Source organism: Pleurodeles waltl, chromosome 1_2 (genome assembly GCF_031143425.1).
Source record: "Pleurodeles waltl isolate 20211129_DDA chromosome 1_2, aPleWal1.hap1.20221129, whole genome shotgun sequence".
NCBI classification, from domain to species: domain Eukaryota; kingdom Metazoa; phylum Chordata; class Amphibia; order Caudata; family Salamandridae; genus Pleurodeles; species Pleurodeles waltl.
Genome location: NC_090437.1, coordinates 772,881,552 through 773,458,267, shown reverse-complemented (window position 1 = coordinate 773,458,267; position 576,716 = coordinate 772,881,552). Strand labels below are relative to the sequence as shown.

At 45.7% G+C, this 576,716-nt stretch overlaps 1 protein-coding gene across 1 annotated transcript; it reads left to right on the top strand.

Annotated features, from left to right (window-relative positions):
- Positions 1-112,725: 112,725 nt before the first annotated feature.
- NPY5R (neuropeptide Y receptor Y5) lies at positions 112,726-462,634 on the top strand. The gene is made up of 4 exons (XM_069243805.1): positions 112,726-113,090; positions 361,655-361,771; positions 379,982-380,148; positions 461,148-462,634. The coding sequence occupies exon 4, from the start codon at positions 461,157-461,159 to the stop codon at positions 462,504-462,506; it is 1,350 nt and encodes a 449-aa protein (XP_069099906.1). The 5' UTR covers positions 112,726-113,090; positions 361,655-361,771; positions 379,982-380,148; positions 461,148-461,156; the 3' UTR covers positions 462,507-462,634.
- The last annotated feature ends 114,082 nt before the right edge of the window (positions 462,635-576,716 follow it).

The window sequence follows — 576,716 nt, the reverse complement described above, 5'->3', positions numbered from 1 at the left end:
AATAAATAAAGGGATAGTCAGGAATCCAGTTAGGAATAGGATGTACTTATCTGTTCTTTGTTTATGTTTCATTAGGCACCAGTTTCTACCGAAGTCAGAGAGGGCCGCAGATTTGTGCAGCACTTCAACAGTGGAAACGCAAGAACGCTGTTGTCTCTTTATTTTATTTTATCCACTTCCCCCCTTCCCTTGAGCTTCTGTTCTTAGTGCACTGTTTTAAAAACTAGTGTGCTGGAACAAGCAGTTTCAGGGTGGGGTCGGATTGTCTTCAACCTCCATCAGAACTGAACAAGGACTCAGGTGAGCTGGGCTTTGACACCCTCCAACATTGGGAGGCCATCCCCAGCTGAGCCTCCAGCATCTTCTTGCTCCAGCGGTGAATGTCCTCCCATCTTTTCCGGCAGTGGGTGCTCCGTCTGTGGTGGACCCTCAGGGTCCGGACGTCCTTGGGGTTGGCACGCCAAATATCCTTCTTCTGGTGGGCGCTGACCTACATGACATGTACAGGGGAAGAAGAGAAGTCATTACCAACTGCACCGTCAAAGTGAGTGGCCCACATCCCTACCCTTTCCATGTGGCACATGCATTCACAGTCCTTCATGCAGGCAGAACTGTGCCCCCTTCCTTCTTACAACCAGCCCTCTCCACACAGGCATAGCCCATACAACATGCTCCCTGTGTACTTACCTGTTGGTCTGGAGGACCGTAGAGTAGCGTGTACTGGGGGAGGAACCCGTCAATGAGCTTCTCCAACTCCTCTGCAGTGAAGGCAGGGGCCCTTTCCCCAGATGCACGAGCCATTGTCTCTTTCAGACCGAGGTCACAGCAGCACTTGCAGTGTAGGTCCTCTCCTTTCGAAGATCAGGTATCGAGTGATTCAACAGATAGAAAATGGAGGTCACGTCTGCGGCAGAGACATCCGCGGCGGTGCGTACCATCACCGCCGGCGTATATCGTCATTGGCTCCGGGGACCCATAAGGTCCAATGTTAACCAATGCAGCATTGCGCCGTGGTCTTCGACCGCCTACCACGACGGTGTACAATGCCAGCGCAGTTACCTCACATCCCATTGTCCCAGTTTAGAGGTCAGGCAGCCGCCATTTCAGGGGCCAACATGGCCTAATTACCAACTGTGTCACACATACCTAGGCCTTGTCTCACAACACAAACACAGGCTACATTTTGTGTATGAATGGTGTTCTGTGTAGACTGTGGGTACATACCTCTGAGTTGTTTGACTCTGTGGTCGCTGTTGTCCTTCATAGGCACCGTCCGCTGGGACATGTGAGGAGATGGCGGAATTCTCCGGTGTACAGACCGCTGGTGGACCTGTTGACAATGGAGGAAAGAAGTTTGATCATCACCTACAGGTTTGACTGTGCCACAATCCAGGAACTGTGTAGCCAGTTTCAGGCAGACCTGATGTCAGCAATCCGCAATCTCACAGGAATCCCCCCTCAAGTGCAGGTGCTATCAGTGCTCCATTTCCTGGCAAGTGGGTCATTTCAAACAACAGTGGCCATGGCATCAGGGATGTCCAACGTGTTGTCCAGAGTGTTGTCTGCCCTTCTGAAACACATGCGGAGCTATATCGTTTTCCCTCAGGTGGAGGACTTGCCTACAGTGAAAGGTGACTTCTATGCCCTTGGACATATCCCCAACATCATAGGTGCCATTGATGGGACCCATGTAGCTCTGGTCCCCCCCCCACAGGAGTGAACAGGTGTAGAGGAACCGGAAGAGTTATCATTCCATGAATGTATAGATGGTATGTTTGGCAGACAGGTACATCTCCCAGGTAAATGCTATGTTCCCTGGCTCTGTGCATGACGCCTACATCCTGCGGAATAGCAGCATCCCTTATGTGATGGGTCAACTCCAGAGGCACCGGGTGTGGCTATTAGGGGACTCTGGTTACCCAACCTGTCATGGCTACTGACCCCAGTGAGGAATCCCAGGACCAGGGCAGAGGAAAGCTACAATGAGGCCCATGGGCGGACTAGGAGGGTGATCAAACGCACCTTCGGCCTCCTGAAGGCCAGGTTCAGGTGCCTCCATATGACAGGTGGGTCCCTATTCTACTCACCAAAGAAGGTGTGCCAGATTATCGTGGCCTGCTGCATGCTTCACAACTTGGCTTTGCGACGACAGGTGCCTTTTCTGCAGGAGGATGGTCCAGATGGCGGTGCTGTGGCAGCTGTGGATCCTGTGGACAGTGATGAGGAGGAAGCAGAGGAAGAAGACATTGACAACAGGGACTCAGTCATCCAGCAATATTTCCAGTGACACACAGGTGAGAAAACATTCCTGCCTACTACAAGTACTTTAACACTTCTACCTCTATCCTGTCTGTCGATTTCAACCAGTATATGGTCACTGAGTAGTACATTTCCCTTACGGTTTCACAGGTGTGGTTTCCAACGTGTGTCATCTGCTTAGATTCCTCATGGACTTGAGATGTGTGACATAGGTATGTTGACAATAAATTAGAAAAAGCATTTTGTCACTGTCATTGCTAATACACAATTTCGAAAGCACAGACTGACTCCAGATTGTTTTGTGCTTCAAGGGTGTTTATTAAAGTGCTCAATATTGGAGGGGGTTGTAAAATGGTGAGGGGTGATGGTGGAGGAATGTCCATGGCAGAGTCCAGTCTATTAGTCTCACAGGTGCATTGCCCATATGGGCATAGGAAGTGGAGCTGGGGCAGTTCCAATATGGACAGAGTTACAAAGTGGGACAGTGGTTTGACAATCAGGGTGGTCTCATTTCTTGGCGGGGGTCTTGGCATCGTGCTCTGTCTTGTTCCTGGATCTCAGGGACCGCTTCGGGGTGGTTCTCCGTCTGCAGGGGGGGGTGCTTGTGTGGTGGTCCTGTGGCGGTGCCTTCTGTCCACTAGCGCCGGCGGAGGTGGTGGGCAGTTCATCGTCCATGCTAGTGTCAGGGGCCCCTTGGAGTGCCACAGTGTACCTCCTGGTGTTAAGTATTTCCTTCAGCACCCCTATGATGGTGCCCAGGGCGGAGCTGATGGTTCTGAGTTCCTCCCTGAACCCCAAATACTGTTCCTCCTGCAGGCGCTGGGACTCCTGAAACTTGGCCAGGACCGTTGCCATTGTCTCCTGGGAGTGGTGGTATGCTCCCATGATGGAGGAGAGGGCCTTGTGGAGAGTGGGTTCCCTTGGCCTGTCCGCCCCCTGTCGCACGGCAGCCCTCCCAGTTCCCCTGTGTTCCTGTGCCTCCGTCCCCTGGACCGTGTGCCCACTGCCACTGCCCCCAGGTCCCTGTTGTTGTTGGGGTGGTGGGTTATTCTGGGTTCCCTGTAGTGGTGGACACACAGCTGATTGACGTGTCCTGGGTACGGAGGTATGGGCCTGCTGGGTGGGTGCTGTGCTAGTGTTACCAGAGGGTGGAAGGTCTGTGGTGGGCTGTGCCTGTGTGAGGGGAACCGACTGTCCCGAGGCCCACGATGGTCCGGGCTGGTCATCTGGATCCAGTTGGACAGAGCTGCTGTCATCACTGTGGGCCTCTTCTGTGGGTGGGGTGGAGATGTCTGGACCCTCCTGTCTGGTGACGTTGGGTAGTGGTCCTGCAGAGGTGTAAAAGCATGATTATTGCATCTGTGTGTGTCATGGTGTGCAATGGGCGGGTGACCGTGTACCCCAGTGATAGCATTCATGTGTGGGGGCTTGTGTGATGATGGTTGAGGGGGGTGTTATGGGTATGTGCAGTGGGCATGCTTTAGTGATGGGTGTCCATGTTTTGTTGTGTCATGCAGGGCTTGGTGTTGGGATGTGTGGTTTGTGTTATTAGTACATTTGTGAGGAGTTAGAGTGATAGGGGAGGGGGCGAGGGTGGGGGTCTGTGATAGCATGCAAATAGGGTGGGGGATATGATAGTTAAAGGTTTGACTTACCAGAGTCCATTCCTCTACCGACTCCTGCGAGGCCCTCAGGATGCAGAATTGCCAAGACCTGCTCCTCCCATGTGTAGGAGGCTGGCCTGGTTTGTAGTGGTACCAAGGGGTACTTCCACTCTGCACCAGGTCCAGTTATCCCTTATTAGTGTAGAAGAGGTGTCTAGCAGCTTAGGCTGATAGAAAAGGGTAGCTTAGCAGAGCAGCTTAGGCTGAACTAGGAGACGTGTAAAGCTCCTACTATACCACTGGTGTTATATGCACAATATCATAAGAAAACACAATACACAAATATACTAAAAATAAAGGGATTTTTGTTTTTATGACAATATGCCAAAAGTATCTCAGTGAGTACCCTCAGTATGAGGATAGCAAATATACACAAGATATATGTACACAATACCAAAAATATGCAGTAATAGCAATAGAAAGCAATGCAAGAAATGTACAGTCACAATAGATTGCAATGAGAGCACATAGGTATAGGGGCAACACAAACCATATACTCTAGAAGTGGAATGCGAACCACGAATGGACCCCAAACCTATGTGAGCTTGTAGAGGGTCGCTGGGACTGTAAGAAAACAGTGAGGGTTAGAAAAATAGCCCACCCCAAGACCCTGAAAAGTGGGTGCAAAGTGCACATAAGTTCCCCAGAGAGCACAGAAGTCGTGATAGGGGAATTCTGCAAGGAAGACCAACACCAGCAATGCAACAACAATGGATTTCCAGACGAGAGTACCTGTGGAACAAGGGGCCCAAGTCCAAGAGTCACACTCAAGTCGGGAGTGGGCAGATGCCCAGGAAATGCCAGCTGTGGGTGCAAAGAAGCTGCCACCGGATGGTAGAAGCTGTGGATTCTGCAAGAACGAAGAGGACTAGGAACTTCCCCTTTGGAGGATGGATGTCCCAAGTCGTGAAGAAGCTTGCAGAGGTATTTCCATGCAGAAAGACCGCAAACAAGCCTTGCTAGCTGCAAGGGTTGCAGTTAGGGTTTTTGGATGCTGCTGTGGCCCAGGAGGAACCAGGATGTCACCAATTGCGTGAGGAGACAGAGGGAGCATCCAGCAAGACAAAGAGCCACTCAGAAGCAAGCAGCACCCGCAGAAGTGCTGGAACAGGCACTATGAAGAAGAGTAAACCGGAGCTCACCCGAAGTCACAAAAGAAGGTCCCACGATGCCGGAGGACAACTCAGGAGGTCATGCACTGTAGGTTAGAGTGTCAGGGACCCAGGCTTGGCTGTGCACAAAGGAAATCCTGGAAGAGTGCACAGGAGCCGGAGCAGCTGCAAATCACGCGGTACCCAGCAATGCAGTCTAGCGTGGGGAGGCAAGGACTTACCTCCACCAAACTTGAACTGAAGAGTCACTGGACTGTGGGAGTCACTTGGACAGAGTTGCTGAGTTCCAGGGACCACGCTCGTTGTGCTGAGAGGGGACCCAGAGGACCAGTGATGCAGTCTTTTGGTGCCTACGGTTGCAGGGGGAAGATTCCGTCGACCCACGGGAGATTTCTTCTGAGCTTCTAGTGCAGAGAGGAGGCAGACTACCCCCACAGCATGCACCACCAGGAAAGCAGTCGAGAAGGCGGCTGGATCAGCGATACAAGGTTGCAGTAGTCGTCTTTGCTACTTTGTTGCGGTTTTGCAAGCGTCCAGAGCAGTCAGCGGTCAATTCCTTGGCAGAAGGTGAAGAGAGAGATGCAGTGGAACTCTGATGAGCTCTTGCATTCGTTATCTAGAGAATTCCCCAAAGCAGAGACCCTAAATAGCCATAAAAGGAGGTTTGGCTACTTAGGAAGGAGGATAGGCTAGCAACACAGGTAAGAGCCTATCATAAGGAGTCTCTGATGTCACCTGCTGGCCCTGGCCACTCAGAGCAGTCCAGTGTGCCAGCAGCACCTCTGTTTCCAAGATGGCAGAGGTCTGGAGCACACTGGAGGAGCTCTGGGCACCTCCCAGGGGAGGTGCAGGTCAGGGGAGTGGTCACTCCCCTTTCCTTTGTCCAGTTTCGCGCCAGAGCAGGGCTGGGGGATTCCTGAACCGGTGTAGACTGGCTTATGCAGAGATGGGCACCATCTGTGCCCATCAAAGCATTTCCAGAGGCTGGGGGAGGCTACTCCTCCCCAGCCCTGACACCTTTTTCCAAAGGGAGAGGGTGTAACACCCTCTCTCTGAGGAAGTCCTTTGTTCTGCCTTCCTGGGCCAGGCCTGGCTGGACCCCAGGAGGGCAGAAACCTGTCTGAGGGGTTGGCAGCAGCAGCAGCTGCAGTGAAACCCCGGGAAAGGTAGTTTGGCAGTACCCGGGTCTGGGCTAGAGACTCGGGGATCATGGGATTGTCTCCCCAATGCCAGAATGGCATTGGGGTGACAATTCCATGATCTTAGACATGTTACATGGCCATGTTCAGAGTTACCATTGTGACGCTATACATATGTGGTGACATATGTATAGTGCACGCGTGTAATAGTGTCCCCGCACTCACAAAGTCTGGGGAATTTGCCCTGAACAATGTGGGGGCACCTTGGCTAGTGCCAGGGTGCCCACACACTGAGTAACTTAGCACCCAACCTTTACCAGGTAAAGGTTAGACATATAGGTGACTTATAAGTTACTTAAGTGCAGTGGTAAATGGCTGTGAAATAACGTGGACGTTATTTCACTCAGGCTGCAATGGCAGGCCTGTGTAAGAATTGTCAGAGCTCCCTATGGGTGGCAAAAGAAATGCTGCAGCCCATAGGGATCTCCTGGAACCCCAATACCCTGGGTACCTCAGTACCATATACTAGGGAATTATAAGGGTGTTCCAGTATGCCAATGTAAATTGGTGAAATTGGTCACTAGCCTGTTAGTGACAATTTGGAAAGAAATGAGAGAGCATAACCACTGAGGTTCTGGTTAGCAGAGCCTCAGTGAGACAGTTAGTCATCACACAGGTAACACATACAGGGCACACTTATGAGCACTGCGGCCCTGGCTGGCAGGGTCCCAGTGACACATACAACTAAAACAACATATATACAGGGAAATATGGGGGTAACATGCCAGGCAAGATGGTACTTTCCTACACCATGTTGTTAGTTGTGGGTGAGGAGGTGGGGGTCCGCCGCCAGTCCGCTGTACCGCCAAGTGGTGTCTTGAGACCACGGAACACACCTTCCCCCATAGGTTGTTCCACCTCTTCCTGATGTCGTCCCGATTTCTTGGGTGCTGTCCCACTGCGTTGACCCTGTCGACTATTCTTCGCAATAGCTCCATCTTCCTAGCTATGGAGGTGTGCTGCACCTCTGATGCGAATAGTTGTGGCTCTACCCAGACGATTTTCTCCACCATGACCCTGAGTTCCTCCTCCGAGAACCTGGGGTGTCTTTGCCGTGCCATGGGGTGGTGTAGGTGATGTGTGGGGTGGATTGTGTGGTGATAAGTGTGGTGATATGTAGTGGTGTGTGGTGTTTTGTGCGTGCAAGTTGTGTGGGTGATGGTGTTGAGTGCCTGTGGCTGCTAGTTTGTGGATGGTGGTGTCTCTCTCTGGCCTTCTTTCGGAAATGTTTGTTAGTAGGGGTTTGTGGGTGATGTGGGTTTGTGTTTTATATTGTATTGAGTGTGTGAGAGTGGTGTGTGTATGTGTATCAGGTGTGTGTATTTGGAATTGTCCAATGTGGCGGTGTTTTGTATGTGTGTGTGTATTTTGAGCGCAGCAATATGTACCGCCAATGGAATACCGCGGTTGAAAGACCGCCGCGTGGATTCATGGGTCGTGATAATGTGGGCGTATTTCTGTTGGCGTGACGGTGGAGGTTTTGTTTATCACTGACCTTTGGTGTGGCGGAGTTGTGTGGGTGTCTAAATTTTGTCCGATTTCGAGATGTGGGTCGTAATAGCTGTGGCGGAATTCCACGGCCACGGCGGTGTGTTGGCGGTCTTCTGCACGGCGGTAAGCGGCTATTACCATCAATGTTGTAATGACCCCCAAAGTGATGAAAGGAATGTTTGAATAAATCGTTGTTAGTATCAAGTTGAGACTTTGTACACAATGGGTAATGAAGCAGAAATTCCCAAGAATGTACTTTCTTCCCTTGCTGTATTTCATCTGGTGAGACACTGAGCAGTGAGCTCGATGTGTAACCTGACTACCAACAATTTTCTAACTCGGCAAGAGACTTTACTGCAACTGGAGGAAAGAACCCTGGGAAAAGGGGAGATAGAGTGGGCAGAGAAAAAGCAGCTTTCTATGGCAATTTTAAAGTGGCAGGCACCTACCTCGGACAGTGCAGGATTTTACTTAGGTGGAATCCAAGACTTATCAGTGAATAAGATCTCATTTTCTTGTACTGGAATATGATGAACTTGGTAAAAGGTCTGATCCAGTAAACATCCAAAAGTCACTTAAATCAATGAGGGCAAATACAGTGAGCTCTAACTGAGGTAACAGCACATGGATGTTTAAACGGTAATGAGTCTTGGGATTAGGGCCAGATTGTTGATCAGTGAGTTGGCTAGGTCTTTCTCAGTTGATCCAGACAATTGCCACCAAATGTTGCATGTGTTTAACAAAATGGCAAGTATTTCTATAGTAGAGACAAAGTGCAATTCAACGCTTTGAATGTGAAATCAAACGTGACTTGAATATCCTTGTCTTCCAGGTACTCTGATTATTTGCTGGTTATCAATTTGTAATGTGAGATCAGTTAATTCCATAGTATGTATAACGTTATTCCCTGCCTATGCAAAAGAGTTCTTCAACTCTTCTCAAAGGAGCTGATAAAATGCTGCAACTACTACTTCATCTGTCTAGGGTGCTTCAGCAACAAATTTGTGGAATTGACTAATATATATTATTAGTTCCTTGTTTCCTTGTCTCTATATGAGCAGACCCGCATGTGATGTTTGGGTGGTGCGTCGTTTTTCTAGGATGGCTTTAAATTGGTCAAATAATTGCTCAAAATGTGATTGTATTAGACTCTAATGTAGTATCAAAGAGATGGAGAACAAGATAGCATCCTCGGCAAAACATGACAACAAAAAGGCTGCTGTAGCTGTATCATTAGGAAAGGTAATGTAATGGAACAGTGTGAGGAAACACGAAAGGAAAAATGATTACTTTGATTATTTTTCAGGTGGGGCTAAAGCCATGCAGTTGCTAGGTTTTGGAACCCCAGTCAAACCTACACGCAGCACTGGACTAGTGTGGCTCTTCACAGCATCAGCCGAACCTCTTGCTGCATTGGTGGGAGAAACACAAGTAGGTGGGACAGAAAGTACCTGATTTACATGATTCAAGAGAAATGATCTTTATGAAAAGGAGCATCCCAATCTTGAATCGTCTTTATGCAATGGCACAGTCAAATGCACCTTTCTCATGCAGGGCAGAATTTTACTTCAGTGGAATTCAAGTGCTCTCCTTAAAAAATGGGCAATAATACTATTACTATTACTATTACAGTACTAGTGTTTTGTGGAAATATGAACCAGAGATTTAAAATATGACTTACCAGTTTCTGAATGGAGCGGGCTGCAAAATAATGCCAAAAATGCAGAGCCTATTCTGCATCGGTCTAACCAGGGGAGGAGTGTCATCCCCCGGCCAGCAGCAGCTGCAAAACTTTAAAAATAAAGTTACAATAAACCATGTTCATTATCATTTTAATTTTTTAGGGGGTGGGTCATGGAGGATGATAGGCAGAGAGGAGGAGTGATGACACTGCTGTCAGTGCACAGGTGGGTTTGGCCAGCCATCTCAGGAGGGCCAAACCCACATGTGCACTGATCTCTCTCTAACCCGAGCTGTGTTGCTGGAAGGGAGACAGCAGGTACAGGCTCCCAGTGTGTCTGGGAGTGCAAAGTGAGGTCACTCAGGCCAGTCCTGATGCTGCTCTCAGGCTGACAGCAGCATGAGAACAGCACTAGGGTTGAACGCAGAGCAGTCTGGGGGCATGTGCCTTTTGGAGCCAGAAGAACAGTGATGTGGATGTGGTGGGGATTCAGGTAAGTGTATTTTTTTTGTTTGTGTTTTATTCACCCCCACCCCTCTTCTGCTACTTTACCCCGCCACCGCCACCTGTGACTGCGTGGGAGGCTGGCAGCAAGTAGAGGAAGAAATACACAGCAAGAAGAAACCACAGCTCCAAACAACAGCACATGGAGGGAAGATAATGACCTACATGCTGTGGATTCGAGCTGGATGTCCCATAACTATCTCAAACTGAGCGCAAGTAAAACTGTGGTGTTTACTGTTTGGCAGAAATACGTCTTTTTGGTCTCCCAGATGGTGGCCACAGGATTTTGGAGATCTCCCCTCGCTGTCTCCAAAGCTAAAACACATAGGGGTTCTCTTTAATAGTAATCTTTCTTTTGATGGCATATCAATGCTATCACTTCATCATCTTTCTTCATGCTTAAGACACTGAGGAAAATTCTTCCATTCATCCCATGCTATCTACGGAAAACTGTAGTCTCCACTCTAATTATTTCCAAAATAGATTATTATAATGCCTTGCTTACTATCATCAGGACAAGTTGCCAACAAAAAGTGCAAACTCTTCAGAAGGGTGCAGCACGACTACTAGTGGAATTTCCAAGTTCCATTCTGTTTCCAGGGGCCTTTCCTAGCTACCCTGGCTGCTTATTAAAAAGCAAATAGATTTCAAGGGCCTATGCATTGCCTTTAGGGTGCTGCATGATGTGGAGCCTAAGTATTTGAAACAACGCTTCCAATGGTACACCCCCAGTAGATCCCCTAGATCGTTTTCAGCTCGTAATCTAAAAGTAACCGAAGTTAAAAGATCTAACGGGGGGGTGGGGGGGGGGGGGCAGGAGCTTCATCACTTATGCTGCTATGCTTTTAAACTCGACCCCCCACATCTTAAGAAAAAAACAGAACTGGGTTTTCAACAGTTAGAGCAGTTGTTCTTCTCTCATCAGAGAAGATGTCTGTTTTGGACTGTGAGCTGTTTCCAGATCCTTGGTGCCTAGTCACCCCGGGGTAGTAGAGCGCTATATAAGCCTAATTTTCATTTCATTTCAATACCAATGCAGCTACATAACATAATGTCAGGCAGGAAACATGGTGGGATGGCCATTTGTGCTGTAGCTATCTTAAGTACCCAAAGATGCACAACTCAACGTGAAAGCTAATTCTCATCCTGTTAGCAGTCTAGATTCTGATGGGGTAGGTTCTTTTCGATCTCCCAATCCTTTATTCCCACGTCAATACCAGCATGGTATTACCCTTAATAAGAGGAAGATCACACACATAGGGGGGACTGACCCATTCTACATGACATGATATTTAATTCCTGGATTGAAACAGAATCTGCTGATGTATGACTTTGAAAAGCTGAAGTGCGAAATCCCTTATGATCTAATTAAGCAGACTCCTGGTCTGGAGTTTTACTTAAAAAATGTTTTTTCGTACTGAGCACATTTTTATCTGTCTCGCTTGCATTTTTTTGTTGCATTTCCACAACAGTGCTCTTGGTCTACAACTCTCCGGACTTGTCCGTGTGATAATATCTGATTAAAGCAGTGCACACTTTATGCTCTTCTGTGGCCTTTCCTCTCGACATTGCAAACGGTTTCTGGTTCTGAATTTGGGCTCTGCTAACATAAGACAATATAAGTTGGACTGATGTTTTTGCAGCTGATAAGCTATGTTGCGTTTATTTTACAGTCCTGAATAACATCCGGCGTGCTCCGGCCACAAGGAAGAAGTATGGAATTCAGCCTGAAATTTAAACGCCTTGTTATATGTGTATATTTTAGAATTTTATCTGTATTTCTTTTTCATGTGATCTTTTATTTAATCTGAACCCGAATAGTTTATTGCAAGGTCACATAACTGCAAATTAATGTTACATGTATTTTTATATTATGTGCTTTTATGGCTAATATTAGCTGAATGAATAAGTTTTGACTGGTAACTTGCTGATGCACCTATATTCCTCTCTAAAATGTTCCAGTTATTTCTCCAGCAAAATACATTTCTTATATTTGCGGAAACTTTTCCTTAACATATATTTATCATATGCCCTTGTTTGAGAGAAGGGTTCACATGCGATACAGGCTATAAATTGGGTCCCTTAGCATTTCCACAACAATCATGGACAGCCTTTGCCAAATATCTGGCAATACATCCACAGCATAAAGATGCAGCAAGAGACCTGTTAAGAGAAGTGATAGGCATTTACTGGCAATTAGACCCCTACACATGCTCAAGCACCTGCCCTTAGTCCACAAAGTATCAATGCCACAATCCACAAAGTAGCAATTCATTATCCTACTAAGCAGAATGAGATGCTGTTTTAGTTGCTAGGAAAGCATACCAGTTTCACACAGTATGCCCTCATGCAACTTGGGAAGCTAAACACAGGATAATGAATATACGTCTTCCTATGTGGTAGATGCCTAATATTCAACAATGCCCATCATGGGGATTTATATTTGCACATTTGTAAACAACAATACCTGATATTTTAGTAGCTCTAAAAGAGAGTCAAGAGGAACATCACGTCTCTCTGGCAGTAGATCTTTGCATGAAATTATTAGCAAACACTGACACCGCAACTGGAATTATTTTTGTCACTATAAATTGTGACACAGCACTTTTGGCCACATATCTCAAAGGCATGGCACTGTTCTAAAATCAGAAAGATATGGAGTTGCCTAAAGTAAAGCTTCACGTTTATACTGTTCTTGGAATCAAGCCACAAAAACCACAATTAAACTGTAAGCAGAAAATTAGAGATTTGCAGGAGAAGAAACAAGAAATGTGGTTGCGTAGCTTGGACAACCGTCACAGCAGATTTATTGCCTCGCACCAATTAATTATGCTTAATCCTATGTGTTAGTGTTAGACTTTTCATCCATGGGTGGTCTCCCTTAACTTTTTGCCTCTGTTTCCCAGGTTGTTGATGTGTGGTGGGCTCAGTTTTTGCTGTTTTTGTTACTTTGGGCACTTAACCACTGCTAACCAGTGCTAAAGTGCAAGTGTTCCTTTACAAAATATGTATGTAATTGACCTATCCATAATTTGATTTACTAGTAAGTCCCTAGTAAAGTGCACTGTCATGTCCTGTAAATCAAATGCTACTAGTAGGCCTGCAGCACTGGTTGTGCCACCCACATAAGTAGCTCTGTCATCATGTCTCAGCCCTGCCACTGCATTGTTTGCGTGTGCAGTTGTAACTGTCAATTCTACTTGGCAAGTGTACCCACTTGTCAGGCCTTAACCTTCCCTTTTCTGACATGCAAAACACCCCTAAGGTAGGCCCTAGGTAGCCCCAAGGGCAGGGTGCAGTGCATGGTTAAGGTAGGACATATAGGGGGTCATTCTGACCATGGCGGTAATTACCGCCATGGCGGAGGTTGGCGGTAGCACCGCCAACAGGCTGGTGGTGCTCCGCCGGGCATTCTGACCGCGGCGGTACAGCCGCGGCCAGAAGCGGAAAGCCGGCGGTGTACCGCCGACTTTCCGCTGCCCATGGGAATCTGCCATGGCGGCGCAGCTTGCTGCGCCGCCATGGGGATTCTGACAGCCCATACCGCCATCCTGTTCCTGGCGGTTCACCCGCCAGGAACAGGATGGCGGTATGGGGTGTCGTGGGGCCCCTGGGGGCCCCTGCAGGGCCCATGCCAATGGCATGGGCACTGCAGGGGCCCCCGTAACAGGGCCCCACAAAGAATTTCAGTGTCTGCTTTGCAGACACTGAAATTCGCGAAGGGTGCAACTGCACCCGTCGCACCTTCCCACTCCGCCGGCTCCATTCTGAGCCGGCTTCCTCGTGGGAAGGGTGTTTCCCGCTGGGCTGGCGGGCGGACTTTCGGCGGTCGCCCGCCAGCCCAGTGGGAAAGCCAGAATGACCGCCGCGGTCTTTTGACCGCGGAGCGGTCTTTCGGCGGGAACCGCTTGGCGGGCGACGACCGCCGTCCGCCGCGGTCAGAATCACCCCCATAGTAATGTGTTTTATATTTCCTGACAGTGAATTACTGCTGAATTCGCTTTTCACTGCTGCAAGGCCTGTCCCTCTCATATGTTAACGTGGGGGCTACTTTTAAATATGATTAAAGTGTAGATTCCCTGTGGGAGAGGATGGACATGTGGAGTTTGGGGTCTCTGTGCTCACAACTTAAAGATACATCGTTTAGTAAAGTTGATTTTAAGATTGTGTGTTTGAAAATGTTACTTTTAGAAAGTGAGCATTTTCTTGTTTATACCATTTCTGTGACTCTGCCTGTTTGTGGATACCCTGTCTGGGTCAGTTTGACTGTTGGGCTGATTGCCCCTCACACTAGACAGTGATACAAAGGGAGCTGGGGTGTAGTCTGTATTTCCTGATGAGGCATCTGTGCTAGGAGAGAGAGGAGGAGTGGTCACTTACACCTGAAAGGGCTGTGCCTGTCCTCACACAATGCAGTCTCCAACCCCCTGGTGAGTGTCTGGGGCCTGGCCTGGGCAAGGCAGGATTTCACAATCAAGAGAGATTTTGCTTTGAGTAGGCCTACTTCAAATGAGAAAATAGGTATAAGGAGGGCACCTGAAACCACAGACTTTAGAACACTTCTGGAAACCAAGAGGAACCTCTGCCTGGAGAAGAGCTGAAGAGCTGAAGAAGCAGACCTGCCCTGCCTGTGACTGTGCTTTGTGGGGCTATCCTGCAGTTGCTGCTTCTGCCTGTGCTAGAGGACAAAGACTTGACTTTGTGTTGCCTTCCTGCTGGTGAAGATCTCCAAGGGCTTGATTTAGAGCTTGCCTCCTGTTTTTTGAAGTCTCAGGGACAGCAAAGACTTCTCTTTGCCAGCACAACTCCTACTCTGCCAAGTGGTGCCTATCCAGTTCCTGGGACAGAACGCTGTGCGGTGAAAAGATTGATGAGACTCTGATCTGCAGCTGAAACATTGACGCGGTGTCAGTTTCACGGCTAAAAATCGACGCTCACCTGCAACACAACCCGAAGATCGATACTTGGGGCTGGAGAAACGACGCACAACATTGCTGACGGAGGCTGGTAAAATCGCAACCTGTGCTGTGTGGTTTTTGGATCAACGTGCGGCTGGATTTCCGACGCAAACACTGCTGGGCATGTAAAACAACACAAGGCCTGCCCGGATACAAGAGTGCTAACCAGATTGATGCATCGCTCTCCTGCAGAGAGCAGAAACTACACATGCCGACCTGACTAAAGAAGAAACAACACAAGGTCTCACTCATGAGTAAAATCGACGCATCACAAGCCCTTTTTGGTGCACACTCGCCCGTGCAGGGTTATTTTTGACGTACTAAGGTACATTTTCACGCTAACAGCGTTAGCGTTAGCGTTGTGTTTAAAATTACATGAAGACTCTCTTTACATTTTTAGTGATAACTTGACTGGTGTATTGTGGATTTTTGTCGTTTTGGTCTTGTTTTGTTTAGATAAATATTTCCTATTTTTCTAAACCTGTGTTGTGTCATTTTGTAGTGTTTTCATTAAGTTACTGTGTGTGTTTGTACAAGTACTTTACACCTATGACTCTGAAGTTAAGCCTGCTGCTCGTGCCAAGCACCCAAGGGGATGAGCGGGGGTAGCTGAGGGTGATTCTCTTTTACCCTAACTAGAGTGAGGGTCCTTGCTTGGACAGGGTGTAACCTGACTGCCAACCAAAGACCCCATTTCTAACACTACCTTGCAACAGTTTGCAATGGTTATGAAGCCAGGGCGATGCCCACAGATCCCGAGGCCAACACTGAGGGCTCCACACAGCCACTTTATAGATTTACCAAAGTTGAGGGCTGGATATCCAAACTGAAGGATGAAGTTAAAAAGTTGAAATTATCTGAAAAACATGTAACAATGCTGTTAACAAGCAAGGAAGACTAAGTTAAAGTGGCAGAAGGGAGGGCCCAATGGAGCAATCTACAGTTTGTGACCTCTCCAGATAGTTACTTTACACTTGAAATTGCCTCTGTCTATGAATATTAAATTAACCCAGTTTTTATGTATCTTTGTTAAAACCCTATTCTGAAAAAACATGTCTTGTTCCACTACAAATGCCACTTCAAGTGAATGTGGAAAGTGAAAATTAGGTACATAAACTTTTACAAGCAAGAATTGTAAAAAGAAACATTTGCATCACAGTTACTCTGCTTTAGTTGTTCTTGTTTGTGGTTTCACTTTTGTCACTGGGGACACATTGCACTTACCTGTTGTTTTGATGTTTTAACAGTGACCATTTAATCTTTTTGGACAAAGATTACCCTTGCAAAATAAGGGTTGTGTGGTTTGTATGCTTCATTGAGTTATTAGTCATTAAGGCCCTCATTACAATCCTGGCGGTCGGTGATAAAGCGGGGTAAAACCGCCAACATGCCGGCAGGAACAAAAATGGAACCATGACCTCGGCGGAAACTGCTCAGACAGACAGCCACTTTAACACACCGACCGCCAGGGGGAAATCAACAAGCACCATGGTGGTAACCACCAACAACCACACAGAAGACAATGTACCTCCCACTCTATTATGACCGGCCTATCTGCCACCTTTTCCGGGACGGAAACAGACCTCAGAAGTCAAAGGACTCATCTGTGGAGACTCAGGGACAACCACCACGCCATGGAGCCCGAGCTGCAAGTTCTTCCCATGCTCGTCTACCTTCTTCTTCATTATGAACACCAATGCTGGCAAAGACGACCACGGTAAATACTTCCGCCTAGCACACAAGGGAGGGGGAGGAAAAAGAGAGGTACACACACACGCAACACACACACCCCTGCCCCCAACACCATACACACAACCAGAAGCAGCAACATAATATATCTACCATGCACCCCTCAGGAATAATGCAAGGACAAAATGATTTGAAGAAAGTGAGTGTAATATGATAAAATATTATGAATAAGTGCATCAAAATCCAAATGTATATACATATTTACAAATGTAGGGACACTGCCTAGTCCTCAATGTACATGGGACACAGGGCCACAATATATAGGACAAGGCCCCACCTCACTCCTGCAAAAGCACGGAGAGAACACTGCAGGGGCATCAGGTTGAAAATAGACAGGCAGTTCAGGGGGATAGGGAATGGGGGGGCATCTCAGCAGGAAGATGGCACAACACTGCTGGTCCTGGAGGGGGCAACATGCCCTGTGCGCTGTACTGGGGAGTGCAAGGCCACAGTCTCTCAAGTGGGTGGTTTGCCCACTGCATGGTCCTGGGGAGTGCAAGGGCACAGTCTCTCAGGTGGGTAGTTTGCCCACTACTTGGTTCTGGGGAGTGCAAGGCCACAGTCTCTCAAGTGGGTGGTTTGCCCACTGCTTGGTCCTGGGGAGTCAAAGGCCACAGTCTCTCTAGTGGGTGGTTTGCCCACTGCTTGGTCCTGGGGAGTGCAAGGCCACAGTCTCTCTAGTGGATGGCTTCTTCTACTGGTTCTGGTGGGGGCATTGTGCCCAGTGAGCTTCATCCTGTGGAGGATGGAGTGAGTGGATTGCTTCTCCACTGGTTCTGGAGGGGACATACTGCTCAGTGAGCTTCATCCTAGGAAGGGTAGGGAGAGTGGATGGCTTCTTCCACTGGTTCTGGAGGGGGCATTGTGACCAGTGAGCTTCTACCTGGGAAGGATGGAGTGAGTGGATGGCTTCCTCCACTGGTTCTGGAGAGGGCATTGAGCTGTGCTGATGCAGATCTTGGGGAGTGCAAGGTCACAGTCTCTCACCTGAGTGTCAGACCCACAGGATCTGCAAGGTCCAGGACGCACAACAGCCCATGGATGCAGGACTACACACTGTCCACCGGGAGTGACAGCTGCTCAGTGGTGACAGTGGTGCAGTGGTGGTGCTGGCGGTGGTGGGGAGAGGCTCCAGCCCTTCCCCTGCAGCCTCGGACAGCTGCCCAATGGGGCTGCTGCTGCTGGCAGTGGTGCTGGTGGTGGTGCTGGCAGTGGTGGGTGGAGGAACCAGCCATTCCCCTGCAGCCCCGGATGGCTGCTTACTGGGGCTGATGCTGCTGGCAGTGGTGGCTGGCAGTGTTGCTGGTGGCGGTGCTAGCAGTGGTGGGGGGAGGCTCCAGCCCTTCCCCTGCAGCCTCGGATGGCTGCCCACCCGGGATGCTGCTACTGACAGTGGTGCTGGTGGTGGTGCTGGCAGTGGTGGGGGGAGGCTCCAGCCCTTCCCCTGCAGCCTTGGATGGCTGCCCACTGGGGCTGCTGCTGCTGGCAGTGGTGCTGGCAGTGGTGGGGGGAGGCTCCAGCCCTTCCCCTGCAGCCTCGGATGGCTGAACCACTGTGGTTGGTGGTGGGGGCTCTGAATGAGTCCCAGCACCAGGACTCCTGTCCTTCCTGCCTGCTAGTGCAGGCCCCTTGCCGTTCCTGTCAGCAGCTGGGGATTGGTCCTTGCCCTTCCCTGTAGCAATTGGGGGTGCCTCCTTGCCCTTCCCTGTAGCAGCTGGGGGTGCCTCCTTGCCCTTCCTTGAAGCTGCTGGGGTGCCTCCTTGCTCTTCCTTGAAACAGCTGGGGGTGCCTCCTTGGCCTTCCTTGACGCAGCTGGTGGTGCCTCCTTAGCCTTCCTTGCACCACCTGGCGCAGGCACCCTTTCTGTGAGGCTGCCTGGTGCCCAGTATCCTGTCCCACCTGGAGTAGCTGTCGACACTACTGTGGCTGTGGACTGGGTGGTTGAGGTGCTTGCCTGGGTTCTGACCACCCTGGCCCGCCGTGAAGGACGGGGGGAGTGGTAGGGAAGAGGTCAACAGTGGAGAGGAAAAGCTTCTTAGGGACATTGGGGCCGGAAAAGGGTGAAGGTTTGGGAGTGGAGGAAGATGAAGTGGTTGTAGGAGGTGTCTGTCTGCTGATTTTGGGTGAAGGTGCATGGGCTGGATGCCTTTGTGAGGTGGATGGCTGTTGGGTGTCTGAGTGCTTGTATTTGTGTACTTTGGGAGGAGGGGGTACAGGCACAGTGGGAGAGGGCACAAGCGACGTCTGCATGGATGTGGGGGTGGTGACTGCCAGAAAGGGGCATGTAGTGATTGGCGTGATGGTGATGGTGGTAGTGGATGAGGATGTAGTGCATGCAGATGTGAGTGTAGATGCAACTGGGAGGGAGGTGGACGAGGAGAAGGAGGGGGGCACAGTGGAGTCAGTGGATGTTGGTATGTCTGCATCTGGATGGAGAGGGGGATGTGCAATGGGCTGGGTTGATGGTGGAGGAAAGTCCAGGATAGAGTCCAGTCTATGTGGATCACAGGTGAATTGTCCAATGGGGCATAGGGAAGGGAGCAGTTGCAGTTCAAGGTGGGCAGGGTGACAGGGTAGGACACAAGGTTGACATTCAGGAGAGTCTTATTTCCTGGCGAAGGTCTTGGCAATAGTCTCTGGCTTCTGCCTGGATCGCAAGGAACGTTTGTGGGGTGGTTCTCCTTCTGCAGCGGGAGGGGTGCTGGTGGCCTGTTGGTTCTGTGGCGGGTCCTCCTGTCCACTAGCGGCAGCGGAGGTGGATGGCTGTTCATCGGTTTGGCTAGTGGTAGGGGCCCGGTAGTGGGCCACTGCCTCCCTCATAGTATTGGCCATGTCTGCCAGCACCCTTGCAATGGTGACCAGGGTGGTGTTTATGTCCTTTAAGTACTTCCTGATTCCCAGGCACTGTCCCTCCTGCAGCCGCTGGTTCTCCTGCATTTTGTCCAGTATCTGGCCCATTGTCTCCTGGGAATGGTGGTATGCTTCCAGGATCTTGGTGAGTGCCTCCTGGAGAGCCGGTTCCCTGGGCCTGTCCTCCCCCTGTCACACAGTAGTTCTTCCAGTTTCCCTGTTGTCCTGTGCCTCTGTCCGCTGAAATGTGTGCCCACTGCCACTGACCCCAGGTTCCTGATCGTCCTGTGTTTGTGGGGTGGCCTGGGGTCCCTGTAGTGGTGGACACACTGCTGATTGGCATGTCCTGGGGACAGAGTTATGGGCCCGCTGGTTGGGTAGTGTGCTGGTGTTTCCTGAGGGGGGAGGCTCTGTGGTGGTATGGGACTGTGCCTGAGTAACCAACTGTCTGAAGATCCCTGATGGGCCAGGTTGGTCATCCAGATACAGGCATCCAGAGCTGCTGTCATCATTGTGGGCTTCTTTTGGGGGGTCACTGGATGTTGCTGGCACCTCCTCTCTGGTGACATTGGCTGGGGGACCGGTGGGGATGTAAATGCAGTGTTATTGTTTCTGTGTGTGACATCTTGTGCATGGGTGTGTTGCCCTCTAAGGTTGTTTTTGCCCTGGCAGCTTTGTCTTATGTGAGTTGTTATTTGATGGGCTAGCTGTTTCCCTCTAGTGTGCATGCGTTAGTAATAGGTGTCCATGCAGGTCTGTGATGGGTATCAATGCATAGGTGTTGCATGCAGGGCTTGGTATTGGGATCTGTGGGTTGTGATGGTGGGGTGTGTGGGAGGTGGTGGAGTGATGGGAGTGAGGGAAAGGGTAGGGTTGGGGGGCATGCAGGTACAGGGGTTAATAGTAATAGAGGTTTGACTTACCAGAGTGCAGTCCTCCTCCTACTCCTGCCAGGCCCTCAGGGTGCATGATTGCCAAGACTTGCTCCTCCCATGTTGTTAGTTGTGGGGGAGGAGGTGGGGTTCCACCGCCAGTCCTCTGTACAGCTAGTTGATGTCTTGCTGCCATGGAACGCATCTTTCCCCATAGGTCGTTCCACCTCTTCCCGATGTCATCCCTTGTTCAGGGGTGCTCTCCCACGGCGTTGAACCTATCCACGATTCTCCGCCATAGCTCCATCTTCCCAGCAATGGATGTCTGCTGCACCTGTGATCCGAATAGCTATGGCTCCACCCAGATGATTTCCTCCACCATGACCCTTAGCTCCTCCTCTGAGGACCTGGGGTGTCGTTATGGTGCCATGGGTGTAGTGTGAGTGGTGTGGGTAAGGGTGTGTAGGGTGATGTGTTGTGGTGGGTGATGTAAGGTGCGTGGATGGTGTATAGGTGATGGTGGTGTGTGCTGTGGTCTTGTCTGTGGTCTTGCTATCTCTCTTGTGGCACTTGTTTGTATTCATAAAGGGTTGTGGGTAATGTGTGTGTGTGTGTTTTATAGTGGTATGGGGCTGGGGGTGTGGTGTGTGTATGGGTGTCTGGTGTGTGTAGTTTAAATTGTCTAATGTGGTGTTGTTTTGTATGTGTGTGTATTTTGAGCACAGCGGTATGTACCGCCAATGGTTTACTGCCATTGAATGTCCGCCGTGGTGATTCGTGGGTCATAATGTTGTGGGCCTAGTTCTGTTGATGTAACGTTATAGGTTTGGATACCACCAGTTTATCACCGACCTTTGGGCTGGCGGACTTGTGTGTTTGGCTGTATAGTGACAGATTACTATGTGTGTGTCATAATATGGGTAGCAGTCATCTGCCGCAGCGGTATGTTGGCGGCAGTCAGCATGGCAGTAAGCGATACTTACCGCCAATGTCATAATAAGGACCTAACTGCATAAAGGACCTCATTACAACATTGACGGTAAATGCTGCTTACCGCCGTGCAGAAGACCGGCAACACACCGCCACGCCCGTGGAATTCCACCACAGCTAATACAACCCACAGCTCCGAATCCGCCAAAATCTAGACACCCACACAAGACCACCATACCATAGGTCAGTGATAAACTGGGGATAACAAAACCTCCACCGTTACGCCAAACAGGAATACTCCCACACGATCACGACCCGCGAATCCACGCAGCGGTCTTTCAACCGCGGTATTCCATTGGCGGCACACACCGCCGCGCTCAAGATACACACACATTTACAAAACACAACCACATTGGACAAATCGAAATACACACACCTGATACACATACACACACCACTCCCACACACCCAATACAATATAAAACACACACCCACATTACCCACAAACCCTTACTACCAAAACCTTTGAAGAAGGCCAGAGAGACAGCAAAGCAAAGACAACACCAGCATACAGAGGCACACAACACCATCACACATACACATCCACGCACAAAACACCACACACCCCTAAACATCACCCCACACATCACAACACATACCACCTCACACATCACCCACACCACCCCATGGCACCACAAAGGAACCCCAGGTTTTCTGAGGAGGAGCTCAGGGTCATGGTGGAGGAAATCATCCGGGTAGATCCACAGATATTCGGATCACAGGTGCAGCACACCACCATATCTAGGAAGATGGAGCTATGGCGCAGAATCGTGGACAGGGTCAACGCAGTGGGACAGCACCCAAGAACACGGGATGACATCAGGAAGAGGTGGAATGACCCACGGGGGAAGGTGCGTTCCGTGGTCTCAAGACACCACATTGGGGTTCAGAGGACTGGCGGCGGACCCCCATCTCCTCCCCCTCAACTAACAACATGGGAGGAGCAGGTCTTGGCTATACTGTATCCTGAGGGCCTCGCAGGAGTAGCTGGAGGAATGGACTCTGGTAAGTCAAAGCTTTAACTACTTCATCCCCCACCCTACCTGCATGCTATCACATACCCCCACCCTCGCCCTCACCCCTATCACTCCAACTCCTCATATATGTCCCACTATCACAAACCACACATCCCAAGACCAAGCCCTGCATGCAACAACATAGCATGGACACCCATCACCAATGGATGTCCACTACACATACCCACACAGACCCCTAAACAATTATCACACAAGGTCCTACACAGGAATGGAAGCACTGGGGTACAGGGTCACCCACCCATTGCACACCATGGCACACACAGATGCAATAATCATGCCTTTACACCCCTGCAGGACCCCTACCCAACGTCACCGGACAAGAGGTTCCAGACATGTCCACTCCACTCACAGAAGAGGCCCACAGTGATGACAGCAGCTCTGTCCAACTGGATCTAGATGACCAGCCCAGCCCATCTGGGACCTCGGGACAGTCGGTTCCCCTGACACAGTCACAGGCCACCACAGAGCCTCCCCCCTCAGGAAACACCAGCACAGCACCCACCCAGCGGGCTCATACCTCTGACCCCAGGACACGTCAAGCAACAGAGTGTCCACCACTACAGAGAACCCAGGCTAACCCACCACCCCAAGAACAGCAGGGACCTGGGGGCAGTGGTAGTGGGCACACGGTTCAGGGGACAGAGGCCCAGGAAAACCAGGGAACTGGGAGGACTGCTGTGCGACAGGGGGAGGACAAGCCTAGGAAACCCACTCTCCACAAAGCCCTCATCAACATCATGGGAGCCTACTATCATTCCTAGGAGACGATGGCACCGGTACTGGCCAAGTTTCAGGAGACCCAGCGGCTGCAGGAGGAATAGTGTTTGAGGTTCAGGGAGGAACTCAAATCCATCAATACTACCCTGAGCACCATTGTAGGGTTGCTGAAGGACCTTGTGAACACCAGCAGGGACACTGTGGCACAACAAGGGGCCCCTGACACTAGCCTGGACGATGACCTGCCCACCACCTCCGCCGGCGCTAGTGGACAGGAGGCACCGCCACAGGACCACGACACCAGCACCCCACCCCCTGCAGATGGAGAACCACCCCAAAAGCGGTCCCTGAGATCCAGGACATTGATAGAGAACAACCCCCGCCAAGAAATGAGACCACCCTGAATGTCATCCTTCTGTCCCACTTTGTCACCGTGTCCATCCTTAAACTGCCCTAGCTCCACTTCCTATGCCCCTTTGGACAATGCACCTGTGACACTAATAGACTGGACTCTGCCATGGACATTCCTCCACCATCACCCCTGACAATTTTACAACTCCCTCCACTATTTAGCACTTAAATAAACACCCTTAAATCACAAAACAATCTGGAGTCAGTATGCTTTCACAATTGTGTATTTGCAATTACTGAGGGAAATAGCAATGTCCATTGTATTGTCAACATACCTATGTCACGCAGCTCTAATCCATGAGGTAACATAGCAGAGGTCACACAGTGGGACCCACATCTGTGAAATCAAAAGGGGAAGTGAAAAATCATGGTCCATACACTGGGTGAAAGTGACAGACAGATGAGAGGTCGAACAATTTTATCAGATGTAGGAGGCAGTGATGTCTTCTTACCTGTGTCTCACTGGAAGTATTGATGGATCACAGTGTTTCTGTTGTCTACGTCCTCTTCTTCTGCCTCCTCTTCTTCACTGTCCACAGGCTCCACAGCTGCCACATCACCTCCTTCAGGACCATCCTCCTGCAGAAAAGGCACCTGTCATCACAAAGCCATGTTGTGCAGCATACAGCAGGCCACGATGAGCTGGTACACCTTCTTTGGTGAGTAGTATAGGGAACCACCTGTCTTATGGAGGCACCTGAACCTGGCCTTCAGGAGGCCGAAGGTCCTCTCTATAACCCTCCTAGTTCGCCCATGTGCCCCATTGTAGCATTCCTCTGCCCTTGTCCTGGGATTCCTCACTGGGGTCAGTACCCATGACAGGTTGGGGTAGCCAGAGTCACCTCCAAAAGTCGAGGGACAACTGTTAGACACACACTAACCCTTAGGGACAACCCCAGACCCAGACAACTATTCACACTGTATAGGATCCATGTCCTCACCTAATAGCCACACACAGTGCCTCTGGAGTTGCCCCATCACATAAGGGATGCTGCTATTCCTCAGAATGTAAGCGTCATGCATTGAGCCAGGAAACTTGGCGTTCACATGGGAGATGTACTGGTCGGCCAAACATACCATCTGCACATTCATAGAATGGTAACTCTTCTGCTTTCTGTACACATATTCACTCTTGCGGGGGGTTACCAAGGCCACATGTGTCCCACCAATGGCACCTATGATGTTGGGGATATATCCCAGGGCATAGAAGTCAGCTTTCACTGTAGGCAAATCCTCCACCTGAGGGAAAAGGATGTAGCTGCGCATGTGTTTCAGCAGGGCAGACACCACTCTGGACAACACGTTAGAGAACATTGGCTGGGACATGCCTGATGCAATGGCCACTGTTGTTTGAAAGGACCCACTTGCCAGGAAATGGAGTACTGACAGGACCTGCACTAGAGGGGCTATTCCTGTGGGATGGCAGATAGCTGACATCAGGTCTGGCTCCAACTGGGCACACAGTTCCTGGATTGTGGCACGATCAAGTCTGTAGGTGACCATTACATGTCCTCAGGTCCACCAGCGGTCTGTACACCGGAGGATGCCGCCATCTCCTCACCTGTCCCAGCGGTCGTGCTCTATGGATGAGAACAGCGATCAGAGGGTCAGCCAACACTGAGGTACGAAATAAACAACTTTATTGAACACATTTGTCAATCATCTATGTGCCTGTCTTAGTGTGTATGCAAGGGCTATATTAGTGAGACTCATTTAAAATGAATGCCATGTGGCTGCCTGAAATGGCGGCTGCCTGACCTGTAATGTGGGACAAGGGGATATGAGGTAACTGCGCTGGCGTTGTACACTGTTGCGGTAGGCGGTCGAAGACCGCGGCGCAATCCTGCATTGGTTAACATTGGACCCTATGGGTCCCAGGAGCCAATGAAGATGTACGCCGGCGGTGACGGTAACCACTGCCACGGACGTGACCGCCATTTCTGTCTGTTCACTCACTTGATACCTGATCTTCGACAGGAGAGGACCTACACTGCAAGTGCTGCTGTGACCTCAGTCTGGAAGCAACAATGGCTCAAGTGTCTGGGGAAAGGGCCTCTGCCTTCACATCGGAGGAGTTGGAGAAAGTAGTGGATGGAGTCCTCCCCAGTACATGCTACTCTACGGTCCTCCAGACAAACAGGTGAGTACACTGTGAGCATTCTGTATGGGCAATGCCTGTTTGGAGTGGTGTGGATGGGAGATGGGGGGGGAATGAGGCATGCATGAAACGACGGTGAGTGGATGTGCGTCAGGGCAAGGGTGGGAACGTGGGCCAATGACTGTGACGGTCCGGACGGTTATTGTTTTTCCTTTTCCCCTGTACTATTCCTGTAGGTCAGCACCCAGCAGAAGAAGGATATTTGGCGTGCCATCGCCAAGGACGTCCGGGCCTGGGGGTCCACCACAGACGGAGCACCCACTGACGGAAAATACGGGAGGACATTTGCCGCTGGAGCAAGAAGACGGCGGAGGCCCAGCTGGGGATGGCCTCCCAACGTGGGAGGGGGCCCGTCGCACCATGACCCCCCTGAAGTTCTGGATCCTGGCAGTGGCGTATCCGGAGTTGGATGGGCACTTGAGGGCATCACCGCAGCCACAAGGGGGTGAGTACACTCACATCCCTCTGATTCAGCGCGCATTGGAGGTGTCTGGGTGGGGGAGGTGGGCTGTGGTTTCCCCTAGGCTAGGGCGAGCCTTGTAGGCAAGGAGCCTTTGTGAGGCAGGCTCAGTGGCGCCCCATCCCCACCAGTGGTAAGAGCCATCTACACCTAGTCAGGCTCGTGTGACTTGCATGTGTGCAGCAATCGGGCATAGGCCTTGTACCCCATGTCCCTGTGATCAATTAGGGAACTCAAAGTGCATGGCGTAGTGCAGAGGGCTGCTGTGTCTGTAGTGTCTGCCAAAGGTAGCGGTATTGCATGCACTGAACTTGTCTTTCTACTTTCTTTCCCCCCCTCTTTGTGGTGTCCCTGTTCTTGTGTGCATTAGCATCATCAGGCGGAGGAGCTGTGCCACCGGAGCAGGAGGGAGCTGCATCCCACAAGGCCCTGGAGGGTGGGACTACGGACTCAGAATTCACCAGTGGGGCAGAGGGCAAGGGGAGCTCCACAGCGGGGACAGGAGCTGAGACCAGCGACACCGACTCCTCCTCTGATGGGAGCTCCCTTGCAATTCAGAATTCACCAGTGGGACAGAGGGCAAGGGGAGCTCCACAGCGGGGACAGGAGCTGAGACCAGCGACACCAACTCCTCCTCTGATGGGAGCTCCCTTGCAGTGGTGGACCCCTATGTGCGGACCGCATCTACAGGTACAGCCGCCACCCCCCCTACCAGCACAGCCCTCCCAGCAGCCCCTCAGCGTGTGCCCCGTGGCCGCTTACCCAGGAGGGTGGGCATCTCCTTCGCCCAAGGCTCCTCAGGCCCTGCCCCTGTTAGCCCTGCTGCCCTCAGTGAGGAGGCCATGGACCTCCTGAGATCCCTCACTGAATGCCATCCAGGGTGTAGAGAGGCAGTTGCAAGAGACAAATGCAGACCTGGAGGGCATTCATTCTGGCCAGGCAGCCCAACAGTGAGCATTTCAGACTCTGGCTTCAGCACTGATGGCAGCCATTGTCCCTGTGTCCAACCTCCCCCCTCCAACTTCCTCCACCCAGACCCAATCCCCAGTATCTCAGCCTATCCCAAGCACACCATCAGACCAGCCTGCACACACCTCAACACACAAGGGTAGCTCTGGCAAACATAAGCACCACACACCCCACTGGCACTCACACAAGCCTCATACCCATGCACACATACCAACATCCACTGCCTCCACTGTGTCCCCGTCCTCCACGTCTCCCTTCTTCCTCCCTGTCACGTCTCCACTCACACCTGCTTGCGCTACATCTTCAGCCACTACCTCCATTACCAGCACGCCCATCACCACACACCGCACACGTGCACTCCCCACCCCCACTACCATTCACACATCCCCTGTGTCCTCTCCCAGTGTGTCTGTGAGCCCTCCTCCCAAACTACACAAACGCAGTCACACACCCACCCAACAGCCATCCACCTCTTGACAGCCTCCAGCCCATGCACCATCACCCAAAGTCAACACTTCCTACAACCACAACCTCTTCCTCCACTCCCAAACCCCCTCCATCTACCCGTCCCAGTGTGTCTAAAAAACTTTTCCTGGGAAACCTTGACCTCTTCCCTTCACCTCCCCCACCCCTTCCGTCCCCTAGGGCCCGCCTTTCCAGGTCCCAACCCAGCACCTCAGCCACCACATCACCGGGAACAGTGGTGCCAGCAGTAACCGGCTTCTGGAGTGCGCCAAGCAGCAGGGCAGCCAGTGTCCCAAGGAGCGAGGCCAAGGACATTCCCCCACCTCCAAAACAAAAGAAGTTGCCCACAGCTCGGAGGGAGAAGGCCAAAACACCTGCCACCAAGGGCTCAGCCAGGACAACAGTTGGGAGTGGCAAGACAGCTGCGCCACCATCCAAGGTGGGGAAGGGCCAGAGAAGGAAAGGGAAGTCGCCGCCAACCTGCACAGCGGACAAAACTGCCACTGGCACCACCACATGCACCGCCGCCAGCACCCAGGATATTGTGCCCTTCACCTGCACCGCAGACACTGTGCCCTTGAGCAGCAGCAAGCTCAGTGAGGCCGCCACCAGCACCGCCGCTCAGGACACCGCAGCCAGCAGCAAGTTCAGTGAGCCCCCCACTAGCACTGCCGCTCAGGACACCGCCGCCAGCATCAAGCTCAATGAGGCTGTCACCAGTACCGCCGCACAGGACACCGCTGCAAGCAGCAAGCTCAGTGAGCCCCCCACCAGCACCGCCGCTCAGGACACCGCCGCCAGCAGCACGCTCAGTGAGCCCCCCACCAGCACAGCTGCCCAATGAGCTCCGCAAGCACCGGCGCTACTAAGCCCGCCGCCAGCACCGCCAGCGGCCACACCACATCTTGTGCCAGTGGCACCACCGCAGACATGGCTGCCATCCCCAGTGGTCATTCGTACGAGGCTGGTGGTCAGTTCCAGGGGCCTGGACAGCTTCCATGTTGCCCCACCATCAGTGGAGTGTCAGATCCACTACCTCAGTCCTTGGCAGGATGAAGCACTCTGGGCACAAAGCCCCCTCCAGAACCAGTGGAGTATCACATCCACTACCTCTGTCCTTGGCAGGATGAATCATTCTGGGCACAAAGCCCCCTCCAGAACCAGTGGAGAAAGGCATCCACTACCTCAGTCCTTGGCAGGATGAAGCACTCTGGGCACAAAGCCCCTTCCAGAACCAGTGGAGAAAGGCATCCACTACCTCAGTCCTTGGCAGGATGAAGCACTCTGGGCACAAAGACCCCTCCAGAACCAGTGGAGACTGTTATCCCCAGGATAAAGCAGTGGGCAAACCACCCACTGGAGAGACTTGTGAGACTGTGGCTTTGCATTCCCCAGGATAAAGCAGTGGGCAAACCACCCACTGGAGAGACTTGTGAGACTGTGGCTTTGCACTCCCCAGGATAAAACAGTGGGCAAAGCACCCACTGGAGAGACTTGTGAGACTGTGGCTTTGCACTCCCCAGGATAAAGCAGCGGGAAAAGCACCCACTGGAGAGACTTGAGAGATTGTGGCTTTGCACTCCACAGGATAAAGCAGTGGGCAAACCACCCACTGTAGAGACTTGAGAGACTGTGGCTTTGCACTCCCCAGGATACATCAGTGGGCATGGAGCCCCATCGTGGAGCTGGCGTCGTGCACTCATCCGGCTGAGGTGCCCCCCCTTCCCTTCCCCCTGAGGTGCCTGTTTTATTTCGATCTGATGCCCCTGCAGTGTTCTCTCTGTTTGGCTCGGGTATCTTGTGTGGGCCTCGCCCATGCATTTTGGGCCCAGCGGTCCACAGACTATGTAGGTGCAGTACATGGACTTGAATTCTTGGTGTACATATTTGTTAATAGTGTATATATATGTTTGAGTAATGGATTTTTCATGATTACAATCGTTCAACTAATTTCCTTTTGTCCTTGCGTTCTTCCCTGGGGGGTTTGGGGGGGGGAAATGTAACGTTTCAGCATGTATTGGTGTGTGTGTTGTTGTGTGTGAGGGTGGAGGTGTTGCATGTTGCGTGTGTGTGTCACTCTCTTTTCCCTCCCCTCTCCCCTGTGTCATAGGTGCAGTACTCACCATGGTGGTCGCCGCCGTCGGTCGTGCTCCTGGTAGAGGAGCAGGAAGACTATCGCAGGGAGAATCAGGAGTTCCGGCTCCATGGCATCCTGGTTCCTCGCGGGGTGTGTAGAGGTGAGAGTTTTCCCTTCCAAGTCCTGTTTCTGCCGTGTTTTTGTTCGCGGTGAATCCGCCCCCGAAAAGGTGGCCGATTGGCCTCTCATAATGGTGTGGGCGGTACATTGTCTTCCGCCTGTCTGTTGGGGGTGACAGCCATGCTGTTTGTTTGTGCCGTGGATGTTTGTTTAAAGTGGATGTCTACTGTATGTTGGCGGTTTCCGCCGCGGTCGTAATTCAATTTTTTTTACCGCCGGCCTGTTGGCGGTCTTACTGCCACTTTAACACTGACTGCCAGGGTTGTAATGAGGGCCAAAGTGATTTTGCTGAAGAATGAAAAATATGTTTGAATGATACCAATGAAAATGACTGTTCATGAATAATTGCTAGTTACACATGTTCGCCTGAATTTAAGGGTTGTTCTTGTCTTGTAAATAAAGTAACCAAGAGACGTAGCAAAGCAAACAAAGTCAGAGATGGTCCAACTCCTTTGTTGGCTGTTCAAGTGGCCCTTGGCCTACAAGAAATATTATGCTGTTTCCAGCCTCGCAATTGTGAAGACAACTTTTCTACAGAGTGAACGTATCCTTTTTCTTGAATCAAGTATTTCTTTATTTCAATGGCAGAGTTAAGAAAGTAATTGAAACAAATATTTTTTACAGAGCTTTCTCAAATCATTACCCAGTGGGAATGATGTTGGTAGTAGGGAAGGAAACAGCAATGCATGTGATGACTGACAAACACAAATCGCAGAGATGTTCTTCTGAAAGATATAGCCCAGTATCTGTGGTTAACGCGGATTTTGTGGAATCATCACAAATGTTGTGGGAGGCCCTTAAGCCAATAGTGAAAGGCAGAGCTTAAGGCTCTGTTGTGAAAATCAAACATGACCAATAGTCTGAAATATAGAATTGTCAGAAACCATAAACCTTGTTGGGCAGTACAAGGTTGGGCAATATTGAGGCAATGCCATAGAAGATTCCATTGGAGATTAAAACCTTCAAATCATAGTAACCACAAATTCTACTGGACAAGGACCAGAGGATTTTTTTAGTCTCCCAAGGTTGGCTTTATGGCCCAGGTAAGAAAGATGGCAAACTATTATAGTGGCTTAGTAAAAGTTAGGAGAACAATTGCTATATTGAGGCATAGGGAATGTGAAGGGAAAGTAATTTTTGAGCCTGTGGTAATCTCCAGGTAGAATGACTGAATTTATTAGGAACTATGTGGTCCATGGAAAATCTCAAACAAGGAATCAATTGCTGTGTTTATTGTATATTTCTCACAAAAGGGCTTCTCAGACTCCCTTGACCATGCTTTTGTGGTGAATAGGTGTTGGGTTGCTCAGGCAGATGATCATTAAGAATCTTATAGGATTGTAAAAAAAAATATATCATACCAAAATGCAGGCAACAATAGGTAACTCGGACAATTCGAGCCAGAACTCACCTTCAAAAACACAGCAGGGACAGGCGATGGTGTTCAATTGCAGGATTTACCGCCTATCGACCTTTCAGATTCAGTTTTATGCAAGCAGGATGATAGCACAGGGCTGACCAAGTTTGCCTAGCATTGACTACTTCTGCCATGCGTGGAGAGGGGGGATTTTCGGTAACCACATAAGTGAGTCTGAGCCCTTTTTCCATGTGTAGAGGTAATTCTCCTGTTCAGACAAAATTCTCCTTTGAACTTAGTAGTCCAAGGAATTCAAACAAGCAAGTCGATCTAACGGATATAGCATCTGTCCGTCAAGAGCAAATCAACACACCTTTGGCCCCTCCACCATCAGTCAAAGTTAACATCAAGGAGAGAATGTCCGATACACTGGTAACAGGAGAGTCAGGGGCCTCGTGGCGGGCCCTCTTGTCGACCATGGAGGCGATGTCCTCAGCTATTCACCATCAAGCTGACAAGGGGGAAATTCAGGTTGATCTTCTTAATATTTTGCCAGTGCACGTAGTGGGTATCGATAAGAAGCTACAAGCACTCAATGACCTGAAAAGAAGGGCTTAAAACTATTCTTATACCCAGAAAGTCTTGTGTCAGTGTGCTGCCCCAGGGGATAATGCCCAAATGGTTACTGTAATTCTTAACAATCTCCTGACAGAAGTAAGGGCTCAATCTTCCAGATCCCCTGTCAGATCATGTAGTATCCAGGATGAGGTCAATGAAAAAACAGTTGTCAAGAAATATGCTGCCTCCGAAGCCAGACAATTACAAGTGAGTGCTGTTTTAAAGGCTTTTCACTCTCTCCTCTAGGCAATTTAACAGAGTCCAAAAGAAATAGGGACAGGCCCCCTCTCCCAAGATGCGAGCACTGCTGAGTGTGGGATCTCTGGGGAAACTGCCATCGAAACTGCAGAGAATGGGGCATCAATTTCCAAAAGGAAAAAGAAACAGCAAAGGAAAGCATAGAAGAAATGTAAGAAGGTACAGCAAAACAGAATATGGAAATTATTTGCTAAACCCATTGGCACGCTGGGCAGTGACCTCGAAGGGGTAAACAAGGCAGACAGCAACAAACAGGCCACACAACAGAAGGAAGTTCACAACAGTTTACAGTTGTTACCAGCAGAGAAACTGTAAGAAAGTCCTCCTTTTTGCCCTGGTCACCCCCAAATGTTTTGGACAGATACTGGTGGTTACTGACTCTTGGCTGTGCCTTGGGTACTGCTTACCAGTCCCAGGGCCAGTACTCTGTGTTAAGTGGATATGCAAATTAGGCTAATTACAATTGGCAGTATTAACCTACCTATAAATCCTATGGTAGGGCATGTAGGTTTAGGGACCTCAGCATGGGTAGTGTACCCATAGGTGCACTGCTGAGGTACCCAGTGTCAATTTAAAGGCAGGCTTGCTTGCATGCTGCTTTTAAACTAAATGTATATGCAAATTTGACTTTAGAATTAAAAGTACTTCCAAAGTCTTAAACTACCATATTTTTACAGATGTCACCCTAAAGGTCTGCCCTGTGTGCCCCTAGGGTTGGATGCCATATAACTATAAGCAGGGACCTTATAAAAATTGTTTTATAAGCCCTGGTGAGGTAAAATAGCAGAAATTATTTTTTCCTCACAGTAGTGAATGGCCTCAATAGTCTAAAATGGGGAGACTTTGTTTTAATTAACAAAGTCCCTTTAAGTGTTAGGTACCTCAATTTTGGTATCACATTACTCGTTATAATAAATTCCACAACTTACAATTGTTGCATTTAATAAAACTAGTTCAGGTAAAGAGTTTTAAACTCTACCTAAAAAGTTGCCAACTTTAGCTCTGTAGTGCCCTTCTCTGATTGGCCAGCCTCTGGCAGCCTGGCCAGGCTACCTTGATGAGGTGTGCATGGTCTGGGCTGAACACAAAGTATGTGCCTGGGGGAGGACATCTGACTCAGCCGATGAGGAAGCAGGAAGGGGGAGGGCTGCCAAACTGGTCTTAAAAGGCTGGGAAGGACATTTGGAGCAACTAAGCATCTCCCTCACATCCTGCAACCCCATACAATTAGGTGCCCTCTTGGTTAGATTAGGAGAGGGCAGGAGAGGGGTGTGTTTAGGATTTTTAGCCACACCAGTGAGTGGGCTCAGCCAGATCTAACCTCCAAAAATCATTTATCAGCCATGTTGGATTTTTGAAGAATGTTGCTCCTTATGATTGATTTTTGCCATACTTCCCAGGAAGTGGTCATCACAGGGGGAAGCACCCTGCCTCTGATTGGATAGCCAGACCCCCCTGCTATTCACCCAGGAGGAAGGATAAATATGCCAGAGCTGCACCCACACCTCAGATCCCTACAAGGAAGAACATCTGAAGAATGATTTCCCTGCTGGACCCCTGACCTTCACCTGGACACTGCACTTTGAAGGACTGCACCAGCTGCACACTTGGGCTTCATCACAAGAAGAACTTTTCCTGGCTCCAACTGCTTCAGGGAGGGAGTCCCTGTTTGCTACAGGCGATAAATTGCTAACCAGAGTCCCCTGTCTCAGATCCTGAAGAAACTGACCAGCTGACCACTGTCCAGTGGCTGTTTTGGAGTTTAAGCCAGGTGCATTCTGGGAGTTGTAGTCCGCACCCTCAAGGGGCAACTCAGAGCTTATGCAACCTTGGGATGAGCTGTGGACTCCTAAAGTACCTTAAAAGACTTTCTGGAAGAAGAGCCAGAAGTTTGGAGCAGATTGGAGTACTTTTTGGAAACAGCTCCATAGAGGGACCGTCCCACTGTGGTGATTCTAGCCAGCTTGCCTCAATCGTGACCTGGCCTGACTTGCAGGTTCGTCCCGCTGAAGAAAATCTCTGAAAAAGTGACTAAGTCCGAACGTAGAAAGTTGACCGGGACCTTCCGCGCAGTGTATCCGAAGAGGGCTCCAGGGACGTTGGATCAAGATTCAGGTTTGGCCCGGTCAAAGGATTTTCATCTTGAAAAATCACTTAAGTCTGAACGTAGACATTTTCACCGAGGTCTCCTACAACGCGTATCCGAGAAAGTGCTCCAGGGAGGTCGGATCGGACTGGCGACTTCGTCCCGCTCAAGAACATCTTCAAGAAAATGACTAAGTCAGAAGGTAAACTTTTGACCAAGGCCTCAACTTGCTGTAGCCGAGCAGAGCTCCATTGCAGTTGGCCTTAAACTTTGACTTTGCCCTGGTCGAGGTGCGACCAGATGACCAGATTGGCGCTATTTGTTTCTATGCACTAAAAAACATGAATTCTTTAAAAATTCATATATCCGGTTCCCCTTATCCAATTTTATTTGTTTCGGTGTCAAATTAAAGATGAAAATATTTCCTATTTATAAAAGTTGGTTTTGGATTTTGAAACTGTTTCCTGCGTTTTATTTATTTACTGTTTTGTGGTACTTGATGCTTTACACACTTCTCATTATGATCCTGGCGGTGATTACCGCCAAATTATGACCATGGCGGTGATAACTCCCATAGACAGCCAATGTACCACACAAACCGCCAGGGAGGAAACAACACTCACCACGGCAGTAGCCATCAACAGCCAGGCAGAAAACAAAGTACCTCCCACCATATTTAGATGCTTCAATCCGCCACGTTTTCCGGGCCGGTACCAACGGTGAACACATCACAGTAGAGCAAAGACTCACCATCGGAAGAACAACGCCGCCATGGAACCGGAACTGCAAATCTTCCCGATGCTCATCTATGTCATCCTCCACCCGGAACACCAACGTCGACGAAGACAATGAGTACAGCCACCTAGCACACAAGGGAGGGAGGGAGGAAAATGAGAGTGACACATACATGCACGACATACACCCGACACATACACACCATAAACACAACCAGCTGCAGACGAAAAACAATGGCACAGGATACATGGTACAAGAATGCTGTAATGAGAATGTATTGATATAAACAGCTACTAAATAACCCTATTGTATGTGAAACCGATATGTACAAATGTACACAAAGGGCCACTGACCACTCCAATGCACTAAGGGCCCATATGGCCACAGGGCACAGTCCAAGGCCCAACTCGAATCCTGACTTAATCTGGAAAGAACTCTGTAGGGGCATCAGTTTGCAAGTGGGCAGGCACCTCAGGGGGATGGGGTGTGGGGCACCTCAGCCAAAGTCGGGAACAAGCCCACTGCTTCTGGAGGGGGCTCCATGCCCAAACTCTGTGCTGGGGAGTGCAAGGCCACAGTTTCTGGAGTGGGATTCTTTTGCACTGGCTCTGGAGGAGGCTCCATGATCCATTACTATATGCTGGGGAGTGCAAGGCCACAGTCTCTGGAGTGGGTGTCATTCCCACTGGTTCTGGAGGGGGCTCCATGCCTATAAGTCTGTACTGGGGAGTGCAAGGCCACAGTCTCTGGAAAGGGTGTCTTTCACCACTGGTTCTGGAGGGGGCTCCATGCTCATTACTCTATACTGGGGACTGCAAGGCTACAGTCTCTCAGGTGGGGAACATGCCCACTGCTCCTGGAGGGGGCCCCTTGTACAGCAGTCCCTGGAGGGTGGCCTACATGGCTTCCGCTGGTGGTGATGGCTGCACTGTGTCATCTGGGAATGAGGGTCGCAGAGTGTCAGCAGGTGGAGGTGTCGCCTGGGCAGCCTCTGCTGGTGGTGAGGGCTGAACTCTGGTGGCAGGAGAAGGTGCCTCCTGGGCAGCCTCTGCTGGTGGTGATGGATGCACTTCCTCAGCTGGCAGTGGGGTCCCGTGATCACTGGTGGTGGTGGAGGTGTCACCCTGAAAGCCTCTGCTGGAGTCAAGGGCTTCTTCCCCTTCCCGGCAGGAGGCGTGGGATCCTTACTGTAGGAGGCTGGCCTGGTTTGTAGTGGTATCCCTTATTAGTAGAGTATTAGTGTTCTAGCAGCTTAGGCTGATAGAGCTAGCTATATCAGAGCAGATTAGGCTGAACTAGGAGACATGCAAAGCTCCTACCAAACCACTTATATCATGTAGGTACTATATCATAAGAAAGACACTACTCAGGGTTGCTAAAAATAAAGGTACTTTATTTTAGTGACAATGTGCCAAAAATATCTCAGTGGATATACTCCCTTAGGAGGTAAGTAAAATACACAAAATATACACAGACAACTAAAACAGGTAAGTAACACAGCCAGAAAGTAATGCAAACACTGTAGAATACAATAGGATTCAATAGGCCTAGGGACAACACAAACTATATACTAAGAAAGTAGAATGCGAACCACAAATGGACACCTAGGCTAGTATAGTGTGTAGAGGGTCGCTGGGAGGGTAAGAAAACACTAAGGGTGTCCAAGATACCCCACCCCAAGACCCTGAAAAGTAGGAGTAAAGTACTACTATTTCCCCAGAAACGCCCTGAAGTCATGATAAAGGATTTTGCAAAGACTACAACAGACTGCAAAGCACTGAAGATGGATTCCTGGACCTGAGGACCTGCAAAGGAAGGGGACAAAGTCCAAGAGTCGCGAAAGTGTCCGGGGGGGGCAGAAGCCCACTAAACTCCGGCTGAAGGTGCACAATGGCTGCCTCTGGATGGAAGAAGCTGAAGATTCTTCAACAAGGAAAGGTGATAGGAACTTCTCTTTAGTCCAGAAGATGTCCCACGGAGTGCTGGAGGATGCAGAGTTGTTTCCTTGGCAAAATACCACAAACAAGCCTTGTTAGCTGCAAGAGTTGCAATTGGAGAAAAAGGGTGCTGCCCGGGCCCAGGAAGGACCAGGATATCGCCACTTTGAGAGGAGACAGAGGGGGCCCTCAGCAATGTAGAGAGCCCAAGCACAAGAATGTAGCACCCCCAGAAGTCCCTGAACATGGGTTCAAGAAGATCTGAACACGGCAGTCATCTCAACACTGCAAAAGAAGGTCCCACGACACCGGAGATCAACTCAGGGAGCTGAGCATCATAGGACAGAGTACTGGGGACATAGGCTCAGCTGTGCATGCAGGATATCTTGGAAATGTGCACAGAAGCCCTTGTTGCTGCAGTTCACGTGGTGCACAGGATTACTGCCTGGAGAGGGGAGGCAAGGACTTACCTCCTCCAAATTTGGACGGTTGGACCACTGGACAGTCTGGGTCACTTGGGTCCACCACCTGTGTTTCAAGGGCCTGCTCGTCAGGATGAGAGGGGTCCCAGATTACCAGTGACATTGATGTTCACTGCCTGCTGAAGCAGGGGGAAGGTTCTGTCGACCCACAGGAGATTTCTTAGTGGCTTCCAATGCAGGATGAAGGCAGGCAGCCCCCAAAGCATGCAACACCAGGAAACAGTCGAGAAAGCCGTCAGGATTAGGTGCTACAATGTCACTGGTAGTCTTCTTGCTACTTTGTTGTAGTTTTGCAGGCAGTAGTTTTGCAGGCGTCGTGGAGCAGTCAGCGGTGGATCCTTGGCAGAAGTCAAAGAGAGAGGTGCAGAGGAACTTCTTGCAAGTCGTTATCGGAAGAAAAGCCCACTGGAGAGACCCTAAATAGCCCTGAGAGGAGGATTGGCCACCTAGTCAGGTAAGCACCTATCAGGAGGGGTCTCTGACGTCACCAGCTGGCACTGCCCACTCGGAGGCCTCCAGAGTGGCCCCACACCTCTGGATCCAAGATGGCAGAGGTCTGAGACACTCTGGAGGAGCTCTGGGCACCACCCCTGGGGTGGTGATGGACAGGGGAGTGGTCACTCTCCTTTCCTTTGTCCAGTTTTGCACCAGAGCAGGGACTGGGGGTTCCCTAAACTGGTGTAAACTGGCTTATGCAAGGAGGGCACCATCTGTGCCCTTCAAAGCATTTACAGAGGCTGGGAGATGCTACCCCTCCCCAACCTTTAACATCTATTTCCAAAGGGAGAGGGTGTAACACCCTCTCTCAGAGGAAATTCCTGGGACAAGGCTGCCCAGAGCCCAGGAGGGCAGAACCCTGTCTGTGGGGTGGCAGCAGTGGTAGATGCAGAGAAAACCCCAGAGAGCTGGTTTGGCAGTACCCGGGGTCCATAGTGGAGCCCTGGGATGCATGGGATTGGCTCCCCAATACCATATTTGAAATGGGGGGACAATTCAATGATATTAGACAAGGTACATGGCCATATTCAGAGTTACCATTGTGAAGCTACACATAGGTATTGACCTATATGTAGTGCACACGTGTAATGGTGTCCCCGCGTGCACAAATGGCCCTGAACTATGTGGGGGCACCTTTGCTAGTGCAAGTGAAGGTTAGACATGTAGGTGACTTATAAGTTACTTAAGTGCAGTGAAAATGGCTGTGAAATAACATGTGCATTATTTCACTCAGGCTGCAGTGGCAGTCCTGTGTAAAGGTTTGTCTGAGCTCCCTATGGGTGGCAAAAGAAATGCTGCAGCCCATAGGGATTTCCTGGAACCCCAATACCCTTGGTACCAAGGTACCATATGCTAGGGAATTATAAGGGTGTTCCAGTGTGCCAATTGAAATAGGTAAAAGTGGTCACTAGCCTATAGTGACAATTTTAAAAGCAGAGAGAGCAGAAGCACAGAGGTGATACTTAGCAGAGCCTCAGTGACACAGTTAGTCACTACACAGGTAAACACATTCAGGCCACAACTATGAGCACTGGGGTCCTGGCTAGCAGGAGCCCAGTGAGACAGGCAAAAACAAACTGACATACATGTAAAAATGGGAGTAACATGCCATCCAAGATGGTACTTTCCTACACTTACTCTTCCTGGCAGGGGTTGAGAGGTTCTTCCCCTTCATGGCAGGTTGTGCGTGTTCTGTAATCTTCTGGGCAGCAGACGAGGGCTTCTTCCCCTTTATGGCAGGAGGTGAAGGCTACTTCCCCTTCGTGGCAGGAGGTGTCGGATCCTTAAACTTCCTGGCTGGTGAAGTGGGATCCTTCACTGACTTGCCACCACTCTCCGCGTGGACTGCTTGGCAGAGGTGCTGGGCTGGGCCATTGGGACCCTGTTCTAATGGGCAGGAGGAAGGGAGGAGGAGGGAAGAGGTCCGGTTGGGCAAGGAAAAGATTCTTAGGGACGGTGGGCTGGAAGGAGGGATGGAAGTGGAGGTTGAGGGAGTGGTTGTAGGAGGTGTATGTCTGCTGGATGTGGGTGCAGGTGCATGGGCAGTGTGCTGATGTGAGGTAGATGGCTGTTGGGTGTGTGAGTGCTTGCATTTGTGTCCTTCAGGAGGGGGGCTGACAGGGTGGGAGAGGACACAGGGGACGTGTACATGGATGTTGTAGAGGTGTCTGCTAGTGAGGTATGTGTGTTGCTTGGTGAAGTGATGCTGGTGGTGGATGTTGATGCAGTGCAAACAAGTGTGAGTGTGGACGAGATTGTGAGGGAGGTGGAGGAGGAGGATGAGGGGGAGACAGTGGAGGCAGTGGATGTGGTTGTGTCTGCAACTGTATGGTGTTTGTGGGATGAAGTGTGGTGCCTGTGTTTGACTGTGCCACTCTTGGGTGTTTTGTCTTGTGTGCATGCTCGTCTGTATGTGTGCATGAGATGGGTTGGGGTTGAGGAGACTGGGACTGGGAAGTGGTAGTTGGAGGGGGGGGCGGTAGGAACAGGTACAATGACTGCCACAAGAGAGGAGGCCAGAGCTTGAATCGATCTCTGTTGGGCCGCCAATCCACCGTTGATGCCCTTCAGGAATGCATTGTATTGCTGCATCTGGGATGCCAGTCCCCGGATTGCATTCACAATGGTTGACTGCCTTACAGATACAGAGATGGATCTCAGGAGGTCAATAGCCTCCTTACTCAGGGCAACAGGGCTCACTGGAGCAGGGCCTGAGGTTCCTGGGACGAAGGAGATGCCCACACTCCTGGGTGAGCGGGCACGGGCAACTCCCCGAGGGGCTACTGGGAGGGGGGTGCTGGTACGGGGGTTGGCGACTGTACATGCAGCTGGGGTGGTCACAGAGGTGTCCGCCACCACCAGGAAGCTTCCATAGAAGGAGGTATCTGAGTCTGTGTTGTTACCTCCTGTCTCCGCTATAGTGCTCCCCTCGCCCTATGTCCCACTGGTTCCCTCAGCGTAGTGGACTCTGCCTCCTGGGTCCTCTGGGATGCACCTCCCTCTGTCACCAGTGACCCTGTTCCACCGCCAGATGACAGAAGAAAAAAGGAGGGGAGAAAGAAAAAGGAAACACTGGGTCAATTACTGCACGAACACCACAGTTGCCATACACAGCACCGTCACACACAGGGATCTGGCATGAGCACTATGAATTGCACTGCCAGTGATTTGGCTAGAAAGATGAGGGCCACACACCGCTAACTGAACCACTTCTGGGACCCACAAAGCCCTGACTGACATGGAATGCTAACAAGCTAGGTTACCTGCAGTTGCCATACACACATTACCCTAGAGTTGACTCACGCTGCAATGTCTGGCCTGGCCTTAGAAGCACCCACTAACTCACATCCACCACCCGGATTCCATGCCATCTGCCAATTATTTGAATAATGCCCACTGTACTCACCCCCTTGTGGCTGCTGTGATTCCCTCAAGCGCCCATCCAGCTCTGGGTAGGCCACAACCAGCATGTAGGCCATCAGGGGGTCTGGTTTGATGGGCACTCCTTCCTCGTTTGTAGGCCATACCCAGCTGGGCCCATACAGCAGTCCGTACTAGGGTAGGACCCCATCCACCAATCACTCCAACGCCTCCAAAGTGAAGGCAGGGGCCCTTTCCCTGTTCACACGGGCCATGGTAGGTTCCAGACACAGGTCACTGCAGCACACACAGTGCAGGTGTTCCCCGCGAAGGTCAGGAAACAAGTGAGGAATCAGATAGAAAATGGCAATCACGTCTGTGGCTGTGTACACTGTCACCACCGGCGGAGAAACCAATTGGCCACTGTACTCCATAGAGCTCCATATTATCCAATGAGAAATTGCACAGTGGGCAAAGACCACCTTCTGCCACGATGCCCAACATCGGCAAAGTTACCTCACTTCCACCTGTCCCTACATACATGACAGGCGGTCACCATTTAATTGTGGTAGACAACGGTCATATCAACCTTAACTGCGTCTTGCCTAGATTAGGACCTACCTCGCCTATCCCATTGTCCCATCACATAAATGCACTATGTACACTGAAAATGTGGTTCCATTGTTCAAATTGTGACACCCTACTCACACTTGTGTCCCTTAGATACCTACCCCTGCAGATGAATAGGAGGAGGAGACATACCCCTGTGTAAAGACCCCTTGTGAACTTGGCTACACTGCAGGACATCAAAAATTAGTAATACACTGTTCCAACCATGCAAAAACAGAAAGTGGTGGCCGGGGTCCTAAATTCTAGGAGCAAGAGGCCTCACACACCCATAGGGTGTCATGCTTCATCATAGGGACTGCTCCTCGTCAGACCGGCGCTGCAATGTCTGACGGGCACCACCCCTGATGGGGGGGCTCTTTGCCGGAGATCTTATTATATGGTGGTGCCGTGACCCCAAAGGTGACTGAAGTGTCTTCGCGAACCACGGACCGGGGTAGGTTACCGCCTGGCCAGTGCACCTGGACAAAACGTCATTTAGCGCTGGACCATTGGTCTGTGTATTCCTAGGATGCTCGTCTTCAAATTTAGGATGGGCACGAGTTAGGAACTATTGGTTCCTCATTCATGTAAGTGATTGTTACTCCGCCAAACTATTTGCTGGCCTACAGTAACTTGTATACCTTGTTTTGAAATATATGTGGCCCTTATTATTTAGGAGATACACATAGTCACATAAGGTCCTGATGAAGCATCACTGGATCCGTTTGGACCACCAGGATGCGAAACATGTTGACCCATGAGAGGGTAGACTTTGGAGAATTCCCAGACTCCTCTCTTTGATATATATTTTTTCACTATAAGAGTGATTGATCTTAAATTTCTTGATTCACTCTTCTGACTTTATTTTTAACCTTGGCCCTGACCGTCCATCTGGTCCAATAAAATCTACTGTCTCAGTGGCGGTTTTGAGAGTCAATTTTAAACCATATTCTTTTCTGATCTCCACTGACACTTCAGTCACCTTTGGGGTCACGGCACCACCATATAATAAGATCTCCGGCAAAGAGCCCCCCCATCAGGGGTGGTGCCCGTCAGACATTGCAGCGCCGGTCTGACGAGGAGCAGTGCCTATGATGAAGCATGACACCCTATGGGTGTGTGAGGCCTCTTGCTCCTAGAATTTAGGACCCCGGCCACCACTTTCTGTTTTTGCATGGTTGGAACAGTGTATTACTAATTTTTGATGTTTCCATTAGGAGGATATACACTGGACCATAATTCCTCCTGATCCCTCCTTTATTTTGTACACTGCAGGACAGGCACATTATACTCACCTATAGACTGGACAGGGCCACAGTAACTGAGCTTTGTGTCCAATTGTAGCCAGACCTGATATCTGCTATCCCGCCGTCCCACTGGGATCCCCCTCTTGTGCAAGTGCAATCAGTGGTCCATTTCCTGGCAACTGGCTCATTCCAAGAGACAATGGGCTTAGCAGCAGGAATGTCACAGCCAATGTTCTCAATCATGCTGGCAAGACTTTTGTCTACCCTGGTGAAACACATGCACAGCTACATAGCTTTACCCCAGGAGGAAGATTCAGCCACAGTGAAGGCCAGATTCTATGCAATGGGACATATCCCCAATATTATTGGGGCAATTGACGGACCACATATTGCGTTAGTCCTCCCCCTGCAAGAATAAACAGGTGTTCAGGAATCGTAAGAGTTTCCGTTCACAGAATGTGCAAATGTTGTGCCTGGTGGACCAGTACATCTCCCATGTCAATGCTAAGTATCCTGGGTCAGTGCTTGACGCCTTTGTTCTGAGGAATAGCAGCATCCCAAATGTGATGGCCCAAATACAGAGGCACAGGGTGTGGTCAATAGGTGAGCCATGGCCCCCACCCAGTGTATGTTAGTGTATGCCTTCAGGTGTCATACCTATAGCATTGTGTGAGGCTAAATGTTGTCCCTCAATACTTGCAGGTGACTCTGGCTACCCAAACCTATTGTGGCTGCTGACCCCTGTGAGGAATGCCAGACACATGGGTGAACCAGAAGGTTCTTCGAGAGGACCTTCGGCCTCCTGAAGGCCAGTTTCAGATGCCTCTATCTGAAAGGTGGACCCCTGTGCTACTCACCTGGGAAGGTCTGCCAGATAGTAGTGACATGCAGCATGTTGCATAACCTGGCCCTCATACGGAATGTACCATTTCTGCAGGAGAAAGAGACTGTAGATGCCCCTATGGCAGGGTTCTGCAAAGTCGGACCTGGAGAGCCGGGTCCCTGCCAGATTTTTTGCATATCCACATTTAGAAAAAAGATGTTTTAGAAATCTACATTTTCCTAAATGTGGATATGATAAAAATCTAGCATGGACCCGGCTCTCCAGGACCGACTTTGCAGAACCCTGCCCTATGGCAGCAGTAGACCCTGGGGACAGTGAGGATGAAGAGGCTGAGGATGGGGATAAGGACAACAGAACATCAGTTATCCGTCAATACTTCCAAAGACACACAGGTGAGACAGTGCAACTGACCATTCCTCTGACTATTAATGTATTCTGTGTAGCTGTAGCATGATGGCATTAACTTCCTTTGCATCCCAACTTATTGTCACCTATGGCATGTCATTTTACAGATGTTGGTGATATAACAACTGTGTACTGATGTGCTGACTCCAGGCAGCTATAGGTCATTATTTCTATGCTCTCACAGTGTTCAGATCATTTGCATTAGATGATACTGTTTCCATAAATGCACATTTTCAAAACATAAAATACTAGTAGTCAAGTTGTGTTTAAGGGTGTTGATTTTAGTGCTATGAAATTGAGGGAAGAGTGCAATGGAATGGGGTGATAATGGAGGAAGGTCCAGGGTATTGTTCCAGTCTGTTTGTAGCACAGGTCCAGTGTCGAAGGGGCTATAGGAGGGGGAGCAAAGGCAGTTCAGAGTGGACAAGATGACTGTGTGGGACACAAAGGGGACAATCAGGAGAGTATAATTTCCTGGCGGTGGTCTTGGCAGGTGTCTCTGTCTTCTATCTGGGTCGCAGGGAACGTTTGCGGGTGGTTCACCTTCTGCAGGGGGAGGGGTGCTGGTCTCCTGTGGGTCCTGTGGCGTGGCCTCCTGCCCACTAGCTGCAGAGGAGGTCGAGGGATGGTCAATGGACTAGCTAGTGGTAGGGGCCCGCTGCTGTGCTATTGCCTCCCTCATGATGTTGGCCATGTCTGCCAGCACCCCTGCTATGGAGATCAAGCTGGTGTTAATGGCCTGCAAGTCCTCCCAGATCCCATGATACTGTCCCTCCTGGAGCCACCTGTTCTCCTGCACGTTGTCAAGGATCTGGCCCATCACGTCCTGGGAATGTTGGTAGGCTCCCAGGATCTCGGTGAGTGCCTCCTGGAGAGTCGGTTCCCTGGGCCTGTCCTCCCCCTGGCGCAAAGAAGTCCTCCCAGTGTCCCTGTTGGCCTGTGCCTCTGTTCTCTGAATGGTGTGCCTACTGCCACTAGCCCCAGGTCCCTGAGTGTCTTTGGTATGAGTTGTGGCCTGGGGTCCCTGTACAGGTGGGTAGACTGCTGATGGATGAGTCCTGGGACAGAGGTGTGGGTATGCTGGGTGGGTGTTGTGGTGTTGGATACTGATGGGGGAGGCTCTGTGGTTGACTGTGAGTGGGCTTGGGTGACTTTTGTCCAGTGGTCCCTGATGGGCCAGGCTGTTGGTCCAGATCCTGAAGTCCAGAGTTACTGTCATCACTGGGGGCATCTTCTGTTGGAGACTGGATAGTCGTAGCATCTCCTCTCCACTGAGATTGGCTGGGGCGCCTGTGGGGATGTAAGTGATGTATTATGCTTCATGTCTGTGACATATTGTACATCCCTGGCTTCCCCTCTATCATTGGTGTTGCCCTGCCACCTTTTGCTTGTGTATGGTGACGTATTGTGCCATTATTAGTTTTCCTATGCTGTGCGTGCTTTGGTGATGGGTGTCCATGCAGGGCTGGGAGGGGTTTCATATATTGGTATGGCATGCAGGATTTGGCATTGGGGTTAGTCATCTGCGTGGGTGCAGTTTGTGGGTTGAAGTGGAGTGATGGGAGTGAGGGTGAGAGGTGGTGATAGCATGCAGGTATGGGGGTGATAAATGGTAAATGTTTACCACCAGTGTCTAGTCCTTCCGGCTACTCCAGCGAGTCCCTCAGTATGCTTTAGTGCCAAGACTTGCTCCTCCCATGCTGTGAGCTGTGGGGGAGGAGGTGGGGGTCCTCTTTATGGCGAGCTGGTGCTTTGCTGCCACGCAACGCACCTTCCCCTATAGGTCATTCAACCTGTTCCTGATGTCGTCCCTTGTCCGTACGTGCTGTCACAAGGCATTCACCCTGTCCATGATTCTCCGCCATAGCTCCATCTTCTTTGCAATGGATATCTGCTGTACCTGTGCTCCAAACAGCTGTGGCTCTACCCTGACAATTTCCTCCACCATGACCCTTAACTCCTCATCAGCGAAATGGGAGTGCCTTTGTGGAGACATGGGCGTTGTGTGGTGTGTGTTGGTGAGAGTGTTTTGAATAATGTGGTGGTGTGTGTGATGTGGGGTGCGTGAGGGATGTATGGGTGTATGTGGTGTGTGTGACTAGTTGTCTCTGTGCTGTTAGTGTCAATCTCCTGGCAGTAAGTGTTGTTTGTAAAGGGTTGTGGTTAATATGGGTGGGTGGGAGGGTGTGGTGTGTGTATGAATGTCAGGTGGGTGTTTTTAGTATTGGCCAATGTAGTGTTGTTTTGTATGTCGGTGTCCGTTCTGGGCGCTTCGGTATGTACCGCCAATGGTTTACCGCTGTTGAATGTCTCCCGCGGTGATTTGTGGGTCATTGTGTTGTTGGCCTAACAGTATGGGAGTTGGTACTGCCACTTTAACACTGACCTTTGGGCTGGCGGATGTGTGTATGTGGCAGTGTTGGACCTGGCCCCTTTTTCAGGGTCATCCCCAAACTCTTTGCTTCCTTCCTCCTATGTTTCCTGACCTTTTTTGTTGGCTTTAGGACTCCGGGCACTTTACCACTGCATATGCTCTCTGAGTAAATTGTACTGTTGATTGGTTTATCCATGACTGGCATATTTGATTTACTAGTAAGTCCCTAGTAAAGTTTCCTGGAGGTGCCCAGGTCCTGTAAATCAAATGCTTCTAGTGGGCCTGCAGCACTGGTTGTGCCACCGACAGAAGTAACCTTGTAATCATGTCTCAGACCTGCCACTGCAATGTCGGTGTGTGCAGTTTCAAACTGTAAATTCGACTTGGCAAGTGTACCCACTTGCCAGGCCTAACCTTTCCTTTTTCCTACATGTAAGACACCCCTAAGGTAGGCCCTAGGTAGCCTATGGGCAGGGTGAAGTGTGTGGTTAAGGTAGGAAATATATTAATGTGTTTTATATGTCCTGACAGTGAAATACTGCCAAATTCGGTTTTCACTGTTGCAAGGCCTATCCCTCTCATAGGTTAAGCTGGAGTAGATTCCCTTTGGGAGCAAATAGACATGTTGAGTTTGGAATCTCTGAACCCACAATGTAAAAATACATCTTTTAGTAAAGTTAGTTTTGAGACTGTGTGTTTGAAAATGCCACTTTTAGAAAGTAGGCATTTTCTTGCTTAAACCATTCTGTGACTCTGCCTGTTTGTGGATTCCCTGTCTGGGTTAGTTTGACAGTTGGGCTGTTTGCACCTCTCTCTAGACAGTGACACAAAGGGGGCTGGGGTGTAGCCTGCATATCCTGAGGAGCCATCCGTGCTAGAAGGGAGGGGAGGAGTGGTCACTCACACCTGAAAGGGCTGTGCCTGCCATCACACAACCCCCAGGTGTGTGTCTGCGGTGTTGCCTGGGCAAGGAAGGATTTCACAAACAAGTGAGACTTTCCTTTGAAGTAAGCCTACTGCAAAGGTCAAAATGGGTATAAGAAGAGCACCCAAAACCACAGACTTTAGACACTTCTTGTGGTAGACACTCTACCTCACAGACACTTCTGGACAAGAAACCTGCTGGTGAAGAATACCTGAACCAGACCTGCCAAGAGGAACTTCCTGGCTGCCCAAAGGCCTCACCTGGATTGTTTTTCTGAGAGGGACTGCTGCCTTGCTGTTGCCCTGCTGCCTTGCTGCTCTCTGGCTGTTCTGGGAAGTACTCTCCAAGGGCTTGGATAGAGCTTGCCCCCTGTTCGTTGAACTCTCAGGACCAAAAAACTTCACTCCTGCAACTGGACTCCTTGTGCGGCGAAAATTTGACACACAGCCTGCTAAAAATGACACACATGCCAAACCGGAACGAAGAAGCCTGACTTCGCAATGAGAAAATCGATGCAGTGCCAGCATAGCGACTGGAACTTCAACGCAATGTCCACCAGATTGACGCACAGCCAACCTGGGATGACGGAGCGCCTGCCGTCCGGGAGAAATTTCCACGCAACGCCCACCGGATCGACGCAGCCCCTGTGACTTCCCTTTGCAAGCCCAGGATTCCATGCATCATCCCCGGGGCATCCGAAAACCCCACAACCCAAAGAGGATCCAAGTCTGTGTGCCGGAAATCAACACAAAGTCTTCCCCTGCGTGAAAAATAATGACACGAGTCTGTGTGCAAAGGGGCGAAACCGACGCACACCTCCCCGTTTTCCACGCATCGCCTCCTCTGTGGTCCCTTGCATAGATTTTGAACGCAAACCAGGTACTTTGCACTTGCAGGAGACACTTATTGCTTTTAAAGACTAAAGACACTTTGTATCACTTTTACAGTGATATCAAAAACATATACTTATTGCATTTTAATCGTTTTGACCTGCATCTTTTCAGATAAATATTATATATTTTACTAAAAACAGTGTGGTGTATTTTTGTGGTGCTATAATGTGTTATTGCATGAATAATTGCACAAATACTTTACACATTGCATTCTAAGTTAAGCAGGACTGCTCAGTGCCAAGCTACCAGAGGATGGGCACAGGATAATTTGGATTGTGTGTGACTTACGCTGACTAGAGTGAGGGTCCTTGCTTGGACAGGAGGTAACCTGACTGCCAACCAAACACCCCATTTCTAACAGGAACTATTCTGTCAGATTGGTGTGTGTGTGTCATAATATGGCGAATGGATATTCACCACCACGGCGGCATGCTGGCAGCCATCATTGCAGCGGCAAGCAGGATTTGCCGCCCTTGCCATAATGAGGGCCTTTGTCTCCAAAGTTAAGCTTTGTTGCTCAAAAATATTTCCTATTTGTGTAAATTTGTTTTGGATTTTTAAACTGTTTCCTGTGTTTTATTTAAGTACTGTTTTGTGATACTTGAATGCTTTACACATTTTGGCCCTCATTACAACATTGGCGGTATTGACCACCTACCGCCACGAGGACGGCCGCCAACATACCGCCACCATGGCTACCAGCCGCCTATGTGTATCATGACTGCCAATCGTATGGTGCCAGAATGCTGACGGTCATGGTGGCGGACGACAGTAAGGCTGTGGTGCTGACAGCAGCACCGCCACGCCAGTAAAACACCGCCTACCGTATCATGAGCAATGATATGGCCTGGTGGTGTTTTTCTGGCGGGCGCTGCTGCTGACAGCAGTGCTGGGGACTGTCTCCAGCCTGAGGACCCCCTGCAAGCAGGTAAGTCGGGTTCTCCGACCAGAGAGGGGGGTGTTGTGTGTATGTGGGGGGGGTGTGTATGTATGTTTTGGTATGCGTTCATGCAGGTGTGTGTTGCATAGGATGCATGCATGAATGAGTGATTGTGAGTGTTGTGTGCTGTGAATGCATGTGTGTGACAAGGTATGTTGGTGTGTATTACGGTGTGGGTATGCATGTGTGCATGCGTGGGTGGTGGTGGGTATGCGTGTGTGCATGTGTGTATATGGGTGCACATGTGGGTGTGTATATGTGCGGGGGCAGGAGAGGGGGTAGGGTGGAGGAGGACTCTGGGGAGGGGACGGGGGGCTGGGGAGATCCTTATCAGTGCCAGGGAAAGGATTCCCTGGCACTGATAGTGCCTACCGCCATGGTTTTTGTGGCAGTAAGTTTGGCACAAAAACCATGGCGGTAGTCCGGGTCATAATCCCAAGGATGAGATTGTGACCGCTGCCGGGCTGGAGACCGAAGTCTCCAGCCCAGCGGCCGTTACCATCCTGGCAGTCGGTGTGTTAAAGTGGTGGTCTTGGGTGGCGGTAACCGACATGGTCAAAATCCCTTTTTTTTTTACTGCCGGCCTGTTGGCGATATTACCGCCGCTTTAACACCGACCGCCAGGGTTGTAATGAGGGCCTTTGTCTCCTAAATTAAGCCTTGTCGCTGGTTGCCAAGCAACCAAGGGTTGAGCTGGTGTTAATTTATTGAGACCTAACTGGACCTAGTGGGGGTTAGTAGCCTATTGCTAAGTGTAGGTACTTATCTGCCCTTACCAATAATCCACTTCATTTCAATTATTGCATTTTTGTGATTTTTCCTAATTCTTGATTCCAATTTTTGCAAAACGTGTTTTGTTGACACAAACTAGGGAACCATGGAGCTTGATCTGGTTAGCCTATCCTCAATGACAGTGGTCCAGCTTATGGGGTTGTATACTGAGAGTGGGTTGCCTGCAGCCACTAACCTCAGGAAGAATATTTTTATTAAATGCCTGAGAGCCTGGGCTGAGGCCCAAGAACTAGGCACAGAGGAAGCTCCAGGGGAGGAAGAAATAGGGGAGGATGCCAGCTCCAACCACTCAGGGGGGGGAGGGCATCTGAGCCTAGGTGAGGAAGTCCAGTCCTCACTACACACAGTTACAAGGGCCATATCCAAAGCTTTTTGGGGGAAGAGGGCCCTTCAGAAGAAGAGAACCTGTCCCTTATAGAAAGAGAACTGGAGGACCAGCTAGCATATATAGCTTTGGAGGCAGGGAAGCTGGCCCTGGAAAAGAAATAGTGGGAAAGGGAAGAGAAAAGAGATTGTGGCAGCAACAGAGATGCTGAGATGTCCATGAGTGGGGCATTTTGCCCCAGATTACCCAAGGGGGTGTTTCCTGCCTATGTAGAGGGGGATGATATAGACAAATGGCTGGGGGTCTATGAGAGGGCCCTCCAGATGAGGAGAGTTAAGCCTCAGTACTGGTGTTCACTTCTATGGGAGTTGGTCGTCAACTCTGGGAGGGATAGGCTTCTGACCTTAGGTGGGGAGAAGGCAGATTCATACCCTACTATGAAGAAGTACTTAACTAAAAAGTTTGGTCTGACTCCAGAACAATATAGGCTTAAGTCAAGGGACACCCAGAAGACAAGCACCCAGTCCTGGGTTGATTTTGTTGACATCTCAGTTAAGGCACTAGAGGGCTGGATACAGGGCAACAACGTAAGTACCTTTAGGGGCTTTGCAATTTGATTATGAGGGAGCACCTTCTAACTAATTGTGCCCAAGAGAAGTGTTGCCAGTATCTAGTTCACTCTAAGTTGACCAACAGAGATGCGGGAGGCAGCAGATGACTGGTTAAGAACTACGGTTAACCAGAAACCCCTAGGAGGTGCCAGAAAAAGGGAGGACATGGTTCTTCTCAGGATACGCACCAGAGGAAGGATGATAAAAAGTCTCAAGAGTCCTCACAAGAGTCCCCAAAACCTTCTCAGGGTGGGGGAGCCCCGTACCATGCCACTTTTAAGGGGAAGGGCTACCAGGGGAAGCATTATGATCCTGTTAAGGCAGGAAAGTTTCAGGGGCTTGCTAAGGCCGGCAAGTGGTTTGAGTGTCATGAACCTGAACACAAAAGAGGGGATGCTATGTGCACCAAGAAGCCCCCAATGGTTGGCATTCCCATGGTATTGTTAGTGTAAGTGTGGGGGTGGAAGTTGGCCCAGGGCTGGGATCAGGGTACACAGAGGTCACCTTAGTGTCTGTGGGGGTGGGGGCGACATTGCAACTATGGCCACCTTAACTCCCAGCATGGAGAAGTATAGGCAGAGGCCTAAAGTCAATGGGACTGAGGTGGAAGCTCTGAGAGATACAGGAGCCTGTGTAACAATGGTCACAGAGAAGCTGGTTTCTCAAGAGCAGGTCTTACCTGGTGTCTTCCACCAACCAATGCCATATGCAGATGGCAGAACCAAACTCCATCCCATGGCCATGGTGAGCCTGGAAGGGGGAGGGGTGACTGGCCCTAAAGAGGTTGCATTAGCTCCTGCCCTCCCAGTAGAATGTCTGCTGGGAAATGATCTGGAAGCTTCTGAATGGTCAGAGGTGGAAATAATGGTCCATGCACAGATGCTGGTCCTTCCTGAATGAGTGTGTGTTTTGACCAATTCAGTGCAGCACAACAGGGAAGTGCTGGTCACTTGGACCCTGGAACAATGGGCCGAGCCTCCAAGAAAAACAGAAAGGGCACTAGGTCTGGCTTGCCAGCCCCACCAAGTACAGAGAGTCAGGAGGAATCCAAACCTGAGGGGGACGATCTGACCTCTGAGGGAGGGCCTCTTCCCCTGCAAGCTCTGCCTGACTTGGCAGAACTGCAAGGGGCAGGTGGGCCCACTGGAGAAGAATCGTGCCAGGGACAAAGAGAATGTCCCACTGTTGAGGGCCTGAAGCATACTGCTGCCAGGCAAGAACAAGGGGATACCAGTGGGGCCCACAAGATTTATTGGGAGGATGGAGTTCTCTACACTGAGGCAAGGGACCCCAAACCAGGGAAATCAGGGGCAACCAGGAAAGTGGATGTCTCCAAGCCCCAATGCTGTTTAACTTATATGTTGTAGACTTCGCTAGCACGCTTTCACTCAAAAACCGCCATTCGCCCATTGTGGCCTCTGAAGCAATAGCATGGTTATAACATGCAGATGATATTTTATTACTTAGCCAGTCAACAGTTGGCTTGCAGCACAGTATTGATGCTCTTATTAGCTATTTGAACGATCAAGGCCTTGAACTAAATTTGAATAGAACCAAGGTAGTCTGGCTGGTTGATTCGGAATCCAAATCATTTGCATGGCTTATTGAAGAAAATCAGGTGGAGGTAGTTCCTTCATATAAATATTTGCGACTTATAGTGGATCATCAAATGAATTTTAAACCACAGCTTGCTGCTGCTCGAGCAAAAGCATAGTTGCTTTCCGTAATGTTGGTGCGCTTAATGCCACAGTTTAGGGCGAAATCATGCGGGGCAAGAAAATAGCCTCCTTCAACCAAATTCAAATGAAGGTTTATAAAACAGTGTCCCAGATTCCAAACTCAGCTTCACCAGCACAGGTACATTTAGAATTTGGGTTGAAAAACCAAGCCTTCCAGTGTAAGTGTGCTTATATAAAACTTTGCAGGAGACTTCAAGCCGCAGAGGTCGGCTCTATTAGCAATTTAGGAACAACAGTGTAGCAATGTAAAAGGATCATGGTGTCATTTTTTAAATCATGCAATCAAGGAACTAGGGGGCAGATTAATACTTTTTCCTGCAAAACCACGTTAGCGCAGTTTTGCGTGAAAAAGTATAGCACAGACATTTTCAGGTGCACAACGCCCATGGACATGGCTCCTGTCTTGTAAAGACAGGAGCCATGCCCAGCACCCCAGTGGCCATGCCCAGGGGACAAATGGCCATGCGGCCAGCGCTGTGCATGGGGGCCCAAGTCAGGGCCCTCCAGCGGTGTAGGATAAACAAAATATATATACTTACTAGGACCTACCTGGGATGGGTCCCCCATCCTTAGGTGTCCTCCCGGTGTGGGTGTGTTGTAATTTAGTAGCGATTAGATTAAGCATTAGCAGAAGACATCTTGTATTTAGCAACTATTGTGAACATTTCCCGGAATCCATTTTGTATTCATGGCAGCCATTATCTCTGCCACATGTTGCCATGTGCTCGCCATGTGCTCTGTCCTACCTTCCTGTTAACTACTCTTGAAAATGTGTCCAGTGACAAATTATATTTAGCATCTCCCACTTTGCACATGCCCAGTAAAGTCTGCAGCTGTTAGTAATTAGTAACCGACAGTAATGTGTCTACTAGTCCTTGAAAACTGTTAGCCCCTCCTACCTGTAGACTGTGCATTTCCATATGACCTTATATGTATATGTCTTGCTTCTATAATTGTACCACCTTCTTTTAGCCCCTGCGTGGGTATAAAAGGACCATGCTCTCTTAGTTCAGTGTGCTACTTCAAACATTACAGAAGGGTGCTGTTTGAACTGTGGTACCACCTCATGAGGTTTAATAAACATTGTCTTTTATTTCAGTTTCTGTTCCAACTTCTTCCTATATGGTCTGAGGACTTTGTGCAGAGAAGGGCGAACCATTTGCACTAGTAGGCCTTGCTGAGGCTTACTTTGACAAATTGGCGCCCGAACAGGGACTCATCGGCGACTCGGACGCCTAACGGATTGGTCGCGACGAAGGATTGGGATCTCGCTGCGGGCGATCAATGCCTGAGGAGACCCGAGTCTTGGCAACCACAGCGTTTTTCCCTTCTTTCTGATTTGACCATCCAGGTGGCGCCGGTCCTCGACTGAGATCTTTTTTGTTCATTCGTCATGCAGTAACCATTTGGTCGATTTTAGAACTTGGCAGTTGGAACCTGGACGCCCTGTGATTGGTAAGAGCCGTTTTACGGCACTTGCTGTGGGTTTTGATGCCTTTGTTTCACCACTTACTGTGGCTTTCGTGTTTTGGGTGACTAGTCAATTTGTGTCCTTTGAATTGATATATAAATTGCAATTTATATAGGCAGGTAATGAGGAGAATTTTCTCCAATTTAATTTTGATTTTAACGGCACCTTAAGTGCTACTTTGATAATAATACTGCATATTCTGCACTATTTTTGGCATGCCTGTTTTTAGCGCACTTCGTAGGATGTGTTGCTTTTGTAATTGTACCAATTTGAGACTGGAAGAATCGCAACTGCCACCCCCAGAGGGGACACCCAATAGAGATGTGTATGTTAAACATGGTCTTTCTTCTATAATGTACAGCACATTATGGAATAAATACACTCGTGCGGATCCTGAGTTACGTTGGCCTATGCATGGGTCATTTGATTTGCGAAAGATTGAGTATGTGGAACAATGTATGTGTAAGTGAAGGTCTAGGCAAGATATGTTTGACTGTGTACGAATGTGGGAGAAAGAAGTGCATGGACAAGTGAAGCGTGAGCAAGCCTTGCTTGAGAAAGTATATGTGAATGCATTGGAAATGAGAAAGAAAGAAATAAACGATTTAAAGGAGATAGAAGAGAAAGAACGTAAATTACAGGTAACTGGACAATACACTGTCCGGCAACCTCTCTATCCTATCCTTAATAAACCGCACAATGATTTTTTGTTACTAGATCGCCCTCCACCTCCGTATGTCGTTCCTTCTGCCCCTCATGAGTTAGCTCAGGTCTCTGGTACGGAGCAACAGAAGATACGAGACAGTGGCTCTATGTTGCCTGCTGACCGTGCGTCTGAGCTTAGATCTACTGCTCGTAAAACAATTTGTAGCATTGTCTCTGCTTCTGAACTTTTAGACAACATGAAAGGGTGGACGGAAAAGGAGCAGCTATATTTGGCACAGAAGTTATTGAACTATTTTAGAAATATTCTGATGAGTTTGAGCCTGATGATGTAGCAGCTGATCATAAGCAAATGCGTGATGGTCTTTTTGTTTTCTCCCAGGTGGCTGATGCAATCAGACGTTTGGTGAAATTATGTGTTGCGGCAGTCCGTTTGCAAGAGGAGAAAAGGGCCGTGGATGTAGTTGCACGGACATCTCAGACCGGTGGGGTGCAAGCTTCCATCTTCGGAACAGATAAGACTATGATAGTTCACGCGAAACCAATGCGGGAGGCCGTGCCTTTATATGTTCCTCCTAAAGGATCGGGTACAAGTGATGATAAAACTTCTGTTGATACTAAGGGTTATTTTATTTATAATTGGGTGTATACTCCTTGGAATAGGGCAGATGTAATGGCACTTAAAACAGCATTACCTGATCCGTGGACAAATCCAGCCGCCTTTTATGAGGAAGATGAGGGAGCAATTAGTTCTTGTACTATGACTTTGGCTGACATTGATTTATTTTTCGGATTGATATTACCGCCAGATATGTGGAGAACTGTTCGTAAAGTTGATGATCGGGTAGTTTTTGGGGCATCATGGAAAGAATTAGAAAAGATGGACGGGGATAGGGAACCTGGGAAAAAGCCGTATCAGTTGATTCTAGATCTGCCCGCAGCCATATTAATTAAGTTAAAAACGATTATTCCCCCTAAAAAGACAGATTGGACTGTTTTAGCGTCTTGTAAGCAAAAGGCAGATGAATCGGTCTCTGATTTCTTTACATGCTTTGAAGAAGCATTTCATGATTTTAGCGGCCAGTTATTGTCAGATGATACAGGCAGACATTTGTTCATCAATAAATATGTCGCAAATCGTTTACCAGGAATAGCTAGTCGTCTAAAAGCTAGTGAAAGTTCATGGACTACCTCTACTCCGGTTTCTCTTTTGACTATGGCTCAGTATTATGAACGTCAGGAATTAGAAGCAAAAGGTAGCGAGGATAAAAAGATTAAAGAATTAAAGACAAAGGTTTTGTTGGCTCAAGCTTATGGTCTGCCTTTTAGAGGTAGTGATAGAGGTGGATGTGGATCTTATGGTTCTTCTTACACTCGTTCGAATTTGTCTGTTGATCAGTGTGCGTATTGTAAGAAATTTGGGCATTGGGCTGCTGATTGTCCAGCACTACGTGTTCAGCAGTGTTCACGTGGTCAGGGACAAATGAGAAATCACTCAGGATATTAAGGGCCTAGAAGAAGCACAAATGATCATGTTAGGGTTGATGCTAATGTACGAGGGCAGGATGAGTTTAACACTTTTGATAGACAGAACCAATACCAGATGCCTAACTATGTGCAGCCTGATTTCCAAGATTCTGCTTATGCATAGGATTGCCTAGGATGGGGTAAGGAATCAGTTGAAGTTCCAGTAGATCAGAGGGGTCCCTATGTTACAGCACATGTTTTGGGTTCTACTGATCAGTTTCTGTTTGATACAGGAGCTACTCGTAGCGCCTTGTCTAAACAATTGGTTCCAAGGGCTCCCCTGTCTGGCTTAACCATTACATCGATAGGTTTCGATGGAACACCTTTCCCTAGCCCATTGTCACAACCACTTGCATTCCATGTTGATAACTTTACTGCTCCATGTCCGTTTTTGCTTTCTCCAAATACACCAGGCAATATTGTGGGTCTTGATATGCTCAAGTATTTCAGGGCTACAATACGATGCTCTCCTGAAGGAGTGTGTGTTATTTTGAATGATAATCATCCTGTGATGGAAAGAGTTTGTCTTGTTAAAGAGGATATTGCATTAGCTTCACTCCCTAGTACTTTGTGGACTACTTCAGATACTGATGTGGGACAAATGATTATTCCACCGGTACATTTAAGTGTCAAGGAGGGAGCTGTATTACCACGTTTGCCTCAATACAAAATTTTACAGGAGGGCGAGGAAGCACTCACACAAATTGTGCATGATCTTATTGCAGTTGGAGTTGTTGAGGAAGTTCCGTACAATGTGTGTAACAGTCCGATTTTTCCTATTCTGAAAAAGGATACTGATACTAGGATTTAGCGATTCATTATTGACTTACGAGAAGTGAATAAGATTGTGGTACCACAATATCCTGTGGTATCTGACATCATGACACTTCTTACTTTGGTTCCCCCGACAGCAACTACGTTCTCTGTGATAGACTTGAAGAATGCTTATTTTGGGTGCAGGTGCATGGGCTGGATGTTGCTGTGAGGTGGATGGCTGTTGGGTGTCTGAGTGCTTGCGTTTGTGTACTTTAGGAGGGGGCACAGACACAGTGGGAGAGGACACAGGGGATGTGTGCATGGATGTGGTGGAGCTGTCTACCAGTGAGGTGTGTGTTCTGCTTGGGGTGGTGGTGATGCTGGTAGTAGATGATAATGTAGTGCATTCAGGTGTGAGTGTAGATGGAACTGGGAGGGAGGTGGAGGAGGAGGAGAAGAGGAAGACAGTGGAAATACTGGATGATGGTATGTCTGCATCTGGATGGTGTTTGTGTGAGTGCCTGTGAGATGAATTGTAGTGCTTCTGTTTGCCTGAACCACTCTTGTGTGTTGACTTGAATGCATGCTCGTCTGCCTGTGTGCTTGGAATAGGTTGGGGTTGAGGAGAATGGGATTCGGAAGAGGAATTTGGAGGAGGGAGTGTGGAAACAGGGACAATGGCTGCCATCAGAGAGGAGGCCAGAGCCTGGATCGATCTCTGTTGGGCCACCAAGCCAGTGTGAATGTCCTCCAGGAATGCATTAGTCTGTTGCTTCTGGGCTGCCAGCACCTGGATGGCATTCACAATGGTTGACTGCCCTACAGAGATGGATCTCAGGAGGTCAATAGCCTCCTTTCTCAGGGCAGCAGGGCTCGCTGGGGCCGGGCCTGAGGTGCCTGGGGCGAAGGAGATGCCCACCTTCCTGGGTGAGCAGGCACGGGCAACTCGATGAGGGGCTGCTGGGAGGGCGGTGCTGGTATAGGGTGGCTTCTGTAGCTGGGGTGGTCACAGAGGTGTCTGCCACCACCAGGGAGCTTCCATCAGAGGAGGTATCTGTGTCCCCTCCTGTCTCCGCCGTGGTGCTCCCCTCGCCCTCCGTCCCACTGGTGCCCTCAACGTCGGTGAACTCTGCTTCCTGGGTCCAGTGGGATGCAGCTCCCTCCGTCGCCGGTGCCACTGCTCCTCTGCGAGTTGATGCTAATGCACATAAGGACAGGGTGACAAAACAATAAGGGAGGGAAAGATACAAAGGATAAACTTGGTCAAAGGCAGCACCAACACTACTGTTGGCATACACAGCACCCTCACACACAGGGAACAGGCCTACGAACTATGCATTGCACTACCAGGGATATTGCTAGCCACGAAGGCATAGGGAGGGCCACACACTGGCAAATACAGCACACCTGGGACCCACGCAGCCCTGACCAGTAGTGGATGCCAAAGATTTTCCCTTAAGAACTCTAGCCACCAGGGGACCTATGCTGCAATGCCAGGCTTGGCCTAGGGGCACCCACTGACACACATCCCCCACTCGGATACCACCCTACCATGAGTAAGTTGTAATGATGGGCACTGTACTCACCCCCTTGTGGCTGCTGTGATGCCCCCAAGCGCCCATCCAGCTCTGGATAGGCCACAGCCAGTATGCAGGCTATCAGAGGGGTCAGAGTTCGACGGGCACCCCTTCTTCGTTGGGAAGCCATCCCCAGCTGGGCCTCCGCCATCTTCGGTGCCCAGCGTCTCAGGTCCTCCTATTGTTTCCGACAGTGGGTGCTCTGCCTGCTGTAGACCACCAGGGTCCGCACGTCCTTGGCGATGGTACACCATATACCCTTCTTTTGATGGGTGCTGCCCTGCAGAAGAAATACACACAGGAAACTAGAATTAGTCAAACAGACCTGCATGTTACACTTATGGCCACCATACCCCTTCACATCACCATTTGCTCACACATGGCCCTGCACACAACCAATACGCTGCCCAGAGGACATTCCATCCACCCCAGGTGTTCAAAAATCAAAAGAGTTTCCACTATATGAATGTACAGATGGTGTGCTTGGTGGACCAGTACATCTCCTGCGTCAGTGCTAAGAATCCTGGGTCGGTGCATGATGCCTTTGTCCTGAGGAATAGCAGTATCCCAATTGTGATGGCCCAACTACAGAGGCACAGGGTATGGCTAATAGGTGAGCCCTGGTTCCCTCCCAATATATGTTGGTGTATAGGTATGGTGTGGGCCATATGGGATAGTTTGTGACTAAATGTTGCCACTCAATATTTGCAGGTGACTCTGGTTACCCCAACCTATCATGGCTGCTGACCCCTGTGAGGAATGTCAGGAAAAGGGAAGAAGAACTTTATAATGAGGCCCATCGGTGAACCAGAAGGATAATAGAAAGGACCTTTGGCCTCCTGAAGGCCAGGTTCAAGTGCCTCCATCTAACAGGGTGCTATTCACCCAAGAAGGTCTGCCAGATAATAGTGGCATGCTGCATGTTGCACAACCTTGCCCTGAGACACCATCTGCCTTTTCAGCAGGAGGAGGAGACTGGAGATGCCCGTGTGGCAGCAGTGGACCCTGTGGACAGTGAGGATGAGGAGGCACAGGATGAGGATGAGGACAATAGAACATCAGCCATCAGACAATACTTCCAATGACATACAGGTAAGACAGTGTTACTTCATATTTCAATGACATTTTTAGAATTTCTGTGGCACTGTCATGCTGTTATTTTCCACTTCTATGCCCGCTTACTGTACCCTTTGGCCATTCATTTTCCAGATGTTGGTGACCTCACATATGCTCCAGTTGTGATCACTGCAGGCAGCTACATGTCATACACCTAAGCTTATTTTCTGTACAGTTGAATTGCAACGTCTGTACCTGTTGAAATGAATACATACTTTAAAAATTTGACGTAGTCCATAATTTTTCTTCCAAGGGTGTTTATTGAAGTGCTAAAATCTAGAGGAGCAAGTGCAATGGGATGTGTTGATGATGGAGGAAAGTCCAGGGTATTGTTCCAGTCTTTTTGTAGCACAGGTGCATTGTCCATGGGGATATAGGAAGGGGAGCAATGGTAGTTCAAAGTGGACAGGGTTACAGGGTGGGACACAAGGGTGACAATCAGGAGAGTATCATTTCCTGGCGGGGGTCTTGGCAAGTGTCTCTGGCTTCTGTTTGGACTGCAGGGAATGTTTGCGGAGTGGTTCACCTTCTGCAGGTGGAGGGGTGCTGGTGGCCTGTTGGTCCTGTGGCGGGGCCTCCTGGCCACTAGCAGAGGTGGAAGGCTGTTCAGATATCTGGCTAGCGGCAGAGGCCCGCTGGTGTGAGACTGCCTCCCTCATAATGTTGGCCATGTCTGCCAGCACCCCTGCTATGGAGACCAGCGTGTTGTTAATCGCCTGCAAGTCCTCCCTGATCCCCTGGAGGGACACTCCTGCAGCCACCTGTTCTCCTGCACATTGTCCAGGATCTGGCCCATCATGCCCTGGGAATGTTGATATGCTACCAGGATCTCTGCAAGTGCCTCCTGGAGAGCCAGTTCCCTGGGCCTGTCCTCCCACTGGTGAACAGCAGTCCTCCCAGTTTCCCTGTTGGCATGTGCCTCTGTCCCCTGAACCATGTGCCCACTGCCACTGACCCCAGGTCCCTGATTGTCGTGGGTATGAGGTGTTGCCTGCGGTTCCTGTAGCGATGGACACACTGCTGATTGACGTGTCCTGGGGACAGAGGTGTGGGTATGTTAAGTGGGTGCTGTGGTGGTGTTGGGGAGTCTCTGTGGTGTTGTGTGACTGGGCCTGGGTAACCACCTGTCCAGAGGTCCCTAATGGGCCAAGTTGGTCATCCAGATCCTAAAGACCAGAGTTGCTGTCATCACTGTGGGCCTCTTCTGTTGGGGGACTGGATATTGCTGACACCTCCTCTTCGCTGACATTGGCTGGGGTACCTGTGGGGATGTAAATGCTGTGTTATTGTTTCTGTGTCTGACATATTGTGCATCCGTGGCTTGCTCTCTTTGGTTGTAGTTGCCCTGGCAGCTTTCACTTGTGTAAGTTGGTTTATGGTGGGTTAGCTGATTCTCTCTAGTGTGCATGCTTTAGTGATAGGTGTCCATGCAGGTATGTGAGTGGTGCCCATGCATTGGTATGGCATGCAGGGCTTGGCATTGGGATTGGGATAAGTGAGATGTGATGATGGGGTGTGGGGGAAGTGGTGTGGTTGAGTGATGAGAGTGAGGGTGGGGGTAGTAGTAGTAGAGAGTTGACTTACCAGAGTCCAATCCTCCTCCTACTCCAGCCAGGCCCTCAGGATGCATGATTGTAAGACTTGCTCCTCCCATGCTGTTACTTGTGGGGGAGGAGGTGGAGGTCCTCTGTACAGCGAGTTGGCGTCTTGCTGTAATGGAACGTACCTTCCCCCGTAGGTCATTCCACCTTTCCTGATGTCATCCCTAGTTCTTGGGTGCTGTCCCACGGCCTTGACCCTGTCCACGATTCTCCGCCATAGCTCCAGATCGATATCTGCAGCACCTGTGCTCCAAATAGCTCTGGCTCTACCCTGATGATTTCCTCCATCATGACCCTTAGCTCCTCCTCTGTGAATCGGGGGTGTCTTTGTGGTGCCATGGGTGTTGTGTGAGGTGTGTAGGGTGATGTGTGTGTGTAGGGTGATGTGTTGGGGTGTGTGACGTGGGGTGCATGAGTGATGTATAGGTGTAAGTAGTGTGTGGCTCTGGTTTTGTCTGTGGTCTTGGTGTCTGTCTTGTGCCAATGGTTTGTAGTCATAAAGGGTTGTGGGTAATGTGGGTGTGTGTTTTATAGTAGTGTGGGTGTGTGGGTGTGTGGGTGTGGTGTGTGCATGGGTGTCAGGTGTGTGTTACTTAAATTGACCAATGTAGTGTTGTTTTGTATGTGTATGTGTATTTTGAGCGCAGCGGTATGTACCGCCAACGGTTTACCACTGTTGAATGTCCGCTGTGGTGATTCGTGGGTCATAATGTGGTGGGCGTTGTTCTGTTGGCATAACGGTGTGGATTTTGATACCGCCAGTTTATCACTGACCTTTGGTGTAGCAGAATTGTGTATGTGGCTGAATAGTGATGGATTGGTGTATGTGTGTCATAATATGGTGAATGGATATCTGCTGCCGCGGGGGTAAGTTGGCGGCAGTCAGCGTGGCGGTAAGTGGGATTTACCGCCAATGTCATAATGAGAGCCATAATGTTTAGACTCAAATGAATTGTAATTTAAAATCCTATTTAATGGTAAAGATGGATTTTAAGTCACAATTCTGATGATGCTCTTTTGGAAAGTTGGCATTTTCCTTCCCCAACCATTTTCATGTCTCTGACAGTGTGTTGGGCCACATGACTGTGAAGGGCTCTGCTATGTGGGTTTGTGCCAGACAGTGGGTGTAGTCAGGGTGGGCCATTGTGCCAGAATGATTGGGGTGGAGCTGTTCCCTGCCTCACTTATACCTCAAAAGGCTTGCATCCAACACATAGAAAGGAAGTTGTCACTAGTATTTTGTTCCTCCAGATGTCTTAGAAACTTTTCAGAGGGTGGGAAGTTCTTTCCAAAACCAGATGTGCTAGTCATAGAGAGAATCCTTCCACTTCAAAGGCTGGCACTAGGTGTTAATACTAAACCTTCAGAACTACACGTCAGTACATCCCTGAACCTGTGAACTACAGATGAAAGACTGCCTTTTTCCTCAAAGAACTTCCCTGCTACTACTGGAGGACTGCCTTGTTTGCCATAGCATTGCCTTGCTGCTTGAAACCTGCCCCATTCCCCGAAGAGAGAATACTGGACCTTCACCCTTCATCAAAGGCTGTCCTGAGTGACTTCAAGGGTCAGTCACCAAACATCCTGTTCTGAGCTGCAGGGACACAACAAGCTCCAGTGAACCCTGTGCAAGTGCCCAGCTAAGCTGCTGCACCCGGACCTGCCTGAGCCCCTTCTGGCTCTGGAAGAGCGAGTTCCTGATCCCCAAAAGATGCCTCTCAGGTCCGATCCCCTTAGGTGGCATCAGTGGAGCTCCTCCTGTGAAGTAAAGGAGATCTCCTGAAGTTTTGGGCCCCTTTGCACCAAAACTTCACCTCTCAGGATGACCGCCAATGCAAAGTTCTTTGAATCCAATTCTTCAAACCACAGCAACCCCCAGAAAAGCCAAAGCAACCCCCAGAAAAGTGTCAACACCAGAGCAATACGTGCTCTATTGGCGACAAAAATGCTAAAACTCAGCACTCTCAAAACAAAGTAATTTATGCATTGTGCTGATATGTTGTAGTTTAACCTTTTGCATTGCAGAGTTCAATCCTGAAAACTTATTTTTAATATGCTTACAAATACTGTTCCTTTACAATGTATTGCTGCAGGTTTTCAGAGTGTGTTAGGGTGTGGCCCCTTTCCAGGGCCTTCCAGAGACTTTCCCTGCAACATGCCTGGGCGTGGTTCTGGGCTGGGCCAAGACTCTATAAAAGAGAGCCAGCCCAATTCCCAGTGCTCACTATTAAGAGGTCCCGGTGCAGAGCAGCAGCTTCTTCCTGAGCTCCTGTTCCGGCGGCCTATTTGGATCTTCCAGTATTCTGCCCTAAACCTTCATTGGTGATCATTGTTCCAGGCTGTAAGACGGTGGTTGGACTGTCCCAACACCGTTATTTAGAATTTTCACATTCTTGATTTAAATTCTTAAATGAGTAACAGATTACTTGGGCGCTACCATTTCTTGACATTTATATGGTAGTTTACAAATAGGCAAGACGCACAATTTATTTCATAAAGGTTTGACTTTGTTATTCATTGCGCGCTACCATTTCTTGACATTTACATGGTGGCTTAAGAATCGGAAAGACCCGCGATTCGTTTTATGGTGTTTAAATATTGTTGTCCATTGCGCGCTACTATTTCTTGACATTTACATGATGTTTTACGAATTGGCAAGATGCACAACTCGTTTCATGAGCATTTAACTTTGTTGTTCATTGCGCGCTACCATTTCTTGACATTTTACATGGTGGCTTAAGAATCGGCAAAAGAAGCGCGATTCGTTTAATTGAACTTTGATCTTGTTATTTATTGTGAGCTGTTATTCCTTGACATTTACATCGTGTTTTACGAATCGGCAAGACATGCGATTCGATTAATGATGATTTGACTTTGATATTCATTGCGTGCTACCATTTCTTGGTATTTTACATGGTAACACTCGAATTTGGCAAGACGCACAATTCTCTCCTCGAGTTTAATTCATGTTGTTTATTGTATGCTACTATTGTAAGATATTTATTATGTAATATTCGAGTTGACAAGTTATGTGATTTCTTTCCTGAATCCATATTGTGTTATTCATGGTGCGCAGTCCTTTTATGGTGTTTACTATCTATCTATATATATATATATATATATATAGCTGCGATATGCGCAATTTGTGTTGAAACATTTTAAGAGTACACAGAAGGCCAGAGTTTCTAGATGCAATATTGTATGGTCCTAGTATACATTCTCAAAACAGGATTCATATGACTGGTTTAAAATTTAGTCAGAATTTTTTTTCTGATTCTCATGTAAAGGAAAGTACTTGAATAAGAAAGTTTTCATTTAATTCATCTTGATTCCCCTACAGGTATCCGGCCATCTTGAAACATAGTCATTTTAAACTTAACTCTTAGATTGTTCATGTTTTCAGAGTGACTAGGCTTAGAATCATAGTCTATTATTGATTTCAAGAGATATAATTTTCATTTTGTGTGTTCTAACCTTTTTCTTACTACAGGTCTCCTTCCCAGCTGTTCCCTTCCTAATCCCCTCTTCCCCTCTTGGACTCTCTCAGTCTCTGTGATTTATCTATCAGAGACTTGGAGCTGTTCAGTGGTGGACGTGTTGGGAACGTGCACAGACCCTGAGGATCTGCTGACTCTGACAAAAAGACAGGCAATGCGAGATCTGCACTTCATGCTACAGAAGATAAAGCCCACATTGACTGCCAACACAAAGCTCCAACAAGGACTGTCTGTAATGCCTAACAGCTCTTCACACTACAGCAGCGACAGATCGCACCACCCAGCCTGCTCTTTGTGCTACAGCATCGACCATCCACAACACTCTCCCTGTTCCCTGCTTCCTTCTCAACCATGAACTGGACTCTTTCTTCCCAACTTTGAGAAGGTAAATTTTATAATGGGAGCAATCTGATCCATTTATTTGACCCATGCTCCCTCACTGTCAGACAAAACTTTAGACTTTCCTCCAGTCTAGCGCAACCAGATGGCTGCAAGTGGCGCTTTGTGCTTTAATGTGTTATACTTACCAAAAACTTTAAGATGTAATATCTCCTGGTCTACTGATTGGGTTTTTGTCCTTCTGACTCATTTTATTTATTGACATTATTTTATTTTTCCAAACTGATTTTAGATTTTTCTTGTGTTGGGTTTTTTCACTTTATTACTGTTTGTGTGTTGCATAAATACTTTACACTTTGGCTTTAAGTTATGTCTGACTGCATTGTGCAAAGCTACCAGAGGGTTAGGCACATGTTAATTTAGTGCCTTTTGTGGTTTACCCTGACAAGGAGTGTGGTTGTTGCCTGAATGGGGCTTCCAACCAATAACCCAATTTCTTACAGTAAGTATTTCAAATGTTAACTTTTAGACACTATATTAACTTTAAAACATGTTTTACTTTAAAATTGAAATACTTTTTAAAGTAAACTATATTTAATGCTTACAATATAAAACATTTTAAGAACTGTAACTTACAAACATAAAATACAAATATACTTTAAAATAATCACAAAAAACAAACAATATTTTTTCAAGTATTATTTAAAGATAAATAATGGAAAATAGTCATCATAATTACAAACAGTAGGTATTACAAAATGTAGTAAATGTATACAATTACATACAATAAAGAATAAAAACTTTAATAATTAAATAATAAAAAAAGTTCTAAAATAAACTAACTGTTAAAATTAAAACAAAAAAATATGTGTTGAAACAATTTTGAAAAATTAAAATAAAAAAATGTCCACTGCAGCATAAGCAAAAGCAATGAAAATGTTAATCTTCAACAACATCGGAACCAACTTTTCATATCTTAAATTAATACAAAATAAATTACCTATATATACAATACAAAAAAATAAAATACATTTCCATAAACACCTAACACATATTTTTAACATCATATAATTAATATCAACTACGGAAATATTAAAAGAAAAAATGTGCATATAATATTATGCATAAAAGTATATTTATAAAGAATATCTATTATAGTATTCAAAACAGATTTAAAATACTTACCATTCTATTACCCTAACATTCCAACCACAAAAAAACAAATTGAAAACCCAAAAGAATTTTAAAAACTGAGAACAGTATAGATTATTTTTTTAAATGTCATATAGTATAATTATTATCCAAATTATTAAAACGATAAAATAATTGTCACAACCAATCATCTAATTACAAAATTTAAAACAAAATTGTATTTGCCACATTTTCTACTTAACTAATAAATAGCTAAATAATATTTACATAATTAATTATCAAATTAAGACATTATAACTTATAGAAAGTACAATTAATAAACAAATAAAATATTTTAAAAAATCTTATTCTATTTCCCTACAAACTCAACAATCTGCCAAAACTTGACATACAATGAAAACAATCAAATATATTTCAAAGTCCTAAAATAAAACCAAATTAAAGAACAATTAAACATACTTAACATTAAAATATTAACAACCTATAAGACAATAACAAATAAAACTCCACTAAACAATTTAAAATTGATGTTACATACAACTATATTTAAAAACAATATCAAAGATTTTTTTTAAAGCTATTCTTTCAAAATTCTAACATGTCATTTTTGACACTAATTGTTGCTCACAATATTTTTGAAACAATATTTTGGCGACATATATCTTATAGACCAAACTCCCTTATCAATGGGTAGTTGTAAATGATCATAAAATTTTCAAGACCCGACTGATGGTTGTGATTGACTACTTTGTACATTGTGATTAGACTGGTTTAATGCTGCAAGGTTCAGCACAACATAACATCTGACGCCTGCACAATCTATTGGTGTTGGCAGGGTGACTCAACACATCGCGCACATTGCTAGTTATGCTATTATTAAAAAAAATCAACTATATAGATGGGGATTACCTATTTTTTCCCCCTATGTGAATTAATCTGGACCCAGCATTCCTTGTGTGCACTCTCTTCCTTTGTAGTTAACCCAGAGAAAGAGTAGGGGTGAATCATATCCTATCTGGGTCTTTTCCTATTAGACGCGCCAAGGTTGCCTCCTGTCACCACTACTCATTGCGTTTGCAATAAAAATGTTTTGGAAGGATGATCGTGTTACTGGCTTTGGTTAAGCACAAGGACTGGAAGACAGGGCTTTGCTGTTCATGAGGGACCTTCTTTCATACTGTGAACTACAACACTTAGGCACATGAATGACTTTGGGTCAAAACCAGTGTATATCCGGAGTATACATGGGAAGCAGAGCCACCTGAGGCACCGCTGCCATAGGTGAGCTCTGTTCCATAGCAGAATAGGGGTTTGGCACATAATCTGACTCTCACAGGTGAAAAAATAATGTGTCATGGTAGTTTTGGAACATGGCAGCTTCATTATGCAGTTCATTATAATCATGCTAGTTTTTCATCAGCCTCACTAGCTAGGTGTGCACCCTCTGTAAGATCTGGGAACATTGGTGATGGTTACAAACCAAATAGCCACAGAAGGAGCAGTATAGGACCCATGCCACACCATTCTCCATCGCCTTTAGGAGCACTTACCAGTACGGAATCACTCACAGTCAAATAGGCACTATTGTGGCTTTTTCCCCACTCAGAACATGATCATGAGGAGGAGTGTATCGATTTGTAAGGGGCAGAGCCTCTAGTCCCACACCTAATGCCCAATCACAGATGTTGAGGAAGGGCCAAAGAGCTGGCAATCATTCATGGTATAGAAGATCCGAGCAGGGAATTACAGTGGAAGTCTTTATGAAACAGGCTTATCGAGGCACTGGCTGGTGCATTCTTGCTTACAGGTGAGTGGGAAATTTGAGTGAGAAAAAGTGAGAGAGGAGGAGCGGTTTTAATTTTGAGATGTAGCACTAGCTGATCCATGCTTCCTGGAAACATCTACTTGGAAGAGTATGGAGCCTGCTGAACATTGATCCTATCTTGCTAGTAAAAAAAGACATTTAGGAAAAGAGACTTGAAAAGACTAAAATTAATAAAGAACTCTGAACATGGACAACGTACAATCACAAGGGAATGACCAAGACTGCCGTTGAGAATAAAATATTTAAAAAACGATCTTAACAATAACAAAAATTTAGAGTGTATCTTCTTAATTCTCTTTGGCATGATGACAATCCTAAACAAGTGGTAGGAAAGGTCACAGAATGAAACTTTTGCAATTCACAGCTGAAAGTTAAGTTGCAATCCTCCAGGCACCTTTTGATGTTTATATTCAATAGTGAAATATGAGTATGATTCACTACTTAACATGCTTAAAAGAGGTCTCCCTTGCTGGGCCAATCCAAACATTTTTCAGCTGGACTTGTTGTTAAAATCCAATCTTTCACTATGTGGAGAAATATTTGTTTTTAGCCTTCCTGTTCTTGAGTCTGTTGTTTCCCATTGATTGCTTATCTATCCGATCTGTGCCCTTATCTTTTTAGCCTGCCTACCTGTTCTTGTACCTGTGGTTCCCTATTGGTCCCTTATTTTTCCAATCCAGTCACATCTCCTTTTAGAACTGCACCAAAAAGACAGGTGAGATTTTTTAGTGATAATTTATAAATCGGAAGATTAATGGTGATTTTATGGTAGAAAGCAAAACTGACTTCATGTAATATAAGTTGAGGTATAAAAACTGGATTTTTACATTTGTGCACATAATTGAAAATGACACTTTAAGGAACGATGTATTGTCTGCTGAGTTCTGCATTATCATAGCTGCATTCTTGCTCGGGGAGCGAAAGAAAGAGTAAAGTTGCTAACGTTGGTTGACCCACATGAATTTTGAGATGTGTGTTTTAAAATAACAAAGTCTTAAATATTCAGTAATCTCTAGAGTGACATATGTGGATTAATAATAACATATTACTGTCATTATGAGAGGATGAAAAAAAGTATTTTATTCCCACAGTTTTTTACCTCATAAGGAAAGAAACAGACAGTTCGTATTATCATGGGTGAAGAATAATAAAAGAACAGCACCTTCAATGTACATGATATAAAATCCATCAAAGTATTAATGGGTAAGAACAAAGTTATAATTAATTAAAATATGTTATAATAAGTTAAAATGTAAAGGAAGAAACTTAAGGATGTCCCTGATGTTTTTTTATTGGATATTCATGGTGATAATAATAAATTAAATATGTATAAAATTAGACTTGGCTGAGAATAACATATAAAACAAAACACATCTATTGATGTCTGATATATATTAAAAATATACATCATGTTGATAATTATGCCTTTTTGTCGTATGTATAAACGAATTATAGTAAGAACTATATTGAATGCCCAACTATATGTGTTTAGATATCTGTTTAATAACTGTATTTAGAGAGTTTATGTTTTCTCCTAGTTTTAATTCAGTTATTGGTCCTGAAGAAGGTGGGATAAAGGTCAAGAAGCCACTGAAACACTATGTCAACACAATAACTTTTTCTAGTACTTTGATTGTATATAATTGTTTTTATTGTTATTTTTGAGCTAACCGTTTTGGATGATGTATCTAGTCCAATGGATTATGAATAATATTAACAAATGTCAATAGTATTTTATGAAATATTTATGAGATTTTAAATATTGTAGTTGGATCATAATTGGTTACTTTTGAAATTAGTTATATCAGTTGTTCTTAGGTTGATAATTAAGCATCCATAGCGAAACATTGGATTTTAACAACAAGTCCAGGGGAAAAACATTTGTATTGGTTGGCTGAACCCTACCCCTATGCCTTAGTGAAAGCGGTCACTCTATAAATTGTTGATGACTCCCTCACTAGGCATCATGGCCTCCGTTATTGATGGGGAGGGTGACGCTAGTGAAGGTGGTAGAACTCTGTTATGCAAAATATCCCTTACAGATTACTCCCCCCAATTTTCTGCAGTGATATCTTGGTCTGGCAGGCTTTTTGTCCTTTTATCATATTTCTCAACCAGCCTTTGTCAATTTTTGGATTTTTAATGCAGATGAACCCCCAGCATACAGAAGATAAAATGGACAAAAGGCAGATACACATCTCTATATTTCAATGTGGCAGTTCTGAGCACATGGAAAGACTCACAACACATGGTGGGTTGCACAGGAAACCTAATAAGAGAAAACCTTCATTAGTTCAGGGACTTTATTGCCCTAGGCAATGGGTTGGAATGCTTCAAGGGTTGGAATGCCCTTAACATTTTAACTGTGGGTGCTGTAGTCCCACACAACTAGATGAAATATTTTGATTCTGTACAGACAGAATTAGGGCTCCACCAATCCAACGTTTGTTGCTACTCACAGGTTTGTCATGCATTATCACCTTACAAAACCACACTTGAAGAACTTTCAGAACTTAACCCATTAGAGGCAGAATTCTGAAATGGCAGACAAAAAGATCCCATGGATCTACAAAACTCTGGTCATACCATTGAATACATTTCCAGCACTCTGAAGTTTGTGAGGCAGACCACCATTTGATGGAAGAAGGGAAGGTGCCAACAATCAATTATGACTCCTTGAGAAATTATGTTGACCTTCTATAGGCTCACATAGTTTAATTATCTCCAGAACATATAGGTAAGCTCTGCCATATGGTAAGAGTTGTCCATCCACTATATATTTAAGATGCCAGATGGAGGACCTACATTTCCTTCATGATGTGGGGAGTTGTAGTGTCCTGAACAGCTTATGTTGAGCAGTTGTAGGAGGTCTTTCAGTGGTGACACGTCACCCTCCATTAGGCACTTCTTAACGTACTTGATGATCTAGACATAAACAGAGATAATCTGACATTTGTGGGCTGAGGTGTTATTAGAAATTGGGTATCTAGTTGGCAGATGTATGCACCCTGTCCAAGTATGGACTACAATCGTAGTCAGAGTAAGTCAGATACACACCCTAAATTGACCTGTGCTCACTCTGGTAGCTTGGCACAAAGCAGTCAGGCTTAACTTAAGAGGTAATGTGTAAAGTATTTGTGCAATACTTATACTACAGTAAGACAGTGGAAAACACCACAAAACAACCCACATCAATTTAGACAAATAGAGAATATTTAACTGAGTGATTCAGGACCAAAATAAAAACAATCCAACAAGTAGATCCGGAGATATAATTTTTTTTAAAGAATAAACTGCAGTGATAGCGCTAAAGGTTACTTGAGGTCTCACTAGACCAAGGTGAATCCAAAGTTCAGGCTGACCACGATGGACGGCAGGCCAGCTACAGGACTCACACAGAGCCCACTTAAAAAGTACATAACAGAAAGAGTTGATGTCGAGGAACGATGCAAAGGTGTTGCGTTGGTTCCGATATACGCAGTCGGATAGATGTGTCAGTGTTGAGACTTGCAGTTGGGTCCCATGTTCGCCTCAAACTCCACTGAGATGTATGTGGTGCATCATCATGGAGCCACGCAGAGGTGTCCTCAGATCGGCTCTGTGTCATCATCCAACCTTGCAGTAGGGTCCATATTGTCATCGAATTGGCAATACATCGGCATTGGAGGGCATTGCGTCAGTTCTGAGCGGGGCACTGGCTCGAATGCATTGATTTTCACAGGGAAACAGCTGCAAAACCCACTTCCAAGGCCCAGGACTGTATTGGCACATCAGGCAAAGGTAGGGCTCACAGATGGCAGAGCCCAGGAGCAGAGCTGCAAGCAGTCTTTGTTGTCTCTCAGATTGCAGGAACAGGGGGCAAGCCAACAAGCCTTTGGAGTCACTTGGTTCTGTAGAGGGTGCAGAGAGCAAAATCCGGTCCTTCTCACTCCCAGGCAAGAGACAGCAGGCCAACACACCAATGCAGTTGAGCAGAGTGGCAGTTCCTCCTGGCAGCACAGCAGTCCTTCCTGGTAGAATGATTCATTGACGTTTGGGGTCCTGTGCCTATATCTAGTTCAGCCTTTGAAGTGGAGGAGACTTAAATGAGAAGCCTTTGAAGTGCACAAGGTCCCTGCCCTTCCTTCCCTGGCTTCAGACACTCTACAGGGAGTTATACACCCATTCCTGTCAGGGGAGGCACAGCCTTATTTAGGTGCAAGTGTCAGCTCCTCCCTCCCATCCAACCCAGGAAGACTCATCAGTCTGGTGATGGGCAATCAGGGTGTAAATGACACACCCCAGCTCTCTTTGTGAGTGATTGTCAAGGGGAAATGCACAAAGCCCAGCCATTATCCACAACAGATATGTATTCAGAGACTGGCAGATGTACATAATGTTTAAAGTAAGAGAACGCCAACTTATTATAAGTGCCATTTTCAGACGTACAATTTAAAATCTGACTTCTCCATAAGCTGTGATTGTGAGTCCAAAGACACTAAACACAAAATTTCTATATTTTTCCAGTTGGAAGTTACACTTAAAAGGTGCTTCAAGGTAACCCAATGTTCACCTGTGGGAGAGATAGGTCTAGCAGTAGTGAAAAACACATTTAATTGTTTTTCACTACAAGGACATGTTAAACTTTAAAGTACATGTCCAACTTTTTAAATACACTGCACTCTGCCTTTGGAGCTATCCAGGGTCTATCTTAGGGGTGACATGTGTAAACAAGCATTTGCAATGCAATAGGTCTCACATTTGGCTGAGACAGTGATTGGCGTTGTAAATGCTTAACTGGAGGTTTTGGTCAACCCTGCCGCATAATTTGGTCCTTTCCTGCCACATAATTCCAGTGGCCCTGCATATAACTAAAGTACTTCTATTTACCTTCTGCAGAACGTTATCTGGGGTGCCGTGCCACTGCTGAAAAGAAATGTGTTGAGAGCACATATTAGACTATGGCAGACTTTTAACTTCTTCCTCCAGGGCAAAGGTTTACAGCTTTGCTGTTAACCATGGACTGCAGTCTCTCAATGGGACTTCAAATTCATTACCATCCCCCGGCCGTAGAACATGATTTACAGCCTTGTTTACTACAGCGCTCGGAGCAGGTCGGGCTTTTTCATATACAACATTCATGTAGTTAAAAAAAAGTCACTCTCCTTCAGCAAATGCAGCTCGTATTACACAACTGACTTAAGGCTGATTCTGCTATATGTAGTTAGGACATAACCGTTACCATATAAGAGTCAGCAGATCAAACGTTACTCACATTGCCAGAGCAGTGCACGGAAATTGTGAAAGTTCCAAATAATAGGCCTACACCTTCCGCAGAGCGTGTTTTTATGATAATAACAAACAAAAAAAAAAATAAGCCCCCACCCAAAAAAGGCTACATTTGTAAAACACAGGTGAAGCTTTGTCAAACAAAGTTTCTAAGCAATATGGAAATACTCTATCTTACGTGAACTCCAGCCGAGTCTTCGAAGTTCATCAGCAGACCCTACAGATGGAGAAAGGGCTGGGGTTAATTTGCTTTCTCAAGCGCCATGCATCTCCCAGCCCATAACACTGTGGCAGGGGAGGGTTTTCCTGGAGGGATCAGCCTCCTTACAGCTGTTCAAACGCGGCAGACCAAGCTCCCAGAAGCAGTATTTTTATATATATATATATAAAAAGCGGGAACTTAAAATAATTTGCAAACGTGCACACACGATAGGAAATCATTTATTTATAAAATGAATCGCAAGCACAAACTGACTTTTTAAGGAATTAATTTGGAGTAAAGTTTGCATCCATTTTAAAAATTACAAAATAATGACTGTTGGGCTCACCGACTCGCAAACACTTCAGGAAGGCTGCCAGAAGGTTAACCCCTGTGGGCCAAGAAAGCCAGAGAATGTGAACGTAGATTGACATTAACAAGCACGGCCTGGACTGCTCGTGCTCTGGGCTCACGGGAGAGTTCAGGAGTGGGCACTGTGCTGGGGTAAGAGGGCAGCTGCAGGTTTGGCTCAACTCGCAAACACTTCAAGGAGGCGGACTGACAATTATTTTTTGCATATATCTTAAAAGTTTTAGTCACGTCGAAAAAGGAAAACTTTATGAAATTGCTCAAAACCGCAGAAAGCTTCAGCTTAAATGAGCAGTGTAAAAGTTAGCACATGAGGTGGTGGGAGGGCTGGAATGCTGCAATAAAACACAAGCATTTGGAATGCAATAGTCTTGTGTTTGCTCGAGTTAGAGCTCATAGCGTTGTAAATTACTGACTGGACTTTTATTGCCACACAGACTGAAAATAACAAGAGGAAGAGAGCAAGAGCAAGAGCGAGCTGGCCCTGGAAAAGCCCCCCTCTGATGATGGTTTATGTGTACAGAGGGAGCTGGTGGGGAGGAGGGACTGAACACACACCCACAGTGCAAGGCAAACAGGCCAATACTGAAAGAAAAAGTCCCCTTCAGAAGAGATAAACAGGACCTAGCATAATTACACAGTACTTTGTGCTATCCCAAAGTTAAAAAAGGCGGGACAAAGAGGCAGAACTGACCACTAGCAAGCAAGGATTTTTGAAGGACACTGCAACTAACCAATCAAAACGCTGGAACTCACTCTATTGTGTACTTTAGTATACAGCAGACCAAACGCTAACGCTCGACTTAAAAAAGGAAAGTTTGGGCCGGGCAAGGGGGTGTCCTTGCCAGGTCAAATCAGCAGTTAAAACTGCACATACAGGCTTTGCAGTGACAGGCCTAAGGCATGTTTAAAGGACTACTGTATTGGGTGGCACACTCAGTGCTGTAGGCACACCAGTAGCATTTAATTTACAGGCACTCTACACATATAGTCCACTTTACTAGGGACTCACAAGTAAATTAAATGGGCCAATTGTGGAGAAGCCATTATTACAATGCTTTAGAGTACAGAACACCTGCACTTTAGCACTGGTTAGCAGTGGTAAAGTGCACAAAAAACTGCAAAAATTAAATCAGAATCACAGAAGGTCAGAAAGCAAAACGTTAGGGGAAACAACTCCATGGATGCCAGGTCTAACAGGTGTTATAATTGATAGAGGTATACTGCTCAACACTGGAGGGCAGCAGAAGCACTGATTCGAAAAAGGATGCTCATGGGAATACCAGTATATGAAGCCCATGTTCATCTGCAAAAACATGGTTACATTTTGTTAAAAAGATCCATGTTGTATGAACACTATGTTATAATTCTTTTGGAAATCTATTCCAGCTGTTCTTTGTATTACGGGCTATTCAAAAACACTTCAAGTGTATATGTCTATTTGGAAATGTCAGGTTTGCAAGCACGTGTTTTTAATAATATGTTGTTTTCCTTATTACTGTTGAAGTGTCAATCAAATGGATTATACAAAAATACATAAAAGGAGGATTTGTAAATATCATAGGGGAACGGTTCAAAAACCTAAAATTGACTGAAAGACAATGTGTCAACGTCACCTTAGGGACTAAGACCACAGAGTTATGATGTGAAAGATTTAAAGGTTATTAGAGCCCTAGAATAATGTAAATCCTGGGGTTAGCATTGTCGTTCTCTCTGCAAGACTGTGGGGACAGGAGGACTGTCTGATCCATTTAAAGTGCTCATTTATTGCAGGGAGTTTAAGCTTATCTGCAACGAAATCGGGGTTGGGAACAGAGCCTGTGGAGTGCATCTAATTTGTCATTCTTCATGCACGATTACAACCGAGGTTTGAAACAACGGAAAATCAAAGATTGCAGAGGCTCATAAGGGAAATGATAACGGTTAAGCAACTTTATGTGCAGATAGCTGTCTTCAAAAGTCAGATTCCATTGCTGGATGTATAACACAAGATGGACCAGCAGACTGACAATACTTTCACATGGAAATTCCCCTGCTGATTAGACTGCAAAATCTCAGTCATGTAAAGTAGCAGCGATGACTAGGTTGCAAATTAAAAATCAGCCCAGCGATGGCCTTCGCAATACAAATGGTCTGCCTAAAGTCACTATACACTTAGTGAATGATCACAATATGTTAAAGAAAATCTGCCTAATCTGATCTAATTTATTGGTGGTTATCAATGCCACAAGTAACCAAGCATGATTTATTACTGTGTAGGATATGCCAGCTAACTAAACATTCCGTAGCAACTAGACTTTCAAAAACCTCCTCTTACAAATGCAGTTCAACGTTTTGAAATAATTTATCTTGATTATAATTGTCAACTCCAGCTAGTAACTACTTATAAATACACATTGGCAGCAGTCATGCCACACATTCTTCACAGTCATCCAGTGCTGCTGCCATGACAACAGACTGCATCACAGCCAGAAGCTCTCCCCTTGAGTTACAACTCAATAAATGTACAGATCAGTAAGTGATAAACCATCTATTGGTTGAAAATGAAGGAGATCATAAATCACATTTTGCTGTTTATAGTGGTGTCAGCACAACTGGAAGTACATGACATTGAGAAAGAAAATGAACTTAACAAACAATGCACCAGAAAGCCACAAGACTCAGACTCCGAAGTGTGAAAATTATTTTAAAGATAGCAATCCGAACAGTAAGCTTCTAATCATACTGTTATAAATGTATTTCCGTAATTATCCGTAAAACATATATACGCAAAACATCAATAAATGGTGGAGAAACATAATGATGATGTTTTATAATTTCATTGTTATTTAAAAACAGACTTGGTTGTGGTGCAGTGAATCCTCTATACAGTAAACCAAAAATGCGACCTGGTGAAGGTAGTCATGGTAGAAGTATTAGATTGACACCTTCTTTGTTTGTGCTCTTGATTGCCCGCCTCAAAACTTGACGAACTGGGTTGAATAGGTTTTGCATACATGGGACAAGAGGACAGAAAATAGAATTAGATTAACACAAAACAAGGAATTCAAATATGCATCGAATTTTGAATATGAATGGCCAAAAGACAGTAAGTATGGCTGGTGGGAGAATGCCAATAAAAAATGTGCTGTACAGAACTTTCAGTGCGCACTGGGCCCAGGTTTGAACATGCCTATTGCGCAGGGCATCAGCTGCAACAACAACAAGGTGAGGAGTGCTTGGCAGTTGGGGCTGGACAGTTCCCATCAGAGTAGGGTCAAGAACGATTTGGAAATGGCTGGGATCAAACTGAGGTAGCATGGTGGGTGAAAAACTATGGATTGGGATATAACCCAGAACAATTACCAGTAGCTTAGAATAATTCAAGCATCCCAACCATCACATTGTTGTTTTCATCACGTATTGGCACTTGTGCTATTAAAGTTATTTATTTCATTCTACATTTCTATAAGGTTCAGTTTTGAAAATAAACAAATATTATTATTTATAGGTTTTGAAAGAAACATTCAGTCATACAAAAGAGAACAGAGAAAATAAATATTTGCATTTCATTGTACTTTACAGGTACTCAAATCTCACCAAGTACCATGGAATTGTGACTATGACATAATCACATTTCAGCCTAATTGAATGGATTTTTAAACAATAGGCTATAACTAAATGAGACAAAATGCATTCTTTGATCTCAGTCCAAGAGTGTGGGTTATCACATGGTTGCCATAGAAAAGCCTTATATTACGTGGCTCTTGTTTGTGTTCATTTCAAAATTTACAAATAAAACGCTAATTTGAGAAGGGTGTTCAGAAAGAAAGTGGAATAGTAAAATATCCTAGAAAATGTGTATTTTTGATGGCAAACTAAATTGTATCTACTGTTCTTTTGTAGATAACCAGCCTATGTTAACTACAGCAGAATTCAGTAGCCCATTAAGAATTTTGTTGATTTTTAACATATTCAGTATACAATCCAAATTTTTAAACAGCTAACAGGCAAGGAGGGCAGAAACCACTAGGCACCAGGGATATTTTTATTTTTTATTTTTTTACAGATGGGGTGTGACCCCTTAGGCAAGGGTCGCTCCCCTGGGGGGCAATTTTATTTTAGGCCAATCTGCCCCCAAGGGGGAGGGGGTAGAAACCACTAGACACCAAGGATTTGTTTGCGTCAATTTTTATGCAATGGGAGCGACCCCTTAGGGAACCGAACCATGCTGCAAGAAAGGCATCTAGAAATTCTTAGAATAAAGGACCACACCCTGTAGTCCTGCAAACAAGCCTTGCAAATGAACAATGAATCACAAACAGCATTAATGACTTTTCAAGGTAAAAGCTCTGCAATGCAAAAGGTTAACATACTGCATTGAAACATAATGCATGAAATATGCCTTTGCATAAGGACTGGGTTTTTGCATTTACAACGCCCGTAGAGCGCGCACTGTCCTGATGTTGACACTAGCAAGGCAGGCCTGACTTTAAAATGACCCTGGGCACCAAAGCAGTGCACCTATGGGTGCACTACTTATGCTGGGGTCCATAAAGCTAAATGCCCTACCTAGGGATCTAGAGGTAGGGTGACACAACCAATTATAATTAGCCTTATTTGCATGATCCTTTTAATCAGAGCACAGTCCCTGGGACTGGTTAGCAGTGCCCAGGATACCCTCAGAGTCAGAAAAACACCAGCATAAGTAAAAAAAGGGGGGAAAAAAGTCAGGGGGCTTCTACACTCAGACTATTTTCCCCACAATCATTGATTGTTATGCTGTGTTATAATGCTAGCCTTGAACATTGTGAAATATACTATAGACTTGCTATAGACTTGCTATGGCAGAGAGGGTATAAAACACTCTAGCAGACCACGGAGAATAACATTGACCCTAAAGAGAATTTATTATAGTGGTGGTAGTACTGTTCATGTACAGAATACCACAAAATACTCAAAAGGAGTTTTAGCTACAAAACAAAAGAGCTAAAAGGCAGTGATGAGTCTGAGGAAGTTGAGACAACTGTGGGAGACATATTGGAAGGGCAGAGAGGGATGGTGGAGGTATGAGACACTATCCTTAAAACTCTGGACAAGATAGAAAAACTTCTGCAGGGTTGCAGACATGTGTAATGAAGGTGCAAGCCTCTCTGAATGATTTTAACACAACGTAAAAATGGAGAGTAAAGAGGACAGGTAGACAATGGGTTAAGGGCACACTAAGACTACTGTGGCCACATATCAGGGGCATAGATGCCAGGGTGGAAGCTTTAGAAAATTTGGACTGCTCGGGCCACACAAGAATGCTGTATGTCCCAATGATTGCCCTAGGATCAGAAGTGCTGGATGTAATGAAGGCATTCTTCATGAAGCAACTGGCCTCAATTTCATAAAGATGGAAGGCTCATTAAAAGTTTACTTTCCTCCCTCCATTAAGTCGAATGCAAAGAATACACTTGAATAGGAGCAACATCAATGTGGTTTTTAAGGATACCTATTTGTAGGATTTTATTTTTTAAGGCAGCAATCTTAAATGAAAAGCATCAATTGGATTTTAGGTGGTCCCTTCCATTCCTTGAAATCTGTCCTAAAATTAAAACTGAAAGAAAGGAGCAGTAAATGGTGTGACCGGGAGGAACATCAATGTGGCCGTTAAGGATACCTACTTGTCGGATCCTATTTTTTAAGGCAGCGATCTTGAAAGAAAACCGAAATTGTTGTCTTCTGAAGCTTATTTATGTGTTTGATATCTGTCACAGCTGAGAGTGCAAAATGAGGAGAAAGACATTTATCTTTATGCAACTGAAAGGTAGAGTGACACAGGAGCAGGCAACACATTTAGCTGTGCTGCCTGACTTCTTCTATTCAGTGGCAAGTCCTACCAGGGGCCATGGATCTCTTGCTCTTATTTTTGGTCAAGCCATTGGCAATCTAAAGGGAGGCTCTTGCATTTTTATCTTCTCTGGTATCCTCTACATTTTCCCTTCTTCATTCTCACTTTCTTGAATTGTTTTTAGTTTATTCCCTGTTACTGTCTGTTTCCTTACTCTTTTTCTTGCTTGTGTTTTCTTATAGGATGCTACAAATTGGGGCATTTCATCAATAAATGCAAAAGGTGACAGGAGTTTAACCCTTGAAGACTGTGCTAGGCATGCAGAGTAGCTGTGTATTGTAGTTGGGATAATGATGTCGACATAGTAATACTTTCTTGCTGGAATCTGTTGTAATTTCAATCTATTCTCAAACTATGTTGCTAATAAAAGTATTTAAAGCTAAACAACCATAGTGGTTGGGCTGAGAAGCAGAATGGCATGTTACTGAGTAGAAAAGCGGACCCCTATGTGAGGTCCACACTCAAACAGGTATAGGAGTCATTTTATATGACCCAGCAGATATTATGGACTAATACATGAAGCTTTAAGACAACTTAATACAAAGCAGGTAAGGAGTTTTGACTAACTGGTTAGGGATGTGAGGGTAACAATGATTGTATGTATTTACTGTTCAGTTCACTCTAATCCTATTTGTAACTGCTAAGGTATTCATTATTATGATTAGAATACAGAGGATTCTGTAATTCCAGTATAAAAACCTGGCTCTGATTTATTTTTAAAAAGTGACTTGTGTGAGACGGCAGCTCTTATAATGAGAATTAACATGAGATGTTTATGAACTAATGCATAATAATGTTGTATAGAAAATGTATTCATGTATTTTTGCTAAATGTGTGCTCGAAATGTGCCCACGGGGAGTGGCCACCAATGTATACGATGATTAATGAAATTGACTAATAATGAAGAATGAATGTATTAATGTATGATTTTGAACTAGTATTAGAGTTATATGCTAAGGTTTTGCTAATAAATCACTAGGCCTTAGTTAGCCTGAGTTGAGGCCTAGCGGCCCGGGTTTCATATTAATGTGTTTTTCTAACGTATAGTGTGCTGACTTGCTGAAGGACATTTACTCATACTTTTCCAAAGCTAGAGGATGTATGTAATCGTAGTGGATCCATTCTCATGAAATTCAACTTGCTCAAAGAAACATTCTTACTGAATGCAACAGTGTAGACTTGCAACAGGTACAAGGTCGCCTAAACCAGTATAGACAATGGAACTACTGACTGGGCATGCGAGAGGACCACGAGAACATGAAATCATACTGGACATTCTACCCGCTGGAGACGTCAATCACAAGAACCAATAACGACGTGAGAACTGTTATGAGGTGACAATTTTGATAGTACGACAACTAAATTATTGGACGGAGATAATGGTGCGCCAAATCAGACCAATGAGGAATTAGGGGACTGTACAGCAGAAAAGGGATGAAAACCTTTGACACGGGGAGCCATTAGAGATGCCATTGCGAACTATTCTTGCTATTACCCAGCCACTTTATCACTCTGCCTGAAGACTTTGCAGTTTGACTCTTCAAACCATCCTCATCCTTACTTTGCCCGTTCTATACTTTACCTCCTTATGAGGGAAGTACCCCTTTTACCCCGTCTTGCTGAACTTTGCTGTGTTTCCTGACTGATGGCAAATCAACTGATGTCCTGAGGACGAAGATTGACTCTGTATGCTGACCCATTACGAGGGTAACTATATGATGATGAAATTGTAATTGTCTGTTTGCCTTTCCTTTCTAGGTACCAACTGCTTCCTTTTGACAGAGACCTTAGCTAGATGTTTTCTAAATTTGTGTTGCCAAAACTTTTTGCATGAAGCCCAACATGCCAATGCTAATTTGAGGTTAGGTGAGGAATTCACTAGGCAGACGCAAATAGACAAATGACTGAATCAATGCTTCGATGAATAATGCGCTAATGATACTCTGCTGGGATTAATCCATGCTGACGTCGTGCTATATTCTAATGTTTATGATCTTTGCCTTGATGAAATCTTATTCGAGTTGCCATAATATGACAATGTTGATGTGTTTCATGGTTTTGAGAGACTAATAAACTTATTAGTAGAATTGTAATCAATAGGGAATAAACATCATAAAATCGTACTAACTGGTGTGGTTATTTATGACTGAAAGGTCATGGTGGTTTCTGAGTCTTATTAATGTTATTAATTAATCTAATTGATTTGTTATGGTGAAAAATGTATGACGTTATTGACTTATTGAGTGACATGTTGATTAGTTATCTCGTCTTAAGGTGTCTTCAATCAGGGTCAAAAGATTCATTGGCCTAAAACGAGTCCCAGAGTGAAGAAATTATCCAGATTGGGACGCGTTATCAGTTCTGGTAGCAGAGGATGGGTTAGGCCCTTTGGGGGCCCTAGGATGAGGGGCCATTGTTTAAAATTTGTTTTGAGATAATGCAAATTGGAGGTATGATGTGTCTCTAAATTCCCAATGACTTTCCCGGAATCCCGGAGCTTGCCTAAGTGAGTTGGGTATGTTCTCAGTGTTCTAGTGATAGCATATGTGGTGTAGAATTTGTGCTTGCTCAGCTTATGCATATTGCAGGTGATTTGTGAAGTGTGTGAGAATTTAGGCCAGGTAATGTTTTAGTATGAGTGGGCGTACTCCGCGGTATGAGAGTAGGGAAGTTGGCGAACTTCATGTAAGTGTGGCGCTTTGTGCTAAAAAATTGTCCACGTGGTTGTTGGTGATGTACGGACCCGTCGTGATCTGAGACTCCGGAGTATATTGATAAGTTTATGAGGCACTTTGTTTATGTTGTAATTTGTGCGGTTTAATAGGTCAATCGGGTGTGGTTGACGAGTCGAGTTTGAGTCAAATGTGTGAATGCAACCTTCGATGGAGATTTGGCAAGTTCTAAAGTGCACTAGAACGAACCATTGACAAGTTGAGAGTAGGATTTGCGGGTCGAATTCTGCTTGCGAGTGCGGGATCTGAGAAGGAGAGAGTAGCGGCCGAGGCTTCAAGTGAAATCTCTGTAAAGTTCTGAAGCAATTGTGTTACCCTTCCTGTAGTAAACCGGCAAATTTGGGTTTTTATTATTGAGGTGCTCGCAATATATTGCATTAGTGCTCGCAATATATTGCATTAGTTTCTGTGTGAGGAAGACAAGCAGCAAGACTTTGTCAGCTGCAGTGTGTGTGAGTGTGACATCATTGGAGCCGCGCTGGGATAGGTCAGTTGCCGAGAGGGGTCACGCACGGATTGGCAGCCGTCCGTGAGAGGCAATTGGTTGAGAAGGTAGGCGAAGAGTGTTCTGTGAATTAAAGGTCACTTCCTGATTAGATTCTAAACAAAATAAAAGACGCAAAAATGAAGTTTTTCAAAGCTCTAAAGAGTGCTTGGAGGGGAGATACATACATTACCGCAAGTGTGGGGGAACCTCCACTGCCACAGGATACTCTGGCTTATACCGTAATGGAGGAGAAGGGAGTGGCGCCATGTCTTTGGCTAAAGCAATGGTGCAAAATGACAGAAAAAGAGGGATGTTTGGCATTTTCCGGAGTACGGAACGTTCCTTATAAGAATTTTGGAAAATGTGCAGAGGGTGTTAAGTCAGCAAAAGCCATCTCTGAGACCAGCTTAGTTTGAGGCATTGGCAATTTGGGATTTAATGGCCATACAACAGAGGCAGCAGAAATTTGTGAGGAGAATGAGAAAAGCAGAAAAGACTCTAGCGGAGGCTAGATGGGATAGTGAGACCAAGATGTGGAGAACGGGAATAGTAGATGGAGTTAGGATGTTTCCGGCAATAACTCAAGAAGCCGAAACACAGGGAAAGAAGGCCACTTGTAAGACAGACAAGGGATCTAGCAAGCCAAAGGAGACTCAGAAGTCTTGGGCAGATGCAGACGATTCAGATGATGATTAATTTCTTAATCAGTTGTTACATGATCACCTGCCACCATATGCCATGAAGGATAATGGACCAAGTACTAGTACGGGCCTTGAGGATCCGACACAAAATAATGGAATCAAGAATACAGTACAGACAAGTAATACAGTTCCGATAAAGAATGGTGTCAGTGTATCCACTGCACCAGACACGCAGATGCAGTTGCACCCACCACCAATCCAGAGGCTCTACCCTGATGTCCCAGTTTTAGAGACAACTACGAATTTGATGGTGCCGTCTGATCCGGTATATGCGAGATCAAAATTAGTGCAGATCGAGCCAACTCCACAATTGCTGCCTCAGCAACAGGTGGTTCCGAGTTACACTTCGGTCACAGGAACGCCGTTAGCTACAGCACCTGTGATGAATCAAGCTATGGGAGTTAATGCTCCACAGGGTTTGGGAACTGGACAGACACCCGCTGCTATATCATTGCCAATCACTGTTGATCCGCCAGTACCGCTGTATGCGCAAGCTAAGCCTGGTGTATGCGACCAAGGAGTGATGACTCAAGAGGCGATAAGAGGAGGGTTTACACGAAGCTCACAAGGGATGGCACAGGGAGAACAGACAGCCGAGAGGTCTAGATCCTTGCTTGGCTTCAGTCCGATTGGGGTTCCTTTGGAGACAATGAGGCAAGCAGGGCTGGGTACGCTAACCCCACAGGTAATGAGTACAAATACGTCACAGACACCCATGATGCAGTCTGGAAATATCTTGTTGCAAGGCTTGACAGTGCAACAGCTGAACGAGTGGATAGACAAGCTTAACACTCCGCAGACTACCCCTGCAACAGCAGAGCAATCAGAAACAGACGAGTACCTGAATTTTGTGAGGTTGGGTGTGGAAGCAACAGAGTTAGTCAAGAAACTATAGGGGTGAACAGATTAGAATCATACTCTGAAGGAGAATTGAGGTTTCTGTGCCCCAAAATAACCATAGAAGTGAGCAGGCTGCATCAGAGGTTGGCAAACCTAGCGGACTAATACGGCATAGACATAGACAATATTAAGCATTTGAAGAGGAGTTATAGGTTAGACTTTGAACCCAAAGATTTAGATCACATGAGACCCGCTGGAATGAAGACGCACCTCAAGGAGATATTGCAGAGTGCTCAAATTTAGAGAAGTGGGAAGGCAGATGGGCAAAGAAGAGGGATAAAGAGAAAAATAACTGCTCGGAACCAAAGCAGGCGAAAGCTGCACCAGACACGGGGACAATAAAAGTGTTACCAATGAGAGAAATAGCTGAAGGGGTTCTAGTCCATGTACCGTGGTCTAGGGGTCACAAATGATTATCCCAGGTTGAGGGAGAAGCCAATAGAGCGGTATCAGCAGACGGACAGGTTTGTGAAGCTTGCGAAATGTCTTTGGGAAGACTTGAATACATTGTTTGAGATTATATTCCCAGCTGATTTATGGCTTGAGTGCAAGAGGGGTGTGGATTGGTCGACAGAGGAGCCGGCAAGGGATAAGGCTACTGGAGCACCGTCACCTGATGTGATGAGGTACTACCATAAGGTGATTGAGTTTTTGAAGCAGAAGGTGTCGCCGAAACTTACTGATTGGCAGAAAATTAATCGAACGTCACAGGAGGGCAAAGAGTCGATACATGCTTACTATGAGAGGTTGTTGAAGGCATTCAAACACTATAGTGGCACTGAAGTCATAGAACCAAAAGACATGAATCATCTTGTGTTCAGATTTGTTGAAGGGCTGAGACCAGAAATTAGCCAGATGATTAAGAATCATTTGATCTGTTGGCAAGCGAAGCCGATTGATGAGATATTGCAGTATGCGAAATACTGTAGCGATGAGATTGAATTGAAACAGAAAAAGCTGAAAGAGAAGTTGATGCAAATTAAAGCAGCTCAAGCAGGGATGCACGGAAATGGAGTACAGCAGATGGTACAGCAGCAACTGCAAGGAAACAGGATGTTTCAGGCACAACCAAGAGGCCGAGGTCGAGGAGGTTTTGCGAACCGCGGTCCAGATTTAAATACGGTAGTAGTTCAAAATGATGTACAAGGGATGAAAAAGGTGTTACCATGTCACGCGTGCGGGGGCGTGGGACACTGGAAGCGGGAGTGACCAATGATGGTGCAGGATGGTGTTGTACAACAAAGCAATGATGTCGGTATATTTCAAAATGAGAAGGGTCCAAGAGTGAGAGGTCAAAATCCGAACTTCCAGAATAATATGGTGCGGATGCAGGGTCTCCAGCCCATGCAGCAAATACAAATGCCACGTGTTCAACCAGCACAGATGCAACAAGTACAACAGCAGATTCCCATGGTACCTAGACAGAAAATGCAGTTACCATTAGCTCCAATGGGACAGCAACAGGTGATGCTTCCTCAGCAGGTCACAGGCCAAACGATGAGTCAAAATGGTACCGTACAACAGTTCCCATTGCGCGGTGAGGATGGAATAAACGATGAATGGTCGGATGATTGTTCAGATAGTGAGGAGTGCAGGCTTGCAGCGTCCCTAGAAGTAGATCAAAGGGGACCTTACGTGCAAGGGAACGTAATGGGTCACAAGGTTTAGTTCCTAGTTGATACAGGAGCTACACGCTCTACAGTCAGAAGTGCAGAGGTTCCGAAATTGCCACTTTCAGGGCGTACCATAAGGGTGGTACGAGTAGCAAATCAGCTCCTGACAAATCCGATTACAGATCCGGTCCAAATTGAGATTGGTACCTTCCAGGGATTACATAGATTTGTAGTCTGTGACTCAAGTCCCGTATCCCTACTGGGAAGAGACTTAGGCCCGTATTTATACTCCGTTTGCGACGAATTAGCGTTGGGTTTTTTTGACGCAAATTCGGCGCAAAACGAACGCCATATTTATACTTTGGCGTTAGACGCGTCTAGCGCCAAAGTATGGGCAAATAGCGTAATTTTTTTGCGTGAACGCCTTCCTTGCGTTAATGAGATGCAAGGAAGGCGTTCCCGTCTAAAAAATGACGGCGACGCAAATGCGTCGTATTTATACTCCTGGGCAAAAATCACGCCCGGGAGTTGGCGGGTCAAAAAACCCTGCATTTGCGCCACTATTTAACGCCTGGGTCAGGGTAGGTGTTAAGGGGCCTGTGGGCTCAAAATGAGCCCACAGGTGCCCTCCCCTGCCCCCAGGGACCCCCCCTGCCACCCCTGCCCACCCCAGGAGGACACCCAAGGATGGAGGGACCCACCCCAGGGACATTCAGGTAAGTTCAGGTAAGTATCATTTTTTATATTTTTTTATTTTTTTTGGTGGCATAGGGGGGCCTGATTTGTGCCCCCCTACATGCCACTATGCCCAATGACCATGCCCAGGGGACATAAGTCCCCTGGGCATGGCCATTGGGCAAGGGGGCATGACTCCTGTCTTTACTAAGACAGGAGTCATTTAAATGGCGTCTGGGCGTCGAAAATAATGGCGCAAATCGGGTTGAGGCGATTTTTTTGCCTCAACCTGACTTGCCCCAGTTTAAGACGCCCTAACGCCATTTTCCCCCTACGCCGGCGCTGCCTGGTCTACGTGGTTTTTTTCCACGCACACCAGGCAGCGCCGGTCTGCTAGCGCCGGCTAACGCCATTCCATAAATACGGCGCCCGCATGGCGCTTCAGAATGGCGTTAGACGGCGCAAAATTTTTTGACGCTAAACTGCGTTAGCGCAGTTTAGCGTCAAAAAGTATAAATATGGGCCTTACTGTCTAAGACGAGGTGTTTGATTACCTGTTCAAATGAAGGGATTGAGGTGCAGACAAACAGTGATGATGAAGGGGACGATGGTCAAATCTCAGAGTCAGGGACGGAGACCGCCAATGAGGAGTACCCGTTGATAAGCTTCTTCCCGATGTTCACAATGACTGATTTGCCAGCCGAATTACAGGGGACAGTGACAGAGAAAGTGTGGGACTTGACAGGAAAGGAAGTGGGGCTGATAAAAGGAGTAGAACCAGTCAAAGAAGAGGTGAAGCCAAATGTAGTGTTTCCCCAAGTACCACAGTACCACCTGGCACAAGGTGTCCTTATACATGTGACACAGATAATCGCAGACTTTGTGAAGCAAGGGGTTCTAAAAGAAGTGATGAGCAGCCCATGTAATTCACCAATAATGGGTCTGAAAAAGCCTTGTGAGAAAGTTCGAATTGTTCAAGACCTGAGAAAAATTAATGAAATTGTGGTAAAATGTTGCCCTATAGTGCCAAATCCAGCAGTGATTATGTTCCAGGTTCCTTGCGAATCAGAGTGGTTCACGGTTGTGGGCCTGTCACAAGCATTCTTTTCGGTGCCTCTTCATGAGGACAGCCAATTTCTCTTCAGTTTCAGGTTCCTGGATAAGGTTTACAGTTGGTGTTGAATTTCTCAAGGGTTTTCTGAATCACCTTCCATCTTAAATCAGATATTGAAGAAGGACTTGGAATCATTAGAACTGCCTTTTAGTTCAACCCTAGTACAGTACATTGATGATTTGTTGATTGCGTCCAAAATGAAAGATGACTACAGGTCCGATACTATTGCCTTACTGAATCATTTGGGAAAGAACGGACATAAAGGGGGTGATTCTGACCCCGGCGGTACTAGACCGCCGGGGCCAGGGTCGGCGGGAGCACCGCCAACAGGCTGGCGGTGCCCCGCAGAGCATTCTGACCGCGGCGGTTCAGCCGCGGTCAGAAGAGGAAAACCGGCCGTCTCCCGCCGGTTTTCCGCTGCCCTTCTGAATCCTCCATGGCGGTGCAGCTCGCTGCGCCGCCATGGGGATTCAGACACCCCATACCGCCATCCTGTTCCTGGCGGTTCGCCCGCCAGGAACAGGATGGCGGTATGGGGTGTCGTGGGGCCCCCGTAAGCGGGCCCCACTTTGAATTTCACTGTCTGCATTGCAGACAGTGAAATTCGCGACGGGCGCAACTGCACCCGTCTCACCTTCCCACTCCGCCGGCTCAATTCTGAGCCGGCGTCCTCGTGGGAAGGGTTTTTGCACTGGGCTGGCGGGCGGCCTTTTGGCGGTCGCCCGCCAGCCCAGTGCAAAAGCCAAAATACCCTCAGCGGTCTTGCGACCGCGGAGCGGTATTTTGGAGGGGGGAAGTCTCCGCCGCCCGCCAGACTTAGAATGACCCCCAAAGTGTCCCCAAAGAAGCTACAGTACTGTCAGAAAGAGGTGAAATACTTATGCCACCTGATTGAAAGAGGGTCGAGGAAAATATCCAAAGAAAGAGTGACAGCCATATTGCAGATGAATCCCCCGACAACCAAGAGGGACGTTAGGATGTTTTTGGGAATGGTGGGCTACTGCCGCCAGTGGATTCCCAACTTCTCGATTATCTCCAAACCTTTGGTGAGATTGACTGTCAAAGAGATTCAGGATGGTCCGGGTGCCATAACCCTGTCCGAGAAAGAGATGAAGGCATTCATTGAACTGAGGGAAAGCATGTGCAGGGCACCAGCTTTAGGTATACCTGATTACACAAAGCCTTTTGTACTGTTTTGTCATGAACGTGATGCTTGTTCCTTGTCTGCCCCTATACAGGTCCATGGAGGTGCAAACCGCCCAGTAGCATATTTTTCAGCTACTTTTACCCCAGTCGCAGCAGCCTTACCGGGTTGTTTGCATACAGTTGCAGCAGTTGGTCAAAGCCTCACTCAGTGTGAAGGTATAGTAATGGGACATCCCTTAACAGTAATGGTCCCACATTCAGTTGAAATTCTGTTGACCCGAACAAAGACTCAGCATATGACGAATGCTCGCTTGACTAAGTATTAAACAATTATATTGGGGTCACCAAATGTATTTTTGAAGAGATGTACTGTGTTGAACCCGGCAAATTTGCTTTCTAACGAAAATGCAGATATTGATGATGCAGAGGAAGTAGAACATGATTGTCTTGAGGTAACAGATCTGTGCACCAAACCGAGACCTGACATTAAAGATACCTAATTGGAAGAGAATGATTACATTATCTTTGTTGATGGTTCATGCCTGAGAGACTCAGTAGGAGTACTGAGAGCCGGATATGCCGTGTGTACAATCTCTGGTATCCTAGAAGCATCCTGGCTCGAAAGAGTATACTCTGCTCAAGTGGCTGAATTGGTTGCTCTTACCAGGGCATGCCATGCCGCTGAACATTTGAAAGTCACTATCTATACTGACAGCTGATATGAATTTGGAATTGTCCATGATTTTGGCCAGTTGTGGTCCCAGAGGGGTTTCCTGACCTCTTCTGGTTCTCCAGTGAAAAATGGCGAAAGAATTAAGGAATTGTTGCATGCGATTCAGTTACCTCTTGAAATTGCCGTGGTGAAATGCAATGTTCATGTTAAGTCACAAGACTTTGTGTCAATGGGAAATGGATATGCAGATCAAGTCGCAAGATTTTGTGCATTGAACTGTATATCGTTACAAGACCAATGGGAATTGTTACCAGAAACTGAAAATGAAACATGCTCAGGTTATGCATTAAGGGTGGTTGACACACTAGATGAGTTAAGATCATTGCAGTGCAGAGACGTGCCCGCAAAGAGGAGAAACGCTCTTGGCTCAAAATACAATGTGTACAGAGACCTGATGATTTATGGGTTTCAGAGGAGGGGAAGATGGTTTTGCCAAACAGCCTTTTGTCACAATTTGCAAGGTTTTACCATGGTCAAGCGCATGTTGGGAGAGACACAATGATCAGGTTATTCAAAGTCGATTGGTTCAATCCAAAATTCAGACAAGCTGCAGAAGTTATCTGTCACAGGTGCATCATCTGTCAGCAGATGAATGCGGAGAAAGTGACCGTGGTGAATTTGAGCCACGTTGGGAGAGAAGGAGGTCCATTTAGCAGAATGCAGATGGATTTTATTGAGATGCCTGTGTGTGGATGTTTGTGGTACGTGCTGGTGATTGTGTGCGTTTTCAGTCACTGGATTGAAGCTTAACCTACACGTAGGAATGACAGTCTCACAGTAGCAAAGCTGCTCCTTAGGGAATTGATACCACATTTCGGGTTTCCGATCTCTTTAGAATCAGATAGGGGAAGCCACTTCAACAATGAGGTGATTAAGCTCTTGTGTGCTGCACTGAACATTGAACAGAAGTTGCACTGTAGCTATCGTCCCGAAGCATCAGGACTAGTGGAGCAGATGAAAGGTACCTTGAAGTCGAGAATGGCAAAGATGTGCACAGCTACAAATTTGAAATGGCCAGATGCATTGCCCTTAGTGCTGATGTCAATGAGAAACACACATGACAAGAAAACAGGACTGTCTCCTCATAAAATTCTTATGGGCCGAGCTATGAGATTGCCCGCAGAGCCTGCTAATGCTCTTGTAAATATCACAGATGATATGGTGTTGGACTACTGCAAGGGTCTGGCTGACGTGGTCCGCTCTTTCTCTCACCAGGTGGAAGCAACCACATTGCCACCGATAAATGATTCAGGCCACACCCTGAAAGCCGGTGATTGGGTTGCTGTCAAGAAACACGTGAGAAAGTCGTGTTTGGAGCCATGTTGGAAGGGGCCGTATCAAGTGATACTGACAACTACTACTGCTGTGAAATGTGCAGGAATTCCAAATTGGATCCATGCCAGTCACACAAAGAAGGTGACGTGTCCAACTGATGAGGAACTTGAGTTGTCGAAAATAACAGCTGCATGGAAAGGAAGTCTCAGGGCCGGAGAGTAATCAAAGGGTAACTGAGATTGAAGGAGAGCCCGTTGAGGACGGCTTGGTCATTCAAACAGTAAACGGAATCCAGAGGGGTGATGGTGAGCCTATCTCAACTGAGGCACCAGGAGGACCGACCCAAAGAGAGGTGCTCCCAGAAGCAGATGGATACGGGTTAGAAGTTGAGCCTTTGACAGACCCTGAAGGCAAAGGAGGTGAGGTAGAAGGAGGTTAAAGTGTTCTGACTCCTCCTAAGCTGATTGCTGATCCATCAAGAGAAAACACCATAGCACAAGAGGAGGGCACTGTTCAACATCCCGAAAAGCCGAGCGGTAAGAAAACACTTAAAGGAGATAACTGGCCAGAGCCACAAGCTGCAAGGGAGAAAGTGGTCCCTAACGAAACAATAGAGGAAGAAGTTGACACAACCAGGAAGGAAGATCTTAGTGAATGAGAGTTACAGGGTGATCGCAAACTGAAAAGAAAGAGAGTTGCAAACAGGAGGTACGCAGGTCCTGAATGGGCGTGTGCAACATCAGCTGAGTGGCAACAAGAATTCTTGGCATTTTGTTTTGATCGAGAAATACCAGGACAATACTACGGCACCTGAATTCAAACATAGAAAGAGACTGTGTTAAGTTGAAATGAAATAAAGAGAGAAACCTGAGATAAGAGACTGATAAATGACTCAATGTGACACTGTTAGCCTGAATTGACTCTGAAAAAACGATCATGACAAACTGCTAACCTGATTTGACAAATGGTCCTAGGGGTGAGTGAAACGCTGTAAATACTTGCCAAAAGAGAGACTTTGCACGAAAAAAAAAAGAGAGCTTTACATCTTCCTCAGGTTGATTATTTGCTGATATTATTCTGCTCTCTGATTCTTTACAGATCATGAGTAACATTAGAGATAATGATAATAGGGGTAGGATTCGTAGTTGGTTGAGTGTTATTTTGGGTGTTGTGTGTGCAATAATAATTATAGGTGTGATTGTGGAAATGCCATTGGTGGATAAGAGTGCGATTAACAATGCTTCAATTCCTGAGACGACTACACTAACACCATGGGAAAGGTTTGAGCAGGATACTAAATATTTGCATGAGGGAACTAGTACGAAAAGGGAACTATCTACTAATGTATTCTATCACTTGTTGAATGAGTATGTTGAAACAATGGATGCGAAGAATTGCTAAGTACAAGAAGGGGTTACTTATCATAGTCTGCTGCTTACCTACGGGATAAGTTGTAGTTTGCTATGAACAAGGTTGTACGATCAAGAATATATTCAGTACTTCTATTCTAATCTAGATGTAGTGTTTTCTTTTGTGCCTATAATTGAGTTTTTAAGTAAAATAGCTAAGGAACATAACATAAAAATAGTTAGAGGTTTCTTTGAGCCAACACTGACATTTGGGACAGCTTATGCACACCGCAATAATCTAACCTGCTTACTAATGCCTGTAGAGAAGAGCTTCTTAGATCACACTGATGATAGAAGAAAAGCGTTAAAGGAAAAGCTAGAAAAGGGATTAGAAAAACGAACGTTTGCAAATGATTATGCTTATAGTGCAATAAAGACACAGATTAGCTATAGATGCATTACACGTAGGAAAGCTTTGTATATATAGGCCAAAATCTGATCATGACACTTTATTTGTGGGAACTAGTGAGTGCAGACATGTGTTTTTGTTTCAGAGTAAGTGGACGTTCATGTTAAATGGACAGGATCCAGCGATCCCTGGGATCTATTACATATGTGGACTTAATGCTTATTACCGTCTTCCTTAGGGATGGTATGGGACATGTTATTTGGGAATAGTTTTCCCAAAGATCTATCAAATTGATGACTTAAAGAAGTTTCCTAAAATGGCTGAATTACATCATACTAGACAAAAGAGAGAGACAGTGGCTGCTGTCGTAGGTGATATATTTGGAGCCATAATTCCTTCAGTGGGGGTTATCTTAATCTCCATAAAGATTTGAAAGTTGTCCACTATTGTGGATAACATGCTGACAAACTTCACAGGGGCTATACTCCTGATGGATTCTGAACTTGCTGCGGAGAGGGCTACGACTCTTCAAAACCGGCTTGCTTTAGACATTCTTTTAGCGAAGAGTGGCTGAGTCTGTAAGATGCTTAATGAGCGCCACTGTTGTGCATTCATACCTGACAATAGTAATAAGATTAGGAGTATGCTTACTAACCTAACAAGAGATAATACAGATTTGAAGGAACCTGGAATTTGGGAAAAGGTTGAAAAGGGAATTGCTAAAGTAGGGAGTTGGTTTAGTAGTATTTGGAATGGGTTACTTTAAAAAATAATATGGGGTATATTGATTGTTCTAGCTTGTTTATTCGGATTATGGTTATCATGCAAAATTAGTAAAAGAATTAGAGAAAAATTGGCAAAACGCAATAAACGGAAAGAGGAAAAGAAAAAGGAGAAAATATTCAAAGAAGTTTATGAAAAGTCAAAAAGGGGGGAAGAAATTGAAATGTGCGAATTAAGAAAGTGAAAGGTTGTGAAGGGAAAGGTTTTGTGTGATGACAAGTGTCATCAGAGGAGGGATTGTGAGAGCGTAGCTCTTATAATGAGAATTAACATGAGATGTTTATGAACTAATGCATAATAATGTCGTATAGAAAATGTATTAATGTATTTTTGCTAAACATGTGCCCGAAATGTGCCCACAGGCAGTGTTTCAAAATATCATCTACAGATTAAATAGATTTTCCACAAGCAAATAAATCAGTGGCAGAAGTGAGAAACACCGACCAGTTTTTGCTAGTCACAGAAACAGTTACAGTTTGCTTTTGAGGCTTGGGAAATCATCTTGGTGTGACACACACATTACTCTGGTTCTCACAACAGACTCATGGGTAATTGAGATCAGGTGCTGATTAGGTTATGCAGCTGCGTAGTAGTGCCAATAAGGCATATGGCCAATTAACTTCTATGCTGAGTGAGTGAGAAAGAGCCAGTGTGCTGCGTGGACCAAATCATCTCTAGGCGTTGATTGCCTTTATTGCCAGAGCAGGCTGTCCACCGACTACCAGGCAGTGCATTATGGGACCTGAAGTCCATGGAAGCTAAGGGTCTATTGGTGAGTGTTAATGATGATTTGCAGGGTACAGATAGTCCATTTACAGCATCCCCTAGAGATGGGAGGGCAGAGACATAACACATGGCAGTGGCAGGACTTATTTCCAGGGATGGACTGCACAGGGCATGTGTTGTGAACCTTGCTTGCTGGGACACATGCTATCCATTTTCACAAATGATGCCCCCCTTGTCACACAAGCTCCTTTCAGAGATTGCTAGCGTCACACTTACTAATGTCAGGGGTCTGTTCATACATTCCGGTTTCCACTGCTATTTCACATCCACTGTCTCATGTATGAGGCGCTTATTTACCTTATGATTGGAGATGTCATAGTTGTGTGTTATGTGCTACAGTAGACCATGTTGGCAACGTGGATGTGAGTCATATGGTGTGGTCCATTGATTTTGTCCTCTATATGTGAAATTCAAAAGATGTTTTTTTTATATGTTTTTCACATGCATCACATGTGATGTTGCATCATAAGTAGACAGATTTGTCTTTGTAACATGCTCCCTGAGGTAATACTCACATTCCTAAGGAACATGTGATGGAGAATGAAGAAACCAGAGCAGGATTGTGTGATTAAGTTAGGTGTTTATTTACATATCTTAACAAGGTGTGTACAGTGACTAATGAGTGAAACAGATGTGTTCAATTTGCTGTCTGCTGCGCATTCCTGCAGCTGTGTTCTGTTGTTTCCCTTCTTTCCCTGCCACCATCCTCCTCCTCCTCAGGCAGTTCTAGGTCTGGCTCATATAATGGGATGTTCCTGCTCACACAAATGTTGTGCAGGATAGCACAGGTCAGTATAATTTTACACACAATGTGTGGGGTATACAACAGGCTGCCTCCTGTGATGTCCAGGCACCCGAATCTGGACTTCAGGATGGCAAAGGTCCTTTCCACAATGGTGCGTGTCCTCTGATGTGCCTCATTATAGGCACGCTCTGCTGTTGTGCTTGGGTTGGGGAATAGGGTCATGATCCATGGCTGGATCCCGTAACCCTGATCCGCTGCAAAAGATAATAGGAGTGAGTATTTTGTTAGTGCTTGCAACAGGAATGTCATGTAGCATGGTAATTGATATGTTGTGTCATCTGTGACTCATATGTGTTTGTGGTATTGTGTGAGATCCTGGGCTTCTGTGAGGTTTTATCTGCACTGGTTTGTTTAACATGACAACTTGTGTTTCGCTCATTGACCTGGGATCTATGATTTATTTCCCGAACTGTTGGTCAGTATGTATGTACCATGGATTGTGTAGTGTCAAACATGTAGTAATGTGCTTTCACTGGAGGGGACATGATACACCCACACACACAATGGATTCAGATGTGGTGGTGACATGGTTGCACTACAATGGCCAGGACATCCCATCCATTTAGACATAGATCACTGCAGATGAAATGCAACAGTGAGGCCCTTTGATTTGGCTAGGTGACAATGCACAACACATCTCCATAAGTTGGCAGCACTAAGCTGTTCAGTATTGACAATGAACAATTGTCCCATGTGTGACTTATTTCTAGGCAAGCCTTTGTTCTGCCAGTAGCTCACGTGCAACCCTGCATCTACACTACCGAACTTGCTCCAGGGAACCTGGCTAACTGCCTTGAGGAGGTGGATGTATCTGTGCAGGAAGGGCCATCTCCCTGAACATATGTTATTTTGATGGACAATTGGCTCTTTCGGTGTGTGCAGCAGTGTTCAGTTTGCATTAATGCTACGTCAATATGTTTTCAAAGCACAGTCCACTTCCTTATTGCAATCTGAAAACGGCACCCCAGGAGTGATATATGATGTTGGGACTGCCTCAGTATTTCCATGTCACCTACATCTGAATCAGCATCATCATTGTATGCTTCTCATGGTGTTAGACCTGCTGCAACACACATTGCACACCCCTTCCACTCTACACACTGTTTGGGAGGGTGGTCGATTGACTGTGTGGCTTATTGTATTTGTAAATGGTTCATCTTCCAAGTTGTACTTCCAGTGCAGGCCAAGTCATTGTCACTGTGGGCTTTGACATTGGTCCCTTGGTGCTCTAGAGTGGCAGCTAATGTTTGTGTCAGCCATCATTTGTCCAGAGGTGTGTATCCCAGTGTGTCAGGGTGCACAACATAACTACCAGTGTCACACCTCAGTGTCAGCCTGCCCACATGTCAATGCAGTGGTGTATGTTTTATCTCCTGCTGCTTCTGCTGGGTGTTGGGGAAGCTGATGTGGGTGGTGTGAGGGAGATTATGGCATCTAATACTTCGGGCAGGCTTGCCAAGAATGAGGGCTGTGATACCCCAGCAACCAGGACAACCGTTGTCTGGAAGGAGCCAACATATTCAGGACAGCTAGCAGCTTGGTCCCCGGTGGTATGTTGTGAGGTGTCTGTGGGTTAGCTGTTAGTTGTGACTCAATATGGCACAGCAGCTGCTGTATGGCTTGCCAGTTGAGTCAATACCTCCGGATGATGTCCTTTTCCCTGAGGCCATGGAGGGTTGTCCTGTTCCTGAAATGTCTTGCCTGCCTTCTGCGTTGCTTTTTTGGGCCGCGTTGGGGTGGTGGTGGCTTCTGCCATTGGTTCTGTGCTCTAGTTTGTCTTGCAAGCTGCATCAGTAGCACCTCCATGTTGGCCTGTTGGTCAGTAATGTTGGTTGTTTGTGTTTTCCTTAAGTAGTGATGTGTTTGCCTCATTTTAACTTCTGCCTTGACCTACGTGTTAAAATTTGCCGCAAATCGGGTTTAGTGTCATTTTTCGGGTTTACCCTCCCACCCGTGTGTTTTTTTGCCCGGGTGGATAAATATGGCGCTAGGGTGTTTGAGTCATTTGTTGGATGGGAACACTTACCTTGCATCTCATTGCCGCAAGCCGGTTTCACGAGTCCTTAAAATGACATTAACTCCATATTTCTTACACTAGACGGGTCTAGCATCAAAATAAAAATATGGAGTTAGGTTTGCGCTGAATTTGCGTAAAAAAAAGACACAAATCCGACGCAGTCAGAGTATATATATGGGCCGTGGTTTATTGTTGTAATTTGTCCGGTTTAACAGGTCAATCGGGCGTGTTTGACAAACTTGAGCGTGCGTGTTAAAGTGAGGGAAAGGTTTTTTGACTGAGCTCTGGAGAGTCCTATGTGCACCAGGGCAGATCCACTGATCAGTTGAGAGTAAAATTTGCAGGTTGTATTTTGCTTGTGATTTAGGGAAACTGACAAAGAAGGAGTAGCTGGTAGAGCGAAAGGCCGTCAGTGAAAAATCTGTAAGGTTTCTGAAGTGATTGTGTTACCCTACTTGTAGTAAACAGACAAATTGGGTTTTGATTTTGCTTAGTGTACGCAATAATTTTGCATTAGTTTGCGTGAGACTGAGTTTAGGAGGACAAGCCAAAAGACTTTGTCAGCCGCTGTATGTGTGACGTTGCTGGAGCCACACTGGGATAGGTCAGTCAGTGAGAAGCGCCGTGCACGGACTGGCGGACAACCATGAAGCATCATTGGTTGAGAAGGTCGGCTAAAAGGATTTGGGGATTGAAAGTCACTTCCTGTATTGATTGAGAGTGGTGTATAATAACTGAAGATGAGATTTTTCAAAGCTTTACAGAGTGCCCTAAGGTGAGACACGTATATTCCAATGAGAATAGGAGAAATTACACTGCCAGAAGGTACACCCGCCTATATTGTATTTGAGGAGCAGGGTGTTGCACCATGTCTTTGACTGAAACAATGGTGCAAAGTGACAGAGAAATATGGGAGTTTAACGTTTCCTGCCCATGGAGCATTTAATTTGAGGCGCCTAGAGAATTTGAGGAGAGTATTGTGTGATTTGAAACCTCCTCTGAGGCCAGCACAGTTTGAAGCATTAGCAATTTGGGAACTAGTGGCTAGACAGCAATAGCAACTGAAATTCGAGAGAAGAATGATAAAGGCTGAGAAGACACTAGCCCAGGTTAGATGGGATAGTGATCAGAAATTTTGAAGAACTGAGTCTTTACAAGGAATTAAGATGTTTCCTGTACACAGGAGAATAAGAATGAAGCTAGAGAGAGCACTGGAAAGAGGGATTTGCATCCTTCTAGTGCAGAAAGCCACAGAATCTAGAAAGTCTTTGACACACGATGAAGAGTCAAATGATGATTAATTCATTTTACAGTCATTGAGAAATTGTCCCACGCCATATGCCGCACATGAGAGAAGTTCAATCACCAGTATCGATCCTACAGCCCCGTTATCAATTCAAACAACCTAAAGCCAGATAAAGGTTAGTCATAATTCTCCAGTTACTTCAGCAGTTCAAAGGCCTATGCTGCAAATGGATATTCCCAGGATTTACCCTGATGTCCCCATTATAGATACTGCAACAAACGTGATAGTGCTGACAGGACAAGTTTACCAGAAGCCAACATTGGTCCAGATAGAGTCCACCCCGAGTTTGATGCCCCTGATACAGTCACAGACAGTTCCAAGATTCACCCCAGAACAGGATCACAGACAGAAATGTTCACCTTGACAAATCAGAATACAGAATAGTGCACCCATGAGACCCAAATGTCAGATCAAGCCCAGATGCAGTGTCAGTACCATTTACCATAGTTCCAGTCATAACGTTATTCGCCCTGAATAATAAGAACAGTGACCCAAAATATCTTAACCCGAGTATAGAATGGGAGAGATACAACATGAATGCAAGAAAGAATACTCCCATGAGACCGACGTTTGACAGAACAGGTCTGTTAACTGATTTAAGTCCTTTCAGGACTCCTCCAAATAATGAGGTGAGATCATACATGGGTCCAAATCCAAGCATGGTGACACCAGAAACCCCAAATCTAACATTACAGCAAGTCCCAGGTGTGAGTCACAACAATCTTAGGTTACAAGGTTTGACAGCTCAGCAGTTAACTGAATGGTTGGAGAGGTTGGGTAGTACTCAAGGAGATCCTAACGGAAGAAGTGCCCTGAATTTGACCAGGCTTAAGCTAGAGGCAATAGACCTAATTGAGGACACCATGAGGTTAGACAGGATTGACACATTCAAGGAATAAGAGTTGTATTATTTATGCAAGCTGGTTACTGATATCAGAAATAAGCAGACTTAGCAGAGAAATATGACATAGATATTGAGAAAACGAAGCACTTGAAGAGGAGTTAAAGATTAGATTTTGATTTAAAGGATTTTGCGAACATGAGAATACCAGGAATTAAAATTTACCCCAGGGAATTAATACAGAACATTTGAACATGGGGAGCATTATATAAATGGGAAGGCAGATGGCTGAAGAAAAGAGAGCAAAAAGCAAAGTGATTCTGTAAATCTTACTGCAAATGTACAGCAGGCTGAGGACACAGTGAAAATTCTACCCATAAGAGAGATTCCAGGAGGGAATTTTGTCCATGTCCTTTGGAGCAGAAGTGACATTCTGGCATTTACAAATGATTATCCCAGGTTGGGTGATAAGCCAGTAGAATGGTACCAGCAGACAGACAGGTTTGTGAAACTCGCAAAATGCCTGTGGGAGGATTTGAACACCCTATTAGAGATAGTAGTTAATGCAGACTTATGGGTTGAATGCAAGAGGAGCGTAGATTGGCCATTGAGAGACCCTCAGAGAGAGCCAGCAACAGGCACACCATCTCCTGACATAATTAAATATACTATAAGGTGAATTTTTGAAAACAAGAATTTCACCAAAGAATATTGACAGCCCAGGAAGCGAAAGAGTCAGTGCATGCCTACTATGAGAGATTGTTTCAGGCGTTCACATATTATAGTGGTACAGAGACAATTGAGCTGAAGAACATGGTTTATTTCCTGTTCAGATTTGTTGAAGGTTTGAGACCTGGAATTAGCCAAATGATTAAGAGTGATTTGATTTGCTGGCAAGCAAAGCCAATTGAGGTATTGCAGTATGCAAAGTACTGTACTGATGAGATTGATTTGAAGCAGAGAAAATTCAAAGAAAAGGCAATGGTGATGCAGATTAAAGCGGCACAAACAGGAATGCAGGGAACTTTTCTGCAACAACAGCAGCAGGGAAACGTAGGGTTCCAGAATCAAACCAGAGGTAGAGGTCGTGGTGGAATCAGACATGTGAACCATAGTCTTGATTTGAATACTGTGGTGGTTCAGAATGAGGTGCAAGGAATGAAGAGATTATTGCCATGTCATGCTTGTGGAGGGCTCGGACATTGGAAGCAGGAGTGATGTTAGATCAAGAAGGTGTTGTTCAGCAAACAAGCAATATCAATTCTTTTCACAGTATGAGAGGACCAAGAATGAAAGGTCATAATCCAAATGTTCAAAGCAATGTGAATCAGATGCAAGGTTTTCAGCCCATGCAACAGGTGCAACAGGTGCAAATGCCACGTTTGCAGATGCCCCAGTCACAGCCAATGCAACTGCAAGTTCACATGGTACCTAGACAGCAAATTCAAATACCTCAAGTCCCAAAGGAGCAGCAGCATGTGATGCTTCCTCAGCAGGTCACAGGTCAAAAGGTTAACCAGAGTAATAACAGTGCACCAATTCACGTTACACAGTGAGAATGGAATATACAATGAGTGGGTGAGTGAGAGTTCGGGTGAAGAAGAATGTGTGTTGGCAGCTTCCCTAGTAGTAGATCAGAAAGGTGCATATGTAAAGGGAAAGGTAATGGGTCACAAAGTTTCATTTTTGGTTGACGCAGGAGCTACACGCTCTACAGTAAGAACTGCAGAAGTTCTAAACTTGCCCCTTCCAGGAAAAATGGTCAAGATTGCAGGATTTGCGAATCGGTATTTGACCAACCCAATTACAGAACCAGTTCAGGTTAAAATTATCAACTTTAAAGGATTACACAAATTTGTAGTTTGTGACTTGAGTCCAGTATCCTTACTAGGAAGGGACTTGTGTAAAACGAGATGCTCAATTACTTTCTCAAATGATGGAATACATTCAGACAAACAGTGATGATGAAGATGACTCGACCTCGGAAACAGATTGTGAGACAGTAAATGAGGAGCACCCTTTGATTAGTTTCTTTACTGTTTTCACAGTGAGAGAGCTTTCCTCTGATTTACAGGGAACAGTTAAAATGAAAGTGTAGGATCTTACATGATAAGACATTGGTCTACTGAAAGGGGTTGAGCCACTTAAAGTTCCAGTCAAGCCAAATGCGATTTTTCCCCAGATTCCTCAGTATCACATGACACAGGATACCATTGAAGGGATTGCCCCAATAATTGCAGAGTTTGTAAACCAAGGGGTTTTGACAGAAGTGTTGAGCAGTCCATGGAAAATTCCGAATTGTTCAGGATTTGAGGAAAGTAAATGATATTATAATTAAATGTTGTCCCGTAGTGCCAAATCTAGCAGTGATTTATTTTCAGATCCCATGCGATGCTGAATGGTTCACCATAATAGACCTGTCACAAGCATTCTTTTCAGTGCCCCTTCATGAGGATAGTCAATTTCTCTTCTGTTTCAAATCTGTGGATCGAGTCTACTGTTGGTGTAGAATTCCTCAAGGGTTTTCAGAGTCACCTTCTATTTTCAACCAGATCTTGAAGAGTCATTGTAAATGCCTTTCCAGTCAACAATGGTGCAACATTGATGATTTGTTAGTCACATCAAAGACGAGAGAAGCATACAAGTATGATATTATTGCCTTACTGAATCATTTAGGGAAGAATGGTCATAAAGTGTCCCCAGTGAAGTTACAGTACTGTCAGAAAGAAGTTAAATATTTGCGTCACATAATTGAGAAAGGAACTAGGAAAATATCCAGAGAAAGGGTCACAGCCATATTGCAAATGAATCTCCCAGCCACACAGAGAGATGTCAGGATTATTTTTGGGAATGGTAAGCTATTGTTGCATGTGGATTCCCAACTTTTCAGTCATTTCAAAGCCATTACAGAAGCTGACTCCCAAAGAAGTTACTAATCCCTTAGTGTTAGATCGAGCCTGTATGAAAGCATTTTTGGAGTTGAGAGAAAGTCTGTGCAAAGCCCCGGCTTTGGGAATGCCTGACTATACAAAACCCTTAATGTTGTTTTGTCATGAGCGTGATACATGTTCTTTGTCTGTCTTGACACAAGTCAATGGTGGTGTAAGCCACCCGGTAGCATATTTCTCAGCTACTTTGGACCTAGTTGCAGCAGCTTTACCAGGCTGTCTGCGCTTAGTAGCTGCAGTTGAATTGAGCCTCACTCAGAGTGAGAGCATTGTTGTGGAACATCCTTTAACGGTCATGATCCCTCACTCTATTAACGTTTTACTTCCACTAACCAAAATGCAATACCTTACAGGTACCAGGTTGACTCGCTATGAAACAATCATCCCGGGGTCCCCAATTGTGTCACTGAAAAGGTGTACAGTGCTTAACCCAACAACCTTACTCTCAAAAGATAATGTCGAAATTGACAAATTGGAAGAAGTCAAACATGATTGTCTCAAGATAACTGATCTGTGCACAAAACTGAGACCTGATCTTATAGAGATACCCAGTTGGAGGAAAATGACCAAATCATTTTTGTTGATGGTTCCTGTTTAAGAGACAACATGGGAATACAGAGAGCAGGATATGCCGTGTGCACAATTTCTGGTATACTTGAAACGTCTTGGCTTTGAGGCGTATACTCTGCACAAGTGGCAGAACTGGTATCCCTTACTAGAGCATGCCATGTTTCTGCACAACTTAAAATTACCATCTTTATGGACAGCCAATATGGATTTGGAATAGTCCATGATTTTTGGCCAGTTATAGTCACAAAGGGTTTTCTTGACCTCTTCTGGTTCACCAGTCAGAAATGGTGAAAGGATTCATGAATTCCTACAAGCTATTCAATTGCCTGAGAAGATTTCCGTAGTGAAATGCAGTGCACACCTAAATTAACACGTTTTTTTTTGTCAATGGTAAATGGATGTGCGGATCAAGTCTCAAGGTTTTGAGCATTGAACTGAATATCGTTCAATAATAAATGGGAATTGTTATCGGATGAAGACGAGATGTGCCCAAGTTATGCATTACATGTTATAGATACCTTAGAAGAATTGAAAACATTGCAGGATAATGTTGAAGTGATGAGAAAAAGACTTGGGTTAAATCGAAATGTGTTGAACGTGAAGATGATGTGTGGGTTTCAGAGGAAGGAAGGGTAGTCTTGCCTAATAGTGTGCTGACTCAAATGGCTAGATATTATCATGGTCAAGCACATGTTGGGAGGGATGCTATGATACGAATGTTCAAATAGTATTGGTTCAATGCAAGGTTTAAACAGGTTGCTGAAGTAGTTTGCCATCACTGCGTCATATGTCAGCAAATGAACGTGGGTAAAGCGACAGTGGTAATTTTGAGCCACATTAGAAGAGCAGGAGGTCAATTCAGCAGAATGCAGATGGAGTTCTTTGAGATGCCTGTATGTGGAGGATTGTGATATGTGTTGGTGATTGTTTGCATCTTTAGCCATTAGATTGAAGCTTACCCCCACACAAAGAAATGACAGCCTTACAGTAACGAAGGTACTACTTAGGGAATTGATGCCACGTTTTGGGTTTCTGGTCTCTTTAGAATCAGATAGAGGAAGTCACTTCAACAATGAAGTAATTCAATTACTATGTTCAGCTTTAAACATTGAGCACAAGTTGCATTGTAGCTACTGCCCTGAAGAATCAGGACTTGTGGAACAAATTAATGGTACTTTGAAATCAAGAATGGCGAAAATGTGTGAGTCCATGAATCTGAACTGGCCCAACGCACTGCTGTTAGTTCTGATGACAATGAGGAACACACCGGACAGGAAGACAGGACTGTCTCTGCATGAGATCCTCTTGGGCAGAGCAATAAGCCTTCCAGCAGTTCCTGCAAATGCCCTTGTGAACATAACAGATGATATGGTGTTTGACTACTGCAAAGGTCTGGCTGATGTGGTTCACTCTTTCTCTCATCAGGTGGAAGCTACCACACTGCAACCATCTTGTTGTGTAGCCATTTTAGTTATAGCTTCATACACATTATTTTAGCGAACTAGGCCTGCCGCTGTGCACTTCAACCTAGATATATTTTATTCAGCTTTGTTTATTATTTTAACAATAGCCACATTTGCGGTCCTGTTTTATTTCTCTCTATCTAGCTGTTCTTTGCCTAAGTCAGCACTGCGTTCTTAAACAAGACATTTCTTTCACTCTGTGCTTTTCTCAAGGCTGAAGTAAGATAGGTTGCCGCCAAACGTGCTAACACTTTGTTTCTAGTGTTCATAGAAATATACACACTCTTACGTAGGGATCCTTTCTTGGAACATCAGCTGTGTTATTATAAAAACACTACTTTGACCTATGTACCTTAGAGGGAGATTCCAGCCAGATGACCACGACTGTAAGCTGATTGCTGAACGCTTCACTACAGCTGCTTATGTAGACTGCAGGCCTCTTGCTCAGGTATGAGGGATTATGTCTTCCCAGGGAAACCTGGAGGGGAGAACTAGAGCTTAACATGCTGTGCTGTAACATAGACTAGCTAGGAATTATTTTAATGATTCTAGTGACAATATGGCAGCGTTATTTTTAGGCTTTTTTAAATCCTGTCATGCTTCATCATCCTAATTATTGCAGTACATGCTTTATTATCCAAGATGCAGTTGCTTCAATAAAAGCTTATTGAATTTGATTCTGCCTCTGATTGTCCTTGTATATGTGAGACTAATGTAACTGAGAGAAACGGATATGATCTGAGTGACCACGATTTCCCTGAGGAATCAATTGTGTCATGCGCTCGGCTGCCCAATCATCGTTGCTCTTGGGTGGAGATGAGGTACTTCTAGTTACTGGAGCAAAACCTGAATTAGGCCGACAGGTGTCACCTGTAGTGGGTTCAGACTCAGTCCCCCACAGTGCAAGTGATTCTGCCGCCCAAATCCAGTAGTCTCATTAGGATAATGAGAGCCTATGCGACAGTCTCAAGATCAAAGACACAACCTGAGAGCAGGTGATTGGGCTGTGATCAGGAAGCACGTGAGGAAGACATGTTTGAAGCCTCAGTGGAAGGGTTCTTACCAAGTAGTGCTGGTCACTACTACAGCTGTGAAGTGCGCTGGAGTTCCGAAGCCATACGAGGAAAGTGCCATGTACGTTGGACAATGAAGAGGAATTGTTGAGAGTACCAACAAAGTCCAGACCAACTCTAGAATTGAAGAGGGGAGAAGGAGAATTAGAGACTGTATCTGAGCAAACATCATCTGGTACAAACACTCCTGTGAGAGACGAAGGAGTAGATCTACAGGAGAGTCATAGTGAACCAACCTCAATTGAGGTAGCAGGAGAGTCTAGTCGCAGGAGGGCTCTTCCCTGAAGCAGATGGTCTTTAGAGACAAACAGAGCAAACAATAGATCCTGAGGGGGAAGGAGTCGAGGCAGATCAAAGCCAATGTGGTCTGACTCCTCCTGAACCACCTGCATGTCTATCAAGAGAAAATCCTGCAGAACAAAGAGAAATTACAAGTCTGACACTGAAAAGAGAATTAACGAAAGGTCCACTGAAGGGAGATAAGTGGCCGAAGTCACAAGCAAAGAGAAAAGAAGCAACTTCAGAGACAACAATTGAAGAAGAAGTAGACACAACAAGGAAATAAGGTTTGAGTGATGGAGAATTAAATGGAGATCGAAGATTGAAAAGAAAGAGAACTGCAAGTTGAAGGTACGCTGGACCTAAATGGGCATATGCAACGACAAGTGAATGGCAGAGTGCATTTTTGTCTTTTTGTTTTGATTGAGACATTCCAGGTCAATATTTTGGCACCTGAAGGAAATCAATGAACTGAACTGTTGAGAACTGCAAACTGAGAAAGGTGCTAGAAAGAGACTATTGAAAGCAACCGGAAACAGTTTTTGATAACCTGATTTTGACAAGCTGCTAAACCGATTTTGACAAATTACCTGTAAATGATTTCTAAAGAAGACTGAAGATTTATTTTTTATTTTTTCTGCATAGTTTTAATAGTTATAATTTTTCTCTTCTACTTTCTGATTCTTTACAGATCATGAGTAACCTTAGCCAACAGGGTAGGAAGAATAGGTGCAGTAAATATATGAGTATTGGTTTGGCGACTGTGTGCATGATATTGTGCCTGGTATTGATTGTGAGTATGACTGTTCTTGACAAGAGTGTGGCCAACCATACCTTAGCTACAGAAACAACTACTACACTCACAGAAGTAGAGAAGTTTAGGTTAGATGAGAAATATCTGCACGTAGATGGCACACAAGAAGAACTTTCTTCTAACGTTTTCTATTGCTTATTGAGTATGTTGAAATGATGGGTGCAACAGATTGTTATGTCTGTATGCAGATTTCTTCATCGGTCGAGGAAGGAGTTACTTATCATAGTTTGCCCCTTACTAACGGAATAAGTTGTTATCTGTTACTAACAAGATTCTATAACCAGGAATACATTCAGTATTTCTATTCCAAATATGATGTTAAGTTTTTGTTTGTCCCTAAAATTAGGTATCTGAGTAGAGTAGCTAAGGAAAACACCATAGAATGAGAGAGAGGATTCTTAGAACCTGCATTGACATTTGGCACAACTTACGCACATAGAAATAACCTGGCATGCTTACTTACACCTATGGAAAAGAGCTTCTTAGATCAGACAGATGACAGGAGAAAAGCATTAAAAGAGAAATTAGAAAAGGGCTTGGAGAAAAGGACATTTAGAAATGATCATGCATTCAGCAAGATAAAGACACAAGGGAGGTTATGTTTAGTTGTGCAACACGTAGGAAAGCTTTGGGTATAGAGGGCCAGATGTCTGAAAAAAAATTCCACTCGCAAACGGTGCGAATCGCAAAATTCGGCCGTTTGCGAGTGCAAAAAAGTTATCTGCAATGCATGAAAGGCATTCGCAGACCACAAAGCAGAAATCGCTAAAATAGCGATTTCTTGCGTTGCGACCTGGTTTTGCGAATCACAATTTGCGATTCGCAAAATCCACATCGCAGGGCGATGCTGCAAAAAATCGCAAATTGCGATTTTTCACAGAATGGCATTTTGCACATGCAAAATACCATGATATGAAACCAGGTGGTAACCTGGTGCAAAATTAAAAAATGCAGTTAAACTGCATTTTTAAATTGAACATGTAAAGCACACATGCCCTTTTGGCATGTGTGCACCTTACATGTCCCCCAAAACATTTTTGGGGTGCAGCAGAGGGGGCCTTAGGCCCCCAGCACCCTGGGCTTTTGCATTTCCAAAATTGCGATTTCTGGTTCAGAAATCTCAATTTTGGAAATGCTAAAAATTTGCAGCTATGGGCCAAGAGGCCCATAGCTGCGAATGGGGCCGGTATCGCAATTTGTGATTCGGTAATAGCATTTGCGATTTTTAAGAAATCGCTATTACCGAATCGCAAATGTGATACATGGCACTTTGCGAGTAGGAAATAGCGATTTTTTTAAAATCGCAATTTCCGAATCGCAAAGGCCTGTGATGATACATCTGGCCCATAGTCCTAAATTTAGAACTGATACTTTGTTTGTGGGAACGAGTGAATGCAGACTGGTGTTTTTGTTTCAGAGTAAATGGACGTTCATGTTGAATGGACAGGATCCGGCAATTCCAGTATTTTATTATATCTGTGGACCAAATGCGTATTACCATCATCCAAGCAGATGGTATGGCACATGTTACTTGGGGATAGTTTCCCCAAAGATATTTCAAATAGAGAACTTCAGTAAATTACCTAAAATGACTGAAGTACATCTTGTTAGACAAAAGCGAGAATCATATTCTGGCATAGTTGGAGACATATTTGGAGCAATAATTCCTTGAGTAGGAGTTATTTGAATTGTTTGAAAATTCAAATGTTGTCTACTATTGTGGATAAAATGCTGACAAGTTATTCAGGAGCCATGATCCTAATGGATACAGAAATTGCTGTGGTAAGATCTATGACTCTTCGGAACCGCCTTGCGTTAGACATTCTTTTAACAAAAGATAATAGGGTTTGCAAAATGCTGACTTTGATACATTGTTGCTCATATATTCCTGATAATAGTAAAGTATTAGAAGCCTAATTAACAATCAGACTATTGATAGTCCTGATTTGAAAGAGCTGAAAGAACCAGGAGTTTGGGAAAATGTTGGCAAAGGATTTGCTTCTGTGGGAAGTTGTCTTGGCAATCTAGTAAAGGGGATAATATTTAAAATAATGCAAGTGATATTGATTATTGGGATTTACATCACTGGAGCATGATGGATATGTAAATAGTATCACATGATTAAATTAAAGAAAATGAAAAATTATCAGAGGAGGGAAGAAATTAAAATGGAAAAAGTATTCAAGGAAAATTCGAAAAAAGAGAGAGAAGATGAAGGGAGGACAAATTTTTGAGGAGCTGGAAGATATAAGTGTGATGACATAATTAGTCATCAGACGAGGGATTGTGAACGCTGACATTTTACTAATAAATATTTATATTTTCTGAACTTTGAATCTGCATACAATTTGACTTAATATAGAAAAATAATGCACAACTTGGAAAATGTGCCTACTTAAGTGACTGCCAGTAATCACGAAGTGTTCTTATTAATTGCTTATTAAAATTAATTGATGTGCTCATGTTTAGATTTAGGTAGTAGTATGTTACATTAATGATTATGTTTTGTGTATTTGATTTATTAATTGTAGGCCTTAAGTTAGCGAGGTTTTGGGCCTAGTTGCACAGCCTCATGTTAAACTGTACGGTTAAGATAATGCTGTGAGTGTTTGCTTGAAGAAATTAATATGTGAATTGTTCTTTTTCACTGAGCTGACCAAACGTTAGCAAATGTTTTCCTTTCCCATGAGAACTGCTTGTTAGAAAATCACGTAATTGTTACTGATACAATATAAAGTTTAGTGTGTGAGAAAGCAATGTTCACAGGAGCTAACAATGGATGCACTGACTGAAGGACGGAGAGATATAAAATTGTTACCTGACAAGTCCTACGATTGGAACAGGAGGAGAGGAGCCAATCAACGATATGTGAAAGACAGTTTAGTTATTTCTTAGTTTTGAAGGTCTACCTTCATTGGACTAAATGTAAATGTAAGATTCTTTGACCAAAGGCAATGTGGGAAATGTCTTAGATGATTTTAACTTAGCCCGACTGCACAGAGAGGGAGAGGCGCATATTTCCTAAATCGTTTTGCTGAGAATTTCCCATTTTTGCAGTCTTACTTAATTCTCTTACTTAGAGAATTCTATCTTTAACTTTATTGCTTAAACTTCTGATGCTGAATCCTGATCTTTAGACTATGCTTTACAAATGGTTCAGATAGCCTAGAGTCCCCTGTTCTGAACCATTCCCTTTCATGGTCTGACGCTGATGCTGACTGAACAGATGTCAAAGTGATTAAGACAGTTGCTGCTTGCTGATCCACACTGAGGAGAGGTATCAGCAAATGTTATTGTTTTGATAATTTGTCTTTTATTCCTAGGTACCGACCACTATTTTGATAGAGCCATAGCTAGATGTTTTTCCAAATTTATGTTGACTAATTTGTTTTGCATGAAGTCCAAATATGCTATTCTAATCAGAAGGTTAGTGAGGGATGACCCTACATGCTAGTAGGTTTCTATTCATATATAATTGATCTTACTCAGTTGCTGAATCTGATGTATGCTATTTCTATTTCGTAGTTGCTCTTGTTATTTATTTGTACTGTGACTCTAGGGTGCGTAGTAATTCACGCTTTGGTCAAATTGAGATTCTTTAGAAGATTTGGTCAACCAATGTTGTTTTTGTATGTATACCATCTCATTTTGTGACTACGTTACAGGATATTAGAACTATTTTATAGAGGGAAATAAACTTTCGAAATTTTACAAGAAAGGTGTGGGTATTCATGGCATCCATGGTGCGTGAGTTTACTGACTCCAAAGATTATTGATACTGTTGATTGATATTGTTAATGATTTGTATTGAAATGGAATGCTATGGTGGGATTTACTCTAAGCGCAGTCAAAAGGTCCATTGAACCTCTGATGCATCCCCTGATGAATTTAAGATAAGAACCCAAATAAGGTCAGACGTGCTAACACCTGTACTACCTGATCCCAAATCTTTTATCTTAAAAAAATACAATGCACTCATTGAGAGCCCTAAAGGCTAAAGGCAGCCCTGGCAACATTGGAAATGTGTAAACTGTATACAAGAACAACCAATAGTTTTTCACCTTAGATTGCAGAATGAGAGCATTCCTAACAAAAAAGCATTGATCTTCTTCTATACCTTAACCAAAACTATCACCTTTTCTTGTCATCAGCAAGAATGGCCCAACTATGGTATCTTGATGCTAAGTCTGCTAACAAAACCTCTTGGCAGAATCTCTTGCACAAAAAATGCACCAAGACATTTTGCCTTTTGACAAATCTATAACAAGTCTATAACACACTGACAATATTATGAATGGGCAATTGTGCTCTCATGTGTTCTTAAATGAATGAACGTGGGTCTTTGATCAAATGAAATAAGAACCTAACTAGAATCATAATCCTGATGTATGTAGCCTTATATGCCATTAGGCATAATGCACTGTGTTTTTGGAACCTGGAGGGAGAGCATTATAGGAACAAAAATGAAATAGCACCTTCCTAATGGCCATATGTTGCTCCAGATATTTCATGTGGTTATGCAACTTATTCAACAAGTCATTAGCACGTACTTGGAAGCCTCATCCTCTCAATATATTCCGTTCAAATGTAGTACTTGTGTTCGTCACCTTAGCACTGATCTTACTGTTCTGCCAGGATTATTAGGGGAAGTCTGATTTTATGAAAGGCCAGGGCTAAATGAAACCCGGCCTTATGTACAGGTTTAAAGAACTTAAATTAAATTATGGGTCTTACCACTAGCAAGTGTATAGCAAGAAATAATTGCGAGGCGTCTGTTTAGGGAGATTCTCTACAGTTCTAGTGCTGAATACTGTAAGACATTTATGTCACTTTGTTTTGTTCAGAAAAACCCACCACCAACGTATTGCAATAATCAATTTTCATCCTTTTGACTGCTGTTTGTTAAGTCGGTCTCATTTAAAAGTGATTGTGCCCTTTGAAATGTCTGCCGATGGTAATTAGAGGATGACGTGGTTGCATGGGTCTGAATAGTCATTGACATCCTGGCATCATATCAAATGGATCACCTTTCAGCTGCTGATTGTGGTACTCGTGTGCTGAACTAGTGGGAGAAAGCAGGGGGAGAATTGAGCACAATTTGGAACTCTTGTGTGACAACGGCGAAGGGTTTGTTCAAGGCAGTGCTCATTACACGTGAAACATTGTTACCGGGTGTTTTTCAGTTCTTTGTGGACGTATTACTGAAAGGCGAGTGCTCTTGTTTTACACGTACGCATATGAAACGTGTTTGAATATTTCGCGTGAATATGACATTAACACGCTTGGAATAAATATGCACCATTTAGTGCACGTCTCTCCACTACATGCTAATACGCTTAGTGGGTGTATGACGTGCATAGGCTACTCTCGGTTCCCTTCTGCCTACCTATATCTCACACCTCTGCTACAGCTGCTCTGAGCCTGACCGGACTGAAGAGTCTCTAAGGCCCATATTTAGACTTTTTAATTGTATTTTGCAAGTTTGCGCCGCTTTTGCGTCAAATAGCGGGACAAATGCGGGGCTAAAAAAAGTATAAATATGGGCCTAAGGGTCGTGCCTAGCACTGAGTACACGTCCCAGTGGGACATGTGCTCAGAAGCTCTAGGCTCAAAATGTCTGGGAAAGAGCACTGTGGCGACTGCTCTTCGTTCTTTCTGGCCAGGCGCCTTATTTTTGTATATGGACTTATTGATTAGAGATGTCCGCATTCCTGGAAGAAACACACGAAGGGTAATAACATGCTGTCTCTCGGGTGCCTCTTGGTATGTTGTGTTCGGTGGGACTTCCAGTCTGAGGCATGCCTGAGGGCTTCCACAGGCCTGGTACCTGCCGGATATGACATACTCGCAGTTGCCCGGAATTCAGTTCATAATCCGAGCACAACTCGACTCCGTAGAGCTGAGTTATCTCGCATGCTGTGCACGCATAGTTGAAGGACACTAGCAATGAAAAAAGCTCTATCAACTTAGACACTGACATACTCAGAATTCCAGTGTGGCCATTACAAATCAATACGCAAGTGTTTGTCAATACGACGATAGCCAAAAAACCAAGCGCAGGCTAAGATTCGTATCGAAACAGGCCAATCTCATGAGATAAACTTAAAGGAAACAAACTGACGATCAACTGATAAATATAAAGTCAGCAGGAGCAGAGCTTGTAGTTCTTTTTTAGGAAGTAACAGACTCGTGCAACTGACACCTGCCGTTTTACTAAAAAGTATTTTGAACAGCAACCGAGATACAATAATCATAATATACGCCTTCGGCCACAAGATGGCGCTGATCCGCAAACAAAAAACGGAAACCTTCCAACTGAGAGTCGAATGGAGCGGACCTTTCGTTCTAAGCTCTTCTCCGCGCAAAGCATTTTTCCTACGGTTTCTGCTCTTAATTGCATTTCTTTCACGAAATGCTCAATAACCAACCCCCAGATGGATAATTTAAAGGTGATATGTTGCTAGGTTGCTCCGTGGGATCTAATCCCTGGCGCGGCAACGCTGCAGCCACAGGACTGAGTTCTGCCACACTCTCTCCCGAACAACCTCCACCGACATAGACGCAGAAATAGCAAGAATCGATCTTAAAGTCCTTCCCGCCTCCTGCCGCCGTATTCCTGCACTCTATTTGCCCACGCAGTGTGCTTTTGTGTCACACAGTACAGACCACAACCAGAAGTGGCTTCCACAATAACTCCAGGTATGTGCATTTTCTTTTTAATACACTTTGTTCTTCCCATGAAACATTCAGCGCATGGTGTCTGTAGACTTCCATTCTCTTCTACTTGTCCTTACAAATTACGGCCACTAAAGCTTGTTTTCTTAGTGCCTGATTAGCATACTACTACTTGCTATGCATAGAGGTAAACAGTGCGTTTCCCACGCAGTCTTGCGTGTGCAGATGCTCCCAGTCGCCGTACACTGCATTTTTGTATATAACACCTTTAGAGGGCATACTAAAAAGCGTGAATTATTTCTATTTGGCGTTTAACTGTCAATATTATCATGTGTTTTAGTCTACAAGCTACACTTGTTCAAAAAGTTAAATGGGGAATCCTGCGTAATGCACTTTTTATGAAACGTTACCAAGCTCAATGCGATTTTCTTTACACGACGATAGATATGGTAACCATACCCAAAAACTGCTCAGAGATCTGACTACCCATTCTGAAGGAGGACGAGGTCCTAGTTCATTATCTAAATGCACGACTGGAATTCACACCTGTCACTATCTGCTTGTACGACGTCTTCCAGTCGCTAGAGCGGCTCCCATTTTCATTTTTTTGGGGCGGTGGGCGAAAATGAGTGGGGAGTGGGGGGGGGGGGGGGGGGGACCGGACGGGCTGAGTTGTTGGAAGGATTACGTTAGAATTTTGTTTCGGTCAGGTTGGCTGAGTGGACGGCACGGGGACGCCCGTCTGCCACGTTCACTCCAAGAAGCACCTGCCCACAGAACATTTCAGGTTCAAAATTTCCCACTCTTCAAGCCAATCCGTCGCCCAGAAAAATGAAATAACACCGACTTAGTCTAACAAAAATGTATTTGCGGCTCTAAAGGTTTTCGCGAGAGTTGAGCCAAGCGTCCCGTTAACAATTTCTACCCATAAATACAATTACAATACAATACAATACACGCCAACCTCAGAAAGGCGAATCCTTTCGTGAGGAGCATTAAACGTTTTGGTGTATAGATCATGGTATACATTTCCCATCTGCAGTCATGTCGAAGAGCGCGCTCAGCTGACCTACTTTTTTGCATCTTCAACAATAGAGTAATGCTTTTCGGAAAAGCAAAGTTTTACACCAACCAAACAGGGCTTACACCTACTTGCAAAGCTTTCCTTCAGTCCAGTGAGATTTGTAGTTTATTTCTTCAACATGCACAACAGCCTCTCGCATGGCATCCACGTTTCTCGGTGGTTACTGCTGCTTGACTGTTTTCTCAGTTCTCACTTGAAATCCTTCGTGTAATATAAATGAGTGGACATTTGCGAAGCACAGGCAGCACTGTTCATTTATCATAGATTGCCGGGCCAAAAAAGTGAGAAATAACTCCACACTGCTAGCTGAAGATTCTACTGCGGTGCTCTGTATTTTACTGAGCAAGGCTGCCCACAGTATGGGTGTAATAAATGTAAACAGTTCTTACAGTAACGCGAGGGATTTTTTTTCCTTGATCGTGGAGTATAAAGCGTTAATTATGGAGGGCCAATATTCTAAGGCGCAGCAATGCTAAGAGAGTGAACATTAATATTTTCTAATTGTAGACTAGGCAAGTTCTTGTAAGATGTGTACACGTGTGTCTGTCACAAGGTGAATGTGCCTGTGTGAAGATCTGTTGTATGTGTTTGTGCAAATGTGTGTCGATGTGTAATGTGGGTGTGTTTGGTATGTGTTGAAGAATGTTTGTTTATGCATCCATTTGTATTTCTGGATGTGTGCGTGGGCGTGTGTTTTTGCGTGTCAGTATACGTGCCTGTAGGCCTCGTCCGGTGTATATTTGTGTATGTGTCTATCGTTTTGAGCGCACCAAGGGCCATATTGATACTTTTTGACACAAAACTGCGCTAACGCAGTTTTGCGTCAAAAAAATTTGCGCCGGCTAACGCCATTCTGAAGCACCATGCGGGCGCCGTATTTAATCAATGACGTTAGCCGGCGTTAGCCGCCGGCGCTTCCTGGTGTGCGTGGAAAAAAACGACGTACACCAGGCAGCGCCGGCGTAGGGTGATATGGGGCTTGGGCGTCAAGAAATGGGGCAAGTCAGGTTGAGGCAATTTTTTCGCCTCAACCCGATTTGCGCCATTTTTTTTCACTCCCAAGCCCCATAGAAATGACTCCTGTCTTAGCAAAGACAGGAGTCATGCCCCCTTGCCCAATGTCCATGCCCAGGGGACTTCTGTCCCCTGGGCATGGTCATTGGGCATAGTGGCATGTAGGGGGGCACAAATCAGGCCCCCCTATGCCACAAAAAAAAAAAAAAAAAAACACTTACCTGAACTTACCTTCATGTCCCTGGGATGGGTCCCTCCAGCCTTGGGTGTCCTCCTGGGGTGGGCAAGGGTGACAGGGGGTGTCCCTGGGGGCATGGGAGGGCACCTCTGGGCTCCTTCAGAGCCCACTGGTCCCTTAACGCCTGCCTTTTGCAGGCGCTAAAAAAACAGCGCAAAATCGGCCGTACGTCATTTTTTTTGACCTGCCCACTCCCGGGCGTGAATTTTGCCCGGGAGTATAAATCCAACGCACATGCCTCGGAGTCGATTTTTTAGACGGTTACGCCTACCTTGCATATAATTAACGCAAAGTAGGTGTCCACGCAAAAAAATGACGCTAACTCCATGGACTTTGGCGCTAGACGCGTCTAACGCCAAAGTATAAATATGGAGTTAGTTTTGCGTCGAAATTGCGTAAAAAAACACAACGCAATTACGGCGCAAACGGAGTATAAATATGCCCCCAAATATTCCCAAAAACTACGTAGGAATCTTGCCTGAAAAATTTACACAAACCAGGATGCATTAATCAAGGTGACCCGTGAATCGATGACAAAGCAGTAATTCATCTATGACCAAACAATGAAAGAGGCATAAATGAGGATGTGCATGATACTGACATTGAAACGTTGTTATAGCTGATATGAAACATACATTTTCAATCAATCAATCAAAAATTTTTATAGAGCGCGCTGCTCACCCGTGAGGGTCTCAAGGCGCTTGGGTGGGGGGGATTAAAGGGGTGGGGGAGGCAGGGAGGGTCACTGTTTGAACAACCATGTCTTGAGGTTCTTTCTGAGAAGCAGAAGGTCTTTGGTTTTGCGGAGGTTGGTGGGGATGGAGTTCCAGGTTTTGGGGGCGAGGTAGGAGAAGGACCTGCCTCCTGTGGTGGTGCGTTGGATGCAGGGGACTGTGGCTAGGGCGAGGTTGGCTGATCGGAGGTTGCGGGTGGGAGTGTGGAAGTTCCCTCTGGCATTGAGGTAGGTTGGGCCGGTGTTGTGGAGGAATTTGTGTGCGTGGATGAGGATCTTGAATGTGATTCTCTTGTCTATGGGGAGCCAGTGAAGGGATTTGAGGTGTGGTGAGATTCGTTTGTGGCGGGGGAGGCCAAGGACGAGGCGTGCAGCTGTGTTCTGGATTCTCTGGAGTTTGCGTTTGAGTTTAAGTGTGGTGCCGGCGTAGAGGGTGTTACCGTAGTCTAGTCTACTGCTGGTGAGTGCATGGGTGACTGTCTTCCTGGTCTCTGGAGGAATCCATTTGAAGGATTTTTTTAGGGTGCGGAGTGTGTGGAAGCAGGAGGAGGTTAGAGCATTGATTTGCTGTGTCATGGAGAGGGAGGGGTCCAGGATGATGCCTAGGTTGCAGGCGTGGTTTGCGGGGGTGGGTGCAGGGCCTAGGGCAGTGGGCCACCAGGAGTCGTCCCATATGGTTTTGTTGGGGCGGAAGATGATGATCTTGGTTTTGTTGGAGTTAAGCTTGAGGTGGTTAGTTGTCATCCAGTTGGCGGTGTCGAGGAGAGCAGCGTGTAGGTTGGTTTTGGCGGTGGTGGGGTTGCGGGTGAGGGAGAGGATGAGTAAGGTGTTATCTGCGTAGGAGAGGATAGTGATTCCGTGTGATCGGAGGATGTTGGCTAGAGGAATCATGTAAATGTTGAAGAGTGTGGGGCTGAGGGAGGACCCTTGGGGGACTCCACAGATGATCTTGGTAGCGGTGGAGTGGAAAGGTGGAAGGCGGACTCTCTGGGTCTGGTCGGTGAGGAAGGAGGTAAGCCAGTCTAAGGCTTTGTGGCGAATTCCTATGTTGTGGAGGCGTGTGCGGAGTGTGTGGTGGCAGACGAGTAACAAGGGAGGGATGAGAGAATCTTCCACGCTTCCACGCTAAACTAGGTAGTATCAAATGCTATTCTTTTGGAAATGATTGGAAATATGACCAATCCAAGATACTAGGGGGCATATTTAATATTTAATATTTCTTGCGCCTCTTAGCGCCCCCCCCAATGCCACCATGTATGCACCGTATATTTAAAATAGGGCGCGCCATGGTGGTAGTTAGGAGACTAGCGTCAGATTTTTTTGATGCTAGTCCGGGTCTTTGCAGGATTAGTGTAAAAAATTCTGACGCTAATCCTGCAAAGCACCCAGAGGCCAATTGTAAGCAATGGTTCCAGATTTATGGTGGCTAAGCGCCATTCCAACGCCACATTAGCGTAATTTGTTTTTATGCTGATGTGGCATTGGAAGAGCAAAAACGCTGCAACATATTTACAAAGTGGCGCAATGCTTGCATTGCGCCACTTTGTAACCCCTTGTGCCACATTATGCCTGTGCCAGGCATAATGTATGCAAGGAGGATTTTCCGGCACTAGGGGGGGGCCATAAAAAATGGCACAAAGGAATCTATGAGATTTCTTTGCACCATTTTTATCAACAGTTATTAATGCCTGCTAAGTGCAGGTGTTAAAAAGAGTCTCCCTTTGTGTTCAGTGGGCCTCTGGGTGCTTTGCAGGATTAGCATCAACATTTTTGACACTAGTCCTGTAAAGTGCCGGACTAGAATACAAAATAATGACGCTAATCCCCCTGACTACTGCCATGGTGAGCTGTATTTTAAATATGGCACACACATGGTGGCAGTAGGTGGGCACTAAGGGGCACAAGAAAAGTGGTACTGCACAAGGTGCAGCTCCACTTTCAATAAATCTGGGCCTGAGCAGGTTTTAAAGAGTGCTGAAATAAATGGCGCAAGGAAATCTCTTAGATTTCTTTGTGTAATTTTTTAAGCCCCCACTAACAGGGGAATGCACCCTTTGCAAACATTATGCCTTCCGAAGGCATAATGTAGTGCAAAGGGTTGCATGCATGCATTGTGCCACTTTGTAAATATGGTGTGGCGTTTTTGACCTAATGCCACATTAGCATAAAAAACACACTAATGTGGCATTGGAATAGTGCTATGGGCTCTTAAATGTGCCCCTAGGCCTTTTGGCTAACCACTGTAGAAATGGACATTATGGCCCTCATTTTAACCCTGGTGGTCTTTTGACCGCCAGGGTTAATGTGGCGGTATCGTATACCGCTGCATTATGAGATTGGCTGCAGCCAACCCGCCACTTCTCCACTAATACCGCCATGGTGGTATGAGCCACTGGGCCGGAGATATCTATCTCCAGGCGGCGGCCAACTTAGTACCGCCCATGGCATTATGAGCAAGCCTACCACCATAGTACGAAAACCCTGGCGGTATGCCCTACTGGTGACAGGCATAATGAAGCAACAACTTGGGTTATAACAGCATGAAACTGAGATTAGGACCACTTTGCTGAACCATCTGTGTTAGCAGAGTACAGCTGTACCCTAAATGTACAGTGTTATGAAAATTAGGCAGTAGATTACATTTGTAAGCAGTGAATATGTTGGAACTGGTCTGGGGTTGCTTGTGTTCTTGTGAAAAGGGGGCCAAGCTTGTTTCTGTTTTTACTGGAGCAGGGCCTTGGTTCTGTTTCTGTTAGATCAGGAGAAAAACTGATTCTCATGTGGCTGGTCCCTTTCTGCAGTAGCACAGTGAGTGTAAACTGATGGCTTCGAAAGTGACCTTAGTAATTACCAATGGCTGGCATTAATTCTTTCTATCTCTTCTTGTTTTTCTATGAGAACCTAAAAGGTATACTCTTCAAAATAATAGAATATTGCATAGTAGATACTTTTGAAAAAAGACCAGTATGCTCGTTGCACCTTTAAGATACAACTATGTGCATGCATGTTTTTGTGAACAAAAAAGGCTGCAAATCCACAACATACTACCATGATCGCAAAGTAAAACAAATGAGGCACTCAAGGGTAATTGAGTGTGTTTTACAGAGGGCTAAGGCAGCCACACAGCACACACTTGATAAATAAAAAATACATAAACCAATAAATAAAATGATATCTTATCAACTAAGTAAATACATTATAATCACTCATTGGCTCTAAGCTAAAAAAAAGTACTTCTTGTAATACAGAAGGTAGCTTGCCAAGGCCATGACTGTTGACTTAACCTTTGTTTGTTTGTTGTTTTTGCCGACTTTGTTTCACCCTATACTGAGGCCTAGTCACACACTGAATTTGGTAGTACATGCAGTAGTATTATAGTAGTACTACTCATACTACAAAATGCTATTCACAAACTTACATGCAAAGACCTCCACTTCCCCTGTCTTTTATGTGCAAGGGTCTCTGACAAAGTGGCAGAGATTTTCTCACACTTAGGAATGCATATCTACAGCCATTCTGATAGAGACCAGGCGAGTGGATGGAAACTGATGATTACTTGCTACTAAATGGGAGGGTGATGGGGAATGTAAAGATGGGTTGGCGGGGGTGAGGAGGGGTTATGAGACAGACATGCTAACACAAGCATACACCCACAAAAGATTAATACTATTGCTATTAAAGAATTACACTTCTAAAGTTACTACAGTCCCAGAGGTCACAAAACAGGAGAAAACATACTTCTGCCCTGCCTTGTAGTAAGTCTGGCAGCACACATAGACACTTACATGCTTTTACAATATATTCCTAAAGAAAGTAATGGAGAAAGTGATTTAAAATAGTATACCAAAGGAAATAATGTAAGAAATGAATGTTTATATATGTTTATATAGTAGAAGATGAAGGATCACAAGAAAACAACAGCCAACCAGGGCAAAAATAGGACAAAAAGGATACAATGAGTCACAAGAAAATGAAATATCCAAGAAAGAAGTGACTCAAACAGATGACCAAAGAACAAAAATATATTTCCACTACAACGTTTTGGCTTCTACCTTCCTCAGGTAGTACAACATGGTTTTCTCAGCTGTGCAACCACTGAGCAAACCTTCTTGTACTATCCGAGGAAGGCGGAAGCCGAAAGGTGGAGTGTAAATTTAATTTTGCTCGCCAAAGTATAAATCTGGTGTTAGGTTTGTGCCGAATTTGCGTCAAAACTTTTGATGCAAATTCGGCGCAAACAGAGTATAAATATGCCCCTTATACTTTGACGCCCGACCGCGCGAACATCAAAATTCAGCAGTGTGAGTCATTTTATGGATGCGGGAAACCAAATTTGTATATCTGGAGACACGAAGGCTTCGCAAATACTCCTGATCTCGTGCAAAGATCAGATTGTCTGCCAACACTTTAACCAGGAAGTGCTAGCAGCCTTTTTGAAACTTAGCTTCAGCCCAGTCTAAAAAAAAATACAAAAAAATATGAAAAGGAAACAGGGTACTGTTAACCTACCCCTTTAGCCTTGATGCCGGGGTCCCCCAGGCACCCTAAGACCTAAAAGTATTTTTTTTAAACCAGTGTGAAAATCATGGCAAATCTGAAAATTTTAGCATGATTTTAGAAAAATGTAAAAAAAAAACAAGCACAGTCTGCCGCGCTTCTTGTTAATTGCCCCTGGGTGGGCCAGGTCCGGTGGGCTTAGCATAAAAATAGGAGGAGGAGGTGTACGGGCCCTCCTCCCAGCGCTTATGAAAGCTCCATGGACTGCCACCTCCCTGGGCTTTTAGTGTATGCGGGGATACCCATGTAGCACCCCACTCACTGTGGGGCCATTACCTCCCTAAGGCTAAATTGAATGATGTAGAGGGGCAGTGCTGCCCCCATCATGGAGACTTAGATGGCCTTGGGGACAGCCACCGCCCAGGGCTGACTCCTTCTACTGTTCAAGGTGCCCACCCTCTGGAGGTAGCAGTTTGCTTTTACTTGGTGAGAGCTGACAGCTCCCACCAAGCAAAAACAAAAAAAACTTTGCTTTCTGTAAGCAGGAGCTGTCAAACTTTGTGCTGCAAACTACCCCTCTCATTGCATGGCCAGAGGCGGTGCAGGGGTTGGCTTTACATATGGTAAATAAAATATTGCTTTATGTTAAAAGAAGAACTAAAAATTAATGGGAATAAACAAAGGTTTAAGTAACATTATAGTAAGGTGCAATAAAAGATCTGTTTTTGTTTAAAAAAACACAGAATTTCACGCAGAAAATGCAAAAGTTAAGGTAATGTTATAGTTAGACACCACCTAGGTATATCATTATTTTACCCTTTGATTTTTAAGTGGTATATATATATCTGCCATTGGTGTGGTATTCCTCCAACATTTTTGCCTTCACCCAGTTACTTTGCTGAACTTGTTTTTGTTGACCTGAGGACTCTGTGCACTTTACCCCTAGTCACTACCAATAAAGTGCTTGTGATCTCTCCTTATAACATGTTAAAATGTGCCTACAACGTATTGCCGCTATTGGCAATGTAGTTAGTGGGCAGCAGCACTCATTGTGCCACCAACTAAAGTAGGCCTTAAAACATTTCTCATGCCTCCAACTGCCTTTTTGTTCTGGCAAAATAAAACATTTGCCAGACCTTCTTTTTTATTACCTGTAAGGTACCCTTAAGGAAGGCTCTAAAGAGTCATGGTGCATGTATTTTCAAAGTAGGGCATGCAGGTTTAAGTTTTAAATGTCTTAATAGTGATATACTCCTAAAGTTGTTTTTACAATTGTAAGGCCTATCCCAGCAATAGCTAACAGTGAGTTACCATATTTCAGTTAATAAGTGCTAACGTTAGATTTGGAGCAGATAGATCAATGATGTTTACACTCAAATAAATTGTCATTTGAAATCCTCTTTAATTGTAAAGCTGGAACTTCCTGCCCAAAGTTTCTGAGGCCTTTCTATGAGTTTCCAGCTGTTGGGCCTGTTAATGCTTCCACTATCAATAAAGTTTAATGAGTCCAAACATTGATGAATGAGACCTCGGAGAGGATCTTCCTGGCATGATGGTTGGGGAGGAGCTGTGCCATGGCCTGATCCTGCCCTGATTACTTTTCAAAGGACCTTATCCACCGCAGCTACAAGGGAACCTGGCACCAAACCTGTCCTTGCCACCCTAGACTGTTTGGAGCTAAGACCAGGAGAAGGGGAGGAATGGTCAAGAATCGATTTTAGTGGTAGGCCTTGGAATTTCTTCCAAACAATGGATGATAACAATTATAAAAACTAAGAACTACCAGCCAGAACACTCCGGGACCTGTGGAAGATTCAGTAGAAGGACTGATCACCCACAGAAAGGTACTGCTCTACTGCCTGAAGGCCTGCTGTCCTTCATCCCAGGCTACCCAGAGTAACTCCAAGGATCATCTGGCTGACCTGTGTGATCTACAGGTACACTACAATATTCCAGTGCCTTCCCTGCAACTGTCCAGCTTCCTAGCACCAACTTGACCTGTCTGAACCCGCTTGAGCAATGCCTAATCCCCAAAAGGTGACCCCAGGTCGTGGAGCCTTGACTGGCATCAGTAAGAGCTCCTCCAAAAGAAAAAAGTGAAAATCCTGAAGTTTGGGCTGTCTGCAACTATGAACGGTCCCATTTGTGCCAAAACTTTGCCACTCATGACAACAGCAATAGAGCGCTCTGGTGGGACCTCCTCTTTGTGGGGTCAACACTGTACACAATGACAGCACCGTGAGATCTGCACTTTACGCTGACAGCAACAGTCCATGACGATCGTCGAGTGTGAGTGGCGCTTTCTGCTTATTGGAACCATTTTCACTAAAAAACATAAAAAACAATATCTCTAGTTCTACTGATTGGATTTTATTCATTCTGGTGTCGTTTTATTTAATAATATTTACTCTATATTTAGTCTGTCCTAAATTGGTTTGGGGTCTTTCTTGTGGTCTGTTTTCACTTTATTATAGGCAATATGTAATGCTCCATAAATAATTTACAGATTGCCTAAAAACTAAGCCTGACTGCCATGTGCCAAGCTGCCAGAAGGGAAAGCACAGGTTAATTTAGTGAGTTTGAGGTTCACCCTGAAAAACAAAGGTTAAAGTAACTTTATAGCTGAGTGTGATAAAAAGATCTGTTTTTATTTTAAAAAATGCTTTAGCAATTCACTGAAATAAAAGCAAAGGTTAAAGAAACCTTGTGGATGGTTGTTTAGGTGAATAGGTCAGTAATAACATTGATTTGTACTGAACAAAAACACAAAAATTCACCAGTTATAGTTGGCAGTGCTAACTATAACTTGCGCCACTACGTCAATCATAACATGTTCTCTAAATCATTTATGACATCAGTGATGACAGCATCCGAGCTTCTTTTGTACACATTGCTCTATAAACTGGTATAGCATTAGAGCACTGAAACTAAGTTCAAAATACCTCAGAAGAATATGTAGCATGATTAATGCCTTCAGAGAAACAACTCCCTCAGCTGTAGGAATCATGGGTTATCTGCCACATTGACCCTATACCATACACTTCAAGGGTACTGTAGTTCACAATAACAATCAACCACAGATGCATGGGAAACCCTCATTGGATACGGTGTTCATTCTATATACAGCTCTTCAGAGAAAGCCAATTTCCTAAAAATAGGGAACATCTGTTCCGAAACAATACCCTTCTACAGACAGCTTTTATCGGTACCAAAACCCTGATAGTCATCAAACCTACATTGACAAATTAAGTTGATATGTAGAAAAGTGAGTACTGTAAACAATATTCACTTTATGGAGAGAGTTTACTCTGTATCACACTGTCTGCAGACAGTAAAACTCTCATGAGAAATGCACTGCAGTTTCAAAAAGTATCTACTCAGAATAGTGTACACTTTATGCAACACTTGCAAAGAAAGACACTACTCGCTTAAAATAAGAAACATCTGAAGGTGCTAAAGATGATACTACCTGCAGCCTTCTTCAGAAATCAAAACAAGCAGGTCTATTGCTTAATATCTGGGGCAGGCACATTTTTCTGTGTTACGTAGATGTTGTCATGCTGAGACGATTCTGTCTAATAAATCCAAACTGCTTACAACAATGAGTATCTCGTATATAGAATCTTTGCCTTGTTGCAAAAAAATTTCACAGAGCATGAAAACATGTTTGGAACATGTTAAACACAAGTTGTCAACTGTCACCTGCACCTGCAAACTTTTGTAATGTGTTCAATACCTTTACACAGCTGTGATGTACTGGAAGCACATGTGTTTGGTAAACACCCATTAGCTGGACACAGACTCTACAATATTAGATGAAGAAGTACTGTGGTAGATACCCACTACTACATAAACTATAAATCAAATTAACACAAAAATTGCATGATGTCATCAGTGATGTCATCAGTGATGTCATAGAACATGTCATGAGTGATGTAATATGTGGGGTCATAAACAGTGCATGGCAGGGGCACAAGTTCTAGTTTGTTCTGCTAACTATAACTGGTGAATTTCTGGGGTTCTTTTTTAATTCAAAATATGAACGTTATGACTCACATATTCACCTAATTATAATTCTTTTTTCTGTGAATATCGAAAAAAAAAATTAAAGATCTTTTTATCACACCAACTATACCATTACGTTAACCTTAGTTTTTTTTCAGTGAATTTCTAAGGTTTTTTCATGTAAATTAATACTTAATTACCATACGTAAATGCATCCTCAACCATGCACAGACTTTGGCTGTACACAGGGGGTTGGCTAAAGGGCCTGCAGCCCATATGCCTCTTACAGCCAATCCAACTCTGTGCATGGCCTTAGCCTGTAAGCAGTGAAGAGGTGGCCATAGGGATTGGCCCTGGAGACCCAATCCTCCAGGGCCATGTGGTATTTAATTAAAGGGGAGGAGGACCCTTCCCCAAGCCTTGTTAGGCCCTTGGGATCCCATCCGCCAAGGCCATTTCTAAAAAAAGGTAGTAGGGCCATGCAGCCTCCTCCCCAAGTTGTTGTTGGCATAGGGGGGCATGTGCCCCCTCCCCAAGCTTCTTTAGGCCCTGGGAACTCCACCACCCAAGGCATACTGATATCTAGAAAAAGGGTAGGGGTCAGTGCATGTTATCACCCCAGCGGACCCCATCCCCCAGGGCAACATATTTAAATAAAGAGGAGTGGGGCAGAGTGGCCTCCATCTCCAAGCCTTGTTAGGCCCTAGGGACCTCATCCACAAGGACACTCTTTAAATAAAGGAGAAGGGGCATGCATGGCCCCCTTCCTAGGTTGAATTTGGCCCCTGGACCCTATCCACTGAGGCCTGGCATTATTTTCACGGGGAGGGGTGCATGTGACTAAATCTCCCGGTTCTGGCATTATGTTTAGGGGGAGAGGCATGCAGCCCACCACCCAAGGTGAATGTTGGCCCTGGGGATCCCATTCCTGGGGGCCAGGCTTTATTGTTAAAGGGAATTGGGTACAAGGCCCCCCTCCCCAGGCCAATTTTGACCCTGGGGACCTCATCCCCATGGGCCCAGCACCATTAAAGGTGAGTGCACTGGTGCTGTCATTAAGAGCCAGGGGTGAACCCCAAGGCCCCCATGCCCAGCCGGCTTCCCGCATGCAGGGAGCAGCTCCTAATGCTGCTCCCTCTAAACAGGAGCAATGTTTTGATCTGTTTCCCTGCCCACTTCAGTGCTAGCAGTGAAACAAATTAAAAGTCCACTCCAAGTGGGTGGGGACATTTTTGAAGCTCCCTCCTACTGCGAGTGGACTTTCTGTTTGTTCCAGTTTGATAAGAGATTTGAAAATGTTCCTTCCATAATGAGAGCAAAAACATGTTTCCCCGCCCATGCCACTGCGGGCAGGGACACCACAATGTCTAATGGGTGGACTCCTGGGACGTAGCTGCTGAGCCAGCCCTGGGGGATGAGGTTGCGGGAACATTAATGGGTCAGGGAGAGGGGTCATGTGGCCCCCTTTCTTTAAAGTAATCAATCCCAGTGTTGTGCCCCCTAGGGTCTTTTAAGGCTCAGGGAAGGGGCTTTGTGCCACCTCCCCATTTCCTGAAATATTAGCTCTGTGGGTAGGCTCCCCAGGGGCCTTTTGAGGCTTGTGAAGGAGGGCAGTGAGGCCCTCTCTCCCCATATAAGCTAAGAGGTGGGCTCCATGGGGCATCTGGTTTCCAGGGGAGGAGCTCCATGTATCTTCCCCAGATAAATCATTTTCTGCCTTGGGGTGAGCTCCCAGGGGCCTTTGCATGCTCAGTGAAGGGTGCCACACAGCCCCCCTCCCCTTTAGGTAATCAGCCCTGGGGATCCTAGCATTTAAGCTATTCAGATGAGGCCCAGCTGCCATTTTATTTTTTGTTTTTTGATCCTGGAAGAGTCTCATGGGATCACAACATTTTTTGTTGATTTTTTCCTTTTTGTTTCCCCCCGGCGGTCCATCTGGTTCTCCCCTATAGGGATTAGGGGGTCATGGTATTCCTACCATGCCCCCTTATACTATTTATTTTTTTAATCTCAGGACATGGGGCTAAGTGCCCAAGTCCTGTAATGACTGCCAGCAAAATATTTGTTGCTGGCAGCCAATCAGAGCTTTCACAGGAGTCTGAGTCTCCGTTGGCCAATCAGAATGCTCCATTTCTAAATTGGTGCACCTCAAGAGTGTCTCCAGACTCTCCAGACTCTTGAGGACCCAACCATCAAGTTCAAGCTTCTTGCAGAATTGGGTGTAATTTTGTTCTGCTGTTTTTGATGTAGTTAATCTTGAAGAAGATTATGAAAATGCTTGGGGATTTTGTGTTTTGAGGCCTCATTTTTTTCCCAGCCCCTCACTTGACTGATCACCCCAAAACTTTCCAGGAAGTGGTTAAGGTGGACTTTGTTTTCTATTTTTTTTTTAAAGATTTGTCAAACTAGGCCAAAGTTATTAGTTTACACTTTGGAGGATATGTGAATTGGTCAGATCCAGAGGTAGGGTCTGCTTGGTTGCCTTCACAGCAAATATATGAGTGTCCTCTAAATAAAGTGAAAGAAACAAATGGGGAACATGCTATGGATACCCTGCTCACCTAATCCTTGTAGGGGGTCTTATTGAGACCCCCTCCTGTGGCCAAACCATATTTTCCTTAAAAAAATGAATGTTCTATGGCTCTACAGTCTAGGTAAAAAAAAATGGAGGTATGAATTGTGGGCAAATCACCATAAGAAGGCTAAGATGTAGGAAAAATCCAGCATCCAGAAGAAAATAGAACTACACCAAAAATGTAACCCCCCCCTAAAGGTAAAGAACACAACAAAATACACATTCTGAAATGAGATAACTAAAATATAGTTTGCAGGCAGTTGCATGAGAATAAAGTTAGAATGAAAATCAGAACTGACATTTTTCAAAACAAATAGGTGAAGTAATCTTACACGTGACTAGGGGCCTGATTACAACATTGGCGGATGGGATACTCCATCACAAATGTGACGGATATCCTGTCCGCTGTATTACAAGTTCTATTATGTTCTATAGAACTTGTAAAATGGTGAGCTGGATATCTGTCATGTTTGTGATTGAATATCCCATCCACCAAGGTCGTAATCAGGCCCTGGGTGACTGAACTGGCTGTGTCTTTACTCTGTCCGGGGTACTGGTTGAGAAACTTACACTCATTCTGTCTCCCAACTCTTCACTGTTGTACACATTTTGAAATTCACTGTTTCAACCTGAGTTACTCATTGCCTTTGGAACTTTGATATTAGCACCAGGGTAATTAATCTTAACTACTCTCCCTAAGTTCCATATCTTCCCATCTTCTGTTTTATCATCATATCAGCTTTTTTTGGTTCAATGCACCATAAAAGCACAGTAAAACAGATAAACATTGCATAGAACAGTAAACACAGTACTTAGTCCTGTGCAATACAATCAAATAATCAAATAGTCTAATAATAATTTTTAAGTACAACAACACAAATAAAAACAAGAAACCTGATGAAAAGCCTAAATCTAACTCCAAATGTGTGCAACATGCCACCTGGCACAAGAAATGCCAGACGAGGGACTTCTGGTGCTCTGTCTTTCCCTAGAAGGATAAAGAGCATTGTGCATAAAGACCACACTTGAAAGAATACACTTTGGTGGACAAATGCAGATAAAAAGCATTAAAATCCAATTTTTTTAACAACAAGTAGATAGGTAAAACAAAATAAAAACCAGGTGCGAGGCACTCCTACCTTTGGGGAAATAGGGAGTATTGTCTCCATCTTCAGTTTTCCCCTCAGTAGTCAGAAAGGGGTTCTGTTCGTTGTTCGATGTGGTCTAAGACAAAAGCTTCCACCCTCTTAAATATTTCCTTGTTGCACCATATGCTATTAGCATTGGCAAGCTGTATCCCTTCCTTTAATGTCTTAAGTCTGGGGAACATCCTTTTTTACGACTTTTTTTTCTTCGAAAGTCGTGGTTAACGAAAGCGCAACAACGCTTTTTTTAACCACGACTCCGGTTTTTTGTGCCTTAACTACGTATGTTCTGAACAACGAACATGCGTGGTTAAGGTACAAAGAAGTGAGTTGGCGAAGGTAAGTGGTGGGTTTAGGTTTTAGGGAGGGGGTGGGGGGTCAGGGGGTTTTAGGTTTTGGGGTGGGGTTGGGGGGGTGGGGCGTTTTTGGTTTTGGGGTGTGGGTGGGGGGTCAGGGGGTTTTAGGGTGGGGTTGGGGGGTGGGGCGTTTTTGGTTTTGGAGAGTGGGTGGGGGGTCAGGGGGTTTTAGGTTTTAGGGTGAGGTTGGGGGGGTGGGGCGTTTTTGGTTTTGGGGAGTGGGTGGGGGTCAGGGGGTTTTAGGTTTTGGGGTGGGGTTGGGGGGGTGGGGCGTTTTTGGTTTTGGGGAGTGGGTGGGGGTCATGGGGTTTTAGGTTTTGGGGTGGGGTTGGGGGGGTGGGGCATTTTTGGTTTTGGGGAGTGGGTGGGGGGGTCATGACCTTTTCACCATGTTCTAATTTTGTGTTGCCATGTACTAATACATCATCCCAATAGTAAACCAAACTCCCATTATGGAAATCAACATAGCACCATGACTCTTTGAAAAAGTGATGCCACTGATACCAACCCAAAGGGCATGTGCTTGACTTTATATGCACCCATGGGTGTAATGAAGACGGCGAACTCTTATGAGTCCAGGTGCAGAATATATGATAATATGCAGAGGCTTAGTCAAGAGTAGAAAATAGTTTGGCAGTAGCAAGTGTTGTGCACATTTGTGAAAAGTTGGGTAAAGGAACTCTTTCAACAATCAACTTTCTGTTTAGATCCCTCAGGTCCATGCTCAATCAGATCTTTTCTGCTTTGCATGCCACTACTATGGATGCAAGCCATTCAGTGGCTTCAACTGATTCTATTATGTCTTGGTTGCATAAACCTTCTAGTTCTTCTTTTAATGCATCTATTATGTTCAATGTTAATCTCTGACCTCCTAGACTATCAGAACTATGACTCTCTTTAGTTTTATCTGTAGTGTATATGTTTAGAGACCCACAAGTTTCTCACAAAAAGACATCTGAGAACTTACTCACAAAATCTGTGTAATTTTGTACTGTTTGTGCCTGAATTTGGTGGCATGCTTTAAGGTCCAAATACACACCTAAGTCTTTTTGCACAGGCCAGCCTAGAATAATGTCCCCACCCCTTTACTGATAAGTACATTTTTGAGTGTGCCTCTCTAACCCTATATTTAGTTCCGCCATGGAAATATCATTTAATACCAATGGACTGACCTCTGTTAGAAATGGGTTTTTTGGTTGGCAGTCAGGTTACCCCCTGTCCAAGCAAGGACCCTCACTCTAGTCAGGGTAAAGGAGAATCACCCTCAGTTAACCTCTGCTCACCCCCTTGGTAGCTTGGCACAAGCAGGCAGGCTTAACATCAGAGTCTAGGTGTAAAGTATTTGTGCCAACACACACAGTAACTCAGTAAAAACACTACAAAATGACACAACACAGGTTTAGAAAAATAGGTAATATTTATCTAAACAAAACAAAACCAAAACGACAAAAATCCAACATACACAAGTCAAGTTATTAATTTTAAAAGCAAAAGAGTCTGAAAATCCTTTCTAAAAGTGGCATTTTCAAACACACAATCTTAAAATCAACTTTACTAAAATATGTATTTTAAATTACGAGCTCAGAGACCCGAAACTCCACATGTGTATCCGCTTCCAAAGGGAATCAATGCTTTAATCATATTTAAAGGCAGCACCTTGTTAACCTAGGCCTTGCAACAGTGAAAACCGAATTTGGCATTATTTCACTGTTAGGACATATAAAACACATTACTATATGTCCTACCTTAAACATACACTGCACCCTGCCCATGGGGCTACCTAGGGCCTACCTTAGGGGTGTCCTACATGTAAGAAAAGGGAAGGCTTAGGCCTGGCAAGTGGGTACACTCGCCAAGTCGGATTTACAGTTTAAAACTGCACACACAGAAACTGCAGTGGCAGGTCTGAGCCATGCTTACAGGGCTACTAATGTGGGTGGCACAACCAGTGCCACAGGCCCACGAGTAGCATTTTATTTACAGGCCCTGGGTACCTCTAGTGCACTGTACTAGGGACCTACCAGTAAATGAAATAGGCCAATCATGGATAAACCAATTACATACACATTTTATATAGGAGCACTTGCACTTTAGCACTGGATAGCAGTGGTAAAGTGCCCAGAGTAACAAAAACAGCAAAAACAGAGTCCAGCACACATCAACAACCTGGGAAACAGAGGCAAAAAGTTAGGGGAGACCATGCCAAGGATGCCAAGTCTAACAACCTCCATACCTTCCTGGTTGTATATAGGCTTGGGCAGAGTTCTACAAGTGGTGGCGTTCATTTGATCGCAGCATTCACGCTGATTTTTAGCGCCAGTTGTTGTCATGCGCTGAAAAATCATCGTAATCGGCACCACACACAGCACAAAAGGGTCCTTCTTCTTTTCTGCCACTTGAGTAGATTTTGTACTCGAAGGGCAGCTTCCTTAATGTGAACGGAAGGTTTCTCAAAGCAAGCGGTAGCGACCATCCGCGACTCCCCTAGTTGAGAAATCTCTCCGAGAGGTGGTCTGGAGTAAGATTTTTCTTGCTCGCAGTCACCAACTTAACGTTGGCGAGTGCAAATAAGGACAAAAACTATGCTCTCTAATCGGAGCAAGAAGTAGGAAAATCTCAGCAAACTTCATGAGTGGAGCAGAGTTTACCGCCCACCCCTAGTTGTATATCCATTTGATATAGAGGAGGTTTCCCTTGAAGCTTTCATAAAAAATCTCTTCAGATATTATCATCAACCTGGAGCATGAATCAAACAAGGCTTCAGTTTCCATAACATCAATTCTTATGACATTTTTGGGATTACCTACATAGGAGTTGGTCAACTGTAGTGCTATCTCATCACACACATCCGAGACTTTTTGACTGTTATTTCACCACTTTTACAACATGCTCTTAAATTTACCTGTATCCCAGTAACTATTGCATGTGGCTTTCTGTGATTGAGAATCCTTTCAATTGGCATTGTGTCCAGTCATGCCCCACCTAGAGCATTGTCCTTTAAGTGTTGCTTGACTTAAAGTAATCCCATTTTATTCCTTGACCACATTCACTCCTCCATTTTCTTCTCTTGTTTTACACATAGATTTATTCTTTATCTCTTACACACAACAACATATGCTCTACTGTGTCTGCCACAATAAGAACATCATTCAAGGAAGGAGTCATCCTTCAACCACAGTTCTTCCTTAATTCTGTCTACATTGCAGGTCAATAAGAATTGATTAAAATGCGTTTGTCTGATGCTGCACTGAATTTATATGTAGCAGCTTATTTCCTCAGAGCTGAGACAGATTTTTCTACCTTCTCCCCATCCATCTGAATACTCTTCCCAAAATGGCATTTTTCTATCATTGTACTTAATTGTTGTAAAACAAAGTGAATATCTAGTTTATTTATATAATTTCAAATGCATTGAACCTTTTAAAGTCATCCCCACTTACCTCTGGCATGTGTTCCAATATTTCCTGCCCTTCCGCCCCTAAACAGTGTACATGGAGTGCTACTTTCCTTTCCATACCCAGATTTGGTCTACAAACAGCAGCATAGTTATTTAAGTGTAGGTTTTCAGTAAACTAACTAAACTCCTTTAAAAACCTTCTGTATGGAAATGAAAATACATTCATTTTGGAACCAGTTCAGAGAAAATACAATAGCTGTTGTGGTGAAATTTTCAACGAAAGTGCACATAAATAAAAGAAATACGCAGATCACAAATATTCATGTCACAAAGTTCTTTACAATAATTTTTGGTATTCAGGTGTATATCCTCTACTCGTAGGCCCACTGGAGATGTGTGGATCACTGGTCATTGCAGATGCGATATTTAACACCAATGTTCCTGTTGGTGGTGTACATCAAATCCTTCCTCAGAAGACTTCCTTTTTAATAGAGGTCTTACTTATGTTGTGACTTCATACTGTCTCTGGAAAAGTCCAGACAAGGCAGAAAGATGAGGTGATAGGTGAGATTTTGTCAGATATCTAGCTGAATATTGTTAATGATGAGAAAATGTCAAATGCCATCTGATGTGTGCTTCGATATTGTAAGTGTGTATGACAGAATAAATGTTTAAAAGCCAATAAAACAGTCTTTGCACCACCTCGCGTCATGTTACATAAGCGGTGAGTTCCGAGTGTGAAGAAAGAACAGAGGGGGTCATTCTGACCCTGGCGGCCAGTGGCCGCCAGGGCCACCGACCACGGGAGCACCGCCAACAGGCTGGCGGTGCTCCCACGAGCATTCTGACCGCGGCGGTTCAGCCGCGGTCAGAAGCGGCAAGTCGGCGGGCTCCCGCCGACTTACCGCTGCTCGGGGGAATCCTTCATGGCGGCGGAGCCCGCTCCGCCGCCATGAGGATTCTGACAGCCCCTACCGCCATCCTGTTCATGGCGGGAAACCCGCCATGAACAGGATGGCGGTAGGGGGTGCCGCGGGGCCCCTGGGGGCCCCTGCCGTGCCCATGCCAATGGCATGGGCACGGCAGGGGCCCCAGTAAGAGGGCCCCGCTAAGTATTTCAGTGTCTGCCTTGCAGACACTGAAATACGCGACGGGTGCAACTGCACCCGTCGCACCCCTGCAACTACGCCGGCTCAATTCTGAGCCGGCGTCCTCGGTGCAGGGGCATTTCCTCTGGGCCGGCGGGTGCTCTTTTGGAGAGCGCCCGCCAGCCCAGAGGAAATGTCTGAATGGCCGCCGCGGTCTTTTGACCGCGGTGCGGTCATTTGGCGGCGGTACTATGGCGGACGGCCTCCGCCGTCCGCCATAGTCAGAATCACCCCCAGAGTCTGTTCACATATCTTCGCTCACAATTGAGCGTGTCCTTGCAGCTCCATTTGCTGCATCATACATGTGAGAAGGACATTGGTTGTGAGGGATAAATACCACTAGTCCTCTTAGTTCAAAATCATGCATACAGAATCATTCATTCCATGGGGCATAGAGAGATTTCCTTTGCAGCACCAAGATTACAACTGTCACAAACAAAACTACTTTGTAGGTATCACCTGGTCTGAGTAACAGAGCGATATGCAGATGGATTTTTACGGAGCGATATAAAAATGTAATTCTCCTCAGTTTATAAACACACTGGTAAGCAGTTGCCACCTCGACATAGAATTCTCAGAACACCCACAATGAACTAAATCAGTAGAACTAACAACACACTCCTTCCACTGGGTTTTAACAGGCACAAAATGAGGCTGACAGGAGAATTCCCATTATCTCAATTTCTCAAACTCCATTACTTCACAGCTTGTTGCAGTGTCCTCCTATGCACCCCATCCTCACCGCCAGTGTGAGTTGCAGGAAAATCACCATAAGAAGAATAAGATGTAGGCAACTTCAAGCTTTATTGGAGGCATCCCAGCCACAGTTTGACAGGAGCATTAGCCTTCAATGCCCCAACTTCAAATGCCATCTCCTACTCCCAACATTCCAATGCCAGAGCTCAAAAGGATCCACTTCACAAATGGAGGGGAAGGGGAAAGATACAACAGTGGGCTCCTGGCCTGTTCTTTTGTATGTTCCCCAGGGTGGGATAAAGCCATGGAGGTCAGCGCAGTGGATATTATTAGGGATTATACTGTGAAGTATCTGCAGAGCCAACAGATCTAGAGATAAAATCTGGTTAGCTACTACCACACGAACAAAGATGTGATGATAATAATTTACGAACTTGAGGACTCAGCCACTGTCCTGAAAAAAGTTTTTAAAAAGTATAAGAGCGGAAGGTAGGGATACCCTGCCACCCGGGTCATGTGGGGGCCAAAAACAATAAAAAAGCATTTACAGCGAATTCACAGAGCTCTTGCCCTCACCATGCACTGATAATTACCTCCATAACATCACTCATGACATGTTCTATGATATTATTGATAATCGTACTGCAGCATCTGAAATTACATTGATGACAACACAGTGCATGGTAGGGCACAAGTTATAGTTACTTTAGGGTATGAGTTATAGTTATTTATTATAACTATAATGGGTGTATTTCAGTGGTTTTGTTTCTTTAAAATGCTATGTATTGATACTTAACTGTAGCTGTCACTTCAACCTTTGGTTGTTTCAGTGAATATATATAAATGAAATGGATGTTTTGGTTAACTAATTACTTTGGTGCAATTTAATAAATACTCACAAAAACTGCCAAAAAAAGAGCCTCATCAACCACAGCTCCTTTCTGGAAATTTTGAGGATGATGTGTCAATTGGGGATAGAGAAAAAGGGGAAGAGGACCATAGCATGTTTTTGCCAAGTTTCTGCAAGACAATTAGACACAGCTACACCCAAAATGGCTGAATAGAATTACACCAAAATTGGCAGAAAGTTAAACTTTGTCTAGAAATTGAGCTTTTGTGATTTGGTGTAAATCCATTAGTAGTTTTAGAGAAATTATCTTTCAAATTATTTGTATATTTCATGCTGCAGAAAATCCAGGGATCCAACAAATCTGTAGATAAGATCTGATTGGCTGCCAGTATATCACCAAGGATATTGTGGCAGCGATTTTAGGACTCTGTTACTCAGTCCCCTGTCCTGTAAAAAGAGTAAAAGAAACATATAGAGGGCAAGATAGGGGAAGGGGGCACGTGGCCCTGCTTCCAGAGGCCCCATCCCCTGTGGTGATATATTAACTATTGGGAGGGTGCATATGGCATTTTGAGGCCCAGGTGACCCCATCCCTTTTTTATTAACATTGCTATGTGTGAGGGCTGCTTTATATATGTTGTGTACTGACTCCATGATAAAGAAAATAGGTCTATTCCACTTTTTATATTTTGGTGACCCTCGCCATGTCCTTGTAATTACCTCCCATAGCACATCATTTTTGACATGTTCTATGACTTCATTGACAACATCATTGCACCATCTTTACAAATACTGAAAGTCACCAGTTATAGTTATCTCAAGGAACTATAACTTGTGCTCTGAAGTAGCTCATGCCTTGGCCATTCACAGTGCTGTCATTGATGAGGTAATGTCTAATGTTGTAGTGATGATGGGGCAGCGAATAATACATGAACTTCACTTGCTGCTCATTTAAAATTATTTTATTCTACTTTTTAAACATTTTTGTGTACCCTTGTGCCCACTCGGGAAACCCACATCTTTAATTTCTGTTTGGACCCCAGCTGGCTCACTGACCAGCATCATACTGTGTGCTGGCAGGAGCCAGCTTGATAACATTTCTCTCCCCTAGGTGAGAGCAGCATTTTTCACTGCTCCCACCCAGACAGGAGCAAAATTGTGTACCCTGTCTGGGAGGGTGCAGGCAGGGAATGCCTGCCTCCTCATTGGCAAGGAACACCGAGTCCTGGGAGATGAGGTCCCTGGTATACTTGAGCTGTATTGGGCACTTTCAAATTGCTCAGGGAGGGTCGTGCACATCCGCATCTTTAAAATGTAAGTATTGGCCCTGGAGCATTGGGTCCAGGGCCTCACTGAGGCATGGAGAGGATGGCCTGACACCCATCCTCAAATTATCTGGATCAGCCCCAGGAAGGTGGGCTGAGTGTCCCACCCTTTTTATTTATTATGGCTCAGTGGGATGGTATCCCTGGGTTCGGACAAAGGCTCAGGGAGGGAGGCTGCTTGCCCCCTCCTCTTTTTTTGAAAGCAGCTTAATGGCTGTTGTCCCTGGGGCCTAAAAAAGCAGAAGGATGGGGCAGCACAACCTTGCCTTTTAAAATATACATACCAAAACCTCCCAGCCCACATTTTGAAAACAGGTGGAAGCCTGCTTTTTTCCTCATCGACATGGATCCTCCACACACAAAAATTACATTTTTGGATGGGGAGGATCCAGTGGCTCTCTGGGACCCCTCCCCTGATCAGGCCTACAAGTGTAGGGTACATCTACATTGCTGTCCTATATGTTTTTTTTTAACTTTGTTCTAGGACAGGGAACTAAGTCCCCAGGTTCTTAAACGATGGCCATCACATCTTTGTTTATATGGAGGCAACCAATCAGATCTTATCTTAAAATCTGCTGGCTCCACAGATCCTCCATGGTGTGACATGTGCAAATACTCTACTGAACAGATTTACAGCACACTTTTAAGACAAAGCTCTAGCTTCCTTCCACATTTGGTGATTTTCTGTTCAGCTGATTTTGCAGTATCACTGTTCAATTTTTCTATGGAAAAATGAATAGGGAAAATGCAATTTGGGGACTCCCCTTTCTAATTGTGACTCGCAAACACATTTTGCGTTTCGGTAACCAGGTTAGCTAATCGCAAAAGGGGTTTTGTGCATTGCAAAGTGCAGTGTGCTACATCTGGCCCTTAGTTATTTAGTGAATATTAATTATGACAACATTTTTTACTACTTCCCTAGAAATAATTATATTTGTTTATTTTACAATCATATTTTGTATTAAAATATTTGAAACATAAAAAAAGTAAAAAACGTAATTAATTGTCCCTATATTTTTCCGTAGGTATGTATGTATGTGTATCTGTGTATGCATGTGTGTATGTGTGTATTTTGACGTGTCTTGTGGAAGAAGAACATTGCTGTTTTCCAGTAGTAACTAACTTTCACTATGTCATATATTATTAATATTTAAAACTTGGAAGCTAGTAATACAGAAAAGCTCACTCATTGACACTGGATACAACAGTGATCTAGCATGCACAGTTCCCAATAGTTTGGATAATATCACAAACAATGATGTTTTTCTGGGTGTTGAATTTGACCCATCTTTTTGCCAGTAAGTGGGACAACCATAAGACATGTTAAGTTTAATGAAAGCAAGTATCACACAATTTGCACATAAGCAGTTAGAAGAAAATAGCAAATGCTTCTTATTTAGAGGATTTCTTCACATCTCTTGGTTTATTCTTCACCGGCATCCTAATATTTGTTTCTAATGCTGGTACAATCACAGATGACTAAACAGTTATCAGGTGTTTCATCCAATACACACCTTTTCAAGACTCAGTGGTAGAAGTAAGCATTATAATTTTAGGAAAGCGCCAGTTATGCTATAGGTGGGCTGTGTCAATAGTGTTTTGCTTTTTGTGGGCATTTGCAAAGAAGTCTCTCTTCTCAATTGTGTCACCCTGTCTCTTTTAGATTTGCTGCAGCTAGTTTAACTGTTACTTTATACAAACACTCTTATGGCCTGAAGTTTATTTTTTATGAAGTTGCCGGGAAAATCAGCTACAAAGTCTTTTTTGAGTGTCATTTTGGTATATTGTGTAACAGAGTCGGTAAGCCTCCCCTGGTATGCCATGACCAACTAATTTAAACGCTAAAGAGGGAAGGCTAGTTCACTTTTATTTATGAACATTTACTTAGTTTTACTTCTGCCAAGGTCATCAGTGTAGCCGCGCTAGCAAAATCTGTTTTAACATGTTTTGAACATTCAGGCCCTCATTTGGACTTTGGCGGTCAAAGCCCAACCTGCTAGACGACCGCCAGTGCTGGTGGACAGCAGAACGCCATATTACGAGTGCTGGGTGCTTTCCGCCATTATTGAGGCAGAAAGCAGCTAGCAGTTGTGGTGGGGGTCGTCACTGCAGAGGCAGGTCCCTCGCTGTAATACGGCTTGGCAGAGTCCTGCTGGCATGGTGGTGGCAGCAAGGGAAGACCACGAGGACCCATCCCCTCCCGGACGTTCCCCTCGACTGAGGAGGTAAGTGGGCGTCTGAATGGGGGAAAAAGGGGGTCTGTGTGTTTGAGTGTGTGTGCATGGTTGCGGAGGGGAATGGGTGGTGCTGAATGCGTGTGAATGGGGGTGTCTGTCTTGATGAATGGGAGTGAGTGGGTGTGTCTGAGTACATGTATGCATATTTTGAATGGGTGTGTATGTGTATGCATGCATGCGTGAAGGAGTGTGGGATGTGTGTGTGTAGACGGGTGGGGGGGATGTGTGCATGTGTGCGGACATGTGTGTATGTGTGTGCCGGCAAAAAGAATGAAGATTCCTATCGCCGGGTGCATGACCGCATGGGTTTTCGTGGCAGGGTGACTACCACTGAAAAGTCTGGCGTATTGCAGCCTTGTAATCCGGACGGAAGGCTGAGGCCTACAGCCGGGTTGGAGGTGCTCCCCGCCGGCTGTGGCCGTGCAACTGCACCGGCGGGCCTGGCTAGGTTGTGGAGGCTTGGCGTCTGTCAAGCCTCACAACTCTTAATGTGACGGTCCGTACCGTCGGCTCCGCAACTGTAGGACTGCCAGCCTCGTAATGAAGGCCTCAATGTTTTCTTTATGAGATGAATATTTGCCCTTAAAATAAGTATAAGGAAGAACAAAACTTTCATATAGGACCCCCGGGAATAGAAAAAGAATGTGCTCAATGGAGAAATCAACTGATTGATACAGAGGTCCTTTCCACGGGTTGTAGGCCAAGTCCCTTCCAGGCCCCACCTCATCCAAACTGGACTATTGTGGCACTGAACTCTCAGCTGTACTTGCAGCTGTTTGTATCAAGTGCTTTCTACATATATCTATGTAGTGTTTTAAACAGATTGGAACTCTGGGCCAGATCTACAAGGAAGTGGCGCATTGGTCACAATGCGCCACTTTTCTCGCACCTCCCCTGCCCCACCTAACGACACTATGGTTGCACCCTATTTGCAAAACAGCGCACCATGATGGCACTTGTTTCCACAATAGCGTCATAATTTATGACACTAATGTGGCGCTTTGCAGGATTAGTTACATAAAATATGGCGCTAATGCAGCAAAGCACTAGGGAAGCCCATAGGTTACTATGGGCCCATCGCTTTAAGGCCCACCTAGAGCAGGTGTTAAAAATGATGAAAAAATGTTGCAGTGAAAATTTCTAGATTTCACTGTGCCATTTTTGTGGCCTCCTTGCATGGCGGCGCCCCCCGCATACATTATACCTGTTGCAGGTGTAATGTGGCGCAAGGGTTTACCCAGTGGCCAATGCTAGCATTGCGCCACTTTGTAAATATGACATGGGGAAATGGCCTCCTTAACGCCACATTAGAATATAAAATAATGCTAGTATGGCGCAAGGGCCTTGTAAATCTGGCCTCTGTGTGTCAGTTAACTTCACACCTCCAATGCCCATTCATGCTAATTCATTTTGGGATTCAGTTGTCAGTCTAATTTATTCTTCCAAGAGAGAATCAATTTCATAAATATAATAAAGGATACAGATTTTGCTGTCTAATGCCTGTGATCCCTAGATTCATCTTCTGAAGGCTTCCAAAACTCAAATCCTTGAGACATAAAATCAAAGTAGTTAGTCCAACTGCCTTACTACTGCAGTTCTACTAATCACACTGGAATCACAGCCTGAAGAGTCAATATTCAAAAACGAATTTTGGTCAGTTGGACCCATATCATCAAGCATATTTGTGAACGAAGCCTGAGCCCACAGCAATGGCAGGAAACAGCTACTCTAGTTGAAGGGGAGCCAATTACCCTGAAGGAAGGGGTGTTGTTCCTTACTGTTAGAATGAAACTCTGATAACACTGCATGACTCTTGTATTGAATTATATAGGTTTTAGTTCTGCTGTGATTTTAAAGTACTTTCTCTTTCCATACAAGATAAGTACTGGGCTGGACATTATAATATTGCATCTTTTGGTTGAGACCTGCTCTCTTTGGAGTGGTGTGTGACTCCAGGGAATCCTTTATTCCCCAAATGGAGGCCTGAATTTGAAGGCTGCTTCCTTAATATCAGGCTTCCTGAAGCTAGCAAAAACCCTGCATCGCCCTATTCTCGAGCCACTACAAAAGGTGTTGGCTGCAAAACTACTACCCACCACAGCATATGGCTTTGAGACTGTGAGAAAAATACGGCAAAACCTCTAGACTTACTAGAGGTCAGGGCCTGTCATATGACCTTCAAATTCCTAACCCATACCGCAGAGGCCTGGGCTTGCCTTGAATTTGGCCTTATAAAACACAGCTGGGCTATTGAAAGTGGCTTCCTCAAAATGTGCCTCTGGTTTCATTAGGTCAAAACAACACAGTGTCTGCCAGGATCTGGCAGGAAATAAACACTTCCAAATGAAAGGCAGGATTAAATGATCATCCTAAAGATGCAACTCAATCCGTCCGCAAAGGAAACCTGTGGAACTTCCAGATTTTAATCAAAATTGGGCCTGTAGTTCGCAGAGGTATGCACCCTGTAGGGACCACAATCCTAGTCCGGGTAAATTAGAACACAAGCTAAATTATCCTGTGTTCACCCTCTACTAGCTTGGCACAGAGCAGGCAGGCTCAACTTAGAATGCGATGTATAATGTATTTGTTCAACAACTCATATAGCGAACCAATTAAAACACCACAAAAAATGACAAAACTCCAATGCATAGATCCTGAGCTATGCATTTTTAAAGATTCAGTCGAAAAAAGCTCATAGAAGTACAGAGTGCCAACTAGGGGTATCTGGTCGTGTTGGACCGGGACAAATTCACCTGTTCAAGCCGACTGTAATGGAGTGCAGGCTGGCTACAGGGACCCTCTTAGGCCCGCTAAACACAGTACCTTAAATCCTGGTGCGCAGTCTGTGTGGCATTGCTTTCAGATGCTTCGTGTTGTCTGGCGTTGGTTCCTAGAAGCTGTGTTGTGGGGCTTAACATCAATTTGCATTGATCCCAGGGAGTTGTGCAGCGAGGCTTTGTGGGGCTTGGCATTGCTTTGTGTAGATCCTGAGGAGCCCAGCGTTGAGTCCAGTGAGGCTGCCAGCTGCACGGCAAGGCTTTGTGAGGTTTTGCATTGCTTCATGGCAGTTCTGATGAACGCCACAGAAGGTAGAACACCTTAGGCCCACTTCCAAGGCAGGGCAGACTCACAACTTGTAGAGTGCAGATGGCTTAAGTCTTGTATGTCCCTGAGAGAATGGAACAGGAGGCAAGCTATCAAGCCCTTGGAGATCACTTTTGGTGGGAAGACAGAGTCCTTCCAGCAGAGCAAGGGAACAGTAGATAGCAGGGCAAGAAGCAGAAAAGTGGTCCTTCAAGAAAAACAGTCAGATCGAGTCCTTTGGGCAGCACCGTAGCCCTTCTGACAGAGTCCAGTTGTAGGTCCAGAGTGTCTAATTTTAAGGGTTCACTGACCCAGTACTTATAACCAAATGTGCCTTTGAAGTGAGGGAGACCTCAAAGAGTGTTTTTGAAGTGCACCATTTTCCCTTTCAGTCCAGTCCTGTCTGCCAGGAGATCTGTGGGGGTTATTAGTCCTTTGTGTGGGGTCAAGCTACTTCACTTTGAAGTTTAAGTGAAAACCACTCCACCCATCCTGCCCTGAAAAATCCATCAGCATGCAGATGAATGCAGATGCAGCTGAGTGTCCTGTGTTTATGGCTGTCTGGATGGAATGCACAGGGGGAGCTGTTACCCAGCACAGCCCAGATGTGGATTGGAGGCAGGCTATAAGGCACAGAGAGCAGTAAGAGCAGAGAAATGCCTACTTTCTAAAAGTGGCTTTTCTAAAATAATAATGTTAAATCTAGGTTTACCAATAAGCAGGATTTCACACTTCCATTCCAAACATACCAAGCATGACAACACCACTTCTTTCAAATCAGAAACTACCACTTAAAGTATGTAAGGGAATTCCAAATGCTGGCCAATGAGAGAAGCAGGCTTCACAATAGTGAAAAACGACTTTGGAGTTTTTCACCACCAGCACATGTCCTGCCTTTTACCCACATAGCACCCTGCCCTCTGGGTTACCTAGACCCACTAGTAGCATTTAATTTACAGGTCCTGTACCCATATAGTGAATGTTACTAGGGACTTACAAGTAAATTAAATATGCCATTTGGGTATGGGCCAATGCTACCATATTGTAGGGAGAGAGCACTTGCACTTTAGCACTGGTTAGCAGTTGTAAAGTGCCCTGAGCCCTAACAACCAGCAGAAAGATCAGAAAAAGGAAGACAAAGGCAAAACATTTGGGGTGACCCTTCAGTGATGGCCATTTTCCAACACACATCAATAAAACTGCTAGATCACTTTCTTTGTGGGAGGATAAAGCTACCCTGACAAGGAAGGAAAATGCCTGGCAAGTTATCAGATCCTATAACCTTTAAAAACTCAGCCATTTTCCACCATAGGTGTCCAATATATATGAATATAGCATTGATTGACCTTCATTTTGAGTTTCATCCAACCCTGGACCTGATTCCAACTTGGTCTAGAATATTTGCAAGTGAGGACTGTAGGCATTGTGGGAAGGGAGACTATGGTCCACATTCTATGTCTGCCCTTTGTTACTCCCTGAAAGGAGGTAGCTGTTGAGGGAACCCTTCATTCAAGTTGGAATAATAACTTGTCAATAAGCACTTTTACAGGGCCTCAATCCTGAACATATGTGCTTGAACAAAAGGGTAGTTACATTTGTGAGATTATTTGTGGAGAAAGCAAGTGCTTACATTCTTGAGAGCAACACTTATCTTCATACATGAAAACAACACATGAAATGAAGTTACATGTCCGCTGGTGACCATCAACTTTTTGTAACAATCATTTGTATTCCATTCCATTGACTATTGATTGTGCAGCTTTCTCTTCTTTTTTTCTTTTATTTCAACAGTTTGTATGCATATTTATTGGTAATGGTTTTAACTAAGTATACACTTTATTAATAAATCTGAATCCGAAAGGATTGTTCTTGGCCCAGTTTGCAGAGCCATAATAGCACATACAACAGGACACCAGTGGCAAATGAGTTAGTGCCTGCAGTAGCTTTTTCTGTCCTATGGCTGTGTGAACAGAGTCTGACAGACAACTAAAGCTGTCTGTAGGTGAGACCTAAAATGGCGGCAATGTAAGCATGAAGATTACATCAGCCCCTCTACAGCCATGGATACCCTCAATACACATATCCTTATAGAGGAATTCACATTTACAGCAGCACCACAATTATGTAAACCCAAAACAACCCTTTCTCAATCTCACTACTGAATGGTACACTAGATCCCCTTTTACAACAACATAGCAACACATACATTGAGGTTGCTGTATTTATGTAATAAATAACACTAAATGTAGGGCCACTGAAACTATGCAATTGTGCAGCGATTTTCTCATAATTACAGATTTGCTGTATTTGCATTTACATAATCTATCGTCTGCAACATAAGGTGCAGATTTTAACAAGAAAACTGGTGCCGAGCTCAAACGGTTCAAGAAGTTACTAAAAATGCAGTAACAAGTGTTGCCCCGCAGTGAAAGGCCCTTTGCAAAGCTGGACTTGTCACCTTTTTGTTGTTTATTGCTATATTTTTGTATTAATACCCCACAGTGTTACAAAGTGTAAAAATTTCAAAATTACAAAGTAAAGTAATGCTGTCACAAAATATGCCACATTATGACGCACAATTCATCCTAAAATGTTCGTCCACATAGGGCCTGATTCTGACCCTGGCGGCCGGTGACCGCCAGGGTCACCGGCCACGGGAGCACCACCGACAGACCGGCGGTGCTCCGAAGGGCATTCTGACCGCGGCGGTTCAGCCGCGGTCAGAAAGGGTAAACCGCCGGTCACCCGCCGGTTTACCGCTGCCCTTCTGAATCCTCCATGGCGGCGGAGCGCGCTCCGCCGCCATGGGGATTCAGACACCCCCTACCGCCATCCTGTTCATGGCGGGAAACCCGCCATGAACAGGATGGCGGTAGGGGGTGCCACGGGGCCCCTGGGGGCCCCTGCAGTGCCCATGCCAATGGCATGGGCACTGCAGGGGCCCCCGTAAGAGGGCCCCGCAAAGTATTTCAGTGTCTGCTATGCAGACACTGAAATACGCGACGGGTGCCACTGCACCCGTCGCACCTTCCCACTACGCCGGCTCAATTCTGAGCCGGCGTCCTCGTGGGAAGGTTGATTTGCCCTGGGCTGGTGGGCGGCCTTTTGGCGGCCGCCCGCCAGCCCAGGGCAAATCTCAGAATCACTGCAGCGGTCTTTCGACCGTGGTGCGGTGTTCTGACGGGGTTACTTTGGCGGGCGGCCTCCGCCGCCCGCCAAAGTAAGAATGACCCCCATAGTCCCATAGAATGAAAGCTAATCCTGTAAGGACACCTGCAATTGTAAGCCGGCAACCCAAAACTGCAGCTCAAACCACCTCAATAACAGTTGTAGATAATGCCACCGAAATTCTTATATACTCAATTAAATGTATTTAATGTATTTGTTCGTAGCTTTTTTTCCAAAACGTTGCAGAAATTACCACATTTCTTATGTTAGTGGCTCCTATTTTTCCTTTAGCAGAACGTTTTAATGGAATACAGAACATGACTTTTTGTAAAGCACTCCTTCGGGCATCATGGCGCAGAATAACAAGTGTTTATTATTAGACAACGTCTTGTTCTCATTTTATCGAACTTTTATGGAGGAAAATCTGGGTGAACCTACAGATTGAAGGCATGCATTATTCCACCGAGCCTTCAGAACCAGTCTTACACAATTACCCCAGTCAGTTATTCCTATGCTTATTTCACTTTGGGAACAATTAGTGACATTGATATAGAAGTAATTGGCTAATTGGCTAGAAGTAGTTGGCAACAGATTAATTTCAGAAAAGTGAATTTGAGTAATTCATAATAAAAAGATCACTCTACCATGGTTTATGTATGCTATTGTTCCCGAACGTGTCTCTTCCCCCCTTAAAACCAATATTTCTACAGACTTAAAGGAGACTCTGACTAAATATGCCACATTCATTTGTAGCAGAGTGCATTGAGCAGGATCAATCCTATGCTGATCAAAAAGTGTTAGATGGAACTAAAAGCATATTAAACTGTCTGATATCATGTGTGTGAATCTGCTTAGTTTCTGAAAATAAACAACTTATAAAAATTACATTCGATTTTTACTCTCCCCTCTTCTGTCTTATTTCTATCCTGTTTACCAGATGTCTGCTTCAGACACAATCTGTAGTCTTGCAGTCACTGTGTTGGTTTGGGGGCTACAATAGGCTCGGTGTTTACTGCTAGCATCGCCCTGATAGAGCATTAGTGACTCTAGGCAAATGACCGAAACACAGCCAGGATCTACTAGAGCGTGTGTAGCAAATAGTTGTCTATTTCAAGGTCAGGGAAAACTTTAATCCACCCACCCTTAACATAACTTTCAGCATGGAGCCCTCATCTAGCCCTCCTTATGGGAGGGAAGGGACAAAACCTAACCCACCAGGTCACCTATTAATCAAATGGTGGGCATCAGCCCAAAATAGAGTACCCTAGCTAGGCTAATGGCTGGCACACCAATGATTAATGCCCGACTTAATAAACATTAGTCATCATCAGCAATGAATTGAGAACATAACACCCCATGACCCTCCAGTCAAGAATAACCACATCTTGTTATATGTTTTAATCACTTTATTCCCTATTAGTTACAATACTAAATCATGAGATTATTTAAAACTTCATTCAATTCAAGCAATTCTCTCATTAATTCATTAGAAGACGCCAAAAGCATACCATAATCAAAGCTTTGATTAGAATACTCTCCAAAGCATTAGCATAAGTCATCAATTGTATCAAAGCTAAATAGATCAAGATAAGTAGCAGAGTTCAGCAAATCAGTCCGTCAATCATTTGTCTCTGTGTTTTATCAATGTCATAGGGTAGGAACCTCACCTAACCCATATTAGCATCAGCATGTGGGACTTCTTGCGAAAACAGTTTTAGAAAATGAACTTGGAAAACATCCAGCTAAGAGAACACCTATTTAAACAGTGCAGTTGGTACCTAGAAAGAAAAGACACAACGTTATATTCAGTCACATTATCATATCTACCTATCCTCGGTACGGATCAGCAACAGAGTCAGTCTTCGTCCCCAGGTCATCAGTCGGTCAGCTTCATATCAGACTCACAAGTATGAGCCCAATGATAAAATCATCGCCTTAGAATCGCCTTAGAAACATTTAGCATCTGCATCTGGCATCTGACATCTCTCTCCGTCCATCTCTGTCTCCCTCCCATGTGTCAGGTTATTATATTGAAGTTACCCAGACTATCCCCCAAATCCTAATTGGTCAATTAATCACCAGTTATGACACTATCCTTTAGTAATTTGACTCCAAATCTATAAATTTTAATATTATACAGTTCTCATGTAGGTGATTAGTTCACTTTGCGATGTCTTCATCATCCGGCTCGTCAACTATCGAAATTGATGCATCTTCTTCTCCAGTCAGTGTCTCTATTGTTCGAGTCCTGAGAAAGTATACTCAGAGTTCTTTACACACTATTTGTTACATTCTAGTTCCATCATCTCCTGTCCGTTGGTTCATGCAAAGGTTTCAGCTAAGCAAATTTTTATTAAACAATGAGCCGTTCACGGTTAGTTCAGCTTGTCAGTATTTTCCACTAAATGCAAAGAAATACAGCTTCTGTATGAGGCCTGGCAAAACTAGGCCTCGACTTTGGTTAAGTTAAGCTCTACAATATAATGCAAAACATAAGTTATATCTCTCAATATGACATTCTACTATGCTATTTTAATACATTTTCAATATTTCACATATGCTAGTTGTTCTTTTTAATATAATTCGTGAATCTTGGCGACCGCTCTCTGAGGTCATTTCAAACGTGCACATTATTTTTCTACATTAGTCATTTTCTACATTTGTAATTGTTCAAAATAAATAAACATTTATTAATAATTTCTAGTCAAGACATTTGCGTTAACAATCCCTCCTCTCATGACTGAATATGTCATCACACTACTTTTTCCTCTTACCATTCACAATTCTGTCTCTTCAGCATTTGGCTTCTCCTTAAATCTTCCTTATAGATTCTTTCTCTATTTTGTTCTTCCCTCCTCTGCTTATTTTTAGACCTTTTCAATTGAATCTTTTGGCACAATTTACATAATCCACATATTCCTAATATGCAAGCACTTACAATCAATATACCCTGTATGAATTTTAGAAATACCCCATTCCAAATGTTACTAAGTCAATTCCCCAATTAAGCAAATTCTTTCCCTACCTTTTCCCACACACCAGATTATTTCAGTTCCTTCAAATCACTACTTGAGCTAGTCAGGTTAGTAAGTAAGTCCCTTATCTCCTTGCTATTGTTAGGGCTGTATGAGCAGCAATGCTAGAGTTAATCATTTTACAGACTCCGCCGTCCTTCGCTAGAAGGTTGTCTAAAGCAAGACGATTTTGAAGAGTCAGAGCTCTATCTGCAGCCAATTCAGTATCTATCAGGAGTATTGCCCCTGTAAAATTTGTCAGCATGGTATACACAATAGTAGACAACTTTCGAATCTTGATCGAATTCAGGATGACTCCCAATGAAGGAATCACCGCACCAAATATATCTCCCACCATGGCAGAAGAGGATTCCTTCCTCTGTCTCTTACAATATAATCAGTCAGTTTCTGAAACTTTTTCAAGTCCTCTACCTGGTAAATCTTTGGGAACACTATTCCCAAATAACATGTCCCATACCATCCTCTTAGAAGAAGGTAATAAGCTTCAAGTCCACAAATATAGTAAATACCTGGAATCACAGGGTCCTGATCATTCAACAAAAAAGTCAATTTACTCTGAAACAAAAAAACAAATGCCTACATTCACTTGTTTCCACAAATAAAGTGTCAGTGCGCAACTTTGGCCTATATATATATATATATATATATATATATATATATATATATATATATATATATATACATACAAAGCTTCCCTACATGTAATGCATCTAAAGCTAATTTCCCTTGCGTCTTATAAGTCCTTTTCTCTAAGCCTTTTTCTAATTTCTCCTTTAATGCCTTTCTCCTGTCATCAGTATGACCTATGAAGCTCTTCTCTATAGTTTTAAGCAAACATGTGAGATTCATTTTATGTTCATATGCGGTTACAAACGTTAGTGTAGGCTCAAAGAATCCTCTAACCAATACTATATCATGATCCTTAGCTACTCTACTCAAATACCTAATGATAGAAAAAAACGAAAACACTACATCATAATTAGAGTAAAAATACTGAATATACTCCTGATCATGGAACCTTGTTAGTAGCAGACTACAACTTATCCAGTAGGTTAGTGGAAGAGTATGGTACATAACTCCTTCCTAAACGAGGAAGGTATTTGCGTACACACAAGACAATCCTTTGCATCCATCGTCTCAACATGCTCACTCAACAAACCATACAAGACGTTAGACGAAAGCTCTCCTTGAACATTAGTATAATCATGCAAGTACTTTTTATCTAGCTTAAACTTCTCTAACTCCATTCGTGTAGTAGTCTCAGAAGCAGAGGTATGATTGGCTCCTTTCACATCAAGAACAAACATTCCCACAATCACTACTATAAACGAAATTCCACACATGATTGCCAATCCAGTGCTCAGACATTTCCAGCGCTTTGCATCCCTAACTTGATTTTTGAACTCAGCCATGATCTGTAAAGAATCAGAAAGCAGAAGTAACTTAGAAACGTGCAGCAAAAATCAAAAACAAAAATGTTCTTCTTTCAACAGTTCAGCTTCACATCCAAGAACCCTTATCCTTGTCAATATCGATTAGCAGCTTGTCAGATCCGGTTTTCAATGTCAAATCAGGTTATCAATGTCTTTTCCAGTTGGGTTTCAATAGTCTCTTTTTCTCAAAGTAATTCTTAGATAATTTTCATCAGCTCATTTCCTTTTGATTATCTTCAGGTTACATCAAAATATTGACTCAGAACCTCTCTATCAAACAAAAAGACATAAACACGTGATGCCATTTGTTTGTAGTTGCGTATGCCCATCCAGGACCTGCGTATCTTTGACTTGCTATTCTCTTTCTTTTTAACTTTCGATCGCCACTAAATCCACCCTCATTCAATTCTTCCTTTCTCGTAGTATGTACTTCTTCCTCTATTGTTTCAATCATGACCCCTCCCTTTCTTTTCTCTACTTGCGATTCAGGCCAATTATCTCCTTTTCTTGATCCTTCTGTCAATATTCTTCTCAGGATTGGACTATTTTCCTTCTCTTTCTCTGTGGTGTTTTCTCTTGATAGACCTGCAACAGGCTCAGGAGGAGTCAGATCGCCTTGACTTTGATCCAACTCTACTCCCTCCCCTTCTTGGTCTGGCACTTGCTCTGTTTGTCTCTCAGAACCATCTGCTTCTGGGAGAACCCGTGCTGAGCTAGGCTTTCCTGCCGTATCTGTTGAGATTGATTCTTCAACACCCTCCTGTAATTCTTCACTTTAATTTTTTACAGGGGTGATGGAACCATCTTCCACAAGCTCTTTTCAATTTCAGGCTCTCTTTGTTTTTTTCGGGTTCAAGTGTTGCAACTTGTTTCGCAATTGTTGGTGCTCTCAACAATGCTTCTTCATGATCCAGTGGACATGCCACTTTCTTCGTGTGACTTGCGTGAATCCAGTTCGAAAGTCCTGCACACTTTACAGCTCTCGTGGTTGTCAGGATCACCTGGTAGGGTCCCTGCCAACGAGGCTTGAGACACGTCTTGCGCACCTGCTTGCGGACGTCAACCCAATCGCCAGCTCTCAGGTTGTGCCCAGGATCATGAATTGGTGGCAGTGTGGCGCCTCCACCTGCTAGAGAAAGAGCAAACCACATCAGCCAGACCCTTGCAGTAGTCCAACACCATGGAACTGCTGGTAATCTCCCTGCTCATAAGAATCTTGTGGGGCGACAGTCCTGTCTTCCTGTCAGGTGTATTTCTCATTGACATCAACACCAAAGACAATGCATCTGGCCATTTCAGATTCGTAGCTTCACACATCATGGCAAGTCTTGATTTCAAAGTACCATTCATCTGCTAGACTAGTCCTGATGCTTCAGGGTGATAGCTACAATGCACCTTCTGCTCAATGTTCAGTGCTGCACACAACAGTTTAATCACTTTGTTATTGAAGTGTGTTCTCCTATCTGATTCTAAAGAGATCGGAAATCCGAAACATGGTATCAATTTTCTAAGTAACAACTTCGCTACTGTGAGGCTATCATTTCTTCTTGTGGGGTATGCTTCAATCCATTGAGTAAAAATGCACACAATCACCAACACATATTTCAAACCTCCACACGCAGGCATCTCAATGTAATCCAGTTGCATTCTGCTGAATGGACTCCTGCTCTTCCAATGTGGCTCAAGTTCACCACTGTTCCTGTTCCCGCATTTAACTGCTGACAAATAACACAGCGATGACATACTGCTTCTGCGGCTTGTCTAAACTTAGGGTTAAACCAATTGATTTTGAACAAACAAACCATGGCATCCTTCAAATGTGTGCCTGACCATGGTAATACCTTGCCATTTGTGATAGTAAACTATTTGGCAGAACCATTTGACCCTCTTCTGATACCCATAGCTCGTCCTGTCTCTGCATGCATTTAATCTTCAACCACCCTCTTTTCTCCTCCTTGTCAACATTACTCTGCAAATGTTTCAATTCTTCCATCGTGTCAATCACTTTTAAGGCATAACTTGTGCATTTGGTGTCTTCTTCAGACTTCAGTTCCCATTTGTCTTTGAACGATATACAGTTCAATGAGCAAAACCTTGTGACTTGATCTGCATATCCATTTCCCAGTGACATATGATCCTGTCCTGTGATTTCAGATGTGCACTGCATTTTACCACAGCAATTTCTTCAGGTAATTGTATTGCATTCAACAATTATTTTATTATTTCGTTGTTTCTCACTGGTGAACCAGTAGAGATCAGGAAACCTCTATGCAACCACAATTGACCAAAATCATGAACAATTCCAAAACCGTATTGGCTATCTGCATAGATAGTAACTCTTAATTTTGCAGACACATGGCACGCTCTAGTAAGAGCAATGAGATCTGCTACTTGTGAAGAATATACTCCTCAAAGCCGGGAAGCTAATGAAGTACCTGTAACTGTGCACACGGCATAGCCTGCTCTCAATGTCCCTGTACCATCGCTGAGGCATGAACCATCAACAAAAACTATTTGATCATTTTCTTCCAATCGCGTATCTCTAATGTCAGGTCTTGGTGTTGTGAACAACTCAGTTACCTTGAGACAATTATGCTCAATGTCTTCTTCCTTTTCAATTTTAACAGCATCACTTGGCAGTAATATTGCCGGGTTCAGCACTGTACATCTTTTCAATTTACATTTGGGGCACCTAAAATGCTCGTCTCATAGCTTGTCAGTCTGGCACCAGTCAAATATTGTGTTTTCGTCCTTGTCAGTAAAATCTCAACATAGTGTGGTACCATTACCATCAGAGGGTATCCTATCACTACTCCCTCACATTGTGAAAGGCTTTGACCAACTGCAGCAACTGTACACAAACAACCTGGTAAGGCTGCTGCAACTGGGTCCAAGGTAGCTGAAAAATAGGCTACTGAGAAATAAGCACCTCCATGGACCTGTGTCAAGACAGACAAAGAACAAGCATCACGTTCATGACAAAAGAATGTTAATGGCTTTGTGTAGTCAGGCATACCCAAAGCTGGAGCTCTGCACAAACTATCTCCTAACTCATTGAACGCTTTTATCTGGTCATGATCTAATGTTATAGGATCAGTGACATCCTTATGTGTCAAGTGCTGCAATGGCTTTGAAATCTCAGCAAAATTTGGGATCCATTGAGGACAATAGCCTACCATTCCCAGAAACATCCTGACATTTCTCTGTGAAGTCAGGGGACTTCTCTGCAATATAATTGTAATCCTTTCTCTGGAAATTCTCCTTGACCCTTTCTCAATTTGGTGACCCAGATATTTCACCGACTTCTGACAATATTGTAATTTCAATGGTGACACTTTATGACCAAATTTTGATAAATGATTCAATAGAGCAACTGAGTCGTACTTACACTCATCCCTTGTTTTGAAAGCAATGAGTAAGTCATCAATGTATTTTACCAGAGTCGATTGATATGTCAATTCCAATGGCTCCAGATTATTTTTCAGGATTTGGTTAAACAAGGATGGTGACTCTGTGTACCCTTGAGGAAGCCTGCACCAGCTGTAGGCTCTGTCTAAGAATTTGAAACTAAAGAGAAACTGACTATCTTCATGAAGAGGCACAGAAAAGAAAGCTTGTGACAAGTCAACACTGTAAACCATTCTGCATCACATGGAATCTGGAACATTATTACTGCTGGATTTGGCACCATGGGACAACACTTGACCACTATATCATTTATCTTTCTCAGATCCTGCACAATTCACACCTTTCCACACAGCTTTTTCAAACCCGTTACCTGTGAATTACATGGACTGCTTAGCACTTCTTTCAAGACTCCCTGCTTCACAAAATCTCCAGTTATCTGCTCTACTTTCATCAAGATGTCTTGTGGCATGTTGTACTGGGGAAGCTGTGGAAACACTACATTCAGCTTCAAGGTAACCTTAATTGGCTCTACTCACTTTACCAAACCCACTTCTTTGCCTGTTAGATCCCACACATGTTCCTGTACTGTTCCCTGCAAATCTGAATGAAGCTCTCTTACTGTAAACATTGGAAAAAGCTCAATCAATGGGGACACTTCAGTGGTACTGGCATTTTCATTTTCTGGAGTTAGTTCTTCATTATCACTATTTGTCTGAGTCTCTATCCCAGCAGTTGAGCAAGAGATTGAACATTTCGTTTTGCACAATAAGTCTGGGATTGCAGACTACAAACCTAAGAAGTCCCTGGAAATTGCCAATCTCAACTTGTACTGGGTCTGTGATCGGATTTGTCAAATGCTTATTCGCTACCCCCACAACCTGAACTGTAAATTCGGAAACTTCTACACTTCTCACTGTGGAGCGTGTAGCTCCCATGTCTACCAGAAATAATACCTTATGACCCATCACTTTTCCCTTCACGAAAGGTCCTCTCTGATCTACCTCTAGGGATGCTGCAAGCATGCATGGCTCCTCATCTGAACTATCACTTATCCAATCAGCGTTTAATTAATTCACACTATGTAATGGAAATTGGTGCACAGTGTTATTACTTCAGTCTTGTCTCTGACCTGTGACCTGTTAAGAAAGCATCACCTGTTGCTGCTCCATCGGGGCTTAAGGTATTTACATTTGCTATCTAGGTACCATAGGAACCTGCTGCTGCATTGGTTGCAACTGTGTCAAATTGTGCAAGGGGCATTTTGCACCAGCTGCATGGATTGGAAATTTTGCACCTGATTCATGTTATTCTGAAAATTTGGATTAAGACCTCTCATTCTTGGGACTTTCACATTCTGAAATGTATTGACATCTCTACTTTGCTGAACAACACCATCCTGAACCATGATCGGACACTCCGCTTCCAGTGTCCCACGTTTCTGCAAATTGACAGGGTAACATCTTCTTCATCCCTTGCACATCATTTTAAACCACTACAGTACTCAAATCCGGACCACGATTCATATTGACTCCACGACCCCTACCTTTCATCTGAGGCTGAAACATGACAGTTCCCTGCTGCTGTGGTTTCTGCTGAACAAATGTCCCTTGCACTCCTGTTTGCGCTGCCTTAATCTGCATCACCATTGCTTTCTCCTTCAGCTTTATCTGCTTCAACTCAATCTCATCACTACAGTATTTTGCATACTGCAACACCTCATCAATCGGCTTCGCTTGCCAGCAAATCAAGTGACTCTTAATCATCTGACATATTTCAGTTCTCAATCCCTCCACAAACCTGAACACAAAATGCAACATGTCTTTTGGCTCGATCACTTCCTTGCTACTGTACTCCTTGAATGCCTTTAAGAATCTCTCATAGTATGCATGTATCAACTCCTTTACCTCCTACACTGTCCTGTCAATCCTTTGCCAATTAATATTTTTAGGGGAAATTCTCATCTTCAGAAATTCACCTTATAATAATGCTTCATTAATTCAGGAGATGGTACACCTGTAGTCCTATCGCTTTCTGGTTCGCTCCTCGGCCAATCTACAGCTCTTTTGCATTCCACCCACAAATCTGCTGGAACCACTATTTCTAGTAAAGTATTCAGGTCTTCCCACAAACATTTTGAAAGCTTCACAAACCTATCTGTTTGCTGATACCATTCAGCCGGTTTATCCAAAAATTTCAATTTTAGATAATCATTGGTGAATGACCGAATATCACTCATTGGTAACATTTTCACTGAATCCTTATCTTTTTGTACACTTTCAGACCATTCTTGTGAATCCTGTTTCCATTTGTCCTTCTTCTTTGCCCATCTGCCTTCCCACTTTTCCAATGCTCCCCATATCTGAGCACTCTGCAATAATTCTTTAAAATGCGCTTTCATTCCAGCTGATCTCATGTGTTCAAAATCTTTTGCCTCAAAATCTAACCTGTAACTTCTTTTCAAATGTTTTTTCTTTCCAATTTCAATATTGTGCCTTTCTGCTAGGTCTGCCAACCTCTGATGTATCCTGCCCACCCCTCTCGTGATTCTCGGGCATAAGTATTTCAACTCTTCTTCCGTATAGGATTCCAACATATTCACTCCCATTGTCCCTTAGACTAGTTCTGTTATTTCTGTACTCAACCTAACACGATCAACTTGCTCTTCACTCTTGGACATATTCTGTGGAGTGTTCAAACTATCTAACCACTCATTTAGCTGCTGTGCTGTCAATCCTTATATCGTAATGTTACTTGCATTTGGTGATGGCGCCTGCTGTGCCACTGCTCCTGGAGGTTGCAGTGTCAGCAGCTTCAAGCTCTGACTTGCACTCAAATCATTTACCATATTGGGAAGTGCAACTAGTGGACTGAGATCCATCAGTGGGCTAAATCCATCAAAAGTGTGACCCATGGAAGAAACCACCTGAACATGTTCTCTCACCCCCCTCCTCACGAGGCTCTGTGACAATTCACCCTGTTCTCCAGTTTGTAATTTCTGCTGCACAAACAATGGTACCGGTAGACCAACAGTAATCAGCAGCGATATTGCATCTGGAGCTGTTCTAGCTCCTGCATTCTGTGGAAGAATTACTCCCATACTCTGAGTCAGTACCGGGGTCAAATCTGACTGTGTCCCTGTTAATGGTGTTAACCTCTGTGGCTGTACCTGGGGCATCAGTATCGGAGTTGGCTCAGACTGTACCAGTAATGGTCTTGGAACCACTTGTTCCGTAGGTGCCACTAAGCTTGAAGTTGTCTCAAGAACCGGTACTTCAGTATAAATTCTTTGTATCGTGGCAGATGCATCTTTGCTTGGACTACCGAAGCTGATAATGCATTAGGAGTACTCTGCACTACCCCTTGTACCTGTCCGTTATCTGCTTGCACTGGTCACTCTGTGCCAAACACTTGTGCTGAGGCAGTTGGAGCAGAACTTGTACTCGGACCCCCCTCATGCACCGCATATGGTGGAGGTCGGTCCCTCAACACCTGAGTAATAAGATCCTCAACATCTGTGTCTTCTTCTATGTAGGTCTTTTTCTTCTTTTTACTCCCTGACAAACTCTTATCACTTTTTCTAGTCTCCTCTTTTCCTTCTGCCTTATCTACTTCTGCGATAGCAGGAAACAACTTAACGTCCTGCAATGTCACTGTCCTCCACTTCTTCTGTTCTCAATCCCATCTTGCTTCTGCTAGAGACTTCTCTACTTTTCTTATTCTCCTCTGAAACTTTATTTCTTGCTGCTGTCTCGCTATCAGTTCCCAAACTGCTAATGCCTCAAACTGTGCTGTCTCGGAAGAGGTTTTGTTTCATAGAACGCCATCCGCAACTGATCTAAAATTCTCAAATTAAACGTTCCATGCTCTGGAAACGCTAACGCTCCCTGTTTCTCTGTCAATTTGCACCATTGCTTTAACCAAAGACATGGCGCGACACCTCGCTCCTACATCACAATATAAGCCGGAGAATTTTCCGGTTGGATAGGCTCCCCCACAGTTGCCTTAATGTATGTATCTCCCTTCATAGCACTCTTAAACGCTTTGAAATGCTTAATCTTTTCTGTGTTTTTGTGTACTTGAATCAAATCAGGAAATTTCTTTTACTCCCAGGATCCCCTTCACCCGGGTTCTCAACCAATTGCTTCTCACGTACGGCTGCCAATCCGTGCGCGACCATTCTCACTAACCAACCTATCCCAGCGCTTCTCCAATGATGTCACTCTTACAGACACTGCGGTTGACAGACTTGCAGCTCGTCCTCCTAAACTTCAATTCACACAAAACTAATGCAAATTATTGTGACCACTATCCAAAAACCAAACCAAAACAAATCTACTGGTTTACTACAGGAACACAATCGCTTCAGAGACCTCACAGATTTTCACTGATGGCCCTTTTTCTCATACAGCTATTCCTCTTTCTCAATCTCCCACATTCGCAAGTAAAACTTGACCCGCAAGTTTTACTCTCAACTGATCAATGGGTCTGTCCTCATGTACATAGGACTCGCCAGATCTCAGTCGAAAATTCTCTTGTCCACTTTAACTCTCACACCGACTTGTTAACCACACCCGATCAAGCTATTAAACCAGACAGATTACAACATATAACCAAGTGTCTCCTACACTTGTCAATATACTTTGGAGTCTTAGACCACGCAGGGTCTGTACATCAACAACCACGTGGACAATTTTTTAGCACAAAGCGCCACACACATATGAAGTTCCATGATTTCCCTACTCTCATACTATGGAGTACGCACACTCCTACTAAACTTTATCTGGAGTACGCAAACTCCTTAATTTTTCTCACATGCATCACAATTCACCTGCCTTTTGCCTAAGCTGTGCAAGTGCAATTTATCCCTTTCACTCTATCACTAGAATGCCGAGAACATACCCAACTCTACTAGCAGGATCCAGGATCTGGGAAAGTCATTTCTAGGCTTAAGGGGACATCATCTTGGCTACAATTGCCATTTCAGAAAACAAAATCCAAATCTCAAAATGAATAACCAACCTTAAACTACTACCATAACCACCTAACTAGTTCTCCAAGGAAACTAACCATCAAGCTGCTACCAAAAGCTGCTAGCGTGCCCGGTCCTTAGCAAGTAAACTTGCAAGGGGACAGGTATAGGTCGATTAACCTTTTGATTTGCATGGAGTATCGTAGTTAGGCTAATGGCTGGTACACCAATGATTAATACCCAACTTCATAAACATTAGTCATCATCAGCAATGAAATGAGAACATAACACCACATGACCCTCCAGTCATGAATAACCATAACCTGTTTTAGTAACATTATTCCCTATTAGTTACAATACTAAGTCATGAGATTATTTCAAACTTTATTCAATTCAAGCAATTCTCTCATTAATTCATTAGAAAGATGCCAAAAGCATAACATAATCAAAGCTTTCATTAGAATACTCTACAAAGCATTAGCATAAGTTATCAATTGTATCAAAGATAAATAGGTCAACATAAGTAGCAGAGTTCAGCAAATCAGTCCGTCAATCATTTGTCTCTGTGTTTTATCAATGTCATAGGGTAGGAACCTCACCTAACCCAGATTAGCATCAGCATGTGGGACTTCATGCGAAAACAATTTTAGAACATGAATTTGGAAAACATCTAGCTAAGAGAAAACTTATTTAAACAGCGCAGTTGGTACCTAGAAAGAAAAGGCACAACGTTATATTCAGTCACATTATCATATCTACCTATCCTTGGTACGGATCAGCAACAGAGTTAATCTTCGGTCAGGTCATCAGTTGGTCAGCATCACATCAGACTCACAAGTATAAGCCCAATGATAAAATCTTGAATCGCCTTAGAAACATCTAGCATCTGACATCTCTCTCTATCCTTCTCTGTCTCCCTCCCCTCTTTCAGGTTATTATATCGAAGTTACCCAGACTATCCCCCAAATCCTAATTGGTCAATTAATCACCAGGTATGGCTCTATCCAATAGTAATTTTACTCCAAATCTATGAATTTTAATATTGTACAATTCTCATGTAGGTGATTGGTTCACTTTGCAATGTCCTCATCATCTGGCTCGTCAGATATCGAAATTGTTGGATCTTCTTCTCCAGTCAGTGTCTCTATTGTTCGAATCCTGGTGAAAGTACACTCAGAGTGCTTTACACACTATTTGTTACATTCTAGTTCCATCATCTCCTGTCCGTTGGTTCATGCAAAGGTTTCAGCTAAGAATTTTTTTATTAAACAATGAGCAGTTCACGGTTAGTTCAGCTTGTTAGTATTTTCCACTAAATGCGAAGAAATACAGCTTCTGTATTAGGCCTGGCAAAACTAGGCCACGACTTTGGCTAAGTTAACCTCTACAATATAATGCAAAACATAAGTTATATCTCTCAATATGACATAATACTACATTATTGTAATACATTTTCAATATTTCACATATGTTAGTTGTTCTTTTTAATATAATTTGTGAATCTTGGCGACCGCTCTCCGAGATCACAATTTCAAACTTGCACATTATTTTTCTACGTTAGTCATTTTCTACATTTTTCATTATTCAAAATACATAAACAGTCATTAATAATTTGTAGTCAAGACATTTGCGTTAACACTAATAACCCCCCTTGGGCTACTTCCCTTAATGGAACGTGGCCCAATACATGCACAGTCCTCCGGACTTAATGAATCACCCAAAATTCCCAGAGAGGTGGGTACAGACCTACCCCTGGTCAGCTGCCTCTCCAAACCCTTAATAGGTAATAGGGTGCAGTACAGACCACTGATACATCTTTTGTGTGATAAAGGGCACTTTTATTGAAAAAGCTGCACATCACAAGTATTCCCTGGGCATTCTTCCTTGTAAACCTAAAACCTCACTATACAACAATTGGTCACCTATGTTTCCTCCCCCCACCTCTAAATGTCCCCTCCATACAACTTCACCCAGCATGTATCTACCTTCTACAGTACCACACCTTTGCACTTGTGACTTTTTTTAAACTTCCCCTACAGCTTATCAGAGGAGTAATTAACATGTAATGAGCTTAACTTCCTATAACATAACTTTTAACTGTCTGCCTCGTTCATGTGTGTGCTTGTTCACATCCTCCCTTTCAGCATGGTTCGCTGCTAGCAACAACAATAACATTAGGTAAACTAATGCAAATGTCTCGGCCAGCCGCTGCCCAGAAAAAGGTATTACCCTCAACTTTTTCTGCCCACCAGTTCCTTGCTGCCCACCACCATACGTTCAAGATTCAAGCTAGAACATCCTTAATTCTAACAAATACAGCTCCATTCCATAATGAAAAAGGTGAACTCTATCATCCTATAAAAGCTCCACATTCTTCTATCTCAGATTTGGGTGTTCAATCCTACCAAATCTTTCTTCCCTACAGAATAATCTAATTTCCCTGTTTATCTTTCTCCTGGCCTTATCAGTTGCTACTGGCTTGATAGTTCCTCTCCAGCTTCTCCTAGGAATAAATTCTGTCCATACAAAAATCTCCTTTAAATCCTTCCTCATTGCTCTCAGCAGTGCCATGCCTTTCTTCACCGCCAAGTCATTTCCCCCAAGATGAACCACTAAAACATCAGGACGTTTTTTTCCCACTAAAAACATGTTCAAACTGGACAAAAATTCCTTCCAGTGCATATCACTTTTCTCATGCCACGAAACTGAAAACAAACTTGCATCAAAACCCAAATTGCAACCATGTCCACTCTTTCCTGCTTCTCGTTTGGCCCACTTCACAAAAGAGTGTTTCATGATCCAAACAGGCAAAATAATAAGCCTCTGGGCTCAGAACTGAACCTGCAAAGACAGCAACAGAAGTAAGAAAAAAACAGCACAATGGATTTTAGAACTCCCCCGCCTCACATATCAACCTCACGTTTATAAAACTGCAGCAAAAAAATCCAACCTGTTCAGTTTAACAGGTGTATGAGCCCTTCCCACTAGATCCCTGTGCCCCCTGCCACACCATAAGCAGTTGATGGCACGGTATGGTGTACCCGGATCTCCCTGGCTTTCCCGCTGTTGTCTTGTGTGCCCCAATTGCTTTCCCACTACTGTGGCAAAACAGTGAATAAGGGCATGTCTGACAGTACATTTTGAGCACTCACGTTGGAAGTTACACTATTCCCTCATCCATAACAGATTATTGAAATCCCAGAAAGCACCCAACACTCCTCCCTGCCCTTTGGTTGCTGTTCCCACCCCTCCCTGGGTGGAGCTCCTCTGAAAGGGCCAATATACAATGAGTAAACCACTGGCTGTGCATATTGTCTTACTTGATCTGGACAGGCCTATTGTGTGCTGCCATAAGTCCACATCAGTTCCCCCCATTTTACTTTTGAGTCTAGTGCCATACGCCCTCTAAACTCTTCATCATATTGTGCCCAAGCATATCACCCATACTTGATCTGGGCCTTACCGGGTAATGTCCAGGTATGTGACTAAAGTCTGACAGTAACAGCTGGCACAGGTTAGGAATGATACCATCCAATTTTCAAAAGTCATTGGCACCTTAGGCAGTTTGGACAGTTCATATTCCTCTTCTTTTGATCCTTCCTTTGCCCTACGTTTGCTATGTAATAGTTTGAACATCTCAACCTATTCCCCTTTCCATATTTTGTTTTATTGACAGCTTTAAATGCACACTTAAGTTTGGCACTCCCTCATCCTTGCTCTCTGCCTTACGTGTTTGCCCTTCATCCCCTTTAATCGATCTCTTATCCTGTGCTTACCCCAATATCCTTCACATACTTCCCTTTCCTCAACCTTGTGCCATCACTGACCCATTCTTTCCATGCATCCACCATAACTGAAGCGATGCCCAAGGCTCCTTATTTGTTACCTGACGTTAAGGACGGTGCCTGCTCTAAAGCCTGCTGCCTAGCCAGTACCATATGTCTGTTTGGCATCCTAGTGCTAGTGGACCTTTTCTGTACCCGACTGCACCCTGCAAAACACTAGGTGGAAAGTGGTTAATGTTCCCCCCTCCCATCCACCTCCACTGGCACATCACTATCCATCTCTTCATCCTCTGCTAAACTTTCTAAATCATAATCCAACCTCAGGACATCAGCTACCTCATCCTCTACTGTCCACCCAGCATGTGGTGGAACCTGCCATTGATTTGCAACATTGTGCCCCATTACAAGGTAATGTTCTCCCTTGTCAGGGAAGCCGTCACAAGCCCTCTCCTGTTGCAGGTCGTCTTGACCCATAAGTCCACTTTCCCAGACTTGCTTTGCACCAGTTCAGTTCAGTTCAGTGTGAAGCACTGATGATGTCTCAGCAGACCTTCTTTTGTCAGCCGTTGCCCAGTCCCATGACTCCATCTGGTCGGCCGCTCTGTGCTACGCCTTCACTTCTCCTTGGGGTATTTGAGGCTGCACTGTGCTCTTCCAAGTCAGATGCTCTGCAGCGGCTTGTTACCTGCAAAAAAGAGGATAGGTTTGGAGTGATGGCCCCAGTGCCCTACCTTCCTGCCTTAGTCCCCCAGCCATGAAATCGCCCCTCATAATACGATCTGCTGACTCCCCTGCCTACAGTCCCCCTAGAATTCAAATGCCCCTTCCATGAAGGAGCGGTGGGACATTCCTTTGCTGTCCATCCCTCTCACCCTAATATGCCTGCGCACTTTCCACCTGTGGGTGCACCTCTCCCCTCCACAATCCGTGTGGTATTACACCTTGCTGGGCTATTCCAGGCCCTTCAGGTGCATTCCCCAGCCATAATAAGTCTGCTCCTTTCCCTCATCTTTCCCTGTTACTCCCCTCTCTGCCTGACTCCACTCCAATAGTGCTGTACCCAGGGCAGACGCTGTGCCCCGCTTTTTCCCAGGGCCTGAGACCCAGCCCAGGAGACTGCCTAAACGCCCCTCTTTCTAGCGCTATTTGGGTACTCTACTCCCCGCTCAAGTGACCCCCTCCTGCCCTCTGTGATGTGAAGCTACAAAGGGCTCCGTCCAGCCAACCCACCTTCTCAAGGGATACGCCAGGTCTATGCTCAACACACCCCACAGTGTCCTGTGACTGTGTAGTGGGAACAACAACCCCTCCCAGCCTGTGTAGGCCTTCCTGCTCCAATGGTTTCCACCTCCACCTTTTCTATTGCAATCACAATCTGTCATCCCTGTTGCTTGCCTCCAGCTTGTGTTGGACCTTCTTTGGCCCCCTTCCTCACCCTCCTCTTTTTGCATTGCCACTTGCCCCTGGGTCGCTTGTTATGGCAGCCTGCCTCTCATCATCAATAAGGCCCTGGGGCTTACCTCCACCTCCTGAGCTCTTCATGCTCATTTTCTGCCCCTCTCCCTGACAAACACAGTTATATGCTCCCCTGAGGGCGGCTGCCAGCTTGCCCCAGAGGTAGGTCGTTCCCCTTATCGGACACCTTTTTCTCACCACTCTGGGCCGCTTGTCACAGTCTTGAGTGGCCAATTCCACCTACCTTTTGTTTTTTCTGTGCTCCCGCCAGTGCTTTCAGTGGCAGTGAGTACACCATCACTGCAGTGGCCACCCCACCCAATGCCCTTCTCACAGAACAACCAAAGCCAGAGGTTGCCACTTCCACCAGGAGGTCCAGGCGCCTCTTTTCATTAAGCAAGTGGAGCACCTTTTGAACTATTTCATCTGTCATCTTCGCAACTTCCTGCTTGACAAAAACCTAACCCATGCTACAATTGGGCTGCCACCGGGTCACCTATCCATAAAATGGTATATGGCAGCCCAAAATGGTTGGCTACAACTCCCCCTTGGGCTACTACCTTTAACAGAACATAGCCCAATATATGCACAGTCCTTCAGACTGCACCAATCTTCCAAAATTCCAAGAGGGAAGGCCTACCCCTGATCGACTGCCCCCAAACCTCAGGCAAGCAAGACAAAATGCATTTTTCAGAATCCGAATTGCAATGGACACTCTCTCACAGACACTGATCTCCTGTAGGAGGAAACGACAGCTTGCGATTTTTGCAAATAATTATAGAACTACACTCATTTTAGTTGAAAAGTGGCCAGATTAAGGCTTTGGCAGTATCTCTTTGATCCTCATGCTGTGCCCCATACCACGCCTTACATACATGCATACATTAATACAATGCCCTGTGTGGTGCAAATTACCATGGAGACTCCTCTCAGCTGCCATTTGTTAAAGAAGCTTACAAATCACAGGAATGTGAAAAACTCACAACTCTTATCTTTGCAGTTGTCAAGATACATGACACTTCATCTGGTCTAATTAACACACTTATTTACGGAAGAGATCTTGCAAATATGTCCAGAAGCAACAAAACACAGAACTGCGAAAGTACTGCCTGCCCCTGTAATGCACATAGGTCCCATCCAATTTGTTTAACGTGTCATTTGTAATGTATATTCATTAAACATTCATCTCACAGCACCTAGGAAATGATTTAAAAGGCGCAGAGTAACTGCATGAACAGTGCTAGAGCCACAGAGGCTCAGCACCTTTTTCCATACAGTCAAAAAGGAGTAGCTATTAATAGTGCAGCAGATGCAGTCTCACCGAGGCACGGTTGTGAGGGGCCCATTTCACCCTTATACTTGGCTGATTTGTACTACTAATACTGGGGATGGGAAGTCCAGTTTTCTTTTTTGCACTATGCCCTAAGGTGCTCTTTATAAGCCATGACAGCCAACAACCTTAGTGTGCTACCTGTATCCCCCTCATTTTTTTAAATGAAGGAACTGTACAATGAGAAGATGAGGCGTGTCTCTGGATGTTTTAACTATCCATCAGGATGTTGGGTACCTTGACAATTCACCTGTAATTTCTCGTAGACGTAGAGTGCAAGTACAGTTTATTTATTTCTACTGCTACTTGGCATCTTTAGCCGATTTGTAACTAGGAACAAGAATGGTTTGAAGTAAATGCCTAGCGTTTGATTTCATAATGTGCACCCCATCCTAGACTGCGCTGTGTGTGTGGAAAAAGACCCCCTCCTTGTACCCCTATCCTTCCATGCGCCTATTGAAAGCAACTGGTTTAACGCACCCTTTCATTGTCATGCCACTCACAGGAGTGAAGGAATAGTGAATTGACAAGGTAAGATAAAATGTAATTTTACAGCTAGGGCTCAAGGAAAAGGCTGCTTACTGGAGGCATACTACATGGAATTTAGAATTCCAAGATCAAAAAGTATGAGATTGTAATCGGAGTATAAATCTCCGTAAATACAGTCCACAATTGCAAGTTCTCTTTGGTTATGTGCAACAGCTGGGTATCTTAAAGCCAGCCTGAGGGGCCAGGAAAGTTCTTAATCAACGAGGACAGGACTGACTTTACCTTAACCAAAATAGGACTTAAATGCAATGTGCCATAAACTCGGAAGGGCCAGGTAACAGAAGTTTCCGGACACAGAGGAATTTTTAATTGTATGTTTTTTACATGGAGATTTCGGCTGCTGAACTCAGCCAAAATCTTCATGTGAAACCCTGTGGGAAAACATTCGGGAATCCGGACAGAAGGACTGATTCCTGCATGTTATTCCCCCAGAAACTGTAATCCAAATTATTTCCCAGCAATCAGAATTTCCAAGACCAACATAAATGGTAAACGGATTTTAAAGGGCCACTCATAATGGAGACCATAATAATGTTTTAATGAGTGTATGGGCTCAAGCACACACATTTCACTATGCATTTGTTTTGGCATAGGGCAGCGGGAAAAGGCTGTCTGGGAGATTGATAGGAGAGTGGGCTAATATGCATATATCAGGTCCTAGGAGACAGCGGCATCTGCCCCATATATCAAGAAGGGTACAGGGGGGGAACGATGGGGGAAACAACATTTAAAAAGAAAAAAAGGAAAACACCTTGCGACTCCCATCTCCCGCCACCATCTCCTGCTACCTCGCTCCTCATGTGGTGTCCCAGTATTTCCTGGGACACCAGCGCAGGATCCCCAGCAATCCTGGCACCTCTTACATACCAAACATAGCATGTACGCAGTGTCAGGATTGGCCTGAGCGGCAGTCATTGACACTCAGACACAAGCCTGGGGTCTGTGCAGTTTCTCCAGACCGGCTGTGTATACCTAACTGGAGAAATCTAAGTGCGCATGTGTGTGGCCAGCCTCAGACGTCTGGCCAAACACACATGCGCACTTAGTGCACTCTCTCCCCTCCTCCCCCTTTCCACCTCTTGTGTCCCAGCCCCGCCCCTCACTGTAGACTCTGCTGGCTGAGCCAGCAGATGTAAAATTATGAAAAATAAAACAATAGCAAGCTGTTGTTTTATTTTTCATCTGCTAGCTGAGCCAGGGGGGTGACACCCCTCTGCCACTGAGGAGGAGCCGCCCCTGTTAAGAGATCCTCCAGCGATATCCTGACAAGGTTGTAGAGGTGTTATTGTCTAACGATATAGTGCATGGTCCAAGTTCAAGGCTTACTTTGAGGGATTTCTTGGGCTACTAGGAGTGGTAAATCAATCAAGACAGAAGAGTTTGCCATAAGTATTTACATTCTATCAAACTCCATAACCAAATACATCTACCTGTCATGATGCAAACGGTGGGCGCATTATCAGTCTTTCCTAATCTGTCCAAGTTCCACCCTGCACCATTTGGTTTTTCTTCAAGCTCTTCCTCTCTGTTCTTTTACACAGTTGTGACTATGTTGGATCTGCAAAGATATCTTACAAGAAATGTCACGTAGAGTACAAGCAGAGGCAACATCATATAAAAAGCCTTGTAAACCACACCGGGTGCTTATTAAACAAAAGTCACTGTACTTTAATAGAGTTCTACAGGCAGTCTAGACCCCATAGGGCCTATTCATCTTTATTGGTTTGCACACAAACAGACATTAACCTAAAGGACTAGAATAAACCCCTAGATACCTACATCAGATCATTTGTTACACAAATACAGTGAAGCCAGGATCTTACTGCCAATAAGCACATATGTTGCCTTTTTCTATTAAAAATCAAAATGCACACCTGTGGGCTTTGACATACTTTTTATATCAAACAGTACAGAACAGTCCACATTTTAATGAAAATAATATTTCTACTATTGAAGCACACTGCCCATCAATCAGTCCACACACCCCTAAGTCGCACCAAAAGGCCAGCCCTGAGAATGCATGTATTCTACCTAGACTTCCCTGGGGTCCAATTTTCTATTTTGTAAGTTTACACCGCTTTTGTGTCAAAACATGAAGCTAATGTGACGCAAAAAAAGTATAAATCAGGACCTTTGTATCAACTATGTAGAATCCTTGCCTAGTGGAAACTGGTATACCTGACTTGCTTTGAATGGTTTCCCCAAACTTTTTGCTCTCTGACCTTCTTCTTTTTCTGACTTCATTTTTGCTGGCTTTGGGATTCTGTGCACTGTACAACTGCTGACTAGTGCTAAAGTGCAGGTGCTCTTAACACATGTTGATATTGGCTTATCCAAAATTAGTATATTTAGTTTACTTGTAAGACCCTCGTAAAGTGCACTATATGTACCCAGGTCCTGTAAATTAAATGCTACTAGTGGGGCTGCAGTACTGATTGTGCCACCCACTTTAGTAGCCCTTAAACATGTCTCAGGCCTTCCAATGCAGAGCCTGTGTGTGCAGTTGTATACTGCCATTTCCACCTGGCAAGTGCGCCCACTTGCCAGGCCCAAATCTTCCATTCTATTTGTTGGACCTGGCTTTTTTGACAGGGTCATCCCCAAACGTTTTGCCTCCTTCCTTCTATTTTTTCAGACCTGTTGTTGTTGGCTTTTGAACTCTGGGCACTTTACCACTGCTAACCAGTGCTAAAGTGCATATGCTCTCTGTGTAAATTGTACTATTGATTGGTTTATCCATGATTGGCTATTTAATTTACTGGTAAGTCCCTAATAGAGTGCAGTATATGTGACTAGGGCCTGTATATTAAATGCTACTAGTGGGCCTGCAGCACGGGTTGTGCCACCCACTTTAGTAGCCCCTTAACCTTGTCTCAGGTCTGCCATTGCAAGGCCTGTGTGTGCAGTTTCACTGCCACTTCGACTTGGCATTTAAAAGTACTTGCCAAGCCTAAAACTCCCCTTTTTCTATATATAAGTCACCCCTAATGTGTGCCCTAGGTAACCCCTAGAGCAGGGTGCTGTGTGGGTAAAAGGCAGGACTTGTACCGGTGTAGTTTATATGTCCTGGTAGTGTAAAACTCCTAAATTCGTTTTCACACTACTATGAGGCCTTCTCCCTTCATAGGCTAACATTGGGGCTGCCCTCATACATTGTTGAAGTGGCAGCTGCTGATCTGAAAGGAGCAGGAAGGTCATATGTAGTATGGCCAGAATGGTAATACAAAATCCTGCTGACTGGTGAAGTCGGATTTAATATTACTATTCTAGAAATGCCACTTTTAGAAAGTGAGCATTTCTTTGCACTTAAATCTTTCTGTGCCTTTCAATCCACGTCTGGCTAGGTTTAGTTGACAGCTCCTTGTGCATTCACTCAGACACACCCCAAACACAGGGTACTCAGCCTCACTTGCATACATCTGCATTTTGAATGGGTCTTCCTGGGCTGGGAGGGTGGAGGGCCTTCCCTCACACAAAGGACTGCCACCCCCCCTACTGGGACCCTTGCAGACAGGATTAAACTGAAAGGGGACCTGGTGCATTTCTTAGCCACTCTTTGAAGTCACCCCCACTTCAAAGGCACAATTTAGTATAAAACAGGGCCTCTGCCCTACCTCATCAGACACTTGCTGGAGAAGAATCCTGAACCAGAACCTGCATACTGCCAAGAAGAACTGCCTGGCTGCCTAAAGGACTCACCTGACTGCTTTCTACAAAGGACTGCTGCCTTGCTGTTGCCCTGCTGCCTTACTGAACTCTTGTCTGGCTGTAAAAGTGCTCTCCAAGGGCTTGGATAGAGCTTGCCTCCTTTTCCCTGAAGTCTCAGGACCAAAAAGACTTCTCTTTTTCATTTGGACTCTTCGTGCGTGGAACATTTCGACGCACAGCTTGCTCCGTGGCGAGAAAATCGCTGCACACCGAAGCTGATCGACGCGACACCTTCGGGGCGACCGGAACTTCGACGCCCGGCCTCGCAAGGACAACGCTGCCCGACTTCCAGAGGGGAAATCGACGCGACGCCTGCAGTGAGAATGAGAATTCCACGCACAGCCTCCCGAAACGACGCGCAGCCGGAAACCAAGCCGAAGAATCCACGCACAGACCCCGGGACATCTGGTAATCCCGAGACCCACAGAAAGAGACTGTCCACGGGCTGGAAAATGACGCACGACTTCCCCGCGTGAAAAATAACGACGCAAGTCTGTGTGTGCAGGGGAGAAATCGACGCACACACCATTTTTCCACGTATCTCTTCTTCTGCGGCCCTTTGCAGAGATTTTCCACTCCAAACCAGGTACTTTGTGCTTGAAAGAGACTTTGTTTTCTTTTTAAAGACTTAAGATGCTTCACATCACTTTTTAGTGATATCTTAACAAATTCTTATTGCATCTTTGATCGTTTTGACCTACAATTATCCTGATAAATATTATATATTTTTCTAAACACTGTGTGGTGTATTTTTGTGGTACTATATTGTGTTATTGTATGATTTATTGCACAAATACTTTACACATTGCCTTCTAAGTTAAGCCTGACTGCTCGTGCCAAGCTACCAGAGGGTGGGCACAGGATAATTTTGGATTGTGTGTGACTTACCCTGACTAGAGTGAGGGTTCTTGCTTGGACAGGGGTAACCTGACTGCCAACCAAAAACCCAATTTCTAACACTATTAAACATTAAACATAAGTCACCCCAACGGTAGGCCCTGGTTAGCCCCAAGGGTAGGGTGAAGTGTATTTAAAATGTTGGACATGTACTTTTATGTTTTACATGTCCTGGAAGTGAAAAACTGCTAAAGTTGTTTATCACTACTGCAAGGCCTATCTTGCAGATAGGTTGGCATTGCAGTTACCCTGAAGCAACCTTCAAGTGCTTCCTAAATGGGAAAATATAGAAAGAGGGACTTTTGTGTCCCTGGACTCACAAAACAGATTTAAAATTGTAAGTCTGAAAATGCTGCTTTTAGAAAGTTGGCATTTTTTATAATTTAACCATTCTGTGCCTCTGCCTGTCTCTGCTTACACATCTGGGATAGATGACAGCTGGGCTGTGTGCATTCCCTTTAGACAGCCACACACAAAGGGAGCTTGGATGTGACATTTGCATCAGGCTGATGGGTCTTCGTGGGCTAGATGGGAGTGTGGAGTTGACACTCAATAGGGCTGTGCCTCTCCTCAAAGGGCTGCATACACCCCTGTGGAGTGTCTGGAGTCAGGGAAGGAAAGGTTAGGGACCTTGTGATCTTCGAAGACCTCTTTGAAGTCTTCCCCACTTCAAAGGGACATTTTGGTATCAGCACTGGACCCCAAACCCCATCAAAATGGTTCCGTTTTGGGTCACGAGGAGGCTCCGCAAAGAAGAGGAACTCCACTGCCAGACATGACTGCCACTTTGCTATATGCTTTGCTGTGCTGGCTTGCAGCCTGATGTTTGCTATGCTATCTGGAGGGTCTACCACTTTGCAACTTGTTCTGCTGTGCTGGCCTGCTGCCTCATGCAGTGAGAAGGACTAAGCCTATGATACAACCTCTTAACCTAAAGTAACTCCAAGTTTTTGTTGGCTTTCCCCCTGTTCCTGGAAGTCTCAAGGCTATCAAAGAGTTCCCCGTACCAACGTTGCCATGGGACTCCGATTCTGGCACCTACAACTGACAAGATTCCTCCTACCTCTAATAAGGGACTAAGGCCCTCATTAAAACCCTGGCAGTTACTGTTAAAGCGGCGGTAGTACCGCCAACAGGCTGGCGGTAAACAAAATGGGATCATGACCACGGCGGAAACCACCAACTCAGACAGCCACTTTAACACTCCGACCGCCATGGCACTAGCAACAAACACCCCGGAGGTCACCGCCAACAGACAGGTGGAAGACAATGTACCACCCACGACATTACAACCCGCCTATCCGCCCGCTTTTCCAGGGCGGTACCAATGCCATCAAAAGCATGTCAGAAACAGTGTTTGTAAGGGAAACCACTCACCTCTCGTCACTCAACGAAGAACCAGGACGTCATGGGGCCCGAGCTGCAGGTCCTGCTGATGCTGATCTACCTCCTCATCTACCAGGAACACCAAAGACGGCGGCGACGACGACGGTGAGTACTTCACCTAGTACACAGGGGAGAAAAAGAGAGTGACACACACATGCAACACACAACACTCCCAGCCCCACCCCCAACACCATACACACAAGCAGATCCAACCTCAGCTGGAAAATGGTACTACGCCACTGCTTCTGGAGGGGGCTACATGCCCACAGTGATGTCCTTGGGAGTACAAAGCTACAGTTTCTCAAGTCTCTCAAGTGGGTGGTTTGCCCACTGCTTGGTCTTGGGGAGTGCAAACTCACAGTCTCTAAAGTCTCTCAAGTAGGTGGTTTTCCCAATGCTTGCTCCTGGGGAGTGCAAAGCCACAATCTCTCAAGTCTCTCAAGTGGGTGGTTTTCCCACTGCTTGCTCCTGGGGAGTGCAAAGCCACAGTCTCTCAAGTGGATGCCAACTTCCATCGGTTATGGTGAGTGCATGCATATCTCCACTGGTTCTGGAGGGGGCTTTGTGCCCAGAGTGCTTCATCCTGCCAAGGATCGGGTGAGTGGATGCATATCTCCACTGGTTCTGGAGGGGGCCTTGTACCCAGTGTGCCTCATCCTGCCAAGGATAGGGTGAGTGCATGCATATCTCCACTGGTTCTGGAGGGGACTTTGCATTCACTCACAGGAAACGGTGAGTGGATGCATATCGCCACTGGTTCTGGAGGGGGCCTTGTGCCCAGTGTGCCTCATCCTGCCAAGGATAGGGTGAGTGGATGCATATCTCCACTGGTTCTGGAGGGGGCCTTGTACCCAGTGTGCCTCATCCTGCCAAGGATAGCGTGAGTGGATGCATATCTCCACTGGTTCTGGAGGGGGCTTTGTGCTCAGTGATGCAGTACTTGGGGGTGCCAGTTCACATTCCCTCACCTGGGTGTCTAAGGCACGAGATTTGCAGGGAACAGGTAGCATGATAGTTCATGGAGGCAGGGCCAGGCTGCTAAGTGGTGGTAGTGCCGGTGCTGTTGGGGTGCTGCCAGTGGTAGGCTCAAGCCCGTCTATTGCAGCCTTGGACGGCCGCCCACTGGGGCTGCTGCTGCTGGTAGTGGTCCTACTGTCAGCGGTGCAGGTGGCGGTGCTTTCGGCGGTGCTTGCGGCGGGGCTGATGGAGGTGCTGGCCGTGGTGCCGGTGCTGCCAGTGGTGGAGGGAGGCTCCAGACCTTCTCCTGCAGCCTCGGACGGCAGCCCACTGGGGATTCTGCTGCTGACTGTAGTGGTGGCAGCGGCGGTGCAGGTGGCAGCGCAGGTGGCGGTGCAGGTGGTGGTGCTTGCGGCGGAGCTGCTGGCGGTGCTGCACATGGTGCAGGTGGCAGGGTTGGCAGTTCTGCTGGTGGGCACCAAGCTTTCACCTGCATCCTCCGTCGGCTGAAGTGCCTTGCCTTCGGTTTTCTGCCCCTTACTCACCTTGGCAGATGATGTTGTGCCCTTGGCTCTGTCAGCTGGAGTTTTGGAGAAGGCCTTGCTGGGTGGGTCATGCTCCTTGCCCATGCTGCATGCTGTCCCCTTCTTCACCTTGCAGGTGGAGGAATGGTTTGGTGCTTTGCAGGGGTTGGTGGCCCACAGGCTGTCCTGACAGGTCCCCCTTTGAGCCTCTGGGAATTGCAGGTTCCACATTGGACGTCGACTTGGTGGCTGAGGTGCTGGCCTGGGTTCTGGACACCCTGGCCCGAGGGGAATGATGGGGGGTAAGAGGGGAGGGGTAGGGAACTGGTCAAAGTTTGCCAGGAAACGTTTTTTAGACACACTGGGGTGGGAAGAGGGAGAGGGTTTGGGAGTGGAGCAAGAGGGAGTGGTTGTAGGAGGTGTCTGTCTGCTGAGTTTGGGTGCAGGTGCATGGGCTGGATGCTGTTGTGAGGTGGATGGCTGTTGGGTGGGTGGGTGCTTGTGTTTGTGTACTTTGGGAGGAGGGGTCACAGATACACTGGGAGAGGACACAGGGGACGTGTGCATGGTTGTGGGGGTTGTGACTGCCAGTGAGGGGTGAGTAGTGATGGGCATGCTGGTGATGGAGGTAATGGATGAGGATGTAGGGCATGCAGGTGTGAGTGGAGATGATACTGGGAGGGAGGTGGACGAGGAGGAAGAGGGGGACACAGTGGAGGCAGTGGATGTTGGTGTGTCTGCATGGGTATGGTGCTTGTGTGAGTGCCTGTGGGATGATGTGTGGTGCTTATGTTTGCCTGAGCTACTTCTGTGTGTTGATTTGGGTGATTGATGGTCTGAGGGTGTGCTTGGAATAGACTGCGGTAGAGGGGATTGGGACTGGATAGAGGAAGTTGGAGGAGGAGGCTAGACACAGGGACAGGGGCTGCCATCAGTGCTGAGGCCAGAAGCTGAAATGCTCTCTGTTGGGCTACCACGCCAGAGTGAATACCCTCCAGGTATGCATTTGTTTGTTGCAAATGCCTCTCAACACCCTGGATGGCATTCAGAATGGTTGACTGCCCAACAGTGAGGGATCTCAGGAGGTCAATAGCCTCCTCACTGAGGGCAGCAGGGCTGACTGGGACAGGTCCTGAGGTGCCTGGGGTGCCTGGGGCGAAGGAGATGCCCACCCTCCTGGTTGAGCGGGCACGGGAAACACGCTGAGGGGCTGCTGGGAGGGCGGTGCTGGTAGGGGGGGTGGTGCCTGTACCTGTTAATGGGGTGGGCACAGAGGTGTCTGCCACCGCCAGGGAGCTTTCATTGGAGTAGGAGTCGCTGTCTGTGGTCTCGCCTCCTGTCCCCGTCGTGGTGCTCCCCTCGCCCTCCGTCTCACTGGTGCCCTCACCGTCAGTGGATTCAGCCTCCAGGCCCATGTGGGATGCAGCTCCCTCCGTCACCGGTGCCTCTGCTCTTCCGCCAGATGATGCTAATGCACATAAGGACAGGGTGACAAAGCAAAAGGGGGGGGAGACAGAGGATACACTTGGTCAATGCCAGCAACACCACTACCTGTGGCGTACACAACACACAGGGAGCAGCCCTATGTACTAGGCCATGCCCAACCAGTTACTAAGATAGTCAAGAGCCCATTGGGTACAATGCCTAATGCCATCAGCTGCACCCCAGAAACCCACAGGACCCTGCCTAGTAGTAGATGCCCACTAACACTATTGGGGTAGGTGTGCTTCAGAGCCCGCCCAACAAGGGACCTACCCTGCTATCTTCGCCCTGGCCTAGGGCCACCCATAGCCCCCACCCAGGTAACTCTTAATGCGTGCAAAGCAGGAGTCAGATTCTGTGGCTGCTGTGATGCCTTCAAGCACCCATCCATCTACGGATAGGCCATCGCCAGGATGCGGAACATCAGGTGGGTCATGGTGTGATGTGCACCCCTTCCTCGTTGGGAGGCCAGCCCCAGCTGGGCCTCCGCCATCTTCTTTGCCCAGCGGCGCAGGTCCTCCCACCGTTTGTAGCAGTGGGTGCTGCGACTGTCAAAGGCCCCCAGGGTCCATACCTCCTTGTTGATGGCACGCCAAATACCCTTTTTCTGGTGGGCGCTGACCTGCAGGTAAAAGACAGCAGAAAAGGGAATTAGTCACCCGTCCGGACCGTCAGACTCATGGCCCACCAGATCCCTCCCATCCCTTGATGCACATACATTGACCACCTTACATGCTGCACTCTGGCCCGGATGCCTCTGCCCCTCCCTACATGTGGTTTACATACACAGCACTCCCTACATTCATGGCCCACCCATCATGCTCACCGTGTACTCACCTGTTTGTCTGGAGGACCGTAGAGTAAAGTGTACTGGGGTAGGACCCCATCCACCAGTATCTCTAACTCCTCAGCAGTGAAGGCTGGGGCCCTTTCCCCAGACACATGAGCCATTGTCACTTCCAGACACAGGTCACAGCAGCACTTGCAGTGTAGGTCCTCTTCTGTTGAAGGCCAGGTAGCAAGTGAGTGGATAGATAGAAAATGGCGGTCACGTCCGCGGAGGTGCATACCGTCACCGCCTGCGTACATCACCATTGGCTCCTGTAACCCATAGGGCCCAATGATAACCAATGCAAAGCTGCGCGGCGGTCATCAACCGCCTACCGCGATGTCGCACAATGCCAGTGCAATTACCTAATTTCAACTTGTCCCTCCTCACAGGTCAGGCATCCGCCATTTCAGGGGGCTTCAGGGCATGGCACCTAACTGTGTCACAGTAGACATTGGCATAGCAACTGATTTTTGGATTCACATTTTGTTTCTGTAAAGTAAATGCATCAGCATTCTTGCAATACATGTGTGAATAAGACCTTTCTCTTCCATAGGCTTCAACCTCTGAGGCTGAATATGAGATGGCGGCATCCTCCGGTGTACAGACTCCAGGTGGACCTTGCGACAATGGAGGACAGACACATTATCATTACCTACAGAATTGATTGTGCCACAATCCAGGAACTGTGTGCCCAATTGGAGCCAGACCTGATGTCAGCTATCCGGCAGCCCACTGGTATCCCTCCTTTAGTGCAAGTCCTGTCAGTGCTCTATTTCCTGACAAGTGGTTCCTTCCAAACAACAGTGGCCATGGCATCAGGGATGTCTCATCCATTGTTCTCTAACGTGTTGACAAGAGTGTTGTCAGCCCTGCTGAACCGCCTGCGCAGCTACATCGTGTTCCTCCAGGTGGAGGATTTGGCCACAGTGAAAGCTGACTTTTATGCCCTGGGTCATACCCCCAACATTATTGGTGCCATTGATGGTACACATGTGGCATTTGCCACCACTCCCCTACCCTGGAGAAATGAGCACGTTTTCAGAAATAGAAAAAACTGTCATGAATGAATGAATATGCAGATGGTGTGTTTGGCAGACCAGTACATCTCCCATGTGAATGCCAAATACCCTGGCTCTGTGCATGACGCCTTTATCTTGAGGAATAGCAGCATCCCATATGTGATGGGCCAACTCCAGAGGCACCAGGTGTGGCTAATAGGTGAGCCCAATGTCCGTCCCCACCCAGTATATAAGAACTATAAAGGAGCACAAGGGTAGTAGGGGTGACTCGTGTCGCACTTCTAGGTAATACAACAAAAGTAATTACACAGGTAAGTAAACTAGAGCAAATTCTGGTGCAGCATGGACCCGTGCCTTACTACCCAAACGGCACACAGATGGGTATCAGAGTACCCAAGGATAAAATTAGAACAAATAGGCCACAGCACACAGACTATATTGTCCAATCATATGGTGGGGATGATAGATCCCTGGTAGTGCGTTTGAAGGTTTAGAAGAAGTAAACGGTAAAGAGAAATCTTGAGTCTTGTAAGTAGACGGTGTCCTTTATTTGTAGACGTTAGAAATCAAAGTGTCATCATGAAAAAACAGCCAACACGTGTTTCGTCACACAAGTGACTTCATCAAGGCTGCAAGGAGATAGTAAATGAGAGCAAACATTGGTATATATATGCATGTGAAATCCAATAATGTGTTACTTGGTGACCAAGTCAATAAGGGTCCAAACACGATGCAGTGACTGGTGATTAGTGTCAGCATTTGCATAAATGTGGCTATACATGGCCGAAGGGTTGTGAGAGGGACCGTTACTACAAAAATACATATTAAATATAGTGACTCAGTGTGAAGGTATGAATAAAATTGAAGGAAAAAGCTTATATGGATGGTGAGTATTTAAGTGTGAATAGGTGTGACTAGTGGAGTGGGACTAGAATAGATCAGGCATGAATATAGGTATATATAATAAACAAGAAAGATATAAACCAGGACATAGTCCGAAAGTCAAAGAGAAAAAGCCCCAATGAGGTAGGGGTATGTAATTCATACCTGGGCCGTGCGGCCAGAGTAGTAGAGAATAATCAGCTAAGTAGGCTGAAATAAAGAAAAGAATATCTGGGAAGAAAGAGAAAGGGATTATATACGCAAAAAGCCTTCTAAGCGTGGGAAAAAGAGAATAAATAGTGTACATACCTTGTTAGGAAAATGTAACTAAGGGTAATGACACTGCCCGAGCAGCAACGGGTAGGTTGAGTGTTGATAACGTAGGTTGATCTCGTAGATTGATAAAAGTATGAGAAGCCCTGATAAGCCTATGGTCAGACATATAAAGGTATTAAAACCAACATGAGAAACCATGGAAGCTAGAGTCATGTAACGGAAGTTATTATAACTAGAGCCATACGTGTAAGAGGTTAGGATACCAGTGTTAAAGTGGCTCTCAGGGAAACAAAAGGCAAGTCCGAGAAACAATGGAGAAACTCCTAAAGGTATCTAAAATTCACAAATAGTCAAAAGTAGCAGGGAGCCGGAGTCCAGAAAGGGCGCGCATTAAAGCAGCCAGAAATAGTGAGTAAGGTGAAGCTAGAGTGACTAAGAAACAGACAGAAGTTAAACCTTGGAAATAGGGTTGTGAATGGTGTGGGTTCCCGAGCAATAAATGCCAATAGTAGTGTTCATGACATAAAAGAGAGTGAATAAGTTCAAACGAGCGTGGCAGTAAATATACGGTGTACATACCTTAATGAGATCATAAAACTAAGGGAAAAAATGGGGGGCTGCAAGAGCAGTAACGGGTAGATTGGGTGTTGATCACGTAGGTAGATACAGGTATGTGAGGCCCTGATAAGCCAAAAGTAATGCCTATAGGGGTATAAAACACACATGAGAAAATTGGAAGCTAACGTGCATGTACAAAACGCAGCATTAATCTACCTAGAAACCTATGTGTGAGAGGTGGGGAAGCTAGGTTAATGATATAGCTCCCAGAGAGGAGCATGGCAAGTCTGAGAATCAATAGGTAAAACCCTAGAATTAGCTGTAGTCGCAAAATGACAGAAATCACAAAGAGCCGGAATCTCATAGAAACGCGTACCCAAGTAGCCAAAATCAGTGTTCTGAAGTTAGAATGATTGGGGGGTCGTTGCTATTTAAATATATGTACTGGGGTTGTGAATGGTGGGGGTTCACGAGAAAACAGAAAACGGTAATGGTGGTCATAAAAGGCACGAGTAAGTCCATTAAAATGAGCGTAATAAAGTCTATGCGGTAAAAGCAGAGAGGCAATACACGCAGGGGCAGTGTAGGGTTACTTAAAAAACAAAGGTGACTATGGCAATTATATATCCATGTAAATATAGGTACTAGGGTTGTGAACGGTGGGGGTTCACGAAAAAACAGATAGTGACAATAGTGGTCATGAAAAACCCAGGTAAGTACATTAAGAAGAGCGTATTAACATCTATGCGGCAAGCGAAGAGAAGCAATAAACGTAGGGGCAGTGCAAGGTTAGTACAAAACAAAAAGTGAATATGGCAAGAGTAAACTCATGTGCACGAGGAAAATACGGGAATTGGTAGGAATTCAATGTCCAAAAGGCGCGTAATAAAAGCCGGTAATGGCGGTTAGGCAGGAAATGGTATAAAAATTGACGTGATCGTGGTAGTAGTATCTTAAGAGAAAGCACAAGTAATGGAGATGAGATGGCCAGAAAGGAGAAGAGGCCGAAGTTGAAGTGAAATACCTGGTAAGCGTCTCTACGGGAAGCAGTTAAGGAGCGACTGATGGTCGTGAGGATCAGCGCTCTTGTACTGTGAAGGCTGGGGATGTTAGAAATAGAAAAGGGACCAAAGAATATCGCCCGTGGACAATAATGGCGGCCATATTGAGTGTAAGGAAGGAAAGAATTGACTAGATGGTAAAAAAAAAAAAAAATATTTAAAGGAACCTCAATGTTAGTGAAATGGGGGTCAATAGTGTTTAAACACTAAGGGGACAATAACACGAGCTTAATAAGATTAATAGTAGAAAGCGGAGGGGAGGAAACACTAGAAAAGAATAGGGAAGAAGGGAAAATTTAGTAGGAGCGTGGAGATTATATCAGGTATATGTGCAACGGTGGTTCAAGTGATATAATAGAACAACAGTTTATATGGTGGAGGTAATATCAAAGATAAAAGTAAATGGTGCATGTGACAGATTGTGCACCTAATTGATCATCATTGTTTATAAATAAAACAGACGAAATATCTATACATGTCAAGACCACTGTACATGAATACAACAGCAATGGTGCTTCCAAATTACAAAAATAAACTAAAGTCATAAAAACTCGATAGAGACATATATACATGAATACATGGTTAACTCATTTAGAACGAAGCAAAAAAAAACAAAAAAAAAAAAACAAATAATGGGAACACAGTAATGTCAATGTACTAGGTGTTGGAGTTCCACCTATCGAAGTGTACATAAGTGAGTGGGATGCAACGTCAGATACAGAGACAGATTAAAGTGTTTATGCCAAAAAGGAGTGCAATTCATGGTCAGTGTTGAGGCCTAGTTCAACAGCACGGAGTTTTATGATCCATTTAGCCTCGCATTTTCGCAGATCCCTGGTTCTATCTCCCCCTCTTGGTGAGTTGGGGACCTGAGTTATACCATGGAATCTAACCCTTGGGAGGTCGTTTTCTCCATGCACGGTGTTGAAGTGAACAGCAAGGGGATAGTTAGTATTGACATTTCTGATAGCCCTGATATGCTCCTGGATACGTTCCTTTAGTGGGCGTATGGAGCTCCCAATGTAGATCAAACCACACACGCATATCAGGCAGTAAACAGTATATCTCGTGTTGCAATTGATGAAAGTCCTGATGTGATATGTTCTTCCGGTGTTGAAGGAAAAGGAAGTAGTTTTGTTGAGGTCTAGCTGGCAAGATATGCAGCAGCCACATTTGTAGAAACCATGTGGTTTCTCTGGCAGCCAACCCAAAGGTCGTATGGGAGTGGAAGGACAGAGAAAACTATCATCCCCACCATATGATTGGACAATATAGTCTGTGTGCTGTGGCCTATTTGTTCTAATCCCACCCAGTATATATTAGTGTATGGGTATGGGGTTGTCCCTAAGGGTGAGTGTGTGGCTAACAGGTATCCCTTGATATTTGCACGTGACTCTGGTTACCCCAACCTCTCAAGGCTACTGATCCCAGAAGGGCAGAGGAACGTTACAATGAGGCACATGGGCGTACAAGGAGGATTATAGAAAGGACCTTCGGTCTCCTGAAGGCCGGGTCCTGGTGCCTCCATCTGACAGGTGGATCCCTGTACTACTCACCCAAGAAGGTGTTCCAGATCATCGTTGCATGTTGCATGTTGCAGAACCTTGCCTTGAGACGCCAGGTGCCTTTTCTGCAGGAGGATGTGCCTGGAGATGTTCTTGTGGCAACGGTAAAGCCTGTGGCCAGTGAGGAAGAGGAGGCAGAGGAAGAAGATGTTGACAACAGGAGCAACATAATTCAGCAATACTTCCAGTGACACACAGGTAAGACATTGTACGTTTACTTTACATTTCAGTTTTCTATTGGACATTGTACAAGGCAGCCTCTTACCCTATGTCTCTGGCCACTGACTGTACCTTTTGTCATCTCTATTTTTAGATCCCTGTGCACCACTGTGGCTCCTGCAATGTGTACTACTGCCCATCCAAAGGTCATTACAAAGTATATTTCACTGTACATTTGAGTTGCAATTCTTTGATAAGGTTTTACTAATACATTTGTGAATCATTTGACAGACTCATAAGTAGAGGGGGATGTTCAATGGGCTGGACTGATGGTGGAGGAAAGTTCAGGGTAGAGTCCAGTCTCTTGGTGTCACAGGTGCATTGTCCACGGGGCATGGGATGTGGAGCAATGGCAGTTCAAGGTGGCAGGGTGACAGAGTGGGACAGAAGGGTGACAATCAGGAGAGTCTTATTTCCTGGCGGGGGTCTTGCCAATGTTCTCTGGCTTCTGCCTGGATCGCAGGGACTGTTTGCAGGGTGGTTCTCCTTCTGCAGGGGGTGGGGTGCTGGTGGCCTGTTGTTCCTGTGGCGGTGCCTCCTGTCCACTTGCGCCGGCGAAGGTGGAAGGCTGTTCCTCGGTTTGGCTAGTGTCAGGGGCCCGTTGTTGTGCCACTGCCTCCCTCATGGTCTTGGCCATGTCAGCCAGCACCCCTGCAATGGTGACCAGGATGGTGTAGATGTTTGTTAGGTCATCCCTGATCCCCAGGTACTGTCCCTTCTGCAGCCGCTGGGTCTCCTGCAGCTTGGTCAGTATCTGGCCTATGGTCTCCTGGGATTGGTGGTATGCTCCCAGGATGTTGGAGAGTGGGTTCCCTGGGCCTGTCCTCCCCCTGTCGCACAGCAGTCCTCCCAGTTTCCCTGTTGTCCTGTGCCTCTGTTCCCCTGAACGGTGTGCGCACTGCCACTGACCCTAGGCCCCTGATTGTCCTGGGTTTGTCGGGTTGCCTGGGGTCCCTATAGTGGTGGACACACTGCTGACTGACGTGTCCTGCGGACAGTGGCCTGGGCGCGCTAGGTGGGTGCTCTGCTGGTGTTTCCTGAGGGGGAATGCTCTGTGGTGGGTTGGGACTGTGGCAGGGGAACCGAACGTCCCGAGGTCCCTGTTGGGCCAGGTTGGTCATCCTGATCCAGGCATGCAGAGCTGCTGTCGTCACTGTGGCCCTCTTCAGGCGGGGATACTTGATGTAGTTGGCACCTCTTCTCTGGTGACGTCGAGTAGGGGTCCTGTGGGGATGCATGTGCAGTGTTAATGTATCTGCGTGTGCCATCTTGTGCATGAGTGTGTTTCCCTGTAAGGTTGTGATTTCCCAGTCAGCTTCGCCTTGTGTTTGTGGTGATTTTGTGGGCTGGGTGAGTCTCTGTAATGGGCATGCTGTGGTGATGGGTGTCCATGCAGGTCTGTGTTGGGGGTCAATGCTTTGGTGTTGCATGCAGGGCTTGGTATAGGGATGGGCGGGTTGTGATGGTGAGGTATGTGTGAGATGGTGGCTTGATGGGGGTGAGGGTAGGGGTAGGGGTTTGTGGTGGCATGCAGGTAGGGGGGATAAAGTAGTAAGGATTTGACTTACTAGAGTCCAGTCCTCCTGCTACTCCTGGCAGGCCCTCAGGATGCATTATTGCCAAGACTTGCTCCTCCTATGTTGTGGGGGAGGAGGTGGGGGTCCACCGCCAGTCCTCTGTACAGCTACCTGGTGTCTTGCAACCACGGAACACACCTTCCCCCGTAGGTCGTTCCACCTCTTCCTGATGTTTTCCCTTGTTCTGGGGTGCTGTCCCACGGCGTTGATCCTGTCCACGATTCTCTGCCATAGCTTCATCTTTCTAGCAATGGACGTCTGCTGCACCTGTGGTCCGAATAGCTGTGGCTCTACCCGAATGCTTTCCTCCACCATGACCCTTAGCTCCTCCTCTGAAAACCTGGGGGTGTCTTTGGGTTGCCCTGGTTATGGTGTGAGTATCTGTGTGAGGGTGTGTGGGGTGATTTGTTGGGGTGTGTGGTGTGAGGTGCATGGATGGTGTATGGGTGATGGTGTTCTATGCCTCTGATTGAGTGGGTGCTCCTGCCTTGTGTCTCTCTCAGTTAGCAATATATTTTTTTTCATGGAAGGGGTTGTGGGTAATGTGGGTGCATGTTTTATATTGGATTGGGTGTGTGGGTGTGGTGTGTGTATGTGTGTCAGGTGTGTGTAGTTTGAATTGTCCAATGTGGTGGAGTTTTGTAAATGTGTGTGTATTTTGAGCACGGCGGTGTGTACCGCCAATAGTTTACTGCGGTTGAAAGACTGCAGCAGTGATTCGTGGGTTGTGATACTGTGAGCGTATTCCTGTTGGAGTAACGATCTGGGTTTGAATATTGCCAGTTTATCACTGACATTTGGGCTGGTGGACTTGTGTGGGTGTCTGTATAGTGGCGGATTTCTCAGTGTGGGTCGTAATACCCGTGGCAGAATACCACCGCGGGCACAGTATGTTGGCGGCCGACAGCAGGGCGGTAGCAGCATTTAGCACCAGGGTTGTAATGAGGGCGTAAGTGCTTTGCTTCACCCGAAAACAGTTGCTTTATCTGTAAGAGGCAGGCTCTATAACCTGTTGAATTCAGCTCATTGAGGTATCTGTCCTGCGTTACCCAGAAACAGCAGCTCTTGCTGCGTGGACCCTTACTCCAAGGGAGAGGAAAAACCACCTTGGGCTGTGTGCCGAGGGAATTCATCACACCCCTAGCCTGACGTGTTGCTAAGGTAACGCTAAGTACAGAGAGGATGTCATCGCTGCCCCAGCCGCTCTCAGCCTGAGCAGAGTGACTCTCCGCAGGTCGACTGAGGACATTACTGCCTCGGGAGCTCAGTCCTTGGAAATCAGCAATGCAGGAGACTCGCCGTGACCCTGCTGACTCATGCATAGGTATTGTTGCCCTAGAACATACCAAAGTTATCCTGGTCAGTTGTGTGGAACTTTCCTCAAACCACTGCATTGAGCTAATAATAATATGCTGCCAAGTATTCCCTACATACCGCACAATTTTTTTAATCCTTACCAACTCCCTAGCGAGATCATAAAACACCTGATTAATAAGTGTGCAGGCGCTTCTGAAAGTGTAAATGAACTTCATTTTTTCAATGCCTATATCTCGACTTCTACTTATTGGATTCTATCACATTGGAGTCATTTTGGTCTCCTTTTAAACATATAAATATTCTATATTTTCCTAAATTGGTTTGGAGGTCTTTTTATTGTGTCTTTCACTGGGATGCTGTTCTAATTGTTGCACAAATACTTTAAACATTGCCTCCTAAGTTAAGCCTGACTGTTCTGTGCCAAGCTACCAGAAGGTGAGCACAGGGTAATTGAAAATGTGTTTGTGGCTTACCCTGACTAGGATTGTGGTCCTTACTTAGACAGTGTGCATACTTCTGGACCCAGAGACCAACTTTCTAACACATTTTCTACAGAACTAAAAATCATTTGTGGAACATGCTGGACATCAGTTGTCAACTGCCATCTGCACAAAGAGTTACTGTTCAATACAAAGATTTATTACATGTTCAATTACCTCTATGAACCCATGATGCATTTAAAGTGCATGCATTTTGTTAACTCTTACACCCATTAGCTGCACACAGGCTGTTCACAATTAGGTAGAAAAGTAAAATGGTAGCTACCCTCCACTATGTAATCTAAAAAATAAACACATTGTGGATTGTGTCATCAGTGATATAATTTGTGATGTCATTAGTGATATCATAATTGAGGTCATAGAACATGTCATGAGTGATATAATAAGCGAGGTCATAAGCAGTGCATGTGAGGGGCGCAAGTTATTGTTAGCTCTGCTAACTATAACTGGTGAATTTCTGTGTTGAGTTCACATGGTTACTGTTGTCTATCTATCTATCTATCTATCTATCTATCTATCTATCTATCTATCTATCTATCTATCTATCTATCTATCTATAACTTTGACGCTGTTTGACAATTCTTCAAGAAATTTTCAAAAGTAGTGGCCTGGTCTGGAAAGTTTCTGGGTGATTCATGAAGCAGGGTCTGAGAAAAAGGGAGGGTCCCAAAACATGTTTTCCCCTGCAATTTCTCATAGCAATTTTGAATGTGCCTACATTCTGAACCGCTAAACAGAGTTACACTAAAATTGGTCAAAAGCATGCTCTTTGTCCAGAAAGCACCCTTTTGTGATTTGGTGTAAATCCATTTAGTAGTTTTGGAGATATTAAAGGAAAAAGAAACATAGATATCTAGGGACACTGATCCTTAAATCCATCTGCAAGTGATCCGTGGATTCTCAGGAAAAGCAAGTGCCTGATTGACTGGCTGTACCCTGACAGGAAAGTTGCAGCTACTATTTTCTTTCTTTCTTGGCCCAGTTGAGGGCAAACATATTGTGTAAAAACACATAAGGGGTAAGGATAGAGGTTTACTAACCCCAGAGGACAGGGGGTATGTAAGAGACCCTCATGGGCAAACAATTTACAATTTTTCTTTCGCTGAACTATTGATCCACAGATCCACCCCTGGACTCAGTGTGTCTCCCAGTGTAAATCCGTCAGGCTCTGCTGCAATGCCCGCTGTGCACGGGGTGGTTGTATTATAGTAACTAAATATAAGTACACTGTTCCAGAGGTCTGTTATTTAGTTACGTAGGTCCTGATGAAGCGTCAATGGATCCGGCTGGACCAACAGACGCGAAACATGTCGACCGTATTATAGAGGTTCTTTTCAATATTAGGAACACTCTACTACATTCAATCACTTTTTAAAAGGTGTTTTGAGCATAATCCTCGACTGCACTTTCAAACAATGTTTTTAACCTTGGTCTTCATCCTTGTAGTATTAGACCGATTAAATGATGGTGTTTAACGGATTAATAACCAATTTTAAACCTCTTTTTTCATTTTTTGATGGTGACTTACAGCACCCTTGTTTAGCACAGTTTAACTTTTTTAAGTCACTATCTTAAAAATTTGGCTGAGAGCCCCCACCTCGGGGTGCCCACTAGGCATTGCAGAGCCAGCCTAGTGAGGAGCTAATCCCGATGATGATGCTAGTCATCCATTAGGATGCTTGAGGGTTCTCGCTCCTGAAATTACGGGTCTCTCCTGTCTTTATTTTCCACATATTTATTTCCTTGGAACAGTGTACTTATATTTAGTTACTACTGTTGGGAGACTGTACCCTGGACCATTAACACTCCCGGTCCCTTTCTTTTGGTTGTATTATAGTACCATAAATAAATATTGCTTTACTGTAAAAAAAAAATAGAAATTTACTGAAAAAACACAAAGGATACAGGGACGTTATGAGTAGGTTGACATTTTACCTACACATATTCAGCAGTTATAGTTATAGTTAAACTTGTCTGAAGAAACTATAACTAATGCCGTTAAGTAACTTTAGGGAAAAAGTATAAGAGTAACTATAACTATAACTATAACTGCTGAATGTATATTAATATATATGTATATATATATAAATAAATATGTGTGTGTGTGTGTATTACCACTAGGTAGTTTTAGCTAGCACTTAGGCCCTCATTACGAGTCTGGTGCCTTGACTGCCAGACTCGCGGTGGCAGTCGGTCTGCCGTGGTCGTATTTGTACAACCACCACATTACGGCTGTGGGGGAGCCTCCGTGGTCCTACTGCCGAAACCACCAGGTTGCCGCCAGTCAGCAGCCTGGTGGTCTTGGCGGTTGTAATCTGCCAGGGTGGCGCTGCATGCAGCACTGCCCTGGGGATTACGACTCCCCAATCTGCTATCCTTTTCACAGCAGTTGCACTGCCATGGAAAGGCAGGTGGAATGGGGGTGTTGAGGGTCCCCCATCAACAGCCTCGTCATACTTACCACTACCCTGTTTCCCGCTGGGCTGGCGGGTGGAAAAACTGTTTCTGTCCGCCAGCCCAGCGGGAAACTTGTAATAGGGCCGGCTGTGTTCTGGCCGCACTGGCTGTCAGATGGCGGTACAAGTTTTGCAGCCGGCCTCCGCCGCCCGCAAACTCGTAATGAGGGCCTTAGTTTCTATAGAAAAAGCATTTTTTGACTTGTCTAAATCTTTGATACTGGTTAATGATTCTTCACAAAATTTCGCCCAAAAATTGACACTCACTTTAGCTGCTGTCTGGAAAATTTCAGGGTGACCCGTCAGGCTGGGGGTGAGAAAAAAGGGGGTCCCAAAATTCATTTTCCCTATGCATTTTTCCATAAGGATTTTGAACATGACTGTTGTACGGCATTACAGAAAATTTGGCAGAAAGGTAGCTCTTGATCCAGAAACAACCCTTTTTGTTATTTGGTGTAATTAAACTCAGAAGTGTGGGCGATAGTAAAGAAAAAACACATTTATATATATAGGGACACGAAGGCTCCACAACCTTCCTAATCTTCTGCTGAGATCTGATTGGCTGCCAATATTTCAACCAGGAAGTTTTGGCAGCCATCTTGGGATTTGGCTTCAGCTGAATCCCAGAAAAAATATCAAAAAAAGGAAAAGAGGCAGGATAGGCACACCCTGACACCTTAGCAGAGGGAGCCCACCAGGGCAAAAAAACATTCTTTTTATTTTCATCAAAAATCATGGCAGAGCAGTGAATTCAGTGAAAATTAAAAAAACAAGCCAAGGCTCCTGCGCTTGTTTTGAATTGAACCCCCGGGTGCGCAAAGTCCCTGGAGACCTTGCTTTTTTATTTTTTTAGAAAGGATGGGGGTGCACAGGCCCCCCACTTTAGGCTCATTAAGCCCCAGGGACCACCACCTCCCCGGGGCTTTATTTTTTTATTAATGGAGAGGGGCACTGCTGACCACCCTCCTGGGCTTCTAAGAAGCCCCGGGGCTTTGTTTATAATCAATCATGGAGGGATGCCCTGTGGCCCACCTCCTGGGTCATAGACAGCCCTAGGGAACACCACCTCCCTGGGGCCAGCTGGTGCTCAGAGAAGTAGGGGTGCTGCATGGCCCCTACTTGGAGCTTTATGGGACTGGGGACCACCACTTTCCCCAGCTGGCTCCTCCTATGTCCCCGGGTGCTCACCCTGGGACATAGCTGTTTACTCTGACTTGGTAGGAGCTTTGAAAGCTCCTGTCATGCCAGAGCAAACACAAACTCCACTTCCAGGAAGCGAGAGCTGTCAAACCATTCTCGTTTGCTGGGAGCGGAGTTCCGTCTGTAAACAGACAAAACAATTGCTCTCACTCACAGGGAGCTGCATGTTTAGCAACTTCCAGTGTGTGAAAGCAATGCTGGCTCCTGCAGGAGGTGGGGAGCTGGCTGGGATTGCAGGGCATTGAGCTCCCTCTCGGGTACCCAAAACTGCTGATTGGCTAACTTGGGGGGGTACCAAGGAGATGTACTGGGCCCCTGCGGATGGGTTCCACAGGGTCAAAATCGGCCTGGGGAGTGGGGCCATGTATCAGCAAAGGCAGTGCGCAGCAGTCATTGGAATAAAGTATAGTAACTAAAATTACTTCAAGTTATAAAAAAAATAGAAATTCACTGAAAAAAAGAAAGACTACAGGGATGTTATATTTAGGAAATATAATTAAACAAAACCTACAAATTTACTCAAAAAAACAAAGGTTGCAGGGATGTTTTAGTTAGGATCTGAATTTATTTACACAAAACCAAAGAAATTCAGCAGTTATAGATATGGTTAGCTCAAGTAACTATAACTCATGCCCTTAGGTAACTATAATTAGCGCCCTCTGCATGCACTACTACTTACCCCACATATTACATCACTTATAACATCTTTGATAACCTCATTGAAAATATCAGTTATATTTGCATGAGTATATTTATTTATTTATTTATTTATTTATTATAGTTAGATCAGATTTTACATACACAAAACCATAGAAATCCAGCAGTAATATTTAGAGTTGTTTTAAGTCACTATAACTCACACCCTAAGGTAACTATAACATCAGGAGTCTCCTGCCTGAATCAGGTCTGTTGGCATGTATGGCTTTACTGCTACTGCCTCTTCCGTCTACCCTCAATTGTCTATTATATTGCCACAGCATCTCTTGTCTGTCCTGCATGGTTGGTTTGTTGCCCCTGCCTCCCTTTCCCCTGCTCTCCATGGTCCGTTGTACTTCAACTGCCCCTCCAGCCTGCCCAGCATGGTCAACTTGTTGCCTTTGCACCCTCCTCCCTGCCCTCAATTATCTGAGTCTCTGCCCCAAACTTTGCCTCCCCAGAGTATTCTAATGAACAACAGAATTGCAAAAATGTTATGTTTGTTACAAAAGTGTGGCACCACTGATGTAATCTTGATGTAATCAAAACTGCAATGCCTAAAGCATTTCCTGTAGAAATTATAAAAATGAGAGGGTCTTATTCCCATAGAAACTATGGTTACTGGTCTAAAAAATTCAAATGATGACATATTTTCGGAGTTCTCAAATATTGACAAAGCACTTTTAAATTATTTGCTATCTTCATATTTTTTATCCAGTTGATCACTTAATTATTTGTTACACTTAGGGGAGAGGATGTGACATTACGTCCAGACCTGCAAACTTTGCAACTGGGAAACTAGGTTGGCGATTCAGTGTCAGCTCATCATCCTGTGATTCTGTGAAAATCACTTAATCTCCCCATCCCTAAATTCAAAATGAATGTGTCCTTGCCTAATGTAACTGATGTTCATGTTAACCACTCCAATACCTTTAGGTCAAGTCTGTGCTATATACAACTGGAAAAAAACTACAAAAATAAGTGTTTTGCTCACTTCTATCATTGAGCTATACTTGGGCTACATTGGGGTGATATGTGTGCTACATTTGGGCTCTTTTTTCTCTGGTGGCCATCTTGGGAGTCTTAATTGTTATGAAGCTCCCCAATTCCCTTATTTTACTGCATTATCCTCAGTAGAAAACGCTTTGAATTTTCCACTTCAATTCCATCAAGATGGCATTCAGATGTGCAACACTTTTGGCATGGATTCAGAATGTTAGCACTTTAGTTGCTTATTAGAACACTGTAAGCTGCTAATCACGAGGTAGTTAACTGGCAGTCTGCTGCTGGTGTTGAAAGTGCATGTTTCATTCCGCATGTCAGACTGCACTAACCATATTTTCTGTGACAAAATAAACCCCCTCATTTTCTTTCTTTCTAAATTTAATGTTTTAAGTTTTTCCCAGTATGATTCATTCAAGGCGGCTTCAGATGTGCCACACTTTTGTCAAGGATGAGTTTTCAAAATTGGAGGTAAACAGGCTCAGGATGCCCTTTTAGTAATTTGTCCATCGTCCTTGAAAAATGGTCAGGAAGACATTTTATATCACTAATCTATATAGGGTGGGGCTAAATGCACAGTGTTTATAGCCCATTTTTACATGCTTGTAGTTTTTAAAAGGGACAACATTATCTCTGGTTTCAGCAGTACATGACAAGAAAGAACCCAGTTGTCACAGGTCCTCCATGTGTGACAGCCCCCACTTGTGAAAGCAGAGTTAGTGTTTGCTTTTGCTTGGCAGGAGCTCTCACAGCCCCACCAAACAAAAGCAAACATCTATTTCCCAAGGAATAGCAGGGGCTGGCCCTGGTGGGTGGTGATCCCCAGGACAATTAATGGCTGCGGAAGGGGGGCCGCACTGACACCCTCCTTTCTTTTGCACAGGCTGGCCCCTGGGAGGTGATTGTTCCCCAGCCGTGTAATGCCCCCTTCGCTGTTAGGAAACATAGTATTTGGTCCTATCCTCGTGGACCCCCTCCTTAATATTTTACTTTGCTTTCGGGAGGTGGCGGTCCCTGGGGCATTTGGAAGCCCCAGGAGTCCCACTCCTTTAAAAAAAAAAAAAAGTCCTGAGGAGGTTGTGAGCCCCTGGGCGTGGGGAGGGACGTCCGCGCAGCCAACCTTATATATTTTTTTAATGTAGCCCCAGGGAGGTGGTGGTCCCCGAGGCTTAACAAAACCCTTGGAGGGGGGCCCGTGCACTTCACTCCTTTATATTTTATAAGTGCATGTGCCTGGGATCTGGCCCGCCAGAGGGCTAAGTTAAGAACAAGTAAGGGAGACTGCACTTATTATTATTTTTTAATTTTATTGTCCCAAGGGGACACCAGAACCAAGACTAGGGGGTTAGGTTTTCCTACCCTGCCCTCCTTTTTTATTTTTAGTCTTCTCTTTAGGACCGGGCTGAATCCAGGTCCCAAAATGGCTGCCAACACTTCCTGGTTGAAGTGTTGGCAGCCAATCAGATCTTAGCACAAGATCTCCAGGATCTGTGGAGCCTCTGTGTCCCTAGACATCTATATTTCTTTTTACTTTAATATTTCTAAAACTACTGAATGGATTTACACCAAATCACAAAAAGCATGCTTCCTGGACCAAAAGCAAGTTTTCTGCCAAATCTGATATAATGTCATCCAGTGGTTTGGGCTGTAGTTGTATTCAAAATCCCTAAGGGAAAATGCATGGGAAAACGTGTTTTGGGACCCCCTCCCTTTACATCTGTTCTCACTTGATGGATCAATCCAAAAATTCCAAGACAGCAGATGAACCGACTGTTGCATTAGTTTTGAAAAAAGTTTGAAGATTCATCGAATGACACCAAAGTTATTGGCAAAACATTTTTCCTATGGTAACTAGGTTGTAAGTTTAACTACCTTCTGGCGACCTTTGAATTAAACAAAGGTTACAGGGAAATTATTGTTAGGTTCTGAATTTCCTTGTACAAAACCATAGAAATCCAGCAGTTATAGTTAGTGTTATTTCAAGTAACTGTAACTCGCGCCCTAAGGTAGCTATAACTCGTGCCCTTGGCATGTACAGCTTTCTCATCAACAATTTTATTGCAAATGTTGCAGTGATAGTATCAAAGATACCATAGAAGGTGTCATCAATGATATAATACATGGGGTAACTAGCTGTGTGTGTCAAAGGCACGAGTTCTAGTTAACTTAGGGTGCAAGGTATAGTTAGCTGAAATAAATCTAACTAAAACTGCAAACTTTCAATGGTTCTGTATGAGTAAATGTGACACCGAACTAGAAAGTCCCTGTAACCTTAGTTTTTTTTTCAGTGAATTGCTATGTTTTTTTAATGTGTAGTAATTTGATTACTATACATTAATACAACCACTGCTGCACACAGCCAAAAGGGGTTGACCAGTGGGTGAGACCAGGTTCTACAGCCAATCCCTTATAAACACCCAACCCTGCACCGTGCATGGCCTTTAACCATGTGCAGCAGGGGTTGACTACAGGGTGTGCCTCTGTCAGTGAATCTGTGAGTGGGTGCATGAGTGTCTGAGTGGGTCTGAAAGTGGGTGTGTGAGTGTGTGAGTGGGTCTGAGTAAGTGCACGAGTGTCTGAGTGGGTGTGTGAGTGGGCGCATGGGTCTATGAGTGAATGAATTAGTGTATGAATGTAAATTATTATTTTTTAATTATTTTGCTTATTTGCAGTTAATCTCAGTTAATCTTGTTTAATCGCAAATATTGTGCATGGTGAAGCAAAATCTTTTTAAACCCGTAACTTGGCTCTCAAACACCCCTATACCACACCCCTGTTGTCAGAGTACTTCTACCATGACCTTTTATGTTAATTTTCATTTTGTTTTTCAGGCCCGGCGACCATCTCCTGGGACCCTAAAATGGCAGCTACAACTTTCTGTTCAGGTTGTGGCCAGCCAATTAGAGCACTTCTATTGCGCATTCATGAAAATTCATGAATATTCACTAATTTATTTCCCCTTTAATAGCTCACAAACTACTGAACGGATTTACACCAAACTCCCAAAAGCACAATCTGCATACCGACAGCTAGCTTTCTGCCAAATTTGGTGTAATTCTATCCAGTGGTTCGGGCTGTAGTCGTGCTCAAAAGTCCTATGAAATTAACATGAGAAACACAACTTTTTTGACTCCCCCTTTTTTCTCAGGCCCGGCTTGAGGGATCATCCCCAAACATTCCATTGGCAGCAAGAATCACTAGGGCACGTTTCTCGCAACATTTCGTGCACATTCTTCAAATGGTGCTAAAGATATAGACAAGTCCAAAAAGCTTTTTCTATAGAAACATGGTCCTAACTATAACTACCTACTGGCGACTGCTGTCAAACAGCTGGTGGATTGCTGGCACCAGCCCCCAGCCTCAAAATGAGTGTTGAGCTAGCCTGCTTCCACCAATTCTGGAGCTGCTCTCATGATGAAAACAGCATGAGCGCAGCTCCAGGATTGGTTGTATTTGAGTTACCACTGAGCAGGAAAGACGCCCTTTCATTCCTGCTCATGGATGCGGGGGGGAGAAGTGCTGCATCAGGGGGGCACACTCAAATATGAGGAGTTTGGCACCATCCCACCACACCCTATATTTATCCTCCAGGCTGCCACTGCAGTACACTTGTTTTAGTGACAGGGTGTGCTTGGCTGTCCTTTGTATTAGCATTTTCTCTACTTTGTTTACTGTAACTCCTCGTTTCTCAACAGAGGAGCAAACACTGAATGATGGAATATTAACAGTGACAGAGTGTGCTCCCTGGTCATCTGGGATTGATTTTAATATCATGACTAATTCCGTGTCTGATAAATAAAGGTCCTACAGAATGTGACATGATAGTATGTGCTGTGTCATCAGAAAAAGCAAGCTATTAGATGAAAGGTCATATAGCATACAGATTCACATTTGCTGACACGTAGAACTCATTTTTGATTTTTCATTAATGGAGTTTTTGTCATTGAATTGCGGTCTGTTTCATTGTCTTTCAGGACATCTTCTTGGTAATGTTTTACTATTGGGAAAGCCAATAGGTATTGGATGCCAAATCAGTTTGACTTATAATTGAATGTACTTCCACAGTGATTATTTAGATATGTTGTTTTGTAATAGGATGAATGTAAGAATGAGACCATGAATGGATAATTTAATTGACAGCGTGAAGGCAGGCATTGATAAATGGGTGAGTGCCTGAATGAATGAACCACAAAGAAGTGTGGGGATAAGGATAGTGGGAAGAGGCTGGGCCTGCATGGGTCAGTGTTGGAGAAGAGGCTATAAATGCAGTAGACGCAGAAGAACTATACCAAAAAATTTACACTTTGCACAATGCTATGGGATGATCCAAATCGTAACTAACAGCTCATCGAGTCAGTGTATGAAGGTGGCTGACCTAAAACGCTTTTCTCTATGTTGACTGTTGTGTGAATTATGTTGTGCTGACACGATGTCCTGCTAAACAGCTAAAACTAATTTTTTTCAATGCTGAAAAAGAGGAAAACATATAAAACTGACCTCGAAGCATCTGGACCACACTTTCATTTCCATGGTATATAAATTTGTTACTTATCTTGTTAAAAGCAGAATATATCTAGTCTCTAATAGAACTCTCATTTATCATGTGAAAAGTGACAGAAATGTATTTTATCTGCATCCTTTTATGAAAACAGAAAAGGTGTGTGAAATTAGATTGCCTCATGCTTTATCATTGTAAAAATACCATTTAACCCTCACCTTATTACACTTGCAGCAAAGTGCCTTTCTGTGATATGGTCTCAGGACTTGCTATTTATTTATTGAAGTAACTGACCTTGTTAGGTCAGTGTGGTGCAGTTATTTGTTTTCTTAGTTATATATGGTTGGATAGTATAGATCTAACCATTTCGGCAAGATAGAGATTCCCATGTAACATAGAAATAATAAAAACAAAAGCTGATGAACAATAGTTTTAGGTCTCTAGGTAGATTCTAAAAGGTTCTAGATCTTGACCCATATCTTAACAGGAAATGTTTTCCTTACTGAAATTCAATGAAACTTGGGTTTTGTCTGCGATTTTCTGATAGTTAGTTCCATGTCTTTGGTACTTCACAGGAGAAGGATTTATTAGGAGTTTTGTACTTATAGGTTTTTGGAAAATTCATTAGAATATGGGTTTTGCCTAAGCTGTCTCTTTCTCCTCCTGAGCGAGGGAGCTTTTATTCAGGTAGCTTGGATGAAGCCTTTTGGACTCCATTCTGGCTTTGGTTTCTTGTGCTGTAGTTTGTGTAACTCTAATTATATTGTTGGGAAACTATTTATTTTTTGTTTCAGTACTACATGTACTATCAATTTGTATATAAAATATACATTTATAAAACACCCCAAGGTCACATCACACAATTCAAGATGGCTGACTGGTGACTCTGAAAATGATAAGTATAAATGACCGCATTTGTAAAAGATAAAGGGGGTAATTCCGACCCCGGCGGTCAAGGACCGCCGGGGCCGGGAATGCGGGAGCACCGGCAACAGGCTGGCGGTGCCCCACAGGGCATTCTGACCGCAGCGGTTTGGCCGCGGTCAGAACAGGAAAACTGGCGGTCTCCCGCCGGTTTTCCGATGCCCTGAGGAATCCCCCATGGCGGCGCAGCTTGCTGCGCCGCCATGGGGATTCCGACACCTCATACCGCCATCCTGTTCCTGGCGGTTCGCCCGCCAGGAACAGGATGGCGGTATGGGGTGTCGTGGGGCCCCTGGGGGCCCCTGCAGTGCCCATGCCAATAGTAAGAGGGCCCCACAAAGAATTTCAGTGTCTGCTCAGCAGACACTGAAATTCACGACGGGTGCAACTGCACCCGTCGCACCTTCCCACTCCGCCGGCTCCATTCGGAGCCGGCTTCCTCGTGGGAAGGGGTTTCCCGCTGGGCTGGCGGGCGGCCTTCTGGCGGTCGCCCGCCAGCCCAGCGGGAAAGCCAGAATGGCTTCCGCGGTCTTTCGACCGCGGAGCGGCCATATGGCGGTTCCCTCCAGGCAGGCGGCTCCCGCCGCCCGCCGGGGTCTGAATGACCCCCAAAATGTGCTTTCCTAAAGTAGATGCACAGTATTTTTTATTATTCTGTTTGCTTTCCAGGTAAAAGTCAGATTTTGATTTTCTTTTTTGTATTTTTATGACTATTTGTCATACTGTGGCAGAGATATAAGACATACATTTTTCATGTGATTCAATTATGCAGAATCAGAAGTTATAGGTCTCCTAGAATGGTTTCATAACAGTGAAATGGATGTTTAGAGAGTACTGTTACTAGGGAAAAGAAAATACACATTTTGCTGCTTTTGATACCACTACAAAATTAGTGGCATGCTGTGTTGTCTGTTATTGTCTTTCAGACGATCATTTCAACCTTGTTATTAGAGATATGTTCAACTCTCAAAATTTATTTTCTGACCTTTATGTGCAATAGTGAAGCCTATTTCATGGATAGTTGATGTATGATTTTATGCATAGTCTCTTGAAGGTCACAATTTACGACCTTTGACCTTCCATCGTACCTCCTGGAAGTTGTCAGATGATGGATCTTTGCAACAGTAAAATTGTTTTTGCCAAGTGAGGTACCATTGGAAAGACCATTTTCTATACTCGCAAGTCAACTAGTCAGATTGAGTGAGAGGTCAGAAAAGATGAGCTTAACCTCTTAGTACACTTTTTTTAAAGATCTGTTTTTAGTTTTTACTCTCTTACTCTTGGGCCAATTTCTGCAAGCGTTCTATTGTTGTACTTGGCATGAAAAACACTTTATTTTTCATTGTTCAAGTTGGTGAATAGATCATGAGGTTTGACCTTTGACCTCTAAGCACATTTGTTGGGATTTGTTTCAGGATGATTATTGCATTACTGTTATATCATTCGTTAAAAGTGTTGCATCCTTTGAATCATCATAATGATTAGTGTGCTGATTAATTTGGCAGGGGGTCATGAAGTTTGACCTTTAATTTCACTTTTCGAAGTGTTTCAAGGTCATTACTCCATTAAGATTAGATAATGTTTTGCAGGTTTTGCCTCTTTGGAATTGTCATGATAAGCACTTGTATTTTCCTTGGTTTAATTGATGTAAGGGGGTCATGAGGTCAACCTAAGCCAGTGGGATAGTTTCTTGGCCTTGTAGTTTGACACAGACATGGACACCCCTAATGTTAAAGGTGACCTCTACCAGCTCCCAACCCAAAATGACAGATCACACTTTAATAATTCTGTACATGAACTAGAACAACCAGAAGAAGTAATATTGTAATAATCAATAGGTCACAAATTGAAGCACCAACAAAAGCCTCTTCCTTCCAGAGCCAAGTCAGGACTACTATTCAAACCTAAATAATATGGCCACACCTTGATCATCAGGATTCATCAAACACTGACCTTGGAATGTCACTAATCAGTGAGACCTATCCCCTCCTAAGAATTTTGCTGTTCTCTCTAGACACCTTGCACTGGAGCTCTCTGCACTATGAAAGGGGTGAAATGGTGGGAAGCTAGCTGGTTTGCAGTTGAGATAGCAGGCATCCTGTCATTCCATTCTTGCAAATCAGAACATTCAGAACATTACCCTGCACACTCTATTGAAATCTTATACATGTTTTGTGCGGACATAAAGGTAGTACTCGTAAATGCCCTTTCTGAATTCAAAAAGTGGCAAACTTAGGCCCTCATTATGACATTGGCGATAAATCCCACTTACCACCACGGTGACGGGCGCCAACATACTGCCGCGGCGGCAAATATCCGTTCCCCATATTATGACACACACATCAGTCCGACAGAATACAGCCACGTACACAAATCCGACAGCCCAAAGATCAGTGCTAAAGTGGCGGTACAAACACCCATACTGTTACGCCAACAAAACAACGCCCACCACATCATGACCCATGAATCACAACAGCAAAAATTCAATGGCGGTAAACCATTGGCGGTACAGACCACTGCACTCAAAATGGACACCCACATACAAAACATATATTGGCCAATACTAAAAACACACCTGACACTCATACACATACCACACATACCCACTCACAGCACCATAAAATACACATCCACATTACCCACAACCCTTTACGAACAACAATTACTGCCAGGAGATTGACACGAACAGCACATAGACAACTAGACACACACACCACATACACCCATACATCCCTCACGCACCCCACATCACACACCCCACCACATTACTCAACACAGTCTCACCAACACACACCTCACAACACCCATGTCCCCACTAAGGCACCCCGTTTCACTGATGAGGAGTTAAGGGTCATGGTGGAGGAAATAGTCAGGGTAGAGCCACAGCTGCTTGGAGCATAGGTACACTAAATATCCATTGCCAGGAAGATGGAGCTATGGCAGAGAATGGTGGACAGGGTGAACACTGTGGGACAGCATCCAAGAACAAGGGACGGCATCAGCAAGAGGTGGAACAACCTACAGGGGAAGGTATGTTACGTAGCAGCAAGGCACCAGCTCGCCATACAGTGGACTGGCGGTGGACCCTCACCTCCTCCCCTACAGGTTACAGCATGGGAGGAGCAAGTCTTGGCATTACTGCATCCTGAGGGACTCGCTGGAGTAGCCGGAAGACTGGACACTGGTGAGTCAATATTTACTACTTATCACACCACATACCTGCATGCCATCACACCCCCTAACCCTCACTCCCATCACTCCACTCCATCCCACACACTGCACCTACACATATGACTAACCCCAAAGCCAAATTCTGCATGCCATACCAATGCATGGACAGCCCTTTCAGCCCTGCATGGACACCAATCACTAAAGCTTGCACAGCGTAGGGAAACTAACAATCCCACAATACATCACCATACACAAACAAAGGTGGCAGGGCAAAAGCAACAATAGAAGGGAAGCCAGAGATGTACAATATATCACAGACATAAAGCATAAAACATCACTTACATCCCCACAGGTGCCCCAGCCAATCCCAGTGAAAAGGAGGTGCCACGACTATCCAGTCCCCCAACAGAAGATGCCCCCAGTGATGACAGTAAGTCTGGACTTCATGATCTGGACCAACAACCTGGCCCATCAGGGATCACTGGACAGTCGGTCACCCCAGCCGCTCACAGTCCACCAAAGAGCCTCCCTCATCAGTATCCAACACCACAGCACCCACCCAGCGTACCCACACCTCTGGACCCAGGACACGTCAATCATCAGTGTGCTCACCTGTGCAGGGATCCCAGTCCACACCTCGCCCCCAAGACAATCAGAGACCTGGGGTCAATGGCAGTGGGCACACCGTTCAGGGGACAGAGGCACAGGGCAACAGGGACACTGGGAGGACCGCTGTGTGCCAGGGGGAGAACAGGCCCAGGCAACTGACTCTCCAGGAGGCACTCACCGAGATCCTGAGAGGCTACCAGCATTCACAGGACACGATGTGCCAGATCCTTGACAACGTGCAGGAGAAAAGCCGGCTGCAGGAGGAACAGTATCAGGGGATCAGGGAGGACTTGCAGGCCATCAACACCACCTTGGTCTCCATAGCAGGGGTGCTGGCAGACATGGGCAACATCATGAGGGAAGCAACTGCACACCAGCGGGTCCCTACCACTAGCCAGTCCATTGACCAGCCCTCCACTTCCACTGCAGCTAGTGGGCAGGAGGCCCCGCCGTAGGACCCACAGGCCACCAGCACCCCTTCCCCTGCAGAAGGTGAACCACCCCCCAACCATTCCCTATGACCCAGACAGAAGCCAGAGACACCTGCCAAGACCACCATCAGGAAATGACACTCTCCTGATTGTCCCCCTTGTGTCCCACCCTGTCGACTTGCCCACTTTGAACTGCCTTTGCTCCCCTTCCTATGGCCCCTTGGACACTGGACCTGTGCCACAAACAGACTGGAACAGTACCCTGGACTTTCCTCCATCATCACCACATTCCATTGCACTTTTCCCTCAATTTCATAGCACTACAATGAACACCCTTGAACACAACTTGACTTCTAGTATTCTATGTGTTGAAAATGTGCATTTATAGAAACAGTCACATCTAGTGACCTGTAGCTGTCTGTAGTCATCACATCAGTACAGTTATAATCTCACCAACATCTGTAAAATGACAAGCCATAGGTGACAGTACGTTGAGATGCAATAGAAGTTAATGCCATCATGCTACAGCCACACAGAAAACATCAATAGTCAGAGGAATGATCAGTTGCACTGTCTCACCTGTGTGTCATTGGAAGTATTGCCGTATAACTGATGTTTGGTTCTCCTCATCCTCTGCCTCCTCATTCTCACTGTCCACTGCTGCCACAGGGGCATCTCCAGTCTCCTCGTCCTGCAGAAAAAGTTCATGCTGTCTGAGGGCCAGGTTGTGCAACATGCAGCATGCCACTACTATCTGGCAGACCTTCCAGAGTAGCATAGGGATCCACCTGTCAGATGAAGGCACCTGAACCTGGCCTTCAGGAGCCCGAAGGTCCTCTTGATGATCCTTCTGGTTCGCCCATGTGCCTCATTATAACGTTCCTCAGCCCCTGTCCTGGCATTCCTCACAGGGTTCAGCAGCCACGATAAGTTTGGGTAGCCAGAGTCACCTGCAAGTATTGAGGGACAACATTTAGCCTCACGCAATGCTAATGGGATGGACACCTGAAGGCATACACTAGGACACAGTAGGTGGGGACCATTGCTCACCCATGAGCCTCTGTAGTTGGGCCATCACATCTGGGATGCTGCTATTCCTCAGGACCAAGGCATCATGCACCGACCCAGGTAATTTACCAGTGATGTGGGAGATTTACTGGTCCACCAGGCACACCATTTGCACATTCAGTGAGTGGAAACTTCCTGAACACCTGTTCATTCTGGTAGGGGGAGCTAACGCAATATGTGTCCTGTCAATCACCCCAACAATACTGGTGATATGTCCCATTGCTTAGAATCCGGCCGTCGCAGTGGTCTGATCTTCCACCCGGGGGAAAGCTATGTAGCTGCACATGTGTTTCACCAGGGCAGACAAAACTCTTGCCAGCATGATTGAGAACATTGGCTGTGACATTCCTGCTGCCAAGCCCACTGTCACTTGGAAAGAACCAGTTACCAGGAAATAACCAGTTTCCAGGAAATGGAGCACTGATGGCACTTGCACAAGAGGGGGGGATCCCATTCAGATGACGAATAGCAGATATCAGGTCAGGCTCCAATTGGGCACACAGCTCTGTGATTGTGGCCCTGTCCAGTCTATAGGTGAGTATAATGTGCCTGTCCTCCAGTGTAGCCAAGTTCACAAGGGGTCTGTACACGTGGGGTTGTCTCCTCCTCCTATACATACGCAGTGGTAGGTATCTAAGGGACACAAGAGTGAGTAGGCTGTCACAATTTGAACAATGGAACTGCAACCTCAGAGTACATAGTGCATTTATGTGATAGGACAGTGGGAATGGCGAGGTATGTGCTAATATAGGCTGTGATACAGTTAAGGTTGATATGAACGTTGTCTACCACCTTGAAATGGCGACCTCCTGTCCTGTATGTAAGGACAGGTGGAAGTAAGGTAACTCCGCCGACGGTGGTTGTCGTGGCAGAAGGCAGGTCTTGCACCGCCCTGCTATTCCTCATTGGATAATATGGGGCTCTATGCAGTACAGTGGTCAATGAGGATCAGCGCTGGCAGTGATGGTGCACACTGCCACGGACGTGACCACCATTTTCCATCAGATTCTTCACTTGTTTTCTGACCTTCAACAGGAGAACACCTACACTGTATGTGCTGCTGTGACCTGTGTCTGGAACCTACCATGTCCCGTGTGACCGGGGAAAGGAGCCCCTGCGGAGGAGTTGGAGTTATTGATGGATGGGGTCCTACTCCAGTACGGACTGATTTATGGACCTCCAGGCCAACAGGTGAGTACACCTTGGACACAATGCATGTGTGAAGGATACATGGAGATGTGTGTGCAAGCATTGTGCCATCGGGGGGTGTCTTGTGGTGGTGCACATGGTATGCACCGGGCAATGTGTGTGCCAGTGGTGATGGAAACGGGACTGGTGGGCCATATGTGTGACAGCCTGGATTTTATGTGTAATGGTGTCCCCCTGTCTGTATTACCTCTGCAGTTCAGCGCCCATCAAAAGAAGGGATTATGGCATGCCATCGCCAAGGACGTGCGGACCCTGGGGGTCTATGGTAGGCGGAGCACCCACTGTCGGAAATTGTGGGATGACCTGAGAGGCTGGGCAAGGAAGACCACGGAGGCCAGGTTGGGGATGGCCTCCCAACGAGGAAGGGGTGTCTGTCGGAACGTGACCTCCCTGATGGCCCGCATACTGGCGGTAGCCTTCCCAGAGCTGGATGGGCGCTTGAGAGCATCACAGCAGCCACAAGGTGGTGAGTACAGTGGGCATTACTACAATAATTAGTAGGTGGCATGGGATCCAGGTGGTGGGTGTGAGTTAGTGGGTGCCCCTTAATGCCAGGTCAGACATTGCTGCATGATTCAGCACAAGGGTAATGGGTGTATAGCAAATGCAGGTAACCTAGCTTGTGAGCATTCCATGTCAGTAAGGGCTTTGTGGGTACCAGGAGGGGTGCATTTGGTGGTGTGTGGCCCTCATCTTGCCGTGGCATCTAGCCAAATCACTGGCAGTGCAATGCATAGTGCTCAATCCTGATCCTGATGGTGCTGTGTATGTCAACTGTGGTGTTGGAGCAGTAATTGACCCAGTGTTTCCTTTCTCTCTCTACCCCCCTTTTTTCTTCTGTCATCCTGTCCATGTGTGCATTAGCATCATCTGGCAGAGGAGCAGGTGCACCGGCGTCAGACGGAGCTGCATCCAACAGAACCCTGGAGGCAGAGTCCACCTACATCTAGGGAACCAGTGGGACGGAGGATGAGGGGAGCACCACGGCGGAGATAGGAGGTGACAACACAGACTCAGATACCTCCTCCGATGGAAGCTCCCTGGTGGTGGCAGGCACTTTTGTGACCACCCCAGCTGCAAGAACAGCCACCACCCCGTACCAGCACCGCCCTTCCAGTAGCCCCTCAGCGAGTTGCCTGTGCCCGCTCACCCAGAATGGTGGGCATCTCCATCGCCCCAGGAACCTCAGGCCTGCCCTAGTGAGCCCTGCTGTCCTGAGTGAGGAAGCTATTGACCTCCTGAGATCCATCTCTGTAGGGCAGTCAACCATTGTGAATGCTATCCAGGGGTTTGCATCCCAGATGCAGCAATGCATTGCTTTTCTTGAGGGCATCAACGGTGGATTGGTGGCCCATCAGAAATCAGTTCAGGCTCTGGCTTCCTCTCTGATGGCAGCCATTGTCCCTGTTTCTACCGTTCCCCCTCAAACTACCACTTCCCAGTCCCAGTCTCCGCAACCCTAATCCACCCCATGCACACATACAGACGAGCATGCCCACAAGACAACACACAAGAGTGGCACAGTCAAACACAGGCACCACACTTCATCCCACAAGCACTCACGTAAACACCAGACAGTTGCAGAAACAACCACATACAATGCCTCCACTGTCTCCCCTCCTCCTCCACCTTTCTCACAGTCACATCCACACTCACACCTGCATGCACTGCATCAACATCCACCACCAGCATCCCATACCAAGTAGCACACACACCTCACTAGCAGACACGTCCACTACATCCATCCACGCTTCCTCTATGTCCTCTCCCACCCTGTCTGTCCCCTCTCCTAAAGGACATAAACACAAGCACTCAGACACCCAACAGCCATCCACCTCACATCAGCACACTGCCCATGCACCCGCACCCAAGTCCAGCAGACATACACCTACAACAACCACTCCCTCAACCTCCACTCCCATCCCTCCTCCCTCATCCCACCCCACCATCCCTGAAAAGCTTTTCCTTGCCCAACCTCTTCCTTCCCCCTCCCCCCATCCTCCCTGTAAGAGCAGGGCCCCAATGATCCAGCCCAGCACCTCAACCAAACAGTCCACGCAGACAGTGGTGGCACCACCTAGTCGTGGTGGCAAGTCAGTGAAGGATCCCACTCCACCAGCCAGGAAGGTTAAGGATCCCACACCTCCTGCCATGAAGGGGAAGGAGCCCGCACCTCCTGCCATGAAGGGGAAGAAGCCCTCAACCCCTGCCAGGAAGGGTAAGGATCCATCACTCCCTGCCATGAAGGGAAAGAAGCCCTCGACACCAGCGGAGGCTGTCAGGGTGACACCACCACCACCAGTGGTCACAGGGCCCTCACCGCCAGCTAAGGAAGTGCAGCCTACTCCTCCTGCAGAGGCTGCCCAGGAGGCACCTTCACCTGCTGAGACAGTGCAACCCTCACCTCTAACAGAAGCTGTCCAGGAGACACCTTCACCTGCTGACACAGTGAAGCCCTCACCTCCAGATGATACACAGCAGCCTTCACCACCAGCGGAAGCCATGTAGGCCTCCCTCCAGGGACTGCTGTACAAGGGGCCCCCCCAGAAGCAGTGGGCATGTTCCCTACCTGAGAGACTGTGACCTTGCACTCCCCAGCAAAGGATAATGGGCATGGAGCCCCCTCTAGAACCAGTGGGAAAGTCACCCACTCCAGAGACAGTGGACTTGCACTCCCCAGCAAAGGATAATTGGCATGTAGCCCCCTCCAGAACCAGTGGGAAAGTCACCCACTTCAGAGACTGTGGCCTTGCACTCCCCAGCAAAGGATTATGGGCATGGAGCCCCCTCCAGAACCAGTGGGAAAGTTACCCACTCCAGAGACTGTGGCCTTGCACTTCACAACAAAAGATTATGGGCATGTAGCCCCCTCCAGAACCAGTGGGAAAGTCACCCACTTCAGAGACTGTGGCCTTGCACTCCCCAGTAAAGAATAATGGGCTTTGGAGCCTCCTTCAGAACCAGTGGGAAAGTCGCCCACTCCAGAGACTGTGGCCTTGTACTCCCCAGCAGAGAGAAATGGGCATGGACCCCCTCCAGAACCAGTGAGCTTGTTCCCGTATTTGACTGAGGTGCCCCTCACCCTGCTTCCCCCTGCGGTGCCTGCCCATTTGCAAACTGATGCCCCTTGCAGAGTTCTATCCGGATGAAGTCAGGATTCGAGTTGGGCCTTGAACTGTGGCCTGTGGCCATGTGGGCCCTTAGTACTTTGGATTGCGCATTGGCCCTTTGTGTACATTTGTACACATCTGTTTTTTGTACAATTGGTTCTTCTGGTAGCTGTTCACAATCACTACATTCTCATTACTGCATTCTTGTTGTCCTTGCATTATTATGCCATGTGTCGTGTGCCATTGTTTTTCATCTACAGCTGGTTGTGTGTAGTGTGTGTGTGTATCAGGTGTGTGTCATGCGTGTGTGTGTGTCACTCTCGTTTTCCTCCCTCCCTTCCTTGTGTGCTAGGCGGCTGTACTCAACGTCGTCATCTTCGCTGACGTTGGTGTTCCTGGTAGAGCATGGGTAGATGAGAATCGGAAAGACTTGCAGTTCAGGTTCCATGGCGGCGTTGTTCTTCCCTGTGTCTCCGATGGTGAGTCTTTGGTCTTCTGTGTTCTGTTTCTGCCAGGCTTTTGATAGTGTTGGTACCGCCCCAGAAATCGTGGTGATTTCCTGGGTCATGATATGGTGGGAGATACTTTGTCTTCTGCCTGGCTGTTGACGGCTACCGCCGTGGTCAGTGGTGTTAATGCCCTGGCGGTTGGTGTGGTACATTGGCTGTCAATGGGAGTTCTCACCACCATGGTAATAATTTGGCGGTAATTACCGCCAGCCTGTCTGCGGTATTTCCGCCACCTTATCACTCATCGCCAATGTCATAATGAGGGCCTTAGTCTTTTGGGCTAAGTTTAGACCAAAGTTGCGCCCCAAGTTATTACACCAAAGAGAAACATGTTTCCACTCAGACTAATCTTCTTCTAAATGCACACACACTCTCAGACTATTGAACATCCTCAGTCTTATTCATTGACAAACATACTCATAAAACCCTCTTGGTACACTCACTCAAAATGTGTTTGTAAGCCTGTAAATTGTGCCAAGTAGTCTCCCAAAACCCACATAGCCCCTTGCAACTCCCTCAAATCTCTAGTCTGCTCAGACAGTCTCACAACACTCTAAAAGATGCTCATATTACAGTTAGGCAAAAGTCTCCCATTAGCACCAGGAGTTCAAAGGCCCAAAATTCAACAACCCATTGTGCTCCCAGGGATTTGTAAAAATGTCAGTACATCAACTAGGAAGAAGTGAGGTCTTTTTAGCATCATCTGTATTAGCAAACAGTATTAACATGGGTATCATAGCATTATCATTACAAACAAGGTCATAATTTAAAAAGCTGTCACAACCAGCACTACCGCTTATCTTGCTGACAAGCTTACCATCCCTGGGAGATCTCAGCACACCTGCAGCTAAGACACCATACATCTGGAGACAACATCACTGTATCCTTCTGGACCACCCAAACTCTGCTCCAGATTAGGAAAGATTAGAAACCCACCTCTTCATCTTACTCATTGACTTTATGCTGATCTTTAACCATGTACAGTGCTCCAGTGTCTTTTGGGTAGATTCTTGCTACAGAAATGTCATATATGTGCATACAAGGTCTCTTGTAGTGAGGTAAACACATAACCAATTCTGCGACAGCTGGGGATGGCCCAAAAGATGAGTTCCCTGATTTGGTTTAGAATAGTTACCTTTTCATTTGTCTTATATATGATATGTTCACATGCAGCCACTGTCACTAGTTCAGCTATAAATTGTATTGTGGGTTTCCTTCAGTGTTGCAGTTCTTGATGGGCACTAGTTATGTCACTAGCAACCTGAGTCCATGAGGGGTCAGATAATGTGTGATAAAGTGTGTCATCTCATGAAGTAAAGCCGAGGAAGCTGGCAGGATGCTCGTGAGCCCCTCAACAGATGACAATGTGACCAACACATTAGGCCAATATAATCCAATCATAGAGTCGAAGAACATGAGCGAGGTCACATCTGGATTGTCTGCCTCTTCAGCTCTCTGACTGATGTGGGAGCCCTGCTCTGTGCAATTAAAGGGATACCAGTTCAGTTGTTGAATACTATATAGTAATAGAAGTTCCTTCTGGCCTCTCTCAAGTTGTTGTCACAGGAGACAAGTAGTGCTGTTCAGTCATGTATTCAAGATGCACAGTTTTCTGCCAAAAGTCTTGATAGGTATATTTTCCAATGGCAACCCATAGAGATCTGGTACTGTTCTGTTGTATTGTTCCTTTAATTCAAGATACTTTCTCACTGGGAAGCCTATAACGTGTATCTTCCCCTTGCCAGTTGGCTCATGAAACAATGAGCCATCTCACTGTACCATCCTTCTTGCTCATACTGAGGCCAAATTCAGATCTAACACCATAAAATGATCTTAGCGGTCACTATATAGTGTGCTCTAGCATGTGCTTTATTCCTACAGAGATCCAGGCGCTCTAGCGAATAGTGAAACTCCCTTTTGTCAGTTCCCCACTACCCCACAATGGTTCTGAAGAATGAAGCCATGAGTCTGCGTTGAAGTATGATACCATTATGCTAGCTTATCAAACAGTTTCTTATTCTGATCTGAGGGATGGATTGTGTATTAATGATCTAATTTGAATGAAGAGTGCCTTCCAGGTCAGCACATAAATATTAGTATCTGTCAGTCTCAGACCCTTTCTCAGATCGCCTCAGACATCTCCCAAGCAAGCTTACTATAATTAGTAGTCTAAGTCTAGCCACATACTACTTGTTCTCAAACACTCATAATTATAGGCGAAAGAGAATACAAAACTGAACAAGAGATAACATTCAGTTGGGAACCAACATATATGAACACAAACAAGATCATTGGGAACATTTATCCAGGAGGATCTACTGAATTATGCACAATAATTAAAATTCTATTCAAAGTGATTGAAGCAGCCATAGAGAAAACAACAAGCACCGACCAAGTGATGAAGAATGAATAATACCTCTGTATGAGGAGTTGGTGTTTCACTTTGCAGCATGGTCATTAAGAAAAAAAGTTGCATAACTACTAAGCAAAAAGGTAAGCCTTTCCCCTCCCCCCAAAAAACAAAATAAAAGAATAGTACTAAGACAAGGAACGTAGCAAAGGTAAGAAGAGTTTCATGGGTTACTTAAAAGAGCATGCTCCAATTGATATCCTTTGCATATTTAGAAGGTAGTACAGCCAACTGATTGGACAAAAAGAGCATGCAAAGAAAATGATGAAAGATAAAAAAGTCAATATAAAAATGCCTCAAATTAATTTAGAAAATTGTCTCACTAAATGAAACTAAGGACGGAGTGAGCAATTACGTGAACATTTCATAAAAGGACTAAATAGAGCATCTCACAGAAACAATCATTGGTGCAGTCGTCCTTCCTGTGCTGAAGCAATAGTGAGCCTAAAAACAATAAAACACCATTGCATAATTTTCCACCCACAGAATACTTGAAACCATATTTAATCTGGAGGGCGAAAAACATCAAATCATACGCTCATGGAAAAACTCAGTGGTTGTGTCTATTCTATATAAAGGGCTTGTTAGGAAAACCAGGAAGCTTCAGACCACTGAGTATCATGGTTTCAGAGAAGGAAATAATCTTAACAATCAGTAATGGTGCAAGGCCTAACGGGACAGCAGAAAGCCTCCACCTTTAGCACTCAAATATCAATGAAATGCTGGTTTTTCAATCAATCATGAAAAATAGATGAGCAATAGAGTTCCTTGCAGGTACTACTGGATGGGCTGTCAAGTACTGCAACATGAATTATATTCAAATATAGCACATGAAATCAAAAGTTGGGTGTAATCAGGACCAATGAAACTATTAGATTCTGTAGCCACAATGTTTTCCACGTAATAATAGATTTATCACACTTTCCACTTAATCTACCATCATCTGCATAGTTTGCAGATTTTAATGAAGAAAATTGTTTCTAGCAGGAACAGATGAAAACATATTAAAATGCCACGTGTTGCTGCTCAGTTGCAGGCCCTTTGTTGCGCAATGGCAAGTCACCTTTCAGTTGCTGATTGCTCTCAATTTACCCAAACACTCTCACAACACCCCTAAGACACTCTGGTGCTTCTAGACACCCTGAAAATATAATCATGATACCCACACAACATGCTTACATTCAAAGCACCTTGAGATACACCCTGATGGAGGCTGGTTATTAGTAGAGGTAAGTACACATCTACCACTAGAAATAATGCCATCAAGACAATGTAGGTCCTGCAAAGGTCTCAAAATATTAGCCCCTGCCTAAACCCCTGGTAGCTTGGCAACAAGCAAGCAGGCATAACTTAGGAGACAGGTATGTAAAGCATTTAAATACACCAATTCAGTAGATAAGTAAGACACAGCACACAATAAAAATCCCACACCAATTAATAAAATAGTAAATATTTGTATCTTTAAAATTACACTTAAACAACAAAAATCCAATATAGGGAACCAGAGTTATGATTTTTGAAAGATTAAATTAAACAATGTGCCTTCTAGTGTATAGAAATCAATAGAACCAACCGGGGACATCTGGTCATGCTTGACTGGGACAAAGACAAAGTTTGAGGCGGACCGGGAAGGAGCCCTGCTCAGATACATTGAGTGGGAGGCCTTGGTCAAAATTTTACCTTTGCACTTAGAAACTTTTCTGGAATTTTTCTCTCTCAACATCGCTCGGTCCTCTTCAGCAAGTCGATTTCAATGTGACATCGTCGGACTGCTTTTCCATGAGGCCCTGGTCAAGTCCTGTAAGTCTGGTACTGTGGAGCTTTCAGCGGGATGAACCTGAAATCCTAACATGCTTATTTCTCTAATACACATTTGCAGTGCCCAAAACACCCTCAAATCACCCATCAAAAACACTTCCGTACCTCTTTAGACACAATACAAACAACTCTCTACACATTCATGCATTCGGATACTGTTAAAACAAATGCAGATACTCTCACAAGGCCATCAAACCACCCTAAAATGCACTTCAGATACACTCACAACATTCTTTAAACTTTCAAAATGCCTCTACACAGGATCAAACTGTCCCTCAGATGCCCTCATGACACACCTACATATCATTGTAACTCCATCAGACAACCTTATAAGGCCCACATACACACCTACTATTCTCTCCAAAAGCACAAAAAAGCAACAAAAATCTACACAGTTATACTCATTCCGCTAAATACCAAATGGCATACCCACAAGCTGCACAATATCACACACAGCCACTGGTGCCCTCAAAACCACCTTATAATGTGCTCTGACACCTTCACAATGCCTCCAAAAGTGCTAAACCACCTCTCAGATACACCGAATAACCCCAGACAGACTTTTAGTCAAAACACCCCCAAATAAAAGCTCTTACACTTGGAGAGACCATCACAACAACCTTCAAACACCCTTGATTCTCCCAAAAACACTCATAATGCTACCCAGATAACAATAAACCTCCATACTCCTCAAACATGAACAAACCTCTCTCTACCTTACCTTCTCTTGCCATATCAGAGTGAATATGGTATGCACGCATCGACGAAGCTGAACGACCAAGGCCTGCCTGACACTTTCTGCAAATCATTGTTCTTGAAGTACCCGTTTTGGGCTTCTGTATAAATTATTTCAAACATTTAACAATATACAAAAATTCATTCACAGAACATGCAGATGGATGTCTTGTGTTTCAAATATAAAAAGCATCCAAACTGATATTTTTGATAGTATTACCAGCTCATTTCCAGAGAGCATTATGGCCTCCGTAATACCCTTATTTTGTGGTGAGCAGCTGGAGCCCCGCCCCAAGCGTCATCTAAGCAGCACCTGAAAAGATCAGCAATCGGTGCATACTTATTTCATTGCAAGCCTGCTAATGGGAGCGATTTGGCAAGTTGCAAACAAACTAAGTGCTGAGCGTGAGACAATGAAAAATTGCATTCCAAATGAAATGCAATCAACTCATCTGTAAAGCCAGCCACACTGCCATTCCCAATCTAAAATTAAAAAAGCTATTTTATAAAGGATGGCTTGCACTAGAAATCTAAAGTGCATTGACATTATTATTATAATTCGATTTGCTCAATTGCTGGCTTGTAATGCCTACCATGATCTTTTCCTGCATTATGTTGGAGGTCTCTGCTGAGCAGGTAAAGCATGTGCGGCCCTGGATGGGGTCATCAGTCTGGTCAGGTTAGTGTGAGGACACGTGAGGCACTGTCTCTAGTCTGAACAGAAGCACTAAGCAGATCTCCCTCACCTCAATAAACCGCTGCCCCTCTGCCAACAAATATGAGCATGTAATCAATCAATCAATCATAGCATTTGTTAAGTGCACTACTCACCTGTGAGGGTCTCAAGGCGCTGACGGAGGGCAGGGGAGTGCTGCTACTGCTCGAACAGCCATGTCTTGAGGTGTCTCCTAAAGGTTAGCAGATCTTGTGTCTGTCGCAGGTGGATCGGAAGAGTGTTCCACGTCTTGGTGGCGAGGTGAGAGAATGATCTGCCACCGGCGGTCGTTCTGTGGATGTGTGGAATGGTGGTGAGGGCAAGGTCAGCGGATTGAAGCTGTTGGGTCGGGGTATAGAAGTAGAGCATCTGTTGAGCTATTCTGGCCAGGTGTTGTGCAGTGCTTTGTGGGTGTGGGTGAGGAGCTTGAAAGTGATCCTCTTGTTGATGGGGAGCCAGTGCAGATCTCTCAGGTGGTCTGAGATGCTGCTATGGCATGGAATGCCAAGGATGAGGCGCGCAGAGGCATTCTGTATGCTTTGCAGTCTTTTCTGGAGCTTGGTTATGGTTCCTGCGTATATGGTGTTGCTGTAGTCCAGTCTGCTGTTTACGAGGGCTTGGGTGACCATCCTTCTGTTTCTGGTGGGGATCCATTTGTAGATCTTCCGAAGCATGCAGAGGGTGTTGAAGCAGGAGGACGAGATGGCATTGACTTGCTGGGTCATGTAACAGAAAAAGGTGCAACAAGAGGGAAGGAGAGCTGCACATGGCCACAACTCCATTTTAGGGGAGAGTGTGGAGCACAAACCACTGATACATTTCTGTGTAAGAAAGGGTGCTTTAATGATGCAAGTGCACATCTCAACATATATCTGTAACCCTAGGCAAGCTTGCTGTACAAAACAATATTCCTAACTATAGATCAATATACACTACACCCTGACCTTACCCCCATCCCTAAGTATCCCCATCCACACTGGTCCTTCAGCATAACAGCCTGTTACTGTAGGTATTTCCTACACCCAGCACTAAATTAACTTCATAATCCTGCCTGCTGGAAGTGTGAATTGACTCCCACCCTGCTCCTCCAAACTGCTTGCCCTCCACAACATCCAATAAAACCATTTCATATGATGAAAACATCTTAGCAAACTACTAGAAAATTATCTGCTCCTTGACGACAGTCCCTTCTACATGATTCCCTACCCTATACACCTGGTCCATCAAAAAATCCTTCAACTAAAATCCCTTTCTTAGTCCTAAAAACTGAGGCAGGGTTAGCATAGCTGGAAAATGCCCTATCTTAACTACCAGCCTCCTTGTCACCTATATCTAACGTTGTAGCTGGTAACCAACTGCACCAAAAGAAGAACAAACCCCGAACCACATAGCTGACCTATGAAAACCTTACAGTCTCCCAGGCTGCACCACTTACTCAAAACGCCTGGCGGGCATACCATCCCCTGGGTTGCTGCCCCCCCTGCCCCTTTTGAGTGAACAGGCACAGCAAAAACAACTAACAACTTTCTTTGTGAAAACAGCCCCCTTAATGAGGCAGATGCATATCACAACATATATAACCCTAGGCAAATTTGCCATACAAAACTATATTTCTCACTATACATCAATATACACTACACCCCACTCCTAAGTACTCCCCCACACAGGTTCCCAACCCCAACTGCCTCTTACTGTACATATTTCCTACATCCTGCACTGAATTAACTTCATAACACTGCAAAACTTTAACTTCCTGCATGCTGGAATTGTGAACACACTCTCACCCTCCCCTTCAAACTGATTGCCGCCACTCACTCAAAAACAGTAACAGTTTCAAACCATGAAAACATGTTTGTAAACCACCACTCAGAAAACCCTACATAAGGATTTTTGTTCTGTCTTCCCCTAAGACCTCCCAAAACTCAGCCTAGTCTAGCACACTAGGCTACAAGCGAACCCTTAAAGCTTCCATCAATGCCTTTCGCAGTTGCAATAAAATCTGTTCCATCCTCATGATGGATAGATACACACAGTCACCATGAAAAAACAGCAAATCCGGATGCTTCACTCTACCAACATCATCTTCCCTGCAAAACTTCTTCAACTCCCTGTTATCTTTCAACTTGCTTTATCTATCAGTGCTGCTCAGATTACCTCATGCCACCACCTCAGGGAAATCAATTCTCTCCATATTATTAAAGTACCTGACCACTTTGACTTAAGTTATTGCATGTCCACTTTCATCTCCTTTTATCAAAGCCAACTCTTTCTGTCTAACTAAGGGACTGATTGTGACTGATTACGAGTCTGGCGGTCTCTAGACCGCCAGATTCACAGTGGCGGTCAGGACCGCTGCTGCTGTGGTTGTCCGACCGCCACATTACGGGTACCGCAGTATCTGTCAGGATCGGTGAATGTAGTACCGCCCTGCTGATTACAACCTGGTTCTCCACCAGTCTTTTCATGGTGGGATTCACAGCCATGAAAAGGCTGGCAGAGAACAGGTGCAGTCTCTCACAGGGGGGCCTCTGCACTGCTCATGCAATTGGCATGGGCAGTGCAGAGGTCCCCCTGCCCAGCACCCTTGCAATGCTCACTGTCTGCTGTGCCCCCTGTGGGCAGCAGCTTTGCTGCCGGCTTGATTAGTAGCTGGCAACAATGCTGCCGCCACTTTCCCACTGGGCTGACGGGCAGAAACCTTGGATTAGGTCTGTTAGCCCAGCAGGAAAGTCATAATGGGCCCGGAGGGGAGGTAGCCAGTATGGTGGGAACCTCCCAGTCGAAAGTTTAGCAGATGGGTCATTCCGTTTGCCAAACTCATAATACGGCCCTAAGTCTTTCCCCTCTAAGTAGATAGCTAGTACATATGGGCAGAACACCCTGCCTAGCAACTTATCCAAACACATCAACAATTCCTGGCACAGCATAACACCTTTTCCATGCCATCTAACGCTTATCCCTATTGCTCCGAAACCTAACTGTGTCCCATGGCATCCTTCACTCTACTTTTTCACACCACCCACTTCATGAAGGAGTGCCCACTATGCAGATAGTCAACTTCTCCCTGAATGAGCCTAGCAAGGAGCTCAAAAGAACCAGTAACATTAAATGAGAATACCCAGTCCTCACAAATCCCTACCCCTTTCCTAAACATTTCTCCTGCAACACTCTGATGACCTCCTTTCCAACTTGGGTATCCTGTTCCTGGACCAACCTCACCTGCCTGCCTCTGTTGCCACCCATTTTCTACTCTGGTGCCGATAGACCCAAATGTCCTGGGGACATATTATGAAAGGGTTTTTCCCGTTCTGTGTCTATGGGAAAATGCTTTAGTACATATGGCCCATAGTGCCTTATGGAAAACCACCAATAACTGGAAAGCAGTCACTGTAGCCTTACAAAGTACAGACCACATCAGTGTCTCAAGCCTCCTGCCTCTCCCTATCTCCCTTACCCAACCTTCCAGTAACTTACTCCCTAACTCACCAGTCATCGGCATGTATAGCCAAAGTAACTTTTAAAAAAAATGCTACATCCTACCTGAAAATATTCTCAATCATGCCCGAACAATAATGTATGACATCACCTCTCCTCCATCGCTCTACTTCATTCCATCACCATTGCGCCCCAGGCTCCATGCACTCTTTCCATGCTTGTGCAGAGGCCTTCTGCAAGGACTGCCAGCTGTAACATCCCCATGAACCTATCCTCCACAGTTCCTCTGGCATCTGTATATTTTCTTTGTCCATTCCTGTAGCAAGCCAGCTGAACCTCTCCCACTGTTAATGAGACAAAGCATCCACATTGTTGCCAATTTCTAGGACATGTTGCACCCTGAATAATATGTAATGATGCAGCTGGTTTAAAATAAAAACTCACAACTTCAAAACCCTCACATCTCTTTCTGACTGCCTATTCTCAATCTGTACTACTGCCATATTGTCGATGTTAAAAAGTAATCTTTTGTCAGCAAACTTGTCACACAAATTAAAAGAACATGAGAAATGCTGTGCTCCGCCCACCTTTCTTTCAAATATCCATCTCCTTTCCACACTCCAATGCCCTTGCCAGAGCAATCCAAAGCCATTCCATCCTTCTTCATTAAAACAAAGTTGATTATTCCATTCTGCTACCACCCACAATCCCTACAATGAGATGTTATTAAAGTGTTCCAACAAACAGTACCACATTCTCAAATCTTTGATTCCTGCCTTTAACCTTGGGATTAGGCAGATGTCAGCCTTGTGGTAGGCAGTGCCAACCAGGACAAGGACAAACCCAGACTCCTATAAAAGGCCCTGTCTGCCCCCTCTACTCTACAGACAAAATTCACATCTCAACAGAACTTGCACCTCCTGAATCTGTGCCTTCTTTTTTGCCAACATTGCATCAATCAATTAAATTATCGCCCTTTGGATAGCCAATAACTCAAAAATCTTCTGTGTGCAGCAGCAATAAGTGAAGGCTGAGATTAAATCACTCTTTTCCATATGTGGTCCCTCACCCACCTGCATTACTAAGTTAATGGCCACGTATACCAATGTATATTTATGTGTAGACAACTCATCTGAGGTATAGTCATTAACTGACTTTCCCTCTGGCGATGATTAATGCTGAATCAATCTAAATCATTTCTCCTTCTCAGGCACTCCCCGGACTGGAGAAATGATGTCTGTCCATTGGCCAGTCATTGAATGGGTCAACTATTCTGCCTCATTTCACCGCTTTGTCCAGTTTCTCTTGCACCACATGGGTGTTGTTCACGTACAGATTTTAGGTTTTCAGTCCATCTCCTGCTCCAGGGACCAGTGTAACCTAGCTCAAACCTCACTTAAAAACCTCTCAATAGCAACTGCACATTCTCTGTCATGTCATAATATTTAAACCAGTAAGCTAACAGGTCTACTTTAATCAGCATGTGACCTCTTTCCTGCAGGTAAAAATAAAGCTTAATTTTATGAACAAAACAAGACCAAAACCGCACAAATCCAATAAGTAGAAATTGAGATATGAACTTTTAAAGATTAAAATGCAATTAACTTATTAGAAGAATAAAGCGCCAACTGGGGAGATTTGGTTTGCGCTAGACTGCGTTAAATCCAAAAGTTCAGGCAAACTGCAACGGAGCTCGGGTCGGATACAGTCCCAGACAAGTCCTACTGTAGTTTTACCTTCTCAATAATTGAGCCATGAGTCCCTTTAGAAGGGAAGATGTTCACTGGGAGCATGGAGAGTGTTGCTGGTGGTGGTCCGTGGGCACAAAGGGTTGGCCAGGCATCACAGATGGGTGTACTGGAGCCTTGCATTTACGAGGGGCGATGCTTGCTGTGGGAATAGATGAACTTGCAACTGATTCTTCAGTAAGAGTGGTGCGCTTCTGGTGCAAGCAGGCCCATTTGCAGTTGTGAGGAGCCAAAAAGGTTGATTTCAGGAGCCACAATTCACTTCCAAAAGCCCATGACTAGAGGGGCACCTCTTGGGGATCAGTATCTGGCTGAAGAAAGGCCCTGAAGCTGTAGCAGGTGAGTTAGAAGTCTTTTATATCCCTGAGACTTCAGAAAAACATGAGGCAAGCCAGCAATCCCTTAGAGTCACTTTGGTTCTGGGTTGGAGAGAGTTAAGTCCAGTCCTTCTCACTCCCAAGAAGGGGGACAGCAGGCAGCAAGTCAGCACAGCAGTGCAGGAGTCCAACAGAACCCAGTAGAGCGACAGTCCTTTCAGCAGTACAGCAGTCCTTCTTCCTGGCTGAATAGCCACAGGTCCAGAAGTGTAGAGTTGGTGGTGTCTGCTGTCCAGTTCATATACCCTGTGGTGCCTTTGAAGTAGTGTAGGCTTCAAAGAGAGGCCTTTAAAGTGCACAGAGTCCCTGCCCTTTCTGTCCCGGCTCCAGGCTCACTGCAGGGGCATATACAGCCCTTTGTGTGGGATCAGGACACAGTTCATTCAGGTATAAGTATCAGGTCCTCCATCCCATCCTGCCCAGGATGGCTCATCAGGCTGTGGATGGGCTATCAGTCATACCTAACCTCCCTTTGGGTGTGGCTATCTGAATGGAATCCACAAAGGCCCAGCTGTCACCTACCCGATATGTACTCCAAAACAGGCAGAAGGCACCAAATTGTTAAAATAAGAAAATGCCAACTTTCTAAAAGTGGCATTTTCAGAATTGCAATTCAAAACCCAACTTGACCATAATTTGTGATTTTAAATTGTATTTACAGAGACACCAAACTTGAGAGTCACATATTTTCCAATTGGAAATGACACTAATAAAATGTTACACGGTAATCCCAATGTTATCCCTTGGTAGAGATAGGTCTTGCAGTAGTGGGAAAGAAATTTGGGAGTTTTTCACTACCAGGACATGTAAAACCTAAAAGTACTTGTCCAACTTTTTAAAGACACTGCCTTTGGGCTGCCTAGGGCCAACCTTAAAGGTGACATATGTATTTAAAAGAAAGGTTTGGGCTTGACAAGAGGGTTAACTTGGCAGGTCAACATGGCAGTTAAAAATGCACACATAGAACCTGCATTGACAGGCCCGAGTCATGTTTAAAGGGTTACTGAAGAGGATGGCACACACAGTGCTGAAAGCCTGCCAGCAGCATTTAATTTAGGGGCCCTGGGCACATGTACTGCACTTTACTAGGCACATACAAGTAAATTAAATGTGCCAATTGTGGAGAAGCCAATGTTACCAAGCTTTAAGCACAGAGCACATGAACATTAGCACTGGTTAGCAGTGGTGAAGTGCCCAGAGTCCTAAAGCCAAGAAAAATGAATTCAGCAAAAAGCAGAAGAGGAAAGCAAAAAGTTTGGGGATGCGCTCTAGAACCAACACCTCCTCAGTGAATTAGCGGATGCCTGGCTGCACACTGTGAACATTCATATTGAAATTTATATTATTCTCTGGCACAGGTACCCTTATTGAATGCCCAGCATGCTCTACCCTGACTTGTCTGCTCTCCAATCATTGCTCCCACCTCAGTGTGGTTTGGATGCTTCTGAACGGGGTGGTAAACCACTGGCAGGCCTCTTGTCATAAATACAGGTGGTCCTGGCCATACTTTTTGTGCTCACTATTACCACTCTGTGACTTTTTCATCATCCTTCCCATTCACCAACTTGCCTTCTTTAATCTTGCCCTCAATAGAATCCAGCTCCAATCTATCCTCCACCTCATCTGTCCACATTTGTAGCCCACTGGAGCTTGACATTTCACTATCTTGCCACATCCTTGTGTTTCGGGAAGGCCACACCAAACCTACCCCTTGACTTCTCTGAGGAGTTCACTCCTGACATTCCCCATGCCATTTCGCTACTGTCCCTTGATGCCATCAGGCCAGCCACACAAGATCATGTCATCTTTTGCTCTCAGCCACACAGATTCTCCTGAATCTGGATTGTTTCCTGATCAAAAAGCCCTTGTGTGCTGGAGGTGGCTAAATCCCTAGTTCTGCCCCCTTCATCCTCCACTTCCCATACCAATTTCCTACTCCACCTTCTGACCTCAACCTTACTTGGTGCCCCCCAACACTATCCATACCTGTCACATGAGCCCTGTGAACCTTGCCTTTTCAGATAACAACCTTGCATCATATTTTTCCTGTGACATATTCTCCCTCCTCTATTCCTCACTCTAACTTTAAGGACCCTGGCAGAGATGTCATTGTGTGCCAAACACCTTTGTCATCTCCTGAGTATCAACTTCCATCTCCTCTTTTTTGTTGCTGTGAAAGTCCCCTAAATAAACCACCTGAACCCCTTATGCTACAGGCCCTGAACCTACTTCTCTCACTGCCAGGCTGCAAGGCAGGTTCTTCAATTGACCATGCCCGCACTTGTAGACCTCCACCCCATCTCTTGGCCCACAGGGGAGATTCCGCTGTTTGCACCCTGCATAATGTTGTACCCTTGCCTTCTTCCCACTAGCCTTCATACTCTTTCATCTGTTTACTGCTCTGCAGCTATCATGCCACGCCTTTGGATGCGCGGTGGGCTGGTTGGCTATGCTTATGTCCGAGCTATCAGCAGGCATACTGGGGATCCAATACTTCCTCACACCTCTGCTCCCACAAGAGGTGCAGCACAACCTGAAGTTTGTCCTCTGACATTCCACTGAAAGTTATACACACTATAACCAAGAAAATGCCCAGTGCACAAACAAGAGAAGCACACCCCTGCCCAAAAAAGGGTCAAATATAAAAAAAGTTAATGTTTTTTCAATGTTGGGATAGAAATAAGAGATGGGCAGCAAAACCACAGGGTGGGAGCAATAGATGTCACAGACCGACGATGACACAGACCGTAAATATCCTACATCTCCCTCCCAGCTCCACGACAAGGACACAGACCTTATTGTGGCTGGCTTTATCTGAAGCAGCAGCCATCTAAGAGTTAGGAAGCTTTCAGCAGCTCCAATGGTTATGCAGCACCCGGTGCCTACAATCCACAACACAGTTATCCACGGCTCATTACTCTGTGGTTTACACATTATGTTAAACAGTTGATTGGTGTGCCAGCCCTTGAAAGTCATGTGATACTACAGTGTGCCTGGTTGTAAGAAGGCCCAAGAAAGGAACAAAAATTGGCAACGCCAATAGGTCTTGCTTATGCAAGAGCTGTTGCCTTTGCCACTGTGTTGTAGCCATGTTGTACACCAGCATGGCTGCTGCTCAGCATGGCTAAACGTTAGTGGCATAAAGAAGAGTTGTGTGGGGATTCATAGAGAGATGTCATCAGTGATGGTGTCATCTAACATGTTATGAGTGACGTAAAATGTGAAGTCATAAGCAGCGAATGCTGGGGGGTGCACATTTTGGTGTTTTTCATTTTTTAAACTTATCTCATTTCTACGCCTAAGCATAACACCACCTTAATCTTTTCTCATAAAAAATATATATATATATATATATGTGTGTATACATATATATATATATATATATATTTACATGTGTGTGTGTGTATATATATATACATGTGTGTGTATATATATATATCTATATATATATATATAGATATATATATATATAAATATATATATTACTGTAACATTTGTTGTAAATTTATTCATAAAAAAAGTGTGCATGACAGGGCGCAAGTTATAGTTACCTTAGGGCACAAGTTATAGTTATTTGAAATAACTAATTACTAGTGAATTTCTAAGGTCTTGTACGAGTAAATTCAGAACTATATTAACCCTGTAACCTTTCCACTGATTTTTACCATTAATAATTTTGCACCCATTTGATAAATCTTCACAACTTTGCTGACCTATTCCTCTTTCTACATTGGCAGGATATGCAATGTTTCATAGGGATTCTTTAAAGTGTGGAAAGCAAAAAAGGGTGTTCCATAGCACGGTTGGGAACCATTGCATTTCCCATTAACTTTGTATTCAAGCACAGTGTGAAAACAGCTGGAATAATTTGAATGAAATTTGGCAGGGTTACACATTGTGCACAGATAATCCTTTTGGGTACTACAGGAAAGTAAAGTAAGTTTTGCTTAAGTGTTGTTAATTTTTAAGTAATTTAATATCTGCAGGTGCTTTACATTTCACAATGTTTTATGGTATTTCACAGGCGTACCAGAGTACATAGTGATGACAAGTCATTATATTATTGGCTGATGGCCTTATTTATAAAAGTTAAAGGCAGCCATGTTGTTTTTAGGTACACCTTGGCTGTGTTCTGTGTTATGCCTTCAGGTATAGGTTAGTTTTACATTTGATATTTTCCCTCTACCTATTACCAGTTGATCAAAGTGGTAATAGGTAGGGAAAAATATGTAATAGGTAGGGAAAAATATGAAAAAGTTTCTATATATTTTTGGAAAAAATGTCATGTACCAATATGACAGTTTACAAATATAGGTTTCTGCAGTGTATTTACTATTATTACCATATTTAAATATGCACAAAGCAGTATACACAGTATCGTAGTAATACCTAGAAATTACAGAGCCACTTAAAAAAAAGTAACAAAAATGTGTTTTTCTTGCCAAACCGTTGCCAGAATTTTATTGAAATTTTTAAGTACATTTCTTTACCTAGTACCACTTTAATGAAGTGTACAACCCAGTTGCTTTTTCACTGCACTGTATAGCACTCTACTGCATGCTGTGCTGTTCTACGACTCTCTACTCAACTATGTGTTACTCGACAACACTGCACTTCACTCCACAACACTTGACTCCATGACTCTACAGTCTATGGTACTCCACTGTTTGACACTCAAGTGTACTGTACAACACACCACTCTGCTGTACAAAGCACCAATACACTCTACAATACTTCACTGTATGACACAACACACCACTCCATTAAGTAATACTTTATACCACTATAATGTAATGCCACTCCACTCTTCTTCACTCCACTGTATTGCACTTCACAACAATAGACTCTCTGACAGTACATTGTACTATACTGTACAATACTGCACTCAACAACACTCAATTGATTGACAGTCAACGCTATCATTTGAAACACATTTTTATTAAAAAAACTTTACATCATTTATGTTTAATCGAAAAAATAAAGGTTAACACTAAGGGCCTGATATAGATCCGGGTGGAGGGAAATACTCCATCACAAATGTGACAGATATCTCATCCACCATGATGTGATCCAATTTAATCCTATGGAGAGGAGAGCGCAATACAGCATATTGGATATCGCTGATGTTTATGATGCAATATTCCCTTTGCCAAGATCTAAATCAGGCCCTATGTTACAGTTAGGAAAACTTTATTTGTTCTTTATTTACAAATACAACTTAAACTATACAAACAGAAGAAATAAAAAGTTGTATTTTTTAACTTTCAAATTTATGCACCAATAGAAAGAACTTAGGGCCTGATTACCAGGCTGGCGGTCCGAAGACTGCCAGCCTCAAGGTGGCGGTCAGACTGCCACGGCTGTGGCAGTTGAATGGCCACTTTATGAGATTGAGGGGCAAACCCCGCAAGCTACTGCTGTCACTGCCAGGATCTCAGATCCCGATGGGCTGACGGTGGTGCAGGTTGTAGTCAGGCAGTGCGGCAATGAACATACAACCTTGTTGTCTGCCAGCATGTTCATGGTGGTTCAACCAGGGCACCCACCATTCCTTGTGCTGGGTCCAGAGGGATGGGGTCCCTGGGTCCAAAATACTAATGATGGGAGCTGTAAGCCCCCTCCCCCTCTAAAATTAAACCCGGCCTCAGAGAAGGGGGCTGCATGCCCCCCCTTTACCATACTGCTGGGCCTTGGGATCCCTGGGGCTGATATTGGCCCAAGGAAGTGGACTGGGTGCCTCTCTCCCCATTCTATATAGTGCCAGTCCTGGTAGATGGAGACCCCAGGGCCAAAATCACCCTAGGGGTGTGTGTGAACCCCTTCCCTCTTTAAAGTCTAGCCCCCAAGGATGGGGTCTTCAGGGCTGGAATCGGACAAGGGAGGGGAGCCGTGTGCCCCTTCAACCTGCACCTGGACCCTGGGGATGGGGTCCACAGGGCTGGAATTGGCCCAGGGAAGTGGGCTGCATGGCCCTGCTCCTTCAGAATGGCACCAGGTCCCGGGGATGGGGTCATCAAGGCCAAAATCAGTGCAAGAGGAGGACACCATGCCCCTCTCCCTCTACAAATACCACTGGGCCCTGGGGTTGAAATCACCCAGGGAGGGGGGATGAATTGCCCCCTTCCACATACAAATTGCATCAGGCCCCAGGGGAGGGGTCCTTGCGACCAGGGTCCAAAGATTGTCACCAAAATTGGTTCCCCGGGCCAAAATCCCCCAGGGAGGGTGGCAAAATACCCACTTCAGTAAAGAGTTGCACCAGACCCCAGGGGATGGGTTCCCTGATGCCAAAATTAGCCCCAGGAGGGGGCCTATGTGCTCTCCCTCCTCCCCTACAGATATTGCAGTGCCCTGGGGGTGGAGTTGCACTAACTATAACTTGTTCGCCCACCCTGCACTGCTTATGACATCATATGACATCAATCATAATATGTTCTTTGACAACATTGATGACATCACTGACACTCCAGTCTTTTGTGGATCTTGAGTAAAAAGTAGATGATCGGAACTACCAGATTATCAGTCAGCAAGGATTCATCATGCCATCTTTTCAAATTATCCTTGAGTACAATTGTCATTTTATTGATAGGGTTGACATCCATTTTTTATAGCTGTTTCTATCAAGCAGCAAGAATCAAAATGTATCATTAGATTGTGTACCAAGACTCCTGTTGGTCTGAATATGGATGAGGAAATGTACGTACACCTATATTAGTACAGTGTTAATGGGTGAGTAAATAGATGATCGAATCAAACAATCGAGCTAAACATGATATGCATATATAATAATGTACATAGTGACAATTGATAAGGATTACTACAATTTGCTTTTTGAATTTGTGAGCAATCTTTATATCACAAACTTTTAAACTCAAAATTCTAACTAGATGTCTCATGAGGGCACAACAAGCACCGACCAAGTGATGAAGAATGAATAATACCTCTGTATGAGGAGTTGGTGTTTCACTTTGCAGCATGGTCATTAAGAAAAAAAGTTGCATAACTACTAAGCAAAAAGGTAAGCCTTTCCCCTCCCCCCAAAAAACAAAATAAAAGAATAGTACTAAGACAAGGAACGTAGCAAAGGTAAGAAGAGTTTCATGGGTTACTTAAAAGAGCATGCTCCAGTTGATATCCTTTGCATATTTAGAAGGTAGTACAGCCAACTGATTGGACAAAAAGAGCATGCAAAGAAAATGATGAAAGATAAAAAAGTCAATATAAAAATGCCTCAAATTAATTTAGAAAATTGTCTCACTAAATGAAACTAAGGACGGAGTGAGCAATTACGTGAACATTTCATAAAAGGACTAAATAGAGCATCTCACAGAAACAATCATTGGTGCAGTCGTCCTTCCTGTGCTGAAGCAATAGTGAGCCTAAAAACAATAAAACACCATTGCATAATTTTCCACCCACAGAATACTTGAAACCATATTTAATCTGGAGGGCGAAAAACATCAAATCATACGCTCATGGAAAAACTCAGTGGTTGTGTCTATTCTATATAAAGGGCTTGTTAGGAAAACCAGGAAGCTTCAGACCACTGAGTATCATGGTTTCAGAGAAGGAAATAATCTTAACAATCAGTAATGGTGCAAGGCCTAACGGGACAGCAGAAAGCCTCCACCTTTAGCACTCAAATATCAATGAAATGCTGGTTTTTCAATCAATCATGAAAAATAGATGAGCAATAGAGTTCCTTGCAGGTACTACTGGATGGGCTGTCAAGTACTGCAACATGAATTATATTCAAATATAGCACATGAAATCAAAAGTTGGGTGTAATCAGGACCAATGAAACTATTAGATTCTGTAGCCACAATGTTTTCCACGTAATAATAGATTTATCACACTTTCCACTTAATCTACCATCATCTGCATAGTTTGCAGATTTTAATGAAGAAAATTGTTTCTAGCAGGAACAGATGAAAACATATTAAAATGCCACGTGTTGCTGCTCAGTTGCAGGCCCTTTGTTGCGCAATGGCAAGTCACCTTTCAGTTGCTGATTGCTCTCAATTTACCCAAACACTCTCACAACACCCCTAAGACACTCTGGTGCTTCTAGACACCCTGAAAATACAATCATGATACCCACACAACATGCTTACATTCAAAGCACCTTGAGATACACCCTGATGGAGGCTGGTTATTAGTAGAGGTAAGTACACATCTACCACTAGAAATAATGCCATCAAGACAATGTAGGTCCTGCAAAGGTCTCAAAATATTAGCCCCTGCCTAAACCCCTGGTAGCTTGGCAACAAGCAAGCAGGCATAACTTAGGAGACAGGTATGTAAAGCATTTAAATACACCAATTCAGTAGATAAGTAAGACACAGCACACAATAAAAATCCCACACCAATTAATAAAATAGTAAATATTTGTATCTTTAAAATTACACTTAAACAACAAAAATCCAATATAGGGAACCAGAGTTATGATTTTTGAAAGATTAAATTAAACAATGTGCCTTCTAGTGTATAGAAATCAATAGAACCAACCGGGGACATCTGGTCATGCTTGACTGGGACAAAGACAAAGTTTGAGGCGGACCGGGAAGGAGCCCTGCTCAGATACATTGAGTGGGAGGCCTTGGTCAAAATTTTACCTTTGCACTTAGAAACTTTTCTGGAATTTTTCTCTCTCAACATCGCTCGGTCCTCTTCAGCAAGTCGATTTCAATGTGACATCGTCGGACTGCTTTTCCATGAGGCCCTGGTCAAGTCCTGTAAGTCTGGTACTGTGGAGCTTTCAGCGGGATGAACCTGAAATCCTAACATGCTTATTTCTCTAATACACGTTTGCAGTGCCCAAAACACCCTCAAATCACCCATCAAAAACACTTCCGTACCTCTTTAGACACAATACAAACAACTCTCTACACATTCATGCATTCGGATACTGTTAAAACAAATGCAGATACTCTCACAAGGCCATCAAACCACCCTAAAATGCACTTCAGATACACTCACAACATTCTTTAAACTTTCAAAATGCCTCTACACAGGATCAAACTGTCCCTCAGATGCCCTCATGACACACCTACATATCATTGTAACTCCATCAGACAACCTTATAAGGCCCACATACACACCTACTATTCTCTCCAAAAGCACAAAAAAGCAACAAAAATCTACACAGTTATACTCATTCCGCTAAATACCAAATGGCATACCCACAAGCTGCACAATATCACACACAGCCACTGGTGCCCTCAAAACCACCTTATAATGTCCTCTGACACCTTCACAATGCCTCCAAAAGTGCTAAACCACCTCTCAGATACACCGAATAACCCCAGACAGACTTTTAGTCAAAACACCCCCAAATAAAAGCTCTTACACTTGGAGAGACCATCACAACAACCTTCAAACACCCTTGATTCTCCCAAAAACACTCATAATGCTACCCAGATAACAATAAACCTCCATACTCCTCAAACATGAACAAACCTCTCTCTACCTTACCTTCTCTTGCCATATCAGAGTGAATATGGTATGCACGCATCGACGAAGCTGAACGACCAAGGCCTGCCTGACACTTTCTGCAAATCATTGTTCTTGAAGTACCCGTTTTGGGCTTCTGTATAAATTATTTCAAACATTTAACAATATACAAAAATTCATTCACAGAACATGCAGATGGATGTCTTGTGTTTCAAATATAAAAAGCATCCAAACTGATATTGTTGATAGTATTACCAGCTCATTTCCAGAGAGCATTATGGCCTCCGTAATACCCTTATTTTGTGGTGAGCAGCTGGAGCCCCGCCCCAAGCGTCATCTAAGCAGCACCTGAAAAGATCAGCAATCGGTGCATACTTATTTCATTGCAAGCCTGCTAATGGGAGCGATTTGGCAAGTTGCAAACAAACTAAGTGCTGAGCGTGAGACAATGAAAAATTGCATTCCAAATGAAATGCAATCAACTCATCTGTAAAGCCAGCCACACTGCCATTCACAATCTAAAATTAAAAAAGCTATTTTATAAAGGATGGCTTGCATTAGAAATCTAAAGTGCATTGACATTATTATTATAATTCGATTTGCTCAATTGCTGGCTTGTAATGCCTACCATGATCTTTTCCTGCATTATGTTGGAGGTCTCTGCTGAGCAGGTAAAGCATGTGCGGCCCTGGATGGGGTCATCAGTCTGGTCAGGTTAGTGTGAGGACACGTGAGGCACTGTCTCTAGTCTGAACAGAAGCACTAAGCAGATCTCCCTCACCTCAATAAACCGCTGCCCCTCTGCCAACAAATATGAGCATGTAATCAATCAATCAATCATAGCATTTGTTAAGTGCACTACTCACCTGTGAGGGTCTCAAGGCGCTGACGGAGGGCAGGGTAGTGCTGCTACTGCTCGAACAGCCATGTCTTGAGGTGTCTCCTAAAGGTTAGCAGATCTTGTGTCTGTCGCAGGTGGATCGGAAGAGTGTTCCACGTCTTGGTGGCGAGGTGAGAGAATGATCTGCCACCGGCGGTCGTTCTGTGGATGTGTGGAATGGTGGTGAGGGCAAGGTCAGCGGATTGAAGCTGTTGGGTCGGGGTATAGAAGTAGAGCATCTGTTGAGCTATTCTGGCCAGGTGTTGTGCAGTGCTTTGTGGGTGTGGGTGAGGAGCTTGAAAGTGATCCTCTTGTTGATGGGGAGCCAGTGCAGATCTCTCAGGTGGTCTGAGATGCTGCTATGGCATGGAATGCCAAGGATGAGGCGCGCAGAGGCATTCTGTATGCTTTGCAGTCTTTTCTGGAGCTTGGTTATGGTTCCTGCGTATATGGTGTTGCTGTAGTCCAGTCTGCTGTTTACGAGGGCTTGGGTGACCATCCTTCTGTTTCTGGTGGGGATCCATTTGTAGATCTTCCGAAGCATGCAGAGGGTGTTGAAGCAGGAGGACGAGATGGCATTGACTTGCTGGGTCATGTAACAGAAAAAGGTGCAACAAGAGGGAAAGAGAGCTGCACATGGCCACAACTCCATTTTAGGGGAGAGTGTGGAGCACAAACCACTGATACATTTCTGTGTAAGAAAGGGTGCTTTAATGATGCAAGTGCACATCTCAACATATATCTGTAACCCTAGGCAAGCTTGCTGTACAAAACAATATTCCTAACTATAGATCAATATACACTACACCCTGACCTTACCCCCATCCCTAAGTATCCCCATCCACACTGGTCCTTCAGCATAACAGCCTGTTACTGTAGGTATTTCCTACACCCAGCACTAAATTAACTTCATAATCCTGCCTGCTGGAAGTGTGAATTGACTCCCACCCTGCTCCTCCAAACTGCTTGCCCTCCACAACATCCAATAAAACCATTTCATATGATGAAAACGACTTAGCAAACTACTAGAAAATTATCTGCTCCTTGACGACAGTCCCTTCTACAAGATTCCCTACCCTATACACCTGGTCCATCAAAAAATCCTTCAACTAAAATCCCTTTCTTAGTCCTAAAAACTGAGGCAGGGTTAGCATAGCTGGAAAATGCCCTATCTTAACTACCAGCCTCCTTGTCACCTATATCTAACGTTGTAGCTGGTAACCCACTGCACCAAAAGAAGAACAAACCCCGAACCACATAGCTGACCTATGAAAACCTTACAGTCTCCCAGGCTGCACCACTTACTCAAAACGCCTGGCGGGCATACCATCCCCTGGGTGGCTGCCCCCCCCTGCCCCTTTTGAGTGAACAGGCACAGCAAAAACCACTAACAACTTTCTTTGTGAAAAAAGCCCCCTTAATGAGGCAGATGCATATCACAACATATATAACCCTAGGCAAATTTGCCATACATAACTATATTTCTCACTATACATCAATATACACTACACCCCACTCCTAAATACTCCCCCACACAGGTTCCCAACCCCAACTGCCTCTTACTGTACATATTTCCTACATCCTGCACTGAATTAACTTCATAACACTGCAAAACTTTAACTTCCTGCATGCTGGAATTGTGAACACACTCTCACCCTCCCCTTCAAACTGATTGCCGCCACTCACTCAAAAACAGTAACAGTTTCAAACCATGAAAACATGTTTGTAAACCACCACTCAGAAAACCCTACATAAGGATTTTTGTTCTGTCTTCCCCTAAGACCTCCCAAAACTCAGCCTAGTCTAGCGCACTAGGCTACAAGCGAACCCTTAAAGCTTCCATCAATGCCTTTCGCAGTTGCAATAAAATCAGTTCCATCCTCATGATGGATAGATACACACAGTCACCATGAAAAAATAGCAAATCCGGATGCTTCACTCTCCCAACATCATCTTCCCTGCAAAACTTCTTCAACTCCCTGTTATCTTTCAACTTGCTTTATCTATCAGTGCTGCTCAGATTACCTCATGCCACCACCTCAGGGAAATCAATTCTCTCCATATTATTAAAGTACCTGACCACTTTGACTTAAGTTATTGCATGTCCACTTTCATCTCCTTTTATCAAAGCCAACTCTTTCTGTCTAACTAAGGGACTGATTGTGACTGATTACGAGTCTGGCGGTCTCTAGACCGCCAGATTCACAGTGGCGGTCAGGACCGCTGCTGCTGTGGTTGTCTGACCGCCACATTACGGGTACCGCAGTATCTGTCAGGATCGGTGAATGTAGTACCGCCCTGCTGATTACAACCTGGTTCTCCACCAGTCTTTTCATGGTGGATTCACAGCCATGAAAAGGCTGGCAGAGAACAGGTGCAGTCTCTCACAGGGGGGCCTCTGCACTGCTCATGCAATTGGCATGGGCAGTGCAGAGGTCCCCCTGCCCAGCACCCTTGCAATGCTCACTGTCTGCTGTGCCCCCTGTGGGCAGCAGCTTTGCTGCCGGCTTGATTAGTAGCTGGCAACAATGCTGCCGCCACTTTCCCACTGGGCTGATGGGCAGAAACCTTGGATTAGGTCTGTTAGCCCAGCAGGAAAGTCATAATGGGCCCGGAGGGGAGGTAGCCAGTATGGTGGGAACCTCCCAGTCGAAAGTTTAGCAGATGGGTCATTCCGTTTGCCAAACTCATAATCCGGCCCTAAGTCTTTCCCCTCTAAGTAGATAGCTAGTACATATGGGCAGAACACCCTGCCTAGCAACTTATCCAAACACATCAACAATTCCTGGCACAGCATAACACCTTTTCCATGCCATCTAACGCTTATCCCTATTGCTCCGAAACCTAACTGTGTCCCATGGCATCCTTCACTCTACTTTTTCACACCACCCACTTCATGAAGGAGTGCCCACTATGCAGATAGTCAACTTCTCCCTGAATGAGCCTAGCAAGGAGCTCAAAAGAACCAGTAACATTAAATGAGAATACCCAGTCCTCACAAATCCCTACCCCTTTCCTAAACATTTCTCCTGCAACACTCTGATGACCTCCTTTCCAACTTGGGTATCCTGTTCCTGGACCAACCTCACCTGCCTGCCTCTGTTGCCACCCATTTTCTACTCTGGTGCCGATAGACCCAAATGTCCTGGGGACATATTATGAAAGGGTTTTTCCCGTTCTGTGTCTATGGGAAAATGCTTTAGTACATATGGCCCATAGTGCCTTATGGAAAACCACCAATAACTGGAAAGCAGTCACTGTAGCCTTACAAAGTACAGACCACATCAGTGTCTCAAGCCTCCTGCCTCTCCCTATCTCCCTTACCCAACCTTCCAGTAACTTACTCCCTAACTCACCAGTCATCGGCATGTATAGCCAAAGTAACTTTTAAAAAAAATGCTACATCCTACCTGAAAATATTCTCAATCATGCCGAACAATAATGTATGACATCACCTCTCCTCCATCGCTCTACTTCATTCCATCACCATTGCGCCCCAGGCTCCATGCACTCTTTCCATGCTTGTGCAGAGGCCTTCTGCAAGGACTGCCAGCTGTAACATCCCCATGAACCTATCCTCCACAGTTCCTCTGGCATCTGTATATTTTCTTTGTCCATTCCTGTAGCAAGCCAGCTGAACCTCTCCCACTGTTAATGAGACAAAGCATCCACATTGTTGCCAATTTCTAGGACATGTTGCACCCTGAATAATATGTAATGATGCAGCTGGTTTAAAATAAAAACTCACAACTTCAAAACCCTCACATCTCTTTCTGACTGCCTATTCTCAATCTGTACTACTGCCATATTGTCGATGTTAAAAAGTAATCTTTTGTCAGCAAACTTGTCACACAAATTAAAAGAACATGAGAAATGCTGTGCTCCGCCCACCTTTCTTTCAAATATCCATCTCCTTTCCACACTCCAATGCCCTTGCCAGAGCAATCCAAAGCCATTCCATCCTTCTTCATTAAAACAAAGTTGATTATTCCATTCTGCTACCACCCACAATCCCTACAATGAGATGTTATTAAAGTGTTCCAACAAACAGTACCACATTCTCAAATCTTTGATTCCTGCCTTTAACCTTGGGATTAGGCAGATGTCAGCCTTGTGGTAGGCAGTGCCAACCAGGACAAGGACAAACCCAGACTCCTATAAAAGGCCCTGTCTGCCCCCTCTACTCTACAGACAAAATTCACATCTCAACAGAACTTGCACCTCCTGAATCTGTGCCTTCTTTTTTGCCAACATTGCATCAATCAATTAAATCATCGCCCTTTGGATAGCCAATAACTCAAAAATCTTCTGTGTGCAGCAGCAATAAGTGAAGGCTGAGATTAAATCACTCTTTTCCATATGTGGTCCCTCACCCACCTGCATTACTAAGTTAATGGCCACGTATACCAATGTATATTTATGTGTAGACAACTCATCTGAGGTATAGTCATTAACTGACTTTCCCTCTGGCGATGATTAATGCTGAATCAATCTAAATCATTTCTCCTTCTCAGGCACTCCCCGGACTGGAGAAATGATGTCTGTCCATTGGCCAGTCATTGAATGGGTCAACTATTCTGCCTCATTTCACCGCTTTGTCCAGTTTCTCTTGCACCACATGGGTGTTGTTCACGTACAGATTTTAGGTTTTCAGTCCATCTCCTGCTCCAGGGACCAGTGTAACCTAGCTCAAACCTCACTTAAAAACCTCTCAATAGCAACTGCACATTCTCTGTCATGTCATAATATTTAAACCAGTAAGCTAACAGGTCTACTTTAATCAGCATGTGACCTCTTTCCTGCAGGTAACAATAAAGCTTAATTTTATGAACAAAACAAGACCAAAACCGCACAAATCCAATAAGTAGAAATTGAGATATGAACTTTTAAAGATTAAAATGCAATTAACTTATTAGAAGAATAAAGCGCCAACTGGGGAGATTTGGTTTGCGCTAGACTGCGTTAAATCCAAAAGTTCAGGCAAACTGCAACGGAGCTCGGGTCGGATACAGTCCCAGACAAGTCCTACTGTAGTTTTACCTTCTCAATAATTGAGCCATGAGTCCCTTTAGAAGGGAAGATGTTCACTGGGAGCATGGAGAGTGTTGCTGGTGGTGGTCCGTGGGCACAAAGGGTTGGCCAGGCATCACAGATGGGTGTACTGGAGCCTTGCATTTACGAGGGGCGATGCTTGCTGTGGGAATAGATGAACTGATTCTTCAGTAAGAGTGGTGCGCTTCTGGTGCAAGCAGGCCCATTTGCAGTTGTGAGGAGCCAAAAAGGTTGATTTCAGGAGCCACAATTCACTTTCAAAAGCCCATGACTAGAGGGGCACCTCTTGGGGATCAGTATCTGGCTGAAGAAAGGCCCTGAAGCTGTAGCAGGTGAGTTAGAAGTCTTTTATATCCCTGAGACTTCAGAAAAACATGAGGCAAGCCAGCAATCCCTTAGAGTCACTTTGGTTCTGGGTTGGAGAGAGTTAAGTCCAGTCCTTCTCACTCCCAAGAAGGGGGACAGCAGGCAGCAAGTCAGCACAGCAGTGCAGGAGTCCAACAGAACCCAGTAGAGCGACAGTCCTTTCAGCAGTACAGCAGTCCTTCTTCCTGGCTGAATAGCCACAGGTCCAGAAGTGTAGAGTTGGTGGTGTCTGCTGTCCAGTTCATATACCCTGTGGTGCCTTTGAAGTAGTGTAGGCTTCAAAGAGAGGCCTTTAAAGTGCACAGAGTCCCTGCCCTTTCTGTCCCGGCTCCAGGCTCACTGCAGGGGCATATACAGCCCTTTGTGTGGGATCAGGACACAGTTCATTCAGGTATAAGTATCAGGTCCTCCATCCCATCCTGCCCAGGATGGCTCATCAGGCTGTGGATGGGCTATCAGTCATACCTAACCTCCCTTTGGGTGTGGCTATCTGAATGGAATCCACAAAGGCCCAGCTGTCACCTACCCGATATGTACTCCAAAACAGGCAGAAGGCACCAAATTGTTAAAATAAGAAAATGCCAACTTTCTAAAAGTGGCATTTTCAGAATTGCAATTCAAAACCCAACTTGACCATAATTTGTGATTTTAAATTGTATTTACAGAGACACCAAACTTGAGAGTCACATATTTTCCAATTGGAAATGACACTAATAAAATGTTACACGGTAATCCCAATGTTATCCCTTGGTAGAGATAGGTCTTGCAGTAGTGGGAAAGAAATTTGGGAGTTTTTCACTACCAGGACATGTAAAACCTAAAAGTACTTGTCCAACTTTTTAAAGACACTGCCTTTGGGCTGCCTAGGGCCAACCTTAAAGGTGACATATGTATTTAAAAGAAAGGTTTGGGCTTGACAAGAGGGTTAACTTGGCAGGTCAACATGGCAGTTAAAAATGCACACATAGAACCTGCATTGACAGGCCCGAGTCATGTTTAAAGGGTTACTGAAGAGGATGGCACACACAGTGCTGAAAGCCTGCCAGCAGCATTTAATTTAGGGGCCCTGGGCACATGTACTGCACTTTACTAGGCACATACAAGTAAATTAAATGTGCCAATTGTGGAGAAGCCAATGTTACCAAGCTTTAAGCACAGAGCACATGAACATTAGCACTGGTTAGCAGTGGTGAAGTGCCCAGAGTCCTAAAGCCAAGAAAAATGAATTCAGCAAAAAGCAGAAGAGGAAAGCAAAAAGTTTGGGGATGCGCTCTAGAACCAACACCTCCTCAGTGAATTAGCGGATGCCTGGCTGCACACTGTGAACATTCATATTGAAATTTATATTATTCTCTGGCACAGGTACCCTTATTGAATGCCCAGCATGCTCTACCCTGACTTGTCTGCTCTCCAATCATTGCTCCCACCTCAGTGTGGTTTGGATGCTTCTGAACGGGGTGGTAAACCACTGGCAGGCCTCTTGTCATAAATACAGGTGGTCCTGGCCATACTTTTTGTGCTCACTATTACCACTCTGTGACTTTTTCATCATCCTTCCCATTCACCAACTTGCCTTCTTTAATCTTGCCCTCAATAGAATCCAGCTCCAATCTATCCTCCACCTCATCTGTCCACATTTGTAGCCCACTGGAGCTTGACATTTCACTATCTTGCCACATCCTTGTGTTTTGGGAAGGCCACACCAAACCTACCCCTTGACTTCTCTGAGGAGTTCACTCCTGACATTCCCCATGCCATTTCGCTACTGTCCCTTGATGCCATCAGGCCAGCCACACAAGATCATGTCATCTTTTGCTCTCAGCCACACAGATTCTCCTGATCAAAAAGCCCTTGTGTGCTGGAGGTGGCTAAATCCCTAGTTCTGCCCCCTTCATCCTCCACTTCCCATACCAATTTCCTACTCCACCTTCTGACCTCAACCTTACTTGGTGCCCCCCAACACTATCCATACCTGTCACATGAGCCCTGTGAACCTTGCCTTTTCAGATAACAACCTTGCATCATATTTTTCCTGTGACATATTCTCCCTCCTCTATTCCTCACTCTAACTTTAAGGACCCTGGCAGAGATGTCATTGTGTGCCAAACACCTTTGTCATCTCCTGAGTATCAACTTCCATCTCCTCTTTTTTGTTGCTGTGAAAGTCCCCTAAATAAACCACCTGAACCCCTTATGCTACAGGCCCTGAACCTACTTCTCTCACTGCCAGGCTGCAAGGCAGGTTCTTCAATTGACCATGCCCGCACTTGTAGACCTCCACCCCATCTCTTGGCCCACAGGGGAGATTCCGCTGTTTGCACCCTGCATAATGTTGTACCCTTGCCTTCTTCCCACTAGGCTTCATACTCTTTCATCTGTTTACTGCTCTGCAGCTATCATGCCACGCCTTTGGATGCGCGGTGGGCTGGTTGGCTATGCTTATGTCCGAGCTATCAGCAGGCATACTGGGTATCCAATACTTCCTCACACCTCTGCTCCCACAAGAGGTGCAGCACAACCTGAAGTTTGTCCTCTGACATTCCACTGAAAGTTATACACACTATAACCAAGAAAATGCCCAGTGCACAAACAAGAGAAGCACACCCCTGCCCAAAAAAGGGTCAAATATAAAAAAAGTTAATGTTTTTTCAATGTTGGGATAGAAATAAGAGATGGGCAGCAAAACCACAGGGTGGGAGCAATAGATGTCACAGACCGACGATGACACAGACCGTAAATATCCTACATCTCCCTCCCAGCTCCACGACAAGGACACAGACCTTATTGTGGCTGGCTTTATCTGAAGCAGCAGCCATCTAAGAGTTAGGAAGCTTTCAGCAGCTCCAATGGTTATGCAGCACCCTGTGCCTACAATCCACAACACAGTTATCCACGGCTCATTACTCTGTGGTTTACACATTATGTTAAACAGTTGATTGGTGTGCCAGCCCTTGAAAGTCATGTGATACTACAGTGTGCCTGGTTGTAAGAAGGCCCAAGAAAGGAACAAAAATTGGCAACGCCAATAGGTCTCTCTTATGCAAGAGCTGTTGCCTTTGCCACTGTGTTGTAGCCATGTTGTACACCAGCATGGCTGCTGCTCAGCATGGCTAAACGTTAGTGGCATAAAGAAGAGTTGTGTGGGGATTCATAGAGAGATGTCATCAGTGATGGTGTCATCTAACATGTTATGAGTGACGTAAAATGTGAAGTCATAAGCAGCGAATGCTGGGGGGTGCAAATTTTGGTGTTTTTCATTTTTTAAACTTATCTCATTTCTACGCCTAAGCATAACACCACCTTAATCTTTTCTCATAAAAAATATATATATATATATATATGTGTGTATACATATATATATATATATATATTTACATGTGTGTGTGTGTATATATATATACATGTGTGTGTATATATATATATCTATATATATATATATATATATATAGATATATATATATATATATATATATATATATATATATATAACTGTAACATTTGTTGTAAATTTATTCATAAAAAAGTGTGCATGACAGGGCGCAAGTTATAGTTACCTTAGGGCACAAGTTATAGTTATTTGAAATAACTAATTACTAGTGAATTTCTAAGGTCTTGTACGAGTAAATTCAGAACTATATTAACCCTGTAACCTTTCCACTGATTTTTACCATTAATAATTTTGCACCCATTTGATAAATCTTCACAACTTTGCTGACCTATTCCTCTTTCTACATTGGCAGGATATGCAATGTTTCATAGGGATTCTTTAAAGTGTGGAAAGCAAAAAAGGGTGTTCCATAGCACTGTTGGGAACCATTGCATTTCCCATTAACTTTGTATTCAAGCACAGTGTGAAAACAGCTGGAATAATTTGAATGAAATTTGGCAGGGTTACACATTGTGCACAGATAATCCTTTTGGGTACTACAGGAAAGTAAAGTAAGTATTGCTTAAGTGTTGTTAATTTTTAAGTAATTTAATATCTGCAGGTGCTTTACATTTCACAATGTTTTATGGTATTTCACAGGCGTACCAGAGTACATAGTGATGACAAGTCATTATATTATTGGCTGATGGCCTTATTTATAAAAGTTAAAGGCAGCCATGTTGTTTTTAGGTACACCTTGGCTGTGTTCTGTGTTATGCCTTCAGATATAGGTTAGTTTTACATTTGATATTTTCCCTCTACCTATTACCAGTTGATCAAAGTGGTAATAGGTAGGGAAAAATATGTAATAGGTAGGGAAAAATATGAAAAAGTTTCTCTATATTTTTGGAAAAAATGTCATGTACCAATATGACAGTTTACAAATATAGGTTTCTGCAGTGTATTTACTATTATTACCATATTTAAATATGCACAAAGCAGTATACACAGTATCGTAGTAATACCTAGAAATTACAGAGCCACTTAAAAAAAAGTAACAAAAATGTGTTTTTCTTGCCAAACCGTTGCCAGAATTTTATTGAAATTTTTAAGTACATTTCTTTACCTAGTACCACTTTAATGAAGTGTACAACCCAGTTGCTTTTTCACTGCACTGTATAGCACTCTACTGCATGCTGTGCTGTTCTACGACTCTCTACTCAACTATGTGTTACTCGACAACACTGCACTTCACTCCACAACACTTGACTCCATGACTCTACAGTCTATGGTACTCCACTGTTTGACACTCAAGTGTACTGTACAACACACCACTCTGCTGTACAAAGCACCAATACACTCTACAATACTTCACTGTATGACACAACACACCACTCCATTAAGTAATACTTTATACCACTATAATGTAATGCCACTCCACTCTTCTTCACTCCACTGTATTGCACTTCACAACAATAGACTCTCTGACAGTACATTGTACTATACTGTACAATACTGCACTCAACAACACTCAATTGATTGACAGTCAACGCTATCATTTGAAACACATTTTTATTAAAAAAACTTTACATCATTTATGTTTAATCGAAAAAATAAAGGTTAACACTAAGGGCCTGATATAGATCCGAGTGGAGGGGAATACTCCATCACAAATGTGACAGATATCTCATCCACCATGATGTGATCCAATTTAATCCTATGGAGAGGAGAGCGCAATACAGCATATTGGATATCCCTGATGTTTATGATGCAATATTCCCTTTGCCAAGATCTAAATCAGGCCCTATGTTACAGTTAGGAAAACGTTATTTGTTCTTTATTTACAAATACAACTTAAACTATACAAACAGAAGAAATAAAAAGTTGTATTTTTTAACTTTCAAATTTATGCACCAATAGAAAGAACTTAGGGCCTGATTACAAGGCTGGCGGTCCGAAGACTGCCAGCCTCAAGGTGGCGGTCAGACTGCCACGGCTGTGGCAGTTGAATGGCCACTTTATGAGATTGAGGGGCAAACCCTGCAAGCTACTGCTGTCACTGCCAGGATCTCAGATCCCGATGGGCTGACGGTGGTGCAGGTTGTAGTCAGGCAGTGCGGCAATGAACATACAACCTTGTTTTCTGCCAGCATGTTCATGGTGGTTCAACCAGGGCACCCACCATTCCTTGTGCTGGGTCCAGAGGGATGGGGTCCCTGGGTCCAAAATACTAATGATGGGAGCTGTAAGCCCCCTCCCCCTCTAAAATTAAACCCGGCCTCAGAGAAGGGGGCTGCATGCCCCCCCTTTACCATACTGCTGGGCCTTGGGATCCCTGGGGCTGATATTGGCCCAAGGAAGTGGACTGGGTGCCTCTCTCCCCATTCTATATAGTGCCAGTCCTGGTAGATGGAGACCCCATGGCCAAAATCACCCTAGGGGTGTGTGTGAACCCCTTCCCTCTTTAAAGTCTAGCCCCCAAGGATGGGATCTTCAGGGCTGGAATCGGACAAGGGAGGGGAGCCGTGTGCCCCTTCAACCTGCACCTGGACCCTGGGGATGGGGTCCACAGGGCTGGAATTGGCCCAGGGAAGTGGGCTGCATGGCCCTGCTCCTTCAGAATGGCACCAGGTCCCGGGGATGGGGTCATCAAGGCCAAAATCAGTGCAAGAGGAGGACACCATGCCCCTCTCCCTCTACAAATACCACTGGGCCCTGGGGTTGAAATCACCCAGGGAGGGGGGATGAATTGCCCCTTTCCACATACAAATTGCATCAGGCCCCAGGGGAGGGGTCCTTGCGACCAGGGTCCAAAGATTGTCACCAAAATTGGTTCCCCGGGCCAAAATCCCCCAGGGAGGGTGGCAAAATACCCACTTCAGTAAAGAGTTGCACCAGACCCCAGGGGATGGGTTCCCTGATGCCAAAATTAGCCCCAGGAGGGGGCCTATGTGCTCTCCCTCCTCCCCTACAGATATTGCAGTGCCCTGGGGGTGGAGTTGCACTAACTATAACTTGTTCGCCCACCCTGCACTGCTTATGACATCATATGACATCAATCATAATATGTTCTTTGACAACATTGATGACATCACTGACACTCCAGTCTTTTGTGGATCTTGAGTAAAAAGTAGATGATCGGAACTACCAGATTATCAGTCAGCAAGGATTCATCATGCCATCTTTTCAAATTATCCTTGAGTACAATTGTCATTTTATTGATAGGGTTGACATCCATTTTTTATAGCTGTTTCTATCAAGCAGCAAGAATCAAAATGTATCATTAGATTGTGTACCAAGACTCCTGTTGGTCTGAATATGGACGAGGAAATGTATGTACACCTATATTAGTACAGTGTTAATGGGTGAGTAAATAGATGATCGAATCAAACAATCGAGCTAAACATGATATGCATATATAATAATGTACATAGTGACAATTGATAAGGATTACTACAATTTGCTTTTTGAATTTGTGAGCAATCTTTATATCACAAACTTTTAAACTCAAAATTCTAACTAGATGTCTCATGAGGGCACTGAGCCCATGAATGCTTGGTACATAAAAAATTGTGATAATCATTGTTGGTATATTCTACAAGAAAGTGGGATAATTCAGTACGATGGTTTTGATATTGAAGTTATGTGATATCTTTCTTTTTCTTGTTTATATTTCTCTTTTATTGCTGCAAAGTTGTGCTGCACGAAAACTAATATGGTATTTTATTCCTCAACCATTTGAAAAAATTAGATAATTTGGAGGTCTTGACTTAATTAGTGTACATGAGACTTGTGTTGCAGCAATGGACACTCAGCCTCTAATTAGAACATTAACATGTGAACTGCTGCATTTATAAAAAAAAATGTTTTTTCAATGACATGTTGCAGTAATTGTTCATTATGTAAATATTTGTTTGTATGGCCCACCTGTTTTAGTCGACTCCATTAACAAAAGAGAATGAAACACTGCATAATCCAGAATGCTTCACAATACGCAGGATGGGCAGTAGTGACATAAAAAAGGTATCGGTCTGAAAAATACTTTTTAAAATTCAAAACATGTTGGTGTTTGTCATGCACTATTTCTAAATAGACTATAGTCATTACGAGTTCCTGGAGTGCAGTGTATCATTGGATTTGGAATTCATTTGGGAAGGTCTGTCTACCTCTCTTGCCAGCAGTTTTAAACAGTACCATTTCAAAAATGTTTACCTATTCTAGGCAGAATCGTATTTTTGCATTATTATTGAAAAACAGAGTATACTTCCAATTAAAAACAGAAATCACATTGGAGTGATGTAGGTAATGTAGGCAATGTTGACATCCAACACCAGTGGGTAATTCTCAGTGCACTATTAGCCTGTTATCAGTTAATGATTCACTGCCATTAAAACAGGATGATAACCAAACTTGTCTCAAAATGGATTACCATTTCACTGACATGCCAACATTTTTCTAATTTATAAATCACATTGGTCCAGTTTAGGCAACAATAGTGAGCATCCTGCCATTCAGCCTCAGTGGGTTTGCATAGGCTCTCATTATTCTATTGAGACTACTGGATTTCGAGTGGCAAAATCACCTGAGGTGTGGGAGACTGAGTCTAACCCACTACAGGTGACACTTATTGCTCCAATCCAGGTTCTGCTCTGGCTAACTAGCAGTGCCTCATCTCTACCTCAGGGCATGGATGATTGGGCAGCCGATGAAATGACATAACTGGTTTCTCAAGGAAGCCGTGGTCACTCAGGTCTCATCCGTTTCTCTCAGTTATATTAGTCTCACATACACAATGACAAACAGAGGCAGTATATATTTCAGTAATGCTTTAATAAAGCGACTGCATCTTAGATAGCAAAGTGTGAACTACAATAGCCAGGACGATACAGCATGACAAGATTAAAATTGTGACAAGGAGAGTGAAACATAAAAATAATGCTACCATATTGTCACTAGAGTCAACAGACTAATTCCTACCTAGGCTTATGATAGAGCACAGCATGTTAAGCTCTAATTCTGCACTTCAGGTTCCCCTGGGAAGACATCATCCCCCATACCTGAGCAAAGGCCTGAAGTCTGCAAAACAGCTGTAGCGAAGCATTCAGCGATCAGCATACAGTTGTGGTTCTCTGGCTGGAATCTCCCTCTAACATGTAAGGGACAAGGAAGTGTTTTCATAACAAAACAGCTGATGTTCCAAGAAAATGTCGCTACGTAAGGATGTATATTTTCTATGAATGTCAGAGACTAAACTTCTACCACGTTCACCGGCAACCTATCTTGCTGCAGCCTTGAAAGAGCCACAGAGTGAGCAAGAATGTCTTGTTTGAGAACAGAGTGCTGGCCTAGGCAAAAACAGTCACATAGAGAGAAAATAAAACAAGACCGTAAAAGTGGCTACTATAACAATAATAAAGCAAAGCCAAATAAAATATATCTAGGTTAAAGTGCACAGCGGCAGGCCTAGTATGTTAAAATAACGTGCATGGAGCTATAACTAAAATGGCTACACAACAATATCAGAGGCACCATATTGCCGTTCATTTTTGATCAGTAAATAATTGAATTATACCGAAATAGGCATTAACATTTACTTCACATCAAGGATAGACTGCTAGTCCCTTAATGTATACAATTTATGGACCTCAACAGTGCAATCAGGTCCACTTACTCAACATCCTGACCCAGTGGGTAATCAAGACCAACAACATCAGTTCTTTATTCCTTTTAATTCAGTCAACATGTTCATCAAAATAAACAAAAATACATAATCACGTTTGTAGGAGCCTACTGAATACAATTCATGAATAGACATATAACAATATTATCAGAGCTATCAAACTAAGGTACATATTTATACTCTGTTTGCGCCGGATTTGTGTAATGTTTTTTTACAGAAATCTGGCACAAACTTAACTCCATATTTATATTTTGATGCTAGACCCGTCTAGCATCAAAATATTGGAGTTAACATCATTTGTTTCCTGTGAAAACCTACCTTGCGTCAATGAGATGCAAGGTAGGCATTCCCGGGCAAAAAATGACTCTGAGGCCTTTGCGCCTTATTTATCCTCCCATGCAAAAATCATGCACCGGAGGAGGAGGGCCTTAAATAATGGCACTAAGCCTGTTTAGCGCCAATTTTTAATGCCTGGGTCAGGGCATGCATTAGGGGACCTGTGGGCTCATTTCCATGGTCAGAGACCATGTAAGCAGTCCACAGGTGCCATTCCCTGCCCCCAGGGACACCCCAAGTCACCCCCATCCACACCTGGAGGACACCTACGGATGGGGTGACCCATCCAAGGTAAGTCCAGGTACGTTTTTAATTTTTTTTACAATTGCCATAGGGGGGCCTAACTTGGGCCCTCCCTACATGGAATTCACCCCAATGCCTGCATTCTTAGATTCAGAGATGTTTTGAAAAACACAATTTTCTGCCACAATACACATATTCAACAGAGAGTGCCACCTAACAGGCCTGCACACATAATGAGCTTAGCCCTCAGGAGGTGGCAGTCCCTGGGGCTGTGGGGGGCCTTGCAGCACCCTGCACTCATAATTTCTATGGCCCCTGGGAGGTGGTGGTCCCCATGCACTTAGGAGGTGGCAGTCCCGGGACTGCAAGGCGGCCTCGCTGCCCCACCTCACTCAAAATTTCAATGGTCCCAGGAAGGTGCTGGTCTCTGAGGCAGTGGGGCTGGTAGCCCCCCACACACAGAATGTCTTTGGCCCTGGGGAGGTGGCAGTCCCTGGGACTGTGGGGGGGCTGCATGACCCCCGCACACATAATGAGTTTAGCCCCGGGGAGGTTTTGGTTCCTGGGCTGTGGGGGGGGGGCATACTTAATTTTCATGAATGACCTAGGGAGGTGGTGGTCCCCGGAATTTTAATTAGATGTTAGCCCCAGGGAGATGGTGATCACAAACCTCATATTCAACACAGATCACCACCTAGCAGACCTGCACACATAATGAGTTTAGCCCCAGAGACGTGGCAGTCCCTGGGGTTGTTGGGGGCCGTGCAGGCCCCCCTCACTGAGAATATAAATGGTTGAGGAAGGTTGCTGTCCCCAGTGGTGCGGAGTGGCTGGGCAACCCCCCACAAACAGAATGTCTTTGGCCCTAGGGACGTGGCGGTCCCTGGGGCTGTGGGAGGGCCATGCACCCCCCCCACACATGATGAGTTCAGCCCAAGCAATTCCCCCGCATTCAAAATGGCAATGCCCCCAGGACCTTGCCCATATGGGGGCTTCATTTAAACAAATGTAGGAGCTCGCACTTGTGTTTTTTTTAATTTTCTGCAGATTTGCTGCGACTGGCACCAAACCTTTTTTTTAAATACTTTTTTGCTCTTGGGGGGGTTCCCTCTGGGACCCCTGCACCATCCCTTAGGGGTCAGGCTGTAACTACCCTGGCTTTTTTTTTTAAATCTTTTTTTCTGCGTCTCGGTGAAAGCCAAGTCCCAAGATGGCTGCCAACATATCTGAGACGAGATCGGGAGGGTTTGTGGAGCCTTCACATCTCTATATATACTATTTCTTTTTTTTTTTTATATTTCAAAACTATTGAATGGGTGTACACTAATTAGCGAAAAGAGCTCTTTCTGGACCAAGAGCTAACTTTCTGACAAATTTGATGTAAGTTGGTCCAGTGGTTCAGCACCTATTTCTGTTAAAAACCCCCATGGAAATTAAAATGGAGAAAACACTTTCTGGGACCCCCTTTTTCTCAGCCCCCACTTGGTGGATCACCCTAAAAACTTTCCAGACAGCACCTGACTTGTGAGTCGAATGTTTTAGGAAAATCTAATGAAGATTCTCCAGCCGGTGCCAATGATATAAGCAAGTAAAAAAACACATTTTCTGTAGAAAGTAGGTCCTAACTATAAATACTTACTGGTGACTGTCAGTAGGTAAATACATATACATATATATATATATATATATATATATTTAAATATTTAATATATAAATATAAAATTAACTGCCCACCATTTTTCTTACAAGTCCTGGGGTGCCACACGTAAAGTGGAAGAAGGTGTTTTAGAGATATGCTAGAGTTTGTGGCACACCGCTTAGTGCAGAAAGAAAAACGCCTCTTCTTCTATACTGTCTGGGTTCTGAGGGACAAGATGTTTTCAATCACCTTACAGAAATTTTGGATAGTGATTTCATAGACTTAGATGAGTATGAAACATGCGTGCAAAAATTGGATAACCTTTATTACCGAATGGAAGAGTGTTTCTGTAGAGGTATCATTTAGGAAGAAGGATTCAGAATGAAGGGGAGTCTGTGGAAATTTACATAACAGATCTAAGATGATTTGTGTCTACATGTAAATTTGCCACCTTACAAGATGAGAGAATTTAGGACCAGTTCATGTTGGGGTGAAATTTTGAAAAAGTGTGAAAAGAACTCTGGTTTGGGGATAGGCCCACACATGATGAGCTACTGTTAGTACCAAAAACGATTGAACATTCTATCAAATTTGAGGAGGTAATGAAAAAGGATGCTGCTAAGAAGCAAATTATTTACAGTCACAGTTGGATTAAAGAAACTAGAAACAAAATATGTCCAGAGAACTGACAGGGGCAATGATGTTGTCGAAAAAACTTTTAGGTATGATAGAGTTGGCCATTTTGAAAATTAGAAAATTTGTCTTGCTCTGAAAGCCATATGTATGTCTTGAAAGAAAAGGGAGCATTTTGCATCTGTATGCTAGATAAGAAAACCTAACCAGAAAGTCAGAGAAGTGGATGTAAGTAATGGGGATAACAAAGATGGTGCTGATTTTGTGTGCAGGGAAATTGTATTACAGGTTAGGAACAAGGGTGGAATGAACCTGATTGACTTCATATTGATTGAAGGTGAAAAAACAAAAGTCCTTTTTGACTCAAGAGCAAAGGTATTGTTAATTTCTCACAAGTTAAAAAATAACTTAAGGGAAAGGTAGCATTGTTAAAACAAGACATCAGGCCCTATACGTATGATGGAGAGTCAGTTGAACTGCATGGATAATTTCTTGCTTTGTTTGAGTATGAACAATAGTACACAACTAGGAAGGTGTATTTGTCCAGTAACGGTGATAGAAGGATACGTTGGTTCTACCAGAGAGACTTGGTAGTAATGGTACACACCAATAATGTTCCCCCTGTTGTGTTGAAGGAGAATCATGGAGTGTCTGTCAGGATCACAAAGTGGGATGTGACCTTATAGGAATACAATTTTAAGGTGAAGTATATTCCAGGAGTAGAGAACAAAGTTATAGGTGCATTGTCCAGGCTGGTACCTAGGGATGAAAGTGATCAAGAGGAGGATGCTAAATTTGGTGACAAGACAGAATTTGTTAGTGAAGTAGGGTATGAGATCATCTTCGACGAGAGATGGCATGAAGTAATTAAGTAAGAGGAGGTGTTGTGTGATAGATTTGATCTATGTTGGTTGAATGAACAAGGAACATGGTACTGCTGGGTACAAGAACATTTGATGGGTGAAAGATGAGCAGTCTACGAATTATGGTTTATTGTAGAGAGGCACAAGATGAATTCCTCCAAGTAAACTGAGGGAGGAATTGATGAATCTACCACACAGTTGTCATCAAGGAATATCCATGACAAAAGCGAAGCGACATTATTTGTATTGGTGGCCAGGCATGGATCTTCAAGTTGAAAGGTTGAGTATGATGATGATGAGGATTTTCATAATCCGCTTGAATGCCAAAGTGTGTCTTGGTGCTGTGGGAGCATAGGGAGGGAAGAACCGTCAGAAGAATCCCTAACCAGGATAAGAGCAGAATAGCAACATTTTCAGCATCTTTCGGAAGATGAGGAGGGAGGTGGCTGATTTCAGATAAATTGGACATTTGTTCCATTGCCGGGCTGTGCCTCTGACAAAGCTTCTGTCCCCCCCAAGTGGATTGCTGGAAGGAAGGTACCAGAACATTGTTCAGTGATCCTGAGCATAAAGTTATTTTGGGTTGATACCAGATAAGATTAGTGCACACATATGCTGGGCCAATCCCATGTAGCACCTTAAATGCAAAGCACAACGCCTTAAAGGTTAGCCACTGATTGACTGGGAGACAGTGAAGAGCGTTAAGGGCCAGAGCCACTGAATGGATCTTGGGGATCTGGAAAAAATCAGAGGAGCTGAGTTCCTCAAAATCTGAAGCTTGCTGACCAGGCAGAGATAACAATAGAATTAACTTGTTTTTTAAACATGAGTTTATCATCTACCATAACACCTAGGTTCGTCACATTTTTGGCTGGCAAAGGAAGAGTGTCAAGATCTGATGGCCACTGATCTGGGGGCCAGAAGGATGATTTATATCCTAAAGGCAGCACTTCTGTCTTAGATTATTTTAATTTTAGAAAATTATTGTTCATCTAAGTGCTGACTGCAGACATGCAGTTCCGGAAGGACTCACCTGTGGTCTGCTTGTTATTAGTAAGGTAGACCACTATCTGGGTATCGTCAGCATATCATGCCAACGAGAACCCAAAGGTCTTCATCAGGGAGGTTGCTTTTCCTCCATCCTCCAAGGATGTTCCAATCTCCTCCATGGCTGTAATCAAAGCTGTCTCTGTGCTGTGGCCACTCCTAAACCTAAATTGGAATTCACCCAGTAGATTGTTACTTTCTATAAAACAGGTCAGTTGTTGGTTCATGGCCTTCTCAACAATTTTGGCCAGAAAAGGAAGACAGGAGATTGGTCGGTCACTATTAGTGTCAAGAGGGTTGGGATTGGATTTTTGTAGAAGAGGGAGAATTGAGGCAAAGTTCCAGATTTTTGGAAACATGTCAGGTTTACATATCTGATTAAAGATTCCTGTAAGATGGATGGCCACTGGGTCTAATGCCACGTGTAGCACAGCAGGCTGGCAGGAATCCAGCAGAGAGCCAGATTTGGTTGTAAGAATAGCTTGGAATACTTGCTCCACAATAAGCGTGGTGAACTCTTCGAGTGTCACCTGTGAAAGGGTCACAAGATTATTTTCTGTACGAGCTGCGGTGTGGTTTAGGACAACATTATCATAGATATCCTTGACTTTGTTTTGAAAAAAGAGCCAATTGATCTTTGAAGGACTGACTTCCGACTATTGCCTTACTAGAAGGAGTAGAGCTGAGCCTCGTGATTGTCGGAAATAGCCCCTTCGTAGAGTCTTTTGCCTGTTCAATCTTCTTAGTAAAGTAGGCATATGTTTTAGTTAGTTATTGATTTTTATATTTTGCAGTGCAGAGTTTATATTTCAGTCAAACTGAGGGGTTATAGCCCTTCCTCCAGATTCTCTCCTGCCTGCAACAGTTCTGCTTAAGAGTTCTCAAACTTTCACTAAACTAGGGTGCTGATGGCTTATTCCTGGTACTGGTTCTAATTTTGGCAGGGCTAGGATGTTAACCTCAGCCATGAGGAGTATTCCTCCTACATTTGATCATGGTCATTGGAGAGGACTGATGCAGCCGTTTATAGCAGAGAGTTAAGTTCCAAGGCTTGTATATTGTGCCAGGCCTAGAAAATTTACGATTTACGGGTAGACCTGCAAGTCTTGAACAGGGTAGGCCTAGAGATGTCAAAGAATATCGCTTTGTGGTCAGACCAAGATACTTCCAGGGTGGAAAGAATCTCAATAATAGGGTTATTACTAAAGATTCTGTCGAGAGTATGCCCTAAGTCATTAGTTGGATCAAGAACCAATTGAGAAAAGCCCAAGCAGGAAAGCTGGTAAGTCAGATGTTCTGTGTTGTGATCTTGATATTTTTCACAGTGGAAGTTGAAATCCCTTAGTATTACAAAGTTGGTGTTTAAAATCAAAGATTCCAAAAGGATGCCAGCACAGACCTACACTGGGCTCTCGGGCTAGGATGCCAGAAAATCAGGAGACCATGAAGAAATAATTTTTTTGTGAGTTCAGTTTTGAACACTGATGGAAGCTGGGGAAAAGGTAGCTACCCTGATATCTTCATGGATTACTACAATCCTTCCACCCCTTTTTGGGTTATATCAAGTCTCTGAATGCAGTAGCCAGGAGGAATTGCACTGCCAACTCATGCCTTTCTCTGAAAAAAGCAAGGTCTGGCTGTTATGTATTCTGGAAGTCAGCAAATTCAAATTGAAGTTTAACTAAAGACCTGCTGTTAATCAGTACTGCCAGGGAGTTAGACGCCATAATGGCTGTTGTGGAGGGATCTGATAGGATACTATCAATAATTACTTGATGACAGTGCTTGCAAATCATTTGAGACAGTACGTTTTCAAGTAGCCGCCCAAGCTTAGGGCAGTCAATGGAGACATTTGATGTGTTTAGTGCCCATACCTCCTCTCTAGAGTAGGGCTACATGTAGAGATCTGGGGGGTAAAACTGCCAGGGGGACGGGCACGAGGGGTGGTCCTGGTGCACAGAGGTGCAGAGAGGTGCACCATCAGTATGCCCTCTGTGCAGATGTGCTGTGCAGTTGTTTAAGATGCCCGTCCTGGAGGTGGGCACATTCGGGCGGCATGACCCACTTTGGCACCTTGCAGTGCAAGAACAAACAAACAGATGAGACAACAGGAAGCAAACTGGGGTCCAGCATCCCCCTATTCAGCAGCAAGCTCCCCTGTAAACGTGAGTAATACTGGTAATGAAATGGTAAAGCAAATTAAAAGGGCGAAATGTAAAATCATAAAATCAGTAAAAGGAGGGTCAAACCCTTGCAGAGGGTGCCCACTACAGTGGGAGCCAGGCAACTCCAGAAAACAGCACCTTTATGCTTTGCAAGAAAATAAAAGCATGTAGTGAGCTTACCAGTATGCTGGCAGTGTGCAGACGTGCTGTACAGTTGTTTAAGAAGCCTGTCCTGGAGGCGGGCATGTCTGGGGGCATGGCCTATTATGGCCCCTTGAAGCACAAGAATGTACTAACAGCTGGGACAACAGAAGGCAAACTGGTGTCCAGGGGTCCAGCAACCCCCTACTCGGGTGAGGAAATGGATGCAGTGTGCAGTGAGTGAAAAAACAAATAAACCCACAGTACAGCCAATGGTGATTAGAAATTAGCCTACCGGTCTGTGAAAGGAAATTGTGTTGGTCATTTGGGGGACAATTCATGGTGAGGGTCAAGAAATGTATGGTGTAGTAGTGATAGACACATACTGCAGATGTACAGAAATATGCTTCACCAGAAAACTGGTCAACAATTCGCCGGACCTGCTAGGCCTATTGAAGGCTGCATGGGAGGGAGAGCTTGAGGGCTCCATGATGAAGACTGGCTGGAGGCCCTCTAGAGCTCACAAAAAATCACCATATACTTCTGGTTCCAGATTGTGCAATTCTAAATACTGTATAGCTTCTACTACCCATTGACCTTAAAACACAAAATAGGCAGAGTAGCTATACCATTGTACCTGAGGGGTTGCGAGCAGGCGGGCACACTCTTCCACATCCTGTGGGAATGTCCGTTAATGCAAGGCTACTGGTCCAGATTAATGGCCATAATGTCTGATGTCACATCACTGGAGATTCTCCTTGATGCTAAATAGCTTCTCCTGGGAATATCAGGTAAAACATTCTGGCCCAAATATCGAGTGATCTGGTTAAAGCTGGCAAAAGTAGTTGCTAAGTGCAATATAGCACGGGCGTGGGGTAGCTCTAACTCCCCAGTAATAGGAACATGGGAACAGGACTTGGACTGAACAAGAACCGAACAAGTAATATATAAAAGTAGAAGCTACTCTAAGAAATAGGAAAAAAGTGTGGGGAGCTTAGCGAGAATACAGGGGTTCTTAAAGAGTGAAGGGATGGGCAGAGGAATTAGGGGGAAAGCAATAAGAATAAAGAAGTTCAAATCATGTTAGGCCGCAAAAGCAACCACTCTTAACTTGGTCTACTTCCTACATCGCGCTGTAATGAACCATTGAATTGTCAATATGTAGCAGGTGTTAGAATTCAACATTGGATGTTGTATGATGTCTTTACTTTCAATAAAAAAAATCATTAAAAATAAGATAATGCTTCACCAGGGACATTGAAACAAGACATGTGATAAAGTTTTTGAAAGAGCGCTGAGAGTAGGAAGGGCTCACAGAGACGCTACTCACAGATAATGAGATACAACTGGTCATAAAGGAAATGTAAAAATTCCTGGGTTACAAAACTTTAAAAAAGTTTTCTCTATCATCCTGAAACTAATAGAATGATGGATAGGTTATGTCAAGTCTTAAATAAAAATAATATTTTTGGCTAGAACAATTTCTTAAACTGAAGGTATGAAGTAAACAAAAGTGTTGAGATATATAGGGTTATATTGCGCTCCATCACTGGCAAATCCCCATTTGAGTTATTTCGAGGGAGGTATCCTAACACCATTGTAGAACCGACATAGGTGAAGGAATATGAATTTAAATTGGGGAACAACTCCAATTATAGATGAATGGAGATTGAAAGAAGACAGGAAAATAAGTGACAGAATATAGATATTTGATAAAGGATAATCAGTCAATTAAACAAAAGTAGTTGTGGATGATTGGGTGTTGGTAAAAAGACTGGTGTAAATGGGAGGGGGTGGTAAATTCTCGAAGCCTTTGAAGGTCATAATAGTTTTCACAAATAAAGTTAAAACAGAGGTTCGTTGTCTATGAAACTTAAGGAAAGTTGTTGTATACAGGAAACGTGTTGGAATTTGATGATGAAAGAGATGGGGAGGTTGCAAAGAAAGGCAAGGCTGTCAGGGAAAACAACAAGACATGGTTACACTGACAGTAAAACACTGATGTCAAGAAAGTCAAACCGAATGATGAGAACTCCTGGGTATTTGGATGACTGTATTATGTGATTTACAGTGTTACCAATTTGGTTTTTGTGAATTACAACATTGTTGTGATCACTTTGACAATATCATTTTGGTACAGGTTATGTATAGTTGATGTTTATTTAATGTATGCTCTTATCTTATTTTATTTATTAAGGTCCATGTCATTATAAGAGGGGAGGTGTGAGGTATTGATTTCTGTAACTAATGTACACCTCCCTTCACTCTGACTTGAATTAGAATGCAATGTGGTCACTTAGAATAAAGGAGATAGAATGAAGAGATGTTGAGAAGGCTGCTGGAATGGTTGATGAGCTATCCTTTACCAGGAATAAACCCAGGTGTTCCTCGCACATATGCCCATAGCGGTTTTTGCTTGGTATTCATTTTTGCAGATATTCTTACTGCAATATGTTTACAGCACAAACATTTTTGGTTTAATATTCTGACATACAACTGCTTTTCTCACACATTACATATTGTAAAAATGCCCAAGGTTTTTGATTTATTCTGGATGGTCATCAGACAGTGTTAGAAATGGGATCTCTATTTGGCAGTTGGTTTACAGCCTGTCCAAGTAGGGACCCTCACTCTAGTCATGACGAAGGAGATACCCAGCTCAGATAACCCCTGCTTACCCCCTTGGTAGCTTGGCACAAGCAGTCAGGCTTATCTCAGAAGCAATGTGTGAAGCATTTGCACATAGCACAGAGTAATACAGTGAAAACACTACAGAAGGACACCACACCAGTTTTACAAAATAGCCAGTATGTATTTGTGTAAAGCAAGACCAAAATGAGAAAAATCTAGCACACAGTGATAAAGATATGAATTTTGCAAGAATTACTTAAAAATGCAGTTCCTTGAAGTTGATAGTGCTGTCTCGGGCTGTCACAGCATCGTGAACAACAAATCCAACAGTTCAGGCCAGCTGCGGCGTCGTGTACCAGCTACGGTGGCGGGAAGACCCGCAAGCAGTAACTTGTAAATGTAGTGCTTTGTGATCCTCACAGTGATATACGGAGTGCGGTGTCACTGGCCTCAGCAGGCCTTGGTTCTGGAGGTCAGTGCATGGGTTGTTGGGCCTTGAAGTCTCATGTGTTGCAGATCGAACTCTGGGATGATAACGAAGGACTGCTGGCATTGATGGCATTTGGGTGCGGTGCGAAGCAGGAGCAGGACTATGGGCGTGTGGTGCCTACAGGTCAAGGTAGAGGCATTGGTTTGGTGACAACGTCCTGTGCCGTCGGTTAAACAAAGGCTGCGGTGTGAAGCATGGTGGTGTGACGTGCACTGTCTCCAGGTCATGGTGCAGGCAGCATCGTCGTCATTGCCATCCTTGGGGCAACGGTGCACAATGGAACAGTGCTTTGTGTTCCTCATGAGCAGTGTCCTCAGGCCACTCAGGTCACTCAGGCAGCGGCATCAATGTTAGCGTAGAGCATCATCATCTGGGATACAGTGTGAGCAAGGTGATGAGGAGTGCAGGGCCCACAGGTCACGTGCAAGCAGCAGGTTGGTGACGGTGTCAGGTTGCGGCGCCGGTGAGACCAGGGTTGCGGTGCGAAGTGGGGAACGGCTCAGTGCAGCGGAGTCAGGTCATGCTGCAAGCATCATTGACAGCATAGTGGTGTTTTTTCTTCTGTTGCCGAAACACACAAAACACCCAGTGCTGTAGGCAGATGAACCTGAACTCTTTGATATCCCTGAGACTTCCAACAGGAGGCCACCTCTACTTCAAGCCCTTGGAGAAACTTCACAAGCAGGATACACAGCAAAGTCCAGGTTTTGTCCTCTTTAAGGCAGAAGCAGCAACTGCAGGCCAACCCAGCATAGTACACACAGCAAAGGGGCAGTACTCCTCCTCCAGCTCTTCAGCTCTTCTCCTTGACAGAGATTCTTCTTGATCCAGAAGTGTTCTAAAAGTCTCTGGTTTTGGGTCCACTACTTATACTCATTTCTACCTTTGAAGTAGGCAAACTTCAATGAAAAGTCTCTTGTTAACAAGACCTTTTGTTGTCCAGGTCTGGCTCACCAAAAGATGTATTTTCAAATTGTGAATTCAGAGATCCCAAACTCCCTCACTCTATCTGCTCCCAACGGGAAATTACACTCAAGAGGAATTTAACTGCCCTCCCCATGTTAATGTATGGGAGAGATAGGCCTTGGAATAGTGAAAAACAAATATGGCAGGATTCCCCTATCAGGACATGTAAAACACACCAGTACATGTCCTACCTTTTAGATACACTGTACCCTGCCCATAGGGTTACCTAGGGCCTATCTTATGGGGTGCCTTACATGTACCAAAAGGGAAGGTTTGGGCCTGGCAAGTAGGTACACCTGCCAGGTCGAATTGGCAGTGTAAGATTGCACACACAGACACTGCAGGCAGGCCTGAAACATGGTTACGTGTCTACTCATGTCTGTGGCACAATCAGTGTTATAGGCCCACTGGTAGCATTTGATCTACAGCCCTGGGCACACATAGGCCCTCAATACAACCCTGGCAGTAAATCCCGCTTACCGCCGTGCAGAAGACCGCTAACATACAGCTGCTGCCACGGAATTCCGCTACAGGTATTACGACCCACAGCCCGGAATCCGCCACAATACAGACACCCACACAAGTCCGCCACTCCATGGTGGAGGAAATCGTCTGGGTAGAGCCACAGCTGTTCGGATCACAGGTGCAGCAGACGTCCATTGCAAGGAAGATGGAGCTATGGCGCAGAATTTTCGACAGGGTAGATGCAGTGGGACAGCATCCAAGAACTAGGGATGACATCAGAAAGAGGTGTAACGACCTTAGGGGGAAGGTGCGTGCTGTGGTCTCCAGACACCAGATTGCTGTACAGAGCACTGGCGGTGGACCCCCACCTTCTCCCCCACAACTAACAACATGGGAGGAGGCAAAAGCTTGGCTCAGAGGATTACTTTCAATAGATCGCAGCGAGGTAGCTGCTCTGCTACTTACGAAACCCTGACCCAGAATCAGGTCGTCTACGAATGATTTAGCACCGGGTGGCCCACAAACATGTGGTGCACTAAGGGCGATGGAGGCGGCCCCCTTCCGTCCGCGCTCCGGTCCCCAAGCAAGCGGCTCTACGCCGCTGATAAACTGGCGATAACAAAACTGACACCATCACGCCAACAAGAATACGCCCATACTATCAGGACCCACGAATCAACGCAGCGGTCTTTCAACTGAAGTAAGCCATTGGCGGTACACTCCGCTGCGCTCAAAATACACACACATATACAAAACACAACCACATTGGACAATTCGAAATACACACACCTGATACACATACACACACCACACCCACACACCCAATCCAATATAAAGCACACACCCACATCACCCACAAAACCTTACTACCTGAAATGTGAAAGCAGGCCAGAGAAAGACACTACCTAAAACAACACCAGCATCCACAGACACACAAAACCATCACTTACACAACATCCCCATACCTCAAAAAACACCCCCCTCACACATCACAACAGACACAACCTCACACATCACCCACATCACATCATGGCACCTCAACGACACCCCAGGTTTTCTGAGGAGGAGCTCAGGGTCATGGTGGAGGAAATCGTCCGGGTAGAGCCACAGCTGTTCGGATCACAGGTGCAGCAGACGTCCATTGCAAGGAAGATGGAGCTATGGCGCAGAATTGTCGACAGGGTAAACGCAGTGGGACAGCATCCAAGAACTAGGGATGACATCAGAAAGAGGTGCTTGCTGTGGTCTCCAGACACCAGATTGCTGTACAGAGGACTGGCGGTGGACCCCACCTCCTCCCCCACAACTAACAACATGGGAGGAGCAAGTCTTGGCAATACTGCATCCTGAGGGCCTCGCAGGAGTAGCAGGAGGACTGGATTCTGGTAAGGCAAATCTTTACTACCTTATCCCACACCTCACCTGCATGCCATCACATACTCCCACACTTACCTTCACACCCAACAACCCACAGATACCCTACCAACACAACCCACACATCCCAAAACCAAGCCCTGCATATAACACCAATGCATGGACACCCATCACTCAAGCATATCCACTACAGAGGCTCACTCATGCCCCAAAATCACCAATCACACAAGGACCAAGCCAACAATGCAAGCACTGGAGTAGAGGGTCAACCACCCATTGTACACAATGGCACACACAGATACAATAATTATGCATTTACATCCCAACAGGACCCCTACCCAACGTCACCGGACAGGAGGTGCCAGACATATCCAGTCCCCCCACTGAAGAGGCCCACAGTGATGACAGCAGCTCTGCATGCCTGGATCAAGATGACCAGCCTGGCCCATCTGGGACCTCGGGAAAGTCGGTTTCCCTGACACTGTCACAAGCTACCACAGAGCCTCCCCCCTCAGGAAACACCAGCACAGCACCCACCCAGCGGGCCCATCCCTCTGTCCCCAGGACATGTCAATCAACAGTGTGTCCACCACTACAGGGAACCCAGGAAAATCAGGGACCTGGGGGCAGTGCCAGTGGGCACACGATTCAGGGGACAGAGGCACAGGATAACAGGGAAACTGGGAGGACTTCTGGCCGACAGGGGGAGGACAGGCCCAGGGAACCCACTCTCCATGAGGCACTCTCTAACATCATGGGAGCTTACCATCATTCCCAGGAGACAATGGCAACGGTACTGGCCAAGTTTCAGGAGACTCAGCGGCTGCAGGAGGAACACTACCTTGGGATCAGGAAGGACTTGAAGTCCATTAACACCACCCTGGTCACCAATGCAGGGGTGCTGGCAGACCTTGTCAACACCAGGAGGGACACAGTGGCACAACAAGGGGCCCCTGACACTAGCCTGGATGATGAACAGCCCTCCACCTCCGCCAGCACTAGTGGACAGGAGGCACCGCCACAGGAAAAACAGGACACTAGCACCCCACCCCCTGCAGATGGAGAACCACCCCGCAAACGGTCCCTGAGATCCAGGAACAAGACAGGGAACATTGCCAAGACCCCGCCAGGAAATGAGACCCCCCGAATGTCACCCTTCTGTCCCACTATGTCACCCTGTCCATCCTTAAACTGCCATTGCTCCACTTCCTATGCCCCTTTGGACAATGCACCTGTGAAACAAATAGACTCTTCATCTGCCTCCTCCTCTTCACTGTCCACATGCTCCACAGCTGCCACAAGACCACCATCTGGCCCATCCTCCTACAGAAAAGGCACCTGGCATCGCAAAGCCAGGTTGTGCAGCATACAGCAGGCCACGATTATCTGGCACCACCTTCTCCGGTGAGTAGTATAAGGAGCCACCTGTCAGATGGAGGCACTGGAATCTGGCCTTCAAGAGACCTAAGGTGCGTTCGATCACCCTCCTAGTTCGCCCATGTGCCTCATTGTACTGTTCCTCTGCCCTTGTCCTGGGATTCCTCACTGGGGTCAGAAGCCATGACAGGTTTGGGTAACCGGAGTCACCTGAAAATATTGAGGGACAACTGTTAGACACACACTAATCCCTCAGGGACAGCCCCATACCCAGACACCTGTGCCAACTGTATTGGGACCTTGGCCTCAGCTATTAGCCACACACGGTGCCTCTGGAGTTGGCCCATCACATAAGGGATGCTGCTTTTCTCAAAATGTAAGCATCATACACAGAGCCAGGATAATTGGCATTCACATGGGATATGTACTGGTCTGCCAAACACACCATCTGCACATTCATAGAATGGTAGCTCTTCCAGTTTCTGTACAACTGTTCATTTCTGCGGGGGGTACAAATGCCACATGTGTACCATCAATGGCACCAATGATGTTGGGGATATATCCCAGGGCATAAAAGTCACCTTTCACTGTGGGCAAATCCTCCACCTGAGGGAACACGATGTAGCTGCGCATGTGTTTCAGCAGGGCAGACTACACTCTGGACAACATGTTAGAGAACATTGGCTGGGACATCACTGATGCCATGGCCACTGTTGTTTGAAAAGACCCACTAGCCAAGAAATGGAGTACAGAAAGGACCTACACTAAAGGGGGGATTCCTGTGGGATGGCGGATAGCTGACATCAGGTCCGTCTCCAACTGGGCACACAGTTCCTGGATTGTTGCACGATCAAGTCTGTATGTAACCAGGATGTGTCTCTCTTCCATTGTCGACAGGTCCACCAGGGGTCTGTACACCGGAGGAGGCCGCCATCTCATCACCTGCCCCAGTGGGAATGCCCTATGGAGGAGAACAGCGAGCATAGAGTCATCCAACACTGAGGTATCACAATGTCTAATTTTCAGAAACGTTATTGATACGCAATGTGCCAGTATCTGTCTATATTCCCGGCCTAGATAGGTGTGATGCAGTTAACATCCATCCCATGTGGCCTCCTGAAATGGCTTCTGCCTGACCTGTAAGGTGGGAAAAGGGGATATGAGGTAACTGCGCTGGCATTGTACACCGTTGAAGTGGGCGGTCGAAGACCGCGGCGCAATTCTGTATTGGTTAACATTGGGCCCTATGGGTCCCAGGAGCCAATGACGATGTACGCCGGCGGTGACGGTACGCACCGCTGCGGATGTGACTGCCATTTTCTGTCTGTGCTCTCACTTGATACCTGACCTTCAACAGGAGAGGACCTACATTGCAAGTGCTGCTGTGACCTCAGTCTGGAAGCGACGATGGCTCATGTGTATGGGAAAAGGGCCCCTGCCTTCACTTCGGAGGAGTTGGAGAAACTAGTGGATGGGGTCCTCCCCCAGTACACGCAACTGTACGGTCCTCCAGACAAACAGGTGAGTACACTGTGAGCATGCTGCATGGGTAATGCCTGTTTTGAGTGGTGTGGATGGAAGATACATGGGGGGGCTGAGGCCTGCATGTGTGGATGGTGAGTGTATGTGCATCAGGCTAGGGTGGGAACTTGGGGGCAATGAGTGTGATGGTCCTGACGGGTAAGTAATTTCCTTTCCCCCTGTACCATTCCTTTAGATCAGTGCCTACCAGAAGAAGGGTATTAGGCGTGCCGTCGCCAAGGACGTCCGGACCCTGGGGGTCTACCACAGACGGAGCACCCACTGCCGGAAAAGATGGGAGGACCTGCGCTGCTGGAGCAAGAAGACGGCGGAGGCCCAGCTGGGGATGGCCTCCCAACGTGGGAGGGGTACCCTTCACACCATGACCCCCCTGATGTTTCGGATCCTGGCGGTGGCCTATCCGGAGTTGGATGGGCGCTTGAGGGCATCACACCAGCCACACGGGGGTGAGTACACTCTCATTCAGTTGACTTTGCGCGCATTACGAGGTGTCTGGGTGGGGGAGGTGGGCAGTGGGTTCCCCTAGGCGAGGGCGAACTTGGTAGGCAAGGTCCCTTGTGAGGCAGGCTATGTGGCACCCAACCCCACAAGTGGTAGGAGCCATCTACACCTAGTCAGGCTTCTATGACTTCCAATGGTGTCCAGCAATTGGTCTTAGGCCTCGTACCCCTATGGTCAGCTGAAATTTCTAGGAACTGTTAGTGCACGGCGTAGTGCAGAGGGCTGCTCCATGTGTGTTGTGTCTACCAACGGTAGTGGTGTTGCATGCACTGAAAATGTCTTTCTTCTGTCTTTGCCCCCCCCCCCTTTTTGTGGTCTCCCTATTCTTGTGTGCAATAACATCATCAGGCAGAGGAGCATTGGCACCGGAGCAGGAGGGAGCTGCAACCCACTTGGCCCTGGAGGGCGAAACAACGGAGTCTGAAGCCACCAGTGGTACGGAGGGCGAGGGGAGCTGCCACGACGGGGACAGGAGCAGACAGCAGTAACAGCTACTCCTCCCTTGCGGTGGCGGGCACCTCTGTGCCCATGCATCAACAGGTACAGCCACCACCCCCCAACCAGCACCGCCCTCCCAGCAGCCCCTCAGCGTGTGTCCCATGCACGCTCACCCAGGAGGGTGGGCATCTACTTCGCCCAAGGCACCTCAGGCCCTGCCCCAGTCAGCCCTGCTCCCCTCAGTGAGGAGGCTATTGACCTCCTGAGATCCTTCACTTTTGGGCAATCTACCATTGTGAATGCCATCCAGGGTGTGGAGAGACATTTGCAACAAACAAATGCATACCTGGAGGGCATTCATTCTGGGAAGGCAGCCCAACAGAGAGCATTTCAGGCTCTGGCCTCAGCACTGACGGCACCCATTGTCCCTGTGTCCAGCCTCCCCCCTCCAACTTCCTCCACCCAGACCCAATTCCCTGTACCTCGGCCTATCCCAAGCACACCATCAGACCAGCATGCACACTCATCAACACACAAGAGTGGTTCAGGCAAACATAAGCACCACACATCCCACAGGCGCTCACACAAGCACCATCCCCATGCAGACACAGCAACACCCACTGCCTCCACTGTGTCCCCCTCCTCCATGTCCTCCTCCTCCCTCCCTGTCTTGTCTCCACTCACACCTGCATTCACTACATCCTCAGCCACGCCCATCACCACACACCGCTCACGTGCACTCACTACCCCCACTACCATTCACACATCCCCAGTGTCCTCTCCCAGTGTGTCAGTGAGCCCTCCTCCCAAAATACACAAACGCAGGCACACACCCACCCAACAGCCATCCACCTCACAACAGCCTCCGGCCCATGCACCTTCACCCAAATTCAGCACACGCACACCTCCTACTACTAATACCTCTGCCTCTACTCCCAAACCCTCTCCATCTTCCCGTCCCAGTGTGTCTAAAAAACTTTTCCTGGCAAACCTTGACCTCTTCCCCTCACCTCCACCCCCCCATCCTTCCCCAGGGCCAGGCTTTCCAGGTCCCAGCCCAGCACCTCAGCCACCACATCCCCAGACACAGTGGTGCCAGCAACTGCGGGGTCATGGAGTGTGCCACCCATCAGGGCTGCCAGTGTGCCACGTAGCGAGGGCAAGGAAATTCCGCCACCTGCCAAGGTGAAAAAGGTGCCCACATCTTGGAGGGAGAAGCCGAAAGTATCAGCCACCAAGGGCTCAGCAAAAACCAAAGGGGATAGTGGCAAGACAACTGCGGCACCATCAAAGCTGGGGAAGGGCCAAAAGCTGAAGAGCAGGTCAGGAGAGGACATGGTGGCACCGACTGAGGGACCAGTGTCACACTTTCTGTCCACGAACACGCCAACCTGTATGGCGGCGAACACCGCTAGCTGCCCCGCCACGACAACCGCCTTCTGCACCGCCACCTGCACCGCACCCGGCACGTCTACAGTCTCAGCGACAGTCCCCAGCCTCTTCCCCAGTGGGCAGCCATCCGAGGCTGCAGGAGATGTCCTGCTGTTTCCCTCAGCAGGTGCTGACCCATGCACCGCCGCCAGCACTGCCGCAAGCACCGCCGCGACAGACACCGCTGCAAGCACCGCCACCTGCACCGCCCCCAGCACGTCTACAGCCTCAGCAACAATCCCAAGCCTCTTCCCCAGTGGGCAGCCGTCCGAGGCTGCAGGAGACGTCCTGCTGTGTCCCTCTGCAGGTGCTGACCCATGCATTGCCGCCAGCACCGCCGCCAGTACTGCCATAAGCACCGCCGCAACAGACACCGCCGCAAGCACCGCCACCGGCCCCGCGGCATCCTCGGACACAGGCACCACCGCTGACATGGCTATCATCCCTAGTGGTCAGTCGTCTGAGGCTGGAGGAGATTTCCTGGACCCTGGGCAGCTTCCATGAGGCATTTCTTCCATCACTGTTTACACCTGCAGGTGGAAGGCGCAGCCGCAGCAGTGTGGGGTATGTCGCTGCCTCCATGGCATATCATGCTACTTGAACCTCGCAAATCTCATGGCACGCACACCCAGGTGAGGGAATTGTATCGGCCACACTGCACGTGGAGCACTCGGGGCACAAAGCACCCTCCAGAACCAGTGGAGAGATACGTCCACTTACTCAGTGCTTGGCAGGATGAAGCACTGTGGGCACAAAGCCCCCTCCAGAACCAGTGGCGAGCTACATCTACTACCTCAGTCCTTGGCAGGATGAAGCACTCTGGGCACAAAGCCCCCTCCAGAACCAGTGGAGACTGTTATCCACTTGAGAGACTGTGGCTTTGCACTCCCCAGGATAAAGCAGTGGGCAAACCACCCACTGGCGAGACTTGTGAGACTGTGGCTTTGCACTCCCCATGATAAAGCAGTGGGCAAACCACCCACTTGAGAGACTTCAGAGACTGTGGCTTTGCACTCCCCAGGATAAAGCAGTGGGCAAACCACCCACTTGAGAGACTTCAGAGACTGTGGCTTTGCACTCCCCAGGATACATCAATGGGCATGGAGCCCCATCGTGCAGCAGTGGCGTTGTGCGTTCATCAGGCTGAGTTGCCCTCCCTCCCCCTCCCCCTCCCCCTGAGGTGCATGTATATTTTCGATCGGATGCCCCAGCAGTGTTCTCTTCGTTTCCAGTCAGGTATCATTTGTGGGCCTCGTCCATGCATTTTGGGCCCAGTGGTCCACGGACAATGATCGGTACACTATCCGGACTTGTGTGGTTGGTGTACATATTTGTATATACTGAATTTTGACTTTTGACTAATGGATTTTTAATGATTACAATGGTTACAATTATTTCCTTTTGTCCTTGCGTTCTTCTAGGTAGTGGGGGGGTGTATATATAATGTTACTGCATGGATTTGTGTGTATGTTATTGTGTGTGAGGGTGGGGGTGTTGCGCGTGTGTGTGTACTCTCTTTCCTCCCCCGTGTTGTAGGTGCAGTACTCACCGTGGTCACCGCCACCGCCGTTCGTACTGCTGGTAGAAGAGGAGCTAAACCGACATGGGCAGTACGTGTAGTTCGGGCTCCATGGCGTCCTGGTTCCTCGTTGGGTGTCGAGAGGTGAGTGTTGGCGGTATTACTGCCGCTTTAACACCGACCGCCAGGGTTGTAATGAGTGCTATAGTGTACTTTACTAGGGAATTACCTGTAAATCAAAACTGCCAGTCATGGATAGACCAATCACCAGAACAATTTCATAGGGAGCCCCTACATTTTAGCTCTGATCAGCAGTGGTAAAGAGCGCAGAGACAATAATCCAGCAAAAACTGAGTCCAGCATACCATAAAAACAGGAGGTCAGAAGGCAACAAGACAAGGAAACATGCCAAAAGATTTCAGGTCTAACAGAGAGTAATCAGAAATGTTCCTAAACATAGGTTTATCATTTAAAAATAGGCCAATTGCTATTTAAGGATGTATGAGTTTTGTTGTAAAAATGACATCAACAACAAGTGCGCTGTGCCTTGGTTGCCATCTTCAACCTTCTGAAGACACAAAAAAGAAGAAAACCTTTGTTTTCATCGCATTCTTGTGTTTTTTGTAAGTGGTGTATCTTGTATCCTAATAGTAATATGTTTGCAAGATTTGGTTGGTGATGTGATGTCATCATACAATTAGCCCTGGTGGAACTGCATGATGAGAGGAGTTTCTGGAATACCTTCTCAACTGTTGATGGAGGACTGCCAGGGGATGTGTGTCTACTCTTGAGCTTAACAAATATTAAGCTATAAAGGATCGCTCTGATGTGGTGTCTCATTTTACAATTGGTGAATATTTGTGAAACCTCTGGGTGAACCCAGGAAGCTATTCATGTCTGATTGCTGGAAACATTTCTGAATTCAGCCACTGGTCATTTGTGTTGATTGTTTGCAGTTTTCCAAATAAATGAATCACTGAATTCACAAAATAATGGATGTATACTGGAAAAAAGAAAAACTGGCAACATGATTAACATCTGTAATGTTTGGTATTACAGGTATGGAGGTCCCCAGACTCAGACTTTTTTGGGCACAGAGAAAGCTTTTCTAGTTTACCCAAAAACCTGCAAACCCAATGATGGAACCATGGCTCACAATTCTTGCTATGTACAAACTTTACATTATTTGACAATAAGATACTGAAATCAACAGAAATGCATCAAGGACTATTTTTTTTTTATTTGACCCGGTAATCTGAATTTATGGATGTGTATCATTAACAACATGCTACATTCTCAAATACCCATAGTGCCTTGGGATAAGAGAGCTTTTGTAAAATATTATTTTATTGGAAATAAAATGCTAATAGCAAATGCCATATTATCCAGGGGTGTTATGGATCTCTTGGTAAGACCTCTATCCATCATGTGTGGGTGGGCTGTCACACAGAAGAGGTCAACACTGTGCCATGCTTAATGTAATGCGGAAGAAAATAAATGCCTGACATTTTTTGGGAGGAATCTGCAGTACCTAAGTCCAATACTACCTACCAATCACATTCATGTCTGAAAGCTAGAAACCCAGGGTTATATACTGAGTTGGAGTAGTAGTACCCCATCACTTTGTCTACCGGGAATACTGTACAAACCTCAAACTATGCCTAAAACAAGTTTCCCTCATATTTCAGCACCTGGGAACACCAGAATTTGAAGAAAATTGGAAATGTTCTGCTGTCAGTATTCCTATATTTCTCCTGATAAATCCAGGATCCCACATGCTTAGGTGGCCAGTCACACTGGGCAGAAAATGGCCAAATATGCAACCATGGACAAAGTGTTGTAGGGAAAATTAAATGTCTCAAACTATGAGTGGCTGAAGCATTGGAGCCCAGGGATGACTCAAAAACAGGCAATATTACAAATCCACATTTTCTCATAAAACTAGAGAGCAAGTGGTATTCCGGTAGCTGTACTTTGCATGGCTTTTAGTGCTGTCCCTTCCCCAGTCATCTCTCCACTCTTCAAATTGTGTCTGAAATGTTCACAACTGCCTATCATTTAGGCATGGGCAATCATAAGAATTTCAAACCAACAGCAGATGGTATAAATCCTAGATTCCCACACTTCACCCAATAAAAATGATGACCCACATATGTGTGGGTGGGCCTATCACATGGATTTGTGCCAAATTGTGAATTCCTAATTGCTAACATATGAACTACAATTAATGAGTTCTCTAATAGAATCCATTGTCATCCAATTATCATGTGATGTGTTGCCTAGTTGTTGCTTGACAACAGTATAGTCTTGTGATGAACGTAGTTATTTGAAAAGGTTCCATCTTCATCTCTTAAGAATCTAAGCACCCGTTCTTGGTTCTTAATCAGCTAACCTGCAAGGCCAGCAAATGATTAGGGAGTCTATCCACTGGTGTTTATAGTCTAGAGACAATGGCCTGCTCACTAAATATAGTGTGAACACCACTAGCCTATGTGGTAATATTACATGAATGCCCTCATCAGGCCCTTGTTATGAGGTGTCCAACACTGAAAACAAAGATAAACAGGAACCCATGGGTTCATTTGAGTTGCTTCCAGTTTTTATTTGTACTTATGGACCACAGGGTTTTGAGAATGAATAAAAACGTATGTAAAATACATCAAATGCATTTGTAAAAAGATAAAATAGTTAAGAAAGGCAGGAATCCCTTTGAGTTACTTGTCACACTTATGGCAGGATGTCCTGCAGTTTTGTTTCACATTTTGGTTCTTCGAACTACAATTTGTATCAGTATACAGAGCAGCAGGCATGAGGTCACCCACTACTCACTGCTTTCATTTCTTTTCCTAAAGTGGCCCAGCATATTTCAAGTAAGGTGCCAACCTAATGATAATTTCTTCCTTCTCTTGGGCTAAAACATGAATCATCAGTGGTGTAGTAAATCTCAGGGAAGAATCCTTCTGGGACATGCCTTAGTGTTAGAAGTTAGGTTACTAGTTGCCTGGGGTGTGAGCCCTGGTCAAGCAACAACCACACTCCTAGTCAAAGTAAGATACGCTCAATCTTCAAATTAATCCTGTGCCCACCTTCTGGTAGTTTGGCACATAGCACTCAGTCTTACCATAGAAGCAATGTGTAAAGTACTTGTGCAACACTTCAAACAGTAAAACTGTGGAAAGACCATGCAAAAAAGATTCCCATACCAGGTTGAAACACAGAGCTTAATTTAATAAATAAAACAAGACAAAATTACAAAAATCCAATCAGTAGATTTGGCGATTTGAATGTTAATGTTTTTAGGGCAAACAGCAGCAAAAGGCATTGTTGTGTATCCAATTTAGTTTGCACATTATTTTAGCAAACTAGGCCTGCAGCTGTGCACTTTAACCTAGATATATTTTATTGAGCTTCGTTTATTATTTAAGCAATAGCTACATTTGAAGTCTTGCTTTATTGCTCCCTATCTAGCTGTGCTTTGCCTAGGTCAGCACTGCGTTCTTAAACGAGAAATTTCATTCACTCTGTGCTTTTCTCAAGGCTGCAGTAAGATAGTTTGCCGGTAACCATGGTAACACTTTGTCTCTAGTGTTCATAGAAATATACACACTCCTACGTAGGGATCCTTTCTTGAAACATCAGCTGTGTTATTATAAAAACAATACTTTGACCCATGTACGTTAGAGGGAGATTCCAGCCAGATGACCACAACTATATGCTGTTTGCTGAACCCTTTGCTATAGCTTCTTCTGTAGGCTACAGTCCTCTTGCTCAGTTATGGGGAATTATGTCTTCCCAGGGGAACCTGAAGGGCAGAACTAGAGCTTAACATGCTGTGCTCTAACATAGCCTAGCCTGTCATGCTTGATTGTCCTGGTTATTGCAGTACATGCTTTATTATCTAAGATGCAGTTGCTTTATTAAAACCTTATTGAAACATACACTGCCTCTGACTGTCCTTGCATATGTGAGACTAATGTAACTGAGAGAAACGGATGCGATCTGAGTGACCAGGATTTCCCTGAGGAGTCAATTGTGTCAAGCGGTCGGCTGCCCAATCGACCCTGCTCTTGGGTAGAGATGAGGCACTACTAGTTAGCCTGAGCAAAACCTGGATTAGGCCGACAGGTGTCGCCTGTAGTGAGTTAGACTCAGTCCCTCCAAACCGCAGGTGATTCTGCCGCTAAAATACAATAGTCTCATTAAAATAATGAGAGCCTGCGGTACAGCATCAACCACAAACTGTGGCTATCTAGTTGAGAAGGACCAGGACAAAGTCACATCCAGTTAGCTCTTGTGAACTAAAGTACCTTTAATCCTGGTTTGCGAAATGATGTGTGGATCCATGTTGAAGATGCATCATGCAGCCAAGGTGATGCGTTGGTTCCAAGATGCAGTGAGGTGGTGGTGCAAGGTCCTGTTGCATCGAGATGTCCCATAGACAGGGCTTGCAATGCAAAGTCCACTGTCAGGAATGCAACATGCAGTCAGGGTGATGTATCAGTTCCAAGGACTTGCAAGACTACGATGCGTGGTCCAAAGTCATTGTCGAGGCTGCTATCAACAAGAGATGCAAGGGCCTGAATTGAGGGTGCGTTGCACAGTGGAAGTTCTGAAGACAATGTGGCTACAGCAGTGATGCATGTCTTTTGTATTGGGTCCATGCCACGCAGCAAGGAGATGCATCAGTTCTGCTTGGGGTTTCACTTGTACCACAGACTCTGGAAAAGTACCATAAGCCCACTTCCAAGGGTCCAGGGCTAGGATGGCACACCTTGGCAGGGTAGACTCACAGATAGCAGAGTCCAGGTGCAGAGGCAACGTTGATGGAAGCCTATTATGTCTAGAGGCTTCAGATGAGGAGGTCTGCCACCTAGCCATTGGAGTCATTTTGCGTTCTTAGTTTAAGTGATGCAGGTCCACTCCTTCTCACCCAGGAAGAAGTGCAGCAGGTCAGCACAGCAGAGAAACAGTTCCTTCAGAGCAGCAGTCCAGCAGCGTGGCAGTCAATTCAGCAGCACAGCAGTTCTTGTTCCCAGCAGAATATCCACAGGTCCAGAAGTGTACTGCAGCGGTGGTGGTTGAGGTTCTTCTTATGGTCACTGGTGCCCTGGTTCTGGAAGGAGAGAGAAGCTTCTAGACAATGTCTTTGAAGTGCATTAAATTTCCTACCTTCCCTGCCCTGGCTCCATGGTGGCATTGACATTGGCAAGTGACATTCCGGGTCGTTAGGCCCTTTGTGTGAAGACTGGACCCAGCCTCTTCAAGTGTATGTGGGGCTGGGCCCAGATCCTCCCTCTCATCCTGCCAGTGATAACAGATTCAGTCACACCAAAGTGTCCATTGTGTGTGGCTGTCTAGGAGGAGTACACAAATTCCAACTATCAGCTGTACCCGTCATATGACCATAGGCATGCTACATGCAGCAAATGGCTAAGACAAGACAATGGCAACTTTCTAAAAGTGGCATTTTTAAAATTGTAATTTGAAATCCAACTTCACCAGAAAATTAGGATTTTAAATTAGGAGTCAAGAGCCTCACAAACATGAAGCAATTATCTCTTTCCATTTGGAAATTACTCTTATAAAATGTAATAAGGCAACTCCAATATTATTCTATGGGGGAGCTAGGCCTTGCAGTAGTGAAGAATGAATTTAAAAGTTTTTCACTACAAAGACATGTAAAACTTAGAAGTCTTGTCCATGTTAGAAATGGGGTCCCTAGTTTGCAGTGGTTTGCACCCTGTCCAAGTAGAGACCCTCACTCTAGTCAGGGTGAGGGATTTACATATCTAAGATAACCCCTGCTCTCCCCCATGGTAGTTTGGCTCTAGCAGTTAGGCTTATCTCAGAGGCAATGTGTAAAGTACACCGCCACGGTACACCACTGCAGTTTAGAAAATACCCAATATTTATCTGAGTAAGACAAGATCAAAATAACAAAAATCCAACATACACAACCAAAGTGCTTAGAAACATAATAGCTCCAACTGGGGCTATCATAATGTCTTGACAGATTCTTTTCCAACAGTCCGAAGCTACTCACGAAGACGTGCGGGCCGGTCATGGAGTCACACGGACCCCATGTACAGTACCTTGGAAAACAATGAGGAAAAAAAGCCATTTCACAGAGTCGTGGAGGTGAGGATTCGCTGGATCCGGTCCATCATTGGTTCCTTATTGCTACCGGGGAGTTGAGGCATTGGTTAATTACTACTAGCCAGAGGAGGTGAGGCGTTGATTCCTTACAGTTGCAGAGGAGGTGATGTGGCATCGGTTGTGAGGCATCCATTCCTTATGGCAAGGCGGGGTCGATTAATCCAGCAGGTCGAGACGCGAGGCACCAACTTCGTGGTGCCACGCTCACACCACTGGGCCACAGGTGCTGTGGCGGAGTTGAAGTGCCCGATTCACAAACGTAAACTTATACCAAAAGTCTACGTTTACGCCAAAGGTTAAAGATTAGACATAAAGTTTAACTTTACTCGTAGTAAAGTTTATCTTTGTGAATCTGGCCCTACGATGGATGCCATGGAGGCGGTGACATGATGCTCTTGATTTGCGCTGTGGCGGGGCTTTGGAGACACTATGGCAGTATCAAGCGTGCGGCATCGGTTGCTGTACTCAGCTGCGGCCACAGCTCTGGAGCCGGTCGTGGCACGGAGTCAGACAGCAGCACCAGTTCTGAAGTCGCTCTAGAGTCAATCTACTTGTTTCATCTTAGTTGCACTATGTTAGAAATGGGGTCTTTGGTTTGCAGTCAGGTTACCCCCTTTCCAAGCAAGGACCTTTACTTCAGTCAGGGTAAAGGAGAATCACCCTCAGCTAACCCCCGCTAACCCCCTTGGTAGCTTGGCATGAGCAGGCAGGCTTAACTTCAGTGTGCTAGGTGTAAAGTATTTGTACCGACACACATACACACAGGCCAGAATTGTTCTAACTATGTGAAATCAGGGATCCAGTACTTATACTAATTTCTGTCTTTGAAGTAGGCAAACATCAAAGATAAGTCTTTGTAGTGTACAAGACCCTGCCTTTCTCTGCCCTGGCCCTAGACACACTCCAGGGGGTTGGAGACTGCTTTGTCTGAGAACAGACACAACCCTATTCAGGTACAAGTACCAGCTCATGCCACCACTCCAACTCAGGAAGACCCATTAGCCTGGTGTTGGGCCATCAGGATATGCATGGCACATCTCAACTCCCTTTGTGTGACTCTCTAGAGAAAATACACAAACAGCCCACCTGTCATCCTGACCCAGACGTGCATTACGCAGACAGGCAGAGGTACAGAATAGTTAAGCAAGAAAATGTCCACTTTTTAAAACTGGTATTTTCAAATTTACAATTCAAAAACCAACTTCACAAAATTATGTATTTTGAAGATATGAGTTCAGAGACCCCAAATTCCATATCTCCATCTGCTCCCAATGGGAAATTACACTTGAGATATTTCAAGGAAATGCCCTTGTTAGCCTATGGGAGAGACAGGCTTTGCAATAGTGAAAACAAAATTACCTGTATTTCACTTTCAGGACATGTAAAACACACCATTAAATGTCCTACCTTTTAAATACTTGGTACATGTATTGGCCCTTTACTGGGGACATACAATTAAAATAAATTTGGCAATTGGGTATAGGCCAGTTCTATCATGTTTTAAGGTGAAAGCACAAACACTTCAGAACGGAATAGCAGTGTTCAGAGTCCTAAAGCTAGCAAAAACAAATTCAACAGAAATAGGAGGAAGAAGGTAAAACAGTTTTGGGGTGACCCTGCACAAAGGGCCATTTCCAACATTTAATCATTGCTATGTCTCTTTTGAAAGAATGGTTTTGTTGTGCAGACTATTAAATTGTTCTGTGATGAGGAGCAGTACATTCAGTTTTAAAGTGATATCTATCTCAATGTTTCTGGGTTTCTGGCTGTTGTAAGCTCTGACATAATGCACTTGGTCCACATTATCCTAATTCTGGCACTTGTGTTAGGCCCAAAGCCTAAAGCACCAAGTGGAGAAATTATGAGAAAATGCATGGGGGAAAACGAAAACAGCCCTGGAATATTGAAGAGCTGCATTAAGATCAACTTGCCAAGAATCCAGTAATGTATGAAAGGGGATAATTTGTCATAGCCATAATGCATTGTCTGGAACCCTGGATAATCTGGCAAAAGGAAGAAAAAAACAGTGTTCAAGGTGGATGTCACCTTGGAGTAGTGGAGACTTCATTGCAATTGTTCTTCAACCTTCCTTCCCAGAAGGATCTAAGAAAGAAATGACTCATCAGCCTCATGAAGACATTAGAGATCAGATAATACAAGCACATGACATGACACAGAAATGTGCTCAGAACGAAAATACAATTTTTCAGTGTAGGAATTTGTATTCTGGTTGCAGTCCACCACTTTTTGCCCGGTTGTTGATGCAACTTTGACTGACGTTCACTGGGTTCCTGCTACCCAGGTCCCCAGTGCCAGTGTTTCTTTCCCAAAACAAGAGACCTGGTCAGTTTATCCCCAGGTGGCCAGGCCCTTTAGCCTCTTTGTAAGTCCCTAGTAAATGGCACCTTTTGTACCTAGGGCATGGATACTAAAGAGGATACCTATCAGCTGCAGCATAACTTGTGCCACTCTAAGTGACAAAGCACCAGCCTCATGCAGACTTCAATTGCATGGCAAGGTGTTCCCAAAAGTGAAAACACGACATGGCTCACAGTCTGTGGGCCATGTCCCTTAAAACACAGCATCTAATATTCATAAGTCACCCCTACCGCTGGCCTTACAGCCCTAAAGGCAGGATGCATTATAATACATGTGTGAGTATATCTGCAAAACAGATATGCCCCTGCTATGTCTTTGTCGATCCTTAGACATAGTAAGGGTGCAGGGAAGCCATTTTAAATACATGTGCTGGACAATTGTCAATATGAGTTCCCCAGCTACATGATACTTCACTGAAACTAGGGATGTTTGGTATCAAACATCTTGTATTAATAAACACTCACTGATTTCAGTGATGGGTTTATTAATATATGCACCCAGATGGAACCTTAGTGGTGCCCCCTGAAAATGTATCATTATGCTGCTGGGCTCACTGACTAGTTTTAGCTAGCCTGCCACCAACAGATGAGATTGGTCAGGTGGGGAAATTAGCTATGCAGGAGGCGTGTTGTATTTCCAGGCTGGACACACCCCCAGGGTGACCAGTCTGAAATGAGCACAGCCTTCGAAATTCCAACATCTTGTGTGTGGTAGGAATTAGGAATTCTGGGACAAGGTTATGACCACTTCCCTAAGGAAGTGGTCATCTAGGGCGAGTAGCGACCGCAGGGGTAAGTAACCCATTGGCTACTACCCTTCGCTCCACTTAGCACCTCTAAATTGAATATTTTGGGGGCTCCTGATACCAGGACCTCAGATCTTTGCTGGACACAAAAGAAAGAGTGGACAAAGAAGCCTGCTGACCCGAAAGCGTGGGAGCATGACTGACCTATCACCAACCCTACCAGTCTGCCGGCTACACCCGAACCTTGAGGAGCAACTGACCTGTCCTGCCATTGCAGCGTCCAAGAAACCAGGAGAGCTATTGGTGCATCACAAATCACCAAGAAGAAGTAACTTGGAGCAGAGGAGCTGCTACCTTGCATCTGCAGGCAGCCAAAGAAGAACTGAGGACCTGGGACCGCTAAAACCCAAAGCTGAATATCACCACTGCACACAAGCCGCCTAACCCATGGTGAAGTGTGCCAATGGTGTCAATGTGGTTCCCAGGCCCTGCAAAGATGAAGCCCACCTTAGGTTTGTCCACTGTGGACTTCCCAACAGCGTTTGCAGCCTCTTTCTGGACGAACTGATCTCCGTTGAATTGAAAAGAACACCAGATGCCATAACACACCTCTGCAGTCGGACGCCCCAGAGCACCCCAAAGTGAACTCTTGTTGTGGCTTCGGACCTTGCCCCATACTAACCTCAAGTCCAGAAGAACAGTCCTGTAAGTTTTTGGTCCACTATATAAAGAGGCAGCTTCCTGCAAGCAGTTGCCAAGTGCATTCTCTTCTCACTAGTTCAATTTAATGACTGAACCATTCAATATCTTACATACATTGAGTGCCAGATTCCCTCTACACTTTATTACAATGTGCTATCAGCTTTCTCACATAATGGCGTAGATGGCAGTTAAGGTGAAGGTACTCTATTAAGTGTTGTATTTCCTGACATTAGAGGTAGGCATGAGAGAGAGGCCTACAGGAGGCTCTAAGCTCCTGTCAAACTTTTCCATTGCTTTTTGTTTGTCTTTTTGTTCTTCTAAACTCAGTCCGATAAGATCAATGAGCTCTGGCCTTAAACATCAATAGTCTGTTGTTGAGATGAGCCACAATGTTTCTATGCATTAATAAACATCAGAACATTGGAATATTGAGAGCTCCATTGAAAACAGTGGAGTAGCTCTGGGTTTATAATGGCTGGTATAAGCCTGAAGCTCCAGCATTCCAATGCTTGTTCTCATGCTTCTCCCTTTTTAATTTTGAACGTTCTACCCTCAGTGGAGGAATGTTCTAATAGCCCTGTAGCCCTTTTGCCATGAGCTATACCAGTTGTTAAAGCCACCCTCCTCTGTTATAGGATGTCGCTTGCAGCTCGGGCTGATAACCCAGGTTCAGGGCCTTTTGACAACGGGTGTAGCCCTTGGCAGTGTGCTATAAGGGTATATTAATGACCCCAGGTTTTAATTACTATTAATGTCACCTCCATCTGAGTATCTATCTAGAAGGGGGTATTTTCTGGCACTCACACCTTCCCCAAGTGTATTTATTAGTTCCCCTCAACTTGACCAGAGGCAGGTTTGTCTTTGTTGCCTTTAGCTCTGCCAAAGGGCAGAAGCAGTGGTGTAAAGACACCTGAGGAGCTCACCTGCAAAGCTCATCGAGATGGGCCCCTTTAACCCAATCAGGAGCTCTTAGGCAAGGGCCTGCAGCCCATGCACAGTTTACTGTGTTGAGGGGGACCCCTGGAGCTTGACTTCCTCCACACCATGGAGGCTGCGGGGTCTATTGTTACACCAGTGGGCAGACAGTATTTATAATCCACCTGCCGAATTTATGGTGGAACAACTAATGCGAGAACCACACATGCCTGAACAATGCGATCAGAACAACAAGCGCGCTGTTACCACAAATGCTTTTACCACACGTGCCTTTACAATGATTTTTCATTGTAAAAGCATGCCTAGCACAGGCATGTGTGGGTCTAGCATGCCACCCCCCACCTGCCATGAGGACCGGAAGTACCCCATCCTTAATACTAAAAATACCCCAACCCCCGCCACTAAAATTAAAAGTACTCCAACACCCCACCCACGTGATCCCTAAACCTTCCCCGACCCCCCACCCATCCTAAAAACAACCAAACCCCCAAACTCCCTAAAAACAGAACTACCCTGACCTCCCCACCACCAAAAAAAGTACCCCAATCCCACGACCCCAAAAAACAAACTACCGCGACCCCCAAAAGCAAAACTACCCCGCCCCCCACCCCAACCCCTAAAAACAAAACTACCATGATCCCCACCCCACCCCTAAAAACCAAACTACCCCTAGCCCCCACCCTGCCCCTAAACACAAAACTATCCTGACCCTCCAGCCCAAAAAACAAAACTAGCCCACCCCTAAAAACAGAATACCACGATTCCCCACCCCGTTCCTGAAAAACAAACTACCCTGACCCCCACCTCGCCCCTAAAAACCAAACTACCTTGTTTCCCCCACCCCGCCATAAAAACCAAACTGCACCAACCCCCCACCCCACCCCTAAAAACCAAACTACCCCGATCCCCTGCGCCTAAAAACAAAACTACGCTGATCCCCCCTAAAAACAAAAGTACCCTAGCCCCCACTTCTGCCACTAAAAACAGAACTACCCTGACACCCACCCCACCCCAAAAAAAGAGCTACTCTGACCCCCGACCCAACCCCAAGAACAAAACTACCCTGACTCCCCCACCCCGCCCCTAAAACCAAAACTACTCCGACCCCCACTGGCCTTGCAAAATCATAGAAATGTTACTAGTCCTGCTGGTCGAGTAGCTTGAATAACCTACTCGACCTAACTGTAATGTAGTTGACCCTGAAACGGGTCTCAATTTGTGTGGTCCTAGGCAAATATTGTATTTTACAGTCGCCTTTTTCTTCATTCACACTTATGAGTGCACCTTCAAATATGTGAGTTCAGCATTTCTGCTGTAAAAAAATAAATCCTTTTTTGTTTTAATAAATACACTAAACATTTGCCCCAAGTATAATAAATCTAGCCCACATACAGGGTACACGTGATCCATGTATGACTTGCCCCTTAGTTTACTAATAGCTTTGCCATTAGGACGAGAGTGTTTCTCAGTTTATATTCAAACACCCACTTTTCATAAATATATTCCTAAAGCATGATGTGGTAGTGCACTGTAATTTACAGACAGTAAATTTCCAAGAAATGTCCAAAAGCCTTCCCAATAACTTGCACCTTTACTGATAAAACTATATAGTGCATTAACAATAATCTGTGAAAATCGAGTTTATCATTTGCACATCACCAAGTAAAGTGTTCTGACTTTTTTTCATCCTAATAAAATATTTTTTTCATCACACAGAAGTACAAAACATGGGCGGTCATTCCTACCTTGGCGGGCGGCGGTCGCTGCCCGCCTGGCGGGAACCGCCAGAAGAGTCATTCTGTCTTTCCCTCTGGGCTGGCGGGCGACCGCCAAAAGGCCGCCCGCCCGCCCAGCGGGAAAGCACCAGCAACGAGGAAACCGGCTCCGAATGGAGCCGGCAGAGTTGCTGGTGTGCGACGGGTGCAGTTGCACCCGTCGCGATTTTCAGTGTCTGCCAAGCAGACACTGAAAATCAATATGGGGCCCTGTTAGGGGGCCCCTGCAGTGCCCATGCCAGTGGCATGGGCACTGCAGGGACCCCCAGGGGCCCTACGACACCCGTTCCCGCCAGCCAGGTTCTGGCGGTGAAAACCGCCAGAACCAGGCTGGCGGGAAGGGGGTCGGAATCCCCATGGCGGCGCTGCTTGCAGCGCCGCCGTGGAGGATTCACAGGGGCAGCGGGAAGCCGGCGGGAAGCCGGCGGGAAACAGCCGGCTTCCCTTTTCTGACCGCGGCTTTACCGCCGCGGTCAGAATAGCCCCAGAAGCACCGCCAGCCTGTTGGCGGTGCTTCCTCCGTCCCCTACCCTGGCGGTCTCGGACCGCCAGGGTAGGAATGACCCCCATGGTCTTTCACAACTACTGAAATATATTTTGAAATGTATTTAAATGCTGTGTGTTAGGGAAAACCTGATACCAAAAGGTTTCATTTCATATATGGTCAGACAGTTCACCTTACAGAATCCTGGAACTCTGCAGTCACAAGGAATTGCAGTGCAAGAAGACAAACTGACTTTTGGCCTCAGTCTCTGAACACAGAGCAAATGTGGCAAGAATAAGATATAAAGGCATCTTAATTGCTAATTCAGTTTCTGACTGAACAGAACACCTGTTCTTTGTCCACTCCCCAGATGGGTTGAGTGGAATCTAAAAATAGCTGGACCTCATAACTTAAAACTCGCCATAGCGAGTGGTCCAGTAGATTTTTGGAGACCTGCCCCACCCTAAAACTAAAACTATCCTGACCCCCCGCATCCCTGCCCTAAGCCCTTAATCCACCCCCACCCCTAAAAGCTACCACGCAGCCCCACTTACTTGACCACGTCCTCTCCTGATCCACTCTGCCTTTTTCTCTGTCTTAACCACGCATATGGATTGTTCAGAACATGCATGGTTAAGGCAGAGAAAAAGGCAGTCATTGTTCTGGCAGACGTGGTTACATTTGCGTGGTTCACTGCATGGTTCTTACAGAGTTGTTGTTGAGGACATTTCACCCACCTGCCTCCTCAAGGGTGGTGTATTTGGTGAGATCCCATTCCTTAATTAGGAGTTCAGATGTGTCATTGGTAGCTTTCCTGGTTAGCCTGGGGGAGGGATGGCTCTGATTTTTGCATGGGTAGGGTGGTATTTTAGATCATTCATCTTGTAATTGGATGGAAAATCTTTGGTTCCTAGTGCCAGGATAAACAAACTTGCACTTTGCACGAGATCAGACTGTATTTGGCAGTCTCCTACCTTGCCCAAACATTGGAGTGATAGTTCATATTTTCATGCTGTATAACAACAGGAGGTATTTTACAGGCTCCTTGACATCCCTAAGGGTGTGTTTATTGACAAGCCTCATGCCTCATACATGAGTAGGGGTATTTTTTCACAATGTCTTGCCTGACGACAAGCAGTATTGCACCTTTAAAAAATTACAACTGCGTGGGCACCCGAACATCTGAATTAGGAAATGATTGTGAGTGCCTTGTTAATGGATGCGATGATTGTCACAACTAATAAAATCCTACACTGTAATGTCCGAATATTGCACTGAAAACGGCGCATAACATTGAGATTGTACTGCTTGATGCCTCACAATCTGCAAGTCCAATTATTTTCTGGGCATTTTCACTCAAATCGTGGCACGTATGACCTGTTGCAGTTTAAGGGTGGGTATAAACTGTATGGTAAACATTATACCACTTATAATTGTGATCTCTGTTCATACAGGTGATTGCTTACGATGGTAATTTAATGAGCCCTCATTATCAGTTCCATTGTGTCCTATTAACAATTACAGGGCCCTGGGCACAGGGGCAGCTATCAGCTACCAAGATCTGAGCTTTAAACAACGAGTAGAAAATTATCTTTAAAAAAAAATATCTCGGTGTTTGTGAACAGCATCAGAGACTCAAAAGACTAGGGAATATTGTCTATCTCTCCTTGCTGAAGGGCGGAGGACCCTTTTTTGGCCTAGCTTTACCCAAGGTTGAGGAGTATTTGCTAGCTACACCCCTCTTACTCCTAGGTTTGAAGGTTATAAGAGCCATCTCGGATTGTCACTGGGGAGTGGGGTGTATTTGTTTGAGCTCGCTCCTTATGCAGAGGTGGGAGGTATTTTATGTTACTAAAAAGTGCCTGATGCCTCAATGATGTGTTTGCAATAGCCAACACGGTACCTTGTCAGCTGTCTTATGCTCCTCTTAAAATGGTGAAAGAGAAGGACAGTTGACATGCTGCCCTGTGCCCTGGTTAAAATTGAAAACAGGCAGGCGGGCCAGCTATCATCAGACCTGGGTTTCTTTTCCCCTACTTCTTTTGAATAATATTTAATAGACCCTTTTGTTCGGCATGGTGGATGGTCCCTTGGGCTGGTCTCCTACTCTGGAGTAAGGCAGGTGGGGTAAGAATTCACAAAGTATTCCCCATCTGGATTGGGCCGAAGGAGGCAGATAATGCCCCCACCCTTTCACATAGCAAAGGCAAGCAAAATATTATTTGGGCAAGGTAAGGGGGTGAGGATCCTACCTTCACCCCCACCCCTCCTCTTTGGCCAGGTGGGGTGATAAGATAATTTCCCTCCCTAGCCCTGTGGCAAGGTTGAGAGGGAGGAAAAAGAAACCCCTCACTCTTGAGCATGTGATGGTTGTAAAGTGGACAGAGCCAAGACCTTTCTGGGCTACCTGGCAAGACCAGGGTGCATGTGGCCATGACCAAATTCAAGCAAGAAGGTTATTTTCTGTTTTGGATTTCTCTCTGGCCTTGAAAGATTTAACTAAACCACGGGAGTGAGGAGAGGTTGTCAACGGACGCAATATTTGAGTAGGAGAGTGCTCATGAAGTGCATCACATAATCCATTGTGTATCTTCCAGTACTCACGCATTTGTCTGCGATAGATAGAAAGTGGAAAAAGAAGTAAAAGCATTTTCTACCCCAGCAGCATTGTAAAGAATAACGTTTACGTGATTTTTGCTGTTTATTTGAAGAATGTGTATACCAGACAAGACAGAAAACGGATGATGTAATTGGAGGGTAACAAACCGGAACTGGATATGCTGGGATTCTCCATAATGTGTTCCATCTGTGGGACACTCGCAGGGCGGTAAAACAAGTGTGATAAATCATCTAGAAAGTGTGTACTGGCCAACCTACCTTCAAATGCTGATTTGATTCATTAAAAAAATGTATTCTTTTTGGTCCGCAAGTGGTGAATGTGGAAGCTAGTCTAAATATCAAAAAACAATTTAAAGCAGAAAGTGATAATAAATAACAAATATTCCTTTTGTATATTTATCGGTGCAATAGCTTGCCAGTAACAGTTCAAGGATATATTTCTCCTACTTTAGTATGCGAGGGATAGGGGGAAAAGAGCCAGATGTGTAAATAAAGAAGAGAGGAAAGGCATTACGAAAAGCACATATTGAAAGAGGGGTGGTTTATAGGTTGCTGGGAAAAGATAGGGGGCAAAGATGGAAGTGCAAGAAAACAATGATTTGGCGTGTTTCTGAAAACAAAAAAAATATATTGTATTTTTCGATATTGCCATGTTCATGTTATGGTTATAAGGTTTTAAAATAGCTTTCAAATCATTTACATAAATGCCTTGTTCTGATCGGTCCAGAAGCAAGAACAACTCATGATAACACATATGCCACATGAAAATGCTCTGCAGGAGGCATGGGCCAGAGTTAAGAAACAATGGGGCATATTTATACTCTGTTTGAGACAAATTTGCATCATTTTTTTTACTCAAATTTGGCACAAACTTAACTCCATATTTATATTTTTACGCGAGACACGTCTAGCTTCAAAATATAGGAGTGTGCACCAATTTTTGGATGCGTGAACCTACCTTGCGTTAATGAGATCCAAAGTAGGCGTTTCCATCTAAACAATGGCGCTATCCCCATAGTACTATATTTATTCCCCACGTGGGATGCAGCCCCAAATAATGGTGCTAAGATTGCTTAGGACCATTATTTAAGGCCTGGGTCAGGCCATACATTAGGGGGCCTGTGGACCCATTTCCATGGTCAAACACCATGGAATGAGCCCCAGGTGCCCACCCAATCATCAGAAACACCCCCATCTTACACCAGAGGGACACCACCGGATGGGGGACCTCATCCCAGGTAAGTAGAGTAAGTATAGGTAAGTATTAGGGGATTTATTTTTAAAGTGCCATTTGGGGGCCCTAACAAGGTGCCCCCTGCATGGCACTGGGGGCAATAGCCATGCCCAGGGGACACTGGTTCCCTGTGCTGGCCATTGGGGTGGTGGGCATGACTCCTTTCTTTTCTAAGACAGGATTTATGTTTTAGGATAGTTGTGTGCCTGGAAATGATGCAAGGCTGGTTAGCAGCATTTTGTTTTTCCTGCTAACCAGCATAATGTCATTTTTTGGCACATAACCTCCTCGCCCTATATCGCCACCCCTCCTGGCTAGCGTCATTTTTGATGACGCTAGCCCAATCTTAGTGCCGGCTTGCACTATTCCTTAAATATGACGTCCAGCTGGTGCTGTGGAATGGCGCAAACAGGTGCTAATATTTTTACCACAAAACTGCGTTAGCGTAGTTTTGCGGCTAAATGTTTAAATATACCCCAATATATGTCACCTGCTGATCTCTCATTCTTAGGCTATGATTCTGTGCCGATACTATGGGCAGGAAGTAGGAACATGGAGATTACTGGGGTATTATACAATAAACAGTGGGTAACATGCTTTGGTTTCACATGGCCATGACTGATCGTAACAGAGGTGTGCTGCTTCTTGGGCAATGAATCATTTAGTTCCCTGAAGACAATGATAATGTCCTATGAGAGTATGGCACTGCCAGAACTACATGACCATGTTATGATGGGCCTCTGAGCAAGTTGGTGGCGTGTTTTTGGCAGGACAGCAAGGACACAGAGCAGCTTCGAGACCTTGGGGAAAGTAGACTGATCTTCTGAGCACTGTTTGTCACTTCCTGCAAAGGGCATGAATAGAAGTGAAGGAAGAAAGGGTGGGGCACTAGTCGGGGGCTAGGATTGGAGATGGGACACGTGGTGAGATGCCAGATCCACTCGAAATAGAAAAATGCATGTTTAAATAGATTATTAAAAAAGGATAATCAGCTTTTCAAGAAAGCAGTCGACGCCTTGTATCTGAGTGACCTTCAGTCCGCTGAAATGGAGTGGTGCCTCAGAGATCTAACAGTGCAGAAAACATGGACTACAAGTATGTCAATATTCACTGCACATGCTTTACAGCCAATGCTGATTCCGATACTGAAATACCAAGTAAGAAAATCTGAGTTTCCTTGGTTACAAACTCTCCACAGACTTAGCTTTGAATGCGAAGTCCACAAAGCCAAATAGACTACATACAGTAATTGCATAAATCTGATTCCTGGAGCCTCATTCGATGTGGATTTTATGTCACCGCTCATGGCCACCTAAGACATGCACCATATAGGAACCATGGCTCCACTCTCCAGTAACTCCCAGGGACTTTCCAACGTGTACTAAAGAAAGACTTTGTCAAACAGGAAACAAAGTTGACAAAAAGTGGAGGATGTATAATTGAGTATGCTGCCCTAGAACATGTGGTTTCAGATGGCAATGAAGATGGTGTTTAAAAAGGAAGGGCATGCGTGTGCCGCCACATGAGGTGTGCATGGAAGCGCGGTGTGATAGGGATGACGAATATATAGACAATTGCTCCCAGAGTTTCTCCCTCCGAAATGCTGAAAGGAGGAAGAGTTTGAAAGATGGAAGAAAATTACGCCTCATAGAATGTGGGGGGAGGGGCAGAATGTTCGAAAAAGCAGAAAAAAGACTATTACATAAGGCCGTATAATTCCAAAGAAATATTCAGTCGAGTAAAGCATTTAATCTGAATGACACTTAAACTACCAGTTTTAAGAAAACCTCCTAATTCATTTCGAAGATGTGCTTATATTTTAAACGATAGTATAACAGCCAATCTACATACAAGTTCGCTTCCTATTGTAAAACCAGCTGAAGCCCACTGTGATTTATTGCATGGGTAACTGCGGGCGTTTTAAAGCTGATTAATTAACAGCTACAGCTTGTCAGTGGTACATGGTTTAACACCAGCGCAAAATTATTCTTCGTTGGATAACTCTGGATCTTAATCTGATGTAATACAAATAATGTCTCATCTCCGCCCCTTAACATTTGCAACAAAATTGTACAAAAGGCAAGAGAAAGATACCTGATAGCTACAAGAGATGGTGGGATAACTGCCAGCACCTTTACAAAATTACGCACTCTGAACGTAAGGCAGAGGATTACAGTAAACCTTTGTGAACCGACATTTTGAAACGTTTTTGTCACTGCACCCAAAAGAATCTTTGACAGCTTGCAATCAGTCTTTTTTTTTTTTGCGTGAGTGCCCTGCTGCACTAGGTGCAGTAATATTAACAGTGAAGCAGCAAGAAACTCCGAGTCCACAGTAGAGTAAAATGCGGCAAAGATGTGTTGTACACAGGTATGTACAGCGCGTACCCAATCACAAGCACAGACCAGCGATTCTCATTTTTGTAGCTTAGCTGAGCTCGACTTTCCAGATTTAAAATTGCACAAGGGGATGGGATACAAGACCCAAGAACCATCATTTTTGAGCCTTCATGATAACACGAAAACAAAACTCCTTCAAGATGAGTAGTAAAAGGACAATACTTTATTCGTTCGATGCTGTTTTTCGTCAAAATTTTAGGTTGCACTCAAACTATTATTAAAAGTAGATCGTTCTTTCAACTCTAAAAATGCAATTCTGCAGTACAGTTTGACAATTACGTTTTGATAAGTGTATTCAAAACGTGGTTGTTTTCCACCTAAACTGTTGCTAGGTTGCAGATGTACGAAAAGTTGCGTTTTTCATCATTAACACACCTTAGTCTAAACCAATTTTGAGCTACAACTGCTTATGCGAGATGCCTCCCAAACCTTCTATGAGCCTTGTGTCTTTCTCAAAATTAAATATTAAATACAATTGTATCGTCGAAATGTGAAGAAGACGCACAAAACCTGAACCAGCCAGTGCTGCTTGTTATTACTGCAAACATATGCTTACTTCATAAGAGGGTAGTCGGTAGAAAGTTCTCAATGCACATCACTCTCACAGACAACCAAAGCAAGAAAGGATTTACGAATCGTCTCTGAACAGGTTCACAGCGTATCAGCGGCATGACTTGTCACAGACCCCCGCACGCGCACAACAGAGAGTTTATATCAATCACTAAAAAACGTAAAAATCACTTTATACTTTCATTAAAAGCTGGTAGGACGTTGGTAAATATTTGTTCTAACTTCATTCATTTCAAAATAGTGTCATCAGAAATATATGAAAAGCCAAGTGGTTGAAATTTAAAGAAAAATATCTGACAATATAATAACGTCTCTCAATCAGGGTAACACTGCCCTACGTTGCATTGGAGGCTCTAGTCTGACAAAGAGAGTCAGGTTGCTTCTCATTAGAAAGGGCAGACTCCAAGAAACTCAGGATTCATAAATAACAGGCTCCATTTCAGGGGTTTACATCTGTTTTAAGAGGGCAGACAGGAGTCTCATACTCCACGTTAGAGCAGTGGCATGCACGTGTATTCCAACATGCAGTCAGCAGTTCAAACATTGTGGCAGCACAGGATTACAATATTTAACAAGCATCTTTATGGGCCATCCAACTCTGGCATTTCAAATATGTCCTAAAGACATATCGTGTCCACTTTTCAATTCTCACAATTGAATTACCCGTTTGCACACCGTCACGGTCTGTGTGTGGTCATTTCGTTGGTGGAGCCACAAAACTGCAAACCGGAATACTACAGTTTCAGCAAGATGTTGATTCCAGTAAAGCTTATGACAACCACTATGAATCATGACATATTTTCAAAGTATGCGATGTAACTAGTTTTGATCATTTGTTTTCACACTGGAAAATTGTACATTATGTATGTGTGAATCTCACTTTTTAGCAATCGAAACTGCATCGCCTTTGCATATTATAATTCTTGTGAATTTTAAAGTAACAACACCTCTGCCATTCACACTTGCTATTGAACTGTTGCCATCATTTGTGAAGAAAGACTGTTAACCAGGGAATAGTGGTAATGAGTGTTATAAAGCATGCTAGGTTTTATACAGAAACCTTTTATTCTGTAAAAAATGCCTTAATGTTTCATATGTCTCAATTCCAGTTTGTACAAATTAAAATAGTTTATCGTGCACCACCTAAGGATGACTGGCTGCTGTTAGCGCGCCTGGTCCTTAGGAAGTAAACTTACAAGGGGATGCGTATAGGTCGATGAACCTTTTGATTCGCATGGAGTATCCTAGCTATGTAGTAATCGATGACCATCAATAATCGATACACAAACCAATAAGCAAAACATTAGTCAACATTCATGAATAACCATAACTCAATTATACTTTTTATCAATTTTATTTCCTTATTAGTTACAATTCTAAGTCATAAGGTTAATTCAAACCTTATTCAGTCCACTCAAGATTAATTCATTAGTGACCATCAATAACATACTCTAATCAGAACTTGAGAAATCATACGTTCTAGTGCCTCAACATAAGACAATAACTATGAATATGTTAACATGAGTAGCAAGAGCTCAGCAAATCAGTCCATCAATTATTTGCCACCGTATATGTCAACTTCTCAGAATCAGAACCCTACCTAACACAGATTAGCATTGGCATGTGGGACTTCATGCGAAAACAGTTTAGAACATGAATTTTGAAAAACATCTAACTAGGAGAAAAACTATAACACAGCGCTGTTGGTACCTAGAATGAAAAGGCACAAAAGTCAATCAATCACATTGTCATAGCTACCTATCCACGGTATAGATCAGCAACAAAGTCAGTCTTCATCTTCAGGTCATCAATCAATCAGCAACGCATCAGGCTCTTAAGAGCACAAGCCCAATGACAGAATCTCGAATCTCTTCTTCCCCAATATCGCATCAATTTCGGAACAAGTTCTATCCCCGATCATCAGTTCTGAAGTTTTTCCCCTTTGTCACAACATTACATTAAAGTTACCCAGTGTAGGAGGCTGGTCTGGCTTATAGTGGGTACCTTGTGGTACTTACACCTTGTGCCAGGCCCAGTTATCCCTTATTAGTAGATTAGTAGTGTTCTAGCAGCTTAGGCTGATTGAAGTAGCTGTAGCAGAGCAGCTTAGGCTGAACTAGGAGACATGCAATGCTCCTACTATACCACGTATATCAAATAGCACTATATCATAAGAAAACACAATACTCAGAGTTACTAAAAATTAAGATACTTTATTTTTGTGACAATATGCCAAAAGTATCTCAGAAGATATACTCCCTTAGGAGGTAAGTAAAATACACAAAATGTACAGACAACCCAAAATCAGGTAAGTAAAACACTTAGAAAAGTAGTGCAAACACTGTATAACACAATAGAATGCAGTAGGAGACAATAGGCCTAGGGGCAACACAAACCATATACTCCAAAAGTGGAATGCGAACCACAAATGGACCCCAGGCCTAGTGTAGTGTGTAGAGGGTCACTGGGGGTAAGAAAACACTAAGGGTGTTGGAGATACCCCACCCCAAGACCCTGGAAAGTAGGAGTAAAGTTACCCTACTATCCCAGAAAGACAGTAAAGTTGAGATAGGGGATTCTGCAAAGACAACAACTGACTGCAAAGCACTGAAGATGGATTCCTGGACCTGAGGACCTGCAAAGGAAGGGGACCAAGTCCAAAAGTCATGCAGGTGTCCAGGGGGGACAGGAGCCCACTAAACCCCAGATGAAGGTGCACAAGGGCTGCCTCTGGGTGGAAGAACCCAAAGATTCTGCAACAACGGAAGGTGCCAGGAACTTCTCCTTTGGTCAGAAGATGTCCCATGGCGTGCTGGAGGATGCAGAGTTGTTTACATCCAGAAAGACCACAAACAAGCCTTGATAGCTGCAAGACTCGCAGTTGAAGATTATGGGTGCTCCCAGGGCCCAGGAAGGACCAGGAGGTTGCCCTTTGGAGGAGGAGACAGAAGGGGTGCTCAGCAACACATAGAGCTCCTGCAGAAGCAGGCAGCACCTGCAGACGCACCTGAACTGGCGTTCAGAAAATCTGAGCACGGCAGTCATCTCAGCACAACAAAAGAGGCTCCCACAAAGTCAGAGGTCAACTCAGCGAGTTGGGTAATGCAGGACGGAGTGCTGGGGACCTGGGATGTGCTGTGCATGAAGGAAGTCTTGCAAAAGTGCACAGAAGCCCTATCAGCTGCAGATCACGCAGTACACAGGATTACTGTCTGGCGTGGGGAGGCATGGACTTACCTCCACCAAATTTGGACAGAAGGACCACTGGACTGTCAGAGTCACTTGGCTCCAGCTCCTGTGTTCCAGGGACCGTACTCGTCAAGATGAGAGGGGACCCAGAGGACCGGTGATGTAGAAGTTTGGTGCCTGCATTGGCAGGGGGAAGATTCCGTCAACCCACGGGAGATTTCTTCTTGGCTTCCAGTGCAGGGTGAAGGTAGACAGCCCTCAGAGCATGCACCACCAGGAAACAGTTGAGAAAGCCGGCAGGATTAGGCGCTACAATATTGCTCGTAGTCGTCTTGCTACTTTGTTGCGGTTTTGCAGGCGTCCTGGAGCAGTCAGCCTTCGATCCTAGGCAGAAGTTGAAGAGAGAAGTGCAGAGGAACTCTGGTGAGCTCTTGCATTCGTTATCTGACGAGAAACCCAGAGGAAAGACACTAAATAGCTCTCAGAGGACGATTGGCTACGTAACCAGGTAAGATCTTATCAGGAGGGGTCTCTGACATCACCTGCTGGCACTGGCCACTCAAAGGTCTTCATTGTGCCCTCACACCTCTGCATTCAAGATGGCAGAGGTCTGGGACACACTGGAGGAGCTCTGGGCACCACCCCTGAGGTGGTGATGGACAGGGGAGTGGTCACTCCCCTTTCCTTTATCCAGTTTTGTGCCAGAGCAGGGGCTGTGGGATCCCTGAACCGGTGTAGACTGGTTTATGCAAGGAGGGCACCATCTGTGCCCTTCAAAGCATTTCCAGAGGCCAGGAGAGGCTACTCCTCTCAGGCCCTTAACACCTATTTCCAAAGGAAGAGGGTGTAACACCTTCTCTCAGAGGAAATCCTTTGTTCTGCCTGCCTGGGCTGCCCAGGCCCCAGTGGGGCAGAAACCTGTCTGAGGGTTCGCAGCAGTGATAGCTGCAGAGAAAACCCCAAAGAGCTAGATTGGCAGTACCCGGGGTCCATGTTGGAGCCCCGGGGATGCATGGGATTGGCAACCCAATACCAGATTGGTATTGGGGGGACAATTCCATGATCTTAGACATGTTACATGGCCATGTGCGGAGTTACCATTGTGAAGCTACACATAGGTATTGACCTATATGTGGTTCACGCGTGTAATGGTGTCCCCGCACTCACAAAGTCTGGGGAAATTGCCCTGAACAATGTGGGGGCACCTTGGCTAGTGCCAGGGTGCCATCACACTTAGTAACTTTGTACCTAATCTTCACTAAGTGAGTGCTAGACATATAGGTGACTTATAAGTTACTTAAGTGCAGTGTAAAATGGCTGTGAAATAACGTGGACGTTATTTCACTCAGGCTGCAGTGGCAGTCCTGTGTAAGAATTGTCTGAGCTCCCTATGGGTGGCAAAAGAAATGCTGCAGCCCATAGGGATCTCCTGGAACCCCAATACCCTGGGTATCTAGGTACCATATGCTAGGGGATTATAAGGATGTTCTAGTGTGCCAATCAGAATTGGTAAAATAAGTCACTAGCCTGCAATGACAATTTTAAAAGCAGAGAGAGCATAAACACTGAGGTTCTGGTTAGCAGAGCCTCAGTGATACAGTTAGGCACCACACAGGGAACACATACAGGGCACAACTTATGAGCACTGGGGTCCTGGCTAGCAGAAACACAGGCAAAAACAAACATACATATAAGTAAAAAAATGGGGGTGATATGCCAGGCAAGATGGTACTTTCCTACACCCAGCCTATCCCCCAAATCCTAAATGGTTAATTAGTCACCAGATATGACGCTACCTAAAACATTCAGTTCTTCTAATCTATGAATTCTAATATTACGTCGTTCTCAGTGTGTCGATTGATTCACTGTACGATGGCCTCATCATCTGGCTCATCAGGTATCGAAAATGTTGCATCTTCTTCTCCAGTCAGTGTCTCTATTGTTCGAGTCCTGGGAAAGTACATCTTGTCTGCTTTACACTAAATTGGATACATACTCTAGTTCCTCATCTCCTGTCCGTCGGTTCATTGCAGGAAATGCTAGCTAAGCAGATTTTATTAACACGAGTAGTTCAGGGTCAGTTCAACACATCAGCTTCTCAACATTCCATGATTATTCAGCTTCTGCATGAGGCCTGGCAAAACTAGACCTACAATATAATGTAAAATATACGTTATATCTCTTAATATGACATACTACTACATGATTATTACGCATTTTCAAAATTTTCACATATGTTTAGTCATTTTAGTATAATTTGTGAATTTTGGTAGCCACTCTCCGTGGGCACATTTTCAAACGTGCACATTATTTTTCTACATTATTTTTCTCTACAAGTTATTTATATTATTTAAAATGCATAAACACTCATTAATAATTTTAATTACCATATCTGATTCAGCAATCCCTCCTCTAATGACTAAGTATGTCATCACATTACCTTTACCATCATTATTTTCATAATTCACTCTTCTCAGTGTTTTGTCTCCTTCTCAAATCTTCCCTATAAATTCTTTCTCAGTTTCGTTCTTCCCTCCTCTGATTATTTTTAGACTTTTTCAATGTATTCTTTTGACACAATTTACATGAACCCCATAATCCCAATATGCAAGCAATCACAATTAATATTCCCTGTATGATTTTTAATAATACCCCTTTCCAAATGTTACTAAGCCAATTTCCCACTGAAGCAAATCCTTTTCCAACCTTTTCCCAAACACATGGCTCCTTGAATTCTTTCAAATCCTTACTTGAGTTAATTAGGTTAGTAAGTAAGTCTCTTATCTCCTTACTATTGTTAGGTAAGTAAAAACAACAATTCCTAGAGTTAATCATTTTACAGACTCTGCCGTCTTTCGCTAAAAGAATGTCTAAAGCAAGCCTATTCTGAAACGTCATAGCTCTATCCACGGCAAATTCAGTATCTATCAGGAGTATTGCCCCTGTAAAATTTGTCAGCATGTTATCCACAATAGTAGACAACTTTCGTATCTTGATCGAATTTCGAATGACTTCTACTGAAGGAATCACTGCACCAAAGATATCTCCCACAATTGCAGAAGAGGTTTCCCTCCTCTGTCGCTTATGATGTAATTCTGTCAATTATGGAAACTTCTCTAAGTCATCTATCTTGTAAATTTTAGGGAAAACTATTCCCAAATAACACGTCCCATGCCATCCTCTTGGAAGATGGCAATAAGCATTGAGTCCACAAATATAATAGATCCCAGGAACAGCATGGTCCTGACCATTCAACATAAAAGTCCATCTCTCAAACAGAAACACATGCCTACATTCACTTGTTCCCACAAATAAAGTGTCAGTGCTTGATGTTGGCCTATATATACAACGCTTCCCTATGTGTTTTGCATCTAAGGCTAATTTCCCTTGCGTTTCAATAGCAGTGTAAGCATAATCATTCTTATAAGTCCTTTTCTCTAAACCCTTCTCTAAACTCTCCTAAGTGCTTTTCTCCTATCATCAGTATGCCCTATGAAGCTTTTCTCTAAAGGTGTAAGCAAGCACGTTAGATTGTTACGATGCGCATAGGCTGTCCCAAATGTTAATGTAGGTTCAAAGAATCCTCCAACTAGCACTATATCATGCTTTCTAGCTATTTTACTCAGGTATCTAATAATAGGAACAAATGAAAACACAACATTGTGGTTGGAATAAAAATACTGTATGTACTCTTGGTTATAGAACCTTCTTAGTAGCAAACTACAATTTATTCCATAGGTTAAGGATAAACTATGGTACGTAACTCCTTCCTTTACTGATGAAGGAATTTGCGTACACACAAGACAATTCTTTGCATCCATCATCTCAACATACTCACTCAACAAGCGATATAAAATATTAGAAGAAAGCTCTCCTTGAGCATTAGTATTGTCACGCAAATATTTCTCATCTAGCTTAAACCTCTCTAATGTTGTTAGTGTCAGAGTTTCAGGGTCAGAAGTAATAGTAGCTCTTTTCATATCATGAACAGACATTCCCACAATCATCACTATAAACATTATTCTACACATAACTGCAGATCCAACACTCATGTATCTACAGCGCCTATTAATTCTATGTTGAAAATGTAGTTCAGCCATGATCTGTAAAGAATCAGAAAACAATAGTAATTCCTATACAAAATGCAGTAAAATACAAAATTAAGAAAAATTCTTCTCTCACAGTTCAGTTTCACATTCAGGAACCCTTTTTCCTTGTCAAATCGATTAGCAGCTTGTCACATCCGCTTTTCAATGTCAAATCAGGTTATTAATGTCGCTTTCAGTTTTATTTTTCAAACAGTCTCTTTCTCAGGTTTTTCAGATTAGCTCAACAATTCAGCCTCCTCAATTACGTTCAGGTTACATCAAAGTACTGACTCTGAACTTCTCTATCAAAACAAAAAGACATAAACTTGTGTTGCTATTCATTGGTATTTGCATACACCCATTCAGGACCTGCGTAGCGTTGACTTGCTATTCTCTTTCTTTTCAACCTTCGATCACTACTTAGTTCTTCACTCAATTCTTCTTTTCTCATAGTATCCACTTCTTCCTTTATTGTTTCATTTATGACCAATTCCTTTTTCTTCCCTATCTGCGATTCAGGCCAATTATCTCCTTTTCTTGTTCCTTCTGTTAATATTCTTCTCTTTCTTTATGGTGTTTTCTCTTGATGGACCTGCAAAGGGCTCAGGAGGAGTCGGATCACCTTGACTTTGATCCGTCTCAACTCTTTCCCCCTCTTGGTCTGGCACTTGCTCTCTCTGCTTTTCAGCACCGTCTGCTTCTGGGAGAACCTCTGCTGAGCTAGGCTCTCCTGCTGTATCCGTCGAATTTGGTGCTTCTGCACCCACCTGTAATTCTTCACTCTTGTCTCTTACAGGGGTAATGGAACCATCTTCCACGAGCTGTGGTTCAACTTCAAGCTCTATTGGCTCCTTTTCTGGTTCAGGTGCGGCAACCTGTTTCCCTGTTGTTGGTGCTTTCAACAACGCTTCTTCATGATCTGGTGGACATACCACTCTCTTTGTATGGGTTGCGTGTATCCAGTTCGGGAGTCCTGCACACTTCACAGCTGTCGTAGTTGTTAACACCACCTGATAAGAACCCCACCAAAGCTGCTCCAAACAAGTCTTGCGAACATGCTTTCTGACAACGACCCAGTCACCGGCTCTCAAATTGTGCCCTGGATCGTGGATGGTGACGGCCTACACCTGCTGAGAGAAAGAGCGAACCACATCAGCCAGACCCCTGCAGTAATCCAACACCATATCATCTGTAATGTTTACAAGTGCAGTGACTGGAACTTCTGGTAATCTCATTGCTCTGCCAATGAGGATCTCATGGGGTGACAGCCCTGACTTCCTGTCAGGTGTGTTTCTCATTGACATCAGCACTAAAGGGAATGCATCTGACCATTTCAGATTCATAGCTGCACACATTTTTGCAATTCTTGATTTCAGGGTACCATTCATTTGTTCCACCAGTCCTGATGCTTCAGGGTGGTAACTACAGTGCAATTTTTGCTCAATGTTTAGTGCTGCACACAAGAGTTTAATCACCTCGTTATTGAAGGGAGTTCCCGTATCTGATTCTAAAGAGATCGGTACCCCGAAACGTGGTATCAACTCCCTAAGCAACAATTTTAATTTTGCTACTGTGAGACTGTCATTCCTTCTAGTAGGGTATGCTTCAATCCAGTGACTAAAAACACACACAATCACCAACACGTACTTTAAACCTCCACATGCAGGCATTTCAATGAAATCCAATTACATTCTGCTGAATGGACCTCCTGCTCTTCCAATGTGGCTCAAATTCACCACTGTCCCTTTTCCCACATTTAGCTGCTGACAAATTATACAGCTATGACATACTGCCTCTGCTGCCTGCCTGAATTTAGGATTAAACCAGTCGATCTAGAATAATCTAACCATGACATCCCTCCCAATGTGTGCCTGGCCATGATAATACCTGGCCATTTGTGACAATAAACCATTGGGCAGGACCGTCTGACCCTCCTCTGAAACCCAAATCTCATCAGGACATTAGGCACATTTCAATTTGGTCCAAAGACGTTTCTCTTCCTTGTCAACATTACTTTGCAATGTTTTCAACTCTTCCAGAGTATCAATCACTTTCAGTGCAAAACTTGTTCATGTGTTATCTTTTTCTGACATTAATTCCCTCTTGTCTTTGAATGATATACAGTTCAATGCGCAAAACCTTGCGACTTGATCCGCATATCCATTTCCCTGTGAGATGTAATCCTGTGCCATTTGATGTGCACTGCATTTCACCAGATCAATTTCTTCAGGTAACTGTATCGCATAAAACAACTCTTTTATCTTGCTGCCTTTTATTACTGGTGTACCAGTAGAAGTCAGGAAACCCCTTTGTGACCACAATTTACCAAAATCATGAACAATTCCAAATCCATACTGGCTGTCAGTATAGATTGTGACTCTCAGGGGGTCATTATGAACATGGCGGTAAACACCGTTCCCCGCCGTGGTGACGATGAACAGAAACCCCCCATTGGCGGTAAACAGAAACCCGCCATATAAAGATGCAAAAATCTGAATCCACCCATAATTTCGCAGCCACCAGTCACCACCAGGACCTTGTCGGTGAAAATGCAGAACATCCCACCCTGCCACCGCTGAGCACACAAACTCCCCGCCCTCCAAATAACGATGCACAAATCACCACAGTGGTCAGTGAAAGTCGAACGACCATTGGCGGTACAGACCACCATGGCCAGCAATGAACCCAAAAGAAGGATTGTACACATTGGCAAGTTTGAAACCCACACATCTGACACACATCCACAACACTATAAAACACTCACAGACATACCCCACAATCCTTTGCATCACCAATAGGACAACTGAGATTGAGAACTCCACAAGAAGACACTGAATGCCACAACACACGAATCACACACCCAACCACACAACAGCACCTTCACCCAGATTCACACAACACACCACTCACAACACGCACCATGGCATCCCCCAAGCACCCACGCTTCACAGAAAGGGAGCTAAGGACCCTGGTGGATGAGATACTGAAGGTCGAGCCACAATTATTCGGGGCACAGGTCCAGCACACTTTCATCGCCAGGAAGAGTTATGGCAGACCATTGTCAACAAGGTCAATGCAGTGGGACACCATCCATGATGGAATGACCTGCGTGGGAAGGTGAGGTCCATGGCATCCCGGCACAACATTGCAGTCCAGAAGACTGGGGGAGGACCTCTACCAATGCCACCCAACTACACTGACTGGGAGGAAAAGGTACTGGCCATCCTGCACCCTGAGGGACTCTCTGGACTCACTGGAGGAATGGACTCAGGTAAGTCGTCTACATTTACCCCATATCCAGCACACCTGTAATGCATGCACCACCCCACCCCTCCAGCACCCACCAGGACCACTACCCCACCCAGGCCACAATCACTACATCCAGTCCCCCTGCATGCCCACAAACACACTAACAGGCCCACGTCCCTCCCCCTGTGCACAGCCACCTACCCCTGCAAGGAATCACAAAGGCACTACACCACTCTCAATGCACCTCCACATCCTAAGCAAAATGCAATGGCAACCTCACAAAGGCACCTTTGTGCCCAAAAGAGGAAAAACTGCACAAAACAGCTCAGCCCTGTGCACCCCATCCGATTATGTAATTGTAACAGACAGGTCCATTCCCCCCAACAGGCACCACCACCCATGCCGCCCTGACGGACAGTACAAGGAGTGGCAGTGCCCCACATGGAGGCAGAGGCACCACCCAGGACACTGGAGAGGGAACCCTGGACAGTGAGGAATACCCTGGCCCCTCACACAGTCCTGGACTGTACTGTCACCATCCAGCAGCCCCACCCAGGACACCACTGATACCCCTACCACCCACCCACCAACATCATACCAGGGCAACCGGACCCACACCTGTGTATCCAGGCCACAGACTCATGAAATACAAGGACAGAGGCCACAGTCACAATGAACCAACAGGCAGGAAGACGATGGCCCCAGTTCAAGTGGTACCACCAGACCTGTGCAGGGGACATAGGCACAAGGGGCTAGGCCCAGTGGGAGGGCATCAGTGGCCCAGGAGGAGGTCACAGGATGGATGCTGGAGGCCAGGACGTGATCTCGGAGGTCCTGGGAGCATACCACCATACCCAGGACAGATTGGCTTAGATTGTGGCCACCCTGGAGCAAAGGCTGCAGAGAGCCCAACATGAAGAGTCCATGGAGCAGTGGAAACTGCACAATACCACCATTGCCACCATAGCAGGTGCCTGCTTCACCTTGTTCCAACCCAGCCTGAGACCCCCACAGACCAGGAAGCCCCTACTACAGACCAAAATACAGCCCAGCCAACAAAAGCAGCAGCAGCAACTGGACGTGTGCCACCATTTGAGGACACACAGGAGACCTGAACCTCCACCCTTACAGGTCTACACCAGGCACCCAAATGGTCCCTCAGGCCCAGATATGGCACTGGAACACCTGCCAAGACCAAGGCCCCCTCTAAGAAGTGACTCAGACAAGAACTGTCGTCCAAGTGTGCCACTGAACCACCGTCCACACCATGCAATAACAACCCCAAAAACTGTAAATAACAGATGGACATATTACCACTGTCAACAATCACTTAGACCATGTAGCCAACATGGACATCCACCAGTAGCCCACTCCAATCACTGTAAAGAGCACCATGGCATCCCTGACACCAAATAAAACACCCGTACACCATGTCGAATCAAATGGAAGAGTGCATCCAATTGTCATTGAAATCATGTATTGTTTTCTTAATTGCAGGAATTGCACCCCACGCATAACATGGGGTTGTGCCAACAGAAATGTCAAACAAGTTGTCCATAATGTCACGTTTCCCATGCAAACCTGGTCACAGTGACAATGTCAATAGACCCAACACCACCATTTAGGATAAGACATACCGACAGTATTCTGCACAGACAGCAACAGCATCAAATAGTACCACTTAGTTACTGTAAGTACAGTTGGATCAGTTGGTTCCTGGAGTGTACATCTCCCCCTCCTCATCATCACCATCACTCTCATCCCCTCACTGAGGAAGCTGGTCTGAATATACAGCCCCCTCCTCCTCCAAGAGGGTAATAGATTTCCTCACAGCCACATTGTGCAGCATGTAGCAGGCCACCACTATTCTACACACCTTTTCAGGCTCATAGGCCAGGGATCCCCCAGAGATATGGAGGCAACGTAATCTAGCCTTCAGGAGACCTATTGTGCGCTCTATCAACCTCCTAGTACGTCCATGGGCCTCATTGTAATTACTCTCTGCATCTGTCCTAGGATTCCTCACTGGTGTCAGGAGCCAACGCATGTTGGGGTAGACAGAATCACCTGCAAAAAGGGGCAAAACAGGACTGCAACTGACAACCCTCAGTTTCAGACAGCCTGGCTGTCAGCTATATGCCAAAAAGTGTCAGACACTCCTACCTATGATCCATCCTCTGACCCCTTGTAGTTGTTCCATCATGTGTGGCACACTGCTGTTCCTCAGCACAAAGGAATCATGGACTGATCCAGGGAACATGGCATTCACATGGGAGATGTACTGGTCTGTAGTACACACCAATTGAATGTTCATAGAGTGAAAGTTCTTCCTGTTTCTGCACACCTGTTCACTTACTCTTGGGGGGGTGAGAGCTATGTGGGTTCCATCGATGACACCTATCACATGGGGAATGCTGGCAAAGGCATAGAAGTCTGACTTGATGACAGGGAGGTCTGCTTTTTTTGGAAACCTCACATAGGACTGCAGGTGTGGTACAAATGCATTCATTAATCTAGAGAGTATAATGCAAAACATTGGCTCTGAAAGACCTGCACCCATGCCCACTGTCACTTGAAATGAGCCCGTGGCCAGGAAATGGAGTGCAGAGAGCACTTGCACTTCAGTAGGGATGGCATGCTGATTCCAATTAGCCGGTCTCAGTGCTGAATCCAGTAATGCACAAAGTTCATGAATGGTAGCACAGTTGAGTCTGTAATTGATAATGATGTGACGCTCCACCATGGTCCTCAAATCAACAAGTGGTCTCTACACCGATGGGGCTCTCCCTCGCCACATGGGTCTGTACGTAGGAGGAGTTGAGAACACATGTGAGGAACATACGTCTGTCCAACATGTTAATTATTCAATATTCAGCTTCTGGCATACAAGTCGATGACACATATGCATAGTAGGATGTTACACTGGAGTGACGTCCTCATTGATACATCAGAACTGTTGTGGTGAGTAAATATATATTTGTTCATGCCTATGGGGGTTGGGAACAATAGGGGATGCATGGGGTAAATGAGAAATTAATAACTGCGTAGTAATGGCCAAAATGTCTGCCCTCTGTAATCCAGAAATGTTGTAGTGGAAGTGACCTCATACCGCTAGCGGTTGTCGTAATAGTGTAAGGCGGTGTTCACAGCCATGCGATCATTCATTGGTTAACATGGTTGTCAATGAGGAATATTAGTGTATCATGATCGTGCCGTGGAGCGTATGTCATCTCGTCACCCCCAACTTCACTTGACTCCCGGATTACGTGCATGCAGGTAATCCACTGAGTGTGCTGCTGTGTCCTGTCTCTGGTCCTGGAAATGGGACGAGTGGCAGGGGAAGGGGCCCCGGCCTTCACCAGCGAGGAACTGGACAAGCTTGTGGACGGGGTCCTACCCCTGTACGCCAAGCTCTATGGTCACCAGAGGTACAGGTGAGTAGGTGGATTGGGGGGCATGGATGTGTGTGATGGTGGTAGATGGCTGTAAACATGTGTGCACGTTTGACACAGTACAGTTGTGGGATTCATGACATGCTGCATGTGTGAGGTCTTGTTCTGCTGTTGTGAGTGTCCGTCCCATAGGGGACGTAAAGCCAGCTGTATCTAATGGGCATTGTCTGACCTCTGTGTTACTTTTTCTGTGTGTCCCATATAGGTCAGCGCCCATCAGAAAAGGGGACTCTGGCATGCCATCGCCAGGGAGGTGCGGACCCTGGGGGTCTACAACTGGCGGAGCACCCACTGCAGGAAGCGGTGGGAGGACCTGCGGAGCTGGGCGGGGAAGACCTGCGAGGCCCAGCTGGGGAAGTCCTCCCAATGAGGAAGGGGTGCCCGTTGGGCCCTGACCCCCCCAATGCACCGCATTCTGGCGGTGGCGTATCCGGACCTGGATGGGCGCTTAAAGGCTGCACAGCAGACATAAGGGGGTGAGTACACAAACCTATGCCTCCTTGATGGATGTGTGAGTGTGCTGTAGCATGCATGCTGTCTATTGGCAGGGACTCTAACTGATGTCATTTTAGATAATGGTCCCCAGGGAAGTAAGGTTGTAAGGGACAGATCTGCAGTCCCTTACTGCAGGTCCCTCTGTGCTGTAGGAAATGCCTGTAGAGCAGGGTTGTGGCCACTAGTCAGGGGCATAGCCATGTGTATAACGGTAGGTGCTGCACGGTGGAATATTTGAAGGGTGGGTGTATGTGTGAACCAGTTATGTACCTCCATGCCGCTATTTACAAGTATCTCTCCTCTTTTGTCTCCCCATCCCTGTTCTCTTGTGTTGTCTGTGTACATCAGCATCATGGGAGCACGGTTGAGTCTGTAATTGATAATGGCGAGGGAGGTGTGGCACCGGCGAGTGGGGATGCAGGGGCCCACAGTTCCACGGAGGCAGAGTCGAGTGACACCAAGGGAACCAGTGGGTTGGAGGGTGAGGGAAGTACCACAGGGGAGGTAACTACCACTGGAGGTAGTGACTCTGATACCTCCTCTGATGGGAGCTCCCTGGCGATGGCAGACCCTAGTGGGCCCACCCATTCTGTGTCATCTTCCGCCACCCCCATACCATCACCGCCCTCCCATTTGCTCCCCACCGAGTTGCCCGTGCCCGCTCACCCGGAAGGGTGGGCGTCTCCTTCGCACCAGGCACCTCATCCCCTGCCCCAGTCAGCCCTCCTGCCCTCAAGGAGGAGGCTATTGACCTCCGGAGGACCATCTCTGTATGGCACACAACCATCGTCAATGCCATCCAGGGCCTAGGATCAGAGGTGCAGCAGACAAATGCCTACCTGGATGGCATTTACTGTGCCATGTCTGGTCTACAGAGATCTTTTCAGGCTCTGTCCTCCTCTTTGACGGCAGCCAGTGTCCCTGGTCATTCCGTCCCCCCTCCAATCACATCTACCCCTTCCAGCACCCCACTCCCTTCACCCATCCCAAGCACACATTCTGACGGCCATGCACACACCTCAACACACAAGAAGCACACTGAAAAACACAAGCACCACACTTCCCACCACAGGCATACACACACCCAACATACAAAGGCACACATACCAACATCCACTTCCCCCAGTGTGTCCACCTCTTCTGCCTCCCTGTCTGTCACCTCTACTTGCACAATCACAGGCACTGCACCCTCATTCACTGTTGCTGACGCGTCTGGCAGTCACCATAAAATCAGACATCCATTCATGCACCTCATACACGACACCTGCATTCACCACAACGACTTTGGTTGACACATGCAGCACACTCACCAAATTTGCAGACGCACAGACAACATACATTTACACTGGCAGCCTGTCTTGTCCCATTGTGTCCACCCCCTCCTCCCAAGACACTCAAACATTCCAAGACACCCACCCAACACACATTCACCACACCTCAGCATACTGTACAGTCACCTGCACCCACGTCACGCACACCTACACTTGTCACAACCACTCCCTCTACCTCCACTCTCACGCCTTCTTCCACATCCACCCGATTGACCCTAAAAAACCTTTCCTATCCTGTGTTGACCTATTCAAACTCACTGGGCCAAGTAAATGTGCCCACCTCCTTGCCATGTCCACTCCTTCCACGTCACAGCCCGCCCCTGTCTGCCCTTCCCATTCCTGTGCTACCTCCCCTGTGAGCAAGAGACCCCGTGTTGACCCAGGTACATCTGCCGCACCCCAGTCCAAGGCCACTCCACCAGCTTCAAGGACCAGACCCCAGCCTCCTCCACCTCCTAAACATAAAGCCAAGCACCCACCTCCCAGTCGTAAGTCCCCACCCCCACCACCTCCTGCCCCCATTCCCTGAGATGCCTGCATGCCCCATTGTTGCCCCTTTAAGGTGGAGTACCATTTGCATTTGTGGGAGTCAAGTTGGGGCCATTTGGGCCCATCGGACTTTGAAATATGGACTGGCCATTGGCCTTCTGTTGGACTTCTGTTGCTCCTGGAGCTTAAGAAAATATTAGTGTGGCCAGTGTTAGTTTTGGAGCACTTTGGATCTGTGGTTCATCGTTTCTTTATGGGGGGTGTTGTGCACATGTGTGTACTTTGGGCAGGTTGTCTTGGCCTTGTATCGGGTAAGTACCTCTTGCTCTGGGGTGTATGGCTTGTGCTGTTGTGAGGGGTTGTGGGTGCTTTACGGGGTGGGTGGAGTGGATGGGTATGTAACTGTGCCCTTTCTTCCCTTGTTTAGTAGGTTGCTGTACTTGCCGTCGTCGTCTTCATCAGCGGTCTCGGTCATGGAGGTGTATGGCAAGGAGCAGGACTGGCATGATTTGCAAATGGTACTCCAACTTAAAGGGGCAACAATGGGGCATGCAGGCATCTCAGGGAATGGGGGCAGGGGGTGGTGGGGGTGGGGACTTACGACTGGGAGGTGGGGACTTGTTGACCACACCCTATCAACCTACTAAACCAGACAGATTACAACATATAACCAAGTGTCTCCTACACTTGTCAATATACTGTGGAGTCTTAGACCACGCAGGGTCCCTACATCACCAACAACCATGTGGACAATTTCTTTGCACAAAGCGCCACACACATATGAAGTTTGACGACTTCCCTACTCTCATACTGCAGAGTACGCATACTCCTACTAAACCTCAACTGGAGTACGCAGACTCCCTACTTTCCTCACATACATCACAATTCACCTGCGGTCTGCATAAGCCTAAGAACGCCAAGAACATACCCAACTTTACTAGCAAGATCCAGGATCTGGGAAAGCCATTTCTGGGCTTAAGGGGACATCATCTTTGCTACATTTGCCATTTCAGAAAACAAAATTCAAATCTCATAAAAATGAATAACTAGCCCTAATTTAAAATACCACCATAACCATCAATCACCACATAACTGGTTCTTCAAGGAAACTAACCATCAAGCTGCTACCAAAAACTGTTAGCGCGCCTAGTCCTTAGTAAGTAAACTTACAAAGGGGATGCGTATAGGTCGATGAACCTTTTGATCCGCATGGAGTATTGTAGCTACGTAGTAATCGATGACCATTAATAATTGATACACAAACCAATAACCAATAAGCAAAACATTAGTCAACATTTATGAATAACCACAACTCAATTATACATTTTATCAATTTTATTTCCCTATTTACAATACTAAGTCATAAAGTTAATTCAAACTTTCTTCAATCCACTCAAGATTAATTAATTAGTGAGCATCAATAACATACTCTAATCAGAACTTGAGAAAACATACGTTCTAATGTCTCAACTTAAGCCAAAAACAATGAATATGTTAACATGAGTAGCAGAGTTCAGCAAATCAATCCATCAATCATTTGTCACCGTATATGTCAACGTCTCAGAATCAGAACCCTACCTAACACAGATTAGCATTGGCATGTGGGACTTCATGTGAAAACAGTTTAGAACATAAATTTTAAAAAACATCTAACTAGGAGAAAAACTATAACACAGCACACTTGGTACCTAGAAAGAAAAGGCACGAAAGTCAATCAGTCACATTGTCATAGCTACCTATCCACGGTACGGATCAGCAACAAAGTCAGTTTTTGTCTTCAGGTCATCAATCAATCAGCAATGCATCAGGCTCTCAAGAGCACAATCCCAGTGACAGAATCTTGAATCTCTTCTCCCCCAATATTGCATAAATTTCAGAACAAGTTCTCTCCCCGATCATCTGCCTCTAACTTCTCCCCATCAGTTCTGAAGTTGTTCCCCTTTGTCACGGCATTTTATTAAAGTTACCCAGCCTATACCCCAAATCCTAATTGTTCAATTAGTCACCTTATATGAGCTACCCAATGCATTCAGTTCTTCAAATCTATAAATTCTAATATTACGCCGTTCTCAGGGTGTCGATTGGTTCACTGTACGATGTCCTCATCATCCGGCTCATCAGGTATCGAAAATGTTGCATCTTCTTCTCCAGTCAGTGTCTCTATTGTTCGAGTCCTGGAAAAGTACATCTTGTCTGCTTTACACTAAATTGGATACATACTCTACTTCCTCATCTCCTGTCCGTCGGTTCATTGCAGAAAATTCTAGCTAAACAGATTTTATTAACACAAGTAGTTCAGGGTCAGTTCAACACATCAGCTTCTCTACATTGCATGATTATTCAGCTTCTGCATGAGGCCTGGCAAAACTAGGCCACAACTTCGGCTAAGTTATCTCTACAATATAATGTAAAACATATGTTATTTCTCTAAATACGACATACTACTACATGATTATTATGTATTTTCAACATTTTCACATATTTTTAGTCATTTTAGTATAATTCTTGAATTTTGGTAGCCACTCTCCGTGGGCACATTTTCAAACGTGCACATTATTTGTCTCTACAATTTATTATTATTATTCAAAATGCATAAACACTTATTAATAATTTTAATTAACATATCTGCTTAAGCACTGCTATTATCACTCAACGTGTGAATTGGTTTTGGGCGCTCTTGTGCTATGAGCTTCCGTTTACCTAACCTACTTTGTCTAGTGAAGAAGTGAATACCTCCAATATCACAATCTGCACATCATTAATCAAAATCTTAACATTGTTTTTTTCTAAAAGTCCCAGGTTCTCACAGAACTTTGACAATGTCAGGAAGTGCTGCCATAAACGTAGACAAGTGGTGCCCTAGGCATTTGGGCCATGTTTGGTTTTTCTATGGCCAAACCTGTGCCTCCAGATGGTGTTGCCATAGGGAGTCATCTAGTATTGCCTTATGTTACATGGTCAGCTGTCTTTTATCTGCACTATGACTTCCAGGTGGCACATCTGTTTGTATTGACATGATACTCCCAATGTATTCCAGCGCCTATGTTCTTCCTGGTATTTTTTCGTTTAGCCCAGAAGGGTGTTGTTGGAAAATGTATTATTGGTAAGGGCAGGTAAGCACCTACACTTAGCAATAGGCCACTAACCTCCACTTAGGTCCAGTAAGGTCTCAATAATTAAACCCAGCTCAACCCTTGGTAGCTTGGCAATGAGCAACAAGGCTTAACTTAGGAGACAAATGTGTAAAGCATTTAAAAATCACAAAACAGTAAATAAGTAAAACACAAAACCCCAAAAAAATCCAACATCAATTTAAAACAATGGATTATATTTGTATCTTTAAATGGCACCAAAACGATAAAAATCGGATAAGGGGAACCAGACATATGTATTTTTAAAGAATGAATACTTTCTAGCACACAGAAGCAACTAGCACTCAAAGGGTTAAAAAAAAAGGTCACACTGGAAAAGAACAAAGTCCAGAGTTCAGGCCACCCACAAGGTAGCACTGCCACACTTACTTTTAGAAGTGTTTCTTAATTCAGGAAAATGATCCACAGCACCAGCCAAGGGTTCAGAGGCTCTGGTTTGCCTCTTGGGGTCTGGGACTACAACTCCCACAATGCACCTTATCAATTTATGGAGTTGTTCCAAACATCTCCAGACTTCTGGATCTTCTTCCAGAGGTCCTTTTTTGGGTCCTTGAAGTGTCCACAACTTTAACCAAGGTTCCAGAAGCTCTGAGTTGCTCCTTGGGGGGTTGGGACTACAATTCCCAGAATGCACCTGGTCAGAATCCTCAAATTGTAGAAAATGAGAGGAAGCTATAAAAACAATCATACAATTCCCCCAAAAAAATGCCATTAGAAGAAAAAAATTGTTTAACCATGCATCTAACAACAAACAGCAAGCCAGATGTACTAAGCATTTTAACAGTTGCAAATGTTCCAAATTGGCAAACTACGTTTTTCTGACTTCCAAAATGTTGATTATGAATTGATTCAGATAGTATCTGGAAGGGACGTGCTGTAGGTGTCCCATCGAAATAGTGTATCAGTATCTGATGTATTAATATTTTGCGACGGAAATCCGGTTGCAAGACATTAATATTTTACCAGTTATATTTTACAAATCAAAGGAGGTGGTAACTCAATCGCATAAGGGAAGGGATCCCTTTGCGAATTAAAAAAAAAAAGTTCAAGTGGAGACAGTGGTCGATGGGACCTCTGCCTACTCTTAAACAGACCAAAAATAAGTAGTAAACATTTAATTGTAATAATAGTCCTGTTTCCTTTAGGAAATACTGATTTGATCAAGGCTTTGATATTCTCAAGCGTAGTCGCGGAACGTGGTGCTGCATATAATATCGACTGGAGACGGTGCATATGGATAAACTATCCTAATAAGAATATTTGAGATACGAGGTAATGCAGAAGTTCCTTTAAAAAGGTTGTGTAATACTTAAGGATATTTCACTAACATCAACAAAAGGAGTCCTCTAGGAAAGAGGTCCTGATGAAATCCAGGGGCACTCCCGGGATGAAACACGTGTTGACAGGACGAACGTAATACTATTGGACAATTTATGTTGGACTGGATCTTATTTGGATATTTGGAGTTTTTGGATCCTCATTTGGAACTGAGAAGCTGTTAAGACTTCAATTCAGGAATATGGACTATTGAACACTTACTTCACTATTAGATTAACTTATGTATATTTTTCGATTGTGGTAATGTTTGTTGTATAAATGGTCAATATTTGGATACATTAATAATCTGAACACATTTACTCATATTGTGTTGTATTTAATTGAATCTGTACAGGTGTGCCAATACTTTATATTAAGTTATCTGTAACGTTGGGTTACTGTTTAGGGGATATTGGAGGGTGTTACCCCTGTATTAGGCACCCTGTATTACAAGATGACTTTGAGCTAATTTAATGAGGAATTAGAGCGCCCTTTACTCACTAATTACACCCCCCCTAGGTAGATAGACAAGAAATGGATAAATCACAGCCTGAATGAGACTGTTATGTTAATCCGTGACTAATGAACCTGTTTTGAACCACGGTATCTTTTGAAATTCTCCAGATAGTTATACATTCTGTGCACTTTGTATGTGTTGGCCTCTAACCCTGCAGTAGTTTTGATATTCTGCGAAATAAAATATGGGTATGTAAGATTTTCTTAAATTTAAGCAGCTGTGAGCATATTATTATAATATTCAGATGTTCTTCTAAGAATACCATTACAGCATGTCGTCTAAAAATGTTATTTGCAAAGACTCATTCATACTATTTTTCAGTTTATTATGGCCACTGGTTTTTTGCTGAACCAAAATTTGTGACACATCTTACTCACTATTAATGAGTCCCATGAATAGATAGTACAATGGCATATTGAAATTCAAATTGATATCTGTTGGACTTTTTGCCTTACGCAGGGTCATCCCCAGTCTTTTTGCCTCCTTCCTCCTGGTTTTTCTGACCTCTCGCTGTTGGCTCTAGGACTCTGAGCACTTTATCACTGCTGACCAGTGCTAAAGTGCAGGTGCTCTCCCATCTAAAGTTGGTATGATTGGCTTATTGGCATATTTATTTTACCTATAAGTCCCTTGTACAGTGGTATCTCTATACCAAGGGCCTGTAAATTAAATACTACTAGTGGGCCTGCAGCGCTGCTTGCGCTACCCACTGAAGTGGACTTTTAAACCTGTCTCAGGCCTGCTAGCGCAGGGCCTGTGTGCGGAGTTTTCTGCCACAGGGACCTGGCATCTAAAGTTACTTGCCAGGCCCAGAACTCCCCTTTTACTACATGTAAGTCACCCCTAAGGTACGCCCTAGCTAGCCCTATGGGCAGGGTGCCATGTATGTAGAAAGGCAGGACATGTGCCATATTGCATGGCCTGTCCTGGTAGTGACAAACAGCCTAACTTGGTGTCTCACTGCTGTGAGTGCTGCCTTCTCATAGGATTGTATTAGAAATGCCCTGCCTTATGTGTAAAGGGTATTGTCTGATTTATGAGGGGTAGCGTAGGCGTGTTTGGTATGGTTGTGATCGTGATAATAAATACTGCTTACTGGTGTGGGTGTATTTTTTATTACTATCACAGAAATGCCACTTCTAGAAAGTGCACATTTATCTGTGCTTATGACTCTGGTGTTTTGCAGCTTGACTCCAATCCACGTCTGGGCAGAGTGACAGTTGGGGCTTTGTGCATAATTTTCAGACAGCCTGTACACATGGAGGGTGGAAGTGTCACAGAGGTGCATCTGCATACTGAATAGTCTTCCTGGGCTGAGAGAAGAGAGAGGCGGGGCACACCTACATTTGTAAAGGCTGTACCCTGGCCTCACACAATAGGGTCATTAACCCCCCACTGATGTTTGGAGCCTGTGCTGAAAGGAGAGAGGGGGCACTCCCAGAACCAGTTGTAACTGGCTGGAACCTCCTCTCCCTACCATGGTAAAACACTGTAAAAACTGACTATAAGTACAGGGGAATTTTCCCCACAAATTGGAGACTTTAGGAATCATCTTGGAACTGGACACCAAAGGCTGAAAGGACTCACCAGGAACCGCCATGGACTGCTGCTGCTGTGCTGACCTGTGACCTGCCTGGTCACTGTGAAGGACTTGCCACTTGCTGCCTTTCCCTTGTGCTGGCCTGTAGCTGAGCCCTCCACTTGAGGACCTTGTCTTAAGATTCTGCTCTCCAGGGGCAGGGTGCTGTGGCCCCTGCATCAATTTTTTCACAAGGGGTGCTTCTCCGTGGTTGCGGCTGCCATAGCGCTGATTGCAGCGCGCGTATGGAGCCTTGGGAGCTTGTAGGCTCCTTGCTGCATTGTGCCCCTTTAAATAAGATCACCGCAGCGGCCCGGGAAGCTGGAAGAACACTCGCGCACCGCATTGGGTGCAGGCGAGTGTCTGCTTGGGCCCCAGGAGGGGTCCGATCTTCTTGTGGCTTCACAGCAGGACCAGGGGAAGGTGCGGGGAGTGCCCCCTTCCCCCTGGCCTCTGCGTTATGAGCAGGACGCTCCTTTTCTGCTGTTACGTAAAACGGGCATTATTGTGGCCCCCCCCCTTGGTGGAAGGGCTAGTGGAGGCCCAGGGGGGGGCCCAGAGATCGCGATCCCGGGAGGGGCCTGTCATTAAACCGGAGGGGGTGCGTGGTGCCCCCCTCCTGCCCTAAGTTGTTTTTGCTGGCTTTGGCCCCCCTCGTGAGGGCCGGTTGAGGCCCTGGGAGGCCCCCAGTAATCACAGTCCCCAGAGGGGCCTGTCTATAAAAGAGAGGAGGTGCATGTCGCCCTCCTCTGACCCCAGAGTATAAGGGAGGCCTCCGTTTTGTGCATAGGAGCGCCGGGGGCCCCATTGTTCGCCTTCTAGGCACTGGAGGTGCCTTGATCCAACCAGGTACTGTTTAAAGGACCAATATAGTTGCAATCCAAAGTTCTTTCTACAGACTTTTGTTTGATTCATATATTACCTACCTGCATTTGATGTTTTTACATATGTGTATGCAAATGTTCCTTTTATGGACATGCTTGCTAATATGTTTTTCTAACTTGCCATATGTTTTCTAATGTTCCTACTATGGGCATTTTATGATATTCTTATGACAAGTGCTGTGATGTAATAACCTGTTTTCCTGACTACTGCTTATGTTGCAGAATACTGAGTAACCTGTGTGTTATGTGTGACTACTGCTAGGTTGCAGAGTAACTAATGTGTAACGTTCTGACAACTGCTAAGGTAGCAGGATAGTACTGATATGTGATGTTTGGTCTGATAATTGCGTTGTGTACAATACAGTATATTTTCATATAATCTGGTGTTGTGTTTCCTTTGTGGTGGGGATATTGCGTCTCATGTGTTGTGTGTGTTGTGCAAACGCTTTACACATTGCCTCCGGGTTAAGCCTGACTGCTCGTGCCAAGCTACCAAGGGGGTGAGCAGGGGTTATCTTGGATGTGTAACTCTCTTGCCCTGACTAGAGTGGGTAGGTTCTGCCTGGCTGAGGTGCATACCCAAGCCAACCAGAAACCCCATTTCTAAAAATATCTACTCTAAAACGACTAAAGGCTACTATTATAACAGGACATTCATTTCTGTTCACGAAGCCACTTACTCAACTTGACCTGTATTATGTACTCCAGAACGAAATGCATTGATTGTTCTAGATTTAACCATATATAAATCTGAGTGATCCAAAAATACTCTTCCCTTCTGCTGAAACACAATACAAAGTAAATATGAAACCTCAAAATTTGGCCAAAAAAACACTTGTTCCTCTTATTTTGGTGACCTAAAGTTCAGGAATCTGAGAGGAGCCACAAATTTCATTCCACCCAGTGTTCCCCAAGTCTCCCGATAAAAATGGTACCTCACTTGTGTGGGTAGGCCTAGCGAATTTGACAGGTAATGCTCCAGAACACAACGTGAACACATCATATTTTCCCCAAGAAAACAGAGCTGTTTTTTGCAAAGTGCCTAGCTGTGGATTTTGGCCTCTAGCTCAGCCGGCACCTAGGGAAACCTACCAAACCTGGGCATTTTTAAAAACTAGACACCTAGGGGAATCCAAGATGGAGTGACTTGTGGGGCTCTCACCAGGTTCTGTTACCCAGAATCCTTTGCAAACCTCAAACTTTGGCCAAAAAAACAATTTTTCCTCACATTTCGGTGACACAAAGTTCCAGAATCTGAGAGGAGCCACAACTTTCCTTCCACCCAGCGTTTCCCCAAGTCTCCCGATAAAAATGGTACCTCACTTGTGTGGGTAGGCCTAGCGCACGCGAAAGGAAATGCTCCAAAACACAACGTGGACACATCACATTTTCCCAAAGAAAATAGAGCTGTTTTTTGCAAAGTGCCTAGCTGTGGATTTTGGCCTCTAGCTCAGCCGGTACCTACGGAAACCTACCAAACCTGGGCATTTTTAAAAACTAGACACCTAGGGGAATCCAAGATGGAGTGACTTGTGGGGCTCTCACCAGGTTCTGTTACCCAGAATCCTTTGCAAACCTCATCCTTTGGCCAAAAAACACTTTTTCCTCACTTTTCGGTGACAGAAAGTTCCAGAATCTGGGAGGAGCCACAACTTTCCTTCCACCCAGCGTTTGCCCAAGTCTCCCGATAAAAATGGTACCTCACTTGTGTGGGTAGGCCTAGCGCACGCGACAGGAAATGCTCCAAAACACAACATGGACACATCACATTTTCCCAAAGAAAATAGAGCTGTTTTTTGCAAAGTGCCTAGCTGTGGATTTTGGCCTCTAGCTCAGCCGGCACCTAGGGAAACCTACCAAACCTGGGCATTTTTAAAAACTAGACATCTAGGGGAATCCAAGATGGAGTGACTTGTGGGGCTCTCACCAGGTTCTGTTACCCAGAATCCTTTGCAAACCTCAAACTTTGGCCAAAAAACACTTTTTCCTCACATTTCGGTGACAGAAAGTTCCAGAATCTGAGAGGAGCCACAACTTTCCTTCCACCCAGCATTTCCCCAAGTCTCCCGATAAAAATGGTACCTCACTTGTGTGGGTAGGCCAAGCGCCCGCGACAGGAAATGCTCCAAAACACAACGTGGACACATCACATTTTCCCAAAGAAAATAGAGCTGTTTTTTGCAAAGTGCCTAGCTGTGGATTTTGGCCTCTAGCTCAGCCGGCACCTAGGGAAACCTACCAAACCTGGGCATTTTTAAAAACTAGACACCTAGGGGAATCCAAGATGGAGTGACTTGTGGGGCTCTCACCAGGTTCTTTTACCCAGAATCCTTTGCAAACCTCATCCTTTGGCCAAAAAACACTTTTTCCTCACATTTCGGTGACAGAAAGTTCCAGAATCTGGGAGGAGCCACAACTTTCCTTCCACTGAGCGTTTCCCCAAGTCTCCCGATAAAAATGGTACCTCACTTGTGTGGGTAGGCCTAGCGCCCGCGACAGCAAATGCTCCAAAACACAACGTGGACACATCACATTTTCCCAAAGAAAATAGAGCTGTTTTTTGCAAAGTGCCTAGCTGTGGATTTTGGCCTCTAGCTCAGCCGGCACCTAGGGAAACCTACCAAACCTGCACATTTATGAAAACTAGACACCTAGGGAAATCCAAAATGGGGTGACTTGTGGGGCTCTCACCAGGTTCTGTTACCCAGAATCCTTTGCAAACCTCAAACTTTGGCCAAAAAAACAATTTTTCCTCACATTTCGGTGACACAAAGTTCCAGAATCTGAGAGGAGCCACAACTTTCCTTCCACCCAGCGTTTCCCCAAGTCTCCCGATAAAAATGGTACCTCACTTGTGTGGGTAGGCCTAGCGCACGCGACAGGAAATGCTCCAAAACACAACGTGGACACATCACATTTTCCCAAAGAAAATAGAGCTGTTTTTTGCAAAGTGCCTAGCTGTGGATTTTGGCCTCTAGCTCAGCCGGCACCTAGGGAAACCTACCAAACCTGGTCATTTTTTAAAACTAGACACCTAGGGGAATCCAAGATGGAGTGACTTGTGGGGCTCTCACCAGGTTCTGTTACGCAGAATCCTTTGCAAACCTCATCCTTTGGCCAAAAAACACTTTTTCCTCACATTTCAGTGACAGAAAGTTACAGAATCTGGGAGGAGCCACAACTTTCCTTCCACCCAGCGTTTCCCCAAGTCTCCCGATAAAAATGGTACCTCACTTGTGTGGGTAGGCCTAGCGCCCGCGACAGGAAATGCTCCAAAACACAACGTGGACACATCACATTTTCCCAAAGAAAATAGAGCTGTTTTTTGCAAAGTGCCTAGCTATGGATTTTGGCCTCTAGCTCAGCCGGCACCTAGGGAAACCTACCAAACCTGCACATTTATGAAAACTAGACACCTAGGGAAATCCAAAATGGGGTGACTTGTGGGGCTCTCTCCAGGTTTTGTTACCCAGAATCCTTTGCAAACTTCAAAATTTGGCCCAAAAAACACTTTTTCCTGTCATTTCACTGACAGAAAGTTCAGGAATCTGAGAGGAGCCACAAATTTCCTTCCACCCAGTGTTCCCCAAGTCTCCCGATAAAAATTGTACCTCACTTGTGTGGGTAGGCCTAGCGCATTGACAGGTAATGCCCCAGAACACAACGTGAACACATCATATTTTCCCCAAGAAAACAGAGCTGTTTTTTGCAAAGTGCCTAGCTGTGGATTTTGGCCTCTAGCTCAGCCGGCACCTAGGGAAACTTACCAAACCTGGGCATTTTTAAAAACTAGACACCTAGGGGAATCCAAGATGGAGTGACTTGTGGGGCTCTGACCAGGTTCTGTTACCCAAAATCCTTTGCAAACCTCAAACTTTGGCCAAAAAACACTTTTTCCTCACATTTCGGTGACACAAAGTTCCAGAATCTGAGAGGAGCCACAACTTTCCTTCCACCCAGCATTTCCCCAAGTCTCCCGATAAAAATGGTACCTCACTTGTGTGGGTAGGCCTAGCGCCCGCGACAGGAAATGCTCCAAAACACAACGTGGACACATCACATTTTCCCAAAGAAAATAGAGCTGTTTTTTGCAAAGTGCCTAGCTGTGGATTTTGGCCTCTAGCTCAGCCGGCACCTAGGGAAACCTACCAAACTTGCACATTTTTGAAAACTAGACACCTAGGGAAATTCAAAATGGGGTGACTTGTGGGGCTCTCTCCAGGTTTTGTTACCCAGAATCCTTTGCAAACTTCAAAATTTGGCCCAAAAAACACTTTTTCCTCTTATTTCGGTGACAGAAAGTTCAGGAATCTGAGAGGAGACACAAATTTCCTTCCACCCAGTGTTCCCCAAGTCTCCCAATAAAAATGGTACCTCACTTGTGTGGGTAGGCCTAGCGCCCGCGACAGGAAATGCTCCAAAACACAACGTGGACACATCACATTTTCCCAAAGAAAATAGAGCTGTTTTTTGCAAAGTGCCTAGCTGTGGATTTTGGCCTCTAGCTCAGCCGGCACCTAGGGAAACCTACCAAACTTGCACATTTTTGAAAACTAGACACCTAGGGGAATCCAAGATGGAGTGACTTGTGGGGCTCTCATCAGGTTCTGTTACCCAGAATCCTTTGCAAACCTCATCCTTTGGCCAAAAAACACTTTTTCCTCACATTTCGGTGACAGAAAGTTCCAGAATCTCGGAGGAGCCACAACTTTCCTTCCACCCAGCGTTTCCCCAAGTCTCCCGATAAAAATGGTACCTCACTTGTGTGGGTAGGCCTAGCGCCCTCGACAGGAAATGCTCCAAAACACAACGTGGACACATCACATTTTCCCAAAGAAAATAGAGCTGTTTTTTGCAAAGTGCCTAGCTATGGATTTTGGCCTCTAGCTCAGCCGGCACCTAGGGAAACCTACCAAACCTGCACATTTATGAAAACTAGACACCTAGGGAAATCCAAAATGGGGTGACTTGTGGGGCTCTCTCCAGGTTTTGTTACCCAGAATCCTTTGCAAACTTCAAAATTTGGCCCAAAAAACACTTTTTCCTGTCATTTCACTGACAGAAAGTTCAGGAATCTGAGAGGAGCCACAAATTTCCTTCCACCCAGTGTTCCCCAAGTCTCCCGATAAAAATTGTACCTCACTTGTGTGGGTAGGCCTAGCGCATTGACAGGTAATGCCCCAGAACACAACGTGAACACATCATATTTTCCCCAAGAAAACAGAGCTGTTTTTTGCAAAGTGCCTAGCTGTGGATTTTGGCCTCTAGCTCAGCCAGCACCTAGGGAAACTTACCAAACCTGGGCATTTTTAAAAACTAGACACCTAGGGGAATCCAAGATGGAGTGACTTGTGGGGCTCTGACCAGGTTCTGTTACCCAGAATCCTTTGCAAACCTCAAACTTTGGCCAAAAAACACTTTTTCCTCACATTTCGGTGACACAAAGTTCCAGAATCTGAGAGGAGCCACAACTTTCCTTCCACCCAGCATTTCCCCAAGTCTCCCGATAAAAATGGTACCTCACTTGTGTGGGTAGGCCTAGCGCCCGCGACAGGAAATGCTCCAAAACACAACGTGGACACATCACATTTTCCCAAAGAAAATAGAGCTGTTTTTTGCAAAGTGCCTAGCTGTGGATTTTGGCCTCTAGCTCAGCCGGCACCTAGGGAAACCTACCAAACTTGCACATTTTTGAAAACTAGACACCTAGGGAAATTCAAAATGGGGTGACTTGTGGGGCTCTCTCCAGGTTTTGTTACCCAGAATCCTTTGCAAACTTCAAAATTTGGCCCAAAAAACACTTTTTCCTCTTATTTCGGTGACAGAAAGTTCAGGAATCTGAGAGGAGACACAAATTTCCTTCCACCCAGTGTTCCCCAAGTCTCCCAATAAAAATGGTACCTCACTTGTGTGGGTAGGCCTAGCGCCCGCGACAGGAAATGCTCCAAAACACAACGTGGACACATCACATTTTCCCAAAGAAAATAGAGCTGTTTTTTGCAAAGTGCCTAGCTGTGGATTTTGGCCTCTAGCTCAGCCGGCACCTAGGGAAATCTACCAAACTTGCACATTTTTGAAAACTAGACACCTAGGGAAATTCAAAATGGGGTGACTTGTGGGGCTCTCTCCAGGTTTTGTTACCCAGAATCCTTTGCAAACTTCAAAATTTGGCCCAAAAAACACTTTTTCCTGTCATTTCACTGACAGAAAGTTCAGGAATCTGAGAGGAGCCACAAATTTCCTTCCACCCAGTGTTCCCCAAGTCTCCCGATAAAAATTGTACCTCACTTGTGTGGGTAGGCCTAGCGCATTGACAGGTAATGCCCCAGAACACAACGTGAACACATCATATTTTCCCCAAGAAAACAGAGCTGTTTTTTGCAAAGTGCCTAGCTGTGGATTTTGGCCTCTAGCTCAGCCGGCACCTAGGGAAACTTACCAAACCTGGGCATTTTTAAAAACTAGACACCTAGGGGAATCCAAGATGGAGTGACTTGTGGGGCTCTGACCAGGTTCTGTTACCCAGAATCCTTTGCAAACCTCAAACTTTGGCCAAAAAACACTTTTTCCTCACATTTCGGTGACACAAAGTTCCAGAATCTGAGAGGAGCCACAACTTTCCTTCCACCCAGCATTTCCCCAAGTCTCCCGATAAAAATGGTACCTCACTTGTGTGGGTAGGCCTAGCGCCCGCGACAGGAAATGCTCCAAAACACAACGTGGACACATCACATTTTCCCAAAGAAAATAGAGCTGTTTTTTGCAAAGTGCCTAGCTGTGGATTTTGGCCTCTAGCTCAGCCGGCACCTAGGGAAACCTACCAAACTTGCACATTTTTGAAAACTAGACACCTAGGGAAATTCAAAATGGGGTGACTTGTGGGGCTCTCTCCAGGTTTTGTTACCCAGAATCCTTTGCAAACTTCAAAATTTGGCCCAAAAAACACTTTTTCCTCTTATTTCGGCGACAGAAAGTTCAGGAATCTGAGAGGAGACACAAATTTCCTTCCACCCAGTGTTCCCCAAGTCTCCCAATAAAAATGGTACCTCACTTGTGTGGGTAGGCCTAGCGCCCGCGACAGGAAATGCTCCAAAACACAACGTGGACACATCACATTTTCCCAAAGAAAATAGAGCTGTTTTTTGCAAAGTGCCTAGCTGTGGATTTTGGGCTCTAGCTCAGCCGGCACCTAGGGAAACCTACCAAACTTGCACATTTTTGAAAACTAGACACCTAGGGGAATCCAAGATGGAGTGACTTGTGGGGCTCTCATCAGGTTCTGTTACCCAGAATCCTTTGCAAACCTCATCCTTTGGCCAAAAAACACTTTTTCCTCACATTTCGGTGACAGAAAGTTCCAGAATCTCGGAGGAGCCACAACTTTCCTTCCACCCAGCGTTTCCCCAAGTCTCCCGATAAAAATGGTACCTCACTTGTGTGGGTAGGCCTAGCGCCCGCGACAGGAAATGCTCCAAAACACAACGTGGACACATCACATTTTCCCAAAGAAAATAGAGCTGTTTTTTGCAAAGTGCCTAACTGTGGATTTTGGCCTCTAGCTCAGCCGGCACCTAGGGAAACCTACCAAACCTGCACATTTATGAAAACTAGACACCTAGGGAAATCCAAAATGGGGTGACTTGTGGGGCTCTCACCAGGTTCTGTTACCCAGAATCCTTTGCAAACCTCATCCTTTGGCCAAAAAACACTTTTTCCTCACATTTCGGTGACACAAAGTTCCAGAATCTGAGAGGAGCCACAACTTTCCTTCCACCCAGCGTTTCCCCAAGTCTCCCGATAAAAATGATACCTCACTTGTGTGGGTAGGCCTAGCGCACGCGACAGGAAATGCTCCAAAACACAACGTGGACACATCACATTTTCCCAAAGATAATAGAGCTGTTTTTTGCAAAGTGCCTAGCTGTGGATTTTGGCCTCTAGCTCAGCCGGCACCTAGGGAAACCTACCAAACCTGGGCATTTTTACAAACTAGACACCTAGGGGAATCCAAGATGGAGTGACTTGTGGGGCTCTCACCAGGTTCTGTTACCCAGAATCCTTTGCAAACCTCATCCTTTGGCCAAAAAACACTTTTTCCTCACATTTCGGTGACAGAAAGTTCCAGAATCTGGGAGGAGCCACAACTTTCCTTCCACCCAGCGTTTCCCCAAGTCTCCCGATAAAAATGGTACCTCACTTGTGTGGGTAGGCCTAGCGCCCGCGACAGGAAATGCTCCAAAACACAACGTGGACACATCACATTTTCCCAAAGAAAATAGAGCTGTTTTTTGCAAAGTGCCTAGCTATGGATTTTGGCCTCTAGCTCAGCCGGCACCTAGGGAAACCTACCAAACCTGCACATTTATGAAAACTAGACACCTAGGGAAATCCAAAATGGGGTGACTTGTGGGGCTCTCTCCAGGTTTTGTTACCCAGAATCCTTTGCAAACTTCAAAATTTGGCCCAAAAAACACTTTTTAATGTCATTTCACTGACAGAAAGTTCAGGAATCTGAGAGGAGCCACAAATTTCCTTCCACCCAGTGTTCCCCAAGTCTCCCGATAAAAATTGTACCTCACTTGTGTGGGTAGGCCTAGCGCATTGACAGGTAATGCCACAGAACACAACGTGAACACATCATATTTTCCCCAAGAAAACAGAGCTGTTTTTTGCAAAGTGCCTAGCTGTGGATTTTGGCCTCTAGCTCAGCCGGCACCTAGGGAAACCTACCAAACCTGGGCATTTTTAAAAACTAGACACCTAGGGGAATCCAAGATGGAGTGACTTGTGGGGCTCTGACCAGGTTCTGTTACCCAGAATCCTTTGCAAACCTCAAACTTTGGCCAAAAAACAATTTTTCCTCACTTTTCGGTGACAGAAAGTTCCAGAATCTGGGAGGAGCCACAACTTTCCTTCCACCCAGCGTTTCCCCAAGTCTCCCGATGAAAATGGTACCTCACTTGTGTGGGTAGGCCTAGCGCACGCGACAGCAAATGCTCCAAAACACAACGTGGACACATCACATTTTCCCAAAGAAAATAGAGCTGTTTTTTGCAAAGTGCCTAGCTGTGGATTTTGGCCTCTAGCTCAGCCGGCACCTAGGGAAACCTACCAAACCTGGGCATTTTTAAAAACTAGACACCTAGGGGAAACCAAGATGGAGTGACTTGTGGGGCTCTCACCAGGTTCTGTTACCCAGAATCCTTTGCAAACCTCAAACTTTGGCCAAAAAACACTTTTTCCTCACATTTCGGTGACACAAAGTTCCAGAATCTAGGAGGAGCCACAACTTTCCTTCCACCCAGCATTTCCCCAAGTCTCCAGATAAAAATGGTACCTCACTTGTGTGGGTAGGCCTAGCGCCCGCGACAGGAAATGCTCCAAAACACAACGTGGACACATCACATTTTCCCAAAGAAAATAGAGCTGTTTTTTGCAAAGTGCCTAGCTGTGGATTTTGGCCTCTAGCTCAGCCGGCACCTAGGGAAACCTACCAAACTTGCACATTTTTGAAAACTAGACACCTAGGGAAATCCAAAATGGGGTGACTTGTGGGGCTCTCTCCAGGTTTTGTTACCCAGAATCCTTTGCAAACTTCAAAATTTGGCCCAAAAAACACTTTTTCCTCTTATTTCGGTGACAGAAAGTTCAGGAATCTAAGAGGAGACACAAATTTCCTTCCACCCAGTGTTCCCCAAGTCTCCCAATAAAAATGGTACCTCACTTGTGTGGGTAGACCTAGCGCCCGCGACAGGTAATGCCCCAGAACACAATGTGGACACATCACATTTTCCCAAAGAAAACAGAGCTGTTTTATGCAAAGTGCCTAGCTGTGGATTTTGGCCTCTAGCTCAGCCGGCACCTAGGGAAACCTACCAAACCTGGGCATTTTTAGAAACTAGACACCTAGGGTAATCCACGATGGAGTGACTTGTGGAGCTCTCACCAGGTTCTGTTACCCAGAATCCTTTGCAAACCTCAAAATATGGCCAAAAAACACTTTTTCCTCACATTTCGGTGACAGAAAGTTCTGGAATCTGAGAGGAGCCACAAGTTTCCTTCCACCCAGCGTTCTCCCACGTCTCCTGATAAAAATGTTACCTCACTTGTGTGGGTAGGCCTAGTGCCTGCGAAAGGAATTGCACCAAAAATCTATCTGGACACATCAAATTTATCAAATACAAAACAAACTGTTTTTGCAGGGGGGGACCTGCGTTTTTGGTCTTGAGGACAGCAGCCATCTAGGGAAACCTACCAAGCCCAGACATTTATGAAAACTAGACACACGAGGGAGTCCAGGGCGGTATGACTTGCGTGGGTCCCCCAATGTTTTCTTACCCAGTATCCTCGGCAAACCTCAAATTTAGCTAAAAAAAACAAATTTTTCCCACATTTCTGTGTGGGATCACCGCACCGGGACAAATTTCCTACCACCTCACGTTCCCCTCAGTCTTTCGGTAAAAATGATACCTCACTTGTGTAGGTGGGCCAATTGCCTGTGACAGGGAAGAGCCAAAAACATGTTGAAATTGAGGGGGAACCAAAGGAGGTCCTAAAGTGCAGTTTGAAAAAAAAAAAAAACATTTTTGGGCTGACATATGCAGCAGAATTTTTATTGGTATAGATGAGACAATGCTGGGTGGTAGGAATTTTGTGGATTCCTGCAGATTCCGGGAGGTTGTATCACAAAAATGTGGGAAAAATGTGTGATTTAGCAAAGTTGGAGGTTTGCGGGGCATTGTGGGTAAGAAACTGGTGCAGGTGCATGTGAAGCACACCACCCTGGAATCAACCAGATGTTTAGTTTTCAGATGTGTCTAGGTGTTGTGGATTTGTCTACATGGCAGCGTCCAAAGTCCAAGAGGTGCATCCCTCACCATTCCAAGTGGGCCGATTTTGAGAGTTAGCCAAGCTCTCATGGCCCAAATGTAAAACCAAAACCCCAAATAATCAAATGTCCTCTTGCTTGCCATGGGATAAGATGTTTTAGTGTGCAGGGGGAGAGCTGAAAGACTGTTACCCCCTTCAGTTGGGGCGGGGGCATAACCAGGCCCATACTGGTTGGTAGACACCACTCCACCATTTTTTTTGTATTCCCTGGCATCTGGTAGACTTTCTGCCCCCGTGTGTGGATCGGGGGTAATTGCCCTATCTGCCCACTGGTGGGCAAAAAAACTTTGGCCCCATTTATTTGGGGTGGGGGGATGGCCATAACCCCACCCTCTTATTTTGAAAACAAAATCTTCCCTGGTCTCTGGTGGGCTTTCTGCCCCCCTTGGGGGCAGATGGGCCTTCCAAAAATAGGCCGATGTGCCCCCAAGGGGGACATATATGGCCAAAAGTAATGTGCCCCCATTGGGAGCAACCCTTGCCCAAGGGGCTGCCCCCCAAACAAAACACACACATACACACACATTAATCCCTGGTGCCTAAGTGTTTTCTGCCCCCCCAGGTAGCAGATCGGCCTAATGGAAATAGGCCGATCTGCCCCCCAGGGGAGCAGAAATGGCCTAAAATAAATTCCCCCCCAAGAGGAGCAACTCTTGCCTAAGGGGTCGCTTCCCTTGCATGAAATTGGCACCAACAAAAAAAAAATCCCTGGTGTCTAGTGGCAGATTGGCCTAACAAACATAGGTCGATCTGTCCCCAAGGAGGGCAGAAACTGCCTAAATACAATTTGCCCCCCAGGGGAGTGACCCTTGCCTAATGGGTTGCTCCCCATACATATAAACATAAAGTAAACAAAAAAAATGGTGTCTAGGGGTTTCTGCCCCCCCCCGGACGCAGATCGGCCTAATTATAAGAGGCCTATCTGCCCCCAGTGCTGCATAAAAGGCCTAAACATACCCCCCCCCCGGGGAGCTGCCCTTGCCCAAGGCACCGCTCCCCTTATGTGCAAGTATTTAAAAAAAACCTTCCCTGGTGTCTAGTGGATTCTGCCCCCCTTGGGGGCAGATTGGCCTAATAAAAATATGCCAATCTGCCCCTTGGGGGCAGAAATGGCATAAAGACAATTTGCCCCCCAGGAGAGCAACACTTGTCTAAGGGGTCGCTCCCCATACGTAAATAAATATAAATATATAAATCCCTGGTGTCTAGAGGTTCTGCCCTCACCCCCGGGGGCAGATCGGTCTAATTATAATAGGCCGATCTGCCCCTGGGGGGGGCAGAAAAGTCCTAAAAATATTGTTCCCCCTGGGGAGCGACCCTTCCCCAAGGGGCCGCTCCTCTTATGCTTAAGTATATAAAAAAATAATTCCCTGGTGTGTAGTGGTATCTGGCCCCCACCCCCTGGGGGCAGAAATGTCCTAGAAATAATCTGGCCCCACAGGGAGAGACCCTTGCCTAAGGGGCCGCTCCCCTTATGAGTAAGTCTGAAAAAAAAAAATCTCTGGTATCTAGTGGGTATTTCTGCTTCCCCATCGCATTGGGATCGGGCAGCAGAAATGCTTGCAGAGACATGAAAGGAAAGGAACGAATTGCCTTTCCTTTCATAACTCTGCCTGCCCCCAACTCCCGAGTGGAAGAGAAATGTAGAGCATTTCTCTTCCGCCTCACGCTGGAAGCATGCTTCCAGCACGATGGGAGGTGACCTCTGATGAGGTGAGCACGCAATTGCATGCTGATGTCATCAGACGTCACTGGGGGGTCAGGGAGGTTCAGGGGCGGAAGGGGAAGTGATTTCCCTTCCAGCTCTGCCATCATGGGGGGGAAGCCCATGGAGGAAGCGGTGCCGGGACGTAACCATTACCCCCCGGCACAGAACTGGTTAAATACATGACAGTGTGGAGACAGAGAAAAGAATGCAGTGATCTAGCCAGAGCTACGAATCTTATTATAAATGTACTAAAACATTCTACTTTGCATTTCCACTCTATCTACATTCCCGTTTTGATAGCCATAGCTACCCAAGATCCTATATTTTGCATCAGGAGTCTACTTAAACCTAAACAATATGAAGGCTTGTTTTGTTTAGGGACTTAAATTTCCCACAATTCTGGGCTGTTGTTCTGTGTTTTGAATTTCCATGGTACATTTTGCTGTATTAATTTCTTGTGCATACCATAATGCCAGCAAAATAGTCTTTATTCTTTCCCTTGTGCCATGCCTAAATATTAGATATCTTCTCTATAAAAATAAAGCATAACTTATTTCTTCAGTGGAGCTTCGATCTCGCCACACTATTTGCCTATATTTAGGTTCCTTTAACCTTAGGGTTTTGATGCCTAACGGGGCAGGGAGGTATTCTTTTATTTACAGGTACCCATGGTATATTCTAAAAACATATCTGTGTAGTTCATTGAAGAGCACAGATTTGTTTTAAATTTGTTACAGATTTGTTACAGTTACCAAGGGAGCCTATAAATAAGAGGGTATCTTTTGGGTGTATCCTTAAGTATTTTTAAGTATTACATCTGGACCCCTACCACTGCCCTGAAAAAGGTATTTAACAACTCCCTTTAAGGATGAGTGCACTTGAGTAATGTTACCCTACTATGCTGTGGTGGGCCACTGAGGATGAAGCATGCCATGATAATTTGGGGGGTGAGGTGATCTCTCAAATATCTTATTTTGATCCCTCTAGGTTAGGCCTTTAGTGACTAAGGAAAAACTTCACCCCTATCCTCCAACACCCAGACTCTTTTCTGTGGTTTATTCATGAGTCAATCTCTAGTAATATTTAACTGTGTTGATCTTTCTTTAAAACTAGCAGACTCTTGGAATCAGGACTAGTATAATATAATCTGGAATTTTAATAAGTAATTGAGTGGTGGGATGCTAGCCTAGTGGTAGAGGGTGGTAGAGAGCGAAAGAGCAGGATGCAGTAGTTGGTTTATGCATGCAGTCAGTGCTTAGATGTGCTGGGATGCTGTACTTGTTTTGTGCAGTGCTGTTGGTCTGGTGCTTTTAGAATCAATTTCAGAGGATGACAGTGCTGCACTGCTGTGTGAGTTTGTCATGCAAGATGGTGTTCTTGTAGCTACAAGAGTGTTGTGAGGGGTTACAGTGGTGTGGGCAATATAGTGTATTTTTGTAGTGTGGCAGTATGTGGTTGTTAGAAATGGGGTTTTTGGTTGGCAGTCAGGTTGCCCTCTGTCCAAGCAAGAACCCTCACTCTAGTCAGGGTAAGTCACACACAATCCAAAATCAGCCTGTGCCCACCCTCTGGTAGCTTGGCACGAGCAGTCAGGCTTAACTTAGAAAGCAATGTGTAAAGCATTTGTGCAATAAATCATACAATACCATAATATAACACCACAAAAATACACCACACAGTGTTTAGAAAAATATATAATATTTATCTGGGTATTTGTAGGTCAAAACGATCAAAGATGCAATATGAATTTGTAAAGATATCACTGAAAAGTGATATAAAGTGGCTTACGTCTTTAAAAAGCAAACAAAGTCTTTTTCAAGCACAAAGTACCTGGTTTCTGGTGGAAAATCTCTGCAAAGGGCCGCAGAAGAAGAGATACATGGAAAAATGGTGTGTGCGTCGATTTCTCCCCAGCACACACGGACTTGCGTCGTTATTTTTCACACAGGGAAGTCGTGCGTCGTTTTCCGGCAAGCGGACAGTCTCTTTCTATGGGTCGCGGGGATTACCAAATGTCCCGGGTCTGTGCGTGGATTCTCCTGCTTGTTTTCCGGCTGCACGTCATTCCACGGGACTGTGCGTCGAAGTTTCGATCTCACAGTAGGCGTCGCGTCAATTTCTCCTCTGGAAGTCGGGCGGCGTTGTCCTTGCGAGGCTATGCATCGAAGTTCCAGTCGTCCCGAAGGTGTCGCGTCGATCAGCGTCGGTGTGCGGCGTTTTTCTCGCTGCGGAACAAGCTGTGCGTCTAACATTTCGGCGCACGAAGCGTCCAAGTGAAAAAGAGAAGTCTTTTTGGTCCTGAGACTTCAGGGAACAGGAGGCAAGCTCTATCCAAGCCCTTGGAGAGCACTTTTACAGCCAGACAAGAGTTCAGCAAGGCAGCAGGCCAACAGCAAGGCAGCAGTCCTTTGGAGAAAGCAGACAGGTGAGTCCTTTGAGCAGCCAGGCAGTTCTTCTTGGCAGGATGTAGTTTCTGGTTCAGGTTTCTTCTCCAGCAAGTGTCTGATGAGGTAGGGCAGAGGCCCTGTTTTATACTAAGTTGTGCCTTTGAAGTGGGGGTGACTTCAAAGAGTGTCTAAGAAATGCACCAAGTCCCCTTTCAGTTCAATCCTGTCTGTCAGAGTCCCAGTAGGGGGTGTGGCAGTCCTTTGTGTGAGGGCAGGCCCTCCACCCTCCCAGCCCAGGAAGACCCATTCAAAATGCAGATGTATGCAAGTGAGGCTGAGTACCCTGTGTTTGGGGTGTGTCTGAGTGAATGCACAAGGAGCTGTCAACTAAACCTAGCCAGACGTGGATTGAAGGGCACAGAAAGATTTAAGTGCAAAGAAATGCTCACTTTCTAAAAGTGGCATTTCTAGAATAGTAATATTAAATCGGATTTCACCAGTCAGCAGGATTTTATATTACCTTTCTGGCCATACTAAATATGACCTTCCTGCTCCTTTCAGATCAGCAGCTGCCACTTCAACAGTGTATGAGGGCAGCCCCAATGTTAGCCTATGAATGGAGCAGGCCTCACAGTAGTGTAAAAACGAATTTAGGAGTTTTACACTACCAGGACATATAACTACACAGGTACATGTCCTGCCTTTTACCCACACAGAACCCTGCTCTAGTGGGTACCTAGGGCACACATTAGGGGTGACTTATATGTAGAAAAAGGGGAGTTCTAGGCTTGGCAAGTACTTTTAAATGCCAAGTCGAAGTGACAGTGAAACTGCACACACAGGCCTTGCAATGGCAGGTCTGAGACAAGGTTAAGGGGCTACTGAAGTGGGTGGCACAGCCAGTGCTGCAGGCCCTCTAGTAGCATTTAATTTACAGGCCCTAGGCACATACAGTGCACTCTACTAGGGACTTATAAGTAAATTAAATAGCCAATCATGGATAAACCAATCAATAGTACAATTTACACAGAGAGCATGTCCACTTTAGCACTGGTTAGCAGTGGTAAAGTGCCCAGAGGTCAAAGGCCAACAACAACAGGTCAGAAAAAATAGGAGGAAGGAGGCAAAACGTTTGGGGATGACCCTGTCAAAGAGCCAGGTCCAAGAGTGGTCATTTAACCTCTGTACATGTCAATGTGCTCCCTGACTCAAGTGGGTGAAAGGACAGGAAACCTAGACCAAGATGGTCTTGGAAGCCAGTGAACATTAGGAAAAGAGGTGCACTTCCACTAAATAGCCAATACTTTTGTTCTGATTTGACTTGGGAACTGCAGACTCTAAAAATACAGTCTCACATTTGCTAAGGGGATGTAGCCATTCACAGTTGTAAGACCAGACTAGCTTTTCATGAACCTTGTCAAAAGAATTATACTCTTAGAGGAACTAAATGGTTTCCAAAGTAATAGTCCAACAGAAAGACAGTACACGAAGAAAACAATACATTTAAATTGTATACTTTTGGAAATGAGCCTATTTAAGGTGAAGTTCTTTCTTTTACCGATTTTGTTAACTCCTTGGATAGTTGGCATGTAAGAATAGTCTTACATTGTTTTACCGTGTTAGTGACTGAATTGCAGAAAATAGCAGCAGAAATATAAAGATAGTGCAGCAGGACCTTGTCAAGAGGATCAAATGAACACAGCAGAAAACACACTATGCACTTCTAACATGAGCACTGAGGTTAAACAATGAGACGGAATGGAGCCGCCTTGAGGTGAAAAACAACAGCGGCCATGTACGTTTCTGGGAGAAATAGTTTATAATGCTGCAACCTCATGAATCAGTGCATTAAAAAAGAAGGCCTTCACCACCCCCTGGAATGTTTTTTAAGCCGAGCGACAAGAATGTATACCATTAATCACTGCTTCATCTTTTGGCCAAATGCCTACGGATGGGTGGCAAAGTTTCAGGCCAATGAATAGATATCAAAGCCAAAGTAAAATGTCAATGACCCTTGTGACGCACAGTTGTTGAGCCTGTGTTGCTTTTTTGTGTCATGGTGCTAACTGGTTTTAAGCTGTTAATGGAGACTAGAGAAAGGAGAAGACTGTGTGAAGTATCGATTTTGTTTTTGCAAAATATGGAGCGAGAAGAGGATTCAGCTCTGTCATCATTAGCTGCTAATCATGTTCGTTATCATCACATTGCGAGAAGGTTCCAATGATTAAATAGACACAAAAAATGAATATTTCCCAAAACGTTTGTGATGGTGTATTGTAGCCCGTGCGATTTATCTTTCTGGATAAACGTGTTATACTTAATTTGGTGGAGCAAGGCGATGTTCAGCACTGTTAGGACTATATTTACATGTGTTTATTACTGTGCCTCAGCATTGCCAGCTTGAGCCTCACATTGGTTAATTGTAGATGAGAGACAGCTCAGTGGGAATGGGCCAATTGAGACTGTCAGCGCATCCATCTGATAGTGTTTACCTCTAGATGCTTAGGAGCCTTTATGCGACTGCTACCATGTAAATGGTAGTTCTTGGGCATTTCACTACTACCACCTATTCATTTGCATGCAAAGGCAGATCAACAAAGATTTTAAGACATGGCTTTGCATCAAAAATTACACCTCCTGGAAGGAAGCATACAACTGGAGAAATGTTTTATTAGTCGTTCGATTTCACACATTGGGGTCCAGATTTACTAAGGTTTTGTGTCTGAGTTGCAAGTTTTTTTTTTTTTTTTTTTAACGCAGCTCCAGTGCAACATCTATTTTGGGAAAAACTAAGCCACACAAAGCCCAATTTGTATGAATTTTTGTGGCTCTGTAAAGCAAAACCCATGAGATATCTTGCAGGCGGTAGGTGTTACATGGGTGGAGCATGGCCGATCCTATGTATCCACTCATGACTTTTGACCTAAACCCATATTTACTAGAACTTGTAAACATGAGTTTGCACTAAAATAGTGCACCTACCTGAGGATGGCGTAACATGGGGAAATATCTTTAATTTTCCATGTTTTTTTTCTTCTTTGCAAGTCTGCTGCATTCTGCAGCAAACACACACAGAGGTAATAGAATCACAGGACAGTTTGTGTACAAGAAGACAGTGCATAATTTAAGCCAGTGGTTCCAGTTGTTGGAAATGGCCCTTTATGCTGGGTTACCTTCAAACATTTTGCCTTACTCCTCCTATTTTTGAGACCATCTTTTTGTTGGCTTTAGGACTCTGAGCACTTTACCACTGCTAACTAGTGCTAAAGTGCATATGATTCTCCCTTAAAACATAGTAACACTGGTATGTCCACAATCAGCCTATTTAATTTCCATGTAAGTCTCTTGTAAAGTGGCATACTATATACCCAAGGCCTGTAAATTGAATGCTATTAGTAGGCCTGCAGCACTGATTGTGACACTCACTGCAAGTAGCCCTGTAAACATGACTCTGGCCTGCCACTGCAGAGCCAGTATGTGCACTCTCACTGCCACCCCGACTTGGTATTTAAAACCTCTTACCAAGCCTTAAACTCCCCTTTTTTACACATAAGTCACTCCTAAAGTAGTCTCTAGGCATCCAATAGTGCAGTGCACCATGTAAGCAAAAGGCAGGAGCTATAAATTAAGTTCTCATGTCCTGGTAGTGAAAAACTCCCAAAGTCGTTTTTTTATTACTGTGAGGCCTGCCCCTCCTATAGGCCAGCATTGGGAACTCTTTATATTAGCTTTAAGCCTGATCTGAGAGGAGTAGCTGCATCGTGTTTAGTACCATTGGAATGGTAATAATACATTTTATTTACTGGTAAAGTCTGATTTATTATTACTATTTTAGAAATGCCACTTTTAGAAAGTAAGCATTTCTCTGCACTCACTGCCCTGTGTACCCACAGCCTATCTCCAGTACACATCTGGCTTGGACTAGGTGACAGCTACACTTGTGTGTTCCTGTCAGACACCCACAAGACAGAATACACAGCTACGTCTGCATTCATCTGCATACTGATATGTCTACCTGAGGAGGAGGTTGGGAAGAGCTCACACACCTCAAAAGGTCATAACCAGAGTTCACACAAAGGGGCTGATTACCTCCCATAGTTATCTGGAGCTGAGGCTGACCTCAAAGAGGGACCTGTGCACTTCATAAGAACTCCTTGCAGTCACCCTACCGTATCAAAGACACTTTCTTGAATAAGTATTGGGCTCCTGATCCACTAAAATCAGTACACTTATGGACTCAAGAAAATGCTGCTTGAGTAAGGACTGCTGTGTGCCAGGACTGCTACCCTGCCAGGATTGACTGCTCTCAGGAACTGCTGCCTGCAGATCTCCTCCCAGTAGCTCAAGACTCGTTCTCCCAACCTAGAGTGACTCTGAGCGGCTTTTGCTTTCCTCTGCCGCTCGCTACTCTAAATCACAACTCAAGTGCATTGCCAAACTTCACAGCTTGTATCTGTTAACTGCCTGGAGAGTCCCTGCTTTCCTTTGCTGCTCTTCAAATTCTGTTAACCCAAGCAGCTTTGCTAAACTTCGCCACTTGCATCTGTGAACTGCCCGGAGCAGCCCTGCTTTCCTATGCCTCTCACTACTTTCTGTCAACCCAAGCGGCTTTGCCAAACTTCGCTGCTTGCAACTGTGGACTGCCCAAGGTGGCTGTGCTTCCCTTTGCTGCTTGCTACTTTCCGTCAACCCGAGCGGCTTCATCAAACTGTGCTGCTTGCAACTTTGAACCATCCGGAGCAGCCCTTCTCTCCTTTGTTGCTTGCTACTTTCAGTCAACAAGAGCGGTTTTGCCAAACCTTGCCAATCGCAAATGTGAAGTGCCAGGAGCAACCTGACTTTCCTTTGCCGCTCGCTGCTTTCAGTCAACTCCAGTGTCTTTGCCCAACTGTGCCGCTTCAATGAGTGAAACACCAAGAGCAGCATGGATGAGCCTTTGCCACTCATCACTTCAGTCAAGTGGCCTTGCCCAACTTGGCTGTGTTCAGCACCCCAAGTGGAGTGCAACTAGGAAAGTACTGGAGACCATAAAAACATTGTGCCTCCATGTCGAGGAGTTCTTGGCACCACCCCCTGGATCTCTACATTCGCTCATCAACCTTGCTTTATATTTGAGTCAGCAAAGCAAATGGTCAGCTATTTATGAATTAGATCTGTATTGTGCTGATCTTAAATTAACCAGATAAACAAGCTTTATTTTTTCTATATCTGTGTGGAATCTCTTTTTGTGACATAATTCCTGTGGTTATTGTGTGTGTGTTGCACAAGTGTTTCACAAATTTCCTTCTAATTTAGCCCTGTCTGCTCTGTGCCACACTACAAGAGGGTGAGCACCTGCTAATTTACATCATGACATTGACTTGCTCTGACTAGGATTGTGGTCCCTACTTGGATAGGGTGCATAACTCTGCCAACTAGAGACCCACTTTCTAACATTGGTGTCAGTGGTGGGATAGGACTTGTGTTTGTGCAATACCACATAGTGATTCAGTGTACCCTACAGCTCCATATTTAGACCTATTCTCCTACTTTTCCTGACCTGTACCAATTGGCAGTTTTCTTTTTGATTTTTTTTCATTTCCCCCTAATTGGCCTTTTTGAATTTTTCTTCTAAAATGTTGTCTCACTCTGGAGTAGCTGACTTTGAGCAGGGCAGCAGTTACTGAGAGCTGTCAATCCTGCATGGCAATCCTGTCACAAGTCTGGAGCGGTCCTGCTTACCATTGCCACTCACTATTTTCAGACAACCCAACCGACTTTGCCCAACTGTGCAGCTTGCATCAGTGAAATGCCCGAAACAGCCCAGCTGAGCCTTTTCTGCTTGTCACTTCTGTCAACCCGTGCGGCCTTGCCCAACTTGGCAGTATGCAGCTCCCTGAGAAGAGCACAACCAGGACAATACTGCAGAACATAAAAACATCACACACCTGTGCCGAAGAGTTCCCAGCACCATCCCTTGGATCTCTGCATTTGCACATCAACCTTGCTTTATTTTTGAGTATGCAAAGCAAATATTTTGCTATTTATGAATTAGATCTGTATCATGCTGATCTCAAATTAACCAGATAAACAAGCTTTATTCTTTCTACATCTGAGTGGAGTCTCTTTTCGTGGCATATCTCCTGTGGTTATTGTGTGTGTGTTGAACAAGTACTTTCCACATTGCCTTCTAAGTTAGGACTGCCTGCTCTGCACCAAGCTACCAGAGGGTAAGCACAGGCTAATTTATCTTGTGTCATTGGCTTGCCCTGACTCGGATTGTGGACCCTACTTGGACACGGTGCATACCTCTGCACTTATTTATCAGAACCAACTGTAGTGACAGTCCTTCCCATGGTGGCACTGTGTATCTAGTTTTCAGATGAGCACAACAAACCTGTTTATTAAGTCAATACACATTATTCATTGATAATTACTGCCGCTCACACATTATAGCTTTGGTTGGCCTGGAATAGTCAGAAATGCCACACTTGTTCAGTATGATGGTTAGTAGTTGCATTGATACTGTCATTAGCAGCGCTGGTAAGTAGCAATGGGTGGTGCAGGCTACAGTGGCTTTCTGAGAAGGGATCTGACACTTACTTTTTTTAAACAAATTAAGCACTGCAAGAAGGTGTACCTTCCTGTACAAAACTATCCTAACCACAACTCAGGTACCCTTGTGACATGATGCAAAGGTGCCTGCTTTCGCACTAGGCAGCCACAAGTGCACCAGCAGCAGAAGGGGCCTGTAAATAATCCCCTCAGTTGCCCAGTGCAGTGCCCAGCCAGGGGGTCACTACTCTGAGCAATTTGTAATGAAGTCCTAAGTGACATATTGCATGTTCTGATGTTTAAATAGGGACAATCACATTAATAATTCTAAATCTTGTAATGTATCTACTGTGTACTGAAACAAGCATTTTTACAGCTTATACGTAATGTGATCGCTCACTTTTTTCAGAGACTACAAGAACACAATGATATGGTTAATTTCAAATGGTACGATCAACAGTTTAACCTCTTAGTTGCTGTCCCCCCCCCGTGCTGAGCCCTTTTTTTGCTATTTGGGGTAGTTCGCGCTTAGGCCTTCATAACTTTTTGTCCACATAAGCTATCCACGTCAACTTTGCGTCCTTTTTTTCCAACATCCTAGGGATTCTAATGGTACCCAGCTTTTGTGGTTTACCCTGGAGGAGACCAAGAAATTAGCCAAAATACAGTGAAAAATTCGTTTTTTTCAAAAAAATGGGAAAAAAGGGCTGCTGACGAAGGCTTGTGGTTTTGTCCCTGAAAATGGCATCAACAAAAGGTTTCTGGTGCTAAAATCGCCGTCTTCCCACCTTTCAGGAACAGGCAGGCTTGAATCAGAAAACCACATTTTTTCAGCACAATTTTGGCATTTTACTGGGACATACCCCATTTTTACTATTTTTGGTGCTTACAGCCTCCTTCCAGTTAGTGACAGGAATGGGTGTGAAACCAATTCTGGATCCCGGAAAGCTAACCATTTCTGAAAAGAAGACAAAATTCTGAATTCAGCAAGGGGTCATTTGTGTAAATCCTACAAGGTTTTCTTACAGAAAATAACAGCTGAAATAAAAAAATATTGAAAGTGAGCTGAAAAAACAGCAATTTTTCTCCACGTTTTACTCTGTAACTTTTTCCTGCAATGTCAGATTTTTTAAAGCAATATACTGTTACGTGTGCTGGACTCTTACGGTTGCAAGGATAGATAGGGCTTGTAGGTTCATCAAGATCCCTAGGTACCCAGAGCCAATAAATGAGGTGCACCTTGCAATGGGTTTTCATTCTATACTGGGTATACAGCAATTCATTTGCTGAAATATAAAGAGTGAAAAATAGGTATCAAGAAAACCTTTGTATTTCCAAAATGGGCATAAGATAAGAAGTAGTGGCTGTTTGCACATCTCTGAATTCCGGGGTGCCCATACTAGCATGTGAATTACAGGCCATTTCTCAAATAGACGTCTTTTTTACATACTGTCTTACATTTGGAAGGAAAAAATGTAGAGAAAGACAAGGGGCAATTACACTTGTTTTGCTATTCTGTGTTCCCCTAAGTCTCCAGATAAAAATGGTACCTCACTTGCATGGGTAGGCCTAATGCTCGCAACAGGAAACGCAACATGGACACATCACATTTTTACATTGAAATCTGACGTGTTTTTTGCAAAGTGCCTAGCTGTAGATTTTGGCCTCTAGCTCAGCCGGCACCAAGGGAAGCATACCAAACTTGTGCATTTTTTAAAACTAGACACCTAGTGGAATCTAGGATGGGGTGACTTGTGGGGCTCTCACCAGGTTATGTTACCCAGAATCCTTTGCAAACCTCAAAATTTGGCCCAAAAAACACTTTTTCCTCACATTTCGGTGACAGAAAGTTCTGCAATCTGAGAGGAGCCACAACTTTCCTGCCACCCAGCGTTCCCCCACGTCTCCTGATACAAATGGTACCTCACTTGTGTGGGTAGGCCTAGCGCCCGTGACAGGTTATGCCCCAAAACACAACTTGGACACTTCACATTTTCCCAAAGAAAACAGACCTGTTTTTTGCAAAGTGCCTTGCTGTGGATTTTGGCCTCTAGCTCAGCCGGCACCTAGGGAAACATAGCAAGCCTTGGCATTTTTGAAAACTAGACACCTTGGGGAATCCAGGATGGGGTGACTTGTGGGGCTCTGACCAGGTTCTGTTACCCAGAATCCTTTGCAAACCTCAAAATGTGGCTAAAAAAACACTTTTTCCTCACATTTCGGTGACAGAAAGTTCTGGAATCTGAGAGGAGCCACAAATTTCCTTCCGCCCAGCGTTCCCCTAAGTCTCCCAATAAAAATGGTACCTCACTTGTGTTGGTAGGCCTGGTGGCCGCGACAGGAATAGATCACACAACGGTCAATGTTGGTCTTTACATGAGGCAGCTATTGACCCTGGGGTGATCCATTCCTGACGCAGGCACTAGGTATAGGCACTCAAGTGGAGTAGTGTTTTTATCAGGACAGGTGAGGAATCACTGGGTGGTAGGAATTTTGTGGATCCCAGCATATTTCTGTAGTTTGTGTGACAGAAATGCGAGAAAAATTGAGTTTTTATTCAACATTTCAGCTTTGCAGGGTATTCTGGGTAAGAAAACTTTGGGGAATCCACACAAGTCACACCTCTGTGGACTCCCCTGAATGTCTAGTTTCCAGAAATGTTTGGGTTTAGTATGTTTCTCTATATGGCCACCGAACCCAGGACCACAAACACAGGTGCCTGCCTTACAAAACCAGTTTGTTTTGTGATAGATAATTTTGATATCTCCACAATACGATTTGGGCGGTGGAATTTGGGGCTGAACTAAATTGGGGAGCTCCCAAGAGAGCACTCTCTCTCTGCTTGGCGCCGCATTCACCTGCTCTCTGGGTTGGGCTAACCCACTATTACCCCGTTGCACAGACTGTGCTTGCGAAGGGATAGCAGGACTGTCCTCATCACCTCCCTCTTAATGTACTGGAAGAGGAGTTATCGAATGGGACTCCTCTGACTGAAAAATCACTCCCAGAGTCTGCACCATTGTCCTATCCCTCAGATGCTGTCTCAGTAACTGATGTCTCAGTCTCTGATCCTATGTCAGAGCTGTCCTCTATAACCCGAGTGACGGCAGCAGTCATCCATCAAGATGCCATCTCTGCTATTGGCTAAACTGTTGCTCTAAAACACTAGCCTACGTAGACAGTCACAAAACCGATGGTGTTTGTGAGATACGTGCAACAGTAGAGGCCACCTTACCTGCGCTTCTTCCCTCAATCAGCACGTTCTTTCAAGACACTTAAAAAACACCTTGTCATATACCATTCGTCACAGTCTTTAGCACCTCCTGCGCCCAGTCCAACAACCATTATTGGTGCTCCCACTCCCTCCTCCTCGGATTCCCTCATTACCACCCAGCAAAAGTGCCCTTCATCTCTCCATAGCCGCCCCCCACCCCGCACATACATTTCATTTGTATTATAGCGCAGGTAATGGCTGACTTTACTAATGTACTCAGCTATTGACATAAAATACAGATTTGCTCTTTGCAGTAGGCATATAAACCTTCTGCGCTTCTCTAAAACTGCCCCTAGACAAAAGTCTCATCCTTTTGTAGCAGAAACATAATCACAATACTTACTTGACTTTTTTATTGCTGCCTACAGGTGAAATGCGTCAGTTGAAGTATGTGCATTGCTTTGAAGACTCAAGCTGCAACTGCAAGACAACTGGTGGAAAATATAAATATATATATATATATATATATATATATATATATATATATATATATATATCACTTTTATATATGGGTCTGGTTTTCCTGGGGGCCGATCGCAGCCCCCATGGAAAACACACATGTATTGACAAAAGTGATCTATATATATATATATATATATATATATATATATATATATATATATATATAGATCTATCTATAGATGTATCCATGTAGATATATCTACATAGATATATCTATATATATAGATGTATATTTCTTTTTAGTAGTTGTATGGTTTCCTTGGGGCCCACGGGCGACCCCCTGTCCATTTTTTAAAATTTATTTATAATTCTTCTTTTTTTAAATAAAATTTAGCCCGGGGGGGGGGGAGGCACGATTTCCGAGGTTGCCGACCCCCCCCCCCCCCCCCCCGAAGTGAAATCCCTGGTGACTAGTGGTGTTTCCTGGCCCCTGATCACAGCTGTGCTGCGATTGGGGGCCAGGAAACACTTTCAGGAATGCCTCCTAAGAAAGGGGAGAGTCTCCCCTTTCTTACAAGGCCTTCCCGAATGTGGGGAAGGCCGTTTGGGCCGCTTCCTGCTCCGATGGGGAAATCAACAAAGTGACGTCCGACATCACAAAGGGGCGGGTGGGGGTCAGGGGGAGACACAAAAAAGCTTCTGTGTCTCCCGGGGAGAAAAAAATAAATAAATAAATCCTCGGGTGCGACGCAGGCGAGGATTTATTAACCCTCCCTCTGGTGTCGGCCACTGGTCGTGACCCGCACCCAAGGGGTTAAATAATAGAGTATTTTGATTTTTTTATAACTCATATTTATGAATTCACTTCAATGTGAAAGGAGACTGAGGATCCAATAATATTCTGATGTAGACCTTGTTGTTTTATGACAGAAAAAGGCAAAGTTCGAAATGTATTAAGAGTACCCAGGAGAATGCAGAAAACTAGAAGTGCTCTTAAGTAGTATTGGAGATTATATGGTAAACCTTTGTGCCAGGAAAGATTTAATTACTTGTGCAGAATCCTCAGAACACCCTCAAATTCTGATGAACGCAGTACATAGAAATCTGCTTGATTTGAGAACCAAATCGCTCTCTGTCATTGTATACAATGACACCTCATAAAATGTGTGAATGTTTTTTCTCTGTCCTCACTAATATGCACAATCACATGTTAATATGCATCGTTTGTTTTTTGGCATTTGCTAATTTTGTAAATTGTTGAAATTGCGATACTTTGTGACCGACTAAGTGTTTCTTATGTGTCTATAAAAATGCACAGAGCGGATACGTTAATACCCTTAATGTGTTAAGTTAGTTTTCACATCTTTTTTGTAAAATGCTGACAGTTTCAAATTTATGCCCCATTACGTTGGCCTACGATATTTTTGTAGCACAACATCTTTGTGGTCAATATTCTAACATATGCTGGTTCCATACAGTTATAAGTAATGGAAACTATTCTGCTTACCCATTTAGCTTCTCATGCAGTGACTTTTAAAGACTGCTTACTAACCTCAGACATACTTTAAGAATCCTCAGCTTAAGTATTCCATTCTAAGAGTGTGGTCTACTGTATCACATAACCTTTACTGTCATTAAACAGGTTATCACAAATATTAGTATTAAAAAATGTGTCATTATGATCTTCAGGTATACATATATGGATTCTTACACATGACCTCTACCTGAATCTTGCATAACCTAAGCTTTCATGCCTATCACGGGGAGTCAGTCAGATGTCACTATTCCTAAATATTGACCGCCCAGGAGTACAATCATGATCCCTCGCAAAATTACATCAATTCTCATATAACATTTCTGGATTATTTCTAAATTATAGAGGAATATGGGTATTCAGACTTGCCATTAATGTACTTAGAAATTTGGAAGAGTGGTGTGATCACCCATACCTTGGAAAGGGAACCTTCTCAAACCTCATAAAGGAACTATTACGAGGCCTAGGAATGATTTATCTGTCATTGATTACCTAAGTTGTGCCAATTTCTTTGATTTATACTGCATGTATTAGCCATTTCTCAAACTCAGTACAACATTTGTCCTTAATAATTAAAAACATTCCTGAATCCATAACGTTGGCACACTAGGCACCATTGAAAACACATCAAAAGTGGAATTTATATGATGTTATGTGATGTGTTGGTATGTTGTGTGGAATGGCACCAATCTGTGATGTGTCATTCTTTCTGAGCACCTCTGCACAAAACATTTTGCACAGTTCTTGGATGGTGTTTTAGCAACCATAGAAGTCAATTGCAATTTTTTTATCTATTGGTACCAAACATAATATTAGATGCCACTATGGGTCAGCAGGAGTATGGACTAAGCTATCGTATTTTATTACTTTTAGATTAGATTTTTTTCACTTCTCCATGAAACTTGCTCGAAAGGTTTACTTGGAGCATTGGTTGGTTGGCACCACCACAATCTATCAGCAGTCTCTTTGGCATAATGTTAAAAGGGAGGCCATTGGAAATAATCATTTTTGCCAGAGAGGCAGGAAGTGGCCATTCTTACAAGAGAAGTATGACTACACACGTAAGCTCCGTACAACTCCTAGATATATAACTGGTGCTTTTCATTAATTAATTAATGTATTAATAGGCTCAGGATTTGGTCAGGAGTCTGAATGCTTCTTTATTTATTAAACTGTGTATTAATAATAACACCTAAAGTGCACAGTTTCAAAAAAGACTACTAATACATATTTTTTATCATTTGTTTATTCAGATGTTCAGAGTTTCACAGGCACACATTCCAGTATCCCATAACATGTGCATCCGTTAGAGAGAGTATGATAGAAACCGTTGTAAAAGCTGTAGTACAAATAGGTAGAATACTAAATTACATACATAAGTAGAGGAGCATATACAGAATCAAAAACAAATCAGGTGCATCACTGAGCAGAATGCCCACCACAGTCATGGTAAGGAAGATTACTAACCAACCAGCTCCGTCTCATCCACCTGCTGCCACAGTAACTTCAAGGCAGGTATCAACCGTGCTCCCAAATATCATAACACCAACACTGATCCCCCAACCATCAGTGGACTCACCCCACCACTCCAGCAGGCAGAGCCAGCCACGAGTCCCCCCCCTCACAGAACCAATGCAGCAATCCATGGCCAGACACCTCACACATGTACCCCCCTAGAATGAAGATCGTGGAGCTAGGAGTCAGAGGCAAACAGGTGTGATGAGCACTCCCAGTTGCTCAGACATTAAGGGCCACATGTGCGAAGCATTTTGCACACCACAAATGGCGAATTGGGCCGTTTGTGACGTGCAAAATGCGATTTGGGATGTACAGACCCATTTTTGCGATTCGGTAAACTGTTTACCGAATCACAAAAAGGGTTTCCGAGTCACAATTGGGAAGGGGTGTTCCCTTCCGAATTGTGAGTTGCAGTCCCATGTATGACTGTTTTGTGACCGTGCATGCAGTCGCAAAACAATCGCAGTTAGCGGCAGTTTCAAACTGATGCTAACCCATTCGCAAATGGGAAGGGGTCTCTACGGGACCCCTTCCCCTTCCCCTTTGTGAATGGCAGCGAACATATGAAAAGATGAAAAGAAAACTTTTCATTTTTTGTTTTTGAAATGCATCTCGTTTTCCTTTAAGGAAAAAGGGCTGCATTTAAAAAAACTGCTTTATTTAAAAGCAGTCACAGACATGGTGGTCGGCTGTCTCCAGCAGGCCACCATCCCTGTGAGGGCGGCCATTCACAATGGGGTCGCAAATTGCGACCTACCTCATAAATATTCATGAGGTAGGTCATTGGCAACCCCATTGGGAATCGCAAACAGTGTCATTGATGCTGTTGTACATAAGGTTTTGCGACTCGCGTATTTCGTACATGTGGCCCTAGATTCTTTCCAGACATAAGAAGGGACCCCACGTCTCCTCAAATACATGTAAGGGATTCTGAACTTTTATAGACTCGCCGCTGAAATTAAGCCAACCAGTATAACTCTGTGAACCATTCCTGGGGAGTGGGCACCTGGGGAGAATGCCCATGTTGGAGGGTACTGATTTTGGCCACCATGAGGGCTGTCGACAGCTACCACTGCCAATAGGAGGACGCATTATTCACATCTGTAAAATGGCATAGCAGAGCCACATGGGTCCTAAAAGAGAATGTAGCTAGGGGAGGGAAGAGTCTGCTCCATAGAGGACCAGTAGGGTTCCAGAGCAGGACAGACCAATAAGACATGAAACAAGTCACATGCAGCAGAGGGGCAGTGTCAACAGGCATCTGTCTGCAGTAGCTGAGCTCTGCATGGTTTATATGGCTTACATTACCAGTTTTGGAGAATCTTGAAATAGGAATATTTCAGGTCCCTGAGAGAATTCTCATGGTGGTCTAAGTCCTCCCTTCAGTCCTTGTCTGAGTATTCTGTGCCCAGACCTTCCTGCCAATAAACCCTAGATGCGGTGAGTGTCCTGAGAGTAAACATTGTCAATGACGATTTGATACAGATTAGAAATTGTCCTCTTTGAAGCCCCTACAGTCTGTGATAATCCAATATCAGGGAGGAGGGGGATGGATAAGATCCCAGCCTAAAAGCCCTCTACTACAGTGTCTCAATTGCCAGTAATGTCATAGCTGTGATTGGGGTATCAGGAAAGTTGATTTAAGCATCTCAGAACAACTAAACGAATAACCCTCAAAGAGGTCCCCAACCATCCTTATCCCCCGTTCTTGCCAAAGTGCCCAGGTAAACAGGCACAGGGCAATAGTTACACCCTCATTTGACTACAATAACACCCCCTTGTGGACTGTGTGATAGACTCCCATGAGTCAATGTGCCTCCCACCACATCGCCCAAGTAGCCCTCAAAGTGGAGGGGAAGTGGGAGGACCTCAAGCCTGTGCATTTTGCAGTAGTCCTAAACTAGTGGCGGCATAGGCCACTTTGTGTTCCCAGGAGGCCCCCTGCAGTAGAGTATCCATGGGGGGGCTAAAGAGAAATCGACCGGAGAGCGATGGTGCGCAAGGTAGTATATGGGCATATCTGAGAGTCTCTGCACGTACCAGCGTGCAGTCTCGTGGGTTTGAGTCGAAACTTCCTGCCTGCCCAGATAAACAACTTGATGCACCTGTTAATATTGTGGACACAGTGGGCCAAGATCCGGAGCGGCAGCATGCTGAAAACATAAGTGAGCTACAGAGCCGTGACAATTTTGATCAAATGGAATCTCCCCCACAGGGAAACTGTTAGAAATGGGATCTCTAGTTGCCAGTCAGTTTAAATCCTGTCCAAGTAGGGACCATCAATCTAGTCAGGGTAAGGGAGATACACAGCTCAGATAACTCCTGCTCACCCTCTTGGTAGCTTGGCACAAGCAGTCAGGCTTATATCAGAGGCAATGTGTAAAGTATTTGTACAAACACACACAGTAACACAGTAGCACTCCGCACAATTTTGGAAAAATAGCTTCTATTTATCTAAATCAAACAAGACCAAAACGACAAAAATCCAACATACACAAGTAAAGATATCACATTTTAAAGTAAAAAGAGTCTTAATCCGTAGGAATAAATGGATGCACTGTTTTAGCATAAAGTAAAAGGTAAGGGCCAAAAATAGAGCCGTAGGTGTGAGCGTGCATCTGAAAAGCAAGCGATGCATCGATTCCCTGCTTGTGATTGAGGCAATGAGGAGATTCTTTCCCCACTGGGTAAGCGATGCGTTGATTCCTTCCTCACATGGGAAGGAATGCATTGATTTCTGGACAAGCAGCCTTGGGTCCGTGCGGTGATGTTGAACAGTTTGACACCCAGGGATGATACATGGAAAATCCGGACACACGGCAGTGATGAATGCACGTTGTGCTGGTGATGCATCGATTTCACTGGAGCTACATTGATTTTCCAGCCACAGTGCAGGCACTGCCTTGATTTTTCTCCTGCTCAGCTCCGGTGCATGGATTTTCACTCAGGTTGGCATTGCTTCTCCTTCCAGGGTACCTGGGACTGGATGTGGCACCACTTGGCAAGTCAAGGGGTCTTGGCAAGAAAGCCCAGGTGCTTGCAGGTGAAGTCCTTGATGTCCCTGAGACTTCTTAACAGGTGGCCAGCTCGGTCCAAGCCCTAGGAGCAACTTCACAAGCAGGATACACAGCAAAGTCCAGTCTTTGTCCTCTCTAAGGCAGAAGCAGCAACTTCTGGCCAATCACACACAGCAAAGGGGCAGGACTACTCCTCACAGCTCTTCAGCCCTTCTCCTTGAAAGAGGTTCCTTTTCATCCAGAAGTGTTCTAAAATTGTGGGGTCAGCAGTCCAATACTTATACTCATTTCTGCCTTTGAAGCAGGCAAACTTTAAAGGAAAGTCTTTGTAGTGCACAAGACCCTACCTCTTCCTTGCTCGGCCCTAGCCACACTCTAGGGGTTGGAGACTGTATTGTGAGGGGACAGACACAGCCCATTCAAGTGCAGGTGATGGCTCCTCCCTCCCACTCTAGCCCAGAAAGACCCATCAAGATATGCAGGACACACATCAGCTTCCTTTGTCTTACTGTCTAGAGTGAATTCACAAACGTCCCAACTGTCAGTCTGACCCAGAGATGGATTCAGCAGCCAAGAGGAGGCACATAACGGGTATGCAAGAAAATGCCCACTTTCTAAAAGTGGCGTTTTCAAACAGACAAGCTAAAAACCAACTTTACCAAAAGATGTATTTTTAAATTGTGACTTCAGAGACCCCAAACTCCACTTCTCTATCTGCTTCCAATGAGATACCACACTTAAAAGACATCTCAATGCAGTCCGCATGTCATCCTATGGGAGATATAGGCCTTTCAATAGTGAAAAACAAATTTAGCAGTATGTCACTATCAGGACATGTAAAAAACACATCAGTAAATGTACTACCTCTTAAATACACTGCACCCTGCTCATGGGGCTTCCTTGGGCCCATCTTAGGGATGACTTACATGTAGTAAAAGGGAAGATTTGGGCCTGGCAAGTGAGTACACTTGCCAAGTCAGATTGGCAGTGCACAACTGTACAAACATACTGCAGTGGCAGGTCTGAGACATTTTTACAGGGCTACTCATATGGGTGATACAATCAGTGCTGCAGGCCCACTAGTAGCATTTGATGTACAGACCCTGGGCACATCTGGTGCACTTTTCTAGGGACTTACTGGTAAATCAAATATGACAATCAAAGACAAGCCAATCACCAATACAATTTAGACAGAGAGTATATGCACTTTAGCACTGGTTAGCAATGGTAAAGTGCCCAGAGTCCTAAAGCCAACAAAAACAGGTCAGACAGAATAGGAGGAAGTAGTCAAAATGTTTGGGGGATAAGCCTGCAAAAAGGGCCAGGTCCAACAGAGAACTGTAGAGCAGACCACCAAAGGAAGTCCTTCTCCATTTGGGCTAGAAGGGGCTGGATGTTGTACAGCACCATTTTATGCAGACCCTTACCGATCACCAATCCTAAATACTTCAAACCCATTGTCTCCCACGTAAAGCCATGTGTAGCCAGAGAGGACCAGGGCTCACAGTGTGTCATGCAGAGCACCTCACTCCTGGTCCAGTTAATTTTGTACCTCTGGAAGAACAAATAAGTATCAATCAAGGAGATAAGATTCAGAGCAGAAGCCTCCGGATCACTCAAAGACAACAGACTGTTGTCAGCCTAAAGCAGGATCTTGCATTGCCTACAGGTGTAACAACGCCTCGGATAAGGGCAGACTGGTGAATGGCAGCCACCAAGAGCTCCAGTGCTAAAGAAAACAAGCGAGGCGACAGCAGCCCCCCTGCCTTGTCCCAGGTAGGATGGGGAAGGTGCAAGACAAGTGGCAGCTGCAGTCAGTCTGTGCCATGAGGGACATATAAAGCCACTTGACCATGGAGAAGAAGCTGGGACCCAACCCCGCTCTGTCCAGTGTATGGAATAAGTATCCCCATTCTAACCTATTGAAAACCTTCTCAACGTTCAATGACAGGAGGAGCTTATCGTCCCTATCATCACGCTCATGCCAAAGGATGCTAGTCAGGAGGTTAGTGGCAGCTGGTGAAATGTGTATTTGGTAGGGTGTAAACTCCTCTCTGAATTTGCAAGGAGCAGGTGAGTAAGGCAATTAAGCCCAAGTGATTGAATTAATATATACATGTATAAAATAGAGGTGTCTCTTTTGAAAAGCACCATGTTAGCTATAGAGGCAACAATAGGAAAATGCCTTGATCTCCCCATTTGCCTGCATTTCTGAGGCCCGTCAAAGGGCTAGGGTCTTCATACTGGCTTAATCACTCTGGTTAAGTTAATTTTTTATTAGACATGCATGCCCTTTTTTCTCTATATATTTCTTCCATCAGCATATCTCACACATCATTCCTTTACTTTTCAGCACCTTCTTTTCATTCTCCTGAAATGCACTTTCTCCCATCTCCTTCACTTTACGCACAACACACCATACTCACTCACCTGGATGCACTACATTTTCTTTTACTTTTGGCTCATCAATTTTTCGATAACTGTATATCTTCTTCCCACACATTTGCACAGAATCACAATTGCAACTGGAATAAGGGGCCATTGCTCTGTGAGTTCTGCAGAGAGGCCAATGGGTTCAAGTTAATCTTTATTTGCATACTTGCTTAAAACAGTTTCAATAAAACAACCAAAATTTAAGACTGAAATATAAAACACGTATTAATTAGGAAAAGCCAACAATTTGATGACAAGGTACTCTGAACATCATTTTGACACAGTGGCAGGCACTGTAAGAAACACATGCAGCCTTCACCACCAAATTCAGAGCTCTCAATCGTGGCCAGTCACAAACACCTGGACGGGGTCTCACTTCAAATTATGCACTATACAAGTGTAATAGGCTACGGGAAAAAAAAAGAAACACAGAGCCATGGAAATAGCTAACACTTTTTAGGGAATGCAAGTTTAAGTAAAACGTGAACTAGAAATAGCAACTAAATAGCTGTCATAGATCACCTAAAACATTTTTTTGCATTCATTATTCATAAATCGATCAGTGTTTTTGGCATTACAACTAAGGACATTAATAAATGCCCTCTAGATCCCATTTCAATGTCTGTTTTATCCCCTTAGCTGCTGGTCCTCTCCCCTTCCTCCAGTGCTGTTTGGGGTAGTTTGGGCTTACGCCTTTTAACTTTTTATCCACATAAGCTTTCCACGCCAAATTTGCGTCCTTTTTTTCCAAAATCCTAGGGATTCTAAAGGTGTCTAGAGTTTGTGGGTTCCCCTAGAGGAGACCAAGAAATTAGCCAAAATACAGCTAAAATTGTGGAGTTTTTTCCGAAAAATGGGAAAAAGGGCTGCAGTAGAAAGCAAATATGAGTAAAATATGTGGTGTGACTTTACGGGAAAACACAAAGGCGCTCAAGGATTGAGTACGGCACAGCATATGAAGAAGATGCACTCACAGGGGACAACACCCAATCTCCTAACAAGTTTGCAAAGTAAACAATAAGAGATCAAAAACATGCGTGAGGCACTAATACAAAAATAATAAACACCCTATTTGAAAAAGAAAAGGGGGTGAATGCCATAAAAATTATAAATACTCCATAGTGTTACTCAAAGTTCAAAGGATAAATCAGTATACAGTTCTTGATGTATTCTCCAGTCTTTGTAATTTTATTCATGAAATACTCTGTATTCCATAAAGTGATGAGAATTCCTCAGTTGGATACATCATGTTCATGAGGTAATGCAAATACACTCTCTGGTACACCGTTGATGAAGTTCTTGAACAAACAGCCAACACGTGTTTTGTCTCGGGGGAAATACCCCAACGACTTCTTCAAGACTGAAATTTCACCAAAACAGAACACTTGAAGTGAAAAGCATGATGCAAAAATTAAGACAGCTCCTACTACCAGACATAAAAAAGTGAAAAACCAAAGAAACACCCCCAAAGAGAGAGTCCTGGACCCCACAATATGGCAAACAATCATTGAAGAGTAAGAGACATAGAGCAAACAACTCCTCGATGTAAAAGGCATATTTAAACATGCATATCCCAAAAAAAACACCACGTGAACCATCTATAAACGTCTCTAACCCCGTGCTTCAATATAATGCCCAAAGAGAGAGTCCTGGACGTCACAATATGGTAAGTAACCATTGAAGAGTGAGAAACATAGAGCAAAAATACTCCTCAACATAGTGAATCCATTTGTAAAAGTATATCCCAAGAAGAACACCACATGAACCATTAATGAGCGCGTCCAACCCCGTGCTCCAAATGCAACAAATTATGGTCAACAAATACCTGATTAAAAATTAAGTACAAAGTCTTAGAGTCCGGATGACAATCGATGTCATGTACATTTATCTGCACTCCCTGTAACAATGATACCAACATTTTCGAGTAACTACAAATAAAAATCAAAAATTGAGCGCAATCACTAAAATAGGTTAACTGAAACACCACCAAATACCAGTAGGAAATCAACAGTCTAATACTAAATGTATCGTACCACAGACTTGCCCATCTCTTATGTATCCACAACATCAAATGAAATCAGTTTACGTCTAAACCCCAACTACGCTGGCCATGATGCTACAAACGGAAGTGCTTTAATCAGAAATCCCGAAGATAGACAACAGACTAAAATTGTAAAAATAAAAGACGGACTAATGGATCGTAGGCATCATACACCCATAATAGTAAGTTCTAAATATCGTCAAAAAGCAAATGTCAAGAGGAGGAAACAAAAAAAACTACTAATATGTTTAGACCAATTTGGAGCCAATATGGTGTATTAATAACATCGTCGAAACCTAAGCAATAGAAGACATGATAATCCCACAACATCTTGAAGAATATGCTACCAATCTGACAGGAAACAAAAGACGGTCTAGTAAGTTTTACCTAGTTTGAAGCCATATTGATGTGGTAATAACATAATAAATATCAAAACAACTAGAAACATAGTGCCCCGTAAATTTGTGAGGAAAAAGCTACAAATCTGACCTAATTTAATATATTAAAAAAAGAAATCCCAAAATGACATAATATAACTAAGCAACATTTAGAAAAAGGTAGTATGTTCAATAATGCATAATGATTCCAACCCCAAGTGTGTCAAGATGAAAAATCGCCTGCTAATGAAAATTACAAGTGGATGTCATGAATAACATACAATCATAAATGACAACAGAAATATATAACAGATTTACACATAAAATTAATAACCACAAATTAATTCCCCCCAAAATACTCAAATTCTCTATCTGAGTTAAGGCCCATTTCTATCGCTTTCAGTCGCATTATCCATAATGCTTCCTATCTACAAAGAGTAAGTTCCCTATTGCTTCCTCTTTGGCCTCTAGAGACATGTTCAAAGCCAAAGAATTCTACATTTTTTGAGTATCCTGTGACTCACAGGTCAAAATGTGTGCCACAACAGGATATCTTTCATCACCATTCTTAAGTGCCCTAATGTGTTCACCAATCCTTAAGTGGGCTGATAGTACTCCCAATATAAATGCGGATACATTTACAACATATCAAGTAGATGACAAAAGAAGTGTTACAATCAATTGTTGACTTAATCCTGAAGACATGGTCACCAGTTACAGAGAATTATTTGATGCCATGGCAGGCCATGCGGCATACTCCACATTGACCACATTTGAAGAAACCTGCTCCACGTGTCGATAGCCAAGTGCTTGAAGGTGTAACCGCCGGGAAACTTGGACTGATATACTCTTCAAGGCTCTACCTTTGCGAAATGTAATCACTACTTTTTTCTGATATAAAGTTTCTTAAAGTCTCATCTTGATATAAGATACTCCAGTGTCTATTAACAATTCTCCTCAGAGCCAAAAATGCATTAGTGTAATCTGTTACAAATCTTACCTTGTCTGATTCACTAGTGAGTTTACCTTGGCTCCTTGAGTTCAATGTATCACTCCTAGCGATCTGTCTTACCCTGTGCTGCGCTTTCTTAATCACATGTTTGGTGTAACCTTGTGTCCTGAATCTCATACTCATCTCATCAACACAATTCAAGAATTTGTCATCCTTGCTGCAATTACGTCTGGCTTTCACCATCTCACCGTAAGGTATTGACACAATCTGATGTTTCGGATGTGCACGTGCAGCATGCAAAATAGAATGACATGCTGTGGCCTTATGAAATAACCTGCTATGTATCTGGTCATTATTGATGAAAAGTTCTACATCCAAAAACTCTATGATCCTGGAACTATACTGATAAGTGAATTTAACATTCAAAAGGTTTGAATTCAAAAAGTCACAAAATTCAATCAATTTATCTGCACTCCCTGTCCAAATCATGAGGCAATCATCTATATAGCATCCCCAGTATAATATATATGTCTGTCATTGGGTCGACTCGGGACCCCAGACCCACTTGTCTTCAAACCACCCCATAAAGAGATTCGCATATGAGGGGGAGATCTGGAGCCCATCGCCACCCCTTGCTTCTGTCAAAGCCATTCTTTATTAAAAAGAAAAAAATTATTTGCAAGGATCAAATTCATCATTTCGATCAGCATTCCTGTGTGCTCCCACAGGGTCGCCGACCTTCTGTGGAGGAAGTGTTGCACAGCTTTTTGTCCCAAATCATGATTTATACAGGTGTATAGTGAAACCACATCCAATGTAACTAGTAACATGTTACTTTCCCATTCTACATCATTCAAAATGCTAAGAATATGTGTTGTGTTCTTAATGAAAGATGGAAGGTTATAAACAAATGGTTGTTGAAAGAAATCCACATACTCAGAGAGTTTTTCTGTTTGTCCTAATATACCAGATACAATAGGTCGTCCTGGTGGAAATGATAGTTTCTTGTGTACTTTAGGTAATGTGTAAAGACAGGGGAACCTCGGATGATCCACCTTGAGGTATAGATATTCATCTTTGTTCAGTAATCCCTGTTGATGCCAAGTTAGTAAATTACTATTGATCTTATTGATCCAACCATGAATTGGACTGCATGTAATGTGTTCATAGCATAAAGCATAATTAAATTGCATTGTAATCTCATTATCATAATCAATTTTATTCATAATTACAACATTCCCACCTTTGTCCGCTTGTTTAATAATAATGTATTTCTCTTGTTGAAGTGACCTAAGTGCCTGCAGTTCTTCAGAACTTAAATTATGAGTGAAATTCCGAAATCTATTTCTAGATAAATATTTATCAAAATCTCCACTTACGAAATCATAGAACATATCCAAATTGTTATTGACGAATGTCTTCGGTGTCTCAAAACACTCATAATACTGGTGTTAGACGTAATGTCTAAATCCTCTAATACCTGCAAAAGAATATTAGGATCCTCATCGCATTCTGCAATTGAAAGTAAAGTTGCCGTATCATGAATATCCTTAATGGACAAGGCATTTAACTCTAACCTCTGTGTAGAAAGACTAGGTAATTGTGAGCAAATTGGATTTAACAAAAAATGCTCCTTTAATTTGAGTTTGCGAACAAATTTGAATAATTCAACCTTGGACCTACATAGATCACCATAAATGGTAGGACAAAAATTCTAACTTTTTTCCAAAAGGCTCCTGGCACCTGGTGAGAGCTCAATTTTAGATAAGTTAATTACATTGATGGATGGTGATTCCCTAACCTCTATATTCTCTTGTCCCAGGACCTTGTTTTCATTCCACCTTGTTTTACTGCGTTTGCAGTTGGATCCTCTCCCTCCCCTTCTAGTCTTCCTATGTTTGGTCTTTTTCTGTTCTGGTCGTATTTGTCTTGCTTGATCCTCATACGTTCCTGTAAACAAACATTACTCTTGGTCACGGAACTGATCTGAGCAGAAGTACCCAGTCCGCCCTCAATGTCACTATCACTAGTAATTGAGGTACTAATGGAAGTAGAATCAGACACATTGGAGATAGTTGATCCTCTATGGATTGAGTTGTATGAACCAGATGGTCATATGTACTCGCAAAAGTAAAAACTCTACCTGTCAAGTAATCCCTTTCATCTCTCTTAAGCTTTATTGCCTTCCTCTGTGTAATCTCTTCTTGAAATTTAATTAAAACCTCATCCAAAATCTTCTAATTTTTCTCTGTTGCCTCCTTTAGATTTAAATCCTTAATCTCTTTCTCAAGAACAGCAATCTCGGACTGAAATATGATAACCTTAGTTCTGTCCATTATCTCCTATAGAAGCCTATGCTGAGCTGCCACCCTAGAAAAGGAAATATGAGAAAAATATGGGGTGTGACTATAGGGGAAAACACAAAGGCGCTTAAGGATTGAGTAGGGCACAGCATATGAAGATGATGCATTCACAGGGGACAACACCCAATCCCCTAACAAGTTTACAAAGTAAACAATAAGAGATCCAAAAAATGCGTGAGGCACTCATACAAAAATAATAAACACCCTGCAGTAGAAAGCATGTGTTTTTTTCCTCAAAAACTGCATCAACAAAGGGTTTTTGGTGCTAAAATCACCATCTTCCCAGAGTTCAGTAACAGGCAGACTTGAATCAGAAAACCACATTTTTCAACACAATTTTGGCATTTTACTCGGACATACCCCATTTTTACTATTTTTGTGCTTTTAGCCTCCTTCCAGTTAGTGACGGAAATGGGTGTGAAACCAATGCTGGATCCCGGACAGCTAAACATTTCTGAAAAATAGACACAATTCTGAATTCAGCAAGTGGTAAATTGTGTTAATCCTACAAGGTTTTCCTACAGAAAATAACAGCTGAAATAAAAAACATTGAAATGGAGGTAAAAAAACTGCAGTTTTTCTCCACGTTTTACTCTGTAACTTTTCCTGTGATGTCATATTTTCAAAAGTAATATATCGCTACGTCTGCTGGACTCTTCTCGTTGCGGGGATAAATAGTGCATGTAGGTTCATCAGGAACCCTAGGTACCCAGAGCCAATAAAGGAGCTACGCCTTGCAGTGGGTTTTCATGCTATACCAGGTGTACAGCAATTCATTTGGTAAAATATAAAGAGTGAAAAATAGGTATCAAGGAAACGTTTGTATTTCCAAAATGGGCACAAGATAAGGTATTAAGAAGCAGTGGTTAGTTGCACATCTCTGAATTCTGAGGTGTCCATACTAGCATGTGAATTACAGGGGATTTCTCAAATAGACATCTTTTTTACACACTGTCTTACATTTGGACACATCACATTGAAATCTGATGTGTTTTTTTGGAAAGTGCCTAGTGGTGTATTTTGGCCTCTAGCATAGCTGGCACCTAGGGAAGCCTATCAAACCTGTACATGTTTAAAAACTAGACACCTAGGAGAATCCAGGATGTGGTGACTTGTGGGGCTCTCACCAAGTTCTGTTACCCTTTGCAAACCTCACAATTCGGCAAAAAATACACTTTTCACTCAGATTTCGGTGCTGCAAAGTTCTGGAATCTGAGAGGAGCCGCAAACTTCCGTCTACCCAGCATTCCCCCAAGTCTCCTGATAAAATTGGTACCTCACTTGTGTGCGTAGGCCTAGTCCCCGTGTCAGGAATAGATCACACAACGGACAATGTTGGTCCTTACATGAGGGCAACTGTTGATCCTAGATTGATCCATTCCTGGCCAGGCACTAGGTACAGGAACTCAAGTGGGGTAGCGTTTTTATCAAGACAGGTGGGGAAACACTAAGTGGTAGGAATTTTGTGGATTCCAGCATATTCCTGTAGTTTGTGTGACAGGAATGCAATAGAAAATTTAGTTTTTATTCAACATTTCACTTTTGCAGGGTATTCTGGGTAAGAAAACTTTTGGGGAATCCACACAAGTCACACCTATGTGGACTCCCCCGGATGTCTAGTTTCCAGAAATGTTTGGGTTTGGTAGATTTCCCTATATGGCCGCTGACCCAAGGACCAAAAACACAGATACCTGCCTTACAAAACCAGGTTGTTTTGTGATAGATAATTCCGATGTCTCCACAATTCGATTTGGGCAGTGGAATTTGGGGATTAACTAAATTTGGGAGCTCCCAAGAGAGCACTCTCTCTGTGCTTGCCTCTGCATGTACCTGCTCTCCAGGTTGGGCTAACTCGCTATTGTCCCGCTGCACAGACTGTGCTTGCGAAGGGACAGCAGGACTGTCCTCATCACCTCCCTCATAATCACTGGAGAAGAGTTATCGAATGGGACTCCTCTGACTGAAAATCACTCGGAATCTCTTCTCAGTGTTTGATCCCATGTCAGATCTGTCCTCTACAACCTGACACCCACACCCAAGAGTTTAAAGTATTATTGAGTATAACTGGCCCACGTAGAGCCCTGATGTCACCTGAAGGTATTGTCATAAACCAGAGCACCTGTAATATGATCTAACTAAAGAGAGGCTAGCATGTCCGTAGAGCCATATGGCAAACATTTTTTTCACATGTTAGGGTACTGTAGCTCTGTGCTGCTTAAGAACGAAAGTGGCAAAGAGAGCCCAAGCCTTTTGAGCGCATCTCCTGACTTGATATGCATAATAATAAAAAAATATCTCTCACTGCATTTCGGAAAGATCTAGTAGGAATATGCCCTGTATAGGCCAGCAATGTAATAATAAGATTTTGAGAATGCGGAGAGAGACAACTTTGAAACTTCCTAAACCTAGAGCAACTGTGTTTTTTGTGGCCCAGATGCATTTTTCTATTTAGGGTCTTTGTAAGATTTCAACTTTTTTTTAGCAGTCAAGCACCATGCTATGATTATTAACTTCCTCTCTTCCAGAGCAGCACTTCAAAGATGGTCAACCTTGTGAAGCCACCAGATCAGCTTAATGTTTCAAACCTTACAGAAGCAGGACATTCCTGTCCAACCGCAAAAGTCAAATAATTGTAAATGGGGAAGGCAGTGAGTTCCTGGAGAGCGGCACGCACTGCTGAGTCTAATTGTGATGACCCAATGCATATATCCAGGCCCTCTCTTGAACACTGCCCCTTTCACTTTTCATCACAGGGAGAGGTGGGATCCGTACGCCTTGATGATCACACCCTCCCCTGTGACAAGAGCAGAACAAGAGGTATGCATCTTCGCTGATTGACACACAGCCTCAAGAAGTACAGGGCTTAAGTCTAACACACCCAGGCAGTGTTCAATTGGCGAGGCTGCACCAACTTACAGGAGACATGGTCCTAAACCCTATCAGGCTTTAGAGGACCAGGGATGAAGCAAGGTAAGCCCGGCAAAAAATGGACCAGCAGGTACATGCGCACTAACGCATGTGTCTGCAAAAAAAGTGCCTCATCGTTTCAGTGATTGATAATGCTGCTAGCTTTTCAGGGGGAAAAAAAAACAAATAAAAAAAAGACAGCAGGAAATCAGAAGGGACGGAGCACCTTAGCCCACTGAAACGAAGCGCCACTGCAGGAGGCAAATGTAGTTATCAGAGGAGTGGTCTAGCATGAAGTCCACCTGGGAGTCATGAATAAAGTTCGGGATAACCCACTTGACGCGAGTCTCTAGGACCTTCGCAACCACCTTCATATCCGCATTGAGAAGCGATAGGGGGTAGTAGTTTGCACAATTAGTAGGGTCCTTATTAGATTTCAGAATGAGACTTAATAAATGCTTTGTCGTATTCTGGGCACAGGGTAAATGAGCCCTCCAACTCCTTGAAGAGTTTATAGAGCAGAGGCACCACCATGTCTTTATTGGGTATATAAAATTCTATCAAGAATCCATTGTTTCCTAGGGCCTTGTAATTGCACATGCTCACAATGGCTCTGATATCTAGCCCTCTGTAATCTCATCCTCAAGGAGCTGACGACTGGCAGCCGACAAGAGGGGCCAGTTGACTGTCCCGAAAAATTCCTGCTCTATGGAGCAATCATCCTGAGCCTTCGAGTGATAAACAGCACAGAGGAAATGGGCAAATGCTTCTGTAAACTCTACTGGGTACATTAGTAGGCCCTTCATCTACCTACAGATACCGGAATGGTGCTACTAACTTCCCACTGACACAGCTGTGTGGCCAGAAGCCTGCCTGTCTTTTCCCCCTGTTCATAGTGGCCCCACTTGAGGCAAAGCAGGGCGTATTCGGTCTGGGAGGTAAAATTGACATTCCGTTCATACTTGGTGCATTTCAAGTGTCTTGGAGATATTGGGTGGGGCATCTTGTGTAAGCCTCCGAAAGGCTCCAAATGTCACCCTCCAGCCTAGTCTGAGTGTCCTGAGCCATTTGCTTGTGAAGAGTCCTGCATGAGAGCACTCATTAAAGTGGCCTTTCCCACTGCCCAAACATCCTGTGCAGAGGACGTAGAAGATTCATTTTTGGCTCAGATATCTACAAAGTGCTCTTTCAAACTGTTGTTTGGTCTTTAGCATTTGATAATGGGAGAGGTTCAACCTCAAACTCTTAGAAGGAGGGGAGAGATCTCCATGGGCAAGTTACAGTAGGACGAGAGCCTACTCCACTACAGCACAGGCACACAGAGAGGGCAAGGAAGAGTGGGGTAGGCGAAAGAAATGAATCTGAGATTAAGTCCCAGGCATACAGGATAAAAATGTGTATTCTTTGTCTCGGGTGTGTCAATATCTGTGAGTGTTTTCTTTTGCTTAACGAAGTGTGTAAGGCATTTCACATTGAGGGGTAAAATGTGGAGTCACTTGGGCCTCAGTGGCATAGCCACGGGATGTATTTGTGGTGGGGCAGACATGTGCAGACGAACACGAAACAACAGTTGATACACAGAGAGATGAGGGTGGGGTGGCACTCAAACAATATGGCACCCAAATAGGAGCCACTCACATCAGGCAGGGGGATAGCAATGTAGTTCATAGGCTTGTAAAGGGGACATACCTAGTGGTTTATGAACCACCAGCTAGACAACAACTCAAAGAGTCCTAGGAAAGTTATGTATAGCTGTACAACATATGCACAAAGGTGATGACAAACTACCAAAAATGTTAAACAGGTTAATTTACCTTCCAGTTCCATGCCCTACCGACACTCACAGTCAACAACTTGAGCAAAGAACAACCCTGAGCCAGCACAGGCAAACATATCCCTCATGAACCCAGTAATGCACACAGACATCTGGTACAGCAAAAGCATCTCAGGACTGTGAGAGGTAGAAAATAGGATGTCAAACAGTTGTGAAGCCAATACGAGCACACAAAATTGCAAGGGCCCCTCAAAAGTCCAAAGTATAAAACCCACCACCACCTGAAATGTCCCATGAAAGGCTGATATGGAGAACATCCTGTCCTCCAAGACATCAGGTAGATCTTACCAGGCGTGCAGATAGAAAGTGCTCAGCAGTCTGTACGAGGGTCTGTGAGTTTACAGCTTTATAGGTAAGCGCAATTTATCATGACCCCTGTCGGCCGCGTCTGCATCTACCCTGGGTGCTCTGCCCTCCCATCGTTTAAGTACAGAGCCCAGTCTTGGGCATTCAGGGGAGGTAGGGGACAAAGGTGAGTTACCCCTTGGAGAAGAATCCGGCCTGAGGGCATGGCATCAATGTTCATTTAAAAAAAGATGGACAAATAATGTCATCAAATTCTCTGTTTTTCCCATTGATAGTGAGAAGCATCATGACCGGATCCAACAAGCTGTAGCAGATGTTCAATTTGCGCAACAGTGGCCACAGCATTAGTAATTTCTTCTAGGGCACAACAGTGTCATGTGAGAAATTCACAGCTACATAGATCTTGGCATCATAATGGAGGAAGGGACCATTCTGCTGCTGGCTGCAGTGGCAGTGTGCTGTGCCTGTTGATGGAGTAGAAAACATGCAGTAATTAGCCTGGGAGCATTACGGCGCTTGTCACCCCTGAGTTGGCTCCAATCCCTTTGGAATTCCAGTGGAGTGAAGGTGAGGCAGTGAGTCCCGCGAGGAACACAGGAAGGAATCCTGGCATGTCCGTCACCCTAAGACCATCCTGCACACCATGAAAGAGTTCATTATCGGGACACCGGGACACACATACAGTGACACCCATAGTTAGTGTAAAAGGTCATTTATTAGGACAGGATTTAAACATAAACATCAATCAACTTCAAACTGTATCCCCCATTTTTAACAAGCCCCAACTCTTAACGGTTCCCTTGATCCTTCTTCTTTCTTCCAAAACCTCTCTTTGATTCTCCTCCCCTAGACACACCCCTATTCCTCTCATGCCCTCCATTCTTGTAGCATACCCCCCTACTCTGATCCTTCCTCTCCTTGTTTTTCCCCTTGGAAGGGTGGACACGCCCACATCTGGCTCTCACCCTCCCCATCTTCTGCTGCCCCTAAGAACCACCTGCCCTAACTGACTTTTCTCCCCTCCACCCTACCCTGTTCCTATAAAACCCCCCATTCTCGTCTTTCTTTTCCTCCCAACCTCCTCAATCTGCCGGGTGGGTGGTCAAGCTATCGGTCGGTCACCCCCACGGTCAGCGTGGAAAGAGACCGACCCTCCCTCTACCCCCCTTATAAACCCACCCCCCAGAGCCCACCCACTCTTACCTTCCACCAATCAGGTGCCCGTGCACCACTTCCTGCCCTCCCGAAAGAGCCCGCGGAGAGACTAGAACAAGTCTTTCTCTCCACGGGCCCCTCCATCGGGACACACATACAGTGACACCCATAGTTAGCATAAAAGGTCATTTATTAGGACAGGATTTAAACATAAACATCAATCAACTTCAAACTGTATCCCCCATTTTTAACAAGCCAGAACTCTTAACGGTTCCCTTGATCCTCCTTCTTTCTTCCAAAACCTCTCTTCGATTCTCCTCCCCTAGACACACCCCTATTCCTCTCATTCCCTCCTTACTTGTAGCATACCCCCCTACTCTGATCCTTCCTCTCCTTGTTTTTCCCCTTGGAAGGGTGGACAAGCCCGCATCTGGCTCTCCACCCTCCCCCATCTTCTGCCATCCAGCAAAACCCGCTCAGCGTTTTGCTGCCCCACCCCAGGAAAACAAGCATCCTCATTTTTTTTTATTTTTTTTTTTATACTTAATTGCTGAACCACAGCTTCTCGCCCCATAACTCCTCTAAAAGTAACCTTAGCTCAGTCAAATTATATGCATTACCTAACTGTGATAAATGCACCCCATCCGATTTGAACAATGTCTCGTCTTGTTCTTTTATGTCCTCATGCCTCAGGACCTTAAACCCTTGAGCCCAGCAAAATACCCTCATGGCCCTGTTCAGTTTTTTGCGAGCCCGCTCAGTGGCCCCATGATTAATTTCCCCACTCCACACCCGTCTGGTCACAAATTCCGTCCACACCAAACATGTCCCGCATAACTTCTGTTTCAACAGCTCCAAGTCTCTCTGCATATGCTGTATCAAAGTAAGCCCGATAGCTTCACCAAGTCATTCTTCCCAAGATGTATCAGCAATAAGTCTGGACATCCCCATTGCGGCAAATTAACAGTGATAAATGGAAGCAAACTTCCCCACCTCATGCCATTCTTCCCCCACCAACAAACTTCATGGTGTCTGCTAGGCAGTCCCATTGCCCTGCCGTAAATTTGTTTCTCTGTGAACTTCGCCGCCCAGTGAACGAAGGAATGACTGACCAGCCATGTCGCCATCTTGTCTTTCTGTGGCCCAGCCACACATCCTGTAAAGAAAAAACACTGTAAGGTCTGTCATGAAACCTATACCCCCCAGCCCTGCACGATTCAACCATCCTCAACCTCCCTCCTGCCCCCTTACTACCTTACGGGCTCACGTAACACTCGCAGCATCTTGATTTCCATCTACCTATGGCCTTAATTCTAGCCCAGTCCCAACCCAAATGAGCTGCCGCTGTAGCCGCGCCTATCTGAAACGAATGTGTGCCGAAATCCAAAGCACACCCGCCTTTCCGCTCCAGGGCCATCCTCAAGACCTGCAACTGCTGATAGCTAGTAAGCTTCCCCCGTCTTATGTATGAACACCCCATTTCGTCCCATCATTCGTAGCTTGTGCCTGAACGTCATCCACTCCCTCACCGGGCACGCCAACTCATCCCCCCCTTTGTCCAACCATACCCATTTTCCTTTCCCTAACTGGTCCGTCTTTGAGCGCCTGAGCCAAACACCCAACCTATCCCTATGCCTGCAGACCTCCTTGACCTTCACTCCAACCTCTTTCCCTACACCCAACAATTCAGATACTCGGAATGCGCCAAAAAACATCCAAACCATACACAAGCGAAATAAAGCCACTTCATACTCATCCTTACAACATACTGGCTACACATGCAATAATTCCAACAGTGTTTCAAAAGTAATGGGTTCTCTAGCTGGTTTAACTACGCTGGCCCTAACCCTGCCCCAATCTTTCAACATCCTTCCTAACAGGTCATTACGCGCTGGATCCGAGCCAAAGAACAGTTTCTCATAAAAAGAAACCCCAGCCAATTTTCCCCCGATGGTAGCTGGGGATAAACCCTCTTCAATTAGAAAAGCACAAAGCGTAATGCCCGTGCCTCGAGGGCCTGTGGACCTTGTGCCCAAAAATTGCCCAAGAACTTCTCGAAAGATTGAAACTCCAACCATGCAAGCCTGTAACTCTGCCGCGTGGATACCGCTAAAGACATCTCCACCAGCCCGTGATTATCACGCCCCCCCACTCCCAAATGTCGGCCGAGACCGCAGTCAGGCTCCATTCCGCTCCAGGCACCAACTCGCAAAAACGTCGCCACTGTGAACAAGACAGGGAATCTGCAATCTCATTGTGAACCTGGGTATGTGTGCAGCTTTAAAGATAACATTTAAAGATAAACATTTAAGCATAAACTGGCGCAATAAGCGCAATACTCTGAGATCCCGGGCCCTCTGTCTGTTGATCAAATCCACCACTGTCATGTTGTCCACCTGAAAGACCACTGTCCTGTTGGCCAACTTGTGAACCCAGACTGCCAGTGCCACTAATAGTGGAAAAAACTCAAGGAAAGCAATACTCCTCCCTTGCCACAGCCATTACGGTTGCCATGTCTCAGCGCACCACCTCCCGTCCCAGTAAATACTGAAGCTGCATCAGAAAAAATGTGAACCTGCCACACCGTATCAATGTTACCGAAAGACATGGGTACCCCATTGAATTCTCTAAGAAAGGTTTCCCATACCCTAATGTCCTCTCTCAGAGCCAACGACACCCGTATCCATTGGTGTGGTAGCACTGCACCTGACATGGATAGCCCCAAACGCCTGCAAAAAGTTCTTCCTCCCCTCAACACCCTGCATACAAAATTGAGGTAACCCAACAATTTTTGAGCCATTCGCAAATCCATCTTGTGAAGAACCCTCACCTTCGCCAGGCATTCGAGTATTTCTGTCACTTTTGACGCTGGTAATCTGGCCACTAGTGCGTTTGCATCTAATTCGATGCCCAAAATGGTCAAAACTGGTAGCGGCCCTTCCGTCTTTTCAGGGGCCAAAGGCACTCCTGTCTGTTGCGCAAATCTTTGAAAACCTGCCAGTGCCCGCCCACAGTCCCTGGATTTGGCCTTCCCCACAAATAAGAAATCGTCTAAGTAGTGAGTCACCGTCCGGTTGCCAGTCATTCTGACAAATACCCACTGCAAGAAAGTGCTGAACGTTTCAAAGAAAGCTCATGATATTGCGCAGCCCATGGGTAACACCCTGTCTACATATATTCCTCCATCCAAATGCATCCCCAGCAGGCCAAAGTCCGCTCGATGAATAGGTAACAACCTAAAGGCAGATTGTATGTCACATTTTGGCATTTTCGCCTTCTTCCCGCACCCCAAAACTAACCTTATGGCATCATCCACCGAGGCGTAGACCACTTTGGTGTCCTCTTGTGCAATTAAGTCATTGACCGACGCCCCCTCCGGCCAAGACAAGTGGTGAATCAAACGAAACTCACCCGGTGCTTTTTTGGGGACGACTCCCACTGGGGATATCATCAATTGATCACTCGGCCAATCATTGAATGGCCCGCTATTCTTCCCAGCGCCACTTCCTTTGCCAATTTGTCACACACTATTTGAGGGCGCTCCTTAGCAGACTACAAATTGTCTGCCCATCTCCTTGTTCGGGGACCTTAGTAGCCCACCCGGAAACCTTCGCGAAAACCCCACTCCAGCTGGCTAGCCTTATCCGCATCTGGGTAGATGCTCAACCAAGGCAGCAGCATCTCCAGTCTAACTGGCGTAGGACCCCTTTGGTGCAGCAGCGCCTTGCGTGCCCCGTCCTCTGGACGCCCTCCATTGCTCCGCTAGGCTTGAGAGGGAAAAACATGGAGTGACTGGGTGACGACCACCGCACTTGAAGCTTCTTGTTTGAACCTACACTGCTGTTGTGAGCAGAAACCCTTTCTGAAATTCAAACAAGCCCCTGTGGTGGGCACCAGGGTCTTGTGAAACGCACCCCCCCTCTCCCTGGGCGGTACGGGACTGAAAAGGCTTATACACTACCGGCAGACCACTTGCCGTGTGTGTGGACGCCGAGGATTGCGCTGATGCCATCCATTGCATCCATAATTCCGGGTCCACGTCACCCCAAGGCTTTTCATGATTTACGCTCACCCGAGCCCTAAACTGTTCATCATAACTCAGCCATGCAAAACCCCGAAATGCATCTGTGCTTTCCGTATGATGTCCATGAATTTTAAAAGTGCTATCGCCCTGTCTGGGTATTTTTCGCAATATATGCTGGCGAATATAAGGAAAGTGGACGTCCAATTGTCCATTGTAATAGGCACCCTGGGCCTGCGCGCTAATTCCCATTCCTCCTCCTTGGACCCTTCTTTGGCCTGTATATCCTTATGTAGAAGCTTAAAGACATCTACGTACCTGTGTTTCCATATCCTTGCCTTTGTCTTGTCAGCCACATGAGACCCCAGGGGCATTGCCAGACCCATGTATGGGAGCCGCTTCCTAAGACTTCCCCCTCTTTGTCCCCCGTGCCCTCATCCTCACCTGACTTCTGACTACCGGCCGCCGTAACTGCTGTAGAAGAGGCGTCCTTGTCCTTGTTAGCGTCGCCCTTCTGTCCTGTGACTATCCCTGTTGTTTCAAAAACTGACCCGTCCCCCACACCAATGGATTTGCTTGTGCATGGAGCCTTAGCACCCCCCCATCACCCCAGACTGATCACCATCTCCCCTTACCTCCGTCCACTTCCCCTAAGTTGCGTGGCGTTCTCCTCATTGATCTACCACGTGGCGCCGTTTGCTGTAAGCCTGATGGCCCTTCAGCCACGCCAGTGTCCTGTAAAACAAAAGCAGAGGAAGAGGTTGCGCCGCACTTGCGCCCTCGTCCCCCTTCTTGACACTGCTCACCTCCTCTTCCCGAATCTCTCCATCTTCCCAATCATCCCCGTCTTCCTCATAGTCCAATTCCAACTTTTCTTCGCCTCCCCACTCACACCTGTTATCAACATACCCCTGCATCTTTATTGGCATAGCCGCTGTTGCTTCTTGAACCACATGGCGCAAACCATCCATGTGATACCCACGCTCCTGCGGTGTAGAGAAGGCTGCCGCAGACCCATCTAGTGCTTCGGACCAATGTGCCTGGGCCGTGTTGCGCCCGGTTGGCATCACCCTTCTTCTGCCAACCTCGGCTGTTGGCACTGACTTGGTTCTTCCCAGATGGCCGTATGTGCCACTGGGGCTTCCAGCGCTGACCCTCCCTTCGGCCGCACCAGCCTCTTGTGCCCGCCCCCTCTCAACCTGCGGTACCCAAACCCAACTCCCTGCCCCTGAACTAGCTGCCTGTACCCCCCTGGCATCTGGGACCACTGTGGTCTTCTTGCCTGCCTCAACCTTGGTGCCTGCTACTTCCCTGTCCTTGCACAGCTGAGTCCACCTGGCCTCAGTTTCCTCCACCACCCTGCTTTGCTCCTGGATCCTCGCTTCCAGGTCCCATGCCTCTGCATGGTCCCAGCCTCCCTGCACTGGCGGCCCCGTGAATCCAAGGGCCCCAGCCTCCCCACCTGTCTTGGGCCGTGCTGCCTTGGCCTGCCTCGTGTTGGCCCTGGATCTAGCTGTCCCTCCCCTTGTTTTCCCAGTGAATTTACCGCTCTTTTTTGCTGGGGCCCTGTGGCCCCCAGTGTTTCTGGGCCCCCCTTTGGGTAGGACAGGTCTAAGGGGGCCCACTCACTGCTCGTCCCAGGTAAGGGCTGTTCCCCTTCCTGCACTTGCGAACCCAGTGCTCCGCCCATCCCCATATCGCCTTTTTCCCCTGGGTGCCCCCCCAGGGTTGTGCCTTGCTCCCCTTCCCCCCTGGACCCTTCACCTGCCACCTGTATGTCTGTGGCTTCCCCGCTGAAAAGTATAGGGCTGGGCGCGCTGCTTGTTCATGTGGCCCCCCCCCTCCCTTTCCAAATCTGAGTCTACTGATTCACACGCGGCGATTGCAGCCGCTACCCGGCTCAACGCTGCCCGCGTCGGCCGTGTCATTCCGACCCAGGCCTGGTCCAAAACCCCAGGCCTGAGTAGGTCAGAACGGCCGGCTTCGCCCAAAAGGTGAAGCGCGGCCTTCACCGCCTCAGAATCATGGCTGGTTGCCATGGCGCCGTGCGGTTATAGCGGCGAAGCCGCGTGTAAGCAAAATGCTGCGGGGCCCGCCCGGCCTCGCCCCCAAGCCGACACCGGTCACGCCTGCCGCTTGAAGCGCTGCGGCCGCAGAGCCAAGCGCTTCCAACTTTATTGCCAAAACCTGTAAAACAGTTGTGCCGCCTTAGCATATACCCGGCCCACTACCAAAAAAGGAAAAACACCCCACTCGCCTCAAGATATCGGTCGGTCTCCACCACGGTCCGCGCGGAAAGACACCGACCCTCCCTCCCACCCCCCTTATAAACCCACCTCCCAGAGCCCACCCCCTCTTACCTTTCACCAATCAGGTGCCCGAGCGCCACTTCCTGCCTTCCCGAAAGAGCCCGCGGAGAGACTAGAACGAGTCTCTCTCTCTGCGGACCCCTCCATTGCGACAACTGCGATCCTCCTTACTGTCAAGTTCCTATGAAGATGCCACACTTCATTAAAGATGTCACGGCTGGTCTCCAACACTGTGATACGATTGTCCAAGGCCTCCACCCTACGATCTGCAGTGTCAAGCCTCGTGTTAAAGGAGCACCACATCAGTGCACTGGAGCTTTCCCTGGGCAGTAGGACATGTTGGCTTACAGACTATATAGAAGTCACAGAGGCCCAGCATTCAGAAGGTGGTCAGCATGTGGTTCCAGGGCCCGTGGCGGACATACAGCAATCAGCAGCACGAAAAAACATCCAGCACCCACAAAAACTACAGTCACCTAACCTCAGTAGCATGGGGGTCCCATGCCCAGGGGATGCTTAATCAGTCGCCAAGCAAAGGAATGGCCTAGAACATACACGGTCCCAAAATGGCAGACCTCTAACACTGGTAACAGACAGATTAGACTAGGTGCTGGCCGCAGCCCTCGAGTGGGCACAGCAGTTCACATAACCCTTCAGTATGGCAGAGTCCCCTAGCTGATAGTCCAGGGCCAGACAGCCGGGTAAAACAGTCCTCCTAGACGTCATGTCTGGTCACCAGGGACACGGCGATCCAACCTCAACAAGGGGCCCTTAGAGAGTAGGCTGCGGCCTCCAGTGAATGACCCCCAAGGCCAAGGAACAGGAAAAGCATGATCTGGGCATGGGGACATCGGGGAAGAGGTACCCGCAGTCCTCATCAGGGTGACCCCCCCCTCCACGCAGCCTTTCGTGCCGCCTTCCACTCCTCTGAGATGGTGCGCGGCACACGCAAGGGCCGCCCCTCCATAAACTGCACCCAGCAGTTCGGGAAAGGCCTCCGTCGAGGAGGCAGTTACAGAGCCCAAACGTCCTCTGCACTTCCAAGGTTCTCATGACGAGAGTGGGGTGTCGTGGTCTGCCGATAATCGTTTGAGAAGTGCCATGTGGATCTGTAGCTCTTGTGGGAGCCGGGCATCTTGTGTTGCGGTCCTACTAATTAATACTTAAACAATTATGACATGTTACGAAATGTCATGTCATTACGTGAAGTCGGTAAAAAAGGGCTGGCAAAGTGCTGGAATGCAACAATTACATTTTCGAAATGTTAAAGCCTACAAATAAATTAACCTAACTGCAATAGCGGAATCCTAAAATAGTATTTCCTCACATTCTATGGAAGGTGCAGGGTATGGAAGGGTTTACAACACTGTGCAATTTCGCATTCCAAAGGCGTCTTTTTCTCATCATTTGTATGGGAAAAGGAAAAACAGCATATTTAACAGTCAATTAATTACAGTATAATAAAGTGCAAGTAAATGATTACGGAACATGAAAATGTATTTAATTTATTGAATATTGTTGAATAACTTAAAGTAGCTAATTTTAATGATAGTTAGCAAAATTAAATTAAGATTCATGGCAGAGACAACTTAGTATGCAGGCAGTTTGCTAATGTATTCCTTCTAGTGCGCTATGAAAGAACAAAACACGTGACTAATTCCTGCAGCTTAATTTTGATTTGAATTAAAATTCAAAATCTGGCTGCTATCGAGCTCTAATAAAACCCTCATTATGCTTTATCGCATAAAAGTCGAAAATATACCATTGTTAGTTAATTATTACATTGAACATGTTGAATCGTCAGAAAAGATTTCAATTCCGTTTGTTTTGCCTGTCTCCCTTTCATTTGGAGTGTGTAAAGTCTGGTGTTGGTGTACTTTTGTAAAATATATGAATTACATTGCAGCCTGTATCTACAGTGTATGGTGTTGAAATCGCCCGAGTGCCTTCTCGAAAAATGTATGCAGGTGATTTTACCTTACTGTAAATAACCAAAGAATAAGTGTTAGCTCTTCAGGGTTTATTAGCAGTTGAATAGACTGCCTTTTGGAACTGGACAGAAAGCCAAACCTTGTATATGTTATATACTATTCAGGGGCATAGGTTGGTCAGTAGGACTTCTGGAGTGCGAGCTTCAGATTTCCCAACAGTCACACTGGGGTATCTCATTAAAATACATTATATGAGAAGCAAGGCATGAGGAGTGCTTAAGGTGAAGGGAAAAGGGAGAGGAATGGGCATTGTTGGGGTACTTAAAACAATATTTTTTAAATTAATAATTTTTAAGGCCTTTCAAACAGAGATGAGACAGCGTGTGTGTGCATGTTTTTGTCAGTGTGGGCATGTAAAAATCCCAGGGGAAATCCCACAGACACCTTACTATATCCCAATGGGTGACTTTTCCAAAAGAACATAATTCAACATACTTGATTTCAGATTTTTCCTTTTTTGATACAATTATTTATAATCGTTTTATGGTGCTCTGGGGACCCAGAGAAAACAAACGTAAGTGCGGCCAACACGTGTTTCGTCCCCCTAGTGGTGCGCAAGCCTGGGGCTTTCTCACGGTTTTCGAATTGGAATCCCAGTTGTATGCAAGCAAGCGTGATAACGGCTGGATCAAAACCTGGTGTCAGAGCATTTCCTGTGATCCAAAGGCTTTATGTTGCATGCAGTCTGTAATGTTCTCCACAGGATTGCGTCAAATGTCTCTGACGTCTGAGAAATAAAGAAAACAATTATATATACCAAAAATCCAAAATCTGAAATTAAGTATGATGAATTATGTTCTTTTGGAAAAGTCACCAATTGGAGAAGAGGATTCCCCTTATATTTAAGTATTAGCTCTGTACTCTGTACTGCTATGGCAGCATAACTGGTGGAGTGTACCTAAACAAAATTCTGCTGTGCGTGTGCAATGTTATATCCCACCTGAAAGTTGAGTTACGAAAATAATCTAACTGCTAGACCTGACAATTTTAGGGTGTTCTTCTCCCCAACCTTTTGCCTGCCTCCCTCCTTTTTCTTACCTCGTTTTTTGCTGGCTTTAGGACTCTGTGCACTTTACCACTGCTAAACATTGCTAAAATACTTGTATTCTCTCCCCTAAGACATGGTAACACAGTGGCACAAACCCAATTGGCATTATTTAATTTACTTATTAGTCCCTATAAAAGTGTACTTCATGTGCCCAGGGCCGGTAACTTAAATGCTACTTTTGGAACTGAAGCACTGATTGTGCCACCTACTTAAGTAGCCCAATTAAGTAGCCCCTTAACTATATCCCAGGTCTGCCACTGGAGAGCTTGTATGTGCTCTTTTAACTGCCATGTCGACCTGGCAAATTAAACCTTTTGCCATTCCTAAAAATTCCCTTTTTCTACTTATAAGTCACCCCTAAGTTAGGCCCTATGTGAACCACAGGGCAGGGTGCAATGTATTTAAAATGCAGGACATGTACTTTTATGTTTTCATGTTTTACATGCCCCAGTGAAAAACTCCTACATTCATTTCTCACTACTGCAAGGCCTATGTCTGCCATAGGATAACCTTGGGATTACCTTATTACATTTTATAAGTGTAGTTCCCAATGTGGAAGAAATAAGTTTGTCAAGTTTGGTGTCTCTGAACTAACAATTGAAATCACAACTTGGTTTATGGTGTAGCTGAGTTTTTAAATTACAGTTCTGAAAATGCCAATTTTAGAAAGTTGCCATTTTTCTAACTATAGCCATTTGGTGCCTACTGCCCATCTCGAATACACATCTGGGGTGGGGTGACTTGACCCCACCCCAGCCACACACAAAGAGAACTTAGGTGTGACTGATAGGCCATAAACATCCTGATGGGCCATCCTGGGCAGGATGGGAGGGAGGGGCTGGCACACTTGAGTGGGGTGGGCAGTGTCCTGCCACACCCAAAGAGATGCATTCCCCCTGTAGTGAATCTGGAGCCAGGGCAGGAAGAGAGGATAGCTATGCACTTCAAAGACTTTTCTTCAAAGTCTTCCCCACTGCAAAGTCACTACTGGGTATAAGTATTGGACTTGTGACACCACCAACTCAGTACACTTCTTGACTTGTGGATATGCTGCCAGGAAGAAGGACTGCTGTGCAGCTACAAGAACTGCCACTCTGCTGAGCTGCTACTCTGCTGGGCTACTGCTTTGCTGAGCTGACCTGCTGCTGGCAGCCCTCCTGCATGGTAGTGAGAACAACTGGAACTGCAACTCTCCATCTCTGAACCAAAGTGACTCCAAAGTCTTGCTAGCTTGCCTCTGGTACTTCAACCAGCTCCTGACTCCCAAGTGGTGTCCCTCCAGTCCTGGGCCCTTAAAAGTGGCCTGTGGCTCCAGACATCAAGCTTTTGGGCTCTTTGTGACTGCAAATGGGCCCCCTCACACTGGAACTATGCTGTGCACACAAGGAATCAGCACGAGCCACCTCAAGTTCATCTCTTCACACAGCAAGCATCGCTGCCCGTGACCACGAGGCTCCAGTCTCCCCATCCACGATGCCCGGCTACCTCTTTGTGCACATGAACCACTGGCAGCGCCGCTCTCCTTGCTCCCAACAAACTTCTTCCCTGTGAAAGGGACTCTTGTAAAACTACAGCTGGACTTATCTGGGACTGCATCTAACCCACGCTCCATCATGGTCAGTCTGAACTTTTGGATTTAATCAGGTCTAGCAGGACCAGCTTGCTCTGGTTGGCACTTTAGACTTTTAAGCGCCATATTGCATTTTAATCTTTAAAAGTTCATATCTCGACTTCTATTTATTGGATTTTTTTCTCCGATTTGGTCTTGTTGTACTCATAAAATGTAGCTCTATTTTGCTTACCAGGTATCTTTTTGTGTGTCATTTTCACTGTTTTACTATATGAAGCACTGCACAAATACTGTACACATTGCCTCTTAAGTAAGCCTGCCTGCTGTGTGCCAAGCTGCCAGAAGGTGAGCAGAGGTTGATTTCAGGGTGTATCTGACTTACCCTAACTAGGATTGGGGTTTCTGCTTGGACATGGTGCCTATCTGTGCCAGCCAGAACCCCAACTTCTAACAGCAGAGGTAAAAAACAAATCCACTTGTAATCAGTGCTTAAATGTTAACTGGACATGCAACCTGTACAATCTAGCACTGATTTAGATTTCATCTGCCTATTAATCTCACGTTTAGTTAATTTTTCTACTTCTCTTTCTGACCCTGTCTCTCTCTATATGCCTGCTTTTGTACTTTTTGACTGTATGTAGGTTTGTGGGAAAACATTTGACTTTATTTGCCTTTCCATTTTGTCTCTCTGTTTGGGTACATTTAAGTCTGTTGTCCACATTTGTGTATGTGTTCACCCCACAGAGTGCCTAGTGGTCTCCGTGCATGTGTGCAAGTAAGGCAGGTGGTCAATGTGCAAGGGTACTTGTATCTCTGTGTGCTTGAGTACCTCTATATTTGACCGTGTGACTAAGTAGGTTTACATCTGGTACTCTATATGCAAGACTGCATGCAGAACTGGTGATCTGTATGCAGGCAGATCTGTAGGTATGTTGCTTAGTGTGCATATATGGAACTATGAGTAAACAATGACAACGTGCGCATGGCTATTATGTGTCTCATTGGGCATTCAAAATACTAGGATCATTTCTGTTGGCTGTGTCATTGCTTGCTCTAGATCGCTCCTCTCTTATCACTTCTTTAGGCTAATGACACCATTTTTAGTAACTGTTAGGAGCTGATCACTGCACAAACATAGCAGAATCTCTTTAAATGATTAATGTGTATTGCTTTATGTCTGCCAAAGTATAATTCGCCTAAACTGTTTTTGACCTGGGCATAATGAATAGACTGCATGCAGTATGTTAATGCATTTTCTTTTTTCTTTGTGTTAATTTCAGGGCCATAAAGTTCCACTGAAGGAATCAAGTTTCACAACTAAGCTTGGTCAGCTAATCAATACGTTCAATTATTGTGAAGCATCCTAGGCTTTACAAGAAAGTCAGAGAACGTACCATGTAAGTTCATTAGGAGTTAATATTTTACAGAAGGCAAAAATCAGATTACTATTGATTCATAATCAAAATATGTTGTGGGTCCATTTTAGTTCCCTGCCTGGGCACAATATATAGCTTAGCTTTAGCTTGTGGACCTGTTGCTCTTTTTACCTAGTCCCTTTTGACCTCATTATCATGCTCAGTTTTAATCTATTTCATTATTTATTTCCTTTTAGCACTGCTTGAAGATCCGTGCATTTTAGAGAAATGTTTTCATTTTCCTAATCAATGTCATTCTGAGAAAGCGTCATTATCAATGATGTTCATCATGCTCATTTTTTTTTACATTGACAAGAATGGAATGGGAACTTGTCAGGTATTTGCGATGTAATTGCCGACACAAGTTTGCACACACAGTCAGATGTTTAGGTACATGCTCACTTTAGGATTCCTGAACAAACAATAACATGTACCTATAAAAACACCTCACAAGACCAAGGCCGTTAGAGGGGGTTCCACCAGGATACACCATCTACACTCCACATCACTTTGCAGCGAATCTCAGCCTTGTGTCTCTACGATTCCTGATCTGGAGAGTAAGGGGTCGATCTCATCCCAAGGTAACGGGGTTGGGGGCATTTCTCATGGACACTGTACTAGCAGATTAGGCTTGTCATGCCCAGCTCTCACTCTATGGTAGGTGTAGGCCTTGTTACTAGGTATTGCATATTTCATGTTTATTGCAATATGTTGTGGTTTTTCATATTTACCACTTTTATTCCCACCATTCTGCTTCTTTCATTTGTCATTGACATAATCATTGCAGTACATGCATGTTATTGTAGATTTCAGTCTTGTCAATAAATATTTTGAGAACTATCCTGCATCTTCTTAATTGCCTGCGTGTGTGTAAGAGACTTTTAGGGCCATATGTACTAAAACATTTTCCCATAGACACAGAATGGGTAAAACCCTTTGATACATCTGGCCCTTAGAGGGGTAAGATTTGTTACACCACAACTTTCCTGCGAGGTCTCCAGTGTCCATGTGTTAGGCTGCTAGAAATCACCTTTACTACTTAGGGTATGGGTGAGGTACTGCTAGAGAGCCAGGAGGTTGGGCCAGCAGCTTCTAAATGGCATAGGAGTGACTCAGTCACCCACGAACAAAAGGGTTGCCGCCCCTAATTCAGCAGTCTCGACAAGAGTCATTCACGACAAATATAAATGCTTTGAGGTTAGGATATCCTAGGCTAGAATCTGTCTTGGACCATCTAAAATATCATCATTGGCTTCCAATTCCTCTACACAATCATTGTAAATGTTTGCTTTTTACTTTTAGAGCGGTTCATACCAGAGGACTGTGTTATCAGAGAGACAGAAACCAAGTATACCAACTTACTAGGACACCTATCTGGAAGCAAGCTCCAATTGACAGTCCCAAGATTTCACTGAGCTTGCCTAGGTATCCAATCCTTCTACTCCTTACCGCCGGGGCTCTGGAATGCCTTATCTTTAAGCATTCAGAGGACTGGAAAGATGGGAGTTTGATGAAGGATGAGATACTAGGTATTGTAAAGTAATGGTAATACATATGTATGATTGCCCAATCAATTTTATGTTGTCTCACACATATATTTGCTTTGTCAGGTGACAGTGAATATGCCCTGATCTTCACATCCTACCTGTCTCTCATCAAACCACATGAAAGCACCCATCAACCCACATGAAAGGAATATAACACGCCACATAAGAGCACCAGGAGCATTTGGACTCCTCAAATCCTGCTTTAGGTGCCTGCACAAGAGTGGGGGTGCCTTGCAGTATGCACTAGACACTTCTTGCAAGATTGTGGCAACCTGTGCCATACTCCACTGCATTGCCTGCAAGAGAGGCCTAACCATTGAGGTGTCCAGAAGTGTCTCAGAGGATGAAGATCATTGCCCACCTGCCCAGCAGGCAACTGAGGCAAGCAGAGCAGTGGAGGGGAGAAGGCACAGGGACCACATAGCCCGACATAATTTTGCACGGTAAGTCATGTTCATCTACACAATATTGAAACGAAATGCCACATCAAATCAGAGAGTGCTTAAAGTAAAGCTATCTTAATGACAGATGTTAACAAACATTAACAAACAACCTGTCCTTCACAAAAAAATCATAAGCCCATTAAGTAAACACGTAGGTCAGTTACATCATCAACAACTAAAGTGATGAATAATTATAGCCAATCTCTGACTTGCACCCATCATTTATTTTTTGGAAGTGTGTCCAGTATGTAAAGTGGCACCATGTTGAGATGCTGGAGTGTGGCTGCTACTGCTTCGCAGTACACGGGCATGTGAGGCAGAGATGCTGCTGAGGCTGGACAACTTGCTGCCTGGTGCCTCTGCACTCACACCACTAGCAATGTGGACAGTTTGGATTGCTTCCACAGCAGGAGTCATCTGGCCAAGGCCCTGCAAGATACCCCCACTGAAGTGACCTATCTCCACCTGAGAGCCACAGTACTTGGATAGTGTTACAGTGGCCTTTGCAAGTCTCCCAAAGGATGTGGCCATCGCATCCATGGGCACAGCACTACTCTTCTCCCTGTGCCTTCACATGCTCCTGTCCTCTGACATCTCTGTGCAGAGTTTGGTTATGGCACGTTAGTTGTTACATTTTTGTGTCCATGCAGGCCTGATTTTCTGCCTCCTGCTTAGACAATGTGCTGAACCCCAATGTCCATTTACGGTTTATCATCCTCATTTGTTTGTGCTGTAGGCGCTAAACATGCAGCATCGCTTCCTCCAGCTCGCTATACAACGCATGTTGGTCATAAGTCGTCTGGGACCCAGAAGCCTGCCTTGAGTGATTACGCCTATGCCCATGCAGAGTGCAGCACTGTTGTTGGGACCTGATGACTGGAGTGGGGGTCTGTGTGGTATCCTGACCCTTTACTACTGCTGTCTGTGGGGAGAAGGACAGAGTGCTCGAGTGGCCATGAGATATAGTGGGCACACTCTCAGGCACTTCTGTTCTTCTTCCATCTGGTCCAGGTCTTCACCCTCATCTGTTGGCCCTTTAATTTCATCAACAGGTGTATCTACTAGGATAGTGGATTTATCATTAAAAATGTTATGTGTGATACACAATTTCATTGGTTGTACTTTATTATTCTAAAGAATCTCCCATTTCTTACGAGGCCTTCCTGAAAGTGTTTCCTTGCCCCCGATCACAGCACAGGAAACACTTTCAGCTGTGCTGCGATCAGGGGCCAGGAAACACTTTCAGAAGGCCTCGAAAGAAAGGGGAGAGTCTCCCCTTCTTACGAGGCCTTCTGAAAGTGTTTCCTGGCCCCCGATCGCAGCTGTGCTCGGAAAACGGGCCGCCCCCCCGTGGGCATATATATTTTTTTTTTAAAAGGTAGGTGACCCCCAGGGGCTAAATTGTATTTATTTTAAAAAAAAAAGAGAAAAAGAAATGGACAGGGGGTCGCCCGTGGGCAGAGCGACCCCCTGTGGGGGCAATATTTTTTTAGTTGTTTTAGGGTTTCCTTGGGGGCCAACCATACAACAACTAAAAAAAATATAGATCTATATATATATATATATATATATATATATACACGCACACACACACAAAAGGGTCAGACTTGTCTAGTGGCAGTTTTAGTGCCATAAAGAAGCGCAGAAGGTTTATATGCCTACTGCAAAGAGCAAATCTGTATTTTATGTAAATAGCTGAGTACATTAGTAAAGTCATCCATTACCTGCGCTATAATACAAATGAAATGTATGTGCGGGGTGGAGGGCGGCTATGGAGAGATGAAGGGCACTTTTGCTGGGTGGTAATGAGGGAATCCGAGGAGGAGGGAGTGGGAGCACCAGTAATGATTGTTGGACTGGGCGCAGGAGGTGTTAAAGACTGTGACGAATGGTATGTGACAAGGTGTTTTTTGAGTGTCTTGAAAGAACGTGCTTATTGAGGGAAGAAGCGCAGGTAAGGTGGCCTCTACTGTTGCACGTATCTCACACACACCATCGATTTAGTGACTGTCTACATAGGTTAGTGTTTTAGAGCAACAGTTTAGCCAATAGCAGAGATGGCATCTTGATGGATGACTGCTGCCATCACTCGGGTTATAGAGGACAGCTCTGACATAGGATCAGAGACTGAGACATCAAATACTGAGACAGCATCTGAGAGATAGGACAATGGCGCAGACTCTGGGAGTGATTTTTCAGTCAGAGGAGTCCCATTCGATAACTCCTCTTCCAGTAAATTATGAGGGAGGTGATGAGGACAGTCCTGCTGTCCCTTCGCAAGCAGTCTGTGCAACGGGGTAATAGTGGGTTAGCCCACCCCAGAGAGCAGGTGAATGCGGCGGCAAGCAGAGAGAGAGAGTGCTCTCTTGGGAGCTCCCCAATTTAGTTCAGCCCCAAATTCCACCGCCCAAATCGTATTGTGGAGACATCAAAATTATCTATCGTAAAACAAACTGGTTTTGTAAGGCAGGCACCTGTGTTTTTGGTCCTGGGTTCAGCGGCTATATAGAGAAACACACTAAACCCAAACATTTCTGGAAACTAGACATTCGGGGGGAGTCCACAGAGGTGTGACTTGTGTGGATTCCCCAAAGTTTTCTTACCCAGAATACCCTGCAAAGCTGAAATGTTGAATAAAAACTCTATTTTTCTCGCATTTCTGTCACACAAACTACAGGAATATACTGGGATCCACAAAATTCCTACCACCCAGTGATTCCTCACCTGTCCTGATCAAAACACTACCCCACTTGAGTGCCTACACCTAGTGCCTGCGTCAGGAATGGATCACCCCAGGGTCAACAGCTGCCTCATGTAAGGACCAACATTGACCGTTGTGTGATCTATTCCTGTCGCGGGCACGAGGCCTACCCACACAAGTGAGGTACCATTTTTATCGGAAGACTTGGGGGAACGCTGGGTGGAAGGAAATTTGTGGCTCCTCTCAGATTCCAAAACTTTCTGTCACCGAAATATGAGGAAAATGTGTTTTTTTAGCCAAATATTGAGGTTTGCAAATGATTCTGGGTAACATAACCTGGTCAGAGCACCACACGTCACCTCATCTTGGATTCCCCTAGGTGTCTAGTTTTCACAAATGCCAAGGTTTGCTAGGTTTCCCTAGGTGCCGGCTGAGCTAGAGGCCAAAATCTACAGCTAGGCACTTTGCAAAAAACACGTCAGATTTCAATGTAAAAATGTGATGTGTCCATGTTGCGTTTCCTGTCGCGAGCATTAGGCCTACCCACGCAAGTGAGGTACCATTTTTATCGGGAGACTTGGGGAAACACAGAATAGCAAAACAAGTGTTATTGCCCCTTGTCTTTCTCTACATTTTTTCCTTCCAAATGCAAGACAGTGTGTAAAAAAGACGTCTATTTGAGAAATGGCCTGTAATTCACATGCTAGTATGGGCACCCCGGAATTCAGAGATGTGCAACTTTCCACTGCTTCTCAACACCTTATCTTATGCCCATTTTGGAAATACAAAGGTTTGCTTGAAACCTATTTTTCACTCTTTATATTTCAGCAAATGAATTGCTGTATACCCGGTATAGAATGAAAACCTATTGCAAGGTGCACCTCATTTATTGGCTCTGGGTACCTAGGGATCTTGAAGAACCTACAAGCCCTATATATCCTCAAAACCGGAAGAGTCCAGCACACGTAACGGTATATTGCTTTAAAAAATCTGCCATTGCAGGAAAAAGTTACAGAGTAAAACGTGGAGAAAAATTGCTGTTTTTTTCAGCTCACTTTCAATATTTTTTTATTTCAGCTGTTATTTTCTGTAGGAAAACCTTGTAATATCTACACAAATGACCCCTTGCTGAATTCAGAATTTTGTCTACTTTTCAGAAATGTTTAGCTTTCCTGTCACTAACTGGAAGGAGGCTGAAAGGACTAAAAATAGTAAAAATGGGGTATGTCCCAGTAAAATGTCAAAATTGTGTTGAAAAATGTGGTTTTCTGATTCAAGTCTGCCCGTTCCTGAAAGGTGGGACGATGGTGATTTTAGCACCAGAAACCCTTTGTTGATGCCATTTTCAGGGAAAAAACCACAAGTCTTCTTCGGCAGCCCTTTTTTCCAATTTTTTTGAAAAAAACGAAATTTTCACTGTATTTTGGCTAATTTCTTGGTCTCCTAAAGGGGAAACCACAAACTCTGGGTACCATTAGAATCCCTAGGATGTTGGAAAAAAAGTACGCAAATTTGGCATGGATAGCTTATGTGGACAAAAAAGTTATGACGGCCTAAGCGTGAACTACCCCAAATAGCCAAAAAAGGGCTCAGCACTGGGGGGGGGGGCAAAAAGGCCCAGCAGCTAAGAGGTTAAAGCAATGAATCTAAACCCTGCATAAAAACTATCAGTATTCCGGAGGTGGGAAAGGGCCTCTTTCAGCTTCAACTTCTTTAACATAAAGACCCCCCCCCCTTTCGAATTCCTGTGAAGCTGGAATGGAATGCAGCTGCTCTGCTCACACACATCTGTCTGCAAGCATTACAAAACGTTTACATATTGAATTTATTATACTATGTTATCATCGTATGGAATGTGGTCGATTACTGTGGCAGCGTGTTAAAAGTAGTCCATTACACAATTTACTGTGAAATAACTCCAATCGCTTTATCGAAATTGATGGTCTGTATTGGGTGAAATCTCACTCCTGGTATCATACAGTAATATAGGGTGGCAGTTTATGTACAAATGGATAGTTAGGGCTTTGTTAAAAGCCACTGCCTGTTGGATGAGAATGATTCATGGATGCAATTGAATCACCCAGACCACGTTACTGCTACTGCATGTAACTCATAATTTTAAAATAATTTGACAAGACTTCGGGAAAGCTTCAGTTTCTGGCTAATTTAGCAGCAGTCTGTCTTCACATTGTGTTTTTTTAGAAGCGAGAAGATGCGATCTTCTGCCATCTGTGAAAATATGTAAAATACATACAAAATAGAAATCTACATCTGTGACTCAGAGCTACATCTGTTAAACTGAATAGGACCCAAGCATGGAATTACAATGGCTTGCTTTGCCATAGCAACTCCGTTCTATTACACAGCAGAAGTATATTTAAGGAAGACTGATAATGTGATATTCATAATTAAACATAATTAAAACATGTAGAACAATGGCTGGCTTACAAAAGATCAATGAAAATGCTTCATCTGATTGTTGAATACTAAACATGTCCTAAACTAATTTTATACTTCAGCAAAGAGAAGGAATAAATGTTTATTTTTCTGTGTTAAGCATTGAAAAAACTGTGTAATGTGATACCACTGCACAACTTTCACATTAAACAGTACAGCAGCAAATAGAGAGCTAGAGAAAGCGTTTCATACCCAGTATGTCTGATTTCCAAATGTACACTTGGAATTTTGAGGACACTGTTGCTTGATTAATTGAGCCACTTTAGGGCCACTGTAAAATCTTTTCCAGCTCACTAATTGATTTATATTCTGATAGCAATTCAGGATTTCTCCTCAAAGGTCCTGGACACGTTTTGCTTGTGTGTTCATGTCAGTAGTAAGTATCTTGTGTTTTGCACTGCTTGTGGTGTAACGTAGGGCGTTATGCAGTGTCTGGTATTTCCACACTGTGCGCATGTCTCGTCACTCAGCTGTGCGGCAGTGCTGATATCGTATGGTCTGTGAAGTCATAGTGTGGGTATGGCAGTGGCAAATTTGGGAGATATTTAGGGCCATATTTATACTTTTTGACGCAAAACTGCGCTAACGCAGTTTTGCGCCAAAAAAATGAGCGCCGGCTAACGCCATTCTGAAGCACCATGCGGGCGCCTTATTTATTCAATGACGTTAGCCGCCGGCGCTGTCTGGTGTGCGTTAAAAAAAACGACGTACACCAGGCAGCGCCGGCGTAGGGGGAAAATGGCGTATGGGCGTCCACAAATGGTGCAAGTCAGGCTGAGGCAAAAAAAATCGCCACAACCCGATTTGCGCCATTTTTTTACGACGCCCATCCCCCATTGAAATGACTCCTGTCTTAGCAAAGACAGGAGTCATGCCTCCTTGCCCAATGGCCATGCCCAGGGGACTTCTGTCCCCTGGGCATGGTCATTGGAAATAGTGGCATGTAGGGGGGCACAAATCAGGCCCCCCTATGCCACAACATTTTTAAAAAAAAAATACTTACCTGGACTTACCTTAATGTCCCTGGGGTGGGTCCCTCCATCCTTGGGTGTCCTCCTGGGGTGGGCAAGGGTGGCAGGGGGTGTCCCTGGGGGCAGGGGAGGGCACCTCTGGGCTCATTCTGAGCCCACAGGTCCCTTAACGCCTGCCCTGACCCAGGCGCTAAAATCCAGCGCTAATGCGGGTTTTTTAGACCCGCCCACTCCCGGGTGTCATTTTTGCCCGGGAGTATAAATACGACGCATATGCATCGGAGTCATTTTTTAAGACGGGAACGCCTACCTTGCATATCATTAACGCAAGGAAGGTGTTCACACGAAAAAATTATGCTAACTCCATGAACTTTGGCGCTAGACGCGTCTAACGCCAAAGTATAAATATGGAGTTAGTTTTGCGTCGAATTTGCGTCGAAAAAAACGACGCAAATTCGGCGCAAACGGAGTATAAATATGCCCCTTACAGCTTGCAAGTCATCTTCCTCCTGGCTGGGAAATCCTACTTACTCTTGTAGCATAAAGTAAATTAAAATATAGTTGTTTTATCTGTTTAGTAATGGGGTGTTCTTGTGTGAAAGATGCCCTATTTGCAGTGTCATGGTTGTGATAGGTCGTATCCATGTGTGTTGTGGTTAAAATGGGACCCTCAGATGAAAGGAGACTCTAAAATTCTGGAAATGTAAAGGATGATTAGGGATAGTCTTGCAGATTTGATACTAATTCAGTTTAAAATGCCGGTGACAGTAAATTAATATCCAAGTCCATACCAGCAGGTAAATGTGTAGAATCTTAAAGTGAAAGATTAAAAATGTAACAAATAGTGCAAATTTGCAAACATGTTCTGTAGCATTAAGAAGAAAATCCTGGAGGAAGGTTACATTGTTGGAGTCATAATGCTATGGTTAGCTAGCTGCACTGGCCAAAGAAGCTCAAACTGTAAAGCAAGTTGGCTCTGGAAGATGCTTGCACTGTTTGAGGCCTAAATCAGTGACAACACATTGATGAATAAAGCTCCCAAATCTAAGGTCCACCACCATTAAGAAGGTACTCCTGCAAGATCCCACCGCTGGAGTCCTGTAGGATTACATACCCTTCTTGAGAAAGTTCACAATGCTGGGTTTCCAAGTACCGAGACATCACCATTGAAGAATGATGGTAATGCTGAGTGAGAATGCACTGCTGAGTGAAGGTGGCACTGCTGGAGCCCTTTACTACTCAGCATATAGTTGGCAACAAGCTTTAGTTGTTGTTTGACAACTGGTACTTTAGCTATATCCTTTTTACAGGTGCCACATCAGTACAGGCCAGCGATGCTGCACTGATGCTTCTGTCTCTTATACTATTCAGAGGCTCTATGGAAAATTGTGGTAAGTGGGCCTGCTATTGGTCTTAGTAAGCTCACAAGGGCCTCACTGTGGAAGGTGGTGTCACTGTTATCCAGCTGTTCCTCATACTGTTGTTGCTGGCCTCTCTCACTGCTGCAGTAGACAACCACAGTGCCACCTGACCAGGGAATGTTGGTTATGGTTCGGCAACAAGGTTCTGAAGTCCTCGAAATTTCCCTTAATCAGGTCTAGCCTGGCTAGTGCACCTGTTATATGAGGTGCCATGTGATATCAACAATCAACATCAAGGCTGGGCCCAGGTTTGCTATTTTAACTTTTATGAACACATTCATGTGACACAGACTACTAAAATCTGTGGCACTCTGCCTCTCTAACCATGCTGTGCATTTAGTGTGAATTGTGTAGCTGTTGCTGTAGTGGTGCTAGGGACTCTGAGAGCCGAAGTCCAATATCGATGGCAGTCTTTAATCTTAGCAGGAAGGGGCAGAGGGGAACACACACCCACATACACATTCACTCACACCCATGCATTCACACACGTGCACATGCACACCCATTCACAACACTCAGTCTGTCAAATACACATACATGCATACACACACATGCACACATGAAAGCCTCAGAGGTCCCAGGAGGGTTGGCACTGCTGCCTCCCATCATTGGCTGATTGGCTCATTAATACATTGGTTAATTGTGTTCTTTCTTATAGTTTATTGCAACCAGTGAAGCTGGGTTTCCCCGCAGACTGGAGGATTGCAACCCCCCCCCCCACTCACTTAGCAGCAACTCACAGTTATCTCATATTGCTCCCAATTGAGTTTGCAGCTCAGAACTCAGCATTATAATAAAATACAAGAGTCGTTGATGCCAGCGGTTTGCCAGAATTCCACTCCAACTAAACCGAGGGCCTTGGTTCTTTTAGCATCTACGGGATTTCCTAATATTTAAAACTGCTCAGACTAACAGAAAACGAGAACCCAATTGGCAGCACAACTAAGGATCTCAAAACATAGTAATACACCAGATGTTCATTGTAAATACAACCATTCGTCACACACATTGGCTGCAGGCTGTACAACTGACATTAAAACTGAGGTCCAACTCACAAACACCAGACTGAATTTCAGCTGTCATTAAAACCAAGAGCCTAGATATTTGCCGTAAACTAGAAACTAACTTCCATTTAACGTTAGAGTTGCAGGCCATAATTCAATTGATACTAACAATATATTGATTTCTATATTGTGTTTAATGCCACCATTTTTGTTCGTTGTAGGTGTTGGACATACAGGCTTCACTGTTATCCAATTAATTTTACTTGGCTTATCATCTTAACGACAACTTTCCAGTAGTTGAACTTGTCTCCTGCATAGCATAATGATTTTGCAGTGAGGATGTAACTTGCTGAGCCATCACATTGTCATTAAAACTGAGGGCCTTTTGGCAGAGGTAGGGGACTTATGTTTTTTATAAGTATTTACCACCAAGCTGATGTGAAGTTCACTTGCCCTTCAACATAGTTTGCAAGATGGTCTGTTTGTGCTATGCCATTATCCATAAAAGTGGCATAGTTTGGACGGTTGAAAATGCCCCAAAGTAAGAATATGGAATATATGAATTGAATATAAATATATGTACAGCTATGAAGACAACCACCTTAAACCCTAACTTAGTCAAAGACGTACTCAAGCTGCAGCTGCCATTTCATATTGGTTGGCCTTGCTAAAAGATGTAACAATCTAGGAGCAATTGTGGTCACTGTTAGGAATTCAGACAGTCTTTCTGTTTTACCCAATCCCAAAATGAAGCAGTTCACCCAGTTCTGTTTTCTGTTTGCATTGTGTAATCTTATGTCTTGCGTTTTTAATAAGGAAAAATCTAACTACAAGCACCAGAGTGCTAACAAAATATTTAGAAATGGATAAACCGCTCTCACCTGAAATTGACAATTTGTTATCTGTGACCAAGCTTTCCATTGTCTTGTGCACATTACAATCTGAACTGTATGCATGAATGTAAACAAAGGTTCAAAATAGTTTGCCCAATGTCACATGATATAAGCAAATGGGCAATCCAGGATTCTATGCCTCTTATTTCCTTGGTTTTTAACTTAAAGGTTATGCTTTTTAAGTGCAAGATTGGCCAACTATCCAATAAGGCACTTCCAAGTGGGTTTGGAACCATTGACGTTTATCCTGTCCTCCAGCTCTCAGAGATTAAGGGGCATATTTCTACTCTGTTTTCACCGAATTAGCATAATTTTTATTTTACTCTAACTCAGTGCAAAATTAACTCCATATTTATACTTCGGTGCTAGACCCATCCAGCGCCACATTTATGGAGTTAAAGTCATTTTTTTTTAGAAGTGGAAACATACCTTGCCTTAATGAAATGCAAGGTAGACATTCCTGTGTAAAAAATGACTCTATAGCCTTAACGCCTTATTTATACTCCAGCGCAAAAATGGTGCACGGGAGTGAGGAGGGGTCAAGAAATGGTGCAAAGCTTTTCTTCAGCGGCATGCATTGATCTTCCAGCCACGCTGCAGGCAAGCTTCAATTTCAGCCGCAAAGCCAGTGGTACGTCAATTTTTCAGCCGCATCTCGGAGTTGCATCGATCTTTTCCCAACACGGCGGTCTGTGCGTGGATTTCTTACTCTTGTTCTGCCAGCTTCTCCTTTCAGGGTCCCAGGAACTGGATGGGCACTACTTGGCAGGGCAGGAGTCTCAGCAGAGGCTCTAGGTGCTGGCAGAGAGAAGCATTTGCTGTCCCTGAGATTTCAACAACAGGAGGCAAGCTCTAATTCAAGCCCTTGGAGAGTTCTTCACAAGAAGGAAGGCACACAAAGTCCAGTCTTTGTCCTCTTGCACAGGCAGAAGCAGAAACTGCAGGATAGTTCCACAAACCACAGTCACAGGCAGGGCAGCTCTTCTTCCTCAGCTTTTCAGCTCTTCTCCAGGCAGAAGTTATTCTTGGTTTCCAGAAGTGATCTAAAGTCTGTGGTTTTGGGGGCCCTCCTTATACCCATTTTGCCCTTTGAAGTAGGCTTACTTCAAAGGAAAGTCTCTCTCGTTTGTGAAATCCTGCCTTGCCCATGCCGGGCCCCAGACACACACCAGGGGGTTGGAGACTGCATTGTGTGAGGGCATGCACAGCCCTTTCAGGTGTAAGTGACCACTCCTTCCCTACCTCCTAGCACAGATAGCTCATCAGGATATGCAGGCTACACCCCAGCTCCCTTTGTGTCACTGTCTAGAGAGAGGTGCAGACAGCCCAACTGTCAAACTGATCCAGACAGGGAATCCACAAACAGCCAGTCACAGAAATGGTTTAAGCAAGAACATGCCCATGTTCTAAAAGTGGCATTTTCAAACACACAATCTTAAAACCAACTTTACTAAAAGATACATTTTAAAATTGTGAGCTCAGAGACCCCAAACTCCACATGTCTATCTGCTCCCAAAGGGAATCTACACTTTAATCATTTTTAAAGGTAGCCCCATGTTAACCTATGAGAGAGATAGGCCTTGCAACAGTGACAACCGAATTTGCCAGTATTTCACTGTCAGGACATATAAAACACATTAGTATATGTCCTACCTTAAACATACACTTCACCCTGCCAATGGGGCTACCTAGGACCTACCTTAGGGGTGTATTATATGTAAGAAAAGGGAAGGTTAAGGCTGGCAAGTGGGTACACTTGCCAATTCGAATTGGCAGTTTAAAACTGCACACACAGAGGCAGGTCTGAGACATGATTACAGGGCTACTAATGTGGGTGTCACAACCAGTGCTGCAGGCCCACTAACAGCATTTGATTTACAGGTCATGGGCAACTCAAGTGCACTGTACTAGGGACTTACTAATAAATCAAATATACCAATCATGGAAAGCCAAATGCATACACATTTTGTACAGGGGCACTTGCACTTTAGCATTGGATAGCAGTGGTAAAGTGCCCAGAGTAACAAAAGCAGCACAAACAGAGTCCAGCACCCATCAACAACCTGGGAAACAGAGGCAAAAAGTTAGGGGAAACAACGCAAAGGATGAAGAAGTCTAACAGCTGCCCTTCAGATTTTTACATGAAACTATGAGTTCACCATGGTGCTTGAGAAAGGCAACAGTTTTAATTTAAAGGGATGGAGATATTAAGGCTACTATGTATAACAAAATATTGACTCTTAGGGGCCTATTCACTAACTGCATTTTGTAGTATGCAAAGTAGTACTGCAGTATTTCTACATTATTCCTACTGATGCACTACAAAATGCTGTTTACATAACTGTGTGGTAATCTTTCTTCTGCTTCTTTAGGGGCATATTTATACTCCGTTTGCGCCGGAATTGCGTCGTTTTTTTTGATGTAATTCCGACGCAAAACTAACTCCATATTTATACTTTGGCGTTAGACGCGACTAGCGCCAAAGTCCATGGAGTTTGCGTCATTTTTTAGCGTGGACACCTACTTTGCGTTAATGAGATGCAAGGTAGGCGTTCACGTCTAAAAAATCGACTCCGAGGCATGTGCGTCGGATTTATACTCCTGGGCAAAATTCACGCCCGGGAGTGGGCGGGTCAAAAAAAATTACGTACGGCCGCTTTTGCGCTGTTTTTTAGCGCCTGCAAAAGGCAGGCGTTAAGGGACCTGTGGGCTCTGAAGAGCCCAGAGGTGCCCTCCCATGCCCCCAGGGACACCCCCTGTCACCCTTGCCCACCCCAGGAGGACACCCAAGGCTGGAGGGACCCATCCCAGGGACATTAAGGTAAGTTCAGGTAAGTGTTTTTTTTTTTTTTTTTTTGTGGCATAGGGGGGCCTGATTTGTGCCCCCCTACATGCCACTATGCCCAATGACCATGCCCAGGGGACAGAAGTCCCCTGCGCATGGCCATTGGGCAAGGGGGCATGACTCCTGTCTTTGTTAAGACAGGAGTCATTTCTATGGGGGTTGGGAGTCGCAAAAAATGGCGCAAATCGGGTTGAGGCGAAAAAATTGCCTCAACCTGACTTGCCCCATTTCTTGACGCCCAAGCCCCATATCCCCCTACGCCGGCGCTGCCTGGTGTACGTCGTTTTTTTCCACGCACACCAGGCAGCGCCGGCGGCTAACGCCGGCTAATGTCATTGATTAAATGCGGCGCCCGCATGGCGCTTCAGAATGGCGTTAGCCGACGCTAATGTTTTTGACGCAAAACTGCGTTAGCGCAGTTTTGCGTCAAAAAGTATAAATATGGCCCTTAGTCTTTTCTATTCAAACATCTCCACTCCACACATGTAGTTATATGTTTTTAAGGTAAATGTGAGAAGTGGCTGAGAAATCAGGAATACTTAGTACGAAATGAGAAGGGGTTTAGGGCGGGAGAAGGAGGGCAAAAGAGAGGGATTTGCTAACACAAATGCCCACCCACAAAAGAGTAAGACCATTGATTTTCAGGTAGGTGAATATATCAGTGCCAAAATAGCGTTTTGAAGTAAAAAGAAAAAAAACAGAAATTCACCAAATATAGTTAAAAGAGCTAACTATAACTTACTTCTAAACTATGCACTGCTTATGACCTCACATATTACATCACTCATGACACATTATGTGATGTAATTGATAACAGCAGTGATGACGACCTAAATTACAACATTGATGGCATCACATCCATATTGTGATGCCCTACGATATCCTGGAATTGTTCACAGACAGCTCCCTATGAAAACTTATACAAGTTCATACAGTAGGTGCCGAAAAAAAAACTTTTATTGTTTTATCTTCTAGTCCTTTATATCTGTGGGGTAGGTAAACAACAGTCCTACAATAGAGTTTTCCCAGGTTATTCCACTTTTCCCAGTCTCCTCTTCCTGGGTTCAAGCAAAACAAGACCTCGGGAACAAAACAAAAATACGGCAGTCTGTCAGGTAGGTATTCTCCCTAGTTTATATTGAGGGTTGGATAGTGAGGGATCACCACACAAAGAGAACCAAAATAGTGCACCCCAAAGGACAAAATATAAAAAGGATGAGTGCTTGTGCTCTTTTTATAGATCCAAGACATGCACTATTACTAAGTTTTATTTCAGTCTCTGTCTCTGTTTCGCTCCCTTTTTTTTCTCCCTATGGTCCTCCTGTTCTCTAGACCCAAAAAGGAATCGTACCTTGTTAAGCCACGTTCCTCTTGGAACGTGGCTGGAACTGGCCGCCTGTAGGTTCCTTGTGAGTGGTCTTTCCTCTCCTGTTTCCTCCTTACTCCATCCGCCGCTCGTTGTCTCCTCGCGGTTCTGGCCGCGATTCTGCTCCAGCTCGTTTCCCTCCTTTCTGCTCCTTCTCGAGTGTCCTTCTTCCTCCTTTCCGCTCTCCGGCTCTCCTTACTCTCGTCCTCGTTTCTTCTTGCAGTTCTCTCTCTTATCGTCCTTGACCCAGAAGAAATAGCTACTTCAGGGAGACGCTCTCAGGCGTGCCCCCAGGAAAGGGACTGTTCGACTCCGGGGACGTGGTCTCATCTTCTGCGGGTTGTCCCCTGACGTTCGCTCGCTGACACGTATACTTACTTTTCATTGTAAAAGCATGAGTGGCAAAGGCATGTTTATAGTAAAGGCACGCATGATGAAAGAACTGTGTGGTAAAGGCAGTTTGTGGTGAAAGATGCATGGTAAAGGCATCCCATTGTAAAGGCAATGTTTTAAAAGCTCTCTCCCATCCACTTTTATTGTCGTTAAGATATCATGAGTTGCATGCGCGCACTTAGGGGTGCAAGGAAACAGACACTTAGGGCCAGATGTAAGTAGAAAGCAAATTGCGAGTTGCAATTTGCGAGTCCTTCCGACTCGCAAATTGCAACTCGCAATTTGCTATGGAGAAAGGTGTCTCAGACAGCTTCTGCGACTCGTTATGGGGTCGCAAAGACCCACCTCATTAATATTAATGAGGTGGGTCGCAGTTTGCGACCCCATAGCGAGTCTGGGCACTCACGGGGATGGTGGCCTGCTGGAGACAGCAGACCACCATGCCCGTGACTGCTTTTAAATAAAGCAGTTTTTTTTTTTCTATCTGCAGCCCGTTTTCCTTAAAGGAAAACGAGCTGCACTTAGAAAAAAATATCAAAACTTTTTGTTTCGGTTTTTTTCAGAGTGGGCAGTGGTCCATAGGACCACTGCCTGCTCTGAAAAAATAATTTTGTGATCATTCACAAAGGGGAAGGGGTCCCATGGGGACCCCTTCCCGTTTGCGAATGAGTTACCATCCACTTCAAGTGGATGGTAACTGCGAGTTGATTTGCGACCGCATCGCGGTGCGAGTCGCAAATAGGAAGGGAACACCCCTTCCTATTTGCGAGTCGGAAACACATTTTGCGAGTCGGTTCCGACTTGCAAAATGTGTTTCTGCATCGCGCGCATGCATTAGCGCCTTGCAAATGGCGTTTTTTGCGTTTGCGAGGCGCTAATGCCTTGCTACATCTGGCCCTTAGTCGGGAACTGGAGTGAAGGGATGTGCTTCCAACTCCTTTTCATTGACAACTGTGCCTGGATGGTGATAGTTGTGCATGGATGGGTGTGTGCGTTTCAGCTTGACAGCCATCTTGGAGAGGGGGATACACCATGACATGCTCTTATGACCGCTGAAGGGTTTACAGAGCACAAATAAATATACGTATGCATTTATTTATGAGTTACTGCAGCATAACTTTACCAGAAAGGTGTAAGTGCATGTTACCAAATATTGAAAGATACAAAAGTCAAATCGAACATACAATACAGAGTAACCAGTAAGAACAGAGCCAAAGAGCAAGGAGCACATTCTACATGTGACAGGGACCGAGGACCTGACTGACTTTGTGATTGTACAGGTTAATTTATGTGAGTACAGGAAAGGTGGGTATTTCAAAGTTTCATGAAGGTGATAAAGCCTGAATAGCAGTCATGGCTCATGACGCGCGGAAGGAGCAGAGGGGCATATGGGGGAGGCAGGGGGATTCCGGTGGGAATAAAAATTAAATAAAAAAAATAAATAAATCTGCAAACACTTACCTTGCTCGTCGCCACCGTACTGCTCCATTCGCCTCTTCTCTGCTGCAGGCACAGGCTCCCAGCCTGCCCTGTGGCCAATCCTGACGTTGCTCAAAGCAGCGTCCGGATTGGTTGGGAACTCTATTGCTGGGCTGGAGACAGCCTACTGCACATGTGTGTTTGGCCAGCCCCAGGCGGCCGACCAAACACACGTGCTCGAAGGAGGGGGTGCTGTGCACTCCCCCTCACTGCTCATCACCCCGTGGCCCGTGCCTTAATAAGGAAACAATCATTGCTTGTAAAGGTTTTACAACTGCCCCTAATAGAGGAGCCGCCCCTGCTGAATAGGTTCTGATGGATAGCGGAAATGAGTTCTCAGAAATGTCTGGAATTGCGCAGTGCATTGCCTCAAATCCTTCCAGATCGAGGCAGGGCTGAGCAGACATGTTACCTTCAGGTGCGGCAGGGACGCTTCAAAGGCCTATAATTTTGTTGTATGTTTTTCCATTTTATATTTTCTAATTGGAAGTTTAAATATTTACAAATAAATGCATAGATTAATGTGAATTGTTCATGATTTTGTGTGTGATTCTAAACAAGAAAAGGTCTTTTGCATACTTTTTAATAGTCACCAGTCTCCATATCTTGTGTTCTTGCATCATCACACTTTTAAAGAGTGACTGACTACTCGATTTTCTCTTTTGTTTTCAGGTTCTATAGGAACGAAAACGGATATCATTCACTGATCCTCAACCCTGAATCTCTTTAAGAGAAGTTGTCTGCAGAAGGATGGCCATTCTAAATTGGACAAACAATTGGTATTGGATCTTTTCAGAGTTACGTTCCTGAGTTTTCAATAGAATAAAAGCAACAGTTAGGTGGGTATTGTTGAAAACATTTATTTACTAACTAAATACATTTGTTTTTTGGTCTGTATTCAATATGCAGCAAAATGACTTATTTCGAAACTCTCTATTAAAGGTACTGAGGCACGTAATGTATTTCACCAGGGTTGGCCTGGGACAAAAAATAGACGTGGACACCACAATTAAAATGGCCCCCATTAGAAAACCAAATAGCTAAAAAGTAGTTCACATTTGAAAATTGTGTTTTGAACCTTTAAACATGTTGTATGAGTTTTGTGCACGGTATGGGAGACGAGTGCATTTGTGTTTGCTGCAAGCAATGTTTGTTTTAATATTAGGAAAATCAACAATTAAATCAAGCCTACCTGATCATAAAGCAGGCCTAGAAACCGTCAGTAAAACAGCTCATAAACTGGTCTCTCAGACCAGGCCATCAGGCACTGGCTGATTGCAGACCAGTTCGATCCTGTACCTCACACTGAAAGGTAATTAGGAACAGAGAACAGCAAACGCCTTATCGCAAAGGTATGCACAAATTAAGAATTACCTGGCTTTGTTCTATCTTTTGTCCATGTTCCGCAAATTTCATTTCTTTGTACTTATATTTTTCAGAAAGCAACTATTTATGTGAGCATTTCTCTGACAGCAACAGTACCCTGACCACAAACATTTCACATATCACAGACATACATTGACCAAGGAAAATTGAGTTAGTGACATAGTGTAGACAAAATAACCATTGTTCGGCTTAAGTGTGCCACTTGAGTGGTGGATTGACACACATATGCATTTAAATATGGCTAAGACATATAACTAACCATTGAATTACACAGCAAGAAATACACATCTTTACAGGGCAGGAGCAACCACCCACTCTTTTTAAAATTGTAATGGGTTGTCGTAGTTTGACCCTTGCTCAAGGCAAGACTGCTGGTTCAAGGATGACAGTACTTATGTTTGTAGGCAACTATGCCAATCCTACAACAGATCACAACTGTCGTCCCAACCCTACCAGCTCACAAGCAGCACCTCACCAAAAACCCAAATAGTAAAAGGTGAATTGTGGCAACCTTTACAAATGGACTCAAGAGTGTGACATCTCAGGGAGTGTCCTGGATAAACAGAGATTACCCCTTTCTCACAAGAAAAACCTGTCTCAATCAAACACAGGCAATGAAGAAGATGCAGTAAAGTTTGGATGGGCTGCAATGATTAAGATCATGAACAATGCAAGAAACAGAATGGTAAACACAAGAGTCATTAATACAAAGACCCCCACCATCCTGCAATAACATGAAATGACACTAAGGGGGTCATTCTGACCCTGGCGGTAAAATCCGCCAGGGCCAACGACCGCGGGAGCACCGCCAACAGGCGGTGCTCCCATGGGCATTCTGACCGCGGCGGTACAGCCGCGGTCAGAAACGGAAAACCGCCGGTGTACCGCCGGTTTCCCGCTGCCCTGGGGAATCCTCCATGGTGGCGCAGCTTGCTGCGCCGCCATGGGGATTCCGACCACCATCCTGTTCCTGGCGGTTTTGGCCGCCGGGAACAGAATGGCGGTATGGATTGTCGTGGGGCCCCTGGGGGCCCCTGTAGTGCCCATGCCAATGGCGTGGGCACTGCAGGGGCACCCGTCGCACCCCTTCCACTCCGCCGGCTCCATTCGGAGCCGGCATCCTCATGGAAGGGTGTTTCCCGCTGGGCTGGCGGGCGGCCTTCTGGCGGTCGCCCGCCAGCCCAGCGGGAAAACCAGAATAACCGCGGCGGTCTTTTGACCGCGCAGCGGTGTTCTGGCGGGCCCAGCCAGGCGGCAGCTTCCGCCGCCGGCCGGGGTCAGAATGACCCCCTAAGTGTGAAATATGCCCTAATACCTTAGCATAATGAGCCTAACCTCTAACCTAAAAGAGAGCTTGGTATGTTTGTTAATCCTAATCTGCCAATGCCATGTCCATGAGAAGAGCCCCCCAACCCTTGTTACCTTGGATGAGGTCTCTAGCTCAGACTCCGTTGGGACATGAAGACTGGGTCGGTGTCAAGGCGACGTGCAGCATCGATAGCAGCAATGGCTCTGGTCGTAATCCCTCTGACTATCTTTTTAAGTGAGGAGTATTTATACAGATCTGCTTGGACCCCTGACGTAGGTCTGTTTCCAAACAATGGATAGCATGACATGCTTGGGATAGTAATTTATGTAAACAATTCCCTCGAAAGCGTGAAGAGGGAAAGTACCTAATGCGAACACCTACAGTTTGTTTATCTTTGTTGCTTGATATTGATGCCTTAGCGCTGTGGCACTGAAACTAAAACATAGGCCTTAACTAAAACAAGACAGCCATCTTAAAAGATATAATTAAATATATGCCATAAAACAGAGCAAGCTAGGTAGGGTGAAAGTCACTAGGTGACAGAGGCACGAGTCTGCAAGCCAAAGGCTAAGCTAACTCCTGAATCCCATTAAAACAAAATAGGATTCACTACACCCTCCCCATTGCCGTAACAAGTATGACGCCAGAAGTTGACGCCACCGAAGGTGAATGAACCCAATGCTAAAACGTGCTCTGAACTAAAAAGCTAAAAGCACAAAAACTAAATAAAAAATCACATATAAAAAAAGTGTTAAAAATCAATAGCTAAAAACAAACGAAGAGATATAATGTCATCATGACAAGTACAGCAGGTCAAAGTAAGGGCACTAAATGTAAACTTTGAATTTGGTATAATAAGCCAGTCATCAAATCTTTCTAACAAGAGTCATGACCTTGAAGAGCATCTTCAAAGCCATCGAATGGAAAGGACCTCAGGAAAGAGGCCATATTGTCAGATGTTAGATTGATCACAGGATAGGCAGATGGATCCACGGAGCATTAGTTTGTAGTAGTCTCTTGTGCAGGTCCACCTGCAGGAGTAGCAGTCTCCACAGCACCAAAAAGAGCCAGCTCGTTCACCGAGGGTGGTTCATAAGTGGCCTTGCGAATCAGCCTTACTCTCAAGGGGCACAACCGTGAAAGAACCCTCATCGGGGACATCAGCAGTGCTTGGTCCACAGGAGGCACTGGCGTAAAAGCAAGACACACTTTAGGTAAGTGTTTGAGGAGGCACCATACACAGTGAAAGACTGGTTGCACGCACCATAGGAGTGGCTGGAATGATAATAACCAATCATGCTCTAATTCCTCCAGCAACGAACCATTAAAGACCTGAGCCATGCATTCACGGCCCAGTTGAGCTGGTGGCAGTGGCTCCTTTGCTTCGCATAGCTGGAGAGACACAACCACTGCGAAGCAGAAAAAATAGCAGGGGTATTCTGCCAGTCAATGCCAAAATTACAGGAAAGCCGCCAAACACACTTGAAAAGAGTGAATGGATGGCAGATGGAATGACTCTGAAGACAGTCTGGAAGATGGACACAAATCCAGACCCAACAGCCTTAAATAAATTGACAATCTCCGTAGTGCTTGAAGCATTGAAAATTCTGGATACCAGCTCTCCAAAATACTTAGGGAAGTTAGTATTTAATAGGGATTGTATCTCGGCTGATGATCTCGCAATGTGGGGAGCATAGATCTCTCTAGCTGATGTCAATGCAACTTGTTTTTGCAACAGTCAGCTTGTCATATATTACATTAGCAGTATAAGTGTGAGGCCACATTTCTGATTTTATCTCTTGTGTGGGGGGGAATAAAACATGTCTACAACACTTAACAACCTTAAAGACTGAAATTGCATAGACAATTCCTGGTTGCATACCACAACAGCTTTGATCGCTCAGCACCACATAACTTCCATTTGAATGTACATGAAATGCTGGTCGAATCAAAGGGATGGGAGTATCCTTCAGAAAACAAGCAAAATTGGCGACCCCCACATTGTAAAGGCTGTAAAGGGACACCTGCTTGCAGGTCATTGAATGACTAACAGTAGTCTCGCATTTGCTTCCGCTAAGAAAGACCTCTGTTTGCCCTTTCATTTGTATTCAAAGGGCAAATACCACTCTTTTTTAATATAGCTATCGCCCAGTCGCTCATACCTGCCAATGGCAAGATGTTTCAGGCATTTCGCAAAACGAAAAGTGGGAATGGGCAGAATAATAATGCCATGTAGGAGCCATACTGTTGAAGGACTCTCTACAACCGTGAAAGGCAACTTTTCTAACTCCTCTATGTGAAGCATGGTAAAACTTGCTTCCCTTTTAGCCAATGTCTGTTGTTCCCTGGATAAATTAAAAGCGGTGAACAATTCACTACTGTTAATGTACTTCCATGGAACTCAGCCATTTTTCAAAGTCTGTAACGTCCAACCTAACTGCATGACAGAACACAGCTGACTTTGCCCATGATGTGAAAAGGATATGTTTGTCTGAATGATACCAATCGCAGACAACACTATGTTTGTTAGGGAATAAATTCTGTTGGACAGAGTGTTCATTGACGACAACAGCTAAAGCCTTTTCTAAGTTTTCCTTGTCTATCTGCCTTAAATGCACAGCAGCTTCTAAATGAGAAAGCTTCCAGATCTCATACATAGCATAGATGAATCTTTTAGAGCATGGCTTCCTGGGACCTAGTAAAAAGTCCTGCAAGTCTTTATCCTCAGAAAGAGTGTTAAGATATTCTTTAACCGCTGCTAACGTGTTAGACTGTATCCATTGTTGGTACAGGTTACTCACACTGGCCGGCTAATCTTGGAACCCTCTGAGGAATTCACAAAATGTGCCTGACACCCATTTGGGTCCATTGGCCATATCAACCACCTGTCGTACTGGAAAGTGAAGAATTATAGGTACCCGCCTGAACCTTTGCATCTAGCTCTTCCTCAGTGACATTTAGAAAGAATTGACAATCATTAAAAGTTGCTGGTGTGGGGATACTGGGTGTGTTCATTTCTTTAGTTTTTGCTAACCCCAGACACAATGGCGGTCATTACAACATTGGCGGTAAAAGCTGCTTACCGCCGTGCAGAAGACCGCCAACACACCGCTGCGACAGCGGAAATCCGCCACAGCTATTATGACCCACATCACGGAATCCACCAAAATTCAGACACCCACACAAGTCCGCCACACCAAAAGTCATTGATAAACTGGCGAAAACAAATCCTCCACCGTCACGCCAACAGAAATACGCCCACACTATCACGACCCACGAATCCATGCGGCGGTCTTTCAACCGCGGTATTCCATTGGCGGTACACACCGCCATGCTCAAAATACACACTTACAAAACACTACCACATTGGACAATTCGAAATACACACACCTGATACACGTACACACACGACTCCCACACACCCAATACGATATAAAACACACACCAACATCACTCACAAACCCCAACAACCACAATTACTGAGAGAAGGCCAGAGAGAGACACCACCATCAATAATACTAGCATCCACAGGCACACAACACCATCACCCACATAACTTCTACGCACCTCACACTACACACCACTACATATCAGCACACTTAGCACCCCACACACCACCCCACACATCACCTACATCACCCCATGGCACGGCAAAGACACCCCAGGTTCTCGGAGGAGGAGCTCAGGGTCATGGTGGAGGAAATCGTCCGGGTAGAGCGAATGCTATTCGGAGCACAGGTGCAGCACACCTCCATAGCTAGGAAGATGGAGCTATGGCGAAGAATAGTGGACAGGGTGAACGCAGTGGGACAGCACCCAAGAAATCGGGAGGACATCAGGAAGAGGTGGAACCACCTACAGGGAAGGTGCGTTCCGTGGTCTCAAGACCCCCACCTCCTCCCCCACAACTAACAACATGGGAGGAGCAGGTCTTGGCGATTCTGCATCCTGAGGGCCTCGCAGGAGTAGGTGGAGGAATGGACACTGGTAAGTCAAATCTTAACTATTACATCACCCACCCTACCTGCATGCCAGCACATACCCCCACCCTCACCCTCACCCCCATCACTCTAACTCCTCACAAATGTCCCAACATCATAAACCACACATCCCAACACCAAGCTCTGCATGCAACAACAAAGCATGGACACCCATCACTAAAGCATGCCCACAGCACATACCCATACACCCCCCTAAACCATCATCACACAAGGACCCACACAGGAATGCAAGCACTGGGGTACACGGTCACCCACCTATTGCACACCATGGCACACACAGATGTAATAAACATCCTTTTATACCCCTGCAGGACCCCTACCCAACGTCACCGGACAGGAGGGTCCAGACATGTCCACACCACCAACAGAAGAGGCCCACACTGATGACAGCACCTCTGTCCAACTGGATCTAGATGACCAGCCCGGCCCATCGGGGACCTCTGGACAGTCGGTTCCCCTCACCCAGTCACAGGCCACCACAGACCTTACCTCCTCTGGAAACACCAGCACCCACCCACCCACCCAGCGGGCCCATACCTCCGTCCCCAGGACACGTCAATCAGTAGTGTGTCCACCACTACAGGGAACCCAGGCTAACCCACCACCCCAAGAACAACAGGGACCTGGGGGCAGTGGCAGTGGTCACACGGTCCAGGGGACGGAGGCCCAGGAACACAGGGGAACTGGGAGGGCTTCTGTGCGACAGGGGCAGACAGGCCCAGGGAACCCACTCTCCACGAGGCCCTCTCCAACATCATGTGAGCCTACCACCACTCCCAGGAGACGATGACAACGGTACTGGCCAAGTTTCAGGAGACCCAGCGCCTGCAGGAGGAACAGTATTCGGGCTTCATGGAGGAACTCAGAGCAATCAATTCCACCCAGGGCACCATCGTAGGGGTGCTGAAGGAAGTACTCAACACCAGTAGGGACACTGTGGCACTACAAGGGGCCCCTGACACTAGCATGGACGATGAACTGCCCACCACCTCCGCCGGCGCTAGTGGACAGGAGGCACCGCCACAGGACCACCACACCAGCACCCCACCCCCTGCAGAGGGAGAACCACCTCGCAAACGGTCCCTGAGATCCAGGACAAAGACAGAGAACGATGCCAAGACCCCCGACAAGAAATGAGACCACCCTGAATGTCATCCCACTGTCCCACTTTGTCACCCTGTCCATCCTTAAACTGCCCCAGCTCCACTTCCTATGCCCATTAGGGCAATGCACCTGTGAGACTAATAGACTGGACTCTGCCATGGACATTCCTCCACCATCACCCCTCACCATTTTGCTACCCCCTCCAATATTGAGCACTTAAATATACACCCTTAAAGCACAAAACAATCTGGAGTCCGTCTGTGATTTTGGAATAGTGTATTAGTAATTACTGTGGCAAAAAGCTCTTTCATTTGTAATGTCAACATACCTATGTCACACGGCTGTAGTCCATGAGGAATCAAAGCAGATGTCACACATTGGGACACACATCTGTGAAATCATAATGGAAAGTGACAACTCAGTGACCATACACTGGGTGAAAACGACAGACAGTAGAGAGGTAGTAGTGTTTAAGTACATGTAGTAGGCAGGTTTGTATTCTTACCTGTGTTTCACTGGAAATATTGCTGGATCACTGAGTCCCTGTTGTCCATGTCTTCTTCTTCTGCTTCCTCGTCTTCACTGTCCACAGGCTCCACAGCTGCAACAACACCAACACCAACTCAGAGCAATCAATTCCACCCAGGGCACCATCGTAGGGGTCTGGACCACCCTCCAGCAGAAAAGGCACCTGTCATCGCAAAGCCAAGTTGTGAAGCATACAGCAGGCCACTATGATCTGGCACACCTTCTTTGGTGAGCAGAATAGGGATCCACCTGTCATATGTAGGCACCTGAACCTGGCCTTCAGGAGGCCGAAGGTCCGCTCGATCACCCTCCTAGGTCGCCCATGGGCCTCATTGTTGCGTTCCTCTGCCCTTGTCCTGGGATTCTTCACTGGGGTCAGTAGCCATGACAGGTTGGGGTAACCAGAGTCACCTGCAAACGGCGAGGGACAACTGTTAGACACACACTAACCTGTAGGGTTATCCCCAGACCCAGACAACCATTCCCACTGTCTTGCTTCCAGGTGCTCACCTAATAGCCACACACGGTGCCTCTGGAGTTGCCCCATCACATAAGGGATGCTGCTATTCCGCAGAATGTAGGCGTCATGCACTGACCCAGGGAACTGGGCATTCACATGGGAGATGTACTGGTCTGCCAAACATACCATCTGTACATTCATCGAATGATAACTCTTCCGGTTTCTGTACACCTGTTCACTCTTGTGGGGGGGGACCAAAGCCAGATGTGTCCCATCAATGGCACCTATGATGTTGGGGATATGTCCCAGGGCATAGAAATCACCTTTCACTGTAGGCAAATCCTCCACCTGAGGGAAAACGATGTAGCTCCGCATGTGTTTCAGCAGGGTAGACAACACTCTGGACAACACGTTGGAAAACATAGGCTGGCACATCCCTGTTGCTATGGCCACTGTTGTTTGAAATGACCCACTTGCAAGGAAATGGAGCACTGAAAGCAGCTGCACTTGAGGGGGGATTCCTGTGGGATGGCGGATAGCTGACATCAGGTCTGGCTCCAACTGGGTACACAGTTCCTGGATTGTGGCACGGTCAAGCCTTTATGTGATGATCACATGTCTTTCCTCCATTGTCGACAGGTCCACCAACGGTCGTTACACCGGAGGATGCCGCCATCTCCTCACATGTCCCAGCGGACTGTGCCTATGAAGGACAACAGCAAGCACAGAGTCAAACAACTCAGAGGTACGTACCCACAGCTTACACAGAACACCAATCATAATCTAAAAAGTGGCCTGTATGTGTGTTGAGTCTAGGCCTAGGTATGTGTGACGCAGTTAAAAATGAAGCCATATAGGCCCCAGAAATGGCGGCTGCCTGACCTGTAAAGTGGGACAATTGGATGTGAGGTATCTGCCCTGGCGTTGTACACCGCTGCGTTAGGCGGTCGAAGACTGCGGCGCAATGCTGCATTGGTTAACATTGGACCCTATGGGTCCCAGGAGCCAATGATGATGTACGCCGGCGGTGACTGTACGCACCGCCGCGGGCGTGAATGCCATTTTCTATCTGTTCAATCACTCAATACCTGATCTTCGACAGGAGAGGACCTACACTGCAAGTGCTGCTGTGACTTCGGTCTGGAAGAGACAATGGCTCGAGTGTCTGGGGAAAGGGCCCCTGCCTTCACATCGGAGGAGTTGGAAAAACTCGTGGATGGGGTCATCCCCCAGTACATGCTACTCTACGGTCCTCCAGACAAACAGGTAAATATACTGGGAGCATGCTGTATGGATGTAAGAAGGAAGGGGGGAGAGTGCGGCGTGCATGAAACGCCGGTGAGTGCATGTGCCACATGCCAAGGGTAGGGATGGGGGCCAATGACTGTGATGGTGCAGTTGGTAATAAGTTTCTCTTCCCCCTGTACAAATCATGTAGGTCAGCGCCAACTAGAAAAAATATATTTGGCGTGCCATCGCCAAGGACGTCCGGACCCTGGGGGTCTACCACAGGCGGAGCACCCACTGCCGGAAAAGAGGGGAGGACATTCGCCGCTGGAGCAAGAAGACGGCGGAGGCTCAACTGGGGATGGCCTCCCAACGTGGGAAGGGTGCCCGTCGCACCATGACCCCCCTGATGTTCAGGATCCTGGCGGTGGCGTACCCGGAGTTCGATGGGCACTTGAGGGCATCACAGCAGCCACCAGGGGGTGAGTACACTCTCATCCTGCTGATTTTGTGCGCAGTGGAGGGGTCTGGGTGGGGGAGGTGGACTGTGGGTTTCCCTAAGCCAGGGCGAATTCCGTAGGCAAGGTCCCTCCGTAAGGCAGGCCATGTGGCACCCCACTGCAATCTCTGTAGAGTGCCAAGTACACCTAGTCATGCCCCTGTGTCATCCATGTGTGCATATGTTGTCCATAGCCTAGTAGGCCATTTCCCAGGAATTGAACAGTGGAGCCCAAGAGCGGGGCGTAGTGCAGGGGGCTTTTGTGTCTGTCATGTCCGCCAACGGTATCGGTAATGCATGCACTCAACATGTCTTTCTTCTGTTGTCCCCTCCATTTTTGTGGTCTCCCTGTTCTTGTGTGCATTAGCGTCATCAGGCGGAGGAGCAATGGCACCGGAGCACGAGGGGGCTGCATCCCACATGGCCATGGAGGGCCGCACTTTGGAATCGGACTTCACCAGTGGGACGGAGGGCGAGGGGAGCTCCACGGCGGGGTCAGGAGCTGAGACCAGTGACACAGACTCGTCCTCTGATGGGAGCTCCCTTGTGGTGGCGGCAAAATTTGTGCCCCCTCCCATCTACAGGTACAGCCGCCATCCCCCCTTCCAGCACCGCCCTCCCAGCAGCCCCTCAGCCTTTGCCCCGTGCCCGTTCACCCGGGAGGCTGGGCATCACCTTCGCCCCAGGCACCTCAGCCCCTGCCCCAGTCACCCCTGCTGCCCTCAGTGAGGAGGGCATGGACCTCCTCAGGTCCCTCACTGTTGGGCAGTCAACCATTTTGAATGCCATCCAGGGTGTAGAAAGGCAGTTGCAACAAACCAATGCATTCCTGGAGGTCATTCATTCTGGTCAGGTGGCCCTTCAGACTCTGGCCTCAGCACTGATGGCAGCCATGGTCCCTGTGTCTAGCTTCCCCCCTCCAACTTCCTCCACCCAGACCCAATCCCCTGTACCCCAGCCTATCCCAAGCACACCTCTAGACCAGCATGCACACACGTCAACACACAAGGGAAGCTCTGGCAAACATAAGCACCACACATCCCACAGGCACTCACGCAAGCATCAGACACATGCAGACACACCAACATCCACTGCCTCCACTGTGTCCCCCTCCTCCTCGTCTCCCTCCTCCCTCCCAGTCTTGTCTACACTCACACCTGCATGCACTACCTCTACAGCCACTACTGCCTTCCCCAGCACACCCACCACCACACCCCGCTCACGTGCAGTCACCACCCTCACTACCGTTCACACGTCCCCTGTGTCTTCTCACAGTGTGTCTGTGATGCCACCTCCCAAGATACACAAACGCAGGCACACACCCACCCAACAGCCATCCACCTCACGACAGCCTACAGAGCATGCACCTTCACCCAAAAGTCAGCAAACGAACACCTCCTACAACCACAACCTCTTCCTCCACTCCCAAACCCCCTCCAGCTACCCGTCCCAGTGTCTCCAAACACCTTTTCCTGTCCAACCTTGACCTCTTTCCCACACCTCCCCCACTCCATCCGTCTTCTAGGTCCCAAACTAGCACCTCAGCCACAACATCTCCGGGACCAGTGGTGCCTGTAGTCACCGGAATCTGGAGTGCACCGGCCACCAGGGCAGCCAGTGTGGCACGGAGCCACAGCACAGACAGTCCCCCACCTGTGAAGCATCAGAAGTTGGCCAGTGCCCGGTGGGAGAGGGGGAAGACTCCAGTCACCAAAGCCGCTCCCAGGGGTCCCGGTGGGAGTGTTGAGTCAGCTGCGACACCTTTCAAGGTGGGGAATGGCCACAAGAAACCAGGAAAGTCTGGGAAGAGCAGCACGGCGGAGGAAACCGCCATCATCCCCGCTGTCCAGGAGGCCACAGCCATCATGCCCGCTGACCAGGAGGCCACAGCCATCATCCCCGCTGGGACAGAGAGGACCGCCAGCACAAGGCCCGCTGGGCTAGAGAGGACCGCCAGCACAAGCCCCGCTGGGCTAGAGAGGACCGCCAGCACAAGCCCCGCTGGGACAAAGAGGACCAACAGCACAAGCCCCGCTGGGCTAGAGAGTACCGCCAGCACAAGCCCCGCTGGGCTAGAGAGGACCGCGAGCACAAGCCTCGCTGGGACAGAGAGGACCACCAGCTCAAGCCCCACTGGGACAGAGAGGACCGCCAGCACAAGCCCCGCTGGGCTAGAGAGGACCGCCAGCACAAGCCCCGCTGGGACAGAGAGGACCGCCAGCACAAGCCCCGCTGGGACAGAGAGGACCGCCAGCACAAGCCCCGCTGGGTCATGAAGGACCACCAGCACAAGCCCCGCTGGGCCATGAAGTACCACCACCAGCTGAGTCACTGGAAAGGAGCCTGCCGCTCCAAGCACCGCTGAACATGGCACAGCCGCTCCAAGCACTGCTGAACAGGGCACCGCCGCTCCAAGCACCGCTGAACAGGGCACCGCCGCTCCAAGCACTGCTGAACAGGGCACCGCCATCTCAAGCACCACTGAACAGGGCATCACCGCTCCAAGCACCGCTGAACAGGGCACCGCCGTCTCAAGCACCACTGAACAGGGCACCGCCGTCTCAAGCACCGCTGAACAGGGCACCGCCATCTCAATCACCGCTGAACAGGGCACCGCCGCCTCAAGCAACGCTGCCCCATGAGCGCCAAGGGCACTGACGCTACTGAGTCCGTCACGGGCAGAATGAAGCACTCTGGGCACCATGCCCCATCCAGAACCAGTGGAGAGATCCATCCACTACCTCTGTCCATAGCAGGATGAAGCACTCTGGGCACAATGCCCCCTCCAGAACCAGTGGAGAGATCCATCCACTACCTCTGTCCTTAGCAGGATGAAGCACTCAGGGCACAATGCCCCCGCCAGAACCAGTGGAGAGATCCATCCACTACCTCTGTCATTATCAGGATGAAGCACTTTGGGCACAATGCCCCCTCCAGAACCAGTGGAGAGATCCATCCACTACCTCTGTCTTTAGCAGGATGAACCACTCTGGGCACAAGGCCCCCTCCAGAGCCAGTGGAGACTGTTATCCACTTGAGAGACTGTGGCTTTGCACTCCCCAGGATTGAACAGTGGGCATGTGGCCCTCTCGTGGATTTGGTGTCGTGCACTCAACCGGCTGAGGTGCCCCCCATTTCCCTCCCCCTGAGGTGCCTGTTTTGTTGCTCTCCGATGCCCCTGCAGTGTTCTCTCCATCATGGTCGTGGATCTTGTTTGGGCCTCGCCCATACCGTGTGGGCCCAGTGTTCCACGGACTTAATTGGAGCACTACCTGGACTACTATGCTTGGTGTATATTTTGTTAATGGTGTATTTATATATATTTTTGAATATTTGCTTTTAATATATTACAATGGTTACACTCATTTCCTTTTGTCTTTGCATTCTTCCGGGGGCGTTGGGGGATGTGTTGATCATGTATTAATATGTATTAGTGTGTGTGTTGTAGTGGGTGAGGGTGGGGATGGGGTGTTGCATGTGTGTGTCCCTGTTTTTTGCCTCCGCCCTCCCCTGTGTCGTAGGTGCAGTACTCACCGTGGTCTTCGCTGCCGGCGTTCGTGCTCCTGGTAGAGGAGCAGGAAGACTATCACAGGGAGAATTTGGAGTTCCGGCTCCATGGTGTCCTAGTTCCTCGTGGGGTGTGTAGAAGTGAGCGGTTTCCCTTCGGAATCCTGTTTCCGCCGTGTTTTTATCCGCGGTGAATCCGCCCCGGAAAAGGTGGCGGATTGGTAGGTTGTGATACTGTGGGCGGTACTTTGTCCTCCGCCTGTCTGTTGGCGGTGACTGCCGCGCTGTTTGTCTGTACCGCCGTGGCGGTCGGAGTGTTAAAGTGGCTGTCTTTGTTGGCGGTTTCCGCCATGGTCGTAATTGCAAAATTTTTACCGCCGGCCTGTTGGCGGTCTTACCGCCGATTTAACACCGACCGCCAGGGTTGTAATGACCACCAATGTCTGTTGAATGGTATCATTTAGAAAGATTTTTGCAAAGAAATCAGCATGCTCTAAATAAAGCTTCCCTTCCCTGTATTTGCTAATCATGTGTTCCCCATACACTCTTCAAATTAATAGTATTCGTAACTTTCAACGGCAAGACGGGAAACAAATGCAATTTGAATGACCTCCCTTGGCCCGTATATATCAAATGGAACGTTGACCCACACATTCCCAATAAGAATTGGTACAGCTGAAATGTTCACAAGGGACAAGTCTCTTCAGATCTTATGTGAGGAATTATATGGAGTTAAGACTTCATCCACATGCTCAACAGGGGAGCGTTCAGGAAGGTAATGACCATTTATAAATAAAAAGAAAACAGTCACGAAACCAATCCATAAGAACAATGCAGAAAATGTCAAGCAGAACCACAAATAGGTCCATGGGTAGATTAAATAATTATGTTTAAGCCATAAGTATAGCTTATGTGTCTTTGAAACATGTTCAATCGCAGGAGTGGTTGAGTCGAAGAAAAGTCATCAGTGTCAATTAAGTAACCAGAAGCAGTCTCTGCAAACGCAAGAGCAGGTGCATTACTGGTGAATGGATCCACTTCGCGTGGAGGCTCATAGTAGACGGTGTCCTCAGTCTGTGTTGTATTAGTGTAGAAAACAGCCAAGTCTTGGACAGGTGTTGTCATTGAAGTGGTTGGTGGAATGAGCAAGAGCATGTTCTGCCCTCCCCAGGGTCAAGGAGGTGTTAGTAGCTTCATTGGACATACTTGTGTCATCATAAGTAGTGTTGTTATTTCTTCCTTGAAGAGGTATATCCTGTTGGGTAGTGAGAGGGGATCGAGAACTACCCAAGGGACCTCTGGGTCTACTGTACAGGATCGGCCACATGATAAAGTTTGATGTCATCAATGGAAATTAATCTGTTTGTTTTGGAACCAGACACCGGTGGTAAGAGGACAGTTCTGGTACCTTCCAGGACTGGGACCGGTGCTCTGTAGGATGGACCGAATTCCTTCTTCACAGCGATCTTCTCATGAACCAGCAATGGCATCTGGTCGGAATCCCTCTGACTATCTGTTTAAGTGAGGAGTATTAATACAGATCTGCTTGGACCCCTGACATAGGTCTGTTCCCAAACAATAGATAACAAGACATGCTTGGGACGGTAATTTATGTAAACAATTCCCTCGAAAGCGTGAAGAGGAAAAGTACCTAATGTGAACACGTACAGTTTGTTTATCTTTGTCGCTTGATATTGACGCCTTAGCGCAGTGGCACTGATAACAGGAAACTAAAACATAGGCCTAAACTAAAACAAGACAGCCATCATAAAATATATAATTAAATAAATGTGCTAAAACTGAGCAAGCTAAGTAGGGTAAAAGTCACTGGGTGACGGGGGCACAAGTCTGCAAGCCAAAGGCTAAGCTAACTTCTGTATCCCATTAAAACAAACTAGGATTCACTAGGATACATTCTTGTATTGTAAGCAAGAATTACCAATGACAGAAAAACATTACAAGCATTGACATAATACTAAATTGAGTTTCAAAATAAGAATATGAGAAAGAAGATAAGTAACAATTTTAGGCCTGGCATCATTGGCGTAGTCTCCCCTGTCTTTTTTGACTCTGCTTCCCATGTTTTAACTGTGTGCTGGACTCCGATTTTGCTGTTTTTGCTACTCTGGGCACTTTACTACTGCTGACCAGTGCTAAAGTGCAAGTGCTCCCTGTGTATATTGTATGTGTAACTGGCTTTTTCATTATTGACATATTTGATTTACTAGTAAGTCCCTAGTAAAGTGCACTAAAGGTGCCCAGGGTCTGTAAATCAAATGATACTAGTGGGCATGCAGCACCTATTGTGTCACCAACATGAGTAACCCTGTAAACATGGCTCAGAACTGCCACTGCAGTGTCTGTGTGTGCAGCATTGCACTGCCATTTTGACCTGGCAAGTGTGCCCACTTGCCAGTCCCAAACCTTCCATTTTTATACATGTAAGGCACCCCTACGGTAGACCCTAGGTAGCCCCATGGGCAGGGTACAGTGTATGTTAAAGGTGGGACATGTACTGATATGTTTTACTTGTCCTAAATGTTAAATACAGCCAAATTCGGTTTTTACTGTTGCAAGGCCTATCTCTCTCGTAGGTGAACATGGGGGCTGCCTTTAAATAAGTGAAATTTCCCTTTGGAAGTAGATAGAGAGCTGGAGTTTGGGGTCTCTGAACTCACAGTTTAAAAATACATCTTTTGGTAAAGTTGGTTTTGAAATTGTCAGTTTGAAAATTCCAGTTTTAGAAAGTGGGCATTTTCTTGCTGAAACCATTCTGTGACTCTGCCTGCTTGTGTATTCCCTGTCTGGGTCAGACTGACTGTTGGGCTGTTTGTGAAGCTCCATTAGACAGCAACACTAGGGAGTAGGGGTGTAGCCTACTTATCCTAATGGGCCATCTGGGCAAGAGTGGAAGGAAGAGTGGCCACTTACAACTGAAAAGGCTGTGCCTTCCCTCACACAATACATTCTCCAACCCCCCTGGTGTGAACCTGGAGCCAGGTCTGGACAAGGCAGGATCCTGTGAACAACAGATACTTTCCTTTGAAGTTTTCCTACTTTGAAGGCAGAAAGCGGTATAGGTAGTGGACCCAAAATCCTAGATTTTCAGATTGCTTCCGGAACCAAGAGGAACCTCTGCCAGGAGAAGAGCTAGAGGAGGATTACTGCCCCTTTGCCTGTGCTTTTCTGGGTTGGCCTGCAGTTGCTGCTTCTGTCTGAAAGAGGACTAAGACTGGACTTTTGTGGTGTATTCCGGCTTGTGAAGATTCTCCACGGGTTTGGACTGAGCTTGCCTCCTGTTTTGAAGTCTAAGGGCCATCAAAGATTTCCTCAGCCAGCACCTGGACTCTCTGCTGAGATTCCTGTTTTGCCAAGTGTCACCCTATCCAGTCAATGGGCCCTTGAGAGGTGAAGCGGGTAGAACAAGGACTGAAATCCACGCACAGGACACCGTGCAGGGAAAACATTGACGCATCACCCGCACATTGCTGAAATTGATGCACCACCTGCATCGCAGCTGGCAAATCAAGGCATCACCTGCATCACAGCTGGATAAACAATGCAAACACATGCTTGTGGCTTCTGAAAATTATACAAACCCCACGCAGCGTGGTTTTCCATCACCGTGCAGCCGGATTTCTCATGCATCCTCGATGGGCGTCAAAATCATCGTGAACCTACGTGGAACTGAGGTGCCCCATCTGGAAATCAATGCATCGCTCTCTTGTGGGAGAGAAAAACTATGCATCGCCTACCCAACTGAAGAAGAAATGACACATGGCCTCACTTGCGAGTAAGGAATCAACGCATTGCTGACTTTTCTGACGCACGCTTGCCCATGTGGCTTTATTTTTTACACAAACCAGGTACTTGTGTATGTTGGATTTGGGGAGTGAGCAAGGGTTATCTTAAGCGTGTATCTCCTTTGCCCTGACTAGAGTGAGGGTCTCTGCTTGGACGGAGTACAAACTGACTGCCAACCAGAGACCCCATTTCTAGCAAATAGGATGGGTAGAAATAATTAAAAGAAAAAAAGAAAGCATACAGCATAGAAATTGTTGAAAAACAGCGCCTTATGGACTCAAAAAACTAAAATGAATCATAACAATAACAATAGTATTGAGATAACATGATTGACACTCATAGCAGAGACAAAAACAGCGACTGGTAACCAGAGACTATTTTATTTGAGAGCAAGTAGATTAACATAAGCTGTGTCATGTTTATAGTTCGCCACATCACCAGGATGGAAATTAAATGGTTGATTAATCTTTCCAGTTTTCAGTCATTTGCTAAAACGCAACTGCAAGTACTATATCTGAAATATTGATATTTAATGAATAGCAAGACCATACATTTGACAGACTTCCTAAAAATACGTTTTTAAATTTAAATGGTGTCTGAGAATGAAATTTCTTTTTTATCCGCCTCCACACTTTCAATCAAACTATTATGTGCAAAGACATTCAAATAAAACCTGTTTCAAGTCAGAAAACCTAACATTACTTGGGCAACAAAATATTCTGATTTTCTTTTTGTAAATGAGCTGGGATGCCCATAAGTCAACTGTATATAAACAAGTTTGGACTGTTTTAGCTGCTTCAGAAGATTTTCACATTTTAAGCCAAGTTTTATTCCATGAAGAAATTGAAAAGGAAGTAATACAATGTTCCTATTTTAGTTCTACTTCTCTCTTATCTTGATTGTTAAGAGGGAAATTAAGGGTGCCATAAATAGATGGTACTGAAGAGGTTGACAAAAGTAAAGCTGCTAGTGGAGGGCTAAGATTATTGCATGGGTGGTTAGTTTGAAATGAAGAGTAGCATGAGGTAATTTTAGAAATAATAAATTGTATTTATAGCGAAAGATGAAAGAAGAGTAAAAATCAATTGAGCTTGTGAAAAAATAGGAAGGACTCTTTATCAAAACGTTGGTGTACCCCTAGTAATCCTTTGTTCTGCCAAATGCACCAAAAGATAATTATAATATTTATCTAGATATATTTGTTTAACCATATTGAGGATTAAAGAGATATTTTGCTAACCTGGGGACGAGATATAAAAAGCATAGGAGTTTACATGCATTCTTAAAAATAGGCAGTGATGTAGAGATAGGTTTCTGTGTAAACGATAACAATTATCGAAGAGAAAAGCAGTGAATAAACAAGGATTCATTATACGCCTACAAAGGAAGGGAATCAAAACACTTCTTACAGATCCAAAAGGAGGCTTGTTTCATAAAGAACGCAGTAGGAAAAGAGGGAAATTTGGTACGCGTGGGGAATCCAAGATGGCGGCCAGATTTCCCGGCTGATCGCCACTACCGCTCTAGCCCATCCCCAGACTACACGCGGCTCTCGCTCACCTGCAGCCGCGGATGCCGCAGACGCTGTGCGCCGGCAGCACGGACCGCTGCGGGCGCTTTTCGGCTTTCTGGTGGTCCCTGCCAGGATCGGGGCCGCAACGGCAGGCACCGGTGGGCCCCGCAAGAATAGGCGAGCGTGGCGCTCGCTCCAGACCCGCGCTCTTGTCCCTCTCGGCTAAGCGCGATTCCCTCCGCTTCCTGGCAATATGAGTTGGTGTTTGGGGCGTGTGGGACGCTCGGATGGCGCCGAAGATAATCAGGACCCCTCGCTCCTTACGGGCACGGCAGAACCAAGACCCAGGTGGAACCAGAAAGGACAAAAAGCTACCGGTCCCCGGATCAAAGGAGCACAGCAATCTTCATGTGAAAGGGAGCCCGCATAAAACAACCGACATGGAAAAAGTCGCAAGGTACTCTGTTCCAACAATGTTTTCTAGCGTGATGCGGCCTAAGCAAAGGTCCACGGAAAAGGCAGCTTGTGATGCGCAATCAAACGTGTTAGGAGTCAACGATGAGTATGTACCTGTTGCATTTACATCTCCTGAAGTATTCACTCCTATGTTCGATGCAGGGGGGAGGGAGCCACCCTGTCAAGAGACCGCCAGTACAAGTCCAGGAAATAGCGGGGAGGGGGTGGCCCTCCCCCCAATGGGGTGTGCGAAGCTATCTGAGCAGGAACTTAAGGAGTCAAATCAGAGGTCTCAGGAATCCATTCCAGAGAAATGTGTAGTACAATCTAGTCCATCAAGCTGCAAGTTAAATTTGCAACAAATTGATGATATGGCCAAGTCCTCAACGATATATGAGACTACCTCCCCAGCTCCTGCACAGAGGGGAAAAGAGGCGAAACCAATAAACACCGATCAGGGGCCATTTGATACAGCAGAGAGTTTTTTTCTCTCTCCGATCAGTCTAAAGACTCAGATTTGGACGAAGAAATTCCTTTAACAGATTCAGATATTGAGAGTAGCTCTACTGCAAGTATCTGGGTATCGAACTACTTAACATGCAGAAGAAAATCAGTTGAGCAAACTGAAGCCAGGAGCAGTTCAGGGGCCAAGCTTAGGAGAGACCCGTTCAAGCCTCAAGAGGAGGATGGTGAAATGCAGTGGGATTATACGGCCACCCAACAGGCCTTTTCGAAAAGGGATTCGGCCTGTAGTACTCTGGTGCCCCCCCCCCACGGGCGACCTTGCAGAACCTCCTTCTTTGGATCTTATTTACAGGACAATGGTTCAGAATCATGAACAGACTCAGAGGGAGAGCAGGAAAATGAAAGCAGCAAGCAGACAGCTACAACTATCTATTAAAAAAGCGGTCAAATCCTGCCAGGATATTGGTGTACGCATTGCCACCATGGAGACTCGAACGGAGGAGCTGGAAATCGAAGTTAAAGCAGCAACAGCACAGAGGACACAAGGGCAGCAGATCTCGGATATTCAATGGAAACTGGAAGATGCTGAAAACCGTCAGCGGCGGAATAACTTGAGGATCTTGGGTATAGCAGAGGACCTCGAGGGGCAGGATACTAGGGCTTATATAGCTTCACTTTTTAAGAAAGCATTCCCAGACTTGAATGGGTGGGATTGGGAAAAGGAGATTCAGAGAGCACACCGTTTTCCGTTAATGAAGAAAAAACAAGCTTTGACTGCTACTAATAGAGACCAGAGTTACCCACGGGCCATTATAGTGTATTTTGGTAATTTTTTACTGAGACAGGCTGTGTTTGAAAAAGCTCGCCCCAACTCAAAGGTGACGGTGGAAGGTGTATCATTCTTTAGTAGGCCAGACTTCGCACATGCCACTGTAGAAAGATGGTGGCGACTTAGGCAGATGATTGCTCAATTTCAAGAGTTGGGGGCGGAAGCCTACTTGTTAAGCTCTGCGCGTCTAAAAGTTGTCTACAAAACAACTACAAGATTTTTTCTTTCAGAAATTAAGTCGGGGGAATATGTACAGCAGCTGAAAACCGGTCAAGTGCAGGGGGTACGGGAGAAGGGGGGGGAGGGACTGCCATGAATATTTGTTTATATGTAAATGTATGTGATACTGATTGGGGTGTTTTTTTTTTTTTTTTGAACATTTATCGGTTAAGGGTTTTGATCGGGAGGGTGAAGATGAGGGGCCGCGTGTATGGATTGGCAAGCCATAAGTGTGTGAAGGTGTTTTACGTATGGGTGGGCTAACGGGACTGGCAAATACCATCTTACAGGCTCAGAAGCCTGGCGATTCCATTTGTAGGGGTAAGGGTTGGGGGGTGGGTTAGAGGAGGGTGGGGGGGTCACAGGGACAAAAAGGATTATGGGACACGCAGCAGGGGGAGCGGGGATGGCTCTTATCAGTGGAAAAGGTGTCAGGGTGTGAAAGCAGCAAAGTCGAACGAGGCATACAGGGGAACTAGAAGGATCAGCATCCATAAAAATGGGACAGCAAAGTGAAATACGTATTGCCACAGTGAACGTTTGTGGGCTCAATAATAACAAGAAGCGGCAGTTTGTAGGAGAGGTTTTCAAGTCATGGAATGTCGATATTATTTGTATGCAGGAAACACATATTCCAGGTACACAAAAGCAGCTAATGGAGTTTTATGGGTGGAAGCTAGCAGTTTTTACACGACAACACACAACCACTAGAGGGGTAGCGATATTAACTCGGATCAGTACTCTGGTTATACATAAACAATTTGCTGATAATCTTAGCAGGCTTGCTCTGTTGGAATGCTCGGTTAAGGGACTAAGGTTCACTCTATGTTCTATTTATGGATCTAACACAGATGATCCAGAGATACTGGATTGGCTTAATTTAGAACTTACGAATTGGGCAACACCTATCATAATGTGTGGAGATTTCAATATACATTTAGATAGTAAAGAACCCATTCAGGAACAAACACTTTACCTGGGTAGAAAAAACAAAGGGGGTTATTCTAACTTTGGAGGAGGTGTTAATCCGTCCCAAAAGTGACGGAAAAGTGACGGATTTACCACCAGCCGTATTACGACTCCATTATATCCTATGGAACTCGTAATACGGCTGGTGGTATATCCGTCACTTTACCGTCACTTTTGGGACGGATTAACACTCCTCCAAAGTTAGAATAACCCCCAAAGTTTTTAGGGCACTTCAGTCATTGGCCATTAATCATGGCTTGATCGACGTCTGGCAGTTGTGTTGCCCGCAGGATTCAGGGTCCACCTTTTTCTCTGCTCCGCATAAGAAATTAGTCAGGTTAGACTACTTTTTTGTGACAGCCTCTTTACACAACCAAATAGGGGTCAATAGACTTCCTAGAATCATATCAGACCACAACCCATTGGTTTAGGCTTTGGAGACCGGGAGAAAGGGCCCGCAGCCTAGATCTTGGACATTTAATAGGACAGTATTAGCTGATCCAGTGTATATCCATAAAGTGAAGGAATGGATCCCTGAATTTTTTAAGATAAATCAGGGCTCTGCTTCTTGTCAGATAGTTTGGGATACTTTTAAAGCTGCTGTCAGAGGAGAAACCCTGAGTTATGGGTTAAGAAAGGAGAAAATACACACGGATCAGCTAAAATTAGTTCAGACAAAGCTGGTTAAATATGAGCAGCGACTAGGGGAAGTGATCCGCAGTGGAGTAGATATTTCAGACATTCTGTGTGATGTGAATATCATTAAGGCAGAAGCGGCCAAGATTTTCATGGATAAGGCAGCTGCAAAATGTTTAGTATATCGTCAGAAATGCTATGAGTATAGTGGGAAAGTGGGCCAACAGCTGCCCTTAAGAATAAGACAAAAGCAGGTATTTGGGAGTATTAAAAGCTTAGTGAATGAAGAGGGGCGGATGGTACACAACGGTCCTGAGATTATGGAAGTCTTTAGACAATTCTATCAAAAATTATATACCCAGGAAGAACAGCCCCAAGAAGAGGAAGGGATCGATGCCGCGGGCAATGAGATATCAGGTCAGTTAAGAGAGGAAGATAAGGCAGCTTTAGAAGCACCTATGACATTGGAAGAATTGGATGTAGCAACTCGTGCCTTGGCAAGCGGGAAGGCGGCAGGGGGGGATCTAATTCCACTAGAATTCTAGAAAGTTTTTTTTGTGGAGATATGTAAACATCTACTTAACTTATTTATTGAAGTACAAGCAGGGGCTCCTCAACCGGCCTCCTGGGGGGGGGCTAAGATAGTAGTTTTTTTGAAAAAGGACAAGGAACCCACTCAGCCTGGTTCATATCGCCCAATCTCTTTAATTAACAGCGATGCCAAAATCTACGCTAAAATACTTGCTAGCCGCTTGAGTTTGGTAATCTCAGGCTTAGTATCTCCATGGCAGCATGGCTTCATCCCGGGGAAAAGCACGGCAGATCATATAAGACGAGTTATTACGTTACTTGATGTTAGTGCAACAGCCAGGCTTCCCATGGCAGTAATCTTGTTAGACGTGGAAAAAGCCTTCGATCGGGTCCATTGGCCCTTTTTGTGGTCTGTCCTGCGTAAAAACAACATCGGTCCCGGGTTTGTCAAGGCAATTCAACAGCTCTACCAAAACCCAACGGCTACGATACAAGTTGCCGGGCTAAAGTCGTCCTCAATTAATATTCAGAGGGGTACGCGACAAGGGTGCCCGTGTTCACCACTGCTTTTTGCGCTATATATTGATCCCTTGATTAGGAAAATGATCCGGAATGGTCGGATCATGCCAGTCTCATTGAAAGGAGGGTGTACTAAGATTTTAGCATATGCAGACGATATCGCGGTGGTGACCACGGACCCCAGGACTGCTATATTGGAAATAGAGCAGGAAGCCCTGCAGTTTGGGAAAAGATCTGGTTATTTGCTGAACAAGAGTAAATGCCAAATATTGGTGAATGAATCAGTAGATTTTAAGGACGAGCGGGTGCTGACACAGGTACAATATTTAGGTGTTAAACTTACAGCAAACCTTGACGAAGTGGTGAAAATAAACATGGGCCCAATTTTAACAAAGACTAGGAAAGATCTCGCTCGCATTAACAATCTACACTTGTCACTCCTGGGACGCTGTAATGTGATAAAAATGGTGTTTCTACCCAAAGTACTCTACCTCTTTAGAACAATCCCCCTAGAGATTGGACAAGATTGGTTCAAATTAATAGAGGGATTGGTTAATAGCTTCATTTGGTCCTATACAAAACCGCGCCGGGCTTTCCATTATATGACTCTCCCAAGAGAGCAAAGGGGGTGGGCACTTCCCAATTTTAAACTTTATTATCTGGCAGCAGTGCTTCAGTATGCACAGATACTTTATGTTACGGATAGACCCGGGCAAGATGCTCTCCCTTCGATATATACCCTGATTCTGGGCAAAGAAGCAGACGCAGTCTTCCTGCGGATTCTGGAACCCAGCTACTATAAAAAGGTTAAATTTAAGGTAATTTATGCTGCATTTAAGGCATGGACCCAGGTTAAGCGTAAAATAGGTATAGGACGAATCTGCCACTACACTCCCTTGTGGATTACCCCCACGCTTCCAGCAATATTTAAAGACCACTATTGCTTGAGGTGGAGTAATCGGGGTATTCACAAAGTCGGGTACTTGTTTCACTCTGGCAGCCGCCTCAAATCATTTGAGGAACTGAGTGCGGAATTTGCGTTGGAAAAAATAGACTTTTTAAAATTTTTACAGATTAGAGCCTTTTTATTAACTAGTATGACCCAAGGTTGGCACACGGATAAGATTAAGCTAATGGAAGTCTCACGACACCCCACTATGTTGATCCCCCACGGTTCAATCAATGGTTTTCACAACTCTTATCTATGTATTACCTGGAGAATAGCCTGTATGAACTAAAAGGAGCAGCGGCCTGTAAAAGATTCACTAGAGCTTGGGCACCTCTCTCCGTATGGCTCTTGGGCCCTGAGAATGTGCCGACTAAATAAGTAAATTTATGAGATCCCTAAGAGTAGAAACTATTATCATTGACTCTTGTTTAGAATGTTTGCTTCACCTGTACGACAATATTGATGTATTTACGCTTCTTTTTTTTTGTTTTTTTCTCTTTATTATTGCAAACATGTAACCCGCTGCGTGTCCTTAAAAAATAAAATTAAAAAAAAAAAAGGAAAAGAGGGAAATTTTGGGAAATTGACCACTTCCAGTTCTTTAGTGTGCTTACATTTTTGAAGGGACATACAAGACTTTTTTTTATTCCACAAAAAATGATATTAAATAGAGTGCATATTTTTTTTTTTAAATAAGGAAGATGGAATGTTAATGGGAATCGTGGAGAGATAAAAAAGTGTTACAGGGACTAACGTCATATTGATTGAATCTAATCTACCCCACCATGATATGAATACTGGACTCCATCTAGATGCCAGGACTGATAAATTTGTAAGGCCAACATTCATATTTAGCGAAATAGTATCTTTTATTGAATCTTTAAACTAAAAACCTAGGTTTTTGATTTTTGTCGAATTCCAATGAAATTTAGAGGAAGGAAAATCTGCACTAAAACACCACTTATTAAGAGGAAGGATTTCACATTTATCAGAATTCATATTATACCCCAAAAGGGAAGCAATTTAGTGATTTCAACAAAAATAAAGAGAGGGAGGTTGGTGGATGGGACATGAATATAAGAATATTGTTTGCATACACGGAATCCTTGAATGTTGGTATTTTTTCTAATTTTAGCTAAAAAGGGTTCTAAGGAGAGGATAAAAATTAAGGTTTCAAGGGGGAAGCATTGTCTGACTACTCCCAGTTAAGATAATAATGAAGAAATTAAAGATTTGGCAAAAATGTAAGAATTGGGTGATGAATATAAAATGGAAACTAAATAAAAAAATTGGGACCAAACAAAACCAAATCACCGTGGGGTATATAAACGTCCAATTCATAAGATCAAATGTCATCTTTGAGGTTAAGGAAATAGCCACCAGAGAATTTTTCTAAGCCTTAAGTGTACTCAAGAGGTTAAAAAAATAATCTAGTATTATCTGAAATGTGACGACCTTTGACAAAACCTGACTGTTCCCTCCCAATCAAATTAGGTAGTAAAGAATCAAGATGCAAAGCAAGATTTTTTTCAAAAATCGTGTAGTCTAAATTAACAAGGGAAATTGGTCTATAATTTTTTACAAAGTTTAGGGTCTTTATTCTCTTTGGGAAAAAGACAACTTATGACATCCTGAAAGGATTCATCAGCTCAATTGGAAGTTATAAGGTACATATATAGTTGATATAATTTAGGAAATAACATTTTGGGAAATTGGAGATAAAATTCTATGTGAACTCCATCAAGGCCTGGGGCTTTCCCCTTTTTAAGGGGCATCGTGGAATATTCTGAGCAGCTGTATCATCTTCTTAAGAAGAAAAATCTAGCCCTAAACTAAAATACTTCTGAATGTAAGATAAGTAATGAAGTATGTTATCCGGATGAAGATATGATTCAGGAATAAAGAAGATATTATAATATTTAGTAAATTCAGCAATAATGTCTTTATCTTTATGAAATATTACATTGTTGTCTCATAGAATGGAACCTATTTTAATACTGTCTTTCTTTACTTGATGATAGTTACCTAGACATTGTCTGGCTTTTTAGTCCCCTATTATACTTAGAAATAGATCTACAAAGATAGAAAGCAGCATCTTAATTAGAAGCTTTATTGAATTCAAATGTGGCTTTGATCAATTCATCTAAACATGTCTTAGATTTTGTATGTATAATATAAATGTTCTAATTTCTTTAATCTGGAGTGTCTTGCCCTTTTTGAAGAAAGCTTTGTTTTTCTTAGCAACAAATGTGCTATAATCTCTCGTGGCAACCTTGAAAACATCCCTAATATTTCAGGTGATATGTCTGGTAATTCATTACTTGAAAAAGTTAATCATAAAACCTTCCAAACTTTGTGTGTAAGAAGGGCAAATAGAAGGGAGGCATGGTAGTGCCATCTTCTACTTCTCTGAACACCAAGAAGGAAACCTAAATCTAATCTAACAGGGACTTAATCAGTAATCAATATGGGGCCAGTGTCTTCTTTTAAAATATGCTGTGAGATGGGCTTGGAAACAAATTAGTAATCAAACCTCGATTGGGAAAAATGTACAGGAGAGAAGAAAGTGTACTCTTATGAAGCAGGGTTCCCACATGCTCCAGGTATTAATCAGAAATCTTTGTTTAATTGTGAAGATAAATTGTGTATGCATTGAGGATGGGATCAATGTAGTTTTGGAGTGTCAGTCAATAGAGGGATCCATAACCATATTACAGCCGCCACTAATAATTAGATAGTCTTCTGTAATAGACATAAATTTTGTTAAAATATTGCCTCAATTTTTTTTTCTCAGTGTGTGGGAAAATGCACAATAAAAATCATTAAAAATCATTAAATGTATTTTAGCTGCAGTGAGAGTCACTATAATCAATGTTCCCACGATGTCTAAGAATATCTAAAGGTTTATTACTTCCTTTATCAATTATTTGAGTTTCATGTAACAACAACATCTGCCTTTTATTTGTAGAACCTAGGGCCATATGTATCAAGCAGTCTTGCCAATTCTGTGTCTATGGGAAAATGTGTTCGTACATATGGCCCCTAGTCTCTTAACCTTCCATGAAACAACTCATAATGCCAAATATAATTATTTATCTGAAACTTAAGATGATTTACTCAAATGAATGATTACAAGTAACTTTGAAGAATGAGCAGTTGTCTAATGAAAATATCAAGCATAGAAGAGTAGAAATTAGAATATGATGGAAAAGAAGGTGCAAGAGATGAGTAGATGAACAAGGAAGACAGGAAACTGTAAAGAGAAAGAGAGAAGAAAAAGAAAGAGAGAACATAGGACATAAAAAACATAAAGATAAAAAGACATACCGGTATGACTAACAAATGGTTGAGGGTGGTGAAACTGCATGAGGAAGATGAAGTAACTGTAATCCGGGGCAGTCAAAAAAAGGGAGGATCAAACCACATAAATGATTATTGGTGAGTATTTGCAAGGCGAAGGAGAATGAATATAAGATGGTAAAAGAAACAAAGAATAATAAACAAGATTATTCAGTGGGGTATATAAAACATAGCACATTTAGGAGATCATTCTGAGTTCACCAAACCCAATCCGCCACCTGACCGCTGGTGGTGTCAGGACACTGCCGGCCCTATTCTGACTTCACTGCAGGGCTGGCGGGTGGAAACAGTGTTTCTGCCACCGGCCCTGTGGTGAAGAGGGCCTTAACGTTGACGCCGGCTCGGAATCGAGCCAACGCCAATGTGGCTGTGCAGCGGGTGCAGCAGCAGCCATCGCGCATTTCACTGACCGTAATTTGGGCAGTGAAATGCGCAATGGGGCTGTGCATGGGGGCCCCTGCACTGCCCTTGCCAAGTCTATGGTCCCTGGCATACCCAGTTTTTCCACGGCGGTATGAACCGCCATGGAAAGGCTGGATGGAATGGAACTTGTAATCTGCCCTGGAAGATTACAACCACTGGGACCGCTAGGCTTGAGGCTGTCTCCAGCCTGGGGGTGTTGGCTGTATTACCGTAACGTTTTGCCCGCAGTTGGAATGTGGTGAATCGGACCGCCTCTACCGCGGCCGTCCAATGGCCTCCCCGAGTCTGGCGGCCTCAAGACCGCCAGACTTTTGAATGACCCCCTGAATATTGAAAACTATAATGGACATAATTTCACATGCTATAGAGTAATCTACAAAAGTCAAGTGAAGGTAAACTTTGAAATATTAATTGCTTCCACTATCTAGAAATTTCTGCAGAAGAGAAGGGTCTTTCTTTCTCATAGTCTTAAATAGACAATAATGGAAAATACCAAACCTGGCGTTGAGGGAGCAGAGAGCTGGTCTTATGTCTTGGAAACTATGGGCCTGATTCTAACTTTGGAGGACGGTGTTAAACCGTCCCAAAAGTGGCGGATATACCACCTACCGTATTACGAGTCCATTATATCCTATGGAACTCGTAATACGGTAGGTGGTATATCCGCCACTTTTGGGACGGTTTAACACCGTCCTCCAAAGTTAGAATCAGGCCCTATATGTCTAGCTGAAATGGATTTTCCCAAATCCTGATCAAAAAATAAATTAGCCCAGACCAAGAAATTCAAGCTTTTCCTTTGGCTACCTTTAAGACTTTAACTCCTTAAGTGCAGTGTTGGCCCAAGACCGGCACCTGCACTTCCTCCGCAGTGGAGTGAGTCTGTCACTGGAGATGTATATAAAGGCCCCTCTGGTGCTCTGCACCAGAGGGAGTCCTTTATTTTATTTTTAGCTTGGGCTGCTTGGGAAGACCTTTATTAGAAGACTGGGTGTTTTTTACTAAAATGGCGATCAGTGTTCATGGTGAGCTGACATCATTGCAATAAAAATGAAAGTAATATGAGCCGATGGGTAATTTTACTCTAACTGAATAAGTGCTTGGGGGCATATCTCAGACCCTTAAGCACTGATTCTCCTGGGGGAGCTATCATTGTAAAGGGGATAATCTCCCCTTCTGATGGGATGCCTCCTCAGTAGCTCCCTGTTTGGGATCACCACAGGAGAGCAATCCCCAAGCAGAGATCCACCCTGGGAGGTGGATAGGGGACGTCACCCCCATACTGTTGCTTTGGGGGGGAAGAAGTCTCACTAGACACCAAGGTCAACTGCAAAAATAAATATAGGGATGGGGGCTGGTCATGGCCCACCTCCAAAAAACAAAATGACAGTCTTTCTGCCCTCCTTGAGAGCATATGGGGATGATTTCTCCCAATCTATTCCTGGGGACAGAAACCCCACTATACTCCAGAAAATGCCTTTCTGAAAAAATATAGGGGTGGGGCAACTTACCAGGGGCATGGCCATGTCCCCAGCCTCAACAAGAGGACATGCAGTCTTTCTGCTCCCTGGGGGGCAGATGTGACAGTTACCCCGACCCCCCGCCCCCCCCAGGGGGACAGCAAGCCCACTAGACACCATGGTCAATAAAAAATAAAAAATAAAAATGTAAGGATAGGGGCTGCCACACCCCTAAAGAAATATGGTGACAGTCTTTTTACACCCAAGGAAGGCAGATGGCAACTTTGCTCCCAATCTGCTCTGGGGCAGGAGAACACCCACTAGAAACCATGCAATGATTTTTTTTTTAATAAGATAAAGGTGGATGTTGCCTACCATTGGCATGTTCATGCCTCCATGGTATCCAGTGAACAGACAAACTTTCTGCCCACCGTGGGCAAATGGGAGTAATTACCACAATGTTCTCCCCCATGAAAGCAGAGTGCCTACTAGACACCAGGGCCAATAAAAAGTAGATATTGGGGTAGGGGTTTCTCACTATGGACATGGCAAGGGCCCACTCCTAAAAAAAATATGGTGACAATCTTTCAGAACCCCATGGAGGGCAGATGGGGTGATTGCCCTCAATCTGTCCCCGTAGAGGGGCAGAAAGCCTATGAGACACCATTAAACAAGTTTAGTGTTGGGGCCCATTAGACTCTTTGCCACCACAAGGGGCTGGATAAGGGTATTCACCTCCAGTCTGACCTCCAGGGGGACAGAATGCCCACTCAGCACCAGGCATTTCAAAACGAAGCCAAACAAACAAAAGGAGGGTGTGGGGTATCCTGGCATTGACCAATACCTCTTTTCTTTCTGCCCTCCATGGGGCAGGTAGGATTTTATTTCCTGTTGGGTAGATTGCCCCAAATATGTACCTGGGGGGTGGAAAGTCCACCTGACACCAGGGATTTTGCCTCTGGGGCAAAGGAAAGTGGTGAAGACGTTGTACTCTTGCATTTGCCACATCCCTACCTCTAAAAAAGGAACAAGCCAGTCTTTTTGCCCCCTGGGGCAGACGGGAGGTTTGCTCCAATTTGCATTTGGGGGCCAAAAAGCCCACTATACAGCAGGAATATAGTTTTTTAATAAAATAATGGGGTGGTTCTGGCCCACTCTAACATCTGCCCCACCCTCACGCTAAAGCCTTAAAAGTTTTTCTGCAGTCTTTGCACTAAGAAATCCTATCCCAACGGCAAATAGGAGGGCTTTTTATTCCTTTGGATGATGTTTTTACCTATGGGCCAGGAGAGTGTGGCTAACTCCCAATATCTTCCTAATTGCAATGAAGAATAGCTGAACTCATTAGGCTTGGGTAGGTTGCCACCTGGGAAAACCTACCAGAGCCAGACAGCTCTGAAAACTAGACATCCGGAGGAGTCCAGATTGGTGTGCTATGTGCAGGTCCCACAACTTTTTGATACCCACAATGCCCTGCAAACCACAAACTTTTACTAAAAGATTGACTAAAAACACACACTTACCTCACATGTCTAAGAGGAAAACTTCTGGCATTTGTGGGGAGCCACACATTTCCTACCACCCAGCACTGCCCTAAGCCTCCCAACATGAATGGTACCTCGCTTGTGTGGATGGGGCAAGAGACCTTGATTTAAAAGGCTCTAAAATTCTGTGTGGAGAGATCAGTGACAGGGGTAGCTGTGTTATTAGGGGCCAGGCTCAGCCACCACCCATGGAAACCTATGAACCACAGATTTTTTTTTAAACTAGACAACCAAGGTATTCTACAGTATGGTGGTGTGCCTTGCATGGATCTCATGAGGAAACCTTACTTGCAATTCCCTACAAACTTTAAACTATGCCTTAAATCACACATTTCCCTTACTTTTCTGTAATGGTAATCCACAGGAATTTACAAAATTCCTACCTTCTAGCATTATCCCACTTGTATTGATAAAAACCCTGAGCTATGTGTGTGGCAGGGACTAGTGACCTGTTGCGGGAACAGATCAAACCAAGGTAAAGGGCTTCCATAGGTTTCAGTTATACCAATTTTTCAATATATTGAATTGCCATGTTTCAATATATGAATTAGTCCATAGTTGCTACACAATGAAACCCATTGTACAGTGCAGTTCAGTTGTTGACTCTGGGTACCTTTGGTTCTTGGGGAATGTAGAAAAAAAGGGTGTATCAGGCATAATGGTATATTTATTTTGTAAATCGAACATTGTGGCAAAACGTTACAAATGAAAATGTTGTCACAAAAGGCCATTTTCCCTTTCTCATGTTCAGTATTTCTTTAATTCAATGGTTAATTTCTATGAGGAAATCTTGAGGGATCTACATGTATGACCCCTTTCTGAATGCATAACTTAAGTGTGTAAGTGCTTCAGATATTGTTTAACATCTTGAGAGTCACTAGCATGTTGCTCCACTGCCATAACTGTTGTCTATCAAAGACCATTTGGCAACAAGGTATTGGCGTTCTTTGTTTTTTTCCTACCAATATAGTTTAAGAGCTCTTATATCCTCATGTATAAGTTTCTTTGAAATAGAAGTGGGAGATTTCTGAGGAGAATGAGGATCTTGTTTTGTTCTTTAATTGGTTTGTGGCATTGTTGATGCCACAGCACTTCTCGGATTTGATTTTGAGGGGATTGCACTCAGAATACTATTGAAATTTTGGTCTTGTTTGATTTAGATACACTGAGGATGAGGCTTGTTGAAACTTGAGAGGGGCCCCCTAAAAGGTTCCTGGAGGGGGCCCCCCTTTCCCCTGGACCCAGTCAGGGGCCTGCCACCAGTGCGCAGTGTACTGTGCTGAGGGAGCCCCTTGGAGCTCGGGCTCACCCGATGCCACAGGGGCTGCAGAGTCCTTTGTTTCGCCACTTGTGTTCTCCAAGCCTTTATCCAAAGCAGTGAAATAATTCAAAGTAGGAACATCAGATTTCTGTGTCTTAGATATAACAGGTGCCTTGAGCTTCAAATGTCTGCCTCTTCCCATATGAAAGATGAGAGAGGAAAAACAGCACAAACAAAAAGTGCAAGCAATATTCACTGGACAAGGTTCTCAAAAGGCAACAGAATCAAAAGCACTGGTACGACTGCCAGTTTCAGTTCCTTCAAATCTGTAATGCAGCATGTTTGCACTGTCTGGGCTACTCACTTTAATCATTTAGAGTAGAGCGGTGAAAAACATTAAAAAATTGTGGCAAAGAGGAAACATTTGTTACCTCAGGAATGACTCCAAAACTGACATATTTTTGTATCAAACACACCGTCTTGTCAAAAATCATCACACAGCAGTGTAGTCCCTGCTTAACAAAGTCAAATCACCTGCTGTGGCATTTTTAGAAATAGAGGTGGTCATTACAACCCTGGCGGACAGTGTTAAAGCGGCGGTAAGACCGCCAACAGGCCGGCGGTAAAAAATTTGCAATTCCGATTGTGGCGGAAACCGCCAACAAAGACAGCCACTTTAACACTCCGATTGCCACGGCGGTACAAACAAACAGCGCAGTGGTCACCGCCAACAGACAGGCGGGAGACAAAGTACCGCCCACAGTATCACAACCTACCAATCCGCCACCTTTTCCGGGGCAGATTCACCGTGGATAAAAACACAGCGGAAACAGGATTCCGAAGGGAAAACGCTCACCTCTACACGCCCCATGAGGAACGAGGACACCATGGATCCAGAACTCCAAATCCTCCCTGCAATAGTCTTCCTGCTCCTCTACCAGGTGCACGAACGCCGGCGGCGAAGACCACGGTGAGTACTGCACCTACGACACAGGGGAGGGGGAGGCAAAAAACAGTAACACACACACGCAACACCCCCACCCCCAACCTCACCCACTACAACACACACACTAATACATATTGATACATCACAGTTACACCCCCCAAACCCCCCAAGGAAGAATGCAAACACAAAAGGAAATGAGTGTAACCATTGTAATATATTAAAAGCAAGTATGCAAAAATATATATATACACCATTAACAAAATATACACCAAGCATAGTAGTCCGGGTAGTGCTCCAATTAAGTCCGTGGAACACTGGGCCCACACGCTATGGGTGAGGCCCACACAAGATCCCCAACCATGACGGAGAGAACACTGCAGGGGCATCAGAGAGCTAGAAAACAGGCACCTCAGGGGGGGGGAAAGGGGGGCACCTCATCCGGTTGAGTGCACGATGCCACATCCACGAGGGGGTCACATACCCACTGTTCCATCCTGGGGAGTGCAAAGCCACAGTCTCTCAAGTCATACAGTGGGTGGTTTGCCCATTGCTTCATCCTGGGGAGTGCAAAGCCACAGTCTCTCAAGTCTCTACAGTGGGTGGGTTGCCCACTGCTCCATCCTGGGGAGTGCAAAGCCACAGTCTCTCAAGTCTCTACAGTGGGTGGGTTGCCCACTGTTCCATCCTGGGGAGTGCAAAGCCACAGTCTCTCAAGTCTCTACAGTGGGTGGGTTGCCCACTGTTTCATCCTGGGGAGTGCAAAACCAGTCTCTCAAGTCTATACAGTGGGTGGGTTGCCCACTGTTCCATCCTGGGGAGTGCAAAGCCACAGTCTCTCAAGTCTATTCAGTGGGTGGTGTGCCCACTTTTCTATCCTGGGGAGTGCAAAGGCACAGTCTCTCAAGTCTATACAGTGGGTGGTGTGCCCACTGCTTCATCCTGGGGAGTGCAAAGCCACAGTCTCTCAAGTCTCTACAGTGGGTGGGTTGCCCACTGTTCCATCCTGGGGAGTGCAAAGCCGCAGTCTCTCAAGTCTCTACAGTGGGTGGGTTGCCCACTGTTCCATCCTGGGGAGTGCAAAGCCACAGTCTCTCAAGTGGATAACAGTCTACTGGTTCTGGGGGGGGCTTGGTGCCCAGAGTGCTTCATCCTGCTAAGGACAGAGGTAGTGGATGGATCTCTCCACTGGTTCTGGAGGGGGTATGGTGCCCAGAGTGCTTCATCCTGCCCGTGCTGGACTCAGTAGCGTCAGTGCCCTTGGCGCTCATGGGCCAGCGGTGCCTGAAACGGCGGTACCAATTCAGCAGTGCTTGAGACGGCGGTGCCCAGTTCAGCGGTGCTTGAGACAGCGGTACCCTGTTCAGCAGTGCTTGAGACGGCGGTGCCCTGTTCAGCGGTGCTTTAGACGGCGGTGCCCTGTTCAGCGGGGCTTGAGACGGCGGTGCCCAGTTCAGCGGTGCTTGAGACGGCCGTGCCCTGTTCAGCTGTGCTTGAGACGGCGGTGCCCAGTTCAGCGGTGCTTGAGACGGCCGTGCCCTGTTCAGCGGTGCTTGAGACGGCAGTGCCCTGTTCAGTGGGGCTTGAGACGGTGGTGCCCTGTTCAGCGGTGCTTGAGACGGCGGGCTCCTTTGCAGTGACTGAGCTGCTGGCGGTCCTTCATGGCCAAGTGGGGCTTGTGCTGGCGGTCCTTCACGGCCCAGCGGGGCTAGTGCTGGCGGGCCTTCATGGCCCAGCGGGGATGATGGAGGTCACCTCCTGGGCAGCTGGGCTGGTGCTGGTGGTGGCCTTCTGGGCAACAGGGCTGGTGGCGGTGGCCTCCTGAGCAGCTGGGCTGGTGCTGGCGGTGGCCTTCTAGGCAGCAGGGCTGGTGGTGGTGGCCTCCTGGGCAGCTGGGCTGGTGCTGGCCTCCAGGGCAGCTGGGCTGGTGCTGGCGGTGGCCTCCTGGGCAGCAGGGCTGGTGGCGGTGGCCTCCTGGGCAGCTGGGCTGGTGCTGGTGGTGGCCTCCTGGGCAGCAGGGCTGGTGCTGGCCTCCTGAGCAGCAGGGCTGGTGCTGGCCTCCTGAGCAGCAGGGCTGGTGGCGGTGGGCTCCTGGGCAGCGGGGATGATGGCGGTATTCTCCGCCCTGCTGCTCTTCCCAGACTTGCTGAGTTTCTTGTGCCCCTTCCCCACCTTGGAAGGTGTCGCAGCTGACTCCACAATCCCACCTGGACCCTTGGGAGCGGCTTTGTTGGCTGGAGCCTTCCCCCTCTCCCGCCGGGCACTGGCCAACTTCTGATGCTTCACAGGTGGGGGACTGTCTGTGCTGTGGCTCCGTGCCACACTGGCTGCCCTGGTGGCCGATGCACTCCAGATTCCGGTGACTACAGGCACCACTGGTCCCGGAGATGTTGTGGCTGAGGTGCTAGCTCTGGACCTAGGAGACGGACAGGGTGGGGCAGGTGTGGGGAAGAGGTCAAGGTTGGACAGGAAAAGTTTTTGGGAGACACTGGGACGGGTAGCTGGAGGGGGTTTGGGAGTGGAGGAAGAGGTTGTGGTTGTAGGAGGTGTTCGTTTGCTGACTTTGGGTGAAGGTGCATGCACTGGAGGCTGTCGTGAGGTGGATGGCTGTTGGGTGGGTGTGTGCCTGCGTTTGTGTATCTTGGGAGGGGGCGTCACAAACACACTGGGAGAGGACACAGGGGATGTGTGAATGGTAGTGGGGGTGGTGACTGCACGTGAGCGGGGTGTGCTGGTGGGTGTGCTGGTGATGGACGTAGTGGCTGTAGAGGTAGTGCATGCATGTGTGAGTGTAGACAAGACTGGGAGGGAGGAGGGAGACAGGAGGAGGGGGACACAGTGGAGGCAGTGGATGTTGGTGTGTCTGCATGTGTGTGATGCTTGCATGAGTGCCTGTGGGATGTGTGGTGCTTATGTTTGCCTACAGTGAAAGGAGCTTCCCTTGTGTGTTGAGGTGTGTGAATGCTGGTCTAGAGGTGTGCTTGGGATAGGCTGGGGTACAGGAGATTGGGTCTGGGTGGAGGAAGTTGGAGGGGGGAGGCTAGACACAGGGACAATGGCTGCCATCAGTGCTGAGGCCAGAATCTGAAAAGCTCGCTGAAGGGCCGCCTGACCAGAATGAATGCCCTCCAGGAATGCATTGGTTTGTTTCAACTGCCTTTCTACACCCTGGATGGCATTCACAATGGTAGACTGCCCAACAGTGAGGGGCCTGAGGCGGTCAATGGCCTCCTCACTGAGGGCAGCAGGGGTGACTGGGGCAGGGCCTGAGGTGCATGGGGCGAAGGTGATGCCCACCCTCCTGGGTGAGCGGGCACGGAGCAAAGGCTGAGGGGCTGCTGGGAGGGCGGTGCTGGAAGGGGGGTGGCGGCTGTACCTGTAGATGGGGGGGCACAGATGTTGCCGCCACCACAAGGGAGCTCCCATCAGAGGGCGAGTCGGTGTCACTGGTCTCAGCTCCTGTCCCCGCCGTGGAGCTCCCTCGCCCTCCATCCCACTGGTGAAGTCCGATTCCGTAGTGTGGCACTCCATGGCAATGTGGGATGCAGCCCCCTCATGCTGTGGTGCCAATGCTCCTCCGCCTGATGATGCTAATGCACACAAGAACAGGGAGACCACAAAAAGGTGGGGGACGACAGAAGAAAGACATGTTGAGTGCATGCATTACCGTTGGCGGACACAACAGACACAGAAGCCCCCTGCACTACGCCCCGCTCTTGGGCTCCACTGTTCAATTCCTGGGAAATGGCCTACTAGGCTATGGACGACATCTGCACACATGGATGACACAGGGGCATGACTAGGTGTACTTGGCACTCTACAGAGGTGCAGTAGGGTGCCACATGGACTGCTTTACGGAGGGACCTTGCCCACGGAACTTGCCCTGGCCTAGGGAAACCCACAGCTCACCTCCCCCACCCAGACCCCTCCACTACGCGCAAAATCAGCAGAATGAGAGTGTACTCACCCCCTTGTGGCTGCTGTGATGCCCTCAAGCGCCCATCCAACTCCGGGTACGCCACTGCCAGGATCCAGAACATCAGGGGGGTCATGGTGCGACGGGCACCCCTCCCACGTTGGGAGGCCATCCCCAGCTAAGCCTCCGCCGTCTTCTTGCTCCAGCGGCGAATGTCCTCCCATCTTTTCTGGCAGTGGGTGCTCCGTCTGTGGTAGACCCCCAGGGTCCGGACGTCCTTGGCGATGCCACGCCAAATATATTTTTTCTGGTGGGCACTGACCCACATGAGTTGTACAGGGGGAAGAGAAACTTATTACCAACTGCACCGTCAAAGTGATTGGCCCCCACCTCTACCCTTGGCATGTGGCACATGCACTCACCGGCGTTTCATGCACGCCGCACTCTCCCCCCTTCCTTCTTTCATCCACCCTTCTCCTCACAGGCATAGCCCATACAGCATGCTCCCAGTGTACTTACCTGTTTGTCTGGAGGACCGTAGAGTAGCGTGTAATGGGGAGGACCTCATCCACGAGTTTCTCCAACTCCTCCGTGCTGAAGGCAGGGGCCCTTTCCCCAGTCGCACAAGCCATTTTCTCTTCCAGACCGAGGTCACAGCAGCACTTGCAGTGTAGGTCCTCTCCTGTTGAAGATCAGGTATCGAGTGATTGAACAGATAGAAAATGGCGGTCACGTCAGCAGCGGTGCGTACCATAACCGCCGGCGTACATAGTCATTGGCTCCTGGTACCCATAGGGTCCAATGTTAACCAATGCAGCATTGCGCCGCGGTCTTCGACCGCCTACCGCGACGGTGTACAACGCCAGCGCAGTTACCTCACATCCCATTGTCCCACTTTACAGGTCAGGCAGCTGCCATTTCAGGGGGCCACATGGGTTCATTTTCAACTGCGTCACACATACCTAAGCCTAAACTCATCACACATACAGGCCACTTTTTAGATTATGATTGGTGTTCTGTGTAAGCTGTGGGTACGAACCTCTGAGTTGTTTGACTCTGTGCTCGCTGTTGCCCTTCATAGGCACCGTCCGCTGGGACATGTGAGGAGATGGCGGCATCCTCCGGTGTACCGACCGTTGGTGGACCTGTGGATAATGGAGGAAAGACATGTGATAATCACATACAGGCTTGACCGTGCCACAATCCAGGAACTGTGAACCCAGTTGGAGCCAGACCTGATGTCAGCTATCCGCCATCCCACAGGAATCCCTTCTCAAGTGCATGTGCTTTCATTACTCCATTTCCTTGCAAGTGCGTCATTTCAAACAACAGCGGCCATAGCATCAGGGATGTCCCAGCCTGTGTTTTCAAACTTGTTGTCCAGAGTGTTGACTGCCCTGCTGAAACACATGCGGAGCTACATCGTTTTCCCTCAGGTGGAGGATTTGCCTACAGTGAAAGGTGATTTCTATGCCCTGGGACATATCCCCAACATCATAGGTGCCATTGAAGGGACACATGTGGCTTTGGTCCCCTCCCACAGGAGTGAAGAGGTGTACAGAAACCGGAAGAGTTATCATTCAATGATGTTTGGCCGACCAGTACATCTCCCATGTGAATGCCAAGTTCCCTGGCTCAGTGCATGACGCCTACATCCTGCGGAATAGCAGCATCCCTTATGTGATGGGTCAACTCCAGAGGCACCGTATGTGGCTATTAGGTGAGCACATGGAAGCTAGTCAGTGGGAATGGTTGTCTGGGTCTGGGGATATCCCTCCAGGTTAGTGTGTGCCTAACAGTTGTCCCTCGCCATTTGCAGGTGACTCTGGTTACCCCAACCTGTCGTGGCTACTGACCCCAGTGAGGAATCCCAGGACAAGGGCAGAGGAACGCTACAATGAGGCCCATGGGCGAACTAGGAGGGTGATCGAGCGGACCTTCGGCCTCCTGAAGGCCAGGTTCAGGTGCCTCCATATGACAGGTGGATCCCTATTCTACTCACCAAAGAAGGTGTGTCAGATCATCGTGGCCTGCTGTATGCTTCACAACTTGGCTTTGCGACGACAGGTGCCTTTTCTGCAGGAGGATGGTCCAGATGGCGGTGTTGTTGCAGCTGCGGAGCCTGTGGACAGTGAAGACGAGGAAGCAGAAGAAGAAGACATGGACAACAGGGACTCAGTGATCCTGCAAGATTTCCAGTGAGACACAGGTAAGAATACAAACCTGCCTACTACATGTACTTAAACACTACTACCTCTCTACTGTCTGTTGTTTTCACCCAGTGTATGGTCATTGAGTTGTCACTTTCCCTTACGATTTCACAGATCTGGGTCCCACAGTGTGACATCTGCTTTGATTCCTCATGGACTAGAGCTGTGTGACATAGGTATGTTGATATTACAAGTGAAAGAGCTTTTTGCCACAGCAATTGCTAATACAGTATTCCGAAATCACAGACTGGCTCCAGATTGTTTTGTGCTTTAAGGGTGTTTATTTTAGTGCTCAAAATTGGAGGGGGTAGCAAAATGGTGAGGGGTGATGGCGGAGGAATGTCCAGTCTATTAGTCTCACAGGTGCATTGCCCAAATGGGCATAGGAAGTGGAGCTGGGGCAGTTTAAGAATGGACAGGGTGACAAAGTGAGACAGTAGGATGACAATCAGGGTGGTCTCATTTCTTGGCGGGGGTCTTGGCATCATTCCCTGTCTTGTTCCTGGATCTCAGGGACCATTTGTGAGGTGGTTCTCCCTCTGCAGGGGGTGGGGTGCTGGTGTGGTGGTCCTGTGGCGGTGCCTCCTGTCCACTAGCGCCGGCGGAGGTGGTGGGCAGTTCATCATCCAGGCTAGTGTCAGGGGCCCCTTGTAGTGCCACAGTGTCCCTCCTGGTGTTCACGAGTTCCTTCAGCACCCCTACGATGGTGCCTAGGGTGGAGTTCATGGTTCTGAGTTCCTCCCTGAAGCCCATATACTGTTCCTCCTGCAGGCGCTGGGTCTCCTGAAAGTTGGCCAGTACCGTTGCCATCGTCTCCTGGGAGTGGTGGTAGGCTCCCATGATGGAGGAGAGCTCCTCGTGGAGAGAGGGTTCACTTGGCCTGTCCTCCCCTGTCGCACAGCAGCCCTCCCAGTTCCCTTGTGTTCCTGGGCCTCCGTCCCCTGGACTGTGTGCCAACTACCACTGCCCCCAGGTCCCTGTTGTTGTTGGGGTGGTGGATTAGCCTGGGTTCCCTGTAGTGGTGGACACACTGCTGATTGTCGTGTCCTGGGGACGGAGGTATGGGCCTGCTGGGTGGGTGCTGTGCTGGTGTTTCCAGAGGGGGGAAGCTCTGTGGTGGCCTGTGACTGGGTGTGGGGAACCGACTGTCCAGAGGTCCCCGATGGGCCGGGCTGGTCATCTAGATCCAGTTGGACAGAGGTGCTGTCATCACTGTGGGCCCCTTCTGTTTGTGGTGTGGACATGTGTGGACCCTCCTATCTGGTGACTTAGGGTAGGGGTCCTGCAGTGGTATAAAAGGATGTTTATTACATCTGTGTGTGGCATGGCGTGAAATGGGCGGGTGACCGTGTACCCCAGTGCTTGCATTCCTGTGTGGGACTTTGTGTGATGATGGTTTAGGGGGGTGTATGGGTATGTGCAGTGGCCATGCTTTAGTGCTGTGTGTCCATGCGTTGCTGTTGCATGCAGAGCTTGGTGTTGGGATGGGTGGGTTGTGATAGTGGGACATTTGTGAGGAGTAGGAGTGATGGGGGTGAGGTCGGGGGTATGTGCTGGCATTCAGTTAGGGTGGGGGATGTAATAGTTAAGATTTGACTTACCAGAGTCCATTCCTCCAGCTACTCCTGCAAGGCCCTCAGGATGCAGAATCGCCAAGACATGCTCCTCCCATGTTTTTAGTTGTGGGGGAGGAGGTGGGGGTCGCTGCCAGTCCGCTGAACCGCCAGGTGGTGTCTTGAGACCACAGAACGCACCTTCCCCCGTAGGTCATTCCACCTCTTCCTGATGTCATCCCGATTTCTTGGGTGCTGTCCCACTGCGTTGACCCTGTCCACTATTCTTCACCATAGCTTCATCTTCCTTACAATTGAGGTGCGCTGCACCTGTGCTCCGAATAGCTGTGGCTCTACCCGGACGATTTCCTCCATCATGACCCTGAGCTCCTCCTCTGAGAACCTGGGATGTCTTTGCCGTGCCATGGGGTGGTGTAGGTGATGTGTGGGGTGATAAGTGTGCTGATATGTAGTGGTGTGTAGTGTGAGGTGCGTGGAAGTTATGTGGGTGATGGTGTTGTGTGCCTGTGGATGCTTGTTAGTTGTTCGTGGTGTCTCTCTCTGGCCTTTGTTTGTGAATTTTGGTTGTAGGGGTTTGTGGGTGATGTGGGTGGGTGTTATATATTGTATTGGGTGTGTGTTTGTGTATCAGGTGTGTGTATTTTGAATTGTCCAATGTGGCTGTGTTTTGTATATGTGTGTGTATTTTGAGCGCGGCGGTGTGTACCGCCAATGGAATGCCGCGGTTGAAAGACCGCATAGTGGATTCGTGTGTTGTGGTATTTCTGTTAGCGTGACGGAGGAGGTTTTGTTTTCACCAGTTTATCACTGACCTTTGGTGTGGCGGACTTGTGTGGGTGTCTGAATTTTGGCGGTTTCCATGTTGTGGGTCATAATAGCTGTGGCGGTTTTCCTCAGGCGCAGCGGTGTGTTGGCGGTCTTCTGCACGGCGGTAAGCGGCTTTTACCGCCAATGTTGTAATGACCGCCAGAGTCTGTAGTTGACAGTCAGTTTACACCCTGTCCAAGTACGGACCCTCACTCTAGCCAAGGTAAGGGATGTACATGGCCCAGATAACCTCCTGCTCACCTTCTTGGTAGCTTGCTACAAACAGTCAGGCTTATCTAAGAGGCACTGTGTAAAGTATTTGCACAAACACACACAGTAACACAGTGAAAACACCACGAAAAGACTCCACAACAGTTTAGAAAAATAGATACTATTTATCTAAATCAAACAAGACCAACATATCAAAAATCCAACATCCACAAACAAAGATATGAATGTTTTAAATGAGTCTTAATCTATAGAAAACAGTGGTTGCGTGGTTTTAGCACAAAGTACCTGGTATGCATAAAAAATAAAGCTGCACGGGTGAGCATGCGTTGGAAAAGCAAGTGATGCATGGATTTCTTACTCGCAAGTGAGGCCATGTGTTGATTCTTTCTCCGCCGGGTAAGTGATGCGTCGGTTTCCAGACAAACTGCTTCGGGTCCGTGTGATGATGTTGAGGATTTTGACACTCAAGGACGATGCATGGAAAATCCGGGTGCACAACAGCAATGATGTGTCAATTTCACCAGTGCTGCATCGATTTCTCAGCTGCTGTGCAGGTGCTGCATCAATTTTTCTGCCGCTTGGCTCCGGTGCGTGCTTTTTCACTCTGCTTCTGCCAGCTTCTCCTTCCAGGGATCCAGGGCCTGGATGTGGCACCACGTGGCAAGTCAGAGGGTGTCTCCAAGAGAGCCCACATCCTGACAGATGAGACTTCTTAACCGGAGTCAAGCTCAGTCCAAGCCCATGGAGAATCTTCACAAGAAGGATGCACAACAAAGTCCAGTCTTTGTCCTCTCTAAGGCGGAAACAGCAGCTGCAGGCCAACCCAGCCAAGCACACACAGCAAAGAGGCAGTACTCCTGCTCACTGCTCTTCAGCTCTTCTCCTTGGCAGAGGTTTCTCCTGATCCGGAGGTGTTCTAAAATTGTGGCGTCAGCAGTCCAATACTTATACCCCTTTCTGCCTTTGAAGTAGGAAAACTTCAAAGGAAAGCCTCTGTTGTTCACAAGACCCTGCCTTGCCCAGACTTGGCCCCAGACACACTCCAGGGGACTGGAGACTGCATTGTGTGAGGACAGGCACAGCCCTTTCGAGTGCAGGTGTCAGCTCCTCCCTCTCAACTCTAGCTCAGGAAGACTCATCAGGATATACAGGACACACCTCAGCTCCCTTTGTGTCACTCTGTAAAGGGAAGTCACAAACAGCCCAACTGTCAGTGAGACCCAGACGTGGATTCCACAGGCAGGCAGAGGCACAGAATAATTAAGCAAGAAAAGGCCCACCTTCTAAAGTGGCATTTTCAAACAGACAATCTAAAAACCAACTCTACCAAAAGAGTTATTTTTAAATTGTGAGTTCAGAGACCCACACCCCAAATCTCTATCTGCTCCCAATGGGAAACTGCACTTAAAGATTTTTCCCATGTTAACCTATGGAAGAGATGGGCCTTGAAATAGTGAGAAACAAATTTGGCACTATTTCACTATCAGGACATGTAAAACCCACCAGTATATGTCCTACCTCTTAAATAGACAGCACACTACTCATGCAGCTACCTAGGGTCAACCTTAGGGGTGATTAACATGTAGTAAAAGGGAAGGTTTGGGCCTGGCAAGTATCATAGGGACTTAGTAGTAAATCATATATACCATTCAGGGATACCCACTCATAATCACAGTTTGCAAAGAGAACATTTGCACTTTGGCACTAGTCACCAGTGGTAAAGTACCCAGAGTACAAAAAAACAGCAAAAACGAAGTCCAGCACACAGTCAAAAATACAGGAAGCAGAGGAAAAAGGACAGTGGAAAACATGCCAAGGATGCCAGGTCTAACACTCATGTATTGAGTAAGAAACACCTTTGCTTCCCAGCCTTTTCTGGCAATGACAGCAGCCCAAACTCTGTCTGTGACAACACCAGAGTTCAGTTAAAAGGCAGCCATGCCCCCTGCAACCACTCACTCTTGTCTATGACTTAATAGTGCTATTTAGAATTCCTATAATTAGGGACTTGTGCCAGTGTCTGGTGGTAGAAGGTTCCAATCCACAGCGATTAGGAGTTAGAAAGATTAAGCCGTGGAGGGTCTAATGACATAGACTATTGAAAATTAGGAAATATAAGTATCATGTTTTTATTTTTTGCAGAGGCCTCACTAGAAGATATGTATGGAGGTAGGGGAAGGTCATCAGGCTTATTGTAAGTTAATAAGCATCACTTTAGTCAACCTTGGTTGTGTGTGTGCAATACTGTCTCTGTATTCACATTATTTCAAACCTGTGCTGGGGGTTTTGGTGTATTGTCATCCTTTTGAATTCCTCAGAGATTTTCCCTGATATTAATGAATGTTTTGAATTTTTTTAATTTGTATTGGTGTCCAAGAGACCTTGTGTGCAGCCCAGAGACTTTATTTCTAGGTTGTATTTTTTACAATACCCCTTCTGCATTCCCGGGGCTGATTGAGGTCTTTATAAACCCTTAAGGAAATATTGTATTTTTTATCTAATTAACGTAGTAACCCTGTCAGTGCTATGTCAGTATTTAGGCCCTCATTACAACCCTGGCGGTTAGTGTTAAAGTGGTGGTAATACCGCCAGCAGGCCGGCAGTAATTACCGCCAAATTAAGACCATGGCGGAAAGATTTCCGATATACAGCCAATGTACTACACTGACCACTAGGGCGAAAACAACAGCCACCAAAGCGGTAGCCACCTACAGCCATGCGGAAGTCAATGTACCATCCACCATATTATGACTTGCCAAACAGTACCTTTACTGGGGCGGTACCAATGACATCAAAAGCCTGGTGGAAACAGAGCACAAAAGTCAAAGGACTCACCATTGGAGACACAGGGAACAACCACGCCGCCATGGAGCCGAGCTGCATGTCTTCCCCATGATTTTCTACGTTCTGCTCCACCACAAACACCAACGCCGGCGAAGACGACGACAGTGAGTACAGCTGCCTAGCACACAAGGGAAGGACAGAGGAAAACAATAGTGACACACACACGCAAAACACCCCCCAACACCATACACACAATCAGCCTCATTACTAAAACATTTTTACCCCGTACCTCGGATGAATAATGCAAGGACAAAACGATTTTGAAAAAGTGAATGTAATGAGAGCAAAACATCAAGAAAAATAAGTGAGACAAGATAATAGATATATACATATGTACACAAAAAGGGACACAGCCCAGTCCACAATGTATGTAGTCCACATGGCCACAGGCCAAAGTCAAAGGCCACACATGGCACCTGCATCAAGGTGGGTAGAACACTGCAGGGGCATAATTTGGGAAATAAGCAGGCACCTCAAGGGGATGGGGGACGGGGGGCACCTCAACCGGCAGATGTAACAAGAGCACTGGTTCTGCAGGGGGCAACATGCCCCGTGCTTGGTCCTGGGGAGTGCAAGGCCACAGTCTCTCAAGTGGGTGACTTGCCCACTTGTTCTGGAGGGGGCATCATGCCCTGCGCTTGGTCCTGGGGAGTGCAAGGCCACACTATCAAAAGTGGGTGACTTGCCCACTTGCTCTGGAGGGGCAACATGTCCTGTGCTTGGTCCTGGGGAGTGCAAGGACACAGTCTCTCAAGTGGGTGACTTGCCCACTTGCTCTGGAGGGGGCAACATGCCCTGTGCTTGGTCCTGGAAAGTGCAAGGCCACAGTCTCTTGAGTGGGTGACTTGCCCACTGGTTCTGGAGGGGCATCGTGCCCTGTGCTCTTGATCCTGGGGAGTCTGGGTTAGGTGGGTGTCTTACCCACTGGTTCTGGAGGGGGCATCGTGCCCTGTGCTCTTGATCCTAGGGAGTGCAAGGTCACAGTCTTTCAGGTGTGTGTCATACCCAATGAATTTGCAGGGGGGAGGCTGCACAGCAGCCCATGGAGGCAGGATTACATACCGTCCACCGGAGTGACAGCTACTCAGTGGTGGTGCTGCTGCTCGTGGGGGGAGGCTTCTGCCCATCCCCTGCAATCTCGGACGGCTGCTGACTGGAGGTGGCGGTGCTGCTGCTGGTGGCAAGAGGCTCCTGCCCATCCCCTGCAACCTTGGATGGCTGCTCACTGAAGGTGGTGGTTCTGCTGCTGGTGGGGGGAGGCTCCTGCCCATCCTCTTCAACCTCGGACGGCTGCACAACCATGGCTGGTGGTGAGGGCTCCGTCACAGTTCCTGCCACAAGCCCCTTGCTCTTCCTGCCTGCTGGTGCTGGCTCCTTGCTCTTCCTGGCAGCTGGGACAGGCTCCTTAGTCTTCCTGCCAGCTTGGGCAGGCTCCTTTCCCTTCTTAGCAGCAGCTGGGGCAGGCTCCTTTGTCTTCCTGGCAGAAGCTTGAGCAGGCTACTTTCCCTTGAGGCTGCCTGGTGCAGGCTCCTTCACCCTCAGGACATGTGCCCTGGATCCTTTTCCAACACAAGTGGGTGTGATGACGACTGGGCCCATGGACTGGGTTGCCGAGGTGCTTGGCTGGGTTCTTCCCACCCTGTCCAGACATGCGGGATGGGGGGGAGTGGTAGGGAAGAGGTCAGGGGTGGATAGGAAAAGTTTCTTAGGAACACTGGGGAGGGAAGAGGGAGAAGGAATGGAAGTGGAGGAAGAGGGAGTGGTTGTTGGAGGTATCTGTCTGCTGATTTTGGGTGCAGGTGCATGGGCTGGATGTTGTGAGGTGGATGACTGTTGGGTGTCTGAGTGCTTGCGTTTGTGTACCTTAGGGGGGACAGACACAGTGGGAGAGGACACAGGGGACATGTGCATGGCTGTTGTGGAGGTGACTGCCAGTGAGGTCTGTGTTCTGCTTGGTGTGGTGCTGATGCTGGAGGTGAATGATGATGTAGTGCATGCAGGTGTGAGTGTAGACAGAACAGGGAGGGAGGTGGATGAGGAGGAAGAGGAGGGGGAGACAGTGGAAATAGTGGATGTTGGTATGTCTGCATCTGGATGGTGTTTGTGTGAGTGGCTGTGGGATGAAGTGTGGTGCTTGTGTTTGCCTGAACCACTCTTGTGTGTTGTCTTGTGTGCATGCTCGTCTGCCTGTGTGCTTGGGATAGGTTGGGGTTGAGGAGAATGGGATTAGGAAGAGGAAGTTAGAGGGGGAGGGTGGAAACAGGGACAATGGCTGCTATCAGAGAGGAGGCCAGAGCCCTGATCGATCTCTGTTGGGCTGCAAAGCCAGTGTGAATGCCCTCCAGGAACGCATTAGTCTGTTGCATCTGGGCTGCGAGCCCCTGGATAGCATTCACAATGGTTGACTGCTGTACAGAGATGGATCTCAGGAGGTCAATAGCCTCCTAACTTAGGGCAGCAGGGCTCACTGTGGCAGGGCCTGAGGTGCCTGGGGCAAAGGAGATGCCCACCTTCCTGGGTGAGCGGGCACGCGCAACTCGATGATGGGCTGCTGGGAGGGCAGTGCTGGTGCGGGGGTGGTGGCTGTAGCTGGGGTGGTCACAGGGGTGTCCGCCACCACCAGGGAGCTTCCATCGGAGGAGGTATCTGTGTCTGAACTGTCCCATCCTTTCTCTGCCGTGGTGCTCCCCTCGCCCTCCATCCCACTGGTGCCATCAGTGTCGGTGAACTCTGCTTCCTGGGTCCTGTGGGATGCAGCTCCCTCCGCAGGCGGTGCCACTGCTCCTCTGCCAGTTGATCCTAATGCACATAAGGACAGGGTGACAAAACAATAAAGGGGGGGAAGAGACAAAGAATACAGTTAGTCAGTGGCAGCACCAACACCACCGTTGGCGTACACAGCACCCTCACACACAGGGAACAGGCAGACGCACTATGCATTGCAGTACCAGTGATACTGCTAGCCACCAAGGCATGGGGAGGGACACACACCGGCAAATGCAGCACACCTGGGACACCTGGGACCCACGCAGTCCAGACCAGTAGTGGATGCCTAAGAGCTAGATAGCAGGATTATCCCTTCAGAACCCTAGACACCAGGTGACCTACACTGCAATGCCAGGCCTGGCCTCGGGGATACCCACTGACACACATCCCTCACCCAGATACCAGCCTACCATGCGTAAGTTGTAATGATGGTTACTGTACTTACCCCCTTGTGGCTACTGTGATGCCCTGAAGCACCCATCCAGCTAAGGATAGGCCACCAACAGTATGCGGGCCCTCAGGGGGGGTCAGGGTTCAACGGGCACCCCTTCCTCATTTGGAGGCCATCCCCAGCTAGGTCTCCGCCGTCTTCTGTGCCCAGCTTCCTAGGTCCTCCCACCGTTTGCGACAGTGGGTGCTCCACCTGCCTTAGACCCCCAGGGTCCTCACCTCATTGGCGAGGGCATGCCATATACCCTTTTTTTGGTGGGCGCTGACATGCAGAGGAAATACACACAGGAAAATAGTATTAGTCAAACAGTCCTGCCTGTTATACTTCTGGCCCACCATATCCCTTCACATCACCATTTCCACACACATGGCCCAGCACACAACCAATACACTGCCCAGAGGACATCCACCTACTCCCCTTACAAGAGGCCTTCACACACACCACTCCATGCATTCATGCCACATGCATCGTGCCCATAGTGTACTCTCCTGTAGGTCTAGAGGTCCATACAGCACTCCGTACTGGGCTAGGACCCCATCCTCCAGTGTCTCCAACTCCTCCAAAGTGAAGGCTGGAGCGCTTTCCCCGGTGGACACTGTAAGCCATAGGGCCCAATGTTATCTAATGAGGAGTTGCACAGCGGTTTCCGACCGACTCCCGCAACGGCGCACAACGTCAGCGGAATTACCTCACTTCAACCTGTCCCTCCACACAGGACAGGCAGACGCCATTTCAGAGGGTGGGGGCAGGCCCTGGACATTTGCTGCGTCACTAGTGAAATTTGAACAGACTGGACAATTCACACTCACCCATTACAAGTTCACAGCATGCAAAGTTCTGTTGTAGCCCCATTGTTCTGTTTATGACCGGCTCCTCACTATTTTACCCCATAGATTGCTACCACTGTGGATGAATAGCTGATGGAGACATACCTTCGTGTACAGACCCCTGGTGGACTTGGCAACAAAGAATGACAGGCGCATCATCCTCACCTATAGACTTGACAGTGCCACAATCACAGAGCTGTGGGCCCAAATGGAGCCTGCCATGATATCTGCTATCCGTCACCCCACTGGGATCCCTCCTTTTGTGCAAGTTCTATCTGTGCCCTATTTTCTGGAAACTGGTTCTTTCCAAGTGACAGTGAGCTTGGCAGCAGGAATGTCACAGCCAATGTTCTCAATAGTGTTGACCAGAGTGTTGTCTACCCTGATTAAATACATGTGCAGCTACATTGCATATCCCAAGGTTGAAGATTTGGCCACAGTGAAGGCCGAGTTCTATGCAATGGGACATATCCCCAACACAATTGGGGTGATTGATGGAACACATATTGCATTTGTCCCCCCGTCTAAATGAACAGGTGTTCAGGAATCAAAAGAGTTTCCACTCTATGAATGTACAGATGGTATGCTTGCATCTCCCATGCCAATGGTAAGTATCCTGGGTTGGTGCATGATGCCTTTGTCCTGAGGAATAGCAGCATCCCAAAGGTGATGTCCCAACTACAGAGACACAGGGTGTGGCTAATAGGTGATCCCTGGTTCCCACCCAATATATGCTGGTGTATGGGTATGGTGTGGGCCATGTGGGATAGTTTGTGGCTAAATGTTGTCCCTCAATATTGCAGGTGACTCTGGTTACCCCAACCTATCATGGCTGCTGACCCCTGTGAGGAATGTCAGGGCAAGGGCAGAAGAATGTTATAATGAGGCCCATGGGCGAACCAGAAGGATAATATAAAGGACCTTTGGCCTCCTGAAGGCCAGGTTCAGGTGCCTCCATCTAACAGGTGGATCCCTGTGCTACTCACCCAAGAAGGTCTGTCAGATAATAGTGGCATGCTGCATGTTGCACAACCTTGCCCTGAGACGCCATGCGCCTTTTCTGCATGAGGAGGGGGCTGGAGATGCCCGTGTAGCAGCAGTAGACCATGTGGACAGTGAGGATGAGGAGACAGAGGATGAGGATGAGGACTACAGAACATCAGTCATCAGACAATACTTCCAATGACACACAGGTAAGACAGTGTTACTTCACATTTCATTGACATTTTTTGGAATTTCTGTGGTACTGGCATGCTGTTATTTCCCACTTCTATGCCCACTTACTGTACCCTTTGGCAATTCATTTTACAGATGTTGGTGACCTGACATATGCTCCTGGTGTGATTACTGCAGCCAGCTACAGGTAATACACCTATGCTCATTTTCTGTACAGTTGAATTGCAATGTCTGTGCCTGTTGAAATGAATACATACTTAAAAAATTTGACATACTACATACTTCCTTTTTTCCAAGGGTGTTTATTGAAGTGCTGGAATATTGAGGGGCAAGTGCAATGGGATGGGGTGATGATGGAGTAAAGTCCAGGGTATTATTTCAGTCTGTAGCACAGGTGCATTGTCCATGGAGACATAGGAAGGGGAGCAATGGCAGTTCAAGGTGGACAGGGTGACAGGGTGGGACACAAGAGTGACAATCAGGAGAGTCTAATTTCCTAGCTGGGGTCAGGAGAGTCTAATTTCCTAGCAGGGGTCTTGTCAAGTGTCTCTGGCTTCTGTCTAGATCGCAGGGAACGTTTGTGGGGTGGTTCACCTTCTGCAGGTGGAGGGGTGCTGGTGGCCTGTTGGTCCTGTGGCGGGGCCTCCTGGCCACTAGCGGCAGCAGAGTTGGAAGGGTGTTCAGATATATAGCTAGTGACAGGGCCCCGCTGGTGTGACACTGCCTCCCTCATAATATTGACCATGTCTGCCAGCCCCCCTGCTATGGAGACTAGGGTGTTGTTAATTGCTTGCAAGTCCTCACTAATCCCCTGGTACTGTCCCTCCTGCAGCCACCTGTTCTACTGCACATTTTCCAGGATCTGGCCCATCGTATCCGGGAATGTTGATATGCTCCCAGGATCTTTGCAAGTGCCTCCTGGAGAGTCAGTTCCCTTGGCCTGTCCTCTCCCTGGGGCACAGCAGTCCTCCCAGTTTCCCTGTTGGCCTGTGCCTCTATCCCCTGAACAGTGTGCCCACTGCCACTGACCCCCGGTCCCTGATTGTCTTGGGTATGACGTGTGGCCTGGGGTCCCTGTAGAGGTGGACACACTGCTGATTGATGTGTCCTGGGGACAGAGGTATCGGTATGCTGGCTGGGTGCTGTGGTGGTGTTTCCTGATGGGGGAGGCTCTGTCGTGGTGCGTGACTGGGCCTGGGTAACCAGCTGTCCAGAGGTCCCTGATCGGCCAGGTTGATCATCCAGATCTTGAAGACTAGAGTTGCTGTCATCACTGTGGGCCTCTACTGTTGGGGGACTGGATATTGCTGGCACCTCCTCTCCACTGACATTGGCTGGGGTACCTGTGGGGATGTAAATGCTTTGTTATTATTTCTGTGTCTGACATATTGTGCATCCGTGGCTTGCCCTCTTTGATTGTATTTGCCCTGGCAGCTTTCACTTGTGTAAGATGGTATATGGTGGGATAACTGACTCTCTCTAGTGTGCATGCTTTAGTGATAGGTGTCCATGCAGGACTCTGAGTGGTGTCCATGCATTGGTATGGCATACAGGGCTTGGCATTGGGATAAGTGAGATGTGATAGTGGGGTGTGTAGGAAGTGGTGGAATGATGGGAGCGAGGGTGAGGGTGGGGGTATGTGATGGCATGCAGGTAGGGGGGTAGTAGTAGTAGAGAGTTGAATTACCAGAGTCCAGTCTTCCTCCTCCTCCGGCCAGGCCCTAAGGATGCATGATTGCCAAGACTTGCTCCTCCCATGCTGTTAGTTGTGGGGGAGGATGTGGGGGTCCACCGCCAGTCCTCTGTACAGCGAGCTGGTGTCTTGCTGCAGTGGAACGTACCTTCCCCCGTAGGTCGTTCCACCTCTTCCTGATGTCATCCTTAGTTCTTGGGTAGTGTCCCACGGCGTTGACCCTGTCCACGATTCTCCTCCATAGTGGTGTGGGTGTGTGGGTGTGGTGGGTGTGGTGGCCGTATCGGTGTCAAGTGTGTGTTATTTAAATTGACCGTTGTAATGTTGTTTTGTATGTTTGTGTGTATTTTGAGAGAGATGGTATGTACCGCCAATGGCTTACCACCGTTGAATGTCCGCCATGGTGATTTGTGGGTCATAATGTAGTGGGCATCGTTCTGTTGGCGTAACAGTGTGAGTTTTGATACCGCCACTTTATCACTGACCTTTGGTTTGGCAGAATTGTGTCTGTGGCTGAATTGTGACAGATTGGTGTATGTGTGTCATAATACAGTGAACGGATGTCCGCCGCGACGGCGGTAAGTTGGCTACATCAGCGTGCGGGTAAGTGGGATTTACCGCCAGTGTCATAATGAGGACCTTAGTGCCTTATTTGATCCATTGATGCTATTTATTTTTTATTGCTTATCCATAGACACACTGCTGGAGTCCTGGGGACAAAGGGGTCTGTGTATGGTCCTAGATTTTATTTCAAATGTTGGTAATTTTGTTTTGTATACATTGCCTTACATTTAGTTAGTGAGGGAAATGCCCATATTCCACAAATCCACTGATCCAGTGTGTGCATATGTGGGTACATGCTTTTTGATTCATTCCTTTGAATTTGTATGTAATTTTAAAAGCTTTCTGGTGATGTCTTATGGGGTTGTTTTTGGCCTTTTGGAGCTTTCAGATAGTTTTACTATTATTACATTTTTCCAACATCCCTGTATTTGCTCTGGTGTGTGTGGGGATTTGTGTAAGTCATGGGCTGTAGAAGTTATTCTTGAATGTTAACATATTTTTACAATCCTCATGCTGTTGTGCTGGGGGGTACAAGAGCCTAGTCTGGAGAGCTTTACTAGTGTTCAAAAGGAACTAGGAATTGAAAACAAATGATTTCTTCTTAAAGCAGCTGGTTTAGCTGTGTTATACAAAAGTCATAGATACTTGCCATAAGTCTTTTAGCTTGAGCTCCGGCAACGATTCGTTCCATAAGTCTTCTGGAAGAATGAATTCGCCATCCGCAATATCAATAATCAGCCAGTACTATCTGGTCACTTCCTTCTTCAAAGGAGTTTCCATATGCCACTGCTCCTCCAAATCATTAGTACCCCCCCACTTCCTCATTCGGATGCCTCACCGCGGCTGTTATCTGGAGGTATTTAAATTAAGACAGGTTTCCCTCTGCTTCCCCATTAAGGTTCTCATACGATCTGACTTCTCCATTATATACTAAAGTTAACCCCACTCCAAAAACCCAGCTTTTTTCAATGGGATTGCCAATGCATCTTTAGTTCACTTCGGTGAACCTAGGGAGTCCCAGACAGGGGCATTTTCACTATAATATGAAAGGTTTGTAGCCCTCCTGACCATATACCAGAGTTTTGCTAAAGCCTGTAACACCTTAAATCGAATTTTCTTTTAAAATGTAGGTTCTCCAAACTTATCTAAAAAACACTTCTGTAACTCACAGTTTTCCTCCATAATGGCTGTTAAAATCTGTCCCAGTTCCGAGCAACCTGGCATGTTACAACTTTCCCTCGTATTTTTTAAAAGGTACGCTCATGCATACTATTGCATGTCAGGAACTGCCAACCCTCTTTTCTCTTTCTTTCTTCTGAAGTGTTTCCAATAAATACGAACCCCTTCGGAAGCTCAAATAAAGCTACTTATTTTTCCTTAGCAATCTTATACATTAATGGTATTGAATTGAAATCAAAAGTAAACTTGGGTACAATCACCATCTTAATTAAATGTATCCGCCCTATAATAGTAAGAGGGAGATTTAACCATCTCTTCATTTAATAATCTACCTCCTTCATCACCTTATTAAATTTATAACTGCTAATTTATTTATGTCATGAGTTATGGTAATCCCCAAATATTTAACTTCTTCCTTCTTAATTACAGGGCTACCTATTTCCATATTCCAAGCCATGACCTCCGTCTTTTGATTATTGATCTCATAGCCAGAGGTTCCCCCAAATTCCACCATCAATTCTTACAAAGCTGATTTAGCTTGACTTAAATTAGATGTATAGCTCATCAAATCATCTGCATAGAAAGAGATCTTCCTAGACAGATTGCTGTACATAAATGGGGTATTCTCTGATTGCATCTAATTCTACCGGCCAATGGCTCAATATAAACATTGAACAGTAATGGAGATAATGGTCATCCCTGTCTTGTTCCTCTTTCTACCATAAACTGGGGGTTAGGCAACAGTTAACCAAAATTCTTGCACTGGGATCATGGTAGATGTTTTGTAATGTTCTTAATGTTATAAACCTCACATAATGTATTTAAATGGCCCAGTTAACCCTTTCAAATGCCTTTGTTGCATCAACCATTATAATTGTTAGGGTGACTTGACACATGGTGGCTAAATCGATTGAGCCTACCAGGCCATGTGTCAATTCATGCATTTATCTCTCTTTTAAAAAAACCTTTATGATCGGTGTGTATAAGCTTCCCCAGAACACCCCCTAATCCATCTGCCAAACTTTTTTTTGCAAATATTTTATATTCACAGTTTAAATGGGATATTGGGTGATATGATTCACATTTTTGGGGATCTTTGCCTGGTTTTAAAATTATTGTAATAATAGCTTATTTCTAAGAAGGTGGGATCCTGCCATCGGCCTCTATAACATTATTACACTATTCCCTCAGGATATTCGTAATACTGCTCCCCAGGGCTCTATAAATTTCCATGGGTAACCCATCTGGTCCTGGTGCCTTACCTAATTTACCTGATTTTATAGCCCGCTCTACTTCTATCATCTTAATTGGATCATTAATTACCTTATTTTTTTCCTCATTCAAGACGGCTAGTTCTAGTCTCCCAACCATCTCTTTACTGACTCTGGTGAAAACTCTAATTTCTCTGCATATAATTTCTTTAAACAATTTAGGAAACTTTCTTCCTCCTCCTTTCTACTGCTCCTAACCTCCCCTGAGTTCCCATCCCGAATTTCTGCTACCCTATTTCTAACAATATCAGTTTTCATTTTCCAGGCCAGCATTTTACCACTATTTTTCCCATACTCAAAATGCGCTACCCTATTAACCTCACATCTCAGTCTAACCCTTTTATCTATGACCGCTGCCAATTTTGAGAGAGCCTCCTGCCCATGTTTACATAGCTGTTCGACTTCATCCTCCTCAAGGTCTGTGTGTGCCAATCTCTGCTCAATCTGCTGTACCCGATTTTCTAATCTACTCATCTCTTCATTATAGATTTTCCTCCTATATGCGGCTATCCTTATCAATCTCCCCCTCAAAAAAGCTTTAAAAGTATCCCATACTTTTGCTGGCACAGCAGACTCTTTATTAAGAATCAGAAATTCCTCTGTTTCCTCCTGTAACTCCGCAACTACCTCGTCATCCAATAATAGCATTCTATCTAAAGTGCACCTTCTTTCTTTCTTATTTACCGGCAGCCCAAGCTTCAAGCTAATAGCAGAGTGGTCTGATAAGTGTGCCCCTACATGTAATACTTCCTCCACAAACTCTTTTAAGCCACAATCTAATAGACAATAGTCAATCCTAGACTGATGTATATATTTTTTATTATTATAAGTGTAGTCCCATCTTCACTCTCCATGCATCATATAATCCAAATTGGGTCATCATTCCATGCACCTCGGCTTGCATTTTCTCATTAACTCTCGATCTACTATGTGAGGAACTGTCTAACTAATAGTTCAATACCACAGTAAAATCCCCCATCCATATTATAAGGTCCCAATATTGCAGTAAAAGGTGAGACAATTCAATAGCCCTACATAATCTATATTAGGGCCGTAATACCCCACCAATGTGAAAGCACGATTGTTCGCAATTAACTTCCCTACAACCCACATCCTAGATTTGTCTACCGAGCCTTAAACAAAGGTTATGTTGAGATTGTTCTTAAGTAAGATGGCCACCCCCCACTACCTCCCGCATTGTTGGAACTTGTTATCTGCTGTACCCATCTACATGGTTGAAATACCTCTAAACATTGTTGCTGGGAAAGATGTGTTTCCTGCAGAATCAATACATCTGCTGGGGTATCCTTCAAATATTGCACTAACCTTTTTTGTCTGCTCTTCACCCATAGGCCATTGCCATTCCATTACAGGAATTTCAAGTTCTTTACTGTCATTTTTCAGAATAGCGCCCAAGCCCATTTCCACTCCCCTTCCTTTTCACAACACTAAGGGCCCCCACCCAGTGCTCCCCATCACCTCCCCCAATCCATCCCCTCCCTACATACCCTGTGAAAGCCCACACCTCCACCCTTAATACCATTGGAGAACCCCCCTTTCCTTTTTCTCTGGGCAATATTGTCCTGGGAGATTTCCACTGGGCTCAAAATTAAACATTAAACATTGCTGGAACAACCAATTGAATTAACCAGACTGACCACTCTTTTCTAACATTTTGATCAAATCGTCTACCTCTCTACAATCTCTGAAATTATACATTTGATTATTTGCCATAACTTTCAAGGATGCCGGAAATTTCAACAGGGCCGTTGCACCCAGTTTTTTGAGCATATCAATTCTTTTCCCCAACTCCCATTGCCTGTTTAATGTCACACTTGAAAGATCTGATCTGATCTCAAAAGAAATTCCTTCCACAGTTAGTAACTTCTGCTTCAAAGCAGCTACTAAAATACATTCCTTAAATGCATATGTATGGAGACTAACCAAAATTTTCCTTGGCTTATCTCTATGTGGAGGTCTCCTAAATGGGTGCCTATGCACCCTTTGAATATCCCTTGCAATGGCTTCTTGTGTTTCTTCAATTTTTACACCTTGTTTCATCAGACAAACTTCAAATCCCATCAAATCATTACCTTCTGCTCCCGCTGGAATTTTCAGAAGTCTCAGATTACATTTTAGCTGATTGTTCTCCAGGGATTCAAGTTTAGGCCTAACACTTTCCTCTCCTGCTTTCAGGCTTTGAATTTGCTCAGAGTTCTTTCCACCACATTTTTCAGAAGCCCTACTTCCTCCTCAAGGGCAGCAGTCCTCCCTTCCAAGTCACCAATGTTGGTTCCCAAAACTTCCCAAAGATTTCTTATCTCCTTTTGATTAACATTAGAGGTCTCAAAACCTCTCTTGACCTCCAAGGAAAGAGCTCTCAGCATTCCGGCGATTATTTGCATAGGGGCCCCCTTCACCAAACTCCTCCCTGTCTCATCCTCGCCCCTTGATTACCTAACTGAAGGGGGCGTGCCCAATGAATTTGCAGATTGGACTGTTTGGTCCTGCTGCAAGGTTTTTTTAACTAACGGGGTGTAATAATGAGGGAATGATAGGCGCTCTGGATTCAAGTCAGCCCAATTATCAATGACCTAGGAGGTGCCCTCACAAAGGAAAACACCCATCCCTTACAGGTTTGATATAAACCCAAATATACAATAGAAACAATATGAGGCACCTCACGTAATATTATGATTACAGCAATCAAAATTGAATAATAACTCAAATGAGTAGTAACAAAAACCAAAACAAAAACTTCATGTAAACTCTGACAAAATTCCGCAATGTCCAGTACTATCCAATGATTTATTTGAATCAAATCTTCACTTCATTCAGCAATTGATCCATAAGAATACATTTCAAGCCAAGTCAACACGTGTTTCGTCATGGGAAATTCATTCATCCCAAACGACTTCTTCAGGGCTAGAAATCACAAACAAATTGTTTGAGTTATAAACCAAAATGCTCAAACGTCAATAAATAAGTGTTATGTGAAAAACCCCAAATTAAAAAAATTCCAAATCGATAGTCAAAGCACCCAAATTAAGTGAGAGGAAAGATGTGTTGTGAAAAACCTCTTTGAAATCCACTCGAAAGAAAATAATCCACCCTTAGAACTAACCAGTAACTAAATCCAATCATTGATTTTCACCAACTCACACAAATGTTTAATGCCACAATATCACCACTTATTTGTGAATGCCATCCTGTGTCACACTATTATATGTTAGTAATAATGTGCAAATCAATATCCCAAGATCGATGACGTCTCATGCAAAATCTCGTGCACAAAATCTTGTCAGTTAATAGTGCTATCCCAGAAATTGTATAAGACCAATGACATGCTACTTATAGCAGTACCTTATTGTCCACCAAAATCAAAATAAATGGATAATCCTATCCATATACAGTTGTTGCCAATATATACAACAACTCACTCGTGGTAATCCAATGCTAATTAAAAAAGAAAAACCAAAATGAAAAAACAAATTTATTATAAATACACCAAAATCAACAAGACATGTCCACAATCCCATATGTGGCTGCTAAAATGACAACAACTCAATACCTGTTTATATATAGTCCAGTAGTAAACGCTAATGCAAAACTTGTTTGATGGTCCAACCCGACTCAATCCACACACTATAAAAAAGAAACAAACTCATGGTTTATAAAATCTTAAATCACCAAAATACTTAATTCAGATCATATCTTTGCAATACAGCAATGCGCAATCATTACGAGGAGCAGAAAAACGGCGTCTACATATTAGAATGCTCGATGGCGAGTGTGCTCCTCGTGCACGTGACCCCGGAAGTTAAAAAGAGCTCCTGAGGTCACGGCGCGGATTACTGCCAACAACAGTGAAAAAGGACAAGTGCCCAATGGTATAGAAGAAGGACCAAGAGTTCGTGTAAGTTAACCGTGACTCCTGTATACAAATAGTCTATTACAGCTCATAATGTAGTCCAGATACCAATCGCTATCCTTTACATCTAAATTCCCTGATATCAGGAAACAAACATTGATAAATCTCATATGCAGAACGAAAAAACCACTCAAATGCAAACAACTCAATTAGTCAAAAATATCCATAACCATCCGCATAAATCAAAATCCAAATATGTATTCAATTACTGCCAACAACTGTGAAAAAGGACAGTTGCCCCATGATATAGAAAGAGGACCAAAGGTTTGTGTGTGTTAGCCGAAAATACAGCTCCAATATAGTCCAGATGTCGATTGCCATACTTCACATTTAAAACCCCTGATCTCTGATGACAAATATTACCAAATTCCGTATAGAGGATGAAAAAGCCACTCAAGTACAAACAAATAAATTTGTCAAGATTAACCATAGTCATCCGCATTCATCAAAACCCAGACACGTACTTCAAACAATGACCATCACTTATTTAAACCACCACCTTGAATATTGCTATAAAAGTCATATAAAAAGAAAAAGATCAGACCAAGAAAGTCAAATAAATGACTAACAAATACAACCCATTCAAATTATATGTGAAGAGATATTATGGATACATCAAATCCCCTTTATCAGATTGGCTTTAGTGTGTGTTTGAGAATTTTAGTTGTTCACTCTTATCATAGAGATGCTTATTTTAAGTCAACAAGGTAATGATAACAAACCAAATAGGCAGCCTAATGTAAGTGATCAATGGATACAGTCTAATATATGAACAATCCAAATGATATATAGATACATCCCAGATTATCAATCACCCAGAAAGAACTCCAATTCTCTATCAGAGTTGAGACCCGAATCTACGGCTCTCAATCATAGTGCCTCTTTCTTTCGTAGAGATAATTCCCTATTACCTCCCCTCGAATCTCTAGGAATATTTTCAAATCCCAAAAATTCTAAACTTTTGTGGGTTGGTTGAGAATCACAAGTTACAATATGTGCCACTATTGGATACCTTACATCACAGTTTTTGAGCATTCTCACATGTTCTCCAATTCTGACTTTAAGTGGACGTATTGTGCTCCCTACATAGATTCGAGTACATTTGCATCATATTATGTATATGACATAAGTGGTATTACAATCAATGGTTGAATAAATTGTAAAAAAATTCCCACCAATGGAGAATTCTTTAATATTATAGCATGCCCAACGACATACTCCGCAGCAGCCACATTTAAAGAAACCTGTTCCTCGTGTAGATAACCAGGTTTTAACGGAGGAAGTAGCGGTAAAGCTAGGACTCAAAATACTTTTCAAAGTTCTACATTTCCGATATGTTGTAGGTACTCTTTCTGATATTAAATTTTTAAGTGATTCGTCCTGAAGTAGTATGTTCCAATGTTTACCCATAAATCTTTGTAAGATCAAAGATGCATCATTGAAGTCTGTTATAAATCGGACCTTCTTAGATTCATCCACCACACTATCTCGTTTTTTACTTCTCAAGGTACCTCCCCTATCCAATTGTTTAGCTTTAAATTGTGCTCTTTTAAGTACCTTGTTTGAGTAGCTTTGTGCTCTAAATCTCCTACCCATATCATCAACATTGTCTAAAAACTCGTCATCACAGCTGCAGTTATGTCGTGCCCTTATAAATTCCCCCAGAGGAATTGATATCACCTGATGTCTAGGGTGTGCACTTTTGGCATGAAGAATAGAGTTGCATGCTGTAGCTTTACGAAAAAGTCTACCTTGAATTTTACCATCCGCAATAAAAAGCTCTACATCCAAGAATTCAATACTCACTGAACTGAATTGATAAGTGAATTTAACATTCATGGAATTCGAATTTAAAAAGCTGCAGAATTCCACCAATTTCTCCGCCCCACCGGTCCAAATCAAGAAACAATCGTCTATGTAACGACCCCAAAATAGTATATGGGTTTGCCATTGAGTAGAATCGGGACCCCAAACCCATTTGTGTTCGAACCACCCCATGAAGAGATTCGCATAGGAGGGAGAGAATTTGGAGCCCATTGCTACACACTGCTTTTGTCGATACCAATCATTATTGAACAGGAAAAAATTATTAGTAAGAATCAAATTGATCATCTCGATTACCATTGTGGTATGTTCCCAAAGGCTCACTGATCTTTTATTCAAGAAATATCTTATAGCTTCCTGTCCTAACTCATGATTGATACAAGTGTACAAAGATACCACGTCCAATGTAACTAGTAACATATTACTCTCCCACTCCACATCATTCAAGATACTGAGAATATGTGTGTTGTCTTTAATAAACAACGGAAGATTGTAAACCATAGGTTGCAAAAAACAGTCCACAAATTCTGACAGTCTCTCAGTGGGGCCTAGTATACCAGAAACAATTGGTCTACCCGGTGGGAAAGGCAATCCCTTGTGTACTTTAGGTAGTGTATAGAGACAAGGATACCTAGGATGGTCCACCTTTAAATAAAGAAACTCATCTTTATTGAGTAGCCCCTGTTGTTGCCAGACAAATAGCCTCTTATTGATCATGTACATAAGGTTGGGAATAGGATTACCAATGACCTTTTCATAACATGTGCCATCATTCAGTTGTGATAAAATCTCGTTATCATAGTCAGTCTTGTTCATGATGACGACATTTCCCCCTCTGTCTGCTTGTCTAATAATAATATCCTTATCATGTCTAAGTGTTTCCATTGCAGCTTGTTCATCTGTACTTATGTTTTTAGAAAAATGTCGATATTTGTTCTTGGCAAGATAATTATCATAGTCTTGACAGACCAAGTCAAAGAATTTGTCAAAGGAATTCATACCTAACAATCTCGGAGACCAACATGATTTCCTTTTTAAGCCACTAGAGATACTTTTGCCAGAGACTATATCCAAAACCTGCAGTACTCTTGAAAAAATATGGGGATCCTCATCTCGTTCGGCTATAGATAATAAGAGTGCTGTATCATAAACCTCTTCAATAGACAATGTACTTAATGCAGATGCAGTTGCATCTGGAGTTGGACTGTCAATTGGGTTCAATTGGAAATGCTTTTTAAGTTTAAGTTTGCGAACAAACTTAAATAAATCAATTTTGGACCTACAGGGATCACCAAAGATGTTAGGACAAAAATTTAAACCCTTGGCTAAAAGACTCTTGATCCCTGGGGTCAATTCAACCTTCGAAAGATTAATCACATTGATGGATGATGACCCATCCAACTCTAAATCTTCTTGTCCTGAGATCTCGTTTTGACTCCATCTTGATCTTTTGCCTTGTCCTGCTGCAAGGTGCCTTTGTCTGACTCCAATATCCTAGGCACTCTACACCCCTGTCGGTCCACATTCCATACCCCAACTTCTAGATCTAGTGGGGAGTGTCTGCCATCTTGTGTAGTCTCCATATTCGCCAAATCCCCCAGGGCGTGGAATCTGTTAGGGCTGCACTCAATATAGGAGATTTGATTTGCACCAGAGTTCCCAGTCTCAGCTCGTGGCTCTCTCTGCATGTAAGTACCTAGTTGTTCTGGTTCCCTTCCATCCATATCTGTAGCGCCAGGTAAAACTCTAAAGTTAGTTTTAAAGGATGGAGTTATTTTAGTCCTTTTACTTAGTAGCCCTTCAACAGATGGATTAGAAATATTATAATCTTTACCCAGAATACTAGGGGCTTGAATACCTACTTTAATAGTTTTACGGGGGACCACCCCACCAAGAAGAGCTGGTGTAACCTTAGCCCTTCTGCCGCTTCCTAACAAATATGGAGAGCAGGGTTTATTTACTCCAGTCCCCCTCCACTGCTTCTTATCAGAAATCAGGCCCCTGGGGCCATACATGCCAAGTTCCACTCCCCCCCAGGTAAAATCTCAAGGCTCGCTGAATGAACAGAGGGGCCAAAATTACCTTGCTCTGCCAGCCCTCCTGCAGCTGGATTCGTTCTCAGAGAAGTGCAAGCCGTCTCCCCATACCTTGCTCACTGAAATTCAAGTGTGCTGCCTCTGCCTCCTCTACCCCGCAAAGGAATTCTTCCCACTGCTTCTCTCCCTCTTCGGACAATGTGAGCTGCTTGGAGCCAAGGGGCAGGCTCAGCACACTTGGAGCTATGCTCCCCCTGTAAACCCTCCACCACGGCTCCCTTCTACATCTCGGGTCACCACGGATCTCCAAGATTCAAGTATGCTGGTAAGCCTTCAATTCCGGCTATTTTAAATAAATCTTAGCTGCTTCAGCAGCCTCTATGATGCTATCATTCTGGGTCCAACGTGATCCTCCTGCAGTCCGCTACCTATCCGGCCACCATGTTCTCCTCCAGCCTCCGTGTCAATGCTTATTTATAGCATTCTTGCTTCTGTCCTCGGGTACCCAAAAGTTTGGTCCTTGAAATATTTTATTCCAAATTCACTGAACTGTTGTAATCCTTGACATGTTATGTGTTTGTGTTACGGTGTTGCGTGTGTGTGTGTGTGAAGGGGTATATGGCAGGTGTCTTTCTTGCATTTGACTCCCTATTGCATAAGTTTTCTTGAATGCCTGGTATTTATCGATTGCAAGTATTGTTTATGTGAATGTATGTGTGTGTTTATTGATTCACTTGAATACCTCCAACTTTCAGGAGATTTCTGTTGGCGTTCTGACAGTGTTAGGGATTGCGGAACATGTATTGTTTCCAAATTTTATATGATTTCAAATTTTTCTGCTACTGTCTTGGGGGCTTTTGAGGCTTTTTGAGGCTCACAGATTGTATCCCGTTATTGATTTCTCCGTTTGTCAAAAGCTAATTGATTAGCATTTTGAGGAAGGTGATTATCAGCTCCCAAGACATGCTCCACAGACAGTATTTAGCATTGAAAAATATTTTTGAATACTTTTGTAATATGAACTTTTTGGAAAAAGGATCAGGTCAAATGATCACTTAGTATGTTTTGAGATGTTATGGTCTGCTCCTTCAGTTTCCTTCTAATTTCTTCTTGCCAGCAGGTAGACAAGACAGATTGTTAGATTTACATTTATTTCAAGTGAAAAAGTAATAAATGCAGCACTGAACACAGAACTGTGCTTGTCAGGGAAGATGGCCAGTGATAAGTTTGACTCTTCTGGAAAAATCCCCTTCATTGTGTATCCAGTATTACAGCTTGTACAGCTTTAGACAACGTAGGTTTTTTTGGTGTATTAAGTCCTTCCAGCAGCAGGAAGTAGGAAGTGGCTTCTAATCCAATACACTACAACCTCTGCTAACACAATTAGTGCCTCAGTAACAAAAGCCTGCTACTCTCATTTCTGCTGTGGATGCAACAGCTGCTGATGCTGAGTTACCTCAGAAAACAGAACAGGAATAAGACTGAGAAACAGTGAATGTAGAAGCCTAGTTTGAACTTTTACTTGTTTAGTCATCAACACCATCTTCTTCTCTCTTAATCCTACTAAAAGGAAAACCAGCTCCTCGGCATTTCACAGTCCCCTTTTAGATGACCATGAAAGAAAGCAGGACTCCAAGCCTGGGCGCTAAGATAGACATGACAAAAGTACATTTCCAAAAATAGTAGTTGGAATTGTCACATGATGGTTCTGAAGATGAACTTGTGATTCTTCATGGTGAGAGGGACAGTGAGGTAGTGCAAGTCACCTCTATTCAAAATACAGTACATGCTTCCTGATTTGACAAAATTTTCGTACCAAGGAAATTGGAAAAGAGCCTAAATAATAACAAAAATATTCAACTTCTTTTTCTCCCACCTGGACCCAACCGTGCATGAGCCCATTGAGTCAGGTACTGCAATACATTGTGAGTCTGCTACCATAGGAAAAAGCATATGTGTGCTTTACCATTAGCGATATCCAGCAACATATTCCAGTGCGTACACTTTGCAAGTTTCAAGTGGAATGTGGGCAACTATTGTGACACTAGGTTGCAATTAACCCTATTGAGAGGCCAACATGAATGTAGCTGAGAAGAGCACCAAGGAAGGCAGCTGCTGGCGCAGAATCAACAGTGCCTGAAGAAAGAGGTGATGAGAATGTTTGAAATTCATCCAGGTGCCAGGATACCATGTCCAGCAACCCATAGCCTGTATCCATCATCAGTATTCCACACCTAAGCATAAGGATAAGTACAACATCCCTTCCATACCTGGACACTGTGAGTTCATAAACTGCTCTTTAACACTGTCAGGAAAAACACTCTATTGGCAAATACTGACAGGAAACATGTCACACCCAACCATCCAACTGCCAGTTTAAAAACAGGAAGCTGGCTATAATGTTGGTGCTTAATCTCCTTCTCTTTTCTATGTAGGTTAGAAGAGGTATTCCAGGAGCATGTGGTGCCAATTTTCTGGAAAGTTCTGAGCCAGACTTATTTCTCAACTCTTGCTAAGCTGTGTGGGTATTGCTTGCATTGGTTATCAGTGCCCTAGTGGATATAGTCACTCACACCATCCATCTATCAACATTCCTCTAAGGCAGTAAAAAAGCTACAGATGGTATGTGCCTCACTGTCCACTTGACTACTAAACAAGAACTCAGCCATCACCTACACAGATGTTGGAGGCATTTGTCAGATTGCAATTATTTCAGTGTTCTCCCAGGAGAAAGAGCACTCAGTGGTCAACACTGTAGCAGTTTTTGAATGGCGAAGGTGCAAGTTATAGTTACCCTACAGCTTGAGTTATAGTTACTTGAAGTAACTCTAACGGCTGAATTTCTATGGCTTTGTACAAGTAAATTCAGAACCTTACTATAACATCTCTGTAACCTTTGGGTTTTTAAATATATATACACACACATACACATTTGGTACAGGACAGGTGAAGGTATTGTTATTCTACAGTCAGGACCCACTAAAGGTGTAATGTGATATGAGGATTACACCACAGGTGCATAATTTGTAATTTAATGCATAGTATTTAGTAGCGTGTGTGTAATAAAAGTATTTTTCTTTTTTTAAAGAAATACTACTGACTGGACAATAATGTATTTGATGTTGTTGTTGCTTACCAATGAGCAAGGGTCAGTGCCCTACACCATGAGAAAGTCAAGTACTACAATGGGGTAGTTTATCCTAGTAAAAAGGCATTTGAAGACTTATTACTTGCGGAGGACTCACATCATTCGAAACTAATAACCCATTCTTTTTACATGGCCTAAAGAATTGCAGATTGGATCTCAACTACCATTGATAGAGAACCAGGATCAATTTGCCACCCGATCTTCTATGAGACTTAAATGTTTTTTAACTTGTCCTACCATTAGAAGAACAAATTGGCAACAATCTGCTTCTCCACTGACCATTTTTGGGCTAAAAAGAACGTGTGCTTTTCAGTTGCTATATTCCAAAGTGTGGCTCTTCTTATGGAATACAGCACAGGAGTAAACAAGGTTCCTCTTGAAAGGGGCTAGAAGAATGAGCACTACCATAAGCTGCTTTCGCATAAAATCATTGGTGTAAAACCTTCAGATTCACTGCTCCTTTTTCAAAGACGAGAATTCTCAGAAGCTGATGTATCTTTAATAAATATGTTGCCAAATAATAGCCATCAGCAGTGGAGCAGAGATCTTTATCTAACATGTCAGCCTGCTTTGAATTTATGTGCATCAGCAAACATGTCCTTTGTTTTGCTAAAAGCCAAGTATTGACTTTACCCAGTAGACATATTGCTCTTAGATCCAGGCACAAATTATGCTGCGACTGAATCGTTGTCATGAAGCAACTACTTCCTATTTCAGTTCAATTATCTGAACGAGTGGACCTAAAATGTCACGGGGTTTATCGTGGCACGGTTTCAATGCCTTATAAAACTCTTACTTAAAGTTCTCTCCTACTTTTAGCAAGAAAGAGACCATTAAAACCCACGATGTCTGGAGCATATGCTAATTTGTTCTGTAGGTTTACATGTGTGAATTTAATAGCTGACAAAATCAGTGATTGTTGGGGAAGTAGATCACTGATACTTGATAGCCTTTTGGTCAAAATACGGCGCTACAAGTGCATTATCCAAGGTAGAATCTAAATCAGGAGCCTTTATGAGGCAGTTTATGCCCATTCAAATCATCGTCATTATTATAATGAGTAGCGTGATGGCCAGGTCACCCCCCTGAATCATCACCCCTCATGAACTATAGTCCCGCTTCACATTCAACAACGATAATGAATAACATATTCCACTCTGCACATCTTTTCACACATGCTGGCTCTCCTAACAAAAACGCCAGACGTTCGTTTTCCAGCGCATATTTAAGAAAAGCGAGACCTAATGGCTCGGGCAATGCTTGTGTAATAAAACTCTTCCTTCCTTGTCTGAGCAACTGTCCTGAAGACGGAATAACAGTGGATAACCTGGTTTGTACATTCCTATAAACTATCTTAAAAGCAATTCAGACAGGATAGTCCATGTCTTTCGCCGTCCATTGGTTTCTTTTCTGATGGTCTTTAAAAAGAGTGCTGCGTGGCAAAACACTATTTACAACTATGTTAGCAGCCTGGACAAGTGCTGTTTGGACTTAAACAAGCTTTGACGTGCCCTCTATACATTGATGTCACAGGCCTCGATACATGGGCACGGATTCGGTGTTTGTCTCCGTAAGATATTTAAGCACAGTTTCAGTGCACTGCCTTCATAGCATACAAATCCTTCGAAAGACGAGAGAAAACGGGACTGTAGACCGCTTTCTACATATGAGCCACTAGACACGAGAATACATTGGTTGAAGCGGCAGGCTAACACTTTTAAAGAAAGAAGCACGACTCCGTCCCGGTAGATTGACAGATTGCTCTGACCATTTGCTGCATGTGTTCATCTTTGTTTCCATAGCTCCTGGGAGAGCGTCGCCTTGTCAATTGCTGTATATTCATGTTTCTACATGTGATGTTTATGGGTGTTTTTTCACTTCCAATTAAATGTGCTGTGCAGCTCAACATAAAGCTTTCTTGCACAAGGAGAGGGGCCTCTTAGCTCGTCTTCTGGCTGCGGCTGAAGTAGCCGTCCTTGCTGCTGCATAATTGCTCTGTCCTCTGTCACACAAGTCCACCCACGCATCCACAAGGCCGAGAAACAAATTGGTTATGGGACTCGGAAAAGCCCAGGCGTTATCACGTGCACGCAGCAAAGTATTAGCAAATTATTTATTCATGCCATTTATTTTTTGAACAGTCTGACAAATTTCAAATGAGGCAGTTCGAACTGGACCAGATCCAGGCGGAAATGCAGTAATGATTCTCCCTCTCTCTTCACCAAACACCCTTAAACCCTCTACGCAAAGTGTTAGTCTAAGAGGAATGAATACAGGGTTGCTTGCACTGCCGTGTATATTTTGTGCAAAGAATCATCATTCTGTTCTTATTTACAGGATGCTCCCAAACTTTACTCAAGTGAGATCCATACAAGGAACAAAAAGGATGTATTTCTTTATTGGAAATCTATTGGTTGCGCCCACACTGTCAAATTCCAATGGTTCACTATACATTTGCTTTATGTCCTTATCTTACCTTCCTTTACCCAGAGACATATTTTTTCCAGCACACGCCAACTGAGTCTGCCCTTAGATTGTCTGTCACCTCAGACATCGTTCACATGTTAGTTGCAGCAAGCTCACTCAAGCAGGTTGAGGCAGGGCTGTGCAGAAAACCAGCTAGAAGCATAACAAAATGTAGACAGCCTTTCTATCTGAGCAGCGCTTGCATTCAATCATGAGTAGCTGACCTTGCCAAGGGCACACCTCATACATGCCTTACCCTTTTCCTGGCTTGCTGTTCTGTTTATTTTTCCCATTTGTCCCTGACTGAAGTGCCTACCACTTTTCAAGATTACATATTCCACTGCTGAAGATGTCATGCCAGGGGCGGTTCCTCTGTAGTGGCAGAGGGGCGTTGCCCCCCTGGATGAGCCAGCAGATGAAAATTAAAACAATAGCTTGCTATCGTTTTATTTTTCATTTTTCATCTGCGGGCTCAGCCAGCAGTTGCAGGGAGGGGCGGGGCTGGGCCACAGGGAGGAGGGTAGAGTGCAATGAGTGTGTAAGTGTGTCCGGCCTGCAGTTTCAGGCTGGCCAAACACATGCGCACTTGGATTTCCGCATAGCCAGGCTGGAGAACCTGCACAGACCCCAGGCTTGTGCCTGAGTGGCAGTGACTGCTGCTCAGACCAGTCCTGGCGCTGCTTACATGCAATGTTTAGCATGTAAGCAGCACCAGGATTTCTGGGGAGCCTGTGCTAGTGTCCCAGCGAATGCTGGGACACGATCAGAAGCAGAGGAGCGACGAAGCAGAAGACGGTGACGGGAGAGGGGCGGCGAAAGGTAAGTCGTTTTTTTGGTTTTTAAAAAAATATAATGTTTTCCCCATTGTCGCAATGCCACCCCCACACACCTCCCTCCTTGACATATGCCGCCGCTGTGTCTTGCTATAATTCAAACTGTCAGCTGAAAGATTCCTTCATGTCCGCATCCATCGCTCTACACTTGGTGTACCATTCCCTCAACATCGACTCTTTAGTAATATGCAAACTGTTAGTGGGAATTAAGTACCTCACGATTGCGTTTGAAACATTTTGTACTCACTGACCACACTTTAGGAATACCAAACTCTGTATATACTGTTCCTGCTTAACCATGCCTTAATATGTTATTTTGTGAACACACATGAGTACCGTTGAAATATCTTGATAGTGACCTTTATCACTTTGTTTTACAGACCTAGGATCATCAGGGGTAGAGTTCTCCCATCTTTTTTATGATTTCCACAGTCTTCTTAAATTATTTCCTACATTCTATTTGATACTTTTTGTGAATTAGGCATGCCTTAATTGAGCTATAAACTTGTGGAACCACATATTTATACCAAGGAGGCTTTGCCTAATGCAGTACAAGACATGAGACATCAGTACGGGGTATTTCAGACACTGGCATTTGGCCCGCCAGTTCACTAGGCGAGAAAGAGGCTCTTGCCTCCGCTGCCCTGGTGGAGGCCCACCTGCCATATTTTGATATGCCTGTCTGCCTTGTAGGGATCTCACTTCCTTCATAACAACCACTAGTGTGGCAGTTTGGGCCAACCACCAGTGTGGCAGTTGCATGAATGCAAAGCACTTTGCTGGGCAAGTGCCATGTTGCTTTGTTCCTCTTCACAAAAGTTTTTTTTTTCCCAAAACAAAATGTAGGGCGTTTTCTTTTGCCACCAGGTAAAAGCTTTTCATGGGCAGAGATGTCGAAGAGTCTGATGGTGGAAACTGAATGCTTCCAAAACCAAAGCTTGGTGGGGTATATGAACCGGCCATTTGTGATGGTTCATATACTCTGCCAAACTGTAAAGGGAAACCTTATTGTCATGCTATAAGGGGCAAGTAAATACAAACTCTTTTCCATAGAAGTGCAAGTTTGTTCACACAAAACAATTCTCAACTAATGAGACAAATGTACCTCCTATTGCTGAGGTTTCCTTTGACACCTCCTGAAGGGATTTCTAGGGACTCCACCAATTTTACACCATCTTGAATCAATGTAAAGTACATCTATGTTCTATGTCATCACTTAATGTGTACAGTGTTCATTCTAATAATAAGGGGGTATTAGACTTGTAATGCTTGGCGTGGTCTCCTTTAACTTTTTGTCAGCGTGAATGCTGTGATCAAATGAACGCCACCACTTGTAGAACTACGCCCAAGCCTATATACAACCAGGAGGGTATGGAGGTTGTTAGACTTGGCATCCTTGGCATGGTCTCCCCTAACTTTTTGCCTCTGTTTCCCAGGTTGTTGATGTGTGCTGGACTCTGTTTTTGCTGTTTTTGTTACTCTGGGCCCTTTACCACTGCTAACCAGTGCTAAAGTGCAGGTGTTCCTATACAAAATGTGTATGTAATTGGCTTATCCATGATTGGCATATTTGATTTACTACTAAGTCCCTAGTAAAGTGCACTAGAGGTTCCAGGCCTGTAAATCAAATGCTGCTAGTGGGCCTGCAGCACTGGTTGTGCCACCCACCTAAGTAGCTCTGTAATCATGTCTCAGACCTTCCACTGCAGTGTCTGTGTGTGCAGTTTTTAACTGTAAATTCGCATTGGCAAGGGTACCTTCTTGCCAGGCCTAAACCCCCCATTTTCCCACATGTAAGGTACCCCTAACGCTAGGCCCTAGGTAGGCCCAAGGGCAGGGCGCAGTGTATGGTTAAGGTAGGACATATAGTAATGTGTTTTATATGTCCTGACGGTGAAATATTGCTAACTTCGTTTTTCACTGTTGCAAGGCCTGTCTCTCACATAGGGTAACATGGGGGCTACCTTTAAATATGATTAAAGGGTAGATTCCCTTTAGGAGCGGATAGACATGTGGAGTTTGGGGTCTCTGAGCTCACAAGTTAACAATGCATCTTTTAGTAAAGTTGATTTCAAGATTGTGTGTTTGAAAATGCCACTTTCAGAAAGTGGGCATTTTCTTGCTTAAACCATTTCTGTGACTCTGCCTGTTTGTGGATTCCCTGTCAGTTTGACAGTTGGGCTGGTTGCACCTCTCACTAGACAGTGACACAAAGTGAGCTGGGGTGTAGTCTGCATTTCCTGATGAGCCACCTATGCTAGGAGGGAGGGGAGGGTGGCCTCTCACACCTGAAAGGGCTGTGCCTGCCCTCACAATGCAGTCTCCAACCCCCTGGTGTGTGTTTGTTTGGGGCCTGGGCAAGGCAGGATTTCACAAACAAGAAAGACTTTGCTTTGAAGTAGGCCTACTTCAAAGGGCAAAATGGGTATAAGAAGGGCACCCAAAACCACAGACTTTAGAACACTTCTGGAAACCAAGAGGAACCTCTGCCTGGAGAAGAGCTGAAGAGCTGAGGAAGAAGAGCTACCTTGCCTGTGACTGTGCTTGTGGAGCCCTCCTGCGGTTGCTGCTTCTGCCTGTGCTAGAGGACAAAAACTGGACTTTCTGTTGCCTTCCTTCTTTTGAAGAACTCTCCAAGGGCTTGATTTAGAGCTTTCCTCCTGTCTCAGGGAAAGCAAAAACTTCCCTGTGCCAGCACCTGGAGTCTCTGGAGAGACTCCTACTCTGCCAAGTGGTGCGCATCCAGTTCCTAGGACCCTGAAAGGAAAAGCTGGCAGCCCAAGAGTGAGAAATCCACACACGACAGCCGTGCAGGGAAAAGATCTATGAGACTCCGATCTGCGGCCGATCTGCGACTAAAAATCAACGCTCACCTGCAACGCGACTGGAAGATCAACGCCCAGAGCTGGAGAAACAACGTGCAGCATTGCTGACAGAGGCAGGTGAGATCGCAACCCGTGCTGTGTGGTTTTCTGACCATTGTGCGGCTGAGTTTCTGATGCAAACACCACTGGGCATGTAAAAACAATGCAAGGCCTGCCCAGACCCGAGAGTGCTGACCGGATCGACGCATCACTGTCCTGCGGAGAGAAGAAACAACACTCGCCGACCCGACTAAAGAAGAAACAACGCAAGATCTTGCTCGTTAGTGAAATCGATGCATCGCAAGCCCTTTTTGACGCACACTCTCCCGTGCAGGGTTATTTTTGACGCAACCAAGGTATATTTTCACGCTAACAGCGTTAGCGTTGTGTTTAAAATTACATGAAGACTCTTTTTTTTGCATTTTTTGTGATAACTTGACTGGTGTAGTGTGGATTTTTGTCATTTTGGTCCTGTTTTGTTTAGATAAATATTTTCTATTTTTCTAAACCTGTGCTGTGTCATTTTGTAGTGTTTTCATTGAATTACTCTGTGTGTTGGTACAAATACTTTAACCTAGCACTCTGAAGTTAAGCCTACTGCTTGTGCCAAGCCACCAAGGGGGTGAGCAGGGGTTAGATAAGGTAATTCTCCATTACCCTGACAAGAGTGAGGGTCCTTGCTTGGACAGGGGTAACCTAACTGCCAACCAAAGACCCCATTTCTAACAGTCGGTATAAAGAATCCGTTAAGCTATGTTGCCTTTTCCAAGTGTCTAGCAGTTGAAAAACCCTGGCCTGAAGCTATGAAGAAGTCATTGTCTTAAAGAGGGGGAGGGGCTCAAAGATGAGTTTAATACATTGTAGAATCCTGTCGTATCTGCAGCTCTTAGATTTGATGATCAACATTGTCAAAAGTTTAATAGAGTCTAGGGATTTTTTAGCATTTAATGGATGCAGGACATCCACCAAACCTTGTTGTATGCACCGTCCACTCTGTTTAGACTGTATACAAATGAATGTACCCAAAATCACCCCAGGTTCAAGTTCTCTTTCACCAGCAGTGGCATTTCTAATTTTGCACAGTGCCACCCAATGAGCATTGACAGGATTTGCACTGATTGTGCTAAGGTCTTGAGCAAAGATGTATATAGTGTTGTGAATCAGCTTATTGCATTTCAAATTTCTTTTGGTTGTAGTGTTGTTTTCACCAGACATCCTTGGCTTTGCAACCCCCCAAACTTTTTGCTTTACTTCCCTAACTTTGCTGAACTTAATTTTGTTGGCATTCAGACTCTGTGCACGTTACCCCTGCTAGCCAGTGCTAAAGTGCATGTGAACACTCCTTAAAAAGAGGTAACATTTGCTTACATCCAATTGACATATTTCTTTGACTTGTAAGTCTGTAGTATATAGTATTACCTGTACGATATGGGCTGTAAGCTAAACCCTACTAGTGGGCAGCAGTACCTATTGTGCCACCCACTAAGGTAGCACTGTAAAACATATCTCAGACCTGCCACTGCGGCCTATAGTGCAATTTTAAACTGCCTCTCCGACCTGGCAAAATAAACATCTTGCCAAGCCTAAATTTCTCTTTCCCTGAAGGTAGACCTAAAGGCTCATAGGGCAGGGAGCATGCTCCTTTAAATGTAGGACATGTGTGTTTCAGTTTCATAGGTCTTGGTACTGAAAAACCCCAAAAGTCATTTTTCACTTTTGTAAGGCAACCTTCCCAGTAGGCTAACTGTGGGTTACCTTATTACAGTTAAATAGAACAAACTTCAGTTTAGGAACAAGTAGAGAGCTAATGTTTATGCTCAAATCCACTGTAATTCAAATTCTTCTTTGATGGTAAAGTCGGACTTTGTTACATTTTTTAAAATACCACTATAAGTAAGTTGACATTTTCTTGCCCAATTTGTGCCTTTCTGCCAGTGTCCTGTGACACATGACTGTGAGTCACTCTGCTGTTGGGGTTTGAGAATTGCTTCCTGATGGGGGAACAAAAAAGACCTAGGTGTGAGGGGAGTGGGCCTTCTTGACAGGATAGCTCGGGAGGCATTGTCCCCTGCCGTAATTATACTTCAAAGGGTTCTGCCTGCAGCACAGATATAGAAACCTGACACCAGGTCTGCACTCCCTTTTGTTACCCTAGACAGTTTAGAGCCAGGACTAGGAATAGGGGGGTAACTGACCAGAACCAGTTTTGAAGGTACGTCAGGGAATTGTCCCACACAAAGGTTGACATGCAATATAAAAATGGGACCTTCAGAAGACTGCCTACTGTTTGAAGAAGGAAGATTGGATCTGTCTGCCTTGATCACAGGCTACCCAGAGTGACTTCAAGGGTCAGTTAGCTGACTTCTTGTGTGAGCTACAGGCTCGAGAGGCCTCCCTACAACCACCCAGCTGATCAGCACCAGTTGGACCTACCTGTGCCTTTCCGCTGGCCTCAGGCCTCTGCTGGACTGAGTCCTGATACTCAAGAGGTGCCCCCAGGTCCTCTTGCTTGGCTGGCATTAGTGTGAACTCATCTTAAAGCAAATCTTGAAGTTTGGCCCCATTGTGACCTTGAAGTGACCTCTATGCATTGAGAATCGAACACCGGTGAGGACCATCAACACAAAGCTGACAGCAACTGTTCACGATAACTGGCAAAACAAGGTCTGCATTTTGCACCAACAGTGACCATCTGTGACAATCAACTAATGTGAAGCTCTAGTGCAGACCATCTCTTTGCGCCACAGCAATGACTGTCTGTGACACTCGACTTGGGTCACACGCTAAAAGCCTCCTCCTCATGACCCCTACACCACAAATAGAATTCTACAAGTCAGATATGAGAACCCTTCAGCGGGGCTAACCTGGTCCCTGTATCTGACCCGTGCTCCATTGCTGTCTGCCTGAACTTGTGACTGTCTCCCGCTCTAGGACAACTTTGTGCTTCTTGGCACCATTTCTAACCTAAAAGTTAAAAAAATATATTATCGCTGGTTCTACTGATAGGAATTGTGTGAATTGTGTTGTTCTGGTATCTTTATATTTATTAAAACTAACTCGATTTTGCTACATATGATTGGGATATTTATTGTTCTTTGTTTTTACTTTATTGCTGTTTGAGTGCCTCTTAAATACTTTACACATTGCCTCTAAGTTCAGTCTGATGTCTTATGTGCCAAGCAACCGAAGCATTAAGGACAAGTCAATTTAGTGACTTTTGTGGTTCACCATGACAGGAATTGTGTTTATTATTTGAGAAGGTCTTTCACCCTTCTCACTACTACCCTTATTTCTTTCATCCCGTAACTAGCACAGATATTCTGATTTTTTCATAAGCAGCAGTATTTTTGTCACACATAGCAATAACAAACATGACAAAAACATTGTCAGGTAAGCTGGTATTAAACGTTTAAGGGGCATCAGTGGTTCTGAAACGTTTTCTGGTCCCAGTGAAGCTCATATGCTACTCCCCTTACACATTGACTCTCTAAACCCATGTTGCTGACATATCCTATGAGGTGTTTTATCCTTCTTTTGTTTGATTTCTTGTTAACTTGGCTAGTGACAGATAACTCAGTAATTTTTAGTTTAGTATTGGGTTTTCCTGCATTTATGCTTTTTGTACTTTTAGTGGTGCTGGTAGACATACTGAATTGTAACAAGTAGCTCATTTTCCTGATGTCTTCGGAAAGGCAGAAGCGGAAATACTATTTTTCTGTTGCATATAAGGCTGTCAAACAAGGGTGGACACAACTGCAATTTTTTTTTGATTTTTAGTGAAGATCTATGAAAACCATTGCAACTTCATTTAGTTTGAAACATCTATTGCTCTAGATATCAATATGTAAATCTTGCCTTTGGCGCTGATTTTGTGCTGCATTAGCACTTTCACTCCAGGATCAAAAATGCCACAGTATTAGAGCTTTTCCCTATTGAAAAAGGAGTTGTGTCAGAAATTGATGTTTCTTCGCTGATTTTTAAAAGTTATTATCGATTTCTGGACTGACGAAGGCATAAAATTCAGTATAAGCTTTTCAAACATTTATGATTTTTTCACTTTTCGTATGGAGGTAGGTAAATAAATTCCAGAAGAGTATCAGGATCTATCTGCTGCCTTTGGTATGGCAGACGGGTAAATAGTACATTTCAGTCATTTAAATGGCTACCAATTATAAAGGTGTGTCATTTATATGGCTACCAATCATAAAGGTGTTTTTCAGCATTTGTGTAGTTCTAGAAAAAACATTGTAACTTTTTATAAATTGCAAATTAAATAATCTGAAACATGGTGACAAGGGAGAAAGCAGGGATGGAAAAGAACCCGAAACAGTGTGATAAAGGAGAAGGGAGTTTTATTGGAGGTGAAAGAGGCATGAGGTGCAATCTAGAGTATGCATTCTTGTTGCACAGGCCGCTGGCTTTTGAACAATACTTTGGTCCCCAGCACTTATTGTATTACAAATTACGCACTGCAACTCCCACTAGCTGCCAAATCGGGAAATCTCACAAACTCTTAACGGGCCTTAGTGTTTTTCTCTTTTGCAATGCAAGGCTCCATAAAAAAGCTCAACAACATGGAAACTCGCAGAGAAAATATCTACATAGATTTTCCAGCATGTGTCGAGTAAATATTTAAATAGCTTAGTTGGTACATATTAAAATGAAGATTATCTTGATAAGTGGAGAACAAAATTACACTGGTAACTATGTAGGAGCATCGAATAGCTTTTTTAGAGTATATGGACTGAAAAACATTCACAAAACCTTGCCTGAGGAAACGAAACTTTGCACACTTCTACTCTAAACTGATTCTGAAGCACGAGTGAGAAGACTGTGTAAGAGGATCTATTCTGGACCAGAATCTAGTTATTTTATAGCACAGCAGGATAACAATCTTCTAGAGCGTTTTATTTGTCATTCAAAGTCTCTGGAAGCCTCTCCTCTTACTTTTGAACCAAAGAAGGGAGATGAGCAGCCTTAGGGATACTGAGCCAAAAACAAAATAACAGCATAAGAATCAAAGACTGATATATGGTACCTTTGATTAGGAAACTCTTACACCAAGTTGACCATTAAGGCACAGTCTGCACTTTGCTACGTATGAGGGCTGCATATCTCATCAATTTCAGAAGTGGTGACAGTGAGTGTTCGGTATACAATCCTACATTTCATTAATGCTGCTTTTGATACATCACTGGAAATCCCTCTTACCTTATCTGGATGTTTGCATCCCTTATTTCCTGCACTACTAATTCACAACATACATGTGATAAAATTCATCCAGCACTTACAAATATATTAGCATCCAAAGCAAATGATATGCATACTTTCAACATTTTGTTTCTGGTGTACCATGTGTTGCTTGAACAAATGCATCAAGGGCCTGTAGGAGGCATGCTTTCACATGTACACAGGTACAATATGTCTTCAACCTGTTTTTACTATAGCTTTTAGTAAAAAAACAAATGTCAAAACTAAGCAAAGTTGTGATCTCAAGGGAACCAGACATGCAGTGTCAGTAACTTGGTGAGTAATTTGGGATGAGGGTACCCCTACCAACTTAATAAATACAAACTGGTTAGGTCAGATTTGTAGGTCTTCTGCCCAACCCCTAAAATTAATGGCACAAGCAGCAGACAATTCCCTAAACAAATGCCTGTTAATTTTAAGAACTATCAAATGATTTTACAGTCAATAAAATAACTAAGTACATTCCAAAACAGATTTAGACAACTAAAGAGAAATAACAAGCAAAAAGGCAATCAAATTGGATACTTGCAATCGAAGATAAGAATTGTTAACCCCTTCCCCGCTGTGGACGTAATGGTTACGCCATGGCTGCGCTGCTCCAGGTACCCGCACTCCCCCGAGTGCTGCCCCCCCCCCATGTCAGGGCTAGAAGGGGAATCGCTTCCCCATCCACCCCTGAATTCCCCAGTGACGTCTCATGACGTCAGCACGCAATCGCGTGCTGACCTCATCAGAGGTCACCTCCCATCGCGCTGGACGATGAGGAGGAGAAGTGCTCAGCATTTCTCTTCCACTTAGGAGGAGGAGGCCGGCAGAGACGTGAAAGGAAAGGAAAGGCCCCTAGACACCAGGGCTAATTATTTTTTTTTTTAATATGTGGGGAGCGACCCCATAGGCAAGGGTCCCTTCCCGGGGGGGGGCTAAATTATTTTTAGGGATCTGCCTAATATAATTAGGCCGACCTTCCCCGGGGGGGGGGGGTGGCAAAAACCGCTAGACACCAGGGATTTTTTTTAAAAATGTTATGCTTACGCTTAAGGGGAGGGGCCCCTTGGGCAAGGGCCTCTGCCCAGGGGGGCAAAATATTTTTAGGCCTTTTTGCCTCCCCCCCGGGGGTAGATCGGCCTATTATAATGAGGAGATATATATATTTTTTTTATTTACTTTATGTTTTTATGTATGGGGAGCGACCCCTTAGGCAAGAGTCACTCCACTGGGGGGCAAATTGTATTAAGCATTTCTGCCCCCTTTGGCCTATTATTGTTAGGCCAATCTGCCCCCAAGGGGGACATAAACAACTATACACCAGGGATTTTTATTTTTTTGCGTCAATTTCACGCAAGGGGAGCAACCACTTAGGCACCAGGGATTGGTGTGTGTGTGTTTTGTTTGGGGGGCGGCCCTTTGGGCAAGGGTTGCTCACCATGGGGGCACATTACTATTGGCCATATCTGCCCCCCTTGGGGGCAGGTCGGCTTATTTTTGGAAGGCCCATCTGCCCCCAAGGAGGGCAGAAAGCCTACCAGAGACCTGGGAAGATTTTATTTTCAAAATGAGAGGGTGGGGGTGTGGCCATACCCCCACCCCAAATAAATGGGGCCCAAGTTGTTCTGCCCACCAGTGGGCAGATAGGGCAATCATCCCCAACCACACCTCAGGGCCGAAAAATCTAATAGATGCCAGGGAATTTAAAAAAAAATAGTGAGGTTATGGCTACCAAACAGTATGGGCCTGGTTATGCCCCCACCCCAACTGAAGGGGGTAACAGTTTTTCAGCTCTCCCCCCGCACACTAAAACATCTTATCCCACCACAGCCCCCTACCCCTTCATGCACGCATGCATTTACATACACACCCGTTCAGCATACGTATACATCCACACAGACACCACCACTCACTCGCAAACATGCACTCAGGCACCCCCACTCACTTGCATTCATCCACACAGACACCCCATACATGCGCACATACACGCACACACATTCACATTCACTTGCATACACCGACGCATTCGCCACCCCCCTCCACAGACACATACCCTGCAAACACAAAGACACCAGCATCCCCCCCTATGGATGCCCACTTACCTTCTCCATTTAGGAGGATGTCCGGGAGGGCGTGGGTCCTGACGGTCTTGCATCGCAAGCACCACCATGCCAGCAGAACTCTGTCAAACTGTATTACGGCTTGTAATACGCTAGGTGGAGTCCTGCTGCCATGGCTGTGCTGGCGATGCACCCACCACTTCAGAGTTGGACTTCCTCACAGAAATGGGCAGAAGTCCTCCAAGGACTCATAATGTGGTGGGCAAAAGACTGCCAGCACTGGTGGTCTTTTGTCTGCAACATTTTCGGCGAACCTGGAAAAGGACCACCAAAGTCATAATGAGACCTATAGTTTGAGCGTATTCATTTCACATTTTCCGAATATATAACAAGAATGGACACACCATGAGAACCTAAATCTATTTTAGGTGCTTTGAGAATGGAACCCAAGGTGTTGGGTGTAAAAGGAGGGATATGTGAGACCTCGCAGGGCAGGACACAGAAAGTGCACCTAGAAAGCTCCATGCAGGGAGCAAAGGGGGATTCCAATACAGGAGCTGGGCAAGGAGGGACTTGTGCAAAGAGTGAAGGAAAGTCACACTGGTTTGGAACTAGGCAGCGAGGGGCATGACAACTGGAAAAGGACTATGGTAAACAGGCTGGATAGAAAGGTATGTATCAGGGACAGAGTATGATAGACCGGGACAGGTTGCTAGGAAGAATGTGGGGAGTCTACTCCTTGCTAGGGAAGTGCAAAGTAATGAAATTTAAGGTAGTTTGGTGGTGTATTACATTATAATTTTCCACTTGGACATACCTGATTTAAAAAATCATATCAGATACTAATAAGATACTAGTTTGAGCACAAAATGTCTTTCTATGAGATTTTGTTTGCTTGAGCCACTTGTCCCCAGAAAAACAATGACACAAAATTGCCTAATTTCAATTTTTCAAATTTCAAGTATGCAATATTTGCAAAATCATCAAATTTCACGAGTGTAATTAAAATTACATCTGAGCATTCTTACCTCCCTTCCATGTGCGAAATGAGCCAAGATCGCAATATAATAATTTAGTTGTGTTAACTTTACTGGCATCGAAGCCCGCAATTTCATTTCAACATGAACAAAAAAAAAATCTTCATCAGATAAAGATATAATCAAGACATTGCCCAATATTTCAAAGTCGGTAATATGACATTGATTCTAATATGGGCCTCAACCTGAGTTGTCATTCGGAGTACTCAATTAAAAGCTTAAACTTTTTCTTGTGTACTTAAGTTCATCTTAAATGAGAAAAATTAAAAATGTAGGCGTAATTCCGGTGATCTTGACTGACAGTATTAGGATGTGTAAAGATTTAATCATGCAGATGTAGTTTCAAAACGTACAATCTACCAATAGTGCATACCGTACAGCAGTGCTGACATTAGGGGCAAAGTGGGATCAGGAGTGTTTCCAATGGAGGGCTAGCTGGTCACCATTGGTAGGGCGGCGATAACCACAAGTTCAAAACTTACCCAGTGATTTTTACTACCCAGTTCTCACACAGAAATTTACTCCAAAAAGTTTGGATCAAATATTAAATGGGCTGAAGATTTTAGTAAACTCTTATGTTTTTTTCCGGAGCTTAGAGGAATGGACTTGTCCATTGTGAAAATAGTTAAAAGTGTAGACTTGAATCAGTGTATAGTATATGGTATGATTGCCGTTTTTAGCAATGCCTATATTTCAAAGTTATGGCTCAGCTTGCTTATTGAGTAACATGTTGAACCTGATTGCCCATTGAATTAATGATCGGTTTTCAAAAGGGGAATTGTTTGTGCATATGTTCCATTGTTTTGGTAGATACTTGCACCTGACCCCAGGTAATGTGGCTCTCCCATCGAGAGTGGGATGCCATGCATTTGAAAAACAATTTTGATTCTGTGACAAGTGAAATGCAATAGTGCACAGTTGCTATTGATTATGATCAATAGTGACTGATTGTTTCATCTGCCCATTAATGATCTATATATTTCTTCTTTTAAACAGGGCACAAATATGGATTCCGAGCGCAAGGACGATAACAACAAAACAAATAACAAAGAGGACAATAGCACAGCAACTTCAACAAGCTCAAATTTCCCTTCTTGGGAAGACTACAACAGCAGTGTCGATGACATAAGATACTTTATCATTGGCTTGTACACCTTTGTCAGTCTTCTCGGCTTCATGGGGAATATTCTCATCCTTGTTGCTCTGTTCCGGAAGCGCAAACAGAAAACGATCATAAACTTTCTCATTGGAAACCTGGCTTTTTCTGACATTCTCGTTGTGCTTTTCTGTTCCCCTTTTACACTGACCTACGTCCTACTTGATCAGTGGATCTTTGGTGAAATCCTGTGCCATGTGGTCCCTTTCTTGCAATGTGTGTCTGTTCTTATTTCTACTCTCATGTTAATGTCCATTGCCATGGTTCGTTATTACATGATTAAGCACCCGCTGTCTACTACCCTCACAGCTAACCATGGATACTTCCTAATAGCCACTGTCTGGACTCTGGGCTTCACAATTTGTTCCCCGCTACCAGTCTTTCACAAGATGATTGACCTCAGTGAGACAATTAATCTCGAGCCATTAAAGGACAGGTACTTATGCATTGAGTCCTGGCCTTCTGGGTCCTACAGAATTGCCTTCACAATGTCATTGTTGATTGTGCAGTACATATTGCCTTTGGTCTGCCTGACTGTTAGCCACACCAGTGTCTGCAGGAGCATAAGCTCTAGGATGCCAAGCAGAGACAACAAGTGTGAAGAAAATGAGATGATTAACTTAACACTTCAACAGCCAAAGAACAACCAGCCCCAAATGGAAATTTCCAGCAGCCACAGCAGGTGGAGTTACACTTTTGTGAGGAAACACAGAAGAAGGTATAGTAAAAAATCTTCCAGTGTGGTCCCGGCCACTACAAGGCGCCATCAAGAGAGTCATTATGGAGAGGTCCCCGAAACCTCAACTACAGACCGAAGCCAGGCAATGCCCTCCAGTGTCTTCTTACCCGGCGTTCCAATATGCTTTGATATGAAAGCGGAAGACAACTACGAGCTGCAGAACATGATCTCTGTATCCAAGTCCATCACACGGATCAAGAAAAGATCGCGGCGAGTTTTCTGCAGGCTGACGGTGCTGATCTTGGTTTTCGCTATCAGCTGGATGCCCCTTTATCTTTTCCACCTTGTTACGGATTTTAACGCCAACCTCATTTCCAATCGCCATTTTAAATTAGTGTTCTGTATCTGCCATCTCTTGGGTATGATGTCCTGCTGTCTGAATCCGATCCTGTATGGGTTCCTGAACAACGGGATCAAAGCTGACTTAATATCCCTTGTTCAGTGTTTCCACATCTCTTAACCTGGAGTGATCAACAAGGGACCTTTCCACAAACAATACCCACTTTCCTCATAGTTTCCATCCTATTTCACTTGATTAAAAATATATATTGAAAGCTACGTGTGTGAGAATAAAGACACTGTACAGCCCCTTGTGTGAGAGAACTACTCTTTCCCAGCATTGCTATGTTTTGCTAACTGGATTGTCATTTTATCCTTTGCCCTTTATAACTGCCTCATGAACATACGAGTAGATTATTTTCCAAGAAACTCTATTTATTTTGTGGCTTTAAGTTTGATCTTTTCTTTTTCGTTGCAGATTACCAAAACTGAAACTCACTGACCAGAAACTACACATTGGTACACCAATGCTATTTTAATTAGTGCTCGAGGGCCATCCAGTAGGCGAATAATAATTAATGAGGAAGAAAAACATTCACAAAAAAATCAGGAAAACTGTTCCCCATTGACAGACTTTCTACATTAGTTTAATAGAAGCAGTCATATTTTTGTAGAGATTTACAACCTAATAAGTGTTTATGATTATGCACTACACATATTACATTCGTAATGCACATAACTTCAGCAGATGCAGTCTTCCTAGGATGAAAGAAAGCCTTGATTGTTGCATTTTTCACTTGGTATATCCAATTCTAATGTTAGTCGGAAATTTCCAAAAATACCACTGCATTTTGCAAGACAAATACAGTATGCAATCACCCAAGAATGATTTCAGCGAGACCAAAATCCCCAAATAAGAATACATTGAGGCAGCTCTTTACGCGACCCCGCAGAACAACGATCCTAAAATACAGTGGCTGTACGCCTGAGAAATGGATGTGACAGAACTACTTAAATTAAGACATCTGCGCACCGCCTTCCCTGAAGTGCTGCGGGCTTTAACAGCGCAGCATCTTGAGCAGAAGGCAGCAGGCGCAGTGACAGCTCTGTAACACAAACTGGGAATGACAGCGACACATCACCTTCCCAGTGGAATGCTAAATGCTGAGGTACGGGTGATAGATGGGGGTAGGTGGGAGGGGGGTGTTCTCCTTCGTTCAGTTGTTTGCTGTGCAGTCTTTACAAGTCAACCGTGATCATCTTGCAAAAAATGTAATGTGCAAGCTCATCCTTTGTGTCGCGCGACTGACGCAACAAGTAAACCACCCACGACTGCCCATTATGATTAAAAGGGCCCTGGTAGACATGGGGAGTAATTTAAACGAGTGCGTTTCCCACAAACTGCAGGGGTTTCTGTGATACGGGGAGAAGGGACAGGTAAGTGCTGAACACTCCAGACAGAAGTCTTGAAGATGAAACAGAGAAAACAATACCTTTTGTGCGCTCACAGGCATTTGAATGAAAGCTAAATGCCAACGCGCCTTGCCATAACAATGCGATCTGTGGCAATCTGATTATCGCCATAAGCTTTAAGGGGCCCTTTGTCGACTAAGGGCAAAGATCGCTTTAAAAAATAAACGCTTTTCAAAGCACTGAGTTGGAGCAGCATACAAGTAATGGGAAAATACTGCCTCTCTGATGTCACCCACAACTGGATATTTTGGCTGCAAAAAGTATCCCAAAAAGGGTGAATGAATTGTTGAATTCGGTGCAGTTATCTTGACGTCCATTATATCCATTATGTCCATTATATTACTGCCTTATTTTTGGGTTCGGGGATGGGGGGGTTCAGGGTAGTTTTGTTTTTAAGGCAGGCTGGGTGGGGGTTATCTGGGTAGTTACATTTTTAGGGGTGGGGTGGAGGTGTTGGGGTAGTTTTGTTTTTACAGGTGGGGGTCAGGGAAGTTTTGTTTTTAGGGGCGAGTGGAGGGGATCAGGGTAGTTGTGTTTAGGGGCTGGGGAGGGGGTCAGGATACTTTGATTTTTAGGGTGGGTTGGTTGTTTTTAGGGCAGGTGCGGGGTCGGGGAAGGATTTAGGGCTCAGGGTGGGTGGGGGTGTCAGGGTAGTTTTGTTGTTGGGGGCGGGGGAGGAGGGGTCGGGGTAGTTTTGTTTTTAGGGGCGGGATGGGGGTTGGGGTAGTTTTGTTTTTAGGGCTGGTGGGGGGTCGGTTGTTTATAGGGTAGGTGGGGAGTCAGGAAAGGTTTTAGGACTCAGGGTGGGTGGGAGTTGTCGGGGTAGTTCAGTTTTTAGGGGGCAGGATTTGGGGTAGTTTTGTGTTTAGGGCGGGTGGGGGTTGGGTTATTTTTGTTTTTAGGGTGGGTGGGTGGTCAGGGTAGTTTTGGTTTTAGGGGCGGGTGGGCGTTTGGGGTAGTTTTGTTTTAAGGGCAGGTGGGGGGTCGGGGTAGTTTAAGTATTAGGGGTGGGGTACTTTTGGGCCTTAGGGCGGGTGGGCTGGGGTCAAGGTAGTTTTGTTTTTAGGGGCAGAGGTGGAGGGGTCGTGGTAGTTTTGTTTTTAGGGCAGATGGGGGGTCTGGGTAGTTTAAGTGAATAGGGGTGGGGTACTTTTGGGCCTTAGGATGGGCAGGGGGTGGCATGATAGAACCACGCATGCCATTCCCACCCATGCCTTTATTAGGCATGCTTTTGCAATGAAAAATCATTGTAAAGGCATGCGTGGTAACAACACAGTCGTTGTTCCGACCACACTGTTAAAACGTGTGGTTCCCACATGCATTGTCTCATCATACACTCAACAAGGAGAAATGCTTTCATTTCTCCTTGGTTTTTGCTCTTTCTATGTGTGCTGCAGAATGCGGGGTCAGGGTAGTTTTGTTTTTGGGGAAATGTGGAGGGGTAGGGATAGTTTTGTTTTTGGGGGCAGGGATGGTAGGTCAGCGTAGTTTTGTTTTTAGGGCTGGTGGGGGTCAGTTGTTTTTAGGGCGGGTGGGGGGTTGGCAAGGATTTAGGGCTCCGGGTGGGTGGGGGTTGTCTGGTTAGTTAGTTTTTTAGGAGTGTGGTGGGGGTTTTAGGGTAGTTTTGTTTTTAGGGGTGGGGTGGGGGGTCAGGATAATATTGTTTTTAGGGGCGGGTGGGTGGGGTTTGTCTGGGTAGTTCATTTTTTAGGGGTGGAGATGTCGGGGTAGTTTTGTTTTTTGGAATGGGGTGGTGGGTCAGGGTACTTTTGTTTTTAGGTGCTGCGGAGGGGGATCGGGGTACTTTTGTTTTTAAGGCAGGTGGGGGTTGGTTGTTTTTAGGGCAGGTACGAGGGTTGGGGAAGGTTTTAGGGCTCATGGTGGACGGGGGTGTTGGGGTAGTCTTGTTGTTAGGGACGTGGTGGGGGGTTGGTGTAGTTTTGTTTTTAGCGGTGGGTAGGATGGTCAGGATAGTTTTGTTTTTAGGAGCGGGGTGGGGGGGTCGGGGTAATTTTGTTTTTAGGGTGGTGGGGGTTTTGTTGTTTATAGGGCAGGTGGGGAAGGTTTTAGGACTCAGGGTGGGTGGGGGTTGTCGGGGTAGTTCAGTTTTTAGTAGGGGTGGGGAGTCAGGGTAGTTTTAGGGGCTGGGGTTGGGCTAGTTTTGTTTTTAGGGCTGGTGAGGGGGTCGGGGTAGTTTTGTTTTTAGGGGTGGGTGGGGGTTGGGGTAGTTTTGCTTTTAGGGCAGGTGGGGGTCGTGGTACTTTATGTATTAGGGTTGGGGTACTTTTGGACCTTAGGGCAGGTGGGCTGGGGTCGAGGTAGTTTTGTTTTTAGGGGCAGAGGTGGAGGGGTCGTGGTAGTTTTGTTTTTAGGGCAGGTGGGGGGTCTGGGTAGTTTAAGTATATGGGGTGCAGTACTTTTGGCCCTTAGGACGGGTGGGGGGTGGCATGATAGAACCACGCATGCCATTCCCACACATGCCTTTATTAGGCATGCTTTTACAATGAAAAATCATTGTGAAGGCATGCGTGGTAAAGGCATGCGTGATAACAACACAGTTGTTGTTCCGACCACACTGTTAAAACGTGTGGTTCCCACATGCATTGTCTCATCATACACTCAACAAGGAGAAATGCTTTCATTTCTCCTTGGTTTTTGCTCTTTCTATGTGTGCTGCAGAATGCGGGGTCAGGGTAGTTTTGTTTTTGGGGAAATGTGGAGGGGTAGGGATAGTTTTGTTTTTGGGGGCAGGGATGGTAGGTCAGCGTAGTTTTGTTTTTAGGGCTGGTGGGGGTCAGTTGTTTTTAGGGCGGGTGGGGGGTTGGCAAGGATTTAGGGCTCCGGGTGGGTGGGGGTTGTCTGGTTAGTTAGTTTTTTAGGAGTGTGGTGGGGGTTTTAGGGTAGTTTTGTTTTTAGGGGTGGGGTGGGGGGTCAGGATAATATTGTTTTTAGGGGCGGGTGGGTGGGGTTTGTCTGGGTAGTTCATTTTTTAGGGGTGGAGATGTCGGGGTAGTTTTGTTTTTTGGAATGGGGTGGTGGGTCAGGGTACTTTTGTTTTTAGGTGCTGCGGAGGGGGATCGGGGTACTTTTGTTTTTAAGGCAGGTGGGGGTTGGTTGTTTTTAGGGCAGGTACGAGGGTTGGGGAAGGTTTTAGGGCTCATGGTGGACGGGGGTGTTGGGGTAGTCTTGTTGTTAGGGACGTGGTGGGGGGTTGGTGTAGTTTTGTTTTTAGCGGTGGGTAGGATGGTCAGGATAGTTTTGTTTTTAGGAGCGGGGTGGGGGGGTCGGGGTAATTTTGTTTTTAGGGTGGTGGGGGTTTTGTTGTTTATAGGGCAGGTGGGGAAGGTTTTAGGACTCAGGGTGGGTGGGGGTTGTCGGGGTAGTTCAGTTTTTAGTAGGGGTGGGGAGTCAGGGTAGTTTTAGGGGCTGGGGTTGGGCTAGTTTTGTTTTTAGGGCTGGTGAGGGGGTCGGGGTAGTTTTGTTTTTAGGGGTGGGTGGGGGTTGGGGTAGTTTTGCTTTTAGGGCAGGTGGGGGTCGTGGTACTTTATGTATTAGGGTTGGGGTACTTTTGGACCTTAGGGCAGGTGGGCTGGGGTCGAGGTAGTTTTGTTTTTAGGGGCAGAGGTGGAGGGGTCGTGGTAGTTTTGTTTTTAGGGCAGGTGGGGGGTCTGGGTAGTTTAAGTATATGGGGTGCAGTACTTTTGGCCCTTAGGACGGGTGGGGGGTGGCATGATAGAACCACGCATGCCATTCCCACACATGCCTTTATTAGGCATGCTTTTACAATGAAAAATCATTGTGAAGGCATGCGTGGTAAAGGCATGCGTGATAACAACACAGTTGTTGTTCCGACCACACTGTTAAAACGTGTGGTTCCCACATGCATTGTCTCATCATACACTCAACAAGGAGAAATGCTTTCATTTCTCCTTGGTTTTTGCTCTTTCTATGTGTGCTGCAGAATGCAGAATGCAGCACACATAGAAAAAGCAAATCACTATTAAAGATTGTTTTTGTGCAGTAAGGTGCTCCTTCCTGCACAAAAACAATCTCCCCCTCAACCCAGCCATTCTTGCACTATGGTGCAAGAGTTGCTGCATTGTTCAACATGCAGCAAATTTAGCACCGGCGCAGGGGGAAACACAGGGGTGCGCTGTGTTCTAGTAAATACGGCGCATCCCTGCATTTTGAAAATGACGGTGCGCAACACTGCCAAATTTGATGCAGCGTCGCACACCATAACTTTCTATTAAATCTGGCCCCAAGTGTTTTACCCTTTCCTAAGAGTGAAAACTATTCATACTGTTTTTTCCCCACGTGAATTCCAACAGGTTTTCTCTAGTGTTAAACGTGAGGGGAAAAACTTTATGGGTGGGAGAATATCCCCACAATTTGGAATCTCAGAGATGCAAATTTCAGTTTGTGCTGAAATCTGTGTTCTCTCACCCATAAGGATCCCCTGATTCCATTCTCAATCAATGCATTAGTGTGACAAGCTAAATCCAAAGGTAATATTGCAACTGTTTAAATACTGCCTTTTTCAGTTATTGATGATGAGAAAGTATAAAGATCAGTCAGAAAATTAAAATTTCAGAAGGGGGCTGAAAAAAGTGCACACGTCTTGATTAAAACTTGTCATGTACATGAGATAAAACTAATTAATAAATCCATAAATTGTAATCTTGATGATTACCTCTTCACAAAGATTGCCCTCATTCATGAAGAGTCTGCTAACAGGAACATTTTGTTTAAGCTGTGACTAACCATAGTCTATTAGGAGTCAAGGAAACATTAATTCTTCAGTCTGCAACGCCACTGCGCAAAGGGAGGCGTGCACAATCAACCTGAATAGTATATTAGGTTGCAAAACCGCTCTGCATCACACTGTACGCAGTTTTCAAAGCGAAGACAGAAACTTTTATATGCTGTGCATGCTCTGTCCTTTAAAAGCCATAGTTCACAATGCCACAGAAGATTGGCACATTGGGAATGGGGCATCAGGCGCAGCACACAGTAGTCTGAACTAGCAGACTGTTAGCTGTCAGAAATGGACAATTTGCAAATTGCTAATGGTTACCCCATGCCTTCAACTGGTGATCACAATGTTATGCCATGCTGCGGGAAGAGTGATGAAATGCATTTGTGCATAACATTTATAGTCGAAAAGAAGAGGAACACAGCTGGCATTCCCAACTTTTTGCTGCTTGCAGGGGTTTGCAATGTATGCATTGTGATTAGCAGTGGAGACTTGTAACACATTTATTCATTACAAAGTGGTACTTTTGAGGCAAGTAACATTCTGGATTAACAACTAGGGTGAAGATCAGGTATTGACAACCACAACGCCAATAAAACAATGCCTTGTTAGGTGGCATAGACGATTATCTGCGCTTAACATATTCTACCAATGGGATACAGCAGTAGGCTTTTCCTTAGATAAATGCGAGTTAAGTATTTAAGCAGAACCAAAGCAGAATTTAACTGACAAAATCAATCAGTAATGCTCCCAAACTAGTTGAGTGATAGACGCTAATCTTAATGATTAAAACTAAATCAAAAATCGGACACGGGGATTTGAAGACAAGACTTGCTGAAAGATATGTTAAAAAAAAAACAGTCTTAGGAAAAGCTTGGCCTAAAAGTCATTGTTAGTCTATGGCCTATATTTATACTCTTTCACGCAAAACTGCTCTAGCACAGTTTTACATGAAAAAGTTTACCACCGGCTAGTGCCATTCCAAGACGCCTACCAGGCATCTTATTTATTGAATGGCGCAATGTGGCGCAAAGGGTGGGCTAACACCATGGAAAATTACGTTAGCTGGATGGGGGTGGTGGTATGGGAGAAGGGTGTTTTGCACCAAAAAATGCGTTAGGCTGGTTAGAGTGAAAAAAGATGACTCTAACCAGCCTAGCGTCATTTCTTGACACTAAACCCACTATACCACATGACTCCTGTCTTATAAAAGACAGGAGTCATGCCCACCACCCCAAAGGCCAGCACAGGGGACAGGGGTCCTCTGGGCACAGCCATTGCACCCAGTGCCATGTAGGGGTCCCATTTCAGGGCCCCCACTGGCACTTTCATAAAAATAATAGAATACTCACCTCTACTTACCTATACCTACCTGGGATGGGGTCCCCAACCCCCCACTGTCCCTCTTGTGTGAGTGGGGATGTCCATTGGGCCTGGGGAGGGCACCTGTGGACTTATTCCATGGTGTTCCACCATATAAATAGGCTCATAGGTCCCCTAATGCCTGCCCTGACCCAGGCGTTAAATAATGGCGCTAAGCAAGCTTAGCGCCATTATTTAGGCCCACCTCCGTCCCGTGTACCATTTTTGCACGCGAGGATAAATAAGGCGCCTGGGCCTTAGAGTCATTTTTTGCCCAGGAACGCCTACCTTGCATCTCATTGACACAAGGTAGTTTCCCACTAGCAAAAAACGACTTTAACTCCGAAAATTTGGTGGTAGACAGGTCTAGCGCCAAAGTATACATTTGGAGTTAGGTTTGTGCTGAATTAGCGTAAAAAATGACGCTAATTCAGCAGAAAGCAAGTATAAATCTGGGCCTATGTGTCTCACCAAAAACAGTCACCAGAGGCCAGTCTTGCGTGAAGATGAAAGCAAGAAAAAGTTACCAGAAAACTGTTCTACCTCAAAGAGCATGATAGGACTCGAAAGAGGCAGAGTCAATTTCCTTTCAAATTGGTACACTCAAATACTTCCGAACCTCCCAGTGGTTCTGCGAGACTTCATCCCTCAGCTCCAAGGTGGAGAAATAACTTTCTACCCCTGATTCCTATGACAGCCACGAGTCCCAGTTTCTTCAGATGCTTGCTAGTTTCCACCAGTCATGCACAAAGTTTCCAGAAAACTGGGAGAGGTTTCCAGTGTCTGCAACAGTTCAGCAGTGGGAGGCATGTTCATCCACCGACTTCAGCCAGGGCCCTTGCTCAGTTAACAGTGCCCACTGGGCTGCCGCCCTTCATGCAAGATGTTCTGCTTCAGGCTTTTAGCTCTCTGAGGCTAAAATAGGCCAGATGGTATTACAGTGAGTGGTAATTCCGGAGATGGCTATTAGATAAGCAGGTGCAGACTTCAGTCTGCTTCCAGGTAGATACAGCAACATGTTCTTCCTCTTCTGTTCTTTTCCAGTCCAGTTGTGTTCCCAGAAAGTGGTGGCAGCCATTTTTCTTGAATGTCGCACTACCCAGTGATTGGTAACAATTCTGGATCGAATTGCAAGACAATTCCCATGCCAAAACAAGTCTCTATTTTCAGTACGTCCTGTTGATTTCTCATAAACAAACCTGTGAGACATTCTCGGGGGGGAGGAAAAGGGGGTCTTTCAAAAGGAAAGAACCGCAGTGGTAGTGTGTGGAGCTAGGAAGTCTCACCCATGGCTGGTATATTACAGCACGGTAACTCCTTGTAATAAACTCTTTACCTGATTTCCTACCAGGAAGAGAAGCCTATTATCTTCTCCCAGGAAATATTTTGTTTTACATAACTCATGAAAGGTAGTCAGTGTCAATGAAAAAGAGAGAGCTTAATCAGAACTGATTTAACTACTGTCCAGTCTGTCAGTCAGGGAAAAGCAAGTTTTGATAATTACCTGTGCAGCCTATCTAGCAATTAACTTAGTCTACCAACAAATTGTACTTTGATTAAAGTTTATGAAGTTTCACAAATGAAGACTGTTTCCTAAGTGGATGTAGAATTCACATGTTAAATTCTACTAAGGAAAAAATATTTTGGCTGATGCTGCATAAATGCATGTGCATTTTGTCACTTCTTATGTATACTAATCAAAATATTAGGACTATCTATGCATATTATGCACATAGACTTTGCAGGCTTTGAGGTACTACTTATAGGTGAGTAGATTGATGTCAATAACTGGTTTATAAATAGTCAAAAATGGCTTATTTTTACACAGGACTGCTTCAGGTTTAACCTTGTATTTATGTAAGAAGTGGCCAAGTATTACTCACAACATCGGCTAGTTAGCATTACAACAAACAAGGGACATGTTGATTTGTAAAAAAAAGTACATCTTCTACACTTACTCTGGGGGTTGAAAGAATCTTTGCATCTCTGAAGAATCACTTGGAAAAAGTTCTAGCACACAGTGGTAGTGACGATTCTTTCTATTGGGTAAATCATATATTGTTTATTATAATTACCATCACTACATCAAAAAGAGCCGAAGAGCTCCATGAATAGCGCAAAAAGGCGCAGTGCTCATGCAAAAACAAATCCGTGCAGTACATACAGTTATGTGCATGTTAAAAAGTAGCAAAACCTGGCCTGACAAATCCTGATTGTTTATAATAGGCAAAACATATCCAAATTAACATTTTTGCCAATAGAGGTAATTAACTCCAGGCACATTAGTGTAGATTGTCGACCAGTTAACCCACAAAACGAGTCTTAATCAGGACAAAGCATGGAGCTACCAGACATGGTAGAGAAAACAAGAAGTTTAGACTTATCTTCCTTAAAGGCATAGACCGTTGAGGTCATATGTCTACTATTTCCACCTTTGCATACTCAATACATTTTAACATAAGGATATGCTAAAAGTTGGATGGTGTTTATGTGAGTGGGATTTACAAAGATGGCATTGTGCAAACACTGTGAACCTGCTCTTAAGAACAAATAAAACAAAGCCTGGAGCCTAGACAAGGTGCAGTGAGGTGCAAGATAGTATTGTTACTAGACTGTACCCCCCGTGCTAAACCTTTTTTTGGCTATTTGGGGTAGTTTGCTCTTAGGACTTTTTGTCAACATAATATTCACGCTAAATTTGCATCCTTTTTTCCAAAATCTAGGGGATCCTAAAGACACCAAAGGTTTGTGGATTCCCCTGGAGGGTACCAAGAAATTGCCCTACATCAAGCTAAATTTTGTTTTTTTGGGGAAAATGGTAAACAAAAGTTCAGCAAAAGAAAGTGTCTGATTTTTTCCCTGCAACTGACATCAACATTGACATTGTGGTGCTAAAATGACCATCTGCCCATCTTTCAGGAACAGGCAGACTTTAATCCGAAAACCAAATTTTTCATCACTGATTTGGCATTTTACTGAGACATAGCCAATGTTTCCTATTATTTGTGCTTTCAACCTCCTTCCAGTTAATGGTAGAAGTGGGTGTGAAACTAATGGTGGATCCCGGAAAACTATTCATTTATGAAAAGTAGACAACATTCTTAATTCAACAAGGGGTCATTTGTGTAGATTCTTTAAGATTTTTTTTTAAAAAGTAACAGTTGAATTAAAAAAATATTGAAAATGAGTTGAAAACACAGCTATTTGAGCCTACGTTTTCATCTGTAACTTCTTCAAACTATGGCAGATTTTCAGAAGCAATACACCGTTGTGTCTACTGGAGCCTTCTGGTTGCGGGGATATATAGGGCTTGTAGATTCCAAAAGCCAAGAACAGAGCTACACCTTGCAATGGTTTTTGATTGTATATTAGGTATGCAGTAATTTGTTTGGTAAAATATAAAGAGTGAAAAACAGGTGTCAAGGAAACCTATGTATTTCCAAAATGGGCACAAGACATGGAGTTTAGTACCAGTGGTTATTTGCACATCTCTGAATTAGGGGTTACCCATACTAGCATGTGAATTAGAGGGCATTTCCCAAAATGATCCATTTCTTACACACTGCCTTACATTTGGAAGGTGTAGATGCAGACAAAGACCATAGGTAATAACTCATGTTTCACTATTCTGTATTTCCTGAAGTCTCCCAATTAAAATGGTATCTCACTTGTGTGGGTAGGCCTAGTGCCCGCCACAGGAAATGGTCTAAAATGCAACGTGGACACATCACAATTTTCCACTGAAAACTGACCCTTTTTTTGCAACGTGCCTAGCTGTGGATATTAGGCCCAAGCTCAGCCGGCACCCAGGGCAACCTAGCAAACTTGTACATTTCTGAAAATTAGACAGCTATGGGAATCCAGGATGGTGTGACATGTGTGGCTCTCACCAGGCTCTGTCACCCAGAAACTCTTGCAAACCTCAAAATCTGTCTAAAAAAATGAATTTGCTGACATTTACATGGTGGAAAGCTCTGGAATATGAGGAGAATCACAACCTTCCTTCCACCCACCATGTCCCCAAGTCTCCCAATAAAAATTAACCTCACTTCTGTGGGTAGGTCTAGTACCCGCAGCAGGAAACGGCCCAAAACACAAGATGGACCCCACATTTTTCCACTGAAAACAGACCCTTTTTTGCAATATGCCTAGCTGTGAATTGTGCAAGCTCAGGTGGCACTTAGGGAAACCTATCAAACGTACACATTTTTAAAAGATAGAATCCAGGATGGGGTGATTTTTATGGCTAAGAACAGGTTCTGGTACCCAGAATCCCATGCAAATGTCAAAATGTGTCTAAAAAGCACATGCACCTCATCTTTCTGTGAAGTAAAGTTTTGGAATCTGGGGGGAGCCATACATTTCCTTCCACCCAGCATTCCTACAGGTTTCCCAATAAAAATGCTACCTCACTTGTGTGGGTGGGCCAAGTGCCCGAAAGGGCCCAAAATGTACAGTGGACACATCAAACTTATCTATCACTAAACACTTAGTTTTTGCATGAGAGGCACCTGTTTTTTTGGTCCTGAGCCAGGTGGCCAATTAGGCAAACCTTACAAATCCAGACATTTCTGAAAACTAGGCACCTGGGGAGTCCAGGGAGGTGTGGCTTCCATGGATCCCCCAAACGTTTTCTTACCCAGAATACCCTGCAAACCTCAAATTTAGCTAAAAAATCACATTTTCCTCACATTTCTGTATGGGATCCCAACGCTGGCACAAATTTCCCATCACTCAGCATTACCCTCGGGCTCCTGATAAAAATAATACCTCACTTGTGTAGGTGGGCCAAGTGCCTGCGACAGGGAAGGGCCAAAAACGAGTAGCGATTAAAGGGTAAATGTGGGTCCAAAAGGGCAGGGTTTTTTCCATACATTTTTAGGCTGAATGCTTTGGGCACCCTCACAAGTGGAGCAGACATTTTATCAGTACAGATGGGAAAATAGTGGGTGGTAGGAATTTTGTGGATTCCTGTGGATTTTGGAAGTTTCCATCACAGAAAGGTAGGGAAAATGTGTGCTTTCAGGCAAAGGTGGAGGTTTGCAGAGCATTGTGGGTAAGAAAATGGTGTGGGTTGCATGTGAAGCACACCACCTTGCACCCCACAGATTAGCTTTCAGCAGTGTCTGGGCCTTGTAGGTTTTTCCAGGTGGCAGCATACTGAAGTCCAAAAAGTGCAGCCGCTCACCATTTCAAGATTTGACGATATTGGGAGCTAGCCGGGCTCTCTTGGCCCATATATAAAATCAAAATCCAGATTAGTCAAATTTCCTCTTGTTTGCAATTAGGATGAGATGCCTTAGTCCATAGGGGGCACAGAAAGACTGTTTCTGCCTTCTGGTGGTGTGGGGCACATAACCATGCCAATGGTGGTGGGCAGCCCCCACCCCTCTATTTAAAAAAAATGCCTAGTGGGCAGGCAGATTGGAGGTAATAATTTCCATCTGCCCCCTGGGTGGGCAGAAAGACTCTGTCCATTCAGTTTGGAGGACAGGAGGGGAGCATTGCAAGGCCCATTCATGACAGCCTTCACCCCTAGATGAAAAATAAAATCCCTGGTCCCTAGTGGGCTTTCTGCCCCCACCTCCCCCCTTGGGGCAGATTGGGTGCTATTGCCCCATCTGCCCCCCCATGGGGGCAGAAAGACTGTGCTGATTTGTTTTGGGGAGGGGCGGGGCATTGCATTGCCCATTCAGGGTAACCCCCACCCCTAGAAGTATAAAAACCTCACTGGTGCTGAGTGGGCTTTCTGTCCCCACCAGGAGGGGGGCAGATCAGGGGCTGTTAGAAATGAAGTTTCTGCTTGGCTAGAATATGCACCTAAGCCAGGCAGAACCCACCCACTCTAGTCTGGGCAAGGGAGTTACACGTCCAAGATAACCCCTGCTCACCCCTTGGTAGCTTGGCAAGAGCAGTCAGGCCTATCCTAGAGGCAATGTGTAAAGCGCTTGCACAACACACACAACACATGTGATGCACTATCCCCACCACAAAGGAAACAAAACACCAAGTTATATAAAAAAAAACTGTATTGTACACAACATCATTAGACCACACACAACATGTCAGTAATACCCTGCTACACAAGCAGTTGTCAGAACGTTACATAATACTGTAACTCTGCAAAAACCAGCAGTAGTCACACATAACACACAGGTTACTCACTATTCTGCAACATAAGCAGTAGACAGGAAAACATTACTATAGAAATGCACTTGTCATAAAAAAATCATAAAGGAACATTAAAAAACATATGGCAAGTCATGAAAACATATCAGCATATCATTCCCATAAAAGGAACATTGGCAAATATATGGCACATCATAAAAGAAAAATATATCACCCTAGCTGCACAGGTCATAAAAGAAACATGACCATTGTTGTCAAAACCATCCCATGGATACACTGATCACAACAGCAGGACACCATAAGTTAGTTGTCAACATCCTTAGGGGTACCACAAACCTGAAGGCAATCAGGCAACGTGGGGACGTCCATACCCCAATATCAGAGTTCCTGCGCTCCCGTTGTGGCACCCGTGGTGCCAGAGTTAAAGATGGCCAGGGACCTCCCTTGAGGGTCACCACCTGGGCCTGCAATGTGGAAAGGCAGAGGGGGAGAGGGGTGGCGTGCACCCCCTCCGTTTTAGCACTGAGGCTCGTCCTGGGGACCTGCTCCAAAACTGGGCCAGTCGTGGCACCCCTGGGCCATGACTGACCCTCTCAAAGGGGGGGGCAGAGCCTCAAACAGCACAACGGGCCAATCAGTGCAGGGGGCCTCCGATGAGGCCTCATCCCCAGCCACGAACTCCAACAAATAAAGGCCCGGAGGGGCGGGGAGCCTCTGTTGAGGCTTCCTTCCCTGCCTGTCACACAGCTGACTCGGCCACAGCCGATCTGGTTCACGAGTCGGCTGAAGCCACCTGGGCTGCAGCTATGAGGAGGCACCAAAGTGGATGCCTGTTTGTGCCAGGCGGGCACCTCCCTCAGCGGGCACATTCCTCAGCGGGCCTCACCCCGGGGGCACTAACAGGAGCACGGTTACTCCATTCCTAGGCTCCGGGGGCACCCAAGGAAGCACGCTTCGGAAGCACTTCAATTACCTAGACACCCAGGTCACATCAGTGATTCCGGCAGTCATGCGCTCTCCAGGCGCTTCGACAGAGGGATACGCAGTGCTCACCATGTGCTTCAGCCACAAGGGGAAAGCACTCATGAGGCATTATATTTATAAAAGAAAAGGCACTTTCCAAGGCGCTATGAAGGAATCCAGCACAGCGCTCCACACGGTCTGAAAGCAGGCATTTGCAGGGGACAAAGGCCACAGCAGCTAGTCCCTGGGGACACTAAAGGTGGAGCACAAGGCTGTAGGGCCTAGCAGCAGTCCAGCGCAAAGGGTTGTAGTCAGTGGCAGTTCCTACAAGTGACCTAGCATGACACAGGTCAGCAAAGCAGCAGCAGTCCAAGGCGGTTTCTGGTGAGTCTCTCCAGCAGCCTTCAATGTCCAGTTACAAGCATGATAAAAGTGTTGTGTCTCTCTTTCATGGGGAAAACCCCCTGTACTTACACTCAGTTTTGCACAAGGTTAGTAAAGAGGGGAGAAGAGGTTCCAACCAGTTACAACTGGTTCCAGGAGTGTCCCCTCTCTCCTCCAACACATGCTCCAGACATCAGTTGGGGTAAACGAGGCCTTTGTGTGAGGCTAGGGCACAGCCTTTTCAAATACAAGTGTGCCACACCTCCCCTTCTCTCAGCCTAGGAAAACCATTCAAAATGTAGATGCACCTCTGTGACACCTCCACCCTCCCGGTGTACAGGCTGTCTCAAAAGTATGCGCAAAGCCCAGCTGTCACTCTGCCCAGACGTGGATTGGAGTCAAGCTGCAAAACACCAGAGTCATAAGTACAGAGAAATGCTCACTTTCTAGAAGTGGTATTTCTATAACGGAAATAAAAAATCCACTCACACCAGCAAGCAGCATTTCTCACTACCATTACAACCATACAAAACATGCATATACTACCCCTCATAAATCAGACAACACCTCCTAGTTGTAAGGCAGTGTATTTCCGATGCAATCCTATGAGCAAGGCAGCACTCGCAGCAGGGAGAAACCAAATAGGCTGTTTGTCACTACCAGGACAGGCCACACAACCAGGCACATATCCTGCCTTCTACATACATAGCACCCTGCCCATAGGGCTAGCCAGGGCCTACCTTAGGGGTGACTTACCGGTAGTAAAAGGGGAGTTCTGGGCCTGGCACGTAAATTTAGATGCCAGGTCCTAGTGGCTGTAAACTGGGCAAGCAGGCCCTGTGCTAGCAGGCCTGAGACAGGTTTGAAAGGCTACTTCTGTGGGTGGCACAAGCAGCGCTGGAGGACCAATAGTAGCATTTAATTTACAGGCCTGGGCACAGCGATACCACTGGACAAGGGACTTACAGGTAAATTAAATGTGCTAATTAGGTGTAAGCAAACCATACCAACTTTAGAAGTAAGAGCACCTGCACTTTAGCATTGATCAGCACTGATAAAGTGCTTAGACTCCTAGAGCCAATAGCAAGAGTTCAGAAAAAATAGGAGGAAGGAGACTAAAAGTCTGGGAATGAACCCGCAAAAAGGGCCAGGTCCAACATCATTGTTACAAGGTAGTCTTAGGGTCCCATTCGTAGCTTCTGTACTCTAGTTTAAGAACATTAATTGAATTTGTTTGTTTTATTTAGTTGTTACTAACTGAAAATATGGTAAAAAATAAAGATTATTCACATAAATAGCAGATGCACTTGTTTACATGATAGTGAACAATTCGATTTTTTCCACATGTGCATACTGTTCATGATTTAATACCAGATTTTAAGTCAGCACACTTATTTGTGTACATGAAAGTGAACAATTCGATTTTTCATCATGTGCATACTGTTCATCATTTAACACCAGATTTTAAGTCAGCACACTTAAAGATTATTTTTCCCCAAGTAATGTATTAAACACAGAGCAGATTAAGTACTGGTGTTATAGGTCCAGCAGGTAAGATACTTTTGGTCCCTAAAAGAATATGTGGGTTTTTTATGACATTTGCCCCTATTCACAATGGTAAATTTGGTTGAAAAATAAGTTTACAACAAAATTGACCATTTTATGCCTCCGGGGAATCCAGAAAGGAATTCCTGTGTGGTGTAAATCAATTTCCTACTGCTGATTTCAGTAGAGTACCTCACAATCAAGTTTTAAATAGCCTACTACCAATACCATAGCCATTATATCAACTACCAAAATATCATGAAGATAAGTAAGAATAGGTAAGAATGCATTTACTGCGCTTAACTACACATGTATGAACCTTGAGAGCACATACATCTTCAAGGTCTGTAGACGTTGAGTTAAGAATAGTAAATCTATATTGACTTGTAAATACCAGCCATCACAATAATTTAATAATCTACATTTAGGCTACAATATTGTGCGCACAAGCTTTTTTGTTCAATACTTCGATATATATCCTCGGATTTCTCTACCACAGGTGGAATATGCTGTAGCAGTTCCCATGCCGTGGTTGGGAATTGGGCATTCCAAGGTGTGGTTTACCTTGGAATTTTGTAAACACTCACAAACATGTCTGTTCGTGGGCATTCTAAAACTCATCTGTGGCTCGTTTCCACCCTCAAAATGGTTGGAGATTTACTCTGCCCATGTGTTGGTGTAACTTCCCTTTTAGAATAATAAGATGGACATATCAACTCCAGACTTGCCGAAGGTCTCCTGGAGGGGCTTTCTACATTGGGAAAAGTGTGTTCTCAGAGTGAAAAATGTTGAATTTTGAATACTGCAAGGAGTTCATATTCCTCCCGTGCAGAATACTTCCCTATATGAAAATCACAGCTTTCCCGGGCTACCTGAGGGAACGGATGTAAATCCCCAAAAAACATAAAAGTAAGTTTAGATGAAGATTTAATACTTTCTAGATCCAATCAAGGTTTTATTTTCATAAGATGATCATTATTTTTATGTTTTTCCAGTCTGGCTCACACGTTACAACGTGTAATTAATTGTAGGTCTCCTTCACTGCTATGCCTTGATTGTTTAGCCAAAGCATGAATTAATGGGAGTACTTTTCAGCACTCTTCCACCCAGAGGCCTGTGTGTAATAGGACTAAATCATCACAAACAATTCAGCGAGGGGCAAAGATAACAAAAGTGGTGGGGTCTTAAGAGCATTTAAAAAATGTTGTAACTCTCAGTGGAACGAAAAGTAGTAGTAAGCGATTGTGGTACTGGTGCTCCAGAACAGAAAAGGCTGTCCCTCCCAAATGAGTTTTAATCCTGTGTGGAACCGATAACATGAACAGAGCTCCGGATCGATGTAGGTAGGGGCTAAGTCTAGAAAATAGACTGAAAAAAAAAAACATTCAACAGAATGTGTTGAGACACAAGCAGCTAATCTAAGATGCAAGGAGCCGCCCAGAAATTAAAGATCTATTCTTAACCCCTTCGCTGCCAGGCCTTTTCCCCCTCCTGTGCCAGGCCCTTTTTTGCCTATTTGGGGCAGTTCGCGCTTAGGCCCTCATAACTTTTTGTCCACATAAGCTAACCAAGCCAAATTTGCGTCCTTTTTTTCCAACATCCTAGGGATTCTAAAGGTACCCAGACTTTGTGGGTTCCCCTGAAGGAGGCCAAGAAATTGGCCAAAATACAGTGAAAATTTCGTTTTTTTCAAAAAAATTGGAAAAAGGGGCTGCAGAAGAAGGCTTGTGGTTTTTCCCCTGAAAATGGCATCAACAAAGGGTCTGCGGTGCTAAACTCAGCAGCTTCCCAGCTTTCAGGAACAGGCAGACTTGAATCCGAAAACCCAATTTTTCAACACAATTTTGGCATTTTACTGGGGCATACCCCATTTGTGCAATTTTTTGTGCTTTCAGTCTCCTTCCAGTCAGTGACAGGAATGGTCATGAAACCAATGCTGGATCCCAGAAACCTAAACATTTCTGAAAAGTAGACAAAATTCTGAATTCAGCAAGGGGTCATTTGTGTAGATCCTACAAGGGTTTCCTACAGAAAATAACAGCTGAAAAAGAAAAATATTGAAATTGAGGTGAAAAAACCATCAATTTTTCTCTACGTTTTACTCTGTAACTTTTCCCTGCAATGTCAGATTATCGAAAGCAATATACCGTTACGTCTGCTGGACTCCTCTGGTTGCGGGGATATATAGGGTTTGTAGGTTCATCAAGAACCCGAGGAACCCAGAGCCAATAAATGAGCTGCACCCTGCAGTGCGTTTTCATTCTATACCGGGTATACAGCAATTCATTTGCTGAAATATAAGGAGTAAAAAATTGCTATCAAGAAAACCTTTGCATTTCCAAAAAGGGCCCAAGATAAGGTGTTGAGGAGCAGTGGTTATTTGCACATCTCTGAATTCCGGGGTGACCATAGTAGCACGTGAATTACAGGGAATTTCTCAAATAGATGTCTTTTTTACACACACTCCTATATTTGGAAGGAAAAAATGTAGAGAAAGACAAGGGGCAATAGTACTTGTTTTGCTAATCTATGTTCCCCCAAGTCTCCCGATAAAAATGGTACCTCACTTGTGTGGGTAGGCCTAGCACCCGCGACAGGATATGCCCCAAAACACAACGTGGACACATCACAGAAAACAGAGCTGTTTTTAGCAAAGTGACTACCTGTAGATTTTGGCCTCTAGCTCAGCCGCCACCTAGGGAAACCTACCAAACCTGTGCATTTCTGAAAACTAGAGACCTAGGGGAATCCAAGGAGGGGTGACTTGTGTGGCTCGGACCAGGTTCTGTTACCCAGAATCCTTTGCAAACCTCAAAATTTGGCTAAAAAAACACATGTTCCTCACATTTCTGTGGCAGAAAGTTCTGGAATCTGAGAGGAGCCACAAATTTCCTTCCACCCAGCGTTCCCCCACGTCTCCCGATAAAAATGATACCTCACTTGTGTGGGTAGGCCTAGCACCCGCAACAGGATATGCCCCAAAACACAACGTGGACACATCACAGAAAACAGAGCTGTTTTTAGCAAAGTGACTACCTGTAGATTTTGGCCTCTAGCTCACCCGTCACCTAGGGAAACCTACCAAACCTGTGCATTTCTGAAAACTAGAGACCTAGGGGAATCCAAGGAGGGGTGACTTGTGTGGCTCGGACCAGGTTCTGTTACCCAGAATCCATTGCAAACCTCAAAAGTTGGCTAAAAAAACACATGTTCCTCACATTTCTGTGGCAGAAAGTTCTGGAATCTGAGAGGAGCCACAAATTTCCTTCCACCCAGCGTTCCCCCACGTCTCCCGATAAAAATGATACCTCACTTGTGTGGGTAGGCCTAGCGCCCGCGACAGGATATGCCCCAAAACACAACGTGGACATATCACAGAAAACAGAGCTGTTTTTAGCAAAGTGACTACCTGTAGATTTTGGCCTCTAGCTCAGCCGCCACCTAGGGAAACCTACCAAACCTGTGCATTTCTGAAAACTAGAGACCTAGGGGAATCCAAGGAGGGGTGACTTGTGGGGCTCGGACCAGGTTCTGTTACCCAGAATCCTTTGCAAACCTCAAAATTTGGCTAAAAAAACACATGTTCCTCACATTTCTGTGGCAGAAAGTTCTGGAATCTGAGAGGAGCCACAAATTTCCTTCCACCCAGCGTTCCCCCACGTCTCCCGATAAAAATGATACCTCACTTGTGTGGGTAGGCCAAAGCGCCCGCGACAGGATATGCCCCAAAACACAACGTGGACATATCACAGAAAACAGAGCTGTTTTTAGCAAAGTGACTACCTGTAGATTTTGGCCTCTAGCTCAGCCGCCACCTAGGGGAACCTACCAAACCTGTGCATTTCTGAAAACTAGAGACCTAGGGGAATCCAAGGAGGGGTGACTTGCGGGGCTCGGACCAGGTTCTGTTACCCAGAATCCTTTGCAAACCTCAAAATTTGGCTAAAAAAACACATGTTCCTCACATTTCTGTGGCAGAAAGTTCTGGAATCTGAGAGGAGCCACAAATTTCCTTCCACCCAGGGTTCCCCCACGTCTCCCGATAAAAATGATACCTCACTTGTGTGGGTAGGCCTAGCGCCCGCGACAGGATATGCCCCAAAACACAACGTGGACATATCACAGAAAACAGAGCTGTTTTTAGCAAAGTGACTAACTGTAGATTTTGGCCTCTAGCTCAGCCGCCACCTAGGGAAACCTACCAAACCTGTGCATTTCTGAAAACTAGAGACCTAGGGGAATCCAAGGAGGGGTGACTTGCGGGGCTCGGACCAGGTTCTGTTACCCAGAATCCTTTGCAAATCTCAAAATTTGGCTAAAAAAACACATGTTCCTCACATTTCTGTGGCAGAAAGTTCTGGAATCTGAGAGGAGCCACAAATTTCCTTCCACCCAGCGTTCCCCCACGTCTCCCGATAAAAATGATACCTCACTTGTGTGGGTAGGCCTAGCGCCCGCGACAGGATATGCCCCAAAACACAACGTGGACATATCACAGAAAACAGAGCTGTTTTTAGCAAAGTGACTACCTGTAGATTTTGGCCTCTAGCTCAGCCGCCACCTAGGGAAACCTACCAAACCTGTGCATTTCTGAAAACTAGAGACCTAGGGGAATCCAAGGAGGGGTGACTTGCGGGGCTCGGACCAGGTTCTGTTACCCAGAATCCTTTGCAAACCTCAAAATTTGGCTAAAAAAACACATGTTCCTCACATTTCTGTGGCAGAAAGTTCTGGAATCTGAGAGGAGCCACAAATTTCCTTCCACCCAGGGTTCCCCCACGTCTCCCGATAAAAATGATACCTCACTTGTGTGGGTAGGCCTAGCGCCCGCGACAGGATATGCCCCAAAACACAACGTGGACATATCACAGAAAACAGAGCTGTTTTTAGCAAAGTGACTAACTGTAGATTTTGGCCTCTAGCTCAGCCGCCACCTAGGGAAACCTACCAAACCTGTGCATTTCTGAAAACTAGAGACCTAGGGGAATCCAAGGAGGGGTGACTTGCGGGGCTCGGACCAGGTTCTGTTACCCAGAATCCTTTGCAAATCTCAAAATTTGGCTAAAAAAACACATGTTCCTCACATTTCTGTGGCAGAAAGTTCTGGAATCTGAGAGGAGCCACAAATTTCCTTCCACCCAGCGTTCCCCCACGTCTCCCGATAAAAATGATACCTCACTTGTGTGGGTAGGCCTAGCGCCCGCGACAGGATATGCCCCAAAACACAACGTGGACATATCACAGAAAACAGAGCTGTTTTTAGCAAAGTGACTACCTGTAGATTTTGGCCTCTAGCTCAGCCGCCACCTAGGGAAACCTACCAAACCTGTGCATTTCTGAAAACTAGAGACCTAGGGGAATCCAAGGAGGGGTGACTTGCGGGGCTCGGACCAGGTTCTGTTACCCAGAATCCTTTGCAAACCTCAAAATTTGGCTAAAAAAACACATGTTCCTCACATTTCTGTGGCAGAAAGTTCTGGAATCTGAGAGGAGCCACAAATTTCCTTCCACCCAGGGTTCCCCCACGTCTCCCGATAAAAATGATACCTCACTTGTGTGGGTAGGCCTAGCGCCCGCGACAGGATATGCCCCAAAACACAACGTGGACATATCACAGAAAACAGAGCTGTTTTTAGCAAAGTGACTAACTGTAGATTTTGGCCTCTAGCTCAGCCGCCACCTAGGGAAACCTACCAAACCTGTGCATTTCTGAAAACTAGAGACCTAGGGGAATCCAAGGAGGGGTGACTTGCGGGGCTCGGACCAGGTTCTGTTACCCAGAATCCTTTGCAAATCTCAAAATTTGGCTAAAAAAACACATGTTCCTCACATTTCTGTGGCAGAAAGTTCTGGAATCTGAGAGGAGCCACAAATTTCCTTCCACCCAGCGTTCCCCCACGTCTCCCGATAAAAATGATACCTCACTTGTGTGGGTAGGCCTAGCGCCCGCGACAGGATATGCCCCAAAACACAACGTGGACATATCACAGAAAACAGAGCTGTTTTTAGCAAAGTGACTACCTGTAGATTTTGGCCTCTAGCTCAGCCGCCACCTAGGGAAACCTACCAAACCTGTGCATTTCTGAAAACTAGAGACCTAGGGGAATCCAAGGAGGGGTGACTTGCGGGGCTCGGACCAGGTTCTGTTACCCAGAATCCTTTGCAAACCTCAAAATTTGGCTAAAAAAACACATGTTCCTCACATTTCTGTGGCAGAAAGTTCTGGAATCTGAGAGGAGCCACAAATTTCCTTCCACCCAGCGTTCCCCCATGTCTCCCGATAAAAATGATACCTCACTTGTGTGGGTAGGCCTAGCGCCCGCGACAGGATATGCCCCAAAACACAACGTGGACATATCACAGAAAACAGAGCTGTTTTTAGCAAAGTGACTACCTGTAGATTTTGGCCTCTAGCTCAGCCGCCACCTAGGGAAACCTACCAAACCTGTGCATTTCTGAAAACTAGAGACCTAGGGGAATCCAAGGAGGGGTGACTTGCGGGGCTCGGACCAGGTTCTGTTACCCAGAATCCTTTGCAAATCTCAAAATTTGGCTAAAAAAACACATGTTCCTCACATTTCTGTGGCAGAAAGTTCTGGAATCTGAGAGGAGCCACAAATTTCCTTCCACCCAGCGTTCCCCCACGTCTCCCGATAAAAATGATACCTCACTTGTGTGGGTAGGCCTAGCGCCCACGACAGGATATGCCCCAAAACACAACGTGGACATATCACAGAAAACAGAGCTGTTTTTAGCAAAGTGACTACCTGTAGATTTTGGCCTCTAGCTCAGCCGGCACCTAGGGAAACCTACCAAACCTGTGCATTTCTGAAAACTAGAGACCTAGGGGAATCCAAGGAGGGGTGACTTGTGTGGCTCGGACCAGGTTCTGTTACCCAGAATCCTTTGCAAACCTCAAAATTTGGCTAAAAAAACACATGTTCCTCACATTTCTGTGGCAGAAAGTTCTGGAATCTGAGAGGAGCCACAAATTTCCTTCCACCCAGCGTTCCCCCACGTCTCCCGATAAAAATGATACCTCACTTGCGTGGGTAGGCCTAGCGCCGGCGACAGGAAACACCCCAAAGCGCAACGTGGACACATCCTAAATTTTGGAAAAAAACAGAGGTGTTTTTTGCGAAGTGCCTACCTGTAGATTTTGGCCTCTAGCTCAGCCGGCACCTAGGGAAACCTACCAAACCTGTGCATTTCTGAAAACTAGAGACCTAGGGGAATCCAAGGAGGGGTGACTTGCGGGGCTCGGACCAGGTTCTGTTACCCAGAATCCTTTGCAAACCTCAAAATTTGGCTAAAAATACACATGTTACTCACATTTCTGTGGCAGAAAGTTCTGGAATCTGAGAGGAGCCACAAATTTCCTTCTACCCAGCGTTCCCCCAAGTCTCCCGATAAAAATGATACCTCACTTGTGTGGGTAGGACTAGCGCCCACGAAAGGAAAGGGCCCAAAACACAACGTGGACACATCACATTTTTTTTATAAAAAGCAGTGCCTACCTGTGGATTTTGGCCTGTAGCTCAGCCGACACCTGAGGAAACCTAGCAAACCAGTGCATTTTTGAAAACTAGAAACCCAGGGGAATCCAAGATGGGGTGACTTGCGGGGCTCTGACCAGGTTATGTTACCCAGAATCCTTTGCAAACATCAAAATTTGGCCCAAAAAACACTTTTTCCTCTCATTTCGGTGACAGAAAGTTCTGGAATCTGAGAGGAGCCACAAATTTCCTTCCACCCAGCGTTCCCCTAAGTCTCTCGATAAAAATGGTACATCACTTCTGTGGGTAGGCCTAGCGCCCACAAAAGGAAATGGCCCAAAACACAACGTGGACACAACATATTTTTCACAGAAAACAGAGGTGTTTTTTGCAAGGTGCCTACCTGTGGTGTTTGGCCTGTAGCTCAGCCGGCCCCGGGGGGGGGGGGGGGCAGAAATGCCCTAAAATAAATTTGCCCCCCCCAACCCCCACCCTCCCCCGTCGGGAGCGACCCTTGCCTACGGGGTCGCTCCCCCTGCGTGACATTGGCACCAAAAAACAAATCCCCGGTGCCTAGTGGTTTCTGCCCCCTTGGGGGCAGGTTGACCTAAAATCAGCCAATCTGCCCCCAAGGGGGGCAGAAATGGCCTAAATACAATTTGTCCCTCAGGGGAGCGACTTTTGCCTGATGGGTCGCTCCCCATCTCTAAAAAAAAAAAACAAAGAAAAAAAAAAAGAAAAAAAATGAAAAATTCCCCTGGCGCCTAGAGGTTTCTGCCCCCCCCCCCCCGGGGGGCAGATCGGCCTAATAATAGGCCGATCTGCCCCCCGGGGGGGCAGAAATGTCCTAAAATAAATTTGCCCCCCCAACACCCACCCCCCCCCCGGGAGCGACCCTTGCCTACGGGGTCGCTCCCCCTGCGTGACATTGGCGCCAAAAAACAAATCCCCGGTGCCTAGTGGTTTCTGTCCCCTTGGGGGCAGATTGACCTAAAATTGACAAATCTGCCCCCAGGGGGGCAGAAATGGTCTAAATACAATTTGCCCCCCCCAGGGGAGCGACCCTTGCCTGATGGGTCGCTCCCCATCTCTAAAAAAAGAAACAACAAAAAAAAAAAAACACAAAAAAAAAATTTGCCCTGGTGCCTAGAGTGTTCTGCCCCCCCCCCCCCCGGGGGCAGTTCGGCCTAATAATAGGCCGATCTGTCCCCCGGGGGGGCAGAAATGTCCTAAAATAAATTTGCCCCCCCAACCCCCATCCCCCCCCCCGGGAGCGACCCTTGCCTACGGGGTCGCTCCCCCTGCGTGACATTGGCGCCAAAAAACAAATCCCCGGTGCCTAGTGGTTTCTGCCCCCTTGGGGGCAGATTGACCTAAAATTGGCCAATCTGCCCCCAGGGGGGCAGAAATGGTCTAAATACAATTTGCCCCCCCAGGGGAGCGACCCTTGCCTGATGGGTCGCTCCCCATCTCTAAAAAAAGAAACAACAAAAAAAAAAAAACACAAAAAAAAAATTGCCCTGGTGCCTAGAGTGTTCTGCCCCCCCCCCCCCCGGGGGCAGTTCGGCCTAATAATAGGCCGATCTGTCCCCCGGGGGGGCAGAAATGGCCTAAAATAAATTTGCCCCCCCAACCCCCATCCCCCCCCCGGGAGCGACCCTTGCCTACGGGGTCACTGCCCCTGCGTGACATTGGCGCCAAAAAACAAATCCCCGGTGCCTAGTGGTTTCTGCCCCCTTGGGGGCAGATTGACCTAAAATTGGCCAATCTGCCCCCAGGGGGGCAGAAATGGTCTAAATACAATTTGCCCCCCCAGGGGAGCGACCCTTGCCTGATGGGTCGCTCCCCATCTCTAAAAAAAGAAACAACAAAAAAAAAAAAACACAAAAAAAAAATTGCCCTGGTGCCTAGAGTGTTCTGCCCCCCCCCCCCCGGGGGCAGTTCGGCCTAATAATAGGCCGATCTGTCCCCCGGGGGGGCAGAAATGGCCTAAAATAAATTTGCCCCCCCAACCCCCATCCCCCCCCCGGGAGCGACCCTTGCCTACGGGGTCGCTCCCCCTGCGTGACATTGGTGCCAAAAAACAAATCCCCGGTGCCTAGTGGTTTCTGCCCCCTTGGGGGCAGATTGACCTACAATTGGCCAATCTGCCCCCAGGGGGGCAGAAATGGTCTAAATACAATTTGCCCCCCCAGGGGAGCGACCCTTGCCTGATGGGTCGCTCCCCATCTCTAAAAAAAGAAACAACAAAAAAAAAAAAAGCAAAAAAAAAATTGCCCTGGTGCCTAGAGTGTTCTGCCCCCCCCCCCGGGGGCAGTTCGGCCTAATAATAGGCCGATCTGTCCCCCGGGGGGGCAGAAATGGCCTAAAATAAATTTGCCCTCCCAACCCCCACCCCCCCCCCCGGGAGCGACCCTTGCCTACAGGGTCGCTCCCCCTGCGTGACATTGGCGCCAAAAAAACAAATCCCCGGTGCCTAGTGGTTTCTGCCCCCTTGGGGGCAGATTGACCTAAAATTGGCCAATCTGCCCCCAGGGGGGCAGAAATGGTCTAAATACAATTTGCCCCCCCAGGGGAGCGACCCTTGCCTGATGGGTCGCTCCCCATCTCTAAAAAAAGAAACAACAAAAAAAAAAAAACACAAAAAAAAAATTGCCCTGGTGCCTAGAGTGTTCTGCTCCCCCCCCCCCGGGGCAGTTCGGCCTAATAATAGGCCGATCTGTCCCCCGGGGGGGCAGAAATGGCCTAAAATAAATTTGCCCCCCCAACCCCCAACCCCCACCCCCCCCGGGAGCGACCCTTGCCTACGGGGTCGCTCCCCCTGCGTGACATTGGCGCCAAAAAACAAATCCCCGGTGCCTAGTGATTTCTGCCCCCTTGGGGGCAGATTGACCTAAAATTGGCCAATCTGCCCCCAGGGGGGCAGAAATGGTCTAAATACAATTTGCCCCCCCAGGGGAGCGACCCTTGCCTGATGGGTCGCTCCCCATCTCTAAAAAAAGAAACAACAAAAAAAAAAAACACAAAAAAAAAATTGCCCTGGCGCCTAGAGTGTTCTGCCCCCCCCCCCCCGGGGGCAGTTCGGCCTAATAATAGGCCGATCTGTCCCCCGGGGGGGCAGAAATGGCCTAAACCTAAAATAAATTTGCCCCCCCAACCCCCACCCCCCCCCCCGGGAGCGACCCTTGCCTACGGGGTCGCTCCCCCCTGCGTGAGATTGGCGCCCAAAAAACAAATCCCCGGTGCCTAGTGGTTTCTGCCCCCTTGGGGGCAGATTGACCTAAAATTGGCCAATCTGCCCCCAGGGGGGCAGAAATGGTCTAAATATAATTTGCCCCCCCAGGGGTGCGACCCTTGCCTGATGGGTCGCTCCCCATCTCTAAAAAAAAAAAAAGAACCAAAAAAAAAAACACACAAAAAAAATTTGCCCTGGCGCCTAGAGGTTTCTTCCCCCCCTGGGGGCAGATCGGCCTAATAATAGGCCGATCTGCCCCCAGGGGGGGCAGAAATGGCCTAAAATAAATTCCCCTCCCCCCCAGGGAGCGACCCTTGCCTAAGTGGTCGCTCCCTTTGCGTGAAATTCACGCAAAGAAAAAACTCCCTGGTGTCTAGTGGTTTCTACCCCCCTTGGGGGCAGATTGGCCTCATCAAAATAGGCCAATCTGCCCCCAAGGGGGGCAGAAATGGCAAAATATAATTTTCCCCCAAGGGGAGCGACCCTTGCCTAAGGGGTCACTCCCCACCAAAAAAAAAAAAATGAAAAAAAAAAAAAAAAATGGTCCCTGGTGCCTAGAGGTTTCTGCCCCCCCTAGGGGCAGATCGGCCTAATAGTAGGCCGATCTGCCCCCAGGGGGGGGCAGAAAAGGCCTTCCCGAAAATATGCCCCCCTGGGAGCGACCCTTGCCCAAGGGGTCCGCTCCCTTTTGTCAATAACCATAAAAAAAAAAAAAATCCCTGGTGTCTAGTGGTTTCTACCCCCCTTGGGGGCAGATTGGCCTCATCAAAATAGGCCAATCTGCCCCCAAGGGGGGGCAGAAATGGCCAAAATATAATTTTCCCCCAAGGGGAACGACCCTTGCCCTAAGGGGTCGCTCCCCACCTCAATAAAAAAAAAATGAAAAAAAAAAAAAAAAAGAGGTCCCTGGTGCCTAGAGGTTTCTTCTGCCCCCCCTGGGGGCAGATCGGCCTAATAAGGCCGATCTGCCCCCAGGGGGGGCAGAAAAGGCCTTTTCAAAAAAATGCCCCCCCTGGGAGCGACCCTTGCCCAAGGGGTCGCTCCCTTTTGTCAATTTCTACCAAAAAAAAAAAAAATCCCTGGTGTCTAGTGGGGTTTCAAAAACCGGATTGCAAGCAATCCGGCTTTTGAAACCCTCGGAGGGACTTCAAAGGGAAGGAAATACTTTTCCTTCCCTTTGAAGCCCCTCCGGGCCTCCCAAGTGATTGAAAAAGAAATGCTTTTGCATTTCTTTTTCAATCGCGCTGGAAGCAGAGCTTCCAGCGCGACGAGGGAGGCCCCTGTGACACATCAGCGCGCGCGCGCGCGCTGACGTCACAGGGGGGGTGGGGGGGGGTCGGGGGTGGAAGGGGAAGGTCTTCCCCTTCCCATCCCCGACTTGGGGGGGGGGAGGGTGGGGGTGCACGGGGGGCGCGCTAGCGCGCCCCCCAAGTTCCCCTGTGCCATGGACGAGATGATCTCGTCCAAGGCACAGGGGAACTGTAGCCTTGGACGAGATCATCTCGTCCAAGGCACAGAAGAGGTTAATAATGTGAAGCTTTCGAACTGTCCTGGCAGGCAACCTCTGAAAGCATACTTTAGCATAATCGAATCTGGGTAAGCTCCCCATACCACACTTAGAGCTCGATGTTGTGGAGCTGTGACAGCCAAAACGATCTTGAGTAATCTGATCGTCCGGAAGCCAGCCGAGGCAACATGACTGACTTGATACTTCAAATGCAGTTTAATACCCCCACGATGGAGTGCAGGTATTTCGCCTTGGTAGATCGAACTGGTCTGTACATAAAGCAGACGTGAATAGACTATCCGGGCTGAAATCGGAACATCATCTTTACTTGAAGTGAGCTTCCGCAAATATTTTTTCTTCCAGCTCTAGATAGCTACAAAGTATGATTGAAGGGGGTCTGTTAATTTACAGGATTACCTGCGTATCATCGGTGTACGAGGCCAAATCCAGGCCTAAAGACTTCAAAATGGCCGAAAAAGGCTGCATGTAAAAATTGAACAGAATGAGAAACAGCGAAGATCCCTTGGGGAAGTCTACAAGTGACAGAAGGTGACAAGGAACTGAACGGAAAATGTCTCCAACTTTATTAAAAGAATGACAGCCACCCAAAAGCATAGTGATGTCAACTGTGTCCAAGCATAGGTTTACATTTAACCATCCATGTCTTTTGTTCACTATAGAAACGTAACATATATGTTAGAAATTGGGTCTTTGGTTGGCAGTCAGATTACCCCCTGTACAAGCAAGGACGCTCACTCTAGTCAGGGTAAATCACACACAATCCAAATTATCCTGTGCCCACCCTCTGGTAGCTTGGCACTGAGCTGTCAGGCTTAACTTAGAAGGCAATGTGTGAAGTATGTGTGCAATAAATCATACAATACCACAATATAACACCACAAAAATACACCACAGTGTTTAGAAAAATATATAATATTTATCTGAAGAAATGAAGGTCAAAATGATTAAAGATGAAATAAGCAAATGTAGGGATGTCACTGAAAGTGATATCAAGTGTCTTTAGAGTTAAAAGATTACTGTAAAAGCAATAAAAAGTGTCTTTAGTTCTCCTAGAAGCAACAAGTGTCTCTTGCACGGCAAAGTACCTGGTTTGCGTTTAAAAATCCTCGCAAAGGGATTGCAGAGGAGGAGATGCGTGGAAAACGGTGAGTGTGCGTCGGTTTCGCCCCTTCGCACACAGACTTGCGTTCTTATTGTCCATGCGGGGAAGACGTTTTGTCGATTTATGGCGCGCGGACTTGGATCCTCTTTGGGTCGCGGGGTTTTCAGACACCCTGGGGACGATGAGTAGAATCTTGGGCTTGCGGAGCGAAGTCACAGTGGCTGCGTCGATTCCGGTAGGCGATGCGTGGAATTTTCTTCCGTACAACAGGCGCTGGGTCGATTCCTCTCAAGAAGTCGGGCAGCATCGCCCTGAGTCGGCTTGCATCGATCCAGTAGGGCTGTGCGTTGAAGTTCCGGTCGCGTCACTGGAGCTGCGTCGATCTTCTGTTTGCAAAGTTGGACTGCGTCGTTCCGGACTCGGCGTGTGGTAAAACTTTCCCCACGAGCAGGCTGTGCATCATTCTTGGCAGGCTGTGAGTCGAATTTTCACCGCACGGGGATTTCAGCTGCAGGAGAGAAGTCTTTTTGGTCCTGAGACTTCAGAGAACAGGAGGCAAGCTCTATCCAAGCCCTTGGAGAGCAGTTCTGCAGCAAGGCAATAGAGACGCAAGACAGCAGGGCAACAGCAAGGCAGCAGTCCTCTTCAGAAAGAAGTCAGGTGACATGTAAACCACACAGGTACATGTCCTGCCTTTTACCTACACAGCACCCTGCTCTAGGGATTACCTAGGGCACTCCTTAGGGGTGACTTATATGTAGAAAAAGGGGGGTTTTAGGATTGGCAAGTACTTTTAAATGCCAAGTCGAATTGGCAGTGAAATGCACACTCAGGCCTTGCAATGGCATGCCTGAGACAAGGTTAATGGGCTACTGAAGTGGGTAGCACAATCAGTGCTGCAGGCCCACTAGTAGCTTTTAATCTACAGGCCCTGGGTACATATAGTGCACTCTACTAGGGACTTATAAGTAAATTAAATAGCCCAAATGGGTGTGATCCAATGTTACCATTTTTAAAGGGAGAGAGCATATGCACTTTAGCACTGGTTAGCAGTGGTAAAGTGCTCAGAGTCTAAAAACCAGCAAAAACAGTATCTCAAAAGTGGAGAGAGGCAGGGAAAAAGTTAGGGGTGACCAACCTAAGGATGTCAGGTCTAACAATGTACTATCAATGTCCTGTTTTTTTTCTTTCTAATGGCCCATTACATTATATCATATTATCAGTAGCCTTAATTTACACCCCCACTGTGGGGAGAGAGAAAGACTCCTCACTTAACCGTTTCGGTAATGATGAAACTGCAGGTTAATCAAAATTAAAGATTGATCGCTGTTAGACTTTTCATCCTTGGCGTGGTCTCCCTTAACTTTTTGCCTCTGTTCCCCAGGTTGTTGATGTGTGCTGGACTCTGATTTTACTGTTTTTGTTACTTTGGGCACTTTACCACTGCTAACCAGTGCTAAAGTGCAAGTGCTCCTGTTTAAAATACGTACGTAATTGGTTCTCCATGATTGGTATATTTGTTTTACTGTTAAGTCCCTAGTAAAGTGCACTAGAGGTGCCCAGGGCCTGTAAATCAAATGTTACTAGTGGACCTGCAGCACCGGTTGTGCCACCCACACAAGTAACCCTGTAATCATGTCTCAGACCTGCCACTGCAGTGTCTGTAAGTGTATTTTTACACTGTAAATTCGACTTGGCAAGTGTACCCACTTGCCAGGCCTAAACCTTCCCTTTTCTTACATGTAAGGCACCCCTAAGGTAGACCCTAGGTAGCCACAAGGGCAGGGTGCAGTGTATGGATAAGGTAGGACATATAGTAATGTGGTTTATATGTCCTGACAGTGAAATACTGCCAATTTCATTTTTCACTGTTGCAAGGCCTGTCTCTCTCATAGGATAATATGGGGGCCACTTTTAAATATGATTAACGTGTAAATTCCCCTAGAGAGTAGATGGACATGTGGAGTTTGGGGTCCCTGACTCACAATTTAAAAATACATCTTTTAGTAAAGTTGATTTTAAGATTGTGCGTTTGAAAATGCCACTTTTAGAAAGTAAGCATTTTCTTGCTTAAACCATTCTGTGACTCTGCCTTGTTTGTGGATTCCCTGCCTGGGTCAGTTTGACAGTTGGGTTGTTTTTCACCTCGCACTAGACAGTGACACAAAGGGGGCTGGTGTGTAACCTGCATTTCCTGATTCGCCATCTCTGCTAGGAGGGAGGGGTGGAGTGGTCACTCTCATCTGAAAGGACTGTGCCTGCCTCTGACAATGCCGGCTCCAACCCCCTGGTGCGTGTCTGAGGCCTTGCCTGGGCAAGGCAGGATTTCACAAGTAGGTGTGAGTCCCTTTTGAAGAAAGGTGACTTCAAAGACTAAAATGGGTATAAGAAGGGCACCCAAATCTACAGACTTTAGAAACACTTCTGGAACCAAGAGGAACCTCTGCCTGGAGAAGAGCTGATAGCTGAGGAAGAAGTGCTGCCCTGCCTGTGACTGTGCTTTGTGGAGCTTTCCTGCAGTGCTGCTTCTGCCAGAGTAAGAGGGCAAAGACTGGACTTTGTGTGCCTTCCATCTTGTGAAGAAATCTCCAAGGGCTTGAGTTAGAGCTTGCCTCCTGTTGTTTGAAGTCTCAGGGACAGCAAAGACTTCTCTCTGCCAGCACCTGGAGTCTCTGGAGAGACTCCTGCCCCGACAAGTGGTGCCCTATCCAGTCCCTGGGCCCTTGAAAGGAAAGCTGGTGGAATCCAAGGAAATCGACTTCGGACGACTTCGGACCGATGCCGCTGCTAAAACCGGTAACGCCGCCTGCACCTGACGCCGTGACCTTCGCTGGAACGCGACGCTCTTCACAGGCCCGACGCCGCAGCAGCCCCGCTGAAGTCCGCGACACTGTGGTAGTCGCCGCACCACGTCGTGACCGATGCCGCTCGAAGTGCACGGATTCAACATTTCGCACAGACGCCGCGATTCCCGACTTCGCGCATTGGCTTGTTTTCACTCTTCACCAAAGGTACTGTACTTAGGGGTCTACGCGACTCCGTGTCCGGCGCCGCTGGTGTCGGCTTGTTGGGAACGACTCCGTCACGACGCCGTGTTAACACCTCATCGAAGCATTTTTTGTTTCTAAGCGCTATTTTTGAGTTTAATCTTTAAAAATTCATAACTTGACTTGTGTATGTCGGATTTTTGTCGTTTTGGTCTTGTTTTGTTTAGATAAATATTTCCTATTTTTCTAAACCGGTGTTGTGTCATTTTGTAGTGTTTTCATGAAGTTACTGTGTGTGTTGGTACAAATACTTTACACCTAGCGCTCTGAAGTTAAGCCTACTGCTCTGCCAAGCTACCAAGGGGGTAAGCAGGGGTTAGCTGAGGGTGATTCTCTTTTACCCTGACTAGAGTGAGGGTCCTTGCTTGAACAGGGGGTAACCTGACTGTCAACCAAAGCGCCCATTTCTAACAATCGCATATTGTATTTTGTCAATATTGATGTGAATGTATATACACCAAATATGCTTATAGTCACTGCTCCATCCAGTGAGTTTTGAATAATTTTAGAAAATCTGTGAATGGTTTTTGCACAGTATTTCTATAATCCAAAACACATTGCTACCAAATGGAAGTTAGATCCTATAGCTGTATATTTATAAGATACATTTATGGAAAGTTTCTCAAATCATCTGTCTGTAGAGTTCTGACAATGTGTTTCATTCAAGATTAATATACTTAGCACGGTGAGCCGCCTTATGCAATAACTGGCTTGAAAGTTCCCTTATGATACTACCTACTGCTAAATTCTTCCCCAGTGAGTTGAACGTTCGTATCAATACTTTATTATGTTACTATAGATTTAGAAAAAAAAAATCTCAAGCATTGATTATAATTCTGGTTGTGATTCTTGCATTGTTATGTAGCTTTCTATGCATTTACCTTTCTTTATATTTGAGCCGATAAATCTGTTAATAATGGCTGCGCCCCTTAAGCTTCCCTTATAAGGTTAGAATGTGTTTTATGAAAAAAATGAGAAGATTGTTTGCGTTTGATGTGAATCCAAGGAGACACCAAGTCAGCTTAAGCTTTATCAACCATGATTTGATAATTGAACAATTCCTTAACATCCTAAATGATCTTGCTACCTTTGCAAGGTAGTACAATGATTTGTCGAACCGCCAGGAGATTGCCATCACCACCGGGAACATAGTTCCCAGCGGGGGGATGGCAGGCAGACTTGTGGTCAGCGACAGCAGAACTGAACTCAAAACCACCATGCTGATCATGACTCCTGTTTCTGCAAGCCTCTCCATGGAAAGCCATGGAAAAGCTGGCAGAAACACAGTGCAGTGGCCACAGGGGGGTCCCTGCACTGTTCATGACCTGGCAGTGCATGGGCCCTCCTGCCCAGCACCCTAAAGGGTGCTGTTGTGCGACAGCATTAGCCTCGGATCCCTAAAGGGAGCCGAGGCCAGTACCGTAGCAGTGTTCAGGAGTAGCAGGGTAGCAGCGTAGCAGGAGTACTTAAAGCAGACATGTAAATTGTGGTTTGTTTTACCGTACAGCAGAGGAAAATGTGAATCCTTGTGATTTACTGTGTCCTAAAGGCATGAGTTAGACACACAAGATGGCTGAAAAAGAATAAAAATGCAAAAAAAGGATTTGGCAAAATGAACCACTAGCCCGCCAGATCTGGCTTTGAAGTGAACTCTGATTTAGGTGAATGTGCTCATACGATCAGACAAAATGCAATAATTCACAATACAAGTGAGCTAATCGCTGAAGTGGGCTGTCCCATTATTTCGTAAAGGGAGCAAACTGTGAATGACCCAACACTTCTTTCTGTATGTGTTTATGGATGTATTTCTTTACATATGCACTTGTAATCACAAGAGGATGGCAAACAGAGAAAGATATCATTAGGCCAGACCTACAATTACTTTGTTCATGTAAATATTGATTTAAGCATCAAAAGAAAATGTCAGTAGTGTTCCAGGATACTACTGACATTTTCTCAATATCATATATGTAAACATTTCTGCTGTCAACAGGGGCCAAATAACATAATCAGTGGGGAAAAAGCTACATTACACCTACACTCAAATGTACACATACACTAGGATGCAGGCATATTGGATCTTTATGAGTTGTTCACTTGTGAATGGGAAACTAAATGCCTGAAGGTGTGGTACCATAATATTGACATTTTATTATTGGCTTGCACATATTGGCTTCACACTTTTGAATATACAGAATACCAGGGCACACCAGAGGGAGTCCTGTGTGATGAATCCAAGGGGTCATTCAATCAAAGTCGAATGCAGCGACGTAGGTGCAAGTGGAGTTTATTTGATAATGTGCATAGCTAAGACCAATGTCCAGGCAACAATCCAATGTACAACGTGTCATCAGATAAACAGCAAACAGCATCTCAACACTGACGCGAACCGGCACGGTTTCATTGAGTTAGACATGCTTATCTGGGCCTTTGTCATTCCTTACCTTTGGATTACCCTTGGCCGGACTAGGCCTGATCCTCATTTCTGCCCTGGATGGCTGAACTTCACTCTAATAATTCAAACACTTTTTGTTCTAGACCTTACCAGCCTTGACAAAGTCTAGGAGACGAAACACGTGTCGGCTGTTTGCTGTTTATCTGACGACTCGTTGTACATTGGATTGTTGCCTGGACATTGGCCTTACCTATGCACATTGTCAAATAAACTCCACTTGCACCTACGTCGCTGCATTCGACTTTGATTGAACAACCACTTGGATTCATCACACAGGACTCCCTCTGGTGTGCCCTGGTATTCTGTATATTCATTCGTCAGTACTGACTACCCTTAGTCAGTTACTCTGGACACCTGTGGTGGACAGGTGGACCTACGGGTTTGGCACCCACCCTATTTCTGACACTTGCTGTCACTAAGGACCTTCCTAAATAACATTGTTCTCAATCATAGTTGGCTGTGCGAGCGCCTTTGCCATTCTCCACCCTTATTGTTTTGTGTTGTACGGCTAATGTCTCTGGGGAATAGGGTGATGGTTCCAAGAACCCATTTACTTCTCACCATCAACAGGCAAAGGGTGAAGGCTCTGAGGGACACGGATGTCATCATGGCTACTGTTTGGAGTCAGCTGGTGTCCTTAGAGTGTGTCTTCCCTACCACATTCTACCAAGAAATAGTCGCAGACACCTGTGAGAACCATTTGCCGGTGGCTCTGGTTCCCATTGAGTGGAGAGGGGTCTCAGGTTCTCTAAAATTAGCTTTGAGCTCTGCCATGTCTGTAGATTGTATGTTGGGCAGCAACCTGGAGCAAACAATTTGAAAGGAGGTAGAGCTCAGGTCACACGTGGAGCAGCTGGAACTGCCTGAATGAGTCTGTATACCCACACGGTACATGGATGCCCTGGAAGGGAGTCAAGAGCACTTGGAGTCTGGAACAATGGCTCAAGCCGCTGGCACAAGGTGTGAGGGCAAGGAATGTGGTAAACCAGCCCCTGAAGTTCCTGCATTCCAGATATATGAAGCACCTATCGAGGATGCTCCTGAGCCTACTGGAGGGGGGGACAACACTGCTGCACAAGGTATCATGCTTGAGGTTTTGGGATCGCAAGTTAATGGGCCCCCAAGGCAGGAATTCTGCAAAGCTCATAAGGAGTTCCTCACTCTAGAGGTCTTGAAGTGGCAAGCTGAGACCTTGGCAGCAGGTGATACCTCTGGAGGCTACCTTCTCTATTATGAGAATGACCTACTATACAGTGAGCCTAAGGTTCTGGGTGTGGGACAATCCATGTGCTGGTGGTCTCCTAGTGTTACAGGGTCGTTCCACTGGGGTTGTCTCATGATATCCTCCTAGCAGGACATTGGGTCAGGACAAGACCTTTGTCGGTCTTGTTACCCACTTCTCTTGGCCCCGGATAAAGACAGCCTCAAATGCCTTCTGTAGGACCTGTCCCACTTGCCAGGCTAGGGGGAAGTCAGGGAAAAAACACAAGGGTCCCATGACCCCATTACCTGTCATTGACACTTCCTTCAAGATGGTGGGCATCAACATTGCCAGTCTCCATGTCAGCCTAATGCAATAGGTTCCTCCTGGTCTTGGTGTACCATGCCACTTGCTATCCAGTGGCTATCCCTCTGCGGTCAGTGACTGAACCTGTGGTGGTCAGGACCCTGTTTAGGATGTTTACCCAAATGCAGTTTGCCCAAGAGGTATTGTCTGTCAGCGTACATGAAGTCTATGTGGGATCAGTGAGGAATGAATTATAAGTTCTTCACACCCTATCACCCTCAGATGAATGGGCTTGTTGAGTGATTCAACAATGGGCTTGTTGAGTGATTCAACAAGACCATCCGAGGCATGATAATAGGCCTACCTGAGCCCATGAAACATAAGTGGGACATTCTCTTCCCATGTCTTCTTTTTGCTGACAGGAAGGTGTCACCGAAAGGAGTTGGATTTAGCCCCTTTAAACTCCCCTATGGACACCCTGTTAGGGGACATCCTAGCCTTATCAGAGAGGGGTGGGAGCAAGCTCCCAAGGAGTCCCCTCAGGATGCGGTCAGTGACATGCTGGCACTCCGCAATCAGAGAAAAAAGGTGAAACGCATATTTGAAGCCAGTGCAGCAGTCATTAAATTTTGGTATGACCAGAAGGACTCTCTGGTACAGTTTCAACCTGGCCAGAAGGTGTGGGTTTTGGAGCCTGTTTAGCAGAGGGCTCTCCAGGATTGCTAGACGGGCTACATATGAGGTGAAGGAGCAGAAGGGGGAGTCGACCTACCTGGTGGATCTCAAGTCTCTAGAAAACCCTTAAGGGTGGTTCACATGAACCACCTCAAATCACACTTTGAAACATCAGAAGTGTACATGTTCCCAGTGATAGATGAAGGGGTGGAAGAGGAGAGTAGGCCTCTCCCTGACCGCCTGCCATCTTAATAGCATGATGGGTCAGTGTAGGGTGTCAACCTTCCCCCTACTCTAACCCCAGAACAGCAGAGTGACTATCACCAGTTGCTGGGGCAATTTTCCTTTCTGTTTTTCCCTCACCCCTGGGCTCACATTTGTGTACCCATGACATAGACAACAGAGACAGTATACCTGTTAAATACAACATTTACAGGCTTTCAGGCAAGATGAGGGCTAGTATCAAGGATGAGGTCTCCAAGATACTGGTGTGATTGAGCTCTCCAACAGTCTCTGGTCCAGCCAAGTGCTGCTGGTATGCAAGGCTGCCCCACCGGCCAACATTCCAGAACTTAGGTTCTGGGTAGACTACGGGAAATCCATCACAAAGACTTCCTCCCCATCCCGTGAGCTGATGAGCTCATTGACAGGCTGAGCACTGCCAAGTACATAAGTAGCTTTAATCCCACATCAGGGTCTTGGCAGATTGCTCTGACAGAGGGGGCAAAAGAGTGGTCTCGATTCTTGATCCCAGGTGTCCACTTTCAATTTAGGATAATGCCCTTTGGCTTAAAAATGCCCCTGCTACTTTCAGAATTGTTCAACAGGGTTCTGGTGGAGAAAGAGGGATTCTATGCCGCCTACCTTGATGACAATGCTGCCTTCAGCTCTAGATGAGAGAAGCACCTGTACCACCTCCAGGAAGTGCTTCAGGACCTGCAAGAGGTGGGCATGACTTTCAAGGACAGTAAGTGCCAGATTGGGCAGGGTTCCACAGTGTATCTGGGCTACATTGTTCATGAGTTCAAGGTGCAGCCCCTCCAGGACAAGATTGAAACTATCCTAGCCTGGCAACCCCCTAAAACAAAGACAGAAGTGAGGGCCTTCCTGGGCATCACCGGGTAGCATAGGAGGTTTATTAAGGGATATGGAAAAATTGTTGCTCCTTAACATAGCCGATGTAAAAAAATAGTCAGAAGGGGGATCTGGGCATAGGCCTGCCAGAAAGCTTTGATTCTTCAAGGAGGCCATAGTACAGCACCTCAAAGCGTCTGACTTCTTTAAGCACCTTATAGTAATTGAAATGGAGGGCTTTACTATGGTCTGGGCACTGAAGAAGCTGAAACCCTATCTGTTTAGGGCTCACGTCCGGGTTGAGGCAGAACACAGGCCCCTTAGGTGGCTCATCCAAATGAAGGGTGAACATCCCAAGCTGTTTCCCCACAGGGAATGGATTTTATGGTAGAACACTGTCCTGGATCAGACCACGCCAATGTTGAGGTCTATACAGGTTCTTCTACCTTAGTGATGAGAATAGCCAAGAGGTTGTGTCATTCTCCCCACTTTCAGCTGGGTGGCACATGTTAGACCCATCAGTCTTAGGATGGGCTTGTCACAAACATTTTGCCTCCCTCCTTTAATTTTAATGATCTTGCTTTTGCTGGTTTTAGGACTCTGTGACACTTTACCACTGTTAACCAGTTCTAAAGTGCATGCGCTCACCCCTTAAAACATGGTAACTTTGGCTTATTCCCAATTGGAATATTTAATATACTTGTAAGTCCACAGTAAAGGGGTACTACATGTGCCCAGGGCCTGTAAATTAAATGCTACTAGAGTGCCTGCAACCTAATTGTGCCGACCACTTAAGTAGCCCTTTAAACATGTCTCAGGTCTGCCATTGCAGCCTGTGTGTGCAGTTTTAAACTGCCATTTGTACCTGGCAAATTACAACTTTTGCCAGACCTAAATCTTTCTTTTTAATACATATGTCACCCAGAGGGTAGGCCCTAAACAGCCCACATGGTAGGTTGCAATGTATTTAAAAAGTAGAAAATGTAATTTAAACATTTCCATGTCCTGGTGAAACACCTTTAAATTAATTTTTCACTACTGCAGTATCCCATAGGATAACATTGGAGTTACTTCATTACATTTAATAAGCTGGAATTTCTTAGTGGGAACATGTAACCAGTTCATATTTGGTGTCTTTGGACCTGTAATGAAAAGTCCCCTCTTATGGTAAAGTCGGATTTTAAATTATAATTTTAAAAATACCACTTTTAGAAAGTTGGCATTTTCCTGCCTTAGCCATTTAGTACCAGTAGCCTGTCTCTGGGTCACATGACTGGATGTAGCTGACATTTGGGCTTTGCTTATTCCTCCTAGTCTGCCAAACACAATACAGAGGTTAGGTGTGCATGGATGGGCCAACAGTGCCAGGATAGGAGGACGGAGTGGTGCACAGCCCTATTTACACTTGGATAGGCTGTGTCTTGCCTCTATGTAAAGGTCTGCATATACAGAGGCAGAGAAGGAAGGATGTCTAGGGACTTCAAATTGAAACCTCTAGAAGCTTCACCCACCTTCCAGAGGAAGGGCACCAGTTATAATCTTTGGAACTCAGGCGCCACCTCTTCAGTTTACTTCTGGACTTCTCTGCCACGAAGAAGGACTGCTGTGCTGCTGAAAAGACTACTGCTCTGCTGGACTGATGCTCTGAAGGGGCTGCTGCCCTGCTGTGCTGACCTGTTGCTTGCTGCCTTCTTGCCTGGGTGCGAAGGACAGGGCCTCCATCTGGTGAACTGAGGACCCCAAAGTGCCCTAAGTGCTAGTTGGCTGGCTTCCTGACTAGAGTCACAGGGACTAAAGACTCCAAAAACCTTAAACCCAGCAGCTGGACTCTGCCATCTGTGAGCCTGTCCTGCCAAGTTGTGCCACCCTAGTCTTGTACCCTTGGGAGTGTGTCTGAAGGTGCTCTGCCAATCCAAGTATGGACCCAGCAGATCTGATGCATCTCTTCTGATATGCGGTACAAACCAGAGCAGAACCAGCACATCACCTCTGCTGTGACGGTTCTTGTTGGACATTTTTGCTTATGCAGGGTCATACCCAATCTTTTTGCCTCCTGCCTCCTATATTTTCTGACCTGTTACTGTTCGCTGTTGAACTCTGAGCACTTTACCATTGCTAACCAGTGCTAAAGTGCATATGCTCTCTGTGTAAAATTGTATGCAATTGGTTTATCCCTGATTCGCATATTTGATTTACTAGTAAGTCCCTAGTAAAGTGCACTATAGGTGCCAGGGCCTGTAAATCAAATACTACTAGTGGGTCTGCAGCACTGGTTGTGCCACCCACATAAGTAGCTCTGTAATCATGTCTCAGACCTGCCAGTGCAGTGTCTGTGTGTGCAGTTTTAACTGTAAATGCGACTTGGCAAGTGTACCCACTTGCCAGGCCTAAACCTTCCCTTTTCTTACATGTCAGGAACCCCTTAGGTAGGCCCTAGGTTGCCCCACGGGCAGGGTGCAGTGACCCCTGACCCCTGCATCCATTTCTAGCACAAGGAGTGCTGCTGGTGTCTTTCCTCTGATCCTCAAAGCGCCTGCGGAGCACTCGATCTCTGCCACGCACAAATGCCTGGGGAGCGCTCTGTTGAAAGTGGAGTTAAGCACCTCGAGATCGCTGCTGTGATATCAGCTCTTGTGCCCTGCAAGCGCCTCTGCCCTTGTTAATCACCACCGTGACCCGAGTGCGAGGAGAACAACGAGCGCATCGAAACACGCTGCCTGGTGTGCCCCCGGGGCACGAGGAACAGGTGGAGAAAAGAAGCCCGATGTTGTAGTGCCCCCGGGGAACGGGGTCGCTGTAATCAGTGCCCCCGGGGCTCGGGCAGGCCCCATCTCATGTGAATCACCACTGCAGCCCGGGCCCAGTGCTGTACCTCGCTGAAGAGGTCCAGAAGGAAGACGGGAGTATTTCCCTACCGGAGCCCTCCGTGCCAAGGCCGGGTGGGGCCTTGAGTTAGGTGGCTCCCCCAGGGTACTGAGACCCGGTACACGCGGTTTCCAACTCTAGGATCGAGTCGGGGCTGGCTGTAGTCGCCCCTCTCGCCCCACGCTGCACTCTCCGGCCAACGCACTCGATCTGCAGTTCGGACCCGAGGTGAGGGTCCCTACTGCACCAGGGGGCCCCGGTTGACCCTGGGCGCCCCCCTTTGTGGTTGGATCTCAGAGCACGTAATTGTGCCCCCCCTCCTGCCCTAAGTTGTTTTTGCTGGCTTTGGCTCCCCCTGTGAGGGCCGGTTGAGGCCCGGGGGGGGGCTCCCCAGTTGTCCCGGTCCCCAGAGGGGCCCGTCTATAAGAGAAAGGAGGTGCAGGTTGCCCTCCTCTGACCCCAGAGGATAAGGGAGGCCCCCATTTTGCACGTAGGTGTGCCGTGGGGCCCATTGTTCGCCTTCTAGGCACTGGAGGTGCCTTCATCCAACCAGGTACTGTCTTAAGGACCAATATAGTTACAATCCAAAGTTCTTTCTACAGACTTTTATTGATTCGTATATTACCTACCTGCGTTTGATTTTTTTTTTACATATGTATGCAAATGTTCCTTTTATGGGCATGACTTGCTAATATGTTTTTCTAACTTGCCATATGTTTTCTAATGTTCCTACTATGGGCATTTTATGATATTCTTATGACAAGTGCTTTAATGTGATAACGTGTTTCCTGACTACTGCTTATGTTGCAGAATATTGAGTAACCTGTGTGTTATTTGTGACTACTGCTAGTTCGCATAGTAACTAATGTGTAACGTTCTGACAACTGCTAAGGTAGCAGGATACTACTGTTATGTGATGTTGGTCTAATAATTACGTTGTGTACAATACAGTATATTCTCATATAATCTGGTGTTGTGTTTCCTTTGTGGTGAGGATATTGCGTCACATGTGTTGTGTGTGTTGTGCAAATACTTTACACATTGCCTCCGGGTTAAGCCTGACTGCTCGTGCCAAGCTACCATGGAGGTGAGCAGGAGTTATCTTGCCCTGACTAGAGTGGGTGGGTTCTGCCTGGCTGAGGTGCATACCCTACCCAACCAGAAACCCCATTTCTAACAGGGTATAAGAAGGGCACCAAAAACCACAGACTTTAGATCACTTCTGGACATCAAGAGGAACCTCTACCTGGAGAAGAGCTGAAGAGCTAAGGAGAAGTGCTGCCCTGGCTGTGACTGTGCTTTGTGGAGCTATCTGCAGTTGCTGCTTCTGCCAAAGTAAGAGGGCAAAGACTGGACTTTGTGCACATTCCAGCTTGTGAAGAAATCTCCAAGGGCTTGATTTAGAGCTTGCCTCCTGTTGTTTGAAGTCTCAGGGACAGCAAAGACTTCTCTCTTCCAGCACCTGGAGTCTCTGGAGAGACTCCTGCTTTGACAAGTGGTGCCCTATTCAGTCACTGGGCCCTTGAAAGGAAACTGGTGGAAATCCAAGGAAATCGACTTCGGACGACTTAACCAACGCCTCTGCTGAATCCGGTGACACCGCCTGCACCCGATTCCGTGCCCTTCGATGGAACGCGACGATCTTCGCAGGCCCGACGCCGCTGCAGCCCTGCTGAAGTCCGCGACTCTGTGGAAGTCACCGCACCACATCGTGACCGACGCCGCTCGAAGTGCACGGATTCAATGTTTCACACAGACGCCGCGATATCCGACCGCCCATCGACTTGTTTTCACTCTTCACCAAAGGTACTGTACTTGGGGGTCTACGCGACTCCGTGTACGGCGCTGCTTATGTCGGCTTGTTGGGAACGACTCCGTCACGACGCAGTGTTAACATCTCATCGAAGCATTTTTGTTTCTAAGCGCTATTTTTGAGTTTAATCTTAAAAAATTCATAACTTGTGTATGTCGGATTTTTGTCGTTTTGGTCTTGTTTTGTTTAGATAAATATTTCCTATTTTTCTCAACTGGTGTTATGTCATTTTGTAGTGTTTTCATTAAGTTACTGTGTGTGTTGGTACAAATACTTTACACCTAGCACTCTGAAGTTAAGCCTACTGCTCTGCCAAGCTACCAACGGGGTAAGCAGGGGTTAGCTGAGGGTGATTCTCTTTTACCCTGACTAGAGTGAGGCTCCTTGCTTGAACAGGGGGTAACCTGACTGTCAACCAAAGACCCCATTTCTAACATTGGTGATCAGCGGTTGGGATTTGGGCTTGTATTTGTACTTGACATACAGTGATTAAGTGTACACTACTGTTTTGATCTCAGACCACTACGTGACCACATACTATTTGTTTGGTGATCTTTCATTTTTCTCTTTGGGACGCATTTTTGTTCTACTTCCATGATTTTGCTGATCTCTTGACTGATTCTTTTTACTTCATTGGGAACTTGTTTTCTGCCGTTGGAACTTTGCACTTTTTGCCATCATGTCTCAATCTGGAGATGCAACAGCTGGAGCTGAGTTTGAATTAGGGAAACTGAAGAGGTACTCAGTTGTTCAATTGAAACAGTTCTGTGAAGATCTTCTCTGTCCGATTAGAGCTCTGCCAGGAAGGGGGAGCTGCAAGAGGCATTGAGGGCCTGGGTGACAGCCAAGGAAGCTGGGGGGCACACAGAAGATTTGGATGGGAAAGTGCAGAGTCTACACAGTGGTGTAGTAGAGGTACCTATTACACTTGGGGGAGGGTCTCCAGGAGTGGTAGCAGTAGATCCTCTAAGGGTCTGGCTCCTAAAGATGTGCAGGACAGACAGACAGAAAGGGCTTACCGGTTGGAGGCAGAAAAGTTGAGGATGCAAAGGGAGTTCGACGAGTGGAAAAGAGACTTAGGGGGTCATTCCAACCCTGGCGGTCGGTGTAAAAGCAGCAGCCAACCCGCAAACAGGCAGGCGGCCAAAAAAAAGAAATTCCGATCCTGGCGGGAACCCGCCACTTTACCACTCCGACCGCCACGGCGGTACAGACAAGTAGCGCGGCGGTCACCGCCAACAGACAGGCGGCAGACAATGTACCGCCCACCCTATCACAACTCACCAATCCGCCACCTTTTCCGGGGCGGGAGCCCTGCCGATAAAAACACTGCGGAAACAGACTTCGAACGGGAAAATGCTCACCTCCATACACCCCACAAGGAATCTGGACAGCATGGAACCCGAACTACACATCCTACCAGCTATTGTCTACCTGCTCCTCTACCAGGAGCACGAACGCCGGCGCAGAAGACAACGGTGAGTACTGCACCTACGACACAGGGGAGGCAAAAAATTACGGGGACACACATACGCCACACACCCACCCCCACCCTCACCCACTACAACACACACATCAATGCAGAGCAACAAGTCAGAGTGACAGTCGCCAACCCCCCCGGAAGAATGCAAAGACAAAATAAAATGATCATTAAAAATGAAGTATATTATAGCATAATTGAAGTTAAGTGAAATATGAAAATATAAATAAAATATATTACATCAAGAACAATATATACATAGGTCAAAAGTCCGGCCCATATTGGCTATCATCCATTGTTCGTGGGCGAGTGCAAAGCCACAGTCTCACAAGTCTCTACAGTGGGTGGGTTGCCCACTGTACCATCCTGGGGAGTGCAAACCACAGTCCATCAAGTGGATTACAGACTCCACTGGTTCTGGAGGAGGCATGGTGCCCAGAGTGCTTCGTGAAGCCCTGGCCGACACAGATCCGGCCCAGCCAATGGGCCAGCGGTGCTTGAGATGAAGGGCCCAGCGGAGCGGTGCTTGACAGGAAGGGCCCAGCGGAGCGGTGCTTGAGATGAAGGGCCCAGCGGAGCGGTGCTTGACAGGAAGGGCCCAGCGGAGCGGTGCTTGACAGGAAGGGCCCAGCGGAGCGGTGCCTGACAGGAAGGGCCCAGCGGAGCGGTGCTAGAGATGAAGGGCCCAGCGGAGCAGTGCTTGACAGGAAGGGCCCAGCGGAGCGGTGCTTGACAGGAAGGGCCCAGCTGAGCAGTGCTTGACAGGAAGGGCCCAGCGGAGCGGTGCTTGAGATGAACGGCCCAGCGGAGCAGTGCTTGACAGGAAGGGCACAGCGGAGCGGTGCTTGACAGGAAGGGCCCAGCGGAGCGGTGCCTGACAGGAAGGGCCCAGCGGAGCGGTGCTTGATATGAAGGGCCCAGCGGAGCGGTGCTTGACAGGAAGGGCCCAGCGGAGCGGTGCTTGACAGGAAGGGCACAGTGGAGCGGTGCTTGACAGGAAGGGCCCAGCGGAGCGGTGCTTGACAGGAAGGGCACAGCGGAGCGCTGCTTGAGATGAAGGGCCCTGTTCAGCGGTGCTTGACAGGAAGGGCCCAGCGGAATGGTGCTTGACAGGAAGGGCCTAGCGGAGCGGTGCTTGACAGGAAGGGCCCAGCGGAGCGGTGCTTGACAGGAAGGGCACAGCGGAGCGGTGCTTGACAGGAAGGGCCCAGCGGAGCGGTGCTTGACAGGAAGGGCCCAGCGGAGCGGTGCTTGACAGGAAGGGCCCAGCGGAGCAGTGCTTGACAGGAAGGGCCCAGCGGAGCGGTGCTTGACAGGAAGGGCCCAGCGGAGCGGTGCCTGACAGGAAGGGCCCAGCGGAGCGGTGCTTGAGATGAAGGGCCCAGCGGAGCGGTGCTTGACAGGAAGGGCCCAGCGGAGCGGTGCTTAAGAAGAAGGGCCCAGCGGAGCGGTGCTTGACAGGAAGGGCACAGCGGAGCGGTGCTTGAGATGAAGGGCCCTGTTCAGCGGTGCTTGACAGGAAGGGCACAGCGGAGCGGTGTTTGACAGGAAGGGCACAGCGGAGCGGTGCTTGCCACGGCGGGGCCCTGTTCAGCGGTGCTTGTCACGGCGGGGCCCTGTTCGGCGGTGCTTGTCACGGCGGGGCCCAGTTCGGCGGTGCTTGTCACAGAGGGGCCCTGTTCGGCGGTGCTTGTCACGGCGGGGCCCTGTTCGGCGGTGCTTGTCACAGCGGGGCCCTGTTCGGCGGTGCTTGTCACGACGGGGCCCAGTTCGGCGGTGCTTGCCACAGCGGGGCCCTGTTCAGCGGTGCTTGCCACGGCGGGGCCCTGTTCAGCAGTGCTTGTCACGGCGGGGCCCTGCTCAGCGGTGCTTGTCACGGCGGGGCCCAGTTTGGCAGTGCTTGCCACGGCGGGCCCTGTTCAGCGGTGCTTGACATGTGTTCCCAGGGAACCAGATCGGGCCAATATTTTCCGCTCAGTCGCCATCCGACCTTTCGCTTGCGGGGCCCTCCTGTGCTGGAGTCCTGGGCCCATGGGTGTCCTCCTTCACACCCGAAATGGGGCTGGTGGGGCCCTCCTGGGCAGCTCGCCTGCTGCCGGACATGTCCGCCCTGCTGCCCTTGCCCTCCTTCGCCAATTATCTGGGGCCCTTGCCTCCCTTTGTGGATGTGCCAGGTGACGGTGCCAGGGTATTGCCTTTGGGGGCTGCCGTCTCTGGCCTCTCGCGCCGGCCCTTCCATTTTTTAGTTTTTTTCCAAGGGGGTGGGCTGGCTGTCCCCTTGCTGCTGGCTGATGTTGCTGCCCTAGAAGCTGGTGGACTCCAATAGCCCTGGACTATGGTCCTTGTAGGTGCAGGGCTTGTGGTGGCTGAGGTGCTGTTTGGACTCTTACGAGATGGAGGGGGTGGGTCAGGTGATGCAAAGAGGTTAATTTTGGAGAGGAAAAACTTTTTAGGAGCAGTGGGAAGGGTAGGTGCAGTGGGTATGGGAGTGGAGGAAGAGGATGTGGTTGTAGGAGAGTCAAGTGTGCTGTCTTTGGGTGCAGGTGCTTGTGACGGAGGCTGTCGTGAGGTGGATGGCTGTTGGGTGGGTGGCTGCCTGCGTTTGTGTGGTTTGGAAGAGGGGGTGACAGACACACTGGGAGAGGACACAGGGGACGTGTAAATGGCAGTGGGGGTGGTGACTGCACGTGTGCGGAGTGTTCTGGTGGGTGTGCTGGTGATGGACGTACTGGCTGATGGTGGTGTGCATGCAGGTGTGAGTGGAGACGTCACAGGGAGGGAGGAGGGAGACGAGGAGGAGGGGGACACAGAGGAGGCAGTGGCTGTTGGCATGTCTGCATGTGGATGTTGCATGTGTGAATGCTTGTGTGATCTGTGGTGCTTATGTCTGGATGAGCTGCCCTTGGGTGTTGATGTGTGTGCAGGCTGGTCTGTAGGTGTGGCTGGGATAGGCAGAGGAACAGGGGAGTGGGACTGGGATGAGGAAATTGGAGGGGGGAGGCAGGAGACAGGGACAATGGCTGCCGTCAGTGCTGAGGCCAGAGCGTTGAACGATCACTGATGGGCAACCTGACCCGAATGAATGCCCTCCAGGTATGCATTGCTCTGGTGCACCTCCCTTTCTACACCCTGGATGGCATTCAAAAGGGTAGACTGCCCAACAATGAGCGTCTGGAGGAGGTCAATGATCTCCTCACTGAGGGCAGCAGGGGTAACTGGGGCAGGGTCTGAGGGGCCTGGGGCGAAGGAGATGCCCGCCTTCCTGGCCGAGCCGGCACGGGGCGAACCCTGAGGGGCTGCTTGGAGGGCAGAGCTGGTGCGCGGGGTGGCGGCTGTACCTGTTGTAGCGGTGGGCACGGATGTTGCCGCCACCACATGGGGGCTCCCTTCCGAGGACGTGTCTGTGTCGCTGACGTCTCCACGGGTCCCCGTTGTGGAGCTCCCCTCGCCCTCCGTCTCACTGGTGAACTCGGAGTCGGTTGCATGGCCCTCCGGGGCCATGTGAGATGCAGCTCCCTCGTGCTCCGATGCCACGTCTCCTCCGCCTGATGATGCTAATGCACACATGAACAGGAAGACCACAAAAAAGGCGGGGGGGGGAAAAAAGACATGTTGAGTGCATGCATTGGCGACACCGTTGGCGGAGAGGACAGACACAGAAGCCCCCTGCACTACGCCGCGCACTCGGTGTACACTACTCACTTATTGTGACTTGGCCTACAAGCCTATGGACGACAACTGCACACATAGGTGACCCAGGGCCATGGATAGCTGTACTTAGCACCCTACAGAGGTGGGGGGCGGGGGCACAGGGCCAAGCCTTATGGAGGGGACCAGCCTACAGAAGTCGCCCTGGCCTAGAGATACCCACAGCCCTCCTCCCCCACCCAGACACCTCCACTGTGCGCTAACATAGCAGAATGTGCTGGTACTCACCCCCTTGTGTCTGCTGTGATGTCCTCACGCGCCCATCCAAATCGGGGTAGGCCACCGCCAGGATCCGGGACATCAGGGGGGTCAATTGACGGGAGCCACCCCTCCTACGTTGGGAGGCCATCCGCAGCAGAGCCTCCGCGGTCTTCCTGCTCCCGTGGCGGATGTCCTCCCACCTCTTGCGGTAGTGGGTGCCCCGTCTGTTGTGGACCCCCAGGGCCCGGACGTCCTTGGCGATGGCACGCCAAATGTCGATCTTCTGATGGGCCCTGACCTATGTGACATGGACAGGGTGGGAAAAAAAATATCATCATTTTCTGCATGGTCGATGCCTCCCCAACCTTGCCATATAGCACATGCTCTCATCTGTCGTGCGATGCATGCCTCATTCGCTCCCCTCCCCACCATCTTTCATCCACCCCACTCAACACAGGCAATGCCCACAAAGCATGGTCCCAGTGTACTTACCTGTTGGTCTGGAGGACCGTAGTGTAGCGCATACTGGGGGAGGACCCCATCAACAAGTTTCTCCAATTCCTCAGATGTGAAGGCAGGGGCCCTTTCCCCAGTCGCAGCAGCCATTGTATCTTCCAAACCGAGGTCACAGCAGCACTTGCAGTATAGGTCCTCTCCTGTGGATGATCAGGTCTCGAGTGATTAAGCAGATAGAAGATGGCGGTCACGCCCGCAGCGGTGCGTACCGCGGCGGTGCGTACCGCGACCGCCGGCGCACATCGTCATTGGCTCCTGAGACTCATAGGGTTCAATGTTAACCAATGCTGCTTTGCGCCGCGGTCTTCGACCGCCTACCGCCACGGTGTGCCACGCCAGCGCATTGACCTCACATCTCATTGTCACACTTCACAGGTCAGGCAGCCACCATTTCAAGGGCACACATGGCTTAATTTCTGCTGCGTCACACAGGCCTAGGCCTTGCATTGCCACTCATACAAGCCATTCAATGCATAGCGAATCGTGTTCTGTGCAAGCTGTGGTTACGTACCTGTGGGTTGCTTGACTCCATGTTGTCCTTCCTAGGCACCGTCCGCTGGGACTTGCGAGGAGATGGAGGAATGTTCCCGTGTACAGACCGCTGGTGGACCTGTCGACAATGGAAGAAAGACATGTCATACTGACATACAGACTTGACCGAGCCACTATACAGGAACTGTGTGTCCAGCTGGAGCCAGACCTGATGTCCCCCATTCGCCAACCCACAGGGATTCCCTCTCTGGTGCAGGTTCTGTCAGTACTCCATTTTTTGGCAAGTGGATCATTCCAAACAACAGTGGCCATATCATCAGGGATGTCTCAGCCTATGTTTTCTAAGGTTTTGTCCAGAGTGTTGTCTGCCCTGATGAAATACATGCGGAGCTACATTGTTTTCCCTGAGGTGGGCGATTTGGCTACAGTGAAGGGTGATTTCTATGCCCTTGGCCATATCCCCAACATCATTGGTGCCATTGATGGGACCCATGTGGCTTTGGTTCCCCCCAGTGAAAGTGACAGGTGTACAGGAACAGAAAAAGTTATCATTCGATGAATGTCCAGGTGGTCTGTTTGGCTGACCAGTACATCTCCCATGTAAATGCCAAGTTCCCTGGGTCAGTGCATGACGCGTACATCATGCGAAATAGCAGCATCCCTTACGTAATGGAATAGCTACAGAGACACTGTGAGTGGCTAATTGGTGACTCTGGTTACCCCAACCTGTCGTGGCTACTGACCCCAGTGAGGAATCCCAGGACAAGGGCAGAGGAACGGTACAATGAGGCCCATGAGCGTACTAGGAGGGTGATCGAGCGAACCTTCGGCCTCCTGAAGGCCAGGTTCAGGTGCCTCCATATGACAGGTGGATCCCTAATGTACTCACCAAAGAAGTTGTGCCAGATCATCGTGGCCTGCTGTATGCTTCACAACCTGGCTTTGCGACGTCAGGTGCCTTTCCTGCAGGAGGATGGTCCAGATGGTGGTGTTGTAGCAGCTGAGGAGCCTGTGGAGAGTGAAGAGGAGGAAGACGACGGGGACGACACAGACAACAGGGACACAGTGATACAACAGTATTTTCAGTAGCACACAGGTACGAATCAACCCGCCATTTTACATTTACTTAAAGTCTCCTGCCTCTCTACTGTCTGTGTTTCCCCCCAGTTCCTGTTAACTGAGTTGTGACTTTCCCTTCCGTTTTCAGAGCTGTGGGCCCCACTGCGTGACCTCTGCTTTGTTTGCCCATGGACTACAGTTGTGTGACAGTGGTATGTTGTCATCACAATGTAACTGAACATTTTGGCAACGTTATGTCTAATACATTTGTTCAAAATACAAGCAGACTCCAGATTTTTTAAGTGCAATTAGTGATTTTATTAAAGTGCTAAATTTAGGGACATGATTGTAAAACGGTGATGGGTGATGGTGGAGTAATGTCCATGGCAGAGTCCAGTTTTCAGTCTCACAGGTGCAATGTCCATATGCCTGTGGAAGGATGGAGCAGGGGCAGTTTAAGTTTGGACAGGGTGACAATGTGGGACAGTGGGATGACATCAGGGGGTATCGTTTGCTGGCGGGGGTCTTGGCATCCTCCTCTGTCTTCTTGTGAGATCTCAGGTACCGCTTGCGGGGTGGTTCTTCTTCTGCAGGAGGTGGGGTTCTGGTGGCCTGTCATTGTGTGGGGGCCTCCTGTCCACTAGTGCCGGCGGAGGTGGTAGGCTGTTCCTGGTCCATGCTAGTGACAGGGGCCCTTTGTGGTGCCACATGGTCCCGCAATGTGGTGACTATCTGGTTAAGGGCCACGACGATGGTCCCCATTGCGGAACTAATGTTTCTCAGTTCCTCTCTGAACCCCATGTACTGTTCCTCCTGCAGTACCTGGATCTCTTGGAACCTGACCAGTACCGTAGCCATCATCTCCTGGGAGTGGTGGTATGCTCCCATGATGGAGGAGAGGGCCTCTTGGAGAGTCGGTTCCCTGGGCCTGTCCCCCCCCTGTCGTACAGCAGCCCTCCCAGTTCCCCTGTTTCCCTCGGCCTCTGTCCCCTGGACCGTGTGCCCACTACCACTGCCCCCAGGTCCCTGTTGTTGTTGGGGTGGTGGGTCAACCTGGGTGCCCTGTAGTGGTGGACACACCGCTGATTGACGTGTCCTGGAGACAGAGGCATGGGCCCGCTGGGTGGGAGCTGTGCTGGTGTTCCCAGAGGGGGTTAGGTCTGCTGTAGCCTGTGGCTGTCTGTGGGGAACCGACTGTCCCGAGGTCCCCGATGGGCCGGGCTGGTCATCTGGGTCCAGGGAGACAGAGCTGCTGTCATCACTGGGGGCCTCTTCTGGGGGTGGGATGGACATCTCTGGACCCTCCTGGGCGGTGTGGTGGCGTTCGGGTCCTGCAGGGGTATAAGAGTATGGTTATTGCTTCTGTGTGTGCCATTTCGTGTAATGGGTGGGTGGCCGTGTTCCCCAGTGCTGGCATTCCCTTGTGGGGATTTTTGTGACGGTGGCTTGTGGGGTAGATGGGTATGTGCAGTGGGCATGCTTTGGTGATGGGTGTCCATGCTTTGGGGAGGCATGCAGGGCTAGGTTTTGGGATGGGTGGGTTGTGATGGTGAGCCATTTGCAAGGAGTTGGTGTGATGGGGGTGGGGGTGAGGGTGGGGGTATGATTTGGCATGCAGGTGGGGTGGGGGGAATGAAGTAGTGAAGATTTGACTTACCAGAGTCCATTCCTCCGCCTACTCCTGCGAGGCCCTCAGGATGCAGGATGTGCAAGACTTCCTCCTCCCATGCTGTGAATTCTGGGGGAGTAGGTGGGGGTCCGCCGCCAGTCCGCTGTACCGCGATGTTGTGCCTTGATACCATGGAACGCACCTTCCCCTGTAGGTCGTTCCAACGCTTCCTGATGTCGTCCCGATTTCGTGGATGTTGTCCCACAGCGTTGACCCTGTCCACTATTCTGCTCCATAGCTCCATCTTCCTGGCAATGGTGGTGTGCTGCACCTGTGCCCCGAAGAGCTGGGGCTCTACCCGAACTATTTCCTCCACCATGACCCTGAGTTCGGCGTCAGAGAACCTGGGGTGTCTTTGGGGTGCCATGGGGTGGTGTGGATGGGGTGAGGGGTGGTGTATGTGTTGTAGAGTGTGGTGAGTGTGGTGGTGTATGGTGTTTTGTGTGTGGAAATTGTGTGGGTGATGTTGTGATTTGCCTCTGTGTGATGGTCTACTCTATGCTGTGCTGTCTCTCTCTGTCCTTCAGTCGCAATTGTGGTCGTAAGGGTTTGTGATTGATGTGGGTGTGTGTTTTATATTTAATTGGGTGTGTGGGAGTGGTGTGTGTATGTGTCTCAGGTGTGTGTATTTTGAATTGTCCAATGTGGTAGTATTTTGTAAAGGTGTGTGTATTTTGACCGCAGCGGTGTGTACCGCCAATGGAATACCGCGGTTGAAAGACCGCTGCGGGGATTTGTGGGTCGGAATGGCATGGGCGTATTTCTGTTGGCGTGATGGTGGAGGTTTGGTCATCGCCAGTTTTTCGCTGTCCGTTGCTGTGGCGGACTTTTGTTGATGTCGGGTTTTTGGCGGTTTGCCAGTTGCGGGTCAGAATGACGTGGCGGTTTACCGCTGCGGTGTTATGGCGGTCTTCTGACCGGCGGTAAGCGCCTTTTACCGCCGAGGTTAGAATGACCACCTTAGAGATAAAAAGGATGATTTTGGCTTATGAGCTAAAACTGGAAGAGCTGGCAGTCAGGAGGGCCGAGTCCAGCTGGAATGGTGGCAGCAACAGTTTCATATCCAGTGCTGCTGAAGAAGTACACATGCCCAGAGATGTGGTGCCCTATTTGAAGGAGGGAGTTAACACACGCCAGGAGGTTCAGGGGTATGAGGTAGCTCCAGTGATGCACATGGTCCCTGAGGTGGATTGGGGAACTGGCATGGGGAGTCATATTCCTACTGGTGGGAGGGACACTCTACTGACTCTAAGTGAGAGTGACAGGGAGAGGGGTTCCCCCAGGTAGAATGCCTGGTTATGGAGTGTGAAGACATCCCAGAACTGTGTGTGTTGAGTGTCAGGGACAGTCAGGTACTGTCTCACCAGTCTCTGGAGGATGATGTGGGGTGCTTTTTAAAAGCAGAGTCACTGGATGGTTGGGTGAAGGGTACTTTGGTTAATTCATGCGAGGGGCTGAGTGATGTACTTGCTGGAGAGCATATGTCTATTCCTTATTTTCCAGAGCTACACCAACACCAGGTCGAGTGTGAGTTCTCTGACCCCAGGGAGCTTACAATGGAGGCAGACTTCTGGGTGAGTACCAGAGAGTCTGAAGAGGCATTTAGGGGTGCTCCTGAGAGGAGTGGTCTAGGTATTTCCCAGCCAGGTAAGCTATGGAAGGATTGTAGTGTCCCAGGTAGGTCCCAGTGTAGTGGGATGGGTGAGGGACCCCAGTTCCAGTCTCAGAGGAGAGGGAATGGGGATGGGTTGAGCCCAAGGTGCCCGAGATCTGGTCCCAGGTCCTGGAGGGTTCCCTGAGGGAACTCCAGGAGGCAAGCCTAGCCTGTACTGTAGTGCCATCTGTTGAGGGAGACCCCACAGTGTCAGGAGAACTTGGGGGGGGTGGCTGTAGCCAGCGTCCCACCAGTTCTGGTGTCTGGCAGTACCACTCCTAGTGAGGGGTGCAGAAGTCCAGACAGAGGGTTGAGAGGGGGATGCGGACCCCAGTGGAGAACTTGGAGGGTCAGGGGTTAGCTCTGAGAACAGAGCCCCCCTGGAATGACCTTAGTGAGACCATTTCTGGGTTGGGGGGAATCCAGACTCTGTCAGATGGGCAGAGGCCAGGAGACCTGCATCAGCCAGACTCTTCTGTGGCCCTTGGGGATGGTGTGTCCCTTAAGCAGGGTAAGTGTGCCCCCCTAGAAGTCCTGGTGTGCCAGGCAATGGTTCAACCGCAGGGTGGGGATTCTGGGTTGGATGACCAGGTTCAGAGGGTAAACTCTGACCTGGTGGGGGGTAGGTATGCACCCCAGAAAGTCCTGGATTGCCAGACGGTGGTCCAGTCTTTGGGTACAGACCCTGGACTGGAGGATCAGGTCCAGGGTGCTCCCCCTGACCTGGAGGAAGGGGCTACTGCTAACAGTGCCCCCACCATGTCGTCTTCTGGGGAGGCCACTCCTTGGTGGGGGGTTCAGGACCCCAGAATGGAGGGCAGGGGGAGGGAAGCCTCACCCCTGGCCCTGGTCCAACTTGAAGGTACAAACCCCTGGTTGGAGGACCAGTTGCAGGTTAACAGCCCTGCACTGGTGGAAGAATTGTGCAGGACTGCTTCTACAAGCACCCTGACAGTTTTTGACTCTGGGGGTCCTGCTCCTGGAGGGAGGGTACAGAGCGCCAGAGGGGAGGACCAGGGTCAGGTTGTCAACCCTGACCTGGTGGAAGAGAGAGTTGTCAAAGGGTGCCAGGCACCTGGGGCTGCCACCCCCCCACTCTCCACAGTCACAGTGGTTGGAGAGGCATGAGGTCGGGTTTTCATCCCTGACAGTTGTCAGGGGTCACTGTAGCTTGCTGTCCTGGTGTACAGAGTTGCCCCTAGGGGGGGCGAGAGTCACACCCCGGGGTGGAGTGGGCAACACCACTGTGTTGGTCCTGGTGGTGCTATCTGCCCATTGAGATACAACTGTGAGCAAAGTAAAGTTAGGTGCTGCACAGATGGTATCTGCAGATGTGGAGAAGGGTTCCCCGTGGGTTAGCTTAGTGGGCCTTGAGAGTATGGACAGAGGGATCCAACTGGAGTCAGGAAGGTGTAGAACCGGAACATGCCCCGGCTGTTGTGAGCCTGTGTCCCTGTTCTATCACCCCAATCAGGGAAGTACATCAAGGTATTGATTGTTCTCCCCTTGCTTTAGGCTGGTAGGGGGTCGTGTTGGAATTTTTTTGCTTATGCAGGGTCATCCCCTCCTGACACAAAGGACTCAATGAAGATGTAGTTACTTGTATCGCTTCGCCTCCTCACAGCTCCTCAGAACCAATGCATCTCCTCGGCTGCACGACATATCTCTGACACCAGATTTTGCAACGTAAGCCCTTGTCAATGGGATCCCCGATGACACTGCAGGACCTTGCATCGCAGCTCTGCAGCACCTCAGAATTGATGCATCACTTCAACTGTGCTATGCATCCTCGGTGCCACCAAATATCCACAGAGGGCGCTTCGTTTAGCTTTTTCTTTGGCACTAGTTTCACTGAAATCTTTCAACCTGCATATCTCTGGTTCTACTGATTCGATTTTTGTCATTTTGGTCTTCTTTTATTTGTTATAAAATACTCTATTCTTCCATATCTATTGTGGAATCCTTTTGTGGTATGTTTACACTGTGTTACTGTTGAAGTGATGCACAAATACTTTACACATTGCCTCTGAGTTAAACAAGACTGCCCTGTGTCAAGCTACCAAGGGTTGAGCACAGGTTAATTAAAGGTTTTCTTGTCTCTTCACCCTGAGGAGAATGGTGGTTGCTACTTGTGAAGGGTTTCACCCCCCACAACCAGTAACTCAGTTTCTTACAACATGTATGTTGGAGCCTTTTGGAGTACATTGTCTATGGCCAGTAGATTTCTCATATTCAGGAAAAGATTTGCTAAGAGTTTATGCAACACAGTGCAGAACCTTGTCTTACTATGCTGCATACGTGAATGGTAGAGAGCTGAACAGCCCCTGATTTACAAAGATATGGGGTGGCTGTTCAGCTCTCTCCCTGCTCTGGTACTTCTGAAGCTGTCTAGTGCTGAAGAACACGAGTCGGTATCCTGCAGCACGTCCTATCTATTTTCAATGAAGGAATAGGAGAGAAAAGCCTTGACATTACACTTCACTACAACAGCCAATCCAAACATTTATAGATCGCTGTTATACGAGGCAATAATTGACACACCCTGTTTATTCAGAGTGGAGGCAGTGTGGTCATTGTGTCCCACATCGTTAAAAGGCTGTATTCAGAAGACAGCTAGATCTTAATCTCAGACCTATGAAAAGGAGTAATACTGTTGTCAACTTCCATTAGGAAATAAGATTAGATGATCTTGGAACAAATAGGTGCTATCAATTCAAAAAAAATTCCCAGTCCTGATGACCCATTTGTGATTTATGTCTCTATAAGGGTCGAAACGTCGACATAAAAATTATTGATGTGGATTGATGTAGAAATAATATAGTGACTTCAAGACTTCTGGATTGAAAGAATCTTATGGAAGTTCACTGGCTGCTGTTTTTAACCACATTTTTGTATATATTGTATACAACACAGGCACTTTATGTATCACAATATTCACTTTCACTGTGTTTTTTTTATTTTAGGAGCACCTAGTAATTAATAGCTAAGAGTTAACTTAAAAACTTCTGTCTAGAATATATGTTTTTGAACTAAAATGTTGTGCTGAATTTTGTTGAAAAGAAATAAAATATGTATCAACTTAAGAATATGATAATGAGTAGAATCACTTAACCTTTACAGTGGAAGTATAGGTATATACTTTCCCCTTTTTTGACCAAAATTTTAATTTGTGTTTACTAATAGTGCTGATGCAGGCATCCTTGCAGTACACTTCTGGAATTGTGGATACTCTGCCAGAAAGAAAGACTGCTGTGCTGCTGAAAGGACTGCCATTTTGATTGACTCTTCTGGACTCCTGCTCTGCTGTGCTGACCTGCTACCCTCCTTGCATGGTAGTGAGAAGGACTGATCCTGAATCTCTGAAACCCAGAACCAGTGATTCCAAGGGCTTGCCTGCTTCCTTCCTGTTCTTTTGAAGTTGTAAGAACACAAAAGACTTCCAACTCACCTGCTACAGGTCTTGGACCCATCTTCAACCAGATCCTGACACCTAATAGATGCCCCTTCAGACCTGGGCCCTTAAAAGTGGTATTATGTCTCCGGATATCAAGCTTTCGGGCTCTTTGTGACTCACACTGGAATCAGCATGAACCACCTCAAGTTCATCTCTTTGCACAGCAAGCATCTCTGCTCAGGACCACAATGCTAAAGTCCACCTGTACGGCTGACTCCTTGTGCCCATGTACGCCTTGAGTGATGCTCTCCTTGTACCCAGAAAACCTCTCTGCAAGCGAGTTTCTTGGCTCAAGTTTGAGAAAGTAAAACTTCAGCAGGACTTGTCTGGGACTGTATCAGACCTGCACTCTATCACGGTCAGCCTGAGGATTTGGATTACACATGGGTTAGCACAACCAGATTGCCCTATTTGGCGCATTATGCTTTCAATCACTATGCTGTATTGTATTCTTCAGAAAATGTATATCTCGACTTCTAGTTATTGGATGTTTATTGTTTTGGTCTTGCTTTGTTCATAAACATGAGCTCTTTTCTTCTAACCAGGTGTAGTGTCTTTTTGTGTGGTGTTTCCACGGTTTTATTGTATGAAGTGTTATGCAAATACTTTAAACATTGCCTTTGAAGTTAAGCCTGCCTGCTCTGTGTGAAGATACCAGAGGGTGAGCACAGGATAATTTATAGTGTGTGTCTGACTTTCCCTAACAATCTGAAATAAATGTTTAGTTCTAGTTCCCCATGGCAAACCAAACACCAAGACTACCAAAATATAAAGCAACTTGAGCTACGGATGCACAGTTGGCTAACAAGATAAACAAAGAGTCCAGGTTGGTCAGGTGCCTACTCAGTCTCACTCAGGTGCCTACTCAGTCTCACTTATTTTTGCATTCTTGTACTTTTGTTTTCTTATTATAATTTCAGGGCCACAATCAATAGAAAACAATATGACTCAGCTGTAACTGCATTAATTGCTAAAGATTTGACAAATCCATTTTTTACAAAACTCACCTAAGCCAATGCCATACAAAATGAGAGGTTTCATCACTCCGCTCGATGAAGCGGTCCCTCCTTTCACCACAGCAGCATTGAGTCTCTTTTCTCTGCCTCAACAAGCCTCTTAACCTCCCATCCTCTGTATTGTGCCTCTCTTCTGGTGTTCAGTCTCTTATAGTAGCCTCTTGGCTCATGCATGAATAGGGCTGGTATGTGTACATGCAAGTAGTGCCATCAGGAACATAAACCAATAAAAAATAATCGGCAGATACATTCTTATCTGAAGGGTTTTTTAACCACTAGGGTGCCTGGACGTAATGGTAATGGTAATGGTTACGTCCTGGGCAGCACCGCTCGTGTGCCCAGGACATAACCCTTACGTCCTGACCCTCGGGAGAAGCGCTGACGCACCCTTGAGGCCCTCCCTCTCACCCCCGGGCAGGGATGGAAGGGGAATCACTTCTCCTTCTACTCCCGAGCCCCTCACCTCTCCAGTGACGGTGGAGGGGTGGAATCGAGCAGCAGAAATGCCCACTAGACACCAGGCATTTCTTTTTTGTAGATTTCAATAAGGTGAGCGGCACCTTGGGCAAGGGCCGCTCCCCAAGGGGGGCAAATCATTTTTAGGCCATTTCTGCCCCTAAGGGGGGCAAAACAAACCTAGAAACCAGGGATATATATATATTTTTGTTTATTTTAATTTGTTTATGTGTGGGGAGCGACCCCTTCTGCAAGGGTCGCTCCCAGGGGTCCAAATTATTTTTAGGCCATTTCTGACCCTCCCCCCCCCCGCCCCCCCCCCCGTGGGCAGATCGGCCTAATATAATTTTCCAATCTGCCCCCAAAGGTAGCAGAAACCAATAGACACCAGAGAATTTGTTTTTATCAATACTTACGCATAAGGGGAGCGGCCCCTTGGGCAAAGGCCGCTCCCCAGGGGGCCAAATTATTTTTAGGACCTTTCTGCCCCCAAGGGGGCATGGGGGCAGAAACCCCCTAGACACCAGGAATACTTTTTGTTGTTGTTTATTATTCTTTTTTTTAATATATGGGGAGCAACCACTTAGGCAGGGGTCGCTCCCCTGGGGGCCAATTATTCTTAGGCCATTTCTGCCCCCCCGGGGGCAGATCAGCCTAACATAATTAGGCCGATCTGCCCCTGGGGGGCAGACACCTCTAGACACCAGGGATATAAATATTTGTATTTACTTTATGTTTTTATGTATGGGGAGCGACCCCTTAGGCAAGGGTCACTCCACTGTGGGGCAAATTGTATTTAGGCCATTTCTGCCCGCCTTAGGGGCAGATCGGCCTATTTTTGTTAGGCCGATCTGCCCCCAAGGGGGGCAGAAACTACTAGACACCAGGGATTGGTGTATGTGTATGTGTGTGTTTTGTTTGGGGGGGCAGTCCCTTGGGCAAGGGTCGCTCCCATGGAAGCACATTACTGTTGGCCATATGGAAGGCCCATCTGCCCCCAAGGGGGGCAGAAAGCCCACCAGAGACCAGGGAAGAATTATTTTTCAAAATAAGATGGTGGGGGTATGGCAATACCCCCACCCCAATTAAATGGGTCCAAAGTTGTTCTGCCCACCAGTGGGCAGATTGGGCAATTACCCCCGATCCACACCCCGGGGGGGCAGAAAGTCTATTAAATGCAGGGAATAAAAAAAAAAAAAAATTATGGGGTGGTTGCTACCAACCAGTATGGGCCTGGTTATGCCCGCACCCCAACTGAAGGGGGTAACAGTCTTTCAGTTCTCTCCCAAACACTAAAACATCTTATCCCATGGCATGCAAGAGGACATTTGATTATTTTGGGTTTTTGTGTTACATTTGGGCCATTAGAGTTTGGTAACTCTCAAAATCGTCCCACTTGGAATGGTGAAGGCTGCACTTTTTTTACTTTGGGACGCTGCTGTGTAGTAAAATCCACAAGACCTAGACACATCTGGTTGATTCCAGAGTGGTGTGCTTCACATGCACCCCGACCATTTTCTTACTCACAATGCCCTGCAAACCTCCAACTTTGCTGGAAATCCCAAATTTGTTTCACATTTTTGTGATGGAACCTTCCTGAAACTGCAGGAATCCACAAAATTTCTACCACCCAACATTGTTGCATCTATACAGATAAAAATGCTGCTGCACTTGTCAGCCTAAACATGTTTTTTTTTTTTCAAACTGCCCTTTTGGACCCGCTTTGGTTCCCCCTCAATTTCAACATGTTGTTGGCTCTTCCCTGTCACAGGCACTTGGCCCACCTACACAAGTGGGATATCATTTTTACCAGGACATTGAGGGAAACGTTGGGTTCTAGGAAATTTGTCCCGGTGCAGTGATCCCACACAGAAATGTGGGAAAAATGTGATTTTTTTAGCGCAATTTGAGGTTTGCTGAGGATTCTGGGTAAGAAAACATTGGGGGATCCACACAAGTCACGCCTCCCTGGACTCCCATGGGTGTTTAATTTTCAGAAATGTCTGGATTTTGTAGGTTTCCCTAGATGGCTGCTGAGCCCAGGACCAAAAATAAAGGTGCCCCCGCAAAAACAGGTAGTTTTGTAATTGATAATTTTGATGTGTCCAGATAGTGTTTTGGGGCATTTTCTGTCACAAACACTAAGCCTACCCACACAAGTGAGGTACCATTTCTATCGGGAGACTTGGAGGAATGCTTGGTGGAAAGAATTTTGTGGCTCCTCTCAGATTCCAGAACTTTCTGTCACCGAAATGTGAGGAAAAAGTGTTTTTTTGGCCAAATTTTGAGGTTTGCAAAGGATTCTGGGTAACAGAACCTAGTGAGAGCCCCACAAGTCACCCCATCTTGGATTCCCCTAGGTGTGTATTTTTAAAAAATGTGCAGGTTTGCTAGGTTTCCCAAAGGGCCGGCTGAGCTAGAGGCCAAAATCCACAGCTTGGCACTTTGCAAAAAACAGCTCTGTTTTCTTTGAGAAAATGTGATGTGTCCAAGTTGTGTTTTGGGGCATTTCCTGTCGCGGGAGCTAGGCCTACCCACACAAGTGAGGTACCATTTTTGTCAGGAGACTTGGGGGAACACTGTGTGGAAGATAATTTGTTGCTCCTCTCAAATTCCAGAACGTTCTGTCACCAAAATGTGAGGAAAAGGTGTTTTCTTTGGCCAAAGTTTGAGGTTTGCAAAGGATTTTGGGTAACAGAACCTGGTGTGAGCCCCACAGATCACCCTATCTTAGATTCCCCTAGGTGTCTAGTTTTCAAAAATGTGCAGGTTTGGTAGCTTTCCCTTAGTGCCGGCTGAGCTAGAGGCCAAAATCCACAGCTAGGCATTGTGCAAAAAACAGCTCTGTTTTCTTTGGGAAAATGTGATGTGTTCACGTTGTGTTTTGGGACATTTCCTGTTGCGGGCGCTGGGCCTATCCACACAAGTGAGGTACCATTTTTATCGGGAGACTTGGGGGGATGCTGGGTGGAAGGAAATTTGTGGCTCCTCTCAGAATCCAGAACGTTCTATCACCAAAATGAGAGGAAAAAGTGTTTTTTTTTTGGGCCAAATTTTGAGGTTTGCAAAGGATTCTGGGTAACAGAACCTGGTGAGAGCTCCACAAGTCACCTCATCTTGGATTCCCCTAGGTGTTTAAAAATGTGCAGGTTTGCTAGGTTTCCCCAGGTGCCGACTGAGCTAGAGGCCAATACCCACAGCTAGGCACTTTGCAAAAAACAGCTCTGTTTTCTTTGGGAAAATGTGATTTGTCCATATTGTGTTTTGGGGCATTTCCTGTTATGTGCGCTAGGCCTACCCACACAAGTGAGGTTCCATTTTTATTGGGAGACTTGAGGGAATGCTGGGTGAAGGACATTTGTGGCTCCTCTCAGATTCCAGAACTTTCTGTCACCGAAATGTGAAGAAAAAGTGTTTTTTTCACCAATGTTTGAGGTTTGCAAAGGATTCTGGGTAACAGAACATGGTGAGCGCCAACCCATCTCAGATTCCACTAGGTGTCTAGTTTTAAAAAATACACAGGTTTGGTAGGTTTCCCTAGGTGCTGGCTGAGCTAGAGGCCAAAGTCTACAGCTAGGCACTTTGAAAAAACACGTCAGATTTCAATGTAAAAATGTGATTTGTCCATGTTGCGTTTCCTGTCGCGAGCATTAGGCCTACCCACGCAAGTGAGGTACCATTTTTATCGGGAGACTTGGGGGAACACAGAATAGCAAAACATGTGTTATTGCCCCTTGTCTTTCTCTACATTTTTTCCTTCCAAAGGTAAGACAGTGTGTAAAAAAAACGTCTATTTGAGAAATGCCCTGTAATTCACATGCTAGTATGGGCACCCCGGCCTTCAGAGATGTGCTTCTCAACACCTTATCTTGTGCCCATTTCGGAAATACAAAGGTTTTCTTGATACCTATTTTTCCCTCTTTAAATTTTAGTAAATGAATTGCTGTATACCCAGTATAGAATGAAAACCCATTGCAAGGTGAGGCTCATTTATTGGCTCTGGGTACCTAAGGTTCTTGATCAACCTACACGCCCTATATATACCCACAACCAGACGAGTTCAGCAGACGCAATGGTATATTGTTTTCAAAAATCTGACATCGCAGGGAAAAGTTACAGAGTAAAACGTGGAGAAAAATTGCTGTTTTTGTACCTCAATTTCAATATTTTTTTATTTCAGCTGTTATTTTCTGTAGGAAACCCTTTTAGGATCTACACAAACTACCCCTTGCTGAATTCAGAATTTTGTCTACTTTTCGGAAATGTTTAGCTTCTCAGGATTCAGCCTTGGTTTCATACCCATTTCTGTCACTAACTGGAAAGAGGCTGAAAGCACAAAGAATAGTGAAAATGGGGTATGTCCAGTAAAATGTCACAATTGTGTTGAGAATTTGGGTTTTCTGATTCAAGTCTGCCTGTTCCTGTAAGCTGGGAGGATGGTTATCTCAGCACCGCAAACCCCTTGTTGATGCCAATTTCAGGGAAAAAACAACAAGCTTTCTTCTGCAGCCTTTGTTTCCCTTTTTAAAAAAAAAAGAAATTTTCACTGTATTTTGACTAATTTCTTGGTCCCTTTCAGGTGAATACAGAAACTCTAAGTACCTCTAGAATTCCTAGGATGTTGGAAAAAAAGGACGGAAATTTGGCATGGGTTGCTTATGTGGACAAAAAGTGGACAAAAAGTTATGAGGGCCTAAGTGCAAACTGCCCCAAATCGCCCAAAAAAGGCCTGGCACCTGAGGGAAAAGGCCTGGCAGCGAAGGGGTTAAGCTTGCATGACCATTATGCATCCTATTTTCTTCTGACAATGACTTGGTTTAGTTATTCAACTTTCTAGGAATTTCTTCAGGGAAAACAGTATCATAATATATAGTACTGAATCTAATATCGAACGTTGGAAGGAATTATTCTCTCTCAATAAAACGAACGTATGTTGTGACTATGAGGATTTAAATAAAGAAGGACGTGGTGTAAGACCTCCTTGAATACCCGAATTTGGAATGATAAAAAAATGGAGGCAATGAACAGGTCTCTATGTGATAACCAGAAATTGTTGACAGCACTTTTTGTTGAAAACTAGAATGTGCTTCCGAAATCAGCATTAAATAAAAACTGACGTACAAGAATATCAAGGGAGAAAATATCGAAAGGTAAGTGCGTAGAGGGAAGTTTAGAGTTACTATTCCTAACATACCTTAACGTTATATGTACTACATAGGTACATGTATGTGGAGCAAGATCCAGAAAATCTAGACTATCTAGTAATAGTTTGCAATATTTTTCTTTAGATATTGGCTCTCCATATTTAGTACCATTGATATTCTGACTTCACTATTTAGTATACACACCAAAAACTACAGATAACACAGATACCATTTGCTCCCTCTTTCGTGTATGAGCTGTAGAAACAAGAGCTAAGAATAAGCCAGGCTGAGATACAGTGGGAAAACTCACACCAATGAACTATAGAATTCAAATCGGAACAAAGCAATTTTTCACCCCTAGTACATAAAGTTCAACGATTCCAATGTTGCCTCACTTAAGTGTTGTGGTTAATCAGATTGCCCTACCTGCTAAACCACTATCCGAGAGTCTAAAAATATTTCCCTTGTCTTGAGAGTAATTAAAGTTTTTCTAGTGTCAGAACAATATCGTCATAGAGCAACTACTAAATTACATGCTGTCCCTTGGACCAGTCCTTCCAACCCCTGCTCATCAAATCAGATAATAAATGTCACTCAAAGGCAGCCTCACAGAGCAAGGAGTGCACCTCAGATGATGTGTAGAATTTAAGCATCACAGTCATCCACTATTTCCCTTGCTCACTATAACCAAGATGCAGCTGTGGAAACAATGGCAAGGAGCCAGTGACACCCAGCTCTGACACAAACAAGAATAGCAAGGGGAGGCAAGGGGCTGGGTGAGCAGTAATCCCATTCAAGTGTGGAGGTCAGAGGAGGCCAAGCAAGCATTAAAAACAAAACAGTGGTAAATGTCAGTACAATCAAAGGTCATCAAAGATCATAGCAGGTGGGGGTTATTTGTCTTAATTGATGCATATTTCAAAACAGAACAGATGTTTCACTGAATTTAAGTAGCAAGGGTTGCATGTGTAAATGCAACATTATATCATGTTATAGCCAGACACAGACAGCTAGTTTGTCTTTATTTCAAATGCTGTATCAAATACATAAAACACATAGGCATCTGTAAATGGAGAAATGAGAGGAAACCACAGTGCAGTCAGTTTATGACAATACCCACCTGGGACTTTACCCTTAGGGGCAGATTTAAGAAAAGTGGCGTTGCATCTGGTGCAGCACCACTTTTCTTTCACCCCTTAGCGCCCCCCTACCATCCCCATGTGTGTGCTGTATTTAAAATACAGCGCACCATGGCACGGAGTAGGGGGCAATAGCATCAGAATTTGTGACACTATTGATGTACTGTTCAGGGTTAGCACCAACATTTTGGCGCTAATCCTGAACAGTACATAGGGGCCCATTGTAACCAATGGTGTGCCCCCTTTTGATGCCTGATCTGAGCAGGCGTTAAAAATGCTGAAAACAATTGTGCAAAAAAATATTTCTTACCGCCTTTTTTTGCCCCCCTAACAAGGGACTATCCCACTTGCATACATTTGTGCCTGGTGCAGGCATAATGTGGCGCCAGAGATTACAAAGTGGCACAATGCATCACTTTGTAAATCTGGCACGGTGATGTTGGCCTCGTTGGGCCACATTAGCGTAAAAAATGACACTATTGTGGCTAAAGGAGGCTATAGGCCCTCTTAAATCTGGGCCTTAATATTCATTGTGTGAGGTTGTAATGCACTTTGGCACCACTGTTGCATCATTAGATTAATAGGCAGCCCCTCTTTTTTGTGTATAGAAAGTGTAGCCAAGGTGCGTGTTCATGCTGGCAGGTCAGTGGGATGATTCAATCATGATTCCAGGGGGTGCATCATTTTGATCCAACACTATAAATGAATCGGTTAATTAAAATCTAAGCCTTTCCATCCACCGTACATTCTCCCTACACCACCATCCATCTCACTTTTTGCTCTTCTTCTGCACTGCACAGAGCCAGAATAAAGGGTAAAACACTGTGATGAGAATCTTGAATAGATTTCACATTGAATGACAGAATGGTCTGTAAGTAACATAAAGATTTATAAATGGGTAACAATGAATTTCAGGGATGCTTGTCACCAAGTGCGAAGCTCGAGTTGAATATCATCTCCATAATTCACTCTTTCCCCTTCCATAATTTAATGTTATGTATGGCTCCTACCATCATCACCCCCTGCGTCTTACTACGCATGAACAAAGGAGTAAATGAGTAAAAGAGTAAATGGGAAACCATATGTAACATGTCATCTCCTCCCTGTCTAGATGTTTAAAAAACTGTCCTTCTGCCAACCACCCCCATCACTCTCTGTCCCTTCCCTTCTATCCCATACTGAAACTGTGCTCCCTCTGTTCTCCAGCGCTCTGCTGCCAGGGTCTGGGAGAGCTCTGTCAGAGGATTTTCACATCCCTTAACCGCAGAGTAACTGTGGGCAACAGATTTTGTTAACAACTGTTTCTACTTTATAGCACTTGAGTTACAGTATTTGAATCCAGTTATCGAAAACCAAGACGGAGGGACCGGGAGGTTAATGGTCCAGTGTATGGTCTCCCAAAACAGTAAAAATACAAAGGTGTACACTGTTCCAAAGCTAGCCAACCAGAGGACCAGGAGTGGCTAAGAGTGTAGAGCCCTCATGCATCTCAATGGATGACTGGCTTCATCATTGGGAACGCTCTACACCAGGCTGGTGCTGCAATGCCTAGTGGGCTCCCCAAAGGGAGCTCTTGACCATATTGCTCTCTAAGTAGCAAGTGGATCCAAGTGAGGGAAATGTTAACCTTGTTTAAGGATCCAATACAAACCGGAGAGAGTAATATAGGAATAAAATTGGTTATCCACCTCAAATCAACGTCAGAGATTTAATCAGTATAAGTAAGGTGGAGACCAAGATTAAAAACCAAAAGAAAGTAAAATGATGAGTGACAATGCTCAATTACTTTCAACAAAAATTACTAGAGAACTCCAACAATCTAGAGATTCTAGTACAAGGTCGACATGTTTCACGTCTAACGGTCCACACGGATCCTGCGACGCTTCATCAGGACCATAAGTGAGTTAATTTAAGAACATTTCCTCCAAAACTGTATATCTAAGGAGTCATTAAGCTTTAAGGTAAAGAGAAACCGTCACTTACATTAAGTTGACTGGTTATTACAAAAGGTCGCCCTGTAATAGAAACACAAATTCACGTGTGTCAAAAAGTGATATAAAAACAGTGTTAGAGGTGCACTAGTGAACACAGTGTATGGTGGAGTATCATAAATAAATGTAACAAGCTTACCACCCCCAGAGTCAGGAACGGCTCCTTGGGAAACGCATGTCAGGGACAGAAGTTGGCACTACATGCAGTTGTAGTTATAAAAAAGGTCAAGATTGGATAACAAATAAACATTTAGTTGAATACATCATAGAGAAAACATAGATCAAAATACAGTGATCCTGAACACAAAATGTGAAAGCAAAACATCAACTTGATGGTCTCAACTGAATAGCATCGGGAATTAATAATGACAGAACTGTGTTATGTCAAGAAAAAAGGTTCCTAAAGGTCCTACATGTAGTAAAGATGCCATATTAATTAAAACCCCCCGCATATATGGTTGGATGAAATAATTATTATTAATTGAGTTGTTCATGTTTTCTCTATGATGTATTCAACTAAATGTTGATTTGTTATCCAATCTTGACCTTTTTATGGTGTAGAGCGTTCCCAATGATGAAGCCAGTCATCTATTGAGATGCATGAGGGGTCTACGCTCTTAGCCACTCCTGGCCCTCTGGTTGGCTACCTTTGGAACAGTGTACACCTTTGTTTTTTTTTTTTTTAATCCAGTTACTCATCCTAGTGGCTTTGAACCAAAGCCACAGATAACAATGCTATTAGAAATTATTCTGTTTTACAGCTTAGAATGACTGAAGATTGTCTTCTTCTAACACAATACATACACACTGGACGTGCTACTTCAAAAACGGAAATATGTATAAGTACTAGACCTCTGACACCACATAGTTAGAATCCTACTGGACTCAGGACATTCTGCCAGAAAGAAGAGCTGGGTGCTTTATTGCCCCGGCCTGCTTGCTGCTTCTGTCCTGGGAGTGAAAGGACTGGACTTTGCTTTCTACATCCTGCTTCCAAAAGTTCTCCAAGGTCTTGGTCTGACCTTGCCACCTGTTAAGAAGTCTCAGGGACATCAAAGGCTTCACCTGCCAGTGCCTGGGCTCACTTGCTGAGAGTCCTGACTTGCCAAGTGGTGCCAAATCCAGTTCCTGGGCCCTTGGAAGTGAACACTGGTGCAATCAAGACAAAAATAAGCACATCGAGTGACTTCAGAACCAGTGTGGCTCTCTGACTCTGTTCCGCCTGCAGTGGAGCCTTGGTCCCTGCTGAGTGCAATGACTGTGACCTGGAACACAGGCTCAATGCCGCAGCAGTGCCTTTGAAGACCTACCAAAGTGTGAGTCCAGAGTGCCGTGTCACCGACATCTGTGACACCCGACCCCACCGCAGCACCTGTGGCCCTATGTTGTCACACCACACTGCAGTGTTGATGTCTCACATCTTGACCAGAGGGATTCATCGATCCCACCTGCAACCTTGAGGAGCCAACATCTCACCTTCCCTGCCTAGGAGTAATTAACTGACAACTCACCTCTCTGGTAGCAGTAAACAACCGACGCTGCACTGGCTCCAGTGATGCCTCACTTCCCCAACTCTGTGCAATGTCTTCGTTTCCTCATCGTTTTCCAAGGTACTGTACCTGGGTCTGTGCGACTTCATAACAGGCCGCACTTCCTGTCAAGTGGCGGGCAGCCGGTCTGATGTTGGAGAGGTCATTGTCCTTTGCAGGATATAGGTAGGAGTCAGCAGGGCTGTGTCTCAGTCACAGTGTACTGCATCCCAGCAGGAGTTCTCCTCTGCCAAATGAAGCACAGAGAGTAGGTATATATAAAAAAACACTGCTTATATTACACTGTGTCAAAAGTGCAGAGATTATGCAATGGTTTGTCTAAAGCCTTAAAGCTGTCTCCAATGGAAATTCATAACTCAAGGACATTGAGTTCTATGTGACCAGTCGTCTACAGAGTGTACAAAATATATGGCAGCAATGCTTACTAGAATAAGCTGCATGTACAGTGTCTTCTCAGTACATTACTGTATAAGTGTACAAAAGTGAAAAGTCAACATAAAAAAAGATGTCAAGCTAAAACATGCAATCTAAAATGGAGACTTTCTTTGGGCTATCTAATGTACATCATTACAACCTCCCCTTGGCCATGGGAGAATCAGCTCAAATTAGGAGCATAAAACCTAGGCTAAAATGTCAATGTACAACAAAGATATAATACACTTTAATAAAAAAAGCAAATGAAAGCCATTCAAAATGACAATTAAAAGAATGAAACTAACAAAAACAAATATAAATCAATCTATTTTAAAAACGAAGGGGACAAATTAAAAGTCTAGGAGGTGTCTGAAAAGTTTCCCATGTTCAGAGAGTCAATGGGGTCCAGGAAGGAATCCACATCCACAGATGACAGATCCATGGTGACCTGAAGAACAAATTCCAATGAACAAGCATAGTTATATCCAGCCCAATCACCAGTTGCTAAAGGTGTGGCATCCAGTAGTGCAATCGCAATGTGAGGACCAGATCCAGGGATCCAGGAGCCGAAGCATCCATATCGACCAGCGGCAATGGCCCATAGTAAGCATCCTGCAGCAATGGCAGTATCATAGGACACCACTGAAGGTGTGCCCTGAACAGAGGCATTTGCAGATCCATATCTGTAGATGAAACTAACTGCATTGCAAGACACAAGTCCAGTGCACACTCAAAAGGGCATCATAGCCAGCATAACACAGGCTGCACACATTGTAACTACACAGGTCTAAAGGGGACAGAGCAGTTTACGTTCAATTGTTGAAGCAAAGACACTCCAAACTATTGTATCATGCACTCACAACATAGCAGAACGTGTGATGATTTCATCACCATATGACCTATGGGTCAACCATCCATTGTGGAGCAACTAAAATACAACTAAAGTAGCAGGACCAGGAATAACACAAACGGGATGCCTCTAAATACACTGGAAACCAAAGAGTGCAAAAAGGATGGTTTTACTCTGAATACAGTCTGGAACACGCTCACATAGCCAAAACAAATCACTTTAAAAAACTTTTCCATTCCTGTGAAAATAATAACATATTATTGCAGCAAGTCACAATCCTGGAAACCGATATCACATATCGGACACCTGACTTCATTCCACAACAACCTTGGTTGGTACTGATTAAATAACTTCTATTTGAAAGTAATCGAACAAAGGAGCAATACTCTGTACTTGCCAGTGTTGTGTTCCCCAAATCAATTTAACATTTTCTTTCCAGTACTCATTGCCCTTTAGAGTCGACCGGAAAATAAATGAGTCAGAATAAATTGATTTTGTTTGTGTCAGCAATATTTTATTCACTGGGCAAGGCTTAAACTTATATTAATAAGAAATCATGTCTAAAGGGTTGTAAACAGAAATATTTACACATTTTATCAAATGTGTTTTTCACCTACCCACTGGTGTTCCCATTATGTACAGTTGAAAACTGTACTTGGAGTTCCAGCTTTTTGTAAATAGTGATGAGCATAGTGATAATGATAAAACATTTCACCATAATTAGCAGAATTCTAACAGAATTTTAATACAAATTATGGTACAATTTAAATACAAATCTTCAGTCTGAAATACTGTATGAGACTCTAATTCAGAAAGCATGGTTTTAACAGTCTCCAGGTCCCATTCATCAGGTACTGAACCTGGATCAATTATTTCATCCATAATGACCTTAAACACATAAGGAATCTGTAAAGTTTCTGTAGGACCAAAAATATCAAATGGGACCTTATTCCAAACAATCCAACAATCCCATTTGAGCCAAGAAATGCAGAACTGTTGACAACAGATAAGTCTCTTCACACATTTTGTGCAGAAAAATGAGACTTCAACACTCCAGCTACCAGTTCTGGAGCAGAGCATTCTGGAAGATAATGCCCATTAAGAAGCAATAAGAACACTGCAACAAATTCAATCCAAATTAATAGAAAAAGCAGTGAAATATAAATACAAGTATAGGGCCATGGAGGAATCAGATATCTGTTTTATTCAAAGAAGAAATGCATATACACCATGTTGTGAAGTATGTGAGAAATTTGAAGAAAATAATTAATATTGAAAAAAGTAACCAGAGGCAGTCTGTGCAAAAACAGGGACCTCATTTGGCAAAGGCACCTCCAAAGGTGTTTGGTAATAAACAGCTACATTGTTAGAAACAGCAGCAGAAAACTGTAGACTCACGTCTGATGTGTATCCTTCATTAGGAGCAGCAAAAGGAGCTAGGGAACGTTCAGCATCTGAAGTCTCAGGCTGGGGAAAAGCAATACTGGTCTTACTTATTGCTTGCACAGGGATCTCTTGTAGGGTAGTGAGAGGAGACTACCCTACAAGAAGCCCTTGTGGCCTACTTTGTAAGACTGGCCACATGATGTAGCTTGATCAGCTCAATGGAAACAAGTCATTTGTTTCTACACCAGCAAGCAGTGGCAAGAATCACAGACCTGGTACCTTGAATGCTAAGGACTGGCACCAGTGCTCGGTATGATGGGCTGAATTCCTTTCTGTCCATAACCATCTCAAAACTAGATCCCCAACTTTAGGAATCCAGCCAAAAGATGCTGGTTGCTCCTTCACTTCGTCAATGGCAGAATGTTTAGAAATTTCATTTGAGTGCTGATCTCAGAAGTCTAGCCATCCCTATAAGACAGCGAAATGTTCATTGATATCAAAAGGCGTGTCTACTGCCACTGTGCCAGGGTTATCAAGATCTGTAACGTACATCTGGATGCAAAAGAGGACCTCATAGGGGGTTCGACCACCCTAAGATCACCTTTGTAGATTGTTTAATGCTCTCTGGACTCTATACAAGTGATGGATCCAACGATCACCTGAACCTAATGCTCTCGCTATTAAGGACTGCTTTAAGGCACAGTTGTACCTTTCCACTATTGGATTTCTTGTGGATTGATGAGGGGAGGAATAATGCACAACAACACTCAGGGTTCCTATGGTATCCCAGTATGCATTAGAAGCAAACACTGGTCCCCATTCTGCGTGTAATGCTGCTACTGCATATGTCCCAATAAAGACCTGAAAATCTTTAACAGTTTGAGTGTCAGACAATCACTGTGGCCACACCCATAGAAATCTAGAACATGAATCAATGGCCAGTAGAATAAAGTTAAAAGCAGCATTTGAGTGGAGAGGTCTGCAATGATCGAAATAGAGACATTGTAGAGGTTTATTTGAAACTAAGAGGGGCAAGTTGTGGTGGAGCTTTTAAGTTGTTGACCAATGTCACATCTGAGGAAATATTGTTTTGTCTGTTTGTACAGAGCATACCACCAATAGCACTTCTGTAGTAAGGAAACCGTAGATGCCACACCTGCATGGGCAGACACTAATCCCTCATGAGCAGCAACAACTAATTCAGGACTGCAGTCCTGGTAGGGTATCACTCAAATGCCCACCCTAGGAATGCAAGCAGAAATAATTTTTTGGGGGACTCAACTGATAGGAATATTTTGCTGGATATTTTTAGGTAATGGAGTGCCACTATGTGGTGCAGTGACAGCAGCCAGTATATCATCATCCACCCTTGTATGTGAATGCGTAATCACAGCTACAACAGCAGTCTGACCATCCGCTTTAGCAGCTTCATTAGCCAGTGAATTCCCTGCAATGTGTTTTCCAAACACGTTGATGACTCAGTTTACAAATTACATCAGCACGTGATAAGCAATCTTTAAAGTGCGCTGCTTTTCCCCAAGGCAATTTATGCTTAATAGCATTCCCTTTAGAATCTACGAATCAATTCAGGGGCCAGTAATGAACATTTTCATTCTAATACTGGACACAGTAATATAAATCACAAACTATGAGTGTTAGGGAATTCAGGATCCATATTCTCCAGTGGCAGAATCAAAGCTTTCAATGCACCCTCTGAGCAGTACAATCCCCCAAGGACTGTGGAAGTGTTTTTTGTGCATGAATCACTCAATGTTCATGACACTGTGTACTGGAGCACATGTGGCCAAGTATTGTTTAGTACCAACTGTGGGCTGAGCTGAACCATTAGCATTTATTATGTATTGCTACTGATCAAGAGGCAAAATAGTACTGGGCACAGGGTATTCTTGTTCATATTGGAGACCTTCTTGTGCTTGCAAAGTAGGGTCAAAGACATAGTTAACATAAATAGCTGTTAAGGATGTGGCCCATTGTATCCATGTTGGATGTAATGCTTTTTGGATGAAATGCTTGCCTTGGTGACAGCCTCTAAGGCTGGAATGGGAGTCACAATGTTTAAGCATTTCCTCTGAAACAACCATGTTTCCTTTATAACAGCTGTCTGAATTGCAGTCAGTAATGTTTCTGTTGATGCAAAATACATTTCAGCATCGGATTATAAAGGCAATTTATAAGCATTTAGCATAGCGTCAACCTCATTAAAAGTGACAAATGAATAACCAGTGGACCCCACAATTATGTGGATCACCAAGTTAGTTGCTGTTAGACTTTTCATCCTTGGGGTAGTCTCCCTTAACTTTTTGCCTCTGTTCCCCAGGTTGTTGATGTGTGCTGGACTCTGATTTTACTGTTTTTGTTACTCTGGGCACTTTACTACTGCTAACCAGTGCTAAAGTGCAAGTGCTTCTGTTTAAAATGTGTACGTAATTGGTTCTCCGTGATTGGTGTTAGAAATGGGGTCTTTGGTTGACAGTCAGGTTACCCCCTGTTCAAGCAAGGACCCTCACTCCAGTCAGGGTAAAAAAGAATCACCCTCAGCTAACCCCTGCTTACCCCCTTGGTAGCTTGGCAGAGCAGTAGGCTTAACTTCAGAGCGCTAGGTGTAAAGTATTTGTACCAACACACACAGTAACTTCATGAAAACACTACAAAATGACACAACACCGGTTTAGAAAAATAGGAAATATTTATCTAAACAAAACAAGACCAAAATGACAAAAATCCGACATACACAAGTCAAGTTATCAATTTTTAAAGATTAAACTCATAAATAGCGCTTAGAAACAAAAATGCTTCGATGAGATGTTAACACGGCGTCGTGACGGAGTTGTTCCCAACAAGCCGACACCAGCGGCGCCGGACACAGAGTCGTGTAGACCCCCAAGTACAGTACCTTTGGTGAAGAGTGGAAACAAGCCGATGCGCAAAGTCGGGGATCGCGGCGTCTGTGCGAAATGTTGAATCCACGCACTTCAAGTGGCGTCGGTCACGACATGGTGCGGCGACTTCCACTGAGTCGCGGACTTCAGCGGTGCTGCTGCGGCGTCGGGCCTGCGAAGAGTGTCGCGTTCCAGCGAAGGTCACGGCGTCAGGTGCAGGTGGCGTTACCGGATTCAGCAGCGGCATCGGTCCGAAGTCGTCCGAAGTCGATTTCCTTGGATTTCCACCAGCTTTCCTTTCAAGGGCCCAGGGACTGGATAGGGCACCACTTGTCAGAGCAGGAGTCTCTCTAGAGACTCCAGGTGCTGGCAGAGAGAAGTCTTTACTGTCCCTGAGACTTCAAACAACAGGAGGCAAGTTCTAAATCAAGCCCTTGGAGATTTCTTCACAAGATGGAAGGCACACAAAGTCCAGTCTTTGCCCTCTCACTCTGGCAGAAGCAGCACTGCAGGAAAGCTCCACAAAGCACAGTCACAGGCAGGGCAGCACTTCTTCCTCAGCTATCAGCTCTTCTCCAGGCAGAGGTTCCTCTTGGTTCCAGAAGTGTTTCTAAAGTCTGTAGATTTGGGTGACCTTCTTATACCCATTTTAGTCTTTGAAGTCACCTTTCTTCCAAGGGGACTCACACCTACTTGTGAAATCCTGCCTTGCCCAGGCAAGGCCTCAGACACACATCAGGGGGTTGGAGCCGGCATTGTCAGAGGCAGGCACAGTCCTTTCACATGAGAGTGACCACACCATCCCTCCCTCCTAGCAGAGATGGCTAATCAGGAAATGCAGGTTACACCCCAGCCCCCTTTGTGTCACTGTCTAGTGCGAGGTGAAAAACAACCCAACTGTCAAACTGACCCAGACAGGGAATCCACAAACAAGGCAGAGTCACAGAATGGTTTAGGCAAGAAAATGCTCACTTTCTAAAAGTGGCATTTTCAAACGCACAATCTTAAAATCAACTTTACTAAAAGATGTATTTTTTAATTGTGAGTTCAGGGACCCCAAACTCCATATGTCCATCTACTCTCTAGGGGAATCTACACTTTAATCATATTTAAAGGTAGCCCTCATATTATCCTATGAGAGAGACAGGCCTTGCAACAGTGAAAAACGAAATTGGCAGTATTTCACTGTCAGGACATATAAACCACATTACTATATGTCCTACCTTATCAATACACTGCACCCTGCCCTTGGGGCTACCTAGGGCCTACCTTAGGGGTGCCTTACATGTAGGAAAAGGGAAGTTTTAGGCCTGGCAAGTGGGTACACTTACCAAGTTGAATTTACAGTGTAAAAATACACTTACAGACACTGCAGTGGCAGGTCTGAAACATGATTACAGGGTTACTTGTGTGGGTGGCAGAACCAGTGCTGCAGGCCCACTAGTAACATTTGATTTACAGGCCCTGGGCACCTCTAGTGCACTTTACTAGGGACTTAACAGTAAAATAAATATGCCAATCATGGAGAACCAATTACGTACACATTTTAAACAGGAGCACTTGCATTTTAGCACTGGTTAGCAGTGGTAAAGTGCCCAGAGTAACAAAAACAGTAAAATCAGAGTCCAGCACACATCAACAACCTGGGGAACAGAGGCAAAAAGTTAAGGGAGACCACGCCAAGGATGAAAAGTCTAACACGTGTCCCCCCCAGCTAAAAGTGGGGAGCAACTACCCAACCTCATGGGAGTTCTCATCACTAAGGCGGAAGAACCTGGACAGACCATCAGCATTGGCGTGCTCTGTACCAGGACGATGTTCCACCGTAAAGTCCATCCCCTGTAGGGAAATGGACCACCTCAACAGTTTTGGATTCTCACCCCTCATCTGCATTAACCATCTGAGGGGCCTGTGGTCGGTCAGAACTCGGAAGTGAGTCCCAAACAAGTAGGGTCTTAGCTTCTTCAGTGCCCAGACCACAGCAAATGCTTCGCGTTCTATGGCACTCCACCTACGTTCCCTGGGTAGTAACCTCCTGCTAATGAGGGCTACGGGTTGATCTAGGCCCTCTTCATTAAGCTGTGAGAGTACTGCTCCAATACCATGCCCTGAGGCGTCTGTTTGCACAACAAACTCCTTGGAGTAGTCAGGTGACTGCAGCACAGGTGCTGTGCACATGGCAGCCTTCAGGGCATCAAAAGCGTTCTGGCAAGCCTCTGTCCAGATCACTTTCTTGGGTTGCTTCTTAGAAGTCAACTCAGTTAAGGGGGTAACAATGGTACCATATCCCTTAACAAACCTCCGGTAATATCCTGTGAGACCTAAAAAGGCTCTCACTTCAGTCTGGGTCTTGGGAGGCTCCCAAGCCAGAATCGTGTCAATCTTAGGCTGTAGGGGTGCCACCTGGCCACTCCCCACCTGGTGTCCTAAGGACACCACACAACCCTGCCCTATTTGGCACTTGCTCGCCTTTATAGTGAGTCCTTCCTTCTGCAGGGCCTCTAACACTCTCCAGAGGTGTTGCAGGTGTTCCTCCCATGTGGAACTAAACACAGCAATGTCATCCAGGTAGGCGGCACTGAACTCATCCAGTCCTGCCAACACCTGCTTGACCAACCTCTGAAAGGTGGCAGGGGCGTTCTTCATCCCAAAGGGCATCACATTGAAGTGGAAGTGCCCATCTGGGGTAGAGAATGCTGACCTCTCCTTTGCCCCCTCAGTTAAGGCAATCTGCCAGTACCCAGATGTTAAATCAAACGTGCTGAGGTACTTGGCAGCTCCTAACCGATCAATGAGCTCATCAGCTCGGGGGATGGGGTGTGCGTCAGTCTTGCTGACCGCATTGAGACCCCAGTAGTCCACACAGAACCTAAGTTCTGGAGTGGCACCAGGAGCAGCAGCCTTTGGGACCAAGACCACTGGGCTGGCCCAAGGTCTGCTGGAGTGCTCAATAACCCCTAGGGTTAACATTTTGGAGACTTCCTCCTTAATGCAAGCCCTGACCCTGTCAGTCACCCTGTAAACCTTATGTTTAACAGGTGTACTGTCCCCAGTGTCCACATCATGTGTGCAGAAGGTGTGTGACTCCTGGGATCAGGGAAAACAGCGAGGCGAACTGTCCCAGCACGTGGCGACAGTCCCTCTGCTGTTCCTCAGAAAGGGAGGGGGAGAGGATCACTCCCTCCACAGACCCATCTTTCTCTCCTGCAGACAGGAGGTCAGGAAGAGGCTCACTCTCTTCCTCCACCCCGTCATCTGTCGCTAGGAGCATGGATAGCTTAGTTCGCTCAAAGTGTGGTTGGAGGCGGTTGACATGTAGGACCCTCAAAGGGTTCATGGGGGATTGCAAGTCTACCAGATAGGTGACCTCGCTCTTTCTTTCCACCGCCTCAAAAGGCCCAGTTATCTTGGAGAGCCCTAGGCTCCACTGGCGCCATGACCCACACTTTTTGTCCAGGCTGAAACTCAACCAGAGTGGCATTCTGGTCGTACCACTGTTTCATATCCTCCTGGCTTGCTTCCAGGTTCTCCTGAGCAAGACTCCTGAAGCGGGCAGTCTGGTTTCTTAGTGCCAGCATGTAGCTAAATACATCCTGGGGTGGTTTACTAGGAGCTTTCTCCAAAGCCTCCTTCATCAGACTGAGCGGTCCCCTCACAGGGTGGCCATAGATGAGGTCAAAGGGGCTAAAGCCAAGTCCCTTTTGAGGCACCTCCCTGTAAACGAACAGAAGGTATGGCAAGAGGACGTCCCACTTACGCCTCAAGGGCTCTGACAGGCCCTGAATCATGCCTTTCAAGGTGTGGTTGAATCTCTCAACCAGACCATTACTTTGGGGGTGGTAATGGGTGGTGAACTTGTAGGTTACCCCACACACCTTCCACAGAGACTTCATATAAGTGGATATGAAGTTTGTATCTCTATCAGATACCACCTCCTTGGGGAACCCCATGCGGGTAAAAACTCCCATCAAGGCACGTCCCACCACGGGGGCAGTGACCGTCCTTAGAGGAATGGCTTCTGGGTATGGTGTGGCATGGTCCACCAAGACCAGGATGAACCTGTTGCCCATGGCTGTCTTGGGGTCCAGAGGCCCCACAATGTCAATTCCTACCCGTTCAAAGGGAGTACTGACTGCAGGTAAAGGTTGGAGGGGAGCTTTGCATTTCCCCCCATTCTTGCCACTTGCCTGACAAGTCTGACAAGACCTACAATAAGCAGCTGACTGCTTGTGCATCAAGGGCCAGTAAAAGTGGGAGACAAGTCTCTTATAGGTCTTGTCCTGCCCTAGATGTCCTGCCAACGGCACATCATGAGCCAAACCCAGTAGGAAGGCCCTGAAGCACCTGGGTACCACCAGCATACGAGCTGACCCAGGCTCAGGAACCTTAGGCTCACTATACAGGAGGCCATCCTCCCAATAAATCAGGTGAGTACCTGGCGCCTCGCCAGCCGCCTGGGCTGCAGCCTGCTTCCGTAGCCCCTCAAGAGTAGGGCACTCCTTCTGCTCTGTGCAGAATGCTTCCCTGGTGGTTCCCCCTTCCTGCTGCCACTGCGACAGCTCAGGGACCTCCCCCAGTTCAGCCACCTGATCCCCTGTAGGCTCCAGGGCATCACCCTGAGGCTCTGCCTCCTCCCGGACCATGGGAACTTCTGGGGCCATTTTCCCACGCCCCCTGCCCTTCCTCTTCTTGGCTGTCCCCGGGGCCACTGTTTCAGGCTCCAGGGGCTCTTGACTACCCTGATTGGCTGCCATAGACCGGGTGTATACGCATACCCACCCAGGCAGACCCAACATCTCCAAGTGAGACCTGTGTTCCACCTCCTTCCAAGGGGAATCCTCCAGGTCGTTACCTAGCAAACAATCAACAGGCATGGTTGGACTCACAGCTACTTTCCAGGAACCTGAGACCCCCTCATTCAAAGGGAACCTGCGCCACTCTGCAGAGGCGCTCAGAGTTGTCTACCGCAACTACTTGGTGAAGTACCCGGGGATCAATCTGCTCTTCAGACACCAGGTGACTCCTCACTGTAGTCACACTGGCTCCTGTGTCTCTCAGAGCCTCCACCATCTGTCCATTGATGGTCACCCATTGCCTGTATTTCTTAGTATTATCAGGCACTTGGTTTCTCTGGACCATCTCACTGTCCCCTAGTGAGACAAGGGTCATTTCTGCTGGTTCCCACCCACCTGAAACCAAGTCCTCCCCACACGCTAAACTGGCCAAACCCTGGGACGGTGCACCAGTGGGTGGCGGTGTACTTTTGGGGCATTTGGGGTCCCCCCTCACATGACCCACCTGGTCCCATGCATAGCACTTACGTGGGGGACCACCTGCCACTGGCTTCCCTTTGGACAACCATGGCTTCTTTTCACTGGGGGGTTGGGAATCCTTACCCTGGGAATCAGTTTGGGGCCCTTTAGAGAACTCCCCCTGTTTGCCCTTACCCCCCCTTTCTTCTGAGAGGGACCCTGCCCACCCTTGGCGTGGTCTCCCCCACACCTCTTTTGGACCCTGGGGCTCTCCCAGCGGTCCGCTTCCTGCGCAAGCTTCCTGAGGTCAGGCAGCTTGCTGTCAATGAGGTGCTGGCGCAGCTCTGGAAAACATAAACTGTACAAGTGCTCCCAAGCAATTAAATTGTAAAGCCCCTCATACGTGTTTACCTTACTGCCCTTCACCCAACCATCCAGTGACCTGCAAAAAGAAACAACACATTCCAACCATGTTTGATATTCCTTTCTCTTGTAGGATCTAAACTTCTGCTTGTACTGCTCAGGGGTGAGACCATACCTGGTGAGTAAGGCCTCCTTCATGACAGGGTAGGTGAGACTCTGAGCATCCCCTAAGGCCGTCAGTGTGTCCCTCCCCTCTGTCTCAAAATGCTTCCACAGTGCTGCCCCCCAATGAGCTTCAGGGACCAGGTTCATGTGGAGAGCTGACTCATAACCCTTGAACCACAAGTAGATATCATCCTCCCTCTTATAATCCCTCACAAGGTCTTTTGGGATGTGTACCCTTCTCTCCGGCTGCACTGTAGGATTGCTGCCACCATCCCTACTGGACTGGCTCCTCTGATCTAACTCCTTTAAGTTAAGCTCATGAGCCAGCTGCATCTTCCTTTCCTCAAGGGCTGCTCTTCTCTCATCTCTTTCCTTCTCCAGATTGAGCATCTGCAGCTCCAATTGGTATGCCCTCTCTGCCTGTCTGTCCTGCAACTCCTCAGGTGTCAGACCCTTGGATGAGACACTGCTACCTGCCCTGGAGACCTTCTCCCTGGACATAACAGAAAAAAAAAAAAAAAAATGTCAGGGCACTCCTGAATCCATAGTAATGTATCCAATCTTCATTGAACAATGACAATAGTTTCTTGTAGAAATCGAGGCCATTTAATTGTACAGTATGCAGTTCAGCACAACAAAAAGGCCGTCCTTGAAGACAAAGTTTATGTAGCAATCACAGCCAATATTCTTGTAGCAACCACAGCCAACACGTGTTACATCCTATGAGAAAATGTTCTCTTAAGGACTTCATCAGGGCTGAAAGTAAATGAGAGCAATGACTATACATGTAGTATGTATATCAGAAATGGTCAGAGCAGAACACGACCAATTAAAACGTGACAATGGTGAGCATAAGCAAACATGCCAATTATGACTTTTGTGACATTAATCAAAATGAAAAATTAAGTTCAAGTATAATTCACCAAATAAGAAACAAAACATGCATCTAAAGAGGATGCCCAAGTCAGTTAAGCAATGGAGCCCTCAAACAGGACCAACATATGCAATGTCTATATGTGCCAGAGGTTAACACACCACAAAATGTGCACGTCTCCACAAAACGGGTCAATAATCAGCATACACCCATGTGAAGTGAGAGAGTAAAAGAGAGTCGGAATAGTGTGGATCAAACAATAGTCATTCAAAACCATATCAACTAGTTAGCAAGAAGTCATTGAGAAGCCCATAGTATATCCCAAAGTCAGTTAGGACATACCTTAACTCAAGTAAGCATTCTAAGTAGGAAATAATCTTCACACCAATTCTGCGATGTCTGCGGAAACACCAGAAGATCAACCCTATATTTATCTCCTAAACCTTAAATGTCCGTAGTGAAAAAAGAAAGAAAACCCCACCAAATATATTAAATACAACCATGGCCAGTGAGCCCCGACTGACCTTTAAAAGCATACAACAGTCCAACGTCGTTAATATTTCCCGAAGTAGTTTCAACTCGTATCTAAAGTGAATTGAACGTACGGTGGGTATCAGTAAGGTGAATCTTATCGCCAAATTCCCTAGTGGGAACTCAATAACATAACAAAGCGAAAAAGAAATAACCAAAGTCCTATATCGCATCCATGATCACTCACCTATTTAATAATGAATAATATCTGCAGTGGGCGAACACGCCACGGTCAAGTCATCCCGCGGCGTTCCCAGTATCGGAACCAGCGTCGGAGACGAACGGCTCGGGAAATTACTATTTAAACCGTCATCGCGTGCACGTAAACGACAAGACAATGGAAAGGGGACTAGTATACAAATACGGGCGCCATCTTCGAAGGGTCTAAATACTTAGCTACGAAGAGGAACACATCAAAGATGCGAATCTCCTTCAATACTATGAGATAAACGGCCATAGTATGACCGGGAAATCTTCAACACAACTCCGTCACCATGGTTGTGGGCTGGATAGTGACAACAAATACAATCGGCCACGAAAAAATTATATATCCCTGCCCTAACCCTCATGTATCAGACACCTAACTATCTGCGCAAGACTATAAAGATCCTAGTTGCCATTTTAAACCAACGTCCTAACAAGATAAACAAATACATAATTAGCAAAAAGACTATTGAGTGACACTTTAAAATAATAGTGAAAGAGAGGAAACACAAGGTAACTGAGACATGTCACATTAATAGATTATGCAACCTGTATGGCAAGTATAGACACACACTCTAATATCCGAAATCACATACTTGATATACATATGAAGTGATGATGGTATATACACATTACACTGGTTAAACAACCCACCCACAATGCAATAAAGCGACATATGTGAGAGTGGTGGGTATAGGGAAAATGTTAAATTAATTACTAGAGCGACACATAATGAGTCCTAACAATAGTCATCATTGGTAACATCATGAGGTGACTGAGTGATGGGATACAGAAGCTCATTTGAAATAAACTAACATAAAATGTGGTATTAAAGTACTTAGTCGAATCCCTAAACAGAGAACAAGATATAACACATCTTCCAATAATTACCATCATTGATAACATCATGAGGTGACTGAATGATGAGATACAGAAGCTTTTTTTAAATGAACTAACATAAAATGTGGTATTAAAGTATTTAGTCGAAACCCTAAGTAGAGAAAAAGACATAACACATCTAACAATAGTTACCAACAAATTCATTAATCACCCAAATAATACTCCATCTCAAAATTGGTATTGAGACCATCTTCCACCGCTCTGAGTTTTAGGATCCAGTAACATTCTTTTCTCCTGAGGGCTAACTCTCTGTTACCTCCTCTAGGGTCTCTATTTATAAGATCAAATCCAAAGAATTCGAACCCAACCGTGTTGTTTCATTTTGGGCAATGCCGCATATGGCTTACTATAGGATATCTCTCATCCTCCTGTCTCAGGGCTCTGAAGTGTTCACTTGCCCTAGCCTTGAGTGGTCTGATGGTACTACCTATGTAATAAAGGCCATAATTGCATAAGATCATGTAGATGAAAAACTTGCTATCACATGTAATATTGTGATTAATGTTAAATTGCATCCCAGTAGAGCTCCTAAATGTAGAGATACCTGACTTGGCCCATCTACACATATCACAATGTCCACATTTAAAGAAACCCTTACCACGGCTCGTAAGCCAATTATCATGGTTCTGTTTACTGCGAAAATTGGGGCATAGAATATTCTTAAGAGTTCTACCTCTTCTAAAGGTAAAGATTGGAGTATCCGAGAGCACCTTTCTAAGATTAGAATCGGCTGTTAAGATATACCAATATCTGTTCATACATTGTCGCAATAGAGTAGCTGTTTTCGTATAGTTGACAATACAGGGAATGACACTGTCTCTAGGTCTCGATTTATGACACAGTGTGTCTGATCTTTTTTATCGCATCACCCTCGTACGAGCTTTGCTAATCACATTAGAAGAATATCCCCGTGTTTTAAATCTATTGCTCATGTCCTCAACACATGGTACAAAGTCTGTTTCAAGGCTACAGTTACGTCTTGCCCTCACCATCTCACCATATGGGATCGAGTTAATTTGATGGATAGGATGTGCGCTCTTCGCATGTAAAATAGAGTTGCAAGAAGTACTTTTTCTGTATAACCGACTCTCTATTTTATTATTACGGATCAGAAGTTCCACATCTAGGAAGGCAATGTTTGTCACACTATGTTCAGAAGTGAAATGAATATTAAAATCATTGATGTTTAGATAGTTTATAAATCCATTCAGTTTTTGTAAATCGCCTGTCCAAATCATCAAACAATCATCAATATACCTGCCCCAATAGAGTATGTCCGAAACCCAAGTTCCCCCCTCTCTACTCCAGATCTTATTATGTTTGAACAGCCCCATAAAGAGATTAGCATAAGCTGGTGAAAATTTTGAACCCATAGCGCCACCTTGTCTTTGGCGATACCAGTCATTTTTAAATAAGAAAAAATTATTGTTCAAGATCAAATCCACCATATTAATTAGCATAGTGGTGTGGCCATATAAGCTCGCCGGTCTCTTGTAAAGAAAGTGACGCAGGGCTTCCTTACCTTGTTCATGGTTAATACTAGTGTATAAAGAGGTAACATCTAGTGTGACTAGTCTAATTCCTGGTTCCCAAGTAATGTCAGATAATATACTAAGAATATATTTAGTATCCTTAATATAAGATGGTAAGTTACCAACAAATGGCTGTAAGAAGATGTCAACATATTCTGAAAGTCTCTCAGTAGGACCACCTATACCTGAAACAATAGGCCTACCCGGCGGGGAGGTAGGATTCTTATGTATTTTAGGTAGTACATAAATACAAGGGTTTCTGGGTCTATGCACACGAAGGTACATAAATTCTTCCTTTTTCAAAAGTGAAAGCTTCAAACATTCATGTAAGAATTGATTGATTTTATTAGCAAGTGCAGGAATAGGGTCTGAAGAGATCTTCTCATAGCAAGTACCATCTCCTAGTTGTCTATATATCTCTTGTTCATAATCTGAGGTGTTCATAATCACAATGTTTCCCCCTTTATCTGCCTCTCTTATAGTGATATCATCATTAGTTCGTAATTGTCTCAGATTAGTCCTTTCTGCTTGGCTCAAGTTCTGATGCCAAACGTGTTGTCGAGTAGCGTTTTTCAGTTCTAATATATTTAGATCACGCCAGACTACTTTGAAGAAGGTATCTATACAGTTGTCCTTCATAGGAGTTGGTGTCCAACTTGATTTGTTTCTCAAACCGCTAGGGAGTGTGTCAGATGGAATATCAAGATCCGATAAGATACGTGATATAGTAGTTGGATCCTGTTCGCAATCAGCAATTGACAGTAAAGTGGCAGTAACCTGGATGTCCTTAATGGACAGAGGATGTCCCCCGTTATGAGCGTCTAGGAAGATATCAGTGTCGCTATTGTCAGATTGGTTCATGAAATGTTTCTTTAGTTTTAGGCGTCTAAACCTTCCCTTTTCTTACATGTAAGGCACCCCTAAGGTAGGCCCTAGGTAGCCCCAAGGGCAGGGTGCAGTGTATGGATAAGGTAGGACATATAGTAATGTGGTTTATATGTCCTGACAGTGAAATACTGCCAACTTCGTTTTTCACTGTTGCAAGGTCTGTCTCTCTCATAGGATAACATGGGGGCTACCTTTAAATATGATTAAAGTGTAGATTCCCCTAGAGAGTGGATGGACATGTGGAGTTTGGGGTCCCGGAACTCACAATTTAAAAATACATCTTTTAGTCAAGTTTATTTTAAGATTGTGCATTTGAAAATGCCACTTTTAGAAAGTGAGCATTTTCTTGCTTAAGCCATTCTGTGACTCTGCTGTGTTTTTGGATTCCCTGTCTGGGTCAGTTGACAGTTGGGTTGTTTTTCACTTCACACTAGACAGTGACACAAAGGGAGCTGGGTGTAACCTGCCTTTCCTGATTAGCCATCTCTGCTAGGAGGGAGGGGTGGAGTGGTCACTCTCATCTGAAAGGACTGTGCCTGCCTCTGACAATGCAGACTCCAACCCCCTGGTATGTGTCTGAGGCCTTGCCTGGGCAAGGCAGGATTTCACAAGTAGGTGTGAGTCCCCTTTAAAGAAAGGTGACTTCAAATACTAAAATGGGTATAAGAAGGGCACCTAAATCTACAGACTTTAGAAACACTTCTGGAACCAAGAGGAACCTCTGCCTGGAGAAGAGCTGATGGCTGAGGAAGAAGTGCTGCCCTGCCTGTGACTGTGCTTTGTGGAGCTTTTCTGCAGTGCTGCTTCTGCCAGAGTGAGAGGGCAAAGACTGGACTTTGTGTGCCTTCCATCTTGTGAAGAAATCTCCAAGGGCTTGATTTAGAACTTGCCTCCTGTTGTTTGAAGTCTCAGGGACAGTAAAGACTTCTCTCTGCCAGCACCTGGAGTCTCTAGAGAGACTCCTGCTCTGACAAGTGGTGCCCTATCCAGTCCCTGGGCCCTTGAAAGGAAAGCTGGTGGAAATCCAAGGAAATCGACTTCGGACGACTTTGGACCGACGCCGCTGCTGAATCCGGTAACGCCGCCTGCACCTGACACCGTGACCTTCGCTGGAACGTGACGCTCTTCGCAGGCCCGACGCCGCTGCATCCCCGCTGAAGTCTGCAGCTCCGTGGAAGTCGCCCCACCCCGTCGTGACCGACGCCGCTCAAAGCGCGTGGATTCAGCGTTTCGCACAGACGCCGCAATCCCCGACTTCGCGCATCGGCTTGTTTTCACTCTTCACCAAAGGTACTGTACTTGGGGGTCTACACGACTCCGCGTCCGGCGCTGCTGGTGTCGGCTTGTTGGGAACGACTCCGTCACGACGCAGTGTTAACATCTCATCGAAGCATTTTTTGTTTCTAACCGCTATTTTTGAGTTTAATCTTTAAAAATTCATAACTTGACTTGTGTATGTCGGATTTTTGTCGTTTTGGTCGTGTTTTGTTTAGATACATATTTCCTATTTTTCTAAACTGGTGTTGTGTCATTTTGTAGTGTTTTCATTAATTTACTGTGGGTGTTGGTACAAATACCTTACACCTAGCGCTCTGAAGTTAAGCCTACTGCTCTGCCAAGCTACCAGGGGGGTAAGCAGGGGTTAGCTGAGGGTGATTCTCTTTTACCCTGACTAGAGTGAGGGTCCTTGCTTGAACAGGGGATAACCTGACTGTCAACCAAAGACCCCATTTCTAACAGTTGCGTTGACACAAATGTATGTCTGGATGCAAGAATGTCAGTCTGGAGTGTCCTGAGGATCTTTGTGTGTTCTGATGTCCAATGTGTATTGGAGAAATCAGGACAAATTAAGTCATACAGTATTTTAACCCATTGTGCTCAGTCTGATATCTGTGTTCTAACAAAGTTCAGAAAGCCCAAAAGTGAATGTAACTTTTTTATGGTGGTTGGTGGTTGCAAGAGACCACATTTCAAATGTGGCTCAAGGCTTTTGCGTTTGTTGGGTAACTCATATCCCAAGAACACAACACAGAGAAAGGCGATTTTTTTTTAATTGAACGTGTAGCCCTGTTCAGCCAATGCCATAAAAAGAATTCTTATCCTAACCTACATGATTGTCATATAATGCTGAGGCTTGTGCAAGAGTTCATTCTGTGACATATGCAAGAACAGAGAAGGAAAGTATAATTACATCTTCTGCTTGTGGGACTTTTCTAACAAACTTAGGCCCAAATTTGCAAGCATCCTGTGCCGCCGGTATGTCACTTTTAGTGACACACCAGTGGCGCAGGATGCTGACCCATATCTAAAAGGCCATGCAAAGCCACTCTGCCTGGCTTTTCATGACCTTGTAGATATGGTGCAAGTCACTGCATTGCCTTACTTTGAGTCATGGAGGCATTTCCATTGATGTCCCCATACAACAGCCATGGATTTTGAAGCATTCCCAATTTTACAAGGTTTTGTAAACCTGGGATTGTGTCAAAAGCCTATGCCACCCCAGGGATGGCATTATAGTGATGCAGCGGTGAGAAATATATTTATTTCTCCCTATATTTTCCTCTTACTATGTGTGCTGCATTCTGCAGCACACATATACCGGGGAAAATACCTCCATTGATTGTTTTTGTGCAGGAAGGCGTCCCTTCCTGCACAAAAACAATCATCCCCACAATGCAGGCACCCTTGCACCATGGTGCAAGGGTGCCTGCACTGGCACATGGCAGCAATTTCTGCACCAGTGCAGGTGGAGAGGACTGAAATGTGCCGTATCTTGTAGATACGCCATATTTCTGCCCTTTCCAGGTGGCACAAGGTGGCACAGCAAGGGACTTGCTAAGCTGCCCTACACCACAAAGCCTTGTAAATATGTCCCTTAGGAGGCAAATCCACCTTAGCCAAGAGAATGTCTTAGATGGCAGTTACATTTTCCCAGAATATTACTTTAATAGCACATGGTATGTCACCCTCAATGTCTGTGTCAAATCATAAAGTCTGTCAGGAGGGCTAACCCTCTTTTCCGGTGTTTCAAATTGAATTAATGAATTAATTGCTCTTGGAACCAGAATTTTCTGAAAGTTCCAATGAATTATTGTGACCTCTGCTAAGCTATCTAGCTGTGTTAGTGCCCACGTCTTGAAGGCGGGTTCTCAATATGTGTGGCACTTTTAGTGAAAATACCTGCCACCTTCTTCTTTGTAAACTGGGGTTTTTGTTGTGGAAGTTTCTCTTCCTTTTTTATGATGATGTCAAACCAGCATTGTTTCCCCATTTTTGGTTTCACATACTCTTTATGCCTGTCTTCACTTCATCCTCCTCTCGTTTGAGCATTAGTCTGGTGAGTCCTGAAAGGAACGAGAAGGAGGTGTATCAGTATATTGATACCTATCTGGCTCTTTAAGTGTATTGTGGGTACATAAATTATAATGTTGTGCAGTGGTCTCTAGTTGGGGAGAGCAACCCCATGTTGTTGCTTTAGCTTTATTTTTGTTTTGTCATAACATTTTTTTTAGAAGACTCGTGTTCATTTTTGGTATTATCTGATTCAGATCTGCCTTTAAACTCTGTCTCATTACACCTGACTCAGAAATTATTCTGACCTATAGATGTATATGTTTCAGCAAATATTTGTGAGTGATTTGCACTCTTGCTCCACAACCCGAACCAGTGTGAGGTGTTTGTGTAGTGTCAGCACTACTGCCTCACCTGTGATATTATTTTAAAAAATTGAGGAAACTGTGGCAAAGTTGGCAAATACTTTTATCCCCAAATCCAAGGTAGGGGCAGCCCCGTATTCATTTTGAATCTGCTTTAGCCCTTAGGCAAAACAGCAATAGATGATGTACCATGTGTTATGGTTTACATGGCAGCAAAGACTGTGCCCAGGTTGCACAATCTTCTGTATGGGGAACCATTCGAAGTGGTAGACACATTGTGAGAATTATTTGCTTGTCTTGGGGTCCCATATGGAAACTCTGCTTCAAGTTGGTTTGTTTTTTTTGCTATCCAAAATGGAATCTCCTCCCTGTTATGGGATCCTTACCCAGAATTGTATTGAGAGTAACATGACTAATTGTAGGCACAGTTAACAGTGGCTGCACATAGCAAACTGTGTTAATAATTTATATAATCTAACTATACCTGTGTAAAGAGGATGAGCCCTCCAGCATTTAAAGGTGCTAAATTTGGTACAATGTGTAGCAGTCTAGCACTAGCAAGGCCACACCATCATTACTGATGGGACCCAGTGTCATATTTTGTGCTGTGTGTGGAAGGGCACCTTGGCACCAAATCTGATATTCCTGAAATGTTAAGTTTTTTTTTTTTTGAAGTATTCATAAGGTCTGTGTAGACCTTGTAATGCAGCTGGAGTGTGTGTGTAAAATGTTTGTGAGGTGGCGTCAACTGAGGAAAATGATAGCAGGAATACAGCTTCCTGTGCCTCAACAATGAAGGTAACATCTCCATCCCCAACATGGAACCCTCGTGCAAGTAAATATGCTGTAATTGCCTGTGTAGCATTAACAAGAATGTTGACTGCTAGTGCCATATTTAATGAAATGAATTTTAAAGAAAGGAAATTACTACAGTGGGTTAATCATTTTAAAGGTTTGAACTCAAACAATCTACAGACATTGCAGGGGTTTCCTATTAAGCTGAGGAGGATTAGTCCCTAACACCACAGACTTCTCTTTATAAAGGTGAAAAGGGGGCCTTGGGAACATGCAGTAACTACTCAGGAGGCCCATTAACTAAGCAACTGTGCTAGAATTATTGTGGCACCATGTTATACAGTTCCTACAAATGAAGTAGGATTGTGAATGAGGTAAACATGAACTTCAGAATTTAGGGGTTTAAGCCCTAATTATGAGTATGGCAGTCCATGGACCGCCGCAACCTTGGTAGTCCCACAACTACATTACAATACTAGTGGATGGACTGCCAGCACAGCTGCCACCGCCAGGATCAGAGATCCTGACGGTTTGGCAGCGGTGCAAGTCATGGTCAGCCACGGCGGTGCAGAGTTCGCCACCGCCTTGCTGATCACGACTTTCCTTTCCTCCAGCCCCTTTATAGTGAGGACCCCGTCATGAAAAGGCTGGCAGAAAGGCAGGGGCAAGGTCACAGTGGGTGGCCTGCACTGCCCATGTCCATTTCATGGGCACTGCAGGGTCCACCCTGTTAGTACCCTTGGAATGCGCACAGTCTACCATGGCAGGCAGTGTGCTTTCTGACATTCTGTTGGCTGAGGTAGATGTGCTGTCTAAAGGCCATATTTACAAAGCCCTATGGTGCATAACTGCCATGGCAGACAGTGGGCATTCCTAGGGTGCTTGGGGCACCTTCTGTGTGATGACTTTGGCCTCAGATCTTTGATGGAGCAGAGACCCATGCTTCTGCATTGTTTTCACCGGCCAGCAGGGCGGAAACATCATAATACGGCTGTGGGAAGGCCACTGGCTTGGCGGCTGCCTCCCCACCTTCATCTTGGTGGTCCGATGTTCAGACAGCTAAGTTTGTAATCGAGCGCTTAGTCAATCTATACCATCAGGAAATGTTGACACAATTCCTAGTTAGCTCACAGTGCTCTGACCGAACCCCTAACCTTACCAGTGTGCCAAAGGATATCAGCAACCTCGAACATGACCACTCATATTCCCAAGGAAATTGTGAAAATAGATCTATCCTTTCATTGTTACTCAGCATACCCAGGGTAAATACAAGAAAGATACAAAATTGGCTTTTTCAAAAATTTATTAAAACAATCATATTCTTGTATAGAAAGCATGAACAATTATTAGGCTGATGAAACAAAGCATTTTAACCAGCAATTTGAGAATGGTGAAAAAGACAAACAATTCAATCATGGTAATATTACTATGCTGTTAGACTCCTATCGGCTACTGCCTACACTATCAAGAGCATAGCAGGAGTACCCTCGGCTAGATCCATTCGGATAGCCTAACCACATATACCTGGGTATGATGTGACAGGAAGTCAATCTGATGTAGTGCAGGCTATTGTCCTTTGCATGATATAAGTCAGAGTCAGCAGGGCTGCATCTCTGTCACAGTGCACCACATTCCAGGATACTTCCAGCAGAAGTGCTCCTCTGAAGAATGTTGCACAGAGGCTGTGCATTAAATAATAGCACTGTTCATATCACTCTATGTCAAAGGTTCAGAGCTCATGTGATGGTTTGTCTGGAGCCCTATATAACTGTTTCCAATGGACAATCAAAACACAAGCAGATTGCACTCTTTGTTCCGAGCCTTGAAAAGAGTTACAGACTACATGGCAGCAACGCTTACTAGGAATAAGCTGCATGCACAGTGTCTTCTTGGTATATTATATGAGTATAGAAACATGTAAAAAGTCACCATTAGAAAAAGATAGCAAGCTGAAACGTGCAATCTAAAATGGTGACTCAGTGCAGGCCCAAATATACATCACTACACAAATGCTAAAGTGCTTCTGATCACTCATCTAAACATGGTTAAACAGGTTTATACCTGATTGGTGTAGGTCATTTATTTATAAGTGCCCTGGAGAGTGGTATACTTTATAACCAGGGCCTGTAAATTAAATGCTATTAGTGGGCCTGGAGCATTTATTGTGCCTCCCACTTAAAAAGCCCCTTAAAACATGTCTCAGGCAGGCCACTGCAGCCTGAATGCTGTGTTAACTACCAATTCAACTTGGCAATATAACCCTCTTGCCGAGTCAAATTGGTAGTTAACACTGCAAGCTCCTCTTTTGTTGCATTTAAGTCACTCCTAAAGTAGGCCCTAGGTAGCCCATAGGGCAGGTTGCATTGTTGTTAAAAGGTTGAACATATACATCTAAGTTTTACTTGTTCTGATAGTGAAAAATTGCTACATTTGTTTTTCACTACTGTGAGGCCTACATGTCCCATAGGGTAACATTGGGTTGCCTGATTACATTTTATAAGCAGTAGCTTTTGATTGAGGACAGATAAGCATTTCAAGTTTGGTATATCTGAAATTGTCATTAAAAATCCTCTTCTATGGTAAAGTCAGATTTGAATTTACAATTTTGAAAATTCCACATTTATAAAGTTGGCCATCAGACCTACTCCTCAGCTCACTTTCTGGACCTGAGGAGGCACTCTCTGAGGACTGCCTGTTGCTGTGGCCTAATGTGTACTCCACAAGACTGTTTTGCTATACCTGGAAGGACTACTTTGCTGCCTAGATCCTGCCTTATGGCCTCACAGGCCAGCCATGCTGCTTGAGCTCTGCATCTCGCCCTGAACCTATGACTATCAGTGTGATTCCTAGTGCTAGTTTGCTCGTCTCTTTTTTCAGAGCCACTGGGCCATAAATGTCTTCCACTACCTTGAACCCACACCGGGACCCAGCTTGAGTAGGCCCTGAGCCACCAAATGCTCTGAGAACACAGAGAAGACTGGGACCAACCTGCTTGTCGATCTGCCAAGATGCACACCCGGTCGGCATGACTTCACTGCTGCTCCTGCTACATTGTTCCCCAGATGGGAAATCCTGTTCAGCGGTCCTTTGCCAAAGGGGCATCTGGCCTCCTGAAAGTGTCTTTGTCTACAGCCTCCTGCCTCAACCCGCTAGCAATTTTCGACTTCCATAAAAGTGACTAAGTCTGATCATAGAAATCTTCATTGTGACTTCATCCAGCAGCCTACTTTTTGTGGCAATCTACCGGGGTTAAGCACAGGTGAATTTAGTGACTTTTACCTTGCCAGAGATTGTAGCTGTTGCTTGAATAGGACCAGGGCTCACACCCCAGTCAACCCCATTTCTCACAGTGAGGTTACAGCATGACCCCTTTCTATATTTAAGACCTAAAATAGAAGTGCCATTGCATCCAAAACCAACATTTTATAAGGTTGTTCAAGCACTAGAGTAGGTAAGGAAGTAACCATAGGAGAACAATACTCATGAAGGCATCCAGAGCCGCAATATGTATGGACAGGGTGTTCCATAATTTGGCCGCAGCTACAGCAATGGAGAAGCTACTCCACCTGGCTTTGCAGTATCTAGGGACCATCACTTTTCTCATGGAGGATAAGCTGAGCTGACTTTTGGAGGTGTAGCACTGGAACGTTGTTCTGAAAGGTGCAGGCCCTTGATGGTGAAGTTCCAGGTGGACCATGCAAAGAGCTTTGCGTATGACTCACTTTCTGACTGGCAGGCAGTGAAGAGAGTGGATACCCTCCCCAGCGGTGGCTCCCTGCTGCCAGTGCAGCAAAAGTAAAATATAAACTAGTACTAAAATGAATTACCATTTTATTTTTCACTGCTCCCAGCCCCAGCAGTGTTTAGGGGTGAGCATTGCGGCTGACTGGCTGCAAGGGAGTGGTGCTGACTCCACCAGTTTACATTACGCATGTGAGTTTGGCCAGCTCTCTTGAGCCGGACAGCCTGAGGTGCAGTGTAAAGCTCTCCACCTAGCTGTCTTAGACAGCTAGAAGGACAGCAGACACAGGCCCTTTGTGCATGTTGGAGAGTCGAGGCAGCCCACTCTAGCCAATACCGGCGCTGATCTCATGCTGCTCATCTGCATTATGAAAGCAACATCAGGATTTGGAGAGGGGAGCTGGCTGAGGCTCCAGGAGGATTCTGCAATCAAGATGAAAAAAGTACATTTATTTTTATTTTCACCTTTTCCCCCACTGACATTCACTATAAGAAACTCTCATTGCCTTCAGCCTCAATTCCAGAGCTCTCAGTCATTGCCCATTATAAAATAAACAGCCATGATTCAGAGCTTTGTTATTGGAGCCTAAAGGCATTGTTGATTTATTACAGTGCCTGCCACTGGGTGTGATACTGGCCTTGAGGACCCTCCACTGTTGTGGTTCACTGCCCACCACTGGCCCACCCTCAATGAAAGGTGTTTAGGCACATGCAGAACCAGGCGAGCTGCAGCATTCTGAATGACCTGCAGTCGGTTCAGCGAGGACTTGTTGATGTTCAAATATAAAGCAAATATAAAGCATTTCAATAGTCTAACCATTATGTGATTAAAGTGATGGCCACTGACACTCTGAGTTGAGGTGGGAACAACCTCCCCCTGCACCTCAGACAAAGCCCGTCTCTCACCATCTTCAGGAAGAACCTCAAGATGTGGCTCTTCAGATGAGGCCCCTACCATCCCCCCAGCACCTTGAGACCCTCAAGGGTGAGTAGCCACACTTTTCAAATACTGATTGATTGACTGACTTATAAAAACAAAGATTCTTTTCAAGGTTCGGATGATGAAGATGCAGGAGCTTGTGGTCCTACAGACATGGGCATAGAAATTGACAGTATTATCAAATGTGACCCCCAGGTTTTTAGCAGATGAAACTGGAGAAGCTAAAAGACTGCATGTCTCTGGCCACTGAAGGTCAGACCACATCGAAAGTTGTTCCCCGAAAACCAGAATTTCCAATTTTTCAGCATTAAACAATTCTCCTTCATACAGATGCTAATGACAGTCACACATTGCTTAAACTTGTCTGCTACCAATAGCAGAATTACAGAGTCACACTAGAAAGCTGACCTGCACTTCTCCATGGCTGAACCAAATGCCCGTAGGGAGAAGAGAAAAATGCACGAGCTCGTGCAATAATGAAAATTACTAACGGCAGACAGGAGCTTTAATCGTTATGTGCAAAAAGAGCTTTTATCATAAAGTGGAACCGTGAAAATAGAAAATGTACACAATGTCTTCTTACATCCATCACCCCTGAAACTATTTTCCAATGTTTTTAATACCGTATTCAGACAACCAGATTTGCAGTGAGGCTAGTACCAATCACGCATTCACATGCATTCACATTCTTAGCTTCGAAATTGTGCTCAAAGTCTGCTTACACCCATCACCCCTGAAACTATTTTCCACTGTGTTTAATACTGTATTCAGACAACCAAATTTGCAGTGAGGATAGTGCCAATCATGTATTCACATTCTAACGGGACACAACCAGTAGAGTGTGAAAGAAAATATTATGACTACAACTGTGAAGAGGAACACAAAGGGGTCAACCTATAGTCACTTGACATAGTCAGTCGCCCATCAATGAGAAGGTAGGAAAGAGAGACACTCCATTAGAAGAAAGTATGACAAGGGGAGCCTGCCGCATTCTTACACTAACACTTTGAGCTTTGTTTCGATTTTCACATCCATAAATACTCAGTTTTTTAACCAAATCATTTGTAGGGTCTTATTATTAATGATAACGTTACAATTGCCAGCACTTCCATGCATTTGGAAACCATTTGTCCCTAGACAACTTTACACAATATCAATCCTCTCGCTATTTCATTTACATAAGCAAGCAGTTTTAACACTCAGAATTCATTTATAATCCACCCTTTTTCCATTGCTCCCAACATTATTGTCACTTCAAATCAGTGAGATGGATTACTTATCCAGTCAACCATGCTTTAATTTTGGAACGAAAGGCTATGGAAGCATTAATTCAAGTTTGTAAAGATATTCATGCGTTCCATTGTTTCTAATTAATTTCTGTTACCCGAACTTTCCTTCAAGTGAAGAATCCACATCGGCGGTCACAGCATATGCAACTGATTGATCTGCGCCCACACACGATTTATAAAGGGCTTCCTTGAATGACCTTATGCTGCTGGTTGTCACTTTCCACCGTATTCATCTCAGCTCTCTAGACACTGAGCAGCACATAAGGCTATTCATCAAAGCAAGAATAATTTAAACTGCAATATCACAAGAAACGACATTTCTTTCGCTTCTTAAAAAATGTATTTGTTTAATAAAACTAAAAATGAACATTAACTTACTCGTTTTGTATGGAGTTAATCTTTACAACATGATTTTGGTCGCGAGATATGTGATAGGAATTCAATTATAACTCACAGAATATATCCGCTGGAGCAGCAATAGCTCTCTGTTTCTCGTTAAGCTTCTATCAGGTTTCGCAAATGTTATCCGATAATTTCTGACTACAATAAGCCTCACTCTCTGAATGTGTCCCTGTCTGTACCAAAAAAGATGTACTAGACAGGGTCAAACAAAGGAGGTGTAGGTGAATGGGTTGAGAAAGAGAGAGACAGACAGACAAGTAGCACACCCAGGCCTTCTTTAGCAGATCTCTATGGTGTTACATCTTTGGTTGCAGTAGTACCGGTATACCGGTGATAGATTGAACGCAAATTTTAAAGGTGGGCCATAGTGAAATGAAGACAAGAGAAGTGAAACTTCTCAGCCCCAAAGCCAGGAAAGGGTTTGGGACTCCTCTGACGATGGAAAGGGGAAAACACAGCAATACGACAAAGCCAAAAGACATTCCAGAGTCCATGATCAGCATAACAGAAACAAAGTTTGAAAAACAGCTAAGGGAAAAAACATTAATGTGCCAAAACAAAATCTGAAGAGCAAGATCAATGCAAAAGGCAAAGAGGTCAGATTACAGAGGAAATGTAAAGGGGTTAAAATAATGGTGACAAGCGAAGATTCAATGAAACACAAACGTTGTCAGGCAGCTTCCCAATGTCTCTGTGATGTTTAAATAATGCCACTGCCTGACTCAGAAGTCCTGCCCTTGACCCAGACTGGCTAGCTACTCACAGCGCCTTGGGAGGCACAGGCTTTTGCTCCACAGCCTTAAAGAGATATGCCTCAATGGAGATCTCATAGTCATCCTCAAACCTTAGCTAACTTGTTGATTTCTGACAGCTGCAACATATTACTCCACCAATGGGAGGGGGCACTAGCACAGATCAAAAAGATTGTATGAGACTCTATTGAGGTTCATAATATCATCCTTTTATAGTATTGCATTCACAACCATACATTTACTATGTCCTGATTCCATATCTACTTAGATATATTTTCCACACGATGCAATGGTTAGGTCAATATCTTGGATGTACATTTACTATGTCCTGATTCAATATCTACTTAGATATATTCTCCACACGATGCAATGGTTAGGTCAATATCTTGGATGTAAAATTATAGTCACGCAATATACAGCATGGTCTAGAGTTAGATCACACAATCAAAATGAATTCTGAATAGGCTGTCAAAAAGGATGAAATCTGCCCATAAAACGCACTACTTTATTCTCCCACAAATTATCATAGTGTTTCTGAGATTTGTTGGGTGGTCATAATTTTATTACCAGCCTAGACCTAAATTTTAAACGTAATTGTTGGACCTGGCTCTTTTTGCAGAGTCATCCCCAAAAGTCTGGGGTTTGGGGTCTCTGAATTCACAATTTAAAAATACATCTTTTAGTGAAGGTGGTTTTTAGATTGTTAGTTTGAAAATGTCACTTTTAGAAAGTGTGCATTTTCTTGCTTAAACCATTCTGTGACTCTGCCTGTTTGTGGATTCCTTATCTGGGTCAGATTGACAGACTGTTTGTGCATCTCCTCTAGACAGTGACACAAAGGGAGCAGGGGTGTGGCCTACATATCCTGATGGGCCACCTAGGTTAGAGTGGAGGGAGGAGTGGTCAATTACACCTGAAAGAGCTGTGCCTGCCCTCACACAAAGCAGTCTCCAACCCCCTAGTGTGTGCCTGGGGCCTGGCCTGGGCAAGGCAGGATCCTGTAAACAATAGAGACTTTCCTTTGAAATTTGCCTACTTCAAAGGCACAAAGGGGTATAAGTATTAGGGCCACAACCATAGATTTCTTCAAGATCACTTCTAGATTCAAGAGGAACCTCTGCCAGGAGAAGAGCTGAAGAGCTGAGGAAAAGTACTACCCCTGCCTGTGTCTATGCTTTGTTGGGCTATCCTGCAGTTGCTGCTTCTGCCTTTGAAAGCGGACAAAGACTGGACTATGTTGTGCATTTCTACTTGAGAGGTATCTCAATGGCTTGAACTGATCTTGCCTCCTGTTTTTGAAGTCTCAGGAACATCAAAGACTTCCTCTGCCAGCACCTGGACTCTCTGCTGAGACTCCCGCCCTGCCAAGTTGTGCCCTATCCAGTCCCTGAGCCCTTGAAAGATGAAGTTGGCAGAACAAGGACTGAAATCCATGCACAGAACACCATGTGAGGAAATTTTAAAAACACTATCTGCAACACGGCTGATAAATGACACGCCACCCACTTCGCTGCTGAAATTGGCGCTCCACCTGCATCGTGGCTGGAGAAAAGATGTAACATCTGCTTGCAGCTGCTGATAACGACGCAAATCCCATGCAGCATGTTTTTCTTACACCGTGCAACTGGATTTCACACGCATCGTCGCTGGGTGTCAAAGTCATAGTGAACCTGTGCGGAATGGAGGTGCCCAATCAGACGCATCGCTTTCTTGTGAGGGAGAAAAATGATGCATTGCCAACCTGACTGGAGAAGAAAGCAACGTACGGCCTCACTTGCGAGTAAGAAATTGACACATCGCTGACTTTTCCAACGCATGCTCGCCCGTGCAGCTTTATTTTCTACGCAAACCAGCGGCTTTGTGTAAAATCAGCGTTTCCATTGTTTTCTATGGAGTAAGACACATTCTTTTGCAAATTCTTATCTTGACTTGTGTATGTTGGATTTTTGTTGTTTTGGTCTTCGTTGACTTAGATACTTATTGCCTATTTTTCTAAACTGGTGTGGTGTCCATTTTCAGGTGTTTTCACTGTATTACTGTGTGTGTTGCTACTAATACTTTACACATTGCTTCTGAGTTAAGCCTTTTTGCTCGTGCCAAGCTACCATGGGGGTAAGCAGCGGTTAACCAGGTGTGTTTCTCCTTCGCGATGACTAGAATGAGGGTCCTTGCTTGGACAGGGGGTAACCTGACTGCCAACCAAAGACCCCATTGCTAACACTGGTGATCAGCGATGAGGATTGGACATGTGTTTGTACTTGGCATATAGTGATTAAGTGTACACTACTGTTTTCAGTGCAGACCATTACGTGACCACATACTACTTGTTTTTTTTTTCTTTCTCTTTTTGGACTTTTTCCTGCTTCCATATTTTTGGTGATCATTTTGTTGCTTTTTTGAAACTTCTCATTGGGAACTCTTTTTTCTGCCTTGGAGCTTTGCAGTTTTGACTTACCATCATGTCTCAGCATGGGGATGCACCAGCTGGAGCTGTCTTTGAGTTAGGAAACTGGAAAGATACACAGCTGCTCAACTGAAACAGTTCTGTAAGGATCTTGCCTGTCCCATTAAGAGTTCCACCTGGAAGGTGGGGCTGCAAAAGGTACTGAGACCTGGGTGACAGCCAAGGAGGCTGGGGGGCACACAGAGGAGGAGGATGAGGAGGTGCAGAGTGTTCACAATGGTGTGTTGAATGTACCTGATATACCTGGGGGGAAGGTCTCCAAGGGTCTGACTCCTGAAGAGTTTCAGAACAGACAGGCAGAGAGGGTGCACCTACATGAGTTACAGAAGCTTAAGATGGAAGATAGGAGACTGGCCATTGAAAGCTGCTCTTAGCTCATGAGCTCAGCTTAAAGGAGCTGGACCAGAGGAGCCAATCTAGCAGAGATGGTGGTAGCAGTACCGTAGTGCAGCCTGAAAGGAGGGTACACATTCCTAAGGACCTAGTGAACGGACGATAACATGTACTTGTGGTTTAATGGGTAGGAGTCTGCTCTCCACATGAACATGGTCCCTGAAGCACATTGGGGGGGTGGGTCTGTGGAAGCACTTTGAGGTAGAGGGGAGGGATACTCCGACATCCTTAGGAGATCCTCAGGGGCTCACCTACTCTATTATGAAGGACACCCTACTCACAAGGTATGGTCTCACCCCTGAGCAGTACAAGGGCGAGTTTAGATCGTACAAAAAGAAGGAATCCCAAACATGGTTGGAATGTGTTGACTTTTTTGCAGGTCACCGGATGGTTGGGTGAAGGGCAGTAAGTTAACAACTTTTGAGGGGTTGTACAATTTGATTGCTTGGGAAAATTTGTATGGTCTTTGTTTTCCAGAGCTGCACCAGCAACGGATTGACAGCAAGATGACTGACCCCAGGACGCTTGCACAAGAAGTGGATCATTGGGAAAGCACCAGGCTCCAGAGGAGGTATGGTGAAGCCCATGCCAAGGGAGGGGACGGTCCCTCTCAGAAGAATAAGGGGGGGTAAGGATAAACAGGGGGCGTTCTCTAAAGGGTCCTAACCTAGTTCCCAGGGTAAGAATTCCCAGCCCCCAGTTCAAAAGAAGCCTGGTTTTCTGAAGGGAAACTTGCAGAGGGGATTCCCACAAATGTTATGCATGTGGCAAGGTGGGTCATGTGAGGGGGCACCCCCAATGTCCCAAGTAGACACCAGCACCCACTGGTGCTTAGTCACAGGGTTTGTCCAGTGTAGCACTTGGGGAGGAGTTGGTTCCAGTTGGGTGGGAGCCAGCTCAGATGACCCTGGTCTCACTAAGGTACAGTGAGATGGTCCAGAGAACCCTTGTGCCTAAAAACACTAAGAAGTACAGGCAGTGGGTAACCATCACTGGACAGAGGGTGGAGGCTCTGAGAGACACAGGAGCCAGTTTGGCTACTGTGAGAAGTCACCTGGTGTCTGAAGAGCAGATAGATATCCATGTACCTCACTATAGATCCCCATGTACCTCACTAAGTAGTTTCAGTAGATTTCTCACAGTGCCTGTGCAGAGTGGCACAGGTTCCCTTTGAAGGGGGGGTCAGGTGCCTTGAGAATAGCTGTGAGTCCAACCACGCCTGTAGATTGTCTGCTTGGCAATGACCTGGAGGATTCCCATAGGAAGGAGGTGGAAAACAGGTCTCACTTGGAAATGTTGGGTCTGCCTGGCTGGGTGTCCGTGATCTATGGCAGCCCATCAGGGTGATCAAGAGATCCTGGAGCCTGAAAGTGTGGCCCAGGTGTCTGCCCGAAGGAGGAAGGGTAAGGGGCATGGTAAACCCGCTCCAGAAGTTCCCACAGTCCAGGAGGAGGCCGAAACTGAAGAGGATGCCCTGGAGCCTACAGGGGAACAAGTGGCTGTACTGGGGGAGGTCCCTGAGCTGGCTTAGTGGCAGCAGGAAGGGGGACCCACCAGGGAAGCATTCGGTGAGGCACAGAAGACCTGCCCTACTCTGGAAGGTTTGCGGCAACAGGCTGCAGATCAGGTGTCTGGCAAGGAGTCTGGATCGCATTTGATCTACTGGGAGGACAGCCTCCTATATAGTGAGCCTAAGGTTGCTGAGCCTGGGTCTGCCTGTGTGCTGGTGGTACCCTAGTGCTTCAGAGCTTTCCTACTAGGTCTGGCTCACAATGTGCCTTTAGCTGGACATTTGGGGCAGGACAAGACCTTTGACCGGCTTGTCACCCACTTTTACTGGCCCCAAATGTGCAGGGACTCCGATGCACACCGTAGGTCTAGCAAAACTTGTCAGGCAATCGATGGGGTAATGTAAGGCTCCCTTCCAACTGGTTCCTGTGGTCAGCAACCCCTTTGAAAGGGTTGGTATTGACATTGTGGGGCCTCTGGATCTCAAGACAGCCATGGGCAACAGGTTCATTCTGGTCTTGGTAGACCATGCTACCCGGTACCCAGAAGCCATTCCTTTGAGGTCAATCACCTCCCTTGTGGTGGGGTGTGCTTTGATGTTTTTTTTTTTACCCACATGGGGTTCCCCAAGGATGTTGTATCTGATAGGGGTACCAACTTCATATCAAGCTATATGAAGCCGCTGTGGAAGGAGTGTGGGGTGACATATATTGACCACTCCTTACCACCCCCAAAGTAACAGTCTGATTGAGAGATTCAACTGCACCTTGAAAGGGATGATCATAGCCCTGTCAGAACCCTTGAGGTGTAAGTGGCACGTCCTCTTGCCATGCCTTCTGTTCGCATACAAGGAGGTGCCTCAAAAGGATCTTGGATTTAGCCCCTTTGAGTTACTGTATGGCCACCCTGTCAGGGGACATTTGAGTCTGGGGTAAGGAAGGCTTGGAGAAGGCCTCCAGTGAGCCCCCCGCCAGAATGTATTCAGTTAAATGCTGACTTTTAGGAACCAGACAGCGCGCTTCCCGCAACTTGCTCAAGAGAACCTGGAAGCAAGCCAGGAAAATATGAAGCACTGGTATGATCAGAATGCCACTCTGGTTGAGTTCCAGCCTGGCCAAAAAGTTTGGGTGATGGCCCCAGTGGAGCCTAGGGCTCTCCAAGATAAGTGGACTGGGCCTTTTGAGGTGGCAGATGGCAAGAGTGATGTCACCTATCTGGTGAACTTCAGGACTTCCAGGAACGCTTTGAGGGTCCTGCATGTGAACCGCCTCAAACCTCATTTTGAGAGGACAGACGTAACAATGCTCTTCGCAACAGATGATGGGGTGGAGGAAGAGAGTGAGGCTCTTTCTGACCTCCTGTCTGCCAAAGAGAAGGATGGTTCAGTGGAAGGTGTGAACCTCTCCCCTTCACTGACCGAGAACACCAGAGGGTCTGTCGCCAAGTGTTGGGACAGTTTGCCTCTCTATTTTCCTTGATCCTAGGGGTCACTCATTTGTGTACACATGATGTGGACTCTTGGGACAGTCCTCCTGTTAAAAATATGGTTTATAGAGTGACTGGCAAGGTTAGAACTAACATCAAGGATGAGGTATCCAAGATGTTAGCCTTAGTTTTTTTTTTAGTTTTCCATTAGCCATTGGGGCAACCCGGAAGTCTTGGTCCCAAAAGCCACTGCTCCTGGTGCCACTCCAGAACTCAGGTTCTGTGTGGATTACTGTGAACTTAATGCTGTCACTAAGACTGACCCACATACCATCCCCGAGCAAATGAGCTCATTGATCAGATAGGGGCTGCCAAATATCTAAGTACTTTTGACTTGACCTCTGGATAATGGCAACTTGCTCTGACTGAGAGGGCTAGGGAGAGGCCTGCATTCTCCAGCCCAGATAGGCACTACCAATTTAGGTTGATGCCCTTTGGGATGAAGAAAACCCCTGCCGCCTTTCAGAGGTTGGTTAACCAGGTGTTGGCTGAACTGGATGATTTCAGTGCAGCCTATCTGGATGACATTGCTGTGTTCAGCTCCACTTGGGAGGAAGACATACAGCACCACTGCAAAGTGTTGGAGGCCCTGCAAAAGGCAGGCCTCACTATTAAGGCTAGTAAGTGTCAAATAGGGCAGGGTTCTGTGGTGTCTTGGGAAACCAGGTGGGGAGTGGCCAGGTGGTACCCCTACAACCAAAGATTGATACCATTCTGGCGTGGGAGCCTCTCAAGACCCAGGCTGAGGTGAGAGCCTTTTTAGGTCTCACAGGATACTATAGGAGGTTTGTCAAGGAGTATGGCACAATTGTTGCTCCCTTGACTGAGTTATCCTCCAAAAAGTAGCCCAGAAAGGTGAACTAGACTGAGTCTTGCCAGACAGCTTTTGATGCCCTGAAGGCTGCCATGTGCATGGCACCCGTGCTGAAGGCACCTGACTTCTACAAAGAATTTGTCGTGCAAACTGATGCTTCAGAGCATGGTGTAGGAATGGTGTCACAGCTAAATGAAGAGGGCCTAGACCAGCCTGTAGCCTTCATTAGTAGGAGGTTATTTCCCCGGCAATGTAGGTGGAGTAGTGTGAAGCTTTTGCTGTGATCTGGGTACTAAAGAAGCTAAGATCCTACTTGTTTGGGCCTCACTTCCGGGTTCAGACCGACCACAGGCCCCTCAGATGGTTCACGCAGATGAGGGGTGAGAATCCAAACGTGAGAGGAGGCTTCTTTTTGCATGGTTAGCCCCCACGTTTTGCCTGATGTTGATGTGTCCTAGAAGTTGTAGTGCCCAGGGCACCTGCTAACCAGGTTCTTTGGGCCAGAGTTTTCCATAAATCTGTTGTGATGCTTGGTACCTTAGGATACACTCTTACATATCACTGTAAGACCCTAGTAAATGGGTTCTCCAGTACCAAGGGCATGGGATGGTATGAGTAGGCCCCTGAGGACATCAGCACTTATTGTGCCACCCTCCAGGGCCCTGCAACCAGATGCACCCAGCACTGCCAGGGCAGGCTGAGTGTACTGGGGCAATCCCAAAAAGGCAAACTTAACATGGCACACTCCCTGTGTGCCATGTCCACCCTACACTGCATGTGATATGGGTAAGTCACTCCTCTGGTAGGCCTTACAGCCCAAAGGAAGGGTGCACCATACTATATGTGAGGGCTTAATTGCATGAGCAATATGTCCCCACTGTGTCCTTGCCAAACCTGGGACATAGGCTCTCATTACAACCCTAGCGTTCGGTGTTAAAGCAGCGGTAATACCGCCAACAGCCCGGCGGAAAAAAAATGGAATCACGATCATGGCGGAAACCGCCAACATAGACAGCCACTTTAACACTCTGACAGCCACGGCGGTAGAAACAAACACCAAAGCGGTAACCACCAACAGACATGCGGAGGACAATGTACCGCCCACACTATTACAAGAGGCCTATCCGCCACCTTTTCCGGGGTGGTACCACCGCTATCAAAAGCACGGCGGAAACAGGACTTGGAACGGAAACCACTCACCTCTCAATACCCAACGAGGAACCAGGACGCCATGGAGCCCGAACTACAGGTGCTGCCCATGCTGGTCTTCCTCCTCTTGTATTAGGAGCAGCAAAGACACCGTCGACGACCACGGTGAGTACTGCACCTACAACACAGGGGAGGGTGGGAGGGAAAAGAGAGTGACAAACATACGCAAGACGCAATACCCCCACCCCACCCTCACCCACAACACCATACACACAAATACATGCAGCAACATTACACATACACCCCCTCACCCCTTGGAAGAACGCAAGGACAAAATGAAATGATTGTAACAATTGTAATAAAAAAAATCAGATAGTGCAATTTAAAAAATCAGTATATACAAATATGTACAGCAACTACACAAGTCCAGATAGTGTTCCAATCATTGTCCGTGGACCCGTGTTCCCAAAATGCATGGGCAAAGCCCATACAAGATACCTGATTCAAAACGGAGAGGATACTGCAGGGGCATCAGATCGAAGTGAAACAGGCACCTCAGGGGGAGGGGGAGGAGGGGCACCTCAGCCGGATGAACGCACAACGCCACTGCTGCACGAGGGGCCTCCATGCCCACTGCTGTACCCTGGGGAATGCAAAGCTACAGTCTCTCAAGTCATTCCAGTGGGTGGTTTGCCCACTGCTCTATCCTGGGGAGTGCAAAGCCACAGTCTCTCAAGTCTTTCCAGTGGGTGGTTTGCCCACTGCTCTATCCTGAGGAGTGCAAAACCACAGTCTCTCAAGTGGATGCTATTCTCCACTGGTTCTGGAGGGGGCTTTGTGCCCAGAGTGCTTCATCCTGCCAAGGACTGGGTTAGTGGATGCTTTTCTCCAGCTGGTCTGGAGGGGGCTTTGTGCCCAGAGTGCTTCATCCTGCCAAGGACTGAGGAAGTGGATGTATCTCTCCACTGGTTCTGGAGGGGGCTTTGTGCCCAGAGTGCTTCATCCTGCCAAGGACTGAGGTAGAGGATGCTTTTCTCCACTGGTTCTGGAGGGGGCTTTGTGCCCAGAGTGCTTCATCCTGCCAAAGACTGAGGTAGTGGATGTATCACTCCACTGGTTCTTGAGGGGGTTTTGTGCCCAGAGTGCTTCATCCTTCCAAGGACTAAGGAAGTGGATGTATCTCTCCACTGGTTCTGGAGGGGGCTTTGTGCCCAGAGTGCTTCATCCTGCCAAGGACGGAGGTAGTGGATGTATCTCTCCACTGGTTCTGGAGGGGGCTTTGTGCTCAGAGTGCTTCACATGCAGTGTGGAAGGTCCCATTCCCTCTCCTGGGTGTGTGTGCCATGAGATTGTCTGGGAACAGGTAGCATGATACGCCATGGAGGCAGAGACACACTCCACCCTGCTGCGACTTCGCCTGCCACCTGCAGGTACAAACTGTGCTGAGAGTCATGCCTCATGGACGCTGGGCAGGGTCCAGGAGGTCTCCTGCAGCCTCGGACGGCTGCCCAATGGGGATGATTGCCATGTCAGCTGTGGTGGCACTGTCTGAGCACATCACAGGGCTGGTGGCAGTGGTTGCGGCGGTATCTGTGGCGGAGGTGTTGGCGGTGGTGGATGAATCTGCACCTGTTGAGAGACACAGCAGGACATCTCCTGCAGCCTCGGACGGCTGCCCACTGAGGATGATGCTGGGGACTGTTGCTGAGGCAGCAGATGTGCAGGTGGCGGTGCTGGTGGCGGTGCAGGTAGCGGTGTCCACCACCATACAGGTTGGTGTACTGATTGACAGAAGGGGTGACTCTGGTCCCTCAGCCGGAGCCACCATGCCCTGTCCTGACCTGCTCTTCGGTTTCTTTCCCTTCCCCACCTTTGATGTTGCTGCTGGTGTCTTGCCACTGTCCCCTTTTGGTTTGGAGGAGCCCTTGCTTGCTGGTAGGTGCGGCTTCTCCCTCCAGCACGTGGGCACCTTCTTCACCTTGCCAGGTGGCGGAATGGCCTGCTCCTTGGCCTCGCTAGGTGGCAGACTGGCAGCCCTGATGGATTGTGGCAGGAATGAGACCGGAGTTCCTGTGACCATTGTGCTTGGGGATTTGGTGGCTGAGGTGCTGGGCTGGGACCTGGACAGCCTGGCCCTAGTGGAAGGACGGGGAGGGGAGGTGAAGGGAAGAGGTCAATGATAGCCAGGAAAAGTTTCTTAGACACACTGGGATGGGAAGATGGAGGGGGTTTGGGAGTAGAGGAAGAGGTAGTGGTTGTAGGAGGTATACGTTTGCTGAATTTGGGTGAAGGTGCATGGGCACGCCAAATCCCCTTCTTCTGGTGGGCGCTGACCTAGAGGAAAAGTGAAGGAATAATGGATGTTACTATCCCGTACTGTTCTTCTCATGCATTGCCTAAAAACTCCCACCCTGGCCCAGACATACATACACACACAATATCCTCACATGCTGGCCTGTCTCCCTCCTCTCCCTCTTTCATCCACGACACTCCATACAATCATGTGCCATCCACCATGCTCACAGTGTACTCAACTGTTTGTCTGGAGGACCATACAGTTGCGTGTACTGGGGGAGGACCCCATCCACTAGTTTCTCCAACTCTTCCGAAGTGAAGGCAGGGGCCCTTTCGCCAGACACTGTAGCCATTGTTGCTTCCAGACACAGGTCACAGCAGCACTTGCAGTGTAGGTCCTCTCCTGTTGAATGTCAGGTATCAAGTGAGTGAACAGATAGAAAATGGCGGTCACGTCCTTGGTGGTGCGTACCGTCACCGCCGGCGTACATCGTCATTGGCTCCTGGAACCCATAGGGCCCAATGTTAACCAGTGCCGAATTGTGCTGCGGTCTTCGACCGCCTACCGCGATGGTGTCCAACGCCAGCGCAGTTACCTCATTTCCCCTTGTCCCACCTTACAGGTCAGGCAGTCGCCATTTCAGGGACCACATGGCAGGCCAAATAACTGTGTCACAGCTATTTAGGCCAGGAATACGGACAGACAAAGGCACATTGAGAAATTGTTACGTTTTTGCTAAATGGCACTGTGATACCTAAGTGTTGTATGACCCTCTGCTCACCGTTCTCCTCCACAGGGCACGTCCGCTGGGGCAGATGATGAGATGGCGGCATTCTCCGGTGTACAGAGCCTTGGTGGACCTGTCAACAATGCAAGAGAGACACATAATTATCACTTACAGACTTGATCGTGCAACAATCACGGAACTGTGTGCCCAGTTGGAGCCAGATCTGATTTCAGGTATCTGCCATACCACAGGCTTACCCCCTCTAGTGCAGGTCCTGTTTGTACTCCATTTCCTGGCCAGTGGGTCTTTTCAAACAACAGTAGCCATGGCATCAGGGATGTCCCAGCCAATGTTCTCTAACGTGTTGTCCAGAGTGTTGTCTGACCTGCTGAAACACATGCAGCTACATTGTTTTCCCTCAAGTGGATGATTTGCCCACAGTGAAAGGTGACTTTTATGCCCTGGGACATATCCCCAACATAATTGGTGCCATTGATGGTACACATGTGGCATTTGTCCCCCCCCGCAGGAATGAACAGGTGTACAGAAACCGGAAAAGCTACCATTCTATGAATGTGCAAATTGTATGTTTGGCAGACCAATACATCTCCCATGTGAATGCCAAGTATCTTGGCTCAGTGCATGACGCTTACATTTTAAGGAATAGCAGCACCCCTTATGTGATGGGCCAACTCCAGAGGCACCGCGTGTGGCTAATAAGTGAGCCTAAAGTCCCCACACAGTGTCATTTGCTGTCTGGGTATGGGAGATTCCCTGATGTTATGAGGATGTCTAACAGTTGTCCCTCGATATTTGCAGGTGACTCTGGTTACCCCAACCTGTCATGGCTACTGACCCCAGTGAGGAATCCCTGGACAAGGGCAGAGGAACGCTACAATGAGGCACATGGGCGAACTAGGAGGGTGATCGAACGCACCTTCGACCTCCTGAAGGCCAGATTCTGGTGCCTCCATCTGACAGTTGGCTCCCTATACTACTCACCGAAGAAGGTGTGCCAGGTCAAAATGGCCTGCTGTATGTTGCACAACCTGGCTTTGCGACGGCCTGTGCCTTTTCTGCAGGAGGATGGGCCTGATGCTGGTCTTGTGGCAGCTGTGGAGCCTGTGGACAGTGAGGAAGAGGAGGCATAAGAAGAATATGTAGACAACCGAAACAACATCATCATGCAATACTTCCAGTGAGACACAAGTAAGAAGATGGAACTGCTTCCCACATGTCATACTATTGTAGGACCTAGCATAAGTCTGTCTTTTTACCTCTGTGTATGGACCCTGACTTGTCACTTTGGCTTTCCATTTCACAGATCTGGGTCTCAATTTGTGCCCTCTGCTATGTTTACTCCTGGCCTACAGCTGTGTAACATTGGTATGTGAACAAGTACATTGACATTGCTATATTCCAGAGATTTTACAATTACACATTTGTGAAAGCACAGACTGACTCCAGATTGATTAGTGATTCAAGGGTGTTTATTTCTGTGCAAATAAGTGGAGGGGTGTGTGAAATGGGCTGGGATGATGGTGGAGGAATGTCCATGGCAGAGTCCAGTCTCTTGGTCTCACAGGTGCATTGTCCAATGGGGCATAGGAAGTGGAGCTATGGCAGTTTACAGTAGACAGGGTGACAAAGTGGGACAGAAGGGTGGATTCAGAAGTGTCTTTTTTCCTGGCAGGGTTCTTGGCAATGTTCTCTGTCTTGTTCCTGGATCTCAGGGAACATTTGTGGGGTGGTTCTCCTTCTGCAGGGGGTGGGGTGCTGATGGCTTGTTAGTCCTGGGGCGGTGCCTCCTGTCCATTAGCGCCAGCAGAGGTGGAGGGCTGTTCATCGTCCAGGCTAGTGGCAGGGGCCCATTTGTGTGCCACTGTGTCCCTCATGGTGTTGACAAGGTCTGCCAGCACCCCTGGAATGGTGACCACGGTGGTGTTAATGGACTTCAAGTCCTCCCTGATCCCAAGGTAGTGTTCCTCCTGCAGCCAATGGGTCTCCTGAAACTTGGCCAGTACCGTGCCCATGGTCTCTTGGGAATGATGGTAAGCTCCCATGATGTTGGAAATTGCCTCGTGGAGTGTCAGTTCCCTGGGCCTGTCATCCCCCTGTCGCACAGCAGTCCTTCCAGCTTCCCTGTTACCTTGTGCCTCTGTCCCCTGAACCATGTGCCCACTGCCACTGACTCCAGGTCCCTGATTGTCTTGGGTTAATGGGTTTGCCTGGGGTCCCTGTAGTAGTGGTTTGGGACTGTGTCAGGGGAACCGACTGTCCTGAGGTCCCTGATGGGCTGGGCTGGTCATCTTGATCCAGGCGTGCAGAGCTGCTGTCATAACTGTGAGCCTCTTCTGTGGGGGGACTGGATATGTCTGGCACCTCCTGTCTGGTGGCATTGGGTATGGGTCCTGTTGGGGTGGAAATGCATAGTTTTAGTATCTGTGTTTGCCATCTTGTGCATTGGGTGAGGTACCCTCTACACCTGAGCTTGCGTCATTGTGTGAGCCCTTTTGTGATAGCTGGTTTGGGGTCTGTGTGGGTTTCTGTATTGGACATGCATTGGTGACGGTGGTCCATGCATAGGTGTTGCATGCAGGGCCTTGGTATTGAGATGTGTGGGTTGTGATAGTGGGACATATGGAGATGATGGTGTGAGGGTAAGATTGGGAGTATGTGTTGGCATGCATGTGGGGTGGGGGAGATGAAGTAGGTAAGCTATAACTTACCAGAGTACAGTACTCCTGCTACTCCTGCGAGGCCCTCAGGATGCATTATTGCCAATACTTGCTCCTCCCATGTTGTTAGTTGTGAGGGAGGAGGTGAGGGTCCACCGCCAGTCCTCTGTACAGCAATCTGGTGTCTTGATAACACGGAACATACCTTCCCCCGTAGGTCGTTCCACCTTTTCCTGATGTCATCCCGTGTTCTTGGATGCTGTCCCACTGCGTTGACCCTGTCGACGATTCTCCGCCATAGCACCATCTTCCTTGCAATGGATGTCTGCTGCACGTGTGATCTGAATTGCTGTGGCTCTACCAGGATGATTTCCTCCACCATGACCCTGAGCTCCTCCTCTGAAGACCTGGGGTGTCTTTGAGGTGCCATGATGTGGTGTGGGTGATGTGCGAGGTGCTGTTTGTTGTGATGTGTGGGGGATGTGTTGGTGTGTGTTGTTTGAGATGCGTGGATGTTGTATAAGTGATAGTGTTGTGTGTCTGTGGATGCTGGTGTTGTGTTAGCTAATCTCTCTCTCTGGCCTTCTTCAAAATGTTTGGTTGTAAGGGTTTATGGGTAATGTGGGTGTGTGTTTTATAGTATTGTGGGAGTGTGGGTGTGGTGTGTGTATGTGTATCTGGTGTGTGTATTTTTAATTGTCCAATGTGTATTGCAAATGTGTGTGTATTTTGAGCGCAGCAGTGTGTACCGCCAATGGATTCCAGCGGTTGAAAGACCGCCGCTTTTATTTGTGGGTCATGATAGTGTGGGAGTATTATTGTTGGCGTGACGGTGTGGGTTTTGGTGTTGCCAGTTTATCACTGACCTTTGGTGTGGCGGACTTGTGTGGGTGTCTGTATTTTGGCAGATTCCACCTGCATCGCGGCTGAGAGATCAACGCATTGTGGCTGGAGAAATTACACAACACCAGCTTGCAGCTGCTGATAATGATGCAAACCCCACACAGTGCAGTTTTCCAACACCATGTGACCGAATGTCTCTCACATCGTCGCTGGGAGTCAAAGTCATCGTGAACCTGCGCAGTTCCACAATGCCACATGTGGAAATCGAAACATCACTCTCTTGCGAGGGAAAAACATGACTCATCGTTGACCTGATCGGAGAAAAAACAATGCATGGCCTCACTTGCGATTAAGGAAATGATGCATCGCTGACTTTTCCGACATGCGGCTTTATTTTTGACACAAACCAGGTACTTTGTGTGAAATTAACATTTCCATAGTTTTCTATGAATCTCATATTCTCTTGAAAATTCATATCTTGACTTGTGTATGTTGGATTTTTGTTGTTTTGGTCTTGTTTGATTTTGATATATATTGCCTATTTTACTAAGCTGGTGAGTTGTCCATTTTGTAGTGTTTTTAGTGTGTTACTGTGTGTGTTGGTACAAATACTTTACACATTACTTCTGAGTTAAGCCTTTCGGCTCATGCCAAGCCGCCGAGAGGGTGAGCAAAGGTTAACCAGGTGTGTTTCTCCTTTGCCCTGACTAGAGTGAGGGTCCTTGCTTGGATAGGCGGTAACCTGACTGCCAACCAAAGACCCCATTTCTAACACTGGGTGACTGCTCTCTGTGTCAGTGCAAAATAAAATTATTTACCTTGCTTGGCTAGCTTACAAGCAGGTTATAATGACTCTCCTATTTAATTAGACAGGGCAAGCATTGGAAGATGTACTGAAGGCAGTTCGCGAATTAGGAGAGCTTGGAGACTGACCAAAACCAGAAACAGCCTTGAGGTCTGAGGGCCATACAGATAATAACACTATCTAGGACAGACATGTTTATGGCATTACTGAAGGATGGTGTCAACAAGGAGCAGATTGATGGGAGGGATACCAAAACTTTGTGGGAGACGTAACATAAGTTAGAGCAGCAGGAAAGTGAACAAGCAGAATAATAAACGAGTGCATCCAGGCCAGCCACATATGCAGGAGGAAGGAAAAGAGAGGGAGGAAAATGTTTCTTCACAAGGGAAAGAGGGGGGAAATTTGGACATTGATTGGTTAACTGCTGAAAACAGATATGAGAGCATGTATCCGGACATGACTTGGGCAAAAGTTGACACGTTTAAATCAGATTAGGAAACAGGCCAAGCTCCGGTACAGGGATGGACTCGCAAAGAGAACAGATCCCATGTTGATTTGGAAATTCACTGGAAGAACAATAATATTCAAAGGTTCCGGTCCTTAGTTAACACCAGAGTGGAGGCCTCTTTAATTTATGGAAGTCAATAAAGGTGTACAGGTCAGCACTACAGCATCACAAGGTTGGGTGGAAAGCAAACCCCGCAGTGCAGACTACTGTTCAAATGAAAATAGGGAGAGCGCCATATACTGCGCCAATACTGCTTTGATTGTTTCCCTCCTAGAGTATGTCCTGGGAGCTGACATTCTGAAGGGGATGACTTCATATTTGGATGATGGTTGTCATCAATTTGGTTCAAAACAATATATTTCAATGGCAGCAGCAATAGTGGGTGAAGGTGCCCCCAGCAACCAAGGTGGTTTGTTTGAAACAATCCCGAATTCCAGAAGGGCATTAGTAAATAAGTGAGACTATACAGGAGTTGATGGAGGCAGCTGTGGTGGCTCCATGGAACCACTGAGTGGAACAATCTTCTGTGGCCCATGTGCTGAGCAGATGGGCACTATAGAATGATGATTGATTACCGCAAATTGAACAAATATATGCCCCATTTGACTGCTGCGGTCCCCCACATCATCACTTTGATTGAGAGAAAACAAAAACGTAAAAAGACCTGGTATGCAACCATTGATTTTGCCAATGCTTTCTTCTCTATACCATTTGCCCCTGAGAGTCTGGAGCAATTCAGTTTCTCATGGAATGGCAGATAATTTAGGATGCTAAGACTCCCCCAAGGGTATGTACATAGCCCCACCAAATGTCAAAGACTGATGGCAGAACACCTGGATGAAGTATCTGTAATTCCAGGGGTACAATTGAATCATTATATCGATGATGTGATGATTCAGGGAGAGACACAAGAACAGGTGCAGACTCAGCTGGACATAGTTGTGGAATTCTTGCAAAGTAAAGGGTGGATGATTAATCCAGATAAGACTCAAGGACCCTCTCAAAATGTGAAGTTTCTATGAATTCTTTGGAATCAGGGACATACAGAAGTATTGCTGCAGGCAAACCAAAAGTTATTAGGATTTGCCAACCCCTGTAATAAGCAGGAGACTCTGCAATTCATTGTTTGGCTTTTGAAGACAGCATATCCCTCTCTTGAGTCCGATTTTGGCCCCATTGTACAAAGTGACTAGAAAGAAACATGAGTTTGAATGGTAAGAGCACCAGCAGTATGCATTTGATTTGGCAATTCAACAGGCTTTACATTTATGGCCAGTACAGGAAAGCGACATTGATTTACAGGGGCAATATGCAAATTGAAGCATGTGGCAAAAGCAGGGGAAAAAGAGGATGCCCCTGGGTTTCTGGACCAAAGAGCTACCAAATGCTAGAGAGCAATACACTCCCTTTGAGAAACAGCTACTAGCATGTTATTGGGCTCTAGTGGATACTAAGCAAATTACCCTAGGTCATAATGTGATTCTGAGGCCTGAGATTCAAAAAATACAATGGGTAATGAGTTCACCTACAACTCACCAGAAGAGGCCAGTATAATCAAGTGGAAGTGGTACATACAGGACAAGGCCTGAGTGGGACCAGCTGGGACAGCAGCCCTGCATGAACAGGTGGCATAGGCCCCTGTGCAGGATGATGAGAGGGTGCAGGAGGCACCAGAGATAAAAGAATCACTCGTTAGATGGGGTGAGTCATTTGAATCCTTGTCCCCTGAGGATAGGAATCATGTATGGTTTACCAATGGTTCAGCCAAGTATGTGGGAGAGCTGCATGTGATTTGATCCCCAGGAACATGCTATGGTCAACACTCTCTAATATGGGGGTTCCTTCAGGTCTCCTGAGTCTTATCACCCGGCTTCATGACAACACCTATGCCCTAATTAGATGCGGCAAGGAGGGTGAGCTGACAGATCCTGTGGCTATCAACAGAGGT

Coding starts and splice junctions, on each gene's coding strand:
- NPY5R (XM_069243805.1), top strand. CDS start 461,157: ATGGATTCCGAGCGCAAGGACGATAACAACAAAACAAATAACAAAGAG.